Below are 514022 nucleotides of genomic sequence, written 5' to 3'. Positions count from 1 at the left end.
AAATGTCTCTGAGTACGGCAGTGAGAGTACTAGTAATTTGTTTGGTTATTACCATAGCATTTGCTGCCTACATTAACTTGTATTGCATTTTATTATAACTACAACGGTTACTGTGTATATTGATTTATTTTGCAGCGTTATTATTTAAATATTTTATACATCGCACCCCTAGATGAAGACCGATAACTAAAAAACCAGATTTTTTGAAAGACTAATAAAACCAGCTTATAGGTAAGCAGGTTTACAGACCCGTATCGTCGCATCATATGCACCGTACGCATCGGACGGATCGCATCACAGGGATAAATTTTTCAGACTACGTCCGATATCGACAGCGATCGGATTGCCGATACCACTTTCACTCCGATTTTTGGCATCTTATTGGCATTCATGGCATCGGCATTCCGTATGACGTCATCGATACGCATCGCATGTAGGCATTGCCGATGATGCGGTCCGTACGATGCGGATCAGTGGACGCAGTTGTATGAGTTTCTATACAAGACTAACTAAAATCCGTTGCGTGCGATGCGTACGATGCGGGCCTGTGGATGCTTACCTTAAATAAACATTTCCAGACAATGTGTAGAAATAATGTACTCAAAATAAATCAATATGGACACTAAACTAAATAATCCAATGTTTGCCTCATTAAAAAAACTAATCGAATATTTTATTTTTTGTAAAAAAGCGTTTAGTCGAATCTCCCACTCGATCTGTATAAATAAATACTTGAATAAAAAAAAAGAAATTGTGTAAATAATAATTTTATTATTAAATAATAATGATAAAAGCGATAAATTTAAGAAACGGTAATTATTAACAAATTTACGATTAAGTTATTTATTGTGCAATGTAGCAGTATTAGTCATTTTTTCCGAAATTTTTAAATTGGCAACATTTTGGAGGTGGGGCAATACATTTTTTTTAAAGGGCAATAAGATTTTTGTTCAATGGCACCTACATTTTTAATTATTTTTTTCTGATTTTCATTCTTATTTTTGTAGATAATTCCAAAATGTTGTCTATTTATAAAAATGTGAAAAAGTAGCGATTTATAGACAAATCTTATTAAAAGAAATTAAATGATGAATTTCTTTGTTTTATTTTTGTTTAATAGTGTCGTTTCTTGTTTTAAGGTAAGTTCTATTTCAAACGGCAAGCAAAAGGCTGCGGAATGCTTAGTTTTCCCCCTTAAAAAAGTAATGGTTTTGGAAATTCTAATCTTTCTTTCTTTGTTTCTTCGTTTATTATCCTAATGATCTTTACCTATAAATTATATCTATCTTATAAAGTTAACAATCTAATAATACCGGTTTCATAACACGAGAATTTACGAAAATCGAAAAAACCTAAAGATTCTGTGTTCATATTTTTTTTGCTATAGGCCGGCAAACAAACCGGCGGATCACGTCATGGTAAGCAATCGGCTCCGCACATGGACACCCCAAACACTAGAGAAACCACCATACTATATTACGTTTAAGAGTGGTTTAAAACACCCGCCGCAAGAGAAAAAGTGACAAACAGCTGAACAGACATAAAAAAAGTGAAAGAGATCTTTAAAAAAAAACATCTAAACAATTCTCCACACCGTTTCAAACATTTCACTTAAAAATGTAATAAAAAAAAAACAAACCGAAATTAAAGTTTAACACCCGGGAATCGATCCCGAATTCTCGATTCGCAATGCCGCAAGTATTTCAATAAAATGAACCCCACACCCCGCGGTCGGCTGTCGCTGCAAGACTACAAATTAAAAAGGGGTGGGATACTGGTAGTAACTGTTTCTATTACTCTATTTGTTTTAGAAGATATTCAGTTCGATTCTAGGGTAAGACAATGTTTTACAATGAAGTAAGTATTCATAAACACTTGTGACAAGTGACACTTGGCGACACATGACAAGTGACAGGTGACAGATGACAGAAGTCGCACATAGACGATCGACGAGCAAATCAGCGGATGACGTCATAAATCCTACATCACATGAAGTTTACATGCGAATAAACATGGATAGAAAATCCCAACGAACAACAGTTGGGCAGAAAGCCTGCCAGACACGATCACCTCGCCTGGTCAGAGGATCCTCCCGTAAAAACGCAAAGTAGTAATCACTAAATTCTCAATCTAAGCTAAAGTATTTTGTCTCTATAAGGAGCAATCTCATTTCATTGATTTTTATTAGAGCTTTTATTGCCATCCAATGACGACTGTCTAATACCTGTGCTAATACTGATAGATTCCAAATTACTTTGTAATGTACATACCTCTGTAAACGACCTAACGGGATACTTGCTCGAAAAGCAGGAGTAGGAACGGTGTGCTGTTTACTTGCAAACCTAGAGAATTTACTGGAACTTAGATCAAAGAAACCTTGGCTTATAATTTCCAAATATAAGTTTGAAACCGGCATTGAGCAAGCGTGGTGATTAATGCTCAAACCTTCTCCGTGTGAGAAGAGGCCTTTGGTCAGCAGTGGACACTTATAGGCTGTTGATGTTGACTTTAAGCCACATACTTATCTACAAATTCATCCAATATCAACACTCCTATCTACAATCGGATCGAATCGATTCAACAACAGTTGTTTACAGTTGTCAAGTTGTTATAAAAAAAGCAGTTAATTTGAGAACAAGTCGAGACATGCCTCTAGTTTGCGCGGGGTTTACATGGGGGTGTGTGAATTAGTGTATTAGTTGGTGTTTATGTTTTCTTGAATGGGTTTATCTGAAAATGTTTCTTCAATCTGCTGTGTTATGGAAAAACCTCCAAAAATTTAGTTTTACTGAAATAAATAAAGTGTAGATTCCTATGGAGAAGAACGAGCAAGAAACTCCATATGCTATATTTTTTAACCAGATTCACAATACTATTCTTGGTTACGTTGTTTTGTTGGTTCAATTATGTGACAAAAATGTAACAGCTACTAAGCTACTAAGAGCATGACGGATAAACTAAATGATGGTAAGCAATATGTGACGTCCAACAGCCCAAAGTAAGAAATACATTGCTATTGCCAGTCTTTAGGGAATTTGGGGGAATTGCAGATGGGGGAGGATTAGGCCTCCAATAACCTACGGTGACCCGTAGTTTCTCACAGGCCGTGATCAACACGATCCATTATTTCAGTTCACTGTCATTAAATTATGATTATGTTTAACAAATTAAGGGTTAAAAAAAGAGAACCGGCTTTAATTTTCTATACCGCCTCCATTTTTTTAATATCCATAAAACCTAACAAAGGAGCTCTTCCTAAACATAGGAGAACTATGTCTGAAAAATATTATGCTGAAAACCACACCAAAATTGGTTCAGCCAAACGCGAGATAATCGCGCACAAACATACATACAGGTCAAATTTAGACCTTTTTTTTAAGTCGGTTAAAAAATTACACTTTTTTCTATAAAAAACTAGTGTAAGCGCGATGTAAACCCGCCTTATACCAAGGGGTGTCGAAATTCTTAACGTAGAAAGCAATCGAGTGGGGGGTAGTGAGTGACACCCCTACCCAATGAATTTGATTACAAGTCGCGACTTTATTTTTTAACATCACCCTGTACATTATAGAGGGTGTGAATGTTCTTATATTGGTATTTTTAACAGTTTACTAGAGAAGCATGTTTGTTTAACGATTGTAGGTTTTATTTTTTGTGTGATAAAGATTAGTTTTGAGTGGAGATAGTTGGATGTAACTTTTTCTTTGAAATTTTGAGGGAAAGTTGGTTTTAGTAAAGAATTTATTTTGATAAGTTTTAGTAACTGCACGAATTGTAGAGTTTAACCCTAAGAGAGGGTTACTAGGACTCCGGGACGAAGAGCAGGAGTAGGAACGGGGTGGTTTTTAATCAGTAAGAGTCTGACACTTCCTCTCGTCTCGCCCAAAGCGAGAGAAATCATTGGATGGCCTTCCCCCTTAAAAAAAGTATTACTAATCCACAGAAGCATACGACCCCTTTTTACGAAAATTGCGCGGACGTAGGAGCATAAAATTTGGTACAATTATAGTTTATGTGTAGGAGAAGTGCAGAACGCTAATATTTTTCAAAAATAATGCTTATAAAGTACATTAAATCAATAAATAAAACATTACACACACTACCATGCATAGTATCTGATCGTATTTGACAAAACGTCAAAATCGACAGACATTGCGATGATATTCTCACGTCTCATATGAATAGAGTTTTCCTGTTCATGATGCGCCGGAATATATTAATTTGAATTTTACAAAACTAATAGCAATTCGTAAAATAAAAATTATCCTTGAACATATGTTAAGTGGTATTGTAAATTAAATCGTATATGGTCGAATTTCGACCAGGCGACCACTAGTACAACTAAATATTTCAACGAAAACTGAAAATTTAAAAATGTATATTTTCAAACAAAATAATTTGTGAACAGCTCCATGTTCTTTGACCATAGATAGAGCTGTAATGTTGTAGGTTGTCCAGGAATGTTCGTTTGTACTACGTTAGTAGGTATCAAGCCCGCACTCTCATGCATGAGAAGTGGGCATCTTAAACCTCCGAGCCACCACGACATAAGTAAATATAGATACTACATACAAACTTACAATTTAAAAATCATAAGACAATATAAAATTATCAATTCATTAACAAAATCTTCTGCCCGACCGCTCAATCTCAAAAAAGATTAAACATAATCATTAATTGTCTATTAATCAGTGCTAAAATCTTACAGAACGTGTCTATGGTCTGTTTCGTATAAAAAAACACACAGACCAACATACAGGTGTCAAAAATTAATCGGACGGGTTCAATGACCTTTTGACGTTGAATAAAAATTACCGACCACCCACGACGACCGTACTAAACCACTTCGCGATAACCCCATCCCTTTCTTACACCGAACTTACCTACCTAAGTTAAAAAGAGATAGCACTACGAAACGAGTTTCGCCCAACATTTGAATATCGTTCGAAAAAGTGTCTATCGTAACTTGAGCTGTCATTTAGAACATTTATTATACAAAATGAGGCCTATAGCGTTGGTTTATTGACCAGTATAACTTGAGCTCTGCACTTAAGCAACTTACACTATACGGGAGGTCAACTTAACTACACCAAAACCAGTATAACAAGACCTGAGCTTTAGAACTATATAACCAGGACCGGAGCTCTTTAACACTGGTTTATGACTAAAGACGGATAGTCAATGGTTTAACACCGTCGTTTTGTTTTAATCTAAGTATCTGGCATCACATAATGCTTGTCTATGGGCCGCTAAAGGCAGATTTATATATTTCCTATGGATCATATTTTATTTGATTGCTTTAGTGAATCACCTGCTTGAGTGAGGTTTTAGATTTTTTTTTTTATGAAACACGCCGGTAAACGAGCATACGTATTACCTGATGGTAAGCAATCGCCGCCGCCCATGGACACTTGAAACACCAGAGGCGTTACAAGTGCGTTGCCGGCTTTTTAGGGGTTAAGAATTTAAGGGTTGTTCGGGAATCGGGGATTGGGAAGATTGGGAAGGGGGAATTGGGCCTCCAGTAACCTCACTCACACAACGAAACAAAACGCAAGCGTTGTTTCACGTCGGTTTTCTGTGAGGTCGTGGTATCACTCCGGTCGAGCCGGCCCATTCGTGCCGAAGCATGGCTCTTCCACACTTAAACAATAAAATTAATTGTTTTATCACGGCTTTTTTTGGTAAGGGTAGGGGCAGAGATGTCACTTGTAGTTCTACAGAGTCTGTGATCATCAACAACAAAGTACCATGATAGTCCACTACTGGACTCTAGGTCTCTTCGTAAAAGTGTTGTGCGAACTGCTAGGGAGTGGAATTCTTTGCCGGAGTCCGTGTTTCCTGATGGGTATAACCTGGGTGTCTTCAAAGCCCGAGTGAATAGGTTGCTTATGAGCAGACGTGCTCCATCGTAGGCCGCATCATCACTTACCATCAGGCGAGATAGCGGCCAAACGTCGACCCATCTAAAATAAAAAAAAGTTTTGCCAAAATTGTTTAATGTGGAAAAGTCATGCTTTGGAATGAATGAATCACTTGACTTGAGTGACACCATGGCATCACTGGAATCTGGCTTCTAAGTTTTTCCGTTTGTTTACAACTGCAACTGCAATTGGCTGCTACGAAACGGGTAGCGGGTTCAATTCCCGCAAGGAGCAACTCTTTGTGTGATCCACAAATTGTTGTTTCGGGTCTAGGTGTCATGTGTATGTGAACTTGTATGTTTGTAACTGCACCCACGACACAGGAGAAAAACCTAGTGCGAGGCAACATTAAAATAAAAATCTCTACACTAACGAAACTACTGCAGATAGAAGCCACTACGTATCGTCTTTTTTGAGGGAGATAATCATCCAATGACTACTCCTTGAACGAGTAGAGAGAGAGTGTGAGACTCTTACTGTCCCTTAAAAAAGTCCAATCATCCAATAACTTCTCCGTGGGTGAGGTGAGAGAGAGAGTGTGTAAACACAAAGTCAAGTCAAAGCATTTATTTCAATTAATCCTAAATTAGGCACTTTTGAAAAGTCAAATTGAATTGTCCGTCAGTGAAGCTAGGCGCTCGTTCCACCACTTCCGTACTCCTGCTTCGAACCCCTGGTAACCCGCAAGGTCGTCAGGAACTTACCTGGACAGGTAACCTCACTTGACTGGACAATCTCAACATGAGCTGCTATTAACAACAGATTAAATTTTAAACTCAACTAATTCGCACAAAACTTTAACTTGCGGTTGTGTTATAGCAAAAAACTTATTTTCAAAGTTCACATTATTTCGCTTAAGACGTAGTTAAAATGATTAAAAGTGAATATTGTAAATTGATATATAACCCCGTGGCCCACCCAGGTCGTAGCTTGTTTGTTTTTATTTTGCCTGCGCGAGCGCCGGTCCCGGTGATAGATCGGTGCCCGCGACGCTGATTGGTTAGCTGGTTAGGGTTGGCGCTGTGAGGTTTTGAATGTTTTTGGTAGGGTTTGCTTTATAGAGTAGTTACAGCTGTTAAAGTTGATGTTCAGTATCTTTTAGGGTGATAATGTAACTTCATGTAGATTACTGAAATCGAAGAAAGAATTAATCAAGGTTTTTCTCTTCTATGTCAAATTCTAGAGGTTCTTATTCGAATTTCAAGTTCTAATATAATGTACTAAATGAAATGAAGTATCTGCTTAGGCTCACACCAACGAGAAAAAAGTTATTGAACTTTGAACAAAGTGTAAGATAATTATGAAATTTATAAGACCCCCATGGAAATCATTGGAACCTGAAACCTATTTAAACAAGGAAGCAATAGATAGACAGAATTTGTAGTGCAGTAGCTCTATTTTTCAAAATTCAAGTATAAAATTTCATTCAAATCAAATCACCTTAATGCATCTATTGTGGTCTACAATTTTAATATAATAAATTATGTCCCAACTATGGGCCCTTTAGGGCACTGCAAAAGTATTTAATCTGCACTTCAAACATACATTTAAATGTATTACTAAACACAAGTAGGTGACACCCCTGCACGCAGGCCTGCTCTCGCGCACCGCATTTATAAAAATTCCCCGCATTGATACTACACGTCTAAATAAATAAATTATTATTTATATATTTTCCCACATTCGTATTGCAAATGTACCCGGTTTTTGCTTGTGTTTATTAAGTAACTTCTGACTGTGATTTCGTTTCTAATGATGATTCGTCATCATTAACAGCGGGTGACAGTCCACTGCTGGACTATGAGTCTCCTCTACATATGAGAAGGGTATGTCGATAATCTCTCTGCCTAAAAGGTTTGGAGATCGTAGTTGAAGAGGTTCCAGTTTTCGAAGCTTAAGACACCCGCTCCTCATGCATTAGGGTGCGGGTTTGAAACCTACCAACGGCAAGTACCAATGTGACATTTTCCGAGTTATATGTACTTTCTAAGATTAATTAGACACCACTGACAAACGGTGAAGGAAAATATCGTGAGGAAACCTGGGCTTATAACTTCTAATTATAAATTTGAAATCGAAGCCGTTTGCTCGGTTTCAGCATTAAGCACACCGCTTGCTCAATGCGGGTAATCCTTTGCCCGACTCGGGAATCGAACCCGAAACCCCTTGTCCGGCAATCGCACTTGCGACCACTCGACCAACGTGGCAGTTACAGAAGGGTTAGTGACAAATGCCACTGGTACTTGGTACTAGGTTAGAGTTTGACATCGACCTATTGGCAAATACTCTCTTCTCACACAGATTCCTAGAAATCGTACTCAGATCTCAATAATCCCCACTCACATTTACAAGCTCGACCGTAACGAGGGATAATCACCGATTGTTCTTCAAAATTTGTTTATAACGAGTTCAATTGAATCTATCTTGAACAACACCATATCTGTTCAAAGATTGACCAGTGATTTTGTTTAATATGGTGATGTACTGGAAGCTATGCTATTTTTTGTTTTATTAAATTTTTTGCAGCTTTATTGTACAAGGGCTTAATGCCATAGGCTTGCTAGCCAATCTTTAGGTGATGCAGTGAGAATGTGGTCGGTGCAATAAAGTGGTAAATAAATATATTAGCAAGAGACAAAAAAAAATGCGTTGTGCTATCTATCATAAAGCTCTTAGGTTACTTCAGAGACTGCACACATGTTTCACCTGCTTTACTATTTTTCTCTTTTGTTATTTTGTCGCGTTCTGCCCGTGCCAAAAAGAGTCATCAGACCACCAATGATGTGGCACAGTATAGTACAGATAGTACAGTAGGGTTATGCCTGATACGGATTATTCTGGACCTGCGGACTACCTACCCTATCTTTTAGTCCTGACTTGGGTGATAAGTTAGGACTTTTCATCCCACGGGAACTTATAGGTAAGCATATATTATGAGGTCCGAAGGGACTGACATGTTCAGTTGTAAAAAAGGCCGTTTTTGAGGGTGATTCCAATCATCCAATGGGCGAGGCGTGAGGAAGAAGTGTCAGATTCTTACTGATTAATAACTACCCCGTTCTTACTCCTCCTTCGAGTCCCGGTAACCTGCAATGTCTGTAGCCCCAACCGGGCATCTTACTAGTTATACAATGTGATAGGGGTGAGACTTCTAACCCGTTAAGGCTGAGTTCTACATCTAATCTTATCGACAAAAGTCGGGGGTCGAAGGGGTCGAATCCTCCTCCCCTAAAAGTTATGGCTATTTTAATATGTTTTTAACTTTTTTTTGATATCAAAGGTTGAAAAAAACCACAAACGGTAGCTAATAACCTTGGCTAACTAATTCATTACCTTTTTCAAATGTTTGATAATGTTTTGGTGAGAAAAAAAATCATTTGTGAATTATTTTTACCGAAAAAATCACTATTTTTCAATATTTTCAATTAGGGGTTCAACCCCCATATTATTTTTTTTGTCCATAAAATTAGATGTAGTACTCAGCCTTAACGGGTTAGAAGTCTCGCCCCTATCACATTGTATAGCTATGAAACATATCTCGCCTAGCTTCAACTACACACAATCCCAAAGATCCTATCTCGATTTCAGATCAATTAGATCGATACTGTCAACTTTGACAACTGCCCATATTTGACAGTTATGACAGATTTGACATTTCTGACAGGTTTGACATGTGTCGTGACAGGCGCGTGCGCGCGTGTAAGCAATTAATGTAACATGCTCCATGTTGTACGACTTTATATTAGATGGTAAGCAACGTGTGGGCCAGGCTTGGAATTTGATGGGTGGGACATTTTTTGTGTGAGTTTATTTATTAAGATAGATGGTTTTGGAAGGTGGTTTTGTAATGTGGATTGGTGGTGTGACTGCTGAAAATGGGAGACTGGGTTTGATTCTCCAGTCAGGATGATTCTTCATTCTGGCAGCAGGTTCATTCTTTGCATGATCATGATTACATTAAGTAGCAGATTAGCTATTGTTTTTTTAATAGTTTCTCTCTCTTTAGTTTTTGATTGCCATTTGTATATATTATGCCATTATTATTGCCATTGATATAAAGAATTTTCGTTGCATTGCCGGCCTTTTGGGGTTAGGAATTTAAGTTTTGTTGGGGAATTGGGGATTGGAAAGGAGGGTAATTTTGTCTTGGAAGGGGGTCTTTGGTTTACGTCAGTTTTCTATGAGGCCGTGGTATCACTCTGGTCGAGCCGGACCAGCAGTGCCAAAGCATGGCTCTCCCACTTTTAGATTTTTTTTATGAAATTCGGTATCCATTCCATACCTCTGTATTTTGAACCACAGATTCATTTAACCAGATGTTAAATTTTTATTTAATGATACGCCACATACATAAAATTACAAAAAAATTAAAACCACTCCACCAATTTTACACATATTTTACCCAACAGCCCCAGCATCGAACTCAAACCCTTCAACACAACAGTCTCCTTACAACACCTCAACCAACAAGTCACTCGGTACTCGGTAAACTGATGAATAAATAAATATACATACATACATATCGTCAAGCCTTTAATCCCCGAAGGGGTAGGCAGAGGTGCACAATGTACACCCACTTTTCACTATTTATGTTGTAAGTCCCATGTAATAGGTGGTGAGCCTATTGCCATATACCGGGCACATTTCCAGACTCCGTGCTACCACTGAGAAATTTTCGAAAAACCGAAAAAGCCCAGTATTACTTCGCCCAACCCGGGAATCGAACCCAAGACCCCTTGTACGGCAGTCGCACTTGCAACCACTCAGCCAACGAGGCAGTCTAAATAAATATTAAAAGAAAAAAACAAATATAAAGACTCCTTAAATGCCAGCACGTGCCTATACGGCCGGCATCACTCGCGGACCCAAATCCGACCACTACCGTTTCTAGGAACGCCCCTAATTACGGCCTTCGACCACAGATTATTTGGTAAAGGATTTCATCGTTAAATCTAATTAGGGATTGGTTTAATGACAAAAGAATCAATTGGGATTAGGTTTTGCCTAACTACCATTCGAAGCTACACTACCGTTAGAAACTAACCGACCAACATTAGGATTTTCTCCTGTATCGTGGCTGCGTGTGAGCTATATACTGGGCACAATTTCAAACTCCGTGCTACTGCTGAAAAACTATTAGAAAATACGAAAAAGCTCAGTAATACTTTGATCAACCGGGGAATCGAGCCCGAGATCACTTTTCCTACTTACGACTTGATCAACGGAGCAGAGAGTATAAATAAAATGTTTTATTTTTTATTTATTTTTAACAACTTAATTCTTAATTGAAATTATAATATATGGAAAACATATCACATTAAACCCTACTATTATATTAAAAATAAAAGAAAGGGGATTAAAATAATACATACCAAGATATTTACTAAAAATAATTTAACGTCAAACATTTGTTTTAAAAAATGATTTTATCAAAATAGGTACATAATTGTTTTTATATACAAATATTTAACTTAGCAATGAAACAAAACGCAAAAATTATTTAATAAACAAAAATCAAAAATTAAATCAATATCACATTTAAAAAAAACTAATTTTCAAATAAAGAACGCACAAAGATGCACTAAGCCACATCAATCTAGAAATGTCATTCCTAAAAGTCAGATTACTTTGAGCGAACTCATTAAACCTACTTCATACAAATCACTTTGATATTTCCTCACTTGTTTAGGCGCCGTCTCATCTAAACACTAAAAAAACCAATTTCCATTCAAAAAACACTTTGAAAATCTTTCAATTTTCAAAGGAAATCTTCAAAAAGATTATAAAACTCCGCTCAAAACCAATTAAGTACTTCACTTAGAGAACGAATTTAGCGAATCTAGTATTATACATGTAGTTTTAATCTTTGACAGCCAAACTTCGCGGTAGAAAGGGATGGCAATACGATTTGTGTGTGAGTGTGAAAGAGATAGAGCACTTCGTTTGGACCACCCAAGTTGTTCGTTGGCATTCAACAACTATTTGTGTGAGCCATAGTAGTTTTGGTACTTTATGTCATTTTTTTGTTAATTTTTTTATTTAATAAGCGAAATTTGTTTTTGATTGTTAATCTAATGCAATTGGATGTCGGCAGGTCCGGGTTTGATTACCGTTTGTTGATAATTATAATTTTGTTTTGTGTAATGTTGTGGAATTATGATGTTATAATGTTTTTGTGATTAGACGATGTATGCTAATATGATTCTGATTGGAAAATTAATTATTATGTTTGTTTGTTTGTTTAGTGGGAGCTGCGGACAATATAAAAGGTTACCGAGGCTCCGGCTAAAGTATTAGAAGGAACGGGGTGGTTTTTAGTCAGTAAGAGTCTGACACTCCCTCCCTCCTCACTCAAGGCGGGAGAAGCCTTTGGATGATTTTCACCCTTCAAAAAAATGTTGGTCTTATTAAGCAAAATTGTTGATTATTTTCAAAAGAACTTATAAAACAAGTTGGTGAAAAGTAGGTGTACATTGTATAGCGGCATTACGTACCGTAATGTGCACCTCTGCCTACCCTTCGGGGATAAAAGGCTTGACGTTGCATTTATGTATGTGCATCTTATTGATTAATATTTTCACATCTTTTAAAAATAGGCTCCCTTTATACGTTTAAGGAAGATTTTTTTTTCTTGAGGCGAGAGGGAGTGTTGGACTCTTACTGACTAAAAACCACCCCGTTCCTACTCCTGCTTTTCGAACCGGAGCCCCGGTAAACCTGCTAGGTGTAGTCCGCAGCTCCGAATCATTCCCGAAGGGGTAGGCAGGTCTGTAAAAAAGAGTCTCAAAGTATCAGGTAGTGTCAGTCGCAGTATGGCCTCAGTAATAGTGGAGAGGTTTGCGCCAATACATTTTTTGATCCCGGCCAATGATTGTACTTGTACTGAACGATTTAGTGGGAACACACGGGAGGGCAGTCGGAGCGGGCACGGTGTTCTTTGGATGTGTTGGTCGTTTGTGTTTTTGAGGGAAAAAATCGCAGTTGTATCTATATTCTATGTATAGATCATGTATCTATGTTATGTCGTGGTGGCCCAGAGGTTTGCGTCTTACGCCTAGAGGTTTAAAATGGGCATCTTACACCTTCTCATGCATAAGCGGTTTCGAAACCTACCCATGGCAAGGGCCAATGTGACTTTTCCAGTTATATGGACTTCTTAAGATTATTTAACACACCACTGACAAACGGTGAAGGGAAACATCGTGAGGAAACTTGGGCTTATAATTTCTAATTATTTTGTTGCCGATATTCAGCGGTAACTCGGCTAAGATTGGTTAAAGGGAATCTTTTAAAACGTGAAAACACTGGAATCTTCTCCTGTGTCGTGTGTGCGTATACAAACATACAAGTTCACATACACATGACACCCAGACCCGAAACAACAATTTGTGGATCACACAAAGAGTTGCTCCGTGCGAGAATTGAACCCGTAACACGTTGCGCGGCAGCCAATTGCCCAGCCACCGCACCAACCGTGCAGTCAAGTCAAGTCAAATCTTTCTAAACGCGTTACTAAACCAAACAACGTCCCGTAAATATCCACAATACCAAATGTTTGGTTAGCGCCTCCGCCTGAGTTTTAATTCGTAATGTATTGATATCTCGCCTGATGAGAGCTATCGACAACTAATGGCTTACATCCGCTTGCGATCAAACATCTTCCCGGTCATTAAGTAGTTTAAATCTCTAAACAACACACTCTTAAATAGACTAAAGTGTGATTGGGAATTGAAAAAAGGATTCTAATGCATTTCTTTCGGCAAGAAATTGGTATAAAAAGAGGATTCTAATGCATTTCTTTCGGCAAGAAATTGGTATAAAAAGTATTTGCAAATCATAAATTATGGCTACTTACAACGTCACGCCTTTTATCCCCGAAGGAGTAGGCAGAGGTGCACATTACGGCACGTAATGCCGCTATACAATGTACACGCATTTTTCACCATTTGTGTTATAAGTCCCATGTAATAGGTGTTGAACCTATTGCTATATACTGAGTTAATTAGAATAGTACTTGGGAAAAATGTTTCGTTGTTCCTAAATTCGGATATCAAGTTAAACATCTAATTAGCCCGTCATTTTCCGCAGCTAGTTATCACACGATATGTCAAATCAATGTATAGTCGAAAGTATTTGTTAGCAAAGACAAAAAATACGTCTTTAATATTTTTTCATCATCTAACTCACTGACAATTTTTTTTTATTAAGTTAGGAAAATTATTTTAAAATTACATTTTACAATAAGAATATAAGATGTGATTGCCGTGCATTTTAATAATTTATTTTCTGGTAAGTATTAAATCGCAATTCTTTGAGAATTTTCCGCTATGCCGGGCACAATTCCAGACTCCATCTTATTACTGAAAATTTTTCAAAAAACCGTAAAGCTCTTTATTACTTTGCCCGACACGAGAATCGAAGCTGAGACCTTGCTCGGCAGTCAAACTTGCGACCAATCGACTTAATAGTTGACTTTGACTTTTATAAGTTTGAAATCGCCAACCCGTATTGAGCAAGCGTGGTGATTAGTGCTCAAACCTTCTCCGTGTGAGAAGAGGCCTTTGGTCAGCAGTGGCCACTTATAGGCTGTTGATGTGAAACACCGTTCTGCCTACCTCTTTTACGATACAACCGCTACCGACATAACCGCTAAGTTATCAAAGAGTTTAAACTTATCAAAAGTTTTTACTTAACAGTTAACTTTGACTGATGTGGTTAACTATTTTAACTAATGGTTAATAAATATCTGTTTTATAAGTACTTACTTAGTGGTTTCTTAGTAGTTAGTTTTTAATGGTTTGGTTTACATTGATGTTGAGCGTTCGATTCCCGGTCTAACTTTATTTGAAAGAGTAGTCAGCTTCCAATCGGCCGCTCCGGACAACTTACTCTTGTAACCAACCTCAATACCAATGCAATTTCATTTTCATGGTATAAGTCGGTAAACGAGCAGACGTATCACCTGATGGTAAGCAATCGCAAACCAAACGCAAGACCTTCTAACTCAGTACCTTTACACTAACAACCACCCAATCCTTGGCAGAGTCAAAAAACCCCAACAAAGTCAAAGTCAAAGCATTTATATCAATTAATCCAAAATTAGGCACTTTTGAAACGTCAAATTGAATTGTCCGTCAGTCTGTCTATAAATGATAAATGATATTTATTTCTGTAAATAGGTTATAAAATAACACTTTTACACGTCAATATTTCAAATAGCTAGATGAGGCCGGCATTTCCTATCGGACTACTCTGAGAAGAAATGCCGAAACAAACTCAGAGGTCATAGTCTCTTTTAACACGTTCACTGCGGCTGCCCAATATTAAGACTTACTTCCAGTGCTGTACAAGTCACATACTTCCCGTATCAAGAATGCCTGATGTGCGTTACGACGTCTATGTTCCCGTATGTAGTCCTGACTTCAACCCTCCACAGAGACATGGAAAGTCCTCAGCAGATATTTTTTTCTGTACCAATACATAGTTAACATCCTTGTGTATGCACAGCTGCAGTAGCACGGGGTTCTTAGTAATATCTTAAAAGTTACAGGTATTTTTGAAAATGGTTGATTTTACGGGAAAATACTTGTCGTGGCGCATACAACAGTCGTATTGCTAGGGATGGGGTGTCATAAAAACATTATTTTGTTTTAGATTCATTATTTTTTTATTAGAGTATCAACACTATCAACAAAACCTTTTTTGTAATGGGATGAGGATCAGTCTTTTTATTTTTATTAATTAATATTTCTTCTCATATACAAAATTCGCTTGATGGACTTTTTTTGTACTAGAACTGGAAACTGGAACCATTATTCTGCACAATAATGTTTCTAGCCTCTTCACCTTCTGTTTTAACACCATTCCTCATAATAAGATTTTGCGTGAACGTTTCATTGTTCATGTACCTACAATTTAATAATAATAGAAAGATAAAATATCGCGTTCTGTAAAAACTTATCGACTAGACACAGCACTATGACTAAATGAAGCTCACGCTCAGTGCGGTACGGGGTTTAGGATACGGCCAAATAGTTCCCGTATCGCACTATTGTACAATAATTACCTTTCTGTGCGTTACGACAAAATAATTCCCGTACATTTTTATTCTTAAATTTGAATACACTATAAGCAAGCACATCGGGAATATAGGTGTCTCTTTTTTACTTGAACGAATACTTGAATAAATCACCTCCGCACGGAGAGCAAAACCAGGACAACTAGCTGCCGCACAGAGCAAGACTCAATTACAACCAAATACTTCCCGTAACGCAGTGAACGTGTTAAAGTCCAGACGATGAAATAGAGAGCTGCGGACAACGTAAAAGGTTACCGGGGCTCCGGCTCAAAGCAGGAGAAGGAACGGGGTGGTTTTTAGTCAGTTAGAGTCTGACACTCCCTCCCGCCTCACCCAAGGCAGGAGAAGTCATTGGATGATTTTCCCTCCTCAAAAAAAAAGACAATGAAATAGAGTAAGTCAGTGAAGCTAGGCGCTCGTTCCTCTACACAACTTATAATATCCATCTAGAGAGACCTTCAAAAACCTCAACTTATAAGAGTAATCACCAAATCACCACTCCGTACTACCGAAGCTCTATGTGTGCGTGTGTATGTATGTATGTATGTGCGTGTGCGTGTGTGTGTGTGCAATTGGTTGTCGACTCTGTCGCTATATAAAGTTTATTATTGTTATTAATACTGGTCGTTTATTGCTTCTGGACGATTACTGGAGCTGGTTTGTTCGAGAATTTTGTGTGGACATACCCCTCTGCACTCAGTAACGTTAGTATGAGATTGTTTTACGTTTAAAGTAATTCAAACAAGAGCACGTTTGGAGCTCTGATTGGCCGGCCGGCTCGAATAAACCAACCAATCTCGATTAATTTAAACGTAAAGCAAACTCATACTGCGAGTATTGTACACCTATTAGAATGTACGTCTTGTGGCTGATATGGTCATGATAATGATGATAACTACCTGTGTAGTGAGTCACAAACACTCAAATGCATTTTCTCCCGCCTTGGGTGAAACGAGAGGGAGTGTCAGACTCTAACTAACTAAAAACCACCCCGTTCCTACTCCTGCTTTTAGCTGTAACCCTCTGTAACCCGCTAGGTATGTAGTTCGCAGCTCTGGTTATCTCACATTTGCTACGAGGCCTGAGCCTGAGAGTTGAGCCGACCCAGCAGTGCCAAAGCATGGCTCTCCCACACTTAAAATAATAGTAGTGGAGATGCAGCTTCATGCTCTTACAAACTGGTCACTATTCTAAACTTTAGGCTTGTCCTGAAAAATTACAATACAATATACTCTTTACACGTACTGACGTGTAAAAGTGTTATTTTATAATCTATTTACAGAAATAAATACATATAATTTATCATTATCATTTACATCCATTAATACTGCAATATAATATATCACCTTCATACACAAACATAAACTCAAACAGATCAGTCCAAATAAGACAAAGTTAAATAAAATACTTTTATAAACTAAAATTGAAATGTCTCCAAAATTGGTAGTGTCATGTCCACGTTAGTCTGTGTGTGCGCGGGCGCACGGCGGCCGCGTCGTGTGTGGTCCGCAGTACGATCGCAGGCTGCTCTACATGCTATTTAGTTTTCACACGTATTTTTATATTTAAATGGAAAATTATTCACGTTTTAATCATTCTTATAAGAATTTTAGGATTCTTATTAGAATTTGGAATAATGCATTTTTGGGTTTTTGTGAAGTTTTTTTTTTGAAGATTATTTTTGCGTTGTTTTTTTTTTTAATTGTTTTTGTGATGTTTAGTTATCACAAATCTATATATCTATACTGATATATAAAGGTGAAGACTTTGTTTTTTGTTTGAACGCGTTAATCTTTGAAACTACTGGTCCGATTTAAATAGGTAATCCTTTTTGTGCTGAATAGTGAATTTATCGAGGAAGACTATAAAACATGACACTTTTTTTTGAGGGGACAAAATCATCTAATCTCTTCTCTCGCCTTGAGCGAAGTGAGGGGAGAGTCAGACTCTTATGGACTAAAAACCACCCCGTTCCTAGCTGGAGCCCCGGTATTAGAGAGTGAGGTAACAGAGAGTGCACCTGTGTTTGCGCACACATTTGTGCACTATAATATCTCCTGCGTAGTGGGCTAGTCTAGTTAGACAGACTGGTCACCGTGATCGAAATCGATGGGAAGATTTATAGGTTACAGGATAAGAATGCTTTTCCACCAGAGATGTGCTATGCTACGTTGCTGTGGATGCATTTAGCTTCCAACCACCATATTAATTGGGACAGATAGCAAAGCACTGGTGGAAAAAGACTTAGCTAAGCTATGTTTTTTTATATGAAAAGATACGTTCTATAGATGGCTTCCATACTATCGATATATTTCATACTCGAGCTGCGTATCTTCTTCGTACAGTCTTCTTAGTATCAGTGGAAACGGTCACATAGTTTCACAGCCTAGCTATTACATCTTCGTAGCATAGCTACATAACACATCTCTGGTGGAAAAGCACTCAAAGACATGGAAAGCATATCCTCACCAGCAGAGCTCAATAGTAGCGTATTTAACCACTGAACTCAAGGGTCAGTCTGTTTACCGACACAAAAAACTATTTACAACCAATATTCCTTTCCTTTCTTCAAATTTTAATTGTAATAATTTGAAAATCAATGTTAAATGCTACAGTTTTTCAATTAGCACCACTTAGCTTATTTGCTATTAGAAGCCGATGTTTGCCGAAGTCTCCCGATGTTTGCCGAACGCTTCCGATGTGTACCGATCATGATCGACTTAAAAAACAGGATAAACATTTACATTTTTCATGTAAGGGACGTACCAACTTAAGTTTGCTGTTCACTCTTCGGAGAGCCATGCTTCGGCACGAATGGGCCGGCTCGACCGGAGTGATACCACGGCCTCACAGAAAACCGACGTGAAACAACGCTTGCGTTGTGTGAGTGAGGTTACCGGATACCCAATTACCCCTCTTCCCAATCCACGATTCCGCAATAACCCTTAAATTCCTAACCCCTAAAAGGCTGGTAACGCACTTGTAACGCTTAACGGTGTTTCGAAGGTCCATGTTCGTTGGCGATTGCTTACCATCAGGTGATCCGTCAGCTCGTTTACCGACTTATACCACAAAAAATGACGTAGAACATTTATAACCGCAAATGTAACTTGGTATCTTAGTATGACGGTTACAAACTTGAATATGCGTTCGGTTTCCGAGTTGCTTAGTAGAGTATATTCAAGTTTTTTGGTTTGGTAACTGCATTATTATGTTGGTATTGGAACAAATATTAGTTTTTGGTTATGATGGTGCTTTGTTAAAGTGATTATGAGCCTTAAAGAGGTGAAATCGTGGACCAATATTTGTGTGCAATATTAAATGTGGACCATGAAGTATTTTTGGAAAGTTTCGGGCGTTGAATGAGAGCATTTAACCATGTAATGAGGTTGATGGTGGTATTTGATGGACATTTTAAACTCTATAAGGTTTATGATGACATTGAAATTTTAAACTAGATGCAACGTCACGCCTTTTGTGCCCAAAGGGGTAGGCAGAGGTGCATATTACGGCACGTAATGCCGCTTCGCAATGTACACCCACTTTTTCACCATTTGTGTTATGAACTGATAATATTTTCCTTGTCGTCGTGACCTGCCCGCTCTTCAAGCTTGAGAGTGCGAGTTCGATACCAATGTAACTTTTTCCGAGTTATATGTACTTTCTAAGATTATTTGGACACCACTGACAAACGGTGAAAGAAAACATCGTGAGGAAACCTAGGCTTATAATTTCTAAATTATAGGTAAGTAAGTTAGAAATCGCCAACCCGGCAACCTGCATTGAGCAAGCGTGGTGATTACTGCAAAACTTCTCCGTGTGAGAAAAGGCCTTTGATCGGCAGTGGCAATTAATAGGCTGTTGATGATGATGAAAACCAATATCTCTTAATCCGCAATAGACGTCTTAAACCTCCGGGCCTCTCCGGGCACTACATTTTTTTTTTTTTATTTATTTAAAATACGTAGCCCCACATTAGGATTTTCTCCTGTGTCGTGGGTGCGTTTACAAACATACAAGTTCACATACACATCACACCCAGACCCGGAACAACAATCTGTGGATCACACAAAGAGTTGTTCCGTGCGGAATCGAACCCGCGACACGTTGCACGGCAGCCAGTTGCCCAGCCACCGCGCCAACCGTGTAGTCAAATTTGCATTATTTGCATTGCATTACTTCTGCCTACCCATAATTGAATAAGAACAACAATGTTATACTAAGTAGTCTGATCCGGAGCGGTAGACTACCTAGCGGGTTTACCGGGGATACGGTTCGAAAAGCAGGAGAAGGAACGGGGTGGTTTTTAGTCAGTAAGAGTCTCTCTCGCCTCACACAAGGCTGGAGAAAACACTGGATGATTATCTTTGCTTAAAAAAAAAAAGTTCCTTTTTCGCAACGTATTCCTTCACCGTTAGTGTCTAAATAATCTTAGAAAGTACATATAACTCGAAAAAAGTTACATTGCTACTTGCCGTTGGTAGGTTTCGAAGCCACACCCAGCATGAGAAGCGACACTACACCTCTGCTTACCCATAATTGAATAAAAACAACAATGTTATACTAAGTACGTGATGAAGCTGAAACACTATGTTTCAGTGAGTCATGATTAATATAACGCTACATGTGTGTGTGTAGGGTGAGCAGAGATGACAGATTTACTTTAGAGGCCCGTCATCGATGTGGTTTTAATATTTATTTGTAGACTAGCTTTGCCTGTGGATCTGCTTGTTGTGAGGAAAATTTATTATGGTTGTAGTTATTATGAGTTACATAAAACCGAGTGAGATTTTATCCGTAGGTCTAGACAATTAAAGATCACTAAGGTGCAACCTTCAATCTTTTGCTCAACATTTTTGAAACTTACAGTGTTTGGACTAGTAAACCTAATGAGGTACATTGTAACTTGGGCATACCATCGGTTAACAAAAACGGTAGCTCCAATTACCAAGTTATAATGAATACTCAGTTATGAATAATTGCGTATTTTGTATTTGTAATTGTGTAATTTGAAAATTGTATTTTGAAAACCGACATGAAACAACGCTTGCGTTGTGTGAGTGAGGTTACCGGAGGCCCAATTCCCCCTTCCCAATCTTCCCAATCCCCGATTCCCCAACAATCCTCACATTTGTAACCTCCAAGAGTGTACGACGTGGGATTTATGACATTATCCGTTGATTTGCATGTCGATCGTTTTTGTGCGACTTCTGTCATCTGTCACTTGTCATGTAATATAAGATGCATATAATCTTCGGTTTAACTTTCGAATCATCAAATGTAGCCAATATTTTTAACGGATTTTCAATTTGGAAACTCAAAATCAACGTCAGTAAGTCCTCTACCAAGGAGGCAGATAAAGACAATACTTTTACATACAAACAGACATACAGACAAAATTCTAATTAGACACGTAACTAAACGAGAATGCATTTATAATGGATCATTTTACTTCATATATTGACAGGATCTTTCTCGAAAACTATAACATACAAGTTATGAGTCATCTATTTATATCTAAGTGCATTTCATTTTAAATTTACTTCAGTCAAGTGAGATGGCGGGGTAGTATACATGTGTCGCCACTCCTGCTCTGTCTACGGGTGTCATAATAGCATTATTGACAATTAATAAATGAATTTTAGAGTGCTGATGTGCGTACTCAAAGAGCCATCAGGCCACCACAGACGGGGCTCAGTAGGGCTGGTGCTTGATCCGGTGCTGCAGACTACCTAGCGGGTTTAACGGAGCTCGAAAAGTAGGAGAAGGAATAGGGTGGTTCTTATTTAGTAAGAGTCTGAAACTCCCTCTTGTCTCGTGTAAGGCGGGAGAAGTCATTGGATGATTTTTCCCCCTTCACGACGATTTCAAATTTATAATTCGAAATTATAAGTCCAGGTTTCCACCATTTGTGAGTGGTGTCTATAACCTTAGTATAGATTACGTATAGTATACATTTTACTCAACCCAAGCCTCGAACCGAACATTTCAACACTCGCACTTAACACCCAATGAACTAAAATTAACCAAAGCAAAAACTACCAATTAGTTTCGAAAGCAAAACTAAGAACGTATCTAAATATAAACTAAGCATTTGACGGTACATTTGCGGAGACGCTAAATAGACATGATATATGACCAAATACCGACCTAATTGGTGCCTAATTTCGGCCGTCATAGCTGTTGAATTATGATCATTTGCTGGTATATTAGTTTTGTGTGCGGTTTCGGCTTTTCGGCCTAATTTAGTGGTGGGAATTTTGGGTAATGGTTTTGATTCTGTAAGTGATTTTGGTTTGTTTTTGAGGGGGGAAATCATACAATGACTTCTCCCGCCTTGGGCGAGGCGAGAGGGAGTTTCAGACTCTTACTGACTAAAAACCACCCCGTTCCTTCTCCTGCTTTTCGAGCCGGAGCCCTGGTAACCCGCTAGGTAGTCCGCAGCTCCGAAAGTGTTTTTGCTTAGAGTTATTCTTAATAGGTATGATGATGGGGTATGAAAATTAAAAATCTATTTATTCTGTCAGTTAGGTAATGAATAACGAATCAAAGTTTAGGAGTGGGAGTAAATACGTCATTTCTACGTATAAAACGTACCCAGAAGTGACGTCACGCGATATTTTAAATCGATATACCTATCTTCGAAAGTATTTGTTTCCGTAAGAAAACAAAAAATACGTGTCTAAAGTTTTAAAAAAATTTACAAGACAGACATTGAAATAAAAATGAGTCATCTATCTTATTGTAAGTTACAACTCTAAGTTACAATTTTCTACTTATAGAAACCAACGTTTTACCGAAAGCCGAGAGGCCGAAACCAGAGACCGTATGTAGCACATCACTAAACTACATCCCTTACATCACACACAACACCATGATATCAAAACGGACGACATCAAAGAACACCAAGGTTCAGTAGTTAACAATTAGCGAGACATCCGCAGTTCGATTCTCGGTACGGTACATTTAAATCATTTTCGTTTCGCCGTAATTTTCATATAATGTTTTGATTTATGTGTTTTATTGCAAATTCTTTGGTTCGTGTTAAATCATTTTGTTTCTTAGTATCTAGTGATCTTACGGTTTGTTTTTCAATGTGACATTGTTCTTAGGAATTCTCGTTTTTAGGACGAAACTATATTTTGCCCGTAGTTTCACTCGTACCTTTATAAATTTTGTCAAAGTCTAAGTAAGTGTAGGAGAGCCATGCTTCAGCACGAATGGGCCGGCTAGACCGAAGTGATACCACGACCGAGCAGAAAACCGACGTTAAACAACGCAAGGGGATTGTCCCTTCCCAATCTCCAACTCCTCAACAAGCCCAATGTAAATTCCTAACCCCAAAAGGCAATGCACTTGTAACGACTCTGGCGTTTCGGATGCCCTAGGGCGACGGCGATTGCTTACCATCAGGTTATCCGTCTGCTAGTTTGCCGGCTTATAATATAAAAAAAGAACATTATTCTAAGATCCAGCCATCATTTTCCGTGGAATTGGATTTAAAGGTAAACTAACTCACTGTCTCATTTGTCATACAATGAACTTTTATGTAGTATCAGACTGCCTCGTTGGTCTAGTGGTAACAATGCAACTGCCGGACAAAGGGTTTAGGGTTCGATTCCCAGGTCGGGCAGAGTATTGCTGGGCGTTTTTCGGTTTTTCGAAAATTTCTCAGTAGTAGCACGGATTCTGGAATTGTGTCCAGTGTATGTCAATAGGCTCACCCCCATTTTCACGCCCTTACAGTTGGCTTTCTACTGTCCGAATACTCAAACGCTACTCAATTTTAAGACGCTCTCAAATGTAGTTCTGTCTCTATCAATTCTTTATAAAATGACAGATATAGCGCGATGTTTAATTACAACTTAAAATTGAGGAGCGATTGAGTATACGGGCGTTAAAGTTTGTTTTACGTTAAACAAGAACGACTTTAACTTGACTGACTAGACGGTTGGCGTGGTGGCTGGGCAACTGGCTGCCGTGCAACGTGTAGCGGGTTCGATTCCCGCACGCAGCAACACTTTGTGTGATCCACAAATTGTTGTTTCGGGTCTAGGTGTCATGTGTATGTGAACGTGTATGTTTGTAAACGCACCCACGACACAGGAGAAAATCCTAATGCGGAAAAAAATAACGCGTTCAGCGCTCCGGTTGGTTAGTTCATTCGCGCCGGCCAATTAGAGCGCCGAACGCGGTCTCGTTTCGTTTTCGTTCAACGTAAAGTTAACTCGTACTAAGGTTACAACGCCGCTGCAGGTTAGGACTTATGCCCGAATACTGAAACGCTACTCAATTTTAAGTTGTACTTAAATATCGTGCTATCTCTGTCATTTTATAAAGAATTGATAAGGACAGAACTAGTTTTGAGAGCGTTTTAAAATTGAGTAGCGTTTGAGTATTCGGACATTAGACTTTTTTTATATATTTCTGATAATAGTTGGAACCTTGCCGATCACCTGGTGTCACTTGGACAAGTCTTTTAAGTACCTAGACAAAAGGTAAATAAAAACAACAAAATAATTTTGTAAACGTAATATAATTTATTATTTTCTATACAATTAAATTACTAGCACAGTCACAATAACTACCCGGATAATAATAATAATAAAATATTTAAATAATTATTTACATTAATCATTCATTAATTATTATTCTCAAAAATAAAAATAAAACAGAACAAAAAATGGAAGAAAAGAAATGACTAATGGACAGATTATTTTCCAAAAAAATTAAGTAAAATTATTAATTATTAATTAATTTATTTTATTTATTTATTTACAAGACACGCATAAATAATTATTTGTTTAAATGTAGCTTAAAATTAAAACTGTACATTATTATTTTACAAAACAGAAATAAAATTGTAATAACTATCGTGAGACATACTAAATTAACTAAAAATCACGGTTTACTCATAGTAAGGCAGCGGACGCTGCTCATGATGAAGAGTCCCTCTGTGACTCGAAACTAGTAGAGCTTTTCTCCATTAATGTACGAGAGTAAACCGTGATTTTTAGTTAATTTTGAAATAAAATTATTTTGACGACAAAATTTTCTATTAACAATGGTTTGTTATAATGAGAAAAATTAAAAAAAAAACATATTTTTTTAGCCGTGACAAACAGATCATACCACTGTAAAAAAAATGGAATTGAGAATTTTCCATTTTTCTGTTAAAAAATAACAAGGCTTTTTCTACCATATAATTATTTCATTAATTATTTTTATTAGTAAATTATTAATTCTCATTATTATTAAACGATGTTTAATTGTTTTTATACTACATTATACAATGCCTCGCCGATTTATGCAGTAATACTTATAACACTAAAATAATTAGACAAGATGATTAAATATCTATGGGATAAGCAGAGTACACAAAGTATACCTATTTCTCACCAGTTATGTTATAAGTCCCATATTTTTTATAACCCGAATTAAAAACAGGGCGACGGCTCACCTGATGGTAAGCAATCGCCGCCGCCCATGGGCACTTGAAACCCCAGAGGCGTTGCAGGCGTGCGTTTTGGGGGTTAGGAATTTAAGGGTTGTTGGAGAATCGAAAATTGGGAAGGAAGAAAAGGAAAAAGAAGGAATTGGGCCTCCCGTAACCTCACTCACACAACGCAAGCGTTGTTTCACGTCGGTTTTCTGTGAGGCCGTGGTATCACTCCGGTCGAGCCGGCCCATTCGTGCCGAAGCATGGTTCTCCCACTCTTTACTAAAGGACTTACCCATCTTGTCTAATTACTTTAGTAATTGAATTACTTATATAACAATAATTATATTTATACAAACATAATACATAATGATAATGTAGTTTATATTATGTAGCTTATTATCTATTTGGTTATTATATCGCATCTTTCTATCAGTTCTTTTTTAAATATACTTTTTTTATCGATACCAAAATGTTAAATCGTTATAGTACTGAAGGGTAAAATTGTCAAACTTTTTATTAAATTGCTGAATCTAAAGAGTGAATAGGGTAGATGACTAATTTTAATGTCCGTCTTGTAGATTATTTTAAAACATTAGACACGTATTTTTTATTTTCTTACGGAAACAAATACTTTCGAAGATATATCGATTTGAAATATCGCGTGATGTCACATTTGAGTACGTTTTATACGTAGAAATTACGTATTTGCTCCCACTCCTAAACTTTGATTCGTTTTATGTTCGACAAAATAAAAAATACGTGTCTAATATTTTTTCATTATCTAACTGACGGACTAAATAGATTTTTAATTTTCATACCCGTCATCATCCCTATTATATCAAGATTAATTCTATGACAATCCACACAAAAAGAAAATTAGTCGATATCAGTGCAAATCGTTCGGGAGTTATGCAAAAAAGGACTATATTCTCGCAAAGCAGCTTCTATTAACCTATATATTAACAGCATATGTACAATATCCTTATAAACAAACTATTTTATACTGATTAGTAATAAATACCTATTCTAATATCTATTTATTTATATAACAATAGTCTACCAGGAACATATACTTTAATATTTATTAAAGAACCGTTTTCTATTACATGTCTATTTCATAATGCCTAATTATTGTTGCTTTTCCACCAGAGATGTGCTATGCTACGTTGCTGTGAATACGTTTGGCTTCCACCAATCATATTCATTGGTACACAGCTTCGCACTGGTGGAAACGGATTCAGCTAATCTATGTTTTTTATATGGAAAGATGCGTGCTATGGATGGCTTCTCGACTATCGATACCCGCATCTTCCTCACACAGCTACATAGCTTAGTATCAGTGGAAACGGTCACATAGTTACACAGCTTAGCTATTACATCTTCATAGCATATCTCTGATGGAAAAGCACCTAAAGTCGCCATTATCCTAACTGACACATAATTTAAGATGTACGTTAAATTATCCGTCAGTTAGCATATTAGAAGCTTTATAAGACATTGTGAAATAGTTCCTTAATGTCATTATAATATTAGGCATCATAGTCTCAAAATGGCGATACAAAAAGGCAGCCCATATATAAATTAATCAAAGGTGGTCATGCCACTTTTGATTAATTATTTCTCTCCTAAATTATTGGGCGGAAAATTAAGCATTATTACTATGCTTTAATAAATATATCAACTAGAATTCTCCACACAATTAAATGACGCACTTATTCTTGACCAGAAGTGGCTACTACCACTATTTATAATACATTCTCTGTATACATTACAGTATTGGACGAGATACAAATTGTGACCAGAAGTGGCACTGCCATCTTTCATTAAATCGGTGCCAAAAACCTTCCGTAACGCTACAAAATGTAGTTAATCAATTATGGTCATGCCACTTTCCATTAACAACCTAAAAAAATTAATTAATCAATGATGGTCATGCCACTTTCCATTAACAAAATTACGTGACATTAATCTCTTCTTCTTCGTCACTCTCAGTAACAGTGCTGTGGTTGTACAAGCCTTGTGCCATGAGCTGCAGCGCCAGCGGGTTCCTCTGGCCAGACGCCTTCTTGATCTTGGCTCGCTTGTTCTGGAACCAGATCTTGATCTGAGCCTCCGCCAGGCCCAGCTCCGCTGCCAGGCTCTGCCGTCTTCTCTCTGTCAGGTAGCGGTTCTCCGCGAACTCGTGCTACGAAGAAAAAATTGATGGTTAGGCTTATTGTGTATGCTGCGGACTGCTTAGCGGGTTGTTGGGACTCCGGCTCGAAAAGCAGGAGTAGGAACGGGGTGGTTTTTAGTCAATAAGAGTCTGACACTTACTCTCGTCTCGCCTAAAGTGAGAGAAACCATTGAATGATTTTCCCCCCTTAAAAAAGGCTTATTGTATGTTAAAGTTTGTATTGTATACTTTGAGTTGTATCTGTTGTTACTTTGTAAAATAAATCTATTTAGAAATTGAGTCGCTATAACAAAGAAAGATAGTGAATTGGTCACAGTTTTTTTAATGCAATCTTGTTTCCATTCAATGTTTTGAAACGATTATAGATTTTCAATGAAATTCTTTAATATTTGACCATTCTTCTACATTTAATAGCAACCAATAATCTATTTTCTATTTATAGTCAAATCAGTTATTCCAATTTAATATACCATATACTTAGGTACTTTTGAAACCCAAGAAAGAAATAAACAATAGTCTGTCAGTCTGTCCGTATGTGAAACTAGGTGCTATTTCTAGAAACATAATAAAACTAATCAGAATGGTCTATGAAAGAACATTTAGGTGTTTACCTTTAATCTAGCAAGCTGAGCGGCGCTGAAGGCAGTTCTCGGTCTTTTCTCTTCTGGTGTGGCTTTCTTCTTCATTCTTCTACTTCTGGGACCTAGGGACAAAGAGAAGAGAAGATTAGTTTACGATACAAGTACAGGAACTTTAACAGGGGGTGATTTAAATGGGACATTTAATGCCTGTTTGTGTGTCTCTGTGGCATAGTGGTCTCACAGAAAACCGACGTGAAACAACGCTTGCGTTGTGTTTCGTTGTGTGAGTGAAGGCCCTAAACCCTTCCTTCCCAATTTTCCCAAATCCCGATTCCCCAACAACCCTTACATTTCTAAGCCCCAAAAGACCCGCAACGCACTTGTAACGCCTCTAGTGTCCATGAGCGGCGGCGATTGTTTCAACTTAGTTGGATTTTTCAAAACACTCATATTTTATTATCATATTTCATTCTATCATATTATTTTACCCTTTCCATTTAAAAATACTCTATATGAGTCATCCAAACGACCCAAAATACAATTCTCAACCCATCCCTTTTCCTAAAAAAAAAACTAAAACAAAATTACTCGAGCCCCTATCTAATTCAATAAAGCACTCCTTTTATTAAATTATTTAACTGAATGTCGACATCAAACTATCTAATTACATCAATAATAACGACCAACCAATGAAAACTGTTTCGGAATCATAAACAGAATAAAAGTGGGCGTGGTACGGAACCCTTTCGGTTTTACTAAATGGTTTAATGAACCCTAATTATAGAGTTTTGTTGTGGAAGTAGCTATGAGACATATTCTATTAGATATTATATTTTCGTTTTTAAAAACGTTGCCCTACACTAGGATTTTTTCCTGTATCGTAGTTACTTTTGTAATGTAGGTTTTTTGAAAAATCTTGGTTTTGAAACCTAGAAAACTTATTGAACCTTTTTTTTTATTTAAGAGGGGTATAACGTTGCCCCATATAAGGAATTTCTCCTGTGTCGTGTTGTGGGTGCGTTTACAAACATACAAGTTCACATACACATGACACCCAGACCCGAAATAACAATTTGTAGATCACACAAAGAGTTGCTCCGTGCGGGAATCATCATTAAGTCTTTGACTGCCAATAGAAAACTGTTGAAGGCAAATCCTCTGCTAACGTCGGTCACCGGTGACCACCACGGCGTTCAATGTGTTAATCACTAAATCAGTCATAAATCTATCTTACATCACCATTTAATACGTAAGAAACAGATAAAACAAACCTACTTACAACAATACTACTAGTCAAATTCAATACTTTTATCGAAATGTCAAAAACGTTACTTTTCTATGAATTTTGTATGACATTGCAAATTATGACGTCATAATTTTTTTGCGTCAAATAGCATACTTATTACGCAAAAAATAGCAAGAAAAATTAAATAAATAAGTATATCGTCAAATGAATGAATGAAAATACGATTATTTTGGGATATTTTATTATATTAAAATATCAAAATAATTTATTTTTGACCTAAGAAAGTACCCAATTGTACACAAAAACAAATTATAACCTCAAAATAAAATAATGAAGTGTGAAATTCAATATGGTAGCCGATGGTGTCAAAATGTGTTATGTGTAAGTCGCGTGCCAACATGCTACACTGTGTATGATTTATTAAAGAAATGACCGCTTATATTTGCCACTGCAGTAATTGTTATACAAATAAACCTTTTTTTATAAAGTTATTATTAATTATTATGTCTGTTAAGTTTTCTCCGGAGCTGCGGACTGTCTAGCGGGTTACCGGGGCTCGAAAAGCAGAAGTAGGAACGGGGTAGTTTTTAGTCAGTAAGAAGTCCCTCTCACCTAGCCCAAGCCAGGAAAAGTCATTGGGTGATTTTTCCCCGTCAAAACAAAAGCTCTTAATCAAATAAATAGACTTTACTTACTGTTTCAAACAAACATAGAATCCAGAACAACACTTAAAACACACAATTAAACATTACCCAACACACAAAACACAATATTAAATTAACAAAAAGATAACACAGATAGATATACGAAAACAAAACAGACAGACTTAAAAGAATTTATACCCTTCCTGCCACAGACAATACAACGCAACGCAACATTTTTAAATCACCCGCCATTTTGCCCACTAGCGCCGCTGTGGGAATTAAAGGAACTAAAGTAGGCTGTACGGTATACGTAGACTAAATTCCTTTGCTTAAAAAATAAAGTGTTGGAAGAGAGAAGTTATGGCTACCGTTTGTGCGATAGTGTAAAGTGTGGTGGATTTATAGCCGTTTAGATTTAGCCGATTGTAGCTGATTTTATTTTATTATTCGTTTTGTTGCAATGCAATGGTGTGTTGATGGGCTGTTGGTTTGTGGTTCGTGGTTCGTAAATGGGTTTAATTTTGTGGTTGGTTTTATTGGGTTATGGGTTTTTTATACTATTATAATTTTTTATATAATTTTAGTTATGCAACTATACATAGAAACGCATTGGGTAATAGTTTTTTTAAGAGTATTTTCTATCTATTATGTTTTTTTTAGTTTATTTTTGGTTATGAAACTATACATGGTATAGCATTAAAATGCGAAGTCAGAGTCAAATTAATATTATTCCAATTAAACCATAAATACTTAGATACTTTTGAAACGTCAACAAAGAAAGATATAAACAATAGTTTGTCAGTCTGTCCGTCAGTGAAGCTAGATGCTAGCTAGTGCTAGGCTAGGTGCTAGCTGGTGTTACGCTAGGTGTTAGGTGTAGCTAATTAAAAATATGATATTCCTATTTAATCAAGATTTTACTTACTTTTTTCACTAAAATCATGTTTAATTAACAAATTATTAATTAATTGAAAAACATAGATGTGTTGATCAAACAAATTCCTACTATTCTTATTATATTAAAATAATTATTTTTACAAAAATTACGTAATAATTACACATATTCTCATTCTCATAAAGATTAACATACCGGATTAAATTGATAATAATTATAATTTACGTTTACACAGAAACTAGTTTCTTTTGAACTAAAATAAATAAATGTATGTTAAACGCAATATAAATATTGTCAGTTGCCAACACGTCAGTTGATCAAAGCAATAATAAATTTGAGCAATAATAATAATCATAAAATAAAAATATGTTATAAACTAAAACATGTGATTAAAGAAAACTAGTTTTTACTCACGACTTCGTTCGCTTTTAGCCCTTTCCAATCGAGTTAAAATGATTGTGAATTTCGACTTTACGAAATTCTCAAAAGGAGTGAATTTTTCTTTTTGATTATGTTTTTTCAAGACCTCTTTTCTAGTCACGGTTATAATATAGCCTATGTTTTTCTTCAGTTTTCAATCTGTATTTGTGTGTGATTTCATCGTAATCGGTCGAGTAGTTTAGGAGTAATAGCGTTGTAAACAAACAGACTTGATTACAGGAAGAGTCTTTTGATAAAAATGACAAAATAATTTTACCATAATTGTAACGTAGGTACTTTGACAAACGTTAAATAAAACTATTTGCTCGTTCCAAAGTGTAGAGTTCCTATGGAGAAGAACGAGCAAGAAACTTCATAGGTTAGTCTTTTTACCCGACTTCAAAAAAATAAGGTTCTTAGTTTGACCTGTATGTATGTATGTCTTTGCGCGATTATCTCGCGTTTGGCTGAACCGAATTTGATGCGGTTTTCAGTATAGTATTTTTCAGACTAAGGAGAAGGTTATAGGTACCTATATTATCCGACAATAAAAAATTGAGGTTCGCACTTTAATACGTGTTTTCAGTTTATGGTTTTTGAAGTCGGTTTTTAACGTAATTTTATATTGAATTGGTAAATCAGTTCTTCATTGTAATCTTATAAAGTTCTTGTAACTTAGAATTCTGCTTACACCACATTAAAATGGAGCGTGAAGATTACAAACGCACATCCAGGAATCAAACGCGAAATCACTTTCAAATCGAAACAATAACTCGGCAATCAAAATTGTATTTTATTACCCTTAAAATAGAACAGGAAATCGTAAAACACTGGACTTCTGAAAAAGAATACAGCTAGCTGTGCAGTGAAAAATGTGTTTTAACGCTTACAAAATAGAGTTTATTTTCGTGTTACAAGTTTAAACGGCCATACATCAGGGTAATAAAAGCGGGCTAAATTTTTATTCGAATTTTTAATTAAACAAGAAAATGCTTCGGACATTTTGTATAGAGAAATGGCGCGAGAAAATTGCCGGTCACTTTTGAAAAAGGAACGCGCGGCCATTTTGCTTTTTGTTTTTTTTTTATTCTTTTTTCTTTTCCCGTTTTATTACCAGCTTTAAAAAATATATTAGAATAGGTACTGTTTTTTTTAAGAAATATATGTAGTGCAGTAAAATGGTGGTATTTTTTTAATTGGTCACATGAATTACAATGTCGCGCTTTTTATCCCCGAAGGGGTAGGCAGAGGTGCACATTACGGCACGTAATGACACTATACAATGTATACCCACTTTTCACCATTTGTGTTTTAAGTCCCATGTAATAGGGGGTGAGCCTATTGCCATATACTGGGCACAATTCCAGACTCCGTGCTACTTCTGAGAAATTTTCGAAAAACCGAAAAAAGCCCAGCAATACTTTGCCCGACTCGGGAATCGAACCCGAAGACATGTTGATTTGAAATACCTTCACTTCTAAGTACATTTTTATACGTAGAAATGACGTATTAGCTCCCACTTATCTAAGTATTGTTACCTCACACGACAAAATAAAAAAAAAAACATGTCAAAATTTTTTCCATGACCTAACTGACGGACTAAATAGATATACATATTTTAATATTCATACCCCGTCATCATCCCTATTAGAAAACAGCCCATTATAGCAATAAACCCCCTACATGACCCCGAAATAAATCTAAAGCTCAATTATTTCACCGTTACTAAGTATCAACAACACAAATTAATGAAATTAACAGCATACTGGTTTAAAAGACATAATTTGAGTTTGTGTTCAGTTGGGGCACATTAACATTCCTGCTTAGCCCCCAATGGACATTAGGAAGATAGATGTGTTGTGTACGATGTATTGTTTTATGGTATACATTTTGGTAGGGATGTTTTTGACCGAAATTTAAGTTTATTTACAATAATAATTTTAAAATATAGGAACGTGTTTGTGATGTCAAAATACAATTGAAAAAAAATTACTTACGTGTTTGTTGGATTAAAAAAAAACAATGACTTTGACGATTCGATATTTAAAATCAATAAAAAAAGAATTAAGAAAGAATAATGATTACGAATTTTAAATCGATTATTAAAATTATAATAATAGTTGAAATTGATTATATAAATCATAATTTGATTTGAAATCGAATAAAAAAAACCTTATTTGAAATCGATTAAAAAAAAGTTTGACCTGTATGTATATTTGTGTTGCAATTATCCCGCATTTGGCTGAACCGATTTTGATGCAGTTTTTAGAGTTACAATCTGACTTCAAAAAAATTGAGGCGGTAAAGAAAATTAAGGAAAAAGAAAAAATCTTTTAATGTGTTTCTGCCGTTACGATACAGTTTAGTATTTGAAAATGTAACTTGAGTTCTTAATTAAGTTATTAAGTTAAAACCAACCGTTATAACTTAAACTTGGATAACTGGTTTTGTAACAAGCTTGTAGTGAGAGGTTGTCTATCCATATGTCACCAGTTTTATCGAAAACTACTGTTCTTGTAAAAGCAACTTGTGTTGCTTTAGCTAAAAATTGTTTTTTAACTTATACATAAAATTTTTATATTTGCAGCGCTTTCAAAAAATCATCAGAACCCTTATTCATATTCCTAACCCTCGTAACGCCTCTGGTGTTTCCAATGCCATGGGCGACGGCGAGGGCTTACCATCAGATGATCTGCTCTGATACCGGCTAATACCGTAAAAAACATGTTACACATTATTTAGCTTTACTTAAAGTTTAGATTTCCTACAACAAAATAAATGTAAGCAAAGAAATAGCGATTCCACGTTCCAACGTTTTGTTAAATGCAAAGATTGGTTTTTCATCGTCGCAGAGTCGCAGATCATGTAATAAGAAGATGTGGTATTAAAGTTAGGAAGATTAAAGACATTTTTTAAACAAACAATGTTGTATCACGTATAGTTTCTATAATATAACGGGTGTCGGGAACGCAAGTTTAAATTTGGCGGCATTCGAAGTGTCATTGTTTGACATTTGAACAAGTGTTATTGTTTGTTAGTATAAGGTACGAGGTTAGTAAAAATGGAGCGCTAAACGATTGAAAATTAGGCAGGTAAGCGCAAACAGTCAATGATGGTTTCGGTATCGTAAAATGATTACCAGTTTACCTCGAATTGAAGAAATGGATTTGGAGGGCATGTGGTTTCAACAAGATGGCGCCAAATGTCATACAGCCAGAGAAATAATTGATTGCCATCAGTCATCCCGGTCGTGTTATTTCAAATTTAAAGAATTGGCCGCCTAGATCATGTTTTATCGTTACACTTTTTTCAGGGTTTCTTAAAATCGATGGTTTATGCGAATAAGCCGACGACGACTCAAGCCTTAAAAGGAAATTGGACGCTGTATTAATGAAATACCGCAGCATTTATGGAAAACGGTCAATGAAAATTTCAAAAGATCGCGTATGTACCACAAAGCCGCGGCGGCCATCTGCCCGATGTATTGTTCCATAGATAACCTCATCCTCTCTACTTTACGATATTATAAAGTTTTCACGATATTTTCAAAATATCTGCGTTTTATTTAAAATTTAAATCTTGTGAGAATTAGATATAAGTATAAATGAAACGATTTAAAAATTCAAATGGCATACTATTCTATGTTAATCTTATAATAAGACTTTCTTCAGTTCCATTCACAAAAATGTGAGAACTAGATGCAAGAATAAATGAAACGATTAAATGATACACTACCTATTCTAAGTTAATCTAAATACATCATGCTGCAAATATATTTTATACAACAAGAATTTATTACTATGTAATTTTTACAACATTTAAGTATCTTCACATACCACATCCATTCCACCCCACACAATTTAACACATCCGCGTCTCTATTCCATATTCAAAACACGTTTTCGAACATGTTACCGAATCAATACCAAACATAGACTTTGTTGCTCAAGAAATAAAAGCCATTATAGCTTGCACATATTTTTTCAATTCCTTCCTTGAACATTGTAAGGTATTTTGAAATCTAACACATTTGAAATAGAGTTTGTATTTGTTTGTATTATTTTTGAGTGCGAATAGATTTCCTACTTTGATTTTTTTAAGACACTTAAGGGTGGATTCTATTGCATAAAAAAGAAATTGTTTTCCCCCCCTTGGTGGTTGAAAGGTATATTGGAAAATTGTTTCACGATTGGAATAAAGAAAGAAATCTGAAACCACACTTGTTTCCCTACAAAGGGGTAGGTAGAAGTGTATGTAAAGTGTTATATCTATACATCAATTTAAAATTCAGCTTCTATGCTGCTATTGTTGAAATATTTTTGCGTGACTTAGAAATCGAACCTAGGTTTACACACCAATACAGAGCTGCGGACAACGTAACAGGTTACCGGAGCTCTAGCTCAAAGCAGGAGAAGGAACAGGGTGGTTTTTAGTCAGTAAGAGTCTGACACTCCCTCTCGCCTCACCCAAGGCGGGAGAAGAAGAAAAAAACAGATTTATACACCATTCCTTAATCTCTAGACCGAAACTACTATCAAAAACACCACATCTTTTTCAAAAACAAAACAAACTCAAAAAAAAAAACAAAAATTGACTCATCCAAGAATCAAACCACGTACCACCCACATCAGTAACAACAAAGTATCAATAAAAATACTTACAGGTAATCGACATGATGTTAGTAACATTTCTGAGGCGGCCACTTGGCATACTGCCTACCCCACTATCAAGAACAATCCGTGATAAACGGTCCAAATCAAGTTATTAGTACATTCTTGACAACGGCAAAAACTCTTGCGCACGGTGGCCCGTTCTTAGTACCTAGTGATGGGTGCTGTCGATAAATTTTTGTCGATATTTTTTTGTTAGTCTGTCGCTTTTTTAGTGTCTGTCTAGTGCTTTTGTGTAGTCTAGAGAGATAGGTTTCTTAGGATTAGCTTGTAAAATTGTAATTGTGTATGTTAAAATATATCTAGTAGAGCATAGATAGTCAGCTAACTTGTATAGGTAATAAATAAAACAAAATAATATAAACAACCGATGAAAATATCGTTAAAATAAAACTATCTAAATAAAACTAGCGTTCTTTAGAATGCAACGTCACGCCTTTTATCCCTGAAAGGGTAGGCAGAGGTACAAGTTACGGCACGTAATATCGCTATGCAATGTAAACTTTTCATCATTTAATTTTGTGTTATAAGTCCCATGCAATAGGAGGTCAGCCTATTACTATACACTGAGCGTAATTCCAGATTCCTTGCTACTACCGAGAAATTTACTACCGACTAAAGCCCAGTAATATTTTGCCCGACAGTGGAATCGAACCCGAGACCCATGTCCCGCAGTCAAACTTGCGACCACTAGACCAACAAGACAGTCTTCCAATCCTATACATTCTTACATGAACCCCAAATAATATCAAATAAGAAAAAATAAATCATATTAAAAAAATATCCTTCTACACCTCAAAAATAAACAACGAATACAATTCAATACTATATACAAAATATAATTAACCAATCAACAACCTCACAAGTTATCAAGCAGACCTGATTTATCGTCATACCTACATAATAAAGACATAAAAACATACTAAAAATCCAGACCAACCCGTAGAATAAGGCTAGTCTAAAAAATTCAATAAAGAATGGGTCTTTAGGCTGGCAATGTTATTTGTTATTGCCCAACACAATGCCGTAAAGGGTTGCCATTAAAAATAAAGATGTATTGTTGTGTAGGGATGGGACACAGAATGACTGTGATGTTGTGTTATCGATGATTTGAATAAGAATTTTTAAATCAGTAACAATTTTTTTTTTGTTTTATTTTGTTAGTTGTTTAAGTTTTATAGTTAAGTTGTAAATATTATGTTAAAAATAAATAAATTTTAGTTATGAAGATCTATTGTTTAATTTTCAATGTAGATATTTCATAACAGTGTCCTTTTTTATGGTATAAGCAATCGCCGCTGCCCATTGACATCCGAAACACCAGAGGCGTTACAAGTACGTTGCTGGCCTTTTAATTTAAGTGTTGTTGGGGAATCAGGGATTAGAAAGGACGATAATTCCTTAAGGTAAAACAATGCATTACTAATAATAATTCTATACCAAATCCATCACTTTCTAAAAATAAAGCTGCTATGCAACAAAAAAAAATATTACCAATTTCCTTTTGAATAACAGTTGCTATCGTAATAAACAAACGCATTAAACACACGTTTCAACTACAAATAATCATAAAACATTTCTTTAACTATATAATCATACACTTTCATACAATTTTATCGAATAAATCATCCAACAATTGCAATTCAATTAAATAATATTTACAACCTCATACGAATACCTATATTTAAAAAGTGTGGTAGAGCCATGCTTCGGCACGAATGGGCCGGCTCGACCGGAGTGATACCACGGCCTCACCGAAAACCGACGTGAAACAACGCTTGCATTGTGTGAGTGAGGTTACCGGAGGCCCAATTATCCCCTTTCCCAATCATCCAAATCCTCGATTCCCCAACAACCCTTAAATTCCTAACCCCCAAAAGGCCGGCAACGCACTTACATCGCCTCTGGTGTTTCAAGTGTCCATGGGCGGTGGCAATTGCTTACCATCAGGTGATACGTCTGCTCGTTTACCGACTTATACTATAAAAAAATGTCTACAGTCAATAAACTGACAGACTTAATCATGTAATACAGGTAGTGGTATAATTGAAAGTACTCTAGGAAGTTAACTTTAATTATATCAACAACTTACTAACGTTAGGTAAACAAACACAGCGTCTAATCAAGTAGCCAATTAGAACAAATTGCTTAATAGTTTAATTGAACTAAAAAATAACTCCAAGTAAACCTTAGTTAAGTCAAGGATTAAATAATAACTTGTTTCTTGTACAATAGCTGTTATTTCTTGAAATGAAAAACGGTTTCGAATTAATAACTGGTTGATTAAAAACGTAAATTGTAAAGGGTTTTTCAACAAGAACTTTGTTTTTAATTAGAGCAACACCAAGAACGTGGCAGTTTTTCACATTTAATTTTTGGCGGTATTCGTAGTAGGTGCTTTGGCAATTGCTACAATGAATTCAATTTCGCTCAAAAATTGCATAAAAATAATTCAAATTCACTATGAAAATGGTTGTCTGTTAAAGTTACATTTCGTAAAATTCGTGATATTTTTGTGCAACATAATCGTCCTTCTGAGATCGCTATCAAGAATTTTGGTCTCGAAATTTGAGTCGACAGGCTCGGTACAAAATGTACCAACACCAACACGTGTTTGACCGGGTCGTTCAACAGAAAACGCTGCCGTGAGCCACAGTGTTGAAGAAGATCAAAAGTTTAATGTTCATTGGGGTTATCCAAAAGCACAACATGGCGAATTTTGCGAAAGGATTTGGCTTTGAAGCCTTACAAGATTCAACTGGTGCAGGAATTGAAGCTGACCAACCATTCAAATCGCCGTAGATTTGCTCAGAACAACCTGCTGGTTTATCTCAAAAAATCATTTTTTCAGACGAAGCACATTTTCATTTGTCAATAAGCAAAATTGCCACATTTGGGCTTCTGAATATCCTAAAGCAATTATTGAGAAGCCTTTGCATGCTCAACGTGTCACTGTGTGGTGTGCTATGTGGTCTGGAGGTGTGATTGTTAGGAAAGTGATTAAAAATTTTGATGAAAGAATCAACATCTGTCAGCGTGGTCCTGGTGGACATTTGCCAGATATTATTTTTCATTCATAATTGCCAAACTTTTCTCTTTTTAATACAATAAAAATTTTATTCATTTTCCACCAAATTCTTTATTTTATTTTGTTTTAAAAAACAAAGTTCTTGTTGAAATACCCTGTATGATTGGTTGTTGGTTTTATGTTCTGAATAAGACATTGGTTAATTGTATTTTTATTTTTTTATGGCATAAGCCGGTAAACGAGCAGACGTATCACCTGATGGTAAGCAATTGCCGCCGCCCATGGACACTTGAAACACCAGAGGCGTTACAAGTGCGTTACCGGCATTTTGGGGGTTAGGAATTTAATGGTTGTTGGGAATCGGGGATTGAGAAGATTGGCAAGAGGGAATTTGGGCCTCCGGTACACAACGAAACACAACGTAAGAGTTGTTTTACGTCGGTTTTCTGTGTTATAATATTGTTCTAAAGTTATTATTATACGTTTATCGATACATCGATATGACAGCGCACATCCCTGTTTTCTCTGTAATCCCAATCGTTACAGTAGCGGGAAGCTTCGTACTAATTAGTTAAGATGGGTGGCAGTTATAAACCCGGTATAGACAGATGATGTACCAGATGGTAGAGAGCAATCAATATTAAAAAAATGAGACTTAAATCGTATAAACTTTTGTTTTGCTTTAACACATGAAGGGATTAACCGATTTTGATGAAAGTCTTTCAAGATTACAGATGTGGATAATGTAGTAAAGAATCTGGAGCTATTTGCTATAAAGACAACAGTATCCTTAGTACGAGTTTGGTTTACGTTGAGCAAAAACGAAACGAGATCGCGTCCTGCGCTCTGATTGGTTGATTTATTCAAGCCGGCCAATCAGAGCGCCGAAAGCGCTCTCGTTTCGATTACTTTAAACGTAAAGCAAACTTATACTAAGGATACAGATTTGAAGCTTAAGTATATATTACTGTTAAGAATTTTCAATACACTTTAATAAGTAATAAACCAAGCTCTCTTGGGAATCAAATCCACGACCAACGAACCAGTGAATCATGGTAAAAGCTCAAAAAAATCACAATATCATTGTATTACATTAGAAAAAACATCCGTTTGTCAGTCGTTAACTAGGAAACTTAAAGGTTATGTGATAACATTAAAGAAAGCATAGGTAACTGTTGCAGAAATTATTTCTAATAACTATATATAAACCTTATCTCTTTGACAATAAGGTTCAATTTTGTCCAGCAAACAAATCTTAGATGTACCTTGAAAGATAGACACTTAAATTATAGTTAAACTAGTCTTTATCACTCAAAAACTTAAGGTTGAAAATCGTAGAGCAAAGATAAATGTAGATGCACAGACTAGTAGACGGTGTTAAGGTTAAATATGCTTTAGTAGATTGAGTATAAGGTTGAAATTCGTGTAGCAAGTGTTTGTATGTATGTGTGTTTACCTTTTTGGGTAATAAGTAGCGGTTACGTTTCAATGTGTTGGTAATTAACTTGGTTTTCACAGTTAATGATTACTAGGGGACCGTATAGAAAGAGTTTTCAAAAGATAGCCCTTTTTTCTAAGGGGGGAAAGTCATCCAATGACTTCTCCCGCCTTGAGCGAGGCGAGAGGGAGTGTCAGACTCTTACTGACTAAAAACCACCCCGTTGTTACTCCTGCTTTTCGAGCCGGAGCCCCGGTAAACCCACTTTTTTTTTGAGCGGGGAAAGTCATCCAATAACTTCTCCCGCCTTGGGCGAGGCGAGAGAGAGTGTCAGACTCTTACTGACTAAAAACTACCCCGTTCTTACTCCTGCTTTTCGAGCCGGAGCCCCGGTAACCTTTTACGTTGTCCGCAGCTCCGGATCTAAGTACGACAGTCATTTACTAAGATTCAACTCAAACAAACAAACTCATCAACTTTAAAGCTATATTTGTACAGAACCATAGACAACAATTCACAGTCGATTACACCTCCTTCAATTGCAAGCATAGACAACTGACGATAAACTCGTTTGTTTAGTTAATTTCTCAGAAACGATGTTGCTGGCATAAGGTATTGTGTTAATTGATTAATTGCTAGTGTCTGTGTGTGTGTGTCTGTGTGCGTGTGTGTGTGAACTTGCTACAGTTCGCTTTGGTACGAAGGGAAAAATTGTATAAATATTATGTAACTAGCTACTTCCGCGCGGTTTTACTCGCTCTGCTTGGCTCCTATTGGTCATAGCGTGATGTTTTATAGCCTATAGCCTTCCTCGATAAATACACTATTCAATACAAAAATAATTATTCAAATCGGACCAGTAGTTCTGGAGATTAGCGCGTTCAAACAAACAAACAAACAAACTCTTCAGCTTTATAATATTAGTATAGATATATTAGACACGTAACCGCCGTACTCCGAGTTATTTCAATGGTTACTTTTATCCAGGCCTTAGCAATTGTTTTCGATACAAAATAGTTACTAAGGAATAGTTTAAGTAATCATTAAATGTCTCTGAGTGCGGCAGTAAGTGTAGTCTTTTATTGTAGTTACACATTAATTTATGATGGTCTGATAAAGTGTTTAAGTAGGTATTTAGATCAGAAAATTGATAGGCTATAGGTTATCTTGATGTTTGTGTGAATAATATGAACTTAAGTAGAATATATGTAGATAGACTCTTTTTTATGGTATAAGCCCGTAAACGAGCAGACGGATCACCTGATGGTAAGCAATCGCAGCCGCCTATGGACACTTGAAACACCAGAGGGTAAGGCCTCTGGTGTTTCACTACTAGCGTAGCCTAGCGTGTTGCGGCCTTTTGTGGGTTAGGAATTTAAGGGTTGTTGGAGAATTAGGGATTTGGAAGATTGGGATGAATTGGGCCTCCGATAACCTCACTTACACAATGCAAGCATTGTTTCACGTCGGTTTTCTGTGAGGCCGTATCGCTCACATATGTGTGCCTATAATAATTATTATAATTAATCATTTATCTCTAGATTTCATAGTATATATAGGTCATGTAATTATTTATATGATACAAGTCACTTTATAAAGCATAAAATTGATTAATCTCTCAAAAAAACTTAAACTTTCAACTTAATAAGCCGATAAATTCACAATTTACTGACATCGTAAACCAAAAAAAGAAATTTCATATTAATTATTTTTTTAAAAAGCTCGCCGTATCTATAAAACAGAATCAGCCCGCAATTCACACCTTTACGGATCATAATTATTACTATATTATAATAAATAACAACATGAATAATATTATTTTGGAAGCAATAATTTATTTTATATAAAATTACAATTATAATCGCACGGAATCGCACCTTAAATGCTACTGGGCGTTGCCAACATAACGCGAGCGAAGCAACATGGCGGACGCTCGAAAAAAAAGAATAATTGCACGTTATAATTGAGTTAAATTGTTTCATTACTTCACCTGTTAATACTACAAAGATAGTCAACGCAGCTCGTTAATATCAATCAATCGATTTACCGTCTTATTTCAAAGGAGCAAGACGCTTATTCGCTTAAAAAATACATTAATAACGGTAAAAATAAAATTGTTTAGACTTATGGAAAAATAAAGGTAGTGTCAATGTGTGAAGGGTTTACGTCGGTATTGCGAAAATAAACCCTCTATATTCACAAATAGAGTTGAAAATTCGTTGGAAAGAGGGTTATTTTAATAATTGCAAGAGTACAATTATGTTGTCAAGACATACTTATATATACATTTTTAATAATGAGGCTTCAGTTAACCGCGGTCGCGTTAAAAGAATCGAACCTGTTTACTTGTTAAGCTTAAAGCGACTGATTACGAAATTCTACGAGATTCTTTAAAGTCCATTAAAATGATGATTTTACAAGAAATAGCGAGCGAATCAAAATGGCGGCGTGTAAGGGTAATGATCTTTAAGTTATCTGTGGTAGCACTCGGTAGCCGGTAATGAGGTTCTTTCTAAAAAGATTGTAATCTGTACGACGGATAGACAATCAGGATTCGTTTAAAATTGTCGTTTTTATTAAACATTTGTTTTGTTGTAAATTTGAGTCGTTTTGTAATTTTTTTACTGTTTTGATTTACCTAAAGCTGGTAGGTTTTAAAAATCTTACTAATCTTTACTTAACAACTAATATTTAAAAAATATTAATGAGAATATTCTATGTAAGTTTCCCATAAAATTCTTATTGTTACTAATAAGTAAATCTTATTAGGGGCTAAAGGTCCAATAGACACACTGAAAATACCTTGAAATAAATAAAGAGTACCATATTTTATTAAATTAAACAAAACTAAAAACCTTCAACACCAATCTATCTACAACTCAAAATAACAAACCTATGCTGTCAAATTCCAAATCAAAAAACAAAAGTAAACTCACTTTCATACTAAACAAATACTACAAAATATTAAATTATATTATGCTACCTATAACACAAACAATTGTTTTTCAAAGAAAATTCACATTACAATCATTGTTCCCGTCATTTTCCCGCGTCAATCCCGTTGACAGCTGTCAAGCCGCCATCTTGTTGACATGGAATGTCAACGGTTTATTGTGTTCGGTCTAAAGTTTAAATTGATGCTATTTTCTTTGTTGTAATAAATGCAAATATTGAAATTGTTTGGGTTTTTGGGATCATATTAGTATTTTGGGTGTTTTATTTTTGCTATTTATTTGATTTCTGACTGTTCATATTTTTAATGGTTTTTAGTGTAATTTATTTATATATTTTCTAGGTGACTAGTCTATCTTGTTAACTTTTTTATTTTATTTTTTGTTTTTAGGCTGAAAATTCCTCACCAAATTGTTTCAGGAAACTATCAGTATTTCTTTCTGACTAGAAACCAACCTAGCTTTCGAAATTCCAGTCCCTACGCTTTTTTTTAAGGGAAATGTAATCCAATAACTTCTCTGGCGCCTTGAGGCGAGGCAAGACGGAGTGTCAGACTCTTACTGACTAAAAACCACCCCGTTCCTACTCCTGCTTTTCGAGCCGGAGCCCCGGTAAACCCGCTAGGTAGTCCGCAGCTCCGGATCAGGACATCATCCCTACTCGGTACCCCAGCTGCCAATCTCAACGCTAGTAATCAGTTTTCTAAAAAAACTGCTAACAAGTCCTATCGTACGCTCTTTGCCCAACAACAGATTACCTACACATTATAATATCAATCCCCTATCTCTCCACACATTTTAAAAACAAACTCCAGCAAAATTTTAACATAATCTGTAACATAATATTAAAATATATTAAATTAACATACAATGCAGTACAAAAACAATAATGTGTTAAACATGATGACAGACAGACAGACAATCGCTGTTTGAATATATTATTAACGCTCAATACTAATAACTGTGATAAATATTTATTTTATTTTATTGAACGAGTGTTAATTGGCATTACATATGTAAATGCTCAGAGAAGTTTAATAATGACTTATTAAAGATTTTGTTCCGAACACAATTGCTAAGGACTGGGGTATGAAAGTACCATTAAATGACACTAAGTATTTCGGCAGTAAGCTATTGTTATTTAATTTTAATTAAAACTGTTTTATTTTTGACTCGGTAGCTGGATGACCGGCTGCTACGGAACAACCAACTGATGCATAAGTGAAGGAGAGCCATGCTTCGGCACGAATGGGCCGGCTCGACCGGAGTGATACCACGGCCTCACAGAGAAACAACGTGAAACAACGCTTGCTGTCATGTGAATGGAGGTTAACGGAAGCCCAATTACCGGGGGTAATTGGGCTTCCGTTCACCAAACTTTTCCTCAATCCCCGATTCCCCAACAACCATTAAATTCCTAACCTCCTAAGGATAGGCAACGCACTTGTAACGCCTCTAATGTTTCAAATGTCCATGGGCGGCGGCGATTGCTTACCAATCTTACCATCAGGTGATCCGTCTGCTTATATAAAAATGACTAAAAACTAATTGACTAAAATTACGCATATTAGTCAGAAAAAGACACAACACTAAAAGCCTAATTTGTCAACTACTAACCCTAACTAGATTTTTGACCCCAAGATTTATTCGCACATTTATTTTCACACGCACTTTCACCGAACGAAAGTTTTTTTTTGGCAATTCGTTTTCTAATGTCAAACTGACAGGTCAAATTGTGACAGGTCGACGTCACTTATATTTTGTTATTATAGTGTCTGTAGACGGATTATATTATTAGACCCGTATAATAGTAATAGTGGCAAGTTTATTGTCCACTATTATTATATTATATAAAAAATGGGCACGCAACGTAAAGTAATAAGAACGTCTCGATCAAAAAGTAGAGTAAAAACTAGAAACGAAAATTTTATAAGACTTTTATTTAAGACTAGCTGGCCCGGCAAACTTCGTACCGCTTTAAACATTTTTCTCACCTTTTAAACCTTCCCCGGACTTCCACAAATAATTCAAGACCAAAATTTGCCAAATCGGTCCAGCCGTTCTCGAGTTTTAGCGAGACTAACGAACAGCAATTGTTTTTTATTGAGATCAAAAACTTTAGACGATATAACTTTATAGTAGGTATATTTGTTATAATATTATATGCCATATCAATTATACGGGGCCCTCAAGCCACAGGGCACGAAAACAAGAATAAAAAAAAACAAAAAAAAAAAAAATCTTTTTTTTCTCTTAATAACTATTAATAATTATGAATTAATATTCTAAACTAATCAGTAAAGCGCTATTTCCAACCAAATAGTCTTACAAGACAGTTAACAATATAAACAAACGTGTTTTTCATAAAAAAATCTATCTAGTTCAAATATTTGGACCGAAGTAGAGCACGTTCTCATGCGTACTCTCCAAGCGACGGGATACCAATGAGCCTAACGTAGTCTTTTTCGTTTTTTGGAGATAACCGTCCAATGTCAGCTTCCATGACGTAATCCATCAGTATTTGAAAAAAAAACTTTCTAAGCATCCTCAGATCGACAGCAAAATAAATAAAAAATGTCACCTAAAATTGTATTTATAAAAATTACTTTCTGACTATCTAGAGGATAGTCAGAAAGTAATTTTTATACAATCGCTGTTTGAATGCAAAATTAATAAAAAAATGTCACCTAAAATTTTGTTACAGAGAAAAAAATACGCAGGTGACTACTGCGCACTATTTACGGGAAAGATAAAACAATTGGAATACGATACAAAAACTCATATTGAAAAGATATACAAAGACTCATAATAGAACCTATTAACCCAAAAGTTAATAATTAACTATACTTTTCTATGTATACATAATATTATGGGAACCCTATATATGCTGTAAATAAAATAAAAAGAAAAAATACAATTACCCAACATAATATATTTTCCTAAAACAATATTAAAGAATTGAGTAAAGAATAAAGAATTGAGTATTGAATAAAAAAACATAAAAAAAAACAAAGAATAACCCACTTCGTATAGTAAGTACATCGGACAGAAAAAAGAAAAAAAAAAACAAACGTCAAATTAAAAATTTAAATGCAATAAAGATGTCGTACGAAGCCTAGTTGAATTCTCATAAAGACCAACGCCGCACAAACAGGAATTAATTTAAAAAAATAAGTATAAAACAACGAACGTTTTGAATAAAATAAATATGGAAGTCCAATACTCATGTTGTGATGTGTCAACACGCATAAACTACGCTGTACAAAGCTACGGATCATTTCTCTAAACGTATTCAAAAATATACAATAGTCCTGAGGGCTCATTGTCAAAATATTTATGTATGTTTTTGTCCAAGCGACATATTTTAAAACTGTTTAATGTCTATGGGACACGGTCGAGTTTTTAAATTGGTTTTGAAGTAGAAAGGGGTATTGAAAATAGATAGGTGCGATAACATCGGTTCGTAAAACATGGTGTGAGTTATTTGCGTTCATGATATGTAGGTATTTGTTAGTAGCGTTGTATTATAATATGTTTCGTCATTTTAAAAAACTTATTTTAATTAACTTCACACCTTTTGAAAGAAATAATCTCCACTAATTTGATAATATATCACAACCGATTCAAAAAACCGCAAATTAAGTGCATAAATACAAAAATAAATAAATACAGGAACCCAGTGACACGCTGTCAAACATTTTACAAAAAAAAAAAAGAAACTGCACTTGCCACAGAGCATAAAAAACACCTGTCACATGGAATACACAATGACAGCATAAAAAAAGATGGTTGCCGATAAAGTAAAATGAGTATAAAATGTAATTGTAACTTACCGGAGCTAGGCCGATCACTGTATCTGGTGCAGTAGACCCAGGCAGGCCACAATGTCCCGTTGCCTGACTGACTATTCGTATCCGTACTCCCACAAGTCGATAAAGCACCACTTGAAGTCGAAGACACCACAGAACTGGCTGAATCTGGCCTCTTCTGATTCTCAATCACTTTAGGCATCTCCCTCTCTTTAGGAACCTGCTCCCCAATTTGAGAAACCGTCTGCCTCAACCCTCCAAGTGGCGGTAAGGACCCAAACTCCGACTCTTTAGCTTTAAGGTAATCGAAACTGTATTTTTGAAAATCATTTTGCGGTTTCGATAAGTCGTAGGGCTTGTATAAGATGCTGTGGTTTGGCCCAACTGGTTTGGGACCCTCGATTTTGTTTGTTTTTCTTAACGCGTTGAGTCCAAATTCAGGGTGTAGAATGTTGTTGATTGAGAAGGCTATAGGCACAGATGGTTGAGGCCTTTGTGCCCTTAATTTGTCATCACCAAACCGCTGGTCTTCTGTTCCTATCTGGGGCTTCACATCAGGCGTTTCAGGTCTGTAGTAGTTCTGGAATCCATCCATCTCGCTCTGATTCATAGGACTTGGGGGCGGAGAGTTCGGTTGCACTTTGACTATCGTCATATTTGGGGAGGTTCGCTCGTATCTCGAGTCTATCGTGGTGCAAGTATACTGACTTGGGGGGCAGTAGCTCATCGGTGTCTCGGGGTGTGGGGCAGGAACTCTCCCCGTCACGGGCCCAGGGCTGTTCGCCTGGTTCGGACTGCAACGGTCTTCGAACGCCATCTCACTTATGCAGCTACAAGTTTATTATACACAGTTCACAAATAAATGAAGTCAGTTCATCTGAATGCACATTAATATTTATCGAAATCGATTAGCATGATTTCTTAATTCCGCACTAGTTTTTTGATGCAAAGGGCGCGTGATGGACAGCCACAGCTGTCAAATTGAAATGTCAGTTGCGTGTGACGCGTGCACCGGTCCCGACGGCCGCTGCCGAGTGACTGCTCCCCTCGCCGCGTGCGGGGACACGCCCCCGAACAAACAAGCTTTTTACCCTACCCCATTCGTTTTGTAGGCGTTAACCGTCCGCTTTTCATTGCTCGACAACATATTTTATGTCCTCCATCCTCTTCTAACTTACACGTTTTGTTGTAAGTGAAAAGAGACGGATGTATGACAATTGATTTAACTTGAGTGTGTATTTAGTGGGGTTTCAACCAGATTTGTAATTCAGTTGTAAATTGGCTCTATGGCTCTTTCGCGCACTCATAATGTATCAATAATACTGCGGTACGCTTTGTACAGAATTTCAATTAAACTTTGACAGAATTATTATATTGATAGACGGACGCCATGTTGAATTATTGATTGGATATCGTCGTAGTAGAATTTTTTAAAGGAATTATAACATAATACCGTTTGTAATTAAGTTGTGTTACTTAATATTAAATTGTATGAAGGCGATAAAATCTACAATTGTTAGCGTTTTATTGCAGAATGTAATTATACTTTAGGGTTCTGCTAAAATGTTGGGAATAGCCCTCTTTACAGTATCTGTGGCAAATTTTTGCGCGCGCTTTTATCTGTCAACGGTGACATTGACAAATAATTTTATGATTTTTTCAACACTATGTAATTAAAATAAATGGTCAATAAGTTTTTTATTAACACCTGTGTATTTAATTTGTAAATAGATATTCTATTTACTTATATTCAATTTAGATTTAAGGAAGAAATATTCAGGGATGCTTCCCGTCGGTAAATTCGCTGACGCTGTATGTAGCAATAGGGATGATGACGGGGTATGAAAATTAAAAATCTATTTAGTCCGTCATTTAGATAATGAAAAACACGTATTTTTTTTATTTATTTGGTTGTTTAGGAGTAAAGTTTAGGAGTGGGAACAAATATGTTATTTCAACGTATAAAATGGACCTAGAAGTGACATCACGCGATATTTCAAATCGATATATTTTACTATCGATATATTTGTTTCCATATGAAAAAAAACGTATCTTATATTTTAAAATAATCTACAAGACGGACGTTAAAATAAAAATTAGTGATCTACGCTATTATTTTTCTTTTGTCGTATTATTTTTTAATAATGGTGGAAAATAAAGATTATCTACCTATCAATTAAAATTCTATTTTAGTTCTAAAATATTCAAACGTACGGAATCATTTACAATACTTATTGCTGATTACAATTTCATTTTTTACATCAGCCCAATCATATTTCAATCCAATTTCAGTTACAGCTAATATAATTTCGATAATTATTTCCATATTTCAATTATTCAATCAAATAATTTAATTTTTAATCACTTTTTTTTTAATTAATGAATTTATAAATATGAATTTTAATTATGATTAACAATTACGGTAGGTAATCTTAGTTTTATGGTTTTATGATTACCTAGTTTTAAATATTTTTTTATTCTTTTATAGTGATTGCTTACCTAGTATAGACTATGAGTAGGTAGCTAATTTATTAATTAGTACAATTTATAGATGCAAATAAACCGTGCAGTGTCGACAGAGTAGAATATATGTTTTTTTAAAAAAAAACATTGCCCCACATTAGGATTTTCTCCTGTGTCGTGGGTGCGTTTACAAACATACAAGTTCACATACACATGACACCCAGACCCGAAACAACAATTTGTGGATCACACTTGTGTGATCCACGAGTTGCTCCGTGCGGGAATCGAACCCGCTACCCGTTGCGTGGCAGCCAGTTGCCCAGCCACCGCACCAACCGTGCAGTCAAGTGTTTGACACCACCCCAACTATTTCCGTGGGTATCATAGACCCGATTAAGAAACTTTACATATGTGTAACAGAGACCTAGGACTCTCTCATAAACCTAACATAATGTAATATATCGTGAGCCTTTTGCTATATATCATCATCATCATCATCATCATCAGCCGAGAGACGTCCATTGCTATATATCCTATACCGGACACATTTCCAAAGTTCTTGCTACTACTGAGAAATGTTTTTGAAGAAACCGACCGCAATACAGCCCGACGCGGGAATGAAACCCGAGACCCGTTGCCGCCAGTCGCACTTGCAACCACTCGACCAACGAGCCAGTCAAATAAAATAAAATAAGTGGCAAATAAATTAAATAGCTAATGAATAGAAGTTGCGTAACACGCCTTAATTAACCGACTGTGACAAGAGATATTGTGTAGTTCACTATACAAGTGGTTTAAATAGTGCATGGGATGGACTCATTGTGTTTTTCTATATATCTACGGTTAATTGTCAAGGATTTCTTTTTAATACGCTAGTTTCCTACTAGTCAAATTCAATACTATTTTCGAAACGTCAAAAACGTTACTTTTCTATGAACTTTGTATGAAATACTCTATTATGACGTCATCAGATTTTTAGCAAAATAGCTTGAAAAATCGAAAATTAAATAACAGAATGAAAGTGTGATTATTTTTGAATATTTTATTGTATTTAAAAGTGTTAATAATTTATTTTTGACCCAGTCATCATTCCTATTAGCTGAGGTTTATAGATCTGCTTTTTTATAATAGGAGAAAATCATCCAATGTCTTTTCCCGCCTTGAGCAAGGCGAGAGGGAGTGTCAGACTCTTACTGACTAAAAATACAATATTATGAGGCTCGAAGCAGGAGTAGGAACAGGGTGGTTTTTAATCAGTAAGAGTTTGAAACTCTCTCGCCTCACCCAGAGTGAGAGAAATCATTTGATGATTTAAATATGGGAGAGCCATGCTTCGGCACGAATGGGCCGGCTCGACCGGAGTGATACCACGGCCGAGCAGAAAACCGATGTGAAACAACACTTGCGTTGTGTTTTGTTGTGTGAGTGAGGTTACCGGAGGCCCAATTCTCCCTTCCCAATCTTCCCATTCCCTAATAACCCTAGAATTCCTAACTCCCAAAAGGCCGGCAATGCACTTGTTACACTTGTGGTGTTTCAAGTGTCCATGGGCGGCGGCTATCAGATGATCCAACTGCTCGTTTACCGGATTATACCATAACAAAACTTATTTTGAAAAAATAATAACACAAGTTTGAGTGAACCTTTTTGACAGGCTTCAGTATAGTTAGGAAAAGCCCAAGAGGTACAAATAAAAATCATCTTTTACTTTTACCCCTCTGAAAATTGGTTTAGAAAACTAACGACCCAATCTCTAAAATAAGATCTAAAGTTTACTTTAAACTAAAGTTTAACGACTCATCACTAATATCAAGAAGCTGAGTATAATATACACCTCTGTTTACCTCCTATAAAAAATGAAAATGATCATACAACCGCACATCAACATACACACCATTTTTCAAACTTCTCCAATCGATTCTCGTACTTAGAACAAGGGGGTTAAGGTTGAATATCTATTGAAGTGTAGGTGTATGTTGATCTGCTGTCTGTAATATGTCTTGCCGTAGCTCAAATTATGTATAGTTACATATACCGGAGAACAATGCGGTATTAACATAAGTGTAAGTGTCATATATTATTATAATAATATGTTTTTGAAAAGTACTATCGGTGTAGTTGTTCCGTGACCATGCAGACATAACCTCACGTCTGTCTCTCATGGGGGAAGGCAGAGACAGTAGACGGAGCGGACTTATTAATTTTAGTATATCTACGTTTAATTGTCAAGGATTTTTTTTTTATTTTGATTGTTGATTGTTGCCATGGTGACCACAGTATTGGATTAGTTGAGGTTTATAAAAGGGGAGATATCATCTAATGACTTCTCTCGCTTGGGCGAGGCGAGAGGGACTGTCAGACTCTTAATGACTAAAAACCACCTCGTTTCTACATTTGCTTATCGAGCCGGAGCCTTGGTAACCCGCTAGGTAGCCCCCTTAGCACCAGTAAACCTAGAGCTTGAATTACATTTGGTCTTTCGGAGTCCAAGTCCAAGCATTTATTTTAATTAATCCTAAATTAGGTACTTTTGAAACGTCAAATTGAATTGTCCGTCAGTCTGTCTGTCAGTGAAGCTCGTTTCAAAGTATAACTTCGAATGAAATGAATGTATTTAACCTAAACACCAGTGATTTTGTCAATAGTACTAAACCAATTGTCTATTTTCTATTCTGCATGTATTTGTTCGACAAGAAGATGTGCTAACGTGAGGAAGTCTCTTTGACGAAACCACTATTATTATCACTTTCTTACATAATGTACATATAGACATATATACTGAATGTATATTGTTAGAGTGAATGTTAAGCTGGGTACTCATCTAGCTGTGTAGCACGTAACGTATCAGATACACGTTTCTACTGATACTAAGCTATGTAGCTGTGCGAGGAAGATGCGCAGCTCGAGTAGGCGATGTATCGATAGTAGTGAATATAGCACGCATCTTTCCATATAAAAAAAACCTAGCTTAGCGAAGTCCCTCCCGCCACACAAAGGGCGAGAGAGAGGAGTTTCCACCAGTGCTAAGCTATGTGTACCAGTGAATATGATTACGTGTGTATTAGGAAGCCAAACGCATCCACAGCAACCCAGCATAGCATTTCTCTGGTGAACAAGCACCCTTAACCATGAAGCAACGCATTTGTAACGCTTCTGGTGTTTCGGGTGTCCATGGCCGGCGGCGATTGCTTACCATCAGGTGATCCGTCTTCTCGTTTACCGGCTTATACCATAGAAAAAGAGACCCAACGACTTCCAGAGCACACTTGATTATCAAAACAGTTTAACTTAACAAACTTGAATATAAATAATTCATACGTTTAACAATATCTCACCTTTAGCTTCCCTATTGTCAGTCAGTAGCTGAAACAATAACTTTCGGCAACTTGTGTCGGGTAACACTTACACTTATGTTAATTAGACACTAGACAAGTAAACAAACACCAGTGTGTTTTTTATGGAGCTATACAACCTACATAGCTCCGTCCCTCTCGCACTGCTCAGTGATCGACCATTCTGACACAATTGTAATAGCAGACTAAGGCCCCTGATTGTAAGCAATCGCCGCCGCCCATGGACACTTGAAACACCAGAGGCGTTACAAGTGCGTTGCTGGCTTTTTGGGGGTTAGGAATTAAGGGTTGTTGGGGAATCGGGGATTGGGAAGATTGGGTAACCTTATTCACACAACGAAACACAACGCAAGCGTTGTTTCACGTCGGTTTTCTGTGAGGCCGTGGTATCACTCCGGTCGAGTCGGTTCGTGCCGAAGCATCACTCGCACGCATAGAACGCACGAACCGATTTCCACGGTTTTGCATTCGTTGGAAAGGTCTCGGGCTCCGTGAGGTTTATAGCAAAGAAAATTCAGGAAAAAATTAAGAGATAAGCAGGAAAACGGGAAACCCATTGGTTGCGAAACGGAGTTCGCCGGGTTTGCTATTATTCAAATGAAAATCACAACCACTTGCAGATGAAGTACAAATAAGTAGACGTAAAAAATAAGAGAAAATCTAATTAAAATTATTAAAATAAGCTTGCAATAATACAAATGAACACAATCCAAGCGCCGGTGGCTGGTATAGACAATGTGTAAACAGAAACAAAAGAGTATTGAAAGCAAGATGGCGGCTAATGAGCGCGCCGTCACTTCCCGCCTAAATAGCTGTCAAGTGTCAAGAGTTAGGGTGTGGTTGCAATGAGAGCGATCTCTGACTGACTGAGTGACAACTGACTTCTTATTTATTTCTATGGCATTTTAAATGTATCTGTGAAAGGTTTAATTGAAATAAAAATTTTGAACGAACGGTGTAGGAAAACATCGTGAGGAAACCTGGGCTTATAATTTATAATTTTATAATACTTATAAGTTTGAAATCGCCAATCCGCTTTGAGCAAGCGTGGCGATTAATGCTCAAACCTTCTCCGTGTGAGAAAAGGATTTTGGTCAGCAGTGGCCACTTATAGGCTGATGATGATGATGGTGGTGATGAAATGCTTTTACTTTAACTTATTACAAAAGTTGGTTAAAGTATTAGTGTGTATTTTATTAACATAAATCGACGTGAAACAACGTGCGTTCTGTGATTGAGGTTACCCGGAGGCCCAATTCCCCCATTCCCGATCTTCGAATCCCTGATTCCCCAACAACCCTTAAATTCCTAACCCCCAAAATGCCAGCGACTCACTTGTAATGCTTCTGGTGTTTCGAGTGTCCATCGGCGGCGGCGATTGCTTCCTATCTGGTGATCCGTATACTTATTTACCTTAAAAAAGGCAATAAAACAATTCATCCGCTCACGCTACCAATTTCCCCGCTTACAACTGCACCCAGCCTTACACTTGTCAAAATGTCAGCCACAGTTTAGACGTAAACAATAGTTTATGATAAAGAAAGACTAATCTATCGACTTTGTACGCAAATAAATCGATTGTACGACGAATATAATGTAATCGATTATAATAGTTTCGATTCGAGTGAATAATTTGTTGTGTACATTGATCGTGTGGGAGGAATTTTGAATTAAGTTTTATTTGATTTGGTTGTGAACGACTGTGTTGTCACAGACATGATTGCACGGTTGGCGCGGTGGCTGGGCAACTGGCTGCCACGCAACGTGTAGCGGGTTCGATTCCCGCATGGAGCAACTCCTTGTGTGATCCACAAATTGTTGTTTCGGGTCTGGGTGTCATGTGCATGCGAAATTGTATGTTTGTAAACGCACCCACGACACAGGAGAAAATCCTAGTGTGGGGCAAAGTTAAAAAAAATATTGCATTGGGTAGTTTCTTCAGTCAAAAATAAATTATTTCGACTTTTGAATACATTAAAATATTCAAAAATAATCACACTTTCATTCATAGATTTGATGATTTACATAGCTAGTTAATTTTCTAGAAATAAGTCTGCTATTTTACGTAAAATCTGATGACATCATAACACACTTTCATAAAAAAAAATATATATAAAATATTGTTTTTAAAGTTTCAATAAAAGTATTGACTTTGACTAGTAGGAAACTAGCCTATTTCAAAAGTTTAGATACACATTTAATTTTATTTAAATCTCTATTATATCACCATTATGAAATTCACACGAATCTCCAAAAAGAGATTGTAGAATAAAAGAGAACCGTGTCGGTTTGTTGTCGTGTTCGAAGTTCGAATGGCTTCTATTTTCAAATCGTCGTGTGTGGTCCGCGGCGTTTATATGCGCAGGCGCCGGTTAAGGGGGAGTCTCGCTGTTTACAGGAAGTAACGTTTGTAGGTGTAAACGAGTGAAATATTTATTAGTGATCCATGTTTGTTTGTTTGTAAATTGTGATTAAGTGTTTTTGGGCTAATTTTACTGCATGGTTCGCGCGGTGGCTGGGCAACCGGCTGCTGCGTAACGTGTAGTGGGTTAGAATCCACACGGAGCAATTGTTTGTGTGTTCCACAGCTATTGCTTCGGGTGTTGATGTCAAGTGTATGTGAACTTGTATTTTATATACGCACCCACGACACAGGAGGAAATTCTATTGTGGAGCAAAGTTTCAACTCAATTGGCAGTCATCGTAATCAGCCCGTCGTGGTCCACCGCTAGTCTAAGCTTTATTTTTGAAGCCAATCACTGCCACACAGGCATACGGTGTTATTTTGGCTCCATTTAGCTGCTTATTGGATCAGTCAGCCTACTTTAAGTTATTCCCATACATTTATAGCACGTATCTTTCCATATGAAAAATATATCTTAGTTGAACTTATAAGCTACACATAGCTTAGCACTGGTGGAATCGAATGAAAATTATTGGTGGAAGCCAAACGAGGCTTCTGGTGGAAAAGCACCATTGGGCAGAAAGAAAAATACAGATTTGCCTTCCTATTTATATGACTCATAACATAAGTAAGTGGCGAAAGGTGATTGCTCACTGTTTGTCACATTTAATGTGCAACTGTATCCTTTCTTCAGGGAATGCATGTGCCTTAACGAGACAACAGCACACTGACTGGAACGCTCCATATCGCATGCACGAGCACCAGCCAGTACCAGTAGCAAGTACTCAGTATAGCTTACTATCCTTACATACTGACTATCTTACTGTATATGAAAGAAGAAACAAAGATAGTTCATTTGCACCGTTACAAAAAAATATATAGAAAAAACTCAAATAAGTAAATCGTCAACACTTAATGACTATTATAAATTAATTGTAAATTGTGTGCTTTTATTTTAAGGGGGATCATCCAATGACTTCTCTCGTCTTGGGCAAGGCGAAAGGGTAGGAGTGTCAGACTCTTACTGACTAAAAACCATCCCGTTCCTACTCCTGCTTTTCGAGCCGGAGCCCCGGTAACCCCGCTAGGTAGTCCGCAGCTCTGGGTAAATTGTGTGCAAAGTGTAAGATAAAATTAAAAATGATTATGTATAGAAGGTAAAACGGGAAATCCTTTGAACATTACGCTTCCTAGCTTTTTAGGAGAAACTTGGGTCAACAAAACTCGGCCTCACAGAAAACCGACGTGAAACAACGCTTGCGTTGTGTTTCGGTGTATTGCCGGAGGCCCAACTACTCCCTTCCCTCCCAATCCCCGATTTCCCAACAACACCTAAATTCCTAACCCCCAAAAGGCCGACTAAAGACTTGTAACGCCCCTGGTGTTTCGGGTGTAAACCGGCTTATACCATAAAAAACAGAGGCGTTACTAGTGCATTATCAGCCTTTTGAGGGAGAGCGACAGAGACGCCTACGCATAGCTCCGCTGGTGTTAGCGGTTGTCCATGGACATTGGCGAACACCAAGCCATCGTGCTTGGAACACGGCATTTTTGCACCGTGTTAATTACTTGTTATTTTATTTAATTATTTTCTTGTTTCGCCTACAATATAAACAAAACTTTCTTTATTTCTTTTCATAAACACAACAATTAATATGGAATGCAATATATACAAACTTCATAACAATTTGTTCAAAGAAACATTTCATCATTCATTCATATATTCAGTACATATATGTATAAACAAACACACAAACAAACGCGAGCTAAGTAATGGCAGTAAATTGGTAAGCACTAAGTTGATAACTAGTTGGCAATCATACGATATTCAGGTAGCTATTATGTGGTTACAGTGAGGTCATGTTGTGGGAGAGAGCGGGAGCGGAGCGGGAGTACGGGGAATTGGTGAAAAAATTTAGATATCTATAAAATGTTAAAAAAAGCTTGATGTCATCTTATCACCCTTCAAATACTTATTTAAAAAAATCGGGAATTGCTTTCAGATTAAGTGTCGATCTACATTTTTTAAGTCAACCTAAATCCTTTTTCTTAGTCTGAAAGATACTTTGCTGAAAACTGCATCAAAATCGGTTCTACCAAACACGAGATAATCGCGCACTAACATACATATATGTATACATACAGGTCAAACTGACAACCTCCCTTTTTTGTAACATATTGTTGTTTTTGTTGTTAACATATTGTTGTTATGTTTTTTTAACATACATATATGTATACATACAGGTCAAACTGACAACCTCCGGTTTAAGAGAAAGGCTTCACATACAACATACAACCTAGATGTGTAGGTGACCGGAGGCCCAATACCCAAAATGGACGATACCAGACTTACCTCCTCGGGAGTTACTGGGTGACGAAATATCTTCTTCGCTTCACCCCATATATCCGCTCTTCTCATCATTGAAAACGCTACCTTATTCACCTCACTTACAAACAGTATAATTTCTTCGAAACTTTATGAAAAGTATTATGCAAATAGAGACATGTCCTGATACCTAACTTTGTGGACAGTCAACCTCGCTACCATCAAGTTGACTTGCTCTCTCATCACATGACGAATGGGCTTACAGTAAGCCGGTGTAAAATAATACTTACGATGAATTTGGCACGGAAGCCCAACCGCCTTTTTTTTTTAAAAAAAACGTTGCCCCACATTAGGATTTTCTCCTGTGTCGTGGGTGCGTTTACAATCATACAAGTTCACATGCACATGACACCCAGACCCGAAACAACAATTTGTGGATCACACAAAGAGTTGCTCCGTGCGGGAATCGAACCCGCTACACGTTGCACGGCAGCCAGTTGCGCTAACCGTGCAGTCAAACTTGCTCTCTCATCACATGACGAATGGGCCGGCTTAATTGGAGTTATACCACGGCCTCACAGTAAGCCGGTGTAAAATAATACTTGCAATGAATTTGGCATAGAGGCCCAACCGCCCTTTTATATAATCAGCTTATAAGTGGCCACTGCTGACCAAAGGCCTCTTCACGGAGAAGGTTTAAGCATTAATCACCACGCTTGCTTAATGCGGGTTGGTGATTTATAGGCGCCCTTTTTTAGGTTAGATTACGCACTTTATAGATAACCTATTTTCTTGTTTGCCCCTATTCCCGAAAAGTGGTCATATTGACTTGTGTTGCCTGCAAAGTTAACCTCGCTACATCCTTGTTGACTAGTTGACATATTTACCTATGTCTATTGTATGTTTAATTCGCTAAAACAAACATAAACAATAATTTTGCATGTATAACTAAGTAGGTATTGTGACAAGACATAGAATTATAAATAATGAAGTTGTATTGACGATGTCTTGGTAGGGTGCATATGAGTCTACAAGGATTTCTTTTATTCATAATCAAATATGCTATTACATGTTTGACCACGTTGGGAAAAGTTACAAAATGTTTTATACAATGTATAGATCTTTCTAGTTTCCTAAGATAGTCCCTCTAATTTAGAAAGTACCTTTTTATGGTATAAACCGGTAAATGAGCAGACGGATCACCTGATTGTAAGCAATCGCCGCCGCCCATGGACACCCGAAACACCAAAAGCGTTACAAGTGCGTTGCCGGCCTTTTGAGGGTTGTTGGGGAATCGGGGATTGGGAAGGGCCACAAACACTCTCACCACTACTTTTACCGCGGTTATTTTTAGAGCCGTTCAAAAAAGAGACTATACATTTGACAGAGAGTGCTGCTAACTGGTAGCAGCACTCTCTGATGTATCAAATCCTTGCAAACTGCGATCTCTAACCAACCTTCTGCCGCCTACAAGGCTTTTTAAAAAAAAACACTCTTTTTGTCTTGCAAAATATCATGGTCACTCTACCAAAAGACAATACAACGCTATATCGACTTAGGGTGCTTTTCCACCAGAGATGTGCTATGTAACTATGCTACGAAGATATAATAGCTAAGCTATGAAACTATGTGACCGTTTCCACTGATACTAAGCTATGTAGCTGTGTGAGAAATGATGCGTAGCTTAAGTATGCGATGTATCGATAGTAGGGAAGCCATCCATAGCACGCATCTTTCCATATAAAAAACATAACTTAGTTGAGTCCGTTTCCACCAGTGCTAAGTTATGTGTGCCAATGAATATGATTGGTAGAAGCCAAACGCATCCACAGTAACGTAGCATAGCACATCTCTGGTGGAAAAGCAACCTTTTATGTATCATTAAGTTAAACTGCCTATTTACCAATAGGTAGACATAAGCTAAACCTATAGTTTTCCACACATTATCCTCGCTGATTCAGTAAACAATATATCATTATATTCAGTTCTGAAAACTGTATAGTTTCAGCGGAAAATTACACGTTTTAATAATGCAGTTAATTATTGACTGTGAAAACTGAAATGATGTTTAATTTGTTCAGGTAGGTAGTTCGATGTATGTGGTAAATACACACGAAGTGTCATGGTTTTTTTGCAGCAAAGAGTTAAGCAAACATTTTGCATATATTATAATAGTAATAGGTATTCACTTCTTATTTTATGGTATAAGCCGGCAAACGAGCGCATCGCGAGGAAACCTTGACTGAAAATATCTAATTCAATCAATGTTAGCATTAATACTCAAACCTTCTTCCACGTCGGTTTTTATGTGAGGCCGTGGTATCACTCCGGTCGAGCCGGCCAATCACCCATGTAAACAGAGGCCTTTGGTCAGCAGTGGCCACTTATAGGCTCTTAATGATGATGATGACCTCGGGTTCCATTTCGGGGTCTTCCAAAGGCATTTTTGTTTTTTTTTTTAGGTTTATAAATTCTAATTTCAGAAACATGAAGTTTTACCCAGAGTATAGGAATAGACTATCGGCGCATTCCAATAAACTACGGATCGGTAGATGTGCCTAGAGCCGTAGAATTTTGATACATTTTGTATGGAGCTTATGTCAAAATTCTACGGCTCGTAAGCAAATTTACCGATCGGTAGTTTATTGGAATGCCTATAAAACATGGCTCTCACAACGTATCTGGTAAAAAGTATCATAACATGGGCTCTAATCATTCATAAACCATACTTTAATAAGACGATGACAGTTAATCACTTTCAAAATACATAAGATGTCATTTAAATAAATTATAAAAGAAACATCATCACATCACATCACATCACATCACGTAATCACAAAATCAAATACCTCTACGTGTGAACACCACCTAATCATTCACACATACATCTGTCAAAACTGAATGACAGACGCGCGCATACAGATTAAAAAAACCACTCACGATCCTATCGAGCTGTCAGATTTGACAGTTGTAGAAAGGGATGGCGTTATGTGTTGTGTATAGCGCTATCTCGCTCTGCTGTTGACGTTTTAAGGTTATTTTTTTAGTGTTAATGATCACGCTTTCTATTGGTGGTGTAATTAAATTGTTTGAGAATGATTATGTTTTGAGGTTAGCTGTTATTTACTGATGGATTCGTGTTATAGGCTGGATAGGTGTTGCGTTAGACTTTAGAGGCTAATTTGAATGAAATATGATTCTGATATTTGATTTCTATCGTGACTTTTTCCGGCTCGACCGGAGAATCGTCATAAATCCTACATCGCACATTATGAAGTTTACATGCGAATAAATATGGATAGAAAATCCCAACGAACAACAGTTGGACAGAAAGCCCGCCAGGCACGATCACCTCGCCTGGTCGGAGGATCCTCCTTTTCTTAGGGAACTTTACTCTCTGTTTCTTAAAGCGTTTATAAGACTGCTTCTATCATCAATTGTAACTTAAACAGACAATTAAAGAAAGAGCACAAACCAATTGGGTAGTATCCTCGGTCAAAAATAAATTATTACAACTTTTCAATACAATAAAATATTCAAAAATAATCACACTCTCATTCATAGATGAACTGCTTAATTTTCGATTTTTTCTAGCTAAATTTCTAGAAAAAGTCTGCTATTTGACGTAAAAATCTGATGACGTCATAATAGAGTATTTCATACAAAGTTTATAGAATTTAACTAGTAGGAAACTAGCCTATAGCCATTTTACTATATAAACGATAAATAATAATAAATCGGAATTGTAAACGTCAACACGAACCATAAACCATAGACTATTTATCTAACATGGCGTACCGACAGTTGTCAAATTTCCCGCGCTCCGCGTGTCACCCATTTTGGAACCAGTGAGTTTTCTATAATGAATATTGTAAATATACAGATTTCATTGTTTGTGTGTTTATAATTACTGAAGTGATTTGAAAAATTATTGAATTATTAATTAATTGAAATTTTTCAGTGCATGTAGTTTAATATCTAAAAATATTTAAATGAAATTGGACCGAATTTTGATTGATATTTTGGATATATTTTTCATATTATAAGCCGGTAAACGAGCAGACAGATGCCGCTGCCGCCCATGGCCACCAGAAACATCAGGGGCGTTACAAGTACGTTGTCGGCCTTTTAGGGAATAGGAATTTAAGGGCTGTTGGGAAATTGGGGATTGGGATTGGGCCTCCGGAATTCACCCAACGCAAGCGTGGTTTGACGTCTGTTTTCTGTGAGGCCGTGATATCACTCCGCTCGAGCCGAAGCATGGCTCTCCCAGTTCTCCCGCACTTAAATTAACTCAAATTTACCATCCAACCAACCATCCCTATTATTTACCTACTAATAGAAAGCTGATTTTTCAAGGAGTAACCTTAAGCTTATAATTCTACAGGAACGGTACAGGAGCAACTCGAGACAAACATTTTATAATATGTACATACTACGAAAGCGAAACCGCGGGGCAAGCTAGTACGCGTAATAGAATTAACAAAATGTATTAGGGGTTTGTTTACACGTGCGATTAGTCGCGAGTTTTAGTCGCGGGTGCGTTTCTTGGGTCGATATGAATAAATTATTGTGTGTTTTGGAATTGAAGCGGGAATGTATGTGGGGTGAATTGATAGACAGAGGTTTAGGTGGAAAGGCACTGTTTCGTCACTTGTGTAATCACAGAAGTTTTTGGAAACAAATCTCAAAGAAACTTACCTACATTTGATCGCATCAAATACCACTCTTCTGTCTTTTGTTTCATGAAATAATGCGAGATAGCGTGCATTATAAGAAAAAACACGGGTTAAAAACATTTTATTATCATGACTATTTTAATCAATCACTACATAGTATAAAACAAAGTCGCTTTCTCTGTTCCTATTTCCCTTTGTATGCTTAAATCTTTAAAACTACGCAACGGATTTTGATGCGGTTTTTTCAATATATAGAGTGATTCAAGAGGAAGGTTTATATGTATAATACGTGCATAATATATTACCATTGCGCCCATGCGAAGTTGGGGCGGGTCGCTAGTTGGACAATACATATGGAAAAGCATATGAAAAATGCTGATTTGAAAATCAGCATTACACTTATGGCTATACACTTTTTTAAGGGGGGATTTCATTCAATTACTTCTCCCGCCTTGGGTGAGCCGAGAGGGAGTGTCAGACTCTTACTGACTAAAAACCACCCCGTTCCTTCTCCTGCTTTTCAAGCCGGAGCCCCGGTAACTCGCTAGGTAGTCCGCAGCTCCGGGCAGGCTATACGCTATAGCTACGATTTAACCGAAAATAAATTTTAAATTAACCTAATTAAGTCGCAAAATCGCATTTACACACAAACTCTAACAGCTCAAAGCCAAAATGACGTGAATTCAAACCAAAATCTATTTCTTTTGTTCAAAATTCAAATATCGTTCGAAATGTAAACTTACCAATATGAAACGTCCTAACTCTGCTTAATGAAATAGAATAATGAACTTTATTTCTTAACTGTTAAAGGCGAGTTTTCTTTGTCATTGTAATGTTGTAAGATGTTTTAGATAGAAAATTAAAATGTCTTAAGTTCTTTTTCACGAAATTTGAGATTGAGCTTTATTTTGTACGCATTAAAGGTGGGTTTAGTTTGTGAATGAAAGGTGGTTGGGTTGTTTAGTTTTGTTTTATATTTTCGCGTGAGGTTTTCATTGTAAAGGTTGCCTTATTTCGGGCTTGTTAGTGGTAGCAGAGACGGATTTGGATTAACGAAACATTATTTTCACTCAACCTTTTTAACAGCTTTTTTGGGGGACTGGCTGACTGAATGAGTTTTCCCGCTTTAGGCGAGGCGAGAGGGAGTGTCAGACTCTTAGATTTTAGATTTCAGCCATGATCGTCCCACTGCAGGGCAAAGGCCTCCCTAACCTCCTTCCACTCCTCTCTGTTTAAAGCTTTTAGATTTTAGATGTCAAGTTCGTCCCGCCATATTCTTTTGGGTCTTACTGACCTGGTGGTTTTTAACAACCCGGTTCCTTTCGAGCCGGAGCCACGATAAACCCGTCAGCAGCTCCGGGGTTGCTTGACTATATAGGGTTATTTTGACCCAAACTTTTAGTCAAATGAAAAACTAACGCGTTGATATGGGATTTGGATCAAAGTTATCCCAGTCAAAAAATCCAAACCTACTATTACTTACTAATAATAAATTTCCTTCCTTACGGCTCTAAATCCGCCTCTGGCCGGAGTGAATTGGTTCATAGTCCGCTCGTTACCGACTTACTATCGGACAGAACTATCGCGAGTTACTGGAACTATGTAACCTTGTGTAAACCGCTGAAATACTAATCATATAAACCTTAATTTTATTATAACTTTCGTAAGACATACTAAATTAATTATTATGTTATCGGCTTACTCACGTAGTTGTTTGACGAGGAACTCAACTAGTTTCAAGCCATGCTAGAGGCTTATATTTATGAGCAGCATTCCGCGATACACCTAACGCGATACACGAGTAGAACAGTTACGTGAGTAAGCTGATAACATAATAATAATTATTATAGACCTTAGTTATATGTATGTAATATCATTAGAACTTAAAAACGGGATATTTACCATGTTTATTTATGTCTATGAGTTTCCGATATTTCGGCACTGTTGCAAGCGCCATAATCACGGATGAACAAAAACTAATAAACATGGTAAATACATTTAAGTTGACCATGTCAGTTTAAAAACTCATATCGTAGTCACATGGCCTCGTTGGTAGAGTGGTCGCAAGTGCGGTCTCAGGTTCAATTCCCGGGTCGGGCAAAGTATTTCTAGTAAAGAGTACCGATGGAATTTCTTACTCGTTCTTCTCCATTCGAAGCTACACTTTGGAACGAGCGCCTTGCTTTACTGACGGACAATTCAATTTGACGTTCCAAAAGTGCCTAATTTAGGATTATTGAAATAAATGTTTTTGATTTTGGGCTTTTATCGGATTTGCGAAAAAATACTCATTAGTAGCACGGAGTCTGGAATTGTGCCCAGTATATATCAATAGGCTCACCCCCTATTACATGGGACTTATAACAGAAATGGTGAAAAGTGAATATTACACATTGTGCAGTGGCATTACGTGCAGTAATGTATACCTCTGCCTACCCCTTTGTGGATAAACACACACTATAATTCATAGGTTTCATGATCTACTTAATTTTCGATTTGATAAATTAATGATAAATGATATTTATTTTTGCAAATAGGTTACAATGTAACTCTTTTACACGTCAATCTCTTAAATAGCTAGATGAGGCCGGCATTTCCTATCGGACTACTCTGAGAAGAAATGCCGAAACAAACTCAGAGGTCATAGTCTCTTTTAAAGTGCAGATTTAGCTAGCTAATTCCATTTAGAAAAAAATCTGGCTATTTGACGTAAAACTCTGATGACGTCAAAAGTATTTATTTGCACTCTCAATCTGACAAAAATAACATCTACCCATTTATTATACATACATACAAACATACATATTACATAGCAAAGATTCGCCCACTCATAAATAACGGGCCACAAAGCGAGTGGCACCGGGGCGGTGTATTAGTATACCATTGTGGACACACCTGGCTTCTCCCATGTAGGGGGACCGTGCTATGTTTGTGATGAGAGACTGTCCTAATATACTTATGATTTAGTTGTTAGATATAACAAGGCTATATTAATTTATCCTTATTATGATAGAACCGTATTTATTTACTATTTGATGCCCGCAGCTTCGGTCGCTTGTATTAAAGAATTCGTGACTTCATTTTCTAAAACAAAAGTAGCCTAAGTTACTCCTTAGTACATCAGCTAATTGCCAATAAAAGTCCCGTCAAAATCGGTACAGCCATTTCAGAGATTTGCCAGAACAGACAAACAGATTTTTTGGGTTCTGTTTAGATATAAATAAAATTAAATGTCTCAGTTTTGGGTGAAAACCAACTTACAAGGGTCACACCTGGGACTTATAACACAATTAATGGTGAAAAGTGGGTGTACATCGTATAGTGGCTTCACATGGCGTAATGTGCGCCTCTGCCTACCCCTTCGGGGATAAAAGGCATTACGTTACTTTACAAACATAGGACATAGACAAATAATTACCTAGTTAAAAAAAAATTGCAACGTCACGCCTTTTATCCCCGCAGAGCAGAGGTGCAATGTACACCAACTTTTCACCATTTGTGATATAAGTCGCATGTAATAGGGCGAGCATATTGCCATATACTAGACACAATTCCAGACTCCGTGCTACTACTGAAAAATTTTCGATAAACCACGAGGAACTCGACTAGTATCAGCGCGACAATCGCCGCGTCGTGTCGTCGAGAAATGCTGCTCATGAATATGAGCCTCTAGCATGGCTTGAAATTAGTCAAGTTCCTCGTCAAACAGTTAGGTGAGTAAGCCGACAACATAATAATAATAATCAATTTAGTTTGTCTCAGGAAAGTTATAATAAAATTATAAGTCTAATAACAAAAAAAAAATCATAGTCACCCCACCTCACCCCCCAAAATGGCGGTCTCACATTCTATAATCTGTGGAACATTTTTCTTAATCTATTTCCATCAGCTTACTGGGCGCGCCTCTAATGGTTATCATTACAATTTCCGATATTATACCCCACTGACGACGCGGTGTTTACATGATTTCTCATATACAACGTGTAACAAAAAGGGGGTATACATATCAATAAGGTATTATCCTACTAGTCAAATTCAATACTTTTATCGAAATGTCAAAAACTATACCTTTATATGAATTTTGTAAGAAATTGCAAATTATGACGTCAAATTTTTTTTGCCTCAAATAGCATACTTATTACGCAAAAAATAGCAAGAAAAATTAAATAAATAAGTATATCGTCAAATTAATGAATGAAAATACGATTATTTTGGGATATTTTATTATATTGAAATATCAAAATAATTTATTTTTGACCTAGGAAACTACCCAATTGCACGGTTTCTAAATAACATATTTCATTTCATTCACTTTGACTGAATATTAGTTTTACATTATTCTCACATAATAATTGAAGCAATCGAAACAATGTAACCAAGAATTGTATTGTGAATCTGATTGAAAAAGGTAACCTATGGAGTTTCTTGCTATTATATTCAGTTTCTTGCTAGCTGCAACTAGAGGACTGACCGACAGACAGACGTTATTAATATTGGTATTTATATTTGCTTTGACGTTCAAAAGTGCCTTCCTGGTCTATTTGAAATAAATAATTTTGACTTTGACTTTGACATAACAAACGATACGAGAAGGGTTTTTTAAAATGTTTTCATGGTATCAAGTAATGATTTTTTCCAATACTGATGCACGCGCCGCCGCCGCGCGAATCATGATTAGGTAGACAGGTACTAGGCAATCAGATTTACAGAAGAAATGTTTCGTAATTTCGTAATTTATCGTAATACTAGCAAGTGATCCCTGTAGTGTTGTGACACGTTTGTATGAATTATAAATAAAATCAGGAACCACGCGACACCAAGTATTTGGTATTTTTTTTTTAAACGTATTTTAAGCTGAGACTTCGTTTAGAGATTCTATTCAACCTGTATTCATCAGCGCTTCTTGATGTATAATTGTATATGGGTATTTTGTTACACACTGTATACGTGATATTATGTACATATATACTTATAGTAATTAGTTATTATGTTCATAATTATATGTTAAAAGTAAGGTGACTGTTGCTTAGTGTCAATTGAGGATATGATTGATTATTGATTATAATACCTTAGTTGGTTTTCCTATAATGATAAATGATATTTATGTCTGTAAATAGGTTATAAAATAACACTTTTACACGTCAATATTTCAAATAGGCCAATATTAAATAATCCGGCCTCATTATAAAATAGTCAATATTTATAATGAGGCCGGCATTTCCTATCCGACTACTCTGAGAAGAAATGCCGAAACAAACTCAGAGGTCATACATAGTCTCTATTAAAGTCCAGTCCAGTATATGAAGAAGAAGGATTACAAATATTACAGGACATACAAAATTACTCCACGTCACAACAAGACCTATTAAAAAAAATATGGCATACTTTATTTTTAACACCTTCATATGAAAAATCTGCTATGAAAATAGGTCGGGAACGAACCCGCTACACGTTGCGCATTAGCTGGTTGCCCAGCCAACGCGAGAACCGTGTAGTCTATTCTCTAAAAAATATCTTATACTAACCTGCGCATTAGTAGCAGTGCGACAATCGCCAGGGATTAAAGGAGTATCGTCTTTTGGGGATTAAAGGACTCACGTTAATAAAATAAGATTTCATCTCGTATCTTTCAATACGCTAGTTTCCTACTAGTCAAATGCAATACTTTTTTCGAAACGTCAAAAACGATGTTTTCTATGAAATACTCTATTGACATCACCAGATTTTTACGTCAAATAGCAGACTTATTTCTAGAAATTATGCAAGAAAAAATCGAAACTTAAGTAATGAATGAGAGTGTGATTACTTCTGAATATTTTATTGTATTGAAACGTTGTAATAATTTATTTTTGACCGAGGATACTACCCAATTCCTAAGATTGCACGCAGAATCCACGGGTGCCATTAGCTAGAGATGCACGCTACACATTACAATATTTTATTAAACAAACCTTTTAACTTTGATACCGAAAACGTATTAAAATATCCTCCATATTTAATATTGTCAATGTGAGTGTATGTTTGAGTGTTTCAATTCCTAAACTGTTGAACCGATTCTGATGAAATATTGTAGATTTGTTATCCTAAGACTAAGGACGGTTTATGTATTATTTGTAAAAATTATTATTCGATGACTATCTTACTCGTCATGTGATCGCAAGTGTGACTGTCGAGAAAGGTGTCCCGGGTTTGACTGCCGAGTCCGGATAATTTGTTATGTGGATTTTTTTACTTGTTTCCAAACTGGTCACTGCTATACCCGTTAAAAATCATGCATTGGCTTCTCCTACCTTAAGCCAGGCGAGAGGGAGTGTCAGACTCTTACTGACTAAAAACCACCCCGTTCCTACTCCAGATTTTCGAGCCGGAGCCCCGGTAAACTCGCTAGGTAGTCCGCAGCTTATACGCAGGACCTGGAATTGCGCCCAACGTATACCTAATAACATGAAGCTTTATGGGATTCATAGCATACTTAACTAGAAGAGCGAAGTGGATATGACATAATGTATCCGCCCAAACATCAAATATATAGTTTACAAAACCCAACCAAAACCGTTACAAAAGGCTTGTTTAAAATAATTATCACATGCCGATCGTAAACATATTACAATAAAAGAAAATATTATTCGAAAACATGAAATAATAACAAAACAAAATCTTATTTAAATTCAAAAGTAAAACTACGTCGAAAAATATATGACTCGATTAAAACATTATTAATATCTGTGTCCCTCTCTAACTTATATCACCATCTCTCTCTGACATCGTTTTGAAAATCGAACGCGGCATGAGTGCATGAAATTAGTGGCTCTTTTCCCGCCGAGTGATTTAACTTTTTTTTCTGTTTTCGAATATGGAACGCAACGGACGCCATGTTGTTTCGAGTTTTTTTTTTAATTAACCAAAAGTTTTGAAACATAGGTCTTTGGGTTTTACGGCGCAGTCGGTAGTGTCATTTGGGGATGATTGCTTTGTTGTGTATAGGGGGATTCTAAAATGAATTGAGAGGAGATATTTTAAAATATCAATTGGTCGAGTGGTCACACGAATATATCTTATTTATTTAAGTTATTTTTAAGTTGTAAGTAGGTATTTAGTTATAATAATAATTATTATTTAGTTATTTTCATAATTTACTTATTTCTCGCTTTATTAAACGGGGTAGGCAGAAGTGCACATTACGACACGTAATGTCGCTATACAATGAACTTTTCATCGCTTGTGTAATAGGTCCCATGTAATAGGGGCGTGAGCCTATTGCCATTATACTGGACACAATTCCAGAATCCGTGCTACTACTTAAAAATATTCGAAATACCGAATAAAAGCCCATAATACTTTGCCCGACCCGGGAATCGATATGTAGGACATTTAGTTATGTAGTATAGTTGCAGATATACATACATATTATATGTACTAAATCTAAACCACAACCACCTATAATACTCGTATATTGTGAAATTACTCAATACGCATTTCCATTGCCTATTGAGCAATCCATTGCTGTAGGTGTTTCAATTTCATACAATCATTATTTATTATTTTATTGCTGAAAATAAACTGCAGGGCAAAGGCCTCCCTACCCTCCTTTCAATACAGTACATTATTCCTTTTAACATACAATCATAGGTAAATAATTTTCTGTGGACCTACGTATGTTACAAATCAATGCAATTTTCTTTTGTTATTTACTATTGTGCAACTCGTACTTACTTATGTAAAAGGCGAGGAGAAATATTTTATTGTTTTAGTTTATTGGTTAAAATTTCTATGTTTTCGATTACGACATGGAATCATTTAAATACTCTTTTGTATGCACCACCAAATATTATTCCGTGTTAACCGTACTCCCTATGGTCCGATTCCCGGGTCGGGCAAAGTATTACTGGGCTTTTATCGGTTTTTCGAATATTTCTCAGTAGTAGCACGGACTGGAATTGTGTCCATTATATAGCAATAGGCTAACCCCTTATTACATGGGACTTATAACACAAATTGTGAAATTTGAACCAAAAAATGTGCACCTCTGCCTACCCCTTCGGGGATAAAAGGCGTGACGTTGTTGTAGTATAAAATAAACTTATTTTATTTTAAAACGATATTAAAGAAACAACACGCTGTACACAAACACATGACGATTAAGAAAATCCTTATATCCCAAAAAATGTTGGTTGTTATTAAGTTTTTTTTCTCTAAAACTCGACAGACGGCAGATGGCGTTGAGTTAGTTTCTTTTTTTTCTAAAAAAAAGCACCCGAAACACACAATATTAATTGCCCAACCAAGATAGAGTGGGCAAGATCCCTTAATACGCCGTAAGAAGATTAAAATCTCAAGTTTTATGTATTTTTAATAGATAAACCAAACTCATTTGGTACCTATTTCATTTGTTTTAAGGATTAGATTTTTTTGTTTAGTTATTTTGGTAGCACCTGTCTAGATACTGATTTGAGAATGTTTTTTTTTTCTATGAACCGAAATAAATATATCGATCAATCCAAAATTTTGATAAATCAAGATTTAGATTAATGATAGAAATTCAACAAAACTAAGACTAACCGGATCTCTAAAAACATCTATTTTTTTTGCATATGGTATAAGCCGGTAAACAAACGGACGGATCACCTGATAGTAAGCAATCGCCGCCGCTTATGGTCACTAGAAGCGTTACAAGTGCGTTACCGGTCTTTTGGGGGTTAAAAGACCCAAAAACCTCATCAAACATTGTCCCTATCACGACAACCTACATTTAACCTAAAATACCGACATATCACCTTAACAAATTCTTCGAAAAATCTCCAAACCGACCTACATAGCACTATAAACCAGTATATTACTAAGAAATCCATTTAGTACCGGCTAACGACACAAGAAATTAAGTTTTTAAAACCCGACTTGAGACGCGTCGGAGCTCTCAAACTAAAATGGCCGCGTCGAAAATGTATTTTTTTTGGTCTCCCCGCCATAATTATATGGTAGATTTTTTGAAATAGGGTCGTTGGGAACACGGGTGGGAATTTCGGATGAGCTTTTTGGAGATTTTCGAGTTAATATTTTAGTTTTCGAGTAAAGGAAGTTTGAATATTGACTGGAAGAAAATGCCAAATTGGCATTAAGTTCACCTTTGTATAATGTAAGTACATAAAAAGTAAAAAATATATATATAATTATGAGACACTCTCGTACTATAATATATCGATTAAATCAATATATCAATTAAATATATCAATTATAGGTATTTTTAGCTATAATAGGTCTTGCAATATTCCTATCATTAGAACTTGAGACGGGATATTCACCATGTTTATTTATGTCTAAGTATGATCAAGCGCCATGATCACGGATGAACTCCAAAAAATTTGTATACCTATGCTATACACTCCATATGCGTGTGGAGACAGATTTGCTCGTAAATATCGGTGTCAGTTTAAAATACTTACAATAATCGTCATTATATTCATCAGGTATTAAAGGCCGATAGATTAATTTATGTAGGTAAAGCCTGTAACAACAGAAGAATCACTTGCAAGTTAAAATCTTTTTAGTTTTCATCCATTTCTTGATGAACTACTTATTGTTCCAATTAAGTCAACAAATTTTAATTTCGCTGTAAATTAGATTTACTCAATACTCCTACTTAGTAAAGTACTCAAGATATCTCAACTCTAGTCCCCAAGATATAGGATTATCCTAGTTTGGGGACTAACGATACACTAAAATTAAACAAATCGTGATATAGTATAATACCATGATTGTGAAGCTCATTAATAAAATTCTTATTCTTATTCTACACTTTATTTTATTAGTGAAAATCCTCTATACCTAAGCCTTGCGAGGCTACATTAATAAGTACTGGTAAATCATTTTTCCTTCTCACCTACCAAAACCGATTTCAAAAGCCCAAGTAATGTAATAAAGATTTCTGTGTTTAATCATCATAAATAAAAATAAACATATCTAAATAAAACACAATAAAACAAATAAATAAATAAAAAATATTACTATATTATGACAACCATTAAAAAAATACACGCCGTATACAAAAACAACGCACGGAACGATTTGAAAAAATAAGAAAAATTAAATTCTTTATTCTATTTTCAAAATGAGGTCGAATTCATAAAATCTATGAGTTGGCAGCCCTGTATGTGTGTGAGCATAAAACTTGTGATAGTGTGAGTGTTTGATTGATGTGTGGGTTCCGTTGTAAATAATTTCAAAGGGTTTGATTTTAATTATAACATTAAGTTTTCTTGTTAATAGACACTTAAAAGAACGGGTCTATGAATCAGAATGAAAATATTAAGGGACTCTGACCACCACAGATGGGGCCCAGTAGGGCTGAGGTCTGATCCGGAGCTGCGGACTACCTAGCGGGTTTACCGGAGCTCCAGTTCGAAAAGCAGGAGTAGGAACGGGGTGGTTTTTAGTCAGTAAGAGTCTGACACTACCTCTCGCCTCGCCCAAGGCGAAAGAAGTCATTGGATGATTTTCCAACCTCAAAAAAGGGACTCTCATCCCTTTCTCCATAGTTGAGTAAAATATTATTGGGTTTTTGATTGATTCACATCGTATGATAGATATCCGGCAGAGTGCATTTGATCCAGCCCCATTTTTACCGCAAATGTAAGTGTGAAAGAGCCCACTAAGAGAGAGCTAAGAGAGTGGGAGCGACGATGCGGCGGCATTCACTCTGCAACTCGAGTTACTACTAGTCGAGTTCCTCTTCAAATAATTACGTGGGTAAGCTAAAAACATAACAATTAATTTAGTATGTTAACGAAAGCTATAATGTAAACATTTTTAACACGACAGGAAAATACTATTCCGCACATAATTGAACCAACGAAACAATGTAACCTAGAATTGTATTGTGAACATGATTGAAAAAGAGTAACGTATGGAGAGTTTTGCTCGCTCTTCTCCATAGGAATCTACACTTTGGAACGAGCAAATAGAGCAACTAGAAGACGAACTGACAAAATTAAAGTTTTAATATTTTGTTTGACGTTTAAAAGTGACTTTTAATTAAAATAAATTATTTTTACTGTGAGTTTGTTTAAATAACGGACATTATAATAACGATTGTGAGACATACTAAATTTTCTAACATATTATTGGAGAAAGGCTTTACTTGCTTTACTACTTACTTAATACTTCGAGCCTCAGTCAGACGCGGCGACGTCGCGCAGACGTAACTCAGTAACCGCGTCTGCGCACGCTGCTCATGATGAAGAGTCCCTCTGTGACTCGAAACTAGTAGAGCTTTTCTCCATTAATACACGTGAGTAAACCGTGATTTTTATTTAACGAACATTGTTACAAAAATATAAAATAAGTATTAAATAGGACAGCTGTCAACATATTTTGTATTGCCAATTCATACTTTCATAAAGTTTGCAATGTCTACCCTATATAACAAACTTGTCCCCAATAAAATTACATGGATATTCATAACTAGGGAACAAACAGAGGGTCAATAAAGGAATTAACTTATTTGTTTCCTCACTCAAGCGATAGGGGTCGCCTCTGTTAGTGTAATTCAATTGAATTGCAGTTGCTTCAATGTATGTCACTTAATATTATGTTGATGGACTTTTCCACCAGAGATGTGCTATGCTACGTTGCTGTGGATGCGTTTGGCTTCATTGGTACACATAGCTTAGCACTGGTGAAAACGGACTTAACTAAGCTATGGTTTTTTATATGGAAAGATGCATGCTATGAATAAATGGCTTCTCCCTACTTTTGATACATTGCATACTCTTCCTTGCATAAAAATCGATTTTTTAAATTTTTTTTCAGAATTTCTGTAAATATTCGGATTCATTGATTTCTGTCCTAAGAAATTTCAAGTAAAAAAATATATTTTTGGCAATCACAAATACACTCAATTTTTCTATACTAGTATTTTAAAGCTGAAGAGTTTGTTTATTTGAACGCGCTAATCTCAGGAACTAGTATTCACAAAAAATAAAATTAATCAATAACTCCTACCTACATAATATTCTACGGGCACCTATTATATACCTATCTATATTTTATTAGACAACCAATACAAAATCACATAATCAAGCCCACACTAACAGAAAAATAATGGCCACAGTAATTAACAATCCACATTTAAGAGAACCCTAAATCTTCTCAAAAGCCTATATAATCAAAGCTTCAAATTAAAAAAACAAATCCCTGCGCATAAATTAATAACGTCATCCCATAATATTCATTAGCCTTTAAAAATAGAACGATCCCCCCTAAAAGAGAGAGATAGAAGACATCTATAAAATCGAAACTCTATTACATTTGTACTGACGGGAAAGAGATAGCGATAGTTTTCGTTGTAGTCTTTGAAGAGAACAGGTACCGCGTCATTGGCTAATATTTCCCGCGCGCAGGGCGTCGCCTGTTTCCCGCTATAAATTGAGTTGTTGACACATTGATAATGAGGTTATGTTTTAATATTTATCCGTTGTTTTTTTCTCTCGCGCGAAATTATAAGCTTGGGGAAAATAATTATTGTTATGATTCGAGTTTTAATGAACTGCCTGTGTGGTCCATTCTCTGGTTGCTTGTAATAATTAAATTGTTTCGGTTTTGCTGCAACGGCTACGTGTAGCTGCCATTACTTATTCAAATTTTCATAGCTAGCTACATTTTAGATGGAGTGTAAAACTTTACGCAGTTGCCTTTTTTAAATGTCCATTGTTTGAATTTGTTGTTGGTTAAAACGTACGGTTAAAGTTGCGTGGTAAAGTTAACTATTCATTTTTAGTATGTTTTGTGGTTGAAAATATATTTTTGAATTATGCAATGTCGTTGATTGTGTGGGGTTTAGTTTAGAGGTGTTGCATGAAACAAGGAGGTTGAGGAATGGTATGGTACGTCGTTTTAAATGCTTTATAATGGATTTTTTTCACCTGATGGTAAGCAATCGCCGCCGTCCATGGACACTTGAAATACCAAAGGCGTTACAAGTGCGTTGCCGGCCTTTTGGGGGTTAAGGATTTAGGGGTTGTTGGGGAATCGAGGATTGTGAAGATTGGGAAGGAGGATAATTGGGCCTACCGTAACTTCTTCGGCACGAATGGGCCGGCTCAACCGAAGTAATACCACGGCCTCACAGAAAACCGACGTGAAACAACGCTTGCGTTGTGTGAGTGAGGTTACTGAAGGCCCAATTACCCCCTTCTCGACCTTCCCAATCCCCGATTCCCTAACAACCCTTAAATTCCCGATAATCCTGAGGTAGTTATAACTTAAAATGTCCTAATATGAATACTACATTAAAATATCGCGCAAGGAAAGTAGCCAAGCTACAATTAGCATCTAATTTGAACTCTATAAAAAGCCGCCAACGGCATTCACCTACTTAGTTAGGTAGGTATAATAATTAAGATGATTAGTCTATCTTGAACTCTAGACCAGACTAAATTAGCCTTAATGACCTAGCCATGAAGATATATAGCTTAATATACATATTTAATGGTTCAATTTATTTACAAAAACTAGTTTTTTGATGTGTTAAAATTTATGATAGGTAGGTAGGTAAGTGGCGCGTTGTTGCTTCGCTTATTTAGGTGCTATTTCTTGGCCTTATCAATTAGTTTGTTGATTTCTTCTTCTGTACAACGCTTAGGGTGATTTTCCACCAGAGATGTGCTATGTAGTTATGCTGCCAAGATGATGATAATAGCTTTTTTTTTTTTTTTTGAGGGGGATAATCATCCAATGACTTCTCCCGCCTTGGGCAAGGCGAAAGGGAGTGTCAGACTCTTACTGACTAAAAACCACCCCGTTCCTACTCCTGCTTTTCGAGCCGAAGCCCCGGTAAACCCGCTAGGTAGTCCGCAGCTCATGATGATAATAGCTAAGCTGTGAAACTATTGGGACCGTTACCACTGATACTAAGCTATGTTGCTGTGCGAGGATGATGTATCGATAGTAGAGTAGCTATCTATAGCACGCATCTTTCCATATAAAAAAAAACATATCTTAGTTGAACTCGTTTCCACCAGTACTAAGCTATGTGTGCCAATGAATATGATTGGTGGAAGCCAAACGCATCCACAGCAACGTAACATAGCACATCTCTGGTGGAAAAGCACTCTTATGCTAAAAAAAAAATATCATAGTGATGACATGAATTAGATAAATTCAGTACTATCTACCTTTTTCAAATGATTAAATGGATTTTCATATGTAACCTGTGTGAGAGTTGGCTACAACGCTTCTAATTAAATAAATAAAAAGAATTGATTAATTTTGTGGAAACAATTTAAATATTTTGTATGCGCAAACGCCTACTTACCTAGATTTCAGCAATACTTTTTTATTTAGATATCTTTGACAAAATGATTTAATAAATGTAGAAATATAATCTGTGGTAACCTCATTGACACTGGCTGTCATGACAGACATCGATCTAGCAGACTTTTCCTTTTTTAAATATAAAAAAACAATTATTTAAATCAGAATTATAATGTCATAATCACCATCTAACAAAGACATAGAAAATTATAACTTAAACCAAAGAAGTTAGAGTTTATTTTCCTTAGTCAAAACGATACTAAGTCTATTTAAATCTTTCCGCTCAATTTATTTTTATAGCGTTTCAAAATAAGCTGTAATAGTTCTTCGCTTAATTAAAACGTGAAATAAATCTTCGTTTTGTATGAAAATTTAGTTATTTGGAGTTCCGTTGGCAAAACGACTTCATATAGTTTTTTTTTTACAATAAATTTGACGTGTAAAAAGTACTCTTTTGTAGCCTATTTACAAAAATAAATACATTTTTATAAGAACTTTCCTGAGACATACTAAATTAATTATTATGTTATCGGCTTGGCAGTAGCAACGCGACAGTCGCCGCGTCGTGTGTCGCGGAATGCTGCTCATGAATATAAGCCTCTAGCATGGCTTGAAACTAGTCGAGTTCCTCGTCCAACAGTTACGTGAGTAAGCCGATAACATAATAATTAATAAATTCATTTTGTTTTGTTTTATCGGACTTTGCGGACAACATAACAGCTTTCCGCTTGCCGGGGCTCCGGCTCAAAGTAGGAGTAGGAACGGGGTGGTGTTTAGTTAGTAAGAGTCTGACAATCAGTCTTACTTCAGTCCTCATCCAAGGCGGGAGAAGTCAGCAGGAGAAGAAATAGTTTTTAGTCAGTAAGAGTCTGACACTCCCTCTCGCCTCGCCCAAGGCTGTAGAAGACATTGGATGATTTACCCCCCTCAAAAAAAAGGCGGGATTAGTCATTTGATCGCTAGGTTGTCCACTGCCCCGGTAAAGATTACAGTTTAAGTCAAAAAGTTCTGCTCTATCAGAAAACACTGCTGCCTAGGATCTGCAGAACCATTAATACAAAAAGCTATTCAAGCTTGACTGGATTTTAAATTAAAAAATATGTTAGTATGTCACGGCTCATCAAACAGCTAATCATAGATAAAACAGCTAAGCATAAGTAACTCATCATTCTTTATGGAATTTTGCATAAAAATATGTATATTATAATCTATAGTCATTTAACCGTTTTCCTTCAATGATTTCTTGTCATTTTTTTTCCAGAAGTATTATACAAAGCATACCTAGATTCCTACTAATCAAATTCAATACTTTTTTCAAAACGTTAAACACGATATTTTCTGTGAATTTTGTATGAGATACTCTATTATGACGTCATCAGATTTTGACGTCAAATAGCAGACTTATTTCTAGAAAATTAGCTCTAAATATTCGAAAATTAAGTAGATCACCTATGAATGAAAGTGTGATTTTATTTAATGGGTTTTATTTGGCTTGGCTCATTTAATTTTGTTTCTTTGGATCAATTTTATTATTCAGAGGCCCAGGTTCCTTCCCAATCTTCACAATCCCCAATTCCCCAACAACCCTTTAAACAACAAAGCCGACAAGGTACATGTAACGCCGCTGGTGTCTCAAGTATCCGTGAGCGGCGACGATTGTTTACCATCAGGTGATCCGTCTGCTCGTTTACCAGCTTATACCACAAAAATTAAACATTTAATAAGTAATTCGAATTTTACAGAATGGACCCGACGACAAGTCGATCTGATATTTGGTATACACTCTTAATATTGATAGACATTAAAACCATTTAACATAAAAACAAATTATATATTAATTGTTATTAAATCAAATCAAATAAAATATATACATATTACAGAGTCAAAGTTTTTGGTTGGTTTTTGGAAGGCACTTTTGAACGTTAAAGCAAATCTAATAATATTAATAACGTCTCTCCGTCGGTCAGTCCTTATTTTTAAATCAAATAAAATCACACATACATACACACACACCAAAACCGCTACATTTTTCCCTCAACAAACAGAAATAATTTCCTGATTGCGCGCACGCAGTAAAATGTTATTGGCGGCCGGGTCATTGGCACTGGTTGCCGGTTATTGGCTATTGGTTACTCGGTTATTTATTTCACGGGCATTACTATAAAGTCAACAATACCTTACGACTTGATTTTAAATGTAAAATATCGCGCCATGTTTTGGTTTGACTCAGGTATAGTCATGGGAAGTTAGGATTTAATTAAAATATTGGATTTCTTGGGCTCAGGTACTAGGTACAGGTAATTGGTAGGACTTGCATAAAGTGACTTTAACTAGTATGATTCGAAATGGCCTATGTGTATACTAGACTGTAATAATGGGTTCCTTCTTTAGGGAACAGAGTATAAAGTTCCCTTAGAAAAGGAAGATCCTCCGACCAGGCGAGGTGATCATGCTTTCTGCCCAACTGTTGTTCGTTGGGATTTTTTATCCATGTTTATTCGCTTGTAAACTTCTCATGTGCGATGTAGGATGACGATGGTGATGATATGACGTCATCCGTTGATTTGCTCATCGATAGTCTATGTGCGACTTCTGTCATCTGTCACTTGTCAGGTGTCGCCACACTTCCAACACTTACAATATCTGAAACTCGGACCTAATTTTGGGGCTTATGCTAACTGTCATTTAGAACGTTAAGATAAGATATATTTTAAGATAAATTAGCTACGAAATATCTTCCTTTCCTTAATTAATCTTGAGTCAACCGCCATTTTATTTCTTCTATGTATAGAAAGCAGTCTTCTCATATTATATAAAACGGTCATAACGTTATGTAAGATTCACTCTTTGCCAAATTGTAAAGTTATAAGTTCAAATCAGATAAAAAAAGATACTTTAAGACAGACAGACAAACAAATCTATTGACAGAACATACAAATGAATGAGTCTATAAATCAACTGGATTGTCTCGAAAACCTCAACTAAGTACGTCTATACGAATCTTTACAGCACTCCTCGACAATAGAATCAGACGTATAATTCGGCACGCGTAACTCTCAACCCAGTAGTTACACTCAAACAATATCACAAATAAAACAATACACACAAAGATAACAAACAATACACACAAACTTTACACAAAAAAGAAAAAAAACCATCAACAAAGAAGGTTTGTATTCAAAACACAAATTCGCGACGGTGTAAACACACCATTGTCTATGGCCAGGTGACAGATAAATCGGTGTTCGTTTTTCAAACAGCTGTCAAAGTGTTTACGTCAATATTTCCGCGCGATTCGTGACGCCCTGGGTGATTGGAGATATTTAACTTGTTTAAGGAGATTTTTTGGAACTATTTTGATACGGTGCGTGCTTAATGAAGGTCCAAAATGTACCTGAGGTACTAAAAGGTGATATTTAGCTGAGTACAATGGCAAATGACATGTTGAAAAAATAATTAGTGTAACGGGTCTATTGAATCAGTCTCCAAAGAGCAACGGTGGTTACAAATATGATTTTCAAGCAGTGTCACAAAACTGTTATGGTCACTAACACTAATATTAGAACTTGAAGCAGGATATTTAGGGAAATAACGGGATCAGTTCATCCGTGATCATGGCGCTTGCAACAGTGCCGAAATATCAGAAACTCTTAGACATATATAAACATGGTAAATATCCCGTCTCAAGTTATAATGTTAATGTTACAAAGTCACAGAAGTTTTAATCTGAGCTCAGTAAAGTGTGGGAGAGCCATGCTTCGACACTGCTGGGCCGGCTCGACCGGAGTGATACCACGGCCTCACAGAAAACCGACGTGAAACAACGCTTGCGTTGTGTTTCGTTGTGTGGGTGAGGTTACTAGAGGCCCAATTACCCCCCTTCCCAATTCCCCAACAATTTCTAATTCCCAAAAGGCCGGCAATGTACTTATAACGCCTCTAGTGTTTACCGTCAAGGAAGAAAAAAATTAGTTAAGCTATCTATTGATACGAAAAAATGTCACGTAGTCATGTCTACGAAGTTGCTACGCCGCCGGCTACGACGTTACTGCGTGCTACGAACTATTAGATAAAATTGTCTTATAGATGAAACTGTCAAATTAAAACTATATTTTTTGACATTTTTCTCATATAGGTAGTTTTTTTAATTTAAGTTTCCACCAGAGACGTGCTATGTAACTATGCTACGAAGATGTAATAGCTAAGCTGTGAAACTATGTGACTATTTCCAATGTTTTAAGGTATGTAGCTGTGCGAGAAAGATGCGTAGCTCGAGTATGCGATGTATCGATAGTAGGGAAGCCATCCATAACACACATCTTTCCATATAAAAAACATAACTTAACTGAGTCCGTTTCTACCAGTGCTAAGTTATATGTACCAATGAATATGATTGGTGGAAGCCAAACGCATCCACAGCAACGTAGCATAGCACATCTCTGGTGGAAAAGCACTCAGACTTTACAGGAAAAACGAAAACTTCTAGAAATCAAATAACATGTTTTAAAACATTATTCCTTTTAAATATTAGACTTGGTTACGCTATAAAGTATTTTCGTGCACGGATCACTAAACTTACTTAATTTAAAGACGGAAATATGGCGTTTCAGTTAAATACAAGCCTCATTGTCAATTGTAGCATTCATACGGTAAATAAGTCATGCTAGTTTCTAAATGAAACGGATTTTTAAAAACTTCCAACGAGACTCCCAAGGCGCCATTGTTATTTGAAAACCAACTTACAAATGCGGCCCTCAAACAACTGAATATAAGAAATCTTAGAACAAAATTCACTTTTACAACAGCAAATAATAAAATTGTAACATAATTTTTTGACGTCAAAATTTTTCGCGGTCAAATTGATTATTGATTTTTTTTTCTTATAGTATTTATTTGTTGACGTCCACGGCTTTTAAGTGATTGAGGCTTGTCGTTCGTTTTTTTTTTTTTATTTTGCAAGGAGGTCCGTTGTGTTTAGATTTTACGGTGAAGTAAAATATTTTGGTATTGTATGTACCTTACCTATGCTTATTTCGGAATACCTGTAGTGTGTAACTAAATTTGTTTTTGAATGTTTGGTTTGATGATGAGCTTGCATTTACTTATCAATAGTGGATAACGGAATATTTTGAAATACTGTTACTTATACTTAGTCACAAAGGCTATTGCTGAGCATGGCTTTCGATTTTTGAAAGAGGTAAAAATATTGTTGACATCGTATGGTTTTAGCTCCGAAATCTACCAACGACAAATACCAATGAGATTTCCAAGTTATATGAACTTTCTAAGATTATTTAGACACCACTGACAAACTGAAGGAAAATATCGCGAGGAAACCTGCGCTTATAATTAAAAATCTAATTATAAAGAAATCCGCTTTAAGCAGGGGTAGTGACCAATGAACTAAAACATAAAGTGGTGATGATGGTTTAGGTCCAAAAATAATCAAGTTTCAATAGAATATAAATATTTTCAATCCTAGGCAAATATGGCTTTTTTGCTGCGCCGCGAATGCTACCAAGCGCCAGCCCTTAGTTCAAAAGTGAATTGCCACAAAATGATAATGATTAACATCTGCCAAAATATATTCACCTGATCAATCCATTTCCTTTTAATATAGTTTTAAACAAATTTTCAACCTAAAAAAAAACTCACATTTCCATAAAAGAAATGAAATAGAGAACAAAACAAAAATCCATTCCCTTCAAATATACTTTTAAACAAATTTTCAACCAATAAAAAACTCACATTTCCTAAAAAGAGAATATGAAATAGAGAACAAAACAATAAAAAACAACAATAAGTACGCAACCATGTAATCGAGAACAAAGTGCACTCGACTCAACGTTTGACAACCAAACGTTCTTATTTCAAACGTTACGCGCCAAATTGATTTCTGTCAAAGAACGTCTCCGTTCTCTCTTTGATTTCTGAGACACACGTTATTTGAATACGGGGAAAAGTGTGGGAGAGCCATGCTTCGGCACGAATGGGCCGGCTCGACCGGAGTGATACCACGGCCGAGCAGAAAACCGACGTGAAACAACGGTTGCGTTGTGTTTCGTTGTGTGAGTGAGGTTACCGGAGGCCCAATTCCCCCTTTCCAATCTTCCCAATCCCCGATTCCTGAACAACAACCCTTAAATTCCTAACCCCAAAATGCCGGCAACACACTTGTAACGCCTCTGGTGTTTCAAGTGTCCATGGGCGGCGGCGATTGCTTACCATCAGGTTACGTTATGTTTCATAAAAAAAGTGGTGTTATCATTACATAGTATAAAACAAAGTCGCTTTCTCTGTCCCTATGTCCCTTTGTATGCTTAAATCTTTAAAACTACGCAACGGATTTTGATGCGTTTTTTAATAGATAGAGTGATTCAAGAGGAAGGTTTATATGTATAATACATGCATGATGTTCCACCATTACACCCATGCGAAGCTGGGAGCGGGTCGCTAGTTTTAAATAAAAATGGTTGACTTTTTTGCTATTTTCGACAAACCGTGACAGTCCACTACTGGACTAAAAGCCTCCTCTACATATAAGAGGAATTTGCCATAATTTTCACACTTATCAAGCGGCCTCGAAATTGCAGTTTAAGCGCAAGAAGTATAGGGGTTAGGGGTGTTTAATATTTTTAACCGATAAAAAATGTAGGTTGCCAATTTAATCTCTATGTTTGTGCGTGGTTATCTCGTGTTTCACTGAACCGATTTGGATGTGGTTTTCAGCATAGTATTTTTCAGACTTAAGAGGTTTTAGGACTGACTTAAAAACATATCAGAGGCAATAAATAAATTTCAATAAAAACAATCAATATCTTTCTCTGCCGTCATTACACGGCTTGACAGAAACAGATGTGATATATACTGTAGAAAAAAGCTACCAATTTGATACATAGTTTGATCGACGAGAAGGAAACATGGCCGCCATTGTAGCTACTATCTATTTAGAAGGGAACCCCATGGCGAGCTAATTACTTCGATAACACAACAGAAGGGAAGCCAATGTATTTAATTTTACCACCTTTCGTTTTTTATGGAATAGGAGGCAAACGAGCAATCGAGTCACCTGATGGTAAGCGATCAGCGCCGCCCATGGACACCCGCAACACCAGAGGAGTCACAGGTGCAAAAGGAGTATGCTCTTTTCTTGAAGGTTTGAAGGTCGTATCGGTTCAGAAATACCGCCGACGACAGTTCAATAGGTACAATCGAGTCGGTTTCTGCTACGATTCCCGGATTCCCGGACTGCGCCAGAAGGAGAGTTATTGGTTTTTTTCTCAATAGGGATGATGACGGGGTATGAAAATTAAAAATCTATTTAGCCCGTCGGTTAGGTAATGAAAAAATATTAGACACGTATTTTTTTATTTAGTCTTATAAGTATAAGAAAATAATCTAATATATAAAATTCTCGTGTCACAGTTTTCGTTGCCATACTCCTCCGAAACGGCTTGACCGATTTTGATGAATTTTTTTGTGCTTATCCGGTATCTATGAGAATCGGTCAACATCTATTTTTCATCCCCCTAAATGTTAGGGGTAGTACAACCCTAATTTTTTTAATTTTCCGCGGACGAAGTCGCGGTCTGAAGCTAGTACTTAGATAGAACTGGGAGCTAATCACAGCTGGGAGCAAGCGTGGCAATTACTGCTCAAAATTTCTCTCTGAGAAGAGGTCTTTGGTCAGCATTGGCCACTTATAGACTATTGATATGTGTGTGACATACAAACCTTCAAAATAAGGTACCATTACCATCGCACCACCACACAAAACTGTAAAATCGCCAACACATTTCAGCTCCGTCCAATGACCAAATGACCACAGATAACACAAAACAAACAGCCCTCTGCTATCTACACCGAATCTAAAACTTTAAAAAAATATCCTTTGGATTTTCGCCGCAACCATTTCGGATCGGATCGGCGGGCGACCGAAAAATCGAGAAAAAAGTAAGACTTATTTTGACAGGTAACACAATAGGAGATCCCTTAACACCGCGTGTTGCATTTAATCGGTTTTAGACGCGCCTTATGGTAATTTTTCGGTTTCGAAACCACGGTTTTTTCGGCAAGTTTACGTTACGTAACTGATTTTTTAAAGCTGTGTGCTAAAATATACCTAGGTGTTTTGATATATGTAGTTATATTTCGTATCGTATTTGCGCATTACACCTAGAAAAAAGGAAGAATTTCGAGTTGCGAGTGTCCATGGGCGGTGCCGATTGCTTACCATCAGGGAATCCGTCTGTTCGTTTACCGGCTTATACCATAAAAAAAATATTTTTTTGTGCTATATGCGGTGCAATTACCCATCAATCATATTCTACATCATATTCAAAATCCCAAAGTTCTAAATGATATTTGACATAGAATAAATGATAGTCTCACCCTTAAAATGCCCCTTAAAATTGGGTCTGAGTTGCAGATTATATATATAACAGTATGTACGATATGACAGTTACAGACCCCTTATTACAGTCTAGAATAACACATAGGCTATTTAGAATCATGGTAGTTAAGTTAGCTCATTAGCCGCACTATCCCATTAAAACATAAATTACGTTTGCAACAAACAAGGTGATCAAATAACAATGAATATATTTAACAATATGATTGACACCTGATGCTTATGTATGTATAATATAAAAATTAATGGAGTTACCCACACCTGCATTAACTGCTGAGTTGTTGAAATTAAGCATCAGATCACCCATCATTACTTTTCTTAATTTTTTTTATGAAACTTGCCGCGGTAATCTTGTTACCTGATGGTAAGCAATCGCCGCCGCCCGTGGACACTTGAAACACCAGAGGCGTTACAAGTGCGTTACCGGCTTTTTGGGAGTTAGGAATTTAAGAGTTGTTGTTCGGGAGTGGGGATAGGGAAGATTGGGAAGGGGGAATTGGGCCTCCGGTAACTTCACTCACACAACGAAACACAACGCAAGTTGTTTCACGTCGGTTTTCTGCTCGGCCGTAGTATCACTTCGGTCGAGCCGGCCCATTCGTGCCGAAGCGTGGTTCTCCCACACTTAAATTGAGGAAAGCAGAATATATTGGTAGGTACTTGGTTACATGTTTTTTTTTTTGCTCCACACGACGTTTTACCAGAGATGTGCTATGCTACGTCGCTGTGGATGCGTTTGGGATCCACCAATCATATTCGTTGGTACACATAGCTTAGCATGGGTGGAAACGGCCTCATTTAAGCTATGTTTTTTAATGGTAAAGATGCGTGCTATGGATGGCGTCCCTTCTATCGATACATTGCATACTCGAACTGCGCATAGCTTAGTATCAGTAGAAACGGTGACATAGTTTCACAGCTTAACTATTACATCTTCGTAGCATAGCTACATAGCACGTCTCAGACGACTACAAACGACATTAAAAACAAAACAATATCTTTTTAAACTCCAAAGCGAAGGAATTCTTCAAACAGCCTCTAGAAATTGAAATACCTATTTTCGAATTTTTATACAAAGCAACCCTGCCAATTATCTGCACATAATTACTTGCCACGCTTTTAGTTGGCAACACTGTAATTATCCTATTATACTGGCTGCGCGGGCGCAAGTAATGGGTATAAAGAAGTCATATTTTACTGAAGTATGCAAGGAGTAGCCATTTTAATTGTAATTTCGTTCTGACATTACTATATCAAGTATTTTTTTGGAAAATGAAATTCGTTGTTTGTCTGTTTCCTTTGCCGTGTAAGTGACACCACCACTACTCTTCTTGTGGGTATCCTATACCCTACTAACGGACTATATATTAGACAGAGACCGGGCAGCAGCGCTCTCTGATAAACCTGAACCTTTTATACTGCGATCTACAGCCGCTTTCAAACGTAGAAATCATTAAAAGGACTGAGAACGCCATCTATTAATAAATTATAGAAAACAAATATTTATTGAATGAAAATTCGGAAAAGTAAATTCCTATGCGATAAAATATTGCTATTTTTTCATGGTATAAGCCGGTAAACAAGCAGGCGCATCACCTGATGGAAAACAATCGCCACCGCTCACAATCGGACGCTCGAAACACCAGATACGTTTACAAGTGCATTGCCTACTTTTTGAGGGTTAGGAATTTAAGGGTTTTTGGAGAATCAGGAATTCAGAAGAAGGAAGGGGAGTAATTGGGCCTCCGGTAACCTCAGTCACACAACGCAAGCGTTGTTTCACGTCGGTGTTCTGTGAGGCCGTGGTATCACTCCGGTCGAGCCGGCCCAGCAGTGCAGTTTGGATATTTGTCCGTCAATCACGCTGAAACTACTGAACAGATTTTAATGAAATTTGCTATACAGACAGGGTATAAGCTGACTTGGGAGTGATACAATACTGTGTATCCCAGTATAACGCGGGTGAAGCTGACAAAAACTAGTATTAGTATTACATGAAACATGAAATTATTTAGACACTAGCGACCCACCCCAGCTTCGCATGGGTGCAATGGTGATATATTACGCATGTATTATACATATAAACCTTCCTCTTGAATCGCATCAAAATCCGTTGCGTAGTTTTAAAGATTTAAGCGTACAAAGGGACAGAGAAAGCGACTTTGTTTTATACTATGTAGTGAAAATACAAACTTTACGTAAAAAATAAAATGGAAAACCAATATTGAATCATAAAACAAATTGGGAAAGTCGAAACCAATACACAAATACACAACACAACACACAAATACACACACAAACACAACACAATACAATTTTCTCCCAATTAAAGTGAACTTCTTTAAAAATCTTAATATTCATACGAACGCTTAGTATAAAAATGCATTGCTATCTCACACCCATTGCAAATCCAACTTTAATTTCAACGAAATAAAGTTTATAATCAAACGTTGAACAGAGAATGGGACCACACACGTTGAAGATTTTAAAAAAGGAACGCGCTAACCGCACCTCGTTCGTTACCTCATCGTCGGGTGGTTTTTTTTTAATTTTCTTTTTTTTAAGAGCAAAGGCATCGACGCTGGTTATATACACCGCCTCCTTGGTGGGGAGTTTGGTAGCAATCGGTTCGATTGTGAGAACCCTTACACTTTGATTTTATAATCTGTGTGCCTTTGTTTATTTCGATTTTGTTATTTTGATGTTGTTTTTAAGGGAAAATGTTTTGATTAGATTTGAGATTGGTGTTTGGGAAATGTTGCGTTTAGAAAATTAAATATTGAAATGACGTATCTATAATAAGTAATTGTTGTTCGTTAGTCTCGCTAAAACTCGAGAACGGCTGGACCAATTTGGCAAATTTTGGCTTTAAATTGGTTGTGGAAGTCCGAGAAAGGTTTAAAAGATGAGAAAAATGTTTAAGGCGGTACGATGTTTTCCGGGCCAGCTAGTGTTTACAAAATTTTAAAGTAAGATAAATCATAAAGCCTTTTTTGAGTGAGGCGAGAGGGAGTGTCAGACGTCTTACAGACTAAAAACCACCCCGTTCCTGCTCCGAATACCAGGAGTAGTATGGTTTATCGGAACGCTGCTGCCTGGTCTCTATCAAATGTGTAGTCCCTTAATCGGGTATATAACATCTACGGGAGGAGTAGGGTAGTCACAAATATCTTCTACTCTATCATTATCAGATAGAAAATAATTTAATTAGGTATACTTTACTTAGACACACTGGAATGTAAAAATATGTAGCAGAGGAGACATATTATTATTTTATTTACATTGTGTTTGACTTTCAAAACTACCTTTTTTGGTTTAATCGAATTAAATGCTTTGACTTTTCATATACATAATCATCCCTTATATGTTTGTTTCATGTGGCGTAAAATATCCCTTTTCAAGCAAGAGGTTAAATTAAATTATTTGCAATAACGCATCCTCACAAATTGTTATAAAACATTTCACCCCGCCGCGTCTGTCTATTCGCAAAAATCTCAAAAACTACTCAACGGATTTTAATACAATTTTCACTATTAGATAGGGCAATTTGTCAGTAACGTTTTAATCTATAAAAATAATATCTGAAGTATTGAGTAGCGAGAGTAAAGCTAATCATTTAATAACAGAATTTGGAAATGAGCCGACGGCGGCGGGCGGTGCCGTCGGCCGATGGGTCGTATCTTAGGTAACTTTAATTTTTATAATACTTATAGTTCATAAAAATATAAGACTTTTCTTTAATTAGAAAGTTTATAAAGATACGCCTTTTGTTCCCTTGAAGGGTAGGCCGAAGTATGCATCTTCCTCACACAGCTACACAGCTTAGTATTAGTGGAAACACTCACATAGTTTCACAGCTGTTTTTTAAGGGTGGAAAATCATCAAATGACTTCTCCCACCTTAGGCGAGGCGAGAGGTGGTGTCAGAATGTTACTGACTAAAAACCATCCCGTTCCTTCTCCTGCTTCTCTAGCCGGAATCCCGGTAAACCCGCTAGGTAGTTCGCAGCTCCAGACCAGGCATCTGCCTTACTAGGCCCCATCTATATAATTTCAGCTTAGCTATTAGGTACATCTTTGTAGCATACTTCATAGCTACATAGCACATTTCTGGTAGAAAATGCTCACTTAGACTTATACTATTTATTCCGTACTACTAGCCTATGACAAATTGCCTCCCTATAACTTATGTGCCTATGATATGACAGCCTACATCTGTTCGCTCAGGTATTTTGCATAGATACCAATTTTATGAGCCCTGTAATTAAGCTGTAAAAGAGATATTTAGCACCTGACAATGTTTTCCATATTTTATATTTATGGAGTAGGTTAGACTGTTTCCTCATTCAAATTAATTTAAAGTGTGGGAGAGCCATGCTTCGGCACGAATGGGCCGGCTCGACCGCAGTGATACCACGGCCGAGCAGAAAAATCGACGTGAAACAACGCTTGCGTTGTGTAAGTGAGGTTACCGGAGGCCCAATCACCAATCCCAATCTTCCTAATCTCCGATTCCCCAACAACACTTAACTTCCTTACTCCCAAAAGGCCAGGAAAGCACTTGTAACGCTTCTGGTGTTTCAAGTGTTCATGGGCGGCGGTGATTGCTTAACATCAGGTGATCGGACGGCTCGTTTACCGGCTTATACCGTAAAAAATCGGGCCGGCAAACTTAGCATCAGTTTTACACGTGAAAATTCTGTTCAGCAGTTTTCGAGATTAACGCGTTCTAGACAGTGTGACCGATCATTTTACTTTATATAAGATGTTCTAAAAGTATCTGCCACGGCTTTTAATGGGAGGTAGTGTTGTGTTCGCAGATTACAATACTGAAGAAACGTAGCCTTGCTTCACTGACAGACAGACTGACGGACAATTCGATTTGGCGTTTCTAAAGTGCCTAATTTAGGATTAATTGAAGTAAATGCTTTGACTTTGACTTTTCGTACCCCGGATCAGCAACGCATCTTTTACATAAAAACCATTCCCTATTAATTAAGTACGGACCTACCTTTAAACATTCCTTCTAAAAACTTAATCATAATTTGCCCCGTGTCGTCCACAGCGGGATATTTCGGGTACCTAACTAAACTTAAAGCTAAAATGAATTCACAATCTTCTAAAATCACCAATCAAACGCTGTGACTACCTAAACCGAATATATAAAGCCGGGGCCCAAGAGACCCAGCCATAAATAAGATTGGTTTATTACGATACCTTCTAAACTACCGCCTTCACCAGGTTTTACTTGTTTTTTTATAGTTTTTTAAATATCCATCGGGCACCGGTAAGTATGCGGCTGTTTGAAGATTATTTTGTTATCTGTGTGTAATAAAATAGGTGTGGGTATACGTATGGCTTATTTTTAAAATCGTTTTTCGATGCGCCTTAATTCGTTACGTGGAACAGAGTGATATTCTTTATTCTTTTTTTTTATAATCTGTGTGATTAATCGGTTTCGGTATTTTGACGTTTGCCGTCGTTTTTGGCGGCATTTTTTTCTTTTTATTTTGTTTGATTTATTGTATTGTTGAAATCGTTTAGGTAAGATTTTACGTGTTTATTTATTGTTAAATGATGTTTTCTCGATGTAAAGTGATATGTTTTCGGTTAAAATTAAATCTAAAGGAAGACTTCTTATATTCTTTATGTCTTCTGCATTAAATATCGAGGGAAGTGGAAAACTACCGTTTTCCTTTTCTTCTCTTCTAAAAATATCTTCTGATTTATTTCGTTGCGGGATCCAAGACAGTTATATTCAATGTTTTCATGGTTGTATCTACTGTAGATCCTGGTGCACAGGAGTTGCAGCGGTTTGGGAGATTGTGGCGGTATCTTGAAGCGGTAACAAAATGATTGTCAGTTTCGACTTTACGAAAATCTAAAAAGTCGATCTATCGTGAGTTTATCTTTTTGAATCTTTTTTTTTCAGGACCTCTTTTTGAGTCCTAATTGCAAAGGGTTATGTGCCCATAGCCCTATGTAATAGGAGGTGAGTCTATTATCGTACACCGAACACAATACTAGAACTTTTCCCTGATACAAACTATACCTATATATGTACACTCCGTTCTTTTACTGAGAATTTTTGAGCCAGTATTCATAGCTCAGACGTCGCATTTACTTCCAAAGATCAAAAAGAAGCGACCCATTTAATACACTCCACAACACATTCCTCCAACAATAATCTTCCCCACATCATAACAAGAGTAGAATGGGCAAAAATGCCACATCACGCCCCCACGAGACCGTTGTAACACCAATAATCGGCTACATGCTCCCCTGAGAGGAGATGTGGGTAATTTGGACTAGTTAGCGTCTAATTGTGCCGCTTCGCCCCAATTCTGTATTGTTAAGTGATTTATATCATTTTTGGAACGTTATCCCGGTTGGGGTGTGAGTAAATATGGTTGGGGGAGAGTGGGGGATTAGTTTACTTGGGTAGATTATTATTTTTGATGTTGTTCTGGGGTTTGGTAATGGATGCTGGGGGTTTGGGCGTCTGTCTGGTCTAATGATGGATGAAAGATATGTTAAGTAAGTACTTATTGGAAGCTGCGGACTAGCTATCTTTTCAAGTATTCAAGTATTTATTGCATCCATAATGTACATAGGTGTTGGAAAATACAGTATTTAGTTTACAATTATGGACCCTGTCGGGCACAGCAAAATATAAAATTCGTAGGAGAGAGGAAGGGCTTTTAGAACTAATTTATTATCGTATTAAAATTAGTATAATAAGTATTTGGGAACTTTAATATTGTAGTGTATATATAATATATGTTATCTTAGTTCTAGAAAAATACTACATAGTTCTTAACATAGTCAGTTAATGGTAGTCTTATTTTCATTTCTAACTGGCTAAAATTATGAAATCCTTGCTAATTTTATAAATGCGAACTTCTAAACGTTTTTATGTTGTTTATCTTGTTGACTGCCTCGTTGGTCGATGCTCAGGATAGTTAGAAGACCACGCTAACAAAGCCAAAACCTAGTAATTTCATTATAATTTCAACACCATCACTTAGGTATACTCGTATTAAAACGCGCCCATCTGTCAACATATGCATGTCAAGCTTCCTTGTGCGAACTGCTAGGGAGTGGAACTCCTTGCCGGAGTCTGTGTTTCCTGATGGGTATAACCTGGGTGTCTTCAAAGCCCGAGTGAATAGGTTGCTTATAGGCAGACGTGCTCCACCGTAGGCCGCATCATCACTTACCATCAGGTGAGATAGCGGCCAAATGTCGACCCATTAAATGTAAAAAAATACCTTCACACTTTAGATGCACTTTATCTATGCAATCTGTAAGTTAATATTCAATCGAGTCGGGCCAGGTGCAAGCATAATTACTAATTATGATACATGTTAGCACGTAATTATGGTAAGTGGTCGCCCTAGGCTTACATGTGCGAAAAAATTGGATCATTAATTAATATATGGCGTAAGAAATATTCTTGTCTTACTTGACTTGTGACTGAGAATCTAATAGTGGAGGTACAATGGTGGTCACATTCGCTTGACCACTAAATCAATGTTTGCGCTATAGCCCCGCCCCATGACCTTGAATACGGTAGTTTCCTACTAGTCAAATTTCTCCTCCTTCATACTTTATCAAAATGTCAAAAACGTTACTTTTCTGTGAATTTTGTAAGAGATCGCAACTTATGACGTCATAATTTTTTTGCGTCGAATAGCATACTTACTTCTCTAAAATTAGCTAGAAAAATTAAATAAGTATATCGTCAAATTAATGAATGAAAGTACGATTATTTTGGGATATATTATTTTATTGAATTGTCAAAATAATTTATTTTTTACCTAGGAAACTACCCAATTATCGAATGAAACAGTGTTGTGGGCAGTACCGGTGCAGGCGCTAGCTGAACAACATCAAACGCATCACTGACTAAGAGACTACATTAGTAAACTGCGACTTTAGTGTTACTATTATATGAGATGTTTATGGGGTATGGCATGTTTTTGCTGGGGACAAGCAATAATATTTTAATATGATCAGGCGGATTTATCTTCCACTGTACATACTTAAGTTTATCTGAAACTATTACTCGTAGAAAGGTACTTCAGATTTCTTGGAGAATGTAGGCACTTATTGTAGGAACGGAAAATACGTTCGTTTGTTTGAACGGGCTAATCTCCGAAACTACTTGTCCGATTTGATTAACAATTTTTATGTTGAATAGTCCAGTCTAATATAATTTCATTACTTAACTAGCCGGTAGTCCGTCAAACACATTTAGTAATAGATTTTTAATTTTCATACCCCGTCATCATCCCTATTAACTTGACTGGTAACTACAAATTATGTTCAAATTCAAAGTCGAAGAATATATTTCAATTAATCCTAAATTAGGCACTTTTGAAACGTCACATTGTATTATCCGTCAGTAAAGCTAGGCGCTCGTTCCAAAGTGTTACTTCGAATGGAGGAGAACGAGCTAGAAACTCCATCTTTCCACTTGTTATTGCTCTTAAAAAAATATTACACTCTGAACTTTTTCAAGCTTAAAACATCTACATTTTTCCTCCTACAAGTAAGTTCTACCTACCACCAAAAGCGTGCACCTTTATTATATAATATATAATGATACAGGGGATATAATCGTCGAGGATGCGTGTCCTATCTCTCGGCCGCCACCGAGCTCCACAAATATCAATTTATATGTTAATATTTCGGGTTTACGACCGCTCCAGACCAGATAGTGACGAGAGGAAACTGTCTCTCTCTATGCTTTTAAAAAAGGACATTTTTATTTTTGACGTTTTTTTGTGAATTATAAATTGGAGTTGGTGATTTTTTGTTAAATATTTTTGTAATGATTGCTCTCTTTGGTCGAGTGGTCGAAAGTGCGACTGCCAGACAAGACGTCTCGGGTTTGATTAAAAAAATCCCAATAATATTGGGATTTTTTCGGTTTATCGAAATTTTCTCAGTAGTAGCACAGGGTCTGGAGTTATGCCCACTATATATTGTGACAACTGGCTGTACCTACATTGTATAGCGGCATTGCGTGTCGTAATGAGCAGTTCTGCATAACCCTTCAGGAATAAAATGCGTGACGTTGCTTTTATTCTTATAATAACTATCGTGAGGCATACTAAAATCATCCTATAACTTCTCCCGCATTAGGCGAGACGAGAAGAAGTATCAGACTCTTACTGACTAAAAACCACCCTGTTCCCACTCCTGCTTTTCGAACCGGGGCCCCGGTAAACCCGCTAGGTAGTCCGTAGCTCTGGATCAGGCATCAGTCCTACTGGACCCCATCTGTGGTGGCCTGATGGGTCTTGAACACGACACGCTGTACGCTACAGAATTACGTATTTTTTATGACGGGGGAAACCTTCAAAAGGCACCTAGCTTTTTGGGGATAAAAGACTAGGGAGTGTGGGATTTTTACCTCACTAAAACCACCCCGGTGGCCACCCTCAATACCTGTAAGGGGCACCGGGTCCTCTTAATAAACCTGCTCCGGAGACGCTACAGAATTGCCTAGCAACAGTAGACTGTCACGGATGACATTTTCAACTTTATCCACGACTTTTTTTACTTTTCAATTCTATTCTAGCTACCATATTTAACAATCATAAAAAGGCAAACTCATTGAAGCGAATAAAACAATAAAAATAGGTTTACGCAATGCGTGTAGGCATAATATATTCATTTGTAAACAAATAGCTTTCGATATGGGAGAGTTGATGAAGTGAGAATTATGGTTAGCAGACATGTAACTTCAGTATTACATGATTGGAATACTAATTTTGCTAACTATACTGCTATTTACGTGAAATATAAGTAGTTACTGTTACTACGTGGTTAGTATGTTTGTAAATTAAGGAAGGATGGTCTAATTTTCATTTTCTTTAATATGCTTGCTTTGAATAGAAGAAAAACTTATACGGTGATGGTAAAAAATGTTTATTTTCAATGTAAATAATTAGGAATGCTTATTTTATGTAATAATATCAACTGGTTAAGGCTGATGTTGCCTAAATAACACGAAGATAAAAACAATTAAAATTATAAACACAAAAATATTTGTAACGTTTTTATCAGCGCTCCGTTAACACGATGTATTTGTCAATACCCAGTATTTATTTTATTATGAATTATTTTTTAAGAAATAGGTAATATACTATTAATCTACGTACTCTAGGTATATCTACGTCCGTTTATAGACATTTTCTTCAATTAGTTCAGAAAAAAGCTCTGTTGTCTGATGTGTCAAAAACTTGTTGAAAACAGTGCACCAATATTGTAAAAAGACAAGTTAAATATTGTTTTTTTCTAATTAAATTATGATGAACGAGTCAAACAAACAACGCAACGAATGGTCAGCGCAAATAAAAATGCAAATAACTACCAAAGTAACAAAACCCATATCAGAACAAAAACCGCTTACATTTCATTACGTTTCCCATAAAATACCTCACGTAAAATAAACACAATTAAACACAAACGTAACATTTTATTGCGACACATAAATACGTAATATTACAACGAAACATAAAAATATGGCGCGAAACAATATAAAGATGACAGATGCGCCTAATGCGTCCGCCATGACACCGCCCAATGACAACACGCCTAACTTTTTTCATAGCAACGGCAGCTGCAGTGTTCAGCCAACATTAACGCATGTTATTGGTTATTTTAATAAATATAGGAGGGATGGTTCGGGGTGTGTTTTTTTTTCACACAATGATGATGTTATATTCTTGTAGAATTGGATTTTTGTAATGATGTTGCGAGATAGAATTTTGATGGCCGTTTTTAGATGGTGTCCGATAAAGTTGGACTCAGTTTTTATTTCAAAATATTAAATGGATTCTCGAGATACTGTTCGCATGTATTTAATAAGTTTTTGTGTGATATTTCATTGTCTGTTAACATCGAAACGTTGATATTTTCTCGTTGTATTCAATAATGTTGTCTATTGTGTTGTTTGGCCCGTATTTTGTTGATTTTAATATCCAATTTTGTAATATGAAAGCAGGTGATCTTTTTGAAATTTAATCAAAAGATAAGCAGGAGAGTGGTAAGGAGCTTTCAATTTGAATATACTTTAAAATAGGACGTTGTTTAGATTTGTGTCTGAGGATTGAGATGAAATTAGTAACTTACTTATACCTAAGTTATTTATCAAGAAAGTAATTTAGAAAAAAAGAATTTACCTACCATCCGGAGCTGCGGACTACCTAGTTGGTTTACCGGGGCTCCGGCTCGAAAAGCAGGAGTAGGAACGGGGTGATTTTAGTCAGTAAGAGTCTGACACTCCCTCTCGCCTCACTCAAGGTAAGAGAAGTCATTGAATGTTTTTCCCACCTTAAAAAATGGTATATGTAGATTCAAACTACAAGAAAATTAGAGACAGGCCTGTGTGAATTAAAGTTTTATAAAAACTAGTAGCTGTTGCGTAAATGCATGCCTATGTATATAATACCATAAAAAAAATAATCACAGCTATCTAAACGAGACAGAACATAAAATCAAACACTTTTTTATTAGTTCAGCAATTACATTAAATAATTCCAAGTGTTAAACTATTTCAACTTTAAACCAAATATTTGAACTTAACGACTAATAAAAGTTTACGATACAAAGTTTATGATAACGATGCATATCTAACTATTTAAATAATATGAATTATTCATAATATTGTCTATTCAATGAGAACAGTTCTACTGTGTCGCATGTTATGTCATCGTGACCTAATGTTCACATGTAAACAGCAGCTCATGTAGTGTAGATGTCCAGTCAACAAGGATGTAGCGAGGTTGACTGTCCAGGCGACACACGTACTTAGGTATCGTCATGAGCTAATGTTCACATGTAAACAGCAGCTCATGTAGTGTAGATGTCCAGTCAACAAGGATGTAGCGAGGTTGACTGTCCAGTCGACACACGTACTTAGGTATCGTCATGAGCTTATGTTCACATGTAAACAGCAGCTCATGTAGTTACCTAAAAAAGTGAAGAACTGGAAACTCATTGAAGGAAAGGTTTATTCATTCACTCCTGGCCAATAAAAACAGAACAGCGAAGGGATACGGGAAGCCATAACTTCAGTTGTGCTCACATCGCGTGCGCCGTCGCCGTCGGTAGCGCATACGATGCATATGTTAGCAAAAATTAAGAATGTAATACGCTAGTTTCCTACTAGTCAAATTCAATACTTTAATATCGAAATGTCTTTCCTATGAATTTTGTAGGAGATCGATCAACTTATGACGTCATATTTTTTTGCGTCAAATAGCATACTTACTTTTCTAAAATTAGCTAGAAAAATTAAATAAATAAGTATAACGTCAAATTAATGAATGAAAGTACGATTATATTGGGATATTTTATTATTTTATATTTGAAATGTCTAAATAATTTATTTTTGACCTAGGAAACTACCCAATTGATGTAATTTGTATAGACAAGAGCACATCAACGTATACGAAACTGTCAATCCATTTTCAACGTTATCATTTGGTGTTACAGTCCAAAATAATTGAAAGAAGATACCTAGTTTGATGTGTATCGATTAATCGTTATCGCATATCGAATTGAAATCGATATCTTTTATTAATTTCTTTAATAACTATTGTCAAAGTCAAAATCATTTATTTCAAATAGACCAGGAAGGCACTTTTGAACGTCAAAATTGCAAAGCTGCTGGGCTTTTTGTAGACTAGTCATGCTCAAATTTAGATTATTTTAAGGTAATAATTTTTGTAGCAACTGAATTTTTTAAACACACTAAGATTATTTTGTGGTTTAGCTCTGTTTCTGTTATAATATAGGTAATGAATAAGGTGAATGACTAATTTTTATTTTAATGTTCGTCTTGTAGATTATGTTAAAACATTAGACACGTATTTTTTATTTTCTTAAGGAAACAAATACTTTCGAAGATATATTGATTTGAAATATCGCGTAACGTATTTACTCTCACTCCTAATCTTTGATAGTTTAGTCCTAGTATTTTTAGATTATTTTTATAAATAAAATAAAAAAATAAGTGTCAAATATTTTTTCATTACCTAATTGACGGGCTAAATTGTTTTTTTTTTATCTTCCATACTCCGTCATCATCCCTATTAAAATAAATAACTTCAAGTAATTTGCACAAAAAATAAACTATTTATTATCATAAATACCTATACAAGAGATAGCTACTAAGATCCCGAGCACAAATAGCAACTGATTACTATAAAAATAATTACAAAAACCAGTCCTTTCAACTAAATACTACCAAGATCCTTAAGTACTTAAAAAGCTAAAAGAATTAAGTGAAAAAATAGATAAAATCACATAAAAAGATTGATAAAAATACGAAAAGCAACTGGACTACCACTACGGTGCAATGAGCGCCATTTTATTTCTTTCATAAAATTCTCGTAAAACCCTTGATAGCCGGTATACGTAAAACGCTAACTTTAATACCGATACGTACAACTAATGAACACAAAATGATTCTCATTGGCTAATCCTCGTTGATTATAACCTCTTTTAACCTCAAAACTTCTTTTGATTTCTTTCCTTTTTTTAAAAGCGCGTCCAACGACAATAATTGGTTAATTGATAACTATAAAGCGTGTTGTTTATGGTTTCTTTATGGTTTCTTTTTTCTTTTTCTTTTCGACAACTGTCAGTTTTGAATTGAGTATTTATAGTTGGCGCGTAAAGTGTGGAATTTTAATTGTTTCGCAATTATTTTTATTGTACGTGTGTATAATTTAATTATTTGGTTCTTTTACTGCAGTGGCCACTTATAAGGCTGTTGATGTTTATGTTGTGGTCGAATCTAACCAAAGTATAACGTAAGTAATGACTTTTCATTATCTAATTTTGATATTGCCTTTTCTACTGCAAAAATTAATCTTATAAAAATGTGGATGATATACTTTATCTCACCTTGTTACTCAAATTAGGTATTTACCTTTTAAAATACTCACACACTAATCCCCAAACTCACACCAAACAAAACCCACTCACATTAAACTCACTCACACTATAATTGACTCAACTTACGCAACCACCATCAAACCATAAAACCAGCTTAACCAAAATACTTTACCGAGCACAAACACAAAATAAATCTATCCAATAATCCAACAAACAGGCAACAACACCACGTTTAATTGAATACGAAAAAGGGCGGCGACAAAAAAATCGCGTGCGACAAAAAATCGCAACAAAGGGAAGACACAAATTGCACCGACGATTTACATAGGAAATGTGACAAGGAACGAGTCGCTACATTTGTTACGGGGCCCATTGTGTTGAAGAGTATTATATCCCGTGGTGTTTCAGGGTTCCGTGTGATGGGCGTTGAAACTCTGTAATAAGACTTGTCGCTTTTTATAGTAAGTAAACATGGTTAAAGTAGAATAGATAGACTAGAATAGAAAAGGTAGATTGTAGACATTTACGAGTCCATTTTCAGGTTTAAAATTACTTTTGGATTATCATGAACAAAGTCTGTGTTCATTTAGAATTCTGAAAATTATATTTTGTAAAAAAATAAAGCCTCATCGTGAAAGTGAAGAAATAGAGGGCACATACTTAGATGCTGAAGATATAACACATATCGTAGGTATTTAATTCAAACTTAATAAGAATTGTTAAATGTTATTGAAATTTTTACTTTACTAGTGTTTGAAAATTAGAAGAAAAGCATTTAAGTGTGGCAGAACCAGGACCGGAATGATACGGCCTCACAGAAAACCGACGTGAAACAACGCTTTCGTTATGTGAGTGAGGTTACCGAAGGCCCATTTACCCCCCTTCCCAATCCCCGATTCCCCAATAACCCTTAAATTCCTAACCCCCAAAAGGCGCGCTTGTAACGCCTCTAGTGTTTCGGTAATCACGGGTGATCCGTGTACTCGTTTACCGGCTTATATCCATAAAAAAAGCAACAAATATATGTATGTTCTTGTACAGAACCCAGCGAAGATACTACAAACACGCTTACCAATCTTTTTTACACCTTATTTATATTTATAAAACTACGTATTTGGTACAGGCTAACAAGATGTTCGTGTCAAACAAGCCGCCTAAATGCGCCGCCATGTTTTTCCATAGACAATCTTTCCACTTTCTTTTCGGCAAAGGCGTTCGCCGTTCAGCCTGCGGTAGATCGACATAGATTATAATAATATGTAATCTTTTTTTTTTACTTTAATAACATTTGAAATTGTGATTAAATTTGACGGAAAATTGTAACTGTGATATTGAATGGAGTCAAATTGGATGTTTTGGTTGAACGTGAAGTGTTGGCAAGAGCTTATTTCATGGTAATCCGTGAGGGAACGTGGGATTAAGTGGTTTTAATCTTTTGTAAAGTTAAGTACGTCCTTACAAAATAACTGGGTATAAGTAGAACCGATGGATACCGCGAGGTTTGAACGTGAGGTTAGTTATAAAAATGATACAATGGTGTCAAGTTTTGTGTAATAGGTTTAAATAAGTCTTTTTACAACACAACAAAGTGTACTATGAATACACTTTTGTCCACCTCGCATAAAGACGGTCGCTCTTTTTATCATTTGCGCAGCAACTAAGGAAAATTCTGTTAAACACGTAGTTAGATTATTCTACAAGATTTTCTGCAGTTGTTGTTTTTGACTGCAATAAGCCGGTTAGTGAGCAATCCCTGCCGCCCATGGACACTTGAAACACCAGAGTCGCTACAAGTGCGTTACTGATCTTTTGGGTTAGGAATTTAAGAGCTGATGGGGAATCGGGGATTGGGTAGATTGGGAAAGAAGTAATTGGGCTACCGGTACGTCACCCACACAATGAAACACAACGTAAGTTGTTTCACGTCGTTTTTCTGTGAAAAGGCCGTGGTATATCCGGTCGAGCCTGCATGGAGCAGGGCTCTCCCACACTTAAAAGACACGTAAACACGTAGTTAGATAATTCGAGACAATTTTTTGCAGTTGTTCGAAAGCTACCTATTTTTCTGATTAATACGGTACCTTCGCGTCTCTTATAAGCTACCTTCATTCCCATTCGCACAAAGTAAGCGACCACACATCACATAAGTGATATTTATTGGCGACTCACAAAAATCAAACTTGCGACGTTGCGATCAATTTTTCTAATAAAAACGACAATAACCGAACGAAAACTTAGTCAGCGCATACGTCCAATAAGCGCCTTTGCCCATCGCATCGGCAGAATGAAAAAAAAAAACTTTGTCATAGACAAACCGCGCAAACGTTTGGAACACATGTCGCGAGCAATATGGCGTCGTTTTATTGCCTTCGAAGATATTACTGAAAATACTTTCTTTGTTGTTATTGTATAAGTGTAATCTAGCTTTATTTTATTGTTATATTAATATTTAATGAGAATACAATAGCTTGGGATAAAGGCTCTGTTTCTTTAGGTACGTTTCTGGGTAAGAATTATTCGAACTTTTGTTTGAGAAATTCTCAGTAATACCCACTCGTAGTCTGTTATGTTATGAGTCTGTATGTAATAAGAAAAAATTGATACAACTATAGCAGAATAGGTTACATTTGTTATCGAGCCCACTCTTCATTGTAAGAGCACGGGGAAAGCGGGCAGCAGCGCTCTCTGATAAACCTGAACCTTTCTTTCTGAAACCTGAAACTAGAGTATTGGAGATCCAATAAATCCATAGCCCGGATCACCTGATGGTAAGCAATCGCCGCCGCCCATGGACACCTGAAACACCAGAGGCGAAGGCGAGGGGTTGTTGGGAAATCGGGGATTAGGAAGCCTACCTACTACTGTACCACCAGGATCTACAGTAAATACAATCATGACACCGGAACACTGAAGTGTCGAGTAGTTGATGACGAAATTATTTATTAACTAATCAATTTCTATCTCACTACACAAGTTTTTAAGCTGACATGGTCATTAACAATATTATTAGAATTCGAAACGAGATATTTACCATGTTTATGTCTATGAGTTTTCGATATTTTGGCACTATTGTAATCGCCGTGATCTATTCATCAGTTCATTTGTGGTGTGATGATAAACATGGTAACACCGTTTCTAGTTCTAATGATATTATATCTCACTTTAATTAGGGGCATTATTTCAAAATATCTGTCACTATTGAACAAATACCCCCGTCCCCAATTACTCGAGCTACCCATAAGCACCATAAGACAATCCCTTGTCGCCCGCGTTGTGATTAGCATTCAGTACGTGTGACGGCTCTGCTTACCCTCGTAATATTAACAATCACGGTGCCACACCTTGCTTCGAGTTGGTGGGGGATAGGACATGAGCGGAAAGCGATTTTTGGGGCGCACCTATATTTTGTTTGTTAATGGATTAATGTTATGTCTTTTTTATTATGTACTAGCGACCCGCCCCAGCTTCGGATGGGTGCAATGGTGATATATTATGCATGTATTATACAAATAAATCCTCCTCTTGAATCGTCCATCTTTTAAAAAAACCGCATCAAAATTCGTTTCTTCGTTTTAAAGATTTAGGCATACAAAGGGACATAGGGACAGAGAAAGCGACTTTGTTTTATACTATGTAGTGATTTGTAGATAATGTTAATTTTTGTACTGTGTACTTTTTATGCGACAAGCCCTCCACAACCTCCCAAAACCGCTGCAACTCCTGTGCACCAGGATCTACAGTAGACACAACCATGAAAACACCGGAACACTGAAATCCGGCGCGTCCCAGGGACATGAATGACTGTATTGGATCCCGCAACGAAACAAATCAGAAGATATTATTAGAGAAGCAAAATCAACAATTACGCATCTCGCTCCCGCTACATCTAATCCCAAATCCCACACCCCACAAAATCCATTACCAAGGGGGGGTCGGAGGGTGAAAATTCGTAAACAACAGCATTGTGAGGGGTAGCACCGTGTTTATTTGAAGCTCATTGTCTAGGGGTGCCGATGAGATACATAGTTTCATATCAAACGATGATTTTTGAAGGGCCCATCTTTTGATGCCATCTTGCGGCCATTTTGTGGTCTGCGGGATGTGTTTTATGTGTTGCGGGATAAAGGGGGATGTGTTGTGCGTGTGGGGGTTTATTGTTTGTGTATGTAATTGTATTGTATTGTGTTCATTTTGTTTTGGTTGTTAAGTGGGTGAGGGGATTTGTAATTATTGTTTTTGGTGGTGAAACTTAACGAAGGTGTTTTCTGTTGTGATGTGGCATTTTAATCGAATATAATTATAGATATAATAAATTAAGATCCATCACCTATCAGATCCCATTTAAAACGAAAGCATTATTGACCCAAAAATCTAATTCTTATTCAAAACACATTATTTTGCATACAGGGTTATCCAGAGGTGGACTAGAAATGTAAGAAACACCCGTTATCTAGCGGACTACCGAAGCGGGTTTACCCAAAAATCTCCGGGTTTATTCAAAATAAGCAGGAGTTTGGAACGTGGGTAGTGTTACAAGTCAGTCAGTAAGACTCTGACATTCCCTCTCGTATTGTATGATTTTCCCCGCTCAAAAGTAACACCAATTTGTAATTAATATTCAACACCAATTTATAATTAATTAACTACCCCACAATAGTTACCAATAGTATTTTAATATTCTAACATTTTCTACGCCCTCTCTTGCTAAAAATTAAAACAAATAATGATCATATCATTTAAGTAGCTGATCATGTGCTTAATATTATTATGAAAACCGTGGTAAGTAACTGTGGTAATCCTCTAGAGAGGGGGAGTAAAACCCAACCCCATAGGACTAGGGTTGTCACTAAACAACTATGCTGTTTCTATGGGTAGTTATATAAAAAAATGTGAGAGTGTGTAATTCTGTCTGTCTGTTGCGTTATGTTATGGAGCTTATACCTATTCATTAATTTATTAATTATTATATTATCGGCTTACTCACGTAACTGTTTAACGAGGAACTCGACTAGTTTCAAGCCATGCTAGAGGCTCATATTCATGAGCAGCATTCTGCGACACACGACGCGGCGATTGTCGCGCTGCTACTCAACCGAGTAAGCCGATAACATAATAATTAATTTAGTATGTCTCACGAAAGTTATAATAAAATGTTAATTTATTGTTAAAATAAATAATCAGAAGTGTTATTTAGAGTACAAGTATATTTTAAACGAATTATCAAAAAAATCAAATTTTTATTTAAATGTCCGTCTTGTAGATTATTTTAAAACTTGTAGATTAATTTGAAATATCGCATATCGTCTCTTCTAGATACATTTTATAAGTAGAAATGACGTATTTGCTTCCAATCCTAAACTTTGATGCATTTCGCCTAATTATTGTTATGTTATATGACAAAATAAAAAAAATACGTGTGTCAGTTTTTAATACCTAACTGACGGACTTTAATTTTTATAATCCGTCATCATCCCTATTAACTAGATCATACTAAATTTAGTAACCAAAAATCAAAAAGCACTGACTACAAAAAAAAGAATTATCAACATCTAACGACACAGGACACCCCTAAAAATTCCCCCCAGTCACTGACTACATTTGTAAACCGCTCTCATATAAACAGATTATTCAAGAGGCTGTGCTTCATCTGTTTACAGCGGCATAATTGTTTTATCGCTACCGATTGCTACGGGTTGCTACCGCCGGGGTACTACGAGACCCCATTGGTAGCAACCCGGTTTTATTATAAGCAAATTGTTTGTCATATTTTTGGTGTTAATTTTTTTACGTTGGGGGATGTTTTGGTTGTTGTTTGACTAGGAATTATGTGTTTTGAGCATAGGTAGAGTGGTGTTGCAGTTGTTAACCGATTTACAAAAAAATGTTCTTAGTCTGACCTATATGTATTATTGTACGTGATTATCTCGTGTTTAGGTGAACTGATTTTGATACGGTTTTCTGTATAATATTTTTTAGACTTAGCAGAAGGTTTTAGGTATATTACTTACCTGACTTCAAAAAGACTTAAGTTTTTCAGTCACTTTTCTCTCTGTTCCCTAAATTAAAGAGTAGATGTGTCCTGAAAACCAATTTTGCTATCTGATCCGAGATCTCTGTCCAGCAGTCGCAATTAAGACTACTCGACCAACGAGGCAGTCTATTTTTCCTATTCAACGCAGTCTTTGTCCTTTTTTCCATTTAAGCAAAATTACGATTCCTTACAAGTTACCTAACACCCTATCTCCTCCGTTACTTGAAAACAAACCGCCAAGTCACTCAGTTTACTCAACAACCCTACTCAGGTAAGTAAACTATACACATTTAACTTACAACAATACTTTAAAACCGACCCATTAACTTTTAAAACCGCAAGTTGCCACAATAAAAAAAAAGAGAAATATAATACTCATTTTTTTCGGGTAACACCGGTAGTTTTATTTATTCAAAACAATTCGTCAAAAGGCTGTGTACAAGGATGCCATTGTCTCGTTTACAATTGCTTTAAAAAAATTACAAACAATTGGGCTTTTGGGCCTTTGACGGCACGCGACATAACAAAAAACCAGTTTACCTTGAACTCTAACATCTTTAAAAATGCTCACGAGTAGAGGTCTTTGTAAATTGGTTATTAACATTAACACCAGTTTGCTTTGAACTGTAACGTCTTTTAATATGCTAACGAGTAGAGGTCTTTGTAAATTGGTTTGTACAGGTCCAGTATTGCTTGATCCCTGTTTTAATAAATTAGCCAAACAATGAAAGTCTTTCTTAAGCTGGTTATTGAAAACTGTTTCTGTAAGACCTATTTTAGCATACAATTTTCTCATACGGAGAGGTCTTCTAAAATTGGTCATATTTTGGTTGATTTTGGAAAGTAATGCCGTAATGTAAAGCTATATTTTTACATCCATTGCTGTGTTAGTTACGTAAGTGAAGGACGTCACGCCTTTTATCCCCGAAGGGGTAGGCAGAGGTGCACATTATAACGAAGGGGTAGGCATGCAATGCCGCTGTACAATGTACACCAACTTTTCACCAATTGTGTTATAAGTCCCATGTAATACTTTACTGGGGTGAACCTATTGCCATATACTGGGCACAGTTCCGTGCTACCACTGGGAATTTTTCGAAAAACCGAAAAGAACCCAGTAATACTTTGCCTTGCCCGACCCGGCAAGAGGGAGTGTCAGACTCTTACTGACTAAAAACCACCCCGTTCCTACTCCTGCTTTTCAAACCAGAGCCCCGGTAAACTCGCTAGGTAGTCCGCAGCTCCGGATCAGGCATTAGCCCTAAAGATTGTCTTCTTTATTAAGCGTCAATGTACAATAAAATGTCTGTTATTGTTTGTAATTGTTGTGGGTAGTCTGTCAAACAATAGGGACGATGACTGGGTCAAAAATAACTTATTACAACTTTTCAATACATATATTTGATGAACTACTTTATTTTCGATTTTTTCTAGCTAAATTTCTAGAAATAAGTCTGCTATTTAACGTCAAAAACTTATGATAGAGTATTTCATACAAAGTTCATAGCTGAACGTTTTTGGAAATATCTTAGGAAACTAATGTGTTTTTGAAGTGAGGTTAGGGATGGGATGATGTTTTATTGATTTAAAATTACTTTGTACTTAGTTGTTAAGATTTCTGAAGTGAGTTTAAGCAATTTAGTAGATTTACTACTTACTGAAGCGAAAGACGTGTGTAAGATTAGTAACAATTGGCGTTTCATTGTCTCTGCCTACCTCTATGGGAGACAGGCGAGAATGTATCGAGTCTCTGTATTGTGAAACCCTTTTTACACCAATTAATTTCTTCTTATATTTTCTCTTTACATTTTCATAACTGTAAAATTGTAGGGTAAAATACTAACATACGACCGCAAAAGTGCTACACCATCATGAATTATTTATAAAGATACCAAACACCTAAGCATTGAAGTAATCATCACAACGTTTTTATAAGGTATTAATAAAACCAGAATCCTTTATAAGATAATAATCAACCGAAACGTAAAAACACAGACCAGACCACCCACACAATAAAATAAAAGCATTAGAGACACTAAAAATAAATCCAATAAAACACAAAAACAAACTGCAAATTCACTCGCCCATCCCATCCCTATTCAATGAAAACGCGATCCTTTGACGTTTCCGCGCGCGGGAAAAATGACAGCTGTCACGGCTTGACCATAAATTATGCGAGTTTTTTTTTAAAGAAAGCCGACTGGCAAAGGTTTTGTGGTGGTCAGCCGTTTCCTGCCAGGGTGTGATGTTGTTTGCATTGTGTACGTTGGTAGACACGTGTTATCAAGGAAAATAGAATAGGGAGTGTAATGTTGTGATGTAATTATTGTTTGGTTTTGAAAAAAATATAACAATATGTACTGGTGTTGTCGGTCTGAAGGTTAGATTGTGCAGACGCCACGCTTTGTGCTCTCGTGGGCTGTGACAGCTGATTAGAGGGGGATTGACGGTAATTCTGTGCCTTGTACAAATATTTGTAAGCGTGGCTACTTCGCCTTTGTGAACATCAAGACAGCTCGGACAAGATGGCGTTCTGCCTTTTATTTCCCGAAGGAGTAAGCAGAGGTACACACTTTCAATACAGCACTTACTTTTCCACAATTGTATTATTAGCAAGCACAATTCCGTGCTACAACTAACTGCAGCACTCAGAGACATTTAATGATTATTTAAACTATTCCTTAGTAACGATTTTGTTTCGATAACTATTTGCTAAGGACTGGGTTAAGTAACGATTAAATGATTTTGAGTACAACGGTTAGTTATTTTTAAAACCTGAAATTTATTTAACTCTTTATGCACATGAATGTGTACATATGCGAGCTAAATGCCGTAGGCATTTTCTACACCACCCAAACCTTAAAAAATGAAATTGAAATTCTGGGTATCATTCCTCTTAAATCTACGTTATGTATACCGAATACCAAGCCTCTCGAATTTCGAAACTCACGTGCTACAAAATACAGTATTTAAAGCTAAATATCAGGATCGCTTACTTAATTGTTAACTTGCTTAAGGGTAGTTCAAACAAAAACAACATTTTTACGATGTCTTTGGGGAATATTTTAATGAAAAACTAACAATAACTCATGTTATACTTTTTTTAGTATGTTTAGCTATATCAGTTACTAATTAACAAATAATCACTTTTTTAAATAATTGCAGTCTAGGTAAAAAATATAAACGATTTGAAGCTTGTTAAAACTTCTGATTCATATGGTGTGTCCGTTTGCCATTTTGGAACAAAGTAGTCGATTTCGCATTTTCCGTTTGATAGGCTTCAATGTATTTTATAATTACAAATATGAATAGGAGATGAGTTGTCCTCTTCAAAAAAATATGCAGTCGTTATAACTATGTTAGTATGATTATAAATAAATAAAAACACCAAGTGTCCGGCGTATAATACTGCTTAATATGGCGTAAGCTACGAATCTGACCATAATATACTTGGTTACGGGTATTAATAATGAGATTCTGGCTAAATCCTGTGCGGTTTTAGTACCGAAACCAGCTGCAACGGACAAGCTAGAGGCGGAGCGATGCGGCTTTATTACAAAAAAAGCTTAGATTTAGGTGTTACTTATGGTACAAATATTATGATTTTACATCTGTGGCATTTTCACATGGCATCCTGATCTAAAATGCCTATTATACAACATTTACTTTACAGTCCCTAAGAACTTAACAAGCTATGTTTCGTTTGAAGCTTTTTGGTTGGATACAAAATTTTGTCGAAGAAAAATGATAAGAAAAGTTTGTATATACGATGAGTTATGCATGCGCATTGTAAGCAAAATCCTGATTCATCTGCACCGCCTGATTCGTATTCAAAACCGCAATGAATCAAAAATAATGCTGTACAATGGGTTGTCCACTTTTTTACTAGTCTGTGAATCGAATTTAATATTATATTTAGCTATTAAATGTTTAGCTACAATTCAAAAACAAACATTCATTTCAGCCCGAATGCGCGATTAAATTTTAAGTCTTTTGAAAAAACTAATACGCCCTGATGTCAATAGTTCGTTAATATGAAATGCTCTTGAATTCTCTATGCGAAAGTACTAAGAAATATTGAGAAAAATACATATATTAACGTTTAAACTATAAAACTTAAACAATCACTCATTAAAAGTTATCAAAAAATTATTTGTTTTTGTTCAAAAAGTCCTGCTTACTATCGAATTTTGGCATAACTTTCCTTGAAGCAAGTTTTGCATGAATCACACCATCTCTTGTTTTTTCATCACATGCCGCCATTGCAGCTTCTGTTACTACCTTTACACTTCATTCAACTGCTTGCGTATAGCAAGGCAGCCTGTTAAACAACATCTTAAATCACACTTTTTCTTTATAATCTGAATATGTCGTCATTCAAATTTCGAAGAACTAGGTGGATCAAATAGGTTTCTTGCCAGTTTATTAAATAATACAACAAACATCAAATTAAGTTTAAAAAGTGCGTATTTCCCCATTGTAGGTGATACGCGCCTTTAGAATTCACATGTCAGTCTTCAGTACCTGTGTCTGTTAACCAATAAACAAAATTCTAATAACCAGGATCTAATTACCCAATTCACCGGATACAAAGTACATGTATAATGTTACAAAACAGACACATAACTCAGTGGCACTGCCGCACGCCTGTCAGCGAACTATCCGTTACTGAATTAACAATTATAATCACTTATTATTTATTTACATACGCTGAAATCGTGAAAAAATCACAAACGATTTGAGCCTTCCGTGTAAATCGTATGTAAATTCCAGGGGGGTTACTGCTAATATTGGAACAACTACCATAATTACAGGATGTTTTCCGTGAATAATTTTGGTCTGCTTAAGTCATTTTTTTTTAGCGTTTATAATAGACTTGGTTTGAGGGGAGAAATAGCTTCGTATAACTTCTCCCGCAGCTTAGACGAGGACCAGACGGAGTGTCAAACTTTTACTGACTAAACTCCATCCCGTTCCTACTCCTGCTTTTCGATGCCTGCGCTATCCATTGCTAGGCTCTGAAGTCTGCAGCATGAAACATACTTACTCGTATTTGTACTGTACGGTAATCATCCTTGAAGCGATTAGCTATGACATAAATATTTTTTGCAGTTCCTGTTTGGCGTTTTACCCTACATAACATAACTCCATGCTTTGTAATCCCTAAGAAATAAGCAGAAATGCACTACTTGCAAGTTGGTTCAACTTGTTTTACTTCCCTTTTCACCAATTTTATTACGGGAATATTAAGTAATAAAACAAACCCATACTTATTTTCACAATAACCTTTTATCTAAAACCGACACACCTCAAGATATTCAATATCACAGACACCTCACATCCCTGAGAACCATTACAAGCCCATTCAGCCAGCATTTGTACATTATCTGTCAACTGGAGTGACAAAATACTTGAATGAAAAAAAAATACGTAACAATATTTCCTAAATAGAAAAAATATGGACACACGCGCATTAAACGCGGCCACCCTGCACTACACACGCACCGACACCGCTGTTACCATCTATTACAATCAACACGAAAAAAAAAGCAAGGCTGTACAACACCTTTACCTTTGCCGATTTTCAACTAAAAAAAAAACATCGACCATCGACAATACGTCAGTGTAATGTCAAAAATGGGCTATTAAAGTCAAAATATTTTGAAAATACGCTCTCGGCGCCCCGGGGGCGTACTTTGACGTACCGCGACTTTGTTTATTGTGTTTTCGGTATCAAATGGCGCATTTTTTGCGATGTTCAACCTGTGGGGGACTGTAATATGTTGTACACAATATGGCCGGTTTGTGCAAATTAGTTTGGAACGACGAAATTGTTGTTTCGAGGCTTAGGTACTTTGGCTTTTACTGGTTGACAGTATTTTTTTCCTTTAAATCTACTATCAGCCGGAGCGGCTTTAATCAGATTGGATGTTATGGTATTGGGATTTATCCCAATATACCTATGATAATTTTAATAATCAACTTTAGCGGTCAGCCATTCCAAAAATATGATTATGGCCTTGAAAAAGTGACTATTTCAAAAATAAAACACAAAACTAAGCAATCTCATTTACTATCACAATATACCTACTAATCTACAACAAAAAACTGGTTACACAATACAAAATAACATAACAATATAATACGAACAGAACATGTAGGTAAAAATAAAAATAATACAACATACATTTAATACCGGCTTCATTTAAATAATAGAAACATTTAAAACGAAATAACATAATGACTGCCTAAAAGTATTTCGTAGCAATTTAAATAATTTGTTTAAAAAATACCGCCATCCGACTACCAATTGGTATGATCGCTTTATAAAAAAACAACTACTGTTGTCTATGGAATTATACAAGTAGGTTAGGGTCGATGGAGTTTTTATATTCAGTGAATTTGAATTACATTTGTATGAAATAATAGTTTGTATGTTATTGTGTTTTTGGTTTAGTTAACACGATGTTACTGGTTCATATTATATCGGGCACATACGCAGTACCTGCTAATAGTGATGATGACGGGGTAAAAAAATGAAAAAGCTATTTAATCCATCAGTTAGGTAATGAAAAAATATTAGACACGTATTATTCCATCAAAACGTAGAAACATTAATATTTCGGGGAAAAGCTTTGCGGCGGCGCATCTTCGTAGCACAGCTACATAGCTTATAATATACCTACATCTACATATAGTATCGGTAGAAACGGCCACATAGTTTCACAGTTTAGCTATCACATCTTCGTAACATAGTCATCTTCATGTTTCATAGATCTTTTTCTTTCTTTTACATTTTCCCAGTTAGTACCTATTGAGATTAGCTCAAACCCTGAAGAGTTTGCGGTTACTTATTTAAGTATTATTTATTTTAATAATCATACAAATCTTCGTGAATTAAAATTAAAATAAGTTTTTTAATATCACAATATGTTACTTACTCAAGCCCCGAGTGACAACGCGGGTAAAAGCCAGTTTATATTTGTCACTGAAACCGCTCATCAAGCTATCCCAACCTGTCTCTTGAATAACAACCATATCCCTTTGTGATTAAGTCGAAAATGTAGTAAACGATTTTGGTATATTATGACGTGCTGCCACAACTACTGAAAACATTTTAAGTAAAAAGATTAATTACAGTGAAACACGCGAACTTTTATTATAATTTTCATGATTTATAACTTACTTTACTATGTACTTTTTTAAAAATGAAAAATACCAATTTAATTTAGTGGAAAATTTTGCTATACAAAAATGGACTATAAAATGCTGAGGAATAATGTCTATTTTCCTATAGAAGGCAGGTGTGTAAGAGGTTATAATAATGGACCTACTTTTAAACTTACTTAGTGTTAAAATATTTCATAATAAGCACTTACAAAGTGTCACCCTTGTAGGGGGTTGTGGGAGCAATGACCTACAAACATTTTAAGACTTCTAAAACCTTGAATAGGTTTCTTTACATTTGATGGGTCGACGTTTGGCCTACGATGGATCACGTCTGCCCATAAGCAACCTATTCACTCGGGCTTTGAAGACACCCAGGTTATACCCATCAGGAAACAGACTCCGGCAAAGAATTTCACTCCCTAGTAGTTCGCACAAGGTAGCTTGAAGGTAAAAAAAATATACTATTTAATTTCTAAACTACACATAAATCAAAATAATAACTTTTAGCAATAAATCCGCCATTACAAAATCCCGGCAGCAACATAATAATTACACCCTATATAATCCGATTAACGATTAAAGAACACCCGCTATAAACCGGGCCCTGGCATCCCTACAACCAATTTTCTATTACAACCGGATGCCAGGAATCATTATGGCATCAAAAAACGTAACTTCCGTTCTTAAAACTATGTGACACGCATATAAATAGCTGAATTAAAATTAATCGCTTGGATTTCCAACCCCGATCTTTGCCATTGCGGCTGATATAAAAAAAAGATTTAAACCCCATTATCTGTGGTCGCAGGAGCGCGCGAAACGTTATGTCAGCGTGACGTTTCGGCAATATGGCGGTGTTGATTTGTTTTAGTAATGCACTTGAATTAGACATTAATTTAGTCAATAAGTATTTATCTTAAGAGTTTTTCAATCTCTATCTATACATCTATACATAAAACTCGTCTCGCTAAAACTTGAGATCGGCTGGACCGATTTGGCAAATTTTGGTCTTGAATTATTTGTGGAAGACCAGGGAAGGTTTAAAAGGTGAGAAAAAACAATTTTGAATCGGTATGAAGTTTGCCGGGGTAGGTAGTTAACAGATAATTATTATCTGTAGTATAAAATTAATATTTGACAGTTTTTAGTATGGAGTAATTGTTAAAATTCAATTAATTTTTTATATTATTCGATAAAATCTAGCATTGGAAAAAAAATGATATTTTTGTTCAATTAAATTATCTGTAGAATAAAATTGACAGTTTTCAGTATGGAAGAATTGTCAAAAAGTTAAATTATTCCTCCGTTAAAATCTAGCGTTGAAAAAAGCTAAATATGAATTGATCAATATCAATACTTATTTTAGGCATATTTTTTTAGTGATCGGTTTTTCATTAGAAAAATGTTTAATTTAGCGTAAAAAATCATAACACTAAACTACTTAAGTATTTCTCGTTTCGATCGAATTAAACATGAGCACTAATCTCGCATTACTTAGTCGGATTAAAAATACCTACTTATTTTGCGCATTTACGATAAGCCTTCACAGAATACTGAGAATGGCGTAAAAATAAAACGTTTTACGAATTCATAAAAGTGTGAGTTAATAAACTTTTACTTATATTTCGGTAAATCAAAGAGATACCGTAAAACGGGGTGAATAGGGGTCGAGAGGTGAATAGGGACAGAAGAGGGGTGAATAAATACAGGGAAATTCTTCATCATAGTATCTATTCACCATTGTGTGAGTGAGGTTCCTGGACGCCCAATTCCTGCTTCTCAATCCCCAAATTCCCCAATAACCCTTAAATTCCTAACCTCCAAAAGACCGGCAATGGGCGGTAGCAATTGCTTACCATCAGGTGATACGTCTGCTCGTTTACCAGCATGTTCCATAAAAAAACGAAAAACGAGCGACACCTGAAAACATACCTAGTTCAAATTACATCAATAAATGAATGATCCGCGTTAATATAAAGATTTTTACGACATATCAAGTTTTATACCTCATACTCAATATTACTTTCATTAAGATCATTCATTGAGCTTCTGGTTAGTTACAACTGTGGAAAGCAATCATACGTTAAGTAAAAGTTAATTTAAGTACCTACATATACCTACGCTTTATTGTGGATATGTAACAAGACTGCCTTTTTCAAAGCTAGCTGTAATACTGAGTACCTAGTTAGGCACTTTTGAAACGTCAAAATGAAGTTGTCCGTCAGTCTATCCGTTTGAGCAGCTAGCTACTGCAATCTGAAATAAATGTTACCATGCTAAAACCATGCTTCGGCACGAATGGGCCGGCTCGACCGGAGTGATACCACGGCCTCACAGAAAACCGACGTGAAAAAACGCTTGCGATGTGTTTTGTTGTGTGAGTGAGGTTACCAGAGGCCTCTTGCCCCTTCCTAATATCTCCAATCTTCGATTCCCTAACAACCTTTAAATTCCTAACCCCTAGCAACGCGCTTATAATGCCTCTGGTGTTTCAAATGTCCATGGGCGGCGGCGATAGCTTACCATCAGGTGATCCGTCTGCTCGTTTACCGGCTTATACTATAAAAAAAACTATACCCATGGTTAATAATTCAGCCAATGTGCGAAACGAATATGATTTACCTTTTACTCATAATCTTATGGATTAGTTACATAAACCTACCACAAAGCTTCGATTTTCATCACAAGTAGCCTTTATGATCCTCGAATTAACTCTTTTTACCAACAGTTTCAATAACAAAACAAACAAATAAATATAATCTAATTACCTAGTAGCTTACAAACGTGTTGTCGCTTCAAACTTCAAATCGTGACTGATTGCCGTTGCCGCGGATTAGCGACGTGTGAGGTCCGCTATCTAGCGCCAGCGTTCCATTCCACATTTGAATTTAAATAATTCCAATTTATTAGTCGCCAGTTATCGTTTGCGAACCGAAAAGGTTTTATTTTTAAATTGTATGAGTATTTTTTTAAACGTTCGTGTTTCGAGAATCTAATTCGCGATTTTGTTTGTGGAATGAAAAATGATTGAGTGGTTTTCTTTTTTCCCAGAGTTTTTTTTTTGAAACTCATGCTGTTTAAAGGGGTAGATACAATAGTATGAGGGGCTTATAGAAATAATAGAAAACATATTAAGTATTATTTTATATGTATTTAATTCTTATAATGTAGTTTTACAATGCCTCGTCAGTCGAGTGGTCGCAAGTGCGACTGCCGGACAAGGGGTCTCGGGTTCGATTCCCGGTAAGCTCTCCTCGAGCAAAGTATTACTGGGCTTTTTTCGGTTTTTCGAAAATTTCTCAGTAGTAGCACGGAGTCTGGAATTGTGTGCAGTATATGGCAATAGGCTCACCCCCTATTACATGGGACTTATAGCACAAATTATGAAAAGTGGGTATACATTGTAATGTGCACCTCTGCCTACCATTTCGAGGATAAAAGGCGTGACGGTGCATATGCATGTATCTTGTATACTTGTCCAATATTAATATTTCAACATAACTGACGATTTCCAATTCCAAAATCCAATAGCACTCATACCAACACCATAGACAAATACAAATAGCTTAAAACCTCCGACGCTTCGAAAACACTACAAAACTGGCAGCTTCAGAACAGAACAGAAAGCTACAAAACACAAATAAATAAATAAAACCAAAAAAAAAACAAATACATTCGAAAATTCGAAATTCAAAATTCGAAAAAAGTCGTTACTATTCTTCCGTAGATGTTTATCGGAGCGGCTAATGGCCTATTGTTACGGGTGCATTCCTCGTTTTTATAAACTAAATTTTTAATTATGGCAATTTTTAGTGAACGCGGCCTTTAGATAGCTGGGCGATTGTTTGTCTTTACGTCTCAAATCTTTGTTTGATAGGCACTAAGTAGGACATTTTTCAATGACAAGTTTTTCTGGGATGAATGCTTGAATGGTAGCGCGACTCTTGGATATGAGATCCGGGATGGAGTTTAGGAAACGAGTTGAAACATTTCTAGAGCACTTTGTAAAGTATTGGAAATGTAAACATAAATTAGTAGTGAACTTTTCCTTCTTTTTTAAATGAAAATACTGTAATTTTCTTGGCATGATGCCGCCCGACCAAAACCGCGCGTCGCATTCCGCGCGCTTCAAAGAGCCCTCAGACCACCACAGATGGGGCCCAGCAGGGCTGATACCTGATCCGGAGCTGCGGACTACCTAGCGGGTTTACCGGGGCTCCGGCTCGAAAAGCAGGCATAAGAACGGGGTGGTTTTTAGTGTCAGAACACTCTCTCTCACCTCGCTCAGAGGGGGAAGTCATTGTACGATTTTGCCTCCTCAAAAAAACCCCCAGAAAATATAGGGACAATAAGTACCTACACACTGTACCAAAACCAAAAACAATAAGAATGATTCTCTGAACCAAACGCCACACGGCCCCATCTTGTCATCAAACCAACAACTCGACAAATTGTTCCGCCGCCCGTTACTTCACGTTTGAAATAAGAACGTCACTGCTACTCACTTGTTCTTGTTTTGAATTTCGGCTCCTATATCGCACGAGTTTGAGTAGCATGGAGCTGTTAATGTATGTTTAATATTTTTGCTAGCTAACTTTTGATTTGTTTTTCGTTAGATAATTAAGTTATTGTTAATTCCTCATAAAAAGGCTCACAAAATCATTCAATGACTTCTCACGCCTTTTTTAACAAGCCTACTAACTTGCCACTTGCATCAATTGCCGCCCCCCCCCACGACTCTGGCGATGTCATCGGTCCACCTAGTTTGTCTTTTTTATGGGACAAACCCGTCACTACCTTCCAAAATCACAGCAACTCCTATGCACCAGGATCTACAGTAGATACAACCATGAAAACACCGGAACACCGAAGTCCGGCGCGTCCCAGGTAATGAATGACTGTCTTAGATCCCGCAACGAAATAAATCAGAAAATTTTAATAGACAAAAGAAAAAAATATATAGTTTCCACTTTCCTCTGTGAATTCTGACATTTGGGCGAGACGAGAGGGAGTGTCAGACTCTTACTGACTAAAAAACACCCTGTTCCTACTCCTGCTTTTCGAGCCGGACCCCCGGTAAATCCGCTAGGTAATCCGCAGCTCCGGATGTAACTTCTTAAGTCATTATTATAGTTGTATATTATGTTTACTTATTTAAACCTAATGTAACACAACACCAATGGTTTTTTTATTATTTATATATCTTTATTTATTAATTATTATTTAATAACAATATCAGCCCCATCGTAGTTCGCATGATTATAGAAATACATCCTATATCCTTAACTATACTGAGACATCTTGTAAGAAAAAAATAACATTAAACAACGACTCCATTCCTTTTCAAATCTCCGATTTCAAAATTCAGTAGGACATTAAGTATCAGAACCTCTCATTGGTCCATTCAAAAAAGGAACACAATTTTTCTTAAAAGTTAAAAGCAACGACACAACATTATACAGCCAAAGGATATTTTATATCGCGCCGGTTCTTTTTTTAAAAAAATACATTTACTTTAATTGATTTTTTTTTTCGAGAACCGAGTCTTTTTAGTTTGGGGGCTTAAATATTTTTCGATCTTAATTTTATTTCGTGAATTATTTTATGTGTTCGGATTTTTATCTGTGAATTTGCGGTTTGGTTCTCGAGTAACGGATTCGGTAAAGATCCAAGGGGGTATCAAATGTTTTTGGGCTTTAAATTAGTGATACTGGCTTCAGAATTAGTTGGGACATAAAAATAAGTAACCGGCTCATTGGGTGAGTGGTTTAAAAGTGGGGCTGTGATGTGAATCCGACGGGAGAATGTTAAATATTGTCCTTATATTTTTACTTTTCTTCATAATACGATTTTCAACGTCCCCCGTTTTTTATTCTCAAACAGAACAATAGGGATGATGACGGGGTATGGAAATTAAAAATCTATTTAGTCCGTCAGTTAGGTATGGAAAAACGTTAGACACGTATTTTTCTTATAGTGTCATATAAGATAACAATACACGATATTATATTTCAGATCGATATTGTATTGTAAGTATTTGTTTGTGTAAGAAAATAAACAATACGGGTCTAATGTTTTAAAATAATGTACAAGACGGACGGACAATAAAATAAATATTAGTCATCCACCGAATTGTCACTATTCACAGTCTCCTGTGGATATCGTATACACCGACTAACTACACACTTGACAGAAACTGGACAGTAGCGCTCTCTGATAAACCTGAACTTTTTAAACTGCATATTATCCAACCTGAACTTTGGTATAAAAGCTAAATAATTTGTTCCTACAACAGATGTGCCTCTCTATAATATGTAATATGTTATGTAAGAGAATAATGACCATATACTGACTGCAGCACAAAATAAAGATAAACCTATTATGTATCCCGATTAGTTGCGCCGCGCTTTTTGTGCAGGTCCCACGATCTTTTCCTAAATAATTAATTCTGGTGTCGGGTTCCGTACGTCGAAATTATTATTATTGTAAAATATTTAAAATGCGTTTGTATGTGATAATCACTAAAACTACAGATGGTTGTCCACAATTGATAGGTAGACTTAAAAGAATAGGGATGATGACTGGGTATAAAAAAATGTTTACTCCTTTAAGTATTTTATTTATTTTGTCATATAAGATAACAATACAAAGATAAAACGAATCAAAGTTTAAGAGTGGGAGCAAATACGTACCTAGAAGTGATGACACGCAATATTTCAAATCATCGAAAGTATTTATTTCCGTAAGAAAAAAAAATCGTGTCTAATGTTTTAAAATAATCTACAAGACGGATATTAAAATAAAAATTTAATTAGGTTTCGTAACTGTATAGTAAAATCTATGTGGTTATCAACCTAGAAATCCGTTTATTTTCATCTATATTAATTAAATGAAACTGTCTCGTTGCTAGAGCGTATTATATGTATGTAACTACGACTACTAAATGATTCGTTGAGGTGCAGTTCTACCTCCTACAACTATACAAGATATTTTTAAATATTTCAGACTTTTTCATGAAGCTTAGAAACATATCACGTGTAAAACGTTAGGTCTCGCAGTAATATACAACAACATACAACATTTTCCATCGACAGTCGGTTAAAAATACCAACTATTAAAGGTTTTCAAAACAAGTTAAATCAGTTTAGGGTACCCTAAGAGAGCCCAGCTGCCTATAAATAAAATCATTACTCTGTCTGTCTGTCCGCCTGTGTGCGTGATCTCGGAAACTAAATTATCACATTTGTTAGAGCCGAAAACTTGGGTATAGGGTGTTTGAAATACTGTTTTATTAGCTACCTGTATATATGTATTATTATAGGCTTTATGTATATCTATGTAGTTCACGTTTGTAGAAATATTACACCCATTTTCGCTTTTTTTAGGGGGAAGAAATCATCTAATGACTTCGTCTGCTTTGGGCGAGGCGAGAGGGAGTGTCAGACTCTTACTGACTAAAAACCACCCCGTTCCTACTCCTGCATTTCGAGCCGGAGCCCCGGTAAACCCGCTAGGTAGTCCTATGTACATCTTTCAGGATGCTTTTCCACCTTATGTGTGCTATGCTACGTTGCGGTGGATGCGTTTAGCTTCCACCAATCATACTAATTAGTACGCATAGCTTAGCTCGAGCTCTACACCTTCCTCGCACAGCTACATAGATTAGTATTGGTGGAAACAGCCACATAGTTTTACAGCTTAGCTATTACATCTTTGCAACACAGCAACATACCTACTAGCACATTTCTGGTGGAAAAGTCATTAACAACAGAGTTGTCTTGCGCGTTACCAAACCAAACAAATATTATCTTTATCTTTATAAGAACTCTCTGCTGTAAATCTTTTTTGAAAAGCTCCCAGTGATAACTCAAAGCCCTGTCAAAGATGTTTGTTTAACAACCGGCACTGACGACTCAGTCTACTCAGCTAATAACTACTGAGAAACGAAAAAAAACTTGTTAACCAACCCCCTGTACAATAAAATGGCGGCTTTTTGTTGAAAAATTGCAGTTAATTCACGCTTAACACACGCAACGTACACTGTTAGTGCTTCTAAGTAATTCCTAGTACTAAACTAAAGCGCTAACTGGAATTTTAACTAATACTAAAAAAAATCTAACTAAATTACCTTTAGAAATGCGAACACCATGTATATAAAAACAATAATCACCAAAGCAAACCGCCCATGCACTCCGATATAAAAAAAAACATTCGCTATCTCTCTCTAACCCGTTTTAATAGCTATACTTGTCTCTTTCTCACCCAAAATGGTAAAGAAATTAATAAGTTATTAGTCCAGTTTATGTTGAGCTGTGGTTGTTAGTTGGTTGGTTTGGGCGAGGGGTCTACTTATGTTGGGTGGTGGTCTATTTTCTAGCCGCGCTGTAGTATACATATAATTTACTTCGAGTTGGTAAAATAATAATTATCTTTGGGCTCATTTTGACCTTTTTTAGTTTCGAAATGAATTGTAGGGAAACCATGTTTGATGGGATTTTGGATAAAGGGCGGTGGGCAGGTAAATAAGTAACTTAGATGGATATTTTTATAGAATACTACGACCCAGCTTCGCATATGCAATAGTGATATATTTTGCATGTATTATCTTTATATATATAATTCTTCTGTACGTGTGTATGTCACTGAACTCCTCTTAAACGACTAGACGGATTTTGATGAAACTTTTTGTGTGTGTTCAAGAGAATCTGAGAATGGTTTAGATTCACAATTTTGTCCGCTGGACAATGTTTTTTTAATTAGTTTTTAATTTATTAGTAGTTGTTGATTTTGGAATGTTTTACATTGGATCGGACAGACGGCGCTACCATCGCAGTGTCAAATATTATGACGTTAGATATTGTCATAACATTTGAATAATAATTTTCATCAAAATGGTCCAGAATGTTTTAGCTTATTAAAAAAAGTTTAAAAGTTTCAAATTAAAGACGTGTACATATAATAAATCTGTAAAAGAGCCAATTCTGTACATTGAAAATATTAAAAAATAAATAGTAGGGGGTGTTACTGGGTCGATACCAAACCCAAATATTGTGACTAAATTTTTTTTTTGTCTGTCTGTCTGTATGTTCAAAGGCATCACGTGAAAACTAACGATTCGATTTCGATGAAACTTGGTATAATTATACCTTATTATCCTGGGCATAAAATATGTTGGTTGTGTTACTAATTTTTCAGTTTTATACTACAAAACGCGAGCTCAACAGCAATAGCTCAATAGAGAGATCACCTTAATTATTATGGGCCTCGCCGTATTTGGGTCAAATAGATATTTATAAGATGTCATTGTCAGAGTTACTCAAAATGGAGAAATAGAGTCGTAGGCGGAAGCTAGTCGTACAAATAAACCTTCCCTTTGAATCACTCTATCTATTAAAACCGCATCAAAATCCGTTGCGTAGTTTTAAAGATTTAAGCGTACAAAGGGACATAGGGACAGAGAAACCGACTTTGTTTTATACTATGTAGTGATGGGGCAAACGAGCAGACGGGTCACCTGATGGTAAGCGATCAGCGCCGCCCATGGACCCTCGCAACACTAGAAGAGAAACAGGTACGTTGTGGGCATTTTAGAAAGAAATACACTCTTTTCTTGAAGGTTTGAAGGATGACTGTTGATGAAGCGAAAGAGGTATATAAAAATGGTAGCAATTGGCATTCCATTGTCTCTGCCTACCCCCATGGGAGACAGGCGTGAGGTTATGTATGTATGTTATATTCAATTAAATAAAAATTCCCGAAAACGAGCCCTAACCTCATCATGGTCACCGCGCCACGCAACGAGTCGGCCATATTGAATTTTTTCCCTCCAAATAATAATGGCGGCTCCAATCTGTAGCCGCGGGATGACTTCATATAATCTATGGTCCGCCCGATGACTCTATATTATCTATTGCTTTTTATTTTTTTTCTAACCATGAAATTATTAGGTAATATAATTTTTTTTATTTTTGTGTCGGCATGAGAAATGGGGAATTCAAAATGCTTGTCAGCGTTTACAAAGAACTTAATGAGAGGAATAGAATTGTTGTTGTTATATATATTTTGTTTATATGTCGTATAAATAATAATTATGTTTTAAAATATAACAGGTTTCCTTAATGAACTGACAAGTTGTAAATCTTGTAGTGTAGAAGGTGACGGGGCTTCGGCTCGAAGCAGGAGTAGGAACGGGGTGGTTTTTAGTCAGTAAGAGTCTGACACTCCCTCTCGCCTCGCCTAAGGAGACCTTGATGACATTCCTCTCCTCGTTAAAAAAATCTCATGTTTGTCCAGTGAAATGATTATAGCGAGGTTGAATTTCCAAGCGACAAGCCAGCGGTAGCGTAGCGGCGTAGCGTAGCTACCGGCTAGGAGTAAATATTATTTAAGTAAATTGTATTCTCTCGTTGGTCGATTGGTCGCAAGTGCGACTGCCAGACAAGGGGTCTCGGGTTCGATTCTCGGATCGGGCAAAGTATTACTGGGCTTTTTTCGGTTTTTCGAAATTTGCTCAGTAGTAGCATGGAGTCTGGAACTGCAACCCTGCGTACCCCTTCGGGGATAAAAGGCGTAACGTTGCGTACCAAATTAGACAGGACATCGACATGAGATCTAGTCGAAGCCATTAAAAATTAGATGTAGGAGCATTACAAACAGTTTTAACTAGGTAAATGCCTAATAAGACATACTATACGAAACAATGTAACCAAGAATTGTGTTGTGAATCTGATTGAAAAAGAGTAACCTATGGAGTTTCTTGCTCGTTCTTCTCCATAGGAATCTACACTTCGGAACGAGCAAATAGAGCAACTAGAGGACTGACCGACAGACAGACATTTTACTTTAATATTGTAATATTTAGTTTGACTTATAAAAGTGCTTTCCCGGTCTATTTGAAATAAATAATTTTGACTTTGACTTTGAAAACTATGGAAATAAACGAATAAATCAACAAAAACGCAAATCAGTAGATAAAATAGAACTTTCCAAAAACAAATTCAAATTCGAAAACGCCAAACAAACCGCCCTTTTACCGAAAAAAACGCCACAACGTCACAACAGAGAGACCACAGAAATTAATTTATCAAAATAATTGCCAACACAACATTAGCTAGAGAAGGTCCTATTTAGAGTAGAAAAAACACAATTTCATACAAAAAATGCAATAATTTAATGGAAAAAAATACAAAGCTTTTGTAGTATTTTGTCACTTTCCGACCACCCACGCTTGAAAGTGCCCGCGAGATATATATCCAGGTACCATATCGCCCGCTCGCCTCAAAAGTGCCGGCCGCTTCAAAAGTCACCGAAAATCATAAATTACAAAGCTTTTGTTGTAAACCTGTCAAAATATTTTCAATCGGTCAATTGTTGCGTTATAAGATTAAGGTTTTTTTTTTGGAAATTATTGTACGTAATGTCCTTTTCTATGTCGAACTATTTATCTATGTATAGTGATTTTTGCCGCTGATTTGCGTTAAGTTTCTTTTATGGTAGGTAGGTAAGGGTGGTAAAAGGAAAATTGGATTTTTCTTATGTTTGTTGCGTGACAACTTAGCTATGTATTTTAAATTACTTGGAAGATCATCTAATGACTTCGGCAAGAGGGAGTGTCAGACTCTTACTGACTAAAAACCTCCTGCTTTTTGATCCGAAGGCCCGGTAGCCCGCAGCTCCAGATCAGGCATCTCACCCCATCTGAATTTGGAACTAATTAGCACCTACTTTAATTAGGTAGAGTAAGTACATACTTGAACGGATAACTAACCGTTCCAAGACATTTAGATGTAGTAACGGTTAAGCAGAATAAGGAATTACATTTATAACTACCCCAATTGTCCCCGCAGCTATCTAATCACACATTGAAACACACACCTTTTAAACTGCGATTTCCAACCCGGTTACCTTTTTTTTTTATAACGGGGGGAAACCTTCAAAAGGCGCCTAGCTTTCTGGGGATAAAAGACTAGGGAGTGTGGGATTTTTACCTCACTAAAACCACCCCGGTGGCCACCCTCAACACCTGTAAGAGGCACCGGGTCCTCTAATAGACCTGCTCCGGAGCCCCCACGGTGCAACGCCTGTTACGACACATCCCTAAGGAGACGTGTATCTTCCAAACTAGTTACCTATAGTACACACACTTTCTTTACCCTGAAAGGAACACAAGTCTATGACTGCACGGTTGGCGCGGTGGCTGGGCAACTGGCTGCCGCGCAACGTGTAGCGGGTTCGATTCCCGCACGGAGCAACTCATTGTGTGATCCACAAATTGTTGTTTCGGGTCTGGGTGTTATGTGCATGTGAAATTGTATGTCTGTAAACGCACCCACGACACAGGAGAAAATCCTAATGTGGGGCAACGTTTATAAAAAAAAAGTCTTCAATGTGTTGTCGTGATCCACACACGCCGCTCCAGATCCAGTTGACCGCAGCACCATCTGCCGGCTGGACATGCAATTACTGGTCAATTTGTTACAAATACAACAAGCTCGGACCTCGTCATTAGGCCGCGACTGTCGTTGGACATATGACAGGTTAGTTTTGGAGTTCTGTGCGAAAGGATAGAAAATATCTTTTCAAACGTTGGTCTCTTATTCTGGTCTCACTTTAAACATGTCGTTACATATAGACCTCTGTGTCATGACAGGCGTTGCACCATAGAAGCTCCAGGGTTGGTCTGCTAACTGTAACTTCTAAACTCCAAAAATTTATCACAAATAAAACAAATTCAGGACAGGCTTATCTGTCAGATAAAAGACATGGGGATCGCACCTATTTTTCAATGACTAAGGAACAGATTGATCTTCTATTGGTAAGTAATCAGCGTCACCCATTCACACACTGAAACTCCAGAGGAATTACAAGTGTCTTACCGATCTTTAAGGCAGAAAAGGCCTTCGGCAACCTCATTTACACGGTGAAACAACGCTTCAGTTGTTTCACGCCGATTTTCTGTGAGTTCGTAGTATCACTCAGGTCAAGCCAGCCCATTCATACCGAAGCATGGCTCTCCCAAGTAAAAAATAAAGTAAATAAAAATGAAATACGGAACCATCGCCCAGGATCTTAGGTCTGACCACAAAGGACTTACGGAAGTGGATCCTGACCTGATTCCTAGCGTCCATCTGTTGACCACATCAAGCATTTTGAAAAGAAACCACAGAGTCGGTAATAATGAGTCCAAACTCTTACTTATTAAGGGGTACTTACGTTTATTTAAATAAATATTTTAGCTTCGGTATTATTTATTGGTAGGTTAAGTTAATTATTGTGTTTTTGGGGGCGATTTTATATTTTACAATGAATGAGAGGAAATGGTGAATTTATATTTAAGACCCGGTCCGGCCCGGTGGTCCGGCTAATCTTCGTACTGCATCAATACATTGTTTTTCTCACCTTTTAAAAATTTAAATCTTCACTGGACTAGCACAAATAATTTAAGACCATATTTTGTCAAATCGGTCCAGCCGTTCTCGAGTTTTAGAGAGACTAACAGTATTATTGAATTTTATACAATGTGATAGGGGTGAGACTTCTAACCCGTTAAGGCTGAGTACTACATCTAATTTTATCGACAAAAGTCGGGGGTCGAAGTGGTCGAATCCCCTCCCCCTAAAAATTATGGCTATTTTAATATTTTTTTTACTTTTTTTGATATCAAAGGTTGTATGCGTCGTAGAAACAAAAAAAACGACAAACGGTAGCTAATAACCTTGGCTAACTAATTCATTACTTTTTTCATATGTTTGATAATGTTTTGGTGAGAAAAAAAAATCATTTGTGAATTATTTTTACCGAAAAAATCACTATTTTCCAATATTTTCAATTAGGGGTTCAACCCCCCATATTATTTTTTTGTCGATAAAATTAGATGTAGTACTCAGCCTTAACGGGTTAGAAGTCCCACGCTTATCACATTGTATATTATAGATATAGAGATTATTGTATTTTTTTGTAAACAGGAGTGGTTTATTCATATTATTTACGTTGTGGTTATTCATCGGAAGCATCTTAATTGACAGTATATATATAAATAGTACTTACCAGGCTTACCACGGTGTACTAGGGCTTCCTCGAAAAGCAAGAGTAGGAACGGGGTGGATTTTAGTCAGTAAGGACACAGTAAAAGTCTGATACGCCCTGTCACCTCGCCTAGGCGCTCCCGCCTAGGCGAGGCGAAGTCATTGCATGATTTTCTTAAGAAGGGAAAATGTTGAATGTATTTAACATGTTTACAAAATATACTAATCCTATAGTACCGAAATATTGTGTTGATGGACGCCTTACTTTATTAAAAAAGGGGAGTCGTAATGACATTAAAGAGCGGCGAATTAATTGCGTGCAGTTTTCAAAGTAATTTAATTAAACGCATAATCACAATCACATGGTGTTTGGTGTTATGGTTTTAATGCTTGCCGTGCAGATATTTTGCGTGTCCTTATGTCCTTATAAATGTATACTTATTACGTACCTAAATATATTGATAACAAATAAAAGCATTAAAGAATCAAAGTGGCTTTTATTTTTTTATTATTTTATTGTATCGAAATGTCGTAACTAGAAAGAAATAGGTGTACCTAATTACTCAGTTTTTAACACAGATACCTTATTACCTAATTAAAAACAAATCGTTTAGTAACGATAGCAATGATAAATTCTCTTCATTACTTTATAAAACGTACAATGGTATGGGTATTCAATCCTTTTAACTTAATAAAAAGATTGTAATAACTTCGTTTTCATACAAATGAAGATGTTTTATTACGATTATTAACTTTCTTATGCTACGCGTAGCGCCATCTCTTAACGAGTAGTGTAGTTATTATTGGTGCTGCCATCTAGTGTTTAGTAGCGGTACCAGCAGGAAATTTGGTGTGTACATGACGAAAGTAGTTAATGAATCACAAGACAGATGGCGCTGCTTAGCGCCAATTTTAAAATACTTTGTTTATAAACTAATATTAATTACTTGTAATACTTCTACATTTCATAATGCGATAATAATAATATAAGTTTTTACCGGAAATATATTATTAAGGATGGGACCGTTGACATATGTCGGGCATGTCATAGTCCTGGTGAATCCATAAGACATATAATTTCTGGTTGTGGTCGTTTGGCTAATGGTGAATATTTGCATAGACATAATCAGGTGGCCAAGATTATCCACCAGCAACTTGCTTTGCACTACCAACTTGTTGAGTTTGAGGTTCCATACTACAAGTATGCGCCCGATCCAGTTCTCGAAAACGGCCATATCACGTTGTACTGGGATCGATCTATCATCACTGACAGGACTATTGTAGCCAATAAACCTGATATAGTGGTGATAGACCGACAAGCGCGCCGCACGATGATAATCGATATCACCATCCCTCATGACGAGAACCTCGTGAAAGCTGAAAAAGATAAACAAATAAAATATCTTGACTTGGCTCACGAGGTTGTCGACATGTGGAATGTGGATTCGGCTATCGTTGTGCCGATAGTCGTGTCGGCCAACGGATTAATACCCAACAGCCTCGACAACCACCTTAGGAGGCTAGGGTTGGGCGGATGGATCAAGGGTCTGATGCAGAAGGCAGTACTCCTCGAAACGGCACGTATTGTGAGGAGGTTTCTGTCTCTGGAGCCCTAACCACCGGTGGCTTGGACCACGCTCCCGCTACTGGTCGGCTCCTATTTTTATATTTTTAAATATTATTTTATTTATTTTGTATGTATAGTAGGTATTTAAAAATGTAAATGTAGAGAATTTTAAATAAATATAAAATCGAAATATAAGTTTATTAAATTAAAGCGACAGCAAATAATCTGTGGTGGATGCCTCTCTGAGCCTTAGGTACTTCACAAGATCTGGGGTAAGTCAGGGTAGCAATTTGGGTCCTCTGCTCTTCATCCTGATGGTAAATGACTTACCCGAAGTAGTCAAAATGTCTACACCATTACTGTTTGCTGACGACCTGAAGTTGGTATACGAAGTGAAGCATGCTTCGGATCATGACATGCTACAGCAGGATATAGATAGGGTTGTAAGCTGGAGCATAGATAACAAATTGTTGTTTAACGTAGCTAAATGTTCGGTGCTATCGTTCAGTCGCGCGCGCTTCCCGCTTCACCACGTTTATACTGTTGAAGGAGCGCCGTTGCAGCGTGTTACGGAGGTAAAGGACTTGGGTGTCACATTTACCGCTAATTTAAATTTCCGACAGCATATTATCGAAGTTTGCAAAAAGGCGTATCGTAATTTAGGGTTTGTTTTGCGACAAGCGAATCATTTCACAAATATTAGAGCTTTAAGAGTATTGTATGAGGCTCTTGTCAAGAGCCACTTAGAATGCAATGCAGTCGTTTGGTCTCCGCATGAAAGCAAGTATAAATTGATGTTGGAGCGTACGCAAAACAAATTCCTCCGGTTTTTATATTTGAAGCAGTATGGCGTTTATCCAGGATACCCATTTTTATATCCTACTTTATTTTTTGTTCTGGGTATGGTAGGTTATTTCAAACTGGAAGTAAGACGGGAATTAGCACTATCTGCCTACCTGTTAAAAATTATTCGCGGTCATATACATAACCCTGCAATTCTAGAAGAGGTAAAATTGTGTGTTCCTGAGGAATACGTAGGTAGGAGGCGGAGGCCACCTCAATTCTCGGTGCCGCGCGCGCGCACCAACCTGCTGCAGCTCGCGCCGCTCACGCGGGCGCTGCGCACGCTCAACACGGTCGCTGAACGAGTTGATGTATTTTCCTGCTCACTGACTGAATTCACAAGGGCTACTTTATGTGTGTTATGTGATTATGATTAGTTTTAAGGTATTATTATATTTTGATTAGTCTTTTTTAGAATGTTAGTAATAATCTGTCTACGCTATTGCATTAGGATAAGTTCCTGTAATAATAGTCGTAAGTTGATAATAATAAATAAATAAATAAATTTTAACGCCATCTAGTTGCACTTTACGAAGTTTTAATCATTATTTTTCTGTCTGTATTCCAATGTAACTTTAGGCATGAAACTACGCAATGTGTTTTCTATTTTCTTCTAACAGGTGACATTTTTTGTTTACACCACACTGACTCTTTCCATTATTCCTTCAATTTCTCATCAACCAACAATTATTTGTTTAAAATCAAAAATCATAAGAAAATAAATGAACCACCGTAAATAAAACAATGAAACATGTAACATAAAATATATATTTCTTATTGGCTAAATACATAATTTTATGATAATAATAGGTATAATGCTATATTTAATTTAACAACTAAATCGCCACGCGGCCGCCATACTCAACATAAAATCGTACGTTTACAAATTCCACGCTGTAGTAGAAGGAATGATTAAAATACTTACAATTATAATTTCATAACCACATTTAAACCTTTTTACATGAATAACCAATTCTAAAAACCTATCTATCTGTAATTTTTTCATATAAGTAATAGGATTGCGTTTTGCGTCATAAGTCCAAGTCAAAGTCAAAATTATTTATTCCAATTAAACCACATATTAGGTACTTTTGAATCTAGCTCAAAAAATATGTCAAATCTACAGATAGACAGCATATTAAAACTGGTTTACAAGACACTATAGTAAAGTACAACCCGGTTGCACAACACAAAATATAATGTAGTTGTATAAAGGGTATCTCACCTGGTTGCAACATGGTTGCGCAACAAGTTGCCGGCAACCGAGTCAACCGTAGCGTTTGTTCTGTACCCTTAGTATGAGTTTGCTTTACGTTTAAGTAATCGAAACGAGAGCGCGTTCGGCGCTCTAATTGGCCGGCTCGAATAAACTAACCAATCAGGGCGCCGAACGCGCTCTCGTTTCGATTACTTTAAATGTAAAGCAAACTCATACTAAGAGTTCTGGTATCTCTGTGTCACCATGGTGGCGCCACAAGTCGTACGACTATGGTGTCATAATAAAATAAAAGTTCTTAACCAATGAATCTAACAACGATTAATAATAATAATAAGCTTTTCCATCTAAATACATTTATTTTGATATATTTTTTTAATTTAAAAATTCTATATTTAACGTTGATCGAAGAAAATCTTTAATAATAGCAAAAAGAGAGCATTTTTTTTAAGAGTGTAAAATATGAATCAAGGTTTATAATCTTTATCTTTATCCAATTGCATTGCATACCGATAACTAAATTTAAAAATTATCTTGGCTTGGCTTTAAAAATTATCATTAGAACTTGAGACATGGGATATTTACCATGTTTATTTATGTCTATGAGTTTCCGATATTTCGGCACTGTTGCAAGCGCCATGATCACGGATGAACTGAATAAACATGGTAAATATCCCGTCTTAAGTTCTAAAGTTAGTGTTAGTGACCATGTCAGTTTAAAAGGCTTTAAAAATGTCTCAATAATGAGTAATTTTTGTATGTGATATAAGCTCATACGATTCATTAACTTGATCTAAATATCTTTTGATAATAATGTCGTGTAGATTTTGACTTAAATCTCAATACAAAATTTCAATTGTGAAAATACTAAACAGCACGTCACAGGACAGTGGTAGGAAAGAACTGTATATAGGGTGACATTGTGACGTATTTCAAATTTACTGCTACCCGCGCACGCGAATCGTAAGAAAAATGAAATGTGCAAAATGCTCCAAAGCTGTGACCAAAAAATCTCCTGGATTGCAGTGCACTAAATGCTGTAAGTGGCTGCACGCGTTATGTGCGGGCATCTCAGCTGAACAATTGACAGCATTAAAGTCGACAGAGTCTGTGGATTGGAAGTGCCGCTCATGTGTGGGTAACGTAAGACCCAAGCGTATTTCCTGCATCCTGCCTGATCCTGAGGATAATGATAATACTGACACCGAGATATTGAGCAACTCCGTGTCGTCTCATATTATCATGGAACTTCGTCGAGAAATACGGGAAACGATCCGTACTGAAATGCAGTCAATTCAAACGTCACTGCAATTTTTCTCGGACAAAATAGACGATTTCGAGCAGAAGTTTATCTCGTACGAGTCTCGCCTGAAAACATTGGAGAACCAACACAACGACATAAGGAATCATCACAAAAACCTCAAGATGAAAAATGAGGCCCTGGAACAAAAAGTTGCCTCCATGGAGCAAGCGGCGCTCGCAAACCAGATTGAGGTTTGCGGTGTGCCTGAACAGGAGAATGAAAATTTGACGGACGTCACATCAAAATTGTGCTCAGTGTTTGATCTCAACCCTGATGATATACTCAGGGCCTACCGAAAAATAAGTCGCGCTAAAAACCTCAAGAAAACCCAGCTTCCGGTCATTACAATCAAACTACGTGAAGGCAAACGAGACCAGTGGCTATTGGCTTCAAAAACCAAGCAAAAATCCTGCAAGGACATGGGAGGAGAGGCTGACTACGAAATATACTTCCGTGAGTCACTGACACCACATATGTCTTTTTTGCTTTGGAAAGCCAAGTCTGATCTGAAAGACCTGTATAAATATGTGTGGTATAAAAATGGGCATGTTATGGCACGGAAAACTGAAAATCATAAAGTCTGTCACATTCATTATGAAAGTGATATAAATAAGTTGAAGATTGCATCACAGGACGTCAAATGATTTACCTAAGTTTTATTTATTCTTCTATTTTTCAACAACCTACCGTCAAAGTTGTCAATATAACGACGACCCAATAAGTACCACTTTAATAATGTTACAATGGATGATTCATTTATTCAAGAAAACGACCACAGTACATGGTCTTCATTCATGAAGTGCGTTGGAACTAAACATAATCGCCTAAATATCCTCCATGTCAACATTCGTTCAATGCTAAAAAACTTTGCCCATCTTGAGTACATAATTTCGTCAAGCCCTCACGTCGTGCATATTATAATAATAACAGAAGTTAATCTGTCAGATAGTTGCGTAAACCTGTTTCAACTCCCGGACTACAACATGTACTCGCAACTTCGTCGTTATCGTAAGGGAGGCGGTATAATTATGTTCGTGCATAGCAGTCTCAGTTTTACGCGTATACCTGCGATTACAAGTTTCTACGAGTGCATAACCGGCGAGATTGATACAAATTATGGATTAAAACTATGTGTATGTGCAGTGTACCGGCCGCCAGACTTAGACAAAACATTTTTTATAAAGGAACTCGCAAGTGTCATTAGTTCATACCCACGTAAATATAATTATATTTTATTAGGTGATATTAACATTAATCTCAAACAAATGTCACCTATACGGACAGCATATTTAAACGTTATGAGTGAAAGTGGTCTCGAATGTGGTATCAGCCAGCACACGCGCGTCGAAACAAAAGGTAATTTATTAACTAAGTCTTGTATTGATCATATTTTTGCACGCATAACAAACTGTAAGGCAGTGTATTCGTCAGTAATTAAGTATAAAATAGCTGATCATTATATGACGGGTTTAACACTAGTTCACAACTCATTGCCTATAGGAAATCACTCTAAGATTATAACTAAAATAGATAATGATAAGTTACGAGATGAGCTGCGTAGGATTAATTGGAAGTCTGCGCTAGATTTAAAAACTCCCACCGAAGTATTAAGATTTATTGCAAGAAATTTTAGCGAAATATATGAAAAATGTAAAATACATACTAAAATTAAATTAGGTAAAAGGCATGTTAGTACTTGGATTAATTATAGAATACGGCATATGTGTAATAAAAAGCTAGAATTATTTGAAATATGGAAACAAGATGAAAATAATGTAAAAAACAGATTATTGTATAACAAATATAGAAATAAAACAAATAAATATATATCTAAAATTAAAAATGACTCAATAAGAAAAGAAGTTTCAGAAAATTTTCAAAATACCCGAAAAATTTGGCAAATTATTAACAATTTATGTGGAAGAATGAGTAATGCAGTAGATGACGTAATAAAGAAGCATTTTAGTGAAGATTTTCGTTCATTAAGTAACAAATTTGCTCGTGGTTTTGAAGACAACATAAACAAAATTTGTAAAAACTGTGAAGTACCTCTACTGCAAGACACCTTCTCCAAAAATGCGTCTATGCTGTCTATGAGGTTTAAAAAAGTCAAAGATAAATTAGTTTTTAAAATAATCAGTCACTTGAATAAGAAAAAAAGTCCAGGCATAGATAGCATTCGAGTCAGTGACCTACAGTGTATTAATTCAAAAATAACACCTATTATTACTCACTTAATAAATTTATGTATTTCCACGTCATCATATCCTGATGAGTTAAAGACTGGCATAATTAGACCTATACACAAAAAAGGTCCCTACAATGATATAGATAATTATAGGCCCATTACTATTCTACCTAGCATCGATAAAATAGTGGAAAGATATATAGGTAACGAAATTAATAATTTTTTGTCAAATAATAATATCATCAATAAAAAGCAGTTTGGGTTTCAAAAAGGTCGCAACACTACGCAGCTACTGTCGGCCTTTTCAGATGAGGTCAATAAGCACCTGGGCGCTCGGGAACAGGTGCTTATTGCACTCGTCGACTTCAGCAAAGCATTTGATACTCTACGGCATAAAACACTATTCAAGAAACTTGGGCAATATGGTATGCGGGGTCCTCTGTTGAAATGGCTCAAAAATTATCATAAAAATCGACATACGGTTGTTCGTTTGGGCACGTGCCATAGTGAAAAAATACCAACTAAAATGGGCACGGCTCAAGGTTCAATAATTGGCCCAACTGAGTACATTATATATGTAAATGACATGTGTGAAATTATTCCGGAGGACTATGTGTATCAGTTTGCTGATGACACGTGCCTGGTAACCCATCATAAAAATATTATTGAGGCAGAAACTGCAATGCAATGTTTATTTGATAATCTGTGTAAGTGGGCTCACGATGCGGGCCTGGTTATCAACGCTAGTAAAACATAAATTATCCATATACACTCTCCCTACATGAAGGTTAGACAGACACCTAAGATAATCGCGCATGATCACCAGTGCCTGCATCGCGGGAACACCACGAGTATGTGTGCGTGTCCTGCGCTAGAGGCTGTCGACCAACACACATATCTTGGCCTAACTATAGACAAACATTTCAATTGGGCACCTCATATTGAAAGTGTATGTAACAAACTTAGATCTGTTAGTACCAAATTGGCAATCCTCAAATACAAACTTCCTTTCTCCACGTTACGCATGCTGTATCTCGCGTTGGCAGATTCAGTAATAAGTTATGGGCTTACAAGCTACGGACGTGCATACAAAACTTATTTAGATAAAATATATAGACTACAACTCGGTATACTCAAGAATATTGTACCAAAGTATGTTAAACTTAAATATAAAGATGATGAGAATGGATTATTTAAATACTGTAGAGTTATGTCAGTCTTTGATAAATTCAGGTCGGCAATTATATTGGAAAAATTTAATAATATTAGCTCTCTAACTCTAAATAATAGACCAAAACAGTTACGTAATCTTGATTACTTACCAACATATAAACTACCTAAAACTGTAAACGTGTATGACATGAGGACTTGGGAATATATATTGCCCGATAATCTAAATAAAATTCCAAAAACCGTGCTATCAAATATTGTCACCAGTACTTATAAAAAAATGTAAATCTACCCTGAAATCACTTTTTATCACAAGTGACATCACATCTTAACGTGTGATGTCACTTGTAATAAAAAAATACCTATGGTGTTTTACGTATTTAATTTTTTAATGTAACATACTGCATGCGAGTTTGCTTTCTCCACTCTGTCACATAAACCTTTAAAGGTTTCAGACAAGTGTTTTTTGTAATACATATGTATGTAAATTGTAAATTTATTGAACAATAAAGAAAAAAAAAAAAAAATTAAAACAATAAAACTAATGAGTATACAAGAAAAGTTTCTTTAGGAAAGTTGTTTGTAATCATGAGTACAATCACGTGTTTAAATATCGTTCACTAATTACCAGTCACCCTATATAGTTTTACATAGGAATGTGCTACATTTCTCTATCAATTTAAGATTATATTGCAAACCAACATGATTGGTCATAAAATATTTCAGCTAACACGACAATAAACTACAGTGGCTCCATCTACGTATAGCAAAAATCAATTTACACACCTAAAACTCGTCAATCAACGTTTAAATCATCTTCCATCTCACTTGCGCCCCCCTTTCTTCTTTTTCTTTCTCTTTCTGACCTCACTATAATCATACTCAACAGTAGTACCACTTAAATCTTGGTACCCATCAGATTTCTGACTCTCATAATCCGGAAAATTAACACCTTCAGTTTGCTGATAGTTTTCGGTGAAAGTTTCCGAAAATTTCGTGCTCAAAGTTTCGGATCCGAAAAATTTCGTCGAATAATTCTCGGAGGGACGTTGTAGGTTTTGATATTTCTCGTTGTGTGGGTATATTGTGTTCAGTATGTTGGTTGCTATGGCGACCGGCGTGGCGGGGTAGGCCCCCTGCTGCATCGGTCAGAACTTCAGGTCCTGGGAAAAAGAAAAAATAAGTTAAATAATTATGCTTTTTTGAGGGGGGAAAATCATCCAGTGACTTCTCCTGCCTTGGGCGAGGTGAAAGGGAGTGTCAGACTCTTCATCATCATCATCATCATCATCAGCCGAGAGACGTCCACTGCTGAACAAAGGCTTCCCCCTTAGTCCTCCACGTAGAACGACATGCCGCCACCTGCATCCACTGACTCAGACTCTTACTGACTAAAAACCATGTCCTTCCTTCTCCTGCTTTGGAGCAGCCGGCTTGCCAGAGCCCCGGTAACCTGCTACATTGTCCGCAGCTCCGGATTAAATAATAATGCTAGAAGTTGTCTACAAAGTCAAATCATTTATTCCAATTAAACCTTAAATTGGTACTTTTGAAATGTCAACAAATAAAGAAATAAATAATAGTCTGTCAGTCTGTTCGTCAGTGAAGCTAGGTGCTCGTTCCAAAGTGTAGCTTCGAATGGAGAAGAACGAGCAAGAAACTCCATTCGTTCAAGTTAAGAAAAGGTATCATAAGTTTGTTTGGACGCGGTAATCTCTGGAACTACTGGTTTGATTTGAAAAATATTTTTGTGTTGGATAGAGCATTTATCGAGGACAGCTGAGCAGTTAAAAAACCTCAGTACCTCTTTTTTTGAAGTCGGGTAATCAAAGATTTATTTGACATTATACAAAGCACTTTACTACGAGTAAAATATTTACAATTTCTACTTGTAAACCAATAAATGTCTTAGTAATTTATTACCGTATTAGAGAACAATAGGTAGTCGTACTACATTACCCATTGTTATAAGAACATAATTTATCTATCTAATAATTCTAATATAAACTACAATGTCTGTCGGTAATTATCACTACATAGTATAAAACAAAGTCGCTTTCTCTGTCCCTATGTCTCTTTAAGTATATATCTTTAAAACTACGCAACGGATTTTGATGCGTTTTTTTAATAGATAGAATAATTCAAGAGGAAGGTTTATATTATGTATAATACATGCATAATATATCACCATTGCACCCATGCGAAGTTGGGGCAACTTTACTTATATGGAAAAGAAACTGTCTGACTGCCAGTTTAATGTATATTTATTTTATGGTATGAGCCGGTAAACGAACAGACGGACCATCTGATGGTAAGCAATCGCCGCCTCCCATGGACACTTGAAACACCAGTACAAGTACATGTGCGTTATCGGCCTTTTTTGGGTTAGAAACTTAAGGGTTGTTGGGGAATCAGGGATTGGAAAGGTTGGCATGGGGGTAATCGAGCATCTAGTAACCTCACTCGCACAACGAAACACAACGCAAGCGTTGTTTCACGTCGGTTTTCTATGAGGCCGTGGTAACACTCCGGTCGAGCCGGTCCATGTCTCTCCCACTTACTTACACCTATCTTAACTCACAAGCAAAACCAGATGAACAACTTACACTATAAATCTAAGTCTTAAACTAACAATACCTATCTAAAATCGTAAGCAAACAAATTATAATACTTTGCCTGACACTATCTATGAGATAACTAAGAATTCATGTCAGTATCACGGACAAAACCGAGTGAGTTACACGTATAACTGGTGCAGGTCTTGTTAAAATGTAATTTTATTGTAACTTTCGTGAGACATACTAAATTAATTATTAAGTTATCGGCTTACTCAATATGAAGCCTATAATACTGAATATGAGCCTCTAGCATGGCTTGAAACTAATCGAGTTCCTCGTCAAACAAATACGTGAGTATAACGTATACGCCGATAACATAATAATTAAAATGTAGTTTTTAAATAGTATTTAACTAAAAACGAGGACATTTAAGTCATTCTTATTATAGGTGTATAATTGTGTAAATAATTAGTTTTATTAGACTAAAACTTACGACCGATTTCAATTTCTCTTTTATTACGGGTATGGTGACAAAAGAGTAGACGGATCACCTGATGGTAAGCAATCGGCGCCGGATGGTAAGCAATCAAGTGCGTTGCATTGCATTTCTCATATCGGTAAATTGTTTTAATGTATTTTAATTGTTTAAAATTGTTATTTCAGTTTTATACATTAACTGTCGCACTCAGAGATTACCTAAACTATTCCTTAGTTCCTTAAACATTTCCTAAGGACTGGGTTAAGTAGCCATTGAATGAATCTGAGTACAGCGGTAATTTACTTTTAATTAGAGTAATGTGAATATTGCCTAATTAATTTTTTAACAAAAATGTCACTTTTTAGTTTAGTATTTATAAAGTCATTTTTGACTTGTCCTTTAAAAAAATAATTCGAATAGTTAATTGCAAAAACAGAGCAAGAAATTTCGTCTCTGATCCATCCAGTAGCCAGTAGATGGCGTTGTTATTAAATTCTTATTTAAAGCTACTCGTACATTGGGAGTTAAGTTAGTTTTTTGATAAAAGTTAAAAAAATAATAACGTAATAATTTGAAACAACTGTTTTATTAAAAAGAAAAGAACTAGATAACAACTGAAACATGTAAAAAAATAAAGAAATATAACACTTTAAGTTTTAAACAAGTGAGGTAGATGTTTAATATTATTATAGAAAATATATAAATTCCACAGCGACATTATTATAATAGAGATGATGAAGGGGTATGAAAATTAAAAATCTATTTAGTCCGTCAGTTAGGTAATGAAACAATATTAGACACGTATTTTTTTATTTTGTCATATAAGATAACAATACTTAGATAAAACGAATCAAAGTTTAGGAGTAGGAGCAAATACGTCATTTCTACGTATAAAATGAACCTAGAAGTGATGTCACGCGATATTTCAAATCGATATATCTTCGAAAGTATTTGTTTCTGTAAGAAAATAAAATTACGTGTCTAATATTTTAAAATAATCTATAAGACGGACATTAAAATAAAAATTAGTCATCTACCCTATTTGATCATATTGTGGACGGTTGTATAATGGCACGTTTTTATATCACTTCTTTTATTATTTAGATATGTATTAAAATCATGAAGCAAGTACAAAGAGGAGATGCCATAATATTATTGTGCACTGTGACACAAAATGCCCAATGATATCTATTATATAAAAATAAGTCGGGTTTTCCTTTCTGACGCTATAACTCCAGAATGCACAAACCGATTTCCACGGTTTTGCATTCGTTGGAAAGGTCTCGGGTTCTGTAAGGTTTATAGCAAAAAAAAAACAAAAAATCAAGAGAAAAGCCAGAAGACATGGAAAATCATTGGTGGCGAAACGGAGTTCGCCTGGTTTGCTAGTCTATACTATAAAAATAAGTCTGGTTTTAGTTCCTGACGTATAGCGTCAGGAACTCCAGAACGCACGAACCGATTTCCATGATTTTGCATTCGTTGCAAAGGTCTCGGGCTCCGTGAGGAGCAAAGAAAATTCAGGAAAAAAATTAGTGACTGGGAAAATAATTGGCGGCGAAACCGAGATCGCTGGGTTTACTAGTTATAAGGAAAAAGGTGTAGATAGACTATAAGCGTTCAGAAAATGGCACATCAAAATGTGGACAATTGGCGATGTTTTTGAAGTATGAGACCGCTAGATGGGAAATAGAGAGGGGGCGTGGTTTGTAACGTCCCGCGCTCCCCGTAAAGAGTCACGCATTATGTTAAAGGGAAATCCAGTTATGACATCTCCTCTTTGTATTTATTTCAGGATTATGATTTAAAAAGATATTTTTCAGTCTTGTATACTTATTTGTGTATATTTTAATTTGTGACTTTTTCAGTAGATATGATTATTTCATCTTCTTGTGTACCTAATGCAGCGAAACTGGAAAGTCCTGTAATATTTTTATTCATGATAAATAAAAAAAAATGGAACCAAAAAGAAAGAAAAATCCGGAGTTTCGAAGATTTAGAGTATCTACCTCACGCGATATTTCTAATCGATATATCTTCGTTAGTCGATATATGGGGAAAACTCTTGATTTAATTTAAGCCACATTTTTGGTATCATCTTTGCTAACGATATACGAAAAATGAGAAAAATAGCCTACAACATTACAGCTCTTCTGTGGTCAAGGAACATGGAGTTTGTTCACACAGAATTTAATACTTGATTAATTTAATTATTAATTTTGTTTGAAAATTTCTTTTATTTTTTAATTTTCGGTTTTCGTTGAAATATTTAGTTGTATTATGCTTCTGTGGACGAGTACTACTTTTAGTTTCATTTAAATCATATGAGTGATCTCCATACTGTAAAATGTATATGTATGGCTTTTATGCATCGGATTAATCTTTTATAACAATTCTATTAACCAGAACACAGCTACCTTCACTAATAAATAAAATTAAATGTTGTCTGTTTGTTTGTTCTAGGTAATCTCTGAAATGGCTGGACCGATTCCTGATAGCTGATGTACTAAGAAGTAACTTAGGCTACGTTTATTTAAGAAAATATTTTACTTTGAAAAAAACCCAAAAACCCATATTCTTTCAGGAGACATTATTCTATTCGGACGAAGTCGCGGGCTACAGCTAGTCAAATATAATACCTTAATAACTCCCAAAAGAAATATTCCACTCCCAACCTATTTTAAAATTCGTCTGAAATTGAGTCTTAGAGAAAGTTACTACTTTCGTTAGACTTCGAGACGTCGAGTGGTCGCAAGTGTGACTGCCGTACAAGGGATCTTGGGTTCGATTCCCGGGTCGGGCAAAGTATTATATGGGCTTTTTTCGGATTTTCGAAAATTTCTCGGTAGTAGCACGGAGTCTGGAATTGTGTGCAGGATATGGCAAAAGGCTCACCGCCTATTACATGGGACTTATAACACAAATGGTGAAAAGTGGGTGTACATTGTATAGCGGCATTACGTGCCGTAATGTGCACCTCTGCCTACCCCTTCGGGGATAAAAGGCGTGACGATATGTATGTATGTATGTATGTATTAATATAAAAGAAGTTTCTTCGGGAAAGTTGTTTGTAACCATGAGTACAATCCCGTGTTTAAATATCGTTCACTAATTATCAGTCACCCATAATAATAAAGTGTATAAATAAGGGCTCTATATCTGAGCTGGTCTCCATATCCTCACCTTGATAGCCTGCGGGAGGTCGGGCAGCTTCATGTCGCGCAGCTGTTGCGGCAGGTTCATACTCTTCACAGCAGACACTGCGCGCGCCGGCGCCGCCGATATACCCGCCTGAAGAGGAGAACAATCATTTAGTCTTAGACTGCCAATAGAAAACTGTTGAAGGCCAACCACCAATCATATTTATTGGTACAGATAGCTTAGCATTGGAGAAAACGGACTCAGCTAAGCTATATATCTTTGTAGAAAGATGTGTGCTATCGATGTTTGCTATGAATGGCTTCCCTACTATCGACACATCGCATCTTCCTCGCACCGCTACAAACCTTAGTATTGGTAGAAACCGTCACATAGTTTCACAGCTAAGGTATTACATCTTCCTACCACCCATAAAACTACAAACTTATGATCTACGCACATATTTCTAGATTTCTTAATACTTTGACTGCAAATAGAAAACTGTTGAAAGCCAATCCTCCGCTAACGTCTGTCACCGGTAACCCCCATGGTGTTTAAAGTGTTAATAAAAAATAAAAAAACTTTCTATATTTACGCCCGAATACTCAAACGCTACTCAATTTTAAGTTGTACTTAAATATCGTGCTATCTCTGTCATTTTATAAAGAACTAGCTACTTCCGCGCGATTTCACCCGCTCTGCTTGGCTCCTATTGGTCATAGCGTGATGTTTTATAGCCTATAGCCTTCCTCGATAAATGCACTATTCAACACAAAAATAATTATTCAAATCGGACCAGTAGTTCCGGAGATTAGCGCGTTCAAACAAACAAACAAACAAACTCTTCAGCTTTATAATATTAGTATATAGATTGATAGGGACAGAACTATTTTTGAGAGCGTCTTAAAATTGAGTAGCGTTTGAGTATTTGGGCATTAGCCTCTTACATTTACATAACACAAGTGATCAAAACAGCCCCAATAAGTGGTTAATAACACTTGTGTTGGGGTTAAAAAGAAAAAATAAATAAGTAAATAATAATCTAACGTGGTTTTATTTTTCCTAAAATAGAGTAGTAAATAGGGTATGACAATGTAAAATCTAATTAGTCCGTCAGTTAGACAATAAAAAAATATTAGATACGTATTTTTTTTTATAATTATTAAGTCATAATAGACTACAATACTTAGATAAAACGGAGTAACTTTAGGAGTGGGAGGTCGTTACGTCACGTTACTCTATAAAATGTAGTAAATCGGGACGTCACACGATATAATCTACCAGACGGGCATTAAAAATAAATTAGAATGATGCTATATTATATTGATTAGGTTAGTTGAAGTTAAAAACAAAATCTTTTTGTGTTGTATAGTCCATTTATCGAAGAAAGGTTATAGACTATATAACATCACGCTACGATCAATAGGAGCCGAGCAGAGCGGGTAGAACCGCGTGAATGTAGCTAGTGTATAAATAATTAAAAATAATAATTCATAATTATTACTTGTTGGTCAAGTAGACATTATAAGAATAGGGGTGGTTTTCCACCAGAGATGTGCTATGCTACGTTGCTGTGGATGTGTTTGACTTCCACCAATCATATTCATTGGTACACATAGCTTAACACTGGTGGAAACAGACTCAGCTAAGCTATGTTTTTATATGAAAAGATGCGCGCTATGGATGCGTACTATGGATGTGTGCTATGGATAGCTTCCCTACTATAGATAGATCGCATACTCGAGCTGCGCATCTTCTTAGCACAGCTTAGTATCACTGGAATAGCTCACATAGTTTCAGAGCTGAGTTATTCAGTGAAAAGCACCGTGAAGATAGAATTGATACATTTTGTATGGGGCCCTATATATTTACAGATCGATTTCTGTTATTGAAAGTTGCCAAACGAAACAGTAATAGCCGAAAAATACATTAAAAAATTGGTAATTATAAAACTTTATTTATTAATAACTACTTTAGATTTAAACAGCTTTTTATTAGAGGCCAATTTTTCCAACACCAGATAACTATACCGGATAAATAATATTCAATTTTTGACGTCCATTTTATTTATTTTTTTAACGTTGCCCCACACTAGGATTTCCTCCTGTATCGTGGGTGCGTTTACAAACATACAAGTTCACATATACATGACACCCAGACCCGAAACAACAATTTGTGGATCACACAAAGAGTTGTTCCGTGCGGGAACTAGAACCTAACCGGTTGCCCAGCCACTTCCGCAGTAATCGTACAGTCAAGTATTATAAGTCAAATTCAAAGTCAAAATAATTTATTTCAAATAGACCGGAAATAAAATACAATATAAAGAAAACAAAATTTCTATCGGACAGTCCTCTAATCTATACTAATATTATAAAGCTGAAGAGTTTGTTTGTTTGTTTGTTTGTTTGAACGCGCTAATCTCCAGAACTACTGGTCGTGAAACTATATGAACAAAAGTCGTGTCGATTGAAAAATCAGTTCTTAACTGAACAACCTAATTATAATACTCCTTGCTATATCTCCGACTAACATTATGTTTATTAAAAATTGGCCCCTTTATTCTGTGGCTAAACAACCTAATTATAATACTCCTTGCTATATCTCCGACTAACCTCAGCCTTCTGCATCTTGTTCTGTTCCTGTAGCCTGCACAGTATATCCGCCATGTTAGTCTGCAGCACCATGCCTCCCATCACCAGTTCATCCAGCACCTGATGAGCAGCATCCGCGTGGAAGATCAGGTCCAACTCGCACACGTTTTCGAAACATTTGTCTAGTGTCTCGACGAATACCTGTAAATAATATTTTAGTATAAGTTTTATAAATGCAATGTCGGCCTCGGCTGGGCAGCCGGCCACCTCGCCAAATGTAGTGGCAACGATCCTCCCACGAAACAAGTCTTTTTGTGATCCACTAATTGTTGTTTCGAGTCTGGGTGTATTGTGTATTTGAAATTGTATGTTCATGGTTGTATCTACTGTAGATCCTGGCTTACAGGAGTTGCAGCGGTATGGGTGGTTGTGGCGGGCTTGTCCCAAAAAAATAAAAAGAAATTACACGTACCCACGGCATAACACAAAATCTTAGAACCAATAGGGCAATTTTTATAATAAAGCATAAAATCAATTTTTAAGTGACATTGATTGGAAAAAATTCGAACCTCACGCTACATTAGTGCTATCTTAGTGTGGGAGAGCATGCTTTAACATTGCTGGGCCGGCTCGACTAAAGTAATAACACGGCCTCACAAAAAACCGGCAAAAGGCCGACGAAGCACTTGTAACGCCTCTGGTTTCAAGTGTCCATGGGCGGCGACGATTGCTTACAATCAGGTGATCCATCTGCTCGTTTACCAAAAAGTATAGGTGATTTTAGAAATAATCTCCTTACCTGGATGAGGTCTAGAATGCCCAGCTCGCTCTCCGAGGAGTCGACACAGAACACAAAGTACAGGGTGGCGTAGTGCCTGTATATCAACTTGTAGTCCGAGCCACCTATTAAGCTGGAAACAATATAAATAAGCTCATGAAACAGCTAAAAACATTCGTTTTATTTTTATTTATTATACAATAGAAATAATATATGAATAAGCGAAAACACTATTTGTCTTCAATAAAACCTATTCTAAAATATAAGGTGACTGGTAATTAGTGAACGATATTTAAACACGAGATTGTACTCATGATTACAAACAACTTTCCTAAAGAAACTTAGTTTTATTTTTATCAGAATAACAATGTAAAGTAAGTAAAGATAACGCGGATGTGGATGCCACGCTGCTAACACTTAATCGTGAAAGCACACGCAATTTTTATTGTTTTGCGATTTGCTACTCTTTATAAAGCTCAATTAATTTCAAGTTATAACTGGGGTTCCTAAACACGCCCAGCTTGAACGGTAGCTAGATTAATTAATTTGTGACCATTCTACTAAAAGCATTCGAAATATAACTATTATAAATATACAAAGTAAATGTATTACCTTCCCCCTTCAAGGAAATTGCACACATTGTCGTCCCGTTTGGAAACCAGCTGGAACGTCTCCTTTATTATCTGTTGCTGCATATCTTCATTCTGAAATATTAACAAACATGACATTAGTACACTCACACATTCAACAAGTTGTGGCAACAAGCAGTCTTGATGCAAAGTTGTCAAAAGTGAACCAAGATGTTAAGTCTTCTTCCAAAGCCCACCTTACAAAGTATAAACTTTGTGCTTATATCCGAAACTACTGGTCTGATTCGAATAAAAATATCTATATCAAAGTTATAAGCTACAAAACATCGCGTTACGATCAATAAGAGTCGAGCAGCAGGCGAAATGGCGCGGGAGTAGCGAGTGTTGAATATAATTGTCAATTTTATGTTCATTTATTATAATCACTTGTATCTTGATTATCCAGTTCTACATATATTATATACATACATATGTATTATGTGTGAATATTGAACCAAGTTGTGTTTTTGACACAGTTTTTATCATGCAAATAAGAATGATTTGCAATATTTCATTAATTACTATAGAATTAATACTAGGTAATACAATATTTACTCAATAAGAATGTTCTTTTGTCAATAATTGACCTCTATTTCTTTTTCTTTAAGACCTATTTTTAATTGATAACTATTAAATATGCTGAGGAAGAGTTCCTCTGTGACTCAAAACTAGTAGAGCTTTTCTCAGTATATTTACGTAGGTAAACAAGTGCTTGTAGTTAATATAGGATTATGTATCTTTCACATAAAAATAAACAATCACAATTATAAATGCCATCGTTAGTTAGATTACAGCCTAAAGTAACATGTGGAATTCTTTTCATACCTAGAACTGCGGACTACCTAGCAGGTTTACCAAGGCTATGGCTTGAAAAGCAGGAGTAAGAATGTGATGGTTTATGGTCGGTAAGAGTCTGACACTCCTTTTTGCCTCTCCCAAGGAGGGTGAAGTCATTGGATGCCTTTCCGCCTTTCTTCTTTCCATGCTGATAACAAGGGCAATCATTCGACACTGGCAGTATAGGCCACAACTTTGTATTAGACATTCGGTTGTCATCAAGAAAAAAAAACAAAGGGTGATGCCACTGGTAGGAGTCGGAAGTGCCATTTATTTAAACATTAAAATTGTGTCTATTATCTAGTACAACATGGCTATTTATTCATGAATATTAGACAATTAAATAAAATATCAAACCGTTAAAAATAAGTACCATTCAGATTAAACTGGCATAAGTACCTAGTATTATATTTTTATACACAAATATCAAGGTATATTTGTGTAAGTTTAAAATGCAAATAAGGGTCCGAAAAACCACATACGAGTATTTTTATTACATCAAAATTTCATGTATTAAATGCGACTTACTACAACATATTTACGGTTTAAAATGCATCGTATAAATACCGAAATAAATGTAAACATTCGCATCGGACGTCCCGTTATCTACTTATGTACACATATTAATCAAATATAACTTAAAATACTCAATGATAGTCGCCCACTCGGGTGTGAAACGAAAAAAATAAAATTGATAGGTTACCAATACATTTTATGCGGATTTGACCATCAAAATCTCAAGACAGAATCTGTTAGTAACCGGTTTTGAATATAAATAAGCTACAGCCTAACCGTAGGCGTATAATCCATGCATTTCTTTGTACACAAAATAAAGAAAAAAACTTTCACTCACGAAATATTGGTAGAATTTCGACAGCCTCGGCTTCCCATGATTGTTGAACACTAATATTGCCTTAATCATTGTGCTACTTAACAATAAACTTAACTAATTACAATATTTTCATTAAATTATATTAATTCTATCGTAATTCAATCATGAATGAAAAAATATCGATTCTGTTTGGATAGAATGACGTTTTCAAATTCGTTCGGAAATCGAAACAAAACACGCGTCATTTAGCTGTCAAAGTACAGATAACAAATGTTTGTCGTGTTCCAGGTTTTCATATCTTTGTTGTTGAACAGGATATTTGAGTACCAGTCTTTTTGTCACTTGCTACGTGTATGAATTTCATGTAAAATGAAGTGAATGAAAATAAAATTGGGTATTTATGTAGTAATCTATCGTAAATACAACATAATTATTGTAAAATCTTTGATCACAATAACGAAAAAAGTCATTAAAATATTTTTGACCAGTCGCTAAAAACCAGCCAACTAATAAGAAAAAGCGTGATTTTGAGCCATTAGAATAAAGTATTGAATTTATTATAAAGCTTCTTTAGACCAACAAAAGATTTTTTGTTTTTGAGTCAAAATTAAATACCGCACTTTCATACTTTTTTTATTTATTTACTACCTAACCTTGAAAAACAGTAGTTTGTAAACTTCAAAAACTGGCAACACTCAAAACTCGCGAACGCGTTGTGCTGTCTGCAGCAACCCGCGAGTGTCACAATAAAAAAAATCGCAAAAACTGAATGATTATTGTGTGAAATAAACATTTATTGTTAACTTTCAAGTTCTGTACAGTGTTAAATGTTTGATGGAAGCGTATTTGGGGGCCGCTGATGCTACAATAACGAGAAACAGGTCAGTGTAACAGAAGATGGACATAGTATATTTTGTTGTCTTTATTAGGATGTTCAGTAGTTTCTCGCGGTGTCGTATGGCTTATTTTGAATCTCTGTATCTTTGAGAATCACCATTGAATTGTTAGTGCGGAAGAAACGAGCGGTGGTGTGAAAAAAATAATATAAATATGGCACGGTTGGTTGTGGTCTGGTGTGCGTAAAAGAGCGTAATTTTTAAGAAAGCGTGTTCGCCGCTGTTCGTTGTATAGTTGTGGAATGACTTAAAACCTAATTGTTGCTGTTAACTCTAGTGATTAGAACGCCGGTAGAAGGTTAGGACGCTGAATTATGTACGTTTTCGTACCACCGTTAGCGGCGAGGCGTTTATTTGTAGGATATTGTGTAAAAAGGGAATTTAACGTTGTATGCGGCAAATGCTAATGTTATGAGATTAATAATTAGGGTAAACATGCTTCAAATAATGTATTTTAATTGGTCTGTTCATGATTTTAGTGGTAATTACGTGGATTCTCGTCGTTTTTTGTTGTTTGGAATCATTTTAATTACGATTTTAGCTGCCTTACCTCTGCATTTTCACATTTCTGCCAAAACAAAACACTCCTTCGATTTTAATGCACTTTTTTAGCAACTAAAGAAATATTTTACATTTTTAAATTGTAGTTATAAACCTACAAGCTTTAATGACCCAGTAACCTGTATCACTCATTTTAAGTTCAATTCTAAACATGGTATTTTTTCAAAATGTTCAATACCAATACAAATTGTTGTTATTACTGTTTGTAAATAAGAAACAAGTTTTTTTTAACTTCTTTGTAGTGTGATGATAAAACCTTCTGGGGTAAAAAATAGGTCATTCAACCCTTTATAACAAATCTGCATGCTTGCACACAATTTTCACCTCTAAAGCTTTTAAACAAGGTGTATTATCACTTGATAACAGATGTTGCAATTTTTTTATTGCAATGTCTACCATGTTGACTATGTAATAGAGGTCAAAGTTGAATGAACTCTAGGTTTATTACTTTTGATTAATAAAAATCTTCACTCACTTTTTTTTCGATTCATAGAGGTGCATATACACTGTAACACCCACTTTTCACCATTTATATTATAAGTACCATTCAAAATAGGGTAAACCAGCCATTAAGTTGGCTATTAAGCCTATTAAGCTAACTTAATGGGATTATCCAGCCTTTTCCCCATACTAATAACCATAAAACTTACTCTTTGAATGCTTGCAATAAACAGATTGAAAAATAACAAACAAAAACCTTTGCCCAACTCAAGAATCGAACCCAATACCTTTTGTTTGGTCAGTCACACTTGAATTTGTAAGTGTTTACTTGACCAACAAGGGTATTGGGTTTGATTCTTGAGTTGGGCAATAATTTTATGAATTAGTTTTATTTAACTAGTAGAACTTATCTCCATTAATATACATGAGGTAACAGTGATTTTCAGTCAATGAGTATGTCTCATGATAGTTGTTACAAAAATATAACATTGAGTAAGGTTAGGGAAGGATAAAATTGTATCCGTACCTAATTGAATTATACTAATTATAATTCAGTTATTAATAATTATGACTATATAATACGGTAGTTTCCAACTAGTCAAATTCAATTTAATTGAAATCTAAGTTGTTTCACATCGGTTTTCTGTGAGGCTATGGTATCACTCCAAGCATGGCTCCCATGGGGGTAGGCAGAGACAATGGAACGCCAATTGCTACTACACACCTCTTTCGCTTCATCAACAGTCAACAAAAAACTGATTCTTTTCATGCATACTCGTCACTTAAAGGTACTTTTAATTTGGCCCTTTTTAAATATATCGCCAATCTGGTCGCTATATGTCCGTCTGGGCGTCCTCTACCGACGGTCCCACTCATATTCACAAATTTATAAACTTTTACTCTTTTACCCAAAAGGAACAGATTTCTTTAATAGCCAGTATCAATCCCTACAAAAATCTAGGTGTAAAATATTATAATTCCATCAAAAACATTATGTAAAAACTAGCCAGGTCTCGATGGAGTCTAGTCTGGTTTTTTACCCAATGTTTTTGGTGGGATTTCACTTGTTTTTGTGGAAACGTGCGCTTATTGATTTTAGTTATTAGGTTTTTTTGACACCGGTTTTTTTATTATTTTATAAATATTTGGTTTTTTTTTCCGGTTCTGAGTGTTGTATGGTAGCAATAGTTTTTCGTTAGTTGTTGCCCATTCAACAAATCGTATGCGCGTTTTAAAATATAGTCAGAGCCATCTGGTGATGTGTCTCTGACCGTTTTCACTGATACTAAGCTATGTAGCTGTGCCAAGAAGATGTGCAGTTCGAGTAAGTAATGTATCAATAGTAGGAAAGCCATCCATTATCCAAATCAGCTATCATTGCATGCAACCATAGCACGCATCTATCCGTATAAAAATCATACCTTAGTTGAGTCAGTTTCCTCCAGTACTATGCTATTTGTACCAATGAATATGTTTGGTGGAAGCCAAATGCATCCACAGCAATGTACCATAGCACCAAGGCTCGGATACCGGTTAAATTTTCAAACCGTTATTATGTACTTGTACGCAAAACCTTTACATTGGGTTTCGTTCGCGAAACCGGTTTTTTTAAACCGGTATTTGGAACAGTATTTTCATAAAGGTTTTTTCGGATTAACCGGTTTAGAGCAATAAAAACCGGTTAATACGACGCACATCAAAGAAACGCCGCGCGCTGTTCAGCTTATTTCAATAATAATATTTCAACGCGTGTACCGACATGCCCCTCGTCGAATAAACCGGTTAATTTAGGTTAAAATAAAGTTCTTTAACACGTTCAACGCGGAACGAGACCTTTTAGTTCTCGTTTGTGACGTTTTAGTATCGCGCAAGTGAAATTCTATGTCCATCTCATTTCGGCAAATGATATTTCTGTATGTTTCTTTACTGATAGAGTGAGACAAATATTTTTGTTCACATTAGGTACATTGGATGTAGTATTTTTATGAATGAAAACGTACGAGATCTAATAGGTCTCGTTGCGACCAAATAGTAAAATTTTGCATCTAGCGCGGAACGAGAACTAAAGGATCTCGTAGCGATCTCGTGCGAATCCTCACAAGAAAATAATTTAGTGTCGTGTCAACTTTCGATGTGTGCATATCAATTACGCTATAATCAGGATGACGAATCGCAAACTCTGTCGAAAAATTTTAGAACTTTCTTTTAGTTCTTCCAAAGAACTCTTCCATGTTTTAATGAAAAACATTGACATTTTTTGCACTGAATAGTTTATAAATTTCTAATGCCTTACACTATAGTATTATAATAAATGATTAATTTTATCGATAATGTTGTTGGTCTTATTGTTTCTCATCACTATTTTTTTATCGATACTATGCAATATTTGCAAAACGAGATCTAAAAGTACTCGCATTTTCTTGCTATCTAGTGCAGAACGAGATCCAAAAGTTCTCGTTTTTCTATTTTGTAAATTATCCATTATTGTTTTCGACATAACTTGAGGCGGTGAAAACCTACTGAAAGGTCTGATCATCTCCTACCTACACATACAAAAAAAATATAAAATTATTCAAATTTCATAAAACTATTGGGGTTTGAAGTGACTGAGTCGTACGAGACCTGCTGGATCTCGTTGCGTTATTCCTGATAGATCACGACGAGAACTTATAGATCTCGTTGCGTCATATTAACTAGATGCATAAATGGGCTTCCGCGATGAACGTGTTAATGTTCACGTTCTTAAGAAAAGTTCGGAGGAAAACCGATATAAACCGGTATTAACCGGTATTTTTTAAACCGGTTCCGAGCCTTGCATAGCACATCTCTGATGGAAAAGAAACCCTAAATTCAATGCAGTTCAAGGCGAAATGGTTCCAGTAAAGAATGGTATGGCAGTGTTTGCTGCGCACTGTACTTGGAGGGTATAGTTACTGCAGTGCCCCCAGATAATATTGTTTTGGCCATGAAACCAAAAAACTGATTATAAACTCACAAGGGAAAAATCCAAGCTTCGTTCAACACTGGTCTTTAAAAGGAACAACAGACTTGTATCAATAAATATTTAAATTGTATGGTTACTTAGTTGTGTACCAATACTATGCATCAATGTGCTCAATTGGTGCCAATTAATCATATTGACGGCTGATGGCATGGAATTGTGGGCAATAAGAAACTGCATTGTGTATCAATGTGAATGATCTGGGGACAATATTAATGTTGATACTCTGTTGATTTATGACTGCACGGTTAGCGCGATGGCTGGGCAATTGACTGCAGTGCAACGTGAAGCGGGTTCGATTCCCGCACGGAACAACTCTTAGTGTGATCCACAAATTGTTGTTTCGGGTCTGGGTGTCTCGTGTATGTGAATTTGTATGTTTTTAAATGCACCCACAATACAGGAGAAAATTTTAGAGACGTTTTAAAAAAAATATATATTAAAAAACATCATATTAGGATTTATATTATAACTTTCGTGTGACATATCTACTAAATTAATTATTCTGTTATCGGCTTACGCACGTAATTATTTGACGAGTAACTCGACTAGTTTCAATCCATACTAGACACTCATGAGAGCAGCAGCCGCGACACACGACGCGGCGACTGTCGCGCTGCTACTAATCGGGTTCCTCGTCTAACAATTACGTGAGTTAGCCGAAAAACATAATAATTAAATCATGTTAGGACTTAGAAACACTCTTGATTGACGAGCATGCATGAGGAAATTGATGAATGTGAAGATGAAGCGAAAGGCTCCTGGAGAAAAGAAAAAAAATAGACTCCATCTACTCTCCATCTTAATGAGAATCTTCTTAGTAATATTATAAATGCGAAAGTTTCTGTGTATGTATGTTTGTTACTCAACCACGTCAAAACGGCTATAGGGATTCGGATGAAACTTGGAACAGAGGTAGATTATGGTCTGGAATAACACATAGTCTACTTTTAATTTCACGGGAGCGCAAGCGAAGCCCCTTGCAGAAGCTACTTTAGACTCGGGAATCGATGCCCTGATAGAAAGTGCATACAGTTTCTAGACACTGCTACACTCATTTTTTTTTTGATGGGACAAGCCCGTCACAACCTCCCATATCGCTGCAACTCCTGTGCACCAGGATCTACAGTAGACACAACCATGAAAACACCGGAACATTGAAGTCCGGCGCGTCCCAGGGACATGAATGACTGTCTTGGATCCCGCAACGAAATTAATCAGAAGATAAAACAGCTACACTCAACAAATAGAATAGTTTTCTTTTTTATTAGGCCTTTAATGTGTTATTTATTACATTGACCTTAGTTATATTTTTTATCATGGCAACTTCTGCTATTTTTTTCTTTTAATAATTGACCATAACTATAGTCCCTTGCTACTGAAGGTGATGTTACGTAAGGTCAGTTATCTAAAGCTGTTTATAGGGTTGTCAACAACGAAATACTATCTTTTATCCAATTTCTTCTCCCGCCGCCTTGGTGGAGGCGATAGGGAGGGATATAAGCCGGTAGTTAAACGAGCAGACGAATCACCTGTTGGTAGTTAAATAATCACTGCCGCCCATGGACACCCGAAACACCAGAAGCTTTACAAGTGCGTTGTTGACCTTTTGGGGGTTAGTAATTATAAGGTTTATTGAGGAATCGGGGATTGGGAAGATTGGAAAAATGGGGTAATTGGGCCTCCGGTTGCTTATTAAAAAAAATGTTTTATACGGAAATCGCACTCACGAAACGTAACGCAGGAATCAATCCGACATTACGCTATCCGTTTATAGTACAGTCTACTCTTCAGGCTTCCGTACGAGGTCCGCGTTGCTCTATGAGTCTACTGTATCTTTACTGTTTTTATTATTAATTATTATCTATAGTTAATGCGTTAAATAAAGATCTAAAATATTGCCTTTTACTAAGATTGTGCTGTGGTTTCGTTTACAAATACGTTATATTATCTTCTATCTTTTTCTATAACTAATATAAAGCAGAAAAATTTCTTTGTTTGTTTATTTCAACGCTATAATCTCCGGAAATACTGGTCGGATATGAATAATTCTTTTTGTGTTGGATAGTCCGTTCAGGACGGGGACTAGGACGGGTATAGGCTGTAAAACATCACGCCACGATCCATACGAACCGAGCAGTGGGTGAAACCTAGCAAAGGCAAGGAGTAGCTATTTCTTATACATATCACACACCATATAGATTAAATTTTCTTTTAACGGCAACCCTAGCTACATTTTACTAGCATTAGTTGGTGAGTCACCGATTACCACAACCAGTTTCTGAATGATGAAGAACTGGTGTGATGTGACGCATGAGTTGCTTCTAATCCATGGGTAGACCTTAACCTAATATCGAACCTAAGGACCGTCAAGTTCTACTGGTTCTAATCTCTCTAGTTACGAGTGTCCATGGACGGCACTGATCGCTTACCATAAGTATGCGTGTTTGTCGTCTATCTCATAAAAAATAACTTTTGGCTCAGCTCAGTAGTTAGTTAGTTGTCAATCACGTATAATCAATAATCAAGATTAGAAGACCTCTAATCAGCTCGCCGCCCGATCAAAACCAGACCCATGCGTTTCAAAGAGACTAGCATTAGACCACCACTGATAGGGCCCAGTAGGGCTGATGCTGATCCGGAGCTGCGGACTGCCTAGCGAGTTTACCGGGGCTCCGGTTCAACAAGCAGGAGTAGGAACGGGGTGATTTTTAGTCAGTAAGAATCTGACACTCCCTCTCGCCTCACCCAAGGCGGGAGAAGTCATTGGATGATTTTCCCCCTATAAAAAGACCCTACCTAATCACGGAAACAAACAGTCTAGTTCTCTAGACTACTAAACATCTAGGTCGCCTTAATGAAAGCGCTATAACTAGCTAAATATATGTTTACTAACTATTACTAGCGAAACTTAATATTAGAAAGTAAATATTATATCTAGGTACTAGCATAAATCTAGAATCTAGACGTCCGACTAACTGGTTGGATCTAGAAAGTGCTAGAAACTTGAAAAATAATCTCTTTCTTTGTTGTGAAGATGTTCAGATGATAAGAAACCGGAACTAATGGTTTATTGATCTTGCTAGAGTACCTACAGAGTTGTAATACCGTTAAATTACTTACTTACTTAGCTTAGAATTACAATAGGTCATTTTTAATAAGAAAAATCCGTTTAAACTTTCTCTCTAGCATTAAAATCGTTTTTTAAGGGTTATAACGGCAGACGTATTACCTGATGTTAAGCAAACAACGCCGCCCATGGACACTAGAGGTGTTTTGGAGGGTGGGAATTTCAAAGATTGAGGATTTGGACATTGTAGTTTGGAATTTTTACTTATAACTGACGAAAAGGTACTTAAATTATTATGGTTTCTTTCACCTAATTTTAGGAAAAGGGATTAAAAAGTGATTGGGAGGATGTTACGATGGTTTGGACATATAGAAAAGATGGATGAAAGCAGATTTATAAAAGAAATATACAAGCCGGATATAAATGGGGCCGTCTGTAGAGGGCGCTCTAGACCAGATTGGCGATATATTAAAGAAGGGCCAAATTAAAAGTATCCTTAACCGACGAGCATGCATGAAAAGACTGATGATGATTCGTAGCAATTGGCGTTCCATTGTCTCTGCCTACCTCCATGGGAGACAGGCGTGAGATTTTGTGTGTATGACACCTAATATTACATCATATCTTTAAACCTAGACTAATATTGGCTCAATGAATGGAACAACTGACTGCCTCGTTGGTCGAGTGGTCGCAAGTGCGACTGCCGAACAAGGGGTCTCGGGTTCGATTCCCGGGTCGGGCAAAGTATTGCTGGGCATTTTTCGGATTTTCGAAAATTTCTCGGTTAGTACCGAGAAATCCAGACGTGCTACTGTACGGAGTCTGGAATTGTGTCCAGGATATGGCAATAGGCTCACCCCCTATTACATGGGACTTTAACACAAATTGTGAAAAGTGGGAGTACACTGTACAGTGGCATTACATGCCATAATGTGCACCTCTGCCTACCCCTTTGGGGATTAAAGGCATGACGTTGTGTGTGTATGTATTGAACAAGTAACGGTCAGTGTACCAACACGTAACTATACGTAATGTTTACAACGGAGTCTCGTTAATAGGTCTCTACAACGATAACGAGAGGCTATTACGACAATTGTGCTGGCACAACGATTGTGATCGTTGGTTTCACATGCTCTATTTTATACTGCCTAAGTACCTAATGCTAAATGTCGGAGCTGCGGACTGTATAGCGGGTCGAGTCCGGCTCGAAAAGCAGGAGTAGGAACGGGGTGGTTTTTTGTCTGTAAGAGTCTGGCATACCCTCTCGCCTCGCCCCAGGTAGGAATCATAGGATGAGTTTGAAAAAAAAACCTAATACTAAATATACCTTGTGATTTTAGACCTGGACACGAAACAAAATTTTTGAGGATAACACAAAGAGTTGAATGTGGATCGGAATCCCGGGAATCAAACCCGCGACATGTTACACAGCATCCGGTTATCCAGCCACTGCGCCAACCGTGTAGTCAAAGATTCTAGATCGTCTTGCTTATTTTCTCGTTATATCTTTTTACCGGAACTCATCAAAGAAGCACGATATTTTTTCAGAAGTAAATATCATTTCTCCTACTAATATTTGTCACCTGAATCACACGCAGGCATCATCCTATTTCCGCTTACAATAATATTTGTCCACTTGCACGTCTGTGTGGGTGATATAGATCACATGCGTTTGCGCAGCTCCCGCGTTATTCTTACAATTAGTAGCGTCATCTTATTGCACTTTTTTTTTGTTACTGACTAAGCCATATGGTGTCATTTTTTAAGTGACTAAGTCATTGGATGATTTTCAACCCTAAAAAAAAAGTTTTTGCCACTGCTACTCTTCCGGTGGGTGGCGTAAGAGACAATTAAGAGAATCCTCATTTGGAAGAGAGTGAGCAACATAGCTCTCTGATAACACATCAACAGCCTATTAGTGGCCACTGCTGACCAAAGACTCTTCTCGCATGGAGAAGGTTCTCCATGGCTCCAGAATCTCTGATAAAACTGAACCTTTTAGAACTGCGTCTCCCAGCCTGCCTGCTAAGCAAGGAGGTTAAGGCAATCGCCTCTTATGTAGAGAAGGCTCATAGTGTCCACTGCTGGACTATAAACTTGTGTGACTACAAGCTTCCTTGTGCGAACTGCTAAAGAGTCGAATTCTTTGCCGGAGTCTGTTTCCTGATGGGTATAACCTGGGTGTCTTCAAAGCCCGAGTGAATAGGTTGCTTATGGGCAGACGTGCTCCATTGTAGGCCGCATCATCACTTACCACCAGGCGAGATAGCGGCCAAACGTCGACCCATCAAATATAAAAAATAAATAAACATATTATATTACGGCTACATGATATATTATGTAATCTATATAATGATACGTCTATGCTACTACACTAGGTACTTGTAAGCGCGTGGGTAGGAAACCAATCTTCATAAAATTTATTCCGCCCAGGCGGTCCTAACTAACAATTAGATCACATATAAATACAATACATTATATCTATGTGTATATAACACAGCACAAACACTTAATTGTCACTCAATTTATATTGATACGGCATTATTAATTTGACCTGCAAAGGGACGTTTCAGAAGTATTATGTACTTCTGAAACACTGACTTAGCAACACTGTTGATTACTCGACCTACGAGGTCGAATAGTCGCAAGTACGACTGCCGGGTCAAAAGATCTCGGATTCGATTACCGGGTCGAGAATAGTCTTACTGGGCTTTTTTTTTTCGAAACAGTAGTAGCTTGGAGCCCAGTATATTATGGCAATAGGCCTACCACATGGGTCTTATAACACAAATGGTGAGAAGTGAGTATACATTGTATAGCGGCATTAGGTGAAAAGCGTGACGTTACATACATAATTTGACCTGCAAAGGGACATTTTAGAAGTACATAAGACTTAGCAACAGTCATTTTACTTGTTATTATTTAATCAAGACATTTACTAAATTGTTCTTGACAGTTATTAGTTTGTGGTTAAATAGCGTGAACGGTGAGAAATGGCGAAATCTTGTATTGGAGGTCAAGATCGAATGCAAATCTTTCGGTCGCTGAATTTCGCTGAAGCAACCGAAGTTAATAATCAGGCAGCTGATGAATGGAATTTGCGAGAAAAATTGGTTTGGGACGTGATAGGAGGCAATGGAAGAAGATATATTGTGCTATCCGGAGCTGCGGATAACGTAACAGGTTATCAGGGCTCCGGTTCAAAGCCGCAGAAGTAACGGGGTGGTTTTTTAGTCAGTAAGAGTGTCAGACTCTTACTGACTCTCCTTCTCACCCTAGACGGCAGAAGTCTTTGGATGATTTTCCGTCCTCAAAAAAAAAAACCAAAGTAATTTTGGGAGGAGGACAAGAAAAAGTAAGGACTAGTAGGCGAGAGATGATTATTTCCTAAAATTAATTACCAAAATCGGAAGACGGAGATGCACGTATTAAATTGACAGGACCATAATCGACTACGGCGCCATCTACTATAGCAAAAAGCACTGAAATGTAACGAAAATGTGAAGTTTTTCTTCATAAAAATACAAAATCGTTTTGTAGAAGGTCGGGCGTTGAATTATTTAGACGAAATGCTTACGTCTTCATATAGATTAAGGTCAAATCAAATATGTAAACAGTTTCAATGGAATCGATGGTACAACTCCCCCCTCCCTAATGGGGGTAAAGGCCGCCTTCAACAAACATGCCATTTCTAGTGGGGTTATCCAAACTTTTGTTATTGCTGTTTAGTTCTTGAAGTTGTAATCGAATCCTGAGTCGCTCTTTTATTGCATTTGATGGCAAATATGTTTTTTATGGAATATGGGGCAAACAAGCAGACGGGTCACTTGATTGGAAGGGATCAGCGCCGCCCATACCCGCAACAGCAGAGAAAAAAATAATACGCTCGTGAAAATGTCCCTGCTGCTACTTAGGGGTTTTTCATTATTATGACTAATCCTTCCAAAACGTTGGCGCTATTTGTTGCTTAGCAACCGTTCAATAAGCCACTGCGCCAGTCGTGCAGTCAATCATTTAGAAGTAAACCTCTCCCTTTGGGATAACTCAGGCAAATGACAATCATTATCATAAACGTGTAGTCAAGTATCTTTCTGAGTAAAGGCCTTGTTGCAAAATAAAACCACGTTTTTTTTGAGGGACTGTCATAAGAGCCACCTATAAGACTCACATTTGACGGAGACCTCAACTGCGATCTCCAAGCTGCCTTTTATGAAGAGGGAAATATCATCCAATGACTTTTCCTGCCTTGGACAACGCGAGAAGGAGTATCAGACTCTTACTAACTAAAAACCACCCCGTTCCTACTCCTGCTTTTCGAGCCGGAGCCCCTGGTAAACCAGCTAGGTAGTCCGTAGCTCCGGATCACGCAAACCAAACCATGTTGGCAATACATGATGGTCATGATATCTAAAGGCGAACACACATACATACATTTCAATTCCAATTGTGGTATCGTTACAAAGGTATACTGAATGACTTAGTTATTCTCGTCGCGTGTGCAGTGTCCATTCATTACCAGACAATAAAAAAAGTTGTATAATGTATCTGTGTTTAGGCCAGTAGGATGAGGCTTAATGTTATACAGTGGTGTATTGAGCTAAGGAAATTGTAAGCTATATTCATCTGGATTCTTGGGATGCTTTTCCACCAGAGATGTGCTATGCTACGTTGCTGTTACACATGGTTTAGCACTGTAGAAACGGACTCAGCTGAGCTATGTTTTTTATATGAAAAGATGAGTGCTAGGGATGGCTTCCCTACTATCTATACATCGGATACTCGAGCTGCGCATCTTCGGTAGGTTGAGAGAATAGAACATCAAATGCCACGATTCTGACATAGTTACCCCTTCCGCTTCATCTACATTCATCAATCTCTTACAATTATGTTTGTTAGTTGGTTAGCCACATAAATCCAGCAGTTCTTATAATTAAATTACTCTAAAGATATAAACCTGGACACGTCCTAAAACTGCGATAAGCCACCGACAAACTGACAGCAAAATCTAAATCGGTGATGTGGCCGATCCGCCAACCGCTCGTCTTTTAGGGATTTTAGCAAATCCCCGCTTAAGAAGTAGGTCTTGATTCAGCATGAATATCATCCTCACTTTGAAAGGCACCTTCTTATTTACTACCCTGACTGAAATCAGCACCTAATTCTCAGCCTGCATTAGCCAGACAGTGAGAAAGAATGGCCGTATTGCATGTCAGAATTGCGTGCAAGTGTCATGACTTCATGAGAGTGCGAGCCGTGGGAGCCTCATTCTCTTTTGATGGCTATCGCGGGAATACTGCCCACATTGTTTAATTATATGACTATGGTAATATGGTTATTAGGTTTTAACTACTTCTCTAATGCAGCTTTTAGTCTTCAGTACCTTTAGTACGAGTTTACTTTACGTTTAAAGTAATCGAGACGCGTTCGGCGCTCTGATTGGCCGGCTCAAATAAAACAACCAATGAGAGTAATGTAAAGCAAACTCATACTAAGGGTACAGTATACGCAAAATGTATACAAAATTCCTCAATAATCGCACTATCTACTGGTGAAAATCGCGTTAAAATCCGTTTATTAGTTTTGAGTTTGTAGCAAAGAAACATTTCGGTATAACTTCTAACTATAATATAAAAATAAGTCGGGTTTTACTTCCTGACGCTATAACTCCAGAACGCACGAACCGATTTCCACGGTTTTGCATTCGTTGGGAAGGTGTCGGGCTCCATGAGGTTTATAGCAAGGAAAAATTTCAACAGAAAACCAGAAAAACAGTGAAAATCGGCGGGTTTGCTAGTTTTTTTTTATATAGATGAAAGAATTTACCAATCAAATTGTTTGAATTTCAATACTTTTAATCAGTAATCTATAAAATTTGTCTACAATAGTTATTACAGAAAGTAAGTTTAACAAATAGCTACTAATGTTACTTCATAAAAATAAATAAACTGCCAATATCTCACAATTTCACACACGTGCTATACACGTGAGCGTCGCTAGATAGCCTATAACCTCAGAGGAGTACAATCAAAACCGAATACAATTGTATCAAATTCAATCCGATATACAATATTACACCTTGTTTAATTCAATCATATACCGTTTTCTGATAACGCTTTTGCTATTTAAGAAAAATATAATGTTTTTTTTTTTTTTTTTGAGGAGGGAAAATCATCCAATTACTTCTCCCGCCTTGGGCGAGGCGAGAGGGAGTATTAGACTCTTACTGACTAAAAACCACCCCGTTACTACTCCTGCTTTTCGAGCCACGCCTGCTCTCCCGTAGAATAAAAAGTCTAACTATGTGCTATTCCAGACTATAATCTACCCCTGTTCCAAATTTCATCCCGATCCATTCAGCTGTTTTGACGTGATTGAGTAACAAATATACACACAAACACTTATAGGAGACATGTTTAATCAATGCCACCTAGGTATATTCATTATCATCATCATTATCAGCCTGTCATTGTCCTCCCACTGCTGAGTAAAAGCCTCTTCTGACACGCAGAAGGACATGAACTATTTAAGAAGTAACGAAATACCTAATACTCCCGAGAGTTTGTTAAGACTTTTAGACATATAATGTTCATGGATGTGCGTATCAACCGGCGAGTTCGCAACGTGCCGTCACACACGTGCGTCTGCGCAGAAATAGACGCCGATTACAACACGACAAGTTGTGGGTATTTTTGGCGGATTTTTATTATGAAGCAAGAGTATACTGCTGGAAGATCGTTGGCTGCAGTTTGCTTCAGTTTCAGCGCTTGTTTTCCTGTTTCAGTGTAGTTTACAGTGGTTTGTTTTGATTTTTATGTGGTAGTGGATGTTTTTAACGAATTGAATTTCTTGCTCGTTCTTCTCCATTAAATGCTACACTTTGGAACGAGCACCTAGCTTCGCTGACTGACAGACTATTATTTATTTCTTTATTTGTTGACGTTTCAAAAGTACTTATTTATGGTTTAATTGGTATAAATTAATACGATTTTCTTCATTTAAGTGGATGAAAAATTGTATTGAGCTGTGATGGATTTGTATTTATAGTGAGATAGTGAGAGTTTGGGGAAACCTTTTTTTAAAGATTAATATAAATGTTTTGTAACGATAATGACACACTTATGGGATTCGTTGTGTGACTGAGGTTACAGGTTACCGGTTACCGGTTGTGTTACAAGGGTACGGCTGAAAAGCCGTTTTGACTTGAACAAACATACACACAAGCTCACAAATTTTCGCATTTATAATGTTAGTAAAATCTAATTCCCAAAAAGAAACAAATCTGCGTGTCTTTGTTCTGATTGCAGAACGTTATTTTTTTGGCACGTGACTACTCTGCATCGTCACGAAATTGAGGCAGTTATTCATACTCTAAGAAGATGCCACTCTCTTCGAAAGTACAATGACTAGGATTCAAAAATAGTCCGTTTATTAATAGGTCACCTATTTTTGTCACCATTCGTGACAGGCTTGGTAGACTTGCTGGTACAGACATACATTTACCTATCACCGTCTCCCGTTGCGGTAGACAGTGGAATGCCAAATGCCACGTTTCTGGCATACCTCTTTCGCTCCCTCTACTCCAGTGGTCATTGGATCACTAATGAGCCGAAGAAGACAGAAAATGATACGCAAAATTAAAAAAATAAATAAACAAGACTACACCACCGTCCAATATTTTTTATTTATGTTAAAAGCCGGTAAACGATTAAACGGATCACCTAATGGCAAGCAATCGCCGCCGCCTATGTATACCTACCCGAAACACCATTGGCGTTACAAGTGCGTTGCCGGCCTTTTGGTGGTTAAAAATTCAAGTGTTGTTGGAGAATCGGGGATTGGGAAGATTCGCTTGGAATGGCGTTAAAAATCTATACTGCTTATCTTTTTTTGGAAAGCACATTTTTAATGGTAAGTGTGTACCCTTCTTTCAACAAGAATATAATAAAAAGCAGATATTTGCTTAACAACCAGTTATCAAGTTAACCGCATTGAAAGAAACAAGCGTTGAGTTAACTAGACGTCTCTAGACATTTGGTAACAAGGTCATGAGATAACTGTACGTACGCAAAATGAGAATAAGTGGGACAATATAATTTTGCTCGTATGACTTTTTGCCATTTTTGTACGTAAGTTTGTCGACCTCATCCATATTATACATGCCTACATCTATATTGTGTGGTATTGGGGACAAACGAGCAGACGGATCACCTGATGGTAAGCAATTGGCGACTCGAATGGGCACTTGTAACGCCAGAGGAGTTACAAGTGCGTTGGCGATCTTTTGGTGTTGGTCATGGGAGATTGGGTCTCCGGTAATCTCACTCGCTTTTCGCTCCGGTTTTCTGTGAGGCCGTGGTATCACTGCGGACAGTGTCTAACAGTGTTTAAGCATGGCTATCCCGCTCTTTTAATTCTCAAATGACTGCATCAAATCGGATAATTCCTTTTTTATTACATAAATATTTATCCTACCCATTCTGCAATTTCTGGAGCTGCGGACTATCTAGCGGGTTTACCGGGGCTCCGGCTCGAAAAGCAGGAGTAGGAACGGGGTGGTTTTTAGTCAGTAAGAGTCTGACACTCCCTCTCGCCTCGCCTAGGGCGGGAGAAGACATTGGATGACACTCCCTCTGTCACCCAAGGTGGGAGAAGACATAGGATGACTTTCCCCCTCAAAAAATAAAGCATATTAAATGACCTTTCTATTGAACAATTTGTATACATACACATGTTTGTATACCTTTGCTATGTAATTATGTACATAAGCCGCTAATACATACATACATAATTGTAATTAATGTTTGTACACGTGTCTCCTGCGCCAACACAATCATGACTGATGTAACGATCATAAAACATTGTTATGTTATATACACGTATAACATAATATTACGCGTTGTTTGTTGTTTGACTATCTTTAGTAGAAACTGGTATATGAAACGTTTTTAACAGTCAAGCTTACAAATCAGAATACGTATGTATATGTAGTCTGAAATAACATAATGTTTAAAATTAGTGGCCCATCCCGGCTTTGCAGAGGTGCCATACCTTGGTTCGATTTAGGAGTCTTAAGGTAGGCGACAGTCCGGGCGTTGGGAATCACGAGACGATCTCCAGCCACCGTAACGAGTCTGCGGACGGTGAGCAAGGATAGCTCGCCGCCCGACCAAATCCAGACCCGAGTCTGCGACGCGTCGCATTCCGCGCGCGTCTTAAAGAGCCATCCGACTACTACAGATGAATTGTGGATTGCGGACCACCTAGCGGAACTCTTTGAAGAACAGGAGTAAGAACGCCTCACCCAAGGCGGGAGAAGTCATTGGATGATTTATCCTCCTCAATAAGAAAAAATAAATGAAGACACCTATTTTCATTAGTAGACGTGGCTGATATGATGGTAATGTTTTTTTACCCTGCTCATCACTTATTTATAATAATCGGCATGATCTTTAAAAAAAATACTCGAGGCACTCAAAGATCCCCAAATGACTTAAATGACTGGCAGACATCGACAACACGACTCTGAATATTACACAGTGACGTCAGATGACATAATGACTGATAACGCTATCTGCGGACCTGACTGATGAACTACAAGTAGTTATTCAATACAGATTAACGATTTGGTGTAAAAATATACTCCGTATTCTCGTGTCGCGTCACGTGTTTGTTTGAGGTTATGGTTGATAAAGAAATACTTGTAGATACATATTCATCATCAGCAGTAGCCTATGGCTAGAGGAGATGGGCTTTTTCTACATAAAAGTGTTAGTCATATTCGCATGGCAGGCAGGTTGTAGGTCTGCGGACTGCCTAGCGGGTTACCGGGGCTCCGGCTCGAAAATTAGTATTAAATAAAAAATAAAAAAAAACAGGAATAAAGTTTTAGAGCTAGAGGAAGACAGTATTTGAGATTGGTAGAGCCATGCTTCGGCAGGAACGGGCTGGTTCGACCGGAGTGGTGATATCACTTCGGTCGAACCGTCCCGGCCTCACAGAAAACTGCGTGAAACAACGCTTGCGTTATGTTTAGTTTTTTTCCATTCCTCAATAACCCTTAAATTCATAACCCCCAAAATCCAGCAACGCACTTGTAACGCCTCTGGTATTTCGGGCGTCCTTGGGCGGCGGCTATTACTTGCCATCAGATGATCCGTCTGCTCATTTACCATAAAAAAAACACATCAACTGTCTCCTATATTCTTACTTCAATGAGTCACCTGTTACTAGAATGTTCAGGAAGTCACATAGTCTAATAATATTGTATGAAATGTAATTAGCTGCGTATTTGATAATATTATCATACTACATTTTCATCTGGCTTCGTGTTATATAAACATTTCTATGCGTCGAACGTCTATTATAAGGAAATATTGAATTGTATGACAACGGATCTCTCTTTTTACCCTTTTACCGTATTAGGAACCAAGTCTTAAACGTATTTGGTTTTGTTCAACCCGCTAAATGTGATCCCGCAAAAACATTTCATGTTAAATGTTGCCAAGACGAGACCATATTGCCTGCACTGTCAAAAAGTAATCAGATCTAGTGTGGAGCCAAGTTTGTAGGCGTGCAAACCTTGGACGTAACTGGCGAGTCGGCCGCACGGACTTTTTGCTATTCGTCATATGGGCTTGAGCTTAAAAATCTATTCAATCTTCTAAGCTCTTTCCGTGCGGCCAACTCGCCAGTTACGTCCAAGGTTTGCACGCCTACAAACTTGGCTCCACACTAGATCTGATTACTTTTTGACAGTGCAGGCAATATGGTCTCGTCTTGGCAACATTTAACATGAAATGTTTTTGTGGGATTTCATTTCTTTTTGTAGGTTTTAATTAAGTTTCCCTATTTCAGATTCTACTTTTTTTAGCCCCCTCAACTCAACTTGATCCCGTAATAAACAGAATTCTTCAACGTGCTGTTATTTGTGAGATACAGGGGTGAGGGAGGGAAAGTTGAGAGAGGAGGGTTTTCGGATTTTTTTCGTATACACTGCAGCACTTTTTATACGACGCTATCGAAAGATTTACCTCTCCGCCGCCTGTCTCGCAGTCCTGACTTGCAACGCCATCTCAACGTCTATTCGTTCATGCATTAAATATGTCAAGGAATGGAAGAGGCAGGAACCGTCTCCCGGCATATTAACCACACGATGGCGGCGGGGTCCCAGCTCCACTTCATGTAAAACTTTTACACTATCCCAAGTACCCTTAGGTACTGAACATGGTAGTAATTATTCTCACTAAGTCGTACCTACATAAACATATTATACCTACTAACCTATACTGCTTAATTGCATATACCTACTTATTCAATCTTTGAATTTCTTAATTAAATTTGTGAGAAAATTGCAAACGTAAAGCTAATACTTTTTATCAATGAAAATTAAAACACTAGTACCTAACTAAACCTTCACCTACTAAACTACTAAATTTATAAGAAAATTGCAAACGTAATCCTAATACTTTTTATCAATGAAAATTAAAACACTAGTATCTAAACCTTTACCTACTAAACTTTACCTACTAAACTACTAACAATTAAATATTAGGCAAATGGTTTTTTTCTCCGCGATAGCAAACTTTTAAATCACCGAAATATTCCGAAAATTTGTCAACGACGTCTGCCCTCGCGCGTCTGCCCGCGTTCGGGTGCCGCGCTCGCTGACGGGCCGATTATTTTTAGCTACTGCGCGGGGACGAGGGGACAGGCGGCGGGCGTTGGCGCATACTATACTTACGATGCTTATGTTCAAAAGTATAGGTTGATTAATAAACACTTACCGAAGTGAAGTGTAGTAATATTATTCATATCTAAGTACTTATGGGTAGGATAATGTTTTGATTTGATGAAAAGTTTGTGTTCTATGTACTTGTGTATAATTTTCAGATCTCAAGCAGGAAATAGGGAATTAAGTTTCCCTATTTCAAATTTTTACCCTCCGCGGCCGCATTCAGACCTCTAGCGTCAAAAGTTGCGGAAGTCTCGAACAAACTTTCACCCCCTAGTTTAAGGGGTTGGGGGTAAAAGTTCCAAGTTTTAGGATTTTTTTGTTGTTTGGGTACTAATACTAGCTTACATACCAAATTTCAGTTTTCTAGGACTTCAGGAAGTACCTTAAGAATTTTGTTGATCATCAGTGAGTGAGTGAGTGAGTGACGAAATCGGGGTATTTTAGATATCAATAAAATCTAAAGTATAAGAGCTATGCAATTGAAACTTTAGAGGTTTATTAAGTCTACCACTGACATTATATCCTGAAAATTTTGTTTATCTGGTATAACCCAAACTCAAGTTATGAAGGTTCAAAAATACGACGAAGCGCTTCGAGAAAAGGTAGGTAGTGCCCTTGCGCTTGCGCTTCGCTTGGCTCGTCTTGGCGGGGGCACTACCGTGCCCCCAGATACCTTTTTTTGCTATGTTTTTCCCCTGTGTCGTAGGTGTGTTTCCAAACATACAAGTTCACATGCACATGACACTCGAACCCGAAACAACAATTTGTGGATCACACAAAGAGCTGCTCCGTGCGGGACGCAAATCCGCTACACGTTGCACGGTAGCCCGTTGCCCAGCCACCACGCCAACCGTGTAGTCATTACGAATCATTGGGTAGACCAAATTTCCATATTTATAAGGTTTCTGACTGCCCTTGATGTCAGGTTAATCAGAGAGCGCTGCTGCCCAGTCTCTGTCAAATGTGTAGTCCCTTAATTGACTCTAGCGACAGCCATGAGTTCATCGGGGGGAGTGACAAATGTCTTGAACGCTGCTCGCCGTCACCACCCGGCAAAAGAGACAGACTGAATACTGTCTTACTAATATTATAAATGCGAAAGTTTATGTTTTTATGTGTATGTTTGTTATTCAGCCACGTCGAAACGGCTGAAAGGATCGGGATGAAATTTGGAACAGCGATAGATCGTAGTCTGGAATAAGTAAAACTGACTATAACACATAGGATGCTATTAATCCCTCAGGAACGCGATCGGAGCCACTGTTATAATAAATGCGAAAATTTATGAGATTATGTATTTGTATGTATGTTTGTTACTCAATCACGTCAAAACGTCTCAAAGGACCGGGATTAAATTAGAAACAGGGATAGTTTGTGCTACTTTTTATCCTACAAGAACGCGAGGGAAGCCAGAGGCAGAAGCTAGTTATCAATATTTTTTCCATCTTACCAAAACAGACAGCTCTGTAGACGTGTACATTAATCTACCACGAAAGATCTTTCCTCGATCGCAAATTAGAACTACCCAGTTGCCATAGCAACGAAAAAAACATCTTGAAATCTCTTCGCTGTCCATTGACGCGTAGGCGTGTCGGTTTTAAAGTGTGTGGGTCACTGGGCCAGCATTGTACGTCATATCGTACGGACTGCTAGCCGACACGTAATTGCGTTGATGTATTTCGGGCATACACTACGCAGATATCACAGAAGGTTAATTCATTCTGCGTGTGTGTGACGCACGCGCGAGATTCCGCACTCTGATTGGTGGTAATGTAGGTTGTGATTTAAACGCGCCGTGTGATTGGTCACACGTGTGGAATATTTATGATTGTCGTATTATTGGTGAATTCGCGTCGGTTTTTACGTAATAGTACGTCAGATGTTTTTTTTAAACAGTCGTGGGATTTTTGTAGTGAGTTTTTTTTATTATTGAATCAAGGTATGATTTTTATTTCTTTTCTTATAGTTTTATTACTGTTGCGGATATTTATAGACGTAGAAGCAAGGCGAAGTGTTATAGTTGTGTTTATTTTTATAATAAATCTCAAGTAATAAGATGAATGCATCTATTTCTGATACGTTTTTATGATTTTGGAGAGTTAAGACATTGATAAACGTTTTATGCATGGTTTGCACAGCCGCTAGGTGAACGACAGGTGTGCAACATGTCGCGCGTATTGGCGCGTATTCGTGCGTACGGCGCGTCACGTTTCGCGCGCTCCTCAAAGAGCCATCAGGCCCAGTAGGGCTAATGTCGACCCGAAGCTGCGGATTGCCTAGCAGGTTACCGATGCTCCGGCTCGAAAATCAAGTTGATGATGTTCCCCCAATAAAAGTTAAAAAAAAAACATGTCGCGCTGTTGAATGTTACACGAAACGATTCTTGGTGTGTTCCAATCTGTATGTGTTGTGTGTGTGTATTAGGGTAGATGCCTAACTTTTTATTATATTATTTAAAATCTATATATCTTCGAAAGTATTTGATTTTAAATATCGCATGACGACACTTCTAGGTACGTTTTAAACGTAAAAATGACGTATATACTCGCCACACGTATAACTCCGATCCACGTTAAAAAAAAACATAAAATAAAAATACTTATCATTTCATAATCCACTATTATTACTCGTACTTTAAATCCATCTTGCTTGGTTAAAAATTAGCATCGTTAAAACTAACGACTTGTTACCGAGGCACTTGGAATTAACTGTTAAAAGGTGAACTACTGACATTTAACTGCATCATTTACTTTTATAGAAGTTCTACAGCTTCAAATCAAGCTATATAAAACCAATATAAATTGACCGTCGAATGTGCGGAAAGATCATACAAAGCGAGTTCATGATAAACTGGTGATGCGTAGCCGTATGTGTATGTACAGAGTAGATATACAAAAATGTACCTATATAATTTAAACGAAAGATTTATCTCAATTTAATAGGATTCTGTATAAATGTTATTTGGGTAGAATTTTGTGTTACCATGTTATAAATTCTACTGTTTTGGTAGCTTTTTGTTTGGTTTAATTAGCTGAAATTATTGCCAAAACCAGAGGTCGATCCTGTTGACTGTCCATACTTGAGATGAGCGTTGCCAGAGCCAGTGTAGAATGTCCCTAGTTCCAGTTTTATGTGACGTCATCTGTTGATATGTCGCCAAATCTTCAATGTGTGTCGTCACGTTACGTTATGAACTTATCACACTGATTTTTTATGGAATAAGCCGGTAAACGAGCATACGGATCACCTGACGGTAAGCAATCGCCGTCGCTCATGGACACTTGAAACACCAGAGGAGTTACAAGTGCGTTGCCGGCCTTTTGGGGTTAGGAATTTAAGGGTTGTTGGAAAATCGGAGATTGGGAGGACTGGTACGGGGGTAATTAGGCCTCCGGTAACCTCACTCACACAACACAAGAGTTGTTTCACGTCGATTTTCTGTGAGGCCGTGGTATCACTCCGGTCGAGCCGGCCCATTCGTGCTGAAGCATGGCTCTCCCACATTTAAACTGATACCAAATTAGCTCTAAAATTAAAATCATACTTAACATATTAAAATCATACAACCATACTCATACGAGCAAGGAAAATGAAGTAATATCACATACAAGTAAAACACATCACCATAACTAGTATTGGCATCGAAACATCCTTTCCTTCCATCAATATGGCTCGAATCGAACCCACGACCTCGCGGTCACGGACCAATCAATGCCGGTTGTTATTATTCAACGGACAGACAGACGTTACGACATGTTACGTGTATTTTATATAGCTGTATTTTACTTTTTGTTTAAGTTGAGTAAGTAGTAGCTTTTGTGTTATTATTACGTTTATGACATTTAGTAGAGTTGTGGGCTCGATTACTGAGTCGGAGTTGATATCATTAGAATTTTGAAATTAGGGTTTTGATCGCTTCTTAGTGTCGTTTTCTTTATTATTACATGGTGTCTTATTGGTTGACTGGTATCAAATACGATTGTCTGGTTCGATTCCCGTAGTCACCCGAGCTATTAACATAACTAGAACTACAGAAAAGTACATATGGAAAACATCGTAAAGAAACCTGAACTTATAATTTCTAATTATTATAAGTCTGAAATCGCCAACCCGCATTGAGCAAGCGTGGTGATTAATGCTCAAACTTTTTCCGTGTGAGAAGAGGCCTTTGGTCAGCAGTGGCCACTTATAGGCTGATGATGATGATTAAATCATAATCACACAATCCAACCTCATTTAACCATAAAATAGCTAATGGTATAAACACGGACACTAATGAAATAGGGAGTACAATTCCACTCGCTCTAATAAAGGCATTTAGTTGCTATTTATCTAAACTATATGTAATTTACTAACGACACGCGCGTGTATTAAATTGATGGGCGGCAATAATTTGTTTGTTTACTTGTCTGACACGCAAACAAGCTTTTTCGAAAACTGAAAATATTGAAAGGAGGTGGGTAAAGATCAGCCTTTTTTCGCCTATCGGGCAATTTGTAATGTATTATTATTTTCTTAATATTTATACCTAGTAGAAATAAAAATGCTAGGTTTATTGTGAAAATATTTTTATTTTATATAAAAAAAAAATGAGAAATCTCGGTATATTTGTGATATTACAAAATGTATTTAATTATGCTTCCTCGTCATGTTGGTTGTCTGAATCGTCACTGGACCATCCAGTAGCAGCGTCTTCAAATGTATTAGCATATTCAAGGCTTGGTGTTTTCGTTTCTGTACGATTATGGCGCCAATACCCCAAGTACCATAATACAGATGCAACATGCGCGCAACAACCGACAACTCTTGCGCCAACTTTGCACTGACAATACCATTCAATGTTTATCATAGGACTTATGGCTGTTCTTATCCACATGTTATATATTTTTGAGCTTGTATGTCGTGATCTTAATTGAATTCGGATAACTGAGACATCTTCTCGATGAACGTATAGGGAGTACATTCCCGTTTGGCTAATGTGTTCCTGAGTGTAAGATCTGCTTTGTTTTAGCTGATATATTCCAAGAGTGAGATTTCGCAGCTCTTCCCATGTTAACTGTGGGAAATCTGAAAGATCAGATTCGCTTAACGGACGCCATATTGCCTTCTTTCTTGCCCACCCATTTTCTTCAACCGTCTTCTGTAGGTGATTAGGTTTCTTCACTAAATCAAGCATCCGTTGGGCAATGATATTGTCGTCTTCATCACTGTTAATTCTTGTTGGGTGAAAGGCATTAAGAATTGCACACACGATTTGAACGTAATCTCTTATATATGGTATTTGGACATTTGGTATCACATTATTCAGTACTCTCCAGTTTTTGAGTTGGCCATTTACAGCCTCAACAACCCAACGAACTTTTGTCACCAAGCGTGTCTCATTAGCGTCCTTCGTCACGAATTGTGCCTGTTTGTTAATAAATGAAGGCATTTTAGGAATTAGGTCCATGTCCTCGAGAAGCTTCAAACAGTCTCGGAAACCTCTGTCAACGATAATAATATCATTAGGTTTAAGCCAGTCTCTGATATTATGAGCATCTTTTTTTAATATATGTGTAAAAATGTTTGCATCGTTATTTTTGGAATCGGAAAAGTAGGGTCCAAAAACATCCAATATGTACCCTGTTGTCGTCACTAACATCATGGGTTTAACAAGCGGTCTTCCTTTATGTATAGAATAACATCGTCTTTGGAAAGAATAATTGCTACTTTTTTGAATGTAAATGTATGTGCCGTCAGCGACAAGAACAACAGTTTCATTATTATCGTCCGGAATAAATAATGTTTTTGCCAATAGACGCGTATGGTCTTCAATAATCTTAGTTCTTGTAATATGCTGCGCTCCAAGATATAATGGAACGAAGTTTTTTATCAGGGCTTGTCGAGCAGATTGTATAGAGAAAGCAAGCAATCTTTTTTTTAAGTTAAATAATGCGGAGAGTACTCCGTTTGAAAGACCCGTTCTAAGCTTCACAAGTAATACAGCTAAACAAGTGCGTCTTGATCTGTATTCTGACGAATGAATGCCTGACTTTACTAAATCAAAAATCTTATCGAAGTTTTCAATAGTTAACCCCATTAGTGAATAATAATCGGAATCTTTCAACTGTCCCGGAGTGTCAAAATCGAGACCTTTCTTTTTTGCGATTCCTCTAATATCTTGCAAAAGAGTTTCAATATCCTTCTCATATAAATGTGTATTATTTGTTATTGGTTTTAAATCCGCAAGCGACGCATCTGTGAATACTTTTTTAGAAAGATGATCTTTGCAACATCGTTTTCCTGCCGTTACATATATTCCTCTTTCAATAAATGTTTGTGTTCGAGCTGCATGAGGTACTGTAACAAGGTTCTTCTGACTATTACATATTATACAACGTACATTTGAATTGTGGCACCGAGGTAACGACAACACTACTTTGGGCTTTTCTGCTTCACATTTCGTACTTGTGGACGGTTCAACACTGTCGGCAATATTCGAAGAAGATGTAGAACGATTTTTAGTATCTAAGTTACGATATGCATATTTTCGGCATGCAGAACATACTTTCTGTCCTTTTTGTAAAGCAAAGTTTTTATGCTGTCTAAGAACAGATATTATTTTATTATTAAAAACAACACGAAAAGCACTTTTACTTTTTAACCACTTTTTACAAGAATCGCACTGAATTCCGGGCATTATTTTTGGACATAATATATGAAAACACACAAATAATTACGCTAACATGTGTCCTCAAAACAAAATAAAAATCCAATGTAGAATTGAACGATAAATATGAGCCTCAGACAAGTCGGAACATGTACACGTCGCATGCGCGGTAAACGCGCGTTCAAAGTGTTTTGTTTTGTATCACATAGGTGCGTTCAATGCACCAAAACAAATGAATGCTAGTTTAGATGCTTATTGACCCTAATATAAAAAAAAAATAAGATCATTGTGGTGCACGAAGCGCTTAATACTTTTTTTTACAGCCAAAGTTCGAAAAAACGCCAAAAATAGCAAAAATTCAATAAACATGTCAAGTTTGAAGGGTTTTTCTTGTTACTTGCCTTTTTATTTTTCTAATTAATTTATTGTAGATGCATACAAAGATACTTAAACTTAATATACATATGATAATAATGGCCAAAATCGAAACTTGGAATTTTCACGAATAAGATAGGCGAAAAAAGGCCGATCTTTACCCATCTCCTTTGTCCTTTGACCGATTTGGAAATCGATACTTGGCAGTTGGGCTTGCGACCGCGCGACGACAAGGCAGAGCTAATCATCCAAAATGCGATAATTAAAAAGAAATACACTAAAGAAAGACTACATACAGACTCGTTTGCCTCCTATTCCATAAAAAAAAAAAGTAATTTTTGACGACGAGGCCTTTAAATTGCGGTTAGCTTTTTTTAGCTGGTTCCAGTTCGAAAAGCAGGAGTTTTTAGTCAGTAAAAGTCTGATACTCCCTCTTGCCTCACCCAAGGCGGGAAAGGTCATTGGATGATTTTGCCCTCTTAAAAAAGGTGAGAATTTTGGGATGATGCAACAAAGTAGACGTGTCACCTGATAGTACGCAATCGACGTCCCCCATGGGGGTGACCATAGGCATAGGCAACCAGAGGAGAGCAGTCACAAGTCTGTTACCGGTTTTTCATGAGTTTTGGGGATTTCAGGATCCTATAAGTCCTACCATCTTTACTAAAAATTCTGTCCGCTGTTACTTAATGTCAACGACTTTAACCTTAACCCCCCAAGGTTATTTCAATCCTATATAATACACATGTAATAATAAGGTATCGTTAATGTGGAATATCCAATTACTTCATCGATTTTCACAATTTGTCAATTCATTGTGTGTATTAATGTGTCTCTTCTTTGTTTACAGGTATTGATTGATTGCTGTTAAAGTGGTGATTGATTTATCGTGGTATGATGGGTTTTTGATATCTACTTGCAGTTAACCCAAAATATGTAGGTAAAAGGATGTAGGAGAGCCATGCTTCGGCATTGCTGGGCCAACTCGACCGGAATGATACCGCGGCCTTATAGAAGACGTGAAACAATGCTTGCTTCGTGATTCGTTGTGTGAGCGAGGCTACCGTAGACTCGATTACCCCCACTCCCAATGTCCGATTCCCCAACAACCCTTAAATTCCTAATCCCTAAAAGGCCGGCAACGCATTTGTAACGCCTCTGGTGTTTCGGTTGTCCATGGGCGGCAGCGATTGCTTACCATCAGATGATCCGTTAACTAGTTTATCGACTTATACCATAAAAACTACTACGCGTCACGCTATTGAAAGTCACCGAAGTAAACCTATTGACATAACATACCGGGCACATATCCAAACCTCGAGCTATTAGCAAGAAATTTTGGAAAAAAGTAAAAAGTCCATTGCTCGTCGAGCGTAGCGATTACTTGACTATCAAGGCAGTCTATCCTTATATGAATTGAATTGAATGCGGCATGCCTGCCTATGTTTTTATGCAACTGACCGCCCTACAAAATCTCTTCAATGCAAAGCCTCTGAAATATATGTCCGAAAATCTTTCGAACTATTCATCGAAACAATAGCTTAAAACTAGGTCAATCGATGCCTAGGTAAGTCTGAAATTGGATGGGTTTGAGTATAATCGGCTGTCGATTGGGTAAACAAGACCCCCTTTATGGCAACTGGTATGTTGGTTTGGAACTGAAAAAACTAGTGGGATTGAAAGCTAATGCAACTTAAATTCAAATTAATGAAATTAGTCCAAATGCATACAGATACAGCGATATCTCCTATGTTGGTTTCCTCTTTCGTAAGTCATATCTAAATCATTTCTCGTAGTCTTTACCATCTTTAAAGTCTGGTAACGTCACGTCTTTTATACCTGAAGGGGTAAACAGAGATGTAGGTACATTACGGCACGTAATACCAATACCACTGTACAATGTACACCCTACTGCCATAGCACAATTCCAGACTCCGGGCTACTATGAGACATTTTTGAAAAATCGAGAATTTACCAGTAATACTTTGCCCGACCCGGGAATCGAACCGGAGACCCCTTGCCCGGCAGTCGCACTTGCGACCACTCGATCAACGAGGCAGTCAGATCCCTCTATCCCAAAGTCTCTCTATATGAAAATAAATCAATGTTACTCACATTACTCGTACATTTCAATTTTCCATATAATTTCTTCTTCCTCGTCCTCCTCGCGTCTTGTCCAAATCTTGCAAAACACTCTGATGAACTTAGCAGCGAATGACGTCATTCTACACTATTCCTGTCTCTCTCACACACTCGTTAGTCCAAAATTTTAAACTACCCGACAAGGTTTTAATAGCTTTAGAACTAAAATTTGCAAATGATGTTCGTTGCCAAATCTTGCTGTTAATTTTAAAAATAACTCCTACACTGACCCGAAATCCGATTTAAGACTAAAATTATCCAAATAGTCTTATTAATTTTTGGCTAAACACACTTTCGAAAACTGTTGATATCATTCCAAAAAAACTGACAGTCTATTTTGGAATTTTCGGATCTGAATGCACCGATTCCGTGTAACTACGTCGGAGGTAAAATGGCGACTACCGTCCAGATAACAAAACAGCAGTTTCCGACAAAACTAACGGTTGCCCAAACAATGAGATTTAGTAAAAAACTCATGCAAATATGACAAACTTTTTTTCCTCCATTCTCAATTTCAATTAGGACATAAAAAGCTAATCTCCACTCAACAAAGAGCGGGAACAATTTGCCTAATGGAGCGTTCGAATTTCAAATTGGAACTGAATAAAAACGCATCCTTCCTGCTTCCGTATTGGTCGATTCGTTTCGTATAAAATGGTGATCTGTGACGTAGCTCGTCAGTATCGGGATGACTTTCATCCCTTGAAGTTGTCTAGTAGTGTCTTCTTTTGCCGATTTTTGCTCCGTACCGGTGAGTCAACTTTCGTTTTCATTTCATACATATTATAAACAGTTTACGCAATCAAATGTTTACCATAAAAATTTAGATGTAACTTTCTTAATTTTAGTATTATACAATTACGTAAGATTACTCTGTTAACGTTTAAATCTTTAAAATCGTAACAAAAAAGGTGTTTAGGACTAAAAAAGGACTCTTAGACCGAAATAGGTATCCCATTATTTATTTATTTTGCCGCATGGCGGTCTAGTCAGTTGATTTATATGTTCTACATAGGTATTCTATATGAACAAGTGTCTCAATAACTCTAGGAAGGAAAGTCTGCTAAGGACTTGGTAATGGAAGGTCTTTGGAGTACCTTTTCGAAGGTCAAGAACGCCATAAGTGTCCTATATTCCTTAATGGACTGTTTCTAGGTCGGAGGCAGTTGGTTAGTGCATCCTAACTCGCATTGATAGATAAAAAGTCGTCACTTTTTTTCGGTGGTTGGTCTATAGTACTTTTACTTGTCATTGAGAAAAAAACGTGTTGGTTTTTTGCTCTTTAACGCCTAAACTACTGGGCCGATTTTAGTGAATTTTCGAATAGATGTAGATGGAAACATAAAGATGGGCTTAAAGAGCCTGATACTCCCTCTAGCCTCGCCCAAGGAGGGAGAAGTCATTTGATGATTTTCCCCCTTAAAAAAAGAAAGAGATGGGCTTACATCAGTTTTTTTTTCGTGGAAATTGTATTTATGTAGACGGACTAATTAACAAATAGGGTCTTTTTGAATCCTTTACAGACCAATATTAAATTAATTGACCATCTTATCCGTCTGTCGCGTTGTCGCATGTCATGCATAAATGTCAAATGACACTTGGAGTACTTGAACAGCATCGCTATTACGTGTTGTTTATGACAATAGACTATAAATATCGTGTCACGTGACTCCTCCTTGTTTATGGTCGAAATGATTCGCTGCGGTGTTGTGTTTAAAACTCCTTGTTATTTTTTATGTGGTGTATGGTGACAGATGAATATGGTGTTCAAAGATGGTGGGCAATTTGATATATGTATGTATGTAATTATTGTTTAGGTGGTCTTAATGATGCCTATGTTTGGTCTGGTTTAAGGAGATGTTTATTGTAACGTAATAGGATAGGATCTTTTTCTTGAACGGAGTAGATAAGGCATCGTCATCTGCTGATGCAGCAACTGCCCGTAATAGTCTATAGGTGATAGGCAGACGGATCACCTGATGGTAAGCAATTGCCGCCGCCCATGAACACCCGAAACACCAGAAACGTTACAAGTGCGTTGCCAGCCTTTTGGTGGTTAGGAATTTAAGGGTTGTTGGGGAATCGGGGATTGGGAAGGGGCGTAATTGGGCCTCTGGTGGAGCTGGACTATTCGTGCCGAAGCATGGTTCTCCCACACTTATACTGGCTACCACATTGCTACTCCCACTTCAAGCCGGACCCTCGATTACCCGCTAGGCCGTCTGCAGTTCTGGACATAAGAGGGTTTGCCATAACATCCATGTTTAGCAAGGGGATTAAACATCACAGTTTAAAAGGTTCAGGTTTAGCAGAAAACACTGTCCAGCTGTCCTTTCTCTGTCAAAAGTCTAGTCCCTTAATAGTAAGCGATTGGCATTTTTCAAGTACCTATCTGATGAGGTCAGCGTATGAAAATTGATGATGATGATGATATAAAAATTGATGATAATGATAATACAAAAATTGATGATGATGAAAGCGATTTCAAATGAAATTCATAAATGTTGAATGAATATTGCGAATGCAGCAATGCATGTGCTGTTTATATTTCTGATTAGTATCATTTTACGAGTTTTCTCAGAAACTATCACGTGTACCTATCATGTGCATGTCTTTATAGAAATTCGTTTGTGCTCGTACTAAATGTATTTTTGTTTGGTAACAAAAGTTGTGGTTTATATTCGCTGTTTATGCGTAAATTGCTGTGCGGATTTTGATGCAATTAAGTGTGCAGATAGAGCAATTTCGGGCAGTTTTTGAGTAGTTTGTAGAGTTAGTCGTTCATATTTTAATAAGAACTCATTTTTCTCCGAATCCTTTTACCTTTGTACATTCAATGGTTAATTAATTTTAATTAATTAATTAAGTATCGTTAATTAATTTCCGATTCAGTAATTAATTTTATTTTATCGGTAATTAATTTTCTGTTGCTAATTTTCTAGAAATAAGTCTGCTGTTTACCGTGAAAATCTGATGACGCCACAACGCATTATTTCAAACAACATTCATAGAAAATATCGTTGTTGACGTTTCGACAAAAGTAGCCTATTCTTTATTTATTAAAACTTATTATACAGTAATGCCACAGGCATTCTTTCTAGTCAACCGTTAGGAGTTGCAAAGATAATATTGTAGGATTATTATATGCGTTGGAAGCCAAATTTTCTATGTACGTAGTAAGTAAATAAAGTACTCGATTAATGACGTCACACCGCCGTATCTACACCGTCTCGCCCAGTAATACTTCGATAACATTCGGAGCCGCTCGGGTCGTTGTACTGTTTGCGGACTTTTTGCACCATCGAAGGACATACTGGCAGACCAGACGTAGTTTTTTTTTATTTGCATTGTAATAACAGTGGCTTGTTAGATTTAGTAGTTTTTTTTTTTACTATGTTTGTATGATCTATAAATAGTAACGAAATTATGGTTGTGTAAAGATAGCTGTTTGATGGCGGTAATGAGAAAGCTGGTTTTTAAGTTATTTTACTCTTATCGTAGGTGTTGTTAAAGCTGATTAAGGGAATATACATTTCCGGAGCTGCGGATTACCTAGCGAGTTTACCGGGGCTCCGGCTCGAAGAGCAAGAGTAGGAACAGGCTGGTTTTTAGTCAATAAGAGTCTGATACTCTCTCTCTACTCGCCTCGACCAAAGTAAGAGAAGCCATTGGATGATTTTCTCCCTTAAAAAAGGAAATATATACATTTGCTAGATAGCGGGCAGCGGCGCTTTCTGATCAACCTGTGCCTTTTTGAACTACTATCTCCAAATCGTTTGCCAAGTGTGGAGATATGGCAAACTCTCTTATCTGATTACTGGATCATGCCATAGCTTCCATAGAAGAAGCCTGTCACGGACTACCGATTATAAGTATATTAACTGCCGCACTCAGAGTCATTTAATGGTTACTTAACCCAGTCCTTAGTAATTGTTTTCGGAATAAAATCGCTACTAAGGAATGGTTTAAGTAATCATTAAAATATATCTCTGAGTAAGGTGATTAGAGTCCATTCGCTTAGATAAAAATATCAAAATTTTCCGAAATATATATAAAAACTAATGTCCATACATACAAACAAACATACATATGTACAAAGTATATACTAAATAACTAATCGTTCACGTTGAAATGTCAAACAAAGTACTAAAAATAAAATAATTAAAGCAGTACGAATTTTAAATGAAAACAAAATGGCTGGCTGTTGCGCGGGCGCATGTGCCTTAACGTCACGTGTTGTGAACATGTATGCGTAGACGCGACGTGTAGGTAGAATAGTGAAGCGGTTTGCCTCAGTGAGGAAAACTGATAGAACAATGCTTATTGAATTTTAATTGTTCTATTTTTAAATGATATTGAACTTGTAATGTGGTTGTGGGGAATTTGTTTGTCTTGTTTATTTTATCACGAGTTATTTGGGGTCGACACAATGTTTTCTTCCTTATTCCTAATCCTAACACAATATTTTTATCATTTTTATAATTGCTCACACAATCTGTCCATTTTTTTTTTTTGTTACTTATTCTCTTCGTTTCCCATTAATCCAGCTCTGGCTTCATTAGAGATAATTAATATTGCCTATCTAATAAAGAAAGGGTAATCTCGGTGGCTTTTTCTCATTAACTGTATTATTAAAAATCTTCATTAATAAAGCCTATCTCAACTAAGATTATAAATGCGAAAATAAGTTTGTTTATTTGCTACCTCTGTAATGCTTTATCTATTTAACTGGCTTCTATCACCGACTTAGCTCGCGTTCCTGTAAAATAAAAAGTATGCTATGTGTTATTTCAGACTACAATCTATCCCTGTTCCAAATTGTATCCTGATCCCTTTAGTCATTTTGACGTGATTTAGTAACAAACACACACAAACTCACAAACATTCGGATTTATCTATGTGAGAACGGCGAGAAAAATTGTAGTCAACAATAAAGGAAAATTTTAAAATCTAAATTAAACCATTATTACAGTATTTTCTTAAACCAAAATCACTACAAACGTATCAAAATCCATGTACCTCATCCTGGCATTACCAACGAACAGACGAAACTGCATAATTCTTAACGACATTACACCCGAGAGCGAGCCAACACATCCAGCAAGTCATAGCGTTTTGAAATAGACACGTTATTAATTGCAGATAATATTAATTGCGTGACCTCGAGACGTGATAGCGTTGTTATTTTTAGATGCCGTACCGAGAAAGTTGCTTGTTACTGTAATGTTACTCAGTGCCTACTCGGTGTGCACATTTTCTTCAAGGAGACTGTTAAATAGGTTGTATTTTTAGCCAAGGGTACCTATATTGACATTAGCTAGTTTCACCCGCTCTGCTCGGCTTGATGGTAGCGTGATGTTATATTGAAGAAGAGACAGGAGTGAGTTATAGTGATATTTTGTAGCTTATATCGTTTCTCGATAAATGCACCACCTGATTGATCTGATACAAAAACAATTATTCAAATCGGACCAGTAGTTCCGGAGATTAGCGCGTTTAAACAAACTAACTCTTCAGCGTTGTATATCAGTATTAAAACTGATGGAAAGAATAAGAAAAAAAAATACAATAATAAAGTATGACCTTGCATTAGTCCAAAAAAATAACATACATAATAATTAGGCACAATACTCGTCGTAACATTCTCTATTTAAAAAAAAATACCCATCTAAAAAAATAACATGCTTACTCTATGGTACAGGTAACGACATCGTTATAGCGAACTCTAGCGAACGAACGTAACGGCACGTTATCGCCGATAGCTTATCGGCGCGCCGTTTGCCGCGTTAGTAAGGTGCGCGCGCGCAACCAGTGTGCTCTTCCAAATTTAAAAAAAAACAGTGTACGTTGTGTTTTATTTTGTTGCAAGCTGTTGTTCTGTGAGTTGCATTTGTGTATTTTTTTGTTTGTTGTATGTATTTATTTATTTGATATATTTTTTTTTATTTTCTTTCTTGTATTTTCTTATTGTATTATTTTATTAGTAATGGTTAGTTAGTTCCGGGTCGTGATTTCTATTTCAAATCGAGTTAAGAGTTGAACATTTTTCAATTTAAGTACATGTTATTTATAGTTTTTTTTTTATAGTAAAATGAATTCATGAATATATTTTTCCTTTAATATTATATGACCCTTCAGGGAAAATGTTTTGTTATAATATGTATGTATGTTATGATATGAAATTAGCACTTGTATCAATGTCTTGTATAGGTTATTTCTAATGTAAATATTATGTTTCTGCTTAGATATTATTAGTATAATATTATGTTGACTAGTATTTTGACGTTCTACAGTTGTGTAACCTATGGAGTTGCTTGCTCGTTCGTCTACACTTTGGCACGAGCAAATAGAGCAACTAGAGGACTAACCGACAGACTGACATTTTTTTATTTTGTTTGATGTTCAAAACTGCCTTTTACTGTTCGCATTGGACTTTATAGATAAACAGGACTGCCTAGCAGATTACCGGGGCTCCGGTTTGAAAAGCAGGAGTAGGAACGGGGTGGTTTTTAGTCAGCAACGAATCTGATACTACCTTTCGTCTAACGCAAGGCGGGAGAAGTCATTGTCCTTAAAAAAAATTGTAAGCCGTCAGTGCATTCACGTGCATAAAATTGTGCATGATTAGCAAAATGCATTAGTTAACGCTTCTCACAAATTACGCTGCAATTATAAACGGTATTGGCCATTCTCTGCACTTTTTGTTAGCTGATTAGCTGCGTTATTTCCATTTAAATTTATTATCTAATATTATATACCATTCCTTTGTTTAAATAAGCTTGAAGTGTGAGTAATTTAATTATTTACAATACGTAAATGAAGAAACTGAATTGTAGCCCACACTTATTTAGTTTTTATGTACATGTGTCCAAGTAGAGTGGTCGATAGTCGATTTTTTTCGATCGACTATCCAATAAGGTGGTGGTACTCGATTCAGTCGGTATGTTTCGTTTTTTCTATGTGTGTTGTGTGTTTAATGATTACGGTAAGGTTTATTGACCGATTCGCGATTTAGGTTTTTAGTTTATGATTTTTGAAGTCGGTTTTTTAACGTTATTTTATTTATCTTGTACGGAAATGTGTAGTAGTGCTAAACGGTTTGCTACTTCTACTTACTTACCTTTATCTAATAAGTTTTTACTGAATATACTGGACCGATTTCAAAAAATATTTTACCGTTGGTAAGCTTTCTTTTCAAAGAGTAACATAGGTTACTATTTATCCCTCGATATTCTTAATTGGTCTCACCAAATCGATAAAAAATCTTAGTAAAAATTCGCGGGTGGAACCGTAGACGGAAACTTAGTATTATTTTCATAATATTTTGGCTCGGATCCTAGATTCGACACGATTATTATTCTCCTTGAAAAATATACTACGGCTTTAGTTTTTTAATTAACTGTCTAAGATTATAATCTGGCAAGTGGCTACGCTGGAAAGAAATTGGTTTGTGTTTCGGTGTTTGAAATATTATAAGTAGTTCATTCTAGCTTCGCCCGCGATAAAAAAGGTCTATGTGTTATTCCAGACTATAATCTACCCCTGTTCTAAATTTCATCCCGATCCTTTCAGCAGTTTTAGTCTTGTTGAGTGACAAACAAAAAAAAACCATAGGTAGTTTAAAATTTTAAAATACGTATGTATAGGTAGTTTGTCCCGCACGGGAACCGTTCAAGTTTTGCAAGCGGCGCGCTCGCATGCCGTTCTTATGACCTCTAGACCAACGGACTAAAAATATTACTTAAAAAAAAACGCAATCCTCAATGCACACTGCACATGAAGCTAAAAAGAATACGCCAACACAGTTGGCAACGGTCCGAGGTTCGATTCCCAGTCGAGATAATGTTTTGTTCAGGTCTGCGCCCGACCATGGCCTTCTTGGAAGACGAAGTCTTTAAATATTTATTCGTGTATTATGTCATTTCGTTTGAAGTAATGCTTCTCTCTATTTATAAAAACGAAATCTCTCGCCGCGTTCGTATCTGTATGTTTGCGATAAACTCGAAAACGGATGAATGGATTTTGATGCGATTTTCGCTAATGGATAGGAGGTTTTTTGGATGACTGTCTCTGGCTGTGTTTGTCCGTCAGGGGTTCGAATCCCGCGACATGTCCGCCAAAAAGTGATGACGTTTTCTGAGTAAAATTACCATTATTTAGCCCTGAGTCAGGAAGTTCGGCGGTGTTTCACCACTTTTCGTGTTTCGAAAAGCAGGTAAAGCCGTTACGTTATTCATTTAGTTGTCACATTGTATATCTGCAATTCTGTCTACCCCTTGAAGAATTAAAAAGCATAACATTATCAAACCTGTATATACCGACCTCTGACTGTCATTTGATTCATATAAGAAAACATACTATTTAAATTGTAATACTATATCTGAATGCAAGCCTTTATGTTAAACAGAAAGCAGCTTGTTTGAACATATACAGTGACGTTTTATTTGATCATATATTATGTTGTAAAGATAATCATAATGAACATATAAATATAGACTTATTATAAAGACGGTCTGTTTGTTGTGATACCATTTTATATGTTATTTATTTGATGAAATTAAATGGGTTTAGTTTTATGAGTAGAGGTTAAATATTAGTTTTGTATCATGTGTAAGTTGTAGCGTATATTACTCGTAGTCGTAGGCTCCTTTTAAAGGGGGGGGGGGGGAAGTCAAAGCATTTATTTTAAATAATCCTTAATAAGGCACTTTTATAATCATCCAATGACTTCTCCCGCCGTGGACGAGGCGAGAGGGAGTGTCAGACTCTTACTGACTAAAAATCACCCCGTTATGCTACTCCTGCTTTTCGAAACCGAAGCCCCGGTAAACCCGCTAGGTATTCCAATTAAACTATTAATAAGTGCTTTTGAAATGTCAAGAAATAAAGAAATAAATAATAGTCTGTCAGTTTATCCGTCAATGAAGCAAGGTGCTCGTTTCAAAGTGTAGCTTCGAATGGAGAAGAACGAGCAAGAAATTCCATTTGAACTGGCATTAAAATAGTGATCTCATATTTAACAGATTCTCTACTAATGACAAATAACACCGTAATAGTCATCATACTACATATTACTACATGCTACCTAACAAGTATATATTTATATTAATGGCGTTATTTCCATACATTCGTTATCTATATACTACCTTATCTCATTGTTCGTAATACACACTGAAATAGCTGAAATATTTCGCCGAATTATTCTGTCATAATATTTGTATGGGTAGTGCATCTTCTTGTAGTATGCTAAGGTTATAGCGGTTTAGATTGAAGGGGTGGGCAGAGGTACTGAAATTAATAACAGGTCTTAATAAAACAATTTATTACTTATCTACTCTTTAGAACAAGAGAATAGCTTCACTAGAGGACTGACCGATAGACAGATATTTTTAAATTTTATAATGTTTGCTTTGACGTTCAAAGGAGCATTCCCGGTCTATTTGAATTTTGACTTCGACTTTATGTATTACTAAAGATAGTATTGAAGAGACTATTGATTTTCAAGAACTACTCGTCCTAAGCACTTCATAATAAGTACTAGATATGGACTCTAGGTACATATTTATTTACGGAGCTGCGTACTAGCTAGCGGGCTTGCAGGGGCTCCAGCTCGAAAAGCAGGAGAAGGAACGAGGTGGTTTTTAGTCAGTACGTAAGAGTCTGACACTCCCTCTGCCTCGCCCAAGGCGGGAGAAGTTAAAAAAGGTACATATTTATTTGTCGACTCAGAAATCGAATCCATGATTACATAAGGCTCTAAAATCACTAGAATTTACAAAGAATTTTCTAAAAACTACTAACGTCATGTAAGTTTGTCTAGATGTTCTAAATTTAGCTCAGGCGTGTCTTAGGTTGTCTACAAGAGTGACTACTACGGGATTTCTTCAAATTCCTACTTTTGATAAGAATTCCTATTAGGTACAAATGTTATTTGCGAAATTATTTTGTGCTATAAAAGGTAATATTCTATATAAAAATGTCTCTCTGTCAGTCCTTTAGTCAAGCTTATTTTTTTGTGAGACAAGCCCGTCACAACCTCCCAAAACAACTGCAACTCCTGTGCACCAGGATCTACAGTAGATACAACCATGAAAACACCGGAACATTGAAGTCCGGCGTCCCAAGGACATGAATAAACTGTCTTGGATCACGCAACGAAATAAATCGGAAGATATTATTAGAGGAGAAAAAAAACAGTAGTATTCACTTATCTCGATGAATTTAATGCAGGAGACAGAATGATAGAAGCCTAAATGCTATTAGTGATGCTCACTTGTTCCAAAATGTAGACTCCTATGGATAGATACAAGAAAAAATCCTTTTCATTAGTTTAGTAAGAATATTTCAGCTACCGATTTAAATAAATCCTTGAATGTATCTGCACATTGCATCTCGTTACTCGTTAGGTTAGGTCATCTACCTAGGTTCGTTGTCCGTCGCTATACAATAGTGGAAAATTACCGACTAACAAAAAATATTAAACCATGAAACACATCGTACGTTCCACGTGTCGCTACTAACTAGCCAATCAGAGGCGAGCATACATACATACATACATACATACATATATATACATAGCGAGCGTTGCACGTCTGTTACAGCCCTAACGAATCCATCACGCCGTTTCGTTACTCCGTTTAACGACGCTGAATCATGCGTTTGCGCAAAAATAGATGTGACGCAATCGCGAAACGTTTCCTGTTGCGCCGATTCGTTGAATATATGACTTGTGTTGTTTGTGTAGAGTTGAATTTTGTGTGAACTGACGTCGCTGTGTTGAATTTGAAAATTGTTCTAGACCGTTTTGCGAGTAATTCATAATTCGAATGCGGATTCGTATTTTAAAGCTTACTTTCGTAGTTTGTGTGTTAATTTTTAACCTGAAAACGTTATCCTTTTTGTAAAATTTTAAATTATTTTTCAACTGAACGAACGATATGTTCGCCGATTACTCTAAAATGCCTGAACCGATTTTGAAAAATTCGTCTTAAGCAGTCATAAATACTGGGTTAGTATCTTGGTATCTATCCGGAGCTGCGGACTACCTAGCGGGTTTACCGGGGCTCCGGCTTGAAAAGCAGGAGTAGGAACGGGGTGGTGTTTAGTCTGTAAGAGTCTGACACTCCCTCTCGCCTCACCTAAGGCGGGAGAAGACATTGGATGATTTCCCCCCTTAAAAAAAAGTATATTGGTATCTGGGAAATTTATAGACATAGGTACATAGTAGGTTCTTCAAGTTTTTATAACTTTCATAATCTAGACAGTGAGTTAATAAATGTAGCCAATAGTTGCATCGGGGACAATTTAATAAAAATATGATTTAAATCGATATTAATGTACTGTTTGGCCCTGATAACCAATAATTAGTACTGTGGTAATAACAATTAAAAGATTAAAAATAAATTCTAATAATAATTAAAACTGTTATAATAATTAATAATTACGAACGGATGAAGAATTATTATTATTGTTTATGAATGAGAGATGTGCTATGCTACGTTTGGCTTCCACCAATCATATTCATTGGTACACATAGCTTAGCACTGGTGGAAAAAGACTCAGCTAAGCTATGTTTTATATGGCAGCTTTGGATGTGCTATGGATGGCTTCCCTACTATCGATACATCGCATTCTCGAGCTGCACATCTTCCTCACACAGCTACATAGCTTAGTATCAGTGGAAACGGTCACATATTTTCACAGCTTAGCTATTACATCTTCGTAGCATAGCTACATAGCACATCTCAGTTGGATAACAACGCTTAAAACTACAAACTTATGATCTACGCACATATATTTAGATTTCTTAAAAAATCTACAAATATTTTTCGGTAAAAAACCGATTATTTTATATACAAATACTAGGTATATAGGTCGTTATATACATGAGCTCATATATTATCGTTCCTTTGTTTTCCGTAACGAAGCGTTATGCGTTAGCGGCGTTCGCTACTGATAACAGTCGATTATATTCGTTTATCAAACTGATAATGAGTTATCTATTCAATATAGTCATTGTAGTATACTTGTCTTTACGTATTTTGAGACAAACTACTTGGTAAAACGGAAGGTATGTCTTAACTGTTCATTACTTTTTTATTTTTTTATTTGTTTTTGTTTAATGAATATAAATATTTCTCGTAGAAATTGTTGTTCGTTTTGTCTAATTATTTCGTTTGTGATTGTGTGTGTGTCTCCTAAACGACTGCGTTGATTTCGATGAAACTTCATTTGTTTATAATAACTCGATAGTTGATAGACATATTTTGATGGATATTCATTTATAACGACTGAATTGATTTCGATTAAACTTCATTTGTTTATAACTCGATAGTGGTTAGATAGATTTTGATGGATTTTAATATATTTTAGTTGTGCCTTGATGAATATTTTTTAAGTAGGGGAGGTAGGGGAGGGATGGGCAGTCGGGAGACATGGGCACCCCCCTTTTATTCTGATCCTGTCATAGGTTTTTCTTTTTTCTTAATTTGGTAGTTTACTTTACCGTCTGGCAAAACTGTTCATCCATAGAATGTCAAATACAAACACATTTGAAGATTATGCGCTCGTAAAAGTAAATATTTTGTTGTGGATTCGGATCGTAATACAGAAAAAAGTAACGAAAGGTATGTGTATTTTTTATTATATATCTATTGTATATTTACTAACTAATAAATTAAACTAAAATTCACCTTTAATACCTATACAAAAAAAAAAATGCCGGTAAATTGTGTTGAAAATGTGTACAGAGGGAGCAATGGGCAGTCGGATGTGAGGGAGGTTTGGGCATGTCCAATGCTCTCTTCTTTATATTGCGTACAGGAGGTCTTTTCAAAATTATAATTACCTGCTTTAATTACACTATTTGAACTATTTTTAATTACAGAAGATGCCGTTTTAATTCAAAAAGAAAGGTTGGGACCAGAAATTCCGAAAGATTTGATATTACGAGCCATAGAAGAGGTATCAAAAGGATCAAAAATAATAACGACAGCTGATAAATATAAATATAAGCCTTTATGGGTTATAACTAATTTAAGATAAGTCGTAATATATTTTTTGTTGTTATTACGTTTATTTTTGGAGTCTATTATAAATTATAAGTGTTTTACAGGCCATGCCCAAGCCTCCCACAGGGTGTGCCCATGTCTCCCTACCATAGGGAGCCTTGGGCACTTTTGACTTAATTTTTTAATTACCTCCTAATTAGGAGACTGATTATTATTATAAGAAAGTTCTTTATAAGATATCTAGCCAAAAGTATGGAGCAATAGGAAGTGGCAATAAATGTTGATTATCTACAAAATCTGACGTTTTATGCATTAAATTGTGAAAAAGTGCCCATCCCTCCCCTACCTCCCTTATGTCTTCATTTAGTTGTAAAATATATTTATGTCTAGCTATTAGGAGCGGGATAGTGATATAGGCTATCTTTTACGGGTAAAACCGCGGTCTAAAAATTAGTCAAAGTTACTTTATATTATTTTATGAATTTCCTTGTTCGATATAAATCTTATAGTTTCAGGAAAGTTCTATACGTATATACTTTATCGATATATGTAAGTGGAACGCACGCAGGTTGCATTATCTTGCTTTATTAGATATTATAAAGCCGAGCCGTATAACGCCGTTATGTAGCTCCAGATTATTTGTTTATTGGTTTTTGCTTTCAATAAATTGCATTCGAGTTATTGTAGGTGTATTATAGTTTGTCGTAATTTGTTATAAAGCCAAAGAAATGTGTATTAAGTCTTTGACGGCCAACTGTTGAAAGCAAATCCTCCGCTAACGTCGATCACCGGTGACCTCCGCGGCTTTCAATGTGTTAAAGTTTGTCGTATTTTTGTCATAAAGCCAACTGAATGTGCAATGTAACTGAATATCAAATATGGTGTAATGTTGAACCTGTTTTATTACTGAACTATACCGGGGTTCCGGCTCGAAGCCCGGGACTTTGGCTTGAAAAGCAGAAGTAGGAACGGGAATGGTTTTTAGTCAGTAGGAGTTTGACACTCTCTCTCTCGTCTGACACAAGGTGGAAGAAGTCATGAGATGATTTCTCCCTCAAAAAACGAGTATATCTTAGATAGTCCCAGATGGTCATAGATATACGCGACTCGTTTGCGCTAAAAAATATCTTATTTAATTACAAACCTACTAAATGTCATCAACATCATCATCAGCCGGAAACCTTCCACTGTTAAACAAAGGCGTTACGTGGAGGACTAATGGGGAGCCCTTAGTCCACCACGTAATTTCTTAGAAAAATTCACCAATTGTACTAATATTATAAATGCGAAAGTTTGTGAGCTTGTGTGAATGTTTCTTTGTCAATCACGTCAGAACGGCTAAAGGGATCATGATGAAATTTAGAAAAGGGAGAGATTGTGGTCTGGGAATAACACATAGACTACTTTTTACCCTACAGAAACACGACCAAAGCCGTTATCAGAAGCTAGTAATACACAATATCACCTTACCAAATCACATAAGTTTTTTAACCACAAGTCCACGTTTCACGCATGCGCCCTAGTTGCAATTGCTTGCAAACGGACACGTGATTATAGTACATTGACCCCGGCATATAATTAGGTCACACTCGAATGTTATGTAAAACTTATCGATGTTTTTCTCGATAAATAAATCGATTAAAATTAAAGGAGTGTTCTGTTTTGGTTGTTGTAACTTGACTGGTTTGGTTTGGGCGCTTGGATTGTTTGAATTTGAAATAGATTTAGTATTGATTACTGAAATTGTCTGTTGTTATTGTTTCATTGCAAATAAAAATTAAGCATGTCTAATGTAATTAAATCATCATTTGCTGAAACGCGGATCCACGCGAGACAATTTCTATTCTGTCTTGTATACCGTTAGTCTAGCTGTTATAAGACAAACAGTATCCGATCATACCGATCGCCAATCTTATTATTTAAATAAAATTACCAATTATCAAAACTTCTGGAAACCAACTACTCTCATTTTCGTGACCAAATAACTGAACTTCTTTCACCAACAAATAGACTCAGAGAATCATAATAGTATTTATTACATTTGCGTCTCTACGCCTTAAAATTGAGCTGCGGACTACCTAGCGTGTTTACCGGGGCTCCGGCTCGAAAAGCAGGAGTAGAAACGGGGTGGTTAAGGTGGTTTTTAGTCAGTAAGAGTTTGACACTCCCTTTTGCCTCGCCTAAGGCGGGAGAAGACATTGCATGATTTCGTCCCCCTTAAAAACAACACCTTAAATTGCATCATTTTAACATTATTGACTTAACATTTTCAAACATTATTAAGTATTTAAGTTTTCAGTACATATTAGAATATTGTGACTACCAGGGCGCGAGACTACAGAAGAACGTGTGTCCTCTATCAGTTGTATATCGACTTGTTTTGATTCCGACACCGATAACCGTTGCGATAACAGTTATTATAACGATTCTGGAGCGCGATGGTTATGTAGTTATTGTTTTTTAGAGCTCTAGTACTACTACTTATTATATTTTACTATATTGTACTAAATTTTCTAAATTAGGAACTATAGTTCCTAATTTAGAAAATTTAGCGGTTTTGAAGGTTGTGGCGGGCTTGTCCCTATTAAGAAGACTAGCCATCCTAAGATCTCCTCTGATTTATTTCGTTGCGAGATTTAAAACTGTTGTCCATGTCCATGGGACGCGCCAGACTCTTAGAGTTCCGGTGTTTGCATGGATATATCTATTGTAAATACTGGTGCACAGGAGTTGCAACGGTTGGTTATTTGGCGGGTAATATAAAAAACTACTGAGCACAAATTGATTAGATTATCAGCAATGTTGTCCTGATATCACTTCCTCTTTCCCGCGGGAATGAACAGGAGTGGTGTTTACGCAACAAAAACATTAAAAACTACGTGTATTTTTTGAAAACATTTTAAAATATCATAAAATAAATATTTTGCAACTTATCGCCCAGGCGCACCTTAGCGTCCACTTTAAACCTGTCGACTTACAATAATCGATTAAGCAAACATCAAATACAAATCGATAAAATATATTATAACACGTTAAATCGATTAATTTTATCGATTTTTTTTATCTCGTTTCCTTCCGATGTTTTTCGCGACTTTTTTTTCGGACAGAGGAAGTTTGTTTTGGCATTCTTTATTTGTTTTTTTTTTTGTGATAACTAAGGCGTGTCGCCTTTCTGCCAAGCTGTCAAAGTTGGTAAAAAGTTTTCATAGTCGTGTTTTATTTTTTTATTAAGGAAATTGTCAGTGAATGCTTTATCTTCACGCTAAGTGATCGTAAGGTGTGTGCAGACACAAAAAAGTAGTTTACAAAGATTTCCGCACAGTTTTTGTTCGTTAATTCAATTATGCAACTTTTTTATGTTTTTCTTTGTTGACGTTTGTTCTCGTTTAGAGGTTATTTTCACAAGGAAATATACAGTTTAGAGATTTAACATTTATTGCATTTATTTAACATTTTCTAACATTTAAGATTTTGGGTACTTAAAACAGTCCATAGCAAATAACAAAGTCGTTACTAAGGAATAGTTTAAGTAATCATTGAATGTCTCTGGGTGTGGCAGTATGAGATTAAAATCTTCCTTTTGTTAAAAACTAATAGACTTCGAATCCAAACACCAGCAAACGACTGTTATTCTTTTTACCACTAGTCCGTAATTATTATTTACAACGAAGTAATCTGTCTGTACCACCGTAATTTCTTCTCGACTAATAAAATAATTAAATAACGTACAACAAAGTACAGAAAATGCTATTACTTACAGTGAAACTAATTAACATTCTAATTAACTTCGTGTGTTTTTTTAAACGATTTACAAAACTTTTTATAATCATGAAGTCAGTGATTAGGTGCCATTAAATCGGTGCGGAAATCGAACCACAGAACCCTCGCTTGGCAGTGGCACTTACTGATACAGACACGCAAAGAGTGATTCTGACTTTGTTTATTGTGTGGCGACACATGACAAGTGACAGATGACAGAAGTCGCACATAGACTATCGACGAACAAATCAACGGATGACGTCATAAATCCTACATCGCACATGCGAATAAACATGGATAGAAAATCCCAACGAACAACAGTTGGGCAGAAAGCCCGCCAGGCATGATCACCTCGCCTGGTCGGAGGATCTTCCTTTTCTTAGGAAACTTTACTCACTGTTCCCTAAAATTGCCATAACGTTTTTAACCCATACCTATTCATCAACAGCAGTGGCCACTGCTGACCAAAGGCCTTTTCTCACTTGGAGGTTTGAGTATTAATCATCACGCTTGCTTGTCGGTTTATCATTTTTAATATACTTTCCCAACAAGATAAAAAAGTATGTAATAGTTTCAAAACATGTCGAAATTCATACTCTGATACTTGAGTCACCCCATGTAGTAATGAACTATTTTTGGGTCATCCCAAGGTTGTAGAAATTCGTTTCAATATATTCATATTGACATTTCCTGCGTTCTGTCTGTCTGTCAACGTTATATACAAGTAAGTCGTGAATACGACTGTAAAGTATGAGAGCACGGGTTCAGTCCTCGTGTATTGAAAAGGTTTCTTTCAATATTTTGTATCAAAAGTGATTTAGGTCGTGAGACATACTAAATTAACTAGAAAATCACGGTTTACTCACGTATATTAATGGAGAAAAGTTTTACTAATGAGTCACAGAGGGGTCTCCATGATGAGCATCGGTTCTTTTTTTTTTTTCAATTAATTTAGATATTAATGAGTTGCGATAATATACGAGACCTAAGCTAAAATAAACTGATCCGGAGCTGCGGACTACCTAGCGAGTTTACCGGGGCTCCGGCTCGAAGGGCAGGAGTAGGAACGAGGTGGTTTTTAGTCAGTAAGAGTCTGACACTCCCTCTCGCCTCACCCAAGGCGAAAGAAATCATCGGACGAAACTAAAATACATAATACTAAGACAATTATGTCATGTTACGACCAAGTATATTTACTAACCTGTCATAAAACGTTACAGAATTAGACTGCGGTTAGTCTAACAAAGTTAAATCAACAGTTTAGGGGCCAAGGTTGTGTACGTACCCATCGCCACAAGGTTAGCGGTTAGCGGGTGAGTCAGCGGGGTGTTTTGGGGGGTCCCAGTCGTTGGAGATCGATTTCGGCTTCCGCTGCTATCTTTGGTAATGTCATGAAGATGATGGGTTTAGCCTCACAGGAATGGGGCCCAGTAGGGCTGATGCCTGATCCGGAGCTGCGGACTACCTAGCAGGTTTACCGGGACTCCGGCTCGAAAAGCAGGAGTAGGAACAGGGTGGTTTTTAGTCAGTAAGAGTCTGACACTCCCTCTCGCCTCGCCCAAGGCGAGAGAAGTCATTGGATGATTTTACCCCTCAAAAAAAACCCCGCCTCACAGAAACGACGTGAGACTGAGGTTACCGGACACCCAAATCCCATATCCCTAAAAGGCTGGCAATGCACTTGTAACGCCTCTGGTGTTGCGAATGTTCAAAAGTGGCGGCGATTACTTACCATCAGGTGATCCGTCGGCTCGTTTACCGGTCTATCCCATAAAAAATGTAAATAGTGCTTTACCCAACCTGGGAATGTGAATGAACGTGTCTGCTCGTTTGCCGACATATGCTATAAAAAAACATGGCTAATTCACACTTCATACTTCGCTAATATAACTCTCAAAGATATTACTTCTAAATATTCCCACCCATCCGAAAACCGACCTCGGCTCGCGTAGCTTAACCAGCGATGTAAAATTACGAATATTTTCATTCGCACCCAAGTGTCACGTGCTGCGCCCTATTGTTTTCTATTTGGAACACTTTCACGAAGCCTCGTGTAACAGCGCAAGGTCTAGAAATGGATCGGTGACCGCCATTGTGACGTCATCGGCAGTCTTCAATCTGTTATCATTCTTATTTTATTACGGAAATTAAATGGTATAAGATATCTTAAAGTAACAAGTTTTTACAGTATATGGCAATAGGCTCACCCCCTATTACATGAGACTTGTAACACAAATGGTGAAAAGTGGGTGTACATTGTATAGCGGCATTACGTGCCGTAATGTGCACCTCTGCCTAACCCTTCGGAGATAAAAGGCGTGACGTTGCGATAGTTTTTCGAATATCCTATCACATTGTACAAAATTTATCCAATACGGTGCAGTAATTTTCGAGTTATGCGCCAACAAACATTCCATCTCTTCACTTTAGTTGAAGGTTACATTACACATTATTACGTATTCAAGACTAGAAAACTACGCACAAATCTTTCGTACGTAATAAAAAATCTCGAAAGTAGATCACTTTGCGACCGCCTTGAACTTGTGATGCGCAAACGCATTGTATTTATAGACCGGCCAATATCTAACACGTGTTCTTATATTTTCGTTGCATTCTAATTATTTTTTTATGGCGTTTTCTTAATTTATTTGTTTAATGGATTTAGTTGCCAGAATTTATAAGCCAAGGTCGGGGTTTTGATTCGGAGTCGGGTAAAAAAGATTATTTCATCTTTCTTATATTATAATACAGGCATTATATTAGGGATCCGGAGCTGCGGACAACGTAAAAGGTTACCGGGGCTCCGGCTCAAAGCAGGAGAAGGAACGGGGTGGTTTTTAGTCAGTAAGAGTCTGACACTCCCTTCCGCCTCACCCAAGGCGGGAGAAGTCATAGGATGACTTTCCCCTCTCACAAAGAAGGCAATATATTAGGGAAGTCCTATATTCAGCAGACATTATCATTTCATATAGAATAGAATCAGGCGTTACGTTTCGGAAATCCACATCATCATATGTTTCGCTCCTCCACGGAGCATCTTCAGGAGTTGTTGACTTGGCGACTCCGCCGAGTCGAGTGGTCTGTTGTGTTTTTGTATTGCACCTCGTGCTGCGTGAGCATATAATTGTTTGTTGCACACCGCTTGCTAAAAATACATCTACAAGCGGAATAAGAATAGTGTCTTTTCATTTCAGTTCAGGTTGACACGCTGCTATTTACATGTGACTTACAACATAAATTGTGAAAAGTGAGTGTACACAGTGGCATTACATGCCATAATGTGCACTTCTGCCTACTCCATCGGGGATTAAAGGCGTGACGATATGTATGTATGTTAGTGTATCATCATTTCAGTTGTTGTTGACACGCTGCTATAGTGCGCGCGGAATTAGTTAGCCACGCGCGTTAATATTATAACTAACGTACTCAGATACATTAATGATTACTTAAACTATGTATTCCTAAGTAAGTATACCGAAAACAATTGCTAAGGACTGGGTTAAGTAATCATTAAATGTCTCCGAGAATGACAATAAAAATTAATTGGTCATTTGTTTCAATGATTGAACAGTTTATTATTCACAATATCTCGAGATTCGTCTTCAAACTTCATTGTTGTCTAATCTTATATGCGTTGCAAGCAGTAGGGAAACCTCACCCTCATCCCTGTTCGCCTTCGGAGCTGCGGACAACGTAACAGGTTACCGGGGCTCCGGCTCAAAGCAGGAGAAGGAACGGGGTGGTTTTTAGTCAGTAAGAGTCTTTCACCCAAGGAGCATTGGACGATTTTGTACCTTCAAAAAAAGTAACCCTGTTCACCACCTAAGAAGCGGCTAACTCGTTCCACGTGTATTGGTCTTTCTTTTGTCATACTTTTTAGTAGTTAGTAGAACAGGCAAACAGTCACAGCTGACGGAGTTTCGAGCCCCAATCGTGACATTTTATTTTTGGAAAATATAGTCGTTCTTGACTTACTAGATAGTATTACTCATTCTTTAGACTAGACACGTTTGTTATTGTAGTCTCACACTCGAAAACATGTTGTCTGTCCGTCGTGGAAATGTTTTTAAATACACTACACAATAGATAAACATATTTTTTGTTGGAAATGTCGACATTGTAACAATTTGTGACGAATCGATTATGTCGCTAAATACGCGTGGCGGAGGAAAGGCGTGTTCCGCTGTGTGCTACTGTATTGATGCTGTTTTGAGAAACTGGAAAATGCTTATAGAGCTTCTTATGAAATAGTTGGGTAAATAAATAGAAAAAAACATACTGGCCTTCTCCTTTTTGGGAAGTCGGTTAAAAATGGGTTTAACTATCTTCTGTCAGCGGCTTTGTCCGCGTTCCCGTGGGGTCAAGAGTATTATATCACTCAAGTCAGCTCATACGTTATCTGTATACCAAATTTCAGCAAAATTCATTCAGTAGTATCAGCGTGATTGATTGACGGACAAACATTTACATTATTTGTAGCAAAACGGTGATTTATTCAAAGGACGACTGTTAAAATTTCAATCAATCAATCAAATCAGTGACACAAAAGCTATGGATATATCGAATTGATTTCTATATCTTCGTAGATTTATGCAGCATGAGAAAATCTATTTAGAATAGTAAGAAGTTACAATTTTACAATAGTACTGGAAAATAGTAAACAAAAATAGTACTAAATTGATCTCGTACTAAAACTTGCTTCGCAGTTTTGCGTACATTTTATAGTAGTCGTTAAAATGATATCAAAACAACAAAACACATTAGTAAAGACAAAACAATAAAAAATGACAAACAAAACAAATAAAAACAAAAGAATGGTTCATATCTAGCAGTGTAAAACGGAACAAACACTCCGCTATGAATATCTAGCCCAAGGTTACAGACAAAAATTGATTTTAACTAACTTTAATACTTACAAGTTAATCATTTTAACTTTACATTTTTTAAGTTATTTTTATAAGTCTACTGCTCTTATTTGAAGTTTCTCAACCCCTGTTACATTGGATTCCGTAACATGACTGCTTACCTATTTTAGAAAAATATTGTGGCGACACATGACAATTGACAAATGATAGACGAGCAAATCAACGGTTGACGTCATAAATCCTACAGTTCACATGTGAGGTTTACACGCGAATAAACATGGATAGAAAATCTCAACGAACAACAGTTGGGCAGAAAGCCCGCCAGGCAAGATCACCTCGCCTGGTCGGAGCATCCTCCTTTTCTTAACGAACTTTACAATAAACATATTTATTTATATGATATATTATGTAATCTATATAATGATACGTCTGAGGATCTTCTTTTTCTTAGGAAACTTTCCTCTCAGTTCCCCAAAAAGTTAGTCTTAATTTTTTGTGCAGTGGCGAAAATATGTGTTATATCATAATATATTCTTCTGCCTTACCTCATTGGTGATATTATATGTTTTGATTAGACAAAAGAAGTAATGTATTACTAATCTATCTCTATGCAAATTGCCATCAATATCGGTTTAGCGGTTTCGGAGTGACGTTTATAAACTCCTTCACATATTTTATACTGTTGATAAGGAATAGAACCTTGAATAACTTACCCGCATCGTTACTTGATTTATTATCATACAGTTGGTATAAAAGATGTAGCTTACATACTTGCCGAGTTTTCAAACTATTTTCTTGACAGTTTTCACCATAATCGGTCTAGCGGTTTCGCAGTGAAAGCGTGACAACAAAGTTACTTTCGTATTTGTACTTATATTTGTTCTGTAGGGTTAAGTACAAGACAAAGTACATGTAGGTTACGTCATGTCATAATATAATATTCTAACCGCCGTACTCAGAGTCATTTAATGGTTACTTAACCCAAGTGATTGTTTTCGATACAAAATCGTTACTAAGGAAAAGCTTAAGTAATCATTAAATTACTCTGAGTGTAGTTCTCGAAAAATGGCCTATTCAACTGGGATGTTATTATGTATCATAACTGACATCCACACTACACACACGTTTTGCACAGTCGCCGCGGTGGCTGGCCAACCAAGGCCTACCAAATTGTAGTTTCAGGTCTGGGTGTCATGTGTATGTGAACTTGTATGTTTGTAATCACACCCACGATACAGAAGAAAATCCTAGTGTGATCCATAAAAAAATCTGTGTTTAAAATACTAACCAACGCCTTTCTTTGTCCACAGATCAAAATCAGCCAATCACTCGCCGCTACAAAACAAATGGATTAGCCTTATATTATAATATAAGCCAATCAAATTAGACTAAGCATAACAATGTCGCGTCATATAGTCACAGTATGTATGTTTTGCCTGCTATGCGCAGCGCACTCTTGCGGCTCGCACATAGACATCCAAAACGACGGAGTACTAACCTACGATGCTAAAATAAACGATGTCGACCACTTAAATATAGATTTAGAAGAGAAAAGAAAGCTCCCATCGTCTCGATATCATCAGAAACTACAGAAGATTAGACAGGGAAAGGCTAAGAGGGAGATCAAAGTAAACCCTGATACGTACGTGACTCAGATTTTTAGACTATACGGTGACGCTGGTAGTATGACAATGAATTTGACTGGGTTCAATAAGATGTTAGAAGAATTAGATCTTCATAAGTTAGTTGAGGGGGGAGAGAGGAGCGAGAGTCGAGGCTACTTCCACGGGCAGAATGGAAAAGAGGATGTTGTTAATGTGAGTTGGTTTTTTGAGTATTTTGTAGTATTGTCTGTGTATCAGTAAACTAAAAGCAACTATGATATCCGCACTCAGAGACATTTAATGATTACCTAAACTATTCCTTAGTAACAGTTTTTGTTTTGAAAATATTTGTAAAGACTGAGTTAAGTAACCATTAAATAACTCTGAGTATTGCGGATAGCGTTGTAAAGTAATGAGTTGTTTGAGCCTCTTGAAGTCATCAGTTTTAAAAGGATCTGTCGTTTCCAAAGATTTAAGCAGATCAAATTAAAGACTACATATTTAAATCTCTTAATCTAATCTTCTCTTTATTTCTTTCCAGTGTATGAACAGTTCCGACCTAATCACAACAGTGAACACGCGGTTAAAACCCGCGCACGACCACTCACACCCACACTCGCACACAGAACATGGCGACCATGAGCACGAATCGGACGCCATCATCACAGAATCCACACTACAGACTATATGTCCCATCCTCCTATACCAAAAACTAGCCAATACCTCAATAGAACGGACAGGGTGCATAAAGGAAACCAGTATAGGAAGAAGAACTGACGTCACAATTAAACATGTGCCAGAAGAAAGTGCATACCACAAAAACATGTACGCTGTCTGGCTATATTCATCCTTATGTATATTAGCAATAAGTGCCTGTGGTCTTCTAGGAGTAGCGGTTATACCGATCATGCATAAAACTTATTACAATCACCTCCTACAGTTCTTAGTGGCATTGGCAGTTGGTACGCTATGTGGAGATGCCTTACTGCATCTAATGCCTCATGCCATGAGTCCAGCCCATGACCACGGAGCTCACGGAGAGACAGAGTTAGAAACACGAGACTCCCACAACGATGGCATGTGGAAGGGACTCGCAGCTATGTTAGGAGTAGTCTTCTTCTATTTCACTGAAAAGGGACTAACAGTTGTAGTTGAGTGGAGGAAACGTCGCCAAAAGTTGGAGGAAGACAAACTCCCATCCAGGGTCCGTGTTCTTAAAGATGAGACGGTCGGAGGATGTTCAGGAGGGTCCAAAGCCGTGATAACGAACTCCACATCAAATTCTTTACTGAAAATCTTCAAGAGAGACGAGAAGGGTGACCCTACAACGAAGACTTGTAAACACAAATATTCTGAGTACCCTTACTGCTATGACGAGATCGACACTGATACGCATGATGACCATCACCTAAGAGACGGGATACCATCAAGTCCGAAGCACGGGAAGAAGCATAATAACTCCGTTAGTGTGGTGTCTTCGAATGCCCTCAACGCTGAGGGTAAGGAGGAGCCGACTGCAAAGGACTGGCTGCTGAAGGGCGAGACCACTCCTGCCGTGGTGGAAATGAACAACATCAAGCATAAAGAGGATGGTACCAAGGATCTCAAGGACGGAGACAGTTATACTGTTATTTTGAGGTGAGCTTCTTTTATTTTATATGAGTTTTATTTCGTGGTTTTCCATCTGTTGTAGTTAACAATCTGAACCAGATCTGAGGACTACCTAGCGGGTTACTGGGGCTCCGGCTAGAAAAGTTGGAGTAGGAACGGGGTGGTTTTTAGTCAGTAAGAGTCTAACACTCCTCACCTCGCCCAAGGCGGGAGAAAACATAAGATACATTTCCCACTTCAAAAACAATTTATGGTACATTGTCAACCACTTAAGCCTGATTGATCGTGTGGTCATGGGACATCAGTTACGACTCCCGAATTAGGAAAGTATAGAGAATTACGATTTCGATAAATAATAACCAACAATAGCCCAGAACACAAAGTCAAAGCATTTCAATTAATCCTAAATTAGGCACTTTTGAAACGTCTAATTGAATTGTCCGTCAGTCCGTCTGTCAGTGAAGCTAGGTGCTCGTTCCAAAGTGTAGCTTCGAATGGAGAAGAACGAGCAAGAAACTCCATTCGTTACTTATCACTCCTTAATCAGTACTCACTGAACTATAAAAATCATCATTACCATATTTTCTTCCAGAGAGCACTCGCGAGCGCACCACGGCCACTCGCACGCGCACGGGCACGTGCACGCTCCCCCCTCGTCCATCGCGTCCGTAGCCTGGATGGTTATCATGGGAGATGGGCTGCATAACTTCACGGACGGCATGGCTATTGGTAAGTTATCTTCTATTGGGTGGTTTTCCGAAAAAATCACAAAATGTTAACGGCGTCATTATCCTCAACCAAAAGTTAACAATTCTGCCGATCGAAACGCAAAATTTGGTTTCAATAAAATAAGCTGTGACACCGCTCTCAACCAATACAATAAAAATCGACGCTGGAAAGGCAAAATGTATTAAGTGCCACTTTGGTCGAAAATGAGTTATATATACCGTTGGAATCGCCTGATTTTTGAATGGTCTATGTCATGCCTTAATTTGAGCATTTTGATGGCGGTTAATACACCGGTGATTTTAGACTTTTTCGTATATTTTTTTGTTTTAAATCCATTAATTTTTTTACTTTGGCTCATAAAGCGTACATGATAGTAACAAACTATTGATAAGTCATTTATATCTGCTTAAGTTTACAACTAGATTGGTTTTAAAACTCTTTACCTTTCCATTTTTCTAAAAAATAACGCAATAAAACATTTTACAGATTGGCAATTATTATAAAATCTACACATAAGTCAATTTCCTATAGAATATAACACATTTTTCTAGCTCATTTTATGCAGCTTTTTGTTCGTTAAAACATGTTTTACCTGGACACGGTGAGTATGGTTAACTGACTTAAGTCAATTTTACCTAACCAAGATTATGGGCCTGCATTGTATTAACTCCAAAATCTGGGACACGAAGATACCTAGATTATTTTCTATTATTACATTTCATAGTAAACGTTATTCGTAATAACTATTTTGATTTTCAATGAAAAAGCTCCAGTAATTAATTAGTTATGAATTTTCATTAGCCTGTCCAATTTAAACAATCCAAAGAAAATTGGTTAATTTCCTCCTTAAGTCCACTAAAATTTTAATGAAATAATAATCAGTTATCAGAACCCGAATCAGTCAAATGTTCAGCAGTGGACGTCTTGTGCTAGTACCCTTTAAGTTTGCTTTAAAACGAAACGGGAGCGCGTTCGGCTGTCTGATTGGCCGATGCGAATGAACCAACCAATTAGAGCGCCGAACGCGGTCTCGTTTCGATCTACGTAAAACAAACTTGTACTAAACCCTCTGACATGATATTCTCGTTGGTCGAGTGGTCGCAAGTGCGACTGCCGAACAAGGGGTCTCGAGTTCGATTCCCGGGTCGGGCAAAGTATTACTGGGCTTTTTTCGGATTTTCGAAAATTTCTCGGTAGTAGCACGGAGTCTGGAATTGTGTCCAGGATATGGCAATAGGCTCAGGTGCCGCGTATTACATGGGACTTTAACACGAAAATGGTGAAAAGTGGATTTACATTGTAATGTGCACCTCTGCCTACCCCTGTCGGGGATAAAAATCCGTGAAGTTTGTGTGTGTATGATGATCTACTATATACTAAAATCAATTGCTTGTTCGTTAGTCTCACTAAAACTCGAGTACGGGTGGACCAATTTGGCTAATTTTGGTGTTGAATTATTTGTGAACGAAAACCAGAGCGCGTTCGGCGCTCTGATGGGCCGATGCGAAAGAACCAACCAATCAGAGCGCCGAAAGCGGTCCTAAGTTTGATCTCGTTACACGTATAACAAATTCGTAACAAGTCCTCTGATATTATGATGATGATAATTTATATTAATACTATTTTTCTTCCGCAGGCGACTTCGCGGTGCTGCTAAAGGCGGGCATGTCGGTGCGTCGCGCGGTGGCGTACAACGTGCTGTCGTCGGCGCTGTGCCTGCTGGGCATGGTGTGCGGCGTGCTGGCCGGCCACGCGCCCTCCGCCACGCGCTGGCTCTTCGCCGCCGCCGCCGGCATGTTCCTCTACATCGCTCTCGTTGATATGGTCAGTTTAAGCTCTTGTGTAAAAAGACGTTAATGTGTGTAATGGGTCGTTAGGTTGTGTAATGGGACGTTGGGTTGTGTATAGAGACGTAAAGTTGTGTAAAATGACATGAAATTGTGTGTTTGAGTGTCTAAGGTAATGCGCTTACTTTACCAAGCACGTTGTACCCGTGCAACGGGTAGCGGGTGCGATTTCCGCACGGAGCAACTCTTCGTGTGATCCACAAATTGTTGTTTTGTGTCTGGATGTCATGTGCATGTGAACTTGTATATTTGTAAACGTACCCACGACACAAGAGGAAATCCTAGTATGGGGCAACGGTTTTTGAAAGATATAGTAAAAAATATTAATCCCCAATTTTTCCCCCACAGATGCCAGAGCTCAGTACATCCCACAGCAAAGAAGGCACCCTATGCCAGTGCATTCTGCAGCTGATGGGGCTTGCAACGGGCATTGGCATCATGCTTGTCATAGCCCTCTACGAAGAAGACCTTAAGACATTATTCGGCTAGACTGTGCAAGTGCACCTAAACCTGTGCAAGTGCACCTAAACCTATGCAAGTGCACCTAAACATGTGCAAGTGCACCTAAACCTGTGCAAGTGCACCTAAACCTGTGCAAGTGCCCAAAACCTGTGCAAGTGCCCAAAAAAGTGAATTTTGTGTAATTAAAACCCAGTGTTAGTGCCAATCGGACTTTAACAAGTTTAGCTAAGTGAACTTATGGTCTTTGACCATAGTGTGTAGATAAAAGTGAATGAAAGATACATATTAAATGAAGTTTCTTGAATTGACCCGTACTGTCTCGAATATTTCGGTTTTCTTTTCAGTGTATTTTTGGTGCTAAGCTGTGTAGATGTGCTTTTATGTGAAATGGCAATGGTGTTTATTGAAATGTAATAAAAGTTAGTTTAAAATTAGGTGGTTTCAAACATTAGCGGTATATTAAAATTGTGTTGGAAACTCGGTTGCCATCAAGAAGAATAAAAAAGGTATGGCTGCTGAGTAACAGGTCTCATATTCAATATCTGTATTATTAAGTTTTTCGTTTTGTGAAATTCTTATTAATATATGTACATGGATTTTGAAAATGCTACCTACCTATTACAATGAAATTGATGAAAAAATTTATAGTTTTAAGAACATCTCTGTCTACTCTAGACTCTTATAGTAAGTTCCTATCACTCTGTCTCGCTCTAACACACATGTATAATTCTCCATCCTTGTCCCACATTGCCGTTTTACATACAAAGTTGTCTACGAATTAATCTATCCTAATTATTTTTGAGTAGTTTTTGAGATTGTCGCGCGATGATACTTAATTGTACTTTACTTACTTATCTTACTTAATTTTGAGAATAATTAAGTTAAATTGTTACTTACTTAAAAGTTTTTTGAAACACCCTGTGTAATTTTGAAATATTTGTTTCTGGTTTCTGCTTGAGATAGATTACCTTTTTTGGTATGGTTTGGGTTCGATTTCCTAAAAATTATCAGTAGTTATACCATATCTGAATTTTACATTCTTAATTGGAACTTTATAAACTAATATTCTTTGCCAACTGGGAATCAAACCTGAACCTATATACAAAAATGTAGTCAATAATCTAGAGCGCACAGAAACCCATAACCTACCTCTATTTGTTACAATCTAAACACAATTACTCCTTCATTTGAAGTCGGCTAACAAAAGGGTTTCAAAAACTTTTCAAATCCTATCCTACTTAGTACTTACGTATGGAAATATGTAAATAAATAAATATACAAATTGTGATAATGTTGCTACGACGAAATTGTATGTATATGTATGTTTGTATGTATGTATGTATGTATATTGATACTCCCACACTGTATGTTCAGAATGTTAATGAACATTTTCAAAAATTATTTGGTCACATGTTAGGTAAGCATTAATAAAAGAAATTGTCTTTAATTGTGTATTTTCCTTAGTTAATAATATATTTCTTCGACTCAAAAATATATAATAATAAATTTCACTCCCTGTTAAAATATTGATTTGTCTAAATATTGATACCTAAGTCGCAAAATCAGGTCTGTTTGACCATACGGGATAATTTTGACCCCAATTTTTACTCCCATTGGTTATAGAATTTGGACCAAACTCAACCCAGTGGGTCAAAATAACCCGAACTTAACTGGTACTTAATTTTCACACTTTTACTCAAAATCACGTACATATTGAAGAAATAAATATTGAATTTTGACCATTTAGAAAGTACCTTATTCAATTTACAACCACTTAACATGTAATTAAATCTATCAACTCCTATTATGATTTAAAAATCACGGTTTACTCAGGTATATTAATAAAGAAAAGCTCTACTAGTTTCGAGTCACAGAGGAACTCTTCATCATGAGCAGTGCACATAGAGCTTTTCTCCATGAAAGTTCGTGAGTAAACCGCGATTTTTAGTTAATTTAGTATGTCTCACAATAATTATTATTATAAAAATATAACTCCTATTATTTGTTAACGCAAGTTTGTTAACGTTGATTTTTAAAATGTTCCTTAACATAAAAATATTTGTTAACATTGTTAACAGCAGTGTGTGAGTCTATATTATGTATGATAACTCGAATATCATAAATTGTGCTTGTAATTAAACTGAACATGGTAATAGTACATAAACATTACATTTTGTTATTTCATTTTATTCATTCATTTACCTCTTTCTTGTCATGGCAATTTGAGTCTTATTGGCTTTGGGTTAAAGACTGCCTTGTTGGGGTGTTGAGGTGTAATATTACACCTGTGACTCCCCTGGTCCTTGGCTGGCGTTAATCGCTTACAATCAGGTGATCCATCTGCTCGTTTGCCTCCTAACCCATTTAAAAAAAAACAATAACCTCCAGATTAAACTAAGTACCTACTTATAGGCGTAGAGGTGCACATATCGCACACCTAGTAATGAGATATGTGCACCTCTGTCTACCGTAATATTAAGTGTTCTATACTGCGCATGAGACTTTAAAGCACACTGGCGACATCTATTGGTAGCCTTCTATACTTAGATAACCATTCATTCTCGTTTAAAACTGTTCCTACTGCTTACACTCGATTTGAAATAAAACGAATAAATACAAGATTTACAGGGTTTTAAATCTTGAGAAATCTTATTGATATTCAAGTTTATGACCAAAGGTATAAGGTTGCAAATTGATTAGACATTCACAATTTTGGTATCAATATTAGAAAAGACTGTTGGTTTTACAGACGTGTTACAATGGCTACTCCTTTGCAATACATACATTAAATTAATTTACACAACAACAATACACCTTATAACCAACGCCATAAAGGTCAACATTGAATAACACAACCGAAAAGTCTTTGAGAAAATGTTTTTTTTAATGGAGTGTAAATACCTACGTTCTATTAATATGTAGTATAATAAATACAACTGTATACTTCCATCATTGTGTCGGGTATAAAATACCTACGAAATATTGTATAAACTTTATCACTACACTGTTCCTAAATAATTATAGGTAGCCTGTAAATCTCCCTAAAAATAGTACCTATACGGTACTATACAGTAAAACGGGGTGAATAGAATTCGAGGGGTAAATAGATACAGAAGAGGGGTGAATAAATGTTGGGAAAATGTTCTAACATCTATTCACCTCATTCCTGTGTCTATTCACTCTTTGAATTCTATTCACCCCGTTTTACCGTACTCTTGATGCTACAAAATACCAGTATAAACTGACCGTCGTCGAATGTACGGAAAGATCATGCAAAGCGAGACCATAATATGATGCTTTTCCACCAGAAATGTGCTATGTAACTATGCTACGAAGATGTAATAGTTAAACTGTGAAACTATGTGACCGTTTCCACTGATACTAAACTATGTAGCTGTGCGAGGAAGATGCGCAGCTCGAGTGTGCGATGTATCGATAGTAGGGAAGCCATCCATGGCACGCATCTTTCCATATAAAAACATAGCTTAACTGAGACCGTTTCCACCAGTGTTAAGCTATGTGTACCAATGAATATGATTGGTGGAAACCAAACGCATCCACAGCAACGTAGCATAGTACATCTTTGGTGGAAAAGCAGCTTCTACTGTTTAGTTATGCAAAACCTGTATAAACTGACCGTCGAATGTGCGGAAAGATCATACAACGCGAGGCCATGGTAAACTGGTTTTATACAGCTCGTATATGTAGCCATGTATACTGTCAGTAGTTATTTCTATTCAATAAAACTTGAGAATATTTTGAAGCGAAAGAGGTATGTAAGATTCGTAGTAATTGGCGTTCTTTTGTCACTTGCCAACCTCCATGGGAGACAGGCGTGAGGTTATGATGTAATATTTTGTACAGATTTGACAAACCATGTCCATTAAAAGGTGCTTTCACATCTCTGCTGATCCCGCATCTGTTTATAAGTCTTGATGTTATACAAATATCTTCCATACATATGGCTTCCTTGTTTTTGTAATAACTATCGTGAGACATACTAAATTAACTAAAAATCACGGTTTACTCACGTACATTAATGGAGAAAAGCTCTACTAGTTTCGAGTCACAGAGGGACTCTTCATCATGAGCAGTGTGCGCATTAGGCTACTTGAGTAAAGCTTTTCTCCATTAATTTACGTGATTAAACCGTGATTTTTAGTTAATATGATTATCCTAAATATTTTATGCCCGATACAAAATGTACAACGAAATTGACTTTTCATAAATCCAATAAATAAGATGCGTTTACATAAAAATAAATTAAAAACATGCATTTGTTTTCCTAGCTTAAAATAATTAATATAACTATTGTTTTAAACTATGTACGTATGTCGATAAACTACTGCAGATTATAATTGTGATTTTTCATATCGATATATCGATAGTGCTACTCTATACTTGGGCTGAAATCGATGTGAAATGTTTGTAAATTACCCATATCCCACTCCCCCCCTCTCATTTTCTCTCTATTTACTGACAATAAGGTAGATGACTAATTTTATTTTAATGTCTGTCTGGTAGATTATTTTAAAACATTAGACACGTATTTTTTATTTTCTTACGGAAACAAATACTTTCGGCGATATATCAATTTTAAATATCGCGTCACGTCACATCTAGTTACGTTTTGTACTTAGAAATGACGTAAACTTGATTCGTTGTATTTATGTATTGTTATACGACTAAATAAAAAATACTTGTCTAATATTGTATTTATGTTCTAACTGAATGTCTAAATAGGTTTTTAATTTTCATATCTTGTAGATATCATCCCTGTTCTAAAGTATATAAGGTGACTGGTAATTAGTGAACGACATTCAAAGACGTGATTGTACTTATGAATACACACAACTGTTATAAATAAAACTAATGAGTATACAACAAACGTTTCTTTGGGAAAGTTGTTTGTAATTATAATAACAATAACGTGTTTAAATATCGTTCACTAATTATCAATCACCCTATAGAAAAACACAGCGCTGCTATTCACTGCGGACGCTGGCCTTACCTTTGTGGTTTCTTTATAAACGTTTCACATCGATCCCGGCCTAAGTATAGCTATCGATTTAAACTTAATAGTAACTGAAACATCGAGGCTAACCTATTTAAAAATGTATGGACCATTCTGTGTGTGGGTGATATTTACTTTTTAAATATTTGTTCATGATATTTCTTCCTTGTATGCTCTGTACTCCTATTATGAGTTTGCTTTACGTTTAAATTAATCGTAACGAGAGCGCGTTCGGTGCTCTGATTGGTTGGTTCGATTCGAGCCAGCCAATCTGAAGTACCGAACACGCTCTCGTTTCGATTATTTTAAACGTAACTCATATACTAAATCTATACTGTTCCTAAATGTCATAGCTTGATGTTATGTAGCTTTCTCAATAAATAAATGTCAGATTTAAAAATATTTCTTCAAATAAATATATTGAAATGTAAATAGTTAAATATGTATTGGTTTCTGTGATGCATTGGCCTAATTACTTGTTTTAATTTGGTTAAAAAATGAATTAAAAATCTCTCGTTTCGATAAGGTACCTACTCTGTCTACCCCTTGACGAATCTGTATATAAAATAAATATTTGTACATAATTTTTGTAACGACCTCTTATAATGGCTTCCTACATTCATGAACGAATATTTAAAAAATAAATATGGCGAAAAGATATTTATAAATATTAATAATATACTTAATAAAAATAAAAGATAAAAGCAGATTCTATGTAAGTTCTTAAGTTATTTTTAAGCATTTTTGATTTTATTGGTGTTTGCAAATCATGTTAGATGAGTGTTAAATGTCAGTTCGGACTGTCAGGGTGACATGTGTCAGATTGACAGTTCAATCTGTCAGTCTGGGCTGACATAAGGATAATGTAAAAATGAGATCGCTATGCGATATGTGTGATATAAATGATACGTGGACATTTGCTATATATTGTAATAAAATATAATTCAAATTCATAATTTTTTAATGGTTTTTATTTATTTTTTTACTTTACTCCCACGCTCAATAGCTTCTGCTGAGCTCCTATTGGTCATGGCGTGATGTTGCATAATAAACCTTCCTCGATAATGGACTATCCAACACAAAAAGAATTTTCAATAATTTTTACAGCTCAATAATAAATAGAAATAATCCCATACTCCTTCCACAGCGATATCTTCTATGATGGCCGAATCTTTTCGCATTCAGAGGCCGTATTCGTATACTTCATAAGTATATTGCAAATGATACAACACTTTATAGAAGACTTCTATTCTCTATTATGATTGCTCACGTCTGATAGACAAACGCAGAAAAGGGTACTGGTCAGACACCATGACTATGGTGTAGTATATGGGTTTTGCTATTGCACGGTATAAGGGACATAATATGTTAACCGGTATAAGATTCGGTAGATTGTCTTAACATTTTATTATGGAATAGGGGACAAACAAGCAGTCTGTTCATCTGATGGTAAGCGATCAGTGCCGCCCATGGATACCCGCAACACCAGAAGATTACAGTGCTTTGCCGTTTTAACATTAAATGATAATTAGAACAATTACAATTGTCTAAGGATGAGAGTAGATTGTCATAATATATGTACCAAATCACGGACGGAACAGGACTTGAAACGAGGCGGTTTTCAGTCAGTAACGTTCTAGTACTCTCCTCTTTCTAGTACCCTCAGGATGGGAGAATCGATATGAAGATGCTCCATAAAAAATTACGACCACGAATACTTCTCCCATTATAATCACAATTACCTCAAATACATATTTAATTCTAGCTATATCGATCATAATTTTTAGTTTCCTAACACCTTTAGAAACCACTGAATGTATGAAAATAATGAATCTTCAAACTTGTATAGATTCTACATCTTGGACCCCACAACTTTTAAACTGGTTGCAAACATCAGGAGGGTTGCCCGTAGATGGAAAAACAGACTGACATTAATGCCATATTTAATGCCATATTAACTATTGCTCCTGTTATACAGCTAGTTATATCGATACGTACAACTTTTTTTATATGTATAACTAGCGACCCGTCCCAGCTTCGCATGGGTGCAACGGTGATATATTATGTATATATTATACGTATAAAACTTCCTCTTGAATCACTATTTCTATTAAAAAAAACCGCATCAAAATCCGTTGCGTAGTTTTGTAGATTTACGCCCGAATACTCAAACGCTGGTCAATATTAAGTTGTACTTAAATATCGTGCTATCTCTGTCATTTTATAAAGATTTTATAGTGACAGAACTACATTTGAGAACGTCTTAAAATTGAGTAGCGTTTGAGTATTCGGGCATTAAGTGTACAAAAGAACATAGGGACAGAGAAAGCGACTTTGTTTTATACTTGTAGGAACAAAAAGGGTGAATTGAAAAACACAAGATTAAATAAACATTTTACTGTATATTGCTCTGTCAGTACAAAACTGGTATAATACAAGTTGCGTTCACGGCGTCACTCGCTTGGGGTCGCGCGGGAACATCGACGTCTTGCGGATGTTGTCCAGGCCGAGATACAACATTACGACGCGCTCCATACCGATACCACCGCCTGGGGAACAGGAAAAATATTTATTTATTTATAGATTCACAAACGACTTATTGACTAGATTTCTACACATAACATTGTTTCAAAATTTGCTGTAGTTTTTCACTTATAGCCTATAAGTGCTGATACACCTATAAGTTATAGGTGTATACAGCACTTGCAGATATACATCATTTCAGTGTTATTGTTTACTAATAAATCGATAAAAATTTGGTTTACTCAGCTTGGTAATTTCGACATGGAATTTTGTAAGAACAGTAACACAAACTCTGGTACTGGATATTTGACGATAAGAATTAAAATTGACAGAAAAGTGACATATTTAAATGTACTTTTTGATCCCTTAGAGAAAAATCGCGATGTTATTTATTTTAAAGCTATGTACCTATTCTATACGGTGTAAACGGAAGCTGTGAAAAAAATGCGATTTTTTTTGTGTTGTATAATTTTAATCGTTTTTTTTCGATAGTAGCCATCCATAGCACACATCTTTCCATATAAAACATAGCTTAGCTAAGTCAGTTTCCACCAGTGCTAAGCTATGTATACCAATGAATATGATTGGTGGAAGCCAACCACATCACTGGTGGAAAAGCACCCTAAGAAGAATTAAAATTGTCAGACAAGTGTCATATTTAGTGTACGTTTTATCTCTATAGAAAAATAAACTGCGATTTGCATATCAAAGCAACAATCTATTACAACAAAGCACTCTTCAGTTAATTCATCAAATTCGATTAAGTGGTTTTGGGAGAACAAAAAAATTTATAATATTTACCTGCGTGTGGTGGACATCCTAGTCGGAAGGACTCGATGTATGCAGCTATCTTACTGATGTCTGGAATGAGAGAAAAAAGAATTACTGTCAAATCTAATATCATCATATTTCAATAATCATACTCAGTTGAATGAGAAAAGAAAGAATAGATTAGATGACTAGTTTTTTATTTTCCTATCGACTCACCAATCCCGTGATGTTTGGCCCTCTCAGTGAGGAAGTCCGGGTCGTGTATCCTCTGCGCGCCGCTGAGGATCTCCTCGCCGCGCATAAACATGTCGTACGAGTTGGACACTTTCTGTAATGCAACATAATAATTATATTAATACTAGCGGACCCGACAGCGTTGTCCTGTCTACACGTTAATTTGAAAATTTTATTCTTTTTTTAATAAGCTAAAACATTCTGGACCTTTTTGATGAAAATTATTATTCAAATGTTATGACAATATCTAACGTCATTAATATTTGACACTGCGATGGTAGCGCCGTCCGTCGGATCCGATGTAAAACATTCCAAAATCAACAACTACTAATAAATTAAAAATTAATTAAAAAAACATTGTCCAGCGGACAAAATTGTGAATCTAAACCATTCTCAAATCCTCTTGAACAGACACAAAAAGTTTCATCAAAATCCGTCTAGTCGTTTAAGAGGAGTTCAGTGACATACACACGTACAGAAGAATTATATATATAAAGATAGGAACAAGGTATGAACAGAATCATATTTGATTAGATCTAGCGCCGTATCTGCCGTGTCAATTATACTGAGCCCAACGAGTGTAAGCAAAAAAATAAAAACTTCCCAATTTTAATTTTATTTTAGAAATTACAAAAGTCCGAACCAATTTTTCCGTGTAAAGCAAGCGTTCGAAAGTTGGCAGCAACTTAAGAAAATTAACGTCGTTATAAGGGCCCTCAAACACGAGCTGTTATCGCATCGGTAAGTCTCCTCTTTTAGGCTAGAGAAATAGGGGCCTACGCATTGGATGATTTTACCCTCAAAAACTGACGAGTCACTCTCGGGCCTTACTCAAGGCAGAACACATTTACTGACATATCCTCCTCAAAAATACCATAATATTAGCTAAAAACAGTCACTAACCGGGTTATTAGGATCGGGCATGGTGTAGAACGGCCGGACGGCGAGCGGGTATTTGTCCAGGATGTAGAAGTCCGTGTCGTACTTGGCACGCACCAGGCGGCCGAGGAGTTTCTCGTCCGGAGTGGAGAGGTCGTCCTCCTCGCCTACTGTTACTCCTGGAATATGGGGGAAAATGTATTAGTAACACAATCGGACAAAGTGTTGTTTTTTTCTGTTTTTAATAAATTGTAGCTGAAACCTGAAGTTGTGTACTGGATATGGTAAAAAAGCGAAAGACGTAAGGCATTCTTTTCTTCAGCTTCTTAAAAATTATCGGTCAAGTAGGTCACGTCACAACGTCACGCCTTTTATCCCCAAAGGAGTAGGCAGAGGTGCACGTTACTGTCCACTTTTCACCATTATTTTGTGTTATAAGTCCCATGTATTGTAATAGAGGGTTAGTCTATTGCCATATACTGAGAAAAATTACAGACTCCGTGCTACTTAAAAAAAAATGTCAGCAACACTGCCCAACCCGGGAATCGAACCCGAGACCTCTTGTCCGGCAGTAGCACTTGTTCCACTCGACCAACGAGGCAGTCAAACAAATAAAAGAGAAACGAATCAATATTTAAAAATAAAATACAATCTTGACATGCTAGCGTTATAAATATTTCCGGAGCTGCGGACTACCTAGCGAGTTTACCGGGGCTCCGGCTCGACAAGCAGGAGTAGGAACGGGGTGGTTTTAGTCAGTAAGAGTCTGACACTCCCTCTCGCCTCGCCCAAGGCGGGAGAAGACATTGGATGATTTTCCTCCCTCAAAAAAAGAAAAGCGTTTTAAATATTTGTTTGTACTTGTATACGAACCTGCTTCCTTGAGCATCTGTATGGCCTGCGGGAACTCGAGCCGCAGCGGGGGGTCGAGGAACTTGAACGGCTCCACGCGGTACTGCTGCCCCACCGTCGCTATCTCCGCCGCGAACCTGAACATGTACAGTGTAAACTTAGTATTTATATTATTATTTTTTCAGGGGGAAAATCATCCAATGACTTCTCTCGCCAGGGCAAAGCGAGAGGGAGTGTCAGACTCTTACTGACTAAAAACCACCCCGTTCCTTCTCCTGCTTTTCGAGCCGGAGCCCCGGTAAACCCGCTAGGTAGTCCGCAGCTCCGGATTAAGCATCAGCGCTACTGGGCCCCATCTGTGGTAGTATTTATATTAGACTTTATTCTGCCAGCAGCTTCGCCCGCGTTCCTGGCACAAAAAGTACTCAATATGTTATTCTAGGTTATTTGATTTTTGTACCATGTGTGAGAGAGCCATGCTTCGGCACGAATGGGCCGGCTCGACCGGAGTGATACCACGGCCGAGCAGAAAACCGACGGGAAACAAACGTCAGTCTCACATAAAATCGACATGAAATATAACGCTTGCGTTGTGTTTCGTCGTGTCAGTGAGGTTACCGGAGGTCCAATTACCCCCTTCACAATCCCCGATTCCCCAACAACCCTTAAAAATCCTAAACCCCCAAAAGGCCGGTAACGCACTTGGTGTTTCAAGTGTCCATAGGCGGCGGCGATTGCTTACCTTCGGCTAAGCATCACCATCGGGTGATCTGTCGGCTTGATTATCGGCTTATACCATTCTTATAATAGAATGACTGTAACATATTATTATAATATTTAAAAAATGTTTTTTATTTTTTTATTGTTAAATGGGTTGAGGTTTGGCCGCTATCTCACCTGATGGTAAGTGATGATGCGGCCTACAATGGAACACGTCTGCCCATAAGCAACCTATTCACTCGGGCTTTGAAGATACCCAGGTTATACCCATTAGGAATTGTATTTGTAGTTACACTGGGGCTCATAATATAATTTAACTTAATTTTAAATAAATAGCGGAAGTATTCAACACTACGTACTGGTCTCTGAGGCCACGGAACATATCAGTGAGAGTCCCAGCGATGGTGTACTTATAGGCTGATGATGTGAAGGATCCATAGCTTAACTTACTGGTCTCTGAGGCCACGGAACATGTCGGTGAGAGTCCCAGCGATGGTGTACTTATAGGCTGATGATGTGAAGGGTCCATAGCTTAACTTACTGGTCTCTGAGGCCACGGAACATGTCGGTGAGAGTCCCAGCGATGGTGTACTTATAGGCTGATGATGTGAAGGATTCATAGCTTAACTTACTGGTCTCTGAGGCCACGGAACATGTCGGTGAGAGTCCCAGCGATGGTGTACTTATAGGCTGATGATGTGAAGGGTTCATAGCTTAACTTACTGGTCTCTGAGGCCACGGAACATGTCGGTGAGAGTCCCAGCGATGGTGTACTTATAGGCTGATGATATGATGGGTTCAGCTTAACTTACTGGTCTCTGAGGCCACGGAACATGTCGGTGAGAGTCCCAGCGATGGTGTACTTATAGGCTGTTGATGTGAAGGGTCCATAGCTTAACTTACTGGTCTCTGAGGCCACGGAACATGTCGGTGAGAGTCCCGGCGATGGTGTACTTATAGGCTGATGATGTGAAGGGTCCATAGCTTAACTTACTGGTCTCTGAGGCCACGGAACATGTCGGTGAGAGTCCCGGCGATGGTGTACTTATAGGCTGATGATGTGAAGGGTCCATAGCTTAACTTACTGGTCTCTGAGGCCACGGAACATGTCGGTGAGAGTCCCAGCGATGGTGTACTTATAGGCTGATGATGTGAAGGATTCATAGCTTAACTTACTGGTCTCTGAGGTCACGGAACATGTCGGTGAGAGTCCCAGCGATGGTGTACTTATAGGCTGATGATGTGAAGGATTCATAGCTTAACTTACTGGTCTCTGAGGCCACGGAACATGTCGGTGAGAGTCCCAGCGATGGTGTACTTATAGGCTGATGATGTGAAGGATTCATAGCTTAACTTACTGGTCTCTGAGGCCACGGAACATGTCGGTGAGAGTCCCAGCGATGGTGTACTTATAGGCTGATGATGTGAAGGATTCATAGCTTAACTTACTGGTCTCTGAGGCCACGGAACATGTCGGTGAGAGTCCCAGCGATGGTGTACTTATAGGCTGATGATGTGAAGGGTCCATAGCTTAACTTACTGGTCTCTGAGGCCACGGAACATGTCGGTGAGAGTCCCAGCGATGGTGTACTTATAGGCTGATGATGTGAAGGATTCATAGCTTAACTTACTGGTCTCTGAGGCCACGGAACATGTCAGTCAGGGTCCCAGCGATGGTGTAGAGCACCTCGTGGTAGTGGTGCTTGAACGACATCTCCAGGTCGAGGCCCACGAACTCCGTCAGGTGGCGGTGCGTGTTCGAGTCCTCGGCACGGAACACTGCGCCCACTGTGAATACCTGCGGTTTTAAGATGGGGTTTTGTTAGAATTATTGAAGGAATAGCAACGTCATGGGTATTATCCAAAAGTGTAGACAGAGCTGCATATTGCACGTAATATTGGTATACAATGTACACCAATTTTTCCCATTTGTGTTATAAGTCCCATGTAATAAGCGTATTTCCATATACCGGGCACAATTCCAGACTCCTGTGCTAATGCTGAGAAATTTTCGAACACCGAAACAAGCCCAGTAATCCTTTGAAACCCGGGAATCGAACCATCGGCCAACGAGACAATTATTGAAAAAATAAGTAAAATTTAATTATTTGAATCAGCACTAAAGTGTTTTATTCGGGATTCGAACATAGAACTATGTACTGAACTATCATTATGAGAAGTAGTTTAAAACAAATATCGAAACCTGTTTTTTTAAATTAGCCTCACTTCATTCTAAAAACGATCTATCTTTTAACAAAACCCCATCAAAATTAACACAGCAATTCACAATAAACAAACAAATGTTGCGGAATGCTGCTCATGAATATAAATATAAGCCTCTAACATGGCTTGAAACTAGTCGAGTTCCTCGTCAAACAGTTACGTGAGTAAGCCGATAGCATAATAAAATTAAACAAACAAAAACCCATGTATCACTAATCACCACACCTTGTCGAAGTCAGCGGCGATCGCCATCTGTTTATACAGCTGCGGGCTCTGCGCGAGGTATGCTGAGGACTTGAAGTACGACACGGTGAATACGTTGGCACCGCCTTCTGATGCTGCTGATATTATCTTCGGTGTGTGGATCTCGACGAACCCTGGGGATTAAGAGTGGTGATTAATGTTTGAAGTAGCTTATGTGACGGTGATTAACACCCGTTACATTTAATTAATTAAATATCATTATGTTGACGCGATCTACGTTTCGCTGAAATTTGAAGTGTCAATAACTTTAAAAAATAGTGTACTAATTATATTTTAGAGAACTGAGAGTAAAGTTCTCTAAGAAAAGGAGTATCCTCCGACCAGGCGAGGTGATCGTGCTTGGCGGGCTTTCTGCCCAACTGTTGTTCGTTGGAATTTTCTATCCATGTTTATTCGCATGTAAACTTATGTGCGATGTAGGATTTATGACGTCATCCGTTGATTTGTTCGTCGATCATCTATGTGCGACTTCTGTCATCTGTCACTTGTCATGTGTCGCCACAAAATAATTGGGTAGTATCCTCGGTCAAAAATAAATTATTACAACTTTTCAATACAATAAAATATTAAAAAATAATCACACTCTCAATCATAAATTTGATGAACTATTTAATTTTCGATTTTTTCTAGCTAAATTTCTAGAAATAAGTCAGCTATTTGACGTCAAAAACTTATGACGTCATAACGCACTATTTCATACAAAGTTCATAGAAAATATAGTTTTTGACGTTTCAAAAATAGTATTAATTCGACTAGTAGGAAACTAGCCTATTGAAAAAATTTAATAGGTAAAGATTGTACCTCTCTGAGTGAGGAGGTCTCGGAACAGCTTGCAGACGCCTGCCTCCAGCCGGAAGATGGCCTGGTTGGCCGGAGTACGGAGGTCCAGGACTCGGTTGTCCAGCCTCGTGTCTTGGTTCACACGGATCTTCAAAGCCTCTGGATCCTGGAAGGTAACAGGGTTTGGTGGCTGTAGATGGCGTTGGTAGCGGTTTTAGGCGTGTTAGTTGAAGATATTTTTATGGTAAACGAGCAGACGGATCACCTGATGGTAAGCAATCGCCGTCGCTTATGGACACTTAAACACAGAGGCGTTACAACTCAAGTGCGTTGCAGGCCTTTTGGGAGGTTAGCATTTTAAGGGTTGTTGGGGAATCGGAGATTGAGAAGATTGGCAAGGCAATAATTGGGGCTCCGGTAACCTCACTCACACAACGAAACACAACGCAAGCGTTATTTTACGTCGGTTTTCTGTGAGACCGTGGTATTACTGGAAAGATTGGGAAGAACACAACGAAATACAACGCAAGCGTTGTGTCACATAGGTTATCTGCGAAGCCGTGGTATCACACTGGTCGAGCCGGCCCAGCAGTGCCGAAGCATGGCTGTGCTCCGCTTTGAAAAAGTGTGTCGTCGACTTACGTAAAATTTATCACAAAAGGGGAGTCACAAATATGTTGTAAGGTTAACACTATAATAAATGTACAACTCACATCAGATTTCTCTGGTCTAGCAGCGTCCTCGATCTGCAGCGGCAGTTGCGCGCGCGCAGGCGACACGAGCCAGAGCTGCGCCGCGACCAGTTCCACGTCGCGCACCGTGCACGACTCGATAGGGGTCGCTGTCTTTACAACGGTCGCGTACACGTCGATTATCGATTCTTTCGTTATACTGGAAAAATAGAAACGAATTTATATAAAACTAGCGACCCGCCCCAGCTTCGCATGGGTGCAATGGTGATATATTATGCATGTATTATACATATAAACCTTCCTCTTGAATAATTCTATCTATTAAAAAAACGCATCAAAATCCGTTGCGTAGTTTTAAAGATTTAAGCATACAAAGGGATATAGGGACAGAGAAAGCGATATTTTATACTATGTAGTGAAGTTATACATATTTAGTTACGGGTTTTAATGAGCTCTATTTTACCCATCGAACTCTTTCATTTGATATCCATAATGGATGTAGTTGTTAAAAAATATGATTACATTATATGACTATCAAGACTAAGTGTGTGTCCTAAAAATTAGATTTATCTGTCTACTGGATGGGCCATTTAGGGGACAACATTATCATTACATCAACAGCCTATAAGTGTCCGCTGACGCTGACCAGCAGCTGCACCGTGCTACTGCTCTGCCGCAGCACCGCGAAGCATTGCTTGCCTTTATATATATAGATAGTATAGAAGTAGACTCACTTGCCCGTAAACTTGACCATCTGTTTGCTGACGGCTCGCTCCTCGCTGACGCTGACCAGCAGCTGCACCGTGCTACTGCTCTGCCGCAGCACGGCGAAGCATTGCTTGCCTTTATATATATAGATAGTATAGAAGTAGACTCACTTGCCCGTAAACTTGACCATCTGTTTGCTGACGGCTCGCTCCTCGCTGACGCTGACCAGCAGCTGCACGGTGCTACTGCTCTGCCGCAGCACCGCGAAGCATTGCTTGCCTTTGGCACGGGAGGTCTGGAGGCGAGCTGATGAAGGAACGAATTGACATGTTATTAGATATAACATTGTGCCTTTTAAGTCTCTCGAAGGGATAGGCAGATATGCATATTACTGTTTTATTCGTTTTGTTATGAGGCTAATAAATAAATTTTAAATGTGGAAGAACCATGCGATGCCGACGTGAAGACAAGCTTGCGTTGTTTATCGTTGTGTGACTGATGTTACCGGAGATCCAATAACTTCCAAAGCCCAATTCCCTGACAATCGATAATTTCCTAACACCCAAAAGGTCGGAAACGCACTAAGTAACACCTCTGGTGTTTCGGGTGTCTATGGGCGGGGAGGATTGCTTACCATCAGGTGGTACGTTCGTTCGTTTACTGGCTTATACCATAAAAAAATGAGCAAACCATTAATCTACTGCTCAACCCGTGATTAACCCCAAGTCCCTTTCTTCAGCAATATCCATAAGGAACTAAATAACTATCAGCTAATCCGAAACAAAAAATAATCACGCAAATCGAAATAGAAACAAAAACATACTAACTGAATTGAGAACCTTCTCCTTTTTGGCAAGTCGGTTAATAAAGAAATTTAAAAAACAACATTAAACTGTAAGTGATAAAAACCTTACCTCTAACCCACACGCTCTGTCCATTAAGCTTGACAGTGAGATCCTTGACATCGGTGTATACCCGGTCCCTGTGTTCCCCGGAGGACTGGATCAGCTTCAGCTGTCCGTACCGGCCTTCTGATACATCCGGCTCCGACGCTTCTTGTTGAACCTGGCCTGAAGCAGCCTGGAGACGAAGAAAAGTAAATAATTAAGTCTTTGACTGCCAATAGAAAACTGTTGAAGGCAAATCCTCCGCTAACGTCGGTCACTGGTGACCACCATGGCGTTCAATATGTTAAAAATATGATATGGTGTAATTTTTTTGTTATGCGATTTTATTTTACGCAAGGGTTTGATTCTTGTAGGGCGGCGAACTATCCTTGCTCGACCGACCGCAGACCCACTCTTACGGTGGCCAAGGTAAGTGATAGGTTCTGTCCAATTACACTTGCTACACCAAATTAACATTTTTTACAATTTTTGTCTGACAGTCTGTTTGTTCTGACTAATCTCTGAAATGGCTGAACCGATTTTGACGGGACTCTTATTGGTAAGTAGTTAATGTGGAGAATCTTTATTTTTGAGAAAAAAAAATATTTGAAGAAAAAAAACCCAAAATCTGTCAGAAGTAAAATTCTATGTGGACGAAGTCGTGACTCGTGGGCAACAGCTAGATAGGATATAAAATAAATCATCACACTAAGACCAATAGAAGTCCAGTAGTGGGTCAAACCGCAAGACAATAAATAGCTAGTTCAAATAAAATACTGTATTAATCAAGAAATTAAGTAATCACCTTATGTTCAGCTTTCTTCTGCTGTTTCTCGGCAGCCTTGGCAGCTTTCTTGGCGGCCTTCTTGCTGGCAGCCGCGTCGCCTTCCACTGCTGGGGGCTGCTCCTCGGATACTACCATCTTGTGATGATGCCTGCGTGATGAATAGTAGAAAAATCTATACAATTGACTCTCGTTAATTCGAAACTAGAGGGACTCTTTACAATATTTCGAATTACCCAATGGTCGAAATATCATCAATATATCATGGTGCAAAATTAAAATTTACTTAAAATGGGTGGCTGTTGGCATTGCTCTGCAAGTTTTGAGATCTTTCTGCCCCTTTCTCTTTGTATCTACAAATTGTCAAGAGTTGCGTTGTGTTTCGTTGTGAAATATTTATATTAAGTGTAAGAGTTCGAATAAAATGAGAAATTTAGTTGCTATTTGCAGTGTTTCATTGTTAAAAATTGGTCAATAGTTAAAATCTAAATTTTGTAACTTTGCACATTGTAAATTTTTGCAGTTTACTCCAACCAATGAAATATAATGATGCACATGGTTAAATAAATAAAATATCCTTAATATGCTCATGCAAAAACGCATGAGCATTATAAATAAAATACACAAACAAGAGCTGCGAGGTAAAGCTAACATTGTCAATTTGTTAACATTACAAAATATTTTATTATGAGGAAATCATGTATTGTATAACCAGTCAGGAACATACAATTAGAATAATTTGTATTGCACTTGATAGTCCTATTCATGAAGGTTATTTACACTAGGCAAGCTATATCGGACTTCTATTTAAGCTCTAACTAATTGTTGTCTGTAAGATTGCCTTGTGTGATAGAACCGCCCATCATACACTATGCTGTTTTACGATTTTTTTATGTGGTATACAATAATATATAAAAAAGAGCTTAAGGTACACAATAAGGTATTATAAATAAATAAAATAAAATCTCTAAGGCAAAACCGCAGGCAAAAGTTAGTATTTCAATAACATAATTCTTTATCACAAGTTGTTTTATGTGATAAGATAAAACTAACTATAACAAATACTGCAACAAAATACAATTAATAATAAAATTAAAATGTATATGAAGTGTATTACAATTACATGCAACCTCTGACAAGTTACAACTCAGAGGCATTCAGTTGCATCATGCTATAATTTATGTGACATCATTTTAAGAACTATGTTAAAAATACATGTATAACTAGGTAGGTAAATATGTATTCACTACTAAATGAAGTACAAATAACGCGAAATTATCACAGAAACCGCATTGCAAAGGATGTGCACAGGTTATCAGTGTGATAAACTTGTCATTTTACTACATTTTTGATACAAATTAATCGAGTTTCGAAGTAATTTGCATCATTCACGTGCCGGTTTCTGATAAGCATTTTACGGAGAAATACTTAGTTTTAAACACAATAACTGTGTCTAATTAGAAGAGAATTAAATTAGTAATCTTTACACGTAAGCTAATATAAGAATAAACAAATACTTTTGTTGATACGGCATTGTTAATAGTTAACACAATCTTTCATCATTCATTTAGCTAAAGTTAAGGAAATTGCATAAGAAACTTACCGTTAATTGCTTTTAAGTATTAAATAAACACTTCTTATAGATTATTCACACATAAAACTTAATGAATATGTTTTAAAAAACGTGATTATTTTTCCAAAAATAGTACTTTAGGTTACCCACGGACACAGCTGTCAAAATGAAATGACATTGTCCAACACAAATGACATTTGCTCATATCGCTGGAGATTCCTGTGTTGCCAAAGCTAACGGAATCGTTCTGCTTGTCAAAAAATATAGAAATAGATTTTATTATATTTTGTTAGTGATTTCCAATGAAATTGATGAATATTATACCTATTTTCGAGCTGCAAGCAGTGGAATCTTCTGTGCGGAACAGCAAAACGACGTGTTCCAAACATATTCGATGTAGTGTTAATACATTTATAGACACCTATTCAGTGGGTTGTAACTTTTTAACACAAAACAATCAAGTAGAAACAAAGTGTTTTTTGTTATCTGCAATTTATTCCCATATTTCGCGCATGTTTTAAGTCGTGGCAATATTTTTGCCAATTTAAAAAAGGAGGATTTATTATATTCGAACTGTTTTATTTTTTGTTTTCCAGTTAACATGGCACAGCTACTAAATAATTTCATCCTAAAACAAACCTTTTCTTTTGCTTGGGATGAGTAATATAATTTAGCCACCTCTTATACATTTATCTGTTAGTGATGTTTTGCAATCGGAAACCACGAATTTTGATATAAAATAATCCGAATATCGCTGTCGGGATTCTCCATCTTCTCTTCCCGCAAATAACACACTAACTGTTGGCATTGGGTAGGCAGAAGCGTATAACATATTACGTGGTCTCTGCTCGATTCGTAATTACCCTATAGCGACATGTTACATTACCGATTTACCTTCGTCAAAACCAGATTACCAATACCGTACCTCCGTGCAAAACCAGTTTACCCTTACCATACCTCAGTGAAGAACCAAACAATTACCTTTGTTTTTGACTATCTCTGTTATGAAGAAACAGTGAAGCAAATCGTCTTGAAAAAGACGTTTGGATATTGTTTTTGACTATCTCTGTTATCAAGAAACAGTGAAGCAAGTCGCCTTGAAAAAGACGTTTGGATTCGTTGCGTTTTTGACTTTCTCTGTTATCAAGAAACCAGGAAGCAAGTCGCCTTGAAAAAGACGTTTGGACACATTATGTTTTGACTCTTTCTGTTATCAAGAAACGAGGAAGCAATTCGCCTTGAAAAAGACGTTTGTTTACGTTTTTGACTTCTGCACAGAAACACGTCTTGAGAAAGACGGTTGTTAACGTTTTTGACTTCCGCACAGAAACACGTCTTGAGAAAGACGGTTGTTCACGTTTTTGACCACTGCACAGAAACACGTCTTGAGAAAGACGGTTGTTTACGTTTTTGACTTCTGTACAGAAACGCGTCTTGAAAAAGACGTTTGTACAAGTTTCTATTGACGGCTGTTGGAACCAAGACATGCAGAAGCACGGCATGGCACAAGCGACACACAACACACGCAGCAAGCAAGCAGAAGCTGAGCACGAGGAACACGGAGTCACGAAGACACGGCGATCAGCGAGATAGCACGAGCGGAGAGGCGTCTGCACACGTCGACGGCACCGGAGCGAAAGGAACGCGGCGCGGGGAGCGCGCCTTTTAAAGCGGCGGCGCGGCCACGCGACGCGAGCGAGCGGCGGCGCCCTCTCGCGGACGCGACGTCAAACTCGCGCGATCGGTCCTGCGCTGCTATTGGTCGGTTGCAAAAAGCATTTCGGTGTGTACTTAGTATGTAAGTGTGCTACGGTAGCTGTATTTATTAGTAGGGCCATTTGGCAAATAAATTCATTCCGAAAAACGACTTCAAGAGTTTTATTTCAAGAAGAAGAAACCTGCTCTCTCCCTCAAAACTGGTGACCCTCCTGAGAAGAAAGAACACAGGAAAAGGAAAATATTAATATCAAGACGTCGAATCCCTGCCAGTCTGAAGAAAGAAAATTATGGCTACCAGCGAAGAATTCTGCGACGCCCACGGCGTGACCACAGTGAAGAGCGACGTGGCGACGATATCCCTGCCCGCAAGATTGCCACAATTTTGGCGGCAAAATCCCCGCCTCTGGTTTGCGCAATTCGAGGCAGCCGTCGCCGCCAGCAAGATAGGAGAGGAGCAGAAATTCAACCTCGTCGTACCACTGCTCGGCAACAGTGACCTGGAACAGATCGCCGACATCATCTTGAACCCCCCAGCTACCGGCAAATACAGCAGTCTGAAAGAACGGCTAATCTCCACGTATCAAGAATCTGACCATCGCCAGCTACAGAAGCTACTCAGTGGCCTCGAGCTCGGCGACCAGAAGCCCAGTCAGCTACTCCGCAAGATGCGTGACCTCAGCGGCAAACTCCTGTCCGACGAAGCGCTAAAAGTAATGTGGCTGAACCAACTTCCTGCACAAGTACGCGCCGTAATCTCCGTCAACACCGAGTCGTCACTTGAAATGCTAGCCGCCATGGCTGACAAAATGATGGAGCACTTCGAGCCTACTTCCATCAACGCAGTCTCAACAACCACAACAGCGTGTCAAGAAAACTTACAATTCGCCTTACTATCGAAACAAATAGAGAAGCTTTCCCTCGAAATCGCCGAACTCCGTACGAACCAGCAAAGCGCGGGAAACTACCACCGCTACTCGCGCTTCCCACATCGCAACCGTTCACGCTCGCAATCACGATCCAGACAGCGTGGGCAGAGTAGCATCAAGCCTGGCGACCCGAATTGGTTGTGTCGCTATCACTACCGATTCGGCGACGAAGCACGTAAATGCGAACCACCGTGTGCAAAGAAGCGGGAAAACTAGAAAGTACATCTACGTTGGCGGGCGTCGATGTAAACCAAACAAGCCGCCGACTCTGTATTATCGACACTAACCTACGAGAAAAATTTCTAATCGACACGGGAGCCGACATATCTGTCCTATCAGCAAGAAACAAGAAACATTCGAAGCCGGCGAAGACAGCATACAAACTATTCGCAGCCAACGGTACCGAAATTCGCACCTACGGAGAGCGCACACTCGAGCTCAACCTAGGTTTGCGAAGAAGATTCAGATGGACTTTCGTCGTGGCCGACGTCAACACATCGATACTAGGTGCAGACTTCTTAGTACATCACAAACTACTAGTCGACTTACATAGAAGAAAACTCATCGACCGCGTCACCGAACTCAGTGTAAACACAATCAAGATCAACAGCTCCGAACAAGAAACAGTCTACACAGTGAACCGGGATCACGCCTATCACGACCTACTAAAGAAATATCCCGACGTTCTGCGACCTATGTCATTGAAAACTCCAGTGAAACATAACGTTACGCACCACATCGAGACAACCGGACCACCTATATACTCACGTGCGCGACCTCTACCGCCCGACAGATACAAAGCAGCGAAACTCGAGTTCGAACACATGATGGAGATGGGTATTTGCAAGCCTTCAAACAGTCCTTGGGCGAGTCCACTGCACGTCGTCAAGAAGAAAGACGGTTCACTTCGAGTCTGCGGCGACTACAGAAGACTAAACGCCGTCACAGTACCCGACAGATACCCTATACCACGTATACAAGATTTTACCTACCAACTCCACGGCAAGAAGATCTTTTCAAAACTCGATCTCAAGATGGCATACTTCTGGATACCTATCGCTAAAGAAGACGCACAGAAAACCGCAATAATCACTCCATTTGGTCTCTTCGAGTTCAACTGCATGACATTCGGCCTAAGAAACTCCGGTCAAACGTTTCAAAGATTCATGCACGAAGTGTTACGAGGACTCGACGACATCGTGTTTTGTTACATCGACGATCTACTGGTGCACTCGAAGAATCAAGACGAACATCGACGTCACATCGAAATAGTACTCGAACGCCTGAATACCTACGGCGTCAGTCTAAACATCGATAAGTGCGAGTTCGATAAACAAAACGTCGAGTTTCTCGGGTACGAAGTGTCACCGGAAGGAATCAAACCTACTCAAGATCGAATTCAAGCCATAGTCAACTACCCAAAACCACAAACAGTACAAGATCTAAGAAGATTTCTCGGCATGATCAACTTTTACCGCAGCTGCTTACCCCATCAAGCCGAATATCAACACGAACTAAACAAATATTTACATAATACTAAGAAGAAAGATAAGACTCCGATACCGTGGACCACAGAAGCAGAGCAAGCCTTCGAGAAATGCCGACAAAGCATTCTCGACGCTACGACGCTCACGCACCCGATACATAACGCGCCGCTACGCTTATATACCGACGCATCGAACTCAAGCATCGGCGCCGTACTTCAACAACAAGTGAACAACGTGTGGAAACCGCTAGCATTTTTCTCGAAGACAATGAGTGAAACACAACGACGTTACAGTGTATATGATCGCGAATTATTAGCAATGTACACTGCCGTCAAACATCTCCGTCGACTAATAGAGGGCAACGACCTAACTATATACACAGACCACAAACCTCTTACTTATGCACTAACAAGATCGCCGAGTACCAGCGACACATCACGAAGAGAACGCCAACTTCACTTCATCAGCCAGTTTTGTTCGAACATTAAGTACGTGCACGGTGATAACAACGAAGCGGCCGACGCCTTATCACGCATTGAAGAAATCGACCTATCAGAAACTTCAATCGACTACAATCAACTCGCAATAGACCAAGAAAACGACTCAGAACTACAGATTTGCATGTCAAGACCTAACCTACAGTTCACAAGTATTTCACTACCCGGAGGTCAACGACCGATTATCTGCGAAACATCAACAGGCAACATACGTCCGTATTTACCCGCGAAATATCGTTTTGCTGCATTCAAAGCGCAACACGAGCTCAGTCACCCAGGCGTACGTACTACGAGGAAGATAATGTCAACGAAGTTCTTCTGGTCGAACATGAACAAAGAAGTCGGAGCATGGGCGAAGACATGCATCGGTTGTCAGCGTGGAAAAGTACAGCGGCACACTATCAGTCCTCTCGGCGAGTTCGAAAAATCACAACGTTTCGAGCACATACACGTTGACATCGTGGGACCGCTGCCGCCGTCGAATGACTACCGGTACCTAGTAACGATGATCGATCGCTGCACTAAATGGCCCGAGGCGATACCAGTCCGAGATATCACCGCGGACACGATCGCCAAAGCCATCTTCGACGGGTGGATTTCAAGATTTGGTTGCCCACTACGCATCACGACGGACCAAGGCAGACAGTTCGAATCATCACTGTTCAATTCACTAATGAAGAAATGCGGAATAAAAAGAATACGAACTACAGCCTTCCACCCGCAAGCCAACGGACAAATCGAGCGCTGGCACCGCACTTTGAAGTCAGCACTCATGGCGAGATGCGCGCGCACAAACTGGAGCGACGAGTTATCAACGGTGTTACTAGGATTACGTACAGCACTTCGTCAAGACAAGGAAGTCAGCGCGGCACTCATGACCTACGGTTCTACGCTTCGTGTACCATCGGATTTCTTCGTGCCTACACAGCCGAACATTGACGATGCCGAATTCGTCCGTCAGCTGACCGAAACAATGTCTACGTTATCCACGAACAACAAACCACACTCAAACACCGTACGCACATTCGTACACAAAGATCTAACCACGTGTACACATGTCTTTGTGCGCAATGACACCGTGCGCAGCCCGCTTGTACCTCCCTACGATGGCCCCTTCAAGGTGATTCAACGCGACGGGAAGAATTTTACCCTACAGATGCCTAATCGAACTACAGTCGTCTCAATAGACAGAATAAAACCGGCATACTTACTCAACGAAGATAAACTGGCATACTTACACAACGAAGAAGAACACAAAACCTCAACTTCATCAAATACGTCGAGCGCTACAAGTACCTCAACTACACACACAAGCAACGACGCGCGGACGCCGCTACCCGCCCCCGCCCCACCGCGCGAAGCCTACGTCACCCGCACCGGCCGAACAGTGAAACCAAATGTACGCTTCGCTTAGGGGGGAGTGATATAGCGACATGTTACATTACCGATTTACCTTCGTCAAAACCAGATTACCAATACCGTACCTCCGTGCAAAACCAGTTTACCCTTACCATACCTCAGTGAAGAACCAAACAATTACCTGTGTTTTTGACTATCTCTGTTATGAAGAAACAGTGAAGCAAATCGTCTTGAAAAAGACGTTTGGATATTGTTTTTGACTATCTCTGTTATCAAGAAACAGTGAAGCAAGTCGCCTTGAAAAAGACGTTTGGATTCGTTGCGTTTTTGACTTTCTCTGTTATCAAGAAACCAGGAAGCAAGTCGCCTTGAAAAAGACGTTTGGACACATTATGTTTTGACTCTTTCTGTTATCAAGAAACGAGGAAGCAATTCGCCTTGAAAAAGACGTTTGTTTACGTTTTTGACTTCTGCACAGAAACACGTCTTGAGAAAGACGGTTGTTAACGTTTTTGACTTCCGCACAGAAACACGTCTTGAGAAAGACGGTTGTTCACGTTTTTGACCACTGCACAGAAACACGTCTTGAGAAAGACGGTTGTTTACGTTTTTGACTTCTGTACAGAAACGCGTCTTGAAAAAGACGTTTGTACAAGTTTCTATTGACGGCTGTTGGAACCAAGACATGCAGAAGCACGGCATGGCACAAGCGACACACAACACACGCAGCAAGCAAGCAGAAGCTGAGCACGAGGAACACGGAGTCACGAAGACACGGCGATCAGCGAGATAGCACGAGCGGAGAGACGTCTGCACACGTCGACGGCACCGGAGCGAAAGGACGCGGCGCGGGGAGCGCGCCTTTTTAAAGCGGCGGCGCGGCCACGCGACGCGAGCGAGCGGCGGCGCCCTCTCGCGGACGCGACGTCAAACTCGCGCGATCGGTCCTGCGCTGCTATTGGTCGGTTGCAAAAAGCATTTCGGTGTGTACTTAGTATGTAAGTGTGCTACGGTAGCTGTATTTATTAGTAGGGCCATTTGGCAAATAAATTCATTCCGAAAAACGACTTCAAGAGTTTTATTTCAAGAAGAAGAAACCTGCTCTCTCCCTCAAAAACCCCAACTAAAGAAGAAGTAACTGGCAGAAGAATGCACTTCCATTATTATTGACCACTGAAAAGCATCGTCATCATCAGCCGGAAGTCGTCCACTGTTGAACAAAGGCTTTACCATTAGTCCATGGTGTCTGAAAGGCATAGGTACTATTACGACCTTGATTTTAAACAACAAAAGAGGCCATTATCATTAACTGCAACCTCCAAAAAACTAAACCTTCTACCAGAGCCAGACGCCAAATAAAAACAAATACAAGAGAAAGAAGTTATAAGAAGCTAGAGTGTTTGTCAACGTGGCAGACGTCAATTCTAACCAAAAATCATCAGAGGTTTCAAAAACATTAACTTACATACACAATAGTGTAATGTTTAAATTTGTTGTTCAAAATGTCCATTATCACAACCGGCCCTGACTTAATGATCACTGGGGCAGGCTATAATAGATATAACATAGAGAGTAATTGTAAAAAATGCCCGTCTTCACTGCTAACATACCTGGAATCCTCAAAGTTGGTGACAGAATCGAAATCGGGGGTAAAATTAAAGAGAATGCTCGCAAGTAAGTTTTGGTGTTGCTAGTGTTATTATTGTACCCTACTTTATGGGAGGCTTGTGGATTCGGTTGACGATCATCAATGACAACCCAAGAGTCCACTGCTATGGACCTGTTCTACACGACATAATAAGGGTTTGCTGTAACCTCCACGCTTGGCGAGTTGGTGATCGCTGTTTGTTCAGGTTTATCAGAGAGTGCTGCTGCAAGGTTTCTGTCACGTGTATATTTCCTTAGACAATCACGGTAATAGTAGGGGGTGGTAACAATTAAGCAATCGCTATCGCCCATGGACACTTGAAACACCAGACGCGTTACAAGTGTGTTGCCGGCCTTTTGGTGGTTAGGAATTTAAGGGTTGTTGGGGAATCGGGGATTGGGATGGGGAGCAATGGGTTGCGGGCGATTCGGCCCATTCGTGCCTAAGCATGGCTCTCCCACTCTTAAAGTCTACTACTAAACTACTTTGCTGTCACCAACATATAAGTTAAGAAACCTGTCACCTGCAGAATGTCGGTGAACCTGTGCGCGCAGGAAGGTGAAGAGCCCCGCGACGTGGTGCTGCACTTCGACGTGAGGTTCCACCGAGACAACATCATCTCCCTGTCGCGGAAGAACGGCATCTGGATCGGCAGCGGCAACTATGATACCAACTATAATATGTTTGTGCCAGGTTCGTACCAATTTATTACTTAATTATTATTATTACAACGCGACAATCGCTGCGTCGTGTGTCGCCGAATGCTGGCAAGCATGGCTTGAAACTAGTCAAATTTTTCGTCAAACAGTTTCCGTAAATAACCGAAGGCAAATACTTAACATAATTAATTTAGTATGTGCATTTATAAGTTATCCCACTAAACTTGTATCTTGTGTAATCAGGTTCGAAACGAGACATAAAGAATTGTTTCGTGCGGGAATGGAAACCGCAACACGTTGGTGAGCATGTAGTTTCCCAGTCATTGCTTCGTATGTGGCAAACACCAAAGCTCTTGTTAATATTATGAACCCGAATGTTTGTATGTATAAATGTTACTCAATAACGTAAAACTGAAGGGAGAAGAGTTTTGCTGCGGAAGAATTTCCTTTCCCAATCGTCATCGTGTGAGGCGGGACACTGGGGTGGGTTTTAGTCAGTAAGAGTTTGACAGTCCCTTTCGTTGCGGGATCCAAGACAGTCATTCATGTCCCTGGGACGTTCAATGTTCCGGTGTTTTCATGGTTGTATCTACTGTAGATCCTGGCTTACAGGAGTTGCAGCGGTATGGGGAGTTGTGGCGGGCTAGTCCCATAAAAAAGTAGTGTGGATTTTAGACTATATAGGTAAACAATATTCTTCCAGGCACAATATTCCGCATAATCTTCGAGATTAAGGACACGGACGTGATCACGATCTACTGCCAGGGCAAGTTCCACTCCAACTTCCTGCCGAAGATCCCGCTGACCATGGCGCGGTACATCGTCGCGTGGGCCGACGTCGAGCGAGTCACGCACTGCTACTTCCATCTGTCTTCTAAGGTAAGACTATTACATAAGGATTTACAATTATGATTTTGAAAAATAACTGCAAATAAAGTTTGTTGTATGTCTAGCGAGTGTAGTCTTTTGTAGTTAATTGATAGTGTGTATTATTTTTATGATTTTTTTTACTTTAATCAACACGCTTACTGCAGTTTTACTTAAAGCTTTTAAAGGTAAGCGTCTACAGACTCGCATCGTACGCATCGCACGCAACGGATTTTTATTTGTCTTGTATAGAAACTCGTACAACTGCGTCCACTGATCCGCATCGTACGGACCGCATCATCAGCAATATGCGTACCGATGATGTCATACGGAATGCCAATGCCAAAAATCCGAGCGAAAGTGGTATCGGCAATCCGATTGCTGATACCTAGTCGCGTCAGCAATCCAAACGCTGCCGAACAGTGGCCGTAGTCAATCCGTTTGATGCGATGCGTACGATGTGGGCCTGTGGACGTTTATAATTAATCGAAAACTGTATCTAACGGAACTTGAATACCTACGTCCAAATCATTTGACGTTTATTCAAATTTTGTGGCAAACAATAGTGTTGCCGCACCAAAAATATTGTTACCAATTTGTGGAGATGTTTTTGCAATTTAATAAAAAGACTTTTGCACGTAGCCACCAGTAGGTGGTGACGAGGCTGCTGCTGCTACAGGCGTCTTCCAGCCTCAGTCTCCTCGGCCCACTATGGTCGTTAGCGATATCAAACGATGGTAAGACTTTGAGTATCATCATAATATAGCCCTTTTCTTACTTAACCCAGTACTTAGCAAATGCACGTCACGCCTTTTATCCCCGAAGGGGTAGGCAGAGATGCACATTACAGCACGTAATGCCGCTAAAAATGTCTACCCACTTTCACCATTGTGTTATAAGTCAGTCACAATGGGGCGTGAGGTTTTCGATATAAAATCGTTACTAAGGAATAGTTTAAGTTATCATTGAATGTCCTTGAGTGAGAGTGAGGTAGTTAGTGTTAGATTGTAGGCCATTTCAACAGCACTTATGATTTATAAAGTGACATCAATACTGAAAATAATCTTTTGGGAATGACTTCTTTACTCTTTATTGGGATAAGCCTTTGTGGATTAGTCTTTGAATAGAGATGTAGTACCAGTCTTATAACATAACTGTACACATCCGGAGCTGCGGACTACCTAGCGGGTTACCGGGGCTCCGGCTCGAAAAGCAGTAGTAGGAACGGGGTGGTTTTTATTCAGTAAGAGTCTCACTCCCTTTCACCTCGCCCAAAGTGAAAGATATTGAATGATTTTCCCCCTCAAAAGAATAACATAAATATACACCTTTTATTCTTCATATTAATTCCATTGTTGTTTTCCAGCCAAAGACTACACAAGAAGTCGGCCCCAGGTTCCCCGCAGCTACACTCGTCCAACGAGAGTTCCGACGAAGAACAACAGAAGGGCAGGCCGAAGACCGACGGCCGAGCAGACCGATACTTTTACGACACCCTAATGTGTCAGCCGTCTGACCATCCAAAGTTCGGCTCACCAGAATCGATGAAGCGGAGAGATCCAACCTTAGCTAGAAGTAAAATAGATTATAGTAGAAAGTTTAGAGAGGTCTCGGACACTGAGAAAAATGACAGTGAAGATTATTCAGAAGATATAGCTTCAAAAAACATGGATTCTTCTGTCGTAGAGTCTGATGATGTGCTACAGGAGCTTGGGCTGAAGAAACGATCTAGACGCGGCAAGTTCGCGCCGTTCGCTCAAGTAGTAAATTTTATGGGAAAGACGACCAGGAGAAATTAGTGTTGTGTTTTGGTAATCGACTATATTACAACTGGTAGTCGATTTTTGTCTTTTTATGTGTTTTTGTAGTTTTGTTTGTATTAGTGATGTCCTTTTGGAACTCTAGAGACTTAGTATTCTCTTTGTTTTTCTTTTTATGTTTGATACAAAGTTGTAGAGGATTATGAGTGTCGTCTTAATGGATTTAAAACGTAAATGTTAACTTGTAATATTAGAAATAACCGTTTGGTTTAAAAAACATTTTATATGTAAGTGTTTAAATAAATGTTTGAAAGTTATTTCATTGATTTTTATTTTTGTTTACAATCAGTATTTACAATTCGTTACAAAAATAGGTACAGGGTAAAATTATTGTAGAATATAAATAAGTGTATCACTTAAATATTAAGCTGTACAATTAAGATAAAAAGAGCCAAAAATATGTCAGCAGAAAAGTAACTTTTGACATTCAAAAACAGCCACTAAGGTGATATATTTAAGTCGATATTTGTTTCTACTGACATTTCTTTAGCTGTACGAAACCATTTGAGATGTGGTCGATCAAATCGACCGCTGTTTTATAACAAAACGTCATTTTCATAAAAACATGTTTAACTAAAATTGCAATTTCGCCAATTAATTTTAATTTAATTTAATACACATACTTATTACATCCATAATAATTGGCTAATCAATCGAATGCCGGAATAACATAAAATGCGAAATTCTGTAAGTAAATGATAAAATCAAGAGTTTAAAATAATATTTACACACATTGACACACAAAATTACACTTTAAGTAAAGAAGAATACGACAGCTTGCTATCAACTACCATTCTTACACACACCTTTAGCATTAATCACATTCATACATTTGGTCACAGAAGCAAAGAGCTTTGAACCATGCCTTAACAGCAGAATAAACAGAATGAAAAGGTACTCAAGTATCTCTTTAAAGAGGTTACAATAATTATTTCTTCTAAAGCCAGTTTCAGACCAAGAACTAAGCTAAGTAAAGCGATGTCTTGCGTGAGCGATCTAGACGCGAAGGTGATGCTATCGGCTCCAGCGAGAAAACATGTTACTAACTGTCAAGAAAACAATAAACTGTCAAAATCTATTGATGTGGCCTATGTGACCAACCACACGCGGGAAGCGGTGCGAGGCGGCGTGAATTCGATCATAATGGCTTGATATTTTCGCGCGAACTGGACGCGGTGCCGTCACGTTTTTGTTTATAATGTCGGAAACAGAAACAAAACGAAACGATTCACATGTACGTAGGACATAGCCGCCGCGTCACACCGCATCGCGTTGAATTCGCGTGTCACCGCACCGCTTCGCGTTCGCTTCTAGATCTCTCACGCTCTCTCATAATAATATCAGCAAGAAGACTTCCAGTCACAAGTCACAATGTTCGATCATTGAGCAGTGCAAGAGGGACGGAGCTATGTAGGTTGTATAGCTCCATCTCTCTTGCACTGCTCAATGATCGACCATTCTGACACAATTGTAATAGCAGACTAAGGCCCCTGTGCTGAAGAATGTAAACTAAAAGTTATTGGACTTTAAGTTGCTCCTTGTGACAATACACAAAACATAATTCATCATGAAATGTTAAATAAAAAAAAATGGAATAAATTCCGCCATTCGAGTGATTTTTTTCGAACATTCGTTCAAAATCGACTAAAAGTGTTGCCACGCTAAATTATTATTTACATTTTCTAAACGTATACACCCTGATTCCATATGGAACCGAAAATATCTCCGGACATATACATCCGAAGTTAGAATAGTAGATATTATCTATATTTTTCATCGAATTTCATCCAAATTAGTTCAGCTGTTACGTGTAATATACTAACAAACATTCAGATTAAAATTTTTGACATTTATCGTGCTATTACTAGTCTCAATTACCTATTAATCTGTAGATTTTCTTACTAGAGTTATCTATAGTAGTTTTTGACCAATTTTGTATGGAGTTTACATCAAAATTATATCATTAGTAAGCACACAGATAGATAGGTAATTGAAACTGACCATTGGTGAACAGCAGATCAACCTACACCAATCTGCCAATGAATTGTTAACTTTATCAGTTTGTGATAAAGACTAAAATGCAATAAAGAACATCGGCCAACTGTAGTAAGTTGATATGCTGTTATAGATTATCATGTCTAGATAGATTATGTAATCATTTACTACTGAGAAAAACGTATTTTACTAGCAAAATAATCGCGTGGAACTTCAAAAATGCATCACCGTAGCATAGAAAAAATCTCCCCACTATTTATGGGAGTTTTAACTTTATAAACTGGTAACATTACAAACACACACTATTAAAATTAGAATGACGTTTCGCATGCGTACGTGTAGTCACGTACACCAGTTTAGTAAAATGCTTTTGGAGGTAAGTAAATGAACAGACGGATCACCTGATGGTAAGTAATCAGCGCCACCCATGGACACCCAAGGAGCAACACTAAAGGTGTTTTTTTAATTAAAAAATCCTAGTGTGCGGCAACCCACACTAGTATTTTCTCCTGTGTCGTGGGTGCGTTTACAAACATACATGTTCACATACACATCACACCCAGACCGAAAACAACAATTTGTGGATCATACAAGGAGTTGCTTCGTGCGGGAATCGAACCCGCTACACGTTGCACGGCAACCAGTTGTCCAGCCACCGCGCTAACCGTGCAGTCAAAGTGACAAGTGCGTTGCTGTTGGGAACAAGGAGGGGAGGAGAGGGTAGTATTTTTTTCTATATTGCAACGCTCTACCTAGACATGATAATAAAATTGTTCTAAAAAGGAAATACCTATTTACAATTGACAACAAACTATACCTTTCCAGTAATGTCAAAGATTTTTATGCGATAAATAGAAATTTAATGTCAAATTCCATTTTATACTTACTATTCAAATAAAAACATGTTATACAATTTCAAAAAAAAACATGTTATACTATTGAGAATTTCACAATATATTGACCAATCCGGGAATTGAACTTAAAAGCTCAAGCTCTGTAGTCCCAATAGCAGTAATTGAAACAACGAAAGACGTAGAACCTAGTGAACATCGTAGTTGTTTTTTTCAATAAAAACATTTCACATTTTCAAATTAAAACGTTGGTCGCCATGACACTACAAATATGACGTTACTGTTTATGTAAACATTAATGAAAACGCAAGCTCTTTAGGTATATGCCGTCATCCAAATATCAACTTTACCACCATATATTTAAGTCACATTTCTATTTGTCGCATAAAAACTTTTAACAATGTCGTTCCATAAAATAATCCATCTCTTTCTCTCATAGCTACAATAGTATATTCTAGAAACTTTTGATAAAAAATCCTTCTGAAGTCTTTTAAAAAAAGTATCGTTTCGAAGACACAGGAATATCAACTCTACTAACGTATCTAATAAGGTTCCTTACTGGTTGGTGAACATTTTCTCTACAGAATAATAATATATTTTCTTCTATTTTTTGTGATAAAACGTGAAATTTTGAACAAATTGTATACTTTAAATTACGTATTTTGTTATGAACTTTTCTTAATGAAAATACGGTCTCATTGGTCTTTTGGAAATACCAATTAAGAGTGAGAAAAAAAAAACAATAATTGGCACGATCTCATAATTCGAATAAAAGGTAGTAATATAAGGTCTCATAGTAGAACGAAAGACCAATGAGACAGTTGCTAACTTTCATAATGAAAAGACGGTCTCATTGATCTTTTGGAAATACTAATTAAGAGTGAGAAAAACAATAAAATTAGAACGATCTTATGATTTGTTTTCCAGATTCCATACAGTACTCCGTATTTCCAAAAGACCGTTCGGTCTTTCGGTGTACTGGCCAAAAGATGAATGAGACAGTTACTAACAACAATCTGACTTAAGTTCTCATGTTGAGTGGACCAAAAGATAAATTAGACTGTTCTAGAGAAGACATACAATTTGAATCCACAAGAAGACCGATGGTATTCAATGAAAGTAATTGTCTTTTTATAAAAAGACTAATAAGTTAATGTAATATTATAAATGCGAAGTCAAGTTTGTTTGTTACGTTTTACTACGTACTTATTTTGCTGTCTGGATTTTGATGGTTCTTGTTAAAAGATAGTAGAAGTACATTGGAGATAATACACAGAGAAGAAGAAGATAATAGAAGTTAGATTAATGGGTTCTTCTTGGATGAGAAAACAGCGAGGTAAAACAGAAGAAAATAGCCAATAATTGGAACAAGAATGGAAGCAAAAGTAAAGAGACAGACGTAGTTATTTTTCATTTTAGAGAAAACCTTCCTTATTGTTTAGGATAATAAGTTAAATTCCACCCAGAAGAGCTACGTTATTTTGTAACTTTCAATTCAGATGATTGAAATGAATGAATGAATTGAATGAATCTCATTGGTTGTGAGAATAATCTCGACCAAAGACAGGGCATGAATACGATCGAGCTTAGCCTAGCTTCTTTCTTTAACGCCTAGCTTCACTGACAGATAGACGGATGGACAATTCAATTTGACGTTTCAAAAGTGCCTTATTTAGGATTAATTGAAATAAATGCTTTGGCTTTGACTTTGACTTTGAGCTCACATCAAAAGGTTCAAATTGACAGTTACAAAATATCCTAGCAGTCCAGCCAAAGACTTAAACGTTCGCATCCATAATATCAGCAAACCAAGCCATTTTACACTTTAATCTTTTTACAATAAGATCTATTTTAGCACACCTGCCAGCTTCACTTCGGACCTCCTTGGAGAAACTCCTCAATGCAATCGGCCTGGTCTTCCTCTATTCCAATGAGGATCAGTTGGCTCTTGGAAACCATGAACAGAGACTCTCCATCTATCTCGTTGTCTGATAGAATTGATGCTGCGTCCGTCCAGCCAAATTTGAGGAGGTGGTTCGATAGGTCTGCGGTCTGGGGAGACAAAAGAATGTAATTTAGAACATGGATGTAAGGTTGATATTTGTAGGCGTATGAGTAATAAGAAGTTTAAAGGCCCAATTCTGTCTCATAAAAGACAACGGCACTTGTAACTTCTCTGGTGGTATCCATGGGTGTTGCTGATCAATTTTATCATAATGTACAACCATTAAAAAAACTACAGTGGGTACCTACCAACTTTTTACTAATCACTTCAAAACTTCGCAGCAAAATAGCCTTCAACGAGTAACGTTTCCAACACACTCATCCAACACACTCACAAAAGAAGATCTTGGTGTGGGGTATGGATATGGATTGGATTAAGAAAAAAGAAGAGACTAGCAAGAGAGAGTAAGACGAGAGGACGTTGCTAAACTTTAGAATTGAATCCAAGGTTACATCTAAATTAAAACTAAGCAACACTCATCACGTAAGTAATACATAAAATAAATGGTCTCACCGTCCAAGTTTTGACAAGAGAATGCTGTAGTCTTCTGAATGGATTCAAATTCTCAATTTCATCTTCTGCGGTAGATTCCGTGCTGATCTGTTTTGGTGCATTCAAATTTCCAATTTCGTCTTCTGCAGTACACTCGGGGTTGTACTGTTCTGGTGCATCCAAATTTTCATTTTCGCTTATTATTTGTTCTTCTAAATCTTGTGAAGTAGCATCTGTGATGATCTGCTCTGGTACATTGAAATATTCATTTACTTCTACTATTTTTTCTTCTGTTTCTTCTGCAATAGACTCCGTACTGTACTGTTCTGGTGCATCAAAATTTTCATTATTTATTATTTGTTCTTCTAAATTTTCTGCAGTAGACTCCGTGCTGTACTGTTCTGGTCCATTCAATACTTCTAATATATTTTCTTGTACATCTTCTGCAGTATACTGGGTGCTGATTTGTTCTGGTGCATCCAAATTTTCTTTTTCGCCTATTATATTTTCTTCTAAATCTTCTGCAATGTACTGTTCTGGTCCATCAAAATTTTCATTATCGCCTATTATTTTTTCTTCTAATTCATCTGCAGTATACTGAGTGCTGATCTGCTCTAGTGCTGATGAAGTGGTCATCAAAGGGAAAGATTTTTGGACCTGTAATTAAAAAGGTTTATTTATTAATGACATAAAACCTCCACATGTTTTAGCAATAACTAATATTGCGGGTGTCCATGGGTGGTCCGATTGCTTACCATCAGGTGATCTGTATGTTATCGACATATCGTAAAAATATGTGACTGTCCGACGAGGTTGCGTTGTGTGAGTGAGGTTACAGGAAGCCCCTCCGAAGGGAGGGCCCTTCCAATAATCCCAATACCCGATTCTCCTACAATCCTTAACTACTAATTTCCAAAACGCCAGGAACGCACTTGTAACGCTTCTGGTGTTTCGGGTGTCCATGGGTGGCACCGATTGCTTACCATCAGGTGATCCGTCAGCTCGTTTACGAACTTATATCATGAAAAAAATAATAATTATAAAGTGGAACTAACATATAGACTTACTGGGAAGGGATAACTCGACTCCTGAATAATGAATCCATCGATGACATGAGTCAAAACATGTTTCTTATCTCCCTTCACTCCTTCACTCTCCTTCTTTGCCTCATACACTACTCCCTTAAGTCCATCACTAGTCCCTGGTATCAGATCATCAAACTGTTGTTTCACAGCTAAAGAGAAACTGCTTTCATTGTCAACTGATTCAGTAGCTTTTGGTAATTCTAGTATACTGTCAGTATTTTTGTCAGTTTCATGAACAATATTATCTATGTCGTGTTTCGTTTTTAAATACACTCTTATGTTATTATTTGTTTCAATATTTTCTTCTGTATGTGGTTCTTCGATATTTGTTGCGTACTTGTCTAATAACAGACGTCTCAAGTTAACATAAGCTTCTTTAAAAACGACTTTCTCTTCAGCATTGTCATGTTCTTTGATTGTGATCTTATTATGAGTGCTTTCTTCGTCATTTTCTGTATTTATTTCTATTATTACTTTGCCATGTTTTTCGGGACTTGTTTCATTGTTATTCGACGCTGAATACTCATTTACATTTGATGGTCCGTCTCTAAATTCATTGGTTATGTCGTAACTATTACTATTTGTTGGTACAATATAATTCTGTAGCAAAATTCTCTTTAGATTGACATGAGCATCTTTGAAAACTGCTTTTTCTTCTTTTTCCATAATATCATCGTTTTCCTGGACTCTGTTTCCATTATCATTGCCATTGTCGTGAATCTCCGTTACTATAATATCATTCCTTTCCAAACGTTCGATAACCTTTTTCAGTTTTTCAATATTACTTTCAGCTGTTGCTATGTCTTTGTCAAAGTTTTCTCCTTGCTGTATGTTACTTGAATTCTTTGTGGCTTCTTTTTGAATACTTAATTTGTGTCTTACTGTACTCTGCTTAGGTCTATAGTTGCATGGTTTTGGAATCTGTACATGTATATCTGCATAAATATTAATGTCTATATCTCTATTTAATATATCAACTGCTGCACAATTCCTCGTATTCTTTGGATAAACTAAACCAAACCCTGGTTTCATAACAGAATTAACATATCTCCTATTTTTCACAAATCGATTATAAAACGATCGATTACCGATTCTCGACAGTTTTAATTTAAATTTCCTAGAATATCTATTGTAATATGAACGATTGTTGACTCGATTGTGAGAGGAACGATTGTTAGTATGTACTCGGATGAAATTCGATTTTATTTCCCAATCGTAATCGATTAGGATCGATTCCTCCCGATTATCTGATGATCAGCTTCTGACGAATGCACAGATAACGTCTGCATTTTCTTCCGTAACTCCTATACTGACTAGTTGGTTCTTTGAAACTAAGAATAAGGATTCTCCGTCTATCTCATGATCCTGGAATACTGATACTGTGTCCTTCCAATCGTATTTCATCAGGTGGCTGGAGAGATCTTCCACCTGTGGAAAAAGAAACATTTAGATTAAGAGTTAAAGATTTGGGATCTTTAGGACATTTTAGGTATGTGGGTAATCATGGTGGCCCGGAAGTTTAAGACGCCCGCTTCTCACGCATGAGAGTGAGGTTTCGAAACCTACCAACGGCAAGTACCAATGTATTTTTCTGAGTTATATGTACTTTCTAAGATTATTTAGACACCACTGACAAACGGTGAAGGAAAACATAGTAAGGACACCTGGGCTTTCTTATATAATTATAAGTTTGAAATTGCCACCTTCATGGAGCAATGCTGAAATCTTTCCATGCGCAAGAAGAGGCCTTTGGTCAGCAAATAGCCATTTAAAGTTTAGGAGTGGGACAAATAGGTACGTCATTTCTACGTATAAAACGTAACTAGCAGTGTCGTGAAACGCATATTCCAAATCAATATACTATCTTCGAAAGTATTTATTTCCGTAAGAAAATAAAAAATACGTCTGTAATATTTTAAAATAATCTATATGACGGACATTGAAATAAATGTTAATAGAATGCTTACCGTCCAAGTTTTAACAGTGGTATGCTGTAAATCAGCAAACGGGTTCATCTGCTTGACATCCTCTTTTTCCTCTTCTTCTTTCTTCTTCTCGCAGTGCAGAAGGAGATAGTGGAACGGTAACAATTGCCCGTCTACTTCTGGATTCTTCATCTCTTCTTTCATACACTCTTTCAGGGCATCTGTTGCTTCTGATTCAGCCTTCAGGTTGGCGTGTAGCGTCTTCTCTATTAGTGGTTTTCTGATCTGTAAAAATATATATTTTTTTAATTAACAGAGTTTTTTTACTATTGATGGGCCGACGTTTGGCCTCTATCTCACCTGATGGTAAGTAATGATGCGGCCTACGATGGAGCACGTCTGCCCATAAGCAACCTATTCACTCGGGCTTTGAAGACACCCAGGTTATAGCCATCAGGAAATACAGGTTTTTTAATGTAAATCTTTGTATCCTTGAGTTGGTCGTTAAGTACTTTTCTCAAACATAAAATTAGATGTGGAACAATAATTTTAGATCACACAAAGAGTTATTTTTGTCGTCGCCGGGAGTCGAACCCGCGGTAACAAGAGACAAACAAACACATTCACTTTTATAATAATTAGTATGGAAGTTAAAAATAGCATTAAGAAAGTTTTTCCACCAGAAATATGCTATGTTTCTTTGCTGTGGATGCGTTTGGCTTCCACCAAACATATTTACAGCTACAACAAAGGCTACAGCTATAAGTAAAGTAGCAGACACAGCAACGGCTACAGTTACAGCTACTGCTACAGCAGCAGCTACAGCAATGGCTATAGCTATGGCTACAGCTGCAGCTACAGCTACTCCTACAGTAGCAGCTAAGCCATGTTTTTTTATATGAAAATCATGGCTTGCTCTTCCTTGCACCGCTACATAGGTTAGTATCAGCGGAAACGGTCACAGTTTCACAGCTTAGCTATTACTGTGTGTCTTCGTAGTGTAGCTACATAGCACATCTCTGGTGGAATAAGCATCTACTTACTACATCAACTCGTATCGTTCTCAAATAAAATAAATTTGAAACTCACCGGAAAAGCGAAGTTGGACTCTTGAATAACATAACCATCGACTACATGTGTGAGTATGTCTTGTTTCTGCGGATACCTCTCAGGTATGTCCATCTTCTCATCCTTAACCTCAATAATCTGATCCTTAGACTCATCTATCACTAATTTCCCTTCCTGTATATCAGGACTCTTATTTTCTTCCTCTCTTTTAACAACATCTTTCGAAACATCACTCTTAACTTCAACAACTTTCTTCTCTGTAGCAATATTTACATCAACTTTCACGGTTTCAGTCTGTGGTATGCTAACAGCTTTTTCAGGCTGGACCTTATCAACAGGCGGTTCAGTCATTACCGCGTCTTTTTCAGTCTGTACCTCATTATCAGTCCTAGTTTCAGTCGCATTTTGAACACTTTCTGGCGTTTTATTCTCTACAACCTGTATAGGTAACGTATCATTTATTTTGTCTTGTAAAACTCTGCCTCGAGCTTGTGTGAACACTGTGTTTCTTATAAGTTTATCGCTCTCAGTAACGGGAGCTATCACAGTCCTTGTTTCATTTATACTTTTTTTGTTAGCATCCGATGTTTCTGGCGCTTCTACCACCATCAGCTGTGGAGCGGGTGTCATTTGCACAGCAGTACTGTTCATTTTAACATTATTCGTATTACTTTTACTATGCTGAGGACTTGTGTTCGTACCTATTTCGTTAGATATCTTAGTAATAGTAATACCCTGTTGTATATTCTTGTATATCGGTTTGGGTGGCGGTTGCGGTGCCATTTTATGTTCTATTTCGTCTGGCGATTCGCTTTTTCTTTTCCTACTTACATTCGGGTTGTTTAAGAAGTTCGTGTTTGTGGCTATATTTGAAACTACTGTGTGGCTGTTTGCTCTTTCTTGGTTGTACTGTGTGGGTGGGGGAGGGGGTTGCACGGGTATGTGTAGAGGTTGTTGTACTGGTATATTTGGCTGTGGTTGCATTTTAGGTACGTTTGGGCTCTCGAACCGGCGCCTCGGTTGTATAGGTCTGCAGTTGTAGTTCTGAGCAAAGTTCCTCACTTGCGGCGGCGCTGTGCCCACAGTATTCATCACTTTGTTCGGTTCTGACGGTGGCTGCGGAGGCTTCATGGTAATGTTTTGAATATTCTGTATATTTTGTACATTCTGAACAGGTTGAGCGTTTTGCACGTTTGGTATAGTTTGTACGTTTTGCACGTTCATCATATTGTTACCCATTATCTGTGGTCTGACAGGATTCACATTTTGCGGCATTCTTTGCCCAATGTTTTGGACAAATGTTTGGCCAGCATTTGCTTGCTGTATTTGTAGGTTTTGCATGTTGGCCATGGCTTGCATGTTCTGTATCTGGTTTAGCGACATGACGGGCCTGGCTATGTTCATTTGTTGGTTCATTTGGGGTCTTACGTTCATGTATACCTGCCTTTGAACATCTACGGGTTGTGGCTGGTTCTGTACCTGTCTCTGTACGTTTATTTGATTCTGTATCATTTGTGGGTTTGTCTGCATTTGTTGGGGGTTGGGGGTCGCTGTCATGTTCCTGTCGTTTGGCTGCATATTTGGTTGCACAGTTTGTACCATGTTTGGCACAATGTTGGCTATCTGCATCCCTTGGTTGGGTTGTTGGTTTTGGGCCAACATGTGCTGTTGGAGTTGGAAGTTGGCGAAGTTCTGTTGGAGGTATAGTTGGTTCTGGTCTATTTGTGGTTGGACCTGGTGCACCACGTTGTTGGGCAGCTGCTGGACGTAGACCACTGGGTTCGGTGCCGGCCTGTTCATCCATGGTGGTGGGTTCTGTGGGTTGATGAAGAAGGTCTGGTTTGGCTGGATCTGATCTCCTGGAACAATTTTATTACTATTTACGGTCTGTATTGGTATGTAACACCGAGAATGATATTTTGTTATATAAGTTATTGAAAATTAAACTGTATTTTGCTCTGTATAAAGTTTACTTTTGTTTAAAACTTTCGTAATTTCCAACATTTTTTTTTTGTGTCTCTTTCAGTTTACTTCTCAAACATATAGATAAAGGAAAATAAACTTTAACTCTTTTGCAATTAGGTTTACTATTGTCTAAACTTTTACATACAAAAAGTTTATTGATAACAATCGTTATCTATATAAACATAAGGTTCAAATTCGTTTGCTGTATATGGTACTCACCAGGTTGGACCAGCACTTGTGTCTCGTACACGAATCGAACCGGACACAACACCATCTGCTGCTGCATGGCCTGCTGACCCCTGTACAAACATAGAATTGAAGATATTAGATAAATGTGGTATATACAGACGTATAGACTACTTTGCGTTTAAGTAAGAAGTTTTGGATGTTAGATTCCCAGGTTGGGTAAAGAACTATTCGATTTTTTATGGGATAGGCGGGCAGACGGATTACCTGATGGTAAGCAATCGCCGCCGCCCATGGACTGCCGAAACACCAGAGGCGTTATAATTGCGTTGCGGTCTTTAGGAATTTCAGGATTGTTGGGGAATCGGGGATTGGGAAGGGGGTAATTGGGTCTCCGATAACCTCGCTCACACATCGCAAGCGTTGTTTCACGTCGGTTGTCTGTGAGGCCGTGGTATCACTCCGGTCGAGCCGGCTCATTGGTGCCGAAGCATGGCTCTCACAACTAACTCTTTAAAGTAGTAATAAATACTTAAATATACATACCCTATGGGTTCCGCCTGATTCATTGGTTGCTGCATCTGTAAACAAACAAACGTAAATAATTAAAACAACTAATAATTAAATATATTAAGACAATCGGCGAAGCGCCACCGCTTATTGGTAGATATCCCACCCACTCGCACGAAGCGCTTCGCTTCAAGCTTCCTTGTGCGAACTGCTAGGGAGTGGAACTCCTTGCCGGAGTCTGTGTTTCTTGATGGGTATAACCTGGGTGTCTTCAAAGCCCGAGTGAATAGGTTGCTTATGGGGAGACATACTCCACCTTAGGCCGCATCATAAGCCACTAGACGAGATAGCGGTCAAAAGTAGACTCATCCTATGTAAAGAAAAGGTACAAACATAGGTATCATCTAAGTCTGATACTCCCTCTTGCCTCACCCAAGGCGGCAGAAGTCATTGGATGAACTCAACAACAACGGCTCAATAAAAATACTATTCCATTTAAGCTTCAAAAAGTATCTTCAATATAAAGAATTTGAACGTACGACCTCGAGACGTTACATTTACAACTGGTTGCGCCCGCGCACCCCTGACCACAAACAACTGTAGCACAGCTGTAACTTTGCCACGAGACCATTATCATTTATTGTATTGGAAAACATTTATTTAAATAATAATTCTCCGCTTACAAGATGCAATACAATAAAATATTTTCCAAACTAAAAATTTAATTTTAACGATAATCGAACTTGCGAATTCGAAATCATCGGTAGAATAATTATATAGCAACGGTTGAGCATAGGATCTCTCGTCTGAAGCCCTTATTACTAAATTGCATTATTATTATTATATCAGCAATGGTACGGAGATTTTCATTGCAACCGATAGAAATAAGCTTAGGCCTAAAGGTGCTTTTCCACCAGAGATGTGCTATGTAGCTATGCTACGAAGATGTAATAGCTAAGCTTTGAAACTATGTGATCGTTTCAACAGATACTAAGCTATGTAGCTGTCCGAGGAAGATGCGCAGTTCGAGTATGCGATGTATCGATAGTAGGGAAGCCATCCATAGCACACACTCATAGCACGCATCTTTCCATATAACAAAAATAGCTTGGCTAAGTCTGTTTCCACCAGTACCACCCTAAGCCTTTTGTTACTGGTAATTATTTGTTAATAATAATATTATTTAGGTATGGATCACACAAGGAGTTGCTCCATGCGAGAATCGAACCCGATAGACGTACGACAGCCCAGCCACCGCACCGCTCCAATCATGCAGTTTTTTCACTATTTTTCTATTAAATTCCATTCTATTACTACAAACTGTTACAAATTTACAATGATTAGTTGGGCCTAAGTTTTGTTTCGCAAACCGGAAAATAACTTAAAACATAGTGTTAGTGGTTTTCCTTACATATTATTGCGACCAAATTAATTGGGACTAGCAGGATAATATATTATATTCGTATATAAAGATAGCCTACTATGTTAAATTTAGCAAAACAATCGTCACGCCTTTTTATCCCCGAAGGGGTAGGCAGAGTTCTTCCCCAACAGATATCATCATATCACATCATCATCTAGACAGTTGAAAGGAACAATAATATATCTACAGAGTTGTAGCCACAATTTGTGTGAACAAAGAATTGTTGTGTCTGGAAATCAAAAAAAGCGACAACTTGCACAATAGACTTTAAAAAAAACCTTTTTTAAGGGGGTAAAATCATCCAATTACTTCTTTCGCCTTGGATAAGGCGTGAGTAAGTGTCAGACTCTTACTGACTAAAAACCACCCCGTTCCTACTCCTGCTTTTCGAGCCGGAGCCCCGGTAAACCTGTTAGGTAGTCCGCAGCTCCGAATATCCTACTTTAAAAGTCTACTTAGTCTGTAAAATACACAACATTTTTTACTTTAAAAAGTTACGTAGCGAGGTAAGTATAGGCACTCCCGAGATTACGGTAGAAAGAGGGACGAAATATCAATAGGGGAGACTAGGGGTGAATGCATGGTGGACACTATAAAAATTCAAAATTAAAATGTAAAACATGTCTGGGTAGTTGGTCGAGTGGGTCCATTCCCCAGGTCGATTTGTTTATTGTATAAGCCGGTAAACGAGCAGACGGATCACCTGATGGTAAGCAATCGCCGCCTCTCATGGACACTTGAAACACCAGAGGCGTTACAAGTGCGTTGCCGGCCTTTTGGTGGTTAGGAATTTAAGGATTGTTAGGGAATCGGGGATTGGGAAGATTGGGTTAAAATATTATTGAGTTTCTTTCGATTTTTCTCGGCGTTTGTGTGTACAAAGACAAAGACTATAAAAAGCAAAAACAAAAATTCAGTCGAATTGAGAACCTCGTCCTTTTTTTGAAGTCAGTTAAAAATAGAAATGTTACGCTCATTACCGTTAAAAAAATGATAACAAAGTTACTTTAACCAACCCTAAGGCCCACTTAATAATAGAGATGATGACGGAGTATGAAAATTAAAAATCAATTTAGTTCGTCAGTAAGGTAATGAAAAAATATTAGACACGTATTTTTTTATTTTGTCATATAAGATAACTAACAATACTCAGATAAAACGTACGTTTCTACGTATAAAACGTATTTAGAAGCGACATCACGCGATATTTAAAATCGATATATCTTCGAAAGTATTTGTTTCCGAGAAAAAATAAAAAACACGTCATGTCTAATGTTTTAAAATAATCTACAAGACGGACATTAAAATAAAAATTAGTCATCTATCCTATTGCAGGAGCAGCCAAAAATTAATATTAACACATTAACCGCCATGGGAGGGTAAAAATGACCGATGCTAGCAGAGCAGATTTGCCTTCAACCGATTTTTGTTGGCACTCAAAGTATTAATACAATCAAAAAGCAAAAAATACACAACATACACAAACAGGAAACAACCCTTTATAACCTTAAAAAAAACTTCATTATGAACTACAAAAACAAAGTTACAAGTTACTCAACAATAAAATCGCGTGCCAAACTCGATGCGGTATGGTTTCCTAACAATTACACTAACCACAGCCCTGAATTAGCAATAACTAATGACATTACAAACTTGACAGTCTGTCAGCCAACCCTGGTGATTATTATGCCCCCGGGATTCGAATGGACATCCCCTATTCGCTAGACAGTGGGGTATCGCTTCAAAACTAATTTTTTGATATTTATTTTGCTGTGTAAATGAAGATTTTTGATTCAAAGTGAGTAATGAACTTTTTTTTCGGAATCCAGAAAGAGTTTGTGATGCTTTTTACTATTTAATTTTTATTTTTTTAGATTAGTGCCTTCAAAATATTTGGAAGAATAGGTGCGCTAATAGTAAAGTAAGGTAACACCCATTTTACACAAGTCATAAGTTTGAGAAGGGATGAGCCTATTGCCATTGTGACAATCCTATTTACGTCCATGTGCGACGGGGATTGCCAACCCAAAAAAGGAAACCCGGGATTGTATGATTAGTCGCAAGTTTATGTGACGACTCGACAGAAAAAGTCATTATAATAATTTTATTGTAATTAACTAAAATTTCGTTCGTTAGTCAAATACGTTCGCAACCGCTGAGCAAAATGTTTTTAAACCAACGTTTCAGTACGATACTAAATATTTAAATTTTGACAAGGTTAAAAGTAGGTACATACTTTCAGTATCAAAATTCTTAACACTTCTAGATAATACAACGTGGTGTCTGGGTATTTAACACGATTTCTGATAATTGATAATACTGACATTTTTCAAACAAGTATCACAATATCATTTGTCATTGCAACTGATTACTTTTTTAAAGGGGGATACCCTAATGTACCTACATAAAAAATGGTGCATATGCACTGAAAAAAATATAAAAGTTATAAATAGGAGCACTATAAATGCACCCTAAAGCTAAGCGTCCACAGGCCCGCATCGTACGCATCACACGCATCGTACGCATTCCGTATGACGTCATCAGTACGCATCGCATGTAGGCATTGTCGATGATGCGGTCCGTACGATATACAAGACAGCAAGTGCGACTGCCGCACAAGGGGTCTCGGGTTCGAATCCCGGGTCGGGCAAAGTATTATTGAGCTTTTTTCGGATTTTCGAAAAATTACTCGGTAGTAGCACGGAGTCTGGAATTATGTCCATTATATGGCAATAGGCTCACCCCCTACTACATGGGACTTATAACCCAAATGGATGAAAAGTGGGTGTACATTGTGTAGCGGCATTACGTGCCGTAATGTGCACCTCTGCCTATCCCTTCGGGGGGAAAAGGCGTGACGTTATTTACATTTTTTTTTTCAACTAATATCAGTTGCGTACGATGCGGGCCTGTGGACGCGTACCTACTTTAAAACAACCCCTTTTTAAAGAAAATCACAATTTAGATTGTACGTCCTATAATTAGCAAAACATCTATACTCCAATTCACCCCTATCTACCCTTTGTGACTCGATTCATAATTGAACAGACACTAGCATATCAAACTATACCTTCACATTAATCGATTTTCGTCTTTACTACTGTACGTTAAGGTTGAAATTCCCATCTAGGTATAAGTCAAAATGGTTTATCTTGATGCGATGTTGTGCCGTGATTGAACAGACATTTGCACATCAAACTATCCCCATCTCGTTAATTGATTTTCATCTTCATCACACCGATATTAAGGTTGAAAGTCGCTTGAAGTTGTAGCTTCAAAATAGTATACCTTGATGTGATTTCGACTACTGAATTTGAAAGCTTGCCACCTGCAAAGGGGTGGCTTTTTTGGACGAAAAAAAACCAAAAGGCCAAGTGCGAGTCGGATTCTCGCGTGAAGGGTTCTGTACTATTCCTACATTTATTAATTCGACCAAAAAATGTCATTAAAAGTAAAATAGTATTAAGACAATATTTAAAAAAAGGCCTCGTCATGACGGCAATAGAAACACGCCATGTCTTATTTTAACTATCTAGCTATCACACTTATCCGGAGCTGCGGACTACCTAGCAGGTTACTGGGGCTCCGGCTCGAAAAGCAGGAGTAGGAACGGGGTGGTTTTTAGTCAGTAAGAGTCTGGCACTCCCTCTCGCCTCGCCCAAGGCAGGAGAAGAAGCATTGGATGATTTTCCCCCTTCAAATAATATAGCTTAGCACGGTTCATGAGGTATAACCAAGTGATTTTGCATTACGTGATCCTTGCATTACCTTGGGGAATTGGAAACTATTTCGTTTTATATTCTCCTCTAATTATATCTTCTGATTTATTTCGTTGCGGGATCCAAGACAGTTATTCATGTCCCTGGGACGCGTCGGACTTCAGTGTTCCGGTGTTTTCATGGTTGTATCTACTGTAGATCCTAGTGCACAGGAGTTGCAACGGTTTTGAAAGTTATGGAGGACTTATCCCAAAAAAAATACAGTCTGATGATAGACAGACAGACAGATGGATAGCGTATATAAGTCTGAGGTCCCCGTTTTTTACCTTATGAGTGAGGAACTCTAAAAACTGGATTTAAAGGCGTCGCCCGTAGGGATGAAACTCGTCGGGTATAAAAAGTAGGGTGCTCTGCTTTTGTGAGGGGATCAGAGAGGTAATTATTGGGTTGATAGGTCGAGTGGTTTATAGGGCTACTGCTGAGTAGAGCGTCTGGAGTTTGATGCAGTTGGGTAGAGGTTTTTTTTTGGCTCTCACTAATATGTGTGTGAATAAGTGTGGGAGAGCCATGCTTTGGCCTGAAAACCGATGTGGAACAACTTGCGTTGTGTTTCGTTGTGTGAGTGAGATTACTGGAGGCCTAATTAATTCTTAATCCCCGATTCCCCAACAACCCTTAAATTCCTGATCCCCAAAAGGCCGGCAACGACTTGTAACGTGTCTGGTGTTTCGTGTGTCCATGGGCGGCGGCGGCTTACCATCAGTTGATCCGGTGCTCGTTTCCCGACTTATATCATAAAAAATATATCATAGCAGATCAAGCTGAAGTGCCAGTGGGCAGAGCAAATTTCTCCTAGAACCGACGGCCCCTAGGGCAGGAAGGTTCTCGAAAAAGGCCACCACATACTGACAAACGCAATGCAGGAAGTCCACCTATGAGGTGAACAGATGGCTTGATTAAGGTCGCAGTGAGACGCTGGATGCAAATCGCTTCCAAGCAGTCGATGTGGAAGTCACTGGGGGAGGACAATGCGAGGCAGTGGAAACTATGGCTGAGATGATGCTGATGATAGTGATTATGAGACTCCTAGTAGAAGTAGTAAAATATGAGTGTTAAATTAAATAAGTGCACCTTTTATTTGATGGGGAAAAATCATCCAATGACTTCTCCCGCCTTGGGTGGGGTGATAGGTCGAGTGTCAGGCTCTTACTGACTAAAAACCACCCCGTTCCTACTCCTGCTTTGCGAGCCAGAAAGATGAAGATAAGGGTGGGAGAGTTATGCTTCGGCACTGCCTGCTAGTCTGATACCACGGTCTCACAGAAAACCGACGTGAAATGACGAACAATGTGTTTCGTTGTGTGAGATTACCAGAGGCCTAATTAACCTCCCCAATCTTCCCAATTCCCTGATTCCCCAATAACCTTTAAATTCCTAACCCCTAAAAGCCCAGCAACGCAATTATAACGCCTCTGGTGTTTCAAGTGTCCATGGGCGACGGCGATTGCTTACCATCAAGTGATCCGTCTGCTCGTTTACCGGTTTATACTATATAAAAAAGATATAATAAATAACACGCTTGTCTATGATAATAGGGTAAACTGAGATATTTATAATTAGCGTCACTATTTTTTTTTAAACTATCTATTCTATGGATCCTTTTAACTGAGCGTGACAGCTTCAATGCCAAGCAAAAAAGGACCTTATGACTGTTCGGAGAAATAACAAAATTGTTGAGCACCTAGTTTCACTGACGGACAGACTGACAGACTATTGTTTATTTCTTTCTTTGTTGACGTTTCAAAAGTATCTAAGTATTTATGGTTTAATTGGAATAAATGATTTGACTTTGACTTTGTTCTTACCATTATTTATAGTCATTCTTTTTTTAATGTCTGTTTGTCTGTTACGTTAAATATGCTAAACTAAATTTGGTAAAAATATGGAGATAGATAGATAGACTACTATCTATCTATCTCCATATTTTTACCAAATACGTGGCTAAAATCTAGGCACTCAGACAGGCTATCTAGGCCCTAGGCAGTTTTAATAGCAAATCATCACCTACGTCTCCTACTAAGAGGGAAGTTGCCTCACCACTTATATCTTAGAGACAGCCTAAAAGAGAGTTTGTCATAATCACCAAGCTTATCAATTAACTTGGGGATTAATAATAATTGCACTTAAGCCATCGACAGTTCTATAGGACACTACAGATCATTCCTCAATGGCTTTTTTGAAGAAGGTAAAATCATACAATGACTTCTTCTATCTAGAGTGAGGCGAGAGGGAGTGTCAGACTCTTACTGACTAAAAACCACCCCGTCTCTACTCCTGCTCTTCGAGGCAGGGCCCCGGTAACCCGATAGGTAGTCCGTAGCTATTCTTCATTGGCTAGTTTTCATTTTAGTGCAATACAAAACACAAAAAAAACATTTTCATAACAAAAAAAAAATTATTACGAAAAAAAAATTGAAAAGAGGAGAATGGGGCATAACAACACATGTAGTATAAGTTTGCAACAATAGTTTAGCAATAAATAATAATTATTTGCAATATTGCAGTATATATTTTTTTTGTGTAACAGACCCTACTAATACTAAATGAAAAAAAAAACATGGCTCTATTCATCCCACAAAATTTGCGAAAAGGCATTGTCAAATGCGACCTTGAACAAAAATTGTGAAAAATAAAAAAATTGCTTTGTTTTTTTATATAATGATCACATGGGTAAAAGTAAATACCTTATTTTTTTTTGTTATGGTTATAACTTTATGATATTTATTTCTTTAATTTTTATGAAACGTTGCCCCACACTAGGATTTTCTCCTGTGTCGTGGGTGCGTTTACAAACATACAATTTTACATACACATGACACCCAGACCCGAAACAACAATTTGTGGATCACACAAAGAGTTGCTCCGTGCGAGCTCGAACCCGCTACACGTTACACGGTAGCCAGTAGCCCAGCTACCACACCAACCATGCAGTCAGTGATATGAAACGGTGTTATGTGTTAGAGGGGTGAGTAGAGGTGATACCTATTCATTAAATGTTTTTTTTTTTTATAATAAGGGTTGAGTCTATGCACGCTAAGTTCAACCCCAGACTATGAGGACTAGTAATGTGAGTTATATAGTAATAGGGGGTGAGCCTATTGCCATACAATGGAGTCATTTCTAGACTATATGTTTTTTTTTTTTGAAAATTCAAATGGTATTGTAATTTGGCATAACCTAAATATCGAACCTATAAAAGAGATTCGTAGATTTGACATAAAATCCACATAGCCTACTTTGACTGACTTGAGAATCGACTTTAGAACCACGTGGTCCATAACAGTTTTAAGTCTCACAAGACTTTTAAGATCAAAATTTAGGCCTATCCCAAAAAAAAAATCTCAAAAAAACTATAATTAACTACACACACATAAAACGACTACACATTAAGGTTATAACCTTAAAAAACGCTATCAAACAGCGTAACCATCAAAAACGATGAAGCCGTTTCGGAGAAATGCACACACAAACGCTCCTAACTTGCTTCGCGACCACCATCTTTAGCCCCCTCGTAAATCACCATCCAACAATTCAATGGAAACGTATTATTTGCTCTTATTATTACCCCATTTCCAACATTATATGCCCTATCTTCTCCACATAAGGTTCAAAATCCATTGGCACACCAAAATCCCTTCGCTCACAAAGGCTATTCATGTACACCAATAGAATATGGACTCTAGTACTTAGTAAATAAGGTTTATTATGTATATAAGGGATAGAAGTAATAATAATTCCTGTGCAGCGGATGGCGGCAGACATTTTATTTTTTTTATCTTAACGTAGTGATGTGGTTGTGATCGATAGAATTTTTTTTTCGTGGTATTTTTTTATCGATATTTTTGTGTATTTTTTTTTAATAAATATTTTTAATTAATTTTATTGAAGTGAAAGTAATTTTTCGGAAGCATTTTTTTGACAATTCTAAGGATTTTCCACTTTTGAAAAACCTTAATGAAATCTAACTTATTCTGTGATCTAACTTACAACTTCAAAGCTAAGTCCTAAGTGTAACGAAGAAAGAGTGTTTGTCACAATTTCACTCCTATTGCTATCTACCTTATTTGATGAATTTTGGTACAAAGTTGAACCAAATTCTGAAAACTGATATAGGCTTTGTGATTTGTAAAAATAAAGCACATAAGTAAATAAGTTTTTAAATTACTAACTTAATGTAAATTAACGCGAGCAAAGGCAGAGTTAAGCAAAAATATATATTTTATGATGAATATTGTGAGACATACTAAATTAACTAAAAATCACGGTTTACCCATGTACATTAATGGAGAAAAGCTCGACTAGTTTCGATTCTGACTACCATAAATCTATTTAGAAATCGTTTTATTAAGCACAAAATACTTCCATTCACTTGTAAAGAGATCCTTATCATACTTCCCAAGAAATCAGATTTCATACCCACGGGAAGAATAACGGTGGTTTTATTTTTCTAAGGGCTCAGATTGATCAGGTGTACTCAGAATAAATTAGCATCGATAGATTTGATGTTTTTAAAATTATGTAATAGTAGCTATGTTTAAAATGGCTGGTGCATTCTTTATTTATTGCTATAATGCATTAGTTGCATTGAAATTATCATAAAATGTCTATGTAGATATTTTTGTAATAGTAGTCGCTTTGCAAAATGCAATGACAGATAGTCTAATCTATTAAAATCTTATAGAAAAAAAAACATAACTCAAGGTAACCTAAAGGTTATACTTAAACTCAATTTAAAACGATTTTAAATAAAAATCTGAAAACTGTATTCAATAAAATATTTTCAATTTTAAATTATGAAACTAATTCCCATAATTAAAAATATAGCTAAATTAAATAACGAAACAATATAGGAGGGGGTACTAATTATAAAATATGACACAAAAAATTCACACAAGCCAAAAAATTATCGACAACTAAAATATATCGATAAAAAACCACTCGAAAATTACAACACTAATATTAATGTAGGGCGCCACAGGGGAACGCCAAACACGCCGAGTTCTCTATAAATAAAGTCGCTCATGCCAGAAAGAGACGCAAACACAATAACAAACACCGCGAGAAAGGGACACAACATAATATCCAATCAAAATATGCAGTAACAGCATTTTAGGCTTTAATGTGAAGTAATAAGAAACTGTGTTATTGTTAACTCGACGCAAATTGTCATTTGAAGCCATCTTGCGTAGTCTAGTGACAGACAGACAGTACATCCACGCTAAAACGTATGTAAACAAACAAACTATGACACCAAAAATCGATATTTCACCCAAAATCCACTGGAACACGGTAAAACACTAAAATAACACTGTCCCACTATAGCAAATCGATTAAAAAACTAACGGAATCAGTAATTGAATTCGTATTTCAAATGGCCGTGACGTCACGCTCGAAATTCGAAGTTATTTCAGTGTTACAACACAGTACTGCTAGTAAAATTGGAATTTTTGACGTTTTACCACCAAAATACGCACTCAAACGCGATTCTATATTGATATCTATATGAAATAATGTGCACTCCACTTACGGTAACAGATCCACAGCGATGGTGTCTTCTTAAACGTCAAAAAACTATAGAAAACGTATCAAAACGTCACGATTAAACTCACTCCGGACATCTTTCGAAACGAAATGGCTGCACGAATAACATAAAAGATACGGTCACAGTGTATAGCCGATCTACTATGAAACCCTCAGCGACAGCCGCTCGCGACAGCAAAGCGATACTCTCAGTACTGCGCGGTATCGATTTTACAACCGGCCCGACTTTGTGGTACGGGGGCCGCCTAACCAATGATAAAACAGTGAATAACAACGCACGGTATTGGACGGGACGTGTTTCGAAATTCAAACACGTTCCATGACCCCAATATCCTCTCTACGAGACGGGTAAACTGAACAAATATGCGTATGTCTCACTCATGCTTACGTAGATTAGTCACGAGTTAGAGTGAGACGGCTAAAGTAATTTTTTTCGACTTCAAACGGAAAGACGACTTAAGAAATTACTTTTGAGTAGTAATCGATTTATAATCAGCTTTATTAAAAGTGGGTAAGGTTGATAATCCGGTCGCAAGTTGGCTGTCTTGGTGCAGTGATGTCATCTGAATAGAATGGCTGATGCTATGAATTATTCACATGATTTGGGCCTATTTGTTGACTTTATGTTCAACGTTGCATCGTAAAAGTATTTATTTATAATGCCTCTGTGGTTTTATATTCAAATATATATCTGTCTTCATAAGCTATGTGTTTTATTTACTTGAAAATAATCCGGTTTTCGTTGAGCGAATCCATTTTATTTTGCCGTCGGGAAACAATGAAAGAAGTATTTTAAAGACATGTTGATTTTCAACACAAATTACTTTATAATGAAGCAAGATAATTATGACAAAAGAACATAGTAGTTTCATAGAACAAAAATAACATTTCCAAATATATACATTTACGCCTAATGGCAGAAAAATTGTCAAAATTTGCAACGATTTGGCAAAGTCTTTTAAGCCACGAAATCTCCACACTATATGTAATCATTAGTTTAATAAGAAAACTCGATACTAATATTGCAATAGCTTGAATATGAAACCTCATTATGACAAAGGATTTTAATTAGATTGCAATTTGTTTTCTGTGACTTGACGAGTGTCCTATTGCGATGATTGAGCCATAGTATTGTCAAGTGCTTTCAAATTCTTAATTGTTCGTACTTTACTTATTTTGAGGTTATCTAATTTATTTATTTTATGATTGATTACAATTTTTTTATGCAATAGACTCACCCCTTGTTACATGGGACTTAGAGCACAAATGGTTAAAAGTGGGTGTACGAGTACATTGTATAGTGGCATTACGTGCTGTAATGTGCACCTCTGTCTACCCCTTCGAGGATAAAAGGCGTGACGATGCATATTATAATACAATATTTTTTTCGTTTACAATTTTTTGTTTTTTTTTTTAGAGGACTAATCAAATTTTCATCTAACAATCAAATCTATATCCAATTAAGCAAAAAACACACATACAAACACGATTTGCAACAAAAAAAATACAGTATTAAAATAAAAAAAAAAACAAAAAATCTCCCGTGTCCATTCATTCCCTAACTCACCCTTTGACATTGAAATTAAAACTCCCTCGTTTATAAAAAAAAAACAATCTTTTTATATGAAATAATAGTTGTATGTCCGTTAATCCCCCACCTCCCCTATAGATGATGCGATACAAGTGTGCAACTATGTGTGACCGCCCCAATCTAAGGGGGGATTAATGTAAAAGGAATATTTATTCCTACTTTTTTTTACGTCGAAATATACATACTTAGTTTTATTTTATTACGTTTACTTTTTCTTACTAAGTACCTATAGAGTAGCAATTAAGTATACCTACTTACCCTTTTTTTAAGTGGGATAATCATTCAATGATTTCTCCCGCCTTGGGCGAGGCGAGAAGGAGTGTCAGACTCTTACTGAGTAAAAACTACCCCGTTCCTACTCCTGCTTGTCGAGCTGGTGCCCCCGTAAACCGCTAGGTGCCGCTAGGTAGTCCGCAGCTCCGGAATATCAAGATGTCTATTGCTTCATATAGTCATCCTCTAATGACAACACATCTGCCGGTTGGAAACGACCTTTAACAGGTCGTGGTCTCTCCACCTTGTGGATAAACGATCTGCACAATGGACACATTTTGTAATAACACGATAGAGAAAAACCTTCCAAAGGAGCCTGGCTTTGGAGAGGAAATATTACATAAGGAGTTTGCAATTTCACCTATGACGGAGCTACAGTGTTTCGTCGTGTGAGTGAGGTTACCGGAAGGCTATTTACCCCCCTTCGCAATCTCCGATTCCCCAACAACCCTTAAATTCCTAATCCCCAAAAGGCTGACAACACACTTGTAACACCTCTGGTGTTTCGGGTGTCCATGGTTGGCGATTGCTTACCATCAGTTGATCCGTCTGCTCGTTTACCGGCTTATACCATAAAAAAGAAAGCTACGAGTTTTCTAAGTGCTTCGTAACGCTTGCCAATACTTAGCCTTCATCATCATCCATAATCCTTTAACATGTTTTCAATAGGTCCTATTACCTATGGCAAACCCTCTTATAAAGAGGAGGCATATAGTCCAGCAGTGGACTGTCACTATTGATGGTGTCAATGAAGGTGTCTTGAACACGCTACCATGTTCTCAAAAACCTTTTAAAAACGCTTGCTCAAAGCGGGTTGGCAAATCTTTAACGTTACCTTAAACCAGTTTAATACGATTGCAAAGAACAGGGTAGATGACTAATTTTTATTTTAATTTTCGTCTTGTAGATTATTTTAAAACATTGGACACGTATTTTTTATTTTCTTACGGAAACAAATACTTATGAAGTTATATAATGCGGGTTGATTTCAAATATCGCCTGATGTCACTTCTAAGTACGTTTTATACTTACGTTAGAAATGACGTATTTGCTTTGTATTTGCTCCTAAACTTTGATTCGTTTTATGTAAGCATTGTTATGTTATAAGACAAAATAAAAGATACGTATCTAATATATTTCCATTACCTAACTGACGGGCTACATATATTTTTAATTTTCATACACCGTCATCAAACACCGTCACACAAACAATCGTTGTTTGTGTAACTTGTAACACCACGATCAGTTGATGCGTCTACTCCTTTACCAACTTACCTATAAATCGCTTATATCTTTCAAAAATGTCGGGTAAATTCATAATATTTACAGTCTATCAAACATAATAAAACCCAGAATTCAACTACCTAACGTTAACACAGATTTTATACGCCAACTAGTTATTTTATTTCTGCTTTGTTTCACCCACTTTGTTCTTCTCCTTTTGATCGTAGCGTGTGTTTTATAACCTGTAACCTTCCTCGATTAATTGACTATCCCACACAAAGAGAATTATTCAATTCTGACAGCAGTTCCGGAGATTAGCGTTTTTAAACAAACTCTCCAGCTTTAGATATTAGTGTAGATTGAACGTTCCTTCATTTCAAACCCCTCAGTGTATATTCAGGAATATTTACAAATCATGTTCAATCGTTTGAACCCCCATTTACATGTAAACACTTCTTTAGGTTGTATAAAAAAATATTCCCGCTACTAGCCTTACCTACCTGCAAAGTTATTTTATTTATCGTACACAGTGTAGGTACCAAAAACCTCTCGTATATAAATTAATTATTATGTAAAATTATCACCGCGTCGTGTGTCGCGGATGCTGCTCATGGCTTGAAACTAGTCGAGTTCATTCACATGATAATTAATTTAGTATCTCTCTAGACAACTATAGAAAACACACTGTGTCTCGCGTGGATCCGCGTTCCAACACACGAATAGTTAATTACATTTGCAGGGGGAAAAATCATCCAATTACTTCTCCTGCCTTGGACGAGGCGAGAGGGAGTGTCAGACTCTTACTGACTAAAAACCACCCCGTTCCTACTCCTGCTTTTCGAGCCGGAGTCCCAGTAACTCGCAGGGATGATTAAGGGAAGACCTTTGTTGAGTAGATTTCGTTTGGCTGATTATGATGATGAAATTAACAATATAACCTCACAATAAGTCTTCCACATTAATTTTCTAAAACATACCCGACATTGACATGTATAATAATATCATTAAGTAGTTGACATTTTGTCTTCACGCTTCACAAACCGCTACTGAGCGACTAACAACGCTGCGGATCTTTTTATACCCACAAACGAGCGAAATATTTCATATTACCTTCATTTTTTGATAATTTTCTCAATGAATATCAAATACATTACATTGGTCTCGTTAAGGTAAAGTTTTAACTTACTTAACCGCAAAAAAATATACAACTTAAGCGACTATTCAATATTTTTGTGACCGAAAAGCTATAAAACTAATTTTTTGCTACAAAATCGTAAAGATGACGTCAGAAGAAGAATCGGACATAGAATTACAATCAAAATTATCTAAAGTTAACAACAAAAAGATGCCAAAAAGTCCATCAGAAGATTTACTTGAAAAAAAGCCGGAGAGAAAGCTGACTACGAAAGAAATGATCAACCAAGCTCTTATAGATCTCAATACTCGTAAGGGTGTATCGTTATATGCCATAAAAAAGTATATAACTGAAAAATACAACGTTGATACAGATAAACTGAATTATTTTATCAAGAAATACATAAAAACTGCCGTCGAGAATGGGAGCATCGTTCAAACTAAAGGAATCGGCGCATCTGGGTCTTTCAAACTAGTTCCTATGAAGAAAAAGCCTAAAACAGACAAGAAACCGAAAGAAAAAACGATAGAAAAGCCGGTAAAAGATAAAGATACGGATAAAATGAAGAAAACTAAAGAGAAAAGTAAAAAGATTGTTGAGAAAGGTGCGAAAAAGACAACTATTGCGAAGGTAGACAAAGAAAAAGTTATAAAACCAAAGAAATTAATGGATAAAGAAAAGAAAATAAAGCCAAAAGGAAAAGATAGGGTTGAGAAAGAAATAAAGGCGAAAAAGGTAAAGATGACCAAAGAAAAACATACACCAATAAAGAAAAAGATGCTAATGAAAAGGAAAAGCGTAGGTTCGATTATTAAGAAGCCCGAAATGAAACCATCTATGAAAGCTTAAAATACTTAATTATTATGACATTTTATTTGTTAAACTAAATTATTCACGTTTTAAATATAAATTATTTGATTTTATTATTTTCTGTGTAACTTTATTTTTCTTATGTGTTCTAAAATATAAAATAAACATGATAAAAATCTGTCTTTACCTATATGAGTTCATCCGTGATCATGGCGCTTGCAACAGTGCCGAAATATCGGAAACTCATACACATAAATAAACATGGTAAATATCCCGTCTCAAGTTCTAATGATAGTGTTAGTGACCATGTCAGTTTAAAAACTTATCATTTACATGACTTGGGAATTTAACCCGAGTCCTTTGACTTTATGAATTGTGTCCAGTAGGTATATGGCAATAGGCTCACCCCCTATTACATGGGACTTGTAACACAAATGGTGAAAAGTGTGTGTACATTGTATAGCGGCATTACGTGTCGTAATGAGCACCTCTGCCTACCCCATGGGGATAAAAGGTGCGATCACACTGGAGTTGGTTATTAAATTAAAACTCTTGATTCTTATTGGTGAATCAAATATGTAATAGTATTAGGTGTAGGCACTACTTTTACTATCGAATTAAAGTACATACAAACGTAGCTATCATTCAGAATCTTTACTAGGTAATATCCTACTAAATAAATGTGAAAGTTTGTAAGTATCGATGTTTGTTAGTGTTTCTCGCAAAAACTACTGAAGGAATCAGAATGGAATTTTGTATACGGAGAGGTTATTGTCTGAATTAGGTAGGAGACTTAAGAATAAAGTCACTGGAAATGAATCCATCTCAGTTCTTAATAGAAATTCCAATGTCAAAAATCTAAAGATTTGAATTGAAATCTGCTAAAAGTATATACTATATAATACATAATAAGTTGCACAGCTAGTCCCAAAGTTAAAGTTGTTCAATAAATTCTCAATTTGGCACTTTGGAAACGTCAAATTGAATTGTCCGTCAGAAAAACAAGGTGCTTGTTCCTAAGTGTAGTTTCGAATGGAGAAGAACGAGCAAGAAACTCCATCGTTACTTACAGAAAATCTCTTGTTTCCTTTAGTCAATATTTTGTTATCATTCATTTACTTCACTTATTTGTTTAACCTTTAGTCAATATTTTGTTATCATTCATTTACTTCACTTATTTATTTGTGTTGCTAACTACCTATTTCTGCTTTTAAGAAACTCGTTTCTTATCTATGCCATTTGAAAATTCCATAAGGAAATATAATTGTGCATTTTATTAACTGAAAAGTGTTTTCGAATGATTCAAACACATACAAACTTTTTCACCAGATATGTGCTATGTAGCTATGCTAGGAAGATGTAATAGCTAAGCTGTGAAACTATGTGACCATTTCCACTGATACTAAGCTATGTAGCTGTGCGAGAAAGACGCATAGCTCGAGTATGCGATGTATCGATAGTAGGGAAGCCATCCATAGCACGCATCTTTCCATGTAAAAAAACATAGCTTAGCTGAGTCCGTTTTCACCAATGTTAAGCTATGTGTACCAATGAATATGATTGGTGGAAGCCAAACGCATCCACAGCAACGTAACATAGCACATCTCTGGTGGAAAAGCACGCTAATTATCTGATTCCTATGGAGAAGAACGAGCAATAAACGGCATATTTGATTCAACTTTCAGACAAATTTAAGTAACATATGTTAAAAAAGAAACAATTGAAAATGCATACAATAAAGACACTTAAAATACAGAAAAGATTTTAACGCAATCACATAAATATAAAAACTAAATTAACTTCAAGCAAGTCCAAGCAAAAACAAGCAACTTATAACCATTAAAAATTGCATAAAAAGTAATGTAAAAAACACTGTTTTGTTAGGTAAAAAGAACCCCTGTATAACCTGTTACCCTATGGGGAAACTAGCAGTGTTTAACAGGTGGTCCCGACCACATAATTACACTAAGATTGCTAATTACTGATACACATGCCGCGCCTACACTATTAGTGTTAGCAACACGCAAGGTTGCGTTTTTTTGCATGTCTCAATCATGGCGTGGATTAGGTATTTTATATGTGTGGTATTTAACTTTGTAGAATTTTATTGAATACTAGCGACCCGCCCCAGCTTCGCATGGATGCAATGGTGGTATATTATGCATGTATTATACATATAAACCTTCCTCTTGAATCACTCTATCTCTTAAAAAAAACCGCATCAAAATCCGTTGCGTAGTTTTAAATATTTAAGCATAGAAAGGGATATAGGGACAGAAAAAGTAACTTTGTTTTATACTATGTAGTGATTGATTAAATAGTCAAGATTATAAGATGTTTTTAATGCTTTTTGATTATAATTCATTCTTATAATGCACGATAAGTAATCTCACATTATTTCATGAAACAAATGACAGAAGAGTTGTATTTGATGCGATCAAATGTAGTCTCTATGAGGTTTTTTTGCAAATACATACCTTATAATTATATAACTAAGAGTCAAAAGACTGGCACAGGGTGTACTTTTTCGTGGATAACACATAAGTCCATATGATAGGACCTAAATTTTTTTTATACTTTTCTGATAACAGTTGGAATCTTGCCGATCATCTGATACCTACCTATTGGACGTCGACTTCAGGGACACCCTATGTGAACTTCTTGCCCTAAATATAGTTTAACTCTTTAAACGCCTGTGTGGCATATCGGTATGCTACATATATTTCCATGTCTCTGCCGCTCATGTCGTATTGCTGCGACAGAGATCATGCATGATTTTTTCGTTCTATTCACACGATTGTTCCTCCTTATTTTGTGTAGATATTTCTTTATTGCTTTGTGGATGCGTTTTAAGGGCACAGTAATCCCTAAGGATATGCACAGGCATTGCACCATGGGGACTCCGGAGCAGATCTAACTAGAGGACCTGGTGCTCCTTACAGGTGCAGAGGGTGACCACCGGAGTGGTTTTAGTGAGGTAAAAATCCCACACTCCCTAGTCTTTTATCCTCAAAAAGCTAGCTATTTCCCCCGAAATAAAAAAAGGGGCACAGTAATTAAATTAAATTATTCAGGCACAGTAATGTTAAAGAAGGTAAGGAAACTGCAGGCAGATTAATTCCTCCAATTTCATAATCCTTCTTGTAAAAATTGTTGGTAAAACGTAGGCAAATAGGTACCTAATCACGTCTTATTTAATGTCATTGTAGGTACCTACATAAATAATAGGCATTTATATGGAACGGACATCTGCCATGTACGAACCAATAGACGGGATTAATGTAGGTATGTATTATGTATTCGTAGGTATATATTATTATGTACAATGTATCTAATACGATAGGTACTATAGTTATATAGTTAGGTGCATTCATGTAGGATTGTGGGGAATTACGATTTCTTTTGATACCTAGGTAGGTAAGTTTGTCCGGTAGAAACCTCGATCAATGAAAAGCTAATTTGATACAATGTTTTCGTCTGTGATTTTATTTCGAATGTACCTAGGCATGAAAATTGTATTAGGTATAGAGGATATATGCACAGAAAACCGACGTAAAACAACGTTTGCGTTGTGGTTCGTTGTGTAAATGAGGCTCAATTAATTACCCCCATCCCAATTTTCCCAATCCCCGATTCCCCAACAACCCTTAAATTCCTAACCCCCAAAAGGCCGACAACGCACTTGTAACGCCTCTAGTGTTTCAAGTGTCCATGGGCGGCGGCGATTGCTTACCATCAGGTGATCCGTCTACTCGTTTACCGGCTTATACTTATACCATAAAAAAATAGTAGATGTAGGAAAACTAGCTTATTGCCCGTGGTCCCAAACTACACAATTTTTCAAAGGACTTTTTAATAGGTAATATTAATGCTCAAACCTTCTCCGTGTGAGAAGTGGCTTTGGTAAGCAGTGGCCACTTATAGGTGATATATATGTGAAGCGATAAGCGCCACGCGGTGTCACGATCTATTCTTATAGTTACATATGTATATGTTATATATTAAGATGTCATTGACATCTTTATTTACAACTGCAGTCAATCCAATAGGTACCATCAAAAACATCCTGTAAAATAAACCAAATCTCGCACCTCAGTTTTGTTACCGTAAAAAGTTGTGAGATCCATGTAATACCAAGTCGGTTATTTCATTTAGTTCCTACTTACAGATAGAAGGCAGTGTATTGTAATTAGGAACAATAGCCATCCTCCACACGCAACAACAAGAGAGGGAGCCTATAGTTAAGTGGTCACCGTTTTCTTGGAGCTTTGAAGGTACGCAAAATTCCGCAGGTGACAGTTTATTCCACAGTTTAGTTGTGCGAGGCTAAAAGTTTTGTAACACAAGACAAAGAGTAAAATTGTGCTGTGGGGCAACGTATTTTTAAAGCACAGTTGATACCTGCCAGCCATCCATATGATAGATATGGAACTGCTCGGTATGATGGTATAGCAAATAGCTGTTGCTTTCTGTTGCGACAGTAATTGTCACGAGTAAAAGGGGACGATGGCGAATGGATGCGGAAAAAATTAATACAAACAACTCCACGCTGTTGCAGCACTTTCCGGTAGCAATATAAGATGCATTTATAAAGAGGCCACATATCTAAAAAACTAAAAGCACTGGCTTTTGGGTCTGACTGGTGACTAGGGGTGATTTTATTTGGTTAATTTTAGGGTAAAAAACATTAAAACCACAAAATCTCAGCCTATATACTTTATTATACATAATTTGATATTAGATTTTCATATAAAATGCATACAATTTACACAATACAGTAAAAATTATCATTCACTCATTCATTCATTTCCATTCACTCCTGAAACATTCAATTGAAGGCATTTTCTATATAAATACTACATTTCTGGGTGTATTGGGTAATAAGATTTTGAAAAAAATACTATTTTATATACAGATACAGCCTTTTTTCAAAATTCCCTTTTACTATATTGCTAGCTATTATAATATTAATACCCAGAATTCATTCGGTCATTCATTCACTCATTCGTTCAGAGTGAATGAACGATTTTGTCATGTAATTTGAAGCTTAGCAAGCTTTTTAACCGGCATATTTGTGATTATTACACATATTTGTGTATTAGGTATATAGGGTGACTGGTAATTAGTGAAGGATATTTAAACACGTGATTGTACTCATGATTACAAACTACTTTCCCAAAGAAACTTATTTATTTATATTTTCGTAGGTACCTCGCCTTGAGATTTTTTTTTTTGTTATTGTGTTAAAAACAAACTAATGAGTATACAAAAAGGTTTCTATGGGAAAGTTGTTAGTAATCATAAGTACAATCATGTGTTTAAATATCTTTCACTAATTACCAAACAATTATCTATAGAAGTTTCAAAAAATAAGTGAAACACGCGGGATTTACTAAACCGCATATATTCCACTTATTTTTTCAAAACTATTCATTCAATATTTGTATTTAAATGCATCTATTTTGTATTTTATGTTACAATTTTGTATTTTTTTTACATTATTATAAATAAATATTTGTTTTTAATTGACTGTGCTCCGTGTTTTGATCCCCATTTCGGGTATAAGGTGGGTTTCTAGTGTTTCATAAAAGGAGTAAGCAGAGGTGTATTGTAAATTCAAATTTTGTAATTATTTGTGTCTATTTATAATAATATATAGTCATGCATTAGCTATGGATTTAAACTACGACTAACAAAATATTATCTCTTGCGTCAGAATTGAATACATGCTCAAACCAATTTAGCTCTATGCAGGAGTAGGAACAGGCTGTTGTTTAGTCAGTAAGAGTAAGACACTCTCTTTCACCTCACATAAGGCGTATCTCCCTCAAAATAATAGGAATATTTGTGACTTCTTAAACCACAGTTAATGTGACATCGTTTCTGTAATTTACTAGACACCTCTGTCCCCACTTTGGTACTTATGCGTGAAGGTATTATATACATAAATATCTAGCATTACTAGTTACTTCATTAGGTTCAATTTCATCAAAATATGTTACTTTAAATAAACTACATATTACTCAAAATAAAGTATAGGTAGCTACTTAGAATTTAATTAGCTACTTAGAAGTTAATGTTAATTTAATGTGACCTAATATAGAACCCTAAAAGAGTAGATGTAAATTAATAATTTGTATAAGTAATCTCACGCGTAGTTTCATGTAGAAAAAGAGCGAGGTTTTTCATAATTGAGTAACTGAAATAACCATTCATACAATCATTCACTCACTTACTGATTCATTCAATCGGTCATTCATTCATTCATTAATTGTTTTAGCGTTTAGTTGTGACAAAATAACGTTTACATTTAACTATTAAAATATACAAAACACTGTAAGTGACACCTAACAGTGTAAGATAGGGGTTAGTTTAGGTGCAACATCTTGCTAAGTAGCTTAAATTTATGAAATGGTTAAGAATATTTTGATGAAATTGAACTTTAATACATGTACTAAATAATTTCGTTGTTTTAGTAATATATAGCAAATATAATTATACTGTACATATGTACATTGCATTTTACATGTACTGTTTTTTAATAATCTTGCATTAAAACTATCAAAATTCATTTTTGTATTGGTTATCGCGAGTTGTATTAAATCATTAAGTTTCACGACTCGTAGCTGTTTGACGAGGGAGCTCGACTAGTTTCAAGCTAAATCGGGGCTCATATTTACGAGCAGCATTCTGTAACACATGAAGCCAATTAACCAATTATGTTAGAGCCTCTAGCGTGGCTTGAAACTAGTCGAGATACCTTGTCAAACAGTTACGTGAATACATGACGAGACCATAATATTTTAGAAGTAGAATTTTGATTAATTTTTTATGTAAATTTGCCAATTTGTGCCATGTAGCTTGTTTGAGGAGTATACTACGAAATAATTTAATGCAATTCCTACAAAAATTATTACTGAGATTTTTATATATACAAATTTATAAACGTACTTGAATTCGCGATCAAAAAAGTAGTTTTAATATTTACTGTCTAACCGCCGTACTCAGAGTCATTTAATGGCTACTTAACCCAGTCCTTAGCAATTGTTTTCAGAACAAAATCGTTACTAAGGAATTGTTTAAGTAATCATTAAATGTCTCTGAGTGCGGCAGTAAGTTATTAAAAAAATACTTGGTCATCTTTCCTATAGATCTATCTAATGCAAGAAAAAATAATTTGAACATTACTGAATAGGGTAAATGACTAATTTTTATTTTAATGTCCGTCTTGTAGATTATTTTAAAACATTAGACACGTAGGTATTTTTTATTTTCTTACGGAAACTAATACTTTCGAAGATATATTGATTTGAAATATCGCGTGACGTCACTTCTAGTTACGTTTTATACGTAGAAATGACGTATTTGCTCCCACTCCTAAAGTTTGATTCGTTTTATCTAAGTATTGTTATCTTATGTGACAAAATAAAAAATACGTGTCTAATATTTTTTCATTACCTAACTGACGGACTAAATAGATTTTTAATTTTCATACCCCGTCATCATTCCTATTGTCACTTCTCGAATTTGTCATCAAAACGGATAAAGCATTTCATATCCTTTATTGTACAATAAAAATTAATAATAATTACATTTCAGTACTTAATTTTTTTATTAGCTATACTTACATAACTACTTAAAAATACATTCTTAACAGCTGGTTGTTAGCAACCGGTTACAAAAAAACCAAGCTGTTTGGTTGGTACATGGTTGCTCTTAAAAACCATTCATTTTATACATTAAAGCATGGACTTATCAGTCAAATAGTTTTACTTAAGCCACTAGAATTGTTGGTTTCGAAATGATTGGTTGCTATTAGCCTTTGGTTACTTGTAACCACGAAGCAAATTCTTAAGCTAATGGTTTAGCAAATGGAAGCTCCATTCATAAAATAACTTTGTAGCTTAGGTTTATAAAACCATTGAAGTTAGAACTTGTTAACAGCTGGTTATAGGATCAAAAATAGGGCTTCCAGTCGCGTTAAATCGGGAAGTGCGGGATCCCGAATGATTCTGCGGGATTCGTTAAATTTTAGATTATACTTTGTGTAGTTTCGTGTAGAGAAGAACGAGCTTTTTACTGAATTAGTAATTGGAATAACCATTCATTAATTCATTCAATAAATGAATGAAAAAAGATCTCGAACAATATCGGATCGAGCACGATTTTCGAGCATCGGATGATCTCATGGGATCCTGAAGGATTTTGGATCATATAGTAATAAAGAGACGAACAGATACAAGAAGAGTTTGACTTTACTTTCTCTTCAGGTATAAAGAGAGTCAACATACTATAATACAAAATAGATGAACACGGTCCCCTAGGTTAGTCCTAAGGGAGTTTCAATTTTTCACCGTTTAAGATTATTATTAGAACTTATGACGGGATATTTACATATTTCCTTTATAATATATAGAGTTTCCGATATTTCGGCATTCATCGGAATAAATAAACATGCTAAATATCCCGTCATAAGTTCTAATAATAGTGTTAGTGACCATGTCAGTTTAAAAACTTATATCGTTTAAGATTAATTTACTAAATCATCGGAAGCTGTTATCCTTTCTTCTGCTGCCGGATATTTGGCTTCAAAACGTCACAGCAGTGTAGGATCTTGATAATATTAAGTTCACTTCATAAGAAAATAAATTAAACCAAACAAAAATTGTCGGTTTACGGTGATGCGTATTTAAAAAAATATTACGCATCATAATTATGTTATGTTATGAAAAGTTTTAAACCATTGAAAAATAAGAAATAAATTGTTTATTTTTCTTTGAAAAATGATTAGATTACTGTTTTTTGAAGACACAAAGACTACATACAACATTTCAAAAACAAAAATTGATTTTATATTCACAGATTTATTTACGATTAAAAATATATCAGAAAACATTGGTTTAAACTTAAAATACAGATATAAAAAACACGATAGAAACATCTGAAAACATAATAACCAAACATATACTGTGTATCAGACGCGATTGGAAGCCCTATTCAAAACGAGTGGTTGCTGAGAAACCACTGCTTACAAAATGAGTGGTTGCTGCTTAACAGCTGGTTGCTGGTTGCTGATTGGTGAATGGTTGGTTAAAACCTGCCCTGTTCTTTGGCCTCGGCTGCGAATTTCCTCACGTGTACTATGTAGTCTAACATTACTGTTGCGAACGCTGCATCTAACACGAACTGAGGTATTTTACCTGGAATACAAAGACAATATTTTATTTATTCTATAAATACATTTTGAGGTTTTGCAACTAAACTATTGGTCTTGAAAATTTTCGATTTCAAAATACTGTGAATTAGACCTACGCTGCTTTTTCACCAGAGATATGCTATGTAGATGCTATGAAGATATAATAGCCAAACCGTGAAACTTTGTAGCTATGTGACCGTGTCCACTGATACTAAGCTATGTAGCTGTGCGAGGAAGATGCGCAGCTCAAGTATGCAATGTATCGATAGTAGGGAAGCTATCCATAGCACGCATCTTTCCATATAAAAAACATAGCTTAGCTGAGTCAGTTTCCACCAGTACTAAGCTATGTGTACCAATGAATATGATTGGTGGAAGCCAAACGCATCCACAGCAACCAACGTTCTCAATCCCCGATCCCCCAACAAACTTAATTCCTAACGCCCAAAATGCCAGAAACGCACTTGTAACGCCTCTGGTGTTTCGTGTGTCCTTGGGCGGCGGTGATTGCTTACCATCAGGAGATCCATCAGCTCGTTCACCGGCTTACACCATTAAAAACAAATAAGTTAAAAGCACAAACCTTTGAGATCGCAACACATGAGCCACTGGAAGACGGTGTGCGTCTCTATCTTGCCGCCCGCCGTCTGCACCGTGCGGGGCTTTAGGAACCAACAACCCACCTTGTTCTGACCTCTGTGAAATTAAGGAAATTAACATTTAGTTAAGTTTTTAAACAAAAAGTTTTTAAACTGAAAAAGAGTAACCTATGGAGTTTCTTGCTCGTTCTTCTCCATAGGAATCTACGCTTTGGAACGAGCAAATAGCTTCACTAGAGGACCGACCGACAGACAGACGTTATTAATATTATTATATTTGCTTTTACGTTCAAAAGTGCCTTCCTGGTCTATTTGAAATAAATGATTTTGACTTTGACTTTGAAACTGACATAGTCACTAACACTATTACTAGAACTTATAACGGGAATATTTAGTATTGTGGAAGCTTAGAGGAACTGGCTGCTGTGCAACGTGTAGCGGGTTCGATTCCCGCATGGAACAACTCTTTGTGTGATCCATAAATTGTTGTTTCGGGTCTAGGTGTCATGTGTATGTGAACTTGTATGTTTGTAAACGCACCCACGACACACAAAAAAGTTGCTTCGTGCAGGAATCGAACCCGCTACACGTTGCACGGCAGCCAGTTGCCAGTAACAAGGATTTTTGAGGGGTAGGAATTCGAAGATCAGGAAGAAGGATTGGGCTTTTACTAGTGGTGAGTGGGCGTTAAGGAGTTATTGATTTTCAGTATATGGGATTGATAAATGATAAATGATATTTATTTCTGTAAATCTATACTAATATTATAAAGCTGAAGAGTTTGTTTGATTGTTTGTTTGTTTGTTTGAACGCGCTAATCTTAGGAACTACTGGTCCGATTTGAATAATTATTTTTGTGTTGAATAGCGCATTTATCGAGGAAGGTTATAGGCTATAAAACATCACGCTACGATTAATAGGAACCGAGCAGAGCGGGTGAAACCGCGCGGAAGTAGCTAGTAGGTTATAAAATAACACTTTTGCACGTCAAAAAATTAAAAATTGACGCTCTTGACGATGATACTAACCTGACAAGATCCCTATGCGGCGGATACCCAGGCACGGTGACACTGACCCCACTGCTGATGTAGCTGTACGGGTCCGACGCCACCACCTGCCCCTCCTTGTTCAGCGGCGCCGTGCACCGCAGTATCACGAAGTCTCGCGGCGCTATGATGCCGCGGCCACCGCCCGCTGTGACTTGGTAGGACAGGTCTATGCCTGGACCTACTTCCTGGAAACAGGAATTTAAGGGATTAATAAAAGAGTAAAGAATGAATTAATGAATGAATGAATGATTGGGTGAGTGAGTGAATGAATGGGTGGGTGAGTGAATGACCGAATGAATTAAAATGACTAAATTTTGAATGAATGATTTTTCTTTTTCCTGGCTTTCTTTTGTAGAGCACAAATAAAAAATCCAAGGTCCATTCAAGAATCAAACTAGCAACACGTTACGCAATAGTCGGTTTCCCAACCACTACACTAATTAATAAAAAGGCAAATTTTAATGTTATGAGCACCAAACATGAAAACAGATCATCCGGTAGTATGCAATCAGCGCCATGGATACCCGCAACAAGACAGGAGTTACAAATGTAATGCCAGTTTTTCGGAGATTTAAGATTAGAGAATGTTACCCCTTCCCAATCTTGCCCAATTCCCTAACAACCTATAAATTCCTAACCCCCAAAAGGCCGGCAACGCACTTGTAACGACTCTGGTGTTTCGGGTGTCCATGGGCGGCGGCGATTGCTTATCATCAGGTGATCCGCCTGCTCGTTTAGCGGTTTATATCATAAATACTGTACCTTTATAAGTTCACTCTTCAGTATGGTGGGGTTCCACTCAGGTAGCTTGGTGATGTTGTCCTTGAACTCCTCGTACAAAAACTTGGGAGGAGCTTCCACTATACCCTGGAAAATTAACAAATATTTATTTGAGTATTTTCCTTGCAAATGTTAGACTAGACTTTATTTATTTATTTATTTAGTTTAAAGCTTTGTCTAAGTTTAAACTTTATACACAATTGTACATAAGGCGGACTTAATGCCATTGGCATTATCATTCAGTCTGACCGTCGGGTGATGCAGAGGGGAGAATACGGGTTTATACCTTTTATATCGTGAATATTCGGTATTTGTTCTTAAATTTTTGAACTGTCATTTATTTTAAACTACTGACCCGGCAAGCGTCAACCGCCCCAAACGTTATTTTTGTCTGTTTTTAAACCATCCCCGGACTTTCACAATAATTCAAGACTAAAATTTGCCAAATCGGTACAGCGAGACTAACGAACAGCAATAGATTTTTATATATATTTCAAATCATTTTTTAGTTAATTATAATATTATGTAGGTAAGTTACTCTTTATCAATACTATCCATGTATAATTATCAACCTAGACCAAAGACCTTGTAACAATAAGGTAATTCACACAAATCACATGTCGATACATGATCCGATTAATCAAGAATTAATTATTAATTAATATTAATATAATTATCTAAATCCCTGCTAGTGATTAATTTTGATAATTTTTAATCAGTAATGCTTACATTGTATATTTAAATTTTCTAATTGAACATGAAATTACATCATGTATTTAATTATTACAAATTAGTATTCTACATAGAAACATTAATGTATGTGAACTTGTACTTTTTTATGTACTTAATAGGATGATGTTTGGCCACCAGCTCGTCTGATGGTAAGCGATGATGCTGCCAACGATGAAGCACGCCATCTATAGATTGCATCCATAGCACGCATCTTTCCATATAAAAAACATAGCTCAGTTAACCCCCTTCCCAATCCCCGATAACCCTTAAATTCCTAACTCAAAAGGCCAGCAACGCGTTAACGCCTCTAGTGTTACAAGTGTCCATGGGCGGCGGCGATTGCTTACCATCAAGTGATCCGTCTGCTCGTTTACCGACTTATACCATAAAAAAGACGATCTCCGGCCACCGTAAGTGCGGGTCTGCGGACGGAGAGCAAGGGTAGCTCGCCGCCCGACCAGAATCAGATCAGAATCGCGTTCCGCACGCGCCTCAGAGAACCATCACACCACCCCAGTAGATCTAATGCCTGATCCGGAGCTGCGGACTACCTAGCGGGTTTACCGGGGCTCTGGCTCGACAGGCAGGAGTAGGAACGGGGTGGTTATTAGTCAGTAAGAGTCTGACACTTCCTCTCGCTTCGCCCAAGGCGGGAGAAGTCATTGGATGATTTTCCTCCCTCAAAAAAAAAAAAAAAAAAAAAACTCAAAAAGCCAGCAACGCAATTGAAACGCCTCTTGTGTTTCAAGTGTCCATGGGCGGCGGCGATTGCTTACCATCAGGTAATACGTCAGCTCGTTTACCAGCTTATACCATAAAAAGTTAACTATAAATGTATACTCACAGTAAACCTATACACCTTGCCGAACTGTTCAGTCTTCTTGGACTCGACCAGGTCCCCCTTGGCCCCCTTCTTCTCAACACTCCAGTTTGACAGGTTCACAATGCGCCACGCATTCTGCATGCTCTCGTGCGCCTGAGCTTTGTATTCGTCTATCTGTGGACAATGGAATTACGATTTTAGTGCTGTTGGGTTTAAAATTGAGTTTCTTTGGTTAGGATTGGTAACCACGAAGGCTTTTTCTCACACAGAGTAGGTTTGAGCATTTATTACCTCGCTTGCTCAATGCGGGTTGGCGATTTTAAACTTATAATTAGAAATTATAAGCCCAGGTTTCCTCTCGATGTTTTCCTTCACCGTTTGTCACGCAACTACGCAACTTCACGCGTATTCATCCCCGAAGGGGTAGGCAGAGGTGCTCATTACGGCACGTAATGCCGCTATACAATGTACAACCAGTTTTCAAACTTTTTGTGTTATCGTTATCAGTCCCAATTCTATGTAATAGGGAGTGATCCTATTGCCATGTACTGAGGACCATTCCAGACTCCGTGCTACTAATGAGATATTTTCGAAATCCGATAAAAGTCCAGTAATAGTTTAGCCGACCCGGGAATCGAACCCGGGACCAGCGAGGCAGTCAAGTGACGTTGTGATAGGGTTTAAAATTCAGTTAGGAGTAGTAAAGACGAAGGTATTATAGGTAAAGAATCATATTTTTGTTATGCAATGTAACAGTTTTTCAACGGTAATGTTATGAGTCTTATGCCATATGTAATAGGAGTTGCGGTTGAGTACAATATTCTATAATCTAAACTATTTTAAGAATAAAAAAAAAACTATTAAAAAAATCTGTCTGAAATCAATTCATATAAGAAAACATTTTATCACACAGGATAGCTTTCTGTATCTACTTACATTGACACAAATCAATTATTTTTTTATCAAAATTACACGATAATTCACAATTTTTTAATAATCTCATTCACGTCGTTATCGAATTCAAATTAATTAATAAATTACGAAAATCAAATCATAAACTCTTAATGTGTTGCTAAGTATTACTTATAATTTTAGTTCCTTTCGTGAGACATACTAAATTAATTATTATGTTATCGGCTTACTCACGTAACTGTTTGACGAGGAACTCGACTAGTTTCAAGCCATGCTAGAGGCCAGTAGCAGCGCGACAATCGCCGCGTCGCGTGTCGCGGAATGCTGCTCATGAATATGAGCCTCTAGTATGGCTTGAAACTAGTCGAGTTTCTTGTCAAACAGTTACGTGAGTAAGCCGATAACATAATATGTAATTAATTTTAGTCCCGAATATCCTAATCCCAATTGCCTAATACGGAAATCGAACACGAGCCTCCATGTTTGGCAGTCACGTTTACTAACATTCTAAACATAGTTATTATCTAATCATAGTACTAATACTATGTCAACCCAGTAACATATAAACAGTGTTTATCTATGAGGTCTACATTCAAGGATAATACCCGCAATCAGATTTGTTTTTCTTACATAGACAGTACATAGATTTATATTGTATATGTATATGATAACATTATAATATTCTTGCAATAAAACTATCGTGAGATATATTAAATTATGTATTTATTATATACTAGCTTCTTCTGCGCGGTTTTACCTGCTCTACTTGACTCCTATAGGTCATAGCGTGATGTTTTATGGCCTATAGCCTTCCTCGATTAATGCACTATCTAACACAAAAAGAATTATTCAAATCGGACCAGTAGTTCTGGAGATTAGCGCGTTCAAACAAACAAACAAACAAATAAACTTTTCAGCTATAATATTAGTATAGATTACTAGCGACCCGACCCAGCTTCGCATACTGCAATGGTGATAATAATGCATGTACCTATTATAAATACATAAAAACCTTCCTCTTGAATCACTCTATCTATCTATCAAAAAAACCGCAACAAAATCCGTTGCGTAGTTTTAAAGATTTAAGGTCTCAGCACACATATGGGATCGGAAAGGGATCGTAACCGTAACGCCTTTCGCCTCGCTGTCAACCAGGCGTCAACCTACCGTATGCACGTAACGAAAGCGTATCAGCAGCGCCTGTACGTCAACTCGGCTACGGCTAGGCGACACCGACTAGACTAACACGATAGTTAGTCGGTACGGAGAGACGTAAGCGCGGGGACGGAGACACGTAAGCGCGGGGACGGAGAAACGTAAGCGCGGGGACGATGAGCCGTAAGCGCGGGAATTCAAGTTCGGAGCCTGTTCCGAGGCGAGGCGATTACGTTATTATTCCGATTAGTGTGCGTTGCAGTAGGGAGTTTAATACAAACCATTCTGAACGGCTCGAGGCGATACGGTGACGATCCCTTTCCGATCCCATATGTGTGCTGAGACCCTTATGCGTACAAAGGAACATAGGGACAGAGAAAGCGACTTTGTTTTATACTATGTAGTGATTATAAATTATACTGAGTGGAGCCTGCTTAACGTCCACAGACGTCGCGACAGGCCTCCTCAGTATTTTTTTTTTATGAAATAGGGGGCAAACGAGCATACTTGTCACCTGATGGTAAGCGATCAGCGCCGCGAAATTAAGTTTTTGTGTCGGGGGTTTTTTAAATTTTTAATTTAATTTTTTATTTTATACTTTTTATAGGTAGGTTAGGTTAAGTTAGGCTTAGTATATTACATATACTTACTATAATTTCGATTCTTGTAATGTTAAGGTAAAGATTACATGTAAGGTCAAGCTTGTTCGCTTTAATTTTTTTTTTTTTTTACTTATTAATTACTAGTTTTTGTTTCTAAAAGTAGGTTAAAGATTACATTGGTGCCAGATTTTTTATTTATAATAAAACGTTAAATTAAAAATTTTATATTTTTGTTATTAAATTTTTAATTTAATTTTAATTTTTTTAATTTTTTTTTAAATATTTTATTTAATTTTTTATTTTTGTTAATACAAAAAAATAATATCTTTCAATATATTCTTTCAGTGCGGTTTAATTTGAGACCCCATTCCAGTATATTTGCAGACCTTCGGCTAATCTCCCCACTTTCACCGCCCATAACTTTAAAACGGCTCAACCGATTTTCATCAAACATGTCTAAAAACACTCGCACATAAGTCCCCTTTCATACGAAAAAAACTAAATTGAAATCACTCCATCCGTTCGGGAGTTATGATGCCACAGACAGACAGACAGACAGACAGACAGACAGACAGACAGACACGTCAAACTTATAACACCCCTCTTTTTACGTCGGGGGTTAAAAATATATACGACATTTCTCGTGGGTTTATAATTATATTAATTTGTATATTATATGTTGGTAATGTCATCAGCAGAGATTATAGTATCCGTGTAGGTACAGGACAGATAAGATAATTTGCAGCATAATTAAATTAGTCTGTTTGCTTGCTAATTACATTTTCTAACCTAATTTACATAATTAATAATAAGCCTATTGCTAAACAGTAGACGTAATTGCAAGACATTTTAACCGACTTCCCAAAAGGGAGAAGTTCCCAGTTCAGCTGGTATTTTTTTATTCACTTATTTGTTATTCTGGGTGAAGTATCTTCTTTCTCTTTTAAATGGGGGTGGAGAATATGAAAGAGAATTCTTAGAACCATAACACACGTACTATTCGTTTAATTTTGGGAATGCCCGACCAGTTTCGAGTCAAAACGGAGTCCTTAAGCATGGGCTGCGAATAGGTCGGTTCGACCGGCGATACGGCCTCACAGAAGACCGATGTAAAACAATGCTTGAGTTTTATTTCGTTGTGTGAGTGAGGTTACTAGAGGCCCAATTATCCCCAATCTTCCCAATCCTCGATTCCCCATCATCATCATCATCATCATCATCATCATCATCATCATCATCATCATCAGCCGAGAGACGTCCACTGCTGAACAAAGGCCTCCCCCTTGGTCCTCCCGATTCTCCAACAACCCTTAAATTCCTAACACCCAAAAGGCAACGCACTTGTAACGCCTCTAGTGATACAGGTGCCCATAGGCGGCGGCGATTGCTTGCCATCAAGTGATCTGTCTGCTCGTTTACCGGCTTATACCATAACAAAAGGATCACCTGATGATAAGCAATTAACTAAAGACCTAAAAACTACTTACAGTCAACCATTCAGCATGAAACTCCTCATCCTGAGGGCTGTTGAAGAGTATCTTCATCCAATTGGCCACGGAGAAACCAATCTTGGACAATTTGCTCTCAAACTCCTCAGGACTTTTGACTTTTTCTAGTTCCTCCACATGCTTCTCGATTTCAGGGTCGTTCAGCGCCGGTGGTAAAGCTGATGATGATGCCGCCATTTTGTATTTTTAAATGTCAACTGTCACTTTTTGTAGTTTTTCTATTTTTGTTTTTTTTTTTGAAGCACTGGTTTAGGCTGGAGATTTTGTTTTTTTTTTTAATGTGTTATTGTAAATATTACGTGATTTTTGTGTTATTTTTTTATGAAGATTTAATTTCGATAGGTAGATACGTTTTTTTATTATCTATATTATGGTGTTTTCGTACATTGCTAAAACAATATTTCTGACCGCATTATAATTCTTATAATGCGGTCTTATAATGTGGTAATTTTTAACTTTATCTACAAGTTATTAAGTCGAATCGTCAATGAAAACAAATGACAAATTGCCAAACCAATTTATCATGGCCTCGCTTTATATGCACTAGTCATACATTCGACGGTCAGTTTATACTGGTTTACTGAGCTATACAAGACCAGTGTATCATGAACCCGCTTTGTATGATCTTTCCGCACATTCGACGGTCAGTTTATACTGGTTTATTGAGCTATACAAAACCAATTTATTATGGTCTCGCTTTATATGAACTAGTCGTACATACGATGGTCAGTTTATACTGGTTTTGCATGGGTATGATAGTAATGTTCACTATGTATGGACATCTATATAGAAAAACAAAGGAGTTACTGTCGGTAATAAGCTGATCAAGGTCCAATCGGTTGAATACTGAGTCACTCTTACCGCGTTTGATAAATAATACTTATATCGCTTATAATATATTATTTGCAACGTTACGCCTTTTATCCCCGAAGGGGTAGGCAGAGGTGCTCATTATGGCACGTAATGCTACTATACAATGTGAAACTTTTCACCATTTGTGTTATAAGTCACATGTAATAGGGGTGAACCTATTGCTAACCGCTTATAATATAATACCGCTTATTATATAAACTAATTGACGCCTACAGCTTCCCTGTCGATTACGGGCTTTGTAGCTTTATTTTCTAAAATAAAATTAGTTCTAAATTACTTCTTACTACATCAGCTACCTGCCAATAAGAGTCCCGTCGAAATCGGTTCAACCATTTCGACGATTAGCCGGAACAAACATACCTACAGACGGGCAGACAAAAAATTTTATTTTGGTATATGGTTTATGTATGTAGTAAAAAGCGGTTATTTCAATATTACTAACAGACAATCCAATTTTATTAATTAGTCTAGTATAGACTAGATGTAAACAAACGATCACGTTTTTCTATTAAAGATTATGTAAATATGAATAGGCCGTGAGATTCCACAGCTGGACTATGAGCCTCTATACCTACTACATAAGAGGGGATTTGATAAACCTGAACGTTTAAAAGGTAATTTCCAAATACACACAACAAAAAACTTCCTGGTTTTCACAGAATATTTTTTCTTAAGTTTTCTTTTTAAATATGATTATGTAGTATATCATTTTCCACAACAAAAATTAAACAATAAAACTTTTTTTACAAATATTCCGTCCACCGTCAATAGTTCAAGTGAGGACCTACATTTTTTAAGTCAGGTAATATCCCTCAAACCTTCTCATAAGTCTGAAAAATACTACGCTATAACCGCACCAAATTCGGTTTAGCAAAACTCGAGATAATCGCGCACAAACATTCTTTAAACTCTGTTAAATACAACGTATTTACAACACATTCTTTGTAACACCAAAATAACCGTAAAACATAACTTTCATTTCCATATACACAACTAAATCTACAAATTAAATCTTCATAAAAAAACTAAATAACAACATGAATCAACTTATTCACAAATAAATAAATAAATTATTCATGAATTTATTCACGAATAAACGAAATAAACCACGTGTATGTACATTAATACTATGTACGTGTTCACTGTACCGCGTCTGCCGATATACTGACTCAATTATCTCTGTACATTATGTATTTACATTGTATATAGGCTACATTATCAAGCTATAGATAACCAGTATAAACTGACCTTCAATATACAGAAGAGTTATACAAAGCATACATACATACATAACCTCACGCCTGTTTCTCTGTTTATTTTTTAAGGGCGGAAAATCATCCAATGACTTCTCCCACCATGGGCGAGGCGAGAGGGAGTGTCAGACTGTTACTGTCTAAAAACCACCCCGTTCCTACTCCTGCTTTTCGAGCCGGAGCCCCGGTAAACCCGATAGGTAGTCCGCTGCTCCGGATCAGCTATCTGCCCTACTGAGCCCCATCTGTGGTGGTCTGATGGCTCTTAAAGGCGCGCGCGGAATACAACGCACCGTACGCATGGTGTTTCACTACCGTACATAAGCATGATACAAAGCGAGACCAAGATACACTGGTTATCATAGCTCCATGTGTTCATACGTATGTGTGTATGTTTTCATAAAGATTTGACGTAAAGAAGTACACTTGTGTAGTAATTTGTATGAAACAAGATTGTTACTCATAAGTGCGAAAGTAAATTTTGTTTTGTATGTTAAACTTTTATGACTAAATTGCTGTGTTGATTTTGATACATACACTTTATTATAAACCTCATGGAAACAACGAAATTCTTTTACTTCAAAATCCAAAAAAAAAACACAAAAGCACATTGCCCAACTTGGGAATTGAACCAGTCGACCAACGCGGTAGTTGTATAAGTATTCATGACGTACATATTTTAATTTTAAGATCAATAGATAACAATATGTTATTAAAACGTGAATCAATCGACAGTTTAATGTCTTTTTAACTATGACGTCATAGCATAATATGTCAAACATACTATGATATTAACATAATGACTTAATTTGCAAACATGTCGAGTTTAATTTTAATTAATTAAAGTTTAAGTTTAATTTTAACTGTAAACAACACGTAAAAATACATAACAGGTGTTCCTGTTATGTATTTTTTGAGAAATCTCCATACATACATAATATTATGTAAAAATCAAAGACTGTTCGTTATTCTCGCTAAAACTAGGAAACGGCTAGACTGATTTGGCTTATTTTGGTTTTGAATTATTTGTGGAAGTCCATGGAAGGTTTAAAAGGAATATAGATATATATGTTACAGCCAAAATAAACAACATTACCAAACTTTCGCATTTATAGTAACAATCTATGTGATTCAATTGTACATATGTGCTGTTCTTTATGTTGAATGTGTATACAATGTACATAAATAGTAAATAAATAAATAGATCAAATAATATAATATAATCATAGAATTATTGATAATAATAATTGGATAGTGTTCTACGTAAAAAAGTAAAATATATTAACATTTAAATACAAGAAAATATCTTAAAATAATCGTACTTCCATTCATTCATTAATTTCACAATAAACTTAATTTATTAATTTTTCTAGCAAATTAAAAACTAAGTATGTATGCTATTTGACGTCGCGATAACAAACTTATAAAAGTTGCGATCTCCAACAAAATTCATAGAAAAGTATCGTTTATTTGACATTCCGATAAAAGTATTGAATTCAACAAGTTAGAAACTACCATACAATAAGTTTGTGTGTTAAAAATATCATAATATATACGACAAATCATCTATTAAAAAAACACCGTAGACAAAAAAAAACTATAAACAAAAAACTCGCGAGCACAAAAAACTGCACACTTTTCTTCACAATTGTACCACCGGAAAAAAAACAAAGATTATCGATAAAACGATATCTATCAATTGATTTGTTTCAGTCAAACAATCACGTTTTGGATCACGCGTTCATTTATTTATTTATTCGTTACACAACTACACGAGACCGCGGTTACATCGGAACTGAAGTTGGCACGTTTGAGTTACAAATATAACCTAATTGGCAGTGCAGTGGCGTGCCAAATTAATGGCGCAGGTTTTAAAGTTAAATGTGTACCGTTTTTGTTGGCGATCAGGTCGAGTCTTGGGTCGGTTTTTTATGGGATAGGCCAGTAAACGAGCAGACGGATCACCTGATGGTAAGGAATCGCCGGCGCCCTTAGACACTCGCAACACCAGAGGAGTTACAAGTGCATTTAAAGAGGTTTAGGATTGATATCCGGATGGAGAAAAAATATTACGTTTTAAAGCAGAAACTGCCGAATGAAAACTGTTGCAGGCGAATGCTTCGTTAAGAGTCTGTCACTAGTGACCGGCGTGGCCGTTTAACGTGTTAAAGGAAATAAAAATATCAAAAAACCCCTTTGTAAAAACACCTAAAACCAATAGCCTGACCGTCTTAAAGTCGGTTTATATCTGACGGAACAAGCGTTGCGTATCGGTCCCATAACGCTATAACAGACAAATGCATAGAAAAACACTTGACTATTCACATTCAACCGATGATACGTTAGTTCGACCGATGATACGCTCGACGTATTTTACGTCAGATATGAACCGACTCTCAGAGATTGACCCCAATCAACTCATTGAGGCACTTGTAAACTTGCAAATTTGGACAAAAATAACATGTTTACCTGATCATACTAAAGCTACCTGCCTAACCCAAAACCCACATTACATAAAAACCAAAAAAATACAACCCAATGAAAAAAGAAGTGCATTATTTAGTTGATATTCGACAGTGAATAACAAGAATTTTGCTTAAAAATAAAGTCAAGCAAAACACAAGCGATTGTTTTATTATGGTACTAACACAAATCGCCAAGATACAGAAATATGTATAAAAAAATTGTTTTTAGGTTGAAACTACGTTACTTTGAGACTAATTTGAATGAACAACATCATTATCAATGCCCTTTAAAAGTGTTTTTTCCACCAGAGATGTGCTATGTAGCTATGCTACGAAGATGTATTAACTAAGCTGTGAAACTATGTGACAGTTTCCACTGATACTAAGCTATGTAACTGTGCGAGGAAGATGTGCAGCTCGAGTATGCGATGTATCGATAGTAGGGAAGCCATCCATAGCACGCATCTTTCTATATAAAACATAGCTTAGCTGAGTCCGTTGCCGCACTGGTGGCATATGCTATGTTTACAAATGAATATGATTGGTGAAACCACAAACGCATCCAAAGCAACGTAGCATAGCACATCTGTGGTGGAAAAGCACCCTAACACTCTACTAGACTAAGAATATAACATTCTAGCCTTATATAGCTTCGCATTAAAACAAAAAACTAATAATCAACTTTGACAGTAAGGTCCTAAAGTTTAAAATTAAACAAATCGATTGTCAAACCCGGATATCAATACCCCTTTAACTAACGAATACGGTATAAATAAATAAACAAATAAGGTCGATACTAGAATTCGGACACTAGTCACGTGCATACAACGGAGTAGAGAGCGATTGTGTTATCAATGCGTTATCAGAACACGTGTGGCGAGTTCAACGCGCTTAGTTTTATAAAACTCCTTTTCGAACTGTATTTATGTTTGCCAGACTACCAAGGTTTTTTTAGGGAGGAAAATCCATCCAATGACTTCTCCTGCCTTGGGCAAGGCGAGAGGGAGTGTCAGACTCTTACTAACTAAAAACCACCCCGTTCCTACTCCTGCTTTTCGAGCCGCTAGGTAGTCCGCATCTACGGATCAGGCATCAGCCCTATTGAGTATTGGGTCCCATCAGTGGTAGACCACCAAGCTAGGAGTTCGGACTCTGTTATGTTTTTTATTTGAAAAGATGCGTGCTATGAATGGCTTCCCTACTATCGATACATTGCATACTCGAGCTGCGCATCTTCCTCGCATAGCTACATAACTTAGTATCAGTAGAAATAGTCACATAGTTTCACAACTTAGCTATTACATCTTCGTACCATAACTACATAGCACATCTTTGGTGGAAAAACACCCAAGTTTTAGGAAGAAACTTATTTTTGACTCGATATTCCTACAATATCAGGACTTATTCGACAGCAATCAACTCAATCATATAACAGAAAAGCCGTGGGTAAAACTAAGTCGAACTTCGAACATAAATCATATGCAACGCATCTATTTATAAATATTCAGATATAACTTTTTTATCAATAATATTATAATAAATTAATAAATGATATTATTATCATTGCAGTTTAAACGGATTATTTGATACAGACAGACATTGTGTTATTGCATGGATCAACATGCAGTTATTGCTTGGCAATATAAATTAGCTCATAAAATAATGTTTTTATATCAGGTCATGATTAAGGTAAGCGTCCACAGGCCCGCATCGTACGCATTCGGTACGCATCGCATGTAGGCATTTATCGATAATGCGGTCCGTACGATGCGGATACGTGGACGCAGTTGTATGAGTTTCTATACAAGACAAACTAAAATCCGTTGCGTACGATGCGTACCTGTGGACGCTTACCTTTATCGGTCAATCTCCAATTTGATGTTTCTAATAAAATTAATATTATGCATGAAGCAACTCTTTGTGTGATCCACAAATTGTTATTTTGTGTCTGGGTAACTTGTGTATGTGAACTTGTATGTTTGTAAATACACAGGAGAAAATCCGAGCGTAAGGCAGTTTTTTTTTAAAGCCAGAATATTAGCTTGCCAAATACTATTGCACGGCAGTGTACGCTATGAAGTATTCTAACCTTGGTAATGAACAGTCGAACATTAGGTATAATAAGACAATTATTCTTATATTATGTACTTTGTAATGACTGCTTATTGGTCAAATGGTCGCGAGTGCAATGTATGTTTTTTATGGAATAGGGGGCAAACGAGACGGGTCACCTGATGGTAAGCGATTAGCGCCACACTAGAGGAGTGCGTTGCCGGCCTTTTAAAAAGTAATACGCTCTTTTTGTGAAGGTGTGAAGGTCGTATTGTCTTTTTTTTTTTTTTTTTTAGGGGGAAAATTATCCAATGACTTCTCCCGCCTTGGGCAAGGCGAGAGGGAGTGTCAGACTCTTACTGACTAAAAACCACCCCGTTCCTTCTCCTGCTTTTCGACCCGGAGCTCCGGTAAACCCGCTAGGTAGTCCGCAGCTCCGGATCAGGCATCAGCCCTGATGGGCCCCATCTGTGGTGGTCTGATGGCTCTTTGAGGCGCGCGCGGAACGCGACGCGCCGCACGCACGGGAAGGTCGTATGATCTTAGGTTTAATTCCCAGGTGAGACAAAGTACTATTGAATTACGGTTATTTGTAATTGCAGAAGCCTTTTTCAAGGTGGGAAAAAAGTGTCAGACTCTTACTGACTAAAAACCACCCCGTTCCTACTCCTGCTTTTCGAGCCTGGAATTGTGCCCTGTGTGGTACATATCTTTACGACGCAGCGTGGCGATATAATATGAAATAATACTAAATGGATCAGGAACACCCAAAAAATTATTTTATTTATCATGTCTTCTGATAAAGGCGCACATTGATATAAAAATATTATTTAAAAGCAGACAGTTTTGTAAGTTTCCAAATTAGGTTAGTATGTATGAGGTTATCAGGAGAGGCCATGTCATTGGGTCAATATTTAAGTGAAAAGGATCCTTTGACCGCCTATCTTTAATAATAAACACGTATTTCTAAAATGTATGAACACACTGCGTCTTTGTATCTGTATTAAATTGCATTAACCATCAACAGCCTATAAGTGACTACTGCTGACCAAAGACTGACTACCTAGCAGATTACCAGGGCTCCGGCTCGAAGCAGGAGTGGGAACGGGGTGTGTAGTCAGTAAGAATCTGACACTCTCGCATCGCTAAGGCGGGAGAAGACATTGGTTGATCCCCCCCCCCTCAAAAACAGGCTATATAAAGAGTCATCTGATGACAAAAAAAGTCTACTCCTTACATCATTAGCCTATAAGCGTCCAAAGGCCTCTTCTCACACGGAGAAGGTTTGAGCATTAATCACCACGCTAGCTCAATGCGGGTTGGTGATTTCAAACTTATAATTAATCAGAAATTATAAGCCCAGGTTTCCTCACGATGTTTTCCTTCACCGTTTGTCAGTGGTGTTTAAATAATCTTAGAAAGTACATAACCCTGTATGTACACGTGGGGGTGACTTTGAATTCGACGTATTCCTCTCGGGAGGTGATAATACAACTAATTTCCTACAAAATTAGCCTTGAGGTTTCTTGGCCGAATGTGGCTAGTTTCTGAGATATTCATCAAATTTAGTTTTGGTTAAAAATCCGGAATTAACTTACAAAAACATCAATTAATAAAAACTACTGGTTTGAATTAAGTTGTTTTAGCTTTTATCAGTTGCCGATACATCAATAAACAGTAAATTATCGTTTACATGAATTTTATTTAGCATCGAAACAGACGGCACAAGCATCTAATTAATAGTTATAACTTCCGTGAGACATACTAAATTAATTATTATGTTGTCGGCTTACTTGCAAAACTTACTGACAAATTAGTCACAAAAGTCATCTTAAAAAGGTTAAACCACTTTAGTTTTAAACAAACAAACGCAAGGACATACAATGACGTATGTATGTATGTATGTGATATAAATTAGAATCAATTGATTGACCCACGTCGGCCGCTTTATTCCAATTAATGTCTTAATCATTGCAGATTATTGATGCAAATTGTCGGTAAAACGACCTCATTGGAGATATTACTTGAAAACGAGTAGATGGGTCACCTGATGGTAAGCAATCAGCGCGGCTCATGTACACCCGAAACAATAGAGAAGTTACAAGTACGTTGCTTGACTACTCCCAGTTGTGAAGAAAATATATATGTGGAAAATATACAATGTGATAGGGGCGAGACTTCTAACCCGTTAAGGCTGAGTACTACATCTAATTTTATCGACAAAAAAAATAATATGGGGGTTTGAACCCCTAATTGAAAATATTGAAAAATAGTGATTTTTTAAATAAATACTCAATAATTCACAAATGATTTTTTTTCTCAGCAAAACATTATCAAACATATGAAAAAAGTAATGAATTAGTTAGCCAAGGTTATTAGCTACCGTTTGTTGTTTTTTTTTGTTTCTACGACGCATACAACCTTTGATATCAAAAAAGGTAAAAAAAATATTAAAATAGCCATAACTTTTAGGGGAGGGGATTCGACCACTTCGACCCCCGACTTTTGTCGATAAAATTAGGTGTAGAACTCAGCCTTAACGGGTTAGAAGTCTCGCCCCTATCACATTGTATAGTAGCCGATTCTCAGACCTACTGAATACGCATATAAAATTTGGTAAAAATCGGTAATGAAATTTGGGAGGAGTACGGTAAATAACATTGTGACATGGACATTTTATATACGTATATGTATTAGATAACTAGCGACCCGTCCCAACTTCGCATGGGTGCAACGGTGATATATTATATATATAAACCTTCCTCTTGAATCACTCTATCTATTAAAAAAACCGCATCAAAATCCGTTGCGTAGTTTTAAAGATTTAAGCATACAAATGGACATAGGGACAGAGAAAGTGACTTTGTTTTATACTATGTAGTGATGTTCACATACCTGTTCCTGAGTCAGAATGACCTGTTCGCCAGGTCGCCTGGGCCGTGGACTGGACTCCGGCGTCTCCACCGGGGAGAACCACTTGACGGTGGATTCTGCGTAGTTGGACTGGCCAGCGTATGGAATCTGGGGCTGCAGGAGTGGGGTCCGTTCTGATGTGTTGTGCTGGACTGTTGGGGAGAAGTATCATTAGCAATTTTAAGTTTTTAAACTGACATGGTCACCAATAATATCATTAGAACTTAAAACGGGATATTTACCATGTTTATGTTTGATCATGGCGCTTGCAACAGTGCCGAAATATCGGAAACTTATAAAAACTAATAAACATGGTAAATATCCCGTTTTAAATTCTAACGATAGTAGTTATTTTAGTGATTAAATGTATGAAATTAAAAAAAGACGCTCCACACAAGGATTTTGTCCTGTGTCGTGGGTGCGTTTACAAACATACAAGTTCACATACACATGACACCCAGACCCGAAACAATAATTTGTGGATCACACAAAGAGTTGTTCCGTGCGGGAATTAAACCCGCTACACGTTGCACGGCAGCCGGTTGCCCAGCCACCGCACCAAACGTGCAGTCCAGTTAAATTATTTGATTATATACATTTATAGCATTATCAACGACGTATATCTATTTATGTCGTAGTAACTTCTCATGCATGAGGGTGCAGGTTCAAAACCCGCCAAAGGCAAGTACCAATGTAACCTTTTCCGAGTTATATGTAGCTGCTTCCTAATATTATTTAGACACCACTGACTATTGGTGAAGGAAAACATCGTGAGGAAACCTAAGCTTATAATTTCTGATTATAAGTTTGAAATCGCCAACCCGCATTGAGTAAACGTGGTGATTAATGCTCAAACCTTCTCTGTGTGAGAAGAGGCCTTTGGTCAGCAGTGGCCACTTATAGGCTGATGATGTGATGTGATGAAATAGAAACCCAGGTTTCCTCATATAAATAGATTTTTAAATACTTTTGTAAAGCAAATAATATGTCCGTACCTATAGACTCCAATATCTGTTTGGCCTGCAACTCTTGGGGCAGCACCCTGAAGTCCAGGAACCAGGCCTCCCCCCACGCCAGCGTGAACGACGTCAGGATTAGGAACACCTCGTATACTGGCTGCACGGCGTTAGGCCACTGGGGGGTAAACACATCATTAGGCATTTTATACATTTGTGGCGACACATTGACAAGTAACAAGTGACAGATGACAGAAGTCACACATAGACTATCGACGAGCAAATCAACGGATGACGTCATAAATATCCTGCATCGCACATGTGAAGTTTACATGCGAAATAACACGGATAGAAAATCCCAACGAACAACAGTTGGGCAGAAAGCCCGCCAGGCTGATCACCTCGCCTGGTCGGAGGATCCTCCTTTTCTTAGGGAACTTTACTCTCTGTTCCCTAAAGTGTCATCATCAGCCGAGAGACGTCCACTGCTGAACAAAGGCCTCCCCCTTAGTCCTCCACGTAGAACGACAAGCCGCCACCTGCATCCACTGGCTCCCCGCCACTCTGACGATGTCGTCGGTCCACCTAGTGGGAGGTCTGCCCACGCTGCGTCTTCCGGTCCGCGGTCGCCACTCAGTCACCTTCCTGGCCCAGCGGCCATCAGTCCTCCGTTTATACATTACTCACCCCCTATTACATGGGACTTATAACACAAATGGTGAAAAGTTGGTGTAAATTGTACAGTGGCATTACGTGCCGAATTACTGGGTTTTTTTACGGTTTTTCGAAAATTTCTCAGTAGTAGCACGGAGTCTGGAATTGTGTCCGGTATATGGCAATAGGCTCACCCCCTATTACATGGGACTTATAACACAAATGGTGAAAAGTTGATGTACATTGTACAGCGGCATTACGTGCCGTGTTGAACCTCTGCCTTCCCTTTCCGGGATGAAAAGGCGTGTGTTTGCGAATCTTAATTTTATTGGTGAAAATTGGACTAAAATCAGTCCAGCAGTTTTGGAGGTTATTGCGTTCATACAGTTAGACACGAAAGAGAAATTATTTTTATAATATTACGCAACGCCACGCCGTTTCTCCTCGAAGGGATAGGCAGAGGTGCACATTATAATACGTAATGCCGCTATACAATGTACACCCACTTTGTATAATAGTATAGATAAATTACAATTCTGCGGTATTCCGCAGTCGACTCGAAAAGCAGGAGTAGGAACGGGGTGGTTTTTAGTCAGTAAGACTCTGACACTCCCTCTCGCCTCGCCCAGAGAAGGCTTGGGAGAAGTCATTGGATGGCTTATTTTTATGTTATCTGTTATATAAAAATAAGTCGGATTTTCCTTCCTAACGCTAAAACTCCAGAACTAACGATCAGATTTCAACGGGTTTATATTCGTTGAAAATGTCTCGGGTTCCGTGAGGTTTATAGCAAAGAAAATTTCAAGAGAAAAGTCGGAAAACAGAGAATATCATTGGTTTGGTAGTACATAGTTAATAAATGTCACAAATACTTACATCAAACACAAATACTTTTGCTATTAACAAGGCACACGTACACCCTGTCGATAACTGAAACAAAACACATTCATTAATTAAGAAAAACTTATGAAAATAATGGTCAAGGGGTTTATTCACGGCCAAGCTTGGCGACTACGGCCAAGCTTGGCGACTACGGCCAAGCTTGGAGACTACGGCCAAGCTTGGCGACTACGGCCAAGCTTGGAGACTACGGCCAAGCTTGGCGACTAAGGCCAAGTTTGGCGACTACGGCCAAGCTTGGAGACTACGGCCAAGCTTGGCGACTATGGCCAAGCTTGGAGACTACGGCCAAGCTTGGCGACTACGGCCAAGCTTGGCGACTACGGCCAAGCTTGGCGACTACGGCCAAGCTTGGCGACTACGGCCGTTACGTTACAAATCCGTTGACGGCCTTTTGGGGTTAGGAATTTAAGGGGAAGAATCGGGGATTGAGAAAATTGGGGGGTAATTGGGCCTTCGCCTTTTTCAATATATTTACGCGAGTAAACCGTTATTTTTACTTAATTTAGTACGAGTATGTCTCACGATAGTTATTATAAAAATATAGCCTTATTAATAATATATTTTAAAAGCGACTCACCGCAATAATACTCCAGTTATTGATATATAGTATGGCGTAGAACAGCAGCAACACAACAAACCGACAGATTGCCACCATCACTATGTCGAATAATGACGTCTTTACATTGTAATGTACTATTTCTGAATTCATTATTTGTTCTAGGGTCTCGCCTCGCATCTGTAAAATAGGAAATTAACATTGTTAACATTTACACTTTTAACATTTGTTAACATTTAACTTACATTTAACTTTTAGCATATATCAACATTTCACTTTTAACATTTGTTAACATTAAACTTTTAACATTTGTTAACATTCAACTTTTAACATTTCTTAACATTTTAATGTTAACTTAATAATTAATTTGACATTTTACTTTTATATATAAATAACATATTCTCTTGCTGTGTCCGACAGGGTCCACAATGATCTACTTAGTTACCATGTACGCGTCCACAAGCTCGCATTGTACGCACCGCACGCATCCCGTATGACGTCATCAGTACACATCGCATGTTGGTATTGGTAATGACGTCATCAGCACGCTTCGCATCGCATGTAAGTATCGCTGATGACGTCATACAGAATACGAACGATACACGTACGATGCGTGCGATGCGTACGATGCGGACCTGTGGACGCTTACCTATAGTCAAATAGTGTGGAATGCTACCCCAATCATCGTGGACTCTTCTGTGCCCATCAGCAGGGAAATATATAATTTTTATAAAAAAAATCTTTCATTGAATAAAGAAGATTTTAATTTAAATAAATAACAAAAAGAACTCACCATAACACATATTAACCACATAAGGCTAGTGAACAGCAGATCGAAGGTGACGAACAGGCAGAAGAAACGCCTGACCGTAGACATCTTGCCCTGCGGCCTGTGGCCGGCCACCAGATCCTCGGACACCAGGTTCAGGGACGTGGAGTGAGCTGGAATCATTCCTGGTCACTCAACATCAATATTACATGGGAGAATGAAAGGAAAAGAAGAGTTTGAGTGAGTGAGTGAGTGAGTGAGTGAGTGAATATGTGAGTAAGTGAGTGAGTGTGTGAGTGTGTGAGTGAGTGAGTGATAGAGAGAGAAAGAGAGAAAGGCGGTGTTGTCATAATTCCCTTTCTTGGCAGGAGACTTGGGGATCTCAGTTTGTACACAATTTTGAGGATACCTGCTCCCTGTCTATAGGTGAATGATATGTACCTACAAAGCATGAAACTACTAACCCTCTTTCATATGAGATTGTTAATAACAAATAATAGTAAAAGTTACATCAATAAAGCAATAGTTTTAAGCTACGATCATGAGCATTTGCTGCGTTATCAAGATTATGAACTCTGTCGCAACTTGAACTTGAAACTAGTTGAGCCCTCTTGAAAAGTTATAAAGTGTATTAGTTATTCTAATTAATTTTGTATGTCCCACTTCCACTATACATGCTTATCACCCACACAAATTCAAAAATATATTAATTTTAATCAACCAAAAAGACTTTTCCATTTTCACTTAATTAATTTGACTTTTCTCGTGGACAAATCGGACTTTTTTTATGTTAAATGGGCCGACGTTTGGCCGCTATCTCGCCTGATGTGAGTGATGATGCGGCCTACGATGGAGCACGTTAAATAAAAGTTTTTAATATAAAATATGTGTGGTACTCACTCAGCGTCCGATGGTGTGGGCTTACACTACTTAGCAGGGACTCTGCCGCCTCCCTATAATGCGGCTGCGACATGCTGACCTCTGGAACCAAGCGATACATATATTTACTAACACTATCGCTGTAGTAAACAATCCTTTATAAATAATAATTACTTTTCCCGCGAGAAGAAACAGATTAGCGTGCTTTGATGCGTTTGGCTTCCAACAATCATATTCATTGGTACATATAGCTTAGCTCTGGTGGAAACGGACTCAGCTAAGCTATGTTTTTTATATGGAAAGATGCGTGCTATGAATGACTTCCCTACTATCTATAAATTGCGATGTATCGAGCTGTACATCTTTCTCGCACCGCTACTGCGCGGCGGCGCATCTTTATAGCACACCTTACTTGCACCGCTACATAGCTTAGTATCAGTGGAAATGGAACGGTCACATAGTTTCACAGCATAGCTATTACTTCATCGTAGCAGCTACATAGCACATATCTGTTAGAAAAGCACCCTTATACCTAAAGAGCGCCCTAGGCAAGCACTTCATAGGCGTCTCAATTGGTTTTCGCATTCTTAAGAGCCATTCCTTTCCGATTTTTGATAGGGATTGCAAAAACCACGAGATTAGGGCTCTAGTAGTCGATAGCACCTCATTAGGCGCTCCTATTTTGTTTTTTGGCACCGCACCGCCACCCACCGTCACTCTATGGGCTTGACTTGTCTTTCCCTGGGGTATAACACTCTGGAGACTTGGTTGCCATTAAAGAAGAAAAAAATCTATCGTAAATTAACTCAAAACCACAGTAGGTATACTCAAGTAAATCAATGTAGAAAAGCTCTACTAATTTCGAGTCACAGGGGTTCTCTTTATCATGAGCAGCGTGAGCAGACGCGACGAAGTCACTGCGTCTTTTTGTCTCGTAATATTTAGTTAACTTAGTATATCTCACTATAATTATTATAAAAGTATATCCTTCTATTATTCAAGGAAAAAAATCACAAGTTTATAACTCAAGTTATTTTACCTTTATATATAGATAAATCTAACTATCTGTTACGCTACCTCGCCCGATCGGGAATGAATCTCGAGACCCCTTAACACCTTAGTCGCGTAGTCTACCACTTAACTAATGAGACAACCAAAGACAATCATTTATGGTTCAAAAGTTTATTTTAATGGTCAACATTACTGAATTAGGTGCTTAAATTCTGTAATGATAATTTAAAAACCATTTTAAACAAACAAATAAATAAATAAATGAGTATGTACAAACAAAAAACAAATATTAGCCTTGAAAATAAGTATCATTTTACCTTATCATTACGTCCTTTGTATTGTGGTATCAATAGTTACTAACTAATTAACAATTAATAAACATTTAACTATCACTAAGAAACACATTAAATGTCAATAAAATGTGTTAACTAAATTAATTATTGTTGACTTTGAATGAGTGTGAATGTAAATGAACATTTCTTGTTAAATTCAATCTATATATTTTTCTATAATATAAAAATAAGTCGGGTTTTTATTCCTGACGCTATAACTCCAGAACGCACGAGCAGCACAAAGATTTCGGGTTGCGTGAGGTTTATAGCAAAGAAAATTCAGGAAAATCATTGATGGCGAAACGGAGTTGACCGGGTTTGCTAGTTTTCTATATCTTTGTGTTTACTATATAAAAATCAATTGCTGTTGGTTAGTCTTGCTAAAACTCGAGAACGGCCGGACCGATTTGGCAAATTATTTGTGGAAGTCTAAAGGGAAGGTAAGAAGGAAAGAATAATGTTTGAGGCGATACAAAGCTTGTCGGGTCAGCTAGTCTATATTCTATAATATGTAATATAAAGATGAATAGAAGAATATGTTGCTAAGCGCAAATCTCGAAAACAGCTGAACCGATTCGCTAATGCTTTGTCAGGTTGATTATTATTAGAACCAGAATGTAATGTAAAAAAACAAACATGCGCAGAAAATATCCCTACTCTGACGCCTATTCCCCTTATCTTAGTTAAAAAAAAATTAAACGTACGTAACGTAACTAGTATTTTCTCCTATGTCGTGTGTTATATCCAGCCACTGTACCGACTGCGCAGTCAATCATACATATTTTAAAACAAAGTCGCTTTCTCTGTCCCTATGTCCCTTTGTACGCTGTATAAACTTTAATAATACGCAACGGATTTTGATGCGGTTTTTTTTTTGTAATAGATAGAATGATTCAAGAGGAAGGTTTATATGTATAATACAAGCATAATATATCACCATTGCACCCATACCAAGCTGGGGCGGGTCGCTAGTTAATAATAAAATGATGTTTAAAAATCCATCATTTATTTCATTTCCTGTAGAATTCAGGGAAATTCTACTATCTCCTATGCTATCTACAAACAGTAGGTAATATCGGCTACGCATTGTCTGTCAATGCCTTAGTCACCAGTGCTTAACGATAAAAAATAAAAACACTGATAACTGAATGCACACCTGCGCTTATTTTGGTTTGGGGATTATTAGGCGTTCGTGGCGTCATGTTTAGTTAGGTTACGGCTACTTTTAGTCAGAGTTGTATTATGCCTATGGCAAACTAAACAGCCTAACTAACTAGCCTAGGGCATTGTATTAATTCACCGAGGGAAAAGGAACCTATCGTTTTCTTTTTCTTCTCCTCTAATAATATCTTCTGATTTATTTCGTTGCAGAATCCAAGCAACGAAATAATTCGCCCTATTGCCCATTGAGCGGCGGTGGCGACAAAATAATTAGGAGTATGAGGAGCTTGCCTAGGGCGCTCTTTAGGACAAAATAAGATTTACCAAAAATCTAAGATTACCTATTAGCTACCTACTAGAATTTGACATGTTTGGACGCTTTGTCCGATTTTTAAGGCTATTGACTAGCTTTACGAATACCATAAGCCCAGTATTATCCTTAAAACAAACTACTTAGACGAATGGCTAGGGCGCCAGGTTACAGAGGGGTGCCGTGAAACACACGTGTCCAACTGCCCATAGAGTGACGGTAACTCCAAAATAAGGGCGCCTATGAGGTGCTTGTCTAGGGCGCTCTCTAGGTTTAATCCGCCTCTGGTCTCAGTAATCTATTTTATTTTTGCAGATTTGGCTACAAGAAATAGATTTTTGGCATGTCTGTCTCGCGGGATCTCCTGAGAGCCCTAATTTTTTATTTTATTTTCCATGGACAAAATTATTAACATTGGTGGACTAAATGCCATGGCCATTCTCTTCCAACCAGATGATGCAGAGACAGAATGTTGGTGGATGCAATAATTCAATTAGTTACCACAATATTATTATTATGAGTAGGTAATATTTGTTATCTCGGACCAACGGCTGATACAACACAATATTTGTCAATAACATTGATAATGACTTTATATTTAGTTGTAAACAGTTATCATGTGGTAGTTACTTTGAAATACCTTTATGTATTAACCTCTTGTATATGAAATGAATTCGGTATGTGAGAAACAATAGAAAATACATTGTGTCTCATAGATCTGTGTTTCAGCACACCATGGGTTAATCATATTGGTTCATATTTTAACCAGTAGTTAGGTATTATATTTTTTTATTGAATTTATTTGAGCATTACATGTCCTGTTACAAATCGAATTTCTAAACATAATAAATAATAAAAAAATAAACTAAATAATAACAATTAATTACCTAAAATACCTAAAAAGGAAATCTATTTATTTATTACTACTAAGGCATATCAACAGAATAAACACCAACATTAGTTAATAAAAAAACAAAATGAAGACACAAGGTCATGTTTGAGTTTGACTCTTAACAAGTTTTGTTTATTTATTAGTTCATTGTGCTTCATCAGTTTTTTAAGCAAGGAATTCTCATAATATGCTACAATATTGTTCTTAGAACAATCACTGCGGCACTCAAAGACATTTAATGATAACTTAAACTATTCCTTAGTACAGATTTTGTATTGAAAACAATTGCTAAGGACTGGATTAAGTAACCATTAAACAACTCTAAGTGTGGCAGTTAAACTCAAAATATTTATTTGCTTGTTAAGGTATTACACAGGTCTTAAACATCAAGAAGTCTTTAGACATCAAGAAATATTTCTTAATAGGGTACCTATATGGCAAAATAAAACATAACACAAAAAGCATTACATCAAGAATTCTCTAAGGAATGACAACTGACTGTTCATTATTAATCTCTACCAATAATAATAATTTGCTACCTGAGCATCAAACATGAGACCCCACACTGAGCTATTGTCCACACACCTTTGTCCCATACACCATAAACACTATCTAGGTATTTAAATATTTTAATTTTTTTAATGTTTTTTCCTTTAATATTTCTACCTAAATATTGTAACAATATTTCATTGTTATATTTTATTAAGTATGTAAATTGTTGCTAAGAATTCAAATATACTTTAAAACCTAGCTTAAATGAAAAATCAACATAAATAATATTAAGATGATTTTGTAAACAAACAAGGGGAATTTTAGCAACATATTAATTAAGTATGTTTTTAAATTAAAAAATAATTAATTTACCAGGCTGTAAGCAACTAAAGAGGTTTCATTCTAAACCACACACAAAAAATTAACAAAGAGTTAAATAAAATTAGTGAATTTTCTAACAAAAGAATTAATTAAAACTCACAACAAGGAAGTAGAATGCATTGCAGAACACTTCTTGATATGGTAAGCCCAGTAACTATGTCAATTCTGCATTCTACTATTTATAAATTGTAATTGATAAGAAAATTAGTCCAACACCAAATGTAGGCCTGTTTTAACTGTTTTATCTCGAACACAGTTAATTATTACTGTTACACTGATAACAGCAACATTTAATAGCTCAAATAAACAAAAAATAACAGATGGTTACGTACAAAAATATGTTTTCTTACCTTAAATCGACCTTCACGTAAAAATCTTCAATTATCAATTAAAAATCACTTTGTTTACGTCCAAAAACAATATCACTTATTTTTAACGAATACACAAGACCAGGCAACGGTGACACATAATTGGTCCTAATAAAAAAAAACGTAATACAACAAAGACTTACTTGTTTTGTACTATCAAACAACACTTTTAAACTTAAATTACGAAATGCATCACTCGCTGGGCGTTGACATATAAATGCAGCTGTCAGGCTAGATGATGTTATTAGTAAGCTACATCTCGTTTCATAGTTATAGCAATTAGAAAATTGTTATCAAACAGTTCAATTGTTATCAAATTAACACAAAAGCTGAGTAGAAATCACAGTCGAGATGAATAATACGACAGCACGTTCCAGGTTTAAGGACAGCAGGATAGCTTAATACGGTTTTTACGTGTGTTAAACAGAGACAGAAATATTCAAATGTTAAAGTTACTATTATCACCAAGTCAGGAACGTTTTATGTTGACGCATAGTTTGACAATTACTTTTTGCGTTCCATTTTACCAAATTGTTTATATCATGGTATTATTTTTAGTCAAAGACAGTAAAATATTACGCCAGTATTTGTAATCATGTATGTAAGCAAATGTATTTAAGTAAGGAAAATAATATTATCTAAAGTAGTTTAGAAAATAATACAAGAAATAAGTGTTTAGGTACTACTGATTGATACGATATTACGATCCGTACTATGGAACGGTCCCCAAAACGAATAGTTTAGCGGGAATGATAAAATAATATGCCTAAATTTTTCCGTGATTCATTATTTTTCCTGATTACTACTTATTTGTCGAGTAGAAATAGTTCAACGTCAATAATTTTAATTTGAACAACAAATAGGTATCACAGAATCAGTGGCGTAGCGTGTCTTGGCGGGGCCCTGTATAAAAAATTTTTCGGGGCCCATTTTTCTTGGGGGGGAGGGGGGGAATAATCAAATCAGCGAATCCATGTTTGGAGGCCCTTAATATTTTTTATACGTTAACTTTCTTAAAGTTGCTGCTAACTTTTGAATGAATGCTTTACACGAAAAAGAAAGGTACTGATTAATTGGACGGTTTTATTTTTTGCTCACGTACTTTGGGGGCCCCCGTAACCTGGGGGCCCCGTATAATTGATACGGCAGATACGGCGCTAGCTACGCCCCTGCACAGAATTGTTATTGACATGACACTATGACGACATACCAAATACCTATCAGCTAGAACGTGTTTAGGTATATTTTGCAATGTTAAACTAATGACGCAACTAAAACGGCCATGACGATGATGTTATTACTAAATGTAATAAATAAATAAAACATTTGTCCTCGAAATCCGCGTTTTGTTAGAGATGTCACAGTCTGTGGTTGCATTAAATGATTTATTTTTAGAAACAGCTTCGTAGTAACGGTGACCGCGACATCACATTGTTATTTTTCGTACTTATTAAGTTTTCTTAGATAGACTCATAGAGTTTACGGAGCCGCAGACTGCCTAGCGGGCTTACCGGGATCGAAAGAGAGCAAGAACAAACTAGGAACGGGGTGGTTTTTAGTCAGCACTAGCGACCCATCCCAGCTTCGCATCACGCATGGGTGCAATGGTGATATATTATGCGTGTATTTGTATTAGGTATACATATAAACCTTCCTCTTGAATCACTTTATCTAATAAAAAAACCGCAACATAATCCGTTGCGTAGTTTTAAAGATTTAAGCATGCAAAGGGACAGAGAAAGCGACTTTGTTTTATACTATGTAGGGAAGAGTCTGACACTCTCTCTCGCCTCACGCAAGGCGACAGAAGTCATTGGATGATATTCCTTCCTTAAAAAAGACTCACGGAGCCATTACCATCTGCATTTACTCTTCACAATCTGTTTATGATAGTAATACATTGACCTGATTTTAAGAGGTGAGAAAAAATTGGGCCCTTGGTCATGATAACATATACAAATCTGGTACCACGTGTTGTATGATGTATCCTTTTATTTAGTGTTTATAAAAGGGGGAATTGAGGGGGCGCATAAATTAGGGGAACATCCGTGTTTTTGGGAGGGTTCAAATAAAAATAGTGCTTCACACTTTCACAAATAAAACAAAGAATGTATAATAGTAATCCAGATTTATTTAAAATTTACAACAATTTATAGAATTATCAAAAAAAAGTACAATCAATCTCAATTTTTTTGTCCAACTTTGGTTTTTTCGCAATAAGTACCTAAGTAAGCAATTTCAAACTTCAATGAAATTCATACACAATAAAATTATATTACTTACTAATAACTAAAATTTACAAGAAAACTATTTGTACCATACAAAGGAAAATCGATAAAAAAAAAAGAATTTGAATCACTGCGCCTGAATATTACATCATAGCAATTATGTTTTTCGACTATTGTTGATTCTTATATTATTAGCATAGATAAATAGTAAATAGTAATAGTTGCAAATCTCCTTGTTTCACACACATTGCCCGTAAATTCTTAATACAATACTTTAATATTTCTCCAGAGGATATGGTTATGGATAGGGTCATTTTAGATCAACGGAACTAAGCGAGTTGAAATATTATAATTAAAAAACAGGTCTGCTTCCATTATCACTGTTTAATCACCCCTTGATCCCTTAAGTTATTAATTTAACACTTGCCCTCTTTAGTCAAATGGCGACAGAGAACTTTTGAGTGAGTGTCAACGCACACATAAACGGCACGATATTTTTGTTTTGTTAACCATATAAAGCGGCGTCAGCTCGCTGACAGCGCGCTTACAGCTTTTTTGTATTGACGGTATAAAACATATCGTACGACACACGATTTAATGTTCAAATTCAAATAACAAGTTTATCGCTGTATTGGAGCGATGCCGTCAAAGCGTCCTTAATGCGTCGATAGCGGAGCTAATGTCACCCCTTATTTTATACTCCAAATGTCGTTCAAGGTGTTAAAATCCTTATCATAATCTCTTATTTAATTCAATACCACCTAGTGGATCCTACTCTGTTATCAGGCGGGTCTTTAACACAACAGTATGAAGCTAAAACGCCGATAGACGCGAGGCACAGAGAGAGAATACTGAATCCACAAACTGCTCCTGAAGTTATGTCATTTAATGGGGTTCCTGGCATCGGTTCCACGGACAGCAGGATCAGGAGACCAAAGGCACTGAGGAGTGAGAACGATGATAGCACGATGTAGCCTGGAATTACAAAAAAAAAAGATTCATAATTTGGTTACTAACGCCTGACAGATTAATGATAGCAAAGTGTTGTTTAAAGTTAGATAAGAAATATTACACATATACAATGTGATAAGGGTGGGACTTCTAACCCGTTAAGCCTGAGTACTACATCTAATTTTATCGACAAAAAAAAATAATATGAGGGGTTGAACCCCTAATTGAAAATATTGAAAAATAGTGAGTTTTCGGTAAAAATAATTCACAAATGATTTTTTTTCTCACCAAAACATTATCAAACATATGAAAAAAGTAATGAATTAGTTCGCCAAGGTTATTAGCTACCGTTTGTCGTTTCTTTCGTGTCGTTTTTTTGTTTCTACGACGCATACAACCTTTGATATCAAAAAAGTAAAAAAAATATTAAAATAGCCATAATTTTTAGGGGGAGGGGATTCGACCCCTTCGACCCCGAACTTTTGTCGATAAAATTAGATGTAGTACTCAGCCTTAACGGGTTAGAAGTCTCATCCCTATCACATTGTAGATAAGAAATATTATATACATACAAATATTATCAAATGTAAAAATATTAGTACATAATAGCACAGGGATGTATGGCCATAGGTTAATCCATTATTACACGGGAATCATCACATGAATGGTGAAAAGTGGGTGCTCTAATTTTAATAATGTGATGTGTGCATGTGTCTACACCTACGGGATTAAAAGTTAAATAATTTTATCGAGACTCAAAATATCCAAATTATACTAAACATTTTGACGGATAAATAATTACCTAGTTACAATTTCACGTCTACCAACTTAAACGCGTAATTTACCATTTAAAACACTTTTAAAATCATTAATAAATATTTACTCACCCGAAATATAATTCCTATTTGGTAACAACTGTTGTCTTCTCGCCCTTAACCCGAGTAGTCCTAGAAGGAAGCAGGTGAACCCAGCCAGCACGCCGAAGTCTAGATAGTAGCGCCTGCCAATCTGGAATAGCAAAGTGTTGATGAATAAATACATTGCTCATCTAGATATTAATATCAGCTATTATAACTATTCAAACCTAAAATCCTAATAGTGTAGATGACTTATTTTTATTTTAATGTCCGTCGTGTACATTATTTCTTATTTTCTTACGAAAAAAGTACTTATAGCTATGCTACCAAAGAAGATACCTATATTGATTTGAAATATCGCGTGACGTCACTTCGATATATGTTTTGTACTTAGAAATGACATAGCTAGCTCCCTCTCCTAAACTTTGATTCGTTTTATCTAAGTATTTTAGAAACAGATTATGTTCAGGAACACATAAGCTACTTTTATCTTACGGGAAAGCGGGCGAAGCCTAGCTAACATAGGTACTGGCATTTGAGGTCAATTTGTAACAAAAACTAACATACATATATACAACAATGAAATAGACTACATAACTATTAGGTACTTACAGCATACATCATGTAGAAACTCAGTCCTGTTGTCAGGCCTCCGCACATGGTAAGCATCACAGCTGCGATCAGCAAGGAGGCCGTAGCTCCCGATATAGTCTTCATGCTTGAAAACGATTTGTACGTTTCTTCAGAATATACTGATGGGGGCGCTGCCACTCTGAAATATCATAAAAAGACAGTAGGGTTAGTTTCCTGATATTTTTAAATAACAAAATGGTTTATAGTAAATAATTGCTATAATGTTTTGATCAGGAGAATGAAAATGTTTAACTTAAAATACGTCCATTTAATATTTTTTTAAACATTATGTATCGCGTTACGTTACGTTACGCGTTTTCATCCTCGATGGCCGTATAGGGTAGGCAGTGGTGCACGTAGGTTTACAATATAACAGGCACTTTTTTACCAATAAGAGTTTCATACCTAATATAATAGTGGATGAGCCTACTGCCGGAAATTGAACGCTGATTCCAAACTTTTATTAATTACTGAACAATGTAACATACTTATTTGACACGGGAATGGAACCTTAAATTTGATGGGTCGACGTAAACTAAACTTCAGTAACTAAACTAGCCTTGCTTTTTATTTCCGTTAAATGAGTATAAATATTACTTATTTGACATAATGAACTATCATTACAATAATTGTATTGAATAAATTGTTAAACTATTATAAGACTAAAAACGTTAACGCCGAAAGATTGTTAAAGCGCCTAATCAATTAGCAAAATAATCGGTGTATTCACAAAATTGCTATAATATTTTTGGGAGGAGAATTTGTAAACTAAACAAACACCTGTTTTTGTTTCAAACATTAAATTTTGTAGATTATTAAAATTCATCATTATCTTTTCTCCTCTAACTTTATCGCTAACACGCACTGAGCCCAATCTTTGGCTTTTCCTATATGTACCTACATTGAAACATCTACTTTCCGTCAGTCGTATTAAGTCGTATTAATATTTGAATAATAGTGTAAAAATATGTTATATCCAAACATTTAAATATAAATTGCTGTTCGTTAGTCGCATTAAAACTCGAGAACGGCTGGACGGATTTGGAAAATTATGGTCTTGAATTATTTGTAGAAGTCGAGGGAAGGTTTAAGAGAAAAAAATGTTTGAGACGATACGAAGATTGCCGGGTCAGCTAGTAGCGTATAGTCAGCTAGTATGAAACCCGCGGAATCCCCGTAACGGATACTTTTAAATTAAAAAAAAAAACTATCTATAAACTGTCACGGCGATTTGGGCGGGATATTGTCAAATATGCAACAAAAAATCGATATATATTTTACACGTGCGAAACAGCTGCTTATGGTGTAGATTTGAAGACGATCGCTTAATTCTTTTACGAAACCAACTTATTCAAAACAAATTATTTTATGAAATAGGTACATGAAATAAACTAAATTGGTTTATTATATTTGTCACTAGCTGTTGCCCGCGACATCGTCCGCGTAGTATAAACTTTTGACTGACGATATACTTAGATGGCTATAGACTTTTGATATAATTATGTTGTATTTTTTTCTAAAATAAATGTAGACTAAGTTACGACCTGCCAATTAAAGTTCCTTGAAAGTCCAATCAAGTGGCGGGTTGGTACCACTTCAGAGAATAACCGGAACAAACAGACAGACAGAAAGACAGACACAAACATTTTTTTAAATGTGATTTGTGTGTATTAATATTATACGTACGTATTTTATACAATGTGATAGGGGCGAGACTTCTAACCCGTTAAGGCTGAATACTTCATCTAATTTTAAAGACAAAAGTCCTGGGTCGAAGGGGTCGAATCCCCTCCCCCTAAAAATTATGGCCATATTATATTTTTTTTACTTTTTTTGATATCAAAAGTTGTATGAGTCGTAGAAACAAAAAAAAGACGACAAACGGTAGCTAATAACCTTGGCTAACTAATTCATTACTTTTTTCATATGTTTGATAATGTTTTGGGGAGAAAAAAAATAATTTGTGAATTATTCTTACCGAAAAAATCACTATTTTCCTATATTTTCAATTAGGGGTTATATTATTTTTATTAATTATATATTTTTTTTTGTCGATAAAATTAGATGTAATACTCAGCCTTAACGGGTTAGAAGTCCCACGCCTATCACATTGTATATGTAAAAAGCGGCTATTTCAATATTACAACCAGACATAAATAAACAAATACCTGGGTATAATAACAGCAGTATTCTTATCCTTCCTCTGACTTTCTCTTCTCTTGTCATAATCCCGTTTTTCTCTACTCAACTCCCTCTCCAGTTCAAAACTCCTGTCTCTCTTCTCTCTAAAACTAGTCACGAAGACATCATGCCTGTCAAAGGGCAGATTCTCAGGCACATGTTCAGGCACACCATAGTTTAATTTCTGTTGGGCTTTTGGTGAAATGGGGGAAGTGGGGACACTGGTCCGTGATGTTAAATTGGCACAGGATTTAGATGGTGTCACTCCGTGAGTAGGTGTGCTAGCGGCAAACTTTCTAGGCGTCTCAGAATACCTATTTTCCATAGCTTTATTCGGGGTTATTCTGACTGAAGGCTGACTCGCATAGCTCTTTAGTTTCCTAGGCGTTGAAAGCAATTCGTGAAGCTTCTGTGTCGCAATCAAATTCTTCTTTGACATAACAGGCGATGTGAATGTCACGTTCATTTTTCTTGGCTCCTCATCTTCGGAAGGTATGATAGCATATCTCAGCGTTCTTCCGTTAACAGTCTTCACAATTTCAGTTGGTATTTCCTTCAGTTCGTTTTCATCAGGTCCATCAACATTGTATTCGTCAATTTCGTCATCTTTCGCTTGGACTATTCTCTTTTTTGTTGGCGAATAATCAGCAATATCATCTAAGTCTTGTATGACTTCGTACCTATGTTTGGTCCTGCTATCCTCAAGTCCATCGTCACTGTTTTGCCTGTCATATCTGGATAACCTCTGTTGTTTTAATTGAGCCATTTCCAGATCCTCACTTCTTGTTCTACAGCGCACTGACCGCGTCGGTTTGTAGACTAAAGACGATTGGCGTTGAAAGCTTCGGTTAATAAACTTGGCGGGTTTTGGTGGCAGTTCTGGTGGCTCTTCATCTCTGTACCTTGGAGCCCCAGCCGGAGACATGCGTAAAGGATTATCAGAGATATCTGTCCTTAAAATTCTATTGTTTACTTCTACCTTTCTTGGTGAATTTGCGCCTAAAGGCGGCATGCGTTGCCTCTCTGGCGAAACGATTTTTGTTTTGCATTTTTGTTGAGCGTACACAGATTCGCTTTGTGGACAAAATGCTTGATTTGTGTAGTATTTGTACACGATTTTTGGTGAATCCATCTTTTTGTTTTAAGCGTAGTACTTTCCCCAGGTTTGTAAGTACTTATATAGTCGTTATAGCATGATTCCTGTTTTCAAATAGGGTGTTCTTGCACCGGAACCGTTAGACTCGACTGGTTTTCCTTACACTTAGACACTTAAACACTAGGTTTTTAAATTACTTTGTTAAGCACTAGTCCTTAAAATGTATTTCAAACACGAAGACACTAATATCTAAAACTTTTTCTTGAAGTATTTTGAGTTTGAGTTTAGAATAGATTTAAACCAAATTGTTTGGTATTTTTCACTTTTATACTTTAGGAAACACTTCAAAAACTAACACTATGACTTATTTAATGTAAAATAATTATTATAAATATTAAATTCTTAACATACACACGTCTTTCCAGTTCGACGTATAACCGTCAACTGTAAAATTATTCCTTTTTCAAAAAAACACCGGGGTCGGAAACGGCGGCTGCGCACCCCTGCGAATGGGCACGCGCTGTTGGAATTCCAAATTCAAATAGCACTTACAAATTGAAAATACACCCTATTTCGTTGTTGTTAAAGCTCAAAATGCCTTAATAATAACTTTTAATTCAATGTTTATACAAAAGAATGACCGGTTATTGGATTTTGTACTTTATTTCACTGATGATAAGAGAAGAAATTGGAAATAGGGATTTTTTGTATAGAAATTATAGCTGTTACCTTGTGCAATTATTGAATGAGCTTTCTATAAAAGCCCAAGGGTCGTGGAACTCCCCTGTTTCGGACAGTCGGTTAAGTGAGATGTGTTTTGTTTGGTAGCTAGCTAATGTAACTAGATATAATATAATATAATATCTCCGTTTGCAATATTTTTAACATTTAATGGATCGTCGTTTGGCCGCTATCTCGCCTGATGGTAAGTGATGATGCGGCCTACGATGGAGCACGTCTGCCCATAAGCAACCTATTCACTCGGGCTTTGAAGACACCCAGTTTAATAAAACGTGTTCTTACTAAAATATCGTAATTTACTATAGTAAATACATAAGAATTGCAATACAGAAATCATCTTTTATGATATTGATTCAAATGTGGGAAAGCCCATTTGTCGCTACCTCGACCGAAGTGATACCACGTCCTCATAGGAAACCGACGTGACAACGCTTATGTTTTGTTGTGTGCGTGAGGTTACCGGAGGCCCGATTACCCACCAAACGGCGATCTAACACATACATTTGAAAAAAACAAACTAAATAATTTATCTAAAACAAAATCAATCCAATTCATATAGCTAAATTTTACCTAAATTGAATTTGAAACTCTTCGTAGTTTGTTGTCACGATGTAAGAGTCCTGCTGATCCCGCTTTCCATTGTATAATTATTGTTATTACGTGTCTCGGGAGGAGGGTAGCACGTGCCGTGTGTGTAACGGTCGACGGCAGCTGGTAGACATACAGCTGCAAGGTGGGGCATCCAACCTTTGGTGGCTTGGTATTTGTACTGGCGAACTATTGTGTTTATATCTCTGGGGTTAAAGGTTGTAAGGATATTTGGGCGAAAATGAGTTATATGAGGAAGTTTAAAAGTATCTGTCACGGCTTTAATGGGAGGTAGTGTTGTGTTTGAAGATTAAAATAGATAGTAAATATCTTTTTTTTAAACTTTGCCCCACGTTAGTATTTTATCCTGTGTCGTGGGTGCGTTTACAAACATACAATTTTACATACACATGACATCTAGACCAGAAACAACAATCTGTGGATCATACAAAGAGTTGTTTCGTGCTGGAATCGAACCCGCGACAAGTTGCACGGCAGCCAGTTGCCCAGCCACCGCGCTAACCGAACCAAAATATAAATTATGTATTGATTACAGTTTTTTTTTTGATACAAAAAAATCCATGTATAAGTTTGTTTTGAAAGAGCTATTTCTTTCACTGTTTTGTCTTCTTCTTTGTGAACCACTTTTTACAGAGTAGATTCAATGTTTATATTAACTTCTTTGTGTTTTCAAATTGAATTAACTGGTCCGGGGTACGAAATTTATTCACTATTGTAATGTTCAAACACAACGCTACCTCCCGTTTAAGCCGTGGCAGATACTTTTAGGTGTTATACAACGTTTTGACATCGTCTTATTTAGAAGTACCTGTTGCTCCTGACTTCGTTCGCGTAGAATAATTGCTTCTAACAGAATTTAGATTCTAAAATAACATATTTGTTTACGAAATGATGATGTAGAAACTAGAACATAACTCGAAACTAGAAAATCTTTATTCTATTTAATATACGTGAGTAAACCGTAGTTTTTAGTTAATTTAGTATGTCTCACGATAGTTATTATAAAACATTTGAATTAAATAATCTATACATTTTCATAATAAAAGAAAAACCAGTTTACACAATTTCTTTATTGCAATATGACGGTCAAAAGAGTGTGCGTATTAACAAAATGTTGTTAACTCCAGGCATGCGTGTGCGCCCCTCGCCCGTATCACATTGACATTGTGTGATCCGCACACGAATCGATAATATAGTGTACCTATGTATAGGTAGATATATACAATTGTGTTGACCTTCAGATACCTAGATATTATGTGGTTTGGTTAGAATATCTATGTATGAATTGCATAGGAAAATAAATAATTAATTTTAAGTTTTTATACTGACATGGTCACTAGTAATATCATTAGAACTTGAGACGGGATATTTACCAAGTTTATTGCACTGTCGCAAGCGCCATGATCACGGATGAACTCCAATTTATCCGTGATCATGGCGCTTGCAACAGTGCCGAAATATCGGAAACTTATACACATAAATAACATGGTAAATAATGCGGTTTAAGTTCTAATGATAAATAATGAATTCATCAAATTAGGCATTTATTTTTAAGAGCATCTGCGCCATATTATCACTTGCTTCCACTCGTTGACAGACGAGAGATGTTGGATATGCTTCTCCTGTTTGACATTCTACGTGGTAAGATTGACAGCGGCGAACTTTTGTCGTGCATAGAATTTTGCACACAAAGATCTCGTACAAGACACACCCACTTGTTTAGTGTACCGTCACACCGGTCAAATTATGGGAGTAATGCTGTTATGACCCGACTACCTCGCTTGTACATAGACAAATTTGAAAGCCTGGATATATTTCATTTGTCTAAGCTGTCATTTCGTAAATCACTTGTGGAGATGCTCACCGATTCGTAAATAATACTGGTTTATTCATTTATTATTAGTTATTTAATTATTATATTGTTATAAATTATATTGTTAGGTTACTTTTTTCCGCCACTTTCTAGTTTAATATAATGCATGCTGTGAAACTCTATTATTGGCTTAAGAACCTCATGTCACATATATACCATATCATGTACTTAGAAAGTAAGCTGTTGAGTTTCCTGTAAATAAATAAATAAAAATAAAATAAATATCTTTGATGTTTTTTTAGGGGGAAAATCATCCAATGACTTCTCCCGCCTTAAGCGAAGCGAGAGGGAGTATCAGACTCTGACTTAGCTAATTTTAGCCTTGAATTATTTGTGAAACTCCAGGTTTAAAATGTGAGAAAAGGATGTTTGAAGCGATACGATAAGTTTGCCGGGTCAGCTAGTTTGATATAGTTATCGAAACCGGATATTTTAAAAAGCTATGGTAGGTACCTTATCTTGGTGTTTTTGCAGGCCGAGTATCTATCAGACACCTGACTATCTACTTCCATGTTTGTTGTGAGGCCTTTAAGTATAATTTATTTAAGCTATCGGGCACCACCAATTTAATGTCAATTTCTGTCAATTTTATGCCATGTTACTGTCGTACTTATTTGTGCAAAACAATTATTTGTGGCTTTTCTTATTTTACCCTAAAAAAGCATAGCTATTTGATTTTTTCCGATACCCTCAAAGATATTAAGGTTTTGAAAATTTTCTCAATAGTCAATGTAGGTAGCACATAATTTTTATCTAAGTACAAATAGAATAGATTTTCTTATGTATTGTAGGGTAGGCTGAAATGCAATTTGAGTTTAATTTATTAATAGACTATATAGTTTCATACTATAAAATAATACTTTAAATATTATGGCTGTGCTAACATACACTATCACACTCACGAATGTATTACATTTTTAAAGGGCACACCTACTTTTATAACCTAATAGAAAAAAAAACAAAACGAATAAATTAAAAACAACATTTATTTTCAATAATCAACTTTTTAATCATTAACTTTGTTATATTAATCAAATATAATAGTGTTCACAAACCCGTCTTGCCACAGACTTCGGTTTAAAAAAAACATAAGAACACTGCATTCCTTTAGCACAATTCTGTAACACCACTTCACGATAGTCGCTGCAAGCTTCGATCACCTGATGGTAAGCAATCGCCGCCGCCCATGGACACCAGAGGCGTTACAAGTGCGTTGCCGGCCTTTTGGTGGTTAGGAATTTAAGGGTTGTTGGCGAATCGGGGATTGAGAAGATTGGTAAGGAGGGTAATTGGGCCTCCGGTAACCTCACTCACACAACGAAACACAACGCAAACGTTGTTTCATGTCGGTTTTCTGTGAGGCCGTGGTATCACTCCGATCGAGCCGTCCCATTCGTGCCGAAACATGGCTCTCCCACACTTATACAATATCGATTTAGGGCGTCACAGAATACCACTGCCAAGGATTTTGTCATTTAACTGGACCTTCAAAACATGTAGCTATATAAGTACCTCAACTGTCACTTTTCATAGTCTTCTTCGGCAGAAGAATCGGATTGATTGACGGCATCACGCCACCTTGAGAAATCGTGACTCCTGACAGCATTTTGTTCAATTCTTCATCATTTCTGACTGCGAATAATATGTGTCTTGGTATCACTCTGGCTTTGTGATTGTCCGTCGCAGCTTCTGCAGCTAACTCCAAGATTTCTGCTGCCAGATACTCTAAAGCTGCTGCCAAATATATCGGGGCTCCGCTGCCAATTCGCGGCGCATAGTTCCCTTTCCGTAATATCTTATGTATTCTTCCAACTGGGAATTGCAGACCTGCTCTCGAAGATCGCGATTTGTTCTTTCTTAGTTTTGAAGACATATTTAAGTTATATATGTAAATACTTAGTAATACGTAAATAGAATTTGGTGCCGACTAGTTTTTGTGAGTAATTTTGTGAGGTTATGTTGATTTTGGTCGGTGTACAAGTAGTGGGTGGTTGTGATATGGTCGTTTAGTTTGACCAATGAGGTTGCGTTATTTCCGACGATGTTTTTAGTATGAAGAATGATATATAGAATATTAGAATGGTATGATTGATCGAAGGTAAATAGATTATCTTACTTAATTTTTTTGTTATGGTATAAGCCTGTAAACGATAAATGATATTTATTTTTGCAAGTACCTAGGTTAAAATTAAACTCTTTTACACGTCAATCTCTTAAATAACTAGATGAGGCAGACGGAACGAGCAGACGGATCATATGATGGTAAACAATCGTCGCCACCCATGGTCACTTAAAACACCAGAGGAGTTAAACGAGTGCGTTGCCGGGCTTTTTGGAGTTAGAAATTTAAGGGGTGTTGAGGAATAGGGGATTGGGAAGGGAGAGTCCGTAGGTAACATTGGTTTTAAAAATCGAAAATAAAATTAACGATTTTTACCTACATTATTAGATAATCTAGTATTTTGTGTGTACGTGGCAAAAGGCTGGCCTCCTATTGTTGTAATTTCACAAAAGTTCGAAAAATGTGTTCTGCCTACCCTTTAACTATAAGGAATTAAACGTATGAAATTATATTTAAGTACGAAAAAAATCCTAGGCTTGGGTTGGGGCACTGGGGCTTGGGTATACACCACACATTTCATAGTGTAAATCATTGAGTAACTCAATGATGTGAATCAATAATTAGTTATTAAATTGTGTGGAAGTACATTTACCTATATGGAAAAGAAGTATCAAGTGCTTATTAATTATGAAAATCAGTAAAAGTTGTTATTGTCCAAAGACTTCTTGTCAAAAAATATCAACCATAAAAGTACCTTACATAACGATAACTTTTGCATGATTAGGTAGGCACAGAAGTACCTACATAGATAGATAATTTTGTAAAACCACCTACATTTGAAAGAAAAAAAAACAGAACACTGAATTAAAAATGTTATTTAATTTTAATTAACCATCGTTTTTGACGTCTTCAACCACAGAAACACAGATAGTCTGTAGCCCTAAAAAGGGCTTTTTGTCATAGTCATAGATAATTTAAATGGCCCAAAATTGGGATGTCAAATGTCAAAAATATAATCATATTTTTCATAGATTTACTTCATTACGCTCGTTCCCCGCGCACTCTGCGGGCTAGTTGAATATCCTTGGGCATTATTGTGACTCGTTTAGCATGAATAGCGCACAAATTGGTATCTTCAAATAATCCGACGAGGTACGCTTCGCTCGCTTCTTGCAGCGCCATGACAGCTGAGCTTTGAAACCGCAGATCCGTCTTGAAATCTTGAGCAATTTCTCTCACCAACCTTTGGAACGGCAGTTTTCGTATTAAAAGTTCGGTGCTCTTCTGATATCTTCGGATTTCTCGTAAAGCGACAGTCCCAGGCCTGTATCTGTGAGGTTTTTTCACTCCTCCCGTCGCTGGAGCGCTTTTTCTAGCCGCTTTTGTTGCTAGCTGTTTTCTTGGCGCTTTGCCGCCGGTCGATTTTCTTGCAGTTTGCTTTGTTCGCGCCATTTTTGACAGATGACAGTTAATGTGACGTTTTCTTTTTTTTATTATAGACTAGAATGTGTTCTTTTTCCACCCATTGACCGACTAAGCCAATTGAGCGTTGTGCCTGTCTTTTATAAGATTTTGATTGTGATATTTTTATAGTTACGGGTGATTTTATAAATTGATGAGGTAAAATTACCCGCTGTTTGTGTTATAATGAGGGCTGGAATCTTCCATTGGTAATTTTAAATTGATATTATAATGTTCTGATTAGTGAATTACCTCCATAATTATGTTGGTACCTACAAATTATAACTTTATTTTATTTTTGTAGGTAGACACCAATATGTGTGCAGTTTTAAAATGATATTGATATAATATTACGCTTTTACTTTATCGAAAAGGTGTGCAAATAAGAACAAAAAGATATCAAAGGATACAGACAGACTCATAGACTTTCTTAGAAATTTAGTGATTGCTTAGATACTTACCACACTCCGTACCTAGGATTTGTAGTCAGTGAATGAATGTAATAATTTCTGGTTAAAATGATAAACTCCTTGTCTTCCCAAGTCATCCTTTCTGTAGATATTATAAAGAACTTACATCTACACAGTAGGTACCTATTTAGATAGTGTAGCATAGTTAGGTAGCTATAGGTCTGCTTGCACCAATGCTGGATCATAGAAGAATACAGTATCCTTAGCACAAGTTTGCTTTACGGTGAACGAAAACGAAATGAGAGCGCTTTAGGAGCTCTGATTGGTCGGTGCCAATAAACCAAACGATCTCGTTTTCTTCTTCGCTACACGTAAAACAAACTCGTACCTACTAAGAATACAGATCATTGACTAGGATATTGACAATATATGATAATCTCAAATATTGTCATATTATTTTTAGTTAAACGTTTTCGACTTCTGTTAATAGAAACAAGATTTCATGCGGCCCTGAAAAGGGCCATGTCAACACCAATAAATAGTATGGTAACTAGATCAAATGCATCATTTATTTCTTCATATAGCCTCAAAAGTTTTTCATTAATAATTTACCCGCCAAAACCGTACAGCGTTCTGCCTTGTCTCTTCAACGCATAGACAACGTCCATCGCTGTCACAGTTTTTCTTTTCGCGTGTTCTGTGTAGGTCACGGCATCACGGATCACGTTTTCAAGGAAAACTTTTAACACGCCACGTGTTTCTTCGTAAATTAATCCGGATATTCTCTTGACGCCGCCTCGTCTCGCCAACCTTCTGATAGCTGGTTTCGTAATACCCTGGATGTTATCACGAAGAACTTTTCTGTGACGTTTAGCGCCTCCTTTTCCCAAACCTTTCCCGCCTTTGCCGCGACCAGTCATTTTGACGTTTAATAATAATTAGTCAGTCTGTGGTAAAGTTATGTTATGAAATGAGTCGCTTTGTACGCGTGCGCGCTTTTTATATCGTTCGGTTTCGAATAATTAAAATGTTGAGGGTGTCTGTTAAAATTTTAACGAAATGTTTTTTCTTACACCTTACGCCCGAATACTCAAACGCTACTCAATTTTAAGTTGTACTTAAATATCGTGCTATCTCTGTCATTTTATAAAGAATTGATAGTGATAGAACTACATTTGAGAGCGTCTTAAAATTGAGTAGCGTTTGAGTATTCGGTCATTAGTCATCTATGTTAGTATATTTTTGGATTAGATTCTATTATTATTTAACTAGATATGATACCAAATCTATCACTCCATTATGTGTTCTTTATATTACCTATTGGCATATAATACATACCCAGCTTAACCACAATAGGTATACCTATCTATTAACGATCATAATTGAGATCGAGCCATGATTGGCTGAAACCGCAATTAACCAATCACCGCACCCCACTACTTGTGCCTACATAAAAAACTATAAACCAACACAAAACGGCGGCAAAAATGACATTACGAAAAAAAATTTGACGTTTACGTGCAAATATAACAAACATGGCGCCCGTTAAAGCACCGAAAAAAGCGGCAAAATCAATGGAGAAATTAATCGAGAAACCGATAAACAAATCGAAGAAAATGAAGAAAAAGAACTACCAAAGTTTCTCAATATACTTATACAAATTACTGAGAACCGTAGCGAAGGAGAACTTGGGTATTTCGAGGAAATCCATGTTGATTATGAATAACTTCGTAAACGATATGTTGGAAAAGATCGCCGAGGAAGCTGGGCGGTTGGTGGCTCATAGTAAAAAGACTACTATGAGTAGTAGAGAGATCCAGGCTGCTGTAAAACTGATAATACCTGGAGAACTTGCCACTCATGCCAATATAGAAGCCATGAAAGCCATCAGCATGTACCATAAAAGCCACGAACGGGACGCCGCGGCCAAAACTTGAATATACGGTACATAAAATTTGACGGAACAATTATGGTAGATTGTCGACAGTTGTGAAAAGTAATTTATTAATTAATAAAAATGTTGTTTGATTTATTGAATAAATGGTAGTTTTGATTTTTTTTTGGTTTGGTTGTTTTATTTTTATTTATTTGAGTGTGGGTAGATTTTTTCTGTGTTTTGTAAGTGTTGATTCCCGAATAGCTAATGCTTTTTATGTTAAATTTATTTCAAAATCAGCTTGACTGGTGTAATACCACGGCCTCACCGAAAAGCGACGTGATATAACGCTTGCGTTGTTTTGTTGTGTGAGTGCGGTTACCGGAGGCCAAATTACCTGCCTTCGCAATCCCTGATTCCCTAACAAACCTCAAATTACTAACCTACAAAACACCGGTAAGACACTCGTAGCGCCTAAGGTGTTTCGAGTGTCTATGTGCGGTGGCGATTGTTTACCATCAGGTGTCCGTCTGCTCGTCTACCGTAGAAAAAAGTTCAAGGATGTATCTGACCATTTATTTTTACTTTTAAAAATACGATAAGGTTATTTAAATTAAGTTTTAAATAAAAAGTCAGTACATTTATTAGTAAAATATAATTTATTGAATTCATTATACCTATAACTAAAGTAGATTACAATCTTAATCTATTTCACATTTAATATTACAAAGATAATTCTAATAATATAATATATCATCACCATAATTCTTATATTTACAATAAATCACTATATACATAGAAAAAACATAAGACCTAATATCTACATAATGCTACATTTAATCTTAATTACAAAATACCCACTTTCATTAAAACAAAACAACATGTACCTATGTTTGTTACTCAATCACGTCAAAACGGCTGAAAGAATCGGGATGAAATTTGGAACAGGGGTAGATTATGGTCTGGAATAAGACATAGGATGTTTTATATCCCACGGGAATGAAAGCGAAGTCGCTGGGAGAAGCTAGTAAAAAAATATGTTTTTACAGTTGATGGGTCGACGTTTGGCCGCTATCTCGCTGGGCTTCGAAGACACCCAGGTTATAGCCATCAGGAAACACAGACTCCGGCAAAGAATTCCACTCCCTAGCAGTTCGCACAAGGAAGCTTGAAGCGAAGCGCTTCGTGCGAGTGGGTGGGATATCCACCATGAAGCGGTGACGCCTCGCCGATTGCCTTGTGGTTCGATGATGGAAAGGACTAGGGGATATCAAGTTGTGCAATTCCCCATCAAATTGATTATTAAAACTAGTTTTTTTAAGACTGCCTCGTTGGTCGAGTGGTTGCAAGTGCGATTGCCGGACAAGGGGTCTCGGGTTCGATTCCCGTCGAGCAAAGTACTACTGGGCTTTTTTTTCGGTTTTTCGAAAAAAATCTCAGTAGTAGCACGGAGTCTGGAATTGTGCCCAGTATATGGCAATAGGCTCACCCCCTATTACATGGAACTTATAACACAAATGGTGGAAAGTGGGTGTACATTGTATAACGGCATTACGTGTCGTAATGTGCACCTCTGCCTACCCCTTCGGGGAAAAAGGCGTGACGTTGCATGATTTTTTTTAAAGACCAAGGCAGCCATTACTATATATCAGTAAACCCTTTTTTAAGGGGGGAAAATCATCCAATGACTTCTCCCGCCCTGGGCGAGGCAAGAGGGAGTGTCAGACTCTTACTGACTAAAAATCACCCCGTTCCTACTCCTGCTTTTCGAGCCGGAGCCCCGGTAAACCCGCTAGGTAGTCCGCAGCTCCGGCCGAACCAGGGCTAGCTTTATATCTCTCGAGACTACACGGCATTTGAAACAACCTACAACGACTATCTATTAACTTAAAACTGGGTTTTTAAGACCAAGGCAGCCATTAAGGTACCTACTTACCTATTACACATTATCCTCTATTTCATTGTCTGGACTTTAAAAGAGATCTCTGAGTTTGTTTCGGCATTTATTCTCAGAGTAGTCGGATAGGAAATGCCGGCCTCATCTAGCTATTTGAAATATTGATGTGTAAAAGTGTTATTTTATAACCTACTAGCTACTTCCGCGCGGTTTCACCCGCTCTGCTTGGCTCCTATTGGTCATAGCGTGATGTTTTATAGCTTATAGCCTTCCTCGATAAATACACTATTCAACACAAAAAGAATTATTCAAATCGGACCAGTAGTTCCGGAGATTAGCGCGTTCAAACAAACAAACAAACAAACAAACTCTTCAGCTTTATAATATTAGTATAGATTTATCATGTATCAGTAAACCCCTAAATTACTGAGCATATGCGTGAGTATAATTTGATGTACGTCTCGGAATACGGTGCGGACGTTGTCCGTGTCGGTGGCCGTCGTGAAATGGAAGTAGCACTCTCTCGGGCGCCTGGCTTCGGCGATGACGAAGCGCTCGGCCGACGCGTCTAATGCACGGCGTTCGCGTTTCTTCGTTATTACGTCCTGAAACAGATTGAAATTGATATTAAAATTAGATACTCGGGGATCTTTTTTTTTTATGAAACACGCCCGGTAATCGAGCAGATGTGTCACCTGGTGGTAAGCAATCGCCGCCACCCATGGACACTTGAAATACCGGAGGCATTACAAGTGCGGTGCTGGCTTTTTGGTAGTTAGGAATTGTTCGGGAATCGGGGATGGGGAAGATTGGGAAAGGAAGAATTGGGCCAACGAAACACGATGCAAGCGTTGTTTCACAACGGTTTTCTGTAAGGCCGTGGTATCACTACGGTCAAGCCGGCCCATTCGTGCCGAAGCATGGCTCTCCCACACTTAAAGCGTCCTACTCCTATGAGGTTTTTTTTGAGGGGAGAAAATCATCCAATGACTTCTCCCGCCTTGGGTGTGGCGGGAGGGAGTGTCAGACTCTTACTGACTAAAAACCACCCCGTTGCTTCTCCTGCTTTGAGCCGGAGCCCCGGTAACCTTTACGTTGTTCGCAGCTCCGCACTCCTATGAGTGACGGTAAAAAGAAATACAATAATACTGCAAGGAATACAATCTGAGATCTTTCTTGCCCGTAAAAGACGATACATAAATAGGGATGATGATGATGACGGGGTATGAAAATTAAAAATCTAATCAGTCTGTCGGACTGTCGGACTGTCGTTAGGTAATGAAAAAATATTAGACACGTATTATTTTATTTTGTCATATAAGATAACAATATCAAAGTTTAGGAGCGGAAGCAAATAAGTCATTTCTAAGTATAAACCGTACCTAGAAGTGACGACACGCGATATTTCAAAACTTCTTTCAGATATATCTCTTGGAAAGTATATGTTTTCGTAAGAAAATAAAAAAATACATGTCTCATGTTTTAAAATAATCTACAAGACAGAAGTTAAAATAAAAATGAGTTATCTACCCTATTGTAATAAGTAGGTACAGCAATTTTGCTTTTATAGATTTAGACGGTGAACAGATAATAATAATTTAAGAACATATAAGGTAGACTAAGAAAATATAAGTGATGGAATGCGTTCGACGATGTATTTTATACAAAGTGACAGCTAACGCCATCTAGTAGTGACGAGAGTAACTAAACATATTTGAATGCAAGCTTCCTTACTAGTCAAATTCAATACTTTTTTCGAAACGTTAACAACGATATTTTCTATGAATTTTGTATGAAATACTGCGTTATGACGTCATCAGATTTTTACGTCAAATAGCAGACTTATTTCTAGAAAATTAGCTAGAGAAATTCGAAAATTAAGTAGATCATCAAATCTATGAATGTGTGATTATTTATGAGAATTTTATTGTTTTGGAATAGTAATAATTTATTTTTGACTCTGGAAACTAATAGGGGTGATGACGGGGTATGAAAATTAAAATTTCTACTTTTACGGTCTAATTTTTTTCGTTGTTAAATGGGTCGACGTTTGGCCGCTATCTCGCCTGATGGTAAGTAATGATGCGGCCTACGATGGAGCACGTCTGCCCATAAGCAACCTATTCACTTTAATAAATTTCGGACACTAGATTTCCAGGCCATGAATGGCACGCATGCCAATCATTCATTTAGTCATAAATAATAATACGTACCACAAAAAGACTCCTGATGAACAGCTTAGTCCTGGTGTACTCGTCGCCGGCAGCCTCGAAGTCATTGTACTGGGGGAAGTAAGGCGCGATGCTGCGACCCTGCGCTACCTTGCTTTCCAGCAGGTCTTGCTTGTTCAGGAACAGGATTAAGCCGGCTTCGAGGAGGAATCTGGAATAATAGGGGATTTAATTAATATAATGGTGGTCTAGTAATAAGTTAGGTAATGAAAAAATTGCCTCGTTGGTCGAGTGATCGCAAGCGGCAAGTGCGACTGTCGGACAAGAGGTCTCGGGCTCGATTCCCGGGTCAAGCAGCAGGATTCCCGCACGGAGCAACTGTTTGTGTGATCCACAAATTATTGTTTCGGGTCTAGATGTCATGTGTATGTGAAATTGTATATTTGTAAACGCACAGATGACACAGGAGAAAATGCTAGTGTGGGGCAACGTTTTAAAAATAAAGATAATTTTTTCTTTGCTATAAGCCTCACGGAGCCCGAGGCCTTTCCAACAAATGCAAAACGGTGGAAATCGGTTCGTGCGTTCTGGAGTTATAGAGTCAGGAAGGACAACCCGACTTATTTTTATATTATAGAGAGGTATTGACTTACCTGCTTTGCCAGACATCTTCAAAGAGTGCCAGAGCCTCCTTCAGCCGGTTCTGCGTGGCATCCTCGCGCAGTGTCTGGTCGAAGTCGCTGCATGCCACCAGGAACCAGATCGCGTTGATGCCTTCGAATACCTGGGGAAACAGACGGTTTTATTACAAAAGGCAATTTTTGCTCCTCTTTTTATCTAACATCGGCTGTTCTAGCCATAATCAGATGGTTTGTGGAGAGTAAAAGGCATTATGTTGAGGCATTCTTTTCTTTTTTAAAGAAAACGTTGCTCCAACCTTTGATTTCCTCGTTTGTCTTGAACGTTGCCCTTGCCCCACCCTAGGATTTCCTCCTATGTCGTGGGTCATGGGTGCGTTTAAAAACATAAAATTTCACATACACATGACACACAGACCCGGAACAACAATTTATGGACCAAAGAGTTGCCCCGTGCGGGAATCGAACGCTATACCTACACGTTGCACGGTAGTCAGTTGCCCAGTCACAGTACCAACCGTGCGGTCATTTCAGTTTTAGTTAAATATTTATTTAGCTTGACCTGGGGCCTTAGTCTGCTATTACAATTGTGTCAGAATGGTCAATCATTGAGCAGTGCAAGAGGGATGGAGCTATACAACCTACATAGCTCAGCAATTGTAATAACAGACTAAGGCCCCTGTCTGTTTGTAGTAATCCCGGCGAACTCCGTTTCGCCACTAATGATTCTCCCTATTTTCCTGCTTTTCTCTTGATTTTTTTTTGCTATAAACCTCACGGAGCCAGGGACCTTTCCAATGAACGCAAAACTGTGGAATACGGTTCGTGCGTTCTGAAGTTATAGCGTCAGGAAGGAAAACCCGACTTATTTTTATATTATAGATTATAATAAGGTGTATAATAAAATGTAGTAGATTAGTACCGTACCTGTATCCATTTCTTCCTCTCCCCCCTCTGGCCGCCGACGTCGAACATCCAAAACTCTTGCACGCCACCATGCATTGATTTTGGTACCTGCAATATTTTAACAATGATTTAATACTATGTGGTACGTAATTCTCCCACTAGCCTCTTCTCCCATGGAGAAAGAATAAGCGCTTGCTCAAGACAGATTGACGATATTTGAAGAACTTATGGTTTCTGATTAATTCGGCACTAATTATCTTTCTTGTTACTTTACATACATACATGTCATGGCCTTTTTCGCCATGGGGATCGGCACGGACAATGGAACGCCGACTGCGACCGGAGTGATACACATCTCTTTTGCATCATCAACAGCCAGTCTTTTCATGAATGCTCGACATGAAACAACTCTTTCGTTGTATGAGTGAGGTAACCGGAGGCCCATTTACCGTATCCCCATTAACAATCTTCCCAATCCCCGATTCCCTAACATCCTTTAAATTCTTAACCCTCAAAGACCGGCAACGCACTTGTAACGCCTCTGGTGTTTCAAGTGTCCATGGGCGGCGGCGATTGCTTACCATCAGGTGATCCGTCTGCTCGTTTACCGACTTATTCCATAAAAAAGATTATTATTATTTACCTTAACTTTGAATTCAATCTTCTGTATGCCAGTAGTTTTCTGTCGGCACCTCAATATGTCCGCGTCTGACGGTATATAATCAGGTTTTTCAATGAGATCTATTCTATCTAGGAAACTGAAAACATTATAGAAATTAGATAAAACCGAAACAGACATAATATTAAACAAAAAACGCCATCTATTTTCTTAAAATGGAACTATGTTTGTTTGTTTTCACTGTCAGTAAACAGATGGCAGTAGTCATAATGTCGCAGTAAAAGTTTTAGTTCGGATATTTTCTAAAACAATAGCCATGGCCATTTGTGAAAAAGTAAGAAAAATTTACATTTATTTTTCTACCACTTATTGGAAAATAGTGTAAAATGAAACTTACTATTCAGCGCTGTCTATGAGTTGATATTCATTTGATCGTCTAAAGCATTCTCTAACACCTCCGTCTCGCCATAATGTTCTTACGTGATCAAAATATTCCTGAAAAGTAATTAAATAAGAATAAAGTGCTTATGCACAAAAAAAAACAACGATTTTCTGACATACTTATCAGACCCGAAACAATAATTTGTGGATCTCACAGAGTTAATCCGTGCGGGAACCGAACCCGCTACAGGTTGCGCGGCAGTATATTTACTAAACTTGATTCAGAATTAAACGTGAGACTACAAACCACTACTCGGATAAAAAACCATCCAAGTTTATTGATAAAACAAATTCAAGTATCTTCAGTAACAGTAATGTCACGCCTCTTATCCTAGATGGGGTAGGCAGAAGTGCACATTACGGCACGTAATGCCACTGTACAATGTACACCCACTTTTCATTATTTGTGTTATAAGTATGTAATAGGGAGTGAGCCTATTGTGTAATAGGGGATACTTCATCATCATTATCATTAGCCGAGACGACGTCCACTGCTGAATAAAAGCCTCCCCCCTTAGTCCTCCACTTAAGATACTTACTTCTGTATATGTAGTGGGCCCCTCTGGTCCTAGTTTTAAAATATATTCTCTTGAGTATTCGTTCTTTGGTTTTTGTAGTGGAATATTTAGGATGTTCATATTCTCTACAATATCGTGAATGGACTCATGTATGTTATGTCGAATTAGGTTGGCTTTCTCTGCTCGTTCACTGGAAATGATAAAAATTTAATCTAAAAATAAATCATCAATGATTAGGGCCTATGACGGGGTAAATGATAAATAATATTTTTATTTTTGCAAATTTGTTGCAATGTAACTCTTTTACACGTCATATCTTTTAAATAACTAGATGAGGTCGGCTTTCCCTATCGGACTACTCTGAGAAAAAATGCCGAAACAGAGTCAGAGGTAATAGTCTCTTTTAAAATTCAGGCAAATCAAATGAAGATTTGTAAGAGAACTGTGCAAGTTGTTTATGTTGGTATGTAAATTAAAAATCTATTTAGTCCGTCAGTTAGGTAATAAAAAATATTAGACACGTATTTTTTATTTTGTTATATAAGATAACAAAACAAAGAGATTGAAATCTGATGATACTCTGAGCCATTAATTAATGAGATAATGTAATTAAAAAATATTTACCTAGCACAAAATCCTTGAACGTGTAGAATTTTCATTTGTTTTATAATCGTTGTTTTGCCACTCTCACCAGTGCCCAGTAATAACAGTTTTATAGCCTGCAAAGAAATAATGATTTAAACTACATTGTTTTTAAACAACTGTGAAATTCATTGATCATAACTATAGTAAAAGTAGAATTGAATAATGTATACGATTTCAAATCAAAATTTATACCTAAACCAGGACAAAACCGCTAGCTTCTGCCAGTAGCTTCGCCTGCGTTCTCGTAGGATAAAAAGTACGCTAATACTTCATCATTAGTCAGCCTGTATACCAAACTTCATCAAAATATGTTCAGAATTTCAGCGTTATTGACGGACAATCATCCAAACTCACACATTTATAATTTTAGTGTGATATATAAAACAAAATGAAATAATACATTCTGAAGAGCATGTTAATGTCTTACCAATGTTCATGGATTGTAGAACAGCATCATTTCGTATCAATATCACCTATTTACGAATTAAGAAGACTATACTTACTTGATTATAAGATTTGATCCATTGTTTGATCTCGCGGTCTATTTGTTTTGAATGCTCCTCCACTTCATCTCGTGCCCCCATGCATGGTAACCAAACCATTGTGCTTTCATATACCGCGCCTACAGCTGGACACTCGAAGTGATGACTTTTCTAGAATCATTTTACAAAATTATAATTGATTTTAACAAACATCTAATTAATTATGAAGACATTGAGAGACATGTGTATGTATGTTGCGATATCATTAGAACTTAAAACGGGATATTTACCATGTTTATTAATTTTTGTTCATCCGTGATCTTAGCCCTTGCAACTGTGCCGAAATATCGGAAACTCAAAAAAACTAATAAACATGGTAAATATCCCGTTTTAAGTTCTAATGATATTATTACTAGTGAGTAGAGCACTAGCTTCACTGACGGGCAGACTGATGGACTATTGTTTATTTCTTTCTTGATTGACGATTCAGAAGTACCTAAGTACATATATGGTTTAATTGGAATAGATGATTTGGCTTTGATTTTGAGTGACCATGTCAGTTTAGAAACTTATATTTATTGCGATTTTCTGGAAACTTATTTCCTTAAAATTTATCAATTCAAGCAAATCAAATCTTGGCTTGACGTTCATAGCTTAAAATTATAAGTTAATAAGATAATTTTATGATTGTATCTCCGTGCTAACAGTTGCTACCGTGTTTAAAGCTTGCGATTAGATTTATATCTTAGATTAGGATCTATAGATAAAGTTTGTCCATTCACGATACTAAAGTAATTTTAAGGTTCTGTCTATTATTGGTTACATGACTGAAAAGGAGTATGAAATCATCATGACTAATATTAACATATTGTTTGTTATAATATGATTCGCATTAAATGCGGTATACCGTCATCGTCAAATCTACTAATTTAAAGGAATGCCAAATAAAATGAACATTTTACCAAACCAAACCTAAAACTACAATAACACCTTATCAGACATATGCGGTCAATTGATCAAGAAGATTCTAGATCCCGTGTCGGGCAAATAATTACTGGGCTATTTTCGGTTATTCAGAATATTTCACAGTATTAGGACGGAGTTAATTGATCTAGAAGATTATAGGTCTCGGGTCCGACTCCCGTGTGGGGCAAAATATTACTGGGATTTTTTTCGAAAATTTAACTTATTTACACTATTACGTATTATTAACATACAAATAATGCTACCGTGTTTAAATTCTTTAGAAAAACACAATACTTTTTTTGTAAAATGAGCCTAAATATAAACATTACACGTTTCGAAGTATTGTTTTGTTATCAAACTAAAGATTTAAACACAGATAGCAAGAACTAACATTTAAAATGTTTTAGCGTTATCTTGATTTTATAAGCCTATTGATTGTAATCGTTAAAAACTATTTGTAATAAGTAAATAGCCACTATAATGTTGCATAGGTTTCTTTTTGCTTGTATTTTTGTTTGAGTAGGTATTTATAGATAAAGAATCTTTTTTGTAAATTCATCCTGATAAGCGGTGCTGATATTACAAGTATTCTAATTGATTTTACCTAGACCAATTTTAGATTAGCTTAATGCTAAGCTAAAATTTTAAGTAAAATATATTGCCCTACAGGATGTTTAATAAACTTTCCGAATGTCAATTTTGTCACGCATTTTATAGACTAACCCGAAACTTTACAAATTACCCGACGATACAGTTTAACCGTAACACACAAATAAAAATGGTGAAATTGTCAAGGGATTCAAAACAATTTGTTTTTTATCAAGTTTATAAATTAGAATAACAATAACAAAAAATATAATCAATACTAATAATATAGGTACTAATGCGTACGTATTTTAAATCAATCATCAGTTTCAGTATTTTAACAAGGCTGAATAAAACAATCATGAAACGATCGTAAAGAAAAAAAAAACACCCGCAGATAATTTATATTTGATAGATAAGGCAAATATTTTTAAATTATCAACAAAATTTGAATCAAAACAACACCCAATAACCATTACATTTAATTATTTTTACGTATTAAATTAATAATTACGACATTGATCTCGTAAAAACACTTTAAACGAAACAATTTGACAAACAAAAATGTCACTAACCTGTTTAAAAAGTTTTCGGCAAAATGGCGACCGCGACCTGACCAAATCACGGTGTTCAACTAAATATGTGTTTTTATCGAAATAATATCATTTCTTCGATATCTGTTTGTTATCAGTTAGTAATATTGTCAACTAATCGTTGTTGATTAAATATTGTCTGTACATAACGTTACAAATCATTGATTTATAATTAATTGAATTCAAATCTGCCATTTTAAATTCATTAGATTAATTCTTTTTCTAAGTTGGTAGGTATAAAAGAGCGGAAATTTCGCCAAGCAATTCGATTGTATTATTTTGTGACATGAATAGTAATTAATAAGTAGAATATTTATTAATTTATGTTGTTTAAGGGTAAAAACATTATTATCTACATAAATATGTATCTACTTCGCTTTAATTGGTTACTGAAATTACCTAATTAATTACTGAAAATATTCCATGTCCTAAAAATTCCTATAATAGAGAACAATATTAAATAATCACTCTAATCATAACTATATTCCTTCAAATAACTAAAGCATAAATCAAGATTTTATACAGAGAAAAACTAACAAAAAAAATATGGTGAAATTACACAAAAAGAATCGCCCCCGGGTGGGCTTGAACCACCAACCTTTCGGTTAACAGCCGAACGCGCTAACCAATTGCGCCACGGAGGCTTGTGATCCAATGTCGAAATTACTGACCAATAGTTATGTGCTAATTTAATTACACTAAGAAATATTTTTTTAATTTATTAATGTTAGATTTTATGAAAATGGAGTAAACAACTAAATATAATAGTCGTAATAATTTAAATTCCTATGTTTCCTGGGTGTTTAATATTTATGATCAAATTAAAATAATGTATTTAATTTTGTGGAAATAATTTTCATTACGCTTATTCACGAGTAAAATGTAAAAAGAGTCTGAATGTCGACCTGATAAAATAGGAGTTTTGTACTAGTCACATTCGATCGTCAAAAACGATGTTGTTTTATATTTTGTATGAAATAGTGTGTTATGGCGTCATCAGATATTTATGTCAAATAGCAGTCTTATTTCTATAAAATTTGCTAGTGTGATTCGAAAATGAAGTAGATGATCAATTCTATGAATGAAAGTGTGACTATTTTTGAATATTTCTTGTATTGAAAACCGACGAAATAATTTTTTGATTAAGGAAACTACCCAATTTTTGTATTAAGAAGGAACAGAAAGATGGTATATTTTGCAAAATAAACACAAACTAATTAAAATCAATACATTTATTTGGAAAGAAATTACACGCTAAACAATTACTCTTAAAAAATAATTACTTTATTTACTCTGACTTACATCATTTTGTAGGCCGCGATTTGAGATAATAAAATAAATTTAACCGACGAGCATGCATGAAAAGACTGATGACTGTTGATGCAGCGAAAGAGGTATGTAAGATTCGTAGCAATTGGCGTTCCATTGTCTCTGCCTACCCCCATGGGACAAAGACTGATGACTTTTGATGACGCGAAAGAGGTGTGTTGAGTCGTAGCAATTGGCGTTCCAATGTCTCTGCCTACCCCCATGGGAGACAGGCGTGAGGTTATGTGTGTATGTATTTATTTAATGTAATTTTTAGACAAAGATCATTAAACTTTGTTTTCATCTAAATGACTACTTTGATATTTTGATGAAATTTTATATTTACAACTGGATCCGGTAGATGGCGCTAAGTTAATTGTTGACATTGGGAATTGGGAACAGAGAGTAAAGTTCCCTAAGAAAAGGAAGATCCTCCGACCAGGCGAGGTGATCATGCCTGGCGGGCTTTCTGCCCCACTGTTGTTCGTTGGGATTTTCTATCCGTGTTAATTCGCATGTAAACATCGTATGTGCGATGCAGGATAGTTAGCACGCGACAATCGCCGCGTCGATTTCGCTTGTTGAATAGTGCTCATGAATGCGAGCCTACTAGTCATGGCTTGAAACTTGTCAGAGTTCGCCACAGTACATAAGTCAGAGTAATAATTAAGTTTAAACCTAAAAATATTAAAAGCACAAATCAATTTTGGCAAAAAAATACCAATTTTATAAACTATGCAACCTATATGGGTCGGTTCATATCTGATGGGACATACGTCGCATAAGCCAGAAAGACAAATGTATAATACACTTTTTTTATTAAAACAAACTTTGTTCCACTTTAGGATTTTCTCCTGTGTCGTAGGTGTGTTTCCAAACATACAATTTCACATACACATGACACCCAGACCCGTAACAACAATTTGTGGATCACACAAAGAATTGCTCCGTGCGGGAATCGAACCCACCACAATATTTTTCATGTTATCGGCTTACTCACGTAACTTTTTGACGAGGAACTCGACTAGTTTCAAGCCATGCTACATCCATTTCAGTAGCAGCGCGACAATCGCCGCGTCGTGTGTCGCGGAATGCTGCTTATGAATATGAGCCTCTAGCATGGCTTGAAACTAGTCGAGTTCCTCGTCAAAACGTTACGTGAGTAAGTCGATAACATAATAATTAATTTAGTATGTCTCACGAAAGTTACAATAAAACCCACTAAACATTGCACGGTCTCTAGATTTAAACCACCTCAGATTGGCCTTAACGATGACAATTTAATACCCGAATACTCAAACGCTACTCAATTTTAAGACGCTCTCAAATGTAGTTCTGTCCCTATCAATTCTTTATAAAATGTCAGAGATAGCACGATATTTAAGTCCAACTTAAAATTGAGTAGCGTTTCAGTATTCGGGCATAAGGCAGTTACTCCATCAGCATGGGATCATCTAGTTGTAGCTGCACCATTTGGTTCCCGTTCACTAACACTCCGTCTCGCAGTAACAGCTGAACGTTTAAGTCTGATAGTTCCTGAAAATAAAAGTAAATATTACCTATGTAAAACATTTTTTCAGCTATTTTAAGATATGTATTAAAATTATAAAAAGATCTATGTTTGTTATATGATGCTCATTTCATTTTATTACGGGGATGCTCGACTAGTTTCTACAACGACTAACGGCTCTAATTGAGCCCGATACTAATCGGGGAATTACGTACAATTTCGTAAACCGCATGAGCACAGGTATGTTATTAAGTTAGATTTATAATCTACCCTCTGTTCCTAATTTCATCCCGATAAGCATTCAACCGTTTTGACGTTTGTTTGAGTAACAAATATACTCACAAGTCACAAACATAGTAATCTCATTTGAATACATTTGCGTTTGTTTTTCGCACACGTGATTTACCTGATGGTAAGGCTATAGACTATAAAATATCACGCTAAGATCAATAGGAGCCAAGCAGAGCGGGTGAAACCGCGCGGAAGTAACTAGTAAAGATATAAAGATAAAAGAGTACTAACCTCTCCGCTGACAATGGGGTAGGCGGTGTTGTCGTGTCCCCCCACCTCCCCCCTCTGCAAGATCTTCGGCCGCCGCGGGTTCTTGGCGATACCTCGACCACGGCGAGCTGGTTGGAACTCGTCCACTGAAAATATTATTACATTTTTTACCTTCTATAGGGTATTTTCCAACTAGTCAAATTCAATACTTTTATTGAAATGTCAAAAACGTTACTTTTCTATGAATTTTGTATGACATTGCAAATTATGACGTCATAATTTTTTGCGTCAAATAGCATACTTATTACGCAAAAAATAGCAAGAAAAATTAAATAAATAAGTATATCGTCAAATGAATGAATGAAAATACGATTATTTTGGGATATTTTATTATATTGAAATATCATTCATCATATTATATTTTTTTGACCTAGGAAACTACCCAATTATTAGAACTTAAGACGGGATATTTACCATGTTTATCCGTGATCATGGCGCTTGCAACAGTGTCGAAATATCGGAAACTCATCAAAATAAATAAACATGGTAAATATCCCGTCTTAAGTTCTAATAATAGTGTTAGTGACCATGTCAGTTTAAAAACTTATATTTTGCCTTATATTTCTTTTAAAGTCAAAGTAACGACCAAATTCCAATTAAACCATAAATATTTAGGTGGTTTTGAAACGTCAACAAAGAAAGAAACAGTAGTCTGTCAGTCTGTACGTCACTGAAGCTAGGTGGCGATGTTTTTTTTAAACGTTGCTTCACATTAGGATGTTCTCCGGTGTTGTGGGCGCGTTTACAAACATAGCCTGGTCCGTCAGATATGCACCCACCCTTTGAAAAACATAAAGCAAACTCGAACTTTTTTTTTGAGGGGGTAAAATTATTCAGTGACTTTGAAAAACATAAAGCATACTCGTACTAAGGGTACAGATGTATGCGCTTACCAAGAGGTGATCCGTCGTTGCCCCCTACTTTATAAAAAAAGGTGTTACCCCACTGCGCATCGCACCGGTAAAAGGTTTACCGGGGCTCCGGCTCAAAGCAGGAGTAGGAACGGGGTGGTTTTTAGTCAGTAAGAGTCTGACACTCCCTCTCGCCTCACCCAAGGCGGGAGAAGAAATTGGATGATTTTCCCCCTCAAAAAAAACCCCCACTGTATACAGTAGTTTTAAGTGTGGGAGAGCCATGCTTCGGCACAAATGGGCCGGCTCGACCGGAGTGATACCACGGCCTCACAGAAAGCCGACGTGAAACAACGCTTGCGTTGTGTTTCGTTGTGTAAGTGAGGTACCGGAGGCCCAATTCCCCCCTTCCCAATCTTCCCAATCCCCGATTCCCCAACAACCCTTAAATTCCTAACCCTCAAAAGGCCAGCAACACACTTGTAATGCCTCCGGTGTTTCAAGTGTCCATGGGCGGCGGCGATTGCTTACCATCAGGTAATACGTTTGCTCGTGTTTCATAAATGATCAGGTCTGAACAACGTGCAGAAGGCTGCGCAATAAGTATTTTTTAGAACCAAATGGTGGCATGAGGCGAGGTGCGGGGGGCGGCGATCTAGGCTAGAGATTGACCATTTCTGAATACAATTGACCCTTTACACTTATTACGCAGCCTTCTGCACGTAGTTCAGACCTGCCAATATCCGTTGAGAGTACTGTACAGTAGTGCAAGTATACGCACGCATCCTGGCCGGTGTGGGTTTGATGCAGGCGACGTGGGTCCGCGGGACCGTGCTCAGCGCCGACAGGGCGCGGGCTGTCGACGGGATCACGCTCGATGTACCCTGCAAGTATACCGACGTTTCATTGATTAAAGACTAGCTTTTTCACACAATTTTCTTCCATACTACAGTGATCAACTTCGCACCTTTATATTTCTGTAGGTTTTATTTTTATTAGAGTAATTTTAAAATATCGACGAGTAAAAGTAAGTGTCAGCATGCCCGCATCGTACGTATTGCACGCAACGAATTTTAGTTTGTCTTGTATATAAACTAAAGAAGAAAGAAGAAAAAAGGCGTACGATGCGGATCTGTGGACGCTTACCATAAATGTACCATTATATAAGCCATTTACAATAATAACAATCAGGTACATATTAGCTAAAATCAAAGATCAGAGGGGCGACGTCGCGCAGCCTACTGACTGACGACTTCGCCGCGTCTGATGCCACGCTACTCATGATGAAGAGCCCTCTGTGACTCGAAACTAGTAGAGCTTTTCTCCATTAACGAGCTTTTCTCCATAAATGTACGCGAGTAAACATTTTTAGTTAACAAAGTATGATTCACTAGAAAAATAAGGTACGTCACAAAAATCACCAAGAAAACTATATAAAAATGACCATACCTCTGCCCATCCCTCTCTGCAATAGCAAACTTTACAATAGGTATTACTTTTCCAACTCACCTTGGAGAAGGACATCTTGGTAATTTCTATTAACTTGTCGTGCGGTACGTTTTGTAAAGCCAGTGTCTTCATTATTTCTTCCGATGTCGGATTCAAGCCTTCCATCTGAAACATATATTTTTATACATTTTAACATTCAGTTTAGGGAATAGAGAGTAAAGTTCCCTAAGAAAAGGAGGATCCTTCGACCAGGCGAGGTGATCATGCCTGGCGGGCTTTCTGCCCAACTGTTGTTCGTTGGGATTTTCTATCCATGTAAACTTCACATGTGGGGTTGTGGGGTGTAGGATTAATGACGTCATCAGTTGATTTGCTCGTCGATCGTTTATGTGCGACTTCTTGTCATGTGTCGCCACACCATGCTTCGGCACGGCTGGGCCGGCTCGTCCGGAGTGATACCACGGCCTCACAGAAAACCGACGTGAAACGCGACGTTGTGTGAGTGAGGTTACCGGAGACTCAATTACCCCCCTTCCCAATCTTCCCCAACAACCCTTAAATTCCTAACCCCCAAAAAGCCGGCAACGCACTTGTAACGCTTCTAGTGTTTTAAGTGTCCATGGGCGGCGGCGATTGCTTACCATCAGGTGATACGTATGCTCGTTTACCGGCTTATATCATAAAAAATGCAATGAATGTACGTATAATATATAAAATGTCACATTGGTATTTGTCGTTGGTAGGTTTCGAGCCCGCACTTTCATGCATGAGAAGCGGGCGTTTTAAACCTCCGAGTCAAAATAAATAGGGATGATGACTGGGTCAAAAATAAATTATTACAACTTTTCAACACAACAAAATATTCAAAAATAATCACACTCTTATGAACTACTTAATTTTCTAGAAATAAGTCTGCTATTTGACGTAAAAATCTGATGACGTCATAATAGTTCATACTAAGTTCATAGATTTTGACATTTCGATAAAAGTATCGAATTTGACTAGTAGGAAACTACCGTATTGTTATGTTACTTGTTACCTCAACAACGACAATGGTAGCGGGATGTTTGAGCCGCAGATGTGTGCGGAGGTCGGACCGGATACGGAACCGCTTGGGACACCGTCCGCAGGCCCAGGCACGGACCCCCGTGTGGATGAGACGGTGGTTGCGCATCGCTGTCGATCTGGGGGTGGGCAGAGGTGGTTTAAACTATTTAAAGTGATTGTGTAGCTATTTAAAGTGATTAAAATTAACAAATATGCTAACTTATCACATTTAATATTATGCATAAATGTGGATATTTGTTTTTGTGAATGTTTGTCCGTCAATCATGTTGAAATTACTGAAATTTAAAATAAGTTCTCAGTGTATTTATTACTTTATAAAACAAAAAAAAAATATAGCACGCCCATGTCATATCCATTAACACAACTTGCTTAAAAAAAATCCTTGAAACAGATCGGTTTTAAGCGACATAAATTAATTGATTACTCCCATACACGCGTTTCAGAAATACCCGTCCAATTTCGAACCACAACCGAAACCCACAAACTACACACAAAATCAACAATCTTCTCTTATCTCAATAGAATTCAAAACGGGATATTTACCAGTTTCAGTCCATCCGTAATCATGGCGCTTGCAACAGTGCCGATATATCGGAAACACATAAACATAAATGAACATGGTAAATCCCGTTTTTAAACTGACATGGTCAGGCTAATTCTTATTAGAAATATCGGGATATCTTAATTTTTTCAATATTTGAGTTTCCGATATTTCTCAAGTATAGGTGCTCAATTTCAACACCATGCTTACCTCCTGAAGGCGACGCCACAGACGTCGCAGGGGAAGGGCCGCTCCCCGGTGTGCACCCGCAGGTGCTCGTTCCGCATGGACAGGGTGCGGAAGTATTTAAACAAAATCAACTATCTTTGCTTACCTCCTGAAGGCGACGCCACAGACGTCGCAGGGGAAGGGCCGCTCCCCGGTGTGCACCCGCAGGTGCTCGTTCCGCATGGACAGGGTGCGGAAGGCGTGCCCGCATACGGGGCACGCGTGCGGACGACGGGGACACGGCGCGGGTTGGACCGGGCTGGTGGAAGCTTGGGGACACTCCGCGTCCTTGGCGTGGGCTTCTCTGTTTGGTAAAAAACATATATATATTACTAGCTACTTCCGCGCGGTTTCACCCGTTCTACTCGGCTCCTATTGGTCATAGCGTGATGTTTTATAGCCTATATAGCCTTCCTCGATAAATGGACTATCTAACACAAAAATAATTATTCAAATCGGACCAGTAGTTCCAGAGATTAGCGCGTTCAAACAAACTCTTCAGCTTTATGATATTAGTATAGAAGTATAGATTAGTACAGATAATCACAGTCTTTGGGAACCTCTGCCTTTTTTTGAAGCCAGGTTAAAACGCAGGGGAAGGGCCGCTCTGGGGTGATTCGATGGCTCTTTGGTCATGGATCGGGTGGCGGATCTACCCTTGCTCGCCTTACAAACCCACTTATGGTGGCGGAGATCGTCCGAACCCCGACGCCCGGAGTCCCTCGCGACGAAGGAGGTTTGTTCCCTCCCTTGCCCCGTTGCTCTTTTTTTTTGCTTTGATTAGTCTGTGTTTGGCCACCAACCCGCTTACTGCCAGGACGGCGAAGCGAAGATGTGGCCGAAGACGGGGCACACAGACCTTAGCGTGGGCTATTTACTCTGCTCTTGGAAAGAACATTCGTCCTTGTTTTTACATTTAATGGGTATTAAGTTTGGCCGCTTACTCACCTGATGGTAAGTGATGATGCGCAAAAGGATAAACCATGGCTATGCTGCTATCATGTAATGGGCGCGTGACCATATAAACTTACTTGACATGTTTATGCAGATCAGCCGCGTGAGTGAAGGTAGCATGGCAGCGGGTACACGCGCCACCTCCCGAGTTCGATTCCTCGTTGGTGTATGGACCTGTAAGATTTTATTACCGAATTTATAATGGAGGTCAGTAAAAGTTTGTTACTTACTCACAAAACGGTTGAAGAGATCGTGATGAAACGGCTTTGGAATAACGTAGATTATGGTTTGGAATAACTTTTTATTCCATAAAACGCAGACGCAGTCCGCTGGCAGAAGCCCTATTTACTTGCTTATACGATTGAAACATTTGAAACCACAAATTATTATTCTTCTATTATGTAGACGGAACCCACCACGAACGCAGAGCCACCCATCATAAAGACGGAGGTTAAGCAAGAATGCCTGGACAAGAAACACAAGGGAACGCGAGCGAAGCCACTGGCAGAAGGTTAGTAGTGCATTGGAGTTGCAAGAAGAACATAAGCTACCGGCGTTGACATGGACAAAGTCGCGGGTAAAACTTAGTATTACCGTAAAAAAAAACAGGTAAGTCCCCTCTGTGAGGCTTGAGCTACAGTGGCTGGAAAAGTCATTGGGGGTGTCATTTTACCCCCTCTCTATCACCTCCTGTATGTAAAAAACGAACCTGTCTTAGTATTAGGTCGTGTGGCTCCGTCACTGTGTTCCTTCTTCCTGTGTTTGTATAGCGCAGTCTTATTCGGCAGTACTTCGCTGCAGTCTCTGCACGGTATCCTGGACAATGAATTAAATAATTCGCATGACTAATTTTTATTTATGCTACGTCTTGTAGATTATTTTAAAACTACTTGACACGTATTGTTTATTTGCGTGAGGAAGGTACTTTCGGAGGTATACGCGCCGATTTGAAATATTCCTCGCGTGACGTCCTTCTAGGTTTCACGTATTTATAATCGTAGAAATGACGTATTTGCTTTTTACTCCTATCACTTTGATTAACAGTATCTTACAGGACTGGAATAAAAAATATACGCTCGTTCATGTATTCCCTTAAATACGCGGGCGAACATTTGTAATATCGAACGTTTCAAATATAAAAATAAAGATTGGGCTCTAAATTAAACGCGGGGTGACAACTGGTGCCGTGCAACGGGTAATACGGGTTCGATTCCCGCACGTAGTAATACTTTGTGTGATCCAAAATTACGTTTATGGTCTGGGTGTCATGTGCATGCTAACTTGCAATGAACATAAACGCACCCACGACACAGGAGAAAGTCCTAGCGGGAAAACGTTTTTATTTTAAATAAAATTAAAAAATGTTAGTAAGGGGGTACCTGTAATCATCCCTACTGATCTTACTGGTGGCCCCGGCATCGTCGGGTCCCGTCTTACCGTGGATCTTCTTGCGGTGGTAAGCTAGACTCCAACTGTGTTAAATAATAATATAATATTTTATTAACCGACTTCAAAAACAGAAGGTTCTTAATTTGACCTGTATGTATGTACAACGGGTTTATCTCGCATTTAGCTGAACCGTATTTTGATGCGTTTTTCAGATAGACGCATTAAATAGCTTCAGTATCTATATATTAATACGTGATGCAAAAACTTTGGACCTCGTGAAACACGATAATTGCGCGGACGTAGGAGCATAAAATTTGGTACACTTATAGTTTATGTGTGGGAGAAGTGCTAGCGCTAATATTTTTTTCAAAAATAAGCTTATAAACGTACAGAAAGTCACTAAATAAAACATGGACACACACATACATAGTATCTGGCCGTATTTGAAAAGGGTTGTCAAAATCGATAGACATTGCGATGATATTCTCACGTCTCATATCACAAAGAGCAAAAAGAGTTTGAGTTAAATAAAAATTATCCTTCAACCGTTAAGTGGTATTGGCAAATCTCGCTATATACTTATACTAAATATTATAAATGAAGAGTTTGTTTGTTAGGAAAATTGCGCTCAATCTCAGGAACTACTGGTCCGATTTGAAGGGGGTCTTTCATTGTGTGATTGCGCATATCGCCCCGATCGTTATAGTCTATACCGTCATCAAGCTACTATCAATAGGAACGCGAGCAGTCCGGATGAAACCGCGCGTAAATAGCTAGTTAAATATATATTTCGAACGGACTAGGCGAAAAAATGAGTATAAATAAAATCACCGTTTTCTTTACGACGTATTCCTAAAAATCGGTAACAATCATTCGACGTTTTTAGCATTTTTTTCCGCTTATAGATGTACTTTTAAGCATGTGGTGTGCAGGCCCTCCCGCCCGCATTTAAATGCTCATCGCGTGCAGAGGTGCAACATAAAAACACACATCATGCAATATACCACTCGACAGCTGACTGCTCTTTTGTGTATGAAGAGGAGTTTAGACCTCCTCGAAAATGCTCCGTGGAGGAGTGGTTTTTACATATGTTGAGTGGTATATTGCAAAGCAAATACATGTATAAGCGGATTTAAAACTAAAAATTAATGTATTGTTAGTGTACATGGATTTCCGCACGCCTATTTATTCTATATAAAATAAAACAGCTTACCTGTTAGGAAAGGTCAACTCGCACTGGTTACATTTGTAGAGAAAGTTTTCGTTTGCGTGTTTCATGCGTCGGTGTACTTGTAGGTACGTCCAGTGTAAGTAGGAACGCCCGCAATCCTATTGGGAGTATATAGAAAACATTATTTTAACAAATTGTACATGAAAAAATATTACGAATAAATACCTAGGTTTTTTTTTATAAAAACGTTGCCTCACTCCTTTCTGCCCAACTGTTGTTTTAACCATGTTTTTTTTTTCTAAAAACGTTGCCCCACATTAGGATTTTCTCCTGTCGTGAGTCGTTTACAAACATATAATTTCACATACACATGATACCCAGACCCAAAACGACAAATTGTGTATCACCCAAAGAGTTGCTCCGAGCGAGAATCAAACCCGCTACACGTTGCGGACAGCCAGTTGGCCACCGCGCTTGTTTATTTGCCGCGATGTAGGATTTATGACGTCATCCATCGATTTGATCGTCTATTTGTGACTTGAAACTACGCTGGCTTTATTTGTATTGACACACTATAGTTATTACAAAAATAAATACTAAATTAACTAAAAAGGTTTACTCACATCTACATATTAATGGAGAAAAGCTTTAATAGTTCTATTCGTAGGCTGCGCGACATCGCCGCGTCTGCGCACGCTGCTCATAATGAAGAGTCTCTCTGTGACTCGAAACTAGTAGAGCTTTTCTCCATAAATTTACGCAAGTAAACCGTGATTTTTTATTTACCTTATTTTTTATTTAACAGGAACAATAATACTGACCTCGCAAAGAAAATGCTTGACTACTGGGAAGTCTCCGTACCCCAGTATGCCAGTGGCAGACCTGTTGGCTCCGTCGGTGGCAGACAGGCCGTCGGTCTTCTTGGCGTCCGCCAGGGAGCGCTTGTAGAACCCATGGGTCGTCTTGTGGGTGGTGCATCTGTTGGTTAACGTGATATTGCACGTTTATTGCAGCTTGGTGGTTATTTAGTCAGTAAGAGTCTGACACTGCCTTTCGTAACCCAAGGCGAGAGAAATCAAGGCTCTATCACTATAGTTGATGATTTATTGTAACAAGAAAGTATTGTGAACATTGAAAAAGAGTAATGGAGTTTCTTGCTCATTCTTCTCTAGGAATCTACACTTTGAACGAGCAAATAGAGCAACTGAGGACTGACCGACATACAGACGTTTTGCTTTTTTATATTGTAATATTTGCTTGCTTCAATACGTCCAAAAGTACCTTTAATGGTTTAATTTGAAATAAATAATTTAACTTTCAGACTTTGATAAGCACTTTGACTTTTGATAAAACATGAAATATAACTATTGTTAAGTTACCTGGAGTAAGTAGCGAAGCTGACTTTACAGATGTGACAAGTGAACGGATTCTTGACACCCTTGTGGATAGCGCGGTGCGAGTTCAATCCGCTTTCTAGGTAAAATACACTGAGGAAACAAAATTCAATATACATACAGTTTTTGACTGGAAATGACACTTTTGATATATTTCAACGACTGGGCAACCTAAAATTAAAAAATTGAAGCTTTCTAACAAAATCAATAATGAAATTAATCTTTAAGATTCTGTATGAATAAATACATGTTGTTTCGACCACAGAAGAGCTGTGATGTTGTAGGTTGTATAGAAATGTTACGGAGGTTAGCGGCGAATCTGTTATAATTGAATCTGGTTCTACCTACTGGGCCTATTTGGCTCATTTCTCAGTAAGATCGTCTGAGGATGATATCAAATATGTGGATTTAATGAAGTCATATGGGGTTTGACCATACACGATAACCTGTGTGTCTTCAAGAACTGAACAGGTTGCTTATGGGCAGACGTGCTCCACCGTAGGCCGCATCATCACTTACCATCAGGCGAGATAGCGGCCAAACATCGACCCAGTACATAAAAAATTATAATGTTTTAGGGAACAGAGAGTAAAGTTCCCTAAGAAAAGGAGGATCCTCCGACCAGGCGAGGTGATCATGCCTGGCGGGCTTTCTGCAAAACTGTTGTTCGTTGGGATTTTCTATCCATGTTTATTCGCATGTGCGATGTAGGATTTATGACGTCATCCGTTGATTTGTTCGTCAGATGTCGCCACATGTGTATTTATCAAGGAAGGCCATAGGCTATGAAACATCACGCTTGACCAATAGGAGCCAAGCACGGGTGAATCGTAGGCGGATCAGTAGCTAGTTTTTAATAAAATGACAGAGATAGCACGATATTTAAGTACATTCTTAAAATTATAGCATTTCAGTATTCGGGTGTATGTGACTTGAAACTAATTCACCTAGTAGGTAACTAGTGGGATTTACGGCGCATCCAATAAATAACCACCGATTGGTAGATTTGCCTACCAGCGGTTGAATTTCATAAGCTCCATACAAAATATGATCAATTTTTTTCTATCCGCCAGTTTTTACAAAACGTTGCCCCACATTAGGGATTTTCTCCCGTTCGTATTTGCTTTACGAACAGTACAAGTTCACATCTGACACCCAGACACGAATACAACATTTGTGGATACACAAAACGTGGCTCCGTGCGGGAATCGAACCCGCTACCCGGCGCGGCAGAGTTGCCCAGCCACCGCATCAGGCGCAGTTCCAGTCAAAGTTCCAGTCAAAATTCTACCGCTATTAGGCACCATCTACCGATCGGTAGGTTATTGGACCGCCGTTACTGAGTAAACCGTAAAAGACTTACTCCTCGCAATACTCGCATCGGAACGCCTTCTCGATCTCGACGACGCGGATGAGGGCGCGCGCCTCGTCCGCCAGCTGGGCCAGCAGCGGAGCCCCCACCTCCAGGGACACCTCGCGCTTTATCGGCTTCGACAGTTTCGGGGATTCTAGGGGGACAAGAATACATAATGTCCACTATTGTCCAGTATATTATATTAAAAAATAAATTATGTCTCGTGTAGATCTGCGTTCTGGGATTAAGCTAGACAAACAATGGTCAAATTACCGGATAAAGCAACTGGTTACCGGAGGCCCAATTCCCTTCGCCCAATATGAGCTCAATTTTCTTGGCACTTGTACCTCCTCTATTGTTGTGATTGTAATAATGGGCGACGCCGGTGGCTTACCATCAAGGGGTCTCCCCGAAGGGGTAGGCGTGGGGGAACCGAGTGCACATTACGGCACATAATGCCGCTATACAATGTACACCCACTTTTAACCATTTGTGTTTTAAGTCCCATGTAACCCTATTACATGGAACTTAAAACACAGTGAGCCTATTGCCATATACTGGACACAATTCCAGACTCCGTTCTACTTACTACTTGGTAAATTTTCGAAAAACCGAAAAAAAGATCAGTAATACTTTGCCCGACCTGGGAATCAAACCCGAGACCCCTTGTCCGGCAGTCGCACTTGCGACCATTCCACCAACGAGGCAGTTATCGTAGTCATTCCTAGACTTATGTGGATTAAATTGAAAGCTTCTGATTTGTCATCTACTCACCGACAATCTGCACGGTATGCCTGACGAGTCCACTGGTGGGGGACAGCTGCACGGTCACCTCCTCAGCCTCCTCTTTGAGCTCGTTCGCAAACGCCTCGATACATTCCGTCGATTTAGAGGCGTGTTCCTGGTAAAAGGAATACTTAGTATAGAATAATGCTTTTTTTTAAAGGGGGATAATCGTCCAATGACATCTTTCGCCTTAGGTGAGACAAGAGAGAGTAGGGAGGGGGTTAATCATCTAATAACTTCGCCCGCCGGGAAGCGGAGTTGCGGACTACCTAGCGGGTTTATCGGAGGTCGGGCTCGGAAAAGCAGGAGTAGGAACGAGGTGGTTTTGGATGATTGGTTAATCATTCAATGAAGTCTCTAGCCGAGGGGGGGTAAAATCATCCAATGACTTCTCCCGCCGTGGGCGCGGCGAGAGGAACTGTCAGACTCTTACTAACTAAACACCACCCTGTTCCTACTCCTGATTCGAACCACTGATAAACGGTGAAGGAAAACATTATGAGGAAACCTGGACTTACAATTTCTAATTATAAGTTTGAAATCGCCAACCCGCATTGAGCAAGCGTGGTGATTAATGCTCAAACCTTCTCCGTGTGAGAAGAGGCCTTTGCTCAGCAGTGGCCACTTATATACTGTTGATGTGTGATATGTTGACTACGCTTTAGTGATTAATGCTTAAACCTCCTTGGTCGGCAGTGGCCACTTATCAACGTAAAAGGTTACCGGGGCTCCGGCTCAAAGCAGGAGTAGGAACGGGGTGGTTTTTAGTCAGTAAGAGTCTGACACTCCCTCCCGCCTCACCCAAGGCGGGAGAAGTCATTGGATGACTTTACTTTTAGGCTGTTGATGTGATTAGTTATGTTATGGGCTAAGAGCCAGGTCTGAGGGGTCAGTAGTTTTGGTCACCAATGGCCACTTATAGGCTGTTGATGTGACTAGTTATGTTATGGGGGTCTCTAGTTAGTACCCTGTGCTTACCTGTGCAGTAGTAAGGTCCCGGAAGGCCCGTGCACAGACTGCACAGACGCGCACGAGACGGGGCGCCAGCTCCTCCTCGTGCGCACGCACGTGCATGCGGAGTCGGGACCGACGGGTCAGTTGCTTCAGGCAGATGTGGCATTGGAAGGGCTTTATCTGGTAGAAAATTGGTAAAATATTTTACTTAGTTAACATGGGAGAAACTATCGTAAGACGATGGGGCGAAATAAATATCTAAAAGGTTTCGTAAAATTGGTTTTTTTTTACCCCATTTTTAGACCAATGAAAAGCTAATAAACAATTTGTTCTCGATTGTTATTGGTAATGAGATTTGGATCAAAGTTACGCCAGTGGGTCAAAATAACTCGAATTTATCCGGTATACTGTTGGATCTTAAAAATGTCGTATAATAATTTTCAATAAAATACGGTTAAAAACCGACCAAACTTTCTTTAAAAGTATAAGAAAAAACAAACATGTTCTGAAAACCGCGTCTAAATCGGTTCAGTCAACCGCAAAACAATCGTTGGCAAACATACATACACACAGGTCATATTAAGAACCTCCTTATTTTTTTTTAAGTCGGTTAAAAATATCGAAATTTCGTATCGATAGCCATAGCTGGAATGAAATATCTATGGCATAGAATCTAGTTATGTTACTGCAATAAGGTTGATGTTTGCTTGTTGCGAGTTTTGAATAAAAGACCTGTGGATTGTTTTAATCTTTATTAGACACTTCTTATGAACTAGCGAGTTATGACTAAGTTAAATGAATCTGTATAGGTGCATATGTGACAATTTTAATCTAACATCTACTTTAGATCTCGCTAAGCTAAGCAAAGCTAAGACTAAGTAAGCAAGTAAGTAGTTGTAACATGTAACCTGTAAATGCGTGACCCCATGTTCATCCAGTGTCTGTTTGTCCAGGAACCGCTTGTCGCACGTCACACACACGTAGCGCCGCGTGTCTGTGTGCGTGCGACTGTGTTTCGTTAGTGTTGCCCTGGGTACAACTATAATATTTAAGTCTAGATACCCATCGTTCTCACACATACACACACATCGTCACGCCTTTTATCCCCGAAGGGGTAGGCAGAGGTGCACATTACGACACGTAATGCCGCTATACAATGTACAGTGTACACCTACTTTTCACCACTTGTGTTATAAGTCCCATGTAATAGGGGGTGAGCCTATTGCCATATCGTTCTAATCTGTGATTACACTGATACATTTCATATCGTGTCTAAATTTACAGACGCTCTGTCTGTGTTGTTTTTTTTATGCCTGAAATCTAATCTAAGGCCATTCTTCATTTATTTTTTAATGGCATAGAAAGGAAACGAGTCTACGGATCATAAATTACACGAGATCAAAATGTTTCCGCGTTTAGTCTTCTGATTGGTTGGATCATTGGAGTCGGCCAATCGGTAACGTTTCGATCTCGTTAAACGTAAAACAAACCCGTACTAGGTTCACTGAGGTGTAACAATATACATTTCACTAGTCAAAGTCAAATCATTTATTCCAATTGAACCATAAATAGGTACTTTTGAAATGTCAACAAATAAAGTAATAAATAATAGTCTGTCAGTCAGTGAAGCTAGGTGCTCGTTCCAAAGTGTAGCTTCGAATGGAAAAGTATGAGCCAGAAATTCTACTCCTTTTAAACATGGAAACTACCATATTGACTTACTTTTTAGTAGTATAAAAATAACCTTACTCACCTAAGAAAGAAAGTCTTCCCGCACCCCTCGACGGGACACTGCCACCGCTTCTGCTTATCATGCTGGAAGTGGACGTGGTCGAAGAGTTCCGTCTCCGTGGCGAAGGAGGCGCCCTCGCACTCCGCGCACAGGTAGCGCCCGTCCGACCGGACCGGGCGAGCTGTGTCGTGGAATTGCCTGGGATGGGGGGTGGGGTAGTGAAAGAGGGGGTTAAAGGGGGGTTGGAAAATGGGTGTAAGGCATGATATGGGGGTTTTAGGTATGACGAAATTGGCTTCTAAACATGAAAAGAGGGGGTTTTAAGATTCAAAAATGGGGTGAAAAAAGACACAAAACGGGGGTTTAAAAAATATTACAGACGTATTTTTTGTGATTCAAATTTTGTGAATCAAAGTTTAGGCGTGATATTTCAAATCGTAAAAAAATAAAGAATACGTGTCTAATGGCAGATGGAAGTGATTAAGTGATTTAATTTGTCATCTACCCTATTGTAGTGTAAAGGTCGTAGGGTTTGAGTCTCTGTTTGTATAGAACAGTATTGATGTGTCTGTCTAGTTATTCGAAATGTACTTACATATGAAACTTCAGCCTAACTTTGGACGTGAATGACTCGTTACAGTTGTGGCAGGTCACCACTTGGGGGTTGGACGTTAGTTCCCGACTGCGCCGTTTTCTTGGGCGCTGGAAATTCATTAGTTAACACTTTAAACGCCGTGTTGGTCACCGGTGACCGACGTTAGCGGAGGATTTGCCTTCAACAGTTTTCTATTGGCAGTCAAAGACTTAATTAATTATTATGTTATCGGCTTACTCACGTAATGTTTTGACGAGGAACTCGACTAGTTTCAAGCCATGCAAGAGGCTCATATTCATGAGCAGCATTTCGCGACACACGACGCGGCGATTGTCCAGTAGCAGCGTGACAATCGCCGCGTCGTGTGTTTAGTATGTCTCACGAAAGTTACAATAAAATCATAGTCAAAGACTTAATATTTAATATTCATCACAAATATCCATAGCCCAAAGTCATGAGCAGCATTGCTTTTGATCATAACAACACAAAAAATATCGCACGCGCCTATTTTCGCATGATCAGCTGTTAGCAGCGAAGCGCCCGCGTTATCGGAAGACTAGTAATTAGGTAGGTATTTTGGAACTTTACTTTGTTATTGTGATAAAAATAAAACTAATGAGTATACAAAAAAGTTTCTTTGGGAAAGTTGTTTGTAATCATGAGTACAGTCACGTGTTTAAATATCGTTCACTAATTACCAGTCTCGAAAGGCTCACAAAAAGCGAGAATATGTTTACTTACCATGACAATAAGATCGTTGTCGACTCCAGAATCATTTTGTCTGGGACGTCCTTGCGCCCTCTGTGAACGAATATAATTTTTGTATTAACATTCCATATATTTATTGAAAATTCTCTAAAATTAAATGTTTAAAGACTACTTATAAAATACTTCATCAATCATTCTTCTGGTGCTTGCAAACCTAAGATATTAGGTACTAAAAGATGTAGAGAGTAAAATCTTCTGCAAATACAAACGTAACAGGTTACCGGGGTTCCGGCTCGAAAAGCAGGAGTAGGAACGGGGTGGTTTTTAGTCAGTAAGAGTGTGACACTCCCTCTCGCCTCGCCTAAGGCGAGAGAAGTCATTGGATGATTTTCCCCCTCAAAAAAAAAAAAAGTAAAGGCTACTCCAAATAAGAAGTACGACCAACCTTCAAGAAGTCTTCTTCAGTGGGTATACAGATTAGATTAACTAGGTCCTTGGACTTCCGCTTCCGACCTCGTCTCCTGCATCGATGGCTGGACAAACCATCCGCGCTTGCAAATACTTGACTGTGGAACAAATTATAAAGAAATATCACCCTAACTGCCGTACTCAGAGTCATTTAATGGTTACTTAAACCAGTCCTTAGCTATTGTTTTCGATACAAAATCGTTACTAAGGAATAGTTTTAAGTAATCATTAAATGTCTCTGAGTGCGACAATTAATGCCTTTTTATCACATAGGAACGCGGGCGGCAACGTTCTTGTAACTCCTAAGGTATTTCGGGTGTCCATTGGCGGCGCTGATTGCTTACCATCTGGTGATCAACCTGCTCGTTTTCTATCTTATTAAAATGTTGGATTTAATAATACCTGTATAGAGGGCTTGGTACGAATTTGCTTTACGTTTAAAGTAATCGAAACGAGAACGCTTTCGGCGCTCTGATTAGTTAGTTTATTCGAGCTGGCCAATTGGATTATTTTAAATGTAAAGCAAACTCGTACTAAGGGTACAGTACATCACATACCTGCAATTATAACATTTATGCATCTTCTCTGAATTCCCTTCTTGCCCATCTTCTTTCACCTAAAAATAAAATCAAAACCGAAAATTATTTTACAATTGCAACTACACGGTTGGCGCGGTGGCTGGGCAACAAGCTGCCGTGCAACGTGTAGCGGGTTCGATTCCTGCACGGAGCAACTCTTTGTGTGATCCACAAATTGTTGTTTCGGGTCTGGGTGTCATGTGCATGTGAAATTGTATGTTTATAAACGCACCCACGACACAGGAAAAAATCCTAGTGTGGGACAACATTTTTTTTTAAACAAAAGCAAAAATAACTGAAATATACTACCTTAGCAGCACACAAGAGTTTCTGCAACTCCTGCGCATCAGCGTCTGCGGTCTGAACTATCCAGATCTCATCCTCACTGCTGTCCAGGCATTCTTGCTTAACCTCCGTCTTTATGATGGGTGGCTCTGCGTTCGTGGTGGGTTCCGTCTACATAATAGAAGAATAATAATTAATTGTTTCAAATGTATAAGAAACTAGTTTCTGCCAGCGGCTTTGCCCGCGGTCCCATGGGATGAAAAGTGTGCTATGACCGGGAATTTGGGAAAAAATGGCATTGTCTACAAATAGGAATGATGACGGGGTATGAAAATTAAAAATCTATTTAGTCTGTCAGCACGTTTTTTGTTTTATTTTGTCATTGTCATATAAGATAATAATACTCTGATAAAACTAATTAAAGTATAGAAGTAGGGACAAATACGTCATTTTTACGTATAAAACATACCTAGAAGTGACAAGTCAAGTAAAGTTGGAAAGTATTTGTTTTAGTAAGAAAATAAAAAATACGTGTCTAATGTTTTTAAATAATCTACCAGACTGCTAAAATAATATGTACTACATCTTATTTATAATAACTATCATGAGACATACTAAATTAACTAAAAGTCACAGTTTACTCACGTACACTAATGGAGAAAAGCTCTACTAGTTTCGAGTCACAAAGGGACTCTTCATCATGAGCAGCGTGCGCAGATGCGGTAACGTCGCGCAGCCTACTGCTAAACAAACTACTATTAAGCTTTTCTCCATTAATGTACGCGAATGAACCGTGATTTATAGTTAATATTTTATTTAGTGAATTTTATACATATACCACTAACTAAATAATACTAATCTCCATAGGTTTAGTAAATGACTAAGTACTTAATTAAGATAAGATCATACGACTAACCGTCTCCGCATTTGATTCTGTTTTCTCTTCAGGATTTTCGTTATCTAGAATTGTCATTCAAAACATTTATTTAAGTCAAGATCAGTATTTTTAAGGTTATTTAGTCACCACTGACTAGCGGTGAAGAAAAACATCGCGACGAAACCTGGACTTAAAATGTCTAATTTCTTAAATTATAAGTTTGAAATCGCCAACCCGTTTTTTACGTAAAACAACAAACAACTGAATGGCTTATTTAGTTGCGACATAGGTACATAAGTACATTTGTTAAATAACAACCAAATTATTAAGTGCATACTAAATAGTTTGGTTTTTGTGAATCCTCTAGGTGTCGTGTGCATGTGAACTTGTATGTTTGTAAACGCACCCACGACACTGGAAAGAATTTTAGTGCATGGGAACTTATTTTACAAGATAAAGATAGATTTATCTATGACTAGCGACCCGCCCCAGCTTCGCATGGGTGCAATGGTGATATATTATACAAGTATTATACATATAAACCTTCCTCTTGAATCACTCTATCTATTAATAAATAAAAAAACCGCAACAAAATCCGTTGCGTAGTTTTAAAGATGTAAGCATACAAAGGGACATAGGGACAGAGAAAGCGACTTTGTTTTATACTATGTAGTGATGTACACATACCTTTTTTGTCACCATCCTTTTTGTTTGAGCTGCGGGTGCGTGTCGCTATGGGTGACGACGGTGTTCCTGTCTCTGGCTCCGTGGTGGTCAACTCTACATATAAATAACATATATATGACATATTACAAACTATGAAACAATAGCTTTTTTTAAGGGAGAAAAATCATCCAATGTCTTCTCTCGCCAGGGCGAGGCGAGAGGGAGTGTCAGACTCTTACTGACTAAAAACCACCCCGTTCCTACTCCTGCTTTTCGAGCCGGTAACCCGCTAGGTAGTCCGCAGCTCTGGATCAGGCATCAGCCCTACTGAGCCCCATCTGTATAAAACAGTAGGTACGTTTGTTTAACTTTAGACCATATTATAATATCGGAGCTGTGGACTACCTAGCGGGTTACCTGGGCTCCGGTTCAAAGCAGACTGGAACGGGGTGGTTTTTAGTCAAATAAACAAACAAACTAGGCAAATGGCTGGCTAAGGCGCCAGACCCAACTACCCATAGAGTGACGATGGCAGGAAAACAAATTAGGTGCGCCTAGGTGATGCTTGCTTAGGACGTTTTCTTGGTTAAATTCGCCTCTGGGTTTATCAGAGAACGCTGTTGCTCTGTCTCTGACGTGTATAGACACTTAGTCGGTTATACGATACTCGCGGGAAGAGTGGGGGTGGTGATAAAAGTATTCTCTCTCTGCTGTCACCACACGGAATATGAACTTACTTACCTTTGTCACCATCGCCTGCATTCGTTTCAGTTTCATCTTTTGAAGTTTTCTTAGTTTCTGATTTCTCATGAGCTGCTATTAGATGAGCTTTGAGCCATTTCAGATTTGCATAGCCTGAAAAAAATTGGTCTTTGATTTTTTTATGGAACACTAGCGAAGGATGAAAACGGGGATGGGAGATGGGGGATAGAAGATTTGGGGTTTGGGGATTTGGGGGGCAGGGATTAGGGGGATAGGGGATTTGGGGATATTGGGAATAGTGATAGGGTGTTAAAGATACGGATGCGTAATTGTTGTTTAATGGCTTAGGTAACTGTTGACTTGAGTTAAATTAGTAGGGGCCTAGTAGCAGTTCGCTGCGCGACTGTGGGCCCCTAATGTGGCTTGAAACTAGTTTAGTTTCATGGTTTCAAAATGTAACGTACCATAATTACACAGAGGACAAGGGAACACCTCCCCATCTTCCAGATCATGTTTATGTGTCTCACAGTGCTCCGTCACGCCTGACAGCTCAGGGAATATCTGCTCGCAAAACCTGAAACGTTATCAATAGATGCTGAAAATGGGGATCGAGGTTAAACTATGCTTGTTTCATTAGGTTGAATGCTGATCTGAACGGTTGACTGTCAAGATTTTATGCCCTTGCCAGTAAATATAGCTGTAACCTGGAGCGTAACGCGCGCCTCAAAGAGCCATCAGATCACCACACATGGGGCCTAGTAGGGCTGATACCTGATCCAGAGCTGCGGCCTACCTACCGGGTTTACCGGGGCTCCGGTTTGATAAGCAGGAGTAAGAACGGGGTGGTTTTAGTCAGTAAGAGTCTGACACTCCCTCTCGCCTCGCCCTGACGAGAGAAGTCATTGGATGATTTTCCCCTCTTAATAAGCCTGGAGCGTATTCTGAATCATGGAAGACTTAACGGTTTGCCAGAGCTCGAGCTTGCAAGTGTTTAGTCAGTAAGAGTCTGACACTCCCTTCCGAACCACATAAGGCGGGGAAGAGTCGTTGAATTATTTCTCCCTCAAAAATAGCCTGGAGCGTATCTCGGGTTCGCCTCGGGCGCAAATAATCTGGGCAATATTGTATACTACTTTTTTATTTATGATGTCTAAACTATCTGAGTATTCTAGACATAGTCTTCCTCTATTAGATGTACCTACCCTAAGTATTTGTCTAAATCATTCTGAGGTAACCCTTCAAAAACTTGTTAATTACATACCTGCATTTCAACTCCGTAATTTCACTATTATCACACTGATATTTTCCCAAAAACTCTTTCACATCCTCATCAGCCTCTTCCAAATTATCAATAATATTATCTATTTCTGGCTCCGGCTCTATAATCTCTACGTCACTGGAACTACCCTCCTTCTTCTCATCTTTAACAATTATGACGTCATCAGACCTCGGATCATTGTCTATAGGCTTTGTTATAATCTCCCCATCAGAACCAATTTCGACTTTAACAAACTCCTCCTTGTCTATTTTCGTCTCAACCTTATTTATCACCTCTTTAGGTTTACTCAAATGAGTAAAACTAAAGTTTTTAACCTTCTGAAATATATATTGTTGATTATTCCGAATAACTAAGAACTCATCAGGATTCAGAAACTGATTGGCACTTTTCATACGACACGGCTTAAAATTCTCGTTTAGGCAACACTCGCATATAATCTTGAGTTGTGTCGACATTTTTTTCTGCGGGGAACACCGGTGTAATCTCTGATCCTCGTTATCAAATAAATAGAGCTTATCCACGTTGTTATCAACGTGTTTACCGCATATGAAGCAGATTTGACTCTCACTCTCGCCTATTAGAACACCGTCAATATCTACATAGGAAATGGGCTTAGTCCAATTTTTATGGACTAACCGCGAGGGATCTGTTTTTCTCACATGTTTGCGCTCGCTATACCCCTGATCGTACGGCAGAGAAGTCATCGGGGAGTCTTTAAACATGTTCAAAATTTCTTCTCTAGTGTAGGACAAATTATCATTTCTTTGGTAACTCTCGTCATAGTTCTTAAAATTATCTTTAATAAGACTTTTTGGGGATTTATTCCTAATAGTTACTGGGTTAAGTGTAGCGTAAGTTTTTGACGAATTCGCTTCTAAGTACTTTGTAAACTGCGCTTCAAAACCAGAAGTATTATTGCAGACTAGTTTGAAAGGCAGGGAGTTTATAAAACTGCATTTTGGGCTAGAGTTTTTACTGGACCATCGGGAAACTGGGCTTTCTACGATGTTAATTTTCTTAGTTTCTTGTATATGAACGTTTTCTAAGTCTATATCATCGTTGACGTCATCCGCGTATTTCACGAAAGGGATTTTCTCAGCTGTTAAGTCTATTAGGGGATCATCATTGTCAAAATGTATTTGGGACGCCCTAATTTGTGTCCCATCGTCCAATATGTAAACCAAATCGTTGGCCCCATCATTTGGATCCAACATTGGATCAAAGTTTTGTGTGAGGTCATCTGTTTGTAAGTTTTGTTCGGCATTTATTAGGAACTGATAGACGTTTTCTGATAATGAGACGGGTTGGTTTCTTGTTATGGAATTTAGGTCCACGTCGAAACCTAGTAGCGCCCTGGAATGGAATATAGAAATAAAAAATGGCAGAATATTTATTACGAAAACTAGTAAGTAAAAATAGTGTGTGATGTTATAGAAGACGTGCATCATGTCTTGTATGAGTGTTGATGCATTGAGTCTCAGAGGTGTCAGATTTTTAGTTTAAGGAATTTTAATATTGATTTTTTTTTTAAGCTTTTTAGCGTCACCATTATCGTCTGGATAGAGGCTAGATAGAACTTTGTCGGCATTTATGCCCGAATACGCAAACGCTACTCAATTTTAAGACGCTCGCTGTCAAATGTAGTTCTGTCACTATCAATGTTGCAAATTTCCATGGACGATGCCGATTGCTTTCCCATTAGGTTATTCATCTTTCATTTACTGCCATACTATCCCCTACAAAAGTCAAGAAGAATTATACTCTTTTACATAGAAATTACACTAACTTGGCTTTGTCCAGGAACATTTGGAAGTTATCATCGGGTTCTATTCTGAGGGCCACCTCCTCGCCCGTCGCATTCTCCATGCATAGAATCAAGGGGGGTTGCGCCTCCGACATATTTACCTGTAATAACATAAATATTTATGGAATAAGGGTGCTTTTCCACCATAAATGTGCTAAGTTGCTGGGGTTGCGTTTGGCTTCCACCAATTGAATATAATTTCATTGGTACACATAGCTTAGCACTGGTGGAATGCCATCAGACCACCACAGATGGGGTCCAGTAGGGCTGATGCCTGATCCGGAGCTGCGGACTACCTAGCGGGTTTACCGGGGCTCCGGCTCGATAAGCAGGAGTAGGAACGGGGTGGTTTTAGTCAGTAAGAGTCTGACACTCCCTCACGTCTCGCCTAAGGCAAGATAGGCCATTGATGATTTTCCCCACTTAAAAAAAAAAAACAAAAGCACTGGCAGAAACCGACTCGTGTTCTCGTTTTGATTACTTTAAACGTAAAACAAACACTTACTACGTTTACACACTACAATTTCTGTTAGTTAGTAAGATAACAGATTATGTCTCCCTTTTTTAGGTACCGGACGCACAGGGGCAGAATCACAGCGGTTAAAAACCGCGGTAATAAAACTACAAGTGCTACTTGCATAATGCATTCGGTTTCCTGTTTCGCAAAATTACGCGGTTTAAAAACGCCGTGGTTTCAACCTGGTGCGACCGGGGTCGTAGGCAGGAATGCTGTGCCTCTTCCTTATTTGTCTATAGCCTACTAGATTTGCCCAGCAGTAGGACCTGTGGGACGACCATGGCTGGAATCTAATCTATCTATTTACTAGATTTAACGATTACCGAAATTTTGCCTAAGACGCAAGAAATTTTAATAGGCATATACCTACTACTAAGGGGATGTATTCACTTGAGGCTGAATTACGGGGAGGGGGGAGAGCACTTAAAAGACCTCACGTAATTAATGGACGGCACCTAAAATTACAGATTAAAATTAAATTATTATTGTAAAATATATTTTTATGTGTAAGTTGTGAATAAGTTATAGAGAGGTGTTATTGATGTAGCCTTCCACTATTGTAGCATTATGAAAAGAAAAGTAAATGCGATGTTAATGATAAACCCATCTCCTGTGACCTAATAAAAGGCATGCAAGAAGTTACCGAAAGCAAGTTGCTTCCAATCTTCCAACCGGACTATCTGGGAGCCTATGTGAGGGAGTGGAAATAATGTGGCTGATATGATAATCAAGAAATACCTTTTAGTCACTGATTATTTAATCGTTTAATAGTATTTTATGTATGAAAATAATTATAAATACAAGTTACAAAATTAGCTATAAACTGGTAAGAAATTAGTGTAATTAAATTGGACTAAACTATTAGATTTAGTTGTATAAAATAGAAATATAATAAAAGTGAATATATCATATTAAACCATGTTAACTAAATAATAACAATAACTATGATTAATTACAATAAAAAATTAGGAGTAAACCTTTTAAGTGGAGAATATTTATTTTAAAATTCATTTGATACAGAATTATTAAAATAAAATTATGTTGTATTAAATACTTTTTCTAATTTATTATATTTTGTATTAAACACACAATTAATTTACCTAGAATAATACATAGTAAGTAACATTGATTAATTGCATTGTAATAAATTGAAAGAATAATAACTCAGGAAAGTTATATTAGTATAATACTAATTTTAAATTAGTATAATACTAATATAACTTTCCTGGGTATAATCTATACATATAATAAAATTATAACAACTCCATGTCTGTACATTACAGATATTTAAGAAAAAATAAGATGGGGGATCTTTATTCAACCAATAGAAGCGAAAAACATGATTTAAAAAATTTTTGTCTGTCTGTCTGTCTGTCTGTTTGTTGTTCGCTTTTCACGCAAAAACTACTGGACGGATTTTGATGAAACTTTTTTTGTTATATAGCTATTAGTCCTCGCTAACATATAGGCTATCCTTTTTTTGGAAATTCGCCCTTTAAGGGGGTAAAAAGGGGAGGAGTAAGTTTGTATGAAACTCCGTCAGTTTTGAAGCTAATTCGATTAAAATTAATATTCGGCTATTTGGTTACAAATTAAGAATGATGCAATGAGGATTTTTGGAAAATATGCCTAATAGGGGCTGAAAAAGGGGGGGTAAGTTTCCATGAAACTCCGTTAATTTTGAAGCTAAATCGATGAAAATTAACGCTTTTTACGTGAATTGCCCCTTCCACGCGACATCCGACATCCGCGCGGACGGAGTCGCGGGCGGAAGCTAGTACTAATATAACTTTCCTGGGTTGGTGGTTATAATAAGTTGTACATATTTACTTATTTAAGTTTTTGTTTCCTGTGAATACTTAATAAATTCATAAAAACTCAGGAAATAATAAAATTAGAAAATGACATTAATATTAAAATGTGAAAACAGAATTAAGTTATTCTCAAGTACCATATGCAATATTTATAGTATTTCAAATATTAAGAAGAATAAAAAGCAGCTAAAACAAATAAAGAATTTTGCATTTTTATAACTTTTTAGAATAATAATACAAATAGAATAATAGTAAAAAAGTTTCAGAACAAAAATTAAAATGACCAATTTCTTTCTTTTAATTTCGAAAAGAAAAGTTTTCTTAAAGTGCCTATGTAGTTGATTTATTTATCTTTATTCTAAATAATAATTTCCAGCCTAGCCATTGAAAACCAAAGCGGGAGTATGAAAACTGACACTGGCCACCAAATAAAATAAATAGAAACGGCCAGTAACAATACGATACCGGCACACTTTTTTACCCATTTAATCCACAAAAACGTTACAAAATATTACTATAACACGATATACGAAAAATACCTTACCAGTTCTTCGATTTCAACGAAAATATCATCAATTTCTTCAAACAACTGGCACTTCTTTAGAAAAATAACAAATGAAATATATTTTTATCGCCATTTGTGTCAAATTTCAAAACAAAAACATTCTAAAGTCAAACCCACAGACAAGAACCGTAATTTTTAAGATATCTCAATTCGCTTTACATTGCTCCGTTTTTGACAATGCATCAATGTAGTAAAAAGTAATTTTAAAACATTATTTTCTGATTATTTCAATGAATTGTAATGCAATATGGTCACAATAAGCATTTATTGTTATTTTCATCATATTTAACAAAAAATAGGGGAATATTGATTGTATTTTCCTCCGCTGAAACTATGGTTTTGAAATGTTTTGTTGGCAGTCTATTAAAGCATGGGAAAAATATAGAAATTCATGTTTAGCACGTGAGTTTTCTTATTAGAAAACATTAATATTAATTGTAATAATTCTTATAAGAAATGAGATTCAATGCTGCTAATAATAGATTTGGCTAATTATTTTTTGTTTATGGAAATGCCTTTGTTTTGCTGGAAAAATAATTGGCAAGAAAGGGATAGAAATACTTGGATATAATGTGATATTTCAGGAAAATTTGCGTGTAAAGTTCATCAACACTGTTCATCTCATACAATATTATAAAATATTACAAACAAAGTGGATTTTTTACACGTTACAATGAAAAGATATTTAAGTTCTAAAACTCGAATAAACCTGAGTGTGACAAGGACAGAGTGGTCTCGGTTTGTTGATTGACATGACAAATGACAAATGAAATGTCATTCAGTCGCAATATGGCCGATAGTTTATCTAAATACGGAACATATAAATTGTGCGCGAATATATAATTTGCTATTCAAATGATAGTTTGTTTAATTTAATGACTTAGTGAGTGAAGTGTCACGGCATGTTTCCCCTTACTCCGCCCGTGGTGAAACGGTTGCTAGGGTGGAAAAAGGGCCCTGAGGGTTCGTCTGCAGCCGAAGATAAATGGTCGGAGAAGGCAGTGAAAAGTTTAGTAAAGAAATTGAAGAAAAGCGGGGCTCTCGAAGAATTGGAAAAAGCTATTTCAAGTCAAAACAGTCATACGAAATGCGTTACAATTCCCAGGTCAGTCCAATATTGATTTATTTTTTTTCGTGATAACAATCATTGGGAATATGACGTTTCCGGTAGGCTATCATATCTTTAACAATGTGGTTAAACCTTATGGTCTTTGTTATAAAAGCTATAATCGCATGCTAAAGACATTGCAAAAATTGTTGAGCTAATCAAATAGACATTTGTAAATCTCCCAAGGAAATTGCTGCCCAACTGGAGTGTCTAATATTATATTAATTTTACAAATAGGAATCTCATTAGAAATTGTTCCATTTCTTTTAGCATGACAAAATCTCTAAGCGATATCAGTTTACGAACGAACATTTTTTCCGTGGTCGGGTTATTTCGGTGGGTCTTATTACCCGACCAAGTTGAGTGGTAGGTTATTATAAGTGACCTCGGTCGGAGGCAACGACCATCGTATTTTGGTTACATAATAACATACAGGACGCAAAATCGGAAAGGTCAAGACACCGTCAAAACAAATCGAATCATTCCGATCCTTGTCAATATGGCGGCCATGTTTTGAACCTTGCAATTTTTGTATTTGCTAAATTCTTTATCGTTTAAAAAGTGAACGTGTGTGTGTCTATTCTCTTTGTTTTCGGGGCCCATTTTGAAGGACATCCGCTTATCCTTTCGTCCTTGAAGGTAAATACGTCACAAACTGTTCCGTTTCGTGCAAATTCAATGAGTTCTAAACACTCGTAATTTATGCGAAAAATTACGTTTTCTTGATATAAATATGCGCTTCCGTGTGTTTATTTGTTGAAATAATTAATTTATTGTGAATATGAACCCTTGAAACTGTTAAATATATTAAGTTTAGTACCAATACAATTCTAATAAGATTCTAGTGTTCAAATCTAGGTTTCCTAAGTGCTTTAGGCTATTTAGACAATGTGAGATGACTGATGACATGTATCCGGGCGCGTTTTGCCGCCAAATCATTAGTTGCACATTGTAAAAGTAATTATTGTGAATAATTAAACAGAGAGTAGGTAATAAATTGATGTCATAAACAATATTATTTGAATGTTTATTTTTTTTATTATTGTTTGCATTTTTGGGTTATGAATAATCACATTGTGGTTAGATCTTACATAGATAAAAAATAATGTCTAGGTGATAGTAATAAATATAAGTGAATAATCATGTTATTTTTATCTTAATTTTTATATTTAAATGTCTCCGATGATCTTTTTGTTTGTTGTTTTAAATACTTTAAAGCCATGGTGGTCACTGGTGACCGACGTTAGCGGAGGATTTGCCTTCAACAGTTTTCTATTGGCAGTCAAAGACTTAATAACTAGGAAAGGTTTTTAAGAAACCAGATATTGAAGAAGATTAAGATATTATTCTGGAGTTACAGGCCATGTAATAGGTTATTGGGGCTCAGGCTCAAAGCAGGAATAAGAATGGTGTGGTTTTTAGTCAGTAAGAGTCTAACACTCCCTCTCGCCTCACCATAGAAGGGAGATTCATTGGATGATTTTCCACCCTAAAAAAAAGGGCAGTGAACCCATTATATCAGTTCAGACACTATTAATTATTTTATGTGTTTAGTTTTTAGTGTTGTTTTGTTTGTTTCATTCAAATTAAATGATATGACTTTGATGTGCTCCACAACAATTAGTTTTAAACATGTCCTGGTGAACTCCATGATATTCTCATGTATCACAAGTGTGTTTATAATTATAAACATATAAATTCGCATATATGTACATTACACTGAAAATAATTGTTTTTATTATCTATTAGCTGGCCTGGCAAACTTTGTAGCACCTCAAAAATTTTATTCTCACCTTTTAAACCTTTAAATCTCTTTAGTTGTTGATTTTTGTTATTGACATTATTGAGACAATATTGGTCATTCTAGCTTCTCTAGCCCAATTAAATCAAGAATTCACAAGGAGGAAAATATTGTAAGAAACAAGGTTGAATTTGCCAGAAATACAACTATATGAATTATGAATAATATATTTGGTGTGTTAATAAAGATTTTTATAATTATCCGCAGGGCCAAACCGAATGAGAACACGATAAATGGTCAATATCGCAAGGGATTGCCGCATGTTGTCTACTGCAGGCTGTGGCGTTGGCCGCAGCTACAGGTATGTACAATATCTGTTCATAATTTTCACAATTCAAAAATAGGCACACATAAAGTTACATTAAAGAATGGTAACCTACCATACAGAAAGACGGCCTTATTGCTAACAGCGCTTTTTACCAGGCAACCTTTGGGTGGATGGAATACTGTTGAGTGATAGAGGTGGTGGTTCTAGGTGGACTTATAATAATGTGTATTACTTACATAGAATATACAATTACATATACACAACTACATACATGTAACGAAATTTTCACTAGTTATGTTATGATTTCCATGTGTCATCTATTACCATACATCGGACACAATTCATGACTCTATGCTTTTAAGAATGTATGTAAAACCTGAAGCCCCTTACTCATCACTTGTGTGTGCAACCAACAAGACTGTCTTTGACGCTGCAAGTAATATAACATTTGATTTGATTAACTTTGATATTATTTGTTTGTTTGTTACAGAGCCAGCATGAACTAAAGCCAGTGGATCACTGCGAGTACGCATATCAGCTGAAGAAAGACGAAGTGTGCATCAACCCTTACCACTACAATAAAATCGACTCGCCTGGTAAGCATTTTTGTTATTTTTACTATTAATATGAGATAGGACGGTAAGCAAGCAAACGGATTACCTGATGGTAAGCAATCAGCGTCATCCATGGACACTTAAAACACTAGAGGAGTTGCAAATGCGTTGCCGACAAATGGAAACTCATTTTATCTTTCCTAATACATAATATCTTCTGATTTATTTAATTGTGGGATCCAAGACAGTTGTTCAGGAATCATGACAGTGACGACTTCAGTCTATGCGTGATTGTATCTACTGTAGATTCTGGTGCATAGGAGTTGCAGCGGTTTTGGGAGGTTGTGGCGAGCTTGTATCAATAAAAAAGTGCGTTACTGGACTTTTTCTGGGTTAAGGATTTAAGTATTGGGGTTTGGGTAGATTGGGGTTATTGGGCTTCAGTTTTTTTTTTTTTTTTATAGTCAAACATATCCCAAAACCTATTTCGGTCGTTTCCTTAGTCAGCCGATAGTTATCGTCTACTAATTAAATTTTATTTTTACCTGCATATCAGATGTCTAGTATAGATATGCATTATCACTATTTCAAATTTATATATTATGCTCATTGCTTTTTGTGTATCCATAATGCGTAATTGTATAGAAGCGCCTGTGTCGCCACCTCCATTTAAGAACTCGATAAACTTAGTTCATACAAATTACTTTCTATCTTGTACATAACCGGCTATCCTGACATTGTAAAGCTCAGTAATAATGTCTGTGTGTCTCCCAGCGCTGCCCCCGATCCTGGTGCCCCGGTGTGGAGATACGGAGGTCAGGGCTCCGCCCCCCTACACGGACTACCACCAGCACCCGCCGCACCACGACCACCACCACGATCACCACCACCTCGACCATACGGACGCGTGAGTATATGGTCATGTAACGTGGACATATTTTGTTATTACATCTTGCCTAAGGTCAATTATGTTGATAAAATGTCGGAATGTCGCTTTCTCTATTCCTTAATGAGGCATATAAATATAGAGATAGGCATTTTAAAATTAACTTGTGTAATAAACCAGTCATCAATTAGATTTTTTTAATGTTGACATGTATTGTAATGTTAAATAAAAATTACAAAGGGGTTTGAGTAACTTTGTATGGACTTGTGGCGTCATTTTTTTTTTCAGCGGCCACCAATAATTTTCATGTTACTTTGTTCTGCTGTGTTCATTACACATATATGTTCAATTATTTTTATCCTAAGTTATATCGAAGCTGAGATATTTGAGTTTGAAGAATTTAAAAATGTAGTCTATAAATACTTCAATTACCGTCCTGTGTGAAAAAAATCTTAGTTATTGTGTATATTATTAGAAGATTGATATTAGTTATTGGCTTTACTGTTTCTCGACCTCTCGTCTGTCAATGTGACGTTAGTATTGGGCCCTAGGAAATAATAAAAACACAGTATTATACCTTATTGCATTTATTACATGATTTTTAAAAACACATTTACATATTAACTTTCTTCGTCCATTTCGTTCTCAATGTCATGTCGAATAATGGTATCTAAAAATTGTGCCGGCGGAGTCAGATTATTTTGATATATGCCCCATCCCATGTACCATATAATGGACATTATATGCGAACAGCAGCCTGTCAAATTATACGATCTACGACGAGTGCCGCCAACACGATTTAAGCTGCGTCGGCAATAGATACAAAATGCAACGTTAATTACATCCATGGCGTTATACTAAATCGTAAGAATATCAGAGTCCAAAGAGCTATGCTGGGTCAGTCAATGAAATGTCAATGAAATGTCCAATGAAATGCCAAGTCGTTATAATTATCCACAAGTCCACGAGAGATTAGAAGCGTAAAAAGTAACACACAACAGTAAGGGACGAGCTGTTACTGTTACTACACACCATCGGCCCATAGATAAAAGACATTGGGGGTCCGTTCGATTCATCTACGTCAATGTATTTGAATTATTTTATTTAGCATTCATCCAAGAGAGTAGAAAATATGGCAGACACCCAAAAGAGTGCAATAACAATTAATAACTTCTTCGATTTCAATTACCAATATAAAACCAAATATGTCAGTTCCGATATGGTTTGGAGAAATATGGCCATAGTAGCTTTTGATCGCTGTATTCTATTCTTTCATAATATTTAAGTTTCATTACTGGCCGCTCAACTTCAAAACGACGCCAACTTTACCCAAACCCCTTTATTTCATTTCAATGACTATCCATTGATTACCATAATCTGTTAAAATCAAGATTGATTCAGAGATTTCAGGCAGGTAATCTGTCTTTTCATTTCTTCGCAGACAGCATTATAAAGTCAAAGGATTTATTTGCTAATGAATACAGTCGTATAAAAAGGATATATGCGTGATATATAATATATGCATTAATATAAAATTGAATCACTAAATGCGTTGCTTAATGCATATCTCGAGAACAGCTGAACCGATTTCGGTGATTCTTTATTTTTTATTGGTTTCGTTATGGTTAGCAGAGACAAATTTTCGCGGTGAAGAAATCAAGTATGCTAGGTCTGTTAGTTTTTTTAATATATTTTGACTTTGTTTAATGTGTGTCTGTTGTAATTTGCAGGGTAATGCAGACGGGCGGGCCGGTGGGCGTGGGCGTGGGCGCGCACAGTGCCATGTACCTGGAGGCCACGCTGGCGCAGCAGGTGCCCGGGAACACCACCGTGCATGTGTACGTATTGACACTCTTACTCATTACTAGCTACTATTGCGCGGCTCCCATTCATTACTAGCTAATCTCGCGCGTGTTCACCCGCTCTGCGTGGCTCTTATTGATCTTAAAGTGATGTTTTGTATAACCTGCCTCGATGAATAACTATTCCACAAAAAAATTAATTAATCAATTTGGACCGTTCAAATAAACAAAGTTGGATGAGCGCGTTCAAATAAACTAACAAACAAAAAAACTCTTCAGCTTTGTATATTAGTCTAGATTTTCTAGTTTAACAGATGTGTGGTGACATCTAAGTTTCAATTGAAATTGAAGCACAAAAATCATTTCCAAATGTACAGTTAAAACTTTTTAGAGGTAAAAAAAAACATAAATAGATACATAATTTCAAATCTTAGTTAAAACAGAAGAAGAAATTCTAGGTCAGATAGTTAATAATATTATACATACCTAAAGCCTTTGTCTCGTAGACGCGAGAAGAAATTATTTTGGTTAATTGGTTTCGTGTCGAATAAAAATTTACCTCACACTAGAATCTTCTGTTGTTGTAGGTTGTCGTATTTACAAACACATAGTTTTACATAGACCTCACCTCGATCCAGTACAACAAAAAATATTCGTTGCGGGAATTGAACTTGCGATATAGTAGCCGAGAGCGCCTAGCCACTGTGGACTAAAAAAGATAATGAGTAGTGACATTATTCGAGAAAAGGTGCGAATTATGTTGTCTTATAGAACGTTACCTGGAAATATAAAAACGTCGACTAAGTGCGAGTCGGACTCGTGCACAAAGGCGTTCCGTATCATTATCTATAAACACGGAAAAAAACACGGTCGCTGGTCAATCAATCAATACGGAACCTTTGTTTTTTATCGGCGCTCTGATTGGCCGGCTCGAATGAACCAACCAATTAGAGCGTCGAACGCGCTCTAAACGTAAAGCAAACTCGTACTAAGGGTACAGAACAGCAGCGAAGAAAAATATTATTTTTTGTATGGCAATGTGGTTTTTATCGAAAATGTCGGTAAATTAGCAGACGGATCACCTGATGGTAAGCAATCGCCGCCGACCGTGGACGCTCTCAACACCAGGGGCGTTACAAGTGCGTTGATGGCTAGGAACTTAAGGATTGTTGGCAATTCGATGATAGGGACATTAAGAAGGGGGTAATTGGACCTCCGGTAACCTCACTCACACAACGCAAACGTTGTTTCACGTCAGTTAGGCCGTGGTATCACTCCGATCGAGCCAGCCCAGCAAGACTCCCACAATCCCTCTTAAAAATATTTTTTATCAAGGTATTTTAGTATTTCATCAAAAATTTTAACTATTTATCACGTTTTATGGTAAACAACCTAGTAACAAGCGGACAGACAGCTATTATTTTAATAATAATACGATTCTTGTAACTTGTTTTACCCTCTAGACCCCTAAAAAACGCTCAGTCCAAAGTCCACAGGATGTTTTACTAGATAATTTATTTATTTTTTTGTTTTACCCTCTAGACCCCTAAAAAACGCTCAGTCCAAAGTCCACAGGATGTTTTACTAGATAATTTATTTATTTTTTTGTTTTACCCTCTAGAACCCAAAAAAGACGCAGTCCAAAGTCCACACGGTGTTGAACTAGATAATTTATTTATTTATTTGTCCCCAGGAGCTCGTCGACGGTGGAGACGCCGCCGCCGGGCTACATCAGCGAGGACGGCGATCCGATGGACCATAACGACAACATGAGTGAGTTTGTTGACAATTTTCTTATATTTACTACCTTTATTTTTAATTTTATCGAAAACTAGCTACTTCTGCGCGGTTTCACCCGCTCTGCTCGGCTCCTATTGAACATAGCGTGATGTTTTATAGCCTATAGCCTTCCTCGATAAATGCACTATCCAACACAAAAATAATTATTCAAATCGGACCAGTAGTTCCGGAGATTACCGCTTTCAAACAAACAAACAAACAAACTCTTCAGCTTTATAATATTAGTATAGATTTTATCGAACATTTCTCAGTAGTAGCACGGAGTCTGGATATGTGCCCGGTATATGGCAATAGGCTCTCCACCTATTACATGGGACTTGCAACGTAGATTGTGAAAAGTGGGTGTACATTGTATAGCTGCATTATGTGTCATAATGTGCACCTCTGCCTACCCATTCGGGGATAAAGGGCGTGACGATTTCTACCTTTTTAAAACATTTTTATTTATTTACTAGCCACCCCCCCCCAGCTTCCCATGGGTGCAATGGTGATATATTATGCATGTATTGTACATATAAACTATCCTTTTTAATCTCCTATCTATTAAAAAAAACCGCAACAAAATTATAAAATTATTTATTTAGTTTTTCATGTACACAATACAATTAAATAGTGGTACATAAGGCGAACTTAATGCCGTATGGCATCCCATGCGAAGGCGGGCGAAGCCTCTGGTTCAAGCTAGTATAACACATAGAATGCAATACAATACAATCAAACACAAAAAAGGGGTGTTTTACAAAAACACCCTTATAATATCTTTAGCCCTTAATTGACGCATTGTTTCAGACCTAACCCGCCTGACCCCGTCGCCCCCAGGTCTGACGACTGAGGCCGCCCCGGTCCTGTACCACGAACCGGCATTCTGGTGCAGCATAAGCTATTACGAGCTGAACACCAGGGTCGGGGAGACCTTCCACGCGTCCCAGCCTTCCATCACCGTCGATGGATTCACTGACCCCAGTAACAGTGAGAGGTATGTTAAATGAAGTAGTCTATGCTACCTTCGCTATCATGCAGTAAAATTACCTTCTGTCAATTAATATTTGTAAACGAATAAATCAGGTGTGAAGGGAGTCCCTTTGTCCTTTTTATATAATATGGGGTTTTTGGTTCTAAAATGTTATAATATTATATGGTCATCAAGATTGAGAGTATGCACCAAATATTAGATCAAACTGTCGTCAAAGGCGGTGATATTCCAATTATCACCACGGCCTCACAGAAAACCGTGAAACAACGCTTGCGTTGCGTAAGGTTACCGGAGGCTCAATTACTCCCCTTCTTATTCTTCTCAATTCCCGATTCTCCAACAACCCTTATTTTTTTAGGGGGAAAATTCATCCAATGTCTTATCTCGCCTTGGGCGAGGCGAGAATGTCAGACTCTTACTGACTAAAAACCACCCCCAACACACCCCACTCCTGCTTTTCGAACCGGAGCCCTGGTAAACCCGCTAGGTAGGCCGCAGCTTCTCCCAAAAACCCTTAAATTCTCATTCTATCTGTTTGTCATGGCTATTCTCTAAAATGACTAGAACGATTTTGATGACACAACAAAGGAGAAAATACTCATGTGGCGCAACATAAAAAAAATTTTACATTTCTTTAGAAGATATGAGTGTAGAAACTCCTAACATAAACACATGTTTTGTTTACAGGTTTTGCCTGGGTCTCCTGTCCAATGTGAACAGGAATGAGGTAGTCGAACAAACTCGTCGACACATCGGCAAGGGCGTCCGACTCTATTATATTGGAGGTAAGTACGCACAGATGGATATACACTGTATTCATTATCATCTTCTAATGACTATAAGAGGAGCTGAACAACTTCAACAATTTCACCGAAATTTGCCGAGGACCGAAAAATATTCTAAATTAAGCCTCGTCTCTATTTAGGTACATTTGTTGCGACAAGGAACAATTTCAACAATGTCGCGGCGATGTCGTCTGACGTCGCCCGACGTCGTCCACATCGCCCGATGTTTCTGGGGACAAATGTCGCTCGACAAAGATTTTTTTCAGCAGCCTTTGGTCAGCAGTGGCCGCTAGCTCGCATCGCACGCATTCCGTATGACGGCATCGCATGTAAGCATTGTCGATGCTCTCTGTACGATGCGGATCAGTGGACGCGGTTGTATGAGCTTCTATACAAGACAAACTATCATCCGTTGCGTTCGATGCGTGCGATGCTTTCGATGCGAGCCTGTAGACGCTTACCTTTATAGGCTGTTGATGTTGTTGGTGCAAGAAGAAGCAATAAGAGGCTTTTTTGAAATTAGTTAATAAAATCGATTTATAATAAAATGAGTGATGATTACGCATGTCTATTTAATTGTCCTTAGGCGAGGTGTTCGCGGAATGCCTGAGCGACTCGTCGATATTCGTGCAGAGTCCGAACTGCAACCAGCGCTACGGGTGGCATCCCGCTACCGTCTGCAAGATACCGCCGGGTAAATATTCTCTTTTACTCAATTGACGTACTGATAATGTTCATAGGAGTTTGGGTGCTTTTCCACCAGAGGTTTGCTATGTAGCTATGCTACAAAGATGTAATAGCTAAGCTGTGAAACTAGCGAGGAAGATGCGCAGCTCGATTATGCGATGTATCGATACGATCGGAAGCCATCGTTTCTTATAAAAAATATAGCTGAGTCTGTGTAGTATGTGTCCCAATGAATATGATTGGTGAAAGTCAAACGCATCCACAGCAATGTAGCAGAGCACATCTCTCTCTTCTAGCAACGAGAGCGCATTCGACGCTGGAATTGGCCGGCTCGAGTTAATCAACCAATCAGAACGCAGAACGCGCTCTCATTTGGATTAATTTAAAGGTCCTGGTGGTAAGCAATCTGCGCCGCCCATGGACCCCCGAAATACCATAAGACTCATGTGCGTTGCGGGCTTAGTGTACATTGACTTTAATTTAATAAAACCATGTTTTAAACTGCCTCGTTGGTCGAGTGGTCGCAAGTGCGACTGCCGAACAAGGGGTCTCGGGTTCGATTCCCGGGTCGGGCAAAGTATTACTGGGCTTTTTTCGGATTTTCGAAAAATTTCTCAGTGGTAGCACGGAGTCTGGAATTGTGTCCAGGATATGGCAATAGGCTCACCCCCTATTACATGGGACTTTAACACAAATGGTGAAAAGTTGGTGTACATTGTATAGCGGCATTACGTGCCGTAATGTGCACCTCTGCCTACCCCTTCGGGGATAAAAGGCGTGACGTTGTGTGTGCATGTTTCAAATAATATTAATTGTGTATTCCCAGGCTGCAACCTAAAAATCTTCAACAACCAAGAGTTCGCGGCGCTGCTGTCCCAGTCGGTGTCGCAGGGCTTCGAGGCGGTGTTCCAGCTCACGCGCATGTGCACCATTCGGATGAGCTTCGTTAAGGGATGGGGCGCTGAGTACAGGTAAAGCATTTACGATAAGATATCACTTCTACCCCCTAGGTACTTTGGGCTCTCTGTCGTTGCAGCGGTAGTAAGGAGTGGCTAGAGAGGCGCCACGGCGTCCTCACTTACCGCCTGACGCAGGTGCTCACTGGACATGGGAGCTTCGGTTTTTTTAAAGGGGTTAAAAATCATCAAATTCCTTTTCCCGCCTTGGGCGAGGCGAGAGGGAGTGTCAAACTTTTACTGACTAAAAACTACCCCGTTCCTACTCCTGCTTTTCGAACCGGAACCCCGGTAAACCCGCTAGGTAGTCCGCAGATCAGATGGGAGCTTCGACGGCGACCTCCCGCGTCCGGCATTGGTTTAGGCCATGGTACGGAGCGAGGCGTACTGGGATGCCGTCTCCTTCTTCTTCTTCAGTCCTGCTAGCTAAGGAGGCGGGGCAAGGGAGGGAGGGAATCTCCTCACGGAATAACAAACTCACTCACAAACTTTCGCATTTATAATATGTATTAGTAAAATAATATGGTTTTGTCCTTAGACGTCAAACAGTGACGTCGACCCCGTGTTGGATCGAGCTGCACCTGAACGGTCCGCTGCAGTGGCTGGACCGAGTGCTCACACAGATGGGCTCCCCGCGCCTGCCCTGCTCCTCCATGTCATAGGCTACACGGTATGTGTCACATATTTATTGCTGATTAGAGACTTTAAGCTGATTCTGGTGTTTTTAAGTTCAAATGTAAATTTAAAACTCATTAGTTTAATTTTTATCACAATAACACACACGCACGAAGCGCTTCGCTTCAAGCTTTCCTTGTGCGAACTGCTAGGGATTGGAACTCCTTGCCGGAGTCTGTGTTTCCTGATGGGTATAACCTGGGTGTCTCCAAAGCCCGAGTGAATAGGTTGCTTATGGGCAGACGTGCTCCATCGTAGGCCGCATCATCACTTACCATCAGACGAGATAGCGGCCAAACGTCGGCCCATTTAACATTAAAAAAAAAATAACAAAACAAAAAAATTTCATTGGCACGCACGCGTAAAGTTCCGAAATACTCACTAGTCGCAAGCACGAATTTTTTTGTTTTGTTATTGTGATAAAAATAAAACTAATAAGTAAGTATACAAAAAAGGTTTCTTTGGGAAAGTTGTTTGTAATCATGAGTACAATCACGTGTTTAAATATCGTTCACTAATTACCAGTCACCCTATATACTTTATCATAGAGTTCTAAACAACTTTAATATTTATTTTCAGGTTATCCCCATCAAAAAAACTATAAAAGAACGAGAAAAAAAACTTATATTCACTCACCTATGTACAGTGTTAGCTCAAAACAATGAATACCTCTTACTTACCCGACTGTTTCGAAAGGAGGGTAATGTTTTTTGAGTCGTAGGCTAATTAGAGACCCATGTCCTTCATAGATTTTGTTATTACGTGTAGATTTTTCACGAAATTAAAACCTTTTTATGGCCGATTTTCAATTAATCTATATGTCTGTAGATTTGGTAACGAGAGAAAGAGAGAAAATGTCCACAATCCTTTCCCCCTCTCATTCTCGAATCCCCTTTTTTGTGAGGGGGGAAATCATTCAATGTCTTCTCCCGCCTTGGGTGAGGCGAGAGGGAGTGTCAGACTCTTACTGACTAAACACCACCCCGTTCCTACTTCTGCTTAGTGCTGGAGCCCCGGTAACTCTCTTCAAATTCAAACCCTCCCCCAAAAGGCCGGCAACGCACTTGTAACGCCTCTGGTGTTTCGGGTGTCCATAGGCGACGGGGATTGCTTACCATCAGGTGATCCGTCTGCTCGTTTACCTTCCTATACAATAGAAAGACGTTGCACTCTTTCGCGTCAAAATCCATAGAAATTTATAAGTTTTTGACGTTTCAAGAAAAGTATTGAAAACTTGAAGTATAATTTACATAATATGGTAAAACGAGGTGAATAGAATTCAAAGGGTGAATAGACATAGGAACGGGGTGAATAGATGTTAGGAAATCTTCCCAACATTTATTCGCCCCTTTTCTGTATCTATTCACCCCTCGAATTCTATTCACCCTGTTTTACGGTACGCAAATCTACAGATAGATAGGTTATTGAAAATGAGACCTTATAGCGATATGTAATATTTTTGTATGCGCACTAAATTAGTATTCAGACCGTTAAAGTCTATTTTTGCTTGCACGAGTCGACTGTTAGGTTTACTAATTAATATTATTATTATTATAGAAGGTTTTTAAGTAATTTTGTATATTTTATTTAAAGGATGAGGTGAAAAAGTGGTTTTGTAAGTAAAAATTAATATATTTCGCTATTTACTACACTGCGTAGTTAGTATACATAAATTATGAAAAGTGGGCGTTACATTTAATATATAATAGGCTCACCCCCTTTTATATGGGACTTATAACACAAATGGTGAAAGGTGGGTGTACATTGTATAGCGGCATTACGTGCCGTAATGTGCACCTCTGCCTACCCCTTCGGGGATCAAAGGCGTGACGTTGCGTTGGGCGTTACATTTAATGTACACCTTGCCAATCCCGGAAATATTATTGAAAATATTATTAAAAACAAATAGTAAAATAATATTTTCCCAAAAATTATAATGAAAAATTACTTTTTACTTACAAAATCACTCTTCCCTACAGTCTTACGAATAAAACAATGCATTATATACCTTAAAACTTTGATAATAAAGTCTATGAACACAACACAGTTTATATCACGCAATATTTTATATAAACGAACTGCATAAAGTACATAATAATATTGTCTAATTTATCGAAGGTTACTTGTGCTAAATATATTAAAATATTTGCACGTAAATTTGCAGTAATCATGAAGTAAGTACAAAGAGGAGATGCCATAATGTGATTGTGTACTGTGACACAAATTGCCAATGATATTTATAAGTAAAAAGGTGTAGATAGGCCCGCATCGTACGCATCGCACGCATTCCGTATGACGTCATCGGTACGCATCGCATGTAGGCATTGCTGATGATGCGGTCCGTACGATGCGGATCAGTGGACGCAGTTGTATGGGTTTCTATACAAGACAAACTAAAATCCGTTGCGTGCGATGCGTACGATGCGGGCCTGTGGACGTGTATTTTAAATGTGGATTATTGGCCACGTATTTGTATGAGATGGCTAGATGGAAAATAGAGAGGGGCGTGGTTTGTAACGTCTCGCGCTCCCCGTAAAGTGTCATGTATTATGTTAAAGGGAAATCCAGTTATGACATCTCCTCTTTGTATTAGCTTCTTGGTAGTAACTGGGGTCTTAGGTATGTAGGTTTTATAGATCATTAAGCAGTGCGAGAGGGACGGAGCTATGTAGGTTGTATAGCTCCGTCCCTCTCGCACTGCTCAATGATCGACCATTCTGACACAATTGTAATAGCAGACTAAGGCCCCTGTTCTGTGTCTTTTTTTATACATATGTATAATAAACTATAAACAATCGAAAGGTTTTGTTACAAAATATCCTATTATAAGTGTAATTATAATGTTGATTTAATATATAATTTTATAATTGTATGGAATATCGTGAAATTTTAACATGCGCCGGCGCAGGTTTTGAGATTTTTGTTGTTGTGAAATCTAAATTGATCTTGTAGTGTTTATTTTATATGGTAGATATATCTATCAGGAAATTGTGAAATATTAATATTTTTATTATATATTAAATCAATATTTGATTTTTTTTACAAAATGATGAAATTTTTATCGCCATTGCATTTTGCATTTATGTTTTTTTTTTAATTATTATTTTTATTTTATTAAAACTATGTATTGTATACATAATTGTTTTTTTTTATTAATAAACGACTATAGCTGTGTGATTAGTCCTTATATGTTTTGTGGTATACGGGTTTGATTTTCAGATTTTCCAAGTTAGAATTACATAACAATCTAAAAAATAACAAGTCTACTATCAGAGTAAGATTTTAATGGAGGAAACTTTTGTATTGTGAAATTTTTACCTTATTTTCTAAAACAAATCGATTTCAATTATGTTATTTCTTTTTAAATGTTACTGAAACAGTAATCGGACCCACGCAAGCAAAACATACGAGTTTTTTTTTTATATAATAATGTAAATACGTTTTGTTTTTTTCTATGTAATACATACATATATGATTATGTAATCTTAGTTTATATATAGTATATTACATAACAGGCTATATAACTATGAATTTGGACTTTAACAACTTATGACTTGAAGATTTCCGTTTGATAATAAAAAGAGACAACTCTAGGTTCCAGTCTAGGATATCTAAGAATATCAGAGGACCTAAGTACAAGTTGGTTTTACGTTTAACGAGATCAAAATGTTACCGCGTTTAGCCTTCTGATTTGTTAGTTCATTGAAGCAGGTCAACCAATACCCTTAGTATGAGGTTGCTTTATGTTTAAAGTAATCGAAAGGAGAGCGCGTTCGGCGCTCTGATTGGTAGGTTCATTCGCGCCGGACAATCAAAACGCCGAACGCGCTCTGGTTTTGTTTTCGTTTAACGTACAAAAAACTCTTACTAAGGCTACAGAGCGCCGAACGCGGTAACGTTTCGATTTCGTTAAACGTAAAACAAACTCGTACTAAGCTCTCAGGATAATAAGTAAACTACGTTACTACATGAAATTGAAACTATGCAATAATGAAATATTAAAAAAATTGATCCAGTAGTTTTGGAGTTTATACAATGCAAACAAACAACTAATGTCAGTAATAAGATTGAAAGTGATTTAATATTTTGGGGTAATTTGATGTGCTAATCAGTACTCGGTACAATCGGCGAAATTTTTGGTATCTACAGGTGTAATGTAATATTGTTTTTTAGAATTTTTCGTACCCCGTCATCATCCCTATTCTAAGGAATCGTTCGGGACATGTCTATAATTGTATCGATTTATTGAACTACTGAGTTTTAGTAGTGCAATGATATCGATTTAGTATTCCCTACACTAGGTATAAATTAGAAAACTTAAGAAGTTGATTGGAACATCTTTTGCTGCTTTTCTCAAAGTGATTTGAGTTATAACAGTAAAAATATATCAAGAATTTTTCTTTCCAGTTAATATTTGGTCCAAAATCTCAGAGCCGTAAGACATAACTTATTTGCGTGTGTACCTAACTAATTTCTAATAGCCAAAAAATCTGCATTACAGGGGCACCATATATTGCTATTAGAATTTGGTAAGGAGCATACTTTTTTAAGGCTTTCAAGCGTCTAATATAAGTTTTGGCCCATGGAAAGCGTCTGTTTCTCTTTATTTAATATTCTATTTAACATACCTATATAAAAATCTGTCATAAAGTAACTCAGATTTTTAGCTACCTTTACTACTGAGCACTTGCGTCTCGGTTCCTATTGATCGTAGCCTAAATAAATGGACTATCCGTCACAAAAATAATGATCAAATTCGTACCAGCAGTTCCGGAGATTGGAGATAGAGATTGTTTGTTTGGACGCGCTAGTCCAAAATCTCTTTACCGGTATATTGATAGTTACCCTGTATACCAAACATTTGGTCGATTGTACCAATAATTAATATTATACATACATACAACGTGTGATGTGAATCACGGTAATTTTGAAAATATTAGGTATATGTGGAGGATTAAAAATCCTACTATTTTGTGGTTAAAGCGGCGTAGTTACCAAGCCACCGCGACGTCTAAATCAGTAAAAAAGGTAAAGATAAAACGGGGTGAATAGAATTCGAGGGGTGAATAATAAACACAGAAGAGGGGTGAATACATTTTGGCAAAATGTTCTAACATCTATTCAGTCCATTAACTAAAAATCACTCGCGTAAATTACTATTACTACTATTTGAGGCTCAAGATGAAGAGTCCCTCTGTGACTCGAAACTAGTAGAGCTTTTCTCCATTAATTTACGTGAGTAAATTGTGATTTTTAGTTAATTTAGTATGTCTCACGATAGTTATTATAAAAATATATTCCTGTGTCTATTCGCCCTGTTTTACCGTTAATCTACTGTGTTTCAAAATTACCGTCTGATTCATTTAGAAAAAGGTATAATTGAGAATGTTAAGCAAAAATGAAATATTTGTCGACATTTTTAATCTGTTTTCTTTTATTTAATCTGTTGTTTTCAAATAATGTTGCCAATGTAATTATTATTGTTTTCTGTTATGGTAATTCCTCACATAATTTGAGATTTTTAGAAAACTTTAGTCTTTTATGTATCAGAGTTTAGGAATTTTTCCTTTGAACTTTTGAAAACTGTCTTCCATTCATATTTTTATACATTAATTATGTTATCGACTTACTTACGATTGTAGCAGCGCGACAATCGCCGCGTCTTGTGTCGCGAAATTCTGCTCATGAATACGAACCTCTAGCATGGCTTGAAACTAGTCGAGTTCCTCGTCAAACAATTACGTGAGTAAGCCGATAACATAATATTTCATTTCGTATGTCTCATGAAAGTTATAATTTTTATACATTATATCAAAAGAAAGTTATGTTTTAAAAATTGTTCACATATGAAGTTTATTTATTTGTTAAACATTCTCAGGTAAACGGTTAATATCAAGGTTTGGTGCTAGTTGGATGGATAGGAATATATAAGAGTGAGATCGTTGATGCTTTATTCATTTGATTCGAAAGAAATTAAGGAAAAACTTTGATTTCCCACTATAATTACAGTGTGGGTAGTCGGTAGTATACATGGTTGTCACCATAGGCGTAGCCAGGTTTTAGTATCGGGAGGGGTTCAAGAAAACAAAACGTATAAAACTTCCTTTATTCATGAGAAAAAAAAATTGCAATTTATGTAATATGTAATAAACAGATTCATAGGTTCACCTTTGCCAAACAGGAGATGTACGGTACTATGCTAACTAGCAAAATAACGCTCTGTAATGTCTAGGTACGCATTTTTCGGGGGTTGAACCCCCAAACCTCCCCCTCTGGCTAACGCCTATGGTTGTCACATCAAGCCATGTAATACCAGTTTAAACTGACCGCGCGGAAAGATAGTGGTACGATTACAGTACCTAAAATTACGACAATTTGATTAATTATTATTATGTTATCGGCTTACTGTCTTACTCAGAGTCACTTAATGGTTACTTAATTCTGTCCTTAGTAATTGTTTTCGCAACAAAATCGTAACTAAGGAATAGTTTAAGTAATCATTAAATGTATCTGAGTGCGGTAGTAACTGACGTTCAAACAGTTACGTGAGTAAGCCGATAACATAATAATTAATTTAATATGTCTCATGAAAGTTACAATAAGACAATTTGATTGTCTGTATCAACAAAATTTTTTGGAAATATTAAAAACTAAAAGTTGTAATGCGTGCAGCGGTTGTAAACCATTTCTTTTTTGTTGTGAAAATAATAGATTTTGTTTAATTTAAATATTTTAATTAAATCGTGTATCTATGTATGTATTAAATTAATACAAATCATTTTTTTATTAGTATTACATACATAAGCGTATGACCTGTTGTTTTTTATCTGGTTCCCTTTTTAACCGACTTCCCAAAAAGGGGAAGTGTCTCATTAAATTTTAGATAATTATGTTTCATTCAAGTTGTGTAAGTTGTTGTGGAATAATTTATTTTGTGAAATTTCTAAATAAGAGTCATAATATGTTATAAAATTAAGAACACTAATCTTTTATAAATACAAGGATAATTGTACTATTCGTCTCATCAACGAGTTTTACTTGTTTCTCTGTTTAAAAATACAGATTAAACGCACTAAAGGTAAGCGTCCACAGGCCCGCATCGTACGCATCGGACGGATCGTATCAAACGGATACATTTTTCAGCGTTCGGATTGACGTCATCGGTACCTACGCAACGCATGTAGGCATTGCCGATGATGCGGTCCGTACGATGCGGATCACTGGACGCAGTTGTATGAGTTTCTATACAAGACATACTAAAATCCGTTGCGTACGATGCGGGCCTGTGGACACTTATTTTGTAGTTGGCGCCAAAATTTGACGTTTCACGTTTTTTTTTTGTTATGTCAAAGTTGTCATTCAGTAGAAACAGATTAAAAATTATTTGTAATGTTGCAATAAAACTTAATTTTTACGATTAAATGTTGTAATAGTCTATTTTGATATCCCTTTTTACACGCGAAATAGAAAATATAAGTAAAATTGGATTTAGTTTGGCAAACTGCAGAATAGTCAGTTTTTGCGCATCGTTAGAATATTTATACTGGATCCCTTATATATTAATTTTAGTTTATTGTCTATTATAAAATGTATGAGAAATATAGTTTTTAATTTTTCTTTATTTTTATGTAATCATTTAAATCGTGTGATTTTTTTTATCTATAGTCTATCTATGTACATTATTATGTAAGATTTGTTTTTCAGTCTCTAAATAGCTAACTCTTCTCACACGGAGAAGGTAAGCATTAATCACCACGCTTGCTCAATGCGGGTTGGCGATTTCAAACTTATAATTATTAATTATAAGCCCAGGTTTCCTCACGATGTTTTCCTTCACCGTTTGTCAGTGGTGTCTAAATAATCTTAGACGACATTTCTGTTAAAATATTTAACTATTTTTGTAAAGTTTGACAGTTGTATCTGTCAGTTAAAATTTGGCTCTTTATCATAGTCATGTTTTAAATTTATTTTCCTCTATTAAATATAGTTATTTCGCTGTTATTATAATAGACAGTAGACACTGCGTTTAGCCAAGTTGACTAATCTATTAGTCGTTAAAAACAAAAATATGACATTTTAGTCCATTATCGATACGTTTACCTACAAAGGTATTTCTTTATTGTAATAATTGCAATCCTGTTGGTTCCGTTCGGCTCTGTGATTGGTTGGTTCATTGGAGCCGGCCAAACAGAGCGCCGAACGCGTATTCGTTTTGATCTTGTTAAACGTAAAGGAAACTCGTAAACGTACTAAGCCCTCAGAAAAGACTAGGTATAATGACTAAGGGTTGGTTCATATCTGACGTAAAATACGTCGAGCGTATCATCGGTCGTACTGACGTATCATCGGTTGAATGTGAACGGTCAATTGTGTTTCTATACGTTTTGTCTGTTCTGGCGTTACGCGACGCATGTTCCGTCAGATATGAACCGACACTTAGGGTCAATTTATACTAGCGCAAAGTCGAAGCGCATCAAAAACTGCACATAACAAATTCAACCTTAACTCCACAGCGTAACGCACACATTGCTTCTGGCGTAAGGCGCGGGCATTCGTCGGAAATCGCGCGTCTGCGCGCGAACAACGCTTCGACTCTGCGCCAGTATAAATTGACCCTTACTTTGTGGAGTTAAGGTTGAATTTCTTATGTGCAGTTTTGGATAGACGCTTCGGTGCGCTTCGTCTCTGCGCTAGTATAAATCGACCATTCATGTTTATTTTTAAAGATTAATGTTTAGTTAACTTGGCTAAATGGTTATTAGTAAATAAGTTTTATGTTATCGCTTAGTGTATAAGGTGTAACATATTTATGATTTGATTTTGTTCAACTGCCCGACAGTTTGATTTGTGCGATCTCACCACGTGGGATGTTAGGTTATAGATATATTATTATATAAAATGATAACTACAATAAACGTGTGGTTTTTATAGTTTTTTGGGTTTTATTTATTTGCTTTGATCCCTTTTTCCTGTATCTAAAAACATGGTAATAGGTCATAGGCTTGTTACCTGGGACACAACATGATATTTTGTGAAGATTTACATTGTGTGTTTGTGCTTCTCTACCTAACCTTTCAGGGAATAAAAGGTGTGATGTTATATAAGTGTTGTTAGCTGGGTGTAACGGTTTACTCATGTAAATTAGTTGAGAAAAGCTCTACTAGTTTCGAGTCAAAGGGGGACTCTTCATCATGAGCAACGTGCGCAGACGCCGCATCGAAACTAGTGGAGCTTTTCTCCATTAATTTACGTGATTAAACCATGATTTTTAGTTAGTGTAGTATTTTTCATGATAGTTAAACCCGTGGTTATCCACGATCAGCCCTAAGCTCAATAGCAATTTTTTCGTCAATGATTTGCGGCCTATTTTATCCAGTCACTTCCACCTCAGCCCCTCCATCGATCAGCAAATATGTATAGATCTGGGTTGTAACAAAAATGGGTGGTGAAGTCGTAATTTTTTGGCTAGGACCTCTAGTTTTTTAAATACCTATTGTATGTTCGGTAAAAAAATAAAACACCAAAATGGACTTTTCACTATATTTGTAACAAAACACAAATGCCACTTCACAACACACGCGGACTACACACGAATAATTTTAGTTCCCGGCTCCCACTTGTAGCTATTGAACCCACTTCGAACTTTCTTCACAAAGCTGTTCACCACAGACGGTTTCTTCACTGTTTCCCTTGACGTATAGTACACAATATTGGTTGAGGGGTCACAACTGAGACTCTCCTCCGACCTCCTGTGAGACACCTCCGAATAAGTATCCTGACTAACTTCAGAATTAGACCTGTGGACTCCTGAATGAGTCCTATCCAGGCTTTGAACTTGGATCTTCCCATCTTCAGAAACCATGTCGACTCTATTCAGAGATCTACGATTTAGGATGCCTGCGCAGCTGTGGAATTTTGAAAATTTGTCGTGGACGCGGTGCTCTAGATCGACGTGCAAACTTAACTGCCGTCTGTAAAGGAGAAGAAAGGTTTAATGGCTGCTAAACATCGAGATATCTAAAGAAGAATAATGTATGAAAATGATTAGTTTAAATGCCCTAATCTATCTGGACAGGTTAGCGATGAATTTAGACAGTTAAAGTGGTTATTTCAAGTTTTGGTGGCGTGAAGAACTCAGCCCAAAAGGTCTCTAACTTAATCGTCAACTCGGCGAATTTCGGCAGAAGTGTAAGGCCGAATAGTTACAGAAATACAAAAATCCTTAACAAACAGAAGATTACCCACGATACAAGTATTTAAAACCATTTCAGTATCTTCATACTGAAATCTTGTGACTAAAACAGGTAGAAAGCTAACCATACAGTGTTACACTCCCTCCAATCTTCGCCCAGCTGACCTTACCTGTAATTGAAATGTTCTCCACAAATATGACAAGCTACAGGCGAGCTGTACTGGAGTTTCGAAGTCACCTCAGTATCGGCAGACGAAGCACTCTTGGACTTCACCATCTTGCGATGCAGATTGACGCAGCTCACGGTCCGCTTGTCTGACGAGTCAGACTCCTCTGTAGTCTCAAGCGTCGCCGTTTTAGACTGCTGCAAATTCGATTCAGAGAATCTACTCTTCTTGATTTCCGTCAAAATTTGGTCCGGATCTGATATCTTGTCGAAAAATGACACGATCTTCTTCAATTTATCTTCTGGTACGTCACATTTGGTCATTTCTGGATCGGTTTGGGTGTTGCTGGCTTTCTTGAAGGTCAGTCGCGTTGCGGATGGAGTGGAGATGTTGGCGCTGGCTAGTTTGGAGATAGCAATGTCTCCAAGTTTGGAGATGCCAATATCTCCAAGTTTGGAGATGCCGATGTGTTCGTTCTCGTGGATGTACTTGTCGTATTCCCTCTCGAAGCCTTCATGGCAGTAGTGACAGATGTATTTTCTGTCAGTGAAGTGGCAGAGGTTGAGGTGGTCGTTGTAGTTGATTATTCCTGGAAACGAATGATTGATAAGAAACGGTATAATGATTTTATTGTAACTTTCGTGAGACATACTAAATTAATTATTATGTTATCGGCTTACTCACGTAATGTTTTGACGATTAACTCGACTAGTTTCAAGCCATGCAAGAGGCTCATATTCATGAGGAGCATTTCGCGACAATCGCCGCGTCGTGAGTAAGCCGATAACATAATAATTAACCGGTATAATGTTATAAGACTGCCTCGTTGGTCCAGTGGTCAAAGTGCGACTGCCGGAAAAGTGGTCTGGGGTTAGATTCCCAGGTCGAGCAAAAATACTACTGGGCTTTTTTCGGTATTTCAAAAATTTCTCAGTAGTAGCACGGAGTCTGGAATTGTACCCAGTATATGGCAATAGGCTCACCCCCTATTACAAGGGACTTATAACACAAATGGCGAAAAGTGGGTGTACATTGTATACGTGCCGTAATGTGCACTCTACCTACCCCTTCGGGGATAAAAGGCGTTGCGTATAAAGATAGGTGTGTCTCGAGAAAGTTACCGAGCAATGTTGACACAGTTTCAAAATCTGAAGGCGTAGTATCTAATCTTATCAAATTGTCTGGTTTTATTGACAATTTCTCAACCAACGCAATACTAGATACATATTTATTTAGATAACAAAGGATGGGTCATGTACAGATAAGTTATGAAACTGTTGTAACTGCTCTAGAGTTATTTTCTAGTCAGTCAGTCAGTTCAACTGTTCAAGTAAACGGATTCCGGAGCTACGGGCGTCATAGGTTACTGGGGCTCTGGCTCAAAACAGGAGTAAAAAGGAGGTGATTTTTAGTCAGTAAGAGTCTGATCCCTCTGGAGCTACGGATTACCTAGCGGGTTTATCTGGGCTCTGGCTTGAAAAGCAGAAGTAGGAACGGGATGGTTTTTAGTTAGTAAGAGTCTGATCCCTTCGGAGCTGCGGACTATCTAGCGGGTTTACCGGGGCTCCAGCTCAAAGCAGGAGAAGGAACGGGGTGGTTTTTAGTCAGTAAGAGTCTCACCCAAGGCGGGAGAAGTCATTGAATGATTTTCCCCCTCAATGGAGTAAAAGGATATTATTTTGGACAGAATAGAGAGATTAAGATTATTAATAGAGTTACTCCTTATAATAAATCTTGCGAAAGTATTCCTCAGACTCGTGTATATTTACGAGATGGGATATGGGATTGGTTTTGACTTGTAAAAGGCCTCCTATCTCCTAGGTCAAAGAAGATGTTCTGAACTTACCATAAGACATCATACGACAGCCCAAAATCGGACACTGACGCGGCGTGGTGTCCATCAAGCAGTTCCTCTGTACAGACTGCACATAAGTCAGGATGAACGGACTCTTGACATCTCTGAGAGCGATCTCCGACTGAATCTTCTTCGGACGTCGCAGCCTTCGGAACCTTAAGCCACGGCGACGTCTTTTATCGCAGAAATTATGGGAAATATTGTTATCGCTAGCGGCATACACATGACCGTTTGGCAACACATAGTTTTTATACGGTCTCTCTTGCCGAATACCGAAAATACGGTGGATGAAACATTGGAACCTCGTGAGCTTGCGTTTCTCGCTCATCATGAGGTATGGGATCGGGTGAGGTAAGGGGTGAGGGTGGGGGTCGCTGGTCTGGGTAAATTCGCACTCCTGACAATCCAAGCGTTCGAGGCGTTCGTGCCGTTCGTGCCGTTCAAGGCAATCGCGTTCTGGAATGTTCGGGATGGTGATAGCTCTCTCCAAAGTCATGTTCTCCTTAGATTCCTGGGTGGCCGCGTACTTGCTGTCTTTCGGTTGTATGGACTCCATCTGCGTCGACGTGCAGGAACATTTAGTAATCTTGAGGTCTCTGATCACGGACGTAGCTATCGACTCCTTGTCGGTGTCCGTATGCATCGTGACGTCACCGCTCGACACCTCGTTCGTCCCGGCGCATGCGTCAGTTTTCGTGCGATGCGATCGCTTCTTTCTCTTCTTGGTCGACTTAATGTCCTCCTCTAAGTACCCCTCAGGCCCGTAAGACTCCGGCAGGATCCCTATAACGCTAGCATCGTATATTTGGAACAATTTCTTCAAACATTTATACTTAGCTTTAAGTACTTCGTGTTTCTTCTTCGGCACCCATTTGCTAGTTAAATGCTCATCCTCGTTCTCGTTTCGTTCTGGTATGCTAGTTAGCGTCGGTTGTTTCCTATACATACCGCGATACCAGATTGCAAGGCTACAGAAAATTTTGATTACGAAAAAAAATATGACACTAGCGAATACTTCGCAATTTCGATATGGTATCATAACTGTACAAATTTACAGTTATTAAAAAAATGTTTTTTATAAAATGTGGACTTGATTCTAAGGAGTGCATAGTGTAGTGACATTTTTACATGCCGCTGTCAACTTTGAAATTGGAACGTTCTTATTTTTTTTTAACTTCTTTTTTCTTTTTCCAGAAGTTAGGTTGGTGAGACCAGTTTCGAAGAAGGTATAGGTGTTTAATTATTAGCGGCCATTGGAGCTTTCGGAGTTTAGCAGCCCATTATTATTTTTAGAGAGATCAACGTCTTTAGGTCCGCATCCACAAGCCCGCATCGTACGCATCGCACGCAACGGATTTTAGTTTGTTTTGTATAGAAACTCATACAACTGCGTCCACTGATCCGCATCGTACGGACCGCATCATCAGCAATGCCTACATGCGATGCGTACTGATGACGTCATACGGAATGCGTACGATGCGGACTTGTGGACGTTTACCTTTAGGGTGCTTTTGCACCAGAGTAATAGCTAAGCTGTGATACTATGTGACCGTTGCCACTGTTACAAAGCTATGCTAAAGGAAGATGCGCAGTTCGAGTATGCGATAGATCGATAGTAGGGAAGCCATCGCGCTCAAATCGGTGATCGCTTACGTAATCGCTGAAGTAATCGAAACAATGTAACCAAGAATTGTATTGTAAATCTGATTGAAAAAGAGTAACCTATGGAGTTTCTTGCTCGTTCTTCTTCATAGGAATCTACACTTTGGAACGAGCAAATAGCTTCACTAGAGGACTGACCGACAGACAGACGTTATTAATATTATTATATTTGCTTTGACGTTCAAAAGTGCCTTCCTGGTCTATTTGAAATAAATGATTTTGACTTTTGACTTTGACTTTGACTTACCATCAGGTGACCCGTCTGCTTGTTTGCATATTCCATACAAAAAACTTAAAAATACCTTCACGCCAGATTTTACGAACCGATTTAGACAAGTTTGTGGAAAAAGAAAACTCAAGTTATTACAAAATATTTATTATTACAATAAATAACAGTTGTATAAAATTAAATTATTCTTATAGATACACTACCTAATTATTTATTATTTAAAAAAATATCACTTTTTAAATGAAAGCCCCTTCAGGCATCAGTAAACCTGAAAAAAGAAAAAAAATAAGATTACTAATTAATACCTCGTTGGTCGAGTCGGGTTCGATTCCCGGGTCGGGCAAAGTACTGCTAGGTATCTTTCAGTTTTTTCGAAAATTTCTCAGTATTACTTATTGGAAATGTGCCCAGTATATTGCAATAGGCTCACCCCCTTTACATGGGACTTATAAATGGTGAAAAGTTGGTACCTACATTGTACCTAAGTATAGCGGCATTACTTGCCGTAATGTGCTCCTTTGCCTACCTCTTCGGGGATAAAAAGGTGTTACGATACGATTCGATACTAATTGATACTCCATCTCTTATGGCCGTATACACCAACTACCTCTAAAGGGTGACTGGTAATTAGTGAACGATATTTAAACACGTGATTGTACTCATGATTACAAACAACTTTCCCGAAGAAACTCTTTTTGTATACTCATTAGTTCTATTTTTATCACAATAACAAAACAGTCCGTGGTGATGTTCAAACCTTCGTGTGAGAAGAGGTTTTTTTTTACAAATACGTTACTCCACACTAGGATTTTCTCCTGTGTCGTGGGTGCGTTTACAAACATACAAGTTCACATACACATGACACTCAGACCCGAAACAACAATTTGTGGATTACACAAAGAATTGCTCCGTGCGGGAATCGAACCCGCTACACGTTGAGCAGCAGCCAAATGCCCTGCCATCGCGCCAACCGTATTTGGTCAGCAGTGGCCAAAAATATGTTTAGTCCAGTAAGGCTGTTGATTTGTGATGTGAACTAAAGATGGACAAGTTACCTGCTATGCACGCTGTCATGAAACAGATACCGCATCCCGCGAAGAATGCTCTCACAGCCACCTGGAAACAAAATACATTGCATTGTTTTAATTAGGTATCTTTATATTATGTAACGTAACCGAGCAACTGATCCGCCTTACACACTAGCGGTTGCATCGCTTGGGGCTCAACAGGGCTGATGCCTGATCCGAAGTTGCAGACTGCCTACCGGTTTTACCGGGGCTCCGGCTCGAAAATCAGGAGTAGAAACGGGGTGGTTTTTATTCAGTAAGTGTCTGACGGAATGTCATCTGTCAGTAAGTGTCTGACGGAATGTCTCTTGCATCGCTCAAGCCCGGTGAAGAAGTCATTGGATGATATTCCCCTCCTCAAAAAAAGCGGTTGTTTAGCCGCACGGTCATTCGCAAGTGCTTAATAGTTTTGCATTCGTTGAAAAGGTCTCGAGTTCCGTGAGAAAATGTTCAAGAGAAAAGCAGGAAAACAGGGAAAATCATTGGTGGCTAAATGAAATTCGCCGGATTTGCTAGTTTTATATAATTCTTCACTCAGTATAATTGTAGATATTCGAAAGAATCTTCAAAATTAGCAAAAGGCTAATAAAAATACAGTTATTATATATGTTTATATTTGTATACTCACACTAGAAAGAACCTCCCGTTGCCCGGGTGCCATGGCGGCGATGGCGCCTATCATGATACCTGCCGACCCAGGGTTGGTGAAACCACAGAGGGAATACGTTGCAATCAGCTCTGCTCGCGGCTGAAAACAAATACATAAAAAAATATGGTTTAATATTGAATAAACTTTAGAATATATCTTCCTATACGTTGTGTAGTATAAAAAAAACAAAATTGACAGTTGGTATGTCCCAAATCTAAGCTTAAATAAATAAAGGTCCCACATTAACCAACAGAAGGTACTTTATTTCCCGATTTACAAATAGTACCAATATCTCAAATTAATTAACAATTACTATTAATGATATAATGTATTTCTCAAATGACCAAAAATATACATTATTTTCCAAATTAACTAATAATCACTATTCTATTTATGGGACAAGCTCGCCATAATTTCCTAAAACCGCTGCAACTCCTGTGCACCAGGATCTACAGTAGATACAACCATGAAAACACTGGAACATTGAAGTACAGCGCGTCCCAGGGACATGAATTGTCTTGGATCCCGTAACGAAATAAATCGTAAGATATTATTAGAGGAGAAGAAAGTCGCTATCATATATTTTAAGACTTTAACTGCCATCAGAAAACGAAAACTCCACTAACGTAGATCACGGGTGACCTACGTGGCAGTTAACGTGTCAACACTAAGAAATCTTGAGAAAATTTATTAAACTAGCTACTTCCGCGCGGTTTCACCCGCTCTGCTCGGCTCGACTATTGGTCATAGCGCGATGTTTTATAGACTATAGCCTTCCTCAATAAATGCATTATCCAACACAAAAAGAATTATTCAATTCGGACCAGTAGTTCCGGAGATTAGTGCGTCCAAACAAACAAACAATCAAACAAACTCTTCAGCTTTATAATATTAGTATAGATTGTTAGTTTGTGTGACAAAATAAAATTCCGCGTCTAGGTAATATTTTTTTGATAGAAAACTAATATAAAAATAGCTTACCGACAATAATCCTTCTCTCTTCATCTCCCCCATTCTCTGGTACGCCACGAACTCATTCACCACCGTCTTCAGCCCGATCAGGGAACCCACCAGCTCACACTCCTCCCATGGAACACCTGAGGAGGTAAAATTCACATCACATCAACAGCCTATAAGTGGCCACTGCTGACCAAAGGCCTCTTTTCACATGGAGAAGGTTTGAGCATTAATCACCATGCTTGTTCAATGTGGGTTGGCGATTTCAAACTTATATTTAGAAATTATAAGCCCAGGTATTCTCACGATGTTTTCCTTCACTGTAAGTCAGTGGTGTCTAAGTTATAAAGACATAATCACTTCATAAATCACTACATAGTATAAAACAAAGTCGCTTTTTCTGTCCCTATGTCTCTTTGTATGCTTAAATCTTTAAAACTACGTAACGGATTTTGATGCAGTTTTTTTAATAGAGTGATTCAAGAGTAAGGTTTATATGTATAATACATACATAATATATAACCATTGCACCCATGCGAGGCCGGGGTGGGTCGCTAGTAAATTATAATAATATAATATAGTTAAGTAAATAATGATTCATACGCGTGAAATTATGCATATTATTTTTTACTTTTATTAAAAGAACGTGCATAATTTAAAGTCACGGTAGAGATATAAAGATATAATATATGACAATGGAAACTCATTAAAATGAAATATACCTAAGTTAACCTATTAGTTCTTTGCATTGTATTATTTTCAATAGCAAAGTACCGTTGACTTGGTGCATAAAATTAAAAGCCTTATTGTTATTGAAATTGTAGTTACTTTTATTTGTCTTATGTATTTGTATTGTGTTTTTAAACAAAAGTATGTAAGTAAGACCTGTACCGATAGTATAATATACTGATAGTATATTTATAGTACTGTATGTAGTATGTTTGCTTTACGTTTAAAGTAATCGAAATCTAATTGATTGGTTTTTTCGTACCGGCCATTCAGAGCACCGAACGCGCTCTCGTTTCGATTACTTTAAAGGTAAAGCAAACTCGTACTAAGGGATGGTGACCTCATTCATAAGACCCTCACTTCTTATGAATGAGGGTTCGTAACCCACCAACGGCAAGTACAAATGTGACATTTTCCAAGTTATATGTACTTTCTAAGATTATTTAGACACCACTGACAAACGGTGAAGGAAAACATCGTGAGAACACCTGGGCTTATAATTTCTAATTATAAGTTTGAAATCGCCAACCCTCATTGAAGAAGCGCGGTGATTAATGTTCAAACCTTCTCCTTGTGAGAAGCAGCTCAGCAGGGGCTGGTGATATGATGATGATGAAATTAATCTCATAATATTGTGAGAGTGTCATGCTTCACGAATGGGCCTTACAGAAAACCAACGTGAAAAAACGCTTGCGTTGTGTGAATGAAGTTACTGGAGGCCCAATTCCTCCCCAATCTTCCCAATCCCCGAATTATTAACCTCCAAAACACCGGCATCACACATTTTTTTAAAGGGACAAGCTCTCCACATCCTCCCCTGCCGCTGCGACTCCTGTACACCAGGATCTACAGTAGATACAACCATGAAAACACCGGAAAATTGAAGTCCGGCGCGTCCCAGGGACATGAATGACTGTCTTGGATCCCGCAACGAAATAAATCAGAAGAAGATAAAGAAGCTTTCAAAATTGTATGTATCTGTTTGTATTTGTGTGTGTGCAATAAAGTATAAAGAAAGAAATAAAGAAAAAGATATTATTAGAGGCGAAGAAAAAGAAACAAGCGGCAACGCACTTATAACGCTTCTGGTGTTTCCAGTTGCTTACCAACAGGTGATCCGTCTATTCATTTACCGGCTTATACCATAAAACATAAAATAATATAGTAATCAACTCACCCATAACCCAAGCAAGGGGTATGAACACCTTTCCAAAAATCCATTCCAGAGTAAAGTTCTCACTTCCTATTAGGTTTCCGCAGTAACCAAGGACGCCATTGACGAAAGCCACAAACGCTACGAACGCGATGATATTGGCTATGATGTTCAGAACCAGGGCTATTCCGTTGGTAGCCCCTCTTGTAGCTGCCGACAGGACTGATTTGTCTTCACTGTAAAAAAAGAAACGGGTATCTGTCAATGTGGCGTCATGTTGGCGCAACCAGTCACGCCACCATCGAGGTGAGAGGGAGTGTCAGACTCTTACTGACTAAAAACCATCCCGTTCCTACTCCTGCCTGTCGAGCTGGAGCCCCGGTATACCCGGTAGTCCGCAGCTCCGGATAACACGAGATACTTATTGCTACATTTCACTGAGACACCATGGTTGCGCAACCAGCCACGCTACCGTGGTGTCCGTCAGCTACCAAACTAGACACCATACAAACAGACAGACACCTGTCTACTGCCATATTATCAAGATGGACCTCTAAGTAGGTACTCCTTACACCACACTGCGACAGAATCAAGATGGACTTGTTGGTTGTGCCGCCAGATTGGCACGAATTTGCTGCTTGACCGGAGTGATACCTACTACGGTTTCACAGAAAACTGACATAGAACAACTCTTGCGTTTAGTTTTGTTACCGGAGGCCCAACTACCATTCCAATTTGCAACAAACTTGCAACGTCTCTGGTGTAATGAATAACCATGGGCAGCGCTAACAGCTTACCATCAGGTGATCCGTCTGATCCTTTACTGCCATTGGCAACGCACTTTTTTAAGATGGTAAAATCATCGAATGACTTCTCTCGCTTTGAGCGAGGAGAGAGGCATTATCAAACTCTTACTGACTAAAAACCACCCCGTTCCTACTCCTGCTTTTCGAGCCGGAGCCCCAGTAACCCACTAAGTAGTCCGCAGCTCCGCATCAACCAACAACGCCCTTGGAACTAAATTATTATGTGTCGGGTGTCCATGAGCATCACTAATTGCTTACCATCAGAGCTGATCTGTCCTTTCATTTACCCTTAAAAAACCAATGTGCTTACACTTCCACAGGTTGAATATTATCAACGGTTGTCAAAGACCGCTTGGTCTCTGGCAGTAGCAGCTTGGCGTAGCACACTGCAGCTGGTGCTGACATCACGCTGGCTGTCACCAGGTGAGCTGGTTCTGCTCCGAAACCGATGTAGGATGCCAGGATAGTACCTGCATGAGGAAGAGCATACAATTGTAATACTTTCACAACTTTTATAATACTAGCAAACAGTAGCAGCGCGACAATCACCGCGTCGTGTGTCGCGGAATGCTGCTCATAAATATGAGCCTCTAGCATGGCTTGAAACTAGTCGAGTTCCTCGTCAAACATTTACGTAAGTAAGCCGATCATAATAATTAATCTAGCAAACCCGGCGAACTCCGTTTCGCCACCAATGACTTTCCCTGTTTTCCTGCTTTTCTCTTAAATTTTTCGTCAATTTTCTTTGCTATAAACCTCAAGGAGCACGAGACCTTTTCCAACGAATGCGAAACCGTGGCAATCGGTTCGTGCATTCTGGTGTTATAGCGTCAGGAAGGAAAACCCGATTTATTTTTATATTATAAAAATAAGTATCATGAAACTCTCTAAATCAATGTGTTGAAATAATCAAGCTTACCAGCGTGAACTATTCGGGAAAATCTCTACTAGTTTCAAGCCATACCGGGACTTATATTCTTGAACAACATGAGCATGCGTCTTGATATGACTAAAAGATAGTACGGCGCCGCATTACCGGCATTTTTTATGTCGTATGTGTAGTGGGTTTGATTGCCATCTTGTGTCATTTCCAATCCTCAATTCCCCAAAAACTCTTAAATTCCTAACCCCTAAACAGGCAGGCAACGCCTCTGATATTTCGAGTGTCCATGGGTGGTGGCGATTGCTTACCATCAGGGGCCTTAGTCTGCTATTACAATTGAGTCAGAATGGTCGATCATATGGAGCAATATCCTGTGATTCGTCTGCTCATTTACCGGTTTGTGACCATAAAAATGGTTGAGTTATGAGGTAAACAAAAACTAGCATAAATTGTATTTAAGCATACATAATAACATTATTACATGCTTTAAAAGAATTAGTTTCGTCTTATAAGTGGATACTGCATTGTATTCGATAAGACCGATTAGATATTTGGACACGACTGTAGTTGAAATAAATAAGTAGATAATCAATAATTAATAACGGTCAGTATTGATAAAATTAATTTAATCGATCTAGGACATGTAGCTGTACTTAAAATGTGGGCACTTATGCCTTAATAAAAAGTTATAATCAAATCAGTTATTCCAATTAAACTATAAATACTTAGGTATTTTAGAAACGTCAACACTTACACGACGTCACGCCTTTAATACCCGAAGGGGTAGGCAGAGGTGCACATTACGGTACGTAATGCCGCTATACAATGTACAACCACTTTTCACAGTGAGCCTATTGCTATATACTGGACACAATTCCAGAATCCGTGCTATTACAGAGACATTATCGAAAATCCAATATCACGGCATTACGTGCCGTAATGTGCACCTCTGCCTACCCTTTCGGGGATAAAAGGCTTGACGTTTGCATATTATAGGTTAGTGTAAGCCAAAATGTCATTAAACGTCACCTATCTTAGCTTAGGAGTTTCCTAAAATATAGTACTAGAGGTTGGTGAATACGGGTAGAAGTGACTTACCCGAAACTGTCGCGAACCCTGACGCCATCACGACGTGTAGTTCCGACGGGGTCTGCAGGGCTAGGTATGGTTTGATCAGCAGTATGGATTCAGTCTGGAACAAGAAGTTATTTCCAGTTATTAATTTTATTTATGTTATTATATACATAGAATCTAGACTAATAAATAGAATTGGAGTTTCTGTTAGTAATATTGAAAAAATCGCTTTTTAATATGTACATGCATATGAACATAGATGCACAAAATAATCATATTTTTTTTATAATTTTTATCTGTCTTGTCTGTATGTTCGTTTCCGCTAATTTTTGAAATGGCTGGATCGATTTTGAAGGGACTTTTTAATAAGATTTTTTCGTCAAACGGTAAAATTAGCACAAAAAGAACGGTAATTAGACTTCGTAACTGGTAATTAGAAATTAATTGAAAACATACTTTAAGCACATAATTTATTATATTTAAGTAATACATTTTTGGCATTTAAAGATGTGAAAATAAAATTACATACTTTGATTTGACTTGATAACTCACCATGCCCAAGAAAACGTTTCCTACAGCTATGACACTCTCGCAGACGGTGGTGCCGGTGGCAGCCCGCAGCACCTGGCCTAGTTTCAGCACGAACCACTGGAGGGCGCCCCAGAAGAATAGGATCTCCACCAACATACTGAAGAAGAATATCACGGGTAGCGTCTGGAAGATGGAAAGATAATAGGGATGATGACTGGGTCAAAAATAAATTATTACAACTTTTCAATACAATAAAATATTCAAGAATAATCACACTCTCTCGTTCATAAATTTGATGAACTGCTTAATTTTCTATATTTTCTAGCTAAATTTCTAGAAATAAGTCTGCTGTCTGATGTCAAAAATTTACGACGTCATAATAGAATATTTCATTCAAAGTTTATAGAAAATCTAGTTTTTGACGCGTCGAATAAAACGTTTCCTACAGCAATGACACTCTCACAGACAGTTGCCGGTGGCAGCACGCAGCACGACTGGCCCAGTTTCAGCACGAACCACTGGAAGGCGCCCCAGAAGAATAGGATCTCCACCAACATTCTGAAGAAGAATATCACTGGAAGCGTCTGGAAGATGGAAAGATAATTGCTTAGAAAGAAAGAATGAATTGGATTTTAAACGTAATCTGGTTTTTTTATGGAATAGGGGGCAAATGAGCAGACTAGTCGCCTGATGGTAAGCGGCATGGACACCCGCAACACCAGAGGAGTCACAAGTGCGTTGCCGGCCTTTTAAAAAGGAGTATGCTATTTTATTGTGAAGGTCGTAACGTCGTTAGTATGATAAGATATAACGTTTGTAAAAAAAGACACAAAGTTATTCAATTTGTTACATGTTGGTCTGCGTAAACATTGTCATTGCCTGCACTAGTAACGTCCCTGATGTTTCGGGTGTCATGGGCCCTCGATTGCTTACCATCAGGAACTTTATTTACCGGCTTAATTCTATAAAAAATTTAGCTAAAACTGTATTAATTCTGTAATAAATAGGGAAGGTGATATATACGAATTAAACCAAGCCTACTCTTCATGGGTATGTAGGGTGGGTATGATCCAAATGAGAAGAAAATTCTACACGTAACTAGTAACAAGTTCTAATTTCAACTCACACTGAACGCAAAAACTCCTTCAGTCCTGACTAGTAGATCTCCAAAAGCGAAAGCAGCGCCATCTACACCGTAGGATAGGAACGTCGCCACCTAGTAAATTATAAAGTTAATATTAATACATTATTCAAGTTAGCTGTTTTAAGGACAGCAGAGAAGAATAAATTTTATAACCACGCCTACTCTTCACGTGGGTATCATAAGAGTGGCTAATGGACTGCACGGTTGGTGCGGTGGCTGGGCAACTGGCTGCCGCGCAACGGGTAGCGGGTTCAATTCCCGCGCGTAGCAACTTTTTGTGTAATCCACAAATTATTGTTTCGGGTCTGGGTGTCATGTGTATTTGAATTTGTATGTTTGTCACACACGACATAGGAGAAAATCCTGGGGCAATGATAAAAAAATGGACTAAACATTTTCTTTAGTCACAGTTTCGCTCCATTAAAGTGTTCAAGTCTACCTTATCGGAGAAACATTGCAACGCCTGTCTTCCAGGAGTCCACCTGATGAAGAGGACCCCGAAGATGAACTGGATCAGCAGACCAGTGGACACCGTGCGCCAGTTTATACGGCCGGGGTGGGCAGAGAACACGAAACCTGGATGAAAGGAGAATGATGATAATTAGGTACTAAGTAGGTAGGCTAAGGGCCGGCGCACACGGCACGGCATGGCACGGCCAAGGATTTTAATACAAATTAAGTTATTTTGAACCTTATTTCAATGAATTTAAAATTTATGTTACTTTATACTGATGCTTTAAAAAATCCTTTTAAGAAAATAGATGGATAATTGATGAACGAGGGAGAAGTAATAGTGTGTTTGGTTGTAGCAAAGGGTGTTTGGTTCGATTATCATTTTTGATATAATGTAAGTTGAAACAAAAATCTTGATACTAGATCTAGTCGTACCCAAAATCTAGATTACAAACTGTTGTGGGTTGTCGCCGCGCTCGGGTCCGACCCGACCCAACCCGGGAATCGAATCCGAGACCGAGACCTCTTGCCATTTGCGACCACTCGACCAACGAGGCGTCTTACTTACCTAGCAATAATATAATAAATAGTCCAATAAGCGAGATGAGTCTGCTCGGATCGTCCCGGGTGTCGATAAACAAGTACACAGCTATCGCGGCGAACACAGCTATAACTAGGCAGCAGCGGAACCATCTGTGGACAAAGCATAAAGAAGTTGTTACTTGAGTTCAAAAGCAATATTCAATAACATATGTAAAATAAGCATAAGACTAAGGGGGAGGCCTTAGTTCAGCAGTAGAGGTCTCTCGGCTGATGATAATGATGATGAAAATAAGCATTGCTTAATTTTTTATCAAATTAAAAAAGGAGATTATTGTGTGTGTGCGCGATTATCTTGCGTTTAGCTGAACCAACTTTGATGCGCGTTGCAGCATAGTATTTTTCAGATTTAGGGAGTTTTCGTACCCTTAAAATTTGCCTGGTATAAGGAAACTTTCCTTTAAGTATAAGACTATAATAGTAAATTTTTGGCTGCAAGGTTGGTACGGTGGCTGAGCAACTGACTGCCGCGAAACGTGTCGCGTGTTCCATTCCCGCACGGAGCAACTCTTTGTGTGATCCACAAATTGTTGTTTCAGGTCTAGGTGTGATGTGTATGTGAACTTGTATGTTTGTAAATGCACCCACGACACAGGTGAAAATCTTAATGTTGTCACCATGTTTAATAAAGAATAAGTCTGAACGGACTAAGATTTGGAACTTGGAACAGAAACTTTCACGAAAAATCATCCTTTTATGGACTAAAACGAATATCTTTTCATCAGTAAACCAATCACGAAATATACCATGAATTTCACGGTCAAGCCAATGACCGTTGAGTGTCATGAGCTACATCCATACATTTGATTGGTTTAATTCCAATTATTATACTAAAGCAGTTGATACAACGTTTTAATGAACAATTTAAACTCGTTGACCGACCTATCAATTCTGAGAAGTTTATTAACGTTAGATGTTTTGCGCACGGGATCTTTAATTGAAGATTTTAATTGCTGAAAGATTAAATAAACATAAGACGTGCCTGTAGTTTAAAAATAGTTTGGCAGTAGTGTGATTGAAAGAGGAGTGTCATGGGTATTTGTCACTTGTTACCGCACCATTCCTACTACTCCCCCTTTTTTTGAAGCGGGAAAATCATCCAATGATTTCTCCCAGCTTGAACGATACGAGAGGCAGTGTTAGAATCTTACTGACTAAAAACCACCCCTTTTCTACTCCTGCTTTTCGAGCCGGAGCCATCGGCCCTACTGTAAGTATTAGACATCAGCCCTACTGGGCCCCATCTGTGCCTACCCCCCTACCCAAGGTGTCTCACATCGCAAGCCGATTAATGAATTACTGGTTTCCTTTTTTCCAGGGTTTCCACAAACTTTACCCCACACTAGGAATTTCTCCTGTGTCGTGAATGCGTTTACAAACATGACACTTAACCTCGAAACAAAAAAAATGTGGATCACTTTCGATTTATTTAAGCATCATTTGCACGTTGTGCGACATCTAGTTGTCCAGCACTGTGGTGCATTCAACTCATTTGACAGCGATCAAGCACAGAACTAGATAGAATAATTACAATCTAGAATAGGGGTTTTTTTATCCCAGGAACGCGGACAAAGCCAATGACAGAAAGTAGTACCTAATAGTAAATGAATTGTACTCACATCATAGTCCATAGTTTACTAAAGACCTTTGCAACTCTGTCCCACACCGTCCTCTCGAACCAGGCGCCTATCAACCTCTTCACCACCACGAAGTATATGATGAAGAAGTATATGATGCCCAGGAACGCTATGAGGCTGCCGAAGCCATGGCACAGCTCCAGGGGCTCGTTGACTGTGAAAAAAAAGTTTAGCGTCAGTTTTAAGGCGATCAAATAGGCTGTAATAGGCGGTGATAAAATACATAGTCGTGGGTCATATTCTTGTACTCCAGTGGAAACGTTGACCCACGTTTTCAAACAAATTAATATACGCCGCTAAAATGCGCCGTTGTAGGCCCGCGCCTTAATTTAAACAACAACTGTTTTATGGGCTCCAAAAATCATTTCAGTCGTCGATTGGTTAACATTTGATGGATTGACGTTTGGCTGCTATCTCGCCTGATGGTAAGCGATTGGAGGACGTCTGCCCATAAGCAACCTATTCACTAGGGCTTTGAAGACACGCAGGTTATACCCATCAGGGAACACAGACTCCGGCAAGGAGTTCTACTCCCTTAGCAGTTCGTATAAGGAAGTTTCGTGCGAGTGGGTGGAATTTCTACCACGAAGCGGTGGTAGCGCTTCGCCGATTGTGTTGTGATTCGATGATGGAAAGGACTAGGGGTAAACAAGTTGTGTTTCCCCCGCACACTCACCGATATGTATCCAGTAAAAAACGTAACGTATTCTTCAGCTAATCTATAATATAAAAATAAGTCGGGTTTTCCTTCCTGACTCCAGAACGAACGAACCGATTTCCACGATTTTGCTTTCGTTGGAAAGGGCTCGGGCTCCGCGAGGTTTATAGCAAAGAAAATCCAGGAAATATTTCAAGACAAAATCAGGAAACCGGATAATCAGTGGTGGCGAAACTGAGTTCGCCGGGTTTGCTAGTCACATATAAAAATGTATTACCATCCACTCACCATAAGTTAAATAATGATAAAGACTTCCGAAGAAGAACCCGATGACGAGTCCATTTAATGCGAACAGCGTGACCGTCTTCATGACTGATCGGTTCTGTTTGATGAAGTCATCTGTGGAGCTTCCTACCCTCAACAGGGTGGTCTCCAACCAGCCTGATGGCTCATAGTCCAGGTACTCATGAGCTACGGGCTAAAAAAAAGAGAAACAGGTAATTTTTACTATGTTTTATGTCGTCTGCTCATTTTCCCTTTTGAGCAAAATTGCTTCCTATGAAGCTATACATATACAACGTGTAACAAAATACCCATATACATCAAGAAGCCCTGATGAATACAGGTTGAATAGAATTTCTACACAAAGTTTCAGCTTAAAATACGTTTAAAAAAAAAATCATCATACAAACGTATCACAACACTACAGGGGTCACTTGCTAATTACGAAACATTTCTTCTGTAAATCTGATCACCTAGTACCTGTATCTACCTTATTTTGATGTTCGGTTCGGAGTTTTAAAAACCGTGACCTAGAAACCGTGCACTTGATATGTATACCCCCTTTTTGTTACACCGTGTATATTTACCATTCTTAAGTCGTCAGCTCATTTTTCCCTTTTGATTTAGATTGGTTCATATGAAGCTATACATATATAGGGTGACTGGTAATTAGTGAACGATATTTAAACACGTGATTGTACTCATGATTACAAACAACTTTCTCAAAGAAACCTTTTTTGTATACTCATTAGTTTTATTTTTATTGAACGAGGAATCATAATAACAAAACAACAAAATTTCATCAATGTAGGTAGATGATATTTGGATCAGCTGTTAACACCGAGGTGCCCGCGCTCGCGTTATCGGAAGACTAATAGGTATTGTGGAATTTCACACGCACGTTCTAATGAAATTTTGTTGTTTTGTTATTATGATCCCTTGTTCGGGCAAAGTATTACTGGGGTTTTTTGGATTTTCGACAATTTCTCACGGAGTCTGGAAATGTGCCCAGTATATGGCAATAGGCTCACCCCTTATTACATGGGACTTATAACACAAATGGTGAAAAGTTGATGTACATTGTATAGCGGCATTACGTGCCGTAATGTGCACCTCTGTCTACCCCTTCGGGGATGAAAGACGTCACGTATATATAGACAGAAGAATACTTACTCCACCATTGACTCCGTTCTTCTTGCCATCATCTATCGACACCTCATTCGTCTCCGGCCGCTAAAACATAAATATGTTTACGTTACTGTAACTATTTAATAAATTATAAATATGAAAGTTATGTCTTTATGTGAATGTTTGTTACTTAATCACGTCAAAACGGCTGAATCAGGAGTAATATATAAATTAAGTACCTACTTTAAATAAAGTCGGATTTTTTTCTTTTTTATAGGGTCCCGGTGTGGTTAGCCTTTGCCTCACAAAAAATCTTTTATTTTATGCTATAAACCAGTAAACAAGCTGGCGGTGCACCTGATGGTAAGCAATCGCCGTCCACAGGCACCCGAAACACCAGAGGCGTTACAAGTGCATATTTGTCTGTATGTTTGTTACTCAATAACGTCAAAACGGCTGAAGGGATTGAGATAAAATTTGGAACAGGGGTAGATTATGGTCTGAAATAACACATAGGCTACTTTTCATTCAACGGGAACGCGGATGAAGCAGCCGGCAGAAGCTAAGCTAGTATTTAATAATAATAATAATTGATCTTGTCTCATTGTTTCGCTATAACAAAAGTTGTTTACTAAAGTAACTTTTGTTTATAAACAACAAACGAGTGCGTACGTACCATCATCGATTGTTATATAAACATAATTTATTGTGTTCCTACTGATATATACATATATTATGCTTCATCGACCTAGTCAACAGATATTGCGAAGATGATTTTTTTATGTTATACAAGCAGACGGATCTGATGGTAAGCAATCGCCACCGCCCATTGTACTCGAAATACCAGTGGCGTGCGCTTTTGGACGGCCCTTCGAGGGATGGACAAAGGCATCCTTTAAAGCACCACACGACCCTGAACGTCCAAAGACATTGCTTCTGTCCTTGCCGTCCACTACTCGTGAAGATTTGCAACAAACTGTTTTTTTTGACGTACGTATCACCTGATGGTGAGCAATCGTCGCCGCCCATGGACACTTGAAACACCAGAGGCGTTACAAGTGCGTTGTCGGCCTTTTGGAGTTAGGAATTTAAGGGTTGTTGGGGAATCGGGGCTTGGGAAGATTGGGAAGGAGGTAATTGGGCCTTCGGTAACCTCACTCACAAAACGACACACAAGTGTTGTTTTACGTTGGTTTTCGGTGAGGCCGTGGTATCACTCCGGTCGAGCCGGCCCATTCGTGCCGAAGCATGGCTCTCCCACACTTGTGTTGTCAGCTATTAGAGACTTACCGTGGACTCTGGGCACAAACATAAGTCATCTGCGTACATAAATTTGTAGTCAAGATGCACATGAGATGCTTTAGAGCTTGCTTTCAGACGCAACAAATTGAAAAGACTGCTACACTACAGGCAATACATGAACTGATTTAATCACGTCCGTCTGTACTTCATTATAAAACCAATCAAACATAACGATTGTGATTGCATTCGTTATTGTTTTTCCTTGTTTAATATTAATTGGTTCTTTCGGAAAACCTGTGGCGAGTGTAGTTTTTTTTTGAGGTGGGGTAATCATTCAGTTGGTTCTCTCGCATTGGGCGAGGCGAGAGGGAGTGTCAGACTCTTACTGACTAAAAACCACCCCGTTCCTACTCCTGCTTTTCGAACCGGAGCCCCGGTAAACCCGCTAGGTAGTCCACAGCTCCGGAGGCGAGTGTAGAGCAGAATGCTTTTCTGACTACACTGCTCTTCTTCATCGTATTAGCAGGGCGGTATTATCCTTAGGAAAATTGGCAACTGCCTAGGGCAGCAGGATATACAGGATATACTTTATGGGCAACCGTCCAAAGAGTGTCATAAAAATTAAGGGCGTCTATGAAGTGTAATGCTTAGAGCGCTAAGTGTGGGAGAGCCATGCTTCGGCACGAATAGACCGGCTTGACCGGAGTGATATCACGGCATCACAGAAAATCGTAACGTGATACAACGCTCGCGTTGTGTTTCGTCGTATGATCTTCCCATTCCCTGATTCCCCAACAACCCTTAAATTCCTAGTCCTCAAAAGGCCTTCAACGCCTCTGGTGTTTCGGGCGTTCATGGGCGGCAGCAATTGCTTACCATCAGGTGATCCGTCTGCTCGTTTACCGGCTTATACCATAAAACATGTGCTTTCTATGTTTCCGGGTGTAGGGGATTTTTTTGACTTTAGTCTTGATAAAGTCTTGTAATTCAAATTAGTAGATCTATGATCTATTTTTTATCGGTAATCCATCATAAGAATCTACCACCCGCTAGGTGGACTGACGACATCGTCAGAGTGGCGGGGAGCCAGTGGATGCAGGTGGCGGCTTGTCGTTCTACGTGGAGGACTAAGGGGGAGGCCTTTGTTCAGCAGTGGACGTCTCTCGGCTGATATTTGTCAAAGGGACACATTGACTGTTATGCCCCGAAAACAAAAACATTGTTATCTAGGTACCTAAATGATGGAATCAGTTCGATTCCGGTATATGGTAATTTACAATTATCTCGCATTTGATATAATCTAGGTAATCTAAGTTATCAATTAGGTATTAATTATTAAAATATGTTAATGTTTTTAAGATATATTATATTATATGACTAAGATTCCTGATCCTCATTATACTGGATCAATCTGAAGGATGTCGTGATGGCCAGAAAGTGATGTTGTGGTGGTCCGAAGGTTTAAGATCCCTGTTGTGGGCTCGCCATGCTTCGGCACGAATGGACCGGCTCCACCGGAGTGATGCCACGGCCTCACAGAAAACTATCGTGATACAACGGTAACCTTCCTCATACAACGCAAGCGTTCCCAATTTCCCAATCCCTGATTCCCTAAGAACTCCTAACCCCTTAGAACACCACTGGTGTTTCGAGTGTCCATGGGCGGCGGCGATTGCTTACCATCAGATGTTCCGTCTGCTCGTTTATCGGCTTATACCATAAAAGAAGTAGCAAATTAGGAATTAAAACAACAATCTTACCTCATTCAATTTCGCTTCGGGATCCGAGTTATCCATCTTGAATTATTTGTAACTAACTACAACTAATATCACTGAACCACTGTTTTAACTAAAACGGTGGACAATTTAACTGTTTTATTTAAACTCCGTTTTTAACTGTCACAAATTCTGCTTGAAGAAGAGCTGTGTCTTTCTCTCTCTCACCATTTTATGTATCTGTAACAAAAGAATAATTTGGTTAGAAATTTTTTCAAAGTCAAATCAAATCACTTTAATGTATACATAGTGTACAATTTGGTCTACAGTTTTATAATAATATGTTCCAACTATAGGCCCTTTTGGGCAGCGCAAAAGTACTTGATCTACTTACATATTAATTGGTAACATTGTTTAAATAAGTCAAAGCATTTATTTCAATTAATCCGAAATTAGGCACTTTTGAAACGTCAAATTGAATTGTCCGCCAGTCTGTGTGTCAGTGAAGCTAGGTGCTCATTCCAAAGTGTAGGTAGCTTCGAATGGAGAAGAACGAGCAATAAACTCCATTTATTGGGACAAGTCCGCCACAATCTCCCAAAACCGCTGCAACTCCTGTGCACCAGGATCTACAGTAGATACAACCATGAAAACACCGGAACATTGAAGTCCGGCGCGTCCCAGGGACATGAATAACTGTCTTGGATCCCGTAACGAAAAAAAATTGATTATATTATTAGAGGAGAAGAAAAATCTAATATTTCCACTTGGTTAGAATTGACTAAAGTGAGACGATGGGAGATGTAGGATCCAATTGGAAGATTAAAGGGATCTTCTTCTTTGAGGGGGAAATCATCCAATGACTTCTCCCGCATTGGGTGAGGTGAGAGAGAGTGTCAGACTCATTAAAACCTATCCATATCCTACTCCTGCTTTGAGTCGGAATCATATAATCATTGAAAAATAGGCAACAGACATCGAACTGGAGAATGACCGTAAAAAAGATAATGTATTTAAGAACCCAAGACTTCATACCATACTACATATACTAACTTCAAATCAGTTTAGGTAACTAAATAGTTTTTTTGGGTCAGCACTGACTTGCATCGGTTTAGGAGTTATTGACCTTGTGTAAATCATACAATTTCACATACACATGATACCTAGACCCGGAACAACAATTTGTGGATCATACAAAGAGTTGCTATATTTGGAAATCGGACCCGTTATATGGCAGCCAGTTGCCCAGCGGTAACTGTGCAGATCATCTGCACATCATATACATCTAGTTTTTCAGCAAAATCACTGTCTATGTTGGAGAAAGTTGTTTGAAAATATATTATCGCTTTCTTTCGGAATTTCTTCTTTCGGATGGTTTTGTTTTTTTATACCTTAACATAATAGAGAAAGTCAATATGCTGTTTTTCAATTTAGTCCGGACGGATAGTCCACAAAAAGCGATAAAAATTACTTATTAAAAAGTTAAGATTTTTCATTTTGTTTGCACAATACATCTGAACGACATTGGTCGATCCGGAAATTCTTCTCTACGGCCCTTAGCTTGATATTCTCTTATTTAATTAATACAAATAAAAAAAAAATAAGTCCTCGTTTTCTGTAGTTTTTAGTTTTTATTGTTAGTAAAAAATATCTCATAAGGTTGTAAATAATAAATCAATTTTACAACACAATATTTACAACTGAACTATAAAACATAAAAACTAAAAAATAAAAAGTAATTGTCCGCATCGACGTCAATAGGGAAAAGTGCCCAGAAGACTGGCAGCATTGCCAAGTTCGCGTGACGATCTCCGGCCACCGTAAGTGCGGGTCTGCGGACGGCGAGCAAGGGTAGCTCGCCGCCCGACCAGAGCCAGACCACCACAGATGGGGCCCAGCAGGGCTGATGCCCGATCCGGAGCTGCGGACTACCTAGCGGGTTTACCGGGGCTCCGGCTCGAAAAGCAGGAAAAGGAACGGGGTGGTTTTTAGTCAGTAAGAGTCTGACACTCCCTCTCGCCTCGCCCAAGGTGGGAGAAGTCATTGCATGATTTTGCCCCCTCAAAAAAAAAAGCCATCTGGTCACGAGATACGTCGACCAGGTTTTTGCACATCACTACATAGTATTAAAACAAAGTCGCTTTCTCTGGCCTATGTCCCTTTATATGCTTAAATCTTTAAAACTACGCAACGGATTTTGATGCAGTTTTTTTAATAGATAGAGTGATTTAAGAGGAAGGTTTATATGTATAATACATGCATAATATATCACCATTGCACACATGCGAAGCTGGGGCGGGACGCTAGTATTATATAAACAAACTACATAATAATATCTGGTGAATATAGAGAATAAAAAAACAAATTCGAATACATACCACTGTTTAGTTTCATTATAAAAAATAATCCTTATATTAGAAAACAAGACTAATCCATGAACACTTTTAGAAAACGAATTAACTATTCAATTATATTATAAAAATATCTTATATATTAAGCAGGCATATTATTTTACTTAGATAAAATTATATGTATATAAAAAAAATAATATGTATATTTTTTCAAAGAATAATAGAAACGTATCGCGCTCTCTAAATCGCGACGGAGACTGCAAAACAATGTAGTATGTACACAGATAACATATAATTTAAATAAGATAGCGTTGTATGTATACATACTACATAATCAGGTAGTATATAGGTGTTTTTTTAGGGGGGAAAATCATTCAATGACTTTTCTCGCCAGGGCGAGGCGAGAGGGAGTGTCAGACTCTTACTGACTAAAAACCACCCCGTTCCTACTCCTGCTTTTCGAGCCGGAGCCCCGGTAACCTGCTAAGCAGTCCGCAGCTCCAGGTCGGCATCAGCCCTACTGGGCCCCATCTGTGGCGATATGATGGCTCTTTGAGGCGCGCGCGGAACGTGACGCGTCGCACGCACGGCTCTGGATCTGGTTGGGCAGCGAGCTACCCTTGCTCGCCGTCCGCAGACCCGCACTTACGGTGGCCGGAGATCGTCGCGCGATACCCAACGCCCGGACATGTTTCAAAGTCAATGTGATACACATCAACAGCCTATAAGTGGCCACTGCTGACCAAAGCCTCTTCTCACACGGAGAAGGTCTGAGCATGAATTACTACGCTTGCTCAATACGAATTGATAATGTGATACCACGCTCTCACATAAAACTGACGTGGAACAACGCTTGCGATATGAGTGAGGTTACCGGAAGCCCTTCCCAATCCGAACAATTCCCGATTCCCCAATAACTATTAAATTCCTAACACCCAAATGCCTCTAGTATTTCGGATGTCCATGGGCGGCGGCGATTACTTACCATCAGGAGACCGTATACCGTCTACTCGTTTAACGGCTTATACCATAGAAAAAACGTTAAGAAAAATTATCGCAAGGAAACATTGCTTTTTTTTTGAGGAGGAGAAATTAACCAATGACTTCTTCCCGGGTGAGGCAAGAGAGTGTGAGACTCTTACTGACTAAATACCAGCCCGTTCGTACTTGTGCTTCGAGCCAAAGCCACGGTAACAACGAAACACAACGCAAGCGTTGTTTCACGTCGGTTTTCTGTGAGGCCGTGGTATCACTCCGGTCGAGCCGGCCCATTCATGCCGAAGCATGGCTCTCCCACACTTTTTAACTTATACCCTTAATAACTTCAGAAGGCTATATAGCGGATAGCCTTCTGAAGGTATTATATTATTATTGCACAAAGGAATTAAAGTATCACATTGTTTTTAATAAGTACTGCTACCTAATTATCGGCTGCCATTGAGCTGCATTCCAAAATACATCCAGATTAAAATGTAATTGCATATGATTTTAATATTAAGATAAATATTAGGTACTTTAATAATATATAATGTGATCGGCTCGTGTGCAGTGGATGCATGATTACTGGGCGTACCGTGTTCTATTATGTGGTCGGGTTTATACAGAGAACTCGACTAGGTTCAGCTACTCTGCAAGTAGCAGCGCGACAATCGCCACGTCGTGTGTCGCGGAATGCTGCTCATGAATATGAACCTCTAGGATGGCTTGAAACTAGTCGAGTTCCTCGTCAAACAGTTACGTGAGTAAGCCGATGACATAATAATTAATTTAGTATGTCTCACGAAAGTTACAATAAAATTTGAGGTATTCCTCGAAGCGCAACTGTTTTGAAGCGCACCTCTCCAAGCGCACCTATTTTATTCCTCGAAGCGCACCCGTTAGTTGCGCTTCAAGGAACTATTAAAAATATTAATTTTTATTTCCTCGAAGCGCACCTATGTTTTATTTTCGACTAGAGAGGGGATGCTAACTGAAACTATCGATAATAAGATATCGATAATCTGATACACGTAGCGCTATCTATGACCAAATAAGGTTAAACCTTTAAAAATAGTTTCTTGTCGATGTATGACATCGCAAAATGAAATGTTCCGCTTGAAACCGCCAATCAACGACTTTTATTAGTTATTTTATACAATATTCAAGAACTCTGTACTCGTCGACCATAGATTGTTATTTTTTTACCCGACAGCGCCAGAAGGAGGGTTATGTTTTTCGAGAGTATGTATGTATGTATGTATGTATGTATAATTGTTTGGCACGCTCTGCAGCCTAAACGGCTTGATGGATTTTGGCTTAAGAGGTCTCGTTAGATTCGTATTTACTGTAGAGTGACACTGGATATATCAAAATAATAAAAAAAACAAAATGGTGGATTTTTGGCGCCAAATTCGAATATTGCTCACTCTCTAGCCTGAACGACTCGATGGATTTCAGCTTGATAGGAGTCGTTTGATTCGTATTTACTGTGAGAGTGACACTAGATATATCAAAATATAAAAAAAATACAAAGTAGCGGATTTTTGGCGCCAAATTCGAATATTGCTCACTCTCTAGCCTGAACGACTCGATGGATTTCAGCTTGATAGGAGTCGTTTGATTCGTATTTACTGTGAAAGTGACACTAGATATATCCAAATACAAAAAAATACAAAGTAGCAGATTTTTGGCATCAAATGCGAATATTGTTCACTTTATAGCCTGAACGACTCGATGGATTTCAGCTTGATAGGAGTTTTAATATTTTTAAATCCTGGTATTTCGCGTGACAAATTAATTCCCTGGTCAAGTAAATTGTTCAATTTTCTTTTATAAAGCTCGGGAAGAGGGTCCAAGGTAGACATGGATTCTTCATGAATATCATCCACCAGTTCCCGCACAAAATGGCTACGGCTTGTCTGTCTGTGTGTGTATGTGTGTGCGTGCGCGCATATGTATACACTGCTCCATATTGTCACAAATTAAAAAGTGTACGTAATATACTAATACTTTCGGTTGAGGTCTTTGTCCACTTATTAGGATCATTATTAAAAAAAATAAGAATCTATGGTCGACGAGTACAGAGTTCTTGAATATTGTATAAAATAACTAATAAAAGTCGTTGATTGGCGGTTTCAAGCGGAACATTTCATTTAGCGATGTCATACATCGACAAGAAACTATTTTTAAAGGTTTAACCTTATTTGGTCATAGATAGCGCTACGTGTATCAGATTATCGATATCTTATTATCGATAGTTTCAGTTAGCATCCCCTCTCTAGTCGAAAATAAAACATAGGTGCGCTTCGAGGAAATAAAAATTAATATTTTTAATAGTTCCTTGAAGCGCAACTAACGGGTGCGCTTCGAGGAATAAAATAGGTGCGCTTGGAGAGGTGCGCTTCAAAACAGTTGCGCTTCGAGGAATACCTCTAAAATTTATACAGACTATTTCACTCCTGACTTGGGGAGTCAGACGTCTGCTGTATATGCGGGAGTAGGCGTTAGCGTAGTGTTCACCGTGCGCCATTCGAGGAAGGAAAGCAGCCCCCAGGGCCGCTAACGTGGTTGGGACCTGCCGCAAACGTAGCGGTACATTAAAGCCTGCCGGGTGCAGTGAATCCGCAAGGGTAACTTGGAAACTATCGTTATCTTTTTCTTCTCCTCTAATAATATCTTCTGATTTGTTTCGTTGCGGGATCCAAGACAATTATTCATGTCCCTGGGACGCGCCGCACTTCAGTATTCCGGTGTTTTCATGGTTGTATCTAGTTGCAGCGGTATGGGAGGTTGTGGCGGGCTTGTCCCATTAAAAAAAAAGGGTAACCCGGACCACGGCTACAGGCAGTGAAGGAACAAGGTTTTAACCGGTAAGAGTTCAGCACGCCTCCTCGTCGTCCCCACAACGTGGAAAGTCAATGAGGATTTCCATCGCGTTACAAAAAAATAATACAATTTCACTACTGGACTGAGGCAGATTATGCTTAGAGAGCGCCCAAGGCAAGTACTTCATTGCGACGGCGGCCTCTCATGTCCGGTATTGGCCATGGTGCGGAGCGAAGGGGACTGGGATGCCGTCTCCACCTTCTTCAAAGCAGTCATGCTAGCTAAGGAAGGTGCTAGCGCGGAGAGAACCAACGGCAACGGCAAAAAGGCACGGCTCAGTCGCGCGACGTTTTCCTGCCACCGTAAATGCGAGTCTGCGGAAGGTGAGCAAGGGTAGCTCGCCGTCCGACCAGAACCACACTCGTGCGTACTGATCCGAATACGTTTTTTTGTGTTCGACAGTCCATTTGTCCAGAAAGGTTATAAAACATCTGATCAAAAAACATCAGAGCGGGTACCTAGTCATTTCATAAACAAATTATACCTTTTAAGGCAATAAAACAATTAAAATATTTGGTGAGATATACATAATATATGTAAAAATGCGTGCGATATCCGTAGATATACATACATAGGTATGTGAACTACTTTTATCATATCGTTGACTTATTAGATAAACAAGAAGATAATATGTAAAAAAAATGTTTAATTAGGTTTTAATGCAATAGTTTGGTATTCCCCGAGGGATATGTAGAAATCACGATGATTGATTGATGTTAATGAAATGAAAGAGGTATGCTAGCATCGTGGCATACCCGTACTCAAAGAGCCATCAGACCACCACAGATGGGGCCCAGTAGGGCTGATGCCTGATCCGGAGCTGCGGACTACCTAGCGGGTTTACCGGGGCTCCTGCTCGAAAAGCAGGAGTAGGAACGGGGTGGTTTATAGTCAGTAAGAATCTGACACTCCCTCTCGCCTCGCCCAAGGCGAGAGCAGTCATTGGATGATTTTACCCCTTAAAAAAACCATCCATTAAAGGTTTTCTTCGACATTACATAGTTTTTTTTAAGGGGTCCCCCCTTAAAAACGAGTGTTAGACTCTTCATGACAAAAAACCACCCCGTTCATACTCCTGCTTTTGTACGGTTTAACGGAGTCCCCGGTAAAAATGCTATGTAGTCCGCAGCTTCGGATAACACTATATAGTATTAGAAAGCCCCGAAAAATAGCACAATACTACATTGTATAGTACAGTAGGCAACCCTACGTCACGCACTCATACAAATCCGCCTATCGTTCTTCGTAGGCTGCATGCGTTAAATTCAGCTCAGATATTTATTTCGGCCGTTAGAAGATATCGAAAGGAAATCGAAAGATAAAAAATGTAATTATTAAAATTTAGATATTTTATCACTAGACTACTTCCCGGAAGGCTAAGAATATATCTAGATGCAGACTTTCAACTGTATACCGTTACATGTCAAATATATATTTTTGAAAGGGATAACCATCCAATGATTTCTCCTGTCTTGGGCGAGAAAAGAGAGAGTGTCAGGCTGTTAACCAACTTGACTAAACACTTTTTATTCTGGCATATCTCTTTTGCTTCATCCACATTAATCAGTCTCTTCATGCATACTCGTCGATTAACGAGTCTAATTTCGACATTTTCGCAATTTCGCAATAAATCACCTATCTTGTCTTAGTATGGTCCTCTAGGGTGCCCTCTTATGACTTGCGCAAGCATGAAAAGTCCTGCTGTCTACAGTGGCGTAGCGTGAGTGTCGGCCGCCCGGGGCGGAAGACAATTTTGCCGCCCCCTTATTTAGGTATTTTAATTTAATGTATACTACACATTACATACATTCATATTAGAGAACTTTTCGGCGAGAACAGTCATGAATCAGAGCACTCCCCGTGGTATAGGCGATATAATGTACAACGAAGCTACATCTCCACGCATTGCCAAAGTGTCAAGTCGGTTTTAAATTTCCTGCTACTCAACAATCCGATTCGCACGCCGCTGAACGCGGTCCAGAGGATGAACCTGGTACTGGGGTGCCCCCGCCCACAGATGAGACTAGTATTCCATATGGGGCCGAACCTGCGCCTTATATAGAAGCAGGCGATGGGCTGGAGTGAAATACTGCCTTGATCTGTTGAGCACACCAAGCTTTTTCGAGGATAATTTAGCCTTATCCTCTAGATGGCCACGGATATGGACGTCGCTCGAAATGTTGATGCCAAGTATCCCAATTCTAATACCGGGCTAAACACGCCGACCTGTGTCTTAGTAGGGTTAAACTGGAACAAAGTAAGTTCACCCCAATCTGAGATTCTCCGCAAAGAAGTCTCGATTTCAGACACAAGTCTGTTTCGGTTCTCGATGACGTTTTCCCGAGAAATGTTAGCGCGGCCGGTATAATAGGCATCACCTGTACTGTCATCCGCATAACAATGAATGCTGCTGATTTGCAACATATCATTGATATGGAGGAGGAACAAGGTAGGTGATAGCACGCAGCCTTGAGGGACACCTGCGTTTACAGACAGAGAGTCGGAGCATTCCCCGTCGACAACGACCTTAATGCTTCTGTCTGCAAGGAAGCAGTAGACCCATTCGTACAATTTCTCGGGAAGACCATAGGAAGAAAGCTTCGAAAGAAGCGCTTTATGCCAAACCCGGTCGAAGGCTTTCGCCACGTCCAAGCTAACTACCAACGCTTCCCCCTTAGATTCGATCGCCTGTGCCCAACGATGTGTCAGGTAAACCAGAAGATCCCCAGCCCATCGACCTTTACGAAAACCGTATTGCTGGTCACTGAGTAGCTGGTGATCCTCTAGGTAGGTACCGCAAGAGCGGGCTAATAATGGATTCCATTATTTTCGAGAAGAGAGAAGTTATGGCTATCGGTCTGTAGTTGGACGGATTTGTTCTATCGCCTTTTTAGGGTTCCGTAGCCAAATGGCAAAAAACGGAACCATTATAGATTCGTCATGTCTGTCTGTCTGTCTGTCCGTCCGTCCGTCCGTCCGTATGTCACAGCCATTTATTTCCGAAACTGTTAGGCCTACATAGTTGAAGCTTTGAAGGTTGATGTATTTCGGTAAACGCTATTCGAATTTTGAATAAAAATTAATAAATTTAAAAATTAAAAGGGGGCACTCCATACATGGAACTGATTCAAAAATAAAAAAATTCAGCTAACATATCCATAATGGGTGTCTATGGATAGGTCTTTAAAAAAGACATTAAGGTTCTTAAAACCATTTTTCGTCAAAATTAACCGTTTGAAAGTTAGACGCTTCTAAAGTGGAAAAATGAGAGTCCCCCCCCTCTAACTTTTAAAATAAGAGAAGGAGAAAACAAAAATAAATATATGCTCTAGATTTCAATAGAAACTAACAACGAAAATTGGTTTGAACCAGATATCATTATTAGTTTTTAAGAAATAAAACATTTTCAAAAACCGCAAATATAACTTTGTCGTTCTTACAAACACTATGTAAAACCAAGTTATTTTACAACTTTAATATTATGTCATCTACTTGCTGTTACGGAATCCTTCATGGGCGAGTCCGACTCGCACTTGGCCGGTTTTTGTTTAGGGATCGGATGGACCAAGGCCGTCTTCCATGATTTCGGGACTACGCCTAAAGAGTAAGCTCATTTTATTCGGTCCAAATTTGTACAATCGACTCTATCTAAAGGTTGATCTCGGGGCAGGACCACTCGTTAAAGGTTCCATCCCCACTATAACTACTTTCTCCGATCTCTAGTTGCGAAAAAAATATAAAATGGTTGAAATATTTACAAAATATTTTTATTATTTATTGTTTAAAATTTGCCGCCCCCTAAAAAGTGCCGCCCGGGGCGGGCCGCCCCTGCCGCCCCCACTACGCTGCGCCACTGGCTGTCTACTCTTACTGAGATTTCAGGAAAACGTTGCCCCCCATTAGGATTTACTCTGTGGATTTACTCCTGTGTCGTGAATGTGTTTACATACATACAATTTCCAATACACATGACACCCAGACCCGAAACTACAATTTGTGGATGACACAAAGAATTGCTTGTGCGAACCGACGCCGCTACACGTTTCGTAGCAGCGATGGTTTCCAAGCCCGTGCAGTCTTTTATTAATTAGTATGTATTTTAATCTATTTTTTTTAATTGAAATATTTTTTTTGATTAGAAACAAAACATTTTTACGAATATCAACTCATCACTAACTATCTTTACCTACTATCACGATAATTTTAACAAATGATTCGTTCCACGTCATCCATTCACTGGTCATACTGAATCGTGACGGAGGTCATGGCCGCTGGGGAAGACGTTCTAGGTTACAATACTTGAGTAACCAGCTACGTAACGATTGACCTCATTGCTCCATTGATTATCGGCACGACACGAGGCTCTTCTCAGTCTCCGGCACGGAAGTATTGGTAAAAACTGTTCATTTTTACACTTTTTTTAGAGAAAAATTGACTTCTCACGAAAATGCAATCTGTTTTTTGTGTGGTATAAGCCGGTAAACTAGCTGACGGATCACCTGATTGTATGCAATCGCCGCCCGAAAACCAGAGGCGTTACAAGTGTGTTTCCGGCCTTTTGTGGGTTAGGAATTTAAGGGTTATTGGGGAATCGGGGATTAATTGGGCCTTCGGTAACCTCACTCACACAACGAAACATTCCCATAGTCAACACGGTAATTCACGTCGGAGCTGCACACTAATGAGGCTCCGGTTCGAAAAGCAGGACTAGGAACGGAGTGGTTTTTAGTCAGTAAAATGCTGAAATTCTCTCTCGCCTCACCCAAGGCGCGATAGGTCATTGGATGATTTCCGCCACGTAAAAAAATACATTATTATTATATGTAACTATTTACAAATAATAAAAAGTACCTTAACTTTAACTTTTTAGCACAAGTAAAGACAGTGTCATAAAATAAACAGTAATAAAATCAACCAATGCTCTCTAACTCATAAAAACAATTAGTTTCAATGTATTTACTTATTATTTTTCTACATGCATGGGACAAAACGTGCCAGTGCATATAAATAAGTAGTTATGGGCACTTATTATCTATAGTCGTGGACCGAAACGGTAACTAACAATAGTTTACCTACAACTAGTAATATCACAACAAAGCTATAAGGTATCATCACGCCTTTTATCCCCGAAGGGGTAGGCAGAGGTGCACGAAATATCACGATTATTATTTTCATATTTTATACTATACTAGCAAACCCGGCGAACTCCGTTTCGCCACCAATGATTTTCCTTGTTTTCCTGCTTTTCTCTTGTATTTTCTTTGCTATAAACCTCACGGAGCCCAAGACCTTTCCAACGAATGCAAAACCGTGGAAATCGGTTCATGCGTTTTGGAGTTATAGCGTCAGGAAGGAAAACCCGACATATTTTTATAATAATTAATACATAGATGATTTTAAACGGATAGCTATCGCTATGAAAATATGAATATCGCGGATGAAAATGTAATAACTGATGATGGAGCAAAATAGGTATGTAAGATTCGTAGCAATTGGCGTTCCATTGTCTCTGCCTACCCCATGTGAGACAGACGAGAGATTACATATGTATGTATGTATGTATATATGTGTGTATGTATGTATGTATGTATGTATGTATGTATGTATGTATGTGTGTATGTATGTATGTATGTATGTATGTACGTATGTATCGAACGATCCAAAAATCCGGACCAGTTTATGCGGTTTCCAACTTTTATGTCGAAACAGTTTGACGTACAGTACCTAATTATGTTCCCAAAAAGTTGTTTAAACTCTTCAGAATGCAGTCAATGTTGAATGTGGTCGCATTTTGGAGTATTTGGGGTTCGGTAAATAAAATGACCTGATAAAAGATGCAGACGTATGTTTATCAGTGAACGTCTTGTTCTTGTCACACTTATATTAAAAATGTGAAAGTTTGTTTGTTTGGGTGTCTGGATGCTTGTCCGTCAATCTCGTTGAAACTATTGAGGCGATTTTGATGAAATTGTTTATTTGTTTATATATGCTTTACTGTACACATTAAAGTAGCCTAGGTTACATAAATTTTAAGTAATATGCGGACAATGGGCGTTCTTATCACACCATGGTGATATCTTTCAGACAACCTTTGGATGGAACAATTAAAAAGAAAACAGATATAGGGGTTGAAATGTTATACGTGGCAAGCGTGGTAATTAATGCTCAAACCTTCTCTGTGCTAGAAGAGGCAATTGGTCAGCGGTGCCCACTTAATAGGCTGTTGATGTGATGTGGTCTTTATAGGCTGGGGACGAAGGTTGGGTCTCCGGTAACCTCACTCATCATAATATGGCGAAACATAACACTTGCGTTGTTTCACGTCGGTTTTCTGTGAGGCCGTGGTATCACTCCGGTCGAGCCGGACCATTCGTGCCGAAGCATGGCTCCCTCACGAGTGGATTCAGTGCTGTAGGTAAACGCTACAGCTGTCATAATATTTTTACAAGCGGCTGTAATAATTATGTAAAATAATGAAATATTATTTAAAGTAAATATTATATTTTATTGTAAAATAATATGGTAAGGAACCAAAGTTACACGTGTCAATTAGGGATTATTATGAAGTGTCATCGAACCGAGATTTAAAATACTACAGATAATTTACAGACCCTTTTTGAGGGGGGAATCATGCTAATCATGTCTCCTCATGCCCTTGGTGAGGCGTGAGAGGCTGTCAGACTCTTACTGACTAAAAACCACCCCGTTCCTACTCCTGCTTCAAACTGGAGCCCCGGTAACCTTAAAAATCTTCCTCATCAAGCATCCGCCCAGAGGGCCTCATAATTATGTAGTGGTTTGTGATGGCAAAGCAACAAAATTTCGCCTATCCTTAGAGTGCATTTCCACCAGAAATGTGTTATGTAGCTTATGCTACAAAGACGTAATAGCTAAGCTGTGAAACCTATGTGACCGTTTCCACTGATACTAAACTATGTAGCTGTGCAAGGAAGATGGGCAGTTCGAGTATGCGATATATCGATAGTAGGGACCATCCATAACACGCATTTTTCCATATAAAAAACATAGCTTAGCTGAGTCCGTTCCCACCAGTGCTAAGCTATGTGTACCAATGAATATGATTGGTGGAAGCCAAACGCATCCACAGCAGCGTAGCATAGCACATCTCTGAGTTCCTACTGTGAAAAAGCACGCTTATGGTAAACAGACACCGTAGCCTAAGTACACTTGCAACACTGAGGTATCACAAGTGCATTGGAACTATGTGAAAGTTCAATGCACTTTTTTCCTCAAAAATTATGGAGAAATTAATAAAATGACCTTGTACAGTTGAACTTTTTTATACATTTAATGGGTCGACGTTTGGCCGCTATCTCACCTGATGGTAAGCGATGATGCAAGCCTACGGTGGAGCACGTCTGCCTATAAGCAACCTAACACTCGGGCTTTGAAGACACCCAGGTTATACCCATCAGGAAACACAGACTTCGGCAAGGAGTTCCAAATGACCGTGTACAGTTGAACTACTCTTTATATTGTACTGTGGCACATTGACTTATCAATTTTCCTGTTCGTGAATGCAGTTTATTTACTTTCGAAGGTAAAATCATTTGCTCAAAGAATTTCAACTCTATTGCATCGAAATAGAGACTTTTTGACAAGTTTTAAAAATTGTTACCTGCTACTTGTTGAAGTTTGAGGAAAATTCAGAGGTTATTTAAGTTTCTTATTAAGTACTATTACGGTCATAAAGCCGCCAGCTTGAAGTGGAACTGGGCTGGTCACGTCTGCCGCATGTCGGACGAGCGGTGGGCAAAACTCACTACTGAGTGGAGCCCGCTCAACGTCCACAGACGTCGCGGCAGGCCCAGAAGGAGCCGTGCAACTTGCACAGCAAGGCTCATGGGAGACACTTGTCTCCCTAGGGATGTGCCGTGACAGGCGTTGCACCATGGGGCTCCGGAGCAGGTCTATTAAGAGGACCCCGTGCCCCTTACAGGTGTTGAGGGTGGCCACCGGGGTGGTTTTAGTGAGGTAAAAATCCCACACTCCCTAGTCTTTTTTCCCCAAAAAGCTGGGCGCTTTTTGAAGGTTGCCGCGGTCACCAAAAAAAAGGCCCAAATGGGCTGGACGAACTCGACTTTTATGACAAGAATATCCAGTAGATCAGAGGTATTAGATAGATCTAGGCTTACAGGAGTTGCTACGATTTGGGAGGTTGTGGCGGGTTTTCCAATAAAAAAAGACCCGCTAGTTGGACCGATGATATCGCCGGAGTCGTGGGGAGCTAATGGATGCAAGTGGCGAGTTAGTTAGTAGAGATCGGAGAGTAAAGTTCCCTAAGAAAAGGAGGATCCTCCGACCAGGCGAGGTGATCATGCCTGGCGGGCTTTCTGTCCAACTGTTGTTCATTGGGATTTTCTATCCATGTTTATTCGCATGTAAACTTCATATGTGCGATGTAAGATTTTTATGACGTCATCCGTTGATTTGCTCGTCGATAGTCTATGTGCGACTTCTGTCATCTGTCACTTGTCATGTGTCGTCACAAGTAGGTAGATGTTAATCACAACGACTTTTGAATCACCCCTTGATGTCAGAATATTCTTCTTAGAAAATGATACTACGTAATGAATGTCTAATTCATTATATATCTAACCCAGTAAATTAGGAATCCCCTAAGTCCAAGCATTCATTATTAAGTTATAAGGAAATATCATGACGACTGGGCACTTAATCTTAACAAACTTTTTTTTTTAAATGTTGCCTCACACTAGAATTTCCTCCTGGGTCGTGGATGTTTACAAACATACAAGTTCACATACATATGACACCCAGACCCGGAACAACAATTTGTGGATCACACAAAGAATTGCTCCGTGCGGGAATCAAACCCGCTACCCGTCGTGCGGCAGTCAGTTGCCCAGCCACCGGGCAGTCAATCTATAATGTATTTAAATTTGTTAATCTTGGGAAAGCCAGCTGACGTCCATTTTAATGATTTTCCTTAAGGATAAATGAAGTAACGTCATACTGATTCTTGATTACTAGATAATGTTACTATTTCCTTAAACTGCCACATTTCGCCAGTACCAGTTTGTTTTGCGTTGTGTCGTACGAGTTTGCAGTTTGAGTTAGTAGTGTAGAACGAGTTTGGTTTACGTTGAACAAAAACGAAACGAGAGCGCGTTCGGCACTCTGTACCCTTAGTACGAGTTTGCTTTACGTTAAAAGTAATCAATCAAAATTAAGTTTAAAGTAAATAAGTGTGGGAGCCATGCTTCGGTACGAATGAGTGGGCTCGCTCGACTGGAGTGATACCACGGCCTCACTGAAACGCTTGCGTTGTGTGAGTGAGGTTACCGGAGGCCCAATTCCCCCTTCCCAATCTTCCCAATCCCCGATTTCCCAACAACCCTTAAATTCCTAACCCCTAAAAGGCCGGTAACGCACTTGTTACGCCTCTGGTGTTTCAAGTGTCCATGGGTGGCTTACCACCAGGTGATACGTCGGCTCGTTTACAGCGTGTTCCATAAAATAATATAATAATAATGAAACTGAGAGCGCGTTTGGCTGTCTGATGAATAAATCAACCAATCATAGCGCCGAACGCGCTCTGGTTTCGTTTTCATTCAACGTAAGTAATTGCCAAAATTAAAAAACCAAACACCGTAATGTATTATTATGGATTACGGATAAGAACTACTACTCCATAGTCTGAGTTTCTTCTTTATTCTTCTTTATTCGAAGCTACAATTTACTACAGCTAGCTTCACTGACGGACAGACTGATAGACTATTAAACTAAACCACCATAATATATAGATAGATAATGGTTTAGTTCAAACAAATGCTTTTGACTTTGAATTTGAATTACCTACTGCAAATTTTCGGTAAACCGACAAAACCGCAATAACATTTCGACCGAGCCAGTAATCGACCTCTCGACAAAAAGGCAATCAATAATAAATATTTATTTATTTATTTGATTTGTGTCGTTGCCTTTATACGAGTAGTAAACAGTAAAATACGACATGAATAATAAAAATCAAGAATGTATCGATGTATTGGATTGATATAAAAATATAAGGAAAATAATATAAAAAAATATTGGATTGAGTAAAAACCTCCGTGTAAGGTTGTATGATCATATGTTCCACTCACGGTTTCATCATTGTTGTCAAATAAAACAATCTAACCTATTTATATGTATAAGGCTGATGCTTGATCCGGAGCTGCGGACTACCTAGCGGGTTTACCGGGGCTCCGGCTCGAAAAGCAGGAGTAGGAACGGGTTGGTTTTTAGTCAGTAAGAGTCTGACACTCCCTCCCGCCCAAGGCGGGAGAAGTCATTGGATGATTTTCTCCCCTTAAAAAAGAAAACTACTACTATCATACGTTACTACTTCTATCATCCGTTTTTTATGGTATAAGCCGGTAAACGAGCAGACAGATCACCCGATGGTAAGCAATCGCCGCCGCTCACGGACACCCGAAACACCAGAGGCGTTACAAGTGTGTTACCGGCCTTTTGGGGGTTAGGAATTTATGGTTTGTTAGGGTATCGGGGTTTGGAAAGATTGGGAAAGGAGATAATTGGGCCTCCGGTAACCTTATTCACACAACACAAGTGTTGTTTCACGTCAGTTTTTCTGACCGTGGTATCACTCCAGTCAAGCCGGCCCCGCAGTGCTGAAGCAAGGCTCCTCCACACATAGCTACCGAGGTCATAATTTTTAAATGTTGAATAGTTAAGTTAATTCAATGTGGTTCGATTCGTAGATTGGACAAACTAAAGAATATTTGGGGACCAGAGAATAAAGTTCCTTAAGAATAAAAGGAGAATCCTCCGACCAGGCGAGGTGATCATGCTTGGCGGGCTTTCTGCCCAACTGTTGTTCGTTGGGATTTTCTATCCGTGTTAATTCGATTTTAAGACGTCATCCATTGATTTGTTTGTCGATCGTCTATGTGCGACTTCTGTCATCTGTCTCGTGTCATGTGTCGTCACAAATATCTTTATATATATAATCCTTCTGTAAGTGTGTATGTCACTGAACTTCTCTTAAACGACTGGACCGATTTTGATGAAATTTTTTGTGTGTGTTCAAGGGGATCTGAGAATGGTTTAGATTCACAATTTTGTCCGCTGGACAATGTTTTTTTTAATTAATTTTTAATTTATTAGTAGTTGTTGATTTTGGAATGTTATACATTGGATCCAACAAATTTTCAAATTATGACGTATAGACAGAACAACGTCTGTCGGGTCCGCTAGTTTTCTTATAAACAATTACGTACCTATTGTATTGACTATTATGGACTATTTGGATTATCTAAAAACATTATTTTATCTACATTTAAGTACTTAGATGTGTACTTGAAATTTATTAATTTATGCCAACTATGCAGCATATCTTTGGATTTATGATATAGCCGGTAATCTGCAATGCAAACCTATATCATTATTGTGATAATGATGATATGATAATCCATTCTAAGAAACGCACCTTTTAATCCCTGGAAGAGGATAGATATATGTATTTATTTACCAATTTACAAGTCCTAGATAACAAGGAGCGAGCCTATTGCCAATTCCTCCCCTCAATATCAGCCTATAAGTAGCCACTGCTGATAAAAGGCTCTTCTCGCACAGAAAAAGCATTAATCACCACGTTAGCTCAATGCGGGTTGGCGATATGAAACTTATAGTAAGAAATTATAAGCACAGGTTTCCTCACGATGGAGTGGCTAGAGAGGCGTCACGGCGTCCTCACCTACCGCCTGACGCAGGTGCTTACCGGACACGGAAGTTTCGGTAGGTTCCTGTTTCGGATTCGGCGGGAGGAAACGCCCGGGTGTCGGCATTGCGTGGATCACCCGGAGGACACGGTGGAGCATACAGTAGCGGTGTGCCCTGCATGGGCTGAGCACCGCCGTGTCCTTAGGGATGTGATCGGCGACGGTGACCTCTCGCGTCCGGCTTTGGTTCAGGCCATGATGCGGAGCGAGAGGGAATGGGACGCCGTCTCCTCCTTCTGCGAAGCAGTCATGCTAGCTAAGGAGGAGGCGGAGCGCGTGAGGGAACGATCCTCCTCACGCCCCAGCCGCCGCAGAAGACACTCCGGGCGTCGGGGATCGCGTGACGATCTCCGGCCACCGTAAGTGCGGGTCTGCGGACGGCGAGCAAGGGTAGCTCGCCGCCCGACCAGAACCAGACCCGTGCGTACGGCGCGTCGCGTTCCGCGCGCGCCTCAAAGAGCCAGACCACCACAGATGGGGCCCAGTAGGGCTGATGCCTGATCCGGAGCTGCGGACAACGTAAAAGGTTACCGGGGCTCCGGCTCAAAGCAGGAGAAGGAACGGGGTGGTTTTTAGTCAGTAAGAGTCTGACACTCCCTCCCGCCTCACCCAAGGCGGGAGAAGTCATTGGATGATTTTCCCCCTCAAAAAAAAAAAAAAAAAAAAAAAAAAAAAAAAAAAAAAAGGTTTCCTCACGATGTTTTCCTTCACCGTTTGTCTAAATATCAGTGTCTAAACAATCTTAGAGAGTACATAATATAACTCGAAAAAAGTCACATTGGTATTTGCCGTTGGAAATCAGAAAATGCACTTAACCACTCTATATACATATCGTCTCCCGACGCTCGGGAAATACAACCGTTGCCTAATAGGGAAGAAGATTTCTATGCGCATTATCACTTTTGAGGTAAGCGTCCACAGACCCGCATCGTACGTACATCGGACGGATCGCACGGATTAATTTTTCAGACTACGTCCACTGTATCGGCAGCGTTTGGATTGCCAACTTGCCGATCCCACTTTCACTCGGATTATTGGCATCCGCACTGCGTATGACGGCATCAGTACGCATCGCATGTAGGCATTGCCGATGATGCGGTCCGTACGATGCGGATCTGTGGACGCAGTTGTATGAGTTTCTATACAAGACAAACTAAAATCCGTTGCGTGCGATGCGTACGATGCGGGCCTGTGTGCCTTTGGTGTTCTGTATTTTGTAAAGAATCAGTCGATTGAAATATGATCGTCAGTTGTTTAAAGTACTAGTTAGTTGATGTAATTTGACCTCCCAACTCGATGCTACTGGCTACTTATTATACGGCAATTATTCTCACGCGATAGATCAATATTATGGGTTTGATTCCCCGTACAGGTAAGCATGATGGGTGAGAAGTGTTATAGGACACTATCAGTTATGTTATGTTATAAATCTCATGTAGGGCATCTATTGTTAAATGTGGAGTTAGTTTATTTGCAGACTCTGTGTTAAGATCAGTAGCGTAGCTTGCCTTGACACTTTTTTTTGCTGAGGGCAATTATATGGGACAAGCCCGCCACAACCTCCCATACCGCTGCAACTCCTGTGCACCAGGATCTACAGTAGATACAAACATGAAAACACCGGAACATTGAAGTCCAGCGCGTCCCAGGGACATGAATGACTGTCTTGGATCCCGCAACGAAATAAATCAGAAGATATTATTAGAGGAGAAGAAAAGATAGGGGGCAAATCATTCAATGACATTTCCCGCCCTGTCCCTCAAGCCTCAAAGAGGGGACTTACTGATGCTATAAGAGTGAGCCCACGTTTGAAGGCTCTTACGACGACGTTAATTTTCCTAAAGTTGCTGCCAATTTTTGAACGCATGCTTTACGCGAAAAAAGAAAGAATTGATTATTTAGACTTTTGGAATTTCTACGGTTTACGGCAGATACGGCGCTTGTTACGCCTCTGGTTAAGAAAAACACAGTCCTCCCAGATAAAGTTTAAGTATGGGAGATCGCTCTCCCGAACCATGCTTCACCACGAATGGGCCGGCTCGACCGGAGTGATACCATGGCGTCACAGGAAACCTAAGGGAAACAACGCTGGTGTTGTGTTTCGTTGTGTGAGTGAGGTTACCGGAGACCTAGTAGTAGAGTAATTACCCCTTGCCAATCTTCCCAATCCCGCTTTCCCAACAACCCTAAAATTCCTAACCCCAAAAAAACCGGCAACTCACTTGTAACGCCTCTAGTGTTTCGGGTACTGTTAGAAGCTGACTAAAAACCGCCCCGTTCCTACTTCTGCTTTTCGAACCGGAGCTCCCGTAACTCGCTAGGTAACCCGCAGCTCCGGAACTAGTAGCTATATTATGTATACTAAATACTTATAATAATTATATGTATTGCCCGACCCGGAGGTCAAACCACATACATCTAATAATCAAATTTTATTATCCTTCTTTTAAATCAGTTTTAATTTAAAAAACTGCAACTTTCCTCGCGTCTTACTTTCACTCGTAATGTTATTAGTATCAGATATTATTAACTAAGTATGTGATTGACATATCAGTATGAATATTAGATTATTTTATACTTGCTATATGAATAGCTACTGGTTTGTCTGCATTCTTTTTCTTTGTAAACACATGCAAATATATTTTTTTGATTTGGTGCATCGTGTTTGAAACAGATAAGTAGGTATCTAAATGCATTTGTCTTTCGCTATTCTTTTAATTTTAACCGACTTTAATTAAAAGGGAGGGTTTCAGTTTGACCTGTATGTATGGAGGTTCGCATTTTAACTTGTGAAAGCGGTTCCCTTTTATAAAAAAAGTAATTTCAATTTCTGAAAGAAAATTTCGATGCACACGGCCCTTTTTTGACAGGGAGATAATTATCCAATGACTTCTGCCACCTTGGGCGAGGCGAGAGGGAGTGTCAGACTCTTACTGACTAAAAACCACCCCGTTCCTACTCCTGCTTCGAGTCGGAGCCGCGGTAACCCGCTAGGCAGTCCCCAGCTCCGGTTTACTTTTACAACCTACGTACGAATTTTAACTACTAGATACTAAACTTATTATACAAGAAATAACTACTTTCATATACTTAATAATCTATTAATTAACAATGTTGACATTTTATGATTGATGTGGATCTGTGTTATCAATGTGTCGTGTTAAATTTCCGTGTAAGTTTTTTTTAATGTGACAAATGAGCAGACGGATCACTCGATGGTAAGCCATCGCACCGCCCATGGACACCCGCAACTCTCGAGGAGTTACAAGTTTGTCGCTAGCCTTTTGGGGGTTAAGAATTTGAGGCAGAGCGGCTGACTGTCTAGCGGGTTACCAGGGCTCCGGGCCTCTGGCTCAAAGTGCAGGAGTAGGAACGAGCTGGTTTATAGTCAGTAAAAGTCTGACACTTCCTCTCGCGTCGCTTTAGGCGGGAGAAGTCATTGGAAGATTTCCCCACCTTAAAAAAGAGTATTTGAGGATTGGGGAGATTGGGGAGGGGAGGAATTTGGTCTCACTGGTATTGCTACACGACGCAAGCGTTGTTTCACGCCAAGTTTTTGTATCACGGTATCAATTTATCATGATACACATGGCCATGATATTTACCTATGGGATGACCGAGCCTCCAGTAACCTCACGATGTTTTCAAATAAGTTTATTATGAGTTCGTGATATATCAACAAAACCACAAGTCACTCACACTTATGTTTTCAAAGACGTAAAGGTTTGTAAATTGCCTCTTATAAAGGTACCTATATATGTATGTATGTACATTAATTATGTGTTTCGATAAACAGTTGTGACGCAACAGCCCTTGAGGAGTACCTGCCTTGATATTGGATATTATAAACAAAAACATGATATAATAAAATCGTCATAATTATTGAGTACCTTTTTTACAATCATATTATTAAATCTAGCGGGTTTACCGAGGCTCCGGCTCGAAGGGCAGAAGTAGGAACGAGGTGTTTTTTTTAGTCAGTAAGAGTCTGTTTATCAAATCAAGACTGTCTAGGTAGGTGACCTCTACAGATGGGACCCAGTAGAGCTGATGCCGTGATAGGAGCTGCGTATTATCTAGCAGGGTTACCGGGGTTCCGGCTCGGAGGGCAAAACTAGGAACGCGGTGTTTTTTAGTCAGTAAGAGTCTGGCATTCCCTCTTGCCTCGCCCAAGGCGGGAGAAGTCATTGGATGATTTTCACCGCTCAAAAAAAAACACTGTCTAGATGACCTATTTCTGAACATTTTGAAAGAGAGCCTTTGAAAAGTAAAATTATTACTCATAAAAAGCGAGTATCATTTTATATGAAACTAACGAATTCTGCGATGTTATCCTTGGATTATTTTCTGTGCATCATTGTTAATTTTTTCTGTTTCTCCTAACAATAACAGACCCAATATAAAATAAACAAAATCAGTTCAGTCGTTTTCGAGATAACACAATATTTGAACAACTCTACACGTACCTAGAGCCTAACATCACGTAAAAATCATAAAGTTCATAAGTAAAAAATGAAGAATTGAAGATAAGAACATAAAAAATTGCACAATTTTAATTAGTATTCACACTACATATTCTACGTAAATAAAAAGGTAATGACAAATATTCTCACCATATAAACCACAGTTTGTTTTCCTTTAGCCTAAATACATAATAAACATTTAACCAAACACACTTTCAGAAAAACAATTAAAATATCCATAAACAAATCAAAAATAATCACCAACCTCTTCTATTAAATCACTCAATATAATTCACTTTTAAAAATAAAATAAAAAAATAAATTTTAAATGTGCGGTTGTAGTCTATGGGTGGAGGCAAAATGGCCGCGCGTCCGTTTCGCGCCAAACGCACGCGGTTACTGTCTCTGTTTCGTAGTTAAGAAAACCTTTACAAGATTGTATGAACAGTTGATTTAGCGAGTCACCTAACATTAAACAATGCGATATTATATTGTAGCAACTGTGTGAACGGTATCGGGTGTGTTATCGCAAGATATCTAAGTATCTAACACGATTTTGTTTAGAAATATGTACTGAGAATTTTTATTAGTAGCTTTTTTTGAAGGGGGATAATTTTTTCCAGAAGGGATGGAGGGAGTTTCAGAATCTGTACTGACTAAAAATGTAATGTTAGGTGATTGATCTCTGTAATGTTAATGTTAGGTGATTGATCTCATTTCATTTTTTTTCTCTCTTATTGTTTATTGTATTAAGTTTAAATCTTGTTATTGTAATTTAAAGTAGTTTATTTCTAAAAATAATTCATATTCTCTTAGTTTTAAGTTATCACTTAATATTAAATGTTGGTTAACCTATAATTGGCGACTGTATAAGACGCAAAACTGATATGTATTTATTACTGCACTTAATATTATGTATACAGAAGCTGTTGGTAAACCTTTATTAATAAATAAATAAATTAATTAAAGGCCACCTCGTCCCGCAGACCATATAGGTACGTCATGGTAGCAACCCTGGACGGCGAGCAAGAGTAGTTCGCCGCCCGACCAGAATCAAACCTGTGCCTTCGGCGCGTCGTTTTCCGCACGCACCTCAAAGAGCCAGACCACCACAAATGGGGCTCAGTAGGGTTGATGCCCAATCTAGAGCTGCGGACAACGTAACAGGTTACCAGGGCTCCGACTCAAAGCAAGAGTAGAAACAGCATGGATTTTGCCTTTGGCACTTCTCCAATGAAATCATATGATTTCGTTGTCGCGGGATTCAATTCTGAAAGATAGTTTGTTCATATCCCTCGAACACTAAAATGGATTTAAAATGAGTTCTCCCGTCTTGGGCGAGGCGAGAGGGAGTGTCAGACTCTTACTGACTAAAAACCACCTCGTTCCTACTCCTGCTTTTCGAGCCGGTTCCCGGTGCCCGCAAGGTCGTCCGCAGCCCTGGTTGATCAATAGACTTACCGGGTTCCAACTTTGGTAAGCCGGAAAACTTAAAATTTAAAAATATGGACAAAGAAAAGTATATCTTTAGTAAATGATCTAATTATCAAGATAATTTAGTCTTTAATTATTACGTATGTACTTAAATAGGTACATACATAGTTGCTGATTCAACATGATTCACAGTTTTCAAATAAGAATTTGTTTAAAATAGTCAGTTTTGATAGATAACACGTATGAGGAAACCTCTTAATATGACTTAATTTAAACCACATATTTGTTATCATCTTGGCTGACGATATACGAAAAATGAGCGAAATAGGTCCAGTAGGTAAGCCAAAAAGTGCATTATTCTCTTTGAGCTAATTTGAACACTCTTTACAAATACGGTATTATAACAGCCGCATCGCATGTGAGTAACATTCCTAGACAACTTTCAAAATTACAGCTCTTCTGTAGTCAAGGAATATGAAGCTGTTCATACAGAATTTAATACTTGATTACCTAATTTCATTATTTATTTTGTGTTAAAAATTAAAATTTTGAAGTTTCGGTTTTCGTTGAAATAAGTATTTAGTGATATTATGCTTCTGTGGACGAGTACCACTTGTAGTTTCATTTAAGTCATATGAGTGATCTCCATACTGTATCTGAAGACCTTGAAACACTTTCTTTTTATATATTTTCACGCCTTTTTATCCCCGAAGGGGTAGGCAGAGGTGCACATTATAGTATGTAATACCACAGTACAATGTACACCCACTTTTCACAATTTACGTTGTAAGTCCCATGTAATAGGTGGTGAGCCTATTGCCATATACTGGGCACATTTCCAGACTCCGTGCTACCACTGACAAACTAGCGAAAAACCGAAAAACGTCCAGTAATACTTTGCGCGACCCGGGAATCGAACCCGAGACCCCTTGCCCGGCAGTCGCATTTGCAACCACTCGGCCAACGAGTGTAACACTTTCTTTTTTCGTAAAAAGTAATCCTTGTGGCCAGTCCAATCCAATCTCTCCACTACATGAGACGCTGTTTACAATATAGTCATTTAATATTATGTAAACATATTATATAATATTTGGATTTAGCTGTAATAATATGTAACATATTACACTCACAGTGTTTAAATAAATATTAAATGCATTCATACTTAATGACAAAGGTATGTCAATAATCCGAGAAAAGTATACTAACTTTTTTTTAGATGATCCAATGCAAGAAGGCAAGAGGTAGTGACTAATACTGACTAAAAACCACCCCGTATCTTTTCTTGTTAAGGGGAGAAAATCATCCAATGACTTCTCCCGCCCTGGGCGAGGCGAGAGGGAATGTCAGACTCTTACTGACTAAAAACCATCCCGTTCCTACTCCTGCTTTGAGCGGGAGACACGGTAACCTGCTAGGTAGTCCGCAGCTCCGGATCAGGCATCAGCCCTACTGGGCCCAATCTGTGGTGGTCTGATGGCTCTTTGAGACGTGCGCAGAACGCTACCCGCCGTACGCTCGGGTCAGGTTCTGAACCCTTAGTACGAGTTTGCTTTACGTTAAACGAAAACGAAACGAGTCCGCATTAGGCGCCGTGATTGGTCGGTACGAATAAACCAACCAATCAGAGCACCGAATACGACTCGTTTCGATTTCATTAAACGTAAAAAAAAACTCGTACTAAGTTTTCTTGTCCGGAAGCGAGTGACCTTACTCGCTTAATTAATTTTTATTAATTTTCCTTAAAGTAAAAGAATTGTTAAACACTTATAAAGTGTGAACAGAAGAGCGATTCATATTTTTTCATAACCAATGTCATTATAACAGAGGCCATCCCAAGATCAAACGATAACAATTGCTTTATTTCTTCAATCAATTTTTTATTACAGAATCGATTAAACAGTACTTACACTCGATTGAAATTCAATTGAAGTGACAAAACTAAAACCGCGGTTAATTATGAGGAATTTTACAAGTAAATTCTTTCAACAATGAAGAATGGGACTTGATAATTGTAGCTCTATAATCGCCATAATTGGATATTATTTATTTTTAATCTGTTCTTTAATCTGTTTCGAGTAAACAGATTTATTTTTAATCTGTTAACTCGAAAACCGACGTGAAACAACGCTTGCGTTGTGTTTCGTTGTGTGAGTGAGGTTACTGGAGGCCTAATTCTCCTTTCCCAATCTTCCCGATTCCCGAACAACAACCCTTAAATTCCTAACTCCCAAAAAGCCGGCAACGCAAACGAAACTTCGCATTCGAGTAGCTCTACAAGCCCATGTTAAAAAATTGATGGGTCATTTGAACCACCAGGTGACCTATCTAGAACGATATAAGAGCATAAAATAATAAGATTTAGCACTATGCCTAAGCTTTTTTTATGAGACAAGCCCGCCACAACCTCCCATACCGCTGCAACTCCTGTAAGCCAGGATCTACAGTAGATACTACTATGAAAACACTGGAACACTGAAGTTCGGCGCGTCCCAGGGACATGAATGACTGTCTTGGATCCTGAAACAAAAATATTATTAGAGGCGAAGAAAAAGAAAACGACGTCAATTGTAAGCTGTCCAATTACTGCTGGACAGACTCGTTGGTCGAGTGGTCGTAAGTGCGACTGCCGGGCAAGGGGTCTCGATCGATTGTTCGATTCCCGAGTCGAGCAAAATATTGCTAGGATTTTTTCGGTTTTTCGAAAATTTCTCAGCAATAGCACGGAGTCAGGAAATGTGCCCAGTAGGTATATGGCAATAGGCTCACCCCCTATTACATATGGGACTTATAACACAAATGGTGAAAAGTGGGTGTACATTGTGTAGCGGCATTACGTGTCGTAATGTGCACCTCTGCCTACCCCTTAGGGGATAAAAGGCGTAACGTTATGACATTCTTACCGCCGATAGATCCATTATAAAGATAATAAGAAAACGTGCAGTGCCGTAAAAAAAGTGGTGCGCCACAAAGTCGGTTTTTTTTTAATTTTCCGACAATTACCAGAGTATAATTTGGTCATTTGATTTTGTACGGCATCTGTGTCTATTTCAAATATTTCAATACTGCTTACTAATCCATTATTCCGCAACGACTTACAAAAATCATGCGACATCATTTTTTGCGAAATCATTTTCATGCGAAATCATTTTTTATGGTATAAGCCGGTAAATGAATAGACGGATCACCTGATGGTAAGCAATCGCCGCCGCCCATGGACACCCGAAACACCAGCGGCGTTACAAGTGCGTTGCCGGCCTTTTGGGGGTTAGAAATTTAAGGTTTGTTGGGGAATCGGGGATTGGGAAGATTGGGTAATTGGGCCTCCGGTAACCTCATTCACACAACGAAATACGTTGTTTCACGTTGGTTTTCTGTGAGGCCGTGGTATCACTCCGGTCGAGCCGGCCCATTCGTGCTGAAGCATGGCTCTCCCACATAAGTAGGTACCTAACGTATTTCACGTAGTATAGGTATAGTCATTATTGTCATAAACATTACAGAAACAAAAATTACATACATAAGTAGATCCTAAATAAAACAAAATAGGTGACACACATTACCTAAATGAAAAAAACATCATTAAATATTTAACTTATACAAACTAAACAGTTAATAACACAATTATGTATAATCAAGCAACTACGTAGTTTAAAAGAAAAAAAGAAAATTGCTTCATTTAGGTACTTAGAATAAAATACCCTAAATTATCGTTATAGTGCCTATAGGTACCTCTGGAGCTGCGGACTACCTTTTTTTAAGGGGGGAAATTATCCAATAACTAATCCCACCCCGTGTTAGACGAGAGGGAGTGTCAGACTCTTACTGAGTAAAAACCACCCCGTTCCTACCCATGCCTTTTCGAGTCGGAGCCCCGGTAAACCCGCTAGGTAGTCCGCAGCTCCGGATCAGGCATCAGCCTTGCTGGGTCCCATCTGTGGTGGCCTGATGAAGCTCGAAAGGCAGGAGTAGGAACGGGGTGGTTTTTAGTCAGTAAGAGTCTGACACTCCCTCTCGCCTCACCCATGACGGGAGAAGTCATTGGACGATCCCCCCCCCCCCTAAAAATACCTATATACTGTACCTATTTATTTCGTAAGCATTTGTAGGTAACGATTTACATAGGTAAGTATGAACTATTTTTTATCTATTTACGTATTTGTGTATCTTCACCTAGTTACAGATTATAAAGGTATTTACTAAGATTACCTACGATTAAGTTGACGATATTTAGATAGATAATTATGTACCTACATGTACATACCTCTTTTTTGTTGACGGGGGGGAACCTTTTTTTATGAAGGTGGGGGGAGTAAAGTATTTTTTTAGAGCTCTAACGCGTCTTAAACTAGTCGAGAAACATCGTTGACCAGTTACGTAGGTTTTTTGACTTCTCTCGCCAGGGCGAGGCGAGAGGGAGTGTCAGACTCTTACTGACTAAAAACCACCCCGTTCCAACTCCTGCTTGTCGAGCCGGAGCCTCGGCAAACCCGCTAGGTAGTCCGCAGCTCCGGATCAGGCATCAGCCCTACTGGGCCTCATCTGTGGTGGTCTGATGGCTCTTTGAGGCGGAACGCGACGCACCGCAGTTACGTAGGTAAAGTTTTTAACACAATAATATAGTCAATGTGACATTAATTGCCCTAGGATTATAATGAGGATAACAAATCTATTACTGATAACCGAATTGTACCAATCATCTGATAATTTAAACGATTATATTCTGGGGGCCACAATTTTAATATTAGGTAGGTACCTATACACAAAACAACCAGTATAAACTGACTGATGAATGTGGGGAAAGATCATACAAGACGAGTTCATGATAAATTGGATTTAAAGCTGGATGAGTAGCATTGTATTTAGATAAAACTTAGCTCCGGCTTTATTCAATGAAAGAAGGAAGTTGATTAATATTATTAGAATGTAATAAAACATATCTGTTTTGACTTCCTTAGTAACTGCTCACGTACACACGGCTACATTGAGACTTATAAATACGAGACCCCTTGTTCGGCAGTGGCACTTGCGACCACTCGACCAACGGGGCAGTCTATTCTTTTATATTAGTATAGATTTATTTTATGGGCCCCTAACGCGTCTTGAAACTAGTCGATAAACATCGTTGACCAGTCACGTAGGTTTTTTTAAAGAGGGGTAAATCAACCAACGACTTCTCTCGCCGGGGCAAGGCGAGAGTGAGTGCCAAACTCTTACTGACCAAAAACCACCCCGTTCCTACTCCTGCTTTGAGCCGGAGCCCGGGTTTGACTTCAGCCCTATTGGGCCCTGTATGTGGTGATCTGAAGGCTCTTTGAGGCGCGCCGTACGCACGGGTCTCATTCGGGTCAGGCGATGAGCTATCCTTGCTCGCCGCCCGCATGGAAACATCACGCTACAATCAATAGGAGCCGAGCAGCGAGTAAACGCAAGAGGAACTAATGTTAAAATAAAACTAAAGTAAAATTTAATAAATGATTTTAATAACATAACACCTATGGAATGTACAGCTCACATAACACAATGTTAACACATAAAATAATTCTCTATGATTTTAAATCCACAATTATCTTAACAATCATAAGATTTTTTTTAAGAATTAACTATTAAAATAATTAAATAGATATGCTATATATTGCTTCATATAATTATTTTTCAAAATAAATGACACGAGAGATCATTATGACAATACATAATTAGGGAATGTTTGTCATATAATTTCATTGATTTAAATTAATCATTATTTTGTCATTCAATATAACAGATTATTTCCGCAAAATGACACAATAGGGTAGATGACTAATTTTTATTTTAATGTCCCTCTTATGTTATTTTAAAACATTAGACACGTAATGTTTATTTTCTTTCGGAAACAAATACTTTCGAAGATATATCGATTTGAAATATCGCGTAACATCACTTCTAAGTACATTTTATACGTAGAAATGACGTATTTTAACTTTGATTCGTTTTATCTAAGTATTGTTATCTTATAAGACAAAATAAAAAAATACGTGTCTAATATTTTTTCGTTACCTAACTGACGGACTAAATAGATTTTAAATTTTCATACCCCGTCATCATCCCTATTATGTCATATTTAAAATGACAATGTTTTAACAGTCATGTTATACATGTGTCATAAAGATTATATGCCGTGTGTTTTAAGATTACATATGACAATGTAATTACAAGTTTTATGTAATCAGGAAATTACATTTCCGGCCATTTAATTCTTCTGTATTTAAGAAGATAAGCTACTTTTGCTCTTTATTTTTTTTAATATTAAACGGTTTTATTTAGCTTTGCCACATTTTTTGTTAGAAATGTAGTAATGGGAATTTTACCCGGATGATTTTTCAAAAACTTTAACTTTTATTTAACAAATCATTATTCCCGCGTTATTAAGCATCGTGGTAGCTTATTATCATCCTTATTTTTATTGGATTGGTTGAGAGCAGTGTCACAGCTTAATTTATTGAAACCAAATTTTGTGTTTCAATAGAATTGTTTACTTTTTGTGATTTTTTTTTTTTGAAGAATCACCACCCCTTTCTGAAGGCAGATTGATCTAATATTTGGTGCACACTCTTAATCTTGATGAGCATATAAAATAATCTAATCCACAACTACCTTTATATTGATATCATGTATACCATTATGGATATCAAACGAAAGGGCTTGATTGGTAGAATAGAGCTCATTAAAACCGTTTAACATTAAAAAATATATTTTTAATGTATTACTTGTATATTAACGCGTGATCATAACTTTGAGATATATAATCAAATTTCATTTTCTTTAACTTCAAATAGATATATTTTAATTAATAACAATATATAATATACATTATAGCACGATTTTTTAACAAATTGACATGCCAGATTACATTTTAACATACAATATTTAATTTTATTAAATAAATGGAATGTTTTCAATAAATTCATAATAGTTGAGCACACTAAATAATTTTCACATACATAATTTTATTATTTTACTATTAATTAATACATAAATGTATAACGCAACGATTTATATATTTTTCTATAATTTCAATACATGTTACACAACAAGAAATGTAAGTAAATAAATATCTATTATATCTACAGTTATATAATTTTATGATTATGACAATTTTAAATAGAGATATAGTTTTATTATTTGGCCAATGGACTCTTGTCATACAGTTTATTATAGTTTCAATAAAACATGGCCCAGGCTTAGGATTTTCTCCTGTGTCGTGGGTGCGTTTACAAACATACAATGTCACATACGAGTACACATGACACCCAGACCCGGAACAACAATTTGTGGATCACACAAGGAATTGTTCCGTGCGGGGATCGAAATCGTGGCAGCCAGTTACGTGAGTAAGCCGATAACATAATAATTAATTTAGTATGTCTCACGAAAGTTACAATAAAAAGAATACTAGTAATACATGTTTCCATAACAATTGTCCATTGACCAAATACATTGTCACAATCACACACACATAATTAAATAAATAAATAACAACAATTAAGTACATTTCAAGTAGATGCTAAATACTGCTTTATAAAATTATTCTATTAAGTACATATTAGTGCCTTGCTGCGTTGCTTTCACCGTACGACAGCAGATCAAGATATACCTTCTGACAACTTTTTTTAATTAGATTTTCACCTTTATTGTCTACTAGCTAAGTGTGGGAGAGCCATGCTTCGGCACGAATGGGCCGGCTCGACCGGAGTGATATAGTTATGAAAAAGTCGACAGAATGGAGTAGTTTGATCTGCTGTAAATAACTATTTTAGAATACTATATATTTCTAGTATCTGTACTATATTTAAGATCTAGTTTTTTACTAAAATTCTTCCTTCTTTGAACAGGATGTTAGGTTAAATGAGAAACGTAATGAAACGGGATATTGGTGTTCGATTCTCGACTTAAACATATCTATGACTTAAAGAAGTCGCACATACACTATCGACGAGCAAATCAACGAATGACAAGATGCAAGCACCCATTACTGGCTGTGCCGGCAGCCCGAACAGTCGCGCATGCAAATTCTCCACTCGTTCGTGCATTGACGATGATCAATGCTCTCTTGACGTCCGCACCAGAGTGTGATTTGTTCGCAGCGAGATGGAAGGATGTATGTCGTGAATGTTTAAGGTTTTGTGAGAAGATGGATGGCTGATGTATTAGTTTTAAGTAATTAAGATTATTGTACTATTTTATTTTATCTTTAACTGTATAATGTATTGGCTTAAGCTGTAAAATTATGCATGTTTTTTTTTTAATAAATAATAAATAATGACGACATAAATCCTCCATCGCACATGTAAAGTTTAAATGTGAATAAACATGGATAGAAAATCCCAACGAACCATAGTTGGGCAGAAAGCCCGCCAGGTATACACACCTCGCCTGGTCGGAGGATCCTCCTTTTCTTAGGGAACTTTACTGTTTTTTTTTTTTTTACATTTGATGGATCTACGTTTGGCCGCTATCTCACCTGATGGTAAGTGATGATGCGGCCTACGATGGAGCACGTCTGCCCATAAGCAACCTATTCACTCGGGCTTTGAAGACACCCAAGTTATACCCATCAGGAAACACAGACTAAGAAGTGTTTTTTTTTCTTCTCCGTTTTTCATTTAACTTAATATCCTGTATATATAAAGTGATATATGTATATAAGTATATATACTTTTAAAGCACCTAGCGTGAATGGTAACATTTATTATTAATAACTACAGTAATTTAATTAGATATAATAATAATAATTCAATAATTTTTCTTATTATTCCACTCTCATCTAATTTATTTATTTATTCATTGAGTCCACCATACATACTATTTATTTATTTATTTATTTTTTGGAAAAGTTGCAAAAATTATATGTATTTATTGGTGATGGCAAAATTAATCTTTTTTTTGAGGGGGAAAATCATCCAATGACTTCTCCCGCCTTGGGCGAGGCGAGAGGGAGTTTCAGACTCTTACTGACTAAAAACCACCCCGTTCCTTCTCCTGCTTTTCGAGCCGGAGCCCCGGTAAACCCGCTAGGTAGTCCGCAGCTCCGGATCAGGCTAAATTAATCTCGGTATTAATATCTGAGTAGAGTAATTTATTAATTAATTGTAGTATTATTTTAAATTCACATGTTATTAAGAGATTAAGAAAAAAAAAATCGGTGATTCCGAATCATTACATAGTATAAAACAAAGTCGCTTTCTCTGTCCCTTTGTATGCTTAAATCTTTAAAACTACGCAACAGATTTTGATGCGGTTTTTTTAATAGATAGAGTGATTTAAGAGGAAGGTTTATATGTATAATACATGCATAATATATCACCATTGCACTCATGCGAAGCGGGGGGTAGTATGTATATAAATAAATTTGCCTAAAAATTTTGCTTTGATCTTTCAACAATCGCCGTTACTTTTTAAATAATTTTTGCAACTTCTTCAAAAAACATATCAACACTAATATATTTTTCTATCATAATAATAATAAATCTTTCCATAAGCTATAATAACATCAATATAATTATATTTTAACTATTATAATGTATAATATAACGGAATGACACTAAACAAATTTATTATGAACAAAAAAAACAGCTGCAGCGCTTTCGAAATTTAAAATTACAGCGCTTTTTATACACAATTTTAATAATAATTATAATTTTACCATTTTTTATATAAAGATACTTATATATACATGTATCTTATATATTTTTATATCGAACACATATAAGTTAAGCATGTTTTTTTACATTTCGGCAGTACGCATCTCTTTTTAGCAAGCAGCATTTTTATTTTACAATTTTTGTTGCCATTAGGTGGCGCTGTTGTAGTTTTTAGTCATTTTTGACCATATTATTTTGTTGTTTTGCCCCGTTAGGACATATTATATAAACCTTTGAATCAAATAGTTAGTTAGTAAATAGACCTCTCTACTAGAGCCACCTAATGGCAAATTGTGAAAAGCGTCAAAAAACAGTTATAATTTTGAGGTTATATAGAATTTTCTAAACATGTCGAATCATAATTTTGTAAAATATTTTTACGTTTTAGCAGTTCTTTTTATAGATTTTGAACCAATTACTTTACCAAAAGTGGTGATTTTGAACTAAATAGGTGTTTAGCTACGTAGGTAACAAAAAATATGTAGATATTTCATGTTTTATGTTTTATATAAAAAAGAAAATGTATAAAATCTTACAATAATATGAAATAAAACTATCTTCGTTGATTCACGTAATACATTAGTCACTTTAAATAGGAAAATCAATAAAATAATTTAACCTAATAAATATATTGCTGACAAAAGCCTTATTTTTTACGTTCAAAATTCAAAGCAAACATATTTAAAATTAGCTATAATGTATTAACCCTTACGCAACCGAGTTGAAATCATTTGGGGCATTTAATACCCCCAATAGTATTCTAAGGGTTAAGTATAAATCATTTTTAATTTATACAATGACTAAACAATTCGATGTTTTGTGTTCTTAGTGCAAATTAATGAAACAAAATTACATCAAAATTTTACCAGCCGTTTTTGAGTTAATTTCACGATTTTGTTTTATTTTTCAACAAATGTAATATATTAATATGTATGTATATTTTAAAACTAGCTTTTACCAGCGACTTCGCTTGCATTCCTGTGGTATACAAAGTAGTATGTGTGTAATTCCAAACCATAATCTAACCCTGTTCCAAATTTCATTCTTCCCCTAACGGTCAACTTCACTACATAGTATTTATAAACCAAAGTCACTATTTTGGTCTGTTTGTCTGTATGGTTAGATCTCTAAAATTACGCAACGGGTTTTGATGCGATTTATTGTAATAGATAGAGTGATTCAAGAGGAAGGTTAATATGTAAAATACATGCATAATATATCACCATTGCACCCATGTAAAACTGAGGCGGGTCGCTAGTAATATTATAAATGTGGAAGTTTATTTGGATATTTGTCCGTCAATCACGCTGAAACTACAGAACGAATTTTGATGAAATTTGCTATACAGATGAGCTGACTTGGGTAATAGGATACTTTTTATCCCACGGGAACGCGGGTGAAGCCGCTGGCAGACGCTAGTATAACTATACTATTCGAAAAGGAAGACATATAAATTCTATGGAAGATTATGAACACAATAATTGAATAACATTAATGGCCGTTTTACCACCCTTTCTACACAATGTATTTTCTATTGTTGTCTTATTTACGAAAAGTTAAGAAACAGTGGTGTCATACTGTTACTGACTCAAATCCACTCCGTTCCTACTCCTTATTTTCGAACCGGAGCCTTGGTAACCTGCTAGGTAATCCGCAGCTCCGGGGTTAAGCTCTCTCTCTCTCTCTCTCTCTAAGCCTAAGACAGTTGACGTTTATCTATAACTTGATTGTCACCAACCTATAAGTGACACCTAGTTTTACAAGTAAGTAGTTATTTTAGGTGCTGCGTCCTGCTAAGTATCTTTTAGTTGACGAGATGGTAAAAACGGCCATTGGCTACCCAAAACTGGTTGAAATTTTAGGCAGTTCAAGTAGCCATATTGTTTGTTTCTTTTTTTTTGTGATTTAGAGAGCCACACTTCATAAACAATGTGTAAATGGAACGCTCTCAAACGCCGTAAATTGGTGATGGTAATATATGAGCTATATTTTTAAAAACAAGGATTTCAATGTTTATTTTATGTAATTAATAATAGTTGTAATCTACTGGAACATCATGCTTAAGGCTGATGTTGCATGAATAACACGAAAAACAAAAACGATTAAAATTATGAAAGCAAAAAAATTGTAGCGTTATTCGGGAACGTTCCGTTTACACCTTGTATATTTATAGATTACGATGTGAGTGAGAAAACCTATTCGTAGTGTTTCTGTCTCTTTCTTTCATTTATTTGCTTTGCTTTGTATAATAACATAAATATGATAAACTTCAAATATATCAGTTTTTAATGGAATGTATATTTAGCATATTTTAAAAATAAATACAGCATTACTCATTCGAGTATAAACAATAAACATAAATAAATAAATAATAAAATTAATACATCAATATTTATTTTATTACCAATTAAAATAAATATAATAATGGCACCATATTGAACGATTATTTTCGTATGGCAATAATAACGTAGGAACAAGAATGTTGAGCTAAACTGAATCTAAAGGCAAGGTGATAAGGATTAAAATTAATTGAGTTCAACTTACAACGAAAACTTTTTAAATATAAAAAAAAAGAAATTATTATGCATCTTATTATCATGTTTCTTATAAACTATTTCATAATTTTCTTCTATGGTCTTTTCGGTCTACTCGGTCTTTTGGTGAAAAAACCAAAAGACCGACACTATGGAATGTTATAACAAAACTAATCTATCATTTGAACATTTACCATATTATTTCTATCGTCTTTTTAGGTCTTTTAACTATATTACGTTCTCAGCTATGCACAAATTAATATAAAAAAACAATTATTGTTATATACTATCATGGTCTTCTATGGTCTACTCAATTTCCTATATTTTAACCAGTAGACCAATCTCTAAACGTTAATAAATAAAATCTAGAGCAGCTATAAGCTTATTTATTCACCTTAGTTTAACGGTCTTCTCCGGTCTACTTGGTCTTTTTATATTTTTGTGAGTAGACCCTCCAGTTCTAGGACTTCTGGTAACTCTATCGCCTCCAGACGTATAGATGATGGGTTGAACGGGAATTGAACCGAGAATATCATTTTCGTGTCCATTAGAAGATTTTGCTGTGAAAGAAAACAGAAATAGAATTAGTTCACATGAAAATGTACTTTATTTGTATACTGTTTTAGATGGTTTTTCAATGACAAATTTTCTATTAACTCGTTCTACTAGCGTTTAAATACCTACGTGATAAAGTAAATGTTTTGTTAAAGAAAAATGGACTTTAAAGTCTTTGCGATAAAGTAAACCATTCACCTTATCACCAAGACCTTTAAGTTAATTTTTCTTTAACAAAACTTTCTTTAATCAGACAGCCACTAAATTAGAACATCTTTATATTCATTTTTGTCAATGAAAATTGAGTTTTAAAATGAAAATTATAAGGTAAAAGTTTTGTCAAAGAAAATTAGACTTAAATACCAAGATAATAAGGTTTAAACTTACAGGATCCTTATCAGGATTAGCTCCTGTCTTCTCCTGCATTTTCTTCTGTATTTCGTGGATGAATTCTCGCGTTACTTTCACTTCGTACTCTTCAGCCGGAGTATACATGTTCAGTATCTGGGTAAGGCAAAAAAAATTGAATTAATAATACCTACAATGTTTTTATTCTTCTAAGACGTGGGAGAGCCATGCTTCGGCACGAATGGGCCGGCTCGATCGGAGTGATACCACGGCCGAGCAGAAAACCGACGTGAAACAACGCTTGCATTGTGTTTCGTTGTGTGAGTGAGGTTACCGGAGGCCCAATTCCCCCTTCCCAATCTTCTCAATCCCCGATTCCCCAACAACCCTTAAATTCCTAACCCCCAAAAGACAGGCAACCCACTTGTAACGCCTCTGGTGTTTCAAGTGTCCATTGGCGCCGGCGATTGTTTACCATCAGGCGATACGTCTGCTCATTTACCGGCGGTGTTTCTTAAAAATAACCCTGCTTCTGGCGCAGTCGGGTAAAAACTAAACCTTATTTCAATTGCAATAAGGCTCCACTTACCTTGCAGACTTGCATGGCGGTGAGGTTAGCGCACATATCGACAGTACTCTGCACATCTTGCATGGACTTGCGAGCTTGAAGCAATTGGACCGCTTGGGTGATTGGCTTCAAAACGCCTAGTATTTCTTCCACCTGCAAAATGTATGCTATTTTGTAGGGATTAAGGTTGAATATAATTTGTATAATAAAATATAATATAAATAGAATTGATATTTCCAGTTTATTTATGGTAGTTCCTATACATATACCAGGTACAATCAAGGCTTGAATCCAATTCCGATCGATCGACATTGAAATTGTTGCAACACTATTAAATGAACTAAATGGTATTAAAACAGCTACAATTGTGGTTGTATAATTTTGACATACAAGGTGAGATACGTTCAATATTTAAGGACGTGACAGTATGCGAACATACATTATGAAATAAAATAACATAAAAATTAAATATTAAATAACTTCTTAGTAAACTTCGTACACAGTACACCGAGAGTCCAGTATTTATTTATTTAACTGCGTAATACTTGGACACCGCGCGGACTGAGACTGAGATTGGTTTCAAGAGTAAGCGCCTAGGTTTCATTTCATTACTGAGCATTATTCGAAAATACCCTATCAAACTTTCTCCGGAAATAAAACACGAAACCCTTTGTACTTAGCAGTCGCATTCAATTTTTTTTAACAAACTTCCTTGCTACTTTGGTAGCGGAATTCTTTGCCGGAGTCAGTGTTTCCTGATGGGTATAACCTGAGTGTCTTCAATTCTTCAATTGCTTATGGGCAGACGTGCTCCATCGTAGGCCGCATCATCACTTACCATCAGGTGAGATAGCGGCCAAACTTCAAAAAAAAACATAATTAAAAAAACTATAAAAGTAATTAAAACAAGTACTTACACTCTTCTGCCCATACTCAGCGAGATGCTCCTTGATCCAAGTCTCGAGATGGGAGATGTTGTACCTGATCTGCAGCCCCTTGGCCCAGCAGCACAGGTCCTTGCGCAGCAGCAGCTGGTTCAAGCTGTACGCGCATATGTAGTAGAATAACTGGAATGAAAGAATTAATTTGCATAATAAAATTTTTGGAATAAATTTATATTTCTACCCCTTCCCCCTCAAAACCCCCTTTTAGAGGGGAGGGGGGAAATAGTAAGTGTGGGAGAGCTACGCTTCGGCCCTGCTGCTGACGTGAAACAACTTGCGTTGTGTTTCGTTGTGTGAGTGAGGTTATCGGAGGTTTAATTACCCGAATTCCGATTCCCCAACAACGCTTAAATTCCTAACCCCCAAAAAGCTGACAACACACTTGTAACGCCTCTGGTGTTTCATATGTCCATGGGCTTTGCTTACCATTGCTTACCATCAAGTGATCCGTCTTCTCGTTTACCGGCTTATACCATAAAACAATTAAGCTTGTTTGACCTCACCTTTAATTTTTTTTTTATTTAAAAAGTTTTATGCAACAGTACATGGGGGAAAATAATTCCGTTGGCATTTTCTGCCTGTCTGACCTTTGTAAAACCAAAAACATAAATATAATTAAAACATACCTGTTTAAATATCATCAGCCTCAAGGGCTGGTCGACGGCGAAGGTGTGGAGATGGTCGTGTGTGGCGGAGAGTTCCTGCTTGAGGCGCTGGGGCCCGGCGCCGGCCTGCGGGGGCCGCGCGCTGGGGCCCGACAGCCCGCTGATCTCCTCGTGCTCCAGGATCGCCGGGATTATCAGCCGCTCTAGCTGACGCTCCAGCAGGTGGATGAGGCCTGGTGAGGAATTCATTATTTTAGTAAACTGTATAAATTAAAACATGGTATGTGTGGAAAACCATGCTTCGGCCCTGCTAGGTTGACTGGCTAAATCGGAGTGATACCACAGACTCTCAGAAAACCTACGTTAAACAACGCTTGAACCCAATGACAGATTCCCCAACAACCCTTAAATTCCTAACCCCCAAAAGGCCATCAACGCACTTGTAACGCCTCTGATGTTTCAGGTGTCCATAGGCGGTAGCGATTGCTTTCCATCACGTGATTGTACCGCTCGTTCACCGGTTTAAACCATAAAAAAAATTGTACTACCATGTAGTTTGAAGCAAAGTATTCTTGCGCTTTATTGGGAACATGAACACTAGACATTGAACACATAAAGAAAACTATGACAGCTACTAAAGTTAAAAAACTGAGTCGCAATTGTCAGCGCCCATCCAGGTACGGTAAATTAATTGTTCCAGTTTTAAATTAATATATTAAACATAACGATATAATAAATTAAACGAACATAAAAACATATACAATGTGATAGGTGTGAGACTTCTAACCCGTTAAGGCTGAGTACTACATCTAATTTTATCGACAAAAGTCGGGGGCCGAAGGGGTCGAATCCCCTACCCTTAAAGTTATGACTATTTTAATATATATTTTACTTTTTTTGATATCAAAGGTTGTATGCGTCGTAGAAACAAAAAAAACGGTAGCTAATAACCTTGGCTAACTATTTCATTACTTTTTTCATATGTTTGATAATGTTTTATTTATTTATTTATTTATTTCTTCATCACATAAAAATACAGTGAATGGCGGACTTAATGCCTTAAGGCATTCTCTAACAGTCAACCATTGGGTGGTGCAGAGAAATGAAGCGGATCGAAGCGAAGCCAAAACACAGGCACAAAAGAATAAATATAAAAATACAATGTACAATACATAATAATATAAGAATACAATACAATATATAATACATATATATATATACATATATAATACATACAATACATACAATACATGTAATACACATTACATACATATACATACACATAATGGAGAAATAAGTTTCCTCAATTTCCTCAATTGTCTTGAGTCTGCCAATCTTTCATTAAATGCTCGCGGACTTTAAATTTAAAGGAACTGCGATTTTTTGCCACTCTGATCTCCTTGGGGAGCGCATTCCACAGAAGAACAGCTTGAATGAAAAAAGAAGAGTGAAGGAAGTCAGTGCGATGAGAGACACACTGAAGGTGTCGATTTTGAGACGAACGAAGAAATTTAGTGTGGTTGGCGCAAGAATATTGGAAGTAAGAAGCAAGATAATTAGGTGAAGAAGGAGAGATAAGGTAAGAGAATAAAGTGGTTAATGCCCTCTGCTGCCTGCGCAAGCGTATGGGCAGCCACTTTAGTTGCAGTCTATGTGCAGAAACATGATCATATTTACGTAAGTTGAAAACGAATCGAATGCAGTTATTTAGAAGTCGGTCTAGTTTATTGAGCAGATCTGCATTCAGGTCGTAGTAACAGACATCAGCGTAATCAATAATAGGGAAAATCAAGCTCTGCACCAGCTGTGCCTTTACGGAGGATGGAAGGAAATTCCTCAAACGATACAGCGCCCTCAATGACCCAGTAACTTTCTGGCAAACACTAGCAACCTGTGCACGCCAGCTCAATGTGCTGTCAATAATTAAGCCCAAGTCCTTGACGTCCTGACTGAATGGGATAGTCACACCATTATAGGAGATGGGAGGCAGTGTCGCACCGTCAATCGATCTGAGGCTCCGAGAGCTACCTATAACTATGGCTTGGCACTTGTTTGGATTAACAGCTATACCGAACCTGTTTGACCAACTTCGAATAGCTGCCAAGTCACCATTAAGTCTGCTGATAGCATCAGGTAGATCGTCCACCCCAGATTGACGGTACAGCTGCAAGTCGTCCGCATACAAATGGTACGCACACTGAAGTTCAGGAGTAATGAAGTTAATAAAAATAGAGAAAAGAAGTGGAGAAAGAATGCCGCCCTGAGGGACGCCTGCCGCCAGATCACACCAGCCTGAGAAATGATCATCATGCTGGACCGACTGCTGACGCCCCCGAAGATATGAAGAGAACCATTCCAGTGATTTGCCGGAGATCGCAAGATGGGACAGGATTGCCGAAAGGATATCGTGACTGACCATATTAAAAGCGTTGGAAAAATCTACCAATACCAAGACTGTCACTTTGGTATCCTCCATGCCAGCCCTAACATCGCCAGTCACTTTAAGGAGGGAGGTTACAGTGCTGTGGCCCGGTCGAAAACCAGATTGCAACGGGCTTATTAGACTGTGCTTGTAAACAAAATGGGATAATTGTTTATGGACACAGGCCTCCAGCACTTTGGATAGGAAGGGAAGGATTGAGATAGGACGGAAATGGGTTGGTAGGGTGGGATTACCAACCTTAGGTAGCGGTCGGACAAAGGCCCTGCGCCACACTGCTGGAAATACACCGGAGAACAAGGAGAAGTTCATTATGTGGGTAATCGGTGATAGGATGTGGTCAAGGATATTTAGGATCATATCTCGGGATAAAGAGTCGCAACCCACTTAGTCGTTTTGGTGAGAAAAAAATCATTTGTGAATTATTTTTACCGAAAAAATCACTATTTTTCAATATCTTCAATTAGGGGTTCAACCCCATATTATTTTATTTGTCGATAAAATTAGATGTAGTACTCAGAATTAACGGGTTAGAAGTCCCACCCCTATCACATTGTATAAATAAAAGAAAAAGGGGGGGGGGGTATTAGGTGGTACTGGTAGTGTTTGTGTATAAGAAGGTGTGAGGAAGCGGGGGTGTGTGTGTTTGAGTATGGAGTATAAACGATCCGTGCTTACCCTGGTAGATCCAGACGGCGATGTCGCTGAGCACCTGCCGGTACTCGGAGAGGTCGAAGATGCGCAGACACTGCTGGTTCTGGCGCGGCGTGTTGGCCGACTGGTAGATCGTGTCGCCGCTGTACTGACGCAGGTTGTTTAGGAGCCTGCAACAATGATACAACATTACAATATTACTATGATGACTTTATTGACAAATTAGCTTTTACTTTTATAACCATGTTTTTTTTTAAAGAAATTGTATTTATTTTAGCATTAATAAAAACCTGGAATGGCCCCAGTAATTGGTAAAAACACTTATGTCAGGGTTGTTTCGCTCCACCCTTTAATTGGTAATCACTACATTGTATAAAACAAAGTCGCTAATTTTGTCTGTTTGTCTGTATGCTTAAATCTTTAAAATTACGCAACGGATTTTGTTGCGGTTTGTAATAGGTAGAATGATTTAAGAGGAAGGTTTATATGTATAATAATGGCATAATATATCACCATTGCACCCAAGCGAACCTGGGGCGGGTCGTTAGTAAAATAATAATTTGTGTTTATATACAAATATAACCTTGGAGTCTTTAAGACTAGAGTGAATAGGATATTTCTAAGTAAGCGTGCTTCATCTTCGACCACATCATCGCTTACCATCAGGTGAGATAGTGGTCGAACTCGAGCCTATCAGCAATAAAAAAAGCATGTAGAAAAAAGCGGTGCTTTCAATATTATAAATAGACACTTAAATTTTATTTATTAGTTTGTCTAGACAGAATAGTAACTAGAAATAAATAAGTATTTACTTATATATTTCTAGTAAACTATACTAGTAGACTACTAGACTAGATTGTCATCATTGACTAAGCAAAAAAGTAGAAAATTAAAATGTTAATGTTTTTTTATAAAGTAAATGCACCCACCATCGATTCACGAGCATATGAACACAAGAGGTTGCTCGTTATCTACGTTCGTAGATAAAGTTAAAATATGCCATGGACTACGATATAAAAAAGAACTCACCGTAACATATTAGCAAGCCACAGCGCATTATACTCGACGCTCTCAGCCCGTTTCTTCAGGGTCTTCTTGACAGCAGTCCTGACTGCCTTCATGAGCTGGTGCATCTTCGGCTCGTCATCCACGTGGTCCATGTGTCGCAGCATCATGAACAGTATGTATGCTGGCAGCCCTGGCAGCAGGGTCACTGCTGTTTTCGGCTTTAAGTCTGAAGGGGGAAGGTTGGATTTGAGTTAATTTTGCTTTTATTTGTAGATTTTTAGGGGGTAAAATGTAGTGTAGTATGTGTTTTTATAAACTCAACCCGTCTGTTGTACGCTGTAGAGTGATAAACATACATACATGTATTTAAAAATCTTTGCAGTAATTACATCTGTATTTTTTTGTAACGTCACGCCTTTTATCTCTTAAGGGTTAGGCAGAGGTGCACATTAGGGTACGTAATGCGCTATACATGTACATACACCTTTCACTGTGTGTTATAAGTCCCATGTAATAGGGGGTGTGCCTATTGCTATATACTGGGGACAATTCCGCAACGTACTACTACTGAGAATTTTTCAAAAACCGTAATATATACAGGGTGTCCCTGAAGTCGACGTCCAACAGGCACCAGATGATCAGCAAGGTTCCAAATGTTATCAGAAAAATATAAAAAAAATTCCAAGTCCTACAGTTTTTAAATTACAGTGACTTATGTGTTATCCACGAAAAAGTACACCCTGTGCCAGTCTTTTGACTCTTGTTGCTACAAATCTTTATTTTTTCGTCTGCAGTCTTCCTTACATTATCCTGAATAGTGCTCCAGTAATATGGAATCATAAATTCTTAGCCAACTGCTTTAGATTGGAAAACATTGTAAGTTTTAGAGAAACCAAATACTCTGAATAAAATTTTCACCTTACTTTAAGTGACTCTACTGAATAAATTATGTATGGGGCTAGTAGTGGCAAATTTCACCAAAGTTGGCGCATTTAATAAGGATTATAAAATGGTATAGCACTTTGCACATTATTTATTAAATTCGACACAAAAAAAGATTTTTCAACGAAACTCCGTTTCGATGAATTTATTTGAACTTACTAAAAATTCTTCTAGTGTACTCAAATCATACGTTATAACCTCGTATGCACTAGACAACACTTTGCACGCGATTTGTTATCATCATGTTGAAAATCAGCGAGGATCTCTTGTCAAACAACATTGTCTGTCTACCCGTGATTTCGCTTGCAGCATTGAAAACCGTTGAAAACCATGAAAATCGGTTTGTGCGTTCTGGAGTTATAGCTTCAGGATGGAAAACCTGACTTATTTTTATATTATAAGTGTACATTGTGTATAATAAACTCACCAGAAATGAGCTTCTTGATGATGAGCCCCTCATCCTGTATCTTGTACTCGAACATGCCGAGGTACTCGCGTTCCTTCTTACGTGTCACTGGCGCCATCTCCAGGGTCATCGACGCGTTCGGTGGCACCACTGGGTCTGTGGATAAATAAATATACAATATTGTTAATTGCATTGTATTCATATTTTAACTGTATTAATATTTTTATATTATTCTAAGCGTTGTGTTCCCTCTCTTCCTAATTTTCCCAATCCCCAAAAGGCCGGCAACGCAATTGTAACGCCTCTGGTGTTTTGGGCGACGGCGATCGCTTACCATCAAATGATACGTCTGCACGACGACCGGCGTATTCCATAAAAAAAAAAAAAAAAACGTATTGTGAATATGGTGCATGTCTATAATAAAATTGGCATAAGCACATGATCTTGTGTCTTCATCATGTTATTTATTAATTTTGGTGTTTATTCTGTTGGCGTACCTTAATAGTAATAAATAAATAAATATGTAGAATAAAACATGTTAAAAATAAACGTCACGTTATTATTTAACCATTTATGTTATAGAATTTTCGTCGTTCCAAAAAATCAATCTAGATTTACTCAATCTATAAATCCAACCTGGAGCCATTTATTCAGCAGCTTATTATATGCCTCCTGTACATAATTACCATATGAGACACAAGTGAAAATCCTAGAAATGTGAAACACCAAAAACTCTTTGGGGCGGGAATTGAATCAATATCGATGTTGCTCGCTTACCATTGCTATCAAGAATATCGTTGACGTCATCGATGCCGACCTCCTTAAGCTTGTTCACCAGCAGTCGGATCTGGTTCTTGTACCGCCGGCAGCTCTCTGATAACTTGTCCACGCGTTCCTGTAACAAAAACACATATAGGGTGACTGGTAATTAGTGAACGATATTTTAACACATGATTGTATTGATGATTACAAACAACTTTTCCGAAGAAACTTTTTTTATATATGTACTCATTAGTTTTATTTTTATCACGATATCAAAACAACTAAATTTTCCGCGCACGTGCTTTTGAATGATCAGCTGTTAAGCAGACTAGTAGGTATTTTGAAAATTTATGCGCGCGTGCTAATTCTGAGTATCAGCGCGACAATTGCCACGTAGTGTGTCATGGAATGCTGCTCATGAATAATGACGCGTCCGCGCACGTGGACACTACTCATGATGAAGAGTCCCTCTGAGACTCGAAACTAGTAGAGCTTTCCTCCATTAATTTACGTAAGTAAACCGTATTTTTTTAATTAATTTAGTTCATACACGACTATCTCTGTAGGCAGAAGGCTTACACACCACTTTCGCTTCATCAACAGTCATCAGTCTTTTCAAGCATGCTCGTCGGTTAAGGGTACTTTTAATTTGGCCCTTCTTTAATATATCGCCAATCTGGTCACTATATATCCGTTTAGGGCGCCCTCTACCGACGTTCCAATTCATATCATTAATTAAGAATGTCTTAAAATAGTTCTAAAGACGTATTTATGTACCTGTAACGCCAAACTTTCAGCTGCCAATCTGATGATCTCATTTTGCGCAAACTCTTGCGTCTTATTCTTGGGTTCAGCACTCAAGTCCGCGCTCAGTAACCTATAACAAAGGAGTTATTTTATAACATCTATAACATAACATAACACTAATATTGTTATATTATATTAAGTATATAGAGGAGTAACAGTTAAGTATATTTGAATTGAATAGTGTGCAAACGGGAAGCATATTGATGGATAGTTTCGAAGTCTCCCATAAATTTGATAAATACCTAATACATATTAATATTTAGAATAACTTTATTGTAAAATTGTAATACTATCTATAAATTTAGTTTTGAGTTAAAATATTATTAACAAAAGGTAACATTTAAAAATATGTAGTACTAAAACTAATAACTAAAGATTAGTGGTCTAAAATATTGAAGAGTATTAATAACTTCTTAAAATTAGAAGAATATTTCTAACGCAGCGTCCTGCGTGAGCGATCTAGAAGCGAACGCGAAGCGGTGCGGTGACACGCGAATTCAACGCGATGCGATGTGACGCGGCGGCTATGTCCTACGTGCATGTGAATCGTTTCGTTTTGTTTCTGTTTCCGACATTATAAACAAAATCTTGTCGGCACCGCGTCTGGTTCACGCGAAAATATTAATCCAATTGATCGCGTTCGCGCCTCATCTTACATGCGGTTGGTGATGTAAGCCATGTCAATACATTTTGACAGTTTGTTGTTGTCGCGCCGCGCCGCACCGCATTGCCTTCGCGTCTAGATCGCTCACGTAAGACCTCGCAAAAAGGGAGAAGATTACAAATAAAAATAAAATCTATTTATATAAAGTTCTATTTTATAAACTAAGGATAGATGTAAATTGAAAATCCTGACTCTACAGTTAATTTTATCAATGCCAAAGTAATGCTTGTTTTCATCTTATTACACCCACTAAAATAATAAAGGTGGTAGTTATTTAATATTGTTCTGTGATATTACCACACAATTGAAATTAAAATTAAAAATAAAAAAAATTAAAAGATATATAACATAATATAATCAAAATTTCTTTTTGTCCTTTTATAATAATCTTTTTTCTTAAAACCAATCCTTAATAAATAAATTAGAACTTTACACATCAAGATTTATAAGAATACTAATTATAATCTAGTTTTATTTTCAGTCAAGTACAGAAATCATATCACAATTAGGCTTAAATTAAAGAAAAATATACCTTATGTTATTAAGAATATGACTTACAATGAAATGATGATTAGGTTAAAAACAATTATAACTTAATAATATGTCAGTAAGAATATGAATGATAATGGCATGAGGAAAAAGAGTGACTAGAGAAAGGAGAATGGATTATGAAAAGAGATTGAGAAAGAGAGTGAAAGAGATAGACATAATTATTATATACTAATTAAGAAAAAAGAAGGAATCGTCATATAAACGTCTATAAATTCCCGAAAGGACAGGATTCCAGAAGTACACATATGTATGTAAGACCCACATTTCACCGTTTGTGTTATAATTCCCATGTAATAGGGGGTGAGTCTATTGCTATATACCGGGCACAATTCCAGATTAGGTGAAAGTAGAGAACTAGCTTACTAAAAGTAAGAAATTTTCGAAAATTAATACAATGTTGAAAGGAAATTACACAGAATTTTATAGAAAAAGCATAGAAATATTAATTATATACAAAAAACAATTGCTTATCTTTTTCAAATAACCATTGTTTAGTATCCTATTTTGATTATATCTTCCAAATAATCTGATGTACTTATAAATTGGCACTCGAGACAAATAAATATTAAAACGTTTTCAAATAATATGTAGTCAAACAATTATGTGTTTTGTAAACGCATCCACGACACAGGAGAAAATACTAGTATGAAACTATGGTTCTTAAAAAAAAACAAAAATACATTACTTTGTCCCTTTCTGTCCTTACAGAGAGTAGGCAGAGAGACAAATGATTAGAAAAATAAATCGTGATTCCATTCCATTTCCAAGAGTACAAAAAGACAAAAAATCTTAAGATACGAGTATATAACTTTCGACATAATTATATAGATGTAGATGCGATTACAAACACCAAAGTAAATATCACACAAATTGAAAAACTATACAATGTGATAGGGGTGGGACTTCTAACCCGTTAAGGCTGAGTACTACATCTAATTTTATCGACAAAAAAATAATATGGGGCGTTGAACCCCCAATTGAAAATATTGAAAAATAGCGATTTTTTCGGTAAAAATAATTCAGAAATGAATTTTATACCTCACCAAAACATTATGAAACATATGAAAAAAGTAATGAATTAGTTAGCCAAGGTTATTAGCTACCGTTTCTCGTTTTTCTTTTCTTTTCTATTTTCTACGACGCATAAAAAAAAAAATAGCCATAATTTTTAGGGGAGGGGGTTCAACGACCAATATTATTCTTTTTGTCGATAAGATTTTATCGACAATGTATTATTGTATCGATGTAGTACTCAGCCTTAACGGGTTAGAAGTCTCACCCCTATCACATTGTATACATGAAACATATACATAACATATTAATCACATTAATTCAGTCTTGTTTCGAACCAGCGATACTTTGCGCAGTCGATGATCCAGCCATTGCTCACAAATTGTTTATTTTTATTTATTATTATAAGATAAAATCACACATAATCACAGTTAGTTTTTATTTAATAATGACTCGAATTAATCACGACTTGCTTTTGCTAAATCAAAATTTGTTATAATTTGTCAAATATAACTGAGTAAATTTTTTGTCAAAATCAGTTTAGCGGTTTAGGAGTAACAAACAAACACACAAACTTTTATATACAAATATTTAAAATTAGAATATTAATTTAATGGACATTGATTTAAGTTACCTATAATATAATTAACGATACAATAGGAACTGTAATATTTACATGTTATTCATAATAATTATAATTAAAATTAACTGTATTCATTAATTTTATTATACTACAAATCACTTAATTGATTATGAGTCAAAATAAATGAATGACTATTCAAAACAACATATACAAAAATGGTCTAACGTAAATCAATTCCATTTAAATTGAAAAGTGAATTTTATCGCACATCAATAAAGTCCCTTTTACCGCATTTACAAACTAATGAGGATGAAATGATGATATGGATCACATATTCATGTACAAAAAATCCTTAAGATGCATCTTTTATACATATACAACATGCCTTTCAGTGCCCAAATGGTTAGGCAAAGATACACATTATAATTGAATTAGCTATTCGGTCAGGCACGTCGATGAAAATTTCGTTTCATTTTTAAGATTTGTCTAAAAAAATATAACTAGGATTCAATACCGGTAATATTATAACGCAGAATTATATCAAAACAATTACAATAAAATAATTTATAATTAAAAAACAAATTATGTTTGATCTAATATTCTAATAAGCGTCTTAACAAAGATTTTTCGTACACAAACAACCCCAAAACCGACAAAAAAGCGAACAAAACAACACAAAATAAATAAGCATTTATTCGATTACACATGAAAAATAATAAAAATATATTAATCACATAAAAACTTCAACACGCTCATAGCTAGATCCATAAATATCTTAGTACATGTGCAAGATATATACTTCTTCGGTTCGTAACAATATCGCCTAATCTTCAAATGAACCGTTCTGTAATCTTCAGCGCTGAAAAAGGAATGGTTTTCTAATGGAATGAATGAATGAATGAATGAAATCACAATCCCCCAATCCCCTTAGCCTCGACTCCCCAATCCCCAATTCCAAAATCTCTAAATACCCAATCCCCAATCGCCAAACCTGAAACCCCCAAATACGCAATCACCAATCCGCTAATCCTTAAATCCCCCAATCCCCTAATCCTCAAATCCCTATCACCCCAATCCCCCAATGCTTTTTGTTAACGTTTATAAGTCTGCGTTTGGCCACCAACCCACTTACTGCCAGGACGGCGAAGCGAAGATGTGGCCGAAGATGGAGCACACGGACTTAGAAAGGAACGGATTAGAAACGAAATCTCACCTAATCCCTAAAGTGCTAAATCCCTAACCCCCAAATGAACGGCAACGCATTGGAACTTATCTGGTGTGGTCTAATTGCTTACTAACAAGTGATATGCAATGTTCCTTTGTCAGCTTATCCCATTAAAATGAAATGAACGACATGAATGGTGAATGAATGAACAAGACTTGCGTAAATTGCTGCGCAAAACTTTAGCACAAGTACTAAAATTTTGCGCAAGTTATAACCGGTTAGTTTAAGCTTCGAAGGGGTTTTTAAAATCTAAATTAAGTTTTATTTATGTATATACACAGCAAGTATGAAAATAGAGATTGGTACAGAGACAGTGACCATTGATTACTATTGAACCAACCAATAGTTACAGAGTGTAAACGGAACGCTCCCGAAAAAGCCACATTATTTTTAATTTATAATTTTAATGTTTTTCGTTTTATTCATGCAACATCCACCTTAACCAGTAGATTAAAACTATTATTACATAAAATAAACATTGAATTCCTTAATTTTTTGAAAATAAAACTCGTTTTTTACCGCCACTCGACCAAAGAGGCAGTCTTTTTTTTATTGATTACCTTTTTCTGTACTTTATTTAGTGATATAATAAAAAGTACTTACTTCTGATATTTCTCATTCTCTTCTCTCAACTTCTCTATCTCTGCTTTGGACTTGGATATGTGTTCCGAGTAGAACTTCTTCTCCAGTAATAACTCTTCTTGTAGTTGTCTGTGGATTAGTAGAACGTGATTATTATACAAATAATTTTATTGACACATACGTTAATGGAGAAAAGCTCTACTAGTTTCGAGTCACAGAGGGACTCTTTCATCATGAGCAGACACGACGACGTCGCGTAGCTAACTGAGTGACGTCGAAGAAGTAGAGCTTTTCTCCATTTTAAATTGTACATGAGTAAACCGTGATTTTTAGTTATTTTTTTAAGTCTCACGAAAGTTATTATAAAAAGAATGCCCAACAATTGTCGCTCTAAATAAACGTTATGTGAAACAAAATTATGCAAAATTAAGTACTTTGCCAAACGAATTATGCCAAATAAAATTCTACCATCTTAAAAGTATCCTTTGTAAATTCGAGAGCATATAAACATTCGGCAAAACAATCTTATTTAAACAATTCTTATGTCATATGTATATTCGTCCAAACAAATTTCAGAGCATTAAAATTCTACCAGATAGAGGGAACAACGACAAACGTAGCTAATAACGGCTAACTAATTCATTACTCTTTTCATATGTTTGACTAATGTTTTGGTGAGACAATAAATCATTTGTGACATTATTTTTACAAAAAATCACTATTTTTCAATATTTTCAATTAGGGGTTCAACGAGCCATATTATTTTTTAATTTGTTTCGATAAAATTAGCTGTAGTACCAGCCTTAACGGGTTAGAAGTACCACCCCTTCACATTGTATAAAAACGACGTGAAATAATATTGCTTTAATTAGTGTAATAAGGTACTTACCTGATATTTCTCGTTCCTTCTCTCAACTTACTCTATCTCTGCTTTGGACTTGGAATGTGTTCCGAGTAGAACTCTTCTCCAGTAATTCTTCTTGCAGTTGTCTGTGGAATTGTAACGCCTCTGTTATTGCGGGTCTCCATGAGCGGCGGCGATCGCTTACCATCAGGTGATACGTCTTTGCATTTACAGGCTTATACCATAAAAATACATGTCCTCGCACTATGCAGTGTTACTTATGACCACTAGACCAGGGTTTCAAAACCATTTTCTGGCCAAGCACCACTTTTATACTTCTTGTTAATTTAGGGACCACTATTGGGGTATATATAGGGACTAATATTGATATAAGCTTTAACCATTGTATTTTTCGGAGTCTTATGATATTTTTTTCATTTCGCTAACCATTTTTTGACTTCTGCAGACCACCGATTGAGAACCACTGCAATAGACCATTGAGGTGATCGTATAAAAAAAATAACCTTACCTATTAATTCCCTTCTGCGCTTCGTAAGCAGTGGCTAGTTCTCCATCTTCATTGATAATGTCGACGTCCGAGCCGTAGTTTGAAGACGCCAGCGACTTCAGGTTCACAGTCTGTTGACATAGAGTTCAGAATTGAATAACTATGCTATGTTTCAGAAGTGTTTGTCTAGAAATTATGTGAGGAACTTTCTTGGAAAAGGCAAAGACGTTTAAATATCAGTATTAAAATGTGTCTGAATTGCAACTACTTAAAGGTTATTTTTGTATAACTTTGAATACTTCCAACTATTCTAGTACTACTTAACTACTTAATTTGACATTTTTAACCAATACTTCAACTGTTTTACTATATTCGTAACGTTTCAAAATTGACATGTGTTATATAGGGTGACTGATAATTAGTGAACGATATTTAAATACGTGATTGTACTCATGATTACAAACCACTATCCCAAAGAAACATTTTTGTATACTCATTAGTTTTATTTTTCTCACAATACCCCTCAGAAATTATCACTGTTTTTGGATGAAATTAACGTTAAATTACTAAATCAATTAATCTAATTTATATTACGACAAATACTCTTAAATATAAATCTACTAAGTCTAGTACATACTACAAAATTATATAAAAAAACATTAAAAATATACCATGCAATAACGGGACCGCAAATGAAACGCATGAAAATAATTAAAATAAATATAAACAGGTTAAAAATATAATCAAAAAGCATGTTAAGACGGTTTGTATGTCAATTGTGAATAAAACGAATCAACTAATAATATAATTTAAATATTTTTACTATAATAGGTAAATTGCGTGAAAATCTGTTATTGAACTAATTGCCGTACTCAGAGATACTATTTTGATGATTACTTAACCAATTTCTTAGTTACGATTTTGTATCAACAACTGCTGGGTTAAGTAACCAATTAATGACTCTGAGTACGACTGAAAGTATTTTGTGTAACTATAAAAGTAAATAAATCAAATGATGCCCGATCAGTTTCGGGTAACACCGGGACCCATAATTACTATTAAAAAAGCTAAAACAAAACTAAAATTGGACAACATCTAAAGCGTAACATTACAAATAATTGATTCTAATTAAAAAATATTAGAAAATTATTTGAGGTAGGCATGCTATTTCAAGTATCAACCTTAAGTTAAACTAGTTAGGGTCTATTTTACAAAAATACTATTACAACATTAAACATCTACAGTGGTAAATTACTCACGACACTTTTCAGAGCTTGGAACCACGGTTTCTGTTTTGCAAATAGAGAAATTAATTGTTATTTCTAATCCAAAATACTAATTATTAATAATAAAGGTTAATTTTACGCCAGTCATGTTATTAATGTAAAGATTTAACTGTACAGTTAAATTGTAAAGTGTATAGGGCAAAGAGTTGAACGCTATCCTTAAGGTAAGCGTCCACAGGCCCGCATCGTACGCATCGCACGCATCGGACGGATCGCATCAAACGGATTAATTTTTCAGACTGCGTCCACTGTATCGGCAGCGTTCGGATTGCCGACGCGAGTATTAGTAATCGGATTGCCGATACCACTTTCACTCGGATTTTTGGCATCGGCATTCCGTATGACGTCATCGGTACGCATCACATGTAGGCATTGCTGATGATGCGGTTCGTACGATGCGGATCAGTGGACGGTGGACGCAGTTGTATGAGTTTCTAAACAAGACAAACTGAAACGCGTTGCGTGCGATGTGGACCTGTAGACGCGAACCTTTCGTACGAGTTTATTTGTAAATATCAGACTCAAATCTGATACTGAATTGAATAAATTAAAGTATAGTTTTAAGGGTACATTTGACCAAACCAGTCATCACCTCATAAATTCATTATATCCTTTCAGTTGCAAAATTCCACTTCGCATACATACATACATACATTAAAAAAATATAAGCAATAATACCTCTTTTGGAGTATAAAAGTAGCTACTTCTATGTAGAGGTTGATCCATAAATAACTTTTTCGAAATCTTCACTCCCGTGAGTGCTAAAGCCATTTTGTTTTAATGTGATCACTCTAATACCACATCACAGAACATTAAAATATCAATATTCACTGCTTTTTTATCCTAATAAACCTTTACTGTTCACTTTCCTAAACCATTAAATGACTCTACGTTATAAGTGACACCTAATAATACAAGCACCTTTGCACTAAAATCCCTCAAAAATACGTTGAAAACAGTTGTACACTTTTGTAACAAAACAAACTAGAAATTACTGCACGGAATAAACACGCTATGTCAAAAATGTAAATTGTGTTATAAACTACTAATAAAATGATGTGACTATGCTTGTTTTTATTTTTCAAATTGTATTTAATAATAACTAGCTTTCCAAATTGTATTTAATAATAATAGCTTTTTTTGAGGGGGAATCATCCAATGACTTCTCCCGCCTTGGGCGAGGCGAGAGGGAGTGTCAGACTTACTGACTAAAAACCACCCCGTTCCTACTCCTGCCCTTCGAGCCAGAGCCTCGGTAAACCCGCAGCTCCGGATCAGGTATCAGCCCTATTGGACCCGTGTGGTAATAATAATAGCTGGCTTGGCAATCTTCGTACCGCCTCATACATTTTTCTCTAACCTTTTAAACCATTCCTGGACCTCCACAAAACATTTAAGGCCAAAATTTGCCAAATCGGTCCAACTGTTCTTGAGTTTTAGTGAGACTAACGAACAGCATTTGATTTTTATATAAAGAGACTAATAAACCCGGCGAACTCCGATTCGCCACCAATGATATTCCCTGTTTTCCTGCTCTACTCTTGAATTTTTCCTGAATTTTCTTTGCTATATACCTCACGGAGCCCGAGACCTTTCCAACGAATACAAAACCGTGGAAATCGGTTCGTGCGTTCTGGAGTTATAGCGTCAGGAAGGAAGACCCGACTTATTTTTGTATAATAGATAATAAACGAGTTTTATTCATTATAGTCGACTGTGGCGATTTTAAAGTTAACCTACCCAAATTTCAAATGCAAAGCCAAAAATCTCAATAACACACACACATACACATATAAAAAACTCACAAAATCACAACAAACGTACAGACAAACTCACGTATAATGTTAGCAGCAAAGTTTATGTGATGTGAGCAAACAAGATAGATAAAAATTATCTAAAAAAATCATTGTTATCTCACGGATGTGGGGACAACTTGAGTCCTGAGTACAAATATGTATGTCATACATACATACATTTATGTGACGGGTGTATCAACATATTAGATGACATACATAGTTAGTTTCACGGCTTTTATTCTAAAATGGGGTAGGTAGAAGTGACGATGTTTTCCTTCACCGTTTGTCAGTGGTGTCTACATCACGTTAGAAAGTACATATAACTCGGTAAAAGTCACACTGGGACTCGCCGTTGGTAGGTTGCGCACTCTCATGCATGAGACACTTCTCAAAACTTAAACACTTAAACCTCCGGGCTACCACGACATGCAAATTCCCAGCATTGGGAAATAATTCACATCGATGGGAAACCATTCCCATCGATGTGAAATACATTAATAGTACAAGTTCAAACATACCTGGTTAGTTAGCACACTCTTCAGTTGTATACACTCGTCTCTTCTCCTGTCCAATTCCTTCTGCATCACATTCATTTGTTCTGCGACAAAAACATATTTATTTTAATAGCATATTAACGTTACCGGAGGCCCAATTGCCCCTTCCCAATTTTCCCAATCCCCGATTCCCCAACAACCCTTAAATTCCTAACCCCCAAAAGGCCGGCAACGCACTTGTAACGCCTCTGGTGTTTTAAGTGTCCATGGGCGGCGGCGATTGCTTACCATCGGGTGATACGTCTGCACGATTACAGACGTGTTCCATAAAAAAAGCGCTTTCAGCAGGTGATCCGTAGAAGAATTAAAATTAAAAAAATATCACTTTGCGGACTTTCCAAGCCTATGTTAACATACAGTTGCTTATCTGTATTATAACTATATAACATGTTGTCTGTTTGTCACTGCGATGACTTTATTACTAAATAAGCACACATTATGAAGTGCTTAAGTACTTTATTATTTACTAACTTCATCTGTATATTAAATAACTTATTTATCGCTAGTGGTTTTGTCCGCATTGAAATTGAAATTACACCAAATTGCATTTGGTAAAGGTTTCGTTAATTTCGGCATTTAAAGTTGCTACAGTTGTGATAATATCAAATTAGTATATCGATTTAATTAGCTAAACCAGGGTTTCTCAAACTTTCAGCTCCACGAACCCCTGTTAAAATTTCGAAGTGACAGCGAAACTCTTACTAATTAATGAATAAATCTTGTCGCGAAGCTCTGCCGTCGAGTGGCGAACTCGCAGGCCCTAGGGGTTCGCGTACCCTCTTCGAGAAACTCTGATCTAAACAATTAAGTTCACATACAACATTATATCTACACTAGCTAGTCCCCACTCTGCTCGGCTCCTTTTAAACGTAGCGTGATGTTTTATAGGCTATAGCCTTCCTCGGTAAATATCTACCTATCTATCCAACACAAAAAGAATACCGCTTATCTTAATATGATGCACTGAAGCCACTTTATGAGTTTGAGGAGAGCAGCCAACAACAACAAAACAACAAACTTACGCCCGAATACTCAAACGCTACTCAATTTTAAGTTGTACTTAAATATCGTGCTATCTCTGTCATTTTATAAAGAACTAGCTTTCCGCCCGCGGCTTCGCCCACGTGTAATTCGGTTATATATAGCGTTTTTTAATGATCTCGACAGGGCTTTTTCTTCCACAGGCTGAAATCTTGTTACAACTGGAATTAAATATAGCCTGTGTTACTCAGGGATGATGTAGCTTTCTAATGGTGAATGTTTGAAATCGATTCAGTAGTTTCGGAGTTTATTTACCTAGTCAGGATCTGATGATGGTATTCCAGGGAAATCAAGGGCAAACCTCAAATTTACAGGCAATTACGTTTTTGACAATTTCATAGATCTGTTTAAGTATTTGCGTCTGATAGTCATCATCCCATGTGAATGAGCTGATGATGGAAGGTACAACTCCTCAACGGTTAGGAGTTGAAAGAAAATTCTTACGAAGTTATACGTACATGTGAGGCTATTAGGTTGACCTGATAATAAAAAGTAAATCTCATTAACGTTAAGAATTTAGGTGAAAATGGATGCGGACAAATTTCGTCTCTTCACTTGTTTCCTTTTAGCTGTTTGTATGGGTAGTGTTAACACAAAATAGGGATTTAAAGGCGTGATGTTATTAATGTTATGCATGTATGTACATAATTATGTATGTTATTATGTATGTTAAAGAGACGACTGAAAGTTGTCATACAAAGTCTTTTTTTTAAGGATGGGAAATCATCAAATGACCTCTCCCGCTCTGGGTGGAACGGAAGGGAGTGTCAGACTTTTACTGACTAAAACCCACCTCGTTCCTTCAGTTGCCCTTTGCGTTCCGGGGCCACGGTATCTCGTTAGAACTTTCCCGCAGCCCCGGCTCAGTTTATCCCGTTTCCCCCCTTGGGGGTTGACATTTCAAAAATCCCTTCTTAGTGCTCACTTATGTTACTAAAGGAACCTCTGTTCAAAATCTCAGACTCCTATACCGAGCGGTTTCGGCTGTGCGTTAATAAATCTGTCACCCAATCGCACCCCCTAAATCACGATTGGAGGGTAGTTTGAAAAAACTTATAATGTCAAACATATTTACTTGCCTATGTACGTGTTCATGCCAAGTTTCAAGTTTATAAACCCAAGGAATAAGATTTTTCATAGAAACGTTTTTACCCCTTTTCCCCCCTTGGGGGTTGAATTTCCAAAAATCCTTTCTTAGTGCTCCCCTACATATCCCAAGGAACCTACATTCCAAATTTCAGCTGTCTACGACCAGTAGTTTCGACTGTGCGTTGTCTGTCAGTCAGTCAGTCAGTCAGTCAGTCACTCAGTAACGGAAGAGTTTTATATATATTTTATAAAGAATTGATAGTGACAGAACTACATTTGACAGCGTCTTAAAATTGAGTAGCGTTTGAGTATTCGGGCGTTAGTAAGCCTATTTTAAGAAATGAATAACCCCGCCTCACCTATAACCTCCTTGGAGACCAGCATGCTGTCCCCGGCCGCCCGCAGCCGGTCCAGGTGTTCGCGCAGCTTCTTGTTCTCAATCTCCAACTCTTCCAACTTGTAGCGGTCTATGTTGGGGTTCGTGGCCGGGGTCGAGTGGCGGTCTAGAGGGGAGAGATTGTAATTAATTATACACACACACAACGTCACGCCTTTTATCCCCGAAAGGGTAAGCAGAGGTACACCCACTTTTCATCATTTGTAATCTCATGTAATAGGGGTTGAGCCTATTGCCATATACTGGGCACAATTCCAGACTCCATGCTACTACCAGTAAATACTTTGTTCGGCAGTCGCACTTGCAACCACTCGACCAACGAGACAGTCTGCATAAAATACTTAATATTTATAGTCCATTATTCAAATTATTGTGTCATGGTGGCCAGTTTAAAACGTCTGCTTCTTAGGCATGAGAGTGTGGGGTCAAAACCTACCAACAGGAAGTACCAATATGACATTTTCCGAATTACATGTACTTTCTAAGATTATTTAGACATTACTGACAAACGGTGAAGGAAAACACCGTGAGGCAAATTTCTGATTGAGGGTTTGAAATCGCCAACCCGCAGTGAGTAAGCGTGGTGATTAATGCTCAAACCTTTTCCGTGTGAAATGAGGCTTTGGTCATTAGTGGTCACTTATATGTTGATGATGTGAAAGTAAATTATTCCATTACATTACAAACGCTACTCACTCATGATCCTATCCTCGAGGTCGGCAGCCCGCTTGGTAGTCCGCGACAGTTCGCTCTGTAGTGCCGATATTCTGTTGCGCATGCGCAGCACCAGTCCTGCGTCCGCCACCTGGATATACGCAGTAGTTATTTACTTTGAGTTAAGTAACTGTAGGGCTACAACAGTTCTCGAATGCGAAGTTTCGTTTCATCTTCGACCGCAAGCGTTATTAGGTTTTATTTAATTAACTAATAAAACTACTTAAAATAACGGTATATTTTTAATTTCATATCAAAACCTATTTATTTATCTTCATTTCATTTGTTCAGTTTTGTTCACAAAAGTTCGCAATAAATACAAACTCTGAATGTAATAATAAACCTACAGCTTAATGGCATTGTAGTACGAAATCTGCAAAGTTTCGGACGAAACTTCTATTTTCGTTAAATTAGAGTAGAGCTCCAGTTTAGGGGTAAATGGTGAAAAGGGTTACACTATATTTATAGCAATTAAGTAACAACGAAACGAGAGCGCGGTCGGCGTTCCGATTGGCCGGTGCGAATAAACCAACCAATCAGAGCGCCGAACGCTTTTGTTTCGATTTTTTTTAACGTTGATAAATCTTCGTTTTGCCTCTAACCCGTTTACTGCCAGGACGGCGAAGCGAAGATGTGGTCGAGGATGGAGCACACAGACTTAGAAAGTACCTGTTCACTCTGATCTATATTACATCCTTCGATTACTTTAAACGTAAAGCAAACTTTTTATTAAGTGTGGGAGAGCCATGCTTCGGCACTGCTGGGCCGGCTCGACCGAAGTGATACCACGGCCGAGCAGAAAATCGACGTGAAACAACGCTTGCGTTGTGTTTCGTTGTGTGAGTGAGGTTACCGGAGGCCCAATTCCCCCCTTCACAAAAAAACTACTTTTTGTAACGCCTCTGGTGTTTCAAGTGTCCATGGGCGGCGGCGATTGCTTACCATCAGATGATACGTTTGCTCGATTACCAGCGTGTTTTATAAAAAAACAAGAGAGTTATTTGTCAGGATCACGACCCTCAGCATTGAGGATAAAGAGGAGGACTTTAAACGTAAAGCAAATTCGTGCTAAGATTACGTACCGGTTGTGTCGGTCCATTGTGTGTCCCGGCGGACCAGTTGACGGCCTCCAGCGCTGGACGCGTGCTCTCCACCGATCTGACTGATCCGTAGCCATAGTCCTGGAGAGTAACAAGTCAGTTAAATAAGGGTCAATAGGATAAGAGTAAGATTTTTGTAGTGTTTAAATGTTAAAAACGTCACGCCTTTTATCTTCAAAGGGGTAGGCAGAGGTGCACATTACGGCACGTAATGCCGCTGTACAATGTACACCCACTTTTCAGCATCTGCGGTATAAGTCCCATGTAAAATGGGTGAGCCTATTGCCAAATACTGGGCACAATTCCAGACTACCACTGAGATTTTTTTTAAAACCGAAACAAGCCCTGTAATACTTTGCCCGTCATGGGAATCGAACCTGAGACCCCTTGCACGGCAGTCGCAATAGCCAGCCAACAACTCGACCAACGAGGCAGTCTGTTAAAACCAAATTACTGTGACGTTATAAAAAAACAAGCAACTTACGTCCTCAACAGTGGTTTCCTGCTGTGAGTTGTTGCTGGCGTCAGACAACGACCGTCTGTGTTCTTTCGGTGCTGGTTTGCTGCGAACAAAAATTCATTTAATTGTCTCAAAACATGCGTCTACTAGATTTCTATACGACTTGTAATCCTATAAGTTAATTGTTATAGTAGAATTTTGCTGCTTGGGATGTTCTATGTACGTTAATATTTATATTATAACTTTTGTGAAACGTGCTAAATTCATTATTTTGTTTTTAAACTAGACGTTTTCGATTAGTTTCAGGCCATGCTAGAGGCTCATATTCATGAGCAGCATTCCGTGACACATGACGCGGTGATTGTCGTGCTGCTACAATAGCATGGCTTGAAACTAGTTGAGTTCCTTGCCTAATAGTGATGCAACTCCCGGCTCATCTCTCGGTTTTTTTTTTTTGAGGGGGAAAATTTCTACCCTATGCCAACCTTTTTGGGTATTGTTTATTTATTTATTCATTCATATTGCACAATGTACAACGTGTAGAACAGTACATTACACTATAAAGGCACAGCCACGTAATTGTAGCTAAATTGTAACTCGTAATAAACTAAATAACAATGTAAACAGTGACTCTGTTTACATTGTTATTTAGTTTATCAGTAGTATCAGTATCTCACCTCTGCAAGGAGTCGATCCTCTCCTGCAGCTCATACTGCGCGGACAGCAGCTTCTGCCGACTCTGTCTCTCCGCCTCCAGCTCAGCGTTCAGCGCCTTCTTCTCCTGCTCATGCTGTTTGTCGCGCTCTGTGGGGGATGAAGATATAATAATTTAAGTCTTTTGTTTTTTTTTATATTAAATGGGCCAACGTTTGGCCGCTATCTCGCCTGATGGTAAGTGATGATGCGGCCTACGATGGAGCACGTCTGCCCATAAGCAACCTATTCACTCGGGCTTTGAAGACACCCAGGTTGTACCCATCAGGAAATACAGACTCCGGCAAGGAGTTCCACTCCCTAGCCGTTCGCACAAGGAAGTTTGATTTTGTTTAAAAAAAACCGTTGCCCCACACTAGGATTTCCTCCTGTATCGTGGGTGCGTTTACAAACATACAAGTACACATACACATGACACCTAGACCCGGAACAACAGTTTGTGGTTCACACGAAGAGTTGTTCCGTGCGGGAATCAAACCTGTGACGTTGCACGGCAGCCAGTTGCCTGGTCACCGCGCCAACCGTGCGGTCATAAAGTATAAGTGGTTTAAATATGTTCAATGATCCTTAGATAATAGAGAGATTCAAGAGAGAGTTCAATGAGAGATGTGCTATGCTACGTTGCTGTGGATGCGTTTGGCTTCCACCAATCATATTCATTGGTACACATAACTTAGTACTGGTGGAAACGGACTCAGTTAGATTTAGATTTAAGCCATGATCGTCCCACTGCAGGGCAAATGCCTACCTACCCCTCTTCCATTCCTCTCTGTTTAAAGCTTTTTAAACGGACTCAGTTAAGCTATGTGTTATATATGGAAAGACGCATGCTTTGGATGGCTTCGATCGATATATCGCATACTCAGCACAGTTACATAGCTTAGTATCAGTGGATAAAGTCATATAGTTACACAGTTTAGCTATTACATCTCCGTAGCATATCTACATAGCATATCTCTGGTGGAAAAGCACCCTTAATTATTAGCTTATTAACTTGTTCAATTGTGTGAAAACAATATAACACCGATATAAAACCCAAAGAGACAGAAAACAAAACAAATTCAAGGTCAATATATTGTCATACGTAGGAAATGAATATTTAATAAAATCAGATTTGAATATATAGAATGCAAACATGCGACGAAATCGTTAGATAAAATAAAGCTGTCATTAAAATTGATATTATGCGCGAAATTGTGATAAAAAGTATACCTATTTAGAACTTTTTTTAAGGGAGGAAATCATCCAATGGCTTCTCTCGCCTTGGGCGAGGCGAGAGGGAGTGTCAGACTCTTACTGACTAAAAACCACCCCGTTCCTACTCCTGTTTTCGAGCCGGAGCCCCGGTAAACCCGCTACGTAGTCCGCAGCTCCGGATACCTATTTAGACCCTAATTTTATATCCGTAGGAGCTCCGGAGCAGGTCTATTAGAGGACTCGGTGCCCCTTACAGGTGCTGAAGGTGGCCACCGGGGTGGTTTTAGTGAGGTAAAAATCCCACACTCCCTAGTCTTTTATCCCCAGAAAGCTTGACGCCTTTTGAAGGTTTCCCCCGTCATCCAAAGTAAGTATCCATCCCATCCTATGTAAAAAGGCCCTAATTTTACATAGGATGATGAATAGTTAGAATAAACTTATAGTTTAATGGTTTTCCACCAGAGATGTGCAACGCTACATTATTGCTGTGGATGCATTTGGCCTCCACCAATCATATACATTGGTACACATAGTTTATAGTACTGGCGGAAACGGACTGAGCTTTTTTATGGGGGAAAATAATCCAATGTCGTTTCGCCGCCTTGGATGAGACGAGAGAGAGTGTCAGACTCTAACTGACTAAAAACCACATCTACTTCTGCCTAGGAGCCCCAGTAACCCGTTAAATCTTCTGCTGCTCCGATTTATATATAAGCCCTAAAGCAATACAACTTCTATGTTTTGTTTTGTGAACTGAACACTACGCAGGAGAAAAATCATAGTGTGGAGCAACGTTAAAAAAAACCTGTAATCTCTAACCAAAAGCAGGCAGGTCAAAGAGCAGGCTACGCATTTTATTTTAACCCCTCTTCTATTGCAAGTGGCTGAATTACAAACATTTTCGACAATCGAACTAATAAACAATTATTTATTTATATGAATAACCGACGTTTCGTAAAGTCAAGATCAAAGCATTTATTTCAATTAATCCTAAAAGTGTTGCTTCGAATGAATAAGAACGAGCAAGAAAATCTATATGAGTATCCCATCACCGCCTTCTATAAAAATCAAAGATATATAAAATCAAGAAGGATCACCTCTCCACAACTGCGCTCGACTCTTAAACTCCTGCGACCACTCCACAACACCAGTGGTCTCAAACTGCTTCTCATTTACATCAGTTATCACTTCCGTTTCCACTAACATCTTTATTAAATTATAGTCCAATTGTTAAAACTACATATTACTAAAAAAATCACTGTTTTGTCGGTTCAAATCTCGAAAAATGTTGTAGCGGTTTTGGTAAGATATTCATCAATGTATAGTTTGGTTCTTTAGGTAGGTTTAAGTATATTATATTTTGGTAAAAACGTTTTTAAAAAAGAAATGTTGCACTTTTATTTGTCACTAACTCATAAACTGCTAAACTGTTTTTGATACGATGTTTATCAAAGTATAAATTGATTGTTTTAAGTAGGTTTTAGTGTGTATTTTGGAAGATTTATTGTCATATTATTTTTATCATATCAGCCATAAGACGTCCAAATGTTTTAAAATAGGCATCTATATATCAAACAATATGACTTATACCCAATTACATTTTGACAACACCGCAAAAAACACATATGATCAAACTTTCACAATACTATTTCACATTTATATCGCTCTAAAGTGAGCAAAACCGTTGATAGAAGCCTGTTTTAAACAAAATAGTTAACAAAACACACTAGTATTCACATCAAAACGCGATATAACTTTCGATTTGAGTTTAAAACATTGTTTTTTTTTTGTCAGGTTTTTGCCAACACGACTCTCATTTATCGATAAAACATAGAAGTAATTAATAATATCGGTATCTATAGAATTATCGTACGTTATCTAACCGAATGTTTTAGCCGATACCTATCTGTGAATTTATCGAATGTATTATACTGTTGTCGATTTTGACATTTTTTTGGTAGTGTGTGTGATTTTGGGAGTGCGGGTTCCTTACAGAAGTTATAAAAAAAAAAAGTTGCCCCACTTTAGGATTTTCTCCTGTGTCGTGGGTGCGTTTACAAACATACAAGTTCACATACACATGACACCCAGACCTGAAGCAACAATTTGTGGATCACATAAAGAGTTGCTCCGTGCGGGAATCGAACCCGCGACACGTTGTGCGGCAGCCAGTTGCCTAACCACGGCAGCCCAATCATAATTTATTATCTAATATCATATCATTTTAACTTCGAACATAATAAGAAAATACGTTATTTTTATATGCACATTTTTTTAAGAAGCTCGCTTCAACCCCTCTTTACCGCTGCAACTCCTGTGCACCAGGATCTACAGTAGACAACCATGAAAACACCGGAACATTGAAGTCCGGCGCGTCTCAGGGACATGCATGACTGTCTTGGATCCCGCAATTAAAAATTGCAGTTTCCACTTCCTTCAGTGAATTTAACGCAGGAGACAGAATGAGTAAACCCTAAAGGCACAAAAGAGACTGCACAAATGGGAGAAGCCAATTTACAGACTACTTTTATTAGTCACACGCTCAGTATCCAGGTGAGCCAAGCCACTAGCAGAAGCTAGTCATAATTTCGTTTACAAACGTATTATAGATTAAAAGTAAATGAGGTTTTCCAATAACGCTTACGGAACCCTTCAGGAATGCTGACTGCGTCCGTTTTGCCAATATTAATGCAAATTTATAATCAACTTTCAACTAACCTTAGTTTTGTTAATTAATAATGTGTGTTAGTTTAATTATTTGTAAAAAAAAATACATGAAACTACGGCCATGACAGACTGCCCTCATTTTAAAAATATATGAAAAGCTAAATAAGGTCGCAGAGAGCCGCTGGGTAGCTAAGGAGGAGGCGGAGCGAGTGAGGGAATTAACCTCCTCACGCCCCAACCGTCGCGAGAGACAATCCGAGCGTCGGGGATCGCGGGACGATCTCCGGCCACTGTCAGTGCGAGGCTGTAAGGCGAGCAAGGTTAGCTCGCCGTCCGAACAGAACCAGACCCGTGCGTGCGGCGCCGAGCTACTTATTATTCTGTGGCCGAGCGTACGCGCGCGCCTTAATGAGCCATCAGACCACCACAGATGGGGCCCAGTAGGGTTCTCGCCTGATCCGGAGCTGAAGACTGCCCAGCGGGCTTACCGTGGCTCCGGCTTGAAAATCGGGAGTAAGAGTCTGACATTCCTTCTCCCTTCGCCCAAGGCGGGAGATGATAGAAGTCATTGGATGGAGGGGTTTTCCCCCTTAAACGATAAATAAATAAGAGAGCCCATGGACGCAGGTCGCTACCAACCGGCCTATCTAGCAGTCATTGACGGAAGCCTATGTTCAGCAGTAGACGTTTTATGGCTGATATAATGATGATGACGATCATAATACAATTGTATATTATGTTTCAAATGACTTTATCTTTAAGAAAATCCCATACAAAAATCTTTACCGTGCTTTGAATCCCTTAAAAATGTAAAAACTTACCTTCAATAGCCAAATCAAAGTGTTCCTTATTGCTTCTCAACTCATTCGCCAACTTCTCACTCTCCTCTTCCCAAGCAACTCTGTCTTTCTCATATTTCTCTTCTAAACTCTTCTTCTCTTCTTTAAGAAGTTTATTGCTGTCTCTTTCTCTTTCTAATTCTTCCTGTAGAGTAGATATCAGGCTGCTCTTGTCGAAAATGTCCACTCGGAGAGTCTTAGCTTCGATTTCTACTAGTTTTAATAGCTCTAGTTTTGCTCTGTGAATAAAAATTGTTAAATTAGCGTATTTTAATTTTTACGTCATTTAATTTGAGATTGGAGTGTAGGGATTTTTAGTAATTAGTTTGTTCTGGCTAATCTCTGAAACGCCTGGACAGATTTTGACGGGACTACTGGCAAGTAGCTGATAGCTGATATACAAAAAAGTAACTTAGGCTTAATTTATTTCAGAGAAAATATTTTATTTTAGTAAAAATCATTATTATCGTACCCAAATTTATTATTATCGACATACACATATAAAATCATGGTTTACTAACGTACATTAATAGAAAAGCTCTACTAGTTTCGAGTCACAGAGGGACTTTTCATCATGAGCAGCGTGCGCAGACGCGGCGACTTCGCGCAGATTACTAATTAATAGAGCTTTTCTCCATTACTATATGTGACTAAACCGTGATTTTTTAGTTAATTTACCCAAATTCCGTTAGAAGTAATTATTGCCCGCAGACAAATTCGCGAGCAACAGCTAGTCATAAATAAACATAATCACGTAAACGTTTACTCACGTAAATTAATGGAGAAAATCTCTACTAGTTTCGAGTTACAGAGGGACTATTCATCCTACTCTCAGTAAATGAAATGCTCCTAATTATGTATCCTCTAAATGTACACATGAATGTAATAAATGATTTGAGTTTGAGTTTAGACTGCGCGATGTCGCCTCATCTATGCACGCTGCTCATAATGAAAGAGTCCCTCTGTGACTCGAGATTAGTAGAGCTTTTCTCCATAGATATACGCAAGCAAACCGAGATTTTTAGGTAATTTAGTATATCTGACGATAGGTATTATATAAACACACCCAAATTCCGTTGGAAGTAATTTTTGTACGCGGACAAAGTCGCGAGCAACGGCTATATAAACTATATATATACAGCTATATTATACTATACAATAACTAAACTTGAAACTCACTTCAAATCCGCAATCTGTGCCATGAGCACCTCAATGGACTTGTTCTTCTCCAGCGCGTCTCCCAGCCGCTGCTGCAGGCTGATGATCTTGTTCTCCAGGCCCTTGTTCAGGGACTTCACGTGGTCCAGGCTCCGCGCCTCGATGCGCAGCCGCTTGTACTGGCGGCGGGCGAGGAAACGACGTATCTGGAGGTAAATAGTCATAAATTAAGTAATTTTTGATGTGGTGAATTTTCAATTCCTGTCTACCGTCCCCCCGTCCCCCTATGGGAAGATTGGGCAGCCCCCTCCCCAATGGGAATCCCCCTCTTTTCGTAAAATTGGGGAGGGGGCTCCCCAATCATCCCATATGGTGAGGGGAGGGAATTCTCAATCCAGCGGTGCCATGACGCGGTGGATATTGGACCGACTACAACGCAACGTGTAGTGGATTCGATTCCCGTACGAAGCTACTCTTTGTGTGATCCACAAATTGTTGTTTCGCGTCTGGGTGTCATGTGTATGTTTGTAAATGTACCCACGACATAGGAGAAAATCCTAGTGTGACCACAATTTGTTGAACACACAAAGAGTTTGTCTGCGCGGGAAACGAACCCTCCACTCGTTCCACGGCAGCTGTTTAGTGCTGACTATAGTTTTTTACACAAATTTTTAAATACTTACAGCAGCCTGTGCGATGATGATTTGATGCCTGATCTTCTTCGCGCGTTTACGCGCGAGGTAGCCGCGCGCGTAGCGTTGTATTGTTATCACCTGTATACGGAAATGTAACTTAATATCTTGGTAATAAGGTTTGTATTTGATAAAACTTACAGATAGATAATTGTTCTATTGCTTTTTGTAATATTAAGTTGGTATATAGAGGGTGTAAACGGAACGCTCGCAAACGCCGCAAAAAAACGAGTTTTATTTAAAAAAAAAGGAATTCAATGTTTTATTTTATATAAGTAATAATAATTGTAATTAACTGTTTAAGGCTGATGTTGCATGAATAACATAAAATATAAACCGATTAAAATTATAAACAAAATAAAAATCGTAACGTTTTTCGGGAGGGTTCTGTCTATATGTTTTTACAAATATATTGACGTGACTTTTTAGAACAGAAAGACAAAATTTCTAACCAGTAACACATGATATTGATCTGAAATTTCAAAATCACACCCAGGAATCGAAACTTGGACATTCGACCAATCGATTTAGTGGAAAATGCGTATAAAAAAATAGTAAATAAAACTAATACTCACAGCCATAACCTTCCTCCTATCTCTATACAGCTTCCTAGCCAAGAACCCTCGAGCACGTGCCTGTAGACCGACGGCGAGGCTGCGCAGGCGCAAGTACTTGCGGCGCGCGAGCCAACCGCGGACATTGCGCTGTATCTTAATGGCTGCGCGTTTGCGACGGATTTCTTGGGCTCGGCTGTGGGGAGATATAATATATGTATGTATTTGTCTTATTAACCGACTTCAAAAAAATAGGAGGTTCTCAATTCGACCGTTTTTTTTTTATGTATGTTAATCGATATCTCCGGCAGTTATAGACCGATTTTTTTTAACCAACTTATAATAAAATGGAAGATGGTTTTTAATTGCAATAGAGATGATGACTGGGTCAAAAATAAATTATTACAACTTTTCAATACCATAAAATACACAAAAATAATCACACTCTCTCCTTCATCAATTTGATGATCTGCTTAATTTTCGATTTTATCTAGCTAAATTTCTACAAATAAGGCTATTTGTCGTTAAAATCTGATGACGTCATAATAGAGTATTTCATACAAAATACTTTTTTGACGTTTGGCAAAAAGTATTGAATTTGACTAATAGGAAACTAGCCTATTGTCGGATAAGTAAATATTATACATGGAAATATTTGTGAATTGATGTGTTTGTGTGTATGTTTGTTATTTTATTACTCAATCACATCAAAACTGCTGAAGAGATCAGGATGAAATTAGGATAAACAGGGGTAGATTATATTCTGGAATAACATATAGGATACTTTTTATGGCCTAGGAGAACGCAGGCGAAGCCGCTGACAGAAGTTAAGCATTTTAAATAATAATAAAACTTACCGTCTAGCCAGAAAACCTCTGGCTCTCGCCTGCAGCCCTCGAATCGCAGCGACTAGTCGCAGATACTTGCGTCTGGCGACAAATCGTCGCACGCAGCTCTGCACCCGAACGCAGTACTCTCTTTGAATGTCTGCGCGGATCTTTTCTAAGTACGCCACCTGGTAGAGAATAAAGAATATACATTATAACCCTTTCTTTACTTTAAGGGTAGACAGAGTAACGCCCGAATACTCAAAAGCTACTCAATTTTAAGTTGTACTTAAATATCGTGCTATCTCTGTCATTTTATAAAGTATTGATAGTGACAGAATTACATTTGAGACCGTCTTAAAATTCAGTAGGGTTTGAGTATTCGGACATAAGAGTATATTAAATGTGACACCTACTTTTAGCCAGTACGACAGAGAGTAACGACAATGATTGGACAAATCAGGCTTAAAATTATAAAGGCAAATACTAAATAAGACTCGGTTATAGATCCCAAAACCTTTAGTTGATTCGACCTAAGAGATTTTCTCATAATTCAAGTGTTTGCTCGCCATGTGTCGGTTCGACCGGAGTGATACCACGGCCGAGCAGGAAACCGTAGTGAAACTACCACAACGTCGTGTGAGTGAGGCCAGTAGAGGCCCAATTACCCCCTTCCCAATCCTCGATTCCTCCAAAAGACCGGCAACGCACTTGTTATTGTAACGCCTCTAGTGTTTCGGGTATCCATGAGAGACGGCGATTGCTAACCATGATCCGTCTGTTCGTTTCATTCAGTCAAACATGTAATCCATTATTTTATTGTAACTACTAAATTAATTATTATGTTATCGGCTTACTCAATCGCCGCGTCGTGTGTCGCGGAATGCTGCTCATGAATATGAGCCTCTAGCATGGCTTGAAACTAGTCGAGTTCCTCGTCAAACAGTTACGTGAGTAAGCCGATAACATAATAATTAATGTAATTCATTAGTTACAGGCGTCCTAAGAGAAGGGTTAAGACCAATGGTGACAAGAAGCCAGCACTGTATGCTCACCTGTCCAGCTCTGAAGAATATCTTGGTGGCTCCAAACTGGTATTTGTCGGGGTCCTTGACGTGCCGAGTCAGTATGCGGCTGCAGGTCGCCTTGATGTTGCCGCGGTCTATCTCGCGGTGCAGGCACAGGAGACGGTACCTGGGGGGGAGGTAATAATATTATGGATAATACAGAGGAAAGAAAAACAATTCAAGCTGTGAAACAAAAAACAACGTACGAATGAGAAAAAAATATAGTTTTTTAAAAGAAACGTTGCCCCACTCTAGTATCTTCTCCTGTGTAGTGAGTGCGTTTTCAGACATACAAGTTCACATACGCATGACACCCAGATCCGAAACAACAATAGGTGGATCACACACAGAGTTGCTTCGTGCGGGAATCGGACAAGCTACGCGTTACTTGGCAGCCGGTTGCCTAGCCACCGCATCAACTGTACACTCAAAATAATAAAGTAATAATTAGGAATTCTTTAAAAAACACAGTGCATTCTTATTTCCAGTTTAATGTATTTCTTACCTCGCGAAGAAATCTTGGTACAACCATCGAGACGGGAAGCCGGCAGCTGATATTCTGATCGTCTCCAGCACACCGCAAGCTCTGAAATATAACAGAGAAAAATAATTGTTGGGTAGGTCAAAAAATTTAAAAAACCCCCGACACAAAAACTTAATTTCCCTTTAAAAAGTAAAAAATAATAAAAGAAACTTAATCTTAAAGTACCTAAGAATGTATTAATAATTCTAAAAAAAAAATACATCGCGTTGGGGGACCGCATGAATACGGACTGCACACCGCCGCCCGCGCTGCTGTATTTCTATTTTCTGCGTTATAGTTAAGTACTTAAACATCAATTTACTTTAATGTTAACACCAAGCATGTGATACTTATGAAAAAATCGTAGATAAGTAAGAAATAATTAGGAGCGGTCCCCCAACGCGACGTATTTTTTTTAGAATTATTAGTACATTCTTAGGTACTTTAAGATTAAATTTCCTTTATTATTTTTTACTTTTTAAAGGAAATTAAGTTTTTGTGTCGGGGGTTTTTTAAATTTTTAATTTAATGTTTTTATTTACCAATATATTTTCAAGTTTGCAGTAGAAATATATTATTATATTTGGTATGGAACAGCTTTATTTTTTATATTTCATAGACGATTTTCTTTTAAGCGCAGCTGTTTTTAGAAATAGACAATTTGTGGAAGAGGTTTTTTTTAAATAGTTTTATTTTAAATTGATTCTTAAATATAGTGTTCGGCATAAGTGGCAAATTATTGATAAAAATCAATTTGTAACGTGTTCAAAAACTGTCCTACGGTTTAGTTGACTTAGCACGAGGTTATACATAAATGCCTAGACATCTTTTTATGTAATTAATTGTACTCACATTCATTGATCCGTAATGAAGGTGAATATCGTAAAAATGCATACCAGATTTTTTTTTTAATGAAAACAACAAGTTGCGTTGGAAATCTGCCTGGGTTATGTCAGTCAATTAATGAAAGACACTCAAAAGCACTCAAAATCAAGACTCACTCTCATGCGAGTGTCATTTATCTTGATTTTTGTTGACAGGACACAACCAAAACCATACAAATCCCATGACTTTAATTTTAATGTCCGTCTCTTAGATTAATAAAAAAAATTTGACACGCATTGTTTTTATCTTACAAAATTAAATACTTTTGACGATACATTGATTTGCAATATCGTGTGACGTCACGATTTGCTACATTTTAAAAGAGGTTTCTTTTAAAACCGTACGGTACTTGTAACTAAATGTGATATCTATGGGGTGTACCTAATTTGTGCTGATTTGCTTTATCATAGATATGGCGTTTAAATTGACCTACAAAATATTTTAAAACCTTAACCTTAATTAGTAATTAGGCTGCCTTGTTGGTCGAGTAGTTTACTGACAATCACGAGGTCTTCAATTCGATCATTTGTCGAAAAAAGCATTTTTTCATTGACTGCCTTTTCATTGGCTGTTTTTTAGTTTGATAATCTCGATCGCAAATGGTTTGCTCCAATTTACTGATTACAATGTAAGGTAATTAACTCATATTATAACTGGCGATAAATTAACACAGTATTGTTACGCTTTAGTCTTTTTTTGGGCCCAGTAGGGTTGATACTTAATCCGGAGCTGCGGACTACCTAGCGGGTTTACCGGGGCTCCGGCTCGAAATGCAGGAGTAGGAACGGGGTGGTTTTTAGTCAGTAAGAGTCTGACACGTACTCCCTCTTGCTTCACCCAAGGCGGGAGAAGTCATTGAAAGATAATTCCCCCTTAAAAAAAAACGCTTTAGTCTTTCAGTGTGTAAAAGGCTTGACGTTATTATGCAAAGATAAATCAACAAATATTACAAATACATAATTATGAATAAATACAATAACGTAAATTAGAACAACACATAAGTGAAGTTGATTACTATGACGTATTATTTGTTTGTGTGTATGTTTTTCTATAACAATAGATTATAATCAAATCATAGCTCTCGTCCTTGAGAGGTCTATGACCCCATAGTGCACTATACCGTCACTAAAGGTAAATAGCAAGGGCAGACTGTGACAAAATATAAATAATAGTTTTGCAACAGATTGTTACAAAAGCGACTGTCAGGCAGGAGGTATGGAGTTCGGTTCCTGTGTCAGGCGAATAATTAGTGTCTACAGTTTATGAATTTTGATTTATTTCGTCTTTACTGCTGCTTAGCATGCTGGTGTTTTTTAACTAACTTCCCAATTAGCACGAAGTTCTGAACTCAGCCGGTATGCTTTCTTATGTACCTATGATATTTAGAAAGTTTGAAGTAAGTATAACTGTTGTGACTTGATTGATCTAAGTGACTGTGAAGTGCTTAATTGGATTTAAATGTGTTGATTCCATTTTAGATCACTTCACTGCAGTTACATTAATTATGTTTAATCTTTTGAAACAACAAGTTAGGTGTATGAATTAACGAACGAGCTAACAAATCGTATACTAATAAGACAATGAATTATGGCGAAGGATAAACCAATATTTACAATTACAAATAAAGTATGAAATTCCTTTTAGTGAATGGTGATTTATGCAATTAATAGATAAGTTGAATAAATAAATGTAAAATAGTTTTGTCATAGGTAGTTGGAGTCACGATTAATTGTTTTATTGTTGACATTTTGTATTTTTGACCTAACTGCTTAAGCCGGTCTCAGAGATTATGTCAAATATCTTCTCTTCAGAGAGAAGACCGGGGTTCCGACCAGGTGTTGATACAAATTCAATAGGAATCCAGGACAAAACGTATATTAGTTTTCATTGGTCTAATAGTTTGGGTCAAAATTATCCAGTACGGTCAAACAAACCCGATTTATTCAGCAATGAGGGTATCGACTAATAATGATGATTTTCTGTTAATGTTACTTTAAAATCTCATCTAATGTTATAGAGAACAAGAATGATAATCAAAATATACATTCCAAGTACACCAGTCCCACTTACCTACACTAACAAAGCTTGCCCAACGAATTGTTTTTAAAAGTAAGCAAATAAATATACATTATACGCGTTACTTATAGTATTGCAAACCATAATAACCTTCCATTAGAAACATCTGCTTGTTTGTGGTTAAAAAAAGAAAAAAAAAAAACAACTAACAATTGAGTGTCAATTAGGAATAGTGATTTAATAAATTACATTTTAAAGCTATTCGTTCTAGGGTTCTGTAGGCAAAGAAACACACCCGCGATTAAATCGGCAATGGGACACGGCTATATATTTTTAATTGTTACATTATTAGTTTCAATTTTATGTTGATTTCGTTTATACATTTTATTAAGTACAAAATGTACGCAACACTAGTTTTGGTAATTTCCGAAAGAAATTCAACGGTGTCTCTTTGTACATATATTCACTATTCACACGTTTGTTATACAGACAATACTAAAATAATACTTATATAACAGAGCAGCCTGAAAAAAAGTATATTCCTCAAAGAAGTAGTTTTTCTGACATTCATTCACAAAATATACTTTTTGTTGTCATCTATCAATAGTACGGAACCACATATGAGTTTGACACATACTCATGCGGCCTTAGTAAAAGTATGGATCGATCTTCCGATATGAAAGTGATTTCAAATTAGGAAATGATTGATGTCTTAACATTGTGATGTTACTTAACTTTGAACATAACTATCGACTTTATATTGCAATGTAAATACATGGAATACAAGAACTGACGTAGTTTAAGTATTGATAAAACTAAAGATAAGTTAGGTAATCGGACAAAATCATTTTTGTTTAAATACGAGTAAGTAACAATAAAACGTGTTGATTACCCCAATAAATGCGTAGGCATGTCCTTTTTCCTTGTGGGATCTTCCATGCCTTTAGAAATGTCAGTTAGATTACCTATTTACTTATACAATGTGATAGGGGTGAGACTTCTAACCCGTTAAGGCTGAGTACTACATCTAATTATAAAGACAAAAGTCGGGGGTCGAAGGGGTCGAATCCCCTCCCCCTAAAAATTATGGCTATTTTAATATTTTTTTTACTTTTTTTGATATCAAAGGTTGTATGCGTCGTAGAAACAAAAAAAAACGACAAACGGTAGCTAATAACCTTGGCTAACTAATTCATTACTTTTTTCATATGTTTGATAATGTTTTGGTGAGAAAAAAAATCATTTGTGAATTATTTTTACCGAAAAAATCACTATTTTCCAATATTTTCAATTAGGGGTTCAACCCCTCATATTATTTTTTTTGTCGATAAAATTAGATGTAGTACTCAGCCTTAACGGGTTAGAAGTCCCAAGCCTATCACATTGTATAATACTTCTTACCTTACTTTGGAACAAAATAAACAAGATATGCGGTAAAAAGTCATACTCATGATACAAAAAGTGTGTGAATGCCACAATCGTAGATACGTAGCGTAAGTTAAACAAAGATGATATAATAGTTAGTTTTGAATAGATTTGGACAATGTTTAGTATTAGAGAACTTTTTGGCTAATACACACATTTGACGTTATTGACCAATGTAAACTATACAATAACTTCTTTAGCAAAATATTCCTCCTAACGCATAGGTAGGTACTATACATCCGGAGCTGCGGACTACCTAGCGGGTTTACCAGGGCTCCGGCTCGAAAAGCAGGAAAAGGAACGTGGTGGTTTTTATTCAGTAAGAGTCTGACACTCCCTCTCGCCTCGCCCAAGGCGGGAGAAGCCATTGGATGATTTTCCCCCTCAAAAAAAATAAAAAAATAGGTACTATACATACATTCTATATCAACATTACTTTCTTAAAGTATAAATAAGTTAAACAAAATAAGCAGCATTGTATTCGTAACTTCGAACATTTTCACGCTCCGGGAGTCCCATGATGGATGTGGTTCAAATTTATAGGGATTGTTTGTGAGGAAGTGAATAAGTCACTTTATCCCGGAAAATATGATTTCGAAACGATATTTACCCACACATACATAAGTGAGTGGCATGCAAACAAATTGTATTAATATTGCTATAGCATAAGTGATCTTGTGTTTTTTTTTCTTTCGTTTTGGTGTTTGTGCAGTCGATCAAAATGCTTTTAAAACAGCCTCTAAAAGTTTCACTAAAGAGCATTTACAAATTAAATTAAAAATTTAAAAAACCCCCGACAAAAAACTTAATTTTCCTTTAAAAAGTAAAAAATAATAAAAGAAACTTAATCTTAAAGTACCTAAAAATGTACTAATAATTCTAAAAAAATACGTCGCGTTGGGGGACCGCTCCTAATTATTTCTTACTTATCTACGATTTGTTCATAAGTATCACATGCTTGGTGTTAACATTAAAGTAAATTGATGTTTAAGTACTTAACTATAACGCAGAAAATAGAAATATAGCGGCGCGGGCGGCGGTGTGCAGTCCGTATTCATGCGGTCCCCCAACGAGACGTATTTTTTTTTAGAATTATTAGTACATTTTTAGGTACTTTAAGATTAAGTTTCTTTTATTATTTTTTACTTTTTAAAGGAAAATTAAGTTTTTTGTCGGGGGTTTTTTAAATTTTTAATTTAATTTTTTATTTTATACTTTTTATAGGTAGGTTAGGTTAAGTTAGGCTTAGTATAAAATTAAAAATTTTATATTTTTGTTATTACATTTTTAATTTAATTTTTATTTTTTTTTAATTTTTTATTTACTTTTTTATTTTTGTTAATACGAAAAAATAATATCTTTCAATATATTCTTTCAGTGCGGTTTAATTTGAGACCCTATCCCAGTATATTTGCAGACCTTCGGCTACTCTCCCCACTTTCACCGCCCATAACTTTAAAACGGCTCGACCGATTTTCATCAAACATGTCTAAAAACACTCGCACATAAGTCCCCTTTCATACGAAAAAAACTAAATTGAAATCACTGCATCCGTTCGGGAGTTATGATGCCACAGACAGACAGACAGACAGACACGTCAAACTTATAACACCCCTCTTTTTGCGTCGGGGGTTAAAAATACTTTTTAATACAATAAAATATCCCAAAATAATCGTACTTTCATTCATTTGACGATTATTCTTTTTGTTTAGGCTGGAATATTGTTATTCGATTTTTATTTGAGCGTCGTTAAATACGTTTTGGTATTTTTTCTTAGAGTAGTCGGATAGGTAGGTAGATGCCTCATCTAGTTATTTAAGAGATAAATATAATTTATCATTATTATTTACAATTTAAATTAAATGTAATTATTGAATTTCTTTAGAAAAATAATTTATAACCTCTGATACTATATGCCAAAGCCAAAGAAACGAATTAAAATTCAAAAATAGACATAAGTAACCCCATTTCACTACATAGTATAAAACAAAGTCGCTTTCTCTGTCCCTATGTTCCTTTGTATGCTTAAATCTTTAAAACTACGCAACTGATTTTGATGCGATTTTTTTAATAGAAAGAGTGATTCAAGAGGAAGGTTTATATGTCTTTTTTTCATTTCGTCACGCCTTTTATCCCTGAAGTGGTAGGCAGAGGTGCACAATATGTCATATTATGCCACTGTACAATGTACACCCGCTAGTACTCTGTAAGTAATAAAACAAAAATCTTCTAATCTTACCTGAGTTGATTAACAGCCCTTGCGCTATCGAACATGAAAGGTTCCTTGGTGTCGTTGGGTTTGATACACCGCACGTAATGAGGCGTGGTGGCCGACAGCGTCGCCATCAGCGCTGAGAGCGACGCGCGGAACTGGGAGCCTACTGTTTGTTTCTGGCCCGAGGTACGGCGGGGCGGTTGCTGGCGGAGAAAGAGGGTTAGATTATGTTGTGTAATTCTCTAGAAAGGTTTTTTTTAAAGTAAGTAAAATCAAGTATTAGATAAACATATCATGATATTGTGTTAAACGTTACCATATTATGGTTCTTTGTATATGAACATTTTTATATGCATACTGAAATTCAATAACCTGCTTTATTCAACATGTTTTAATTCATTGTAGTATTTTGATCTATTATATATGTCGACGCAAGGCTTATGTAAACAATAAAAACATTAATTTTAAGTTCAAATTTAACAGTTATAAATTACTCGATAGGTTTAAATTAGTTTTGTTTTGATTATTGTATTCAGTTTGTTACTTTTCAATGTAAAAAGTTGTGTTATGATTCGCAGTTACTGTAACGCCAAATCATAACTGAAGGTTTATTTTGGTTTATGAAAACTTAGGTTTTAAAACAAGTTATCTATTGTTAAATTCATTTCTTGATTAATAAGCGATAGTTTTAAAATGATTTCTGTTTAAATATTGTTTAATAAATAGTTGATTGAACTACCTTGTGTCAAACGATAAATATGGCGCGCATTAAATATTCAAGTAAATGTTTTTAACAATAGAGAATTAATTGAATACTAAAATTGAGTGTTAAAAATAGTAAAACTAATTATCAAATAATAGTTCGTTTTTATAATTAAAGTTATCTGCAATTTGTGAAAATAAAAAGTGTAATGACTTCGCAACGACGACGCCATCTTTTTAATATTGAAACGGCGGGTCGTTGCGAAGCCACATTTGAACGAGGATTTTTGTGGAGGCAGTTTGCACCGTGAGCAGAATATTTTGTGAGTACGAATTTTAAATTATTAATTTTAGATTACTGATTTTGGTTTATGTTTTAATGTTATTTAAAAAGTGTTGATTATTGATTGTGTAAACAATAAAAGGTTGTATCGTGAAATCTAAATTGTGTATTCATTTTTGCAATGAGTGAACCTAACAGTGCGGATGGTGACGTCAGCTCTGCTGACGTCACGGTTTCTAAAAATCCGAATGGTCCGGTTTCCCCGTTATCAGAAGTGGGATTGACTCCCACTCCTGCCCGTCCATCTGACTTGAATAATGGAGACTCGACTGCTTCTGTTAGTGGGGTACCTACGGAGTTTTTCACTCAGATGTTGCAAATGATGAAGCACATGTCCGATCGCATCACGGTACAACCAGATACGCCTAAGGTCAAAATAAATGAGGTGTTTTTACCGTCTTACGACCCGGACACTAATATTGGGGTTAGAGAATGGTGCCAACATGTGACCACAGCCATGGAAACTTATGACCTGAGCGATTATGAAGTGAGAATGAAAGCTGGTAGTTTGCTTAAAGGTCGCGCAAGGCTATGGGTTGAAAATTGGCTTGTGTCCACCACCACGTGGCAGGAATTGCGTGATGTCCTGATTACGACTTTTGAACCGGAAAATCGGTACTCTCGGGACATAGTACGATTTAGAGAACATAATTATGATAATTCTAAAGACATCGCGCAGTTCTTGTCACAAGCTTGGGTATTATGGAGACGTATTACTAAAGATAAGTTATCAAATGATGACGCGGTTGAGGCAGTTATTGGTTGCATTGGAGATGAACGACTGAGAATCGAATTGTTGAATGCCAGGGCTACATCAGTACCCGAGCTTATTTCGGTCGCGTCTTCTATACGAAGTGTTAAACGCCCTCAGCCGGGTACATCAGGTGCTCATCCAGGTTCCGCTAAGCGACCACGTTTTGATAAACCCTCGCTGTTTTGTCAAATCTGCAAGAAGCCAGGTCATGATGCACGTGAGTGTCGTTACCGTGACAAAAATGATAATTCTCAACCGCGTCAGCAGGATAATAAAACCGCATCTCTAAATAGTAAACCTACGTGCACGTTCTGCTCAAGGATAGGTCACACTTACGAAACGTGCTATAAACGAGAGCGCGCAGTAGTTTCCAACGTCAACTGTGTAGGTACGTCTAAATTAAATTCAATGTCGGTGGTAGTTGGAAATTTAAACTTACTTGCGATTTTTGACAGTGGAGCCGAATGTTCGGTCATTCGCGAGTCTGTGGCTGCTAAGCTACCCGGGAAACGAGTTGATCGAGTAAGCTACTTGAAAGGATTAGGTCAATTTACGGTGATATCTTTATCAACATTGACGACTATTTGTGTCATCAATAGTTTACGAATAGAACTTGAATTTCACGTGGTGCCGGACTACGAAGTGTGCACAGATATTCTGATAGGTATGAATCTTGTGGATAAAAACAACCTAAGCGTGCTAGTGAACTCTCGAGGTGCAACTTTGGTTCATCAACCGGTTGTTTACCACGTGCGATCCCAAAATGAAAAGTTTGATAATCTAGATTGTGACTTGACTAATGACGATCAAATCAACGAATTGAAGATCTTATTGAACAAATTTGAACACTTGTTTATTCACGGTTACCCTCGCACCCGCGTCAATACAGGTGAGCTTGAAATACGCTTAAAAGATGATAACAAATGGGTCGAACGCAGGCCTTACCGATTGAGCCCAGTTGAACGCGAAAAAGTTCGGGATATAGTTAAAGAATTACTCGAGCATAAAATTATCCGCGAAAGTAAATCGCCATTTTCGAGCCCAATAATATTAGTTAAAAAGAAAAATGGACAGGACCGCATGTGCGTGGACTACCGCGAATTAAATAGGAATACTCTAAGGGACCACTACCCGTTACCGATCATTTCAGATCAAATAGATCAATTAGCAGGGGGTTATTATTTCTCGACATTAGACATGGCGGCTGGGTTCCATCAAATACCGATTTCGGAAGGTTCGATTGAGAAGACGGCTTTTATTACACCGGATGGTCTATATGAATATTTGACCATGCCATTCGGACTCAGTAACGCGGTGTCAGTCTATCAGCGTTGTATAAATAGGGCCTTAGCTCACCTCTTGACTTCGGTAGACCAGGTTTGCCAGGTCTATGTTGATGATGTTTTATCAAAATGTAGGGATTTTGCTGGGGGACTAGCCCATATCGAACGTATATTGATCGCCCTCCAAGAGGCCGGTTTTTCGATCAATGTCGAAAAAACTGCCTTCTTTAAACGCTCCATCGAGTATTTGGGTAATATCATTGCAGACGGACAGGTCAGTCCTAGCCCAAGAAAGGTGGAGGCTTTAACGAAGGCACCGATCCCAAAAACCGTAAAACAAGTTAGGCAGTTTAACGGATTGGCCGGATATTTTAGACGCTTCATTCCCAATTTCTCGCGTGTGATGGTTCCTCTCTATGAACTCACAAAGAACGATGCAAAGTGGGAATGGAACGAAAGGCATGATGAGGCTCGAAACCATATCATACAACACTTGTCTACTGCGCCTACCCTTACACTTTTTCAGGAAGACGCACCAATCGAGCTTTACACCGACGCCAGCAGCATCGGCTACGGGGCGGTGCTCGTGCAGACCATCGGTGGTCGCCAACATCCAGTCGCGTACATGAGCCAGCGCACCACCGACGCTGAGAGCCGCTACCACTCATACGAGCTCGAGACCTTGGCGGTGGTGAGGGCAATCAAGCATTTTCGGCATTACATATACGGCCGGAAATTTAAGGTAATAACGGACTGTAACGCCTTAAAGGCGTCCAAGAACAAAAAGGATCTCCTTCCTCGAATCCATAGGTGGTGGGCCTTCCTGCAAAACTACGAGTTCGAGGTCGAGTATAGAAAAGGTGAGCGATTACAGCACGCGGACTTTTTCAGTAGGAATCCATCCACTGAAATATCTGTCAACTTCATGACCAGAGACACAGAGTGGCTGCAAATCGAGCAGCGCCGGGACGACGTGCTGCGCCCGCTTATAGACACCATGAGCGGCGACAGTCCGGCTGAAGGCTATGTCCTGGAAGAAGGCGTGCTTAAGAAGACTCTCACAGATCCTATACTCGGTATACATAAACCAATTGTAGTCCCTAGGTCATTCCAATGGAGCCTGATAAACTCATTCCATCTCGCTCTGCAACACCCAGGATGGGAAAAAACGTTACAGAAGCTGAGGGAAACGTACTGGTTCCACAAAATGAGTACAATCGTCAGAAGGTTTGTGGACAATTGTGTTGTATGTAGGACCTCGAAAGGGCCGTCGGGTGCTATCCAAGCCCAACTTCATCCGATTCGGAAGCCTACTGCAGCGTTCCAGGTCGTCCACATGGATGTTACTGGCAAGTTGGGTACCAAAAATGCCGAGGGACGAGATGAGTATGTAATTGTTACGATTGACGCATACACTAAATATATCCTACTTAGCTACTCAAATGACAAGAGCCCAAGCAGCAGTCTCGCAGCTTTGAAACGTGTCGTGCACCTGTTCGGAACCCCAGTGCAAGTCGTAGTGGATGGAGGTCGAGAGTTTCTGGGTGAGTTTAAAGTCTACTCGGACCGTTTCGGTATCGACATACATTCCATTGCACCAGGAGTAAGCCGAGCAAATGGGCAAGTGGAACGAATCATGGGCACTCTGAAAAACGCATTAACGATGATCAGAAACTATGACACTGAAGTATGGCAAACGGCACTAGAAGCTTTACAACTCGCATTTAATTGCACTCCTCATAGAGTAACGGGTGTCGCACCACTTACACTACTGACCCGCCGCCAACACAGTGTACCACCAGAACTACTAAGGTTAGTAAATATTAATAACGAATGCATAGACTTTGACTTGCTCGAGCAACACGTACAAGAAAAAATTACAGCTGCAGGACAATATGACAAGCAACGATTTGACAGGAGCAAAGCGAAAATGCGTCCATTTCAGCGTGGAGATTACGTACTCGTCAAGAATAATCCTCGAAACCAGACGTCTCTAGACTTAAAATACAGCGAGCCATACGAGGTATATAGGATCCTGGACAACGATCGATACATAGTGAAGCGCGTGAGCGGTAGAGGGCGTCCACGTAAGGTTGCTCACGACCAGCTGCGCCGAGCACCACAGCCAGGCGAGCAGGAAACCGTGTCGACGAATAACGAAGATGACCCTCAACAAGTGGCTGTCCGGTTGGCTGAAGACTCATCGCAACAAAAGACATCTGAGAACATCAGTACGCCGCAGTCAGAGGAGTCACAGCCGTCTACCTCTCAAGCTGCCCACGAAAGCTGGACCCTTAAATAGAGTGAGTTTCCCTCTCCTTATTGTTATCTTGATACTTCCTGTGTATTTGAGTCTGAATGATTTATAACACACAAACCTGTTGTCGGCCTTTGTCTTTGTTGACGGGCTGACATAATTTACAAAATAATAAGACTGTACAATCCGTATTCCCAGTTTCCTTCCTACACTCTTTACAGAACCTCTGTGGACCACGGTCAAAACATAAGGCCTAGGCCACAGCATCGTCCTTCCCCATTCCTTTAGAACCCGTGTGGACCACGGCGTACAAGACCGCTCAGCACCACACCATATTATTCACGTGAGTTTTATCAACAAAATCACTATATAAGTTTTCAGAGCCCCTGTGGACCACGGTCAAAATAAGGCCTAGGCCACAGCATCGTCCTTCCCAAATCCCTTAGAACCCCTGTGGACCACGGCGTACAAGACCGCTCAGCACCACAGCATCAAACCCTAACAAGCTGTAAAAACAGCTATGTAAGAACTTTAATTCTATATTCTTTTCTTTTAGAGCCTCTGAGGACCACGGTCATAAATATAAGGTCTAGGCCTCAGCACCACCCTAGCACCCTTTTCCTTTAGAGCCTCTGTGGACCACGGCGTACAATACCGCCCAGCACCACAGCAACATCCCTGTCTACGAGAAATAAAATCATGCATGTATGCGTGGAGCATATGCATCGATAAAGCGTGTAAAGCGCCTTAATTACTTCACTCACTTCCCTGTGTACAGCAAATACTATTTATTATGAAATGAACTTTATTCTTCTCACATGTACTTTGATATCCATAACTTGGATAGTCTAACCATAACCCTATGTTTTAAACCAAGGTATAAAAATATTGGCTGATAACTTGATTGTAAGTTGGAATCGGTTATCATTGAAAAATCCAGGCTATATTTTGCCAAGGAAACAACCACTGCTCCGACCACAAATAAGTTGTCAGCTAGTGTACCTATGAATGGATACCTAGCTCAAATAATAGTCATTTTCAGAACCGCGACTGGTGCAGGGCACGCACACCGTCTCGCAGAATGGCCGTGTCGACGCAAGGCTTATGTAAACAATAAAAACATTAATTTTAAGTTCAAATTTAACAGTTATAAATTACTCGATAGGTTTAAATTAGTTTTGTTTTGATTATTGTATTCAGTTTGTTACTTTTCAATGTAAAAAGTTGTGTTATGATTCGCAGTTACTGTAACGCCAAATCATAACTGAAGGTTTATTTTGGTTTATGAAAACTTAGGTTTTAAAACAAGTTATCTATTGTTAAATTCATTTCTTGATTAATAAGCGATAGTTTTAAAATGATTTCTGTTTAAATATTGTTTAATAAATAGTTGATTGAACTACCTTGTGTCAAACGATAAATATGGCGCGCATTAAATATTCAAGTAAATGTTTTTAACAATAGAGAATTAATTGAATACTAAAATTGAGTGTTAAAAATAGTAAAACTAATTATCAAATAATAGTTCGTTTTTATAATTAAAGTTATCTGCAATTTGTGAAAATAAAAAGTGTAATGACTTCGCAACGACGACGCCATCTTTTTAATATTGAAACGGCGGGTCGTTGCGAAGCCACATTTGAACGAGGATTTTTGTGGAGGCAGTTTGCACCGTGAGCAGAATATTTTGTGAGTACGAATTTTAAATTATTAATTTTAGATTACTGATTTTGGTTTATGTTTTAATGTTATTTAAAAAGTGTTGATTATTGATTGTGTAAACAATAAAAGGTTGTATCGTGAAATCTAAATTGTGTATTCATTTTTGCAATGAGTGAACCTAACAGTGCGGATGGTGACGTCAGCTCTGCTGACGTCACGGTTTCTAAAAATCCGAATGGTCCGGTTTCCCCGTTATATAAAGATATATCAGATATTTAATTTTAGTCTCCTGTCTGTGCAAAATAAACGTATTTTCTTTCTTTTCTTTCTTTCTATATTATTGATTAAAATCTGGAACTCATACTTTTTTTTGATCAAGAGAAAGTTTCGAAACCCCTTACCATAGCTCTTTTACCTCATAATTTCAAATAGAATAAGAATAATAACTGCAGGCACTAAGCTAAACCCAAAAATAAAAATAAAATTATGAAATGACATAAATTTCTATAAATTACACTCACAGTTAAACTCCCCAGCGGCACAGAGGGCGTAGTCCTCCTCTTAGAGGGGGGAGGCAGAGTATTAGACACGGGTTGGTCACACCCCCGGTCAGCAAACATGGCGTGGATGAGACGGCAACTGGTGGCCATCTTGATGCACTCCAGCTGTTCTTCCGACACCGTGTCACGATTCTTCTCCAGGAAACCTCCTGATTGATACTCCACGTTATCCGCGAAATGTTTGATGATGAAGGCTGGAATTGGAGATTGGATTTTTTATTGCCATACTAGCTCAACAAATATTCTTACGGGGTTTTCTAAACAAAGCGCGTCAAAATTGTTTCTCTAGCAACTAACAAAAAACTATAATTTTATTATAACTTTCGTGTGACGCTTATTCAATTATTTTACCTAAAGATCCCGGTTTACTCACGTAAATTAATGGACAAAAGCTCTACTAGTTTCAAACCACAGAGGGACTCTTCAGACTCTCATGATGAAGAGTCCCTCTGAAACTGTGATCTTTAGTGAATTTAGTATGTCTCACGATAGTTATTATCAGAGGTCGGAATTAGAATATAGAAATGTTGATATGAATGTGGACCTTGCCGGGATTTCTAATGGACAATCCCACGTGGCCAACAATATGAAAACTAAGAAGTCAGAGATAGACATAACTACAAATGTGGCAAAATAGCGCGTATTGGTATATTATATGTCTCAGATGTTTAGCGTAAGTTTAGTAATAAGTTTTCTTGTATATTTTACTGGTAAGTACCTGTAGCTAATAGTGTGATTATTTTTTTTGTCAAGTGGTGTACCTTTAAGTAATTGTTATACTGTTTTAAGTTTAAAATGTATGTTTCTAAATAAGATTTTAGTATAAATAATTGTTGGTAGACCAAATAAATAAATAAATAAATAAATTGCAACTTTGGACATCCGACGTTATTGATGAAAGTTTGGCAACGTCGTGCGTGCAGTAGTTTATATTGTGTAAAGGTAAATAAACTTTTGTTAAAAAAATCACGGGATTTTTTCTGTTCTTTACAATTATTTTCGGGATTTGAGGCATATCCAAGTACATGAATAACTTTACCTGATTCCGAATTCTGGTTATTATAAAAAAATACTAATTAACAAAATTTAAACCAACTCACCAGCATTCCCGAACCTAGGCTTCATAAAATGATGGTACCCGGCGCAGGCCTGGTGCAGCTTGGCCACGAAGCCCTGGTCGGAGCCCTGCGGCACGCGGCACTGCTCGTCCAGTAGCGCCAGCACCCCCAGCCGGTCCTCGATCAGGTCGATGCACGGCTGGTTGTCGTAGAACTCTATCATCTCCCAGGATATTTCTTCCTGTGGTTAAAAGAGGGGGGTGTTGAATTATTATGATATTATAATTTCTTTATAAATGTGGTGAAACTCTGTTATTGGCTTAAGAAATTACTGTCATCATCTCGCTATCAATGTTCAGTGTATACGTAAAATTCTATAACAGTTGCTTTGTTGCAACTGCATTGCGCTGGTCATTGATAGGATATGGGGTGAAAAATTCACTAATAATGTCACTTTAATAATAAGCTGTTGAGTTTCCAATAATAAATAAATAAATAAATAATCGTAACACACACACAACGCCACGCCTTTTATCCCCGAAGGAGTAGGCAGAGGTACACATTACGACACATAATGCCGCTATACAATGTACAACCACTTTTCACCATTTGTGTTATAAGTCTCATGTAATAGGGGGTGAGCCCATTGTCATATACTGGACACAATTCCAGACTCCGTACTAATACTGAGAAATTTTCGAAAAACCGAAATAAGTTCGGTAATACTTTGCCCGACCAGGGAATCGAACCCGATACCCCCTGTCGGCCAACGAGGCAGTCAAATCGAAAAGTCACATTGGTATTTGCTGTTGGTAGCTAGGTTTCGAGCCCGCACCCTCATGCATGAGAAGCGGGCGTCTTAAACCTCCGAGCCACCACGACATCTTTTCTTTATAATAGTGACTTACGCCCAAATACTCAAACGCTACTCAATTTTAAGTTGTACTTAAATATCGTGCTATCTCTGTCATTTTATAAAGAATTGATAGTGACAGAACTACATTTGAGAGCGTCTTAAAATTGAGTAGCGTTTGAGTATTCGGGCATTAGACTACCTAACCCTTTGAAAAAAAATCAACACTGACCTTAATATACTCATCCTGCTCCAATTTGAAGACGTGTGAGTTGAACTGAACACTGTTTGAAGACGTGTGAGTTGAACTGAACACTGTTTGAAGACGTGTGAGTTGAACTGAACACTGACCTTGATATACTCATCCTGCTCCAATTTGAAGACGTGTGAGTTGAACTGAACACTGTTTGAAGACGTGTGAGTTGAACTGAACACTGTTTGAAGACGTGTGAGTTGAACTGAACACTGTTTGAAGACGTGTGAGTTGAACTGAACACTGACCTTGATATACTCATCCTGCTCCAATTTGAAGACGTGTGAGTTGAACTGAACACTGTTTGAAGACGTGTGAGTTGAACTGAACACTGACCTTGATATACTCATCCTGCTCCAATTTGAAGACGTGTGAGTTGAACTGAACACTGTTTGAAGACGTGTGAGTTGAACTGAACACTGTTTGAAGACGTGTGAGTTGAACTGAACACTGACCTTGATATACTCATCCTGCTGCAGTTTGAAGACGTGTGAGTTGAACTGAACACTGACCTTAATATACTCATCCTGCTCCAATTTGAAGACGTGTGAGTTGAACTGAACACTGTTTGAAGACGTGTGAGTTGAACTGAACACTGACCTTGATATACTCATCCTGCTCCAATTTGAAGACGTGTGAGTTGAACTGAACACTGACCTTGATATACTCATCCTGCTCCAATTTGAAGACGTGTGAGTTGAACTGTTGCTGTAGCTTCTCGTTCGCGTAGTTGATGCAGAACTGTTCGAACGAGTTTATCTCGAACGTCTCGAAACCGTAGATGTCGAGCACACCTGTGGGTTAAAGGAAAATTGCTTGTTTTTAAATATCGTTTTTTGGGTATAATTATTGATTTATTAGCCGACCCGGCAAACTTCGTACCGCCTCAATATTTTTTTTTCACATTTAAACCTTCCCTGGACTACCACAAATAATTCAGGATGAAAATTTGCGGAATCAGTCCAGCCGTTTTCGAGTTTTAGTGAGACTAACGAACAGCAATTGATTTTTATATGTAGAGATTCTTGTTGTTTGTTGTACACAAACATAACATACAGTGTTTTACTCAAGAATCAAACTGCAATCACGCTAGTATAAACCGTGGGGTAGTGTTTAGCACAGCCTTACCACAGACAGACAGTAGGGGTACTGTCTTCCTGATTAGAAACGGACTCTTAAAGGTAAATTTACTCAAAAAGAGACCATAATACGTACCAATAAAGTGTTTCTTAGCGTGTCCGGTGTCGAGCGCGCGGTTGACGGCGTGCACGAGCCAAGCAAACAACTCTCCGTACATGCGCTTGGCCAGCGCGTCGCGCGCGAACGACGCGCGCTGCACGTCCATGCGGGATACTATCACCTGCGGGGGAGGGTTGGGGGGTTAGAGATGGATGGAGAATGAGATAGTACGGTCAATGTCAATAAACTTTATTCATTCACTCTTTTTCAAATCGAATCAAATCACTTTAATGCATCCATAGTGTATAAGTGTGGTCTATAATTTTATATTTATCCATGATTTTTTTTTGCTTAATTACGGAATACAAATAAGTAGCCTTAGTACGAATTTGGTTTACGTTTAGTGGGTATGGGTTGAGTGAAATGCACTCATTTCAAATCTCACCCATAGTGTACAGTGACTCCAACCAATCAGAGCGCCGAACGCGCTCTCGTTTAGATTATCTTAAACGTAAACCAAATTCGTACTAAGGCTACTTATTTATATTCGTAATAAGCGAAAAAAACTGTGGATAAATATATGCTAGTGAGTAAGAGTGAATGAGTGGGTACGTGTCAGTGAGTATGTGAATGATGTTTGACTGAGTGGGTGAGTGAATAAAACACACTCACTAATTCACAATGTAACACAAATAAAGTATAAAAAATAATACATTACCTCATGCGCAGACGCAATCCTCCTGTGTGTGAGCCATCGAGACAGTTCCGCGCGAGATATGCCGAGCAGCGAGCATACTATGGCCAGGTGCTTGTCTGTAGACTGAAACAGAACGTTACGTCTTTGTAATAGGGTTATATTTTGCATGACAAAATAATATAACAACGTCACGTCTTTTTTATCCCCGAAGGGTTAGGCAGAGGTGCACATTACGGCACGTAATGCCACTATACAATGTACACCCACTTGTCACCATTTGTGTTGTAAGTACCATGTAATAGGGGCTGAGCCTATTATAATATACTGGACAATACCAGACTCCGTGCTGCTACTGAGAAATTTTCGATATACCGATAAACGCCCGGTAATATTTTGCCTGACCTGGGAATCGAACCCGAGACGCCTTACCCGGCGCGCTTGCGACCACTCGACCAACGAGTCAGTCGACATAACACCAAAACAAGTAAAAACTAGAAACTTCTCCATTAATGTATGTGAGTAAAATGGGAATTTTAGTTAATTTAGTGTTGTTTTTTTGGAATAAGCCGGTAATCGAACAGACGGATCACCTGATGGTAAGCAATCGCCGCCGCCCATGGACACTTGAAACACCAGAGGTGTTACAAGTTCGTTGCCGGCCTTTTGGGGGTTAGGAATTTACGGGTTGTTGGGGAATCGGGGTTTGGGAAGATTGTTGTTTCACGTCGGTTTTCTGTGAGGTCGTGGTATCACTCCGGTGGAGCCGGCTCATTCGTGCCGAAGCATGGCTCTCCCACGGTAAAATGTCACGGTAGTATGTCTCACGATAGTTATCACAAAAGATACTCACATTAATATAAGCACCATCATCAGTGTCCTGGGTGGGGGGTGCGTCTGGGTCACACGCGAGCAGCTCCACGTTGCCCAGGTGGAGGATCGTCGCCAGGATGCGGAACATGTCGTCCTGCTCCGTCTCTGTCACTCCTGGGGGGTAGAGGGGGATGGGGTTATATATTTTGTAGAGTAATACGACAGTTTCAATAATGTGCTTAGAAGGCTGTAAATTTGCTTACAAGATTTACAATAGGGATGATGACGGGGTATGAAAATTAATAATATATTTAGTCAGTCAGTCAGGTAATGAAAAAATATTAGACACGTTTTTTTATTTTGTCATATATGATAACAATACTTAGATAAAACGAATCAAAGTTTAGGAGTGGGAGCAAACACGTCATTTCTACGTATAAAATATACCTAGAAGTGACGTCACGCGATATTTCAAATCGATATATTATCTTCGAAAGTATTTGTTTCCGTAAGAAAATAAAAAATACGTGTCTAATGTTTTAAAATAATCTACAAGATGGGCATAATAACAAAAATTAGTCATATATTTATCTAAAATAAATTATGTCGTCTTTTCTATGAAACTGTAGATTAGTCTTTATCATTTACACACTTCGATCAACAATACCAACTTGAAGATTTGTGACTTTATTACTAGGTGCGATGGTTGAAATTAGGTTAAACTTAAAACTGTTTTAAAACTTTTCTCTTAGTAGGTTAAAAACAAATGCAGCTATATAGGTATAAATTCACGCGGACATCATTTGGCTTTGATTTTGTACGTGACCCGTTATCTAGTTGGTATTGTTGATCGAAGTTTACACAATAAGGTTTATGTTCCCACAACTTACCTAGCATGGTTAATTCATTTCTAGTTTCATTAAATTCATTTCTAGTTTCATTAAATTCATTTCTAGTTTCATTAAATTCATTTCTAGTTTCATTAAATTCATTTCTAGTTTCTTTAAATTTATTTCTAGTTTCATTAAATTCATTTCTAGTTTCTTTAAATTCATTTCTAGTTTCATTAAATTCATTTCTAGTTTCATCCTTATTATGTATGGGATCATATACAATAAGGTTTATATTCCAATAACTTACCTAGCGTAGTTAACGCGCTCCTAGTTTCATTGAAGGTACGGAGATCATCAACGCCATCTATATTTGGACTGCCGCCTTGGTTCAAATAGTGGAAGGACTCTTGATGATCTGTAAAAAAAATATCATCATAATATCAGCCACAAGAAAAGTTTTCAACACTGACATGGTCACTAACACTAACATTAGAACTTGACGGGATATTTACCATGTTTATTTATGTCTATGAGTTTCCGATATTTCGGTACGATGAACCAGTTAGTCATAAGAGTCTGACCCTCCCTCTCGCCTCGCCCAAGGCGGGAGAAGTCAATGGATGATTTTCCCCCTCAAAAAAAAAACCACAGCCTTCCAGACTTTTTAAGGGGGAAAGTAATCAATCAGGAATTGATGATTAAAAAAGGCTTAGTCAGTAAGAGTCTGACCCTCCCTCTCGCCTCATCCAAGGCGGAATGTTACGGACATGCGGCGCGGCTGTATGCTCTTTTCCTGAAGGTTTGAAGGTCGTATCGGTTCGGAAATACCGCCGACGACAGCTCATTCCATATTTTTGTTGTGCGAGGTATAAAGTTTCGCGAGAAACGCTCACATTTTAGTTACTCGACTAATATAGAAGAAATAGTACACTAACCCAACTGTAACTCCGGCATCTGGCTGGCGGCAGCGCAGAGCTGGTAGAATATGTGGTAGTTCCTCTCTCCAGCACTCTGGTAGACCACGCGCGACTTCTCCAGCAGGTAGGTGCGCATGCTGGCGCCGGAGATGCGGTACATGGCGTCGAAGTGGATCTCGATGAACTTGCCGAAACGGGACGAGTAATACACTTGCGTGTGGCTTAAGCGTTGCCTATTGCCTGGATTAGATCGGTAGAGTTATTCGTGTATTTATCAGCCAGGCTTACCAACTAAGATACATATAGAGGTTCTTCCCAATACGGTATTAACGTGAGTAGACTAATTAAAGGTAGGCTTAACATTATTTTTAGACCGTTCAAGCAATAGGTGTAAAAAAAAACAATTTAAAAAATTAAGATTAGAAATGTATATTTTTTGGATTAACTGCCTCGTTGGCCAAGTGGTTGCAAGTGCGACTGCCAGGTAAGGGGTCCCGGGTGCGATTTCCAGGTCGGGCGAAGTAATGCTGGGTTTTTTTCGCTCTTTTCTTGAATGTCTTTCAGGTCGTATCACGGAGTATGGAAATGATTTCCGCCTGTGTGACATGCTCATTCCACAGTTTTGCTGTGCGAGGCATAAAGTTTCGCGAGAAACGCACACATTTTAGTCACTCAACTAATTTAAAAAAGTAGTACACTAACCCAACTGTAACTCCGGCATCTGGCTGGCGGCAGCGCAGAGCTGGTAGAATATGTGGTAGTTCCTCTCTCCAGCACTCTGGTAGACCACGCGCGACTTCTCCAGCAGGTAGGTGCGCATGCTGGCGCCGGAGATGCGGTACATGGCGTCGAAGTGGATCTCGATGAACTTGCCGAAACGGGAGGAATTGTCGTTGCGCGTGGTTTTAGCGTTGCCTATTGCCTGGAGTAGAAATTATAAGGTATAAGTATATGTAAGGGTTACGTGTGTGAGGAGAGAAATGAAACGTGCGATGTTCGAATGCCAACTAACTGTATTTATTACTGAAGCGCATTATATAGTAAATACAATTACATGTGTGCGACTCCACACAATTACAAATATAAGTGTCTAGTGTCCCCACATATGTAATTGCTTGATTTTGACTTTTGACTTGAGCGCTTGATTTTCAATAGGATGATGAGATATGAGGATTAAAAATCTATTTAATCCGTCAAGCAAGCAAATACGTCATTTCTACGTATTAAAACGTGCCTAGAAGTGTTGTTACGCGAGATTCCAATTCAATATATCTACGAAAGTATTCGTTTCCACAAGAAAATAAAAAATACGTATCTCATGTTTTTAAACAATCTACAAGACGGACATTAAAATCCAAACTTGTCATCTACCCTATTATATCTAGAAAAAGGTGTTAACATAACATAGCTGGTTTCATGTTAAAACTAATGTACTTATGTAATACCTATCTACCTACACATGAATGCATTAAATTATTTGAGTTTGAGTTTTGAATTTGACTTTCTTTTTACTTTTAACTATCAACTTTCACTTTGACTTTATTTTTACTTTTGACTATCAACTTTGATTTTCAATTTAAACTTTGACGGTGACATTTTACAACATCTATCTTTAACATAACACTTTACCTCCATAATAGGACTGGATGCCAGCACTTTCCTCTCGACTTGCGTCTCACTGGCGTTGCCGCCGACCGCCGCGAAGTATCGCATCGCGTACTTAGCTGACACTGTTTTACCGGCACCTGATTCACCGCTCACTGGAAATATATAGGAAAAAATTAATACACATACATCAACAGCCTATAAGTAGCCACTGCTGTCCAAAGGCCTCTTCTCACACGGAGAAGGTTTGATTAATCACCACGCTTGCTCAATGCGGGTTGGCGATTTCAAACTTTTAATCAGAAATTATAAGTTCTGGTTTCCTCACGTTTTCCTTCGTCGTTAGTCAGTGGTGTCTAAATAATCTTAGAAAGTACATATAGCTCGGAAAAGAGTCATATTGGTACTTGCCGTTAGGTTTCGAACCTGCACTCTCATGCATGAAAAGCGGGCGTCTTAAACCTCGGGGTCACCACGACTTGTAGGATGAGAAATTGTAATATGAATGAAATATTACATTTGCTGAATAAATAAAATTATATTATTTTTAACCGAGTTTAAAAAAGAAGGAGGTTCTCTGTTCAACCTGTATGTATGTATGTGCGCAATTATCTCACGATTGGCCGTACCGATTTTGATGCGGATTCAGATCCTTTAACTCTATTTTTTAATTAAAAAAACCTGACCAACGACTTTAAACTCTATTACCAAAGATTTTAAGATACATTTTACAATGAAACTCACCAATAATACCCGAAACACTAGAGTTACGGAAGTTTTTTAACCAAAAAATCCGACCAATGACTTTAAACTCTATTACTAAAGATTTTAAGGTACATTTTACAATGAGACTCACCAATAATACCCGAAACACTAGAGTTAAGGAAGTTTTTTAAACCAAAAAACCTGACCAAAGACTTTAAACTCTATTTCTAAAGATTTTGAGATACATTTTACAATAAAACTCACCAATAATACCCGAAACACTAGAGTTATAGAAATTTTTTAACCAAAAAACCTGACCAAGGACTTTAAACTCTATTTCTAAAGATTTTAAGGTATATTTTACAACTTAAACTCTATTACTAAAGATTTTAAGGTACATTTTACAATGAGACTCACCAATAATACTCTGGTCCCTCCTCTCTCGTTCCAGCTTGGTGTAAGCCTCCTCTGATACGGCGAATATGTGCGGGTCCAGGTCGCCCATCGCCTGCCCGCGGTACGCCATTATCGTTTCATCGCCTGCGTGAAGAAAAATTGGATTATTGTGTGTTTTGGAAATTGGTGGAGTCTTAGAATCAAATTGAATTGAATAACATATCGTATCGTCTTGCCTTTTATCCCTGAAGGGGTAGGCAGAGGTGATAATAACATGTTATGCCATAACAATGTACACTCACTTTTCACCATAATAGGAGGGGGGATAAATAGTCCCATGTAATAGGGGTGAGCCTATTGCCATATACAGGGCACAATTCCAGAATCCATGCTACTACTGAGATTTTTATCGAAAAACCGAAAAAAAAAGCCCTGTAATACTTTGCCCGATCCGGGAATCGAACCCAACGAGGCAGTCTATATTATTTAAATTAATTTTATCGTTTCTTTTTTACATTTAAAAAATCCTGCTCTTGCGCAACGTGTTGCTAGTTATATAAATAAAATAAAATAAAAACGTTTAAGATTAACCTACCGTATATTGGTAAGTCATAGTAGGGATTGATTGCTACTAGGACGATCCCGCAGTATGTGTAGATGGCGTTGCGGTCGCAGAATCTGTGGACAACATAAATGTTACATTTTTATAAACCTACGTGAAGTGGGTGTAGTGAGTTTTGAGCTGTATTCTGTGTGAGTTAGAGTTGGTTTTTAATTGTTTTGGGCAAGGGCTTGTGTGGCCTAACTATCATAAGAGACATACTAAATACATAGTTGGAACATAATATGACATTGTATTAAAATTGTAGACCACACTGTACACTATGGATGTGTATAAGTAATTTGATTAAAATTAACTAAAGGTTTACTGAGCGAACACACGCCGCGTCTGCACACGCTACTCATGTGGAAGAGTCTCTGTGTGACTCGAAACTAGTAGAGCTTTTCTCAATATATTTACATGAGTAAACCATTATTTTTAGTTAAATAAATGTTACAATTTATACTTCAAAATTAATACCATTATCTTATAAACAACAATTTTCTGCAGAAATATATGATTTGACGCTTAGACGCTAATTTTCAATTGGAATCGAACTTGGACCCTCATAACAACAAGTAAAAGTAAAGGTCATTTAACCAAAATTGACATGGCAAGCAATTTTGAACCTTCCACTGTTATCATTAAAGTATAATTCAAGTTTTAACTAATTTCATATGTAATAGGTGACACAATATTTGAACAGGTGGCAACATATATGTACATACTTAGGTATTATATGTATGTATATAAAGGAGGACAGATTATGTGAAAAGAACTCATATTGTTATATGATATTCTCCGAATTTCTAGATTTTAAAATATCCCATGATTTTTTTATTTATGGTATAAGCCGGTAAACGTGTATATGGATCACCTGATGGTAAGCAATCGCCGCCGCCCATGGACACTTGAAACACCAGAGGCGTTACAAGTGCGTTGCCGGCCTTTTGGGGGTTAGCAATTTAAGGGTAGTTGGGGAATCGGGGATTGGGAAGATTGGAAAGGATGGTAATTGGGCCTCCGCTGACCTCACTCACACAACGTAACACAACGCAAGCGTTATTTTATGTCAGTTTTCTGTGAGGCCGTGGTATTACTCCGGTCGAGTCGGTAGATTCGTGCCGAATTCTCTCAATTTTCGGAAATTCTCATATATTTCAGACATTGGAATTGTGTTTGTGTTGACAACAGCATTTAGTAGACTCGCCCTCTATTACATGGGACTACCTCAAACTATTAGCTATATAATGTGCACCTCTGCCTACCCCTTCAGGGATAAAAGGCATATATATATAATAAATATCTATAGTCTACACTACAAAATACCACTTACAAAGTGATCATAGTAGTGATTTAATGCAACAACTATTGTAGTGGTACTGGCGTTATCAGTATTTTATCTGCGCATACGCATGACTCAACGATTTCATCATATTAGCTTTGTACGGAAACCATTGGTTTATCGGTCAGTTTATTCGTGGCCCGGTTAAGCTTAAAAGAATTAGGAAATCCTTAGATTATAGTAATATAGTTATGTTGAATAGATTTTTTTATGGTATAAGTCGGTAAACGAGCAGATGGATCACCTGATGGTAAGCAATCACCGCCGCCCATGGACACTTGAAACACCAGAAGCGTTATAAGTGCGTTGCCGGCTTTTTGGGGGTTACGAATTTAAGGGTTATTGGGGAATCGGGGATTGGGATGGATAAATATACATATACAAAATAACAATACCTGGGGCCTTAGTCTGCTATTACAATTGTGTCAGAATGGTCGATCATTGAGCAGTGCAAGAGGGATGGAGCTATACAACCTACATAGCGTTGTAAGCAATACGTGTATGCCCGACCAATTTCGAACCACACCGGGGCTCATAATCAAACCGTAAGTACGAAAATACGACCGTTTACTCACCTAACTTTAAGGTTATGCAGCACAGCTGGCTCGTGAAGGTACGAGAGAGAAGTCAGATCGTTCTGCCCGATCAGGAGTGAGGGGTTCCGGAGCGGAGGCATCTTCGTCTCATCCTTGATCTGGAAAAAGAAGTTTAAGTTTTCATTTTAAGATCATTTTTAAGTATAAGTTTTTAAACTGACATGTACTAACACTAGAATTGGAACTTAAAACAGGATATATACCATGTTTTACTCCGTTTAAACCCGTCCGTAAAGTTTATCCGTTATCATGGCAAAAGCTTCCAACAGTGCCGAAATATCGAAACTCATTAAAATTGAAAAACATGGTAAATATCCCGTTGTAAGTGTCCAATTCTAGTATTTTTAGTAGTTATCGTTCCTAATGTAACTGCTGAGCAGAAAGACTTGAGTTAAATTTCTACAAGAATGGGAGAATGGAGTGATTTACTAGTAGAGTTTCTGAATTGTTATCTTATACTTTTAGCAAGATTCTCCTTTTGATGGGTCGACCTTTCGTTGCTATCTCGCCTGATGGTAAGTGATGATGCGGCCTAAGATGGAGCACGTCTGCCCATAAGGCATTCATATGTCACTTGGGCTTTGAAGACACCCAGGTTATACCCATCAGGAAACACAGACTCCGGCAAAGAATACCACTCCCTGCAGTTCCAGTAGCCAAGAAGGAAGCTTGAAGCGAAGCTACTTCGTGCGAGTGGGTTGGGATATCTAAATAAAACGGTGACGCCTCACCGATGTCTTGTGGTTCGTCTGATGGAAAGGACTAGGGGGAATAAAGTTTGGCAATTCCATAAACCCGCCACACTCATGGTATCCGTCATCAAGTGCGACATGCCTAAGAGGTTTCGGGTTCCATTCTCGTGGATAAGGGAAACAGCGAACGCTTAATAAACACATTAAACGCCATATTAGTGACTTTTGTTGGCAGTCAAACATCTTAATTAATCAAATTCTCTATAAAAACCGCTGTATTCACCAATTAGGTAAATGAATAGCGATGTGGCGTGTTTGCGATGTCATTACAAATATTCCCTTTAGTCTAGTTTTAGTATAGTTCTAGGTCATATAGGAAAATGTAGGTATAAGTAGAGGTAGGTTAGGGCAAATAACGCGTTTAACACAAGCGTGGAAAGGAAAATATTATGCTATTTTTAGGGGGCTTTTCCACCAGAGATGTGCTATGCTACGTTGCTGTGGATGCGTTTGGCTTTCACTAATCATATTCATTGGTAAACATAGCTTAGTACTGGTGGAAACGGACTCGGCTAAGCTATGTTTTTTATATGGAAAGATGCGTGCTATAGGGCTTCCCTACTCTCTAGTTTGCGATGTATCGATACATCGCAAACTAGAGCTGTGCATCTTCCTCGCACAGCTACATAGCTTAGTATCATTGGAAACGGTCACATAGTTTCACAGCTTAGCTATTAAATCTTCGTAGCTTAGCTACATAGCACATCTCTGGTGGAAAAGCACCATTAATATTCTGTAGACTGCTCCCAAACCATAAAGAAACGTTTCATCAGCCTCTTTTAAACAACCCCAAAAGCCATTAACCAAACTGTTCAATTAAAAAAAAACGAAAATGATTGACGTTTGTTATACCTGTCAGCTGTCAAACTTTTCAAATTTTAACCGTTAAAAAATGCTGCATTTTTTATAATAATTCTCTAGATAAATGCTTTAGAAGTATAGTATTTGTAAATAATAATGTTACCTGTTCATTTTTGTCTCGTTTTAGATATTTCGATGGACTAAATATTTCGCTAATCACATTCAGTTGGTTCATAATACTACGATAGAATTTGTTTTTGCTTGACAAAGCACACTGACAATTTTGACATAGGTAAATGGTTATGTCAAGAAAAAGTCCGTCATGCCGAATCTATCAAACTTGCTATATTAAAGGATAGGCAGAATTGTGGTAGTGTGGCTCGGATTGCAAATTTTTTTAAATCTTGCCCCGCACCAGTATTTTCTCCTGTGACGTGGGTGCGTTTACAAACATACAAGTTCACATGCACATGACACCCAGACCCGAAACAACAATTTGTGGATCACACAAAGAGTTGCTCCGTGCGGGAATCGAACCAGCTACCCGTTGCGCGGCAGCCAGTTGCCCAGCAACCTCACCAACCGTCAAGTCAATTAATATTATTATGCCTTTGTCGACTCTTGTACAGCAGAGAATTTATAAAAAATCAAAATGTGACCTAACATCAAGGTTTTAGGAGGAACACACCAGCTGAACAGCAAGACAGGTTTTTTTTAAATATCTGATCTGTCGAGGTTTGGCTACTATTATTTGCATATTTTTCAAAATAAAAATTTATTTTTGTTTTTGTTTTGAAAAATATATACAAACATACAACAAAACCTCTGGTGTTGCGGGTGTCCATGAGCGGCGCTGATCGCTTACCATCAGGTGACCCGTTTGCCACCTATTCCATAAAAAAAAACACACACACACACTTAACATAATTATACGAACCTTGATCTGGCGAACCTCTCCGGTCTGGTCGATCTTCACGATGAGGACGCCAGACCGGTAGTCTGACGTCACCTCGGCACTCTCCCATACCTTCTCTGGGTGCTCTACCCATATTCGGGCACCCTGCAACAAAGATACACCATTTTAGGAGCTGGTAATGGAACAATGAATTAAATTACCTTTGATTAATTTATTATCACCTATGTAATTTCTTGGGGTTTTTCTGTAGTACTAGTATTTTATGTAGTACGAAACCATTAACGAACCACATATTTAACAGAGAACTGAACTGCAATTTCCTTTTTATCTCGGATAGCCCATTTATAAAGGAAGGCTATAAACATCTTTCACCTTAGATAAGGCGAGAGAGAGTGTCAGACTCTTACTGATTAAAAACCGCCCTTTTCTTACTCCTGCTTTCCGAGCTGGAGCCCTGGTTACCCGCTAGGTATTTCGCAGCTCCGGGTCAGGTATCAGCCCGACTTAGCCCCATAGTGGTGGTCTAATGGCTTTTTGAGGCCATGCCATAAAAATTATGACAAACACAGTTTATCTATTTTAACAAAGATAGGATTTTTTGAAACATTGACCCGCAATAGGATTTTTCTCCTTCTCCTGTGTCGTGGGTGCGTTTACAAACATACAATTTTATATACACATAACACCCAAACTCGAAGCAATAATTTGTGGATAAGACATAGATACCTAACTTAGATAAAACATTATTTAAGAGTGGAAACTTGCATAACTTTTACATAATTTGCTAACAAAATGACATCATGCAATATTAATTTAAAATCAATTTATCTTCGTAAGTTTTTGGTACCGTAAAACCTGATGAAATAAAGACGTCGTCTGTCTACCTATCTATTCACATTTATCTCAAAAATTACTAAACCGATACTTAATAGGTTATTTTAATTTTTAGATAAAATTATTCCAAAAAAGTTATCTATAGTCATGATAAATATGGGGCATGGCTCCCCCATCTCCTTCGGCACGAATGGGCTCGACTGGAGTGTTACCACGGCCTCACAGAAAGTTGTGTGAGTGAGGTTACCGGAGGCCCAATTGCCCTTGCCAATTAGCCCAATCCCCGAATCCCCAACAATCCTTAAATTCCTAACCGCCAAAAGACCGGCAACCGCACTTGTAACGCCTCTGGTGTTTCGGGTGTCCATGGGCGGCGGCGGTTGCTTACCATCAGGTGATTCGTCTGCTCGTTTACCGACTTATACCATCGGATACGAAGAAGTCGCAAATAAAACAATGGTGTTTATAAAGTTAATTAAGTTCCAAGATATAGAACCTGTAGTTGTCCTAATAACATAGAAATTATGACCTTCATTGAAACGATGACGTCATATAATGATAATGTGCGAATGCATTAACAAACACAACGAACTAAGTTTTTTAGGTATTTTAAAGAGGAGTGACATCATTAGATCAATATTATTATTTGAGTAAAAGGTTACAGACCTGCCTTTTTCAAAATCTTTAGTAAACAAATCAATTCTGTTTTTTTGGAGGGGTAACAGTAAGCAACTAAGCATCAAAAATCATGCAACAAAACCGAATAGCGAATAATAGATTTTATTATAATATTCAGACTTTTTATCAATTTATTAGTCACTAGCTTTCGCCAGCGAGTTTGTCTCCGTTCCCGTGGGATAAATACTATCCTATTACCCAAGTCAACTCATACCGTGTCTATATACCAAATTTCATCAAAATCCGTTCAGTAGTTTCAGCGTAATTGACGGAAAAACATCCAAACAAACAAACTTTCACATTTATAATATTAGTGTGACTCCGCCTTGAGCAATAAGGGATAACCCTGTCACCTTAAAATATCTATTCCAGACTCCGTAAACTCCGTACCGCATCAAACAATTTTGTCTCACTTTTTAAACCTTCCCTGAACTTCTACACATAATTCAAGATCAAAAATAGCCAAATCGGTCTAGCCGTTTTTGAGTTCCAGCGAGACTAACGAACAGCAATTAATTTTTATTATATCAAATTTCATACCAGATGATATTTTCGAAAATCGCAATAATATGACCAAATAGAACCGGGCCAGCCGGGGTATTAAATCTAGCCATAGCTCGATCGCGCGACGATCTCCGGCCACCGTAAGTGCGGGTCGGACGGCGAGCACGGGTAGCTCACCGCCTGACCAGAACCAGGCTCGTGCGTACGTCGCGTTCCGCGTGCTCCTTAAAGAGCCATCAGACAACCACAGATGGGGCCCAGTAGGGCAGATGCCTGATCCGGAGCTGCGGACTACCTAGCGGGTTTACCGGGGCTCCAGCTTAGTCAGTAAGAGTCTGACACTGCCTCTCGCCTCGCCCTGGCGAGAGAAGTTATTGGATGATTTTCCCCCCTTAAAAAAAATAGCCATTGCTCGATAGGCGTGCTTATGATTTGGCGACTCGACCAACGACGAAACATGCTCGAAAAATTATTACTTTAGATACAAAAAAATCTATGTATACTTAGGTAAAAATAAAGACCACTTCTAGTCACCTAACAAACAAGATTGAGAGTAGGTCAAATTAATATTTTGTTTTTCTTTTTATTATGTATTACAAAACCACTTTAAATAAATAATGTTTTAAAACAAATAAATGTTGCGTAACTTAGATACTGGTTAATGAATTCAAATTGGAATTTGAATAACTGGATCTATCTTTATATTACTATGTCTTCCTTAAAAGGTTTTGCCATAAATATATGAAGTTCTTTTTTTTAAAATAGTTATCATCATTTCCTATACGCTATTAACATAATTATGTAGTATGAATTAATTTATATAAAATCAAATAGTTTTAGGTGAACTGTGAATTCATTAATGTTGGTTTTAAGACATTTTTTATATTTTTATATTACTGAATGAGTGACTGACGCACGCACCTTTTGCGTGTAGTTAGCTAGAGAATATAGGGAGGGGGGAAGGATTATCCGATATTCCCACTAGGATGGGGTGATAAGGGAAAAGACGCTTATAGCGTGTTAAAATCACAAATAAGATTTCTATACCCTTAGTTCGAGTTTTAGAACGAACGAAACCCTTAGAACGAAAACGTAACGAGAGTGCGTTCGGCGCACTGATTGGTTGGTTAATACAAGCCGCTGTACAATGTACACCCACTTTTCACCATTTGTGTTAAAAGTCACATGTAATAGGGGTGAGCCTATTGCCATATACTGGGCACAATTTCAGACTCCGTGCTGCTACTGAGAAATTTTCGAAAAGCCGAAACACCCAGAAATGCTTTGCCCGACCCGGGAGTCAGCCAAAAACTCTTGTCCGACAATCGCACTTGCACTCGACTAACGAGGCAGTTAGTATAAAAGTGGTCCCTAGCCAGAAAAAGGTTGGGGACCCTTGGTCTAGTGATTGTAAGCAGTTTTTTTTATAAAGTAAGTACTTAACACATTGAACGCCGTGGTGGCCACCGGTGACCGACGTTAGCGGAGGATTTGCCTTCAACAGTTTTCTATTGGCAGTCAAAGACTTAAGTACCTAAGATATTTAATACAGGTTCTTCTATCCCACAAAGTAAATAAACCAAGAGGCCCATAATGTGTTACAAATTTAAATATCCACGATATTGTGTAACAAGGCCGTGTTAGGAGCAGGTTTCTTATATGTTAGTATTATACAAAAACTATTTCACAAACAATATTCGCTTGGATTGCATAAATTAATTAAGAACAAGTCGTTTTCTTATGTAGGTCTTTTATCTTTTATGTTACCTACTGATTTCTGTCTTCCGCGCATTTTTTTTATGGTATAAGCCGGTAAACGAGCTGATCACCTGATGGTAAACAATCGCCGCCATCTATGGACACTTGTAACACTAGCGGCTTTTTGAGGGTTAGGAATTTAAGTGTTGTTGAGGAATAGGGGATTGCAAAGGGGGTTATTGGTCCTCCGGTAACCTCAATCACACAACGAAAATCAGTTCATCTATGAGGCCATGGTACCACACATTCGTGCCGAAGCATGGCTCTCCGACACTTTTTTAAAAAATCTATAATTATTTCCTATTCCTATGACGATTTTAAAACAATTTCCAGATCGCCTGATGGTAAGCAATCAGCACCATATACCCGCAACACTACAGGAGTTACAAGTGCGTTGCTGACCTTTTAGGGATTCCCAATCCCTAAAAGGAGGTGGAGGTTTCAAATCGCCAATCCGCGTGGAGCAAGCATGGTGATTAATGCTCAAACCATATCCATGTAAGAAGAGGCCTTTGATCAGCAGTGGACACTTATAGGCTGTTGATGTGATGTGATATTCAATATTCATGCATTTCTAGTTATGATCACAGAAAAACATGTTAGTTGATTACTTTGTTTTTAGCAATGCCCAAACATATAATATGACATCATTATGTATTATGTACTTTGTATCTTCATATGTATATATGTCATACAAGTATTATAAAATTGCTGTTTCTTCCTTACAATAGGGATGATGACTGGATCAAAAATAAATTATTACAACTTATCAATACAATAAAATATTCAAAAATAATCACACTCTCATTCATAAATTTGATGAACTACTTAATTTTTGATTTGTTCTAGCTAAATTTCTAGAAATTAGTCTGCTATGACGACGACGTAAAAATCTAACGTCATAATAGAGTATTTCATACAAAGTTCATAGAAAATATCGTTTTTGACGTTTCGAAAACAGTATTGAATTTGACTAGAAGGAAACTTGCCTATTACATTAACATATGCCTAATTATGTAACTAAATTGACTTGATTTGACTTTTAATTGCCTATGTCGACGAGTATTATAATCTTTATTAAACGGGGACCGCACACCTTTATTTTATAAATGTGTCATTATATTATCTTCGAGTTGCATAATGCAACTAAATTAAAACAATATACTGTTATGTTTGAAAATACCAAGTTATTTTTATCTTTGAAAAAAGGATAATAGATAGGTGAATCAAATAAATGTGTCAGTAAGCCCGAGTTTAATGTTATAAAAAATGCAACAAAATAAATGTTAATAATTTAACTTGTATTGAGTAGTGACATTGGTTTTTGCACCATTTTATTCAATTACAAAAATAAATATATATTTTTTTTATATTTTAGGTCAATGTTTGGCTACCATCTCGCCTGATGGTAAGTGATGATGCGGCCTACGATGGAACAAGTTTGCCCATGAGCAACTTATACACTCAACCTAAACTATATAATATATAGTTTTTTTTTTTATGAGACATGCCGGCAATCGAGCAGACGTATTACCTGATGGTAAGCAATCGCCGCCGCCCATGGACACTTGAAACACCAGAGGCTTTACAAGTGCGTTACCGGCTTTTTGGGAGTTAGGAATTTAAGGGTTGTTGTTTGGGAATGGGGATGGGGAAGATTGGGAAGGGGGGAATTGGGCCTCCGGTAACCTCACTCACACAACGAAACACAACGCAAGCGTTGTTTCACATCGGTTTTCTGTGAGGCCGTGGTATCACTCCGGTCGAGCCGACCCATTCGTGCCGAAGCATGGCTCTCCCACACTTATAATATATAGATAATATGACTTTAACATTCCAAACCTTGATTTGATTAAACATCAAATTAACACTATTAGCTGTCTAGTAGCAAATTCCATAGATAACAAAGTGAATACTTTATGTAACACCCACTTTTTGCCCATTATTATATGAGTGCCTGGCATAAGGGAATTACTGGGCACAATAGCTAGTTATTCATCATCATAAACAGCCTATAAGTGGCCACACACAGAGGTGTCAGCATTAATCACCATGTTTGCTCAAGGCGCATTGACAATTTAGAACTACTAAATTAAACCTTAAATTAATTTATTTGTTATTTCTGCTACGTGTTGCCAGTAGAGTAGAATATATTTGTCACAACCCCTACTCTTCCAACGGGTCTCATAGACCTGACTAAGGGACTACAGATTTGACAGAGCCGTATCTCCGTTCATCAGATAGACCATTACGGACTGTTAATTATTGTTTTTTTTGAGTTTCATCTTATTTTAATACTGAGTTTATTTTGTTACTAATTGATTTTTAATTTAACAATTTATTATAATATCAATACTGACAAAATATTTACAAACAACTTCAAAAGATTGGAAACAAAAAGAATAGGCACTTATATAGAATGGCCGTATATTATTACTATCAAGATATATAAGATAATAATACATGCATCAAGAACTAGATAAGTTAATTTATTTTAAGATATTAAGTGCAAGATAACAGTCTTATTTAATTTATACAATTTTTTTTAAACCAACATGTTACAATAGAGTGCACGCTTAAACACTGTGAAGTAATAATGATTTAAATAATTTATGAGCATGAATATATCTCACTAATCTAGATAGTAAAAGTGATTATGTCATTTTACAATGCAAACAAGGATATATTGGAATCCATTACTGATTTCTGATCATCGAAAAATGATTCCAATAATCTTGAATGAAAGAATAGTCAATTAAAGTTGTGTTTGTTTAATGTTTTTGAAAATGGAACTGTAGGGCGAAATGCATCGACATACAGCCTGACGTCATCCCGGAACTACCGATATTCCTTATAACGCGAAATATTTAACAAAATATTACAATATTGTAACTCTAACATTAAATGAATTGGAATGACGTCCACTTAAACACATGAAGAAGGTCAAACATTATAAACAGTCACCAATTACGATTATATTTAATTAAAATCTTTAATTTTTACGTACACAATCAACGTTGGCATTATATGCTACGATACAAACAATAGATTTTAATTATCACTGAGTTCCGAATTCAAAAATAAGGCTTCGTAAATGCAAAATATATTTCACAATAAAATATTACCTTTGTGTATAGCTCCTTCGTCGTCATCTTCAAATCCTATAATTATTTTAACTGAACAAATGAATAAATTATATTTATTATTTCACCACGAGTTGAGAACTTAAATAATACATTTTATTTTAGTTAAATTTTAAAGTATGTAAGGTAGATTCGAAATACGATTTTTCCGAATGCGAAACGTCACTACAATGTTATTGACATTTTATTTTCAGTGTTATCAGTTTTTTATCAATATCACAAAATTAAATTATTACACGGAACTGTTTGGTTTGTCAATGTGAAAGTTTTTCATGATTTTCACAAGAAAATGAATTCTTATTGGAATCTAATTGTCTCACAAAAACATATGACAACAATACAAATCGAAAGTTACGCTTATCTATAAAGTTCCCACGGTTGGGGCTGCCATGATAAAATATACGGATTGAGGACACATTTACGCTTCATTACACGCAGACTTAGAAATGCGTTAATCGATTTTTAATAACTTTGGTTTCTGAATGAGTTCCTATTCCAATTAGTATAAGTAGTTACGTCGGTCGTCAATTAGATTTATTATTTGTTTGCACGTATAGTGTTAAGTATTTTATTTATGTAACACAAGAATAATGTTTACCCAAATTTTCTTTAAAACTGATTGGTTATGAGCTACTTTATGAGCAAAAGCCCTATACTATCTGATAAGATCAAGACTAGCTATCAGTTTGAATAAAAATAATCAAACAAAAAATGCACATTCCACTTTTTTACTGTTCTGTTACTAATAATGCTGAAATATGAGATTCCTCTATATAACAGGGATTTCCATAATCTCTGTACATGGCAGGTGGATTGATGATTTGATTATAGTTCAAAAGGTTTTAGGTGTATTAGAGAGAGCTACTGCTTGGTTTTTCCAAAATGTGTAGGTATTTTTGGGGAGAATCATGCAACATGACTTATTCCGCCCTGGGCGAGATGGGATGAATTGTTAGACCTTTACTGACTAAAAATCACCCCGTTCCTACTCCTTCTTTTCGAGCCGGAGCCCCAGTAATCTGTTAGGTAGTCCGTAGCTCCAAAAATGTGTAGAATGCTTACTCTTAGTCGACATGTTTAAACAGGAAAACTAGAGCTCGTGACAAAAGTCAGCTGTAGGTACATCTCATCACACTGTCTAGATTTTTTTTAGGTTTTACCTAAATTGCGGTCCATCATGTGCTCAGAAGGCATAGGAGTGTGGAAAAAGATAGAAGGACGTTTGAGTTATACATAGAAAGCAGTTCTTGGATTACTAGCATTTATTTCTACATTTTTAAGTCATACAATTTTTCCAGCCTTTAAGAAATACAATTAAATAAAAAAAAAGATTAAAAAGAAAGCATTGGTGTTGCTATGCTTGATACAAAATGTCCCTACAAATTATTGTAATATTATGCCATAATCCATAAGTCAAATGCTATTGTCGTAAATGGGTATATGCTTGGCTTATATGTTTATTCACTTGTTTTCAGGAGAGGGGAACCATGCCTGGCACGCCTCGGTAGCTATCTCGCACAGAGCCGTGAAGGTCTTGCTACGTTGGTCGTATTCTGGAAAAAAGATAATGTTTTAGTACCTGTATGAAATTGAGAACAATCGATGAGAAAATGTATTATGAATGATCTACTCAAAAGTGCCTAATAGGCTACCAGAGAACTTAAACATTATGACTGGAATTAAGTGGCGTTGAGTATCCATCTTGGACATTAGCTAGGCTTTTATCTATCTCACCTGATGGTAAGTGATGAAGTGGCCTATGATGGACAACTTCTGCCCATAAGCAACCTATTCACATGGGCCTTGAAGATACCCAGGTTATATCCATCAGGAAACACAGACTACGTGAAATGCTGACTCAAAAGTGCCACACGGACCACAGGAGAACTTAAGAAATATTAGCGGACTTAAGTGTCGTTGAGTATACATCTTCGACATTAGCTAGGCTTTTTCTTACATTTGTTAGGTCAACGTTTGACCGCTATATCACCTGATGGTAAGTGATGATGCGGCCTACGATGGAGCACGTCTGCCTATAAGCAACCTATTCACTTGGGCTTTGAAGATACCCAAGTTATACCCATCAGGAAACACAGATTCCGGCAAATGCTAACTCAAAAATGTCAGAAAATAGTAATATGATGATTTCATTGAGTGTCGTGAAGGCTGACGCAGTTCAAGATGTTTTTAAGATGGACTTGGAAGTCCAACTGTTAGTATATAAGGTATCAGAAAGTGCATAATAAGCTGTAATATTTAATGGATACATACCAGTAGGTCCCCTTTTGCCGAACATGATGCCATTCATGGGTGCGTTCTTGTAGTTGGCTTCGCTGACTTCAGCCAGGGAGAGAAGGACAGCCACCACGCAGACGACGCCAATGGTAAAACGCATCATGTCTCCGGACATCTGTAAAGGATTTAAAATAAAGTAAGCCTTCCTTGCAGTGGTAAGACTGGTGGTAACTCTTGAAATTAACATTCAAGTGTGGGTGAGCCTTGCTTCGGCACGAATGGGCCGGCTCGACCGGAGTGATACCACGGTCTCACAGGAAACCGATGAGAAACAACGCTTGCATTCTGTTTGCTCATAATATACCGACTTAATTTAAACTGAACTGCCGAATGTTTTGGTGGCAGTTAACCCAAATCAAACTACGATCACGTCAAACATTCTTGAAAAGGGCCTGTGGCGATAAATATTTATCAAATCAACAATATAAAAGACTCAAAAATTTATCAGTAAACATCATCAAAGAAAATAACAAACTCTAGAAGATTTCCTAAAAAATCAATGAAAACAAAACCCAAAAAAGAAAAATTACCTTGAGTTAAGCGAGATTTTTCTTTACTGTTAACACCGAAATGGTTGAATGTCAACTGATGCTGAAGGGTGATTTTCCCGGCAATTTATACTGTGAGAGGAAATATGGCGGCTATCCACCCAATTATTGGATTAGAGGGATACTGACCGCATATTGACAGTGCCCGAGTGATCCCACGAGATTATAACTTCGTTAGTGCATAAGATTAGTAGCTGGAATTGAGCGGAGTGGTACGCCATCACAGTTTCGTTATACATACTCAAACTCAGATCATGAGATGTGATGAGAATTTCTAATGAAGTTGGTCTCTTAAGACTTTAAACAAAGCTTTCATCTTTTGTTAGATATTTTATAATATGATAAAGAAGTTCGATGTTTTTTAATTAGACTGCAAGATTGGCCCAAGGCCTGGATAACGTCCAACGGGTGTGACATCTTATGCGAGTTTGATTCCCGCATCAGACAAGCGTTTACCTTGGAGCCCGGAAAATTAGCCATGTCTCTATCTACCCTGTACTTATAATTCGAAAAACCCGTAGGGTAAGAACTAGCATTTTTTTCTATCAATCTGAAACTGCAAAATGGCGTCATTCAAGTCACATAGGTACTTTTAAATATTTCTTTGTGGTCAAAGATCCATTAAGCTATACATACTGATACGATGGAGCTACAATAAGATCTTTCTGTTTGGATAGCAGCCAGTTATAAGCAGTTACGACTTCAGAAATTATCAACTGTTACGTTACAGATCCAGTGTGGCCACAACATTACAGCTAAGTTTCCCTGAAGGGTTTTGTTTAGTAAATGTCCCACTCTTCATGAGATGCGGGTTTTGCAAATGTCGACTAAGGAACTACATATTTACCCGAGACTGGGCAAGCCCGCCACAACCTCCCAAAAAACCGCAGCAACTTCTGTAAGCCAGGATCTACAGTAGATACAACCATGAAAACACCGGAACACTGAAGTCCGGTGCGTCCCAGGGCCCAGCTGTTTTGGATCCCGCAACGAAATAAATCAGAAGATAATTATTATTAGAGGAGGAAAAATACCGAGACTAACGTAACATTTTATGATTGATCTGAATCTCTTAAGCTAGGATTTCCACCTGCTGAGCGTGGACTGTGGACATTTTGGCAAATTCCCTTAGGTAGATCGGCTCATAAGCCATCTGTAAACTGCCCTGGGCTGTTAATGATTGATGACAATTTACTGTATCCAATGAAAATCCTCAGTGTTACCTACGATTTTATTAAATAAATAAATACATATACTGTCTTTTGAAAGTCAAAATTGATTTCGAATTATTTTTGAAGTTGCAGTCAATTATGGTTTTAAAGAATAGTTCTTATGAGTCAAAAACGTGACAAACATTTGCCATTAAAAACATATCAGGCACTTTGCCAAATCTCAAGAAAAACACATTACGATCGAATAACTCAATCAGTCATAAGATTAACAGACTATACAGCAGAGTAATAAAAATAATAATTTAACCTACTTCTCTAATACGATCAGTTTTTCATTATTTTCCTATTATCTCTGTCTGGGCACAAAATTGCAGTGTATTGGTTAGAAATTCAATTAGATGCTGGTCCCTGTATAAAAGGGGGCTGAAACTGGACAGATGCATCAGTTGACTTCCGATCCTACGATCTTCTACAACTTCTTCAGATTTTATCTATCTATCAAGTAAGTTTTTGAGAACTTTGGTCTAGTAGGTACCAGAGTCATCATTCGTTCAGGTAGCAAAACCTCTCGGTACTACTACCCATCTAACTATTTTAATACTCATCATCATTATCAGCCTGTTTTCGTCCTCTGCTGGATATAGGCCTCTCCAATGGCACGCCACTAAGCTCGATCGTCAGCTCTACGCATCCAACCACTACCAGCCACCTTGCGGACATTTTAATACTCGTACGCATTGAATTAAACCAAATCTCAATGCTCGTAGGTGTCACTCTAATAAGTCAATCTCTTAAGACCTTGAATTTCGCCATTGTATCAGTTGACTATGGGTCTAGTTAGTTCACTCTAAGAACTTATAGTTACTAGAATATAAACTCAGATTTTCCAGAATCTATGTGGACAAACCTAAGAGACCACCACCAGAGATAGGACATAAGGATAAAAGGGGTTATTGGTATCTTTTGGGTTTAAAAGGAAACGATCTATCATAGAGATAAAATTTATCTCTATGATAGATCGTTTATCGATCGATAGATCGATCATTTAATGATCGATCCCATTATAAATTAACTAATTTTTATCTTAATCGTTCTCGTTTTTCACTTATGGACAGACTGACTGACTATTGTTTGTTTCTTTATTTGTTGACGTTTCAAAAGTACCTAAGTATATATGGTTTAATTGGAATAAATTATTTAACTTTGTTTTCCAGCTCTCTACAAAAATGCGTTTCATCCTGGCTCTGTTCTTCCTCGCCATCGTCTACTGCATCCACCATGCTGATGCTGCCACTTACAGGAAGCCGCCTTTCAATGGCTCCATTTTCGGAAAGAGGGGTGTTGTTGGTAAGTTAACAGGCTTTTTTTATTTGATATATTTTTTTAAACTGACATGTCTCTAACACTAACATAAAAATTTGAGACTGTTGTTGCAACTTTGCAAGCGCCATGATCACGGATGATTTTTTTATTTGTTTGAAACTTAGTTTATACCTATTCTGTACAAATAATAGGTCGGTAAGGCACTTGTAACACCTCTCATGTTGCGGACGCATATGCGGCGCTGACCGCTGAACAAACAACAAGCATGGTAGCTACCTATCTTTTTAAAAAGTTATATGACGTTCAATTTTATCCAATAACAACTAGTCCATTGAAATGTTACAATTTGAGGGCCGAATTATGCATTTTTTAGAGGACGCAATTTTATTTTTTGATCATGTAGGGGGGTCAATAGAAGCTTAACTTGAAGTTTGTGGGGTCGCCACCCTTGTCCCTCGGCCGCCATCTTGGAAAAAGGGATGGAAACACTTTTTTTGCTATATCTCGGAAACTATGCATCGTAATAAAATTTTTAAAATCATAATTTGTAGAAAATTATTTTGCCTACAAATATGTTTAATAACTTTTTGCCCTAAATTAACAATTAAAGAAGTTATAAGTAAAAAAGTGAAATTTTGGTAATAAAATTTTCTCTTTTGCTCTATAACTTTTTTTTACATTTTATAAATAAATGGCTTCAGACCAATCTTGTAGAATATTTTTCGAGAAAAATTTTTCCCTACAACTGTTTTCAATTTCATTCATTAGAAACTCAGTTACAGCGCTCCGAAGTTAACCGGGTTCGTCAAATTAGTCCAGTCAAATAAGCTTAAATTAGGTAAGAATCTCGGAATGCGAGATGACCAGCTGTAATTTTGTAAAAACTTGTATATTGACACCCTAAAACTTGTCTCAAAACCATGGTAGGTATATATGGTAGGGTGTAAGCAACTCTTAAAATTCAGGGTCAAAGGTCCCAAAAATCGTTCTTTTGCGGTTTTTTGGAAATAACTCATTTCCTATGGGTTTTTGGTATTTGTATTCATTATCAATATTGTAGAATACAAAATTCTCTACAACTTTTGTCTAATTTTTTTTTACATGGTGAACCGTTGTCGAGTTAGAGGGCGGAGAACGCACGGTCACTGCATCACATCAGACTTTTTTTTTCAGCTAACCTATCCGTGATGGTTGGTTATGGATAGGACATTAAAAAAGACGTTATGGTTTCTAAAACCATTTTTCGTCAAATTCAATTGTTTGAAAGATAGACGCTTCCAAAGTGGAAAATTGACCGTGCGTTCTCCGCCCTCTAACTCGACAACGGTTCACCATGTAAAAAAAAATTAGACAAAAGTTGTAGAGAATTTTGTATTCTACAATATAAATAACCACGGCTAAAAATAAATAAATAAGTCTACTCTATATGCAATACCTCCTTACCCATTTAGAATCATGTTAATTACTTATAATAGTACTTACTACATTTCAAAATTAAATTGTTTTCTGTATTTCAGAGTACGACTCTACTGGCAGAGCTTTGTCGGCGTTGTGCGAAATTGCCGCTGAAACATGCCAGGCGTGGTACCAGACTTTGGATAATTAATTAAATAATGCTTCAATTTATGTACTATTCAACATATAGCAGATTATATTGTGATAATGGACAATTTATGTAATCTTAAATAATCGTAATAAAGTTTCATATTACAATTACAATGTTTCTTTTTTATTTGAAATCATTAGTTTAAATTGGACTCAGTTTATACCATAACAAAACTGCCGAAAAGAAGATTTAAACACTTTATACACTTCAATTTTTATACACTTCAATTTGACTCGAAACATAGCATTTCGAGTAGAATTGAAGTGTATAATGTTTTTTAAAATGTTTAGACAGAAACGAATCCACAGGATATAACTAGATAAGATATTTTAACGCTGCGTAAACTTGGAGTAAAGTAAACATCTCACAACTTGGTAGTCCAGCAGCTAAATTGCTTTAGGGACCCTGAGATTTCATCGTGTGTACGTACGGATTACTACTAATGGTCTTCCAAACGAAGTGCGAATATGGGATACTTAATATGCGTAGTTGATATCAACTAGCCTAGTTTACGTTGGCTCATATTCCTCCAGGCTCATATTATATAATTTTCAAAAAAGTTAATGATTGTAATCCCGCCCTACCCGTTTTGCCTAACGAGTTACCTAAAAAGTATTAATAATAGTTTAGGGACTTTAAGGATGAAGAAGGCTTCACCCATGGACTTTGACTTTTTAATAGATACCAATGGAAATATTGAAAGCGAAAAATATTTTTCTTGTTGTAGATTCGCTAGTAACTATTCATGAAATGGAACGTTTCGTACCAGTGCGTTCTAAATTACGAAACGATGTAAAATTGACAGTCCACGATGTTATCGAATCTGTGGTTTGTTTACGTCAAGTATTGACGCACTCTCATTGGTTTCTGACATACCTATTAGTAATTGACCAATAGCAATATTCTGATTAGAACCACGTTTTCTCATAGAAAACAAATCTTAATCTGTCTAATGGCTGCTACATTTTTGCGATTTACGTGTGTGGCAAATTAAATTTTCTTTGCTAAATTATTATTTGGAAGCTATAAACTGTGTGTTGACCGAGTACCTAACGTGTGATTTTCTCATAAGATCAGAGAAAACATTCGTCTTGGAGAGAATTTGACGTCTTAATCCGAAGTCCATTTTAAGGTAAATCTATGATCATTTTATTTGATTTTAACGCGCATTTTGCATTAGATCCGTATTGTTCCGGCGCAGTTATAGCGTAGATTACTTACCGGTTCGTTTATTTATAAGTTGGAAGTCGTGTCACAAGAAATACGTCATGTTTTAATTGTTTCTAAGTGGTAACTTAAAAGGTATGATTATCAGTTTTTTGTCAACAATAGGACGTAATTGACGGGGCTGAGCGATTAACTAAAACTAGTAAAATTGTCGTCAAGTAATTAGTGAAGTTGGGACATTGAAAATAAAGTAAATTCTCTAGTAACTAACTGTTATTTGTGAGCCTCTTATCAGGAAATATTCGCGCATGTAATCTTGATATTTCGTGTTAATTCATTACGCAAATATGCATATACATAGCTTTATACATATGTATAGATATTTGATTTTTCTTCCACAATGCATTACACAAGGAATACACTTATTTTATCTTGTTTGTTATTCTATAAATACATTTTAATGAGAGAAAGATAGGTATTTTATGTTTATTTAACTGTATGAAGGTTTGACTATGGAGTTTTGTTCCATAATGCTGACCATAGATAAACTTTAAATATAGACATTTTATCATTATCTTCATTGGTTATGAAATACAAAATATTTTGCATAACTTTGTGTATATCAATCGGTCATATTTTTATTTCTTGGAAATCTTAAGTGACGTCACTTTGTTTATTTACTTACTTGGTGAGGGGCAAAGTTCAATAAAGGCGCTTGAGTATTTAAAACTTTTCCGTTTAAATTAATATTACATGTAGAAGCCTCTTTCTTTATACATTCTAATAAGACTTGATTTGGACAAGGATTAAAATACTTATAAACGGATTTGAAATATAAACAAAACAAATTATGTCACTAGTTATAAAAAGAATACTATAAACATTGACTTAAGTTCTTACACTTTTTTCGTTGGTTTAATTATTGAATATAAATTTGGTAATACACATTATAAAAAATATGTTTATACAACTTTGCGGTTCATGTTTCGTAACTTTTGTGTTTGTTTTTCATGAATTTCAGTTGAAGTACAGTGTGTGTGTTATGAATAGTGTTGTTCTTTGTTTATTTGCAGTCATTACTGAAGAGTATCAAGATTGAAGACACAAGAAAACAATGCCAATTTAACGAAACATACTTTTAACTAGAACACTGGACATTGAACAAGAATAATTTATCAAAAGTCTGATATGACGGAGGTAACAGAACCTCCCACCAAAAAGCCTAAGATGGCAGAAGCTTCGTTAGAAAATTTCATAGAAAATATCAAGAATTCAAAAAAGAACCTCATGGCAATCCTAAGCGATGAATTCACCAAACCTACTCAGTTTACACAAGTTTACGTTGGCGGCGTAAACAATGTCCAAGATTTATCTAAGATTATAATGACTTTGAACGAGAAATTGCCTCTTAAAGAACTCCAGCACCTCAAAAGGGCCCGCAAACATGAAGTTATCCTGTGCTCCGTACAATATTTGAATACGCAAACACAAAAAACTATTCAAGAATACATCAAAGAAGATGTATATGAACTAAAGGATGCGTTTAAATATTTCAAAGTTACGAGTTTGCCTGCAGTGCCACCGAAACTAAAGAAACAACAACAAGAATTCAGCAGAGTTTGGTCCTGTAACTTTCATCCTAATGCATATCTAGAGAAATTGTGCGGAGACCAATTCTTTTCAATAAATGAACTTATAGAACATCGGTGTTACATGGCCATTGCGTTTGAAGTAGCCAATTATTACTTAAGTAAATTAAAAGACAATTTATTAATGTCCGATGTTTCCGAGAGCAATGTTAATGCTACTGTAGTGGTAGATCCAACAATAAAGTCAGTAGTAGCAATTTCTTATGATAATAGAGAAAACCATCCAACCCAACATTCAGCCATGCTAGCCATAGATAATGTAGCGAAAACTCAAAATGGCGGCGCGTGGAACACAGCTGACAAGTCGGGAATAGACAATGAGTTGCAGAGTCACATTAAAAAAAAGTTTGCAAACGTCAAATTTGGCACCAGAAATTATTTGACGAAGGAGGTTTTGAATGAACAGAAGAAAAATGCTTCGGAGAGCCCGTATTTGTGTACTGGGTATTATGTTTACATGATTAGGGAGCCCTGTGTCATGTGTTCTATGGGTTTAGTCCACGCCAGGGCGAACAGGGTATTTTTCTGCTTTAAAAATAACCTCAAAGGAGCACTAAGTTCTAAAACTAAGCTACACTGTGTGCCATCATTGAATCATCACTTTGAAGTGTTTACAGAATTTTTATAGATAATTTTTTGACGTAACTAGACATTTTTTATTTTTGTAATTTGATTTTTTAATGATGTGATCAATAAAGTTTGTCTATATTTTGAATTGTTTCGTGTTTTTGTTTAGTCGGTAGTAAAAAATTCTTTTTTATGAAATAAGCCGGTAAACGAGCAATCGACGGATGGTAAGCAATCGCCGCCGCCCATGGACACTCAAAATACGAGATGCGTTGTAAGTGCTTTGCCAACCTTTTGAGGGTTAGGAATTTAAGAATAGTTGGGAAATCGAGGATTGGGAAGATTGAGATGGGGAATTAATTGGGCCTCCGGTAACCTCACTCACACAATGCAAGCGTTGTGTCACTAACTCCGCCTATGGTGTTTCAAGTGTCCATAGGCAGCGGCGATTGCTTACCATCAGGTGATCCGTCTGCTCGTTTAGTGGCTTACACCATAAAAACAAAACTGGTGAAAAATGAATGTTACATTTCACTATGTGCACCTCTGCCGACCCAGACGTGACGTAATTTATGTTAGGTTATGCTTATCATTACCAAATAACATAACCGGTGTAAACCAGATCTAATCATTTCTACTCCGGGGAATAACTGGCTATCGTTATTTTGGACTTAGGATCGTAAACAACAGAAATAATTATCTGTAATACGATTTTTTTTTATCTTGAATAGTGGAGTATTTTTAGCGCCTATTTCACCACCTTTTTATAAGTATCCGATAAACTTATGTGACAGATAGTTCATTCAAAATTACATACGTTCGACTAGTAGCAGCGCGACAATCGCCGCGCCGTATGTCGCGGAATGCTGCTCATGAATATGAGCCTCTAGCATGGCTTAGTAGTCGAGTTCCTCCTCAAACAGTTACGTGAGTAAGGCGCTGACATAATAGTTAAGTTGGGAAATTATTTCACTATCAAAACTGCTTGCATATGAGGGCTTAGTACGAGGTTCCAATGAACCAACAAAACAGAGCGCCGAACGCAGTGTCGTTTCGATCTTGTTAAAAGTAAAACAAACTAGTACTTTGCTATTGTCGTAGTGGTTCTGACCAAAGGTCTCTTCTAGAGAAGGGTTAAGCATATTTCCTCCATGCGTATTGGGGATTTTAAACCTATAAGTCCGAGTGTCTAAGTAATCTTAGAAAGTACATATTACTCAGAAAAAGTCTCATTGCTACTTTGCCGTTGATAAGCTTCACACTCACACCGGTGACATGTGAGAAGCAGGCCCGTAGCCTCCGGGCCACCACGACATGCATGTACTTGCACATTCGTATTTCGTTA

General features: G+C 37.5%; 23 protein-coding genes, 2 long non-coding RNA genes and 1 other non-coding gene across 41 annotated transcripts; 11 read left to right on the top strand and 15 right to left on the bottom strand.

The window, feature by feature from the left end:
• Window positions 1-26192: 26192 nt before the first annotated feature.
• Window positions 26193-48347, bottom strand: LOC118280062 (segmentation polarity homeobox protein engrailed-like). Its single transcript, XM_035599932.2, has 3 exons — window positions 47326-48347; window positions 28232-28323; window positions 26193-27629 (listed from the first exon to the last, which is right to left on the bottom strand). The coding sequence occupies exons 1-3, from the start codon at window positions 48116-48118 to the stop codon at window positions 27399-27401; spliced, it is 1116 nt and encodes a 371-aa protein (XP_035455825.1). The 5' UTR covers window positions 48119-48347; the 3' UTR covers window positions 26193-27398.
• A 4770-nt stretch (window positions 48348-53117) lies between these two features.
• Window positions 53118-222374, bottom strand: LOC118279989 (aspartate--tRNA ligase, cytoplasmic). Of its 3 annotated transcripts, XM_050702621.1 has the most exons (14): window positions 222206-222374; window positions 220624-220753; window positions 219846-220011; window positions 219102-219237; window positions 218245-218422; window positions 217553-217697; window positions 216713-216864; window positions 215896-216062; window positions 213566-213681; window positions 212717-212871; window positions 211796-211907; window positions 211610-211669; window positions 210706-210834; window positions 53118-53127 (listed from the first exon to the last, which is right to left on the bottom strand). In XM_050702621.1, exons 2-13 carry the CDS (start codon window positions 220738-220740, stop codon window positions 210731-210733), a joined length of 1608 nt encoding a protein of 535 aa, XP_050558578.1. In that variant the 5' UTR covers window positions 220741-220753; window positions 222206-222374; the 3' UTR covers window positions 53118-53127; window positions 210706-210730. The 3 variants fall into 3 exon arrangements, with proteins under 3 accessions (XP_050558578.1, XP_050558577.1, XP_050558579.1); XM_050702620.1 differs by lacking the exon at window positions 53118-53127 and having other exon boundaries at window positions 210668-210834; XM_050702622.1 differs by lacking the exons at window positions 53118-53127; window positions 219102-219237; window positions 219846-220011; window positions 220624-220753; window positions 222206-222374 and adding an exon at window positions 218958-219091 and having other exon boundaries at window positions 210668-210834.
• LOC126912098 (uncharacterized) lies at window positions 128296-129171 on the top strand. The gene has a single exon (XM_050702469.1). It carries the CDS (start codon window positions 128296-128298, stop codon window positions 129169-129171), a length of 876 nt encoding a protein of 291 aa, XP_050558426.1.
• LOC118280060 (AP-3 complex subunit sigma-2) lies at window positions 135307-146742 on the bottom strand. Of its 2 annotated transcripts, none has more exons than XM_050702635.1 (6): window positions 146537-146740; window positions 144830-144921; window positions 144239-144350; window positions 143461-143640; window positions 140891-140998; window positions 135307-135834 (listed from the first exon to the last, which is right to left on the bottom strand). In XM_050702635.1, exons 1-6 carry the CDS (start codon window positions 146603-146605, stop codon window positions 135820-135822), a joined length of 576 nt encoding a protein of 191 aa, XP_050558592.1. In that variant the 5' UTR covers window positions 146606-146740; the 3' UTR covers window positions 135307-135819. The 2 variants fall into 2 exon arrangements, with proteins under 2 accessions (XP_050558592.1, XP_050558591.1); XM_050702634.1 differs by lacking the exon at window positions 135307-135834 and adding an exon at window positions 139391-139629 and having other exon boundaries at window positions 146537-146742.
• Window positions 147195-203334, top strand: LOC118279819 (zinc transporter foi). The gene is made up of 6 exons (XM_050702468.1): window positions 147195-147396; window positions 198329-198835; window positions 199164-200260; window positions 200826-201009; window positions 202580-202786; window positions 203158-203334. The coding sequence occupies exons 2-6, from the start codon at window positions 198419-198421 to the stop codon at window positions 203296-203298; spliced, it is 2046 nt and encodes a 681-aa protein (XP_050558425.1). The 5' UTR covers window positions 147195-147396; window positions 198329-198418; the 3' UTR covers window positions 203299-203334.
• Window positions 214700-215771, top strand: LOC126912127 (uncharacterized). Of its 3 annotated transcripts, none has more exons than XR_007706770.1 (3): window positions 214700-214787; window positions 214969-215060; window positions 215695-215771. It is a non-coding gene; the product is annotated as an uncharacterized LOC126912127 (long non-coding RNA). The 3 variants fall into 3 exon arrangements; XR_007706771.1 differs by lacking the exon at window positions 215695-215771 and adding an exon at window positions 215604-215680; XR_007706772.1 differs by lacking the exon at window positions 215695-215771 and adding an exon at window positions 215513-215589.
• Window positions 222375-224181: 1807 nt separating the features above from the next.
• On the top strand, window positions 224182-224933 carry LOC126912097 (uncharacterized). The gene is made up of 2 exons (XM_050702467.1): window positions 224182-224758; window positions 224842-224933. Exons 1-2 carry the CDS (start codon window positions 224182-224184, stop codon window positions 224931-224933), a joined length of 669 nt encoding a protein of 222 aa, XP_050558424.1.
• A 4617-nt stretch (window positions 224934-229550) lies between these two features.
• Window positions 229551-233414, top strand: LOC118280072 (uncharacterized). The gene is made up of 5 exons (XM_050702633.1): window positions 229551-229837; window positions 230341-230504; window positions 231174-231349; window positions 231980-232074; window positions 232704-233414. The coding sequence occupies exons 1-5, from the start codon at window positions 229749-229751 to the stop codon at window positions 233134-233136; spliced, it is 957 nt and encodes a 318-aa protein (XP_050558590.1). The 5' UTR covers window positions 229551-229748; the 3' UTR covers window positions 233137-233414.
• A 5613-nt stretch (window positions 233415-239027) lies between these two features.
• On the bottom strand, window positions 239028-256599 carry LOC118279899 (polyhomeotic-like protein 3). Of its 3 annotated transcripts, none has more exons than XM_050702612.1 (7): window positions 255969-256599; window positions 245276-245310; window positions 244765-244842; window positions 242600-244445; window positions 241553-241795; window positions 239568-241013; window positions 239028-239157 (listed from the first exon to the last, which is right to left on the bottom strand). In XM_050702612.1, exons 2-6 carry the CDS (start codon window positions 245308-245310, stop codon window positions 240840-240842), a joined length of 2376 nt encoding a protein of 791 aa, XP_050558569.1. In that variant the 5' UTR covers window positions 255969-256599; the 3' UTR covers window positions 239028-239157; window positions 239568-240839. The 3 variants fall into 3 exon arrangements, with proteins under 3 accessions (XP_050558569.1, XP_035455634.2, XP_035455635.2); XM_035599741.2 differs by having other exon boundaries at window positions 242600-244437; window positions 244763-244842; window positions 255969-256598; XM_035599742.2 differs by having other exon boundaries at window positions 242600-244434; window positions 244763-244842; window positions 255969-256597.
• On the top strand, window positions 245396-365970 carry LOC126912124 (uncharacterized). The gene is made up of 2 exons (XR_007706767.1): window positions 245396-245529; window positions 365661-365970. It is a non-coding gene; the product is annotated as an uncharacterized LOC126912124 (long non-coding RNA).
• LOC118279660 (histone H1A-like) lies at window positions 260272-261131 on the top strand. The gene has a single exon (XM_035599803.2). The coding sequence runs from the start codon at window positions 260350-260352 to the stop codon at window positions 261052-261054; it is 705 nt and encodes a 234-aa protein (XP_035455696.2). The 5' UTR covers window positions 260272-260349; the 3' UTR covers window positions 261055-261131.
• LOC118279646 (steroidogenic acute regulatory protein-like) lies at window positions 269860-297938 on the bottom strand. Of its 4 annotated transcripts, none has more exons than XM_050702625.1 (12): window positions 297574-297938; window positions 292666-292746; window positions 291790-291950; window positions 291018-291176; window positions 290414-290467; window positions 288923-289061; window positions 287910-288079; window positions 274216-274368; window positions 272622-272726; window positions 271839-272044; window positions 270795-270907; window positions 269860-270215 (listed from the first exon to the last, which is right to left on the bottom strand). In XM_050702625.1, exons 2-12 carry the CDS (start codon window positions 292736-292738, stop codon window positions 270106-270108), a joined length of 1443 nt encoding a protein of 480 aa, XP_050558582.1. In that variant the 5' UTR covers window positions 292739-292746; window positions 297574-297938; the 3' UTR covers window positions 269860-270105. The 4 variants fall into 4 exon arrangements, with proteins under 4 accessions (XP_050558582.1, XP_050558581.1, XP_050558584.1 ...); XM_050702624.1 differs by having other exon boundaries at window positions 297735-297938; XM_050702627.1 differs by having other exon boundaries at window positions 291790-291938; window positions 297574-297937.
• LOC118279820 (uncharacterized) lies at window positions 299704-305983 on the bottom strand. Its single transcript, XM_035599619.2, has 4 exons — window positions 304429-305983; window positions 302240-302399; window positions 301658-301778; window positions 299704-300794 (listed from the first exon to the last, which is right to left on the bottom strand). Exons 1-4 carry the CDS (start codon window positions 305571-305573, stop codon window positions 300571-300573), a joined length of 1650 nt encoding a protein of 549 aa, XP_035455512.2. The 5' UTR covers window positions 305574-305983; the 3' UTR covers window positions 299704-300570.
• LOC118279821 (histone H3-like) lies at window positions 311822-312371 on the bottom strand. The gene has a single exon (XM_035599620.2). It carries the CDS (start codon window positions 312272-312274, stop codon window positions 311864-311866), a length of 411 nt encoding a protein of 136 aa, XP_035455513.1. The 5' UTR covers window positions 312275-312371; the 3' UTR covers window positions 311822-311863.
• Window positions 313197-313675, bottom strand: LOC118279879 (histone H4). Its single transcript, XM_035599717.2, has one exon. It carries the CDS (start codon window positions 313611-313613, stop codon window positions 313302-313304), a length of 312 nt encoding a protein of 103 aa, XP_035455610.1. The 5' UTR covers window positions 313614-313675; the 3' UTR covers window positions 313197-313301.
• On the top strand, window positions 314171-314694 carry LOC118279905 (histone H2B-like). Its single transcript, XM_035599748.2, has one exon. It carries the CDS (start codon window positions 314229-314231, stop codon window positions 314628-314630), a length of 402 nt encoding a protein of 133 aa, XP_035455641.1. The 5' UTR covers window positions 314171-314228; the 3' UTR covers window positions 314631-314694.
• LOC118279651 (guanine nucleotide-binding protein G(f) subunit alpha-like) lies at window positions 316562-323053 on the bottom strand. The gene is made up of 9 exons (XM_050702628.1): window positions 322908-323053; window positions 322384-322478; window positions 321781-321949; window positions 321198-321295; window positions 320825-320939; window positions 320203-320289; window positions 319291-319421; window positions 318680-318848; window positions 316562-317071 (listed from the first exon to the last, which is right to left on the bottom strand). Exons 1-9 carry the CDS (start codon window positions 323004-323006, stop codon window positions 316874-316876), a joined length of 1161 nt encoding a protein of 386 aa, XP_050558585.1. The 5' UTR covers window positions 323007-323053; the 3' UTR covers window positions 316562-316873.
• Window positions 325601-325674, bottom strand: Trnan-guu (transfer RNA asparagine (anticodon GUU)). The gene has a single exon. It is a non-coding gene; the product is annotated as a tRNA-Asn (tRNA).
• Window positions 327393-353244, bottom strand: LOC118279523 (zinc finger protein 91-like). The gene is made up of 29 exons (XM_050702636.1): window positions 353118-353244; window positions 350225-350343; window positions 348421-349791; window positions 347624-347733; window positions 347208-347312; window positions 346479-346550; window positions 345827-345874; window positions 344939-345063; window positions 344609-344667; window positions 344029-344149; window positions 343617-343676; window positions 342876-342982; window positions 342302-342478; window positions 341457-341577; window positions 340573-340728; window positions 339583-339709; window positions 338818-338962; window positions 337440-337547; window positions 336882-337038; window positions 336103-336218; window positions 334880-334972; window positions 334210-334316; window positions 333578-333674; window positions 332653-332850; window positions 331749-331893; window positions 330770-330874; window positions 330042-330144; window positions 328371-328495; window positions 327393-327874 (listed from the first exon to the last, which is right to left on the bottom strand). The coding sequence occupies exons 2-29, from the start codon at window positions 350335-350337 to the stop codon at window positions 327770-327772; spliced, it is 4476 nt and encodes a 1491-aa protein (XP_050558593.1). The 5' UTR covers window positions 350338-350343; window positions 353118-353244; the 3' UTR covers window positions 327393-327769.
• Window positions 353907-368572, top strand: LOC118279647 (mothers against decapentaplegic homolog 3). Of its 3 annotated transcripts, none has more exons than XM_035599332.2 (12): window positions 353907-354243; window positions 356255-356348; window positions 356806-356911; window positions 357644-357776; window positions 359486-359593; window positions 361251-361330; window positions 362177-362333; window positions 363018-363115; window positions 363702-363809; window positions 364629-364773; window positions 365297-365428; window positions 366013-368572. In XM_035599332.2, the coding sequence occupies exons 1-11, from the start codon at window positions 354041-354043 to the stop codon at window positions 365418-365420; spliced, it is 1356 nt and encodes a 451-aa protein (XP_035455225.1). In that variant the 5' UTR covers window positions 353907-354040; the 3' UTR covers window positions 365421-365428; window positions 366013-368572. The 3 variants fall into 3 exon arrangements, with proteins under 3 accessions (XP_035455225.1, XP_035455223.1, XP_035455224.1); XM_035599330.2 differs by having other exon boundaries at window positions 353908-354243; window positions 362147-362333; XM_035599331.2 differs by having other exon boundaries at window positions 353908-354243; window positions 362147-362333; window positions 365297-365432.
• Window positions 368573-374959: 6387 nt separating this feature from the next.
• LOC118279637 (uncharacterized) lies at window positions 374960-378802 on the bottom strand. Of its 2 annotated transcripts, none has more exons than XM_035599313.2 (3): window positions 377639-378802; window positions 375796-376381; window positions 374960-375404 (listed from the first exon to the last, which is right to left on the bottom strand). In XM_035599313.2, the coding sequence occupies exons 1-3, from the start codon at window positions 378684-378686 to the stop codon at window positions 375017-375019; spliced, it is 2022 nt and encodes a 673-aa protein (XP_035455206.2). In that variant the 5' UTR covers window positions 378687-378802; the 3' UTR covers window positions 374960-375016. The 2 variants fall into 2 exon arrangements, with proteins under 2 accessions (XP_035455206.2, XP_035455207.2); XM_035599314.2 differs by having other exon boundaries at window positions 375172-375404; window positions 375864-376381; window positions 377639-378801.
• An 867-nt stretch (window positions 378803-379669) lies between these two features.
• Window positions 379670-419087, bottom strand: LOC118279642 (sodium/nucleoside cotransporter 2-like). Its single transcript, XM_050702637.1, has 16 exons — window positions 418837-419087; window positions 396292-396486; window positions 393335-393394; window positions 392168-392357; window positions 391204-391375; window positions 389553-389677; window positions 388971-389107; window positions 388514-388603; window positions 387409-387570; window positions 386881-386974; window positions 385210-385369; window positions 384118-384329; window positions 382236-382351; window positions 381234-381353; window positions 380594-380654; window positions 379670-379806 (listed from the first exon to the last, which is right to left on the bottom strand). The coding sequence occupies exons 2-16, from the start codon at window positions 396325-396327 to the stop codon at window positions 379775-379777; spliced, it is 1767 nt and encodes a 588-aa protein (XP_050558594.1). The 5' UTR covers window positions 396328-396486; window positions 418837-419087; the 3' UTR covers window positions 379670-379774.
• Window positions 419088-432112: 13025 nt separating this feature from the next.
• On the bottom strand, window positions 432113-502734 carry LOC118279629 (unconventional myosin-Va). Of its 3 annotated transcripts, XM_050702597.1 has the most exons (41): window positions 502333-502734; window positions 495455-495577; window positions 492944-493062; window positions 491018-491100; window positions 490444-490566; window positions 489346-489476; window positions 488419-488638; window positions 487107-487214; window positions 486007-486140; window positions 485178-485279; window positions 484496-484640; window positions 483938-484074; window positions 482217-482415; window positions 481078-481310; window positions 473580-473758; window positions 466997-467077; window positions 466480-466618; window positions 465455-465612; window positions 464619-464793; window positions 464035-464124; window positions 463373-463557; window positions 462176-462432; window positions 457454-457580; window positions 456801-456879; window positions 456299-456397; window positions 455199-455307; window positions 454465-454608; window positions 451940-452019; window positions 449599-449628; window positions 448361-448470; window positions 447009-447116; window positions 442341-442440; window positions 441579-441696; window positions 440823-440957; window positions 439475-439679; window positions 438470-438615; window positions 435373-435584; window positions 434720-434869; window positions 433824-433955; window positions 433274-433390; window positions 432113-432891 (listed from the first exon to the last, which is right to left on the bottom strand). In XM_050702597.1, exons 1-41 carry the CDS (start codon window positions 502357-502359, stop codon window positions 432763-432765), a joined length of 5478 nt encoding a protein of 1825 aa, XP_050558554.1. In that variant the 5' UTR covers window positions 502360-502734; the 3' UTR covers window positions 432113-432762. The 3 variants fall into 3 exon arrangements, with proteins under 3 accessions (XP_050558554.1, XP_050558556.1, XP_050558555.1); XM_050702598.1 differs by lacking the exon at window positions 449599-449628 and having other exon boundaries at window positions 432114-432891; XM_050702599.1 differs by lacking the exons at window positions 488419-488638; window positions 489346-489476; window positions 490444-490566; ... (2 more) ...; window positions 495455-495577; window positions 502333-502734 and adding an exon at window positions 487735-487914.
• Window positions 502735-503594: 860 nt separating this feature from the next.
• LOC118279669 (neuropeptide IMFamide) lies at window positions 503595-505341 on the bottom strand. Its single transcript, XM_035599364.2, has 3 exons — window positions 505176-505341; window positions 504622-504760; window positions 503595-503903 (listed from the first exon to the last, which is right to left on the bottom strand). Exons 2-3 carry the CDS (start codon window positions 504758-504760, stop codon window positions 503812-503814), a joined length of 231 nt encoding a protein of 76 aa, XP_035455257.2. The 5' UTR covers window positions 505176-505341; the 3' UTR covers window positions 503595-503811.
• A 1480-nt stretch (window positions 505342-506821) lies between these two features.
• On the top strand, window positions 506822-509407 carry LOC126912114 (neuropeptide SIFamide-like). The gene is made up of 3 exons (XM_050702638.1): window positions 506822-506867; window positions 507580-507712; window positions 509206-509407. Exons 2-3 carry the CDS (start codon window positions 507592-507594, stop codon window positions 509292-509294), a joined length of 210 nt encoding a protein of 69 aa, XP_050558595.1. The 5' UTR covers window positions 506822-506867; window positions 507580-507591; the 3' UTR covers window positions 509295-509407.
• A 776-nt stretch (window positions 509408-510183) lies between these two features.
• Window positions 510184-512825, top strand: LOC118279654 (probable inactive tRNA-specific adenosine deaminase-like protein 3). The gene is made up of 2 exons (XM_035599344.2): window positions 510184-510426; window positions 511535-512825. Exon 2 carries the CDS (start codon window positions 511650-511652, stop codon window positions 512736-512738), a length of 1089 nt encoding a protein of 362 aa, XP_035455237.2. The 5' UTR covers window positions 510184-510426; window positions 511535-511649; the 3' UTR covers window positions 512739-512825.
• Window positions 512826-514022: the final 1197 nt, after the last annotated feature.

This window comes from Spodoptera frugiperda, chromosome 22 (genome assembly GCF_023101765.2).
Source record: "Spodoptera frugiperda isolate SF20-4 chromosome 22, AGI-APGP_CSIRO_Sfru_2.0, whole genome shotgun sequence".
Taxonomy (NCBI): Eukaryota; Metazoa; Arthropoda; class Insecta; order Lepidoptera; family Noctuidae; genus Spodoptera; species Spodoptera frugiperda.
Note: the sequence above shows the minus strand (reverse complement) of the source record. Positions and strands in the feature narration are given on the sequence as shown.

Bases quoted from the DNA above. Each gene is read 5' to 3' on its own strand.
- LOC118279654 (XM_035599344.2), top strand. From the start codon at position 511,650: ATGACGGAGGTAACAGAACCTCCCACCAAAAAGCCTAAGATGGCAGAA.
- LOC118280062 (XM_035599932.2), bottom strand. From the start codon at position 48,118: ATGGCGTTCGAAGACCGTTGCAGTCCGAACCAGGCGAACAGCCCTGGG. The intron at 28,324-47,325 runs GTAAGTTACAAT...CTTTGTCCCTAG, and splicing joins CAGTGATCGGCCTAGCTCCG to GTCCCAGAAGTAGAAGAATG. The intron at 27,630-28,231 runs GTAAACACCTAA...TTTTCTTCGTAG, and splicing joins CTCAGCTTGCTAGATTAAAG to CACGAGTTCGCGGAGAACCG.
- LOC118279629 (XM_050702597.1), bottom strand. From the start codon at position 502,359: ATGACGACGAAGGAGCTATACACAAAG. The intron at 449,629-451,939 runs GTATGTTTGAAC...TTTGCAAAACAG, and splicing joins AGAGTGTGCTAACTAACCAG to AAACCGTGGTTCCAAGCTCT. The intron at 447,117-448,360 runs GTAAGGTTATTT...ACTAATCCACAG, and splicing joins GCGCAGAAGGGAATTAATAG to ACAACTACAAGAAGAGTTAT.
- LOC118280060 (XM_050702634.1), bottom strand. From the start codon at position 146,605: ATGATTAAGGCAATATTAGTGTTCAACAATCATGGGAAGCCGAGGCTG. The intron at 143,641-144,238 runs GTAAGGAGATTA...TATTATTTACAG, and splicing joins GCATTCTAGACCTCATCCAG to GTATTCGTCGAGACACTAGA. The intron at 140,999-143,460 runs GTTAGTCGGAGA...TCTCCTCTTCAG, and splicing joins ACAAGATGCAGAAGGCTGAG to GCGGGTATATCGGCGGCGCC.
- LOC118279523 (XM_050702636.1), bottom strand. From the start codon at position 350,337: ATGTCGGAGGCGCAACCCCCCTTGATTCTATGCATGGAGAATGCGACG. The intron at 334,973-336,102 runs GTAAGCTGTTTT...TATTTAACACAG, and splicing joins GAGTTGACCTTTCCTAACAG to TTGGAGTCTAGCTTACCACC. The intron at 334,317-334,879 runs GTACCCCCTTAC...TTCATTGTCCAG, and splicing joins ATCAGTAGGGATGATTACAG to GATACCGTGCAGAGACTGCA.
- LOC118280072 (XM_050702633.1), top strand. From the start codon at position 229,749: ATGCCCGTCTTCACTGCTAACATACCTGGAATCCTCAAAGTTGGTGAC. The intron at 231,350-231,979 runs GTAAGACTATTA...TTTTGCACGTAG, and splicing joins ACTTCCATCTGTCTTCTAAG to CCACCAGTAGGTGGTGACGA. The intron at 232,075-232,703 runs GTAAGACTTTGA...GTTGTTTTCCAG, and splicing joins GTTAGCGATATCAAACGATG to CCAAAGACTACACAAGAAGT.
- LOC126912098 (XM_050702469.1), top strand. From the start codon at position 128,296: ATGTCTACACCATTACTGTTTGCTGACGACCTGAAGTTGGTATACGAA.
- LOC118279647 (XM_035599330.2), top strand. From the start codon at position 354,041: ATGTTTCCCCTTACTCCGCCCGTGGTGAAACGGTTGCTAGGGTGGAAA. The intron at 363,116-363,701 runs GTAAGTACGCAC...AATTGTCCTTAG, and splicing joins CCGACTCTATTATATTGGAG to GCGAGGTGTTCGCGGAATGC. The intron at 363,810-364,628 runs GTAAATATTCTC...GTGTATTCCCAG, and splicing joins CGTCTGCAAGATACCGCCGG to GCTGCAACCTAAAAATCTTC.
- LOC118279642 (XM_050702637.1), bottom strand. From the start codon at position 396,327: ATGGATAACTCGGATCCCGAAGCGAAATTGAATGAG. The intron at 389,678-391,203 runs GTGAGTACAATT...CTTTGTCCACAG, and splicing joins AGTAAACTATGGACTATGAT to ATGGTTCCGCTGCTGCCTAG. The intron at 386,975-387,408 runs GTGAGTTATCAA...TTCTTGTTCCAG, and splicing joins GAAACGTTTTCTTGGGCATG to ACTGAATCCATACTGCTGAT.
- LOC118279660 (XM_035599803.2), top strand. From the start codon at position 260,350: ATGACGTCAGAAGAAGAATCGGACATAGAATTACAATCAAAATTATCT.
- LOC118279989 (XM_050702621.1), bottom strand. From the start codon at position 220,740: ATGGTAGTATCCGAGGAGCAGCCCCCAGCAGTGGAAGGCGACGCGGCT. The intron at 217,698-218,244 runs GTGAGTTGTACA...GTTACCTTCCAG, and splicing joins CTAGACCAGAGAAATCTGAT to GATCCAGAGGCTTTGAAGAT. The intron at 216,865-217,552 runs GTACAATCTTTA...CTTAATCCCCAG, and splicing joins AGACCTCCTCACTCAGAGAG to GGTTCGTCGAGATCCACACA.
- LOC126912097 (XM_050702467.1), top strand. From the start codon at position 224,182: ATGGCTACCAGCGAAGAATTCTGCGACGCCCACGGCGTGACCACAGTG. The intron at 224,759-224,841 runs GTCAAGAAAACT...CGTACGAACCAG, and splicing joins CTCAACAACCACAACAGCGT to CAAAGCGCGGGAAACTACCA.
- LOC118279899 (XM_050702612.1), bottom strand. From the start codon at position 245,310: ATGCAGCAACCAATGAATCAGGCGGAACCCATAGG. The intron at 244,843-245,275 runs GTATGTATATTT...ATGTTTGTACAG, and splicing joins AATCAGGCGGAACCCATAGG to GGGTCAGCAGGCCATGCAGC. The intron at 244,446-244,764 runs TGGTGAGTACCA...TAGTAATAAAAT, and splicing joins ACACAAGTGCTGGTCCAACC to TGTTCCAGGAGATCAGATCC.
- LOC118279646 (XM_050702625.1), bottom strand. From the start codon at position 292,738: ATGTCGCAGCCGCATTATAGGGAGGCGGCAGAGTCCCTGCTAAGTAGT. The intron at 291,177-291,789 runs GTGAGTTCTTTT...CCTATTTTACAG, and splicing joins TGTGGTTAATATGTGTTATG to ATGCGAGGCGAGACCCTAGA. The intron at 274,369-287,909 runs GTATGTGAACAT...CATTGTCCACAG, and splicing joins TCATTCTGACTCAGGAACAG to ATAGACGAATACAAAGCTCA.
- LOC126912114 (XM_050702638.1), top strand. From the start codon at position 507,592: ATGCGTTTCATCCTGGCTCTGTTCTTCCTCGCCATCGTCTACTGCATC. The intron at 507,713-509,205 runs GTAAGTTAACAG...TCTGTATTTCAG, and splicing joins CGGAAAGAGGGGTGTTGTTG to AGTACGACTCTACTGGCAGA.
- LOC118279879 (XM_035599717.2), bottom strand. From the start codon at position 313,613: ATGACTGGTCGCGGCAAAGGCGGGAAAGGTTTGGGAAAAGGAGGCGCT.
- LOC118279905 (XM_035599748.2), top strand. From the start codon at position 314,229: ATGGCGCCCGTTAAAGCACCGAAAAAAGCGGCAAAATCAATGGAGAAA.
- LOC118279820 (XM_035599619.2), bottom strand. From the start codon at position 305,573: ATGGATTCACCAAAAATCGTGTACAAATACTACACAAATCAAGCATTT. The intron at 301,779-302,239 runs GTAAGTACCTAA...TTGCTATTCCAG, and splicing joins GTTTCTACATGATGTATGCT to ATTGGCAGGCGCTACTATCT. The intron at 300,795-301,657 runs GTGAGTAAATAT...TTGTAATTCCAG, and splicing joins AAATAGGAATTATATTTCGG to GCTACATCGTGCTATCATCG.
- LOC118279637 (XM_035599313.2), bottom strand. From the start codon at position 378,686: ATGATACCATATCGAAATTGCGAAGTATTCGCTAGTGTCATATTTTTT. The intron at 376,382-377,638 runs GTAAGTTCAGAA...ATTCGTTTCCAG, and splicing joins CTGTCGTATGATGTCTTATG to GAATAATCAACTACAACGAC. The intron at 375,405-375,795 runs GTAAGGTCAGCT...TCTCCTTTACAG, and splicing joins GGAGAACATTTCAATTACAG to ACGGCAGTTAAGTTTGCACG.
- LOC118279651 (XM_050702628.1), bottom strand. From the start codon at position 323,006: ATGGTTTGGTTACCATGCATGGGGGCACGAGATGAAGTGGAGGAGCAT. The intron at 321,296-321,780 runs GTAAGTATCTTA...ATTACTTTTCAG, and splicing joins GGCCCACTACATATACAGAA to GAATATTTTGATCACGTAAG. The intron at 320,290-320,824 runs GTAAATAATAAT...AAAATATTGCAG, and splicing joins AGATTGAATTCAAAGTTAAG to GTACCAAAATCAATGCATGG.
- LOC118279819 (XM_050702468.1), top strand. From the start codon at position 198,419: ATGTCGCGTCATATAGTCACAGTATGTATGTTTTGCCTGCTATGCGCA. The intron at 200,261-200,825 runs GTGAGCTTCTTT...ATTTTCTTCCAG, and splicing joins AGTTATACTGTTATTTTGAG to AGAGCACTCGCGAGCGCACC. The intron at 202,787-203,157 runs GTCAGTTTAAGC...TTTCCCCCACAG, and splicing joins ACATCGCTCTCGTTGATATG to ATGCCAGAGCTCAGTACATC.
- LOC118279821 (XM_035599620.2), bottom strand. From the start codon at position 312,274: ATGGCGCGAACAAAGCAAACTGCAAGAAAATCGACCGGCGGCAAAGCG.
- LOC118279669 (XM_035599364.2), bottom strand. From the start codon at position 504,760: ATGTCCGGAGACATGATGCGTTTTACCATTGGCGTCGTCTGCGTGGTG. The intron at 503,904-504,621 runs GTATGTATCCAT...TCTTTTTTCCAG, and splicing joins CGGCAAAAGGGGACCTACTG to AATACGACCAACGTAGCAAG.